The 576,716-nt window shown below is 37.1% G+C and overlaps 2 protein-coding genes and 2 long non-coding RNA genes across 17 annotated transcripts in view; 3 read left to right on the plus strand and 1 right to left on the minus strand.

Annotated features, from left to right (window-relative positions):
* The first annotated feature begins 24,924 nt into the window (after window positions 1-24,924).
* Window positions 24,925-27,338, plus strand: CEBPB (CCAAT enhancer binding protein beta). The gene is given in 2 exon segments (XM_074288588.1): window positions 24,925-25,817; window positions 25,820-27,338. Coding segments are annotated over 2 exon segments (1,086 nt in total). The 5' UTR covers window positions 24,925-25,310; the 3' UTR covers window positions 26,399-27,338.
* Window positions 27,339-48,020: 20,682 nt separating this feature from the next.
* LOC141555597 (uncharacterized) lies at window positions 48,021-189,290 on the plus strand. Of its 13 annotated transcripts, XR_012486268.1 has the most exons (6): window positions 48,022-48,229; window positions 52,741-52,779; window positions 101,465-101,547; window positions 101,639-101,751; window positions 186,279-186,357; window positions 187,370-189,290. It is a non-coding gene; the product is annotated as an uncharacterized LOC141555597 (long non-coding RNA). The 13 variants fall into 13 exon arrangements; XR_012486262.1 differs by having other exon boundaries at window positions 48,021-48,229; window positions 101,465-101,751; XR_012486265.1 differs by having other exon boundaries at window positions 48,021-48,229; window positions 52,744-52,779; window positions 101,465-101,751.
* A 32-nt stretch (window positions 189,291-189,322) lies between these two features.
* On the minus strand, window positions 189,323-388,358 carry LOC141555598 (uncharacterized). 2 transcript variants are annotated; one of them, XR_012486275.1, is made up of 3 exons: window positions 388,159-388,358; window positions 277,686-277,838; window positions 189,323-192,131 (listed from the first exon to the last, which is right to left on the minus strand). It is a non-coding gene; the product is annotated as an uncharacterized LOC141555598 (long non-coding RNA). The 2 variants fall into 2 exon arrangements; XR_012486276.1 differs by lacking the exon at window positions 388,159-388,358 and adding an exon at window positions 305,773-305,786.
* Window positions 388,359-519,467: 131,109 nt separating this feature from the next.
* The window catches only part of PTPN1 (protein tyrosine phosphatase non-receptor type 1), a 65,123-nt gene continuing 7,874 nt past the window's right edge, over window positions 519,468-576,716 (plus strand). The window contains exons 1-5 of the mRNA XM_074288589.1: window positions 519,468-519,794; window positions 555,627-555,717; window positions 559,319-559,419; window positions 564,861-564,959; window positions 575,255-575,392. Of these exons, the coding sequence (XP_074144690.1) occupies window positions 519,738-519,794; window positions 555,627-555,717; window positions 559,319-559,419; window positions 564,861-564,959; window positions 575,255-575,392 (486 nt within the window). The 5' untranslated portion in view covers window positions 519,468-519,737. The remainder of the gene's footprint in view (window positions 519,795-555,626; window positions 555,718-559,318; window positions 559,420-564,860; window positions 564,960-575,254; window positions 575,393-576,716) is intronic.

The raw sequence follows: 576,716 nt of genomic DNA on the forward strand, positions 1-576,716 counted from the left end.
CCAAACCAGATATTGTCAGCAGGTTTCCTCTGGGCTGAAGGGTCTTATACCTTACCCAGAGTTCCCCCACTATCTTCGGTCCTCTATAAGTTTCTTCAGGCTCTACTAGCTTTCAGCTTAGAGAAGATACGTGACTCCAACCACTTTTCAGGTCATTGAAAGGAGAGAAAAACTTTGGAAGAAGGAAGAAGTAACAATCTCTATCATGTCTCTATCTCCAGCTTGTAGTCTAGAAACTCCAGGGAATTTCCACTTGGAGAGATCTGAGGCTGACTTTCATTTTCTCTGTGTCTGTCTCTGTGTCTCTGTCTGTTTCTGTCTTTTTCTCTCTTTTTTTTTACTCTCTCTCTCCTCTGACTGAGTTATCTTCCTCTTTGGAGAGTTCATTCTCTGTGTATTATCTGATATATATTATCCTATGTATACTTTCTCTGATTTCTGTTTGCTATCAACTTGAACAAATAGGTTTCTTTACAATTTGCTTTGTGTGTTCATTGTGGAACTGGTATCTGGTAGGAAGGAGGTCAATCTTGGGCTTTCCTTTTCCATTATGGAACAACAACCAGAAGCTGTAGCTTAAACCTAAAAAAACCCTTCCTCTCAACTAACACTATTTAAGTGAACTATAAAGAGAGTAGCACAGACAGCCTCTGGGTCATAACCTCTTGCTTGCTCTTCTGACAGGAATTAAAGTCTCTTTTGGTCCTTCTGACTTTAAAGCAAGTGCTCTATCCACTATACCACCTAGCTTCTCCTAAAGTCTCCTTTGGAGAAGGAAAGGGAGAAAGATACTTGTAATGTTCTGATCGTCTCTCAGTTGTAATCCTTCTCTGGGAGGAGGTTTCTTTTCTGTATAATCTTTTCCTCTATGAGCAGGTTTCTTGGGAGGCTTCTGGAGCCTCCAGCCAGCCTCTTCTTCTTCCTGAATCCTGGCTCTGAATCTCCTCTAGCTCTTGTCCTTCCCCAGTCCAGACTGCTCTCCAGGCTCAATGTTGTCTCTTTTTATCCTCCCAGAGAATGGGTGTGGGATAATGCAAGGGCTTCTGGGAAGAAGTACTCCAACCAATGAGCTTGCTCCTCCTAGAATTCCTAATGTGTAAACTCCCTTTAAAGGCCCGAACCAAAGGTCTGAGCCAGAGAACTGTCAAGTCAACCTGAGTTCTCACCTTGTCACTGTCCAGACAACCTGAATTTTCACCTTGTCACTGTCCAGACAACCTGAGTTCTCACCTAGTAATCCTAACAGATACTCTAGAGAGAGCTATTCTTACCTGCATAAGAATCACATTTCAGCAGACCTCATATGAATATGCATAACTTATATGAGCAAAACAATGATGCAACTTGTAAAATAAATCCAAGATAACCGGGGCACAGGACATCTCAATAGTTGGAGAGATCAGAAAAGACCTCATATAGAAAAGAAAGCAACATTTAATTACAACTTTGAAGGAAGCTAGAAATTCCACGAAGTTAAGGTGAAGAGGCATTTTCAGGTACACAGGACTGTTTATACAAAGCTTTACTGAAAGGAGATGAAAAGTTGTGTTTGAAGCATGACAAATAACTAATTTGTCTAGAATCTAAATTGGATAATGGAATAGTAGGTTTAGTCTGGAAGCCAAAAAGAGGAGTTTGTATTTGATCCTGAAGAAAATAAGGAGCAACTGAATCTTTTGACAAAGGGGGTTAACTTGGTCAGATCTATGCTTTGAAAATATCATTTTGGCAACTGCATAAACTGGTCTATTCAGAAGACCTGGATCTAAGTGCTAGCTCTGCCACTTACTAGTATAATTTTTGACATTATAGAAATGACAACAATGATTTTTAAATTTATATTTGGGTATTTCTTTTATTTCTTTTCTTTTTTCTTTTTGCTGAGGCAATTGGGGTTAAGTAACTTGCTCAGGGTCACACAGCTAGGACAGTTAAGTGTCTGAGTCCAGATATGAACTGGAGTCCTCCTGACTTCAGGGCTGGTGCTCTAGCCACTGTGTCACCTAGCTGCCCCAGGGTATTTCTTTATTTTTCAAGTATAATATTTTTTCCAGAATTAACAAACACCATAAGGACATTTTCATATACATAGTAGAACAGGAAAATAGAATTATATAGGAAATTGAAGATCTCTGTTATGTATAACTTGCTTGCCTTTTTAAATATATAAGGTTGGTATAACTGGTTTCCAGGTTCTTTCTGACCCTATTTATTGGCTGGGAATCTCAACCTCTTTATTGTTCAGTCATTTTCAGTCATGTCCAAGGCTCTTCATGACCCATTTGGAGTTTTCTTGGCAAAGATACTTAAGAAATTTGTCATTGCTTCTCCAGCTCATTTTACAGATGAGGAAACAGAGGCAAACATGATTAAATGATTTGCACAGGGTTACATAGTTAATAAGTATCTAAGAAAAGATTTGAATTTAGGAAGATGATCTTCCTAACTTCCTGTCCCTTAAGTATTTGTGATTCAGAGAGGCAGTTATTAGTAGTATTATGTATAATTCCCAATTTACATATCAGGAAACTGAGATTCAGGGAGTTGAAATCATATATCCAGACTATGCAACTAAATGGCCGAGATGGGACCTGAATTGAATTCTCTTAATTTCATGTAAGGGCCCTTTAAATGGGAGGACACAGTGCATCGGGAGATTGAGGCCCGGAAATAATTTCTGTGGATATTAGGACTGCCCTTGGGCGGGATCCTGGCCATATTGAGATAGTTTCGTAATGGGTGACTCTCTCACTGATTGGCTGTGTATGTGACCTCACAGGCCCTATGTAAGCCCACTGCAGGCAGCAACCGCCCTCTTTAACCTCATGCTGTTCACCCTGGCTCCCCAGCCTGGGTGGCCAAGCCAAGATGGGTAGCCAAAAGAGGTAAGGGTTTTGGTAGTGAACACATGGGTCTTCTGACCAGGTGTTCACTTGGGAACCAACAAGTCAGGGCATCAGTTAGGGCATTATGTGAGTAGGTATAATAAAGGCTTTTAAGATTACACGTGGCTGTTCTTGAGTGCGCTACCGGTTATTAAGCTATAGATTCAAGAGATTGTGGCCAGAGACCTTTGAAGGCCTCAGAGGAGGCGAGCCGGGTAGAGTTCACACTGCAAAGGACAGTGGTCAAAGGTACTCTGGTGGGTCTAGGACAGACTAGTAATTGTAACTGCCAGGAGAGCACATTACAATTTCAGGTCTGTTATTCTTTCTGTCACCCTGATAGTGGCCTCTGGATGAGATAATATGCAATGATAATAGCAATGACTCACACATATATAGATAGTACTTTAAAATTTACAAATCAATTTTCTCACAATAGCCCCTGGGAAATATTATTGTCAATATTTCTATTTGTTGTTGAATTATTTCAGTCGTGTTTTACTCTTTGGACCCCAAATTTAAACTTTCTCCAGCCCTTATTCACAGACCAGACTAATGGAATTAGAAGGGAGTTTGAGGTGACAGTGTGGTAAGGTGTAAAGAACTTTGGCTTTGCCATCAGGGAACCTGAGTAATTTCCTACTTATTAGAAGTTTTCTAAAGAATTACTGGATGGTGCCATAATGCACAGTGGCTCAGAAGTTAGGAAGGCTCATCTTCCTGAGTTCAAAGCTGGTCTCATACACTTGCCAGTTGTGTGACCAGGGACAAACCACTTAACCCTCCTCACCTCAGGAGAAGGAAATGGCAAACTACTCCAGTGTCTTACCAAGAAAATCCCAAGTGGAGTCATGAAAAGTTGGATATGACTGAAAACCACTCAACAGCAAGAATAGGGTTTCTAAGGTCTTTCCTGGTTCTAAAATTATCTGCTTATGTGAAATAACATGATTCCACTTTTCCTTCACGATTTTAGCAGCACTCCCTCTCATCATTAGTATACAGAAGAAGAAAACTCTAGAAAATGGAATTAACTTGCTTAAGGTCACATAATTGTTCACTGGTATATCCAGGACTGATTCCCCCACCTCCCATCACATTCTTTGACAGTCTCAGGCTTTTTTTGTTTTAATTTAGGATATTATGTGAGAGAAGGTTTAGCTGCAAGGGCTGAGTCTCATAGTAGGCAATAACTTGACCAGATCACTACAGGTAAAGGTTCTAATCCTCAGTGATTTAAGCTCAGGAATTCAATTTCATCAAATCATCTGGAGGTAATCAGGCCTTGGAGAGATGATTGGTTCATGTTTACTAAATTCACAAAGCACAGATTAATCAAATACTTATTTATTCATTTATAATTAGAACCAACTGCCAAGGAGCCCTGAATATTTGTGTCCCTGAACAATGCAGGAAAACACCAACAAGTACTTATTAACAAAAATCAGAATATCTTAAAACTTCTAAGGACCTTAGACCATAAAATGTTGACCTAGAAAGGAACTTAAAACGGAATTTCCAAAATTGGAAAGTAATCTTAAGAACATAGAACGTAGAATGGTCCATGAAACTTTCCTTTGATAAAAGTGATCTCTCTAGTCTCAAAATTGCCTGGAGTTTTTGGGTTGGATTTCTCTTTTCCCCACCATAGTCTCATTTCATATCATTATTTACTTATGAAAATGTTGCATCCTCTCTGAGTAATAATATAATTTTATAGTAATAAAGTAATAATAGCTCACATTTATTTAGTACTAAAGTTTTGAAAATGCTTTATATCAACTCATTTGATCCTTTTAATAATCTGTGAAGTTGGTATTATTATTATTCTCTTTTTAAAGATGAAGAAACTGAGGCTCATAGAGGTTAAGGGCTGCACAGCTAGAAAACATCTGAGTTAGGATTTTAATCTCTATCTTCCTGACTCCACGTCTAGTACTCTGTCATGTCCTATTGCTTTATCTATGAGTAAATTTTTCAAGGGCAGGGACTGCTATATTTATTCTTTTAATCTCCAGGACTGAGTCCAGTATCTTACACCCAGTAGGCACTTAACAAATGTTAGTTAAAATGAATGTTAAAGCTGATAAAACAAACAAACAAACAAACAAAAAAAACTGTTTGGTTGCTCCTTCTCTTCTTCTTTGTTAGATTTTTATCTAGGTCATGCCCACCAACCATAAATATACTCCAGGGCTTTTTTCTGGGTCCTCTTTCTTCTATTCTCCTGTACTATTTCATTTCATGATTTTATCAGTTCCCATGGATTCAACTGTAATCTCTGTGCTAATGATTCTCTGTTTTTCATTTTTTAAAAAATTAAAGCTGGATAATGGATAATTTTTCAACATTAACTCCTGCAAAACCTTGTGTTCCAATTTTTCCTCCTTCCTCCATCCCCTCCCCTATATAGCAAGTAAACCAAGAATATGTTAAACATGTACAATACTTCTCTTATTCACATTTCCACAATTATCATGCTGCACAAGAAAAATCAGATCAAAAAGATACAAACAAACAACAACAAAAAGAGTGAAAATCCTATTTTATGATCCACACTTAGTTCCCACAGTCCTTGTTCTGGGTGTAGATAGTTTTCTCCATCACAAGACCACGGAAATTGGCCTGAATCACCTCATTGTTGAAAAGAGCCATGTCCATCAGAATAGATTTTCATATAATCTTATTTTTGTGTACAATGATCTTTTGGTTCTGCTCATTTCACCTAGCATCAGTTCATGTTAGTCTCTTTCTGAACTCATCTTTCCAAAATCATCCTGCTGATTGTTTGTTATTAGAACAATGATATTCCCTAACATTCACATACCATAATTTATTCAGTCATTCTCCAATTGATGGCCATCCACTCAGTTTCCAGTTTCTTGCCACTACAAAAAGGACTGCCATAACCAATTTTTTTTGTGCCAATGATTCTCAAATCTATTTAATCAGCCCCATACTCTCTGCTAGCATCCAGTCCTGAACCTCCAACTGCTTTTCATAAATCTTGAATGGATAACCTGCAGACATTTAAAACTCAACATATACAAATATGAACTAATTAACTTTCTCCACCAAAATCTTCCCTTTCTTTCTAAATTCCCTATTAATGACAAGGGAACTGCCATCCTTCCATCCAGACTCAACACCTAGGTGTTATCTTTATCTTGTTACTCTCTCTCAGTCTTCCATCACCAATTAGTGGTCAATTCTTGTGTGTTTTTACCTTGATGATTTCTTCTACATGCCCCCTTTTCTCCTCTGACACTACAAACATTCTAGTACAGACCCTCATCAATTCATGCCTCAACTATTATCATTACCTTCTGGTTAGTCTCTCTTTCTTGTCTCTCTCTGCTCCAGTCCATACTCCACTCAGACTGATGCTCTTAAAGTACAAATATCACCCCTTATTTAACAAACTCCAGTGGTCTCTTCTTACCTCCAGGATCAAAATGTAAAATTCTCCGTTTGGCTTCATAATCCAGATCCTTCTTTTTCCAGCCTTCCCCCCCCACCCCCCCAGGCTGGGGTTAAGTGACTTGCCCAGGGTCACACAGCTAGGAAGTGTTAAGTGTCTGAGACCAAATTTGAACTCGGGTCCTCCTGAATTCAAGGCTGGTGCTCTATCCACTGCACCACCACCTAGCTGCCCCCTTCTAGCCTTCTTATATCTTATTCCCCTCCATATACTCTAGAATCTAGTGATTCATAATCCATTTCCTGACTTGAAGGGTTTTCACTGTATGTTCCCATGCCTAGAAAGCTCTCTCTCCTCCCCCTCTCCCTTTTGGGCTTCCTTCAATATTCAGTTCACATTCCACCTTCTGCAATAAGCCTCTCCTAGTCCTTCTTAATTGTTGTGATTTACCTCTGATGTTATCTCCAATTCATCTTGTACATAACTTCATTATACACATAGTTATTTGTACACTGATTCCTCTTGAGACTATGAGCTCCTCAAAAGTAGTGTCTGTTTTTGATTTTGTCTTCCTTTGTATCCCTGAGAACCTGACACAAAGTAGATACTTAAAAATGCTATTTGGTTGACTAGTAGATGCAGAACATAAAATATCAGGGAAGCTTTTTCTTTTTCTTTCTTTTTTTCTTCTTTTTCTTATTATAGCTTTTTATTTATAAGATAGATTCATGGGTAATTTTTTAACATTGACAATTGCAAAACTTTTTGTTCATTTTTTCCCCTCAATTCTCCCACCCCCTACCCCAGATGGCAGGTAGACCAATACATGTTAAATATGCTAAAGTATATGTTAAATACAATATATGTATACATGTCCATACAGTTGTTTTGCTGCACAAAAAGAATTGGACTTTGAAATAATGTACAATTAACTTGTGAAGGAAATAAAAAATGCAGGTGGACAAAAATAGAAGGATTGGGAATTCTATGTAATGGTTCACACTCATTTCCCTGAGTTCTTTCTCTGGGTGTAGCTGGTTCAGTTCATTACTGCTCTGTTGGAACTGATTTGGTTCATCTCATTGTTGGAGAGGGCCACATCCATCAGAACTGATCATCATATAGTATTGTTGTTGAAACATATAATGATCTCCTAGTCCTGCTCATTTCACTCAGCATCAGTTCATGTAAGTCTCTCCAGGCCTTTCTGAAATCATCCTGTTGGTCATTTCTTATAGAACAATAATATTCCATAATATTCATATACCACAATTTATTCAGCCATTCTCCATTTGATGAGCATCCACTCAGTTTCCACTGTGGGCTGCCACAAACATTCTTGCACATACAGGTCCCTTTCCCTTCTTTAAAATCTGTTTGGGATATAAGCCCAGTAGTAACACTGCTGGGTCAAAGTGTATGCACAGTTGGATAACTTTTTGAGCATACTTCCAAATTGCTCTACAGAATGGTAGGATGTATTCACAATTCCACCAACAATGTATCAGTGTTCCTGTTTTCCTACATCCCCTCCAACATTCTGCATTATCTTTCCCTTCATTCTAGCCAATCTGACAGGTGTATAGTGGTATCTCAGAATTGTCTTAATTTCCATTTCTCTGATTAATAATGACTTGGAGCATTTTTTCATACAACTAGAAATAGTTTCAATTTCTTCATCTGAGAATTGTCTGTTCATATCCTTTGACCATTTATCAGTTGGAGAATGGCTTGATTTCTTATAAATTAGAGTCATTCTCTATATATTTTGGAAATGAGGCCTTTAGCAGAACCTTTAACTGTAAAAATGTTTGTTGCTAGGGAAGCTTTTCAACAATGAAGTGATTCAAGGCAATTTCAATAGACTTTTGATGGAAAGACTCACCTGCATCCAGAGAGAGAACTATGGAGACTGAATATGGAATAGTATTTTCACCTTAATTATTGTTGTTGTTTGCTTGCTTTTTCCCCCCTCATTTTTTCCCTTTCACTTTTTTTCTTTATTAAAGATTTTTATTTTCAAAACATATGCAAGGATATTTTTTTCAACATTAACTCTTGCAAAATTCTGTGTTCCAACTCCCCCTTCCCTTCCCCCTTCCTTAGATGGCAAGTAATCCAATATATGTTAAACATGGTAAAATATATGTAAATTGAATATAGGTATACATATTTATACAATTATCTTGCTGCACAAGAAAAATCTGATCAAAAAAGAAGAAAAATGAGAAAGAAAATAAAATTCAAGCAAACAACAACAAAAGAAGTGAAAAGGTGATCCAAACTCAGTTACCATGTACCTCTCTCTGGGTGTAGATGGCTCTCATCATCACAAGATCATTGGAACTGGCCTGAATCATCTCATTGTTGAGAAGAGTCATAACCATCAGAATTGATTATTATATAATCTTGCCATTGCTGTGTACAATAATCTCCTGGTTCTGCTCATTTCACTTAGCATCAGTTCCTATAAATCTCTCCAAGCCTCTTAGAAATCATCCTGCTGATCTTTTTTTATAGAATAATAATATTCATAACATTTATATACCATAACTTATTCAGCCATTCTCCAACTGATAGGCATCTACTTCCTTTCACCTTTTGATCTGATTTTCTAGTGCAGAATGGCAAATATGGAAAGAAGATTTGCACATATTTAACCTATATTGAATTGTTTGGTGTCTGTGGAAATGGGTGAGGGGGAGGAAGGGGAAAAAAGCTGGAGCACAAGCTTTAGCAAAGGTGAATGTTGAAAACTATCTTTGTTTTTTTATTAAAGCTTTTTATTTTCAAAACATATGCATAAATAATTTTTCAACATTGACCCTTGCAAAACCTTGTGTTCCAAATGTTCTCTTCCTTCTCCCCATCCCCTCCCCTAGATGGCAAGTAATCCAATATATGTTAAACATGTTAAAATATATGTTAAATTTAGGGCAGCTAGGTAGCACAGTGGATAGAGTACCAGCCCTGAAGTCAGGAGGACATGAATTCAAATTTGGCCTCAGACACTTAACACTTACTAGTTGTGTAACTGTGGGCAAGTCACTTAACCTCAATTGCCTCAGCAAAAAAAAATAAAAAAATTCAATATATGTATATGTATTTATACAATAATCTTGCTGCACAAGTAAAGTCAGATCAAAAAAGGGAAAGAAAACAAAATGCAAGCAAACAACAACAAAAAGAGTGAAAATGCTGTGTTGTAATCCAAACTTAGTGCCCATAGTCCTCTCTAAGGGTGTAGATGGCTCTTATCACAAGATCATTGGAATTGTCCTGAATCGTCGTCTCATTGTTGAAAAGAGACATGACCATCAGAATTGGTTATTGTATAATCTTCTTATTGCTGTGTACAATGATCTCCTGGTTTGCTCATTTCACTTAGGATCAGTTCCTGTAAGTCTCTCCAGACCTTTCTAAAATCATTTTGCTGATCATTTCTTATAGAACAATAATATTCCATAATATTCATATACCACAACTTATTCAACCATTCTCTGATGCGCATCCACTCAGTTTTCAGTTTCTTGTCACTACAAAGAGGGCTCTCACAAACATTCTTGCACATACAGGTCTCTTTCCCTCCTTTAAGATCTCTTTGGGATATAAACCCAATAGAAACATTCCTGGATCAAAGGGTATGGGCATTTTGATAACTTGTTGAGCATAGTTCCAAATTATTCTCCAGAATGGCTGGATCTGTTCACAGTTCCACCAACAATGCATCAATGTCCCAGTTTTCCCACCTCCCCTCCAACATTCATCATTATCTTTTCCCATCATCTTAGCCAATCTGAGAGATATGTAGGTGGTATCTCAGAGTTGTCTTAATTTGCATTTCTCTGATTAATAGTGATTTAGAGTTCCTTTTCATATGACTAGAAATGGCTTTAATTTCTTCATCTGAAAAATTGACCATTTATCGATTGGAGATTGGCTTGAATTTTTATAAATTTGAATCAATTCTCTATATATTTTAGAAACAAGGATTTTATCAGAATCCTTAAATGTCAAAATGTTTTTCCCAATTTATTGATTCCCTTCTAATCTTGTCTATATTAGTTTTGTTTGTACAAAAACTTTTAAACTTAATCAAAATTGTCTATTTGGTGCTCAATAATAAGTTCCAGTTCTTTGACCACAAATTTCTTCCATCTCTACAGACCTGAGAGGTAAACTATCCTATTTCTAATAATTTACTTATAATATCATTCTTTAGGTCTAAATCGTGAACCCATTTCAGCCTTATATTGGTATATGGTTGAAACTATCTTTGAATGTATTTGGTAAAATAAAAAGCTTTAAAAAATAAAAAGTGATGTTGCTATTAAAGTGCTACATAAATGGCAAAAAAGCCCCAAAGCAACCCCCCAAAAATGTCAGAGCAGGAATCAACCTTAGAACATAGAATGCCACTGTTGGGAGGGACCTCAGAACATAGAGTATTAGAGCTGGAATAGATTTTACAATCCATTAAGTACAAATCTTTCTTTTTGTGGATGCTATGAGGAGGACATTGTTGCTTCAGCTCCTTCATCACCTTGGTGTCTACTCCCTCTACTGGCAGATAATGGTAGGGACCGTGTTTCAGGCAGAAGTTGTTATTTAGTTGTTTCAATAGTATCCAACTTTCGGTGACCCTCCCCCCTTTGGGGTTTTCTTGGCAAAAAAACCTCTCCAGCTCCTTTTACAGATGAGGAAACTGAAGCAAACAGCATTAAATGACTTGTCCAGGGTCACTACCTGGTAAGTGTATGTAGCCAGAAGTTCCAAAGATGAGTCTTCCCTATTCCAGGCCTGGCATCCTATGCATTGCATAGCTGCCCAACTCTTGGTGGAAAATAATTTGCTTCTGGACTAACTTTCATTCTAATCCATTCACCTGATAAGAACCTAACTAGCCTATTTTGAATCCTCAGTAGAACAGAGACTTGACATGCCAACCCTAGATTAGTGGTAATCATCTCACAGTACCATGCTCCACATGAAAGATGGACTAGATAATCAGATAGTGCAGAGGTAGAGTTCTTCAGGGCACTGAATCCTTAAAGTATGTACTCTATCAAATGTTCCAAAGCTCCAAGATTCTGCATAACATCCCAATAGAAATCCCTTCAATTTTCCTTCTATGAACTTGGAAAGGAAACATAAAGGTCACACAACAAATTATGGAGCAAAGCTGTGATTAAAATCCGGGTCTTCTAATTGTACATCTCATGGCTTTCACAGCACTACAGTGCATTTTAGCTTCCAAACAACAAATTTTTATTACTATATGCAAAGGATTTGAGTCTATAATTCTCTAATGCATTAACATCATATATATATTGGAGCTGGTGTTTTCTTCCTCTCTCATAGAATATAAGAGATTCTATGAGGAACAATGGCATGTCTTTGAGAGGCAATATGGTGCAGGGGAGACAACTCAGAATTTGGAGTCAGAGGAGCTGAATTTGGAACATGGCTCACTCTCACCTCTGCGAAATTGGGCATTATTTCATCTCTCTAAACCCCAGTTTTCTTTTCTGTAAAATGGGTTGAACCACTTATCTGGTTAAAACAGATTATCTTGGGGCAGCTAGGTGGCACAGTGGATAGAGCACCAGCCTTGAATTCAGGAGGAACGGAGTTCAAATCTGGTCTTAGACACTTAACACTTCCTAGCTGTGTGACCCTGGGCAAGTCATTTAACCCCAGCCTCAGGGGGGGAAAAAAATGTGTGAATGATGTAGTCTATAACATTGTTTCCTCCTCACCCTGCCCCCATAACCCCTCTCCTACAAGTATAAACTCTTTGAAGGAAGGAACTGTTGATTATTTTTGTCTTTGCATCACTAGAATATATCACATGCCTTGTACATCACAGGCAGTCACTACATGATGAATTGAATCAATGCTAATTAGGGACAGCTAGATGGTGCAGCTGATAGAGCACTGGCCATGGAATTAGCATGACCTGAGTTCCAAATCCAGCCTACCACTCTAATAAAAGAGACAACTTGTACATATGTACAAACTATCTCTGAAGTTTACACAAAGTAACTTTACAGAGGGAAAAAAAACTGACTGGGAGAGGTCTTCTGAAATGAGTTTTGAAGGGAATTAGAGATTCTAAGATATAAAGCAGGGCTTTTCAAACTATGGCCGGCAGGCCAGATGCGGCCCACTAAGGACATTTATGCGGCCTGCCCGGTTATGGCAAATGGGCTGAGGGGCTGAGACAGAGTGAGAGTTTTTATTTTTACTATAGTCCGGACCTCCAACAGTCTGAGGGAGTGAACTGGCCCCCAATATAAAAAATTTGAGGACCACTAATATAAAGGATTACAGGGAGAGCATTCAAAGTGAGAAGGACAGTAGGAGATAGACTATGGTGTGTAAGAAATAATAAATAAACCATCATGATCAGACCATAGAGTACGTGCAGGGAAGTAATGTGTAAGAAAACTAGAGGGATAGAAAAGAGCAAGATTATAAAGAACTTTAAATTATAAAAAATGGGGTTTATATTTGATCCTAAAGGGAATTGGGAGCTATTGCAGGTTATTAAATAGGAGGGGGTGAGATGGTCAATCTTCCAAATAAGTACTTTGGTATCTGAGGGTGAATTGGAATAGGGAGAGATGAGAGGAAGGGAAGTCAAGTCAGAAGTGAAACATGAGGAGGGTCTGAACTAAGGTGATAGTGGTATGAACAAAGAGAAAGAACACAGAAGGGCTAGACATTGCATAGAGAGAAACCACAGTCTCTGACTTCTGTTATTAGCTTCAATCTTAGAGGGTGGTACAGGAGCTAGGTAGCACAAGGTTAGAGTGCTGGGCCAGAAGTCAGGACAACTCATTCTTCCTGAGCTTAAATCTGGTCTCAGATATTTATTATGTGACTCTGGGCAAGTCAATTAACCCGATTTGCCTCAGTTTTCTCATCTGTAAAATGATTTGGAGAAGAAAATGACAAACTATTTCAAGAAAGCTCCAAATAGAGTAATGAAGAATAGAACAAGACTGAAACAACTGGACAACAATTTATAGCCATCCTTTCTGATCCTTGCTGTAAAAGCATATTTCTCTGCTGTGTTAACTCTTCTTTCTCTTTGGGGTCTTGAAGATGAAGCAGTGGCAAGAAACTGGAAACTGAGTGGATGTCCATCAGTTGGAGAATGGCTGAATAAGTTATAGTATATGAATGCTACGGGATATTAATATTCTATAAGAAATAATCAGGAGGATGATTTTAGAGATGCCTGGAGAGACTTACATGAACTGATGTCAAGTGAAATTAGAAGAACCAGGAGATCATTGTACACAGCAATATCAATACTATACAAGGATTATTCTGATGAAAGTGACTCTTTCCAATAACGATGCTTGATGCCAGTTCCAATGATCTTGTGATGATAAGAGCCTTCTACACCCAGAGAAAGGACTGTGGGAATTGAGTGTGGATCACAACATAGAATTCTCACTCTTTTTGATGTTTGCTTGTATTTTGTTTTCTTACTCATTTTCTTTCCTTTTTGATCTGATTTTTCTTGTGCAACAAGAGAATTATATAAATATGTTTACACATATTGGATTTAACATATATTTTAACATGCATAATGTATATTGGATTGCTTGCTATCTAGGGAAGGGGGTTGGGGAAAATCTGAAACACAAGGCTATGCAAGGGTCAATGGTGAAAAATTATCCATGCATATGTTTTGAAAATAAAAAGCTATTAAAAAAAAAAGATGAGGCAGCCTGTTGGCCTATTTTCAGATTCAAATTATGCTTAGGTATTTGTTTTTGTCTTTATTCTTGTTCTCATTATCCTCCTCCTCCCCCTCCTTTTCTTCCTTCTTCCCTCCTTTTTTTCTTCCTCTTTCTTTTCTCTTTCTTCCTCCTCCTCCTCCTCTTCTCTTCCTCTTCTATTTCTCTCTCAGGTTTTGCCTTTCTTCCCAGTGCTAGCCCTAGATACACTTGGCTCCCTGTAGAAGATGCACAGATGCATTGGCCTCTTGTTCAGAAGACAATAAAGAGGAAGGGAGGTTACCAGACTCTTCTGGATGCATGTCAGAGTTTGCCCAGGCATGCCCTTAAATACTTACATGTAAACACAGACATATAAACACACATAACCATAAGCATATACAAACACAGACATAATCATAATAATAGCTGATATTTAGATAGTACTTCACATGCATTATCCCATGTGACACTCATTTACTATGAAGCTATGTGCTGATGGGGAAAGATTACTGGATTTTAGGCCAAAAGACAAGAAATCAAATCTCCACTCTGCAACCCAAGTGCCTTGGGGGAAAGTCTGTTTAACTCTCTAGGCCTGGGTTTGGTATTTGTAAAATAAGAAGACTGGATTTTATGTTCTCTAAAATTGCTTCCAACTGTAGATTCCAAAGGTAGTGTGATTATAATCATCCTTGTTGTACAGATGAAGGAAAGGGAGGTTCAAAGAGTTTAAATTATTTGCTCATTGTCATATGGTTAATGAGTTTCAGGGTTTGAATATGAACTCTAGTATATTTTGTAAAACACAAGGCTCTCTCTCTCTCTCTGTCTCTCTCCTTCTTGTCCCTCTCCATCTTCCCCCATATAAGTTATGGTTCTTAATTGTGATTCCCAGAAATATATCCTTGGTGACAAAATGTACATAAATTTAATTTGGGGTAGAGGGAAACAGCCTGCCAAGTAACAGGTTGTATGGATCAGTGGAAAGAATACTAGGAGTCCAAAAGAATCAGAAAAACAACGAACTTCATAGATTGGAGTACTAAGTTTCCTTATCTGTTAGTAAGGACCAAATGATTTTTGAGGTGTACAGGGGTTAGACTTGCTCCCAAATCATGTAACAATTGTAAAGCAGAACTTGACTCTAATTACAGTACAGCCACAGATTTATTGGTCTTTAGGATGCCTTTTGGTCTTCCTCGATATCAGTTTCTCTATCTGGGAAATTAAGAGATTGAACCAGATGTTGTGTTTAAGGACTATTCATTCTTAGAATTCCATGATTCTCTTTGTCCTGGAAGGTAATGACTCAGACCCTTCAAAAATGGGATCTAGTAACTATTGTTATTCAAAATTGGCCACAAGGTGGCAGTATGTGTCCAGTCAAGTTACATCTTGGGGCCCCAGAATGCTGATGGAACCTTATTCCAATTAGAAAACCAGCCATTCAGTTTTTATTCCATGAAAGTTGTGAGCCTTTCAGCTGGCAAGTGTCACCATATGAATGTTAGGGGAAACCATAACCTCATTTGGCTGGATTAAAATCATGATGATAGCTAGTATTTACATAGCACTTTAAGGTTTGCATGTTAACTCATTTGATTCGCATAACAATCCTGCAAGCAGGTGCTTTTATTATTTGCATTTTACAGATGAGAAAACTGAGGCTTAGATAGATGAATTGATTGGTCAGAATCACACAGCAAGTATTTGAATTCAGGTCTTGACTGAAGGCCCTGGGTTTAACACTTCACCACCTGGCTGCCCAACAATAATGGCAACAGAGACAGCAGCAAACACAAAAATGTTCTTGTACAATTAAACACAACAAGGATTTATTGATCACTTATATGCTATTTAGGGTAGTTAGGTAGAGCAATGGATGGAGCATTGGGTCTGGAGTCAGGAACACCTGAGTTCAAGAATGGCCTTAAACATTTACTAGGCTATGTGATTATGAACAAGTCACTTAACCTTTTTAGAGGAAGTCACTTTGCCTCGGTTTTCTCATCTGTAAAATGAGCTGGAGAAGGAAATGCCAAACTTCTCCAGTATCTTTGCCAAGAAAACTCCAAACAGGGTCACAAAGAGTTGGAAATGACTGAAATGATGGAACAACATGTGACATACATATACTCTACCAAGGCACTGGGGAAGCAAAACCAAAATCAAATAGTCTTCATCCTCAAGGTAATTATATAGTCTGCTGGGATGTATACAGCACACATATAGAAAAATCATATCAATAAATACAAATATTAGTGTCATTTTGGAGTGGGTAGCTCAAAGCATATGAGCAACTGAGGAAGGAGGTCAGATTGTTGTCCATCATCCTTCCTTCTTGAAGAGGGCTGATATCAAGAGGATCATGTCTTGACCTACAATTGAATTAGATTTAAGTAGGGCAGAGGTATGCAAAGTCATCAGACTCATTCCCTCCTCCAGAGTCCAATGGCAAGATATGTCAAGTGGACTGGTGATGGCTACACTGGGTTGGGAGGAAGGAAAGGAAAGAGAGGGAAGGGGCCAGTACAGCAAAAAGTCTGAAGGACATGTTAGATTTGGGAGATCTAGCTTTTCATCCCTGTTCTGACTTTATAAACTTTTTGATTATGAGGAAGTTCTTTGACCTCAGTGAGCACGTTTCCTCATTGATAAAATAGGGATAACAATACCACTAAGCATTGTGGTGAGGAAAATGCTTTGCAGAGTGCTATTGAAAACTTGACTCTTATTTCCTGCAATTGTAATTAAAATATTTAGCTTTCGATCTTATTTGGCTGTAACCAATTTATGGGATTTCAAGGAACATAGTAAGGTAGTGAACTACCCTTTACTAAAGGTATTTAAGAAGAGGCCTATCAGCTGTTTGTGAGGGATAATATAGGAAGTTGAATGGCTTTGCAGATCCTACACTGAACTTGAAGTCAGAAAAATTTAAGCTCAGATCATTGCGAGCTGTGTGAGCCTGGGCAAGTTATTCAACCTTAATCAGCCTCAATTTCTTCATTTGTAAAAAGAGGATAAGAACACTTACCTCATAAGATTGTTGTGAAGATCAAATGAGATATTTAAAGCACTATAAGATACTGAGACAGCGAGGTGGTCCCCAAAAACTTCATCTTCCTGAGTTTAAATCTGTCCTCAGATCATTATAGGCTGTGTGACCTTGGGCAAATCATTTAACCCCTTTTACTTTAGTTTCCTCATTTGTAAAATGAGCTGGAGAAGAAAATGGCAGACCATTCTAGTATCTTTGCCAAGAAAACCCAAATGTGGTCATGAAGAATTGGACATGATTGAAATGACTGAACAACAACAAACTATTATATAAATATATTAGGTTGTTATAATGATGTTGTTGTTGGAAAGTAGCCTCCTTCTTTAGGTAGGAAGGGGCTGATGTAGAAATATTCTGCTGTCCCTTGCAGCTCTGACTTTCTGTTATTCTGTGACTAAAACTGCAAAATTCCAAGTGTCTCTTGAAATGGCCATGTTCTTTCTTTTGGTGATGGGGCAAAATGGAAGGGTTATAGAGTCAAGTGTGGATTAGACTTATGCAATCAGTTCGGAACCAGAAATATCACTCCAAGGCAAGGGGAGCACATTAGTTCTCTGTTACTATATCCATTTCTTATATATGCATGGGGCAGCACAGGCTTCTCTGGCATTTTTCAAAATAGTACTGAAAATGTTTATTCCTCATCAACAATATATTTAATAGTTCTTATCCCCTAAAACACTGACCAGTGTCAGCAACATGATAGCTATCTTCAAATCAAGAATGTCCTTGCTGGAAGGACTCAAAGAATTAAAAATAACATAAAACCCGAGGGGTGTGTGTGTGTGTGTGTGTGTGTGGTGTGATCTTAGAACATAGAATGTCAAAGTTAGGAGGGACCTTAAAAAATGGGATGTTAAGACTTGGAAGTGACTTTACAAATCCGTCATTATACAGAAAAGGAAACTAAATCCCAGAAAAGGGTAGTGACTTGAAATATTTTTAGGATTTTAAAGGGAAAGAGAGATTAGATCTATTTTGTGTGTTTCTAGAAAATAACTAGGACAAATGAGGAAAACAAAAAAGGAATAGATTCCAGTTCAGTTCAGACAATAAAATTGCCTCCCTTTTCAGGTAGTGATCTCCCTGTGACTGAAAGTGTTCAGTTAGACCTGTCAGGAACACTGTAGAGGAAATGTTGAATTTAATTGCTGTTATTCAGTTATTTCACTAGTATCTGACTCTTTGTGACCCCATTTGGGCTTTCTTGGCAAAGATATTGAAATGTTTTTCTACTTCCTTCTCCAGCTCATTTTTCAGATGAGGAATCTGAGGCAAATAGGGTTAAGTGCCTAGCCTAGGGTCACACAACTAGTTAAGTGTCTGAAGCTGGATTTGAACTCAGAAAGATGAATCTCTTGGGCCAGTATTCTATTCCTGTGCACATAGTTGTCCACAGAATTCAACAGGGTAACAGAATAATGCTTAAGGTCCTTTCTAGTTTTAAGAACCTACAATTCTAAAGGATGACAGAATCAATGGAGTAGCAAAGCCACCATCTTGGAAGAACATTGTTTTAGCAGGTAGGAGAACAGATTTCTGGTTCTTGTTCTTTCTCTACTTGATGTAGGACCCAGAGCAAAGCCATTTAACCTCAGTTTTGCCATCTGTCAAATGGAGAGAATAGTACCTATTTTATCTATCTCTAAGGGGTTTTGGGAGAATGAATGTAAGTGAACTGTGTAACTCAGTAAGAAGGCAGCTCCTCTCTAGGTATGCAGTGGTCAAGAGAAACAAGGTGTCTCAAAAATTCTTCATTTCTTCTTTGCTCATTTCTTCCAGATTAATTTTAAATACCTTGACTGAATTTTCACAGCTTCTCCAAATGTACTACTGCTTCAAGATATATTCAGTTAGCAGCCAAGCCAGACCCCAGTAGAATCCAGGTATTCTTCACTGACGAAGCCTCAGGCACCTACTTAGGAACTGGATTATGAACTAAGTAAAAGAGCTTCCAGGTCCAATTGATATCCAGGTGATTGGGGATGGGCAATGCCAAGGCAGGGCTTGTAAATGAGTGCTTATAAAAATAAGGAATTACATCACTTATGCATACAAGCCATATATCTGAGTGAAGGTAGGGACTGTCACTGATTTCACCATTTGTGGAATCCACGTTGAGATTCTTGAGAGAGGAGAGGCAAGAGAAAAATAGTAGGGAAGAGAGAGACTAGATCAGCGGTTTCATACTTATTGGCTGGCTCCTAATACAGAGGAACCAGATTAAAATGTAATGGAAACATGTTTTCCAAAATAAATAAAATTAAACACAACATCAATAATGCTAATTTGTTTCTATTTGATTTTTAATCCATCAGATCAGATGATAGCTAAGGCCCCTTCACCTTCTGATACACTGTGTTCTGTGTGCTATGTCTCACTCTGGCATGTTATGATTCTCTGAGTGTATAAGAATGTGTATTCTCTGAGAGGGAAGACTTCTTGGATTAGCTTTACCTCCTAAAGATGGCTACAGTGGCAAAAGCACTAGATTAGGAGTTCTAAATGTTGGTTATAGCCTAACCACTGACTTGTGGTGGCTATGAATAGATTGTTTCACCTCTCTGGGCCTCAGTTTCTCTATCTGTAAATTAGTATAACAAAACCTCCAGGATTTCTGAGGATTTTTTATATAGAACTATAGGATTTGTGAAGGTCTTTACATTATATTATGTTATGAATAAGGATTATTTAATTTGATCCTTAAAATGATTTTGTGAATTATGATTATCATACCCATTATATAGATGGGGAAATAAGCTCAGAAAGGTTAACTTAATCATAGTCCCATAGTTAATAAGTATCAGAAGTGGGAATTTGAACTCAGGACTCACTTGATTGCAGCAATCTTTTCTACTAAAGCCATAGTCACATGAGATCATTGATATAGGGCAGTTAGATGACCAAGTGGTTAGAGTGCTGGGCCTAGAGTTAGGAAGATTCATCTTATGGGGTTTAAATCTGGCTCAGACACTCACTTCACCCTGTTTGTCTCAGTTTCCTCATCTACAAAATGAATTGGAGAAGGAAATGACAAATCACTCCTGTGTCTTTGCTAGAAAAATCCCAAATGGAGTCACAAGGACTTGGACATGATTGAAAATGACTGAACAACAGAAACATGCTTTGAAAACAGTATACCAAAGCAAGAGAATATTGTAGATACTGTATATCAGTGGAGCCAACCCTAAGAGAGGTCACTGACCCTTTTTAATAGTTTACATAACTGAAGAATACCAGAGCTCTAGAGGAACTCAGAATATAGAATGTCAGGGCTGTTAAGGCTCTAGAGACCATTTACTTGAATCCTATCAGGTTAACAATGAGGAACTTAAAGGTTAGGGAGAGCAAAGCAAGGAATAAGGAATAAGCATTATTAAGTACCAGATACAGTTTACAAATTTGATTCTTGAAACAATTCTGAAGTAGGTACCATTATTATCCTTATTTTAGAGCTGAAGAAACACGGGTTAAGTGACTTGTCCAGGGGCTGAATTCACAGTAGAGTGTCTTCCAGTCCACTGCTCCTTCCACTACAAGGCACTGTTTCACAACTTGACCTGCCTCCTTTCAGTCTTCCATGGAAAGGAAGGGGCCAAAAACTTGAAAGGATGGAAGAAATTCAATGGTTACCGAGCCTGGTTCCCCTCTAGGAGCTGAGTCTTCTGGATAGTTTCCTGAAAGGCTCTACCCTGAAGAGTGGATTTAGGGCAATTCCCTGAATAGGTTTCAAGCTGTTTGAATAATCAGCTGGATTATTTGATTCTCAGGGCCCAGTAATTTCTAAATCAATGTTTGTTGTTATCAAGGGCAACCTTGAAGGGAAAGAGAATGGAAAGTATGAGATAGTAAAAGCCTTGAACCTGGAGTCAGGGAACATGGATTTCAGTTCCAGGACCATGTATGACCATGGCCAAGTCATTTCTCTTTTCTGGGTCATAATTCCCTTCTCTTTAAAATCAGGAGATTGGTATACATCCAATAATTGGGGAAGGTACGAACAAATTGCAGGATATGAATGTAATGAAATGAGATATAATTGCACCATAAAAATGATAATTATCAAGAATGTGAAGAAATATGGGAAGATATAAAATGCAAAGTGAAGGAACAGAATCATAAGAAATATATAATGAATCATAGTAAAATATATATAACCACTATTAAACATTATGCAACCAAATTAAAAATGTATAGAATAAAGAGATCAAAAAAGATCATGGAAGCAAATGGAATACTTTTTATTTTGCTTAATTAATATGCATATTTAAAAAATGAATGTAAACAACTTTGCAATTTACAAAAGACTTTCATATACATTATCTCATTTGACCCTCAAAACTATGTGAGTTCATCAGATATCATGTAAAAGAATGTTAGTTTCTTTCAGGCACAGACTCCTTCATTTTTGTCTTTTCCATTCTTAGTGTTTTGCACAGTATCTACCACTTGGTAAGCTTTTAATAAATCTTGATTTGAATTGTTTTGTCTACAATAATTTTATATTTTATTGAATGTTTTTGTTAATAATCATTAGGTTCAGAATAAAGAACTTAAAAATGAAAAAAAAAAGTAAATGAAAGGGTTGAACTAAGTTTTTCCCTTTTGGTCCTGAGATTCTATATTCTAGGTTTCCTTTAAACTATTAGTATTTTGAAATGTTCCTTTCTATTTTTGAAAATCTATAATCTAAGATTCACTATGACTGCATTATGTCACAAAGGGGTAATATACATTCAGAAAAGTATGTTGACTGATAATAGTCCCAGGACAAAATAGTAACAACAATAATGACACTGGCATTAATATAAAGTTTATGAGTTACAGAGTATTTTGCATAGATTACTTAATTTGATATTCATAATTTAATGAAACAAAAACAGTTATTATTCCATTATGAATTAAAATGGTTTATTCTGAATTTAAACAAAAAAAAAAGGCAGAACACAGAACACATACTAGAAAAGATTGTACATAAAACCGGGAATCACTGTTTCATGTTATTTGCTTAAAAAAGAGCAAGGACTCAAATCTAGGCTTTCTCAAATCCAGAGCTCTCCTTTTTGTATAACAGTTTTAGGTATTTTTTTTTAAAGCTTCAACCTCTAGCCTGGGTCAGGTGCAATTGTTCCATTTGTGGAACCCCAGGACTAGTTCTTCCCTCTGGCCTCCCAAGGCTGTGGAGAGGCCCTGAAAAATTTTCAGGCTCATCCAGTTGATCTGTCCCCAGGCTTCTGAGATGCCATTTTTCCCACTAGCACTTACAGGGCAAAGATCACTGAAGGAGCAGATAAACCAGGACTTGAGCAACTCCTTACAGGGGTGAGAGCCTGGGGGTGTTGGGTTAGGGGTCATCAACCAATAAGCCTGTATGCACAGTCTATGCTGTGTGGTGTGTGTATGTGTTTGTATATGTCAGGGTTTGTGGGAGGGTTTTAGGAGGAAAGCAGAAGACACATTGGACAGCTTGGTCCTGGGCTGATGGAGGGAGCTGTCCAAAACGTGAATAATGCCAGACCTATTATAGCTTTGCCAGCTAACCAGAATTCACTAGTGTCCCTTGGACAATTCCAGAAATGAGGCAGGAAACCAGCTGCAGAACCATAAAATATCATCTAGAAGGGCCCTTGGAACATAAAAGCTTGAAGGAACTACAGAACCTATAATATTAGAGCTGGAAGAAAACTACTATTTGTCCCTGCAACCCCCTTTTGTAGAAAAACAAACAAACCCTGAGGTTGAGGCAAGTAACTTATTCAAAATAAGTGCTGGTGGCATAATTTAGACCAGATCTTAAATCTCTTGACTTCCAGTTTAATATCTGTCCTTTTTCCTTACCTGATGTTCCCCCCCCCCCCAATTCTATCTTCATATTCTTAAATAGCAAAGAAGACTAGTCTCCCCAAAGCAGGCCTGTCATATACCCTGAATAGTGGGTTACTTAGAAAGGACCTTCAGAAAAGATCTCTTCAAGTAGAGGAATAGCTTAAGAGGAAAGAATTAAACCAGAATGGTGAGTCAAATTCTACTTTGTGACTGTCTACTCTTTTTGTGCCCAAGTCATTGAACCAGGGCAGGGGTAAATATCATTTCTGTGCCAGGTTAGAAGAGAAGTAAGGAGAGGAAAACTGACCTCTTCTTTCCAGTTATATGGGAATTCTGAGGGATACAGAACTGGGATCAATGGATATCATTGCTGTTTTCAAAAGGGATTTTGTATGTTTTGGCTAAAACAAGGAAAGAAGTCAAATAACTTCTTGAACTGTCCAGATTTAAGAGGCAAAGCACTGAAAGGATCAGGGGAATCTTCTTCATCTTTAAGGGAGTCATGGCCTCTTCTCTAGTTTTCTTTACCAGACTCTGATCTTTTCTTTGCCCTGGGAATTGGTGAGACTTTCCAACCAGAAATAAGACTTTCTCTTCCTGTGCTCACTTTCCCCAGGTAGGAAGCCAGACTAGGTGTAAGGGGAAGCATAAGGAATAATATTGCTTTAAATCTGGGAGAGACTTTAGGATATCTAGTACAAGTCTCTTAATTCGAAGTTGAAGAAACTGAGGATGTGGAAATTACTGTGGTAAAGTAGAAAGATCACTGGGTCTGGAGTGAGAAGACCTGAGGTCAAGCTTCATAAATCTTGTTTTCTTCTATATAAAATAAGGAAACTGAGCTAATAATCTATAATGTCCTTTCCAGCTCTTAATCGTAAAATCCTCTGACTTGCTAATTCAATTATGGTCAGAAATCGAATCCAGATGTTCACTCATTCTCAGATCATTCACTTGTATAGGAGACAACAGCCAGTACATGTAGAGCACTCTCACATCCCAGGTGGGTGCGCTGGATACAGACTTGTACGTATGCTGGAACTCATGGATGCCTCTACTACTCCCAAGAATATACTGCCAAGTTTTCGGCTCCCTAGTGGATTAGAAGTCCTAGAAGCCAAAAAATGGGAAGGAGGTGAAGGGAAGTGTGTGTGTGTGTGTGTGTGTGTGTGTGTGTGTGTGTGTTGACAGCTTCGCGAGAGAGGACCCCGAGCCCTGACTGCAGGTGCAACGGGAGGTGGATAAAGCACCACACTGTGCTGTATGTAGTTGCTTGGGATGGGATGGAAAAACTCCGAAGGCAAGGCCAGACCGTGGTGGTGGGAAACTAGCTTCACTGCTGCGGATCTCAGCTTCAGAGTCACTGCTTGTCCACCCTCCCGCAGGTTAGCAGGGAGAGCAAGGCGGGTCGGTGAATGCAAACCTGTGGAAAGAGAAAGAGGTAGCTTCGCAAGCAAAGACCTTCAGAGTGTGGGAGGCTCAGAAATCCCTCCTTTCTGGAGGAGAGTTGCGGAGTGGAGATAAAATCTATAGGGAGCTTTAGTCTCCTATGTGTGTGTGTGTTTGTGTGTGTGTGTGTGTGTGTGTGTGTGTGTGTGTGTGTGTGAGAGAGAGAGAGAGAGAGAGAGAGAGAGAGAGAGAGAGAGAGAGAGAGAGAGAGAGAGAGAGAGAGAGAGAGAGAGAGAGAGAGAGAACCTTAGGGGGCGGGGCCGCACCTCCCCCAGCCTCTCCCTTGGGGTGGGAGCAGAGGCACATGCGGTCGCCCCACCGGTAGTCCGCGGGACCCCCAAAACGCGCGTCTGTGATTTTTCGCTTCCTTGGGTTTCGGGACCAGCTCGTGGCGCTAGGATCGCGGGGAGCTTTCGGTGGCAGTGGCGGCTGCAGGAGGAGCAGGGGAAGCGGCGGCCCGGCATGCTCCGCTAGGGGCCGGCTGCCAAGCAGTGACGCAGCTATGGGCCGTTGCTAAGGGCCGCCTTTATAAATAACCGGCGAGCGAGAAACTTTAGCAAGTCACAGCCGCGCACGGGACCCGGAGGGACCAGATGGTCCGGAGCAGCCACAGCCACAGCCACAGCTACGGTAGCAGCGGCCAAAGCAGCTACAGCAGCCGCAGCAGCAGTGCTGAGCACCGCAGAAGCCTGCCCCAGCACGGTGTCCCGCACCCCGGCAGCAGTGACAGCACAGCTCCTGGGGATCCCACTACGTCTGACTCAGCTTAAGCCTGGAAGCAGCCTCCGTCCCTGTGCCGGAGGATTGCAGCGGCCGGGGCTGAGGGGGGCCGCGAAAATCATCAAGCCAAGCCCCCTGCCCCAGCGTGCTCCCTTCTCCCTCCCCCCCCTTTCTCCCTCCCCCTTCCCCTTCCTCTCTCCCCCTTTGCTTTCATGCAACGCCTGGTGTCCTGGGACCCAACATGCCTCCCTTTGCAGCCTCCGGCCTTTAAATCCATGGAAGTGGCGAACTTCTACTACGAGGCGGACTGTTTAGCTCCTTTCAAGCTGCACCCGCCCCGACCCGGGGGCCGTTCTATGAGCGAGCTCAGCATCGGCGACCACGAAAGAGCCATAGACTTCAGCCCCTACCTGGATCCGCTGGGCGCCCAGCAGCCTCAGCAGCCGCCGCCGCCTCCCCCAGCAGCGGGGGGGAACTTCGAGCCGGCTCCTCCCGCCTCCTCCGCCGCCTCCGCCTCCTCCGCTCCCGCCTCCTCCGGCCACCCCCACGCGCACCCTCCTCATCCCCCCCACCACCACGATTTCCTTTCTGACCTCTTCGCGGACGACTACGCCAAAGGCAGCGGCGCCGGCTGCAAGAAGCCGCCGGGCCCAGACTACAGCTACCTGAACCTGGGCCGTCTCGCTCAGCAGAGCTCGAGCAAAAGCGGCTTGCACCCTCCCGCTGCTTCACGCCCCTTCAGCCACCGCCGCCACTGCCACCGCCGGGGGCAGGCGAGCTCAAGGCCGAACCCGGTTTCGAACCGGTGGCGGACTCGGTGCCTTGCAAAAGAAAAGAGGACTCGGCGACGGGGCCGGGCGGGGGCATGTCCGCCGGCTCGCCCTATGCCATGCGCTCCTACCTGGGCTACCAGTCAGTGCCAAGCGGCAGTAGCGGCAATCTGTCCACGTCGTCTTCCTCTAGTCCCCCCGGCACCCCGAATCCGACGGAGGGCAAGGCCGGAGGCTGCTACCCGGGGGGCCCGACCCAGTTGCCAACCAAAAGCAAGGCCAAGAAAAGCGTGGACAAACACAGCGACGAGTACAAAATCCGCCGGGAGCGCAACAACATCGCAGTGCGTAAGAGCCGCGACAAAGCCAAGATGCGCAACCTGGAAACGCAGCACAAAGTGCTGGAGCTGACTGCGGAGAACGAGCGACTGCAAAAGAAGGTGGAGCAGTTGTCCCGAGAGCTGAGCACACTTAGGAACTTGTTCAAACAGCTACCCGAACCCTTGCTGGCCTCCTCTGGACACTGTTAGCCCAGCGGCCCTCTGGGAGCCCCAGCTGCCGCCACCGAGGGGAGGCCTCTCACCCAGACGGCCAACTCCGCCTAGGACACTTGGCCTGGGAGAACTTGGGGTGATCGTATCCGGCAGCCACTGACCACATCTGGAGACTGCTAGCTTCAGGGCTGTTTGCTTCTGCTCCCGGGTGGGACAAACCTATCAGAAGGAGAGAAAGGGCAGAGACTCGAAGATTTATTTGGTGGGTGTTTGTGTGGGGAGAAAATGGTAGGTTGTTTTCGAGACGGGCTGCCGGGGGTTGTTTTAGATTCGTATTTGGGTAAGGGCCCGGCGGGAATGGCACCATCCTCTGTTGTATCCCTAATCCTCCCCGACTCTGCTGTGCCCCCCCTCCCTTTACTCTCCGCCACCAAAACAACCCCCAAGTCAGAGCCTTCACAGATTCCTTTTCCCGTTAACCCCTGGCGACGTTTGCAAAACTTCTGCACCTTGTGTGGTTGACGGAATTGGCTTTCTTGTTGGTAATTTTATTATTTTATATATATATATAAATATATATATTCCCCTCCCCCCACCAAGCAAATGTTCAGATCCGGGATCTCTGCGAATTTATGGCATAGCCTTATTTAAAAAACAAAACAAAACAAATTATGTATATATACACTTATGTATATATACATATAGTTGAGCGAAGAAGGGGGGCGGCGGGCAAGCAAACAGAAAGTGAGTGATGCAATCTTTAAACATGGCTGGGAACGACTGTGTACACAACTGATGTAACCACGTGTAACTGTCAGTCATGGATTGAGTAATCTGTTAAAGATGTTCCTACGTTTTTTTATTATAAAGAATAATCTATTTCTATAAGGAAAGAGGCATCTGTATATTTTGGGATCTCTGCGTTTGAAGCATTAATAATGAACAATTTTAATAAACTTTTGCGTCTAGTAAAAGATCCTTGGGGGGGCAGTGGTTTGCTTTTTTGAAAAAAATTTTTTTCTTTTTTTCACAAGTCTTCCCTCACCTCCTCGCTCCCCCCCCCCCCTTTAAAGCCTTTAGGTTGGGGGACTTTGAGATAGGTCTCGAGGAAGTGGTTGGAGGCAGCTATTTTCAAGGACAGAGCAACTTGCTAGACGTTGGACTTTGAATGACTCAGCAGAATTATGGTAGGAGCGAGGGTGACCCACGGGGCTGTTTGGAATTGGTCTTGGGAGAGAAGTTCCCCTCTTCTTTCTGCATAGAGTGCCATCATCTTCAGAGCTTCCTCTTTTCGGGTTGGGGGGAGTTTTTAGGGGGGAGGAAGGAAAAGAGAGAGGGAGAGGGGGAGAGAGAAGGAGAGAGAGAGGGAGAGGGAGAGGGGGAGAGAGAAGAAGGAGAGGGGAAGAGGAGAGGAAGAGGGGGGAGAGGGAGAGAGGGAGAGAGAGGAAGATAGAGAGAAAGAGAATGGGGGGATGGGGATGGGGTAATGGAGTGGAGTGAAGGATGGAAAGAGGAGGGGCTAATTACTGTAGTCCAATCACAAGATGGATCTGTATTTGCTCTTCCAGCCACAGAACAGAAGCATAAGTAAAGATCATGCGAGTAAAGGGGAATTGACGGAGATTCCAATCCTCTGCCGACTCAAAGGGAGACTGGGGAGAGGGAAAAGAGCTTGGTTTTCTTTGCTGAATCACAAGGCTAAGCTAAGAGAGGGAGGGGGAGGGGAGGTAGAAAGTTTTGCCCTGAAATGACGATTACCGTTTATGTTTTGACATCCTGAGCTAAAACTGTATCCAAGAGTTAGGAAACGAACTTTCAAAAAGGATTTCAGAGGATTACATATATTCGAGCAGGACATCAGGGACTCTTAAGATTTTTTTTTTTTTTTTTTTTTTTTTTTGTAACAGACCCTTTGGGAAAACTGGAGAATCCCATAGTTCCCTTCACTGAATAAAATTTTTTAATGTATAAAATGAAATAGGATTTTAAAGGAAACCAATTATTTCAAAATACAGTTATCAAAATATTAAAAAGAAAACAGGTTCTCAGAAATCAGGTAAAGAACTCTTGGACTGGATGAACTCTAAGGCCTCTTCTACTCTGACATTTTCTGATCCAGGCAACTTGGAAAGAGTGCGTTGGACACACAGGTTTGGTGACACATATTAATAGCTGCTTAGAAACCCAAAGAAGGAGCCAATAATGATGGCATTGAAATAAAAGTCTGAAGATCCTAATTTAGATCTTGGTTCTGCTGTTTACTAGCTATGTGACTTTAGATAACTCTCTTGGACTCAGTTTCCTCACATATAAAATGAGAGGGTTGATCTAGATCAGAAGTGTTAAAAGTAGGACTTCATGGGATCTATGACACTGCCAATTATGTCCAGAATCAAATTAAGATGTAATTGATAAATTAAAATACAGCCTATAAGGGATCCTTATATATGGATTTGGTGACTTCTATATCTATTTGAGTTTGACACTTCTGGGCTAGATCATTTTTATGATCCTTTCTGACACCCCGTGATTCTAAGGATTCCTTCACCCTGGACCTTCTGAGCCACTAGCCAACTCTGGTTCTGGAGAGCTTCCAGTAATTCTCTGCTCATGCCTCCCGAGGCCCCTGTTGCCTCACTCTGAAAACTAACAGCAAAATTTCCCAGTGCTCTAGCTAAAACCTGCCACAATATATTGAAATGTTTTCCTTTCTTTCCTACCCTTGAATAGCTCTGGGTTTCAAGGTTGCATATATGGCCTGTATCTGCAGTCTGGTAATTCTTTCTAGTTCCAGCATTTGCAGAGTAGCAGAAGATTCTGTCAATTGATAAGTGAATGTTGTTGAGGACTTTCTATGTACAAGCCATTGTAGGGGATGCTGGAACAGAAATCAGAGAATCACATTTTAGAATGGAAATTACTTAAAAACTGTCACATCATGGAATTATGGATTTTCTTTCTATGGCACTTTCTGGTTTACAAAGTCCTTTCCTTATAAATAACTGTGAGTTAAAATTGTCTTTGTCTTATTGATCCTATGGATAAAGAAAATGAGGTTCAGAGGGAGTGAAATAAACCCCTAGATTCATAGATAGAATGTGAAAATTGAAAGGAACATTACAGAGCATATACAACTCATTTTACAAAATAGGAAACTGAGGAACAGTTGCTCAATACTACTGTTGGAATAATTGAGACTTGAACATAGGTCTCATTCCTAGTCCAAAGTTCTTTTTATTGTTTCACACACAGTATTTTATCTAGAAGGAACATTAGAAATCATCTAGTTCAGCTTCCTCATTTTATAAGTTAGGAAAATGACTTTTTAAATTGTATAACTAGTTGGTGCTAAAGCACACACTAGAATCTAGGTCTCCTGATTGTCCTTCTATCAATCTCTCCACTATTTATGCTTTCTACCAATTTATCTTGTATTCTAGATTTCAGGGTACACACAGTTTGTTGTCTTTATTTGCATGGAATCAGATATAAGCTCATTAAATAAGAGTGAATATTCATAGAGATGGGTCTGTAAGATGCCACATAGTTCAAATATCTGACTCTGAAAGAGATTGCAAAAACTCATAATCCAAGTTCACTGGCAAAATATATCTTATTCAAAATGAAACTAGTATTCTCTGCTTGTACTATTCAATTCAAACTGGTTTCCTATACTACTCAGGCACTAATAATAATAATAATAATAACTAACGTTTATGTATGTTTATTATGTGCCAGGCATTGTGCTAAATGCTTTGGGATTATTATTTCATTTCATCCATACAGCAATCCTGAGAGGTAGGTATTATTATTATCCCCTTTTTACAGATGAGGAAATGGAGGTAAGATGAGGTTACCTGACTTGTCCAGGGTCAGATAGCAATTAAGTGAGTGAGCAGTATTTAATCTCAGATTTTTCAGACTCTAGGATCATGTTCTATTCACTGAATCACTTCCATGTCTCAGTAGGATATTTGAGCCAATTCCCTTAGGATTCTGGGCATCACTCCTTTGCCATTTTGCATCAAGACCAAATTTTCAATATAGTCCCTGAAATATTATTCTTGACCCATACCAGACTTCCTAGTACATTGTAAATGCACATTGTAATCCTTAGTGGTTTTGTCTATCAAATTAAAGAATTGAGCTAGATCTCTGTGATTCCTTCTCACTCCCTCATTCTATATTCTATATAAAGGCCTTTGTACTTCTGACATTCTATGTTCTAGGATCCCTTCAAGGTATGTAATTTTGTGTTCTAAGGTTCTTTGGCATATTTTTTCTGTTTTATCTTAATCCTAGTCTCAAAGCTAGACAAGACCTCATCTACCCCAATTTCTGCCCGACCCAAGAATTCTCTCTACATTTTCCCTGGAAAGTGGTCATTCAGCTTTGCTTATGTATCCTTCAAGTCAGACAGTTTTGCTCTAAATATTAGGAAATTTTTTCTTCTATTAGGACCTAAATGTGCTTTCAAATGCCCATCTATTGCGTTAATCTTTCTTCCATGTAACAACTCTTTCTTTCTAGTTCTGACATTTGATGTTCTATATTCTAAGTTCCCTGTAGGCTGACATTCTATGAGCCTATTTCTAAGTAGACAATGGAGATGGACCTATTTTAAGTACATATGTACACATGTGAAAAATCTAGATTTACAAAGATGATAAACTGAGGAGTGATTATTTGCTGAACAGACTCATTGTGGGATTCCTATAAATAGCAAGGGTTCTTAAAATAGGAATTGATTACATGCAGCTTTTCAGGAACACATTAATTATATAGTTAGGTATCCCAGTTACAATTTCCTTCACAAATATCCTAATTCTAGGTATATTTCATAATATCCTTTTCCTCTCCTCTCCTTTCCTTTTTTTCCTTTCCTCTTTTTCTCCAATTTTCTTCCCTTCTCTTTCCTTCTTTCCCCCTTCCCTTCTTTTCCTCTCTCCCTTCTCCCTTTCTCCCTTCTCCCTTCCTTCCCTTTCCTTCCTTCCTTCCCTTTCCTTCCTTCCTTCCCTTTCCTTCCTTCCTTCCTTCCTTCCTTCCTTCCTTCCTTCCTTCCTTCCTTCCTTCCTTCCTTCCTTCCTTCCTTCCTTCCTTCCTTCCTTCCTTCCTTCCTTCCTTCCTTCCTTCCTTCCTTCCTTCCTTCCTTCCTTCCTTCCTTCCTTCCTTCCTTCCTTCCTCCCTCTCTTTGTATCTGTCTCTGTATTTCTGAGTCTCTAGCTCGCTGTCTGTTTATCTGTCTGTCTCTCTCCCATTGAAAGTAAAGCGATCTTTCAAAAATTCCACCCCCTGTTACAGTCATGGAAATTTAAGCCTCCCTAACAACAGGCATAAGAGTATAACACATCTGACTAATTCATTGTCACTTTAAAAAGCAGACCATTGAAATGGCCTTTATCTCATTCTGAGGACAACTAGAAGCATCTTAAATGAATTCCTTTGATGAATCCAAACATTGGAGCTGACTCTGTGTAGGGGGAAAAGTCCTGAGCTGAGAGTTAGGGAAACTGAGTCCTAGTCCCAGTTCTGCCAGGAACTTGATGTGGGAATTTGCTTTCCTTCTATTAACTGTTCTAAGTACTGTGGCTCCAGGTCACCTTTAGGCTTAGATAGAAAATCCTCTATTTAGCATTCAAAGTTTTTCATAATCTCTCCCCAACACTTTTCCATTCTTCTTATCCTTTAATTCATCCCTTCTCCATGTATGACTCTTGTTGTTTCCAGACTCTGGGTATTTTCACAGGCTGTCCCCATGCCTAAAATTACCCTTCCCCTCTTTTCATCTCTCCTCCTGGCTTCCCTGACTTCTTTTAACTCCCAAATGAAATCCCACTTTCTACAGGAAGCCTTTCCTGATCCCTCCTTAGGTGCCTTTCTTCTCTTGATTATTTCCAATCTATCCTGTATTCAGCTTGTTTGTACATAATTGCTTGAGTTTTGTCTCCCCACTACAGAGTAGGCTCCTTTAGAGTAGAGACTGTCTGCCTTTCTGTATCTCTTCAAAGGTATATGGCACATAGTAGGTATTTGATAAATGATTATTGACTGACTAAAGTGCTTTCTAGCTATAACATTTTTCCCCTATCTTTCCTGAATGTAATAATTTTATTAAATGGTAAGAGATTTTCTTCCAAATATATCACAAGAGAAAGTCTTTACTTAACAAGTGTCCTAAGTCTTTTACTTTTTCCTTTAAAGTTTTTACTAATATTTTCTGCTTTTCACATCCTGGTTATCCTAGTTGTCACCCCACCCTTTCACTCCCCAAAAGCCATTTGTTATAACTTTCTACATTCTAAAGTCATTTCTAGACATTCTATGTTTCATTTTTTAAAAATTGGCTGAGGTCAAAAAGGGGATCTTCTGCTAGCTGGGCAGGACTTTTGAATAGAAAACTTCCTTTTCAGCATTAATAGTCCATGTTCAATTTTTTTTTCCAGCTCTGATATTCTGTATTTTAAGGCTAGCTCAGAAAAGGACTTTAGGAAATAAAACAGCATATACAGCCTGAAAGGATCTTGGAACATAGAATTTCAGGATCGGGAGAGCCCTTAGAAAATAGATCCAGAATGTTAGAGGTAAAAGGCTCTTAGAGATATAGCTCAACTCCCTCATTTGTGAGATGAAAAGATTGAGCTCTGAATGTGAAATCTGTATTTCTCTGATTCAGTTAAGCCCTTTTTTGTGTGTGTGCCTAGGCTTGCAACAAGTGCTAGAGAAATGAAGAGAAATGCAGAAGATTGAACTCAGCCCCAGCTTCGGTCCTCAAAGTGCATACACAATATGGCGGGATGATAAGACACACACACACACACACACAGACACACACACTTACACACAGAAGAAAATTGGAAAATTGGGAAACTATCCAAGACAAGATAAAATTAATTGATCAGACATGTGGTTTACACACTATAACTGCAAAGGGAAAGAAGAGAGGAATTCTTTTTTTTTTTTTTTTTTTTTTGACTATGACACTAAGCTTTCCTCGTGTTACTTCATATCTTCAATATCATCAGATGGATTGAAACAAAATTCTGAGATCTGAGTTCTAATCCCTACATTTATTTATTTTATTTTTAATTTATGAAATAAAACCTGCATTTCCATAACATAGTATAATAAAGAGATGAATTCACACAAAACTCCAAATCAATTATGTTCAACTTCCTATTCCTTTTAAATATATAATCGTTATCATGTAAATTTCTTTTTTCTTTTTTTTCCCCTTTTCTCTCTTCCCCCCATGTATACCAGACACAAACAAGCATATATATATATATATATATATATATATATATATATATGTTCTATGCAAATTCTATTTATCAGTTCTTTTTCAAAAAATTAGAAGAACATGGAACATATTACTTATCAGACTTATGCATAAATAAACAATTTATCCTAAATAAGAGATAGCACAATTAGGTATGAAATGTATAATTTCTATTACATTGAATTAATCCTATCTTTTGTTATGTAGTGGAAAGTGTGCACAGGACATAAAGAGATCTGAGTTTAAATCCTAGCTCTGTGGTTTACTAATTCTGTTACTGTAGGGAAGCCACTTTAGCATTTGAGTCTCAGCCTCCTTATCTATAAAATGGGGAGAATTATCACTTGTCTTACCAACTATACAAGATTGTTGCAGAAAAAGCGTTTTGTTTTTGCTAAAAGATTTTGCATATATGGAAATCTTAAATCTTGTGCAAATAAAGAAACAGATTCCCCTTTTGGCCTCAAGCAATTTTCTAATGACCCGTATTGGGGAGGTAAATAACTCTATGAAGTGTGAATCTTTTTGAGCTCTTTGGAAGCAAGGCATTGTGGACTAAAAAGGATGAAAATGAATTGTTTGATTGAGCCAACAAACTGAAGACTTTCAAAATTTTCTCAAGGGGACCAGTTAGAGCTATATTTTCCTTTGCAAGGATTTACAACACATGCCTACCCTCTATGTTGGGAGAAAACTGTTTCTATTTACTGGAGTGACCATGAGAGAAGATAAATGAGACCCTGGAAGAAGGCCAAGGTTTCTGTAAGGACAACTAATTCCCTGTAGAACTCAATTTCCAGCAGGGTTGGCTCTTGACAAAATCATGGAGGATTTCAACTGGTTTGGGGGGCTTCCAGAACAAGTCCTTTTCTACTTCCTATCCCCTAAGTCTCCTCTCTTTTTAGCTTGATTATATCTTTTACCCCAAACCTGCTCTCAGAAAATAATTTCTTATTTATTCTGTCATACATTCATTTATCCATTTTATTTTTCAGTTAAATACCGACTTTCCTTTTCAATTCCCCTGCCCCCTTGAAAAAAAAATAAAGAACAACAAAATACTTATAACAAATATGCACAATCAAGCAAAACAATTTCCCATATTGACTGTGAACCTCCTGAGATCATCACCCTCTGTCTGTCTGCTTCATTATTAATGCTGTGTAATCATGATTGATCCTTGTTGATCAGATTTCTTAAGTTTTTCAAAGTTGGTTGTTTTCATAGTGTTATTGTTATTGCATAAGTTATTTTCCTGGTGTTATTTATTGATACTTAAGAATGAATGAGTTTCAAAAGGTAAACCTGAACTGGAAAAAACTCTAAGGATGGGGCAGCTAGGTGGTGCAGTGAATAGAGTACCAGCCCTGAAGTCAGGAGGACCTGAATTCAAATCTAGTTTCGAATCCAGAATCTGACTTCATGGCTGATGGTCCTTCCATTGCAACAGGCCACTTTCTTGAGTTGCTGTCTTTATTGTACAAGGATTTCTGTGTCCAATCTGATCTGTGAGTATAACTAACAGTTGCTGTAGTTCATGTTTGTCTAACTACTTGATTCTCCTGGCCCAGAAAGTGTGACAGCTGAACTACTGTCAGTGACAATTGAAAGATCATGCATGAATCAATAGAAGAACTACAATTTTGGAAAAGAGCAAATGCCTCATTTTCAGAAAAGCAAAAAGGGCAGAATCTGCAAATTATTAGGCCAAGGAGCTTGACTCTGATTCCTTGAAAAATTCTAGAATGTATGACTAAAAATATGGTGGGTGAACATCTAGAAAGAAAAGGGGAGAATACAAAAAGCCAGCATGGTTTCATCAAGAGTGACTCATTGTTGATAAGGGTAATCAGCATGGCAAAGGATTTTGCATTCCTAACAGGTGAGGATCCGTTGATTGGCCTGGAGAAAATATAAATGGGGGTGGGAGGAAAGACATAATTTAACTAATCTCATTTCCTTTTGTGGACAGCACTACTAAACTAGTAGGTGAGGGCAATTCTGTAAACATAATTCATTGAGAATTTAGCAAAACTTCAATCAAGTTTTTTATACTATTTTTGTGGAGAAGGTGGAGAAGCATGGATAATATGATCATATGAATTCAGAAGTAATTGAATGGCCAGATTTAGATTAGTTGTTGATGATTTAATGTCAATATGAAAGAAGATTTCCAGGAGAGTGCTCCACAGGTCTATGATTTGCTTTGTACTATTTAACATTTTTACTAGTGGCTTGGATAAAGGCATAGTGTGTTCATCAAATTTGAAGATGATACAAAACAGAGAAATATAGGCTAGATGACAGAGTCTGTATCTAGAGGGATTTTATAGATTAGAGTACTGGGATAAATTTAATAAGAGTAAGATGTAAAAAAAAAAATCAACTTCATAAACATAAGATGAAAGAGAGTTCTGGGCACTTTTGTTTAAGACATTGATAAACTGGAAAGCATCCAGAGAAGGACAACCAGCATGGCAAAGGACCTCCCATCCATAGCAGGTGGGAATCTATTGAAGAAACTAGTTGGACTGGAGAAAATTCAAATGGGAGTTGAAGGAAAGACATGATAGTTGTCTTCAAATATTTGAAGCTGTCATGTGAGAGAAAAATTAGACTTGTTCTTTTGGTCCCAGAGGATAGAAGCAGGCATAAATGGACATTCCAAACAAGCAACTTTAGACTTGATGTCCAGAAAAACTTCTTAGTTATTAAACCGGGCCAGAATGGAATGGATTTTCTCAAGAGGTGGTAGGCTCTCCACCACTTACTCCTTGTAGTTTTTCAAGCACAATCAGGACTGTCATTTATTGATAATAGTGCAGATTCTTTTAATGTGTGAATTAAGCCAAATAAAAGCTGACTTGCCTTCCAACTTTTAAAGCCTGTGATTCTGCAGGTCCATTTTTTAAAAGGGATGTTGCATTCCTTTTTAGGGGTTCATTTCTTTTTAGGTAAGTTAGACTAAATGCCCTTCCAGCTCAGGTTCTGGATCCAGTAATAAGTTGATGGTTTGCATCTGATATCATCTCATTTGTCTATTTTGTCTGTGGGTCCTTCTGGTCTTGACTCCCTCCTGGCTTATAGTGCCAGGCCAATTTTTCCCCCCAATACTGGTGTTTGGACCTTACCTTGGTCAACTTATCATCTCCTGGGCAAAACAAGGCTTCCCTGTTTTCCATAAAAATGCACACTTTATGGAAGTGATCTAAGCAGCTGTGATCTAAGTTTTTCTATTTTATTGGATTTCTTCCTTGCTTGTAGGAAATATACCTGAGGCACTCATTTCTCTATGTCAATGACCAATTCCATTTCCCAGTGTTTAGTCTAGAAAACTGAATTCCTGAATTTCCTACCCTTTCTGATGACTGGAAAAAGATAAGTCCAACTAAGCCCCATGTTCTGACCTATATTCAAGTCTTACCTCTTTCATTTACTAGATTGGGTAACTTTGGACAAATTGGCTACTTTCTCTGGATCTCAATGTCTTTGCTTGTAAAATCAGAGTTTTGGCAAGATAATCATTTCTAGAGTGCCTTCCAAATCTGATATTCCTCTAGCCCTATCTATGAAGCAGCTGTAAAATCTATAATGGGAGTCATAAATGGAGCAGATGGTATGATATCATTCAGTAGGAATGGCAAAAACCATTTTGGTCCAGTATTTGATCAATTTGTCAATTGATGAAACTAATATTTGATTATTCAATAAGTAACTATTAAGCATTAGTTTCTAGGTACTGTGCTAGGCACTAGAGATACAAAGACAGACAGACATATACATATATTTCTTTGTCTATACACATGTGTCTGTGTCTGTGTGTGTGTGTGTGTGTGTGGTTGTACATACCCTTGTCTTTAATGTGCTTATATTTTATTGAGGGAGAAAACAAATTCATAGATAAATAAACACAAAATCTATACAAAGTTTTTTTGGAGGGAACACTCACAATTAGGGTGATGAGGAAAAGCCTTATGAAAAGAGATGGCACTCAAGCCTAGCCCTGACAGATTTAAAAAGAGGAAGATGAAGAGGGAGTAAATTCATTTGAGGGATAATTTGGACAAAGTAGTGGAGATGGGAGATGTTGTATGTTTGGAATTGTGAATAGGAAATACTGTGTGTTTAGCTCAAGCTGAAGAAGAGAAATGTCTGTTAGATCTATATATAATCTGGGCTCTTTCCTAAAGAACCTGTGTTTCACCTAGTCAGGGCACCAGAGTCTTTCCAGGATCTTGTTCCTAGGCACCAGAAACTGTAGCCACAGTTTGGCCAGTTAGATTGCTTATTTTCTTCCCTTTGCCAAGTAGCCCCTGGCTTTCTCCAAACATACCCAGTGACCTTCCTGGCCAAGTCTGTAGGGATGAAAATTACAGTTCTTATCAGTTGGAATTTCTAGAGTCATGCAGACTTCAAGGACCAAGCTTGATGACTTGTTTTTTATAGCTAGATCAGAGAGTTAGTGGAGCCTTCTGAAGACAGACAGAAAAAGCCCTCAGTTTTGGCAGGACAACTGAATAAGAATAGGATAAATGGAGGGGCTTCCCTGAAAATTCATGAGAATGGCATAATGGAAAGAGCCTGAATCTGATGGCTAGGAGAACTTAGTTTGAATGCTATTTCTCTATTTTGGTCCTTAATATCTCCATAAAAATAGGCAAAATAGAAATCCCAGCTTCTTAAATTGTGATTAGCAACCCCATATGGAATCTCATAACTGAATGTGGAGGAGTGTGAAATTAGGATTTATTATCAGTAAATGTTTTCTTTGTATACCTATTTTACATACGTAAATATCTGGAGTCATGTAAAAATTTCTCTGGTAAAAAGCAACCATAAGTGGAAAAACTTTAAGAAGCCTAGTTCTGATATTTAGTAAATCTACCCAGAACCCTAGATAGGCTTCTTTAGACACATTAAATTATAACAGTTTGTCATATTTCTTCACAATTCTGTAAGGTAGGAAGTTCAAGTACCACTATCTCATTTTATGGGTGAGGAAACTGAGGCTTGGAGAGGTTAAATAAACTAGCTGAGGTAACATGACTAGTAAGTCAGAACTAGTTTTTCTAACTCCAAGTCCAGGGTTCATTACATTTACCTCATCTTTCTAGTAGGTCTTCCCTCTTCCCCAACTGGTGGAAAGGGAAAGATTCCTGAGTTGGTTCCATGAAGATGCTTTGAGATTCTCTTGCTGCTCTTCTTCCCATTCCCACACCTGATGCTCATCTGAGTTTGAGCTCATGAAGTGTGATAAAATACTCAAAAATCCTTGACCAGAATTCTAAAAAAGAAAGAAAGAAGGAAGGGGGACAGCTAGGTGGTTCAGTGGATAGAGCACTGGCCCTGAAGTCAGGAGGACATGAGTTCAAATGTGACCTCATGCAGTTAACACTTCCTAGTCATGTAACCTTGGGCAAGTCACTTAACCCCAATTGTCTCAGCCAAAAAAAAAAAAAAAAAAAAAAAAAAAAAGAAGGAGAAGGAGAAGGAAGAAGGGAAATATGGAAGGAAGAAGAAGGAGGAGGAGGAAGGAAGGAAGGGAAAGAGGGAGGGAGAAAGAAGGAAAGAAGAAAAAAAGAGAAGGAAGGAATGCCAAACTCCTTGATCAAACTTGAAAGAAAGACAAGAAGAAAGAAGGAAAAAGGAAGGAAGGAAAAGGGGACCATCCCTGACAAAATCAGACCTGTGTTTCCCGACAGGATGGGAATGTCTGCATTAGAGTGAGAATGCAGAAATAGTGGAGAACATGGGTCCTATTTTCTTAGAGCAAGACTTAACTTCACGAATATAGTTATTCACCATGTATGTGACTTTGAGCAAATCACCTCTTTCTAGGCCTCAACCATTCTTCTGAAAAAGAAGGGCTTGGACTAAGCCATCTGAGATATATTTCTATATAAATTGATCATGCTGCCCAGGGTGTGTTGGTAAGTGTTTAACAACCACCTTCTCACCTACTACCCCCAATGGGTGCATGGCATTTCTAATTTGCATGACTAATATTTTCTCCAGTAATTTCTTGAATTTAGACAATCAACAAAACAATAAATCAAGTCTTAATTTGTAGATGTTTTTATTTTTATTAAAGCTTTTTATTTTCAAAACATAGGTATGAATAATTTTTAAATACTGACCCTTGCAAATCCTTGTGTTCCAATTTTTTTCCCTCTCTTCCCCCATTCCGTTCGCCTTGATGGCAAATAATCCAATATATGTTAAATACGTTCAATTTTTTTTCTTTTTTTGCTGAGGCAATTGGAGTTAAGCAAAATATGTGCAATTTAAAAAAATACATATTTCTACAATTATATTGCTGCGTAAGAAAAATCAGATCAAAAAGGAAAAGAAAAAGGAGAAAGAAAACAAAATGCAAGCAAACAACAACAAAAAAAGTGAAAATACTATGTTGTGATCCACATTCAGTTCCCACAATCCTTTCTCTGGCTGCAGATGACTCTCTCCATCACAAGATGATTGGAACTGGCCTGAATAATCTCATTGTTGAAAAGAACTACATCCGTCAGAATTGATCATTGTATATATAATCCTGCTGTTATTGTATACAAAGATCTCCTGGTTCTGCTCATTTCACTTAGTTTCAGTTCATGTAAGTCTCTCCAGGCCTTTCTGAAATCATCCTGCTCATTGTTTTTTATAGAACAATAATATTCCACGAAGTTCATATACCATAACTTGTTCAGGTCTTGTGGATTCCTGCCGTGTAAATGCTTACACTGAAAATTTAACAATCAGCCCTAAGAAATCTAGTTTGATCTGGTTCCAGCACAGTTGCTTTTGATGACTGACATGGATATAGCATTTTTTTATTATAGCTTTTTATTTACAAGATGTGTTCATGGGCAATTTTTCAGCATTGATAATTGAAAAATCTTTTGTTCCAACTTTTCCCTTCCTTCCCCCCACCCCTTCTCCCAGATGGCAGGTTGACTAATACATGTTAAATATGTTAAAATATAAGTTAAATACAATATATGTATACATAGCATTTTTTTTAAGGTTTGCAAAGTGTTTTACATCTGTTACTTCATGTGACTCTCATAATTATCTCATTGGAGCCCCAGCCCTTGGTAGGCAATGTCAGAAGGCAGCTAGGTGGCACAGCAAATAGAGCATGAGTCTTGGAGTCAGGAAGATCTGAGTTCAAATCCTACCTCAGACCCATAGAAGCTGTGTGAGCCTATGCAAGTCACTTAACTTCTGTTTACCTCAGTTTCCTCATTTGCCAAATGGGGATGATGACAATAATAGCACCTACCTCTCAAAGTTGTTTTAAGGATCAAATGGGAGAATATTTTAAAACTGATCATACAGCATGAGGTATCTAAATACTTATTTCTTTCTTCCTAATTTACCTCCCACCCTGTTACCCTCTGACTCCATTTTACAGAAGAGGAAACTGAAGGTCAGAGAACAATAAACACTCATGGTCCAATAGTAAGTGGCGGAGGAGAAATTTAGACCCAGTTCTTCTTGTTTCAAAGTTTAGCATTCTATTTACTCCACCATATTGTTCCTAAACTACATGATCTTTTTTTTCCCCAAGAAGAGAGTATGCCTGTACCAAATGTCCACCTCTGGGCTGTCCCAGAATTTTGCAGCTCCACAAATCCCACTCTGTGTCTCTCCCCCACAACAAATTTATGAGGACAAAACAAGGTCATAAGGAAAAAATAATTAAAACAGCTTTAATTTCCACATTGCTTCAATTTTTAAAATGGCTTTCACTATAATAGTTCTGGCAAAAGGGCTAGGAAAGTGAAATTTTAGAGATGGAGGTTTTGTAGATTCAGGATTTCCTGAACTGGGATGGAAATCCCGCCCCTGCCTTTCTCATGATTAATTATGATAAAAACTCTGTATTTCCTCCCTTCTTAGGGAAGGGGTACTACAGTTTTTTTTTTTTTCCTGAGGCTGGGGTCACACATGCCCAGGGTCACACAGCTAGGAAGTATTAAGTGTCTGAGACCGAATTTGAACTCGGGTCCTCTTGAATTCAGGGCTAGTGTTCTATCCACTGCATCACCTAGCTAACCCGGTAGTATAATAGTAAATAGTGAAAGAGGCACAGGAAGAGGAGTAACAAGATTTGAATAAAAATCCAAGTTCTAGCACTTACTAACTTTGAGATGGTGGCCAAATCTGTCAACTTCTCTAAACATTAAATTTCCCATTTGTAAAAATGGAACAGTAATAATGCTTATAATAACTACCTCATGCAGTAAAAGGGATTGGAGTAGATAAAGGAAGCGTTTGGTAAATCTTAAAGTTCTAAGTATGAATTTTTAAAATTATTTCTACCCCCCCATTTTAGAGATAAAGACACTAAAGTCCATGGTTCAACCATTCTGGAGAGCAAGATGGAACTATGCCCAAAGGGCTATCAAATTGTTCACACCCTTGTATCCAGCAGTATCTCTACTGGGCCTGTATCTCACAGAGATCTTAAAAAATGAAAAAGGATCCACATGTGCAAAAATGTTTATAGCAGCCCTTTTTGTAATATCAAGAAGCTGGAGACTGAGTGGCTGCCCATTAGTTGGGGAAATGGCTAAATAAGTTATGATATATGAATGTTATGAATATTATCGTTCTATAAGAAACAATTGGCAGGATGATTTCAAAGAAGCTTGGAGAGACTTACATGAACTGATGCTAAGTGAAGTGAGTAGAAGCAGGAGAACATTGTACATAACAACAATTATACAATAATCAATTCTGATGGACGTGGCTCTTCTCAACAGCTAAGTTATTATTCAGCCCAGTTCCAATGGTCTTGTGATAAAGAAAGTCATCTACACTCAGGGAGAAGACTGGGAACTGAGTGTGGTTCACAATATAGTATTCTCACTCTTTTTGTTGTTGTTTCCTTGCATTTTGTTTTCTTTCTCCTTTTTTTCCCTTTTTGATCTTATTTTTCTTGTGCAGCATGATAATTGTAGAAATATCTATAGAAGAATTGCGCTTGTTTAACATATATTGGTTTACTTGCCAGCTAGGGGAGGGAGTGGGGGGAAAGGAGGAGAAACAAATTTGGATGTTGAATGTTTTAAATGTTGATAATTATCTATGCATATGTTTTGAAAATAAAAAGTTATAAAACTAAAAACAACAACAAAAAAGCTAAAGTTCAGTCAGTAGGTGAGTTAATAAGCATTTGCTACTCATTATGTACCTTGCTTTGTGCTAAGTGCACATGGCTACACAAATCATGAGTGTTAAAACTAGCTAGGATCATAGGGTTTAGAACTGGAAAAAACCTTTGAGATAACAATACCATCTCCCCTCTCTCTTTTAAAAAAATTTCCCACTTACATTTGGGGCTTGTACATCTAACCTCTTATTACAAATAAGGAAACCGAGGTTCAGAAACTACACAGATGATTAGTGGTAGAGCTAGGACTCAGCTCTGGTTCTCTAAGTATGGGGCTTCTTCTGAGAGAAAGAGAGAGAGAGAGAGAAAGAGAAAGAGAGAGAGAGAGAGAGAGAGAGAGAGAGAGAGAGAGAGAGAGAGAGAGAGAGAGAGAGAGAGAGAGAGAGAGAGAGAGAGAAGGAGAGAGAGAGTTCACATCAACAGAGGAACAGAAGATGAAAAAAATCACAATACAATTAAACCAGATGGAAACATCACAAAATATGAATCAGAAAAGTATGAATTAGAGAAGTTCTCTTTTTAAAATGGCAAATAGGATTGAATGAGCAGCTTTTGGGGAAAAAAAAGATATTTGCATGTGTTTCTAGTAATTGTAACTGATTTTATATACAATAATAAAATCACAAAGTACTTTACATTTGGGAAGTCAACTGATCATCAATCCTATAAGCCAGGTACTACTAGTATTTTTATGCCCATTTTAGGAGGGAGAAACTGAAACTCAGAGAGGTTGAGTAAATTCCATGTGGTGAATGTTAAAAGTCAAATTTAAACTGAGGTCTAATGCATGATTCCATGTTGACCCTACTTTCCATTATATCTGCTTTAATAATTGCAACAACTCACTTTATGTAGTAAATAGTGGGAAACTAGATGACCTCTGAGGTCCCTCTCAGCTCTGAGCTTCTGTGATTAATTTTGTCTACCCACTAAAGTAAGTTCATTAAAACCTTGCTTTTGATGATGTTCTGGTGACCCAGTTGCTATAAGTATTCGAAACTAATCAAATAGTATTTCTTTTTAAAAGGTAATTTTAAAAAATCCTCTCACTTCTTTTATAAATTATACTGGCCTCTCCTAGTGAATTTATATTGGTCAGATTTGGAATTATAAGACTGAAATTCAAATATTGCCTCTGCTATATGGACAAGTCACTTTGTTTGGCTGGATCTCATCTGTAAAAGCAGGGATTTGGATTGAATGATCTTGAACTTATCTTCTAGTTTTAAATTACATGTTTCTATGATATATGTTCAGGAATTTAAGTGGGAGGAAGAGAGAAGCTATTCTTCTTTTAGATGTTATGTTTCTGTGGTAGATTGGAACTGGGGTATTGTAGAGGGGAGAGCACTGAACAGGAAACTATCTTCCAATTCCAGCTTTGCCATTAGCTTAATGTGTAACATTGGTCAAGTCAAATTCCTTGTCTTGAATCTCATGTCTTCATCCATAAAATGAAGGAATGCAAGCATAAAAGAAAGGAATTGGAAAGGACAATCACTAAGCACCCATCTCATCACATTTTATAGTATTGACTTTCTGTGTTCTAAGTTCTAAGATTCCTCTTAGAACTGAGACAGGGAGGAGTTCTTAAACCCCCCCTTTTTTTGGTACTATAGACCCCTCTGACAGTCTGATGAAACCAATGAACTCCTCAGAATAAAGTTTGTAAACGCATAAAAAAATCACAAGAAATAAATTATATTAAAATAAAGAATTAAAAAATATATATTTAAGTACATGTGTATATAATATATTTAAACATATGTGATATGCTTAAATATACATTTGATATATTTAAATTAGATAAATAATATATACATATATACATTATTTAAGTTATAGGTATAAATTTATATGTAACATATTTAAATGTTTATATGTTCATGTGTATGTCTATAAAATTTATATGTGTATGTATGTTTGTATGCATTTATACAAATAAATAAATAACTTACGTATAACAATTCCCAGGTTCTCAGACGCCAGGTTAAGAACCCCTGGCTAAAGCCTACTATACTGAGATTGCTATAACTTTTTTTACTCAGAAAGTACAGGAGGTGGCACAGTACAGAGACTCATTCACAAGGCTTCTCTGGCCAGAGTCTTGCTATTCTGGTTGCGGGAGGAGATATTAAAGACAGTACATAGCTCCCCTCCCAGTTGGCCCCCTCAGGGTTCCTCCAGGATGGCGAAATCTCAGCTCTGCCTATCTGCTACAACTTTTTCCAGAACCGAGCTTGATCTGCTCCAAGTGGGTTGGGGTGGGATTGGAGCAGAGGGTAAGACAACCTGAGAAGGAATTCTGAGCTTTTTTGGTTCTCCTAGACACTGTTTTGTTCTCAGTTCCCACTCCCCTTTGCTCTTTTCTCTCCCTCCTTCTACCTCTCCCCTACACACACATCCTCCCTAAGGCCTGGAATCACTTTTCCATAGTTCTTGTGCCAACCTCCTCCCTGCTTTTCCTTCCAAACTTGGCAGAGGTCTGTGCTTGCCTCCCCTTCCAGGAAGCCAGCTTGGATCCATTGGAGGAGAGGTGTCCTGGTTGCCCTCCTCTCCAGGCTTTCACATATTTCCACACTGATAATGACCAATTCAGCAAGTATTTTTGGAGTGCTTGGCTCTCTGCCCTGTCATTGTGAACATTGTAGACTAAATCTGACTAATAAGTAGGATTGGGGAATATGGTACTCTAGTAATGACATTTGTTGGTTACCTAAGGATTTGCTTCTTTTAAATTTAATTCAGCAAATATTTATTAAGCACCCTTTGTGTGTTAGGCATTGTACTATCAAGGGTGCAAAGACAGCAATGAGACATGAGTTCCTTATCTTCAAGGAATTTAGGTTCTCTTGGGCAGGTATAATATGTACATAAATCCTTATTAATACAAGATAAATTGAGGCTCTAAAAAGGACTGACAAGAGGAAGAAGCAGCAAAAACTCCACAAAGGAAGTGACTCTGTCTAAACCTTGGAAGAAAAGAATATATATTATAAGATATAAATGAGAAGGGACACATTTGTCCAGACCATATCTCATGTCTGGAATATACTTTCTCAACTTCTTTTGAAATTCCTATTTCCCTTCTAGTCTCAAGTGCTACTTCTCATAGGGTTTTCCTGACACCCCTGGTCACTAGTTCATTCCTGCTGAAATGACTGTATATTTTGCTTTGTTTATATTTTTTATTATTTTGAATACATGTTGTTTTCCCCTATAAGGAGCAAGTTTCTTTAAAGTTGGATCTGTTTCATTGTATTCTTCATATTCTCCGAAGCTATTAGTGCATTTCTCAGAACACAATAGGTGCTTAATAAATGTTTAAGGAGTATGCAAATGAATTATAGATATGGGGAATAGACTGTGTGAAGACATGAAGAAGAGACATAGGATGTTATAGTTGGGGAATAACTAACAGTTCAGTTTGGGTAGAACTTAAGAGTAAATTGAGGAAAGTAATTTTAAATGAGACCTGAAAGTTAGATTGGAGCCAGATTGTGAAAGATTTTAGGTACCAAATTGAGAAGCATTTGTGTTTTATCCTAGAGAAAATGGGGGAGCTATTAAAGATTTGGGAGCAATGGAATAATCTGTTTACATCTGTACCTTGGGAAAATTATTTTGGCAGATGTGCGAAAGATGGATTGGAGAGTGTATTGGCCAAAAAGAAAGGCCAATATAATTACCCAAATGAAAGGTAACAGAGAGGGGGCCAAGGTGACAGTTGTTTAATGGAGAGGAGAGGATAGATATTGGCAGATGATGTGGAAGTCAAATTGAGCAGACCTAGCAATTGATTGATTATGAAGGATGATGCAGAGTTGAATCTGACCCTAGGTTATGAGCCTATGTGACTCAGAGATTGGTGAAGTCCTTAATAGAAAGAAGGAAGTTTTGAGATGGAGCTGATTTATGCAGTAAGATAATGAGATCAGTTTGGAATATATTGAGTTTTAGATTCCTTTAGGATATTTTGGAAGAAGGGGACCAGCTGGAAGATGTGAGGATGGTATGGAAGGTTCAGGCAAAGGGATAAATGTTGAACATGTAGAATCACAGAACACAGTTTGTAATATGGAAGGGACTATCAAAGGGATTTATCAAATCCATCCCTGCCCTAAGCAAGAATCATCCTTTGATGAGGGATTACCTGCCTTCACTTGAGGACTTTCTACAGTGGAGTTTCCTTCATTCTTAATCTTCCTATTCCTCTTCTGGGTACCTCTCATTGGCAGGGAGATCTTTCTTGCATCAAAACTGAAATGGATGTCTCTGCAGCTTTATCTAAGGCATCAGTTCTGCCCTCTGAGAACTTAATCCTTCTGCCTCTTAGCAGACTTTCTGAAGACTTCAAGGCAACTATCATGTTTCCCCCTAAGTCTCCCTTTATGAATTAAAATGTGCCTTAGATATTTACTGTCCGTGTGACTCTTGGGCCTGTTTGCTTCAGTTTCCTCATCTATAAAATGAGCTGAAGAAGGAAATGGCAAACCACTTCAGTAACTTTGTTAAGAAAATCCCAAATGGGGTCACAAAGAGTTAGATATGACCGAATAACAATAACAGTATTTCTTCAAATGATCTCTATGTACCTGTTGCCTATATCTGGAAGCCTTTCTCTTTGCTCAATCATCCTATTAAATGTCTGGATCTGGGTGTGTTATCAGTGTAAGTTTGAGCATTGGGCTTCACTTTTTGGGGCTTCAGTTCCCTCATTTGCAAAAGAAGGAATGGTTGAATTAGATGACTTCTAAATTTGTTTCCAGCTCTAAAATCCATTATCCTACATTTATCTCTCTTATCCTCAATGTGAGTGCTTCCTTCTTCCTCTGAACTCCCATAACATCTTATATATGTCTCACACACTTCCTGTATTCTGATTAGTATGATATTTAATTGCATACATTTCTCATCTCACAGATTGTTAGTTCAATGTCTTCTCCATTGCACATAGTAGGCACCTAAAATGTTTGTTGAATGAACAAGTGAATTAAATAAAAATTAACCAAAGCTTCCAGGGCAGCAGAGGGCAGAGAAAGGCCTGGTGTGACTGAAATGGTCCCCTCCCACTCCCTCTGGTTTCACAGGCCCGAGATACACCCAATGCCTTATACTGTTCTGCCCTCCATCTCCAATCCCTGGTGAAAAGCTGGAGTAGGAGATAAAACCCTGGTGGAACTGAATGTGGAAGGGAGGGAGGGAGAGAAGGAGGGAGGGACCAGCGTCAAGCCTGAGCCCCAGGGAGAAGAGGCGGGGAATGGAAGAACCAGGGGGATTGAGGCCCTTTCAGCTGCCAGGGGCTGTGGAGGAGAAGACAGCCCTCCTCCTTCTCCCTTGCCCTAAGCAGTGGCAGGATGATGCGTTGCATGTGGGAGGAGGCCAGTGAGACTGGAGCAGAGGGAGCAAGAAGGTAAGGACTGGGAGGTTGAGGCTGGCCTTGGGCCAGGGAGACATTTTCCAGAATCTGGGAGGGCAGGTCGGAACTGGTTTCTGAGGGGAGGAGTGGGGAGGCATGGAGTTGCCTAAGGGGGGAGGTGTTGTGGGGATGATGGGCGGCTTTGACAAGTTGAGTCTGGGGAGGCCGTGGGGGAATGCTGCCCTCTGGGTGCCCTCTGGGCTCTGGGTCAGGCAGCTTGGGAAGAGCATGGGATGCATTAGTTGCTTTCCCTTTATGTCCCCAATATGGTTTCTGCTTTTTATGCTAGCCTGTAGTGAAATGAGATGGTGGGAAGAGACAGGGAGGGAAGGACTTAGAGGAACCAGATAGAAAGACATTTTAGCTCTTCTGACCACTGAGCATGAAGTTAGATTGGGTACACAGATGGCAGGCTCTGAGGACCTCTCTATGAGGCTTGGACAAACCATGGGTTAGAACCAAACTGGCACACCCTCCCTTGCATGGACTGGTACATTCCAGAAAGTCAGGAAAGAGATTAAGTGTCCCTAGGTTCTCTGCCTCTTCCAGGACCTGTACACATATGCCATTTAGCTTCTCTCTGGATCTGTGTTAGAAGACTGAGAACTTACTTGTTTGAAAGAGACGATCTTGCCTTTATGAGGAAAAGTTCCTCATCCTGATTGGGCAGAAGCAGAGGGAGACTATCTACTTCAGAAGCTGGACATGCTATCAACCTGTGAGAATCTCATTTTCTTTGAAAGTGGAATTTGTCCACTAGCATTCCTACCTGAGCATTTTTTTGGGAATGCCTAACAAGTCCAGAGCTCTATTTGGGATTTGGTAGATCTGAGGAACCTACAGTTAAAGTGAAGAACCATATAATTTTACCTGGTATAATGGAAAGAGTTCTGGATTTTAGGTAAGATGGTAATGATTTGTATTTCAGCTTGGCCATGTGGCATAATTAAAAGTAAGTACACTGTACTGTCTCAACTCCCATCGAAGTCAATGTAACTTTCAGTGAGTCAGCCAAGCATTTTATTAGTGCTTACCATGTGCCAGACACTGTGCTAAGCACTAGAGATAAAAAACAAAGGAAAAAAAAAACAAGGTTTCTGCCCTTAAGGAGTTTATGTAAAGTGGGAGACAACATTCAAATAACCAAGCATATATAAGATATACAATATATATTCAAACATATATATATGTAATATATATACACACACCCATATATACATATATACATCTATTTATCCATATTGTATCTACAGATATACATAAATACAAATACATACATATATATATATATTTTATATATATATATATATATACATATGTATATATATATATATATATAAAATGAAAGAGAGAGAGAAGATCATCTCAGAGAATCACTAACACCTGAGGAGGACTGGAAAAGGCCTCTTGAAGAAGAAATGATTTAAGCTGAGTTTTGAAGAAATCCAGAAAAGCCAGGAAGTGGAGATGAAGGGGGTGGGGGAAGAATTCCAGGCATGGGAAACAGCCAGCAAAAAGACAGAGATGGAATATGGAATGTCATGTTCAAGGAACAGCAAAGCCAGTGCATAGAAACATGGATGATCTAGAGAAGGTAAAGAAAGATGGGAAGTATCTATGTAGAGAAGGGCTTTAAATGCCAGATGGAGGATTTTATATTTGAATCTAAAGATAATGACAGAGAGAGGGAGAGGGAAAAGGGGGAGAGAGAGAGAGAGAGAGAGAGAGAGAGAGAGAGAGAGAGAGAGAGAGAGAGAGAGAGAGAGAGAGAGACAAAGAGACAGAGACAGAGACAGACAGAGACAGACAGAGACAGAGAGAGCCTGAAATAATCATACATATAAGTAAGGAAAGTAATGGTTTTATAATGAGCCAAATTCTGGGCCTTTTGCCCACCCACCCCCATCTGGAAGCTCAGAACAGTTTCTAGGGTTGTGTGTATCTCTCTCTGTCTCTATGAATGTGTGTGTGTGTGTGTGTGTGTGTGTGTGTGTGTGTGTGTGTGTGATATAAAACCCTATGATTTTAGAGTTGAAAGGGACTTCCCCCCTCCCTGGGGCTGGGGTTAAGTGACTTGCCCAGGGTCACACAGCTAGGAAGTGTTGTGTCTGAGACCAGATTTGAACTCGGGTCTTCCTGAATTCAAGGCTGGTGCTCTATCCACTTCGCCACCTAGCTGCCCCGAAAGGGACTTTTAAAGATTTTCTAGACCCAGTTTAGCTGGTCTAAACTACGTGTATACATGTGTATATATGTGTATATATGTATGTGTGTTTTTAAGAGGAGAAGCAATCAAGGAGATCCCCATCCACAATTAGAAGATGAAGAGGACCTCTATCAATTCTTCATTCTCCTTCCCAGGATTCCCTAGGCAATCTGGGTTTAGCCCCAAAGCCCTATTCCAGCCTATGCCAGAGAGCTGGAGCAGCCTTATGGTATGCATCTCTTCCAAGAGGGAGTCAGGGAGTAGCGTGGGACAGACAGGTGTGAAACTAGTAGAAGTGACACCAATTGAAATTATTGCCAGGGCTCCCAATGTTCTCTGGATTATTATTTTCAGTTGGGGCTGGGCTAAGGGGGCTGGATAAGGTGTGTGTGGGGAGTGAGATCTTAGGTTGTTCTCAAGCCTCCAAAAGGATTCAACCAATTCCGCCACAGACCAATCTTGCTTGGATTTAGTTTAAATTATGCCTGGTCATAGTCAATTTCACAGGCTCAGAGGATTTGAGAACTCCCAATGCTTCAAGCTTCAACTTTGAACAGAGCAGAGAACACCTATGTATTATTTGTGGTTATATTTAAGTGAATGGGAAAAGACAACGGGTTCAAGGAGACTCAGTTCTTTGTTTTCTTTGCTAATAATGGGGATTAGTGGTACAAATTATCTGAAAAAGCAGATAATAATAATGATGATGATGGTTAGCATTATATAGCACAAGGTTTCCAAGTGCTTTAACTCATTTGAACCTTACAATAACTCTGAAGTAGGATTTGAATCCTAGCTTTCCTGGCTCTAAGCTACTGCCCTATCCCACCACACCACACAGAATTATAACAACAACAACAAAAATAAAAAATAATCATTTTAATAAAAGCTTTAGAAAAAAAAAACCAACAAAAACCCTAAAAAGTCTTCCTAATGTCTTTCAGTGAAGGATTTTGTACATATTGCCTCTAAGCATTATGAAAAGAAATGTGGCAGGAATTACCATTTTTACTTCAGAGCTGGAAAAATCAAAGCTTAAAGAAGAAATGGAAAAATTCATATAGAAAACCAGTAACATATATATATGGAAAATATAACATTAACTATTTTACTCATCCTTTTAATGTTTCTAATTCTAACTTAAAGAGTGAATCACTAAGAAAAGCAGAAAGACAAAGTAGCCAATGACCATTAGAAAGACAAAACGCAATGTTATAAGATAAATAAATAACAACAACAAAAACCAAATAACAAAGCAATTCATTTGTAGCTGATCTTCCCTGGGGGATGGAGCTCTCTTACTGAGGATTCTTTATACAAAGAAACCACAGGTCCAGTTTTAAAAAACTTGTATTGATGCATGGGATACTACTGAAACTGCTTTAATGTGCTTCTTTTCCTCCAGTACCAGTTCCCAGTGAGGTGAGGAGAACCAGTTAGTCAGTCAACAAGCATTTATTAAGTGATGTGCCAGTCACTGTCCTAAGAAAGTCAAAACTCTCTTGTAACATGAAATCCTGGTAACAAAGAACTTATTGTTACTGATAACAAAGGATTCATTGTTATTCAAAAGCTCAGCCACATATAGGCTGGTTTGAGTCTGAAAACATATGTCTCATTCTGCACCTGTAGTCCCTCACTTCTCTGTGGAGAGGAGGAAGATATGTTTTACTGCAGGCCTTCAAAATAAAATTATCACTTGGATCAAAATTCTGAGGTTGCAGAGGCCAAAATTTTCATTTTGGTTTGAATGCTATATTCTTACCCTTCCACTAAAGTCCCATGCAGAAGTCCTATCAGGATACAGATATGATGCAGGGCTTTCCAAGGAGGCTACAGAGTGAAACTCTGTCAGGTCCAATCAAGCTGCACAGGCTTATTCTTTTCCTTTCATTTCTCTTTGGTGGACCAGCCTAGCTTAATTCAAAGAGGTTTATCGTCTAAGAGTTAACAAAGAAGGAATGATTATTTCTTTCAAAAACAACTTGCTAAAGTTGTATATTAAGGTGTGGAGGGGTTATAATCTGCACTGGTGGAGGGACTACTCACATAGATGAAATATTATATCTTTTAAATTTGGAAATATGTTATTTTCTGAGTCTCATGTATTATTTTCCTGCCAATTTACTTAAGCTAATATTCTTTCCCTCTTGGGGTATAATATGAAAGGCTGCTGAAGTTAGTTTTGAGACTAGACATTTAGGATCATAGGTAGGATTTAGAAGTAGAAGAGTCCATAGGATTAGTTACTTCAACCCTCTTCTTTTACTGCACAAAGTTTGTTTTGTTTTTCATTTAGAAGCTTGGAGTAAGGAAGTGACTTCCTCAAGACTACATAGTAAGTAAAAATGGATCCTGGGTCCTCTGTTCTAAATATGGTATTTATGACTAATAAACTACCAATGGGTCATCAATAGCCAATTAATTGCATCCCTCCTGCCCTATCCAGCTTCCTTTAAGCCATTTCTAATCCTCTACTAAATCTATCACCTAATGGGAATTATTTTTTTCAATTTTGGGAGTAGGATCTGGCCCAACCAAGCCCCTAGTAGCTGCCATGTTCTGCTCTTGACTATAAGCCTTGTTTTGATGACTGTATAGAATTAGGGAGTGGAGCTATTAATAAATTCTGAATCGCCTCAGAATAAACTCAGCCATTCATTCTTGCCCCAATGACCAGGTTTTCCTTTTCACTGTGAAATAACATCTCATTTTGTGAGGTAATAGTCAATAATTCCAAACCTGAGTTCCCTTTTCTCTGAAGGATGTGAGAGGTAAGGCAGCACATAGTAGAGAACATAATAGATTTGGATTTAGTGGACCTAGATTTGAATCCTTCTTCTTTCTATCATTAATTTGCTCTGTGACTTTGAATAAATCACTACCCAGTTTCCCTATCTGTGAAATGAAAAGTTATCCTAGATAATCTTTAGATTTCCTTTCAGCTCTAAAGCTGAAATGTTATGATGTTATACTTCTAATCCCAGGATAGGGGTGGTGGGGCTTGATGAAAGCAAACTTCAAGGAAAATTCTGCATCTTCTTTGTGGGCATACCCAGATCCTTTTGTGATGGGTTTGGACTGTACATAAGGGTAGGATACTCTTGACAAGGTGGAGCAATCTGAATATTAAGATCAATGAGCAGCACTGATACTCTTCTATTACTCAATATCTACAGAGCTGAGAATTAATCACATTAGTCACAGTTAGTCACTGAATTACCTTCAACTTCTCTATGTGGTGAGATGGTATTGCATTAGACAAGGAGCCCTAAATTTTTTTTTTTTTTTACAAGATATGAAACTCTCTGGTGAATGATGTGGATACCTCAAAATCATTTTTTAAACATATAAAATAAAATACATAAATAATAAAGGAAATCAATTATATTGAAAGTTATCAAAATACTTTAAAAAAAAGTCCACAGACCTCAGGTTAGAAAATCCTATTCTAGATTCACATATTCCAATGAAGATCAATAATCAATTAATCAACTGATCAACAAGTATTTATTAAGGTATCTGGAGCTCTGCTAGGTGTTAGGGATTAAACTATGCATAACAAACAGAGAAATCCCTACTCCCAAGGAGTTACATGCTAATAGAGACTATATATAATATACATATATAAAAAATCATATAAATATATATGTAAATACATAGAAAGCAATTTGTAAGGGCAATGGCAGTTGGGAAGTTGAGGAGAGTTTTTATATAGAAGATGGTGCTTCAGTTGTATCTTAAAGGAAGAGAGAAATTCTCTGAGGCAGGGATGAGAAGGGGATGTGTTCTAGGCATGGGAGATGGTCTGTACTATGGCAAAGAGAAGGAAGGTAGAATTTCATGAATGAGGAAACATAAGAAAGGTTTGATCAAAGAATATGCAAAAGAGAGAAATAGACAATGAGGATGGAAAATTAAATTGGGATCAGTCAAAACAGAAAAGTTTATATTTTATTCCAGAGATAATAGAGAACTACTGGAGTTTATTAAGTAGAGGAGTGACCTGTGCTGTAGAAAAATCTTTTTGACAGTGTGTGTGTGTGTGTGTGTGTGTGTGTGTGTGTGTGTATGTGAGATAAACTAAAGTAGAAAGAGAGGGGCACTAGTCAGAAGACTGTTAAATGGTGTAGGTGAGAGGAGAGAAAGACATGAACAAAGTTAGTGGTTATGTGAATAGAAAGAAAGGATTGAATGGAAGAAATGCTGTGGGAGTAGAGATGCTGTGGAGGTAGAAATAACAAGATTTGGTGACTCACTACTTATATCAGGATTAGGGAGAATGAAGAACCAAGGATGACAATGAAATGATGAACCTAGGTGACAGTTCCCTCTTTTCTCAGATGCTCAAAGTATTAAATGAATAAATGAGCTAAATGAATAAATGATAATTGAGAAAGTAACAGGGTAAAGAAATGATTGAGTGAATATCAATGACAAATTAGAATTGATGAATTACATATAAATATGAGTGAGCAAGTGAATGAATGTATATAATTGAATGAATGAGTGAGTGAGATGTTCTGAATTTGCTGTTGTTTATCATTCTTGAAGATGACCATGACATCAGGGAGGTGATGCGATGCCATGCAAGTGAATTAGAGTTGAATGAGGGAGGGCTGTACTAGGTCACCAGCCTCACTTTCTCTTCTGGAGCCATCTAGCAAGATATAGATCAGGGTGACTAGAGATGGCTAATGAGTGATTGAATGTGCCTAAATCAATAAATAAACGAGCAAATGAATGCATGCCTTTAATTTACTTCTCACCATATCTCATCTTGCCCCTGATTTATTGAACACAATTCATAATGTAGGGTGGAAAACATTAACATTGACATAGTGAAGTGGGATGACTTGTTGAATTAGACACAGGACAAATTCCAGAACACATCTGATGTCTCTGGATCTGTCTGCTCAGTATTCAAATCTGGGAAGTGGTAGAAACTTCTGGACCAGTCAGTTCCCTGTTGTAGATCAGTTCCTAAACATTTAGCTAAGTGGTCCACCTTGAATTCACACATCTAGCCAAAGTGAGCATATCTTTATGGTTAGCCAGGTAAGGGGACTGAGGCTGTAGCTTTGTGGGATAGTGATATTAAGACTGGAAGTCTGGAAGAGGGATTATTTCTGCAAAAGATAAAAAAATTTATATACTTAAAAATAAAAATTGCCTTTTGAACTTCATTGACTATAAAAATTCATATTCATTAATTAGAACATATTATTAATAGTTCACATTTATATAATATTTACTGTGTACTTAGTACTCTGATAAACACATTACAATTATTATCTCATTTGATCTCCACAGTCAGTAGGTGCTATTATCCTTCCCACTTTACAGATGAAATGGAGGAAAGAGTGGTTAAGTGACTTTCTCAGAATCATATGGTTACTAAGTGTCAGAATCCTGATTTGAATTCAGGTCCAGCAATCTATTCGCTGCACCATCTAGCTGCTCCATGAACATATAAAGTAAACACTTAAGCTAAAATCAACCAATAATCTCCTGTTAAGTAGTTGTAAATGGTTATAGAAGCCTGTATTGACTTTAACTAATAGTGTCCACACCATACTTGCTTCCCAAATTCTTTTGGGTCTTCCTAAGTGTATATATAATTTTTTTTTTCTGTAACTCTTTTCTTTAATTGTATGATGTCAATTTCCAAAAGACCATTTCTTTTGGTTCTGCTTTCCTTCCTCTTCACCACTGTCAGTCTTCCCAGATTTCTTTAAGTTTTTAAAAATTCTTTATTTCTTTTCTTTATTCATTTTGGTCTAAATCTATAATTTTCTGCAGATTGGAAACTCCTAGACTGTACATTCCTTGATTTATATGGATCAATAATTGTTAGTATGTGACTTGTACCTTATAGAGCTGTCCAGGGCAGGCAAATGATTTGCTTATGATCCCATGGCTAGTATGTATCAGAGGCATGATTTGAAACTGAATCTATCTGATGGGCCCTCCAGCTGCTATGAACATATACCTCATCATTTCCTCTGACCTAATAGTCCATTATATTCAGAGGCCAATAGGTGGTAGAATGGATGCAAAGCTGGACTAGATGAGAGGAAGACCTGACATTCAATTCTACTTCAGTTATTTACTAGCTGTAGGACTTTTAGCAAAACAATTAACCTGTGGTTACCTCAGTTTCCTCATCTATGGACAGTTAGATGGTACAGTGGTTAGAGTGCCAGGCCTATAGTCAGAAAGACTCATCTTCCTGAGTTCAAATCTGATCTCAGAGATTTAGTAGCTGTCTGATCCTGGGCAAGTCACTTAACCTCTGTTTGCCTCAGTTTCTTCATCTGTAAAATGAGCTGAAGAAGGAAATGGCAAACCACTACTGTATCTTTGCCAAGAAAATGCCAAATGGAGTCACAAAAAGTTGAACATGACTGAAAAGACTCAACAACAACAAAATAATAGCATTTATTTTCCAGGACATTATTTTGCTCTAAATTTTTTTCATTTCTAATTTGTTTCATTTTCCCAATCCTCTTCTATTACAAACAGTTCTGCTAGAAATATTTTTGCTCAAACAAGTCTTTCCCCCCCCCTCTCTTTTGTCAATTACCTCATTGGAGTATAATCTTCATCAGAGGCTATATATCTCTGTAACCCATTATGTAATTGCTGTCCAAAGGAATTAATTCACTTAATTTGGGGACTGGCCTCATAGCAGATTGGGATATCAATCAATTTTCACCCCACTCCACAAAATTAGGCTGGCCCCAGGTCCCCAGTCTATATTACCTGTTTACAATAATCCACTAGGATAATAGGGACAAGCCAACACAGGTATCTTGCTATCTGCCTTGCCTCTAAGTAATCTTTTTTCATCTCTACTTTTCACCTCTTGCTCAGAAAACAATGATCAGACCGATATTTTCATTGCTACTAGTAAGGGCTTGACAACCTACTGTCCTTAGATTCTATTCATAATCACTCTAATTACTTGTACCCAAACTCTCTTCCCTGGCCACAAATCCCTGTATTTTCTGTATCCCCTTAGAAGAATATAATCTCCTTGAGGAAAAAGATTGTCTCATAGTGTAATGTAATTACTTCAAAATGATGGGCCTGTACTCAGAAACATCTGGATTGAAATCTGGCCTTAGACATGTATTAGTTGGGTAACTTTGGGTAAATCCTTAACTGTTTACCTTAACTTCCTCAACTGTAAAATGGGGATCATAATAAAACCTACTTCATAGAATTGTTGTGGGGATCAAATTCAATTATATTTATAAAGCACTTAGCATGGTACCTAACCTATAGATTGTTCTTGTTTTTCAGTCATTTCAATCATGTCTAACTCTTCATAAATCCGTTGAGGTCTTCATGGCAAAGATAGTAGAGTAGTTCCTTTTCCAGGTCATTTTACAGGTGAGGAAACTGAGGCAAATAGGGTTAAGTTATTTGCACAGGTCCCAGATGTATTTAATAAATTCTTAATTTCTTTTCTTTTCTTTTCTTTTCTTTCTTTCTTTCTTTCTTTCTTTCTTTCTTTCTTTCTTTCTTTCTTTCTTTCTTTCTTTCTTTCTTTCTTTCTTTCTTTCTTTCTTTCTTTCTTTCTTTCTTTCTTTCTTTCTTTCTTTCTTTCTTTCTTTCTTTCTTTCTTTCTTTCTTTCTTTCTTTCTTTCTTTCTTTCTTTCTTTCTTTTTTTCCCCCCTGAGGCAATTGGGGTTAAGTGACTTGCCCAGGGTCACACAGACAGGAAGTGTAAAGTGTCTGAGGTCACATTTGAACTCAAGTTCTTCTGACTTCAGGGCTGGTGCTCTATCCACTGAGCTACCTAGCTGCCCCAATTCTTAATTTCTTAATACATTCTTAAAAAATTCTGATTTACTCTCTTTTCCCCTTTCTCAGTCTTTTGTTTGTATATGGTACTTGGTCTGGTTCTTGTTGCTTGTTGACTAGATCATAAGATTTAGAACTGGAAGAGACTTTAGAAATCATTCCATCTAACCTCATTTTACAGATAAGGAACTTGGAGATCAGAGAGGGTAAGTCACACAGTGACTTGTGCCAGTGAGTGCACAGCTGAGATATGAACTCAGGCTTTCTGACTCTAGCTAGTATTCTTTCAATTTCACTGATAGACTATTTGACAGGGGAGGCTAGGTTTTCCTATCTCTGATCCTCCCTTCATGTTTTACTGGGCAGGCTGAGCTGCCTCCAACTGGAGAAAGGGGTGCTATTGCCCTTTGGCCTCTTCCCACCAGGACAGGAGTGACACCCTGCCCTTCCCAGGAAGGGAAGCCTCACACTTTCCTAAGAATTCTGAAATCCATTCTCTCAGGAGATTTTTCCATGGCAACCAGTAGTTTATGTATAAGAGTGCTGGCCTTTCTCAGAACAAGATCTGACACTGCTAAGGTATAGATTTGGTCAAGATATCTGTCCTCCCCGAGCCATAATTTCTTCCTCTGTAAAATGGGGACAACAAAGTTGGTTTCACTCTTGGCTCCAACTAATTTTCCTGTGTGAGCATGTACAAGATTTTTCCTTTTCTGGACCTCAATTTCCTTATCCTATGCTATAATTCTTATGAGGAGTTAAGTAACATCTAAGGTCCCTTCTATCTTTAACATTGTTCGATTCTTGCCATCTTCATAGGGTTATTGGGAGCATCATCAGATGAGAGATTAGCCATGAAAATACTTTGCAAATTGTGAATAAAAAAATCTCAATTTGGGATCAGAAGATCTGAGTTCAAAGCCAGTTTTGATATTGTCTCTTTGACTTTGGACAAATCACCTAATTGAGGAGGAGGGTTATGATGATTTCAAAAGGTCCCTTCAGTCTCTAAATCCTATTATCCTAAAAACAAACAAAAAAAAGTTGTTATTATTCTTTTTATTTGATAGAGGGGAAAATCAAGGTCACAAAGTCACATAACTTGCTTGTGGCCAGGTGGTTTGTTAATGTTGAAGTTGGGCTTTGAACTTGAGTTCCCTAATGCTGTTTGAGTCCTATCAATATTCTTTCCATTATGTGTTGCCTTTGATTAGTGAGAAAGACAGTGGGAGGTGGGCCTATACTTTCCACCAGTGGCTTGGCCAGGCTTAGGGTAATGGGGCAATTGGTTTGGTTAGCTTGATGCCTCTCAGCATGCCTACGGAGGCCAATGGGTGATTGGTCTCATTTGGGAACTGCTATTTATGGTTTTCATGAGACCAAGGTGGGTGGGGATGCTATTCCTTTCATCCAACTGGCTCCCCAAAGCATTGGTGCTGATCATAGGATTCTCCCAATTCCCTTTAATGCCTGGCTCCCTGCCCCACTACCTCCTTCTTGGATCCAGAAGAAGACCCAGAAGAAGTTCCTTCTGAGTTAACATGAAAATCTGGCTCCAGCCAGTTGGATCTATTTTTTTTCATCTAGTTGTTTATTTTCTGATGCATGCAGATTAAAAAAAAAAGTCCATCTCTTATTTCCCTCCTGTTCCAGCATCAATTGAAAACACCAGTTGGAACAGTTGCAACATTTCTCGTTTACCCTTCCCCCATCTTTGATAAAGGCTCTCATTGCAAAATATGACTGGGGAAATGATTAAATATTGTGTCATCTTGTGGTAAAACCTTCTCATTGCCCCTCTTCCTGCCCTGCTCACCCTGGAGTCAGGGTAGTGGGCAGCCTTTGAGCGGGGTAGCTCCTTCTGCTCCCATCCACTTGGGAGAGGAAGCAGATCATGAGTAGGGGCCAGGATTTGAGAATTCTGAATTGAGAAAGAGAGTTATGATAGTGAGAGTATTGGCAAAAGCAATAAGCAAACAAGCTACATTCTTTACACTGCCACCAGGTCTTCTAGATTTCATGGAGCCCCTCTTTTACCAACCTAAGATCTTTCCTTGAACATAAATGCATAGGTTGCTGGGAGGAGACTCCCACTCCCCCCTTTTATAGATACGTTTTCCAAAGCTCTGTACAGAATCATAACATATAGCTGGATAGAAACTTGGACTACAGAACATCAGCTGTAAGGGACCTTAGAACACAGACTAGTAGAATGTAGAGCATAATATGGGACATCAGAAAAGACCCTTTAGAACAATGGGATGTTAAAACTTGGAGGGAATTTAGAATACAATCTAAAATGTGATGGATGGAAGAGACCTGACTTAAAAAGATAGATTAATTATTATTAATTTAGGATTAAAAATATAAAAATAGAATTTTAAGTTTGAAAGAACTTAGAAGAACCTCACAATGTTAGAGCTTGAAAGGTCTTTAGGCATCATCTATCCCAATTTCTCATTTTATAGATAAGAAGATTGAGGTCCAGAAAAAGAAGAAGCTTGCCCTTGCTCACACAGGAGAGTTAATTGGAATCAGGGACTTAAAACCATTTCATCAACTTGCCATCACAGTCCCAGTCCGCAAAAAAAGGGTTAGTAGAAGGTGGAAACTAGCTTGGGGAAAACTTTGAAAAGACTAAGTCCTGAGCCAAATTGTTTCTCACCCTCAGCTTTAATTATAACATGTCACATAATGACACGGTATTATAATAGGCACACAAAATGCACTAATCTGATATTATATCTTGGTTTTAACAATAGATACAATCAACCAGCCACAGTTGCTAACTCATTCTTAACGTATCTGCATACTCCACCTAGATATTTATCATGTTTTTAATTAGGCAGAGAGAACCTTCTGGAGGCAGTGTCTCTGAAGCTGGCCTGCTGCTGATCATAGCTGCCTTACTGTAAAGCTTGAATAATAGCTACTCCCACATGCTGGTTTCTTTTCCAGTTTGGGTGCCTCAGTTGTCTTTTTCCAAAGCTTTGGGTGTGCCCGGCCAGTTCCCCAGAGAGAAGCCCAGAGCAGAAATGATGACAGTCTGAGGAGTTGCCCCATTGCCTGGCTGGGGCAAGTTGTGTTTTGGAGAAGGGGTGGTGGGCGGAAAGCCATCCCAGACACAAGAAACGGGGGCCCAGACAATACTCATATGACCGGTTCCATAATCCTCTGGCCTCATGATTTATCCTATGTGTTTGTGTGGGGGAAGGAGTGCTGATCCTTGAAGGCAGAAGCATAGGCTTAGCCAATTGTGCCTTAGAAACAGAGGCTATGTTTCTTGGGAAGTAGAACTGGGGGAAGTGACACTTTGAGTCAGCAGGGAGTGGATTCCCAATCTCTATCCAGTTCTGGGTTCTGGAATGGTTTTGCCAAGGATGGAGGTAGGAGGAGGGAGACAGAGGAAATGGACCAATAGGAATAGGCATCCCAATGTTAGTCTTTCCTGGAACTTGGGTGAGGAAATGAAGGAAGGGAGGGAGACTTCAGGTCTGCCCTGACAATCCAGAAGACTGGATGGAGTAGGAAGGACAAGCTGCCTTTGGGCATGGGCCAATAAATAATCATGTTCTTCAAGAGGTGGGAGGAGGGTCCTCATTTAATACTTTCTCCCAAGGATTCTCTCAGAGGGTGTGCATTTTTGGAATCAGAAATCTTGGGGATCAATTAATCCAACCTTTTCATTTGACAGATGGAGAAACTGAAGCCCCAATTTAGTCAGAAAGCTGGCTAAGGACTAATAGCAAGCCAGCGACAGAACCCTGAGTAGGGAGAAAAGAAAGGTCAAGGGAATATCCTTGCCAGATCTTTGTAGGGGATGGGGTGGGGCCAGGTGGAGGGAGAACTATGCCCCAGTTCTAAATCCCATGATTCCTTGATGAAGTCCAGTCTCCCAGGTATCTGCTTGGCCAGTTCTCTGGATGTTTTCTGGTATTCCTTTTTCTGATACAGCCCTAGCCTTGGCTCAGATTCGAGACACCTCAGAATTCTCCCAGACTTTTATACCTGACTGATGTTGATGTTTACCCGTCCAGCTGCCAGGATTCTATGATCCTGACCACACCCAGGCCAGAGACCTGGGCCTGTCAGTGCTCTGCTTCGAGACCACATGCACTGGATGTTTGGACACACAGACACCCGCACATCTGAAGAGCATTAAGCTGATTGAAAGCACAATCGCCTCTTTCCAGGCTGACGTGTGGAATGAATAACAGTTAGTAACAGGTTCCAACACTCATGTGCATTTACTAAAAATAAACTTGACATACTTTTACATAGAGAATGCTTGGAATTCAAATTGCTTCACAAAGGGCAGAGAGGGGAAAAAAGGAAGAATAGAAATCAAGTTTTCTAGCTTAGTAATTAATTAAAGCCTGTAAACAAATGAGTCACCCACTTTTCGAAGCTTTTCCTTTCCACTCAACTCTTTTTGTGGCTATCAGCAGGACTCCTTGAGAAAGAGGGGTCAGCAGAGCTGGGCTAGGCCATCAGCAGCACATTGCCAGGCCCCTGGCAATGAGAAACTCTGTGCTCTCACAAGACACTTCTGGGTTTTCCAGACTGATTTGGAGGTCCATTGTTTCTGCTTGGCTAGGTTGACCCTATGCATACTGCAGTGGAAAGAGCTCTGGCCTGGGAATCAGGATCCTGGGGCTAGGATCTGATCTGTGTTGCTTTGAGCTGTGTAACTCCTCTGAGCAGTTCCTCTCCCTTTGAAGTCCAATAATTTTCATTTGTGAAGTGGGTGGTTGAGAAGAATAACATTTGTTAAGAATGCTTTGTATTGTGTGACCATGAAGGATTATAATGGACCTAGCCACATTGGTCATCTCTATTTCTCACATACAAAATAACACTCAATATGCAACACACAACACGCTCCTCTCACTCCCTTTATGTTGGTTATTTCAAGGGCCTCTTCTTCCCTCTCCCTCATTTAACTATTATCTTCCTTTAAAACTCAGTTCAAGCACCATCTTTTAGAAGAAGCCTTTCTTAATACTCCAAACTTCTTGTGCCCTACCTCCTAAGCCATCTTGATTTTTTAACTAATTTATATTTGTCCTGCATATATTTTACATGGACTTGTCTTCTCCTTAAATCGTGAACTTCTTGTGAGTAGGGCTGTTTTATTCTTTATTTTTCTATCCCAGGTACCTAATTCAATATTTGCTCAATAAAACTTGTTGATTAATTAATGGTTATTTTGTAGGCCCTGAATTCAAAGTGAGAGAGAAAATGACTATTTTCAATGAGGGAAGCACCACGCAAGCTGGGCAGTGGTGAGTAGAAAGAGTCCCACAGTGGAAATCAGGAGACCTGAATCTGCTATGAACTTTCTATGAGACTTTAGGTCACAGTCTTCCCCTTTTCAGTCCTTGATTTCCTCCTTTGTAAAAGGAAGTGGAGGTATTAGCGGATAAGTATGTAAGAATTCTTAAGAGTATGTACCTTCCTTTTTCCTTCCCTCAGTGTCTCCTTGTTCAATCTTTACTTCTCCTTCCTAGTCTAGCTCCCATGCCACTTCTCTTAGGAAGCCTTATCTGATTTTCAGAAGAAACAACTCCCACCTTAGGAGTCCCAGAGCAATATTGGAGCATTTACAGAGGAATAGATACTAGACCTGCCTTTCAAATGATATAGCCAGTTCCCCAGTGAAGTTCAGCACCTTCTGGGCAATGTGGAGTTTTAGAGAATTGCCTGCAGCATGAAGAGATTAGGTGACTGGCCTAGAGTCACATAACCAGAATATGTCAGAAATAGGATCTGAACCTTGGCTTCCAGAATAGCTTTCTAAGCATCTTATCATGGCCGTTTTTCACTCTAATACCTCAGGTACTAAAATGGAAGTTAATATTTGAATTATGGTTTATCATTGTACCCTCACTCATAGTGCCAACCTGGGCACAGAGTAAGCACTTAGTAGTTGAGCATTGAATTCAGTGAGCTCAAATGATTGGTTAGCATATGGGCATAGTATGTAGCCATGGAACAGGATAAAAGTAATCAATCCCTCTGAGGTCTGTGCCTATGACCTTGGTCTTATGAACATTGTGCTCCTACCCTCTAAATTAACTGGCTGAGAATTGAGCACCTGTTAAAATAAGTGCTTGTTTTAGGGAGAAGATCATTTTATTCAGCATCCTCAACCACCACCCCAGTGTTTCTTCAACCTCAGAACAAGTTTGGATTTGTTTCTTTTCCAGCACAGGGATGAGAGGATCCTTCAAGTTGGAGGCTTTGGGTCTGCCAGGCTTTAGCTCCAGAAGCTGGCAAATCTGCCCTTGCTATTTTCCCAGCAATGCTTCCACTTCCTTCACTTTGATCTGACAGGGTAGAAAAAGTTCTGCTGTTAGAACGTAAGCTTCCTGAGGGTAAGGATTGTTTTGTTTTGCTTTTTCTTTTTTTAAAAAAATATCCTCAAATCTCCATCCAATGCCTGGAACATGGAAATCACTTAATAAATGTTTGTTGATTAATTCATTGACTTGACTGCCATGTTCTTGTCTCAAGCTCTTGCTCCATCATAGCCTGATGGTCTACAAAGGTTCTTCTTTTAGGGAACTATGGAACAAAGAAGAAATAGTCGATGTCTGCTTTAGACTAGGGCCACATACTAGGGATCTTGGAGTTCTGCATAATAAAACTACAGGGAAGGATTTGGGAAAGGATATACAGGCCTCCATCTGGAACCATGCATTCAGCAAGGGCAGAAAGATAGGGGTGATGAACTCCTTGGTCTCCTTGCCTTTCTCTCATACACGTCCTGGCTAATTTCCAGAAATAAGTGGTAATAAGAGAGAAGACAGAAATACTCTTTGAATTGGAACTAGTCAGAGGTAGCTTGGTGTAATGGATAGTGTCTTGTTCTTTGTATCAGAGAACTTGGATTTGAAGCATGACTATCCCTTATTAAATGTGTGACTATGGGCCACACATTACATCTCTCAAGTCTTTGTTTTCTTATCTAAAAAATAAGCGGGGTAGATGATCTTCATGTAATTCCTGTGATCACATAATCTTATCATTAGACAGGGACAGATAGGTGGGATTGGCAACTTTTCTGGGTCTTTTTCAGGCTCAATCAAGCTAATTTTCAGAATTTGGGTGCAGATGAGAGATAGAAGGCTCTCAGGAATTAAATAGATTACACAATTGATCTCAAAGGTAGGACCCAGTGAAAAGAGGTTGGTGGACATGTGAATGCAAGAGAGAGAGAAAGGACAGAAACAAAGATTCAGAGGTGGGAATTGTGTGTGTGTGTGTGTGTGTGTGTGTGTGTGTGTGTGTGTGTGTGTGTGTATAATGTCTACTGGTCTGATTCTGGCCCAGTTTAAATGTCTCTTCTTCCAGGGATCTGTCCCTGATCATGATTTTCTATTTTTGTAGTGCTTATATTATAGCTAGCCATGTTGGTGTCTTATCTCTTTATTGGATTATAAGTTCCATGAGGAAAGGGTTTGGGTCTAATTTAATTTTCATATCTTTCAGTGCTTAGCACAATTTTCTGTCCACAATAAGTGTTTTCTAAATGTTTGTTGAATGAATGGAGAGAAAGCCTTCCTGTTACAGAGCCCTCAATTCTACCATTAAAATTTTATTCCTATGAAATAAAGACTGACATTACAGGAAGAGGGAATGTGGTATGGTAGAAAAAGCGGTGGCATTGGACTCAGAAGGCCTGGTTTCCAATTCCAATTCTGCCACTTTCTAATTGTCATCTGGAATAATCACTTACCTCCTCAGGGTCTCCATGTTCTTCTCGGTTCCATGGTGGAAGGGCAGGGCTAGATGGCATCTGAAGACCTTTGTAGTTTCAAAGCCTGTGATCCTAAGTCTATCTAGTAGATCTCCCAAGCCCAGCTGGTGCCATCCTCACTTCTGCCTGCTCACTGATACTGCCAGCACCTGGCCATGAATGAGTATAGCTGAGCGTCTCCTGGTGACAGCTGCTGAGGACTTGTACCAATAAAAGACAGGATCTGTTGGAAGAAATCTCAGAAACAATCTTATCAAACCTTCTTATTCTATACAAAAGGAAATTTAGGCCCATAAGATAGAAAGGACTTATTTAAAGCCATACAGGTAATAAGGGACCAGAACCATGGAACTTAAAAGACCCACCCCCCAATCCAATGCTATCATTTTACAGATGAGAAAACTAGACTTAAGTGATCTGCTCAGATTCACGGTAACTTATACTTGCCCGAGTCAAGATTTGAACCAAATCCAGCATTCTATCCATTTCACCACTTATGGCCACATTTTCTGTTTCATAAGGTCAGCCATTGTTTTTTTTTTTGTTTTTTGTTTTTAATTTTTGCACCATGCTGTGGAGAGTGGGTAAAGAAATCTGAATCTACTGGGTGAGAGCTCCTAAGCACTGAGGAGGAGCGCAATATGTGGGTCCTAGCTCTGAAGGTGGTAGGCTATGCTGGGCTTGGGGTTATAGACAGAGAAAGGAACTTCAACCTTATCAATCTTCATAATGTGGCTATGGGGTCAGAGGCAGAAGGAACCAGCCAAAGAACAATCTGCCATCTTTCCACCACAATCCATCACTTCAATATCCTCATTCCAAAACCCCGCCTCCTCCCCTTCCCACATGCAAGCTGAATCACAGAGATGAGGTTCTCTCTTTACCCCAGATTTTGTTCCTCCTTTTCTTGGAAAACTTTCCAAGGCATTCTCAGATTGCCAAAGTGCTCTATCAGTCCTAGGGGAGGGATTGGGGGTTGGTTTATCATTTCACAGAAATGTCTCCATGGTTTTCCTATCCCTCCCCTCCTTAAAGACACCATTGCAGCTGAAGTCATGGAGCTGCAGGGGGGAAAGCAGAGCCACAGTTTGGAGGTTTTTCAAAAGCCAGGCCATCCGTGGCTCAGATGGAGTTCTGACTATGTGGAGAACTGTTTGATAGACTCGGGTGGAGATGGGGCAATAAAAGATATATTTTTGGACACTGGTCTGATTGGAGAGGAGGCATCCACACCCCCATGACAAACCCTGATGTGGGAAAACAACAGGCACATGTGTGGATAATAAATATGGTGTACTCCAAGTAGAATCAAAGGACCAAGGAATTTCTGAGCTCAAGAGACTTTAGACCATAGAACAAAGATTTTTAAAACTTTTTTGTATGTTATGAGCTTCTTTGGTAGACTGGTAAAGCCTACAGATTGCTTCTCAGAAAAACATTTTAAAAAACATCATCATTAAAGGAAGTGCTAATTTAAAAATAAATTTAACTTTTGTTTTTATAGAACAAAAATTTCTTCCAGTATCCTTCTCTTTACTCCTTTAAGACCAAAGGTGGTTTTTTGTTTTGTTTTGTTTTGTTTTTTAAGGAAAAAAAGAAAAAAAATCAGAAAAGCTGATCAAAATAATAAAAAAATCAAAAATATCTACATTATTCCAAATCCATGCATTTCCCACCTCTCAAAAAGAAGAGGTCTGAGTCTTCTGATATATCTTTTTGAGGTCTTATTTGTTCTTTATAATTTTACAATGTTCATTTTCAATTGTTTGGTGAGTGTTCTTTCCATTTAGATTGTTGTAGTTACTGTGTATATTGTTTTCTTGGCTCTGTTTACTTCACTCCAAATCAGTTCATGTAAGTCTTTCCATACTTCTTGGTATTTCTTATTTTCATCATTTCTTACAGCAAAATAATATTCCATTACATGAGTACAAGTTATTTAGCCATTTCTCAATTGAAGGGCATCTACTTTGGAAAATGTGAAAATACATATGTGATCTTCTTTCTCATCTAAGTTCAGAGACTCTCAGAATTCTATCCATGGACCCCTTGGGAAGTCCATGGGCTCCGGATTAAGAACCCCTGACATAACATGCTAAAACGGATGGAATCATAGAGCTAGAAGGTGCCTTTGGACAGTCACATATTTATTACAAGAGAGGAAGACTTATAGGAGAGAGTTGGAATACAAGTGTTAAAGAAAAAAAAGTACAGAAAGGGATACAAAGTTACCACTTTGTTAAATTATATAAATATCTATCTATATATGTATGTATGTATACATACATACATACATATATATATATATATATATATATATATATATATATATATGAATTATTTATTAAAATTTTTTTTGACTAAAGAAACTCTATATGTAGCTCATATGTAGGCTCTGAAGCTTCTTGTCCTCACCTCTACTTCTATTGGCAAGTTAAATATCTCCCCCTCAGGATCCTGGGAGCCGAAGCAATTCTTGTAATACTATTAACTATTGGCTCAAGTTCCCATTCTGGATATTTTACCCAATGTTAATTGTTAGTTATTGGTAATCTCTCCCCTCTATTATTTATTACCTTAGTGATTACTACCCAATATCATTTAGCCAATAAGCAATTAACTTTTTATAAATATATATTGATTCAAAAGATTTTGCAAGAAGCAAAGTTTAGAAAACATTTCCACCAATACCAGGGGTACACTATTTCACTCCCCTCTCCCAACCACCTTAGTCCTGGGGAGAGTGGGATCAAACTTAGAATAATTATTACAAAGCATTTGCCACACAAAGTTCATTTTCAAATACAGCCTGGCTCTTGGATAAGTCTCCATTTCCCTACGCACAGAATCTCAGCTAATGGCTACAGGTTGAATTGCTGCTGGTATGGATTGAACAAGCAAATCACTCCTTCCAGTTGTGATGGTCTACCAGGCTTAACTGTCAGCAAATTCTGGTATGGACACCTGTCACCAAATATTTGTCCTCTGACCTTCTGAAGTTGCACAAGCCCTGAAAATGAGACTTAAAGAGGAGCCCTAAGCTTGCCTTGAGCACCATGCTCTCATAGGCTAGTCAGATACGTGGGAGAGGGGAAGAGCCGTCCATTCCTCTCACTAGAACTTGAGAAAGTTGCCCCTACAAATAATGTCTAGCAGCAAAGAAAGACGGTGAGATTTTCTTTAGGGATCTTTTAAAAATATATCTCCAGGGGCAGCTAGGTGGTGCAATGGATAGAGCACTAGCTCTGAATTCAGGAGGACCTGTCTCAAGCACCTAACACTTCCTAACTGTGTGACTGTGGATAAATTGGTTAATCCCAATTGCCTCAGCAAAAATAAAATAAAATAATATATATGTATACACACACACACACACACACACACACACACACACACACACACACACACATATCCCCAGTTCTGACTCAGTGGCCAATCAAAATGTCCCCTCTCATTTTGAAAACTACAATGGCAAGGAAATGGTTTTTCATTTCCTTTTCCAGCTTATAAGGATACTGAGACAAACAGGGTTAAGTGCTAGACAAAGCTAGTAAGGATTTGGGGCTAGATTGGAACTCAGTTCTTCCTGACTCTAGATTGGGGACTCTATCCATTTTGCCACCTAACCTCATTTTTGTTCCGTCTGTATCCTTCTCTCTCCCAGTAGACCATCATATATAACAAATATTATTTTTTTAAGATGGAGGAAGAGGAAAAATAATTAGTTAATAAATACACTGGGGGAAAAAAAAGCTATGACAACATATTCAGTATTTCACACTGGTGGATTTCCCACTTTGCAAAGTAGTCAGGGGAGGTATCTTCTCATAGATATACTTTGTTCTTTGTAATTTTGCAATATTCATTTTCAATTGTTTATAGTGTTCTTTCCATTTATATTGCTATAATTATTATATATATATATATATTTTCTTGCTTCTGTTTACTTCACTTTGCATTGGTGCATATAAGTCTTGTTTCTTTGCTCTTGTATTCATAATTTCTTACAATATGGTAGTACGCCATTATATTCATATACAACCACTTGTTTAGCTGTTTCCTAATTGATGGTCAGCTATTTTGTTTATAATTCTTCAGTCTTTTTAATCAATAACCTTCTTGGAGTATGAATCTAGCAGAGGAATCCAATTCTCATTTTACAGATGGGAGAATTGAGGCTCAGAGAAGGGAAGGAAGGACCCAAAGCAAGAAAATACCTAATTAGAACTCAGATTTCTAAATGCATGGGTTCTGTAAACCACATTGCTGCCCCACTCTTTGCCTTCTTTGGGGGTGAATGCACAAAGTTGGAGCTGAGGTAGATGTTCCAAAAAAGAAAACTATGAAGAATATTGCTTCACGTTGCCCCCTCGTCATTCCTCCATACCTTTAACACTCTAGTTCCTCTTCATCCTGGGAATTTCAGGTCAGAGACAGAGAAGAGATTGTGGTCCTCATTTTCCAAATGCAGGAAACTAAAACTGCAAAGGAAATGAATTTCCCAGCAATACTTGTACCAGCCCAGGTCTTTATCTTTCTTTGACCACTATATCCATTGCAACTTGGGTCAACCTATTCTCATTGACATTCTCTCAACACATTTTACACATTCTTGTCTCTGCCTTATTTCAACATTCCTCCTTAATCCTACCTGTCTTTGAAGACCCAAATGAAATCCATCTCTCTTTAGGAAGCTCTCCCCAAACCACCTTGATCTTTCTCAGCTGAACTCTTATCACACTGAGTCATTAGGTTTTTATCCTGTTGACTGATTATTACCTCAGTATTCCTAACCAGGCTGTAAATTCCCTGAGATGAGGGCCTTCATCTTTTCCTTCCCTAACATCCTTTTAGAACAGCCTATCCTTCAAACATTAATGAATGGTTGAAAAAATTTATTAATGATAATAGTTTACATTTCTTTAAAACTTTATTAAAAGACAGAACTTTTCAAAGCAATTTCCTTATGAAAACTCTATAAGGAAGTATTTCAAGGATTATTATCACTATTTGACAGATGGGGGGAATGAAGTTGACTTACTTGAGGTCACAGAGCAAATATGGGATAAAGCTGAAACTTGACCTCTCAAGTATTCTGACTTCAAGTTTAGCATTCTTTTCCCTCTACTAGCATGTTTTCCCATCATCTTGTATTGATGAATTGATAACTGGCTTGTGGTTCTCCACTGAGGCTACCACAGAGCTTCCAACCATTGGTATTTGAGGTGAATCATTCATTCTTGCCTCTCACCTTAATGGGCACCAAAGAGAGATGGGAGCATATCTGATTCCTATAGCAGCTGCGATTGCTGATTTTTTTCCTTTCCCCCCCCCTTTTTTTTTTTTGCTGAGGCAATTGGGGGTAAATGATTTGCCCAAGGTCATATAGCTAGGGAGTGTTAAGTATCTGAGGCTAGATTTGAACTCAGGTCCTCCTGACTTCAGGGATGGTGTGCTATCCACTATACAGCTAGCTCTCCCTTTTTTCCTTTTTAAAAAGTTTTATTGATGCTTTAAAAATTCTCTATCTTTGCCACTTCCCAATCTTTCATTTCCCTAATAGAAACCTCTTTTTTAAATGAAGAAGCATAGCTAAGTAAAACATATCATTCTGATATTATATATCGCATTCCTCAATATGCCCAGGAGTTCCTTGTAATAAAAAAATAGTCAAGGAAAACCAAACAATACAGCAATTATGTCTATTAATATCTGGTCATTTGGCACCTGTATTTCTTACTATCTCCTTTAATCCCAGAAATGAAAATAATGTTTCATCTTTTGTCCTCTGGATCAATCTATTATCTATTTATCTAATATAAATATTGTATATATGTATATCTTATATGAGTTCATTTGCCTTTTTGTTTTATTTTTATTTACATTATTGTAGTCATTTGTTTATTTTTAAAGTTCTGCCTTCTTTACTTTATATCCGTTCATATAAGTCTTTCCATTATTTCTTTGAGTTCTTCAAATGAGTCTTCAATCACCATCTTTCAATGACCTTTTCTCTTTTGGGAGCCATGGAAATGGTTTATTATGTGTTTTCCTTATCCTTAGTGTTACTACTTATTGTCCTTCAGATCATTCTCTCAATTTTCTCATGTCTTTAATACTTGGCCAATTTCCACTCAATCCCTGACATCATTCTTGGGGATTTCAACATTCAGGTTGATAACCTCTACAGTAAAGTGGCCATAGAATTATTTAGCCTCCACAACTCCAATGACCTATTTACTGCTTCATCTCACTTCATCCACACCCTAACTGATTACACCTTAGACCTCACCATTTCATGAAATTTTGCCACTTCCAAGATACAAAACTTTGAAATTCTCTAAGACATTCCACCTCTCCCACTTTCTTTCTCTCTAAACAAAACCATTTGTATTGTAGGGAATTCTAGCTTTTTAGAGGCAGTGTGGTACAGTGGAAAGCATATATCTGGGCAGTTAAAAGACCTGAGTCCAAACCTCAGCTCTCTTATACTACTCATGTGATTCTCTTAGACTACTTAACCTCTTTAGGCTCAAGTTTTCTTAGATGTTAAAATGAGGGGTTTGGATTAGATTGTCTTTATGTTTTCTTCCAACTCCTATCCTATCCATCCTTATTCTTTTAGTCCATCTTTTCCACTTTTACTTCATTTATTTCCATAATCGTAACCATAAATTCCCTTGTCCTCTAAACTTGTACCTTTTTCAGCATGTGAATTCTCATTCCACTTTCACTTATTGCTAGGCTTCTGCTCCCAATGGTCATAAAAAAAATCTTGAAACTGAGCTGAATTTTATTCACTACAAATTTATGGTACATTTATTTGGGCCATTTGTGGCACACAGCAATACATTATTGATTTTTAAAAATTTCATTCCTCATAGCAATAGTTCTGGACTAGTTCTTGTTTTTGCCTCAACCTCTTGTTTCTTCTTTCATCTCTAAAATGTCACCTTTCAGCAAATAACCTACTTCACTGAGAAGACTGGAAGCATCCCTTTGGTGCCTCTTTTTTGTGCCTCCTGCCTTCACTACATGATCTTCCACTGTCTTTTCTTCTGACTTGATAGTCATAGAACCACAAATCTCTCAGAGGGACCTAATAGGCCAATCGTAATTGAATAAGACTTTTCTTCATCACATAATCAACAAATGGTCATCCATTCTTTGCTTGAAGTCTTCTACTGAGGGGGATCCTACCATTTCTTGAGATAGCCCATTCCATGGGACAAAACACTATTTTCCTTTGATCAGATCTTAATATATCTCTCTGCCATTTTTGCTCAATACTTTTAGTTATATCCTCTGGGGATCAAGAAAAGCAAGAATATCCCCTTTTTTAAGTATTTGAAAAAGCTGTATCTGCTCTAAGTCTTCTCCAGGCTAATTACACTCAGTTCCTTCAACTAATTCTGATGGGACATGAATTCAAGACCATTTACAACTTTGTCGCCTTTCTTTGTACGATATCCAGCTTATCAGTATTCTTTATACTATGTGGCTCCCAGAATTAAACACAATACTCTGAATGTGTTCTAACCCGGGCATAGTACAGGAGAACTATCACTTCCTTATTTCTGCCAATTATCTCTCTCATTGCCATCTAAAATTGGATTAATGTTCTTGGCTACCATATCATGCTGTTGACTTGTATAGAGATTTTATTCCTGTAAAATATTTAGCTCAGATTCTGACAATTCCATTTTCTCAACATATTTCACATCAGACCTCTTCTTTCTATACCCATTCTTACTACCCTCACACAAGTCTTCATAACTGTGAGACTGGGCTACTGCAATAGATGGTTTACAAGTCTTCCTTTTGCTCTATTACAATTCAGTTTTTACATTTTATCAGGACAATCTTTCTTTGGGACTATAGGACATTTTATACATTTTTAAAAGTTATTTTGAATAGGACTTCTCTACTATTTCCTTTCAGATTTTATTACTGCTATATAGAAATGCTTTAATTTTTATGGGTTTATTTTATATCTTACTACTTATCGAGGCTATTGATTCAATTACTTTTTTGGTGATTCTGTAGGGTTTTCTAAGTAAACCATCATGTCATCAGATAGTAGGGGTAGTTTTATCTCCTCTTTGTTTATGCCTTTAATTTCCTTTTCTTGTCATTGCTATTGTTAGCATTTTTTGAACTATATAAAATAACAGTAGGGAAACAATTGGTTTTCTTATATGTAATTCTGGTCTTCTCATTCTTGGACTCAAAAATCTTCAGAAGTTTCTTATTGTCCACAGAAATCAATTTTAGACTTCTTCACCTAACATTCAAAGATCTCAAAAATCTGAATTCTATTTTTCCAACTCTTCCACTTTCTTTCTCTCTAAACAAAATCATTTGTATCTAGTTCATCAGTAGTAATATGGTACTGTGGGATGCATATATCTGGGCAGTTAAAAGATCTGAGTTCAAATTTCAGCTCTCTTATACTACTCATATGATTTTTTCAGGCTTATCTGAAATCTCACTCCCCCTCTGCCCTCTGCCATTTTATAAATTTTACAAGAGGGGTTTTTCTTTGTTCTCACCCATGCTTGGTGCTCTCCTGTCTTTGTGTTTTTGTTCTTATTGTCTTCTATTCCTATAATTAATTAACAGAAGATGAATAAATAGCCATTATGCAGCTATTCTAGGTACTTTGCTAGGTTATGAGGATATGAAGACAAAAGTGAAATGATTTCTATCCTCAAGGAATTCACATTCTATCTAGTGAAACAAAATATACTCCTAGAAGACACTATACACACTCGTGTGTGTGTATGTGTGTGTGTGTGTGTGTGTGTGTATGTGTGTGTGTGTGTGTGTGTGTGTGTATACACATTAGATATAAATTAATTTCAACTGATTGCAGGGGATCAGAAAAGTCCTTCTATAAAAAAGTAGCACTTGTGCTGAGATTGAAGGAATCTAGGGATTCCAAAAGATGTTGGTGAGGAAGAAGTGTATTCTAAGCATGGGCTATTTGAAGGCATGGAGAAGAGATGAAATGTCCATATATGAAAGAAAACAAGTAAGTCAATTCTACCAATACATAATATATATAATAAATTAGGTGCTAGACTTTAGCTAGATTATGGAGAGCTTTGAATAAGAAGCCTATACTCATGATATGATATGATAAACATTTATAAAGTAGCTACTATGTGCTAGATACTGTGCTAAGTGCTGGGGACACAAATAAGAAAAAAAGACAATAACTGTCCTCAAGGATCTTATAATCTAATGGAGGAAGACAACACACAAAAGGAAGCTGAAATGAGGAGGGAAAAGAGGGGATCAGAGGATACCCAGTGCAGAGGCATCATAATAGTAGTGGAATTGATACTAAGCTGGTGGACAATGAAGAGATGGCTGGGATTTTTTTTTAACATTTAAATATTTTATTTTATTTTGTTTTTATTTTTTTATTATTATAGCTTTTTATTTACAAGATATATGCATAGGTAATTTTTCGGCATTGACAATTGCAAAACTTTTTGTTCCAACTTTTCTCCTCCTTCCCCCCACCCCTTCCCCCAGATGGCAGGTTGACCAATACATGTTAAATATGTTGAAGTATAAGTTAAATACAATATAGTATACATGTCCAAACAGTTATTTTGCAGTACAAAAAGAATCAGACTTTGCAATAGTGTACAATTAGCCTGTGAAGGAAATAAAAAATGCAGGCGGACAAAAATAGAGGGATTGAGAATTCTATATAGTGGTTTATAGTCATCTCCCAGAGTTCTTTCACTGGGTATGCTGGTATATTGCTCTATTGGAACTGATTTGGTTCATTTCATTGTTGAAGATGACCATGTCCATCAGAATTGATTATCATATAGTATTGCTGTTGAAGTATATAATGATCTCCTGGCCCTGCTCATTTCACTCAGTATCATGTAAGTCTCTCCAGGCCTTTCTGAAATCATCCTGTTGGTTGTTTCTTACAGAACAATAATATTCCATAATATTCATATATTATTCATTATTCAGCCATTCTCCAATTGATGGGCATCCACTCAGTTTCCAATTTCTGGCCACTACAAAGAGGGCTGATGGCTGGGATTTTCAATCCTTTATAAATGGAGGCTATGAAGGAGTTTTTTGTTCCATCCTTCAGCTCTCCTATCTGAGAGACAGACTTGTACTATTTACTCAGTAAGAAGTGAGGCTACTGATGAGGTATGTGTACCAAAGCTGAAGCAATTTCCTAGTGATTAACTTATCCTGGGAGGATGGGACATCATCATGATGATAATGATGATAGAGTGAAACCAAGTAGTTGGTGGCAAAGGAAGAATTTAAATGTCCTACCTCTCCCTTTTTATTTGCTTAATTTCCTATCTATCCCTTAAAGCTTAACTCAAATGTCACATATTCTGGGAAGCCTGTCCTGAACCCTCATTGCTTAAAATATTTCTCCTATAGTCCCATAAAAATTCTGTTCCATACCTGTCTAATAACTCTTTAATATAATATTGTCTTTAAAAAATGCTTTTGTTGATATTATCTGTTTCTTAGATCTCATGCTTCTGTTCTTTTACCCAAAGAGCCATCTTATATGATAAATGGTATTTTTTTTATTCATTTTTCCAAATTATCTCCTCCCTCCCTCCAATCCCTCCCCCCCAATGGCAAGTAATTCCATACATTTTACATGTGTTACAATATAACCTAAATACAATATATGTGTGTAAATACCTTTTTCTTGTTGCACATTAATTATTAGCTTCCGAAGGTATAAGTAACCTGGGTAGATAGACAGTAGTGCTAACAATTTACATTCACTTCCCAGTGTTCCTTCTCTGGGTATAGTTATTTCTGTCCATCATTGATCAACTGGAAGTGAGTTGGATCTTCTTTATGTTGAAGATTACCACTTCCATCAGAATACATCCTCATACAGTATTGTTGTTGAAGTATATAGTGATCTTCTGGTTCTGCTCATTTCACTCAGCAACAGTTGATTTAAGTCTCTCCAAGCCTCTCTGTATTCCTCCTGCTGGTCATTTCTTACAGAGCAATAATATTTCATAACCTTCATATACCACAATTTACCCAACCATTCTCCAATTGATGGACATCCATTCAACTTCCAGTTTCTAGCTACAACAAAAAGAGCTGCCACAAACATTTTGGCACATACAGGTCCCTTTCCGCTCTTTAGTATTTCTTTGGGATATAATCCCAATAACAGCAATGCTGGGTCAAAGGGTATGCACAGTTTGACAACTTTTTGGGCATAGTTCCAAATTGCTCTCCAGAATGGCTGGATTCTTTCACAACTCCACCAACAATGTATCAGTGTCCCAGTTTTCCCACATCCCCTCCAGCATTCATCATTATTTGTTCCTGTCATCTTAGCCAATCTGACAGGTGTATAGTGGTATCTCAGAGTTGTCTTAATTTGCATTTCTCTGATCAGTAGTGATTTGGAACACTTTTTCATATGAGTGGAAATAGTTTCAATTTCATCATCTGAGAATTGTCTGTTCATATCCCTTGACCTAAATGGTATTTTTTTAAAGACTGGGGAAAAAAGTGAGCACATTTCATTAATATAGTGAAAAAATCTGAAAACATATGCAATGTATAATAACATTTATGGACTTTTCATCTCCATGAAGAAGTTGGTTGGAGATGTCTTCTCATATTTCCTCATTCAAGTCCCATGTAATCTTTTTAATTTTATTAGATTGACTTTTGATTTTTTGGAGTGTCATTGTTCTTTGCATTTGTATTGCTGTAGTTACTATATATTACTTTCTTGCCTCTGTGTACTTCACTTTGCATCAGTTCAAAAGAAAGATCTATAATCTTTCCATGCTTCTCTGCATTGATCACACATCATTTCATTCGGTACAGTAATATTCCAGTACATTCATAGACCACAATTTGTTTAGCCATTTCCCAATTGATGGATATCTATTTTGTTTCAAATTCTTAGTGATCACAAAAGTGTAGCTATTGATATTTTGGAGTATAAGTATATTTCCTTCCCTCTCCTCCTCATTGATGGCTTCCTTAGAGGCATAAGCAGAGTAATGGAGTGTCTGGTTCAATCAGTACAGACACTTTAGTCATTTTATTTGCAAAATTTGAAATTACTTTCCAAAATGATTGTACCACTTCACAGCTCCATCACCAATGCGTTAGTATGCCTATCTTTTCCACAACCCCTCTAATATTAATTGTAATTTCCCCCACCTCCCCAATTTTCAGCATGTGAGATAAAACCTCAGTGTTTTGATTTGCATTTCTCTGTATTATAAATTAATTGTAGCATTTTTAAATGATTCTGAATACTTTGCTGGGTTTTTTTTTTTTTTTAGGAATTATTTGTTATATTCTTTTACCATCTATTTATTAGACAATGACTATTAGTCTTACATATGTTTATTAAGCATTTATATAGCTTGAATATCAAGTCCTTACTGGACAACAGCGATAGAAGATTTTCCCCCTCCTATTTGACTAGTTCCTTTTTTATCTTTGATGCATTAATGGTTATCAGTCATAATCTTTTAAGTTTAAAATAATCAAAGTTATCCATTTTATTTTTTGTAATTGTTTCTATCTCTTGTTTGGTTATAGTTACGTCTCCTACCCATAGCTATGAGAGGTATGTGTTATATTTCTCTTTTAATTTTTTTTTATAGCATGATCTTTAAAATTAATGTCCTCTATTTAAATTGAAACAGGTAGGTAGCATAGTGAATGGAGAACCAGGCCTGGAATTGGGAAGATCTGAGTTTAAATATTAGCAGTATGACCTTGGATAAATCACAAATCCTCTTTGCTTCACTTCCTCATCTGTAAAATGGTGTCACAGTGGAGTAGGAAATGGCAAACCACTCCAATATTTTTTTCTTTGAAAACTTCATGGACAAAATCCATGGAATTACATAGAGTTGGTTATATCTGACCAATAACAATATCCATTTAGAATGTATTGTAGAGTATGGTATAAAGTAAGCTCAATTTCTGCCAGACTGCTTTCTAATTTTCCCACAGTTTTTAATCAGAGAAAGGTTTTTCCCTACGTAATTGATTATTTTCTATTTTATCAAGCATTGAGTTATCGAGTTCTGTTGTTTCTGAATTTCCCCTTTTTAGCTTGTTCTATTGATTTATCTCTCTGTTCTTTAACCGATAGCAGATGGTTTTGATGTCTGCTGTTTTATAATATAGTTTCAGGGCTGGAGTTGCTATAACCTTTTGGTTCTTAATTCATTATTTCCCATGATATTCTGATATTATGTCATAATTATCTGTGTTGGTATCTTATTACCCTATTAGATAGTAAGCTCTTCCTGATGATAGTTTCTTATCCAAACTTTGTCTCTTTGCTCACTGTAGATATTTAATATTCATTGCTATTGTTATTGTGGTAGCAACATCCTGTCTCCTATGATGTTCATAAAAGCTCTTGCAGTTACTAGTTAAGCCAAGAACAGCCTAGCACCTCAGGTAGATGAAGGGGGATGTATTAAAAGGTCCCACTGGGATAGGAGGGATTTCTCTGAAACAATGTCATCTTGACCCAGTTGATGTTTACTATGGGAAAATATACCAGAGAAAAGAAGACAAAGAGATCAATTTCTATCATCAAACCACAAGAGGAATCTTTGAAATCTTCTGTTAGGTTGGTACAGTGGGTGGGTCAGAGAGGACCTGTTTATCTGCATGTATCTGAGTCTGGCAGAGATGTGAGCACACGTATGTGGATATGTAGGATGGTGCTTGTACAGCAGTGTGTGCCTGTTCAGGAATGTTTGTGTGTGTACCTAGATGTATTAGGTATGGTCTCATGTGTGGCTTATGTGCTCATACAAATATTTCATTTTATCCTTTCAACAATCTGGGAAATATGTGCCATTACTAACTCTATTTTACAGATAAAGAAACTGAGTTACAGAGAGAATTAAGCATCTTGATCAGGATCACACAGTTAATGAGTGCCTGAAATAGAATTTAAACTCAGGACTTCTTGATTACAAATTCAATGTTTTATCCTCTGTGATACCTAGCTGCCTATGAATGATTATTTATATGCAGGAGCATATAAATGTGTACACATGTATGTAAATGTGTGTCTATCTTGTTATAAAAGTTTTATACTGACAATTTTTCTAGAATCAGAAACAACCAAAATTCAGAATAATGACTCTGAGGCATTTCAAGATCCTAAAGTGCCTTCTGAATCACCAAAGAATAATTAACTTGGGTAAAGTTTTACTAGTTCTGATGTAGAGGCATTCAGGAGTAGTAGATAGAGAGCCAGCCTTACAGTCAGTTTGTTTGGTTTGACCCTTGCTGGCTGAATGACTTTAGATAAGTTCCTCTTGGTGTCCCCCATGCCCACACAGGGAATCCTCTATTACTATAATTGGAGAGCAGTTGCTCCTCTTCATTGGATGGAGGGGTTTTCTCACAGGAAATTCCCTATACCAAACAAATCCTGAGTCTAAGACAACTCTAACATTCTTTTTTCCCCCATAATCTTCCAGCTCTAACCTTCTACAGCCCAAAGATTCTTTTTCTTTCTTTTTCTTTTCTTTTCTTTTCTTTTTGGTGTGGCAATTGGGGTTAAATGACTACTTGCCCAAGGTCATATAGCTAGGAAGTACCCCAAGGATAATTCCACTGTTCTAGGTCTGGGGATGATTGTGTATATTCTATCTATCTGGGATGGGAACATATAGGGGATAAGTCACGGAGTTAGTCAACAAGCATTTATTTAGTACTTACTATTTACTAGGAGCCATTCTGAGAATCAGGGAAACCAAGAAAAGCAAAAACAATCCCTGCCCACAAGTAGCTTCCAATGTGGGGGATAGGGTGGGGAGGGAAATAAAGTGTAAATCATTAGGTTTTTTTGGATACATTTACAGAGTAAATAGAAGTTAATCTCAGCCAAGGATAGGCCCAAGAGCCATAGAGAGACAAAAGGGATTCCCTTTGGTACTAGGGATATATAAAGTCCTCAAAGGTCCTTTCTATGAATAGTTAACATTTATACAGAACTTAATATGTGCCAGGCATCATGTTGAGTATTTTAGAATGATTATTTCATCCTCACAACCACCCTGGGAGAGAGGTGCTATTATTATCCCTATTTTATGGTTGGAAAAACTGAGATAAATAGAGTGATTTATCTAGAGATCACATAGCTAGTAAATATCTGAGGTCAATAATTTGAACTCAGATCCCAACTCCAAATCCAGACTCTATCCAGCACACTAACTAGCTACCCATATGACATCTTATGTGAATGTTACAGTGACCCCAAGAAGTAGGTAGGTAATTCTTTTTTTATCCCTATTTACAGATTAGGAAACTGATTCTGGCTAAGGAGCACAATTACAGGGAGCAACTGAGCTTTTAGAAACTAGCTCTTTTGCATCTCAGTCCAAAGTTCTTTTATTTCTCCAGTCCAGGAATTTATTTATTTGTTTGCTTGTTTATTTCCTCCTTTCCATTAAGAAAACCTGTGGAATATGAGGTCCTACTGATCTCTGGGTGAGAAAAATAGCTGGCTATGCAGAAGATAGCATATTTATAGAACTGGGAACTGATAGACTCCTCTAGAACATGTCTAAACTTCTATTTTATATATATATATATATATATATATATATATATATTTCTTTTGCTGAGGAAGTTAGAGTCAAGTGACTTGCCCAGGATCTCATAACTAGGAAGTGTTAAGTATCTGAGGTTGGATTTGAACTCAGCTCTTCTTGATTTTGGAGCTGATACTCTATCCATTGGACTATCCAGTCCCATACTTAGACTTCTGATAGCCATGGAGTAGTGAAGAAACAGAAGTTTACAAGTAATTTGTTCCTGAGATTGTCTAAACATACACAGGAATATGTAAGTAGGGACAAGGAAATCCTTATGCTTGAGGCCCTTCCCACTTTGATGCTTGGGATCCTAGAGCCCAAAGACAGAATCCTAAAGATTTTGAAGTTAGAAGAACTTTAGAAAACAGATGTCAAATCTTTAGAGAGCATCAAAAAATAAGGGGGAAAACTATAGCATATTTCTTTATTTGATCAAGCAATTTATCAATGAGAATGATATACTTCAAAACAGAAGACGTGCATAACAATTCTAGCCTTTTCTTTAGTTGTAAGTAGCCCAAAAGTCTTTCTGAGGGGAAATAACTGTATTATTTCTTTAGTAAAAAGTTTAAAATTCCATAATATAGGCAGCTAGGAGGAAAAGTACTACACGTGGAGTCAGGTGATACAGGTTTCAATTTCTTCTGTGCAGTTATTACTTGTATGACTTGGATCAATCATTGAACCCAGTTTCCTCATCTCTAAAAATGGAGAGAATTGGAACTGCATCACTTTTCCCCCCCTGGAGTTATTATTATTATTATTTTGATATTACTTCATTGTCTATTACATGTTTTATTTATTTTTAATAATAGCTTTTTATTTTCAAAATACATGCAAAGATAGTTTTCAACATTACCTTGCAAAACCTTGTGTTCCAATTTTTCCTCTCTTTTTACCCTACCTTTCTCCCCTAAATAGCAAGTAATCCAATATAGGTTAAAAATGTGCAATTCTTCTAAACATATTTCCACATTTATCATGCTGCACAAGAAAAACCAGATCAAAAAGGAAAAAAAATGAGAAAGAAAAAAAAAGCAAGCAAATAACGACAAAATATGTAAAAATACTATGTTGTGATCCACATTCAGTCCCAATAATCCTTTCTCGGTGCAGATAGTTCTCTCCATCTCAAGTCTATTAGAATTGCCCTGAATCACCTCAGGAAAGAGCCATGTTTATCAGAATTGATCATAGTATAATCTTGCTATTGCTGTATACAAAGTTCTCTTTGGTTCTACTCACTTCACTCAGCATCAGTTTCTGTAAGTCTCTCCAGGTCTCTCTGAAATCATCCTGCTGATCATTTCTTATAGAACAATAATATTCCATAAATTCATATACTATAACTTATTCAGCTGTTCCCCCACGGATGGACATTCACTCATTTTCCAGTTTCTGGCCACTACAAAAAGGGCTGCCACAAACATTCTTGCACATGTGGGTCCCTTTCCCTTCTTTATGATCTCTTTGGGATACAGACCTAGTAGAAACACTGCTGGATCAAAGGATACACATATGTGGATAGCTCTTTGGGCATGCATCACTTTTGTGGAGTCTCTTCCAGATCTAAATTTATGATCTAGTCCAATGACATTTTGCAGATGGAAAAACTGAATCTTAAAAAGCCAAGGTGTATTGGGAGACAGCTAGGAAGATTTTGTGAAGATTACTGGGTGGGAGGAATGGTGGAAGGGGAACAGATGCTTCCAGTCATTTTCCAAGGAAGTCATGGGGTGATGAAGTCTTCTCACTTGGGGTTTCCCTTCTCTCCTGCCTGGCAAGGTTAGAGTGAGCCCTGAGGATTCCTGTTCTGATTCCAAACTATGGTTGTGTTGGAGATGGTGTCAGTGTATGCATGTATGAGACCTGCTTAGAAACCTGCTCTGGGTGCTTTATCTACATCATTATTTTCCTCTTCATAGTAATTATGGGATCAGACACTCCCCACTACGTTTCTCTGAATAATAGTGAGCTCTCTTATCAGAGAATCTCAAAGCTCTTCAAAAACAGTCATTAATCAGATCTCACCACCCTCTGGCAGGTATAGTACTAGGGAAACTGAGGGACAGAGAGGCCTAGCAATTTGTGTAGAGTCACACAGCATGGTAAAAGGTGGGAGGGCTCATATTGGCTGAAATTTCCTGGCCCTTCATCTAGACTATACAGTTCCTTCTAGCTGGGGAGGAGAACAGATGCTTGATGATAAAGTGACAGGTGCTATCACTTGACAGAAATTAATTTTGCTCTTGGAGAAGGGGAAGAAGTAGGTGGCAAGTAGCAAAGAGTTCATCCACTTGGATGTGAGGAATGTATGTCATTGTGGTAGAAAGTGCAATAATTTCAGGCCACATTTCTTTGGTGCTTACTATATTGCAAAGTATTTTTCTTTGGAGTCGAGAGGACTGAGCTTGGATCCTACCTTTGTTAACTTGTTTCCTAAGTGACTTGACCAAGCTGATCCTCTCTGGGTCTCAAATTCTTTACGTGTAGAATGAGGGACTTGGCATTTCTAAGGCCTTATTTTCACCTAGCATGTTTTTCTGATCTAGTAGGCTTCCTCATTTGAATACTTTGTTTCAGTTCTTCCACTTATCTATGGGAACCTGGGCAGGTTATTTTTTCTAAGTCTCAATTTCCTCATCTGTAAAATGGGGAATAGTAATAATTCCAAAGCCTTCTTTGGGGTCATTGTGGTAGGGAGAGATTATGTGGAAGAAACTTTAAAGGACTAAGAAACGGGAGCTATAATTGTAATTAAGTCTCCCCTTAGTTGGTTCAGCTTCTCTGAGGAACTGCCTTTGAGGTGAGCACTGAGGATGGTGGGTCCCCCCCCTTACCTCCTCTCCCTGGGGCCCTCTTCCCCAGCCCCCTCTAGAGCCCTGTGGATCTTCCAAGGTGGCTTCTTAATTAAGGAGGTTAAGTCAGCCCTTTAAAACCCTGGGGGATGGGCCACAAAAAACACAGAGAAAACAGAGGTCTTGGTCTTTGGGTACCCATTTAGCACCTATGTGGTCCTGAGGGTAGTCTATCCAGTATTCTCTGACCTCATGACCAAGGGCCATGGAGGGAGAATTCCCTTTGGTAGAGCCATTGAGAATTCTTGTTCTTTCCATAAGTTAGCTATTGTTGTTCTGGGTTTGTTGTTTTTTCCCTCCTCCTCCTTCTTCTCCTTCCCCTGTCTGTGTGGGAGGCAGCGGCATTATTTAATGAGGCCCCAGCCCGTGCCAAGAACAGCTGGAGAAGTTTAAACAAGTTCTGGGTGAGGTGAGTTTCGTGGGCTGGGCAGGGCCTGGAATGAGCCACAGTGCCCTGGCCAATTGCCACCTCACCTCTCCTAGGGCCCCTAGCAGGGGGAGGTCTGAGAGACCCTCTTATTACAAGAGGTTCTTTAGAGGCAGACCCCCTGAAGACCTTGCCGGATGGGAAGGGAGTTTTGGGATGGCAGGATGGGTAGGAAGAGTAAGGAGAGGGTTTCACCTCATCCCAATAGGGTTTCTGGTTCTAGACAGTGTCTACCCTTTCAACTCTGGAGTTCTATGTTTTAAAATCTCCTCCATTCTAGCAGTTTGTGTTCTATATTCCGAGACCCCTTCCATCATTTTATATTCTAGGTTCAGAACTCTGATGTGTTTCATTAGGTGCCAAGTTTCCTTCAGCTTTGACATTTTGGGTTCTATGCTCTAAGGGCCATTCTAGGGAGGAACTTGGGAAACTGAGGTGGGCAAGACTGAGAATAAACTTCTAACAGGATAATTCTCCTCATGACAGTGCAGGAGATAATTATCACCTTCCTTTCTCCTATCCCTTCCAGGAACTTTAGGCACCTCGGCAACCTGTTTCCCTCCCCCCAAGTAAGGCAATGAATTTCAGAAGGAAGTCCAGGGATTGAGATACTACCTGAATCCAATCCATTCTTAAACCTCTTCCCTTGCCCTTTTGAGTCCTAGCTGAATTTTGAGTTCCAGCTCTGCCCCACTCTAGCCATGCAACGTCACCCTGAGCCTCAGTTTCTTTATTTGTGAAATGTGGGTAAAAAATTATACTACTTATAATACCCATAGAGTTATTATAAGAAATAGTGCTTTATATACATTGACAGTATAGAAATAGGGGCTACTGCTATGTTTATTGTTTCTTAGGCCCTACCAGATGGCTCCTATATTCCATTTTAGAGAATCAGTTGGATGGAGGAGAAAGATTATAACATTCATAGAGAATTTGGGTCTGAATCTTTTCTGATACATATTCATTGTAATCTTGTATCTTTATCTATCTGAGCCTCAGTCTCCTTCTTTGCAAAATGAGAGTGTTGGAACTGATGATTTCTAAGGATCCTATCAACTCTAAATCCTCAAATTTTATATATCCTCAGTGCATGAGGATGCATGTCCAATGCATGAAGACAGTGCTAGTTTAGGACAACTTGCTCTTCCAGATATAGGGATGGGTTTACATTGAGTCATTCATATTCTCTTGCCTTTATGATCAAGGGAAGGCTATCAGACCAGGCTTCAAGCTTGGTCTGTGGTCAAGAAAGAAAGCAGTGGTACTTGGCCCCCATGGGAATGGAACCCCTGATCTTGACCTTCTTGTGGAGTTTTCAGTCATGTGTGACTCTTTGTGACTCTATTTGGGGTTTTCTTGGCAGAGATCCTGGAGTGGTTTGCCATTTCCTTCTCTAGCTAATTTTACAGATGAGGAAACTGAGGCAAGCTGGGTTAAGTAATTTATCCAGGGTCTTACACCTAGTGAGTATAAGAGGCCATATTTGAATTCAGAAAGATAAAGCTTCCTGCCTCGTACTCTATCCATTGGGTGATGTAGCTGTCCTTTGACCTGCCTAGCATCAGGTCAGTTCCAAACAGGGAGAACACAGGACTTGATATCAGGAGACTCAGATGCATCTTCTGACTCTGATAATTACTATCTATGTGAGTACAGGAAATTACTTCATTTATTTGTGCCTCAGTGTCCCTGTCTATAAAATGGGGATATTTATACTTACAATCTCTACTTCACAAGGCCCTTTGGAGAAAAGTGCTTTGTTGTGAGCAAAATGTTCTGGAAATATGAGTTGTCATGAGAGAGATTTCTTCTGGGTAGGGTTTGTTGTCCCAGGAAGCTGGCTGGACTCCCAGGTTTTGTGGGCAAGAGGAGAAGGGGCATGGAAACCTTTCCTGGGCTGGTCCAGGGCACAGGGGGAGACTGGTGTCATTTGACCATGAAAGCTCAGGATGGGAAAGGCTGGAGGCAGAAGCAAGCCACAAGTTCTGGCTCAGGCCTGAAGTGGTAGTGGCAATGTTGTAAAATTCATTTGTCTTCCCTCTTATTTCTTGTCAGTGATCTCCTTCTACAACCTCCACCTACCCATCCCCCATGCAGCTCCTCTGACCCTTTGACCCAAACATCTCTTTGTCTGGGAGCCTCTTTCCCCTGAGGATTGTTGGGGTAGAAGGAGTGTTCTTTGAGTTTTTTAGGTTTTGAGTCCTGGAGGTTCCTTTATACTCTATTTGAATGATTTTACACTAATTACATCTTTCTGAGCCTCAGTTTCTTCTTTTGTAAAGTGGGATTATAATCTATCCTCCCAATAATTCTAAGCAGAAAGTAAGTGTTTTTGTGAATTGTCAAGTGCCATAGAAATCTTGGCCATTATTCTACCTGTGACCAAACTGTTGGCATAATAGGGAAACTCTATCCCTACCCTCTTCCCAATCAAGCAGACAAATTGACCTAATTGTCCTCCAAGCCCACGAGTACTGATGATGTGTTCTAACTACTCGGAGATATCCTGGTCCATGTTTAGGTATCATGGTATGACAGAAAAAATCAATAGTTGGGAGCCAACACTTTTGAGTGATATAATGGAAAGAACATCAGATTTGGAGTCAGAGAAAGTAGGTTCAAAATCTCACTTTGCTACTCAAATGTACATACATATTCAATCTGTATGACCTTAGACAGGTCCTCTGTTTTCTCATTTGTAAAAGGAGAGTATTATTGGAATAGAGATCTCTTTCAGATCTCTATCTGAGATTCTAGTCTTGGTTGGGTCACTGACTCAATGTGACCCAGGGTCGTCCTCTCTGTTAACTTATCTTTGAAAATAAGAGGATCAGACTAAACATTTGCCGATGTCACTTCCAGGTGAGACATTCTAAGTTCTATGAGCTAAGGTTCTTTTTAGTGCTAATGTTTCAAGTCCTAAGATACTCTTCATGCCTGAAATTCTAGTCTATGTTTTATGATTTCATTTCAACTCTGACATTCTCTGTTCTAGGCTTCCTTTCAGTTCTGACATTATATGTTCTCAGGGCTTTTCTAGTTCTGATATTCTAAGTTCTAGGAGCCCTTCCAATTCTGAGACTGTAAAGCTTCAAAATTCTATAGCTTCTGCATATGTCAACATGCCCACATGCATTTAAATCACAGGGCTCTTAGAGAGCCAGGGAGTCTCTCATCCTTGGCCCATCATAAACCTTGGGGCACCAATTAGCCTGAAGACCCCACCACTGTGGGGCCTGGGTCTATCCCTCCCACCTTCAAGCCTCGGCAGTTAGGAACATTACTGCTGCTGGGATGTGGGCCCCGGCAGGATGGTGAGAGCCAACAGGGAACTTTGCCAATTCCTGCTCACCTTGACAACACGCCTACAGACCAGCACAAAGCGGCCCATTGTTTCAGGAGGATGTTGCTGGAGGAACCGGGTTTGGGGGTGGGGATGGGGGTAAGGGTAGAACCAGACATTTTACCAACTCCACTGTGGTTGGCCTTTGACTGAAGTTCACTTTATGACTGAGCACTTCTCCTACTTTCCTCAGCCTTGATTTGGGAATGTGGAGTAGAGGAGGGTGAGCAAGAAACCATGGAGTACAGGATCTGAAGATATTACCATAGGTAGACAGTTGGGATCCACTGAATAGTATCATGAAAAGAGCATTGGATCTGAAACTTGTGGATGGGGGCTCTCTGCTATTTATTGACCTTGGGGCATTTCTCAGAGCTTCAGTTTCATGGGGGCAGGGTTGAAAGAAGTAGACTAGATGATTCTTAAGGTTCCTTGTAACTCTAAATCCTATGATCTGTGACTACGATCTGTGATGAGTGAAGTTGGCAAGCAGGAGGACAATTCTGAGCTTTTAGATCAGGGAAGAAGCAGAGATGGAGGCCTTGTCTGAAGGAGTGGGGACAGAGGGACAGAGAGAGATACAGTTTAGGTTCCTGGAGGATGGAGCTATTTATCTCCAAAGACAGTGAGCTCTGACTTTGTGGGGACTTTGTTAGAATAGATTCAGGGAACCAGAGCAACTAGAAGGGGTGAAGTGGGTCAGAATATTTGTGCCCATGGGATATAGTAGGGCAATGATAAGGACAAAGAAAAACAACATGTTATAGTAGAAAGAAAACTGGATTTGGTATTAGAGAACCTAGCTTCAAATGATGAAATAGGGGGACTGCTCTCTAAAAAGGAAATTTACAAAGCTTCCCTTTTTTTGTAAAATGATGGAGTTGAACTAGATCGTGGGTTCTTAATCTTTTTTGTTTCATTCACTCCTGTGACAGTCTGGTGAAGTTTATGGCCCCTCCCTCCTTTTAGAATACTTTTCATAAATACATTTAATAAAGTATATAGGATTGCAAAGGTTATTGAAATTAAAGATGCTCCCTGCCGACCCTCCAAAATAACTTCCAAGTTAAAAATTACTGGGTTAGATGATTTCAGTGTCTTTTTCACCTCTAAATCTCATGATACTATTTGCATAGGATAGGCCAATTTCGATTTTGTTTGGTTAATTGACTTAAGGGAAGCCACCTTAAAAAAGAATTGTTACCTGGAAGGAACCTACCGCATGGGCCCCTTCCCTTTGAGGGAGCTGCAGGGCCTAAGTCTCTGGGTTCTCTCCCCTATGGGCTGGTTCCCTCTGACCTTCTCCACTCTGGCCAAGTTAAATGGAATCTCTCAGTTGATGACGGTAACTTTCTAGCTTATTAAAAAATTCTGTTTCTAGTTCTATTGTTTGCCCTGTACTGGGATAGGCTTTATAGTAGAAGGAATGCTTACAGGCATCCATGCATGGAATAGGCTTGCACATATGGGAGGAGCATGACTAAAAGTCTCCATGGGCATGGTGACATTCAGCACCACTGTCCTGGCCCTTACCCAGGGAATGGGCATCTGTGTGTATCCATGTTGAGAACACAGATTGGAATCTGGACCTTCTTTGGTTTAATTGTCATCTGATATTCTCATATATGTCATCTGATCCCAGATTTCCAAGCATCCTGTCTTTAGGACACTGGTGGGACTAACCTAGCTTTGCATTATACACTCTTTTTTTCCTACTTCCTTAGGCCCTTTTCCCCCTACCTTCCTCTCTTGTACTAGCTGGCTTAATTTATGTTTGTGCCTCCCAAATAGAATATGATCTCTCTCAAAGAACAGTCTAGGGAGTGAGAAAACAAAATTTTTTATAAGATCTCCAATCCAACAGGCCACAAGCCTATCACATTCTCAAGCCCCTTAAACAGACATATGATTGCTTTTGTCCATTCTCAAGGATCTACACTCAACCATTTACCTATCCCCATTTCCTATTCCGTTCCGATGCTGTTATAGAGAGAAATGGGTTGTGAAGATGTTACTGATCCATGTGGGCTCCCAATAGAAGGGAAAGCTTGTCCTGAAAGCTTTTTCCTTGTAGGATGAGGAAAGCAGAGGCCTGAGCTACCAGACACCTTTCCTAGTTTCTGTTGCCCAGCAACCTGGGTAAACCCAGGGGGAAATGATTTAAGGGGAAATGATTCAAATTTAGAAACTGGGGATCTGAACTCAACATAAATTGCCAGAGGTAAAATATCTCTTAAAGCTCAGAAAAATGAGTCTTGGAAGAATTAGAATAGGGAAGAAACCTCAGAACATAGAATGTGACAAATAGCCATGATCTTGGAATATGAAATTTTAGAGGGAGAAGGGACTCCATGGAATGCAGAATATTTGCTCTAGAAGGGACTATAGAATAGAGGTCTGCAAAGGATCTTAGAGCTCAACTAGTTCAAATCTCTCATTAAGGAATTTGAGATCTAGAGAGGACAATAACTTGTCCTTGATGCCACAGATATTGATAGAGCTAGGAATCCAGGCATCTTGATTCCCTCAGCTAGTGTTCTTTCCTTAATACCATGGGCCTCAATTAATATCACTGGCATCTTACTGGGTCTCATTGAGTTAGAAAAATCACTATACTGACAAGGATCATGCCTGAGGCTTGAGGTTGAGGAGCATCAGCTTGTGCTGGAAAAATGGGCAGGGGAAACTCTCCCTGGGGTCTTATCTGACCTATCTCATGATGTCTCCTTTGCTGATTGGGACATAGGCAATAAGGACAGATTATTCTGCACAGGGACAGATTATTCTATGAAGGCTCCCAGGGAACTGTACAGATTCCAGAATGCTCAGAGGAATAATTCATTATATTTATCATTATTCCAAATCATTAAGAGTACTGCAACTGGAGGCCCATGATATGCACCCTGCAAAGCATTTCAAATCCATCTGATGATCTGATTGTATGTATGTCCTCAGTGAGGTCAAGTGATATTAACTTCTTTTACCCTTCTTCAGTTAAGCATCTCCACATTGTGGGCCTACAATTATAGTAATTGTGCTCATGCTCATCCTGAATCTCTCTGCTCTCTGGATAGGCAATAGGGTATCTGAAAGGGTGAGATGGAATGTAGAAATAGAAAGAATATTTAGACATACAGCCTGAAGGTCCAAGTCCATATTTTGCTCTTTTACTTCCTTTCTTTGTGATCTTGGGCAAATCATTAACTCTTGGCATTTTAGTTTCTCCCTCAGTAAAATGAATGGGCTGGACTATGAGATCTTTAAATTTTCATCTCTAAATACTATAAATTTTCTTTTAGGATGTGGCAGTAAGTCTGGCTGCTTTTGATCCCTGGATTCCTCTTCTAGAAGATTCTGAACCAAAGGCATTCCCCCAGATTTTGTCCCCCCAGCCATATATTTGTTTCCACTACTAACAGCCTTAAAGGCCATTCAAATTCCATAACTTCTGAAGTGGTGGGCTCAACTTTCAAGGTTTCTATTGCCCCCAATGCTGAAATGAAGGTCCTGTGATCTCTTTTCATTTCTTCCCCAAGCCTGTCCTGGGACTGGTTGAACAAGTATTAGGAGCAGCCTCTGGAGGAGGAGCTGCTTGGAAATTAATTTTAAAACAATAAATAGAGGCCTGGAAATGTGTCTGGGATTGTGGGGAGGGACTGAGACTGAAAGGGGGAGGCAGTGTTAATAATCCAGGGGGATACCACCTCAAAGTTCCCAGAGAAACTTTAGTTGTCTGGCAAAGCACCTGGGGGGTTGGGCTGGGCTTTGGGGCCCAGCTCCTTCGGGCCTCCAGGTGTGTGTGGGAGTGGATGGAGGGGCGTGGAGTCAGCTACCTGGGCTAAGACACACCTAGGCCCATCCAACTTGGAGCAGCCTCCCTCCTGGGCCCCTTTCCAAATTTCCCTCCTACAGGAAGCCTTCCCTGATTGAGTAGACTTGGGTCAGGAGGGAATATTTCAATAATCCTTCTACTCTAGACAGATGAAAAAGCAAATTCTGAGAGAAAATGATACCCATTGCTCTGTCTTACTTCCTTAGAAGGGGTAGCTATAAACAGGAACTCTGATCCGCCTACTATGTGCCCATGAAGACAGTCTACACAGAAGCCATCAAGGCAGACTTTCTCCTCCAGGATACTTTCTCTGACTAATCTAACACATCTCAATTGATCTCTTTTATCTCAATATCCTGACTATCACTGTACACAATAATATAAAGTGGAAAAAAGCTTGGTGTTGAGAAAACCTGAATTAGAATGCTTGCTCAGGAGCTGCTAGCTGATACAGTTGATAGAGTGCTACGTCCAGAGTCAAGAAAATTCTTTCTGAATTCAAATCCCACTTCAGATGCTAACTGTGTAACTCTGGGAAAGTCACTTAACCCAAATTGCTTAAAAAAAGAATTTTTGCTCAGCCACTTACTAGCTGTGTGAGTCTGGACAAGTCATTTCTTTCAGCCTCAGTTTCTTCATCAGAATAATCAGAATAATAAAAGTGCCTACTTCCATAACACTGGTTTGTTGTGGGGATCAAATGAAATAACTTCTAAAGTGCTATATAAATGCTACTTAGTGTTCTTATTCTTGTTACTTTTATTATTATACCAAGTATCTATTAAATGGAAGACTTTCAAAAGCAAAGGAAAAAATAATGCAGTCCCCTGTTCCTAATGGGTAATACAACAAATATATGAATAAGTATGATACAAAGTAGACTGTTTTAGGGGAAGAAGAGAGCCATATTAAGCAATCTTAAGAACATTTGAAGAAAGGATGGATTATATCTGGGAGAGGTGGGTGGATGGAAAGAATAAAGGAAGAGCTTCATGGAGGAGGTGACACTTGAGCTGGATTTTGAATGAAGGACAATTTTTAAAACTTCTTTTTTTATTATGAGTGAATGAAAATTAATAAAGCCAAACATTTCAATATGCAGGAAAAACAATAAAAGGATTGTGTATGTAGCCGTGAACTTAAGCTATGTAGTTCTTTTCTCTAGTACCCCACTTTGTATGGCTTGTTTGATTTGGGCAGGGGAGGCTATAATTCAGATTTAACATGTCAGACCTTAGTATTACCCTGTAATGTAATGTAAATGTACTAAGAAGAACTTTCTTCTGCTTGGAGACATATTTTTGAAAGGCAGAGATAGAAGGAGAGGGAGACAGAGAAAGAGAAAAAGGGAAGGAAAGAGGGAGAGAGGATAGAAAGAAAGAGAAAAAGAAAGAAGGAGAAAGAGAGGGGGAGAGAGAGGGAGGGAGAGAGAAAGAGAGAGAGAGGGAGAAGAAGAGGGAGAGTGAGAGGGAGAGAGAGAAAGCGCACTATAAATTTCTTCCCACAGGTATCTTGTCTCTCTGGGCTTCTGGAGGAAAGGGACCATGTCTTAAAAGATGTACTATTCTCTTTCCAACTCTGACTTATAGGAATAGATACCCAGCTGATGCTCAAAAAATACTGTGTAGTAAAGGGAATATAGGTGGGGTTATTAGTGAAGGGGATGGTCTCTTCTCTCTTTGCAAGTAAGGTCAGAGAAGCCACTTTTCTTTTGAACTGTTGGGCTATGGTTTCCATTTAAGAGAAGAGTTAAATGGTTTCCCTTAAAGAACTTGGTCAATTCCTGAGGGCTGTGCTTCCAGAGGGAGACAGAAATTATATAGGTTGAATTCATCTTTTAATATTCTCCTATCTTTTGACTTTTATCTCTTGACTCATTATTATTTCTCTGTCCAAGCACCCAGTGCCTTTGTGTCCTCAAATCCTCCCAGTGCTAACATCCTGTGTCTAGATTTGATTATCTATGTTCTAGTTCTACAAACTAATGCTTTATGTTCCATGTTTTCACAGACTCAGAACCTAACTTGGAAGGGTCTTGGAGATTTGTCTAGTTGTATCTGAACAAGAATCCATTGTCTAACATGCCAGGTTCTGCACTTACTTGAAGACCATTAGTGAGGGGGCACCCACTACCACCTGAGGAAGCTCTTTCTACCTGAAGATAGCTCTAATTGTTAGCAAGTTTCTCCTTAAATCAAAGTTAATATTGTTTCTCTAGAACTCCCACTCAGTGTTCTCTGGTTTGCTATTAGGGCCTAAATCACTTTTCTATTGGACATTCTTTCAACTACTTGGTGACAAAATCATGTCCTCAATAAATCTCCTCTTTTTCAGGCAAAATATACAAGGCTGCTTCAATTTATCTTTTTGTAATATGCTCTCAAGCTCTACAGAATCCTGGTCTCCTGCCTCAATTTTTTTTTTTTGGCCTAACATTTGATTTTATTGGCCTTTGTTGGTGTCAGTCTCAGTTAGTACCTCATGTCCTCAAGAGATCCCACTTCTAACATTCTACATGCTAAGGTCTACCTAGGTCTGATAGATTTTATTCAATGTCCCACAAGTTCTTTGATCTGTATTATCACAGATTTAGAACTTGTTTAGAGCAGTGTTGAACCTGCCATGTTAAATAGAAATGGGTGTCACTAAATCTTAAATAAAGATTTCTGTGGACCACATGGTGACTTCAAAAATCACATATTATTATTATCTATATTATTTTATTAAATATTTCTAAATTACATTTTAATCTGTTTTGGCCCACACTCAGGAGTATGGAAGGCCATGTGAAGTCAGTGGGTCACATATTTGACACTTATGGTTTAGGGAATTCTGAAATAAGGAAACTCCCTCCACCCAAGGAGAGCTGTATCATCTCAGCAATATATAATCTTAGTGATTTTTTTAAAGTCCTGTTTAAGTTTAAGCCCCCTCTCCCCTTACCCATAGTGATATAGTCATTATGTGTCAGAGCCCAGACTTGAACCCAAGTGCTCCTGATTCCAAGGCAAGTCCCATAACCACTGTGCCACATGACCTCTCTTGTCCCTCAATAACTTTTCTACAATGTGGAACTCCCAATTGAACATGATACTCAAGAAAGAGACCGATTAAGGCAGAGTATGGTAACATTGTCACCTTTTTAGTCCTCTTTAAATGAAGCCTCAGATCATAGTAACTTTTTTGGCTTTCACATTAAATTGTTCACCTCTACAGGATCCCCAAAGTCTGAGTGAAGTTTTAAGCTTCACTTAGTTTAAAACTGGAAAATATATCAGTCTTTGAAAGTGATTCCTTCCCTAATTACCTTATATCAGAATCCCTTAATATTTAATAATTAAAAACTGTACTAAAATTTTGGGGATGGTCTTTATTGAACTTGTGGTCTATTGATACCCCTACATCTTTTCCTGATCAGTCATGTTATCCCCATCTTGTATTTGAAGTTGATTTTTTTCATACCAAGTATAAGGGAGTATTTATTCTAGTATCATTTGTAAGCATCTTGAGAGCAGAGGTTTTTTCATTTTTGTGTCCCTAGCACCTGGCACAATCCTTGGTATATAGGAGATACTTAATGAATGTTTGCTGAATTGAATTTATCCTTACTATCCCACTTGTTCATTCCAGCTCTGATATTCTATCTTCCAAAGACTCTTCTAGCTCTGATGTTCTATGTTCTAAGGTTCCTTTCAGTGCTGATACTGAGTTTTAAGGTCTGGCTCTGACATTCTGTGTTATATGTTCCAAGGTTGTTTTTAGCATCACCATTCTGTTCCCTGATTTGCTTTGTCACTGAGCTAAGGAGACAAATAGCTGCCAGAAGCCTCTGTATCATCCTCACTTCCCTAGCTAGGCAGTCTCTAGCCTCTGCCTCAGCTGCCCTGATGATTCGATAAGAGATGGGCCGAGATAGGGGGTAATTACAGGCCATAGCTTCACCCTAGTCATGGGCTGGGGGCTGACTCAGAGGATTGCTTCATCCAAACAGGGAGGGTCAGTTTGAAAGGGGAATTAGTGCAGTCAGGGTCTGAACTTCAGGGTCCCTAGAATGACCCAATTGCCCTTGATCCTTCTTTCTTACCCATGGTAGAGGAGACCAGGTTGGGGTGGTCAGATGACCCAACTGTGGCAAAGACTTGGGGTGGAGTCAGAAGACAGGGTGAGGTTGGGATGAAGGCGGGATCTGGACAGAAGAGTTCCTGAGGAAGTGGGTGAGGTTGGGGAAACCCCACATCTCAAATCCTGTAAACTCGGGAAAGGAAGGGCCCCTCAGGACGCCATGTAGGAGGACACCCCGTGCCTGTGCTAATTTGAGCCTTCCCCCTTTTTGGCTCCAACTCTTGCTCTTTGGAGACAGAATCACAGAGGGAAAAAAATGCCTTTCAGAACATCCAGTTCAAACCCCTCATTTATAGATGGGCACAATAAGGCCTAGAGAAGGCAGATGATTTATCTGAGTCACACAGCAAGTAGAAGAGGCTGTACTATCCTGGCTCTCAGTCTCAGTGGCTAAACGTATTTACCTGGGCTATTGTAAGAAGTCTTTGTCACAACGGCTGTGAAATTCCTTCTGTAGGCAGAATGTTCTCTACAAATGCTAAGAATGATTATTATAAGAAATGAGGGATGAAATAAAGGGAAGGGTCTCCCTGTTTCCAGACTGTCCTATACACAGCTGCCAAAATAATCTTCCTGAGAAAATCTTCAAGAAACAGGTCTGACCATGTTATTCTCTGGCTTAAAAGTATTTAGTCCCTTCCTTTTGCCTCTAGGAAAAAAATACAAACTCCTCAGCCCTGGCAGCTAAGGCTCCCCACTATCTGGGTCTAACTTACCATTCCAACCTGATTTCACATCATCCTTTCAGGCACTCCCCATTCCAGCCAACAGGGACTACTGATTGTTCTCTGAACTTGGAATTACATCTCCCACCTCCAGGCCCTTTATACAGTCAACCAGTCTTGGAAGGTACTTCTTCCTTAGCTCCTCATATTCCACCCCCCCATAGTATTTTATTTTTTCCAAACACATGCAAAGATAGTTTTCAACATTCATTTCTGCAAGACTTTGTGTTCTAATTTTTTTCACTTCCTTTCTTACCTCTTCCTTCCCCAAGACAGCAAGAAATCTAATAGAGGTTTGAAATATGTGAGATCCTTTTAAGCATATTTTCTTATTTGTCATACTGTGCAGAAAAATCAGACCAAAAGGGAAAAAAAACACAGGAAAGACAAAAAGAAACAAACAGAAAAAGTGAAAATACTGTGCAATGCTTCCATCCACATTCAGGCTCCATAATTCTTTCTTTGGATGCAGATGACATTTTCCATCCCATATGTATTGAAAATATCTTGAATCACCACATTGCTGAGAAGAACCAAGTCCATCCCATAATCTTATTGTTACTATGTACAATGTTTTTTTGGTTATGGCTCACTTCATTCAGCATCAGTTCATGGAAGTCTTTCCAGACTTTTCACAATCCCTTTAAGACTCAGCTCAGGTACAACTACCTTCCCTGAACACCCCTCCATCGCCTTCACATTTGTTAGAACCATCTCCTTTCTCCAATTACTTTGGATTTCCTTCAATGTATATACATTCTGTATCTTTCAGGCAGCTCCCTGAAGGAAGGACCTATTCACTGTTTTTTTCATTGCAATCTCAATTAGATTGTGAACTCCCAGAGAGAAAGGCCTATTTTTTTCCCTTTCTTTACATCTTCAGCACTTAGAATAGTCCTTGATGATGTGTACTTAAAAAATATTTGTTAATTGACTGACAGTGCTCAGTCTGGGACCAGACACAATTAGTATCAAAGGCAATCTTTGAATCCTGGTTATTCCTGCCTCCAAGTACAGCAATCTTTCTGCAAGTGGTATAAATCTAACTTTGGGAATGGTTGATGGACTCTCAATTTAGTTTTTTAAGGTATGAGTATGTAGGAAAAAGTATCAGATTTATTATGTGATACTATTTGAATACAAAAGTGGGTATATGTATGAATGCGTGAGGGAGAGTGAGTGCTTATGAGTCTGGTATGTAAGCATGCCAGTAAGTGTCTGTGTTAGGGTGTGCCCTTCATTTGATTTGATTCAATTTAATGCAATATAGCAAATGGTTATGAGATATCTATTATGTATAAGGCACAATACCAGGTACAAGGGACACAAAAACCAAAAAGAATGACAAAGTTCCTGCTCTAAGGGAGTATAGAGAAGTGGTAATCAAATTCAAATAGAAATGGATCCAGGCCACATAGTGACTTAGAAAATCACAAATTAACATTATGTTGTATTTTATTTTCATTTATTTTGTTAAATATTTTCCAATTAATTTTAATCCAGAGGGAGTTGTTGTGGACTGCATGCAACCTATGGACCACATTTTTAGCACCTATGCTATCCTATAGATAATTTCAATATCTGTAGAATAACTTCAAGGAGAAAAAGGTATTTATTAGGAGGATCATAGAGGACATGGCATAGGGTGGCCCCTGAATTATCCTTTGAGAGAAGCTAGTGATGCTAAAAGGCAGAAGTGAGGAGGGAGAGGGTTCTAGGCATGGGAATTCACTTGTGCAGACACTCAGAGAGGAGTTTTATGCAAGGATCTGGTAAGTCAGTTTGAGTGGAGCAGAGAATAGGTTAAGGAGAGTAATAAGAAATAATATTGTAAACATAAAAAGCATCCAGATTATGGAGGGCTTTAAATGCCAAACTGAGAATTGACTATTTCATCCCATAAATAATATGAACCCCTAAGGATTTCTGAGTAGGAGAGTGATATGATCTGGATCTTAGAGAAGAGAGGATGGAGGTGGAAAGATTGATTACTAAGCTATTACAATAGTCGAGGAGAGAGGTAATGAGGTCTTGAACTAGGGCAGAAGTTGTGTGTGTAGAGGAAATATATTGTGGAGGTAGAATCATTAAGACTTAAAACACACACACACACACAAACACAACAATGTTCATGTTGTGTTTTAAGGTTTGCAAAGTGTTCCATATACATCTCATCATTTGAGTCTCATAACAACCTGAGATAGATAGCACTGGTATTATTATTCCCATTTTACAGATAGGAAACAGAAGCTCAGAAACTTAGGTTACTTTCTTATAGACACACAACTACTATGAAAGGGGGAATTCAAAGCCAGTTCTTTCCTAAATCCAAGTCTAGTTCTCTATCTACTATTAGGTTGTCTCTCAAATTTTGGCAATTGATTAGATGTGGGATTAGATGTGGTTTTGAGGAATTGAAAAAGAAGTATAAAGAGTCCACAGTGATTCTAAGGTGACGAATCTGATTGACTGGAAGGATAGTGAGGCCATTAAAAAAAGGGAAAGTATGGAAAAAGTTTGGATTCGGAGAAATATATGTTCCATTTAGAGCATGTTGAATTTGATAGCTGCAAGATATTCAAATGAAGAAGTCCATCAGGAAGTTGGTAATATCAGATTGGAGCTCTGGAAAAAGAAAAATCATCTGCTTGGCATTAGAAATCCTTCCTAACCTATCCATTTCTGCCTTACAAATCTGACCTTGCTGTTCTTTGAACAAGTTATTCCAACTCTTGGCATTTTCACTATTTGTCTCTGTTTTCCCTCTCCCTCTTCCCCTCCAACCCACGTCAGGTATCTTCAAGTACCAGGTAAAAAATATCACCTTTTACAGGAAGCCTTTTCTTACTTTCTTTTATTCTAGTGTCTTCCCTTGGTTGATTATCTCTAATTTATTTTGTATATAGCTTGTTTGGACTTAATTGCATGCTGTCTCCTCTATTAGGATATGAAGTCCTTAAGAGCAGGGACTGATTTTTGCTTTTCTTTGTATTCCTAGTGCTCAGCACACTGCTTGGCAATTGGAAGATGCTTAATAAATGTTTTTTGATTGATTAATATAGATCGGGGAGTCATCTTTATAAGAGATGATAATTAAACTCACTGACTCTAGTGAGGTCACCTAGGGAGAAAGTCTAGAGAAATGAGAGCAAAGGGAATCTAAATCACATTTAGTGCTGGGAAGGACAGTGATAATCCAAAAAGAAAGACTGAGAGGGTCAAACAGGGTTGAAGGAGGATTAAGAGAGAGCAGATCATCTCTCAGAGTTGAAAGATAGAAAAATATCCTAATGTTATACTCATGAAACACGTGTGGGAAAAGGAAGACTTCTGAGGGTGATAATCATTGAATCCCCTCAGATTTTGTTGCTAAGGGCAAGATTTTTTTAAGATGGGAGGGGAAGAGAAAGATCAAAGAGGGATTAAAGCTTCTGCTTGGAAATGGATAGGACAATCAATAGGGTCTAACCAATTTTTATTGTTTGGAGAGCATTGTTTGGATTGGGAAGGGTAGACCAAAAAAGGTTGAAGCCCAGGAGTGAGTAGATAGCAGTTTCTTTCAATTCAACAAAGTACCTACTGTGTACAAGGAACTATACTAATAAGAGTGTCTTAATTACAATGACTTCAAATCATGAGACCTGGATAAATTGCATCTTATGCTATTGAAAGAATTAGCAAATATCACTTCAGAGCTTTGTAAAGAATGAGAGAAGTGCTATAGGCCCAAAGACAAGTAAATACTATCCCAGACTTCAAAATGGGGAAGAAGATAGAGTCTTCAAACTTTAGGCTAGTGAACTTTGTTAGGTTCTTACTAAGTGCTAGGTACTTAAATTTTTTTTGACTTGAATTAAAAATCAGAGTTTTCTTGAAGTAAAATGTGCTGCTTCTAGAGTTCCCCATTATATGGAGGTAGTTGTCAAGGATGAGGAATTGTCTGAAATGTTCTAGAGGGGATTCTTAGGCAGCTATGGGTTAGGTTAGAGTAGGAATTCTTACTTTTTTTGTGCCATGGAGCTTATTGTCAGTCTGGTGAACCTTATGGACCTCTTCTCTGAATTTCTCTGAAAACACAAAATAGGGGCAACTATTTGGCTCACTGTATAGAATACTGGCCCTGGAGTCAAGAGGATTTGAATTCAAATCTGTCCTCAGAAACTTGCTAGCTGGGCATGTCATTTAATCCTGATTGCTTTAAAAAAAAGCATACAATAAACTACATAGGGCTCAAAAGAAACTAACTTGAAATAATTTATATACATAAACACGCACATATATACATACATATCATATATATGAACCCAATTTCATGGGATCTAGGCTAAAATGATTCTGAAAGTTCTTTCTAGCTCTGATATTCTATGCCTATTCTGTCAGAATCCAAAGCATGTACTGGGCTGGAGATTCCCCAGGCTCTTTCTGGGTGTAATACAGTGATGGAGGACCTCCTTGAAGACATCCCAGGATGTTCCAGATTCTATTTATTTTCTTCCTCTAGGTGAAGAAAAGAGCTCTCAGCCTAGCTAGGCTAAGGAATTATTATGGCTTGACTCTGGCTGAATCTGTGCCTGAGCCAATGGGGTATGTGTTCCTGACTCACTATCCCTAGTTCCAGCTTACTGGGGATGACCTAATGGCCTTCATAAAGGGGACCCTACTTTTTGCCTGGCAGGTACCAGTTTCCACCATCTGATGTACATGAATCTCTCAGGGTCCAAGAGAAGGGAATAAGAAAAGGACCTGGAACTCTAGAAGAGACCAAGATGAACTCCAGATCTCTCTCAGGTATGCCTTATTCTTCTCCCCCTTCCTGGACTGTTCAGTCCAGGTTCCATATCCCTCTCCCCCTCCATTTCTGCCCCTCCTCTCCAACTCAGGGCCAACTCTAATGCCCACCCACTCTCAGGATCATGCCTCTGCGTCACTTACTGACTGGACTGATTACCACCTTTTGTTTCTGAACCCGATGGCATGGGTCCCTGACTACAAAGCCAGATACCTCAGGGGCCTAGTAGGGCTCAAGCCAGTTCTTCCTGGAATGAATTGGCAAGAAGCCAATTCAATCTACCTTGCTGAGCTTCTAAACCTGGTGGTGGGGGTGGTTAAAGATTGAGGAGAAAAAAAGCTGCTGAATACAACAAACACCTTTCTAGCTTCTCTACAAACCTAATCTGAATATGTAATTATGTCATTTGTGGTTATTCACTACCCCTTTCTGGGTCTCAGTTTCTTAATCTGTAGAATAAGGTTACTAGACTAGATTGTCTTTAAGGTTCCAGCCATATAAAGCAGAGTGGGGTAGCTATCACATGGACCAATAGAATCAGGATTCACAAGATCATGACAGAACATTAGGATGATTAAAATAAGATAAAATTTAATAGGGATGTATGTAACATCTTACACATAGACTCAAAGATTGGCTTCACAAATGGTAGAAGACCTGTAGGCTTTTATAGACTGTGAGTTCAGTATGAATCAAAGGTGTGGTAGGGTAGTTAAGAAACTTAGTGGTATCTTTTGGCTGCAGTAAGAGAGGTTTAGCATCTAGGATAGTCTCTGCTCTGGGTTAGGTCACATCTTCACACCTGCAATATTGTGTCCAATTCTGAGGGCAACATTTTAAGGAAGGACTTTGGTAAACTGAAAAGCATTCAGAAGATAGCAGCCAACATGGTGAAGGACCTCAAATTCATGTCCTATTAAGGTTAGTTGAATTCAGGAGGATGTTTGACTGGGATGACGACTTTGAAGTTCTATGACATCTGTCTCTAGTATCTGAAGGGCTGTTACATGGAGGAAGGTTTGGGCTTGTGTCACTTGTCTTCAAGGGACAGAACTAAAACAGGCCTGGTCAGATGTGAACTTAAGGAAAATCACTTTGGCAGCTATATGGAGGCTAGATTGAAGAAGAAAAAGATGATGTAGGGAGACAAATTATGAGGTCATCACCATAGTCCGGCTGAGAGGGGATGAAGGAATATAGTAGTTGTGTAAGTGGTATAAAGGACTCAGATGCAAGAAGAGGGTTAGGTAAAAACCAAGTTTTGGCATTGGATAAATATGTGGGGCAAGGAAGAATGAAGAATTGAGAATAACACCAAGGTTGCAAATCTAGAACACTAGAATGGGGACAGCTAGGTGGCACAGTGGATAGAACACTGACTCTGTAGTTAGGAGGACATGAGTTCAAATTCAGCCTCAGATACTTGAGAGTTGTGTGACCTTGTGCAAGTCATTTAATCATAACTGCCTCAAAAAAAGAAAAGAAGAAGGATTGGAGTGTCACTGACAGAAATTGGAAGATGTGGGAGGTTGGTTGAGTTGTGGGAGGGAAAGAAAGAATGTATACTGTTTTTGATATTTTGAATTTTAAAATGTCTTCAGGACATCCAATGCAAAATGTCCAATAGGTAGTTGGTGATTCAGAACTAGTGGTTAGGAGATAGTGGGCTTGAATATATAGAGATCTGAGAATTATCTGCCTACAAATGATATCTGAACCAATGGAATAAAATGAGATTATGAGATCACTAAGAGAGAGAATATAGAAGGAGGGGAAAAGATGGCCCATCTTTTCTTGGTAAATACCCATAGTTAGGGGGCATGATGTAGATGAAGAGCTAGAAAAGGAGATTGAGAAATAGTCAGGTAGTTAAAAAGAAAGTCAAGAGAAAGCAGAGCCATCAAAACCAGGGGAAAGGGTGACCAATTATATCAAATGCTAGAGGAGATTCAAAGGATAAGGATCAAGAAAAGGTTTAGGAATTAAGAGATTTCCAAGGAGAGAGAAGGTTTGGTTGAATGATAAGTCTTGAAGCTAGACTACAAGGGCTATGCAATGATATTGCCTCCATTCTCACAGTGTCCAGGATGGAATTCAGTAATGGTAGGAAAGACAAATGAATGGACTGAGCTGGGTAGAGATCTGCCTCCTGCAGGGAGAGATAGCTGGGACAGGGGAGAGTTTTGACAATGGGATGAAACTGTCACCATGTGGGAGGCTAGATACTGCCTTGTTTACAAAAAAAAAAAAAAAAAAAAAAAGGAATAGTCGGGGTCACTGTGCTGCCCTCAAAGAGCTCACTGTCTACCACCTTAGGAAGTAACACATGTACTATATGCCAAGGAACAGTTTGGAAGGCTGGGTGATTGGGGGTAAAATGAGGAGGGTAGAAGGCATTCTGTATGGGATATGCTGAGTTTCAAGATGTTTAAAAATGTCCTATAGTTGGTGATTTAGGACTGGTGTTTATACTAAAGTCTATACTAAAGGGTAAAACCAGATATGATTGTAGGGCTTAGTGTTTGAAGGGGCTATGAAAACTGTCTAATCCAACTGCTTCATTTAACAAAAGAGAAAACTGGAATCCAATCTCATTTTGTAACAGAAGAATAAAGTTCAGAAAGGATAAATATTTGTCCAACGTGTGGCAGAGTCAGAATTCAAACTGAGGTCTTTAAATCTAGTCCTCTTTCTGCTACAGCATAATCACACCTTAAGCACCAAAATACTGATATTTTAAAAACTCCCTTCTTGGAAACCTCTTAATTCCTAAATCCTTTTCTTAATCCTTATCTTTTGAATCTTCTCTAGTTTAGGAGAGGAAAAGAAAAGACTAAAAGGGTATTGATCTAAAAGCTCTCCCATTATCTGTAGGACTAATGTGTGGAAGAATTCAGCTGGATAGAGCAATGGATAGAGTGCCAGGCTCGGAGTCAGAAAGATGTTAAAATTTGGTGTCATGTGACCTGGGCAAGTCACTTAACCCTATTTGCCTGTTTCCTCATTTGGAAAAATGAGCTGAAGAAGGAAATAGCACATTACTGCAGTATCTTTGCTAAGAAAATCCTACTGTGGACACTAAGAGTAAGACATGACTGAAATATGTAAACAACAACAAAATGTATGGGAGAGGGACTAGGTTAATTCTATTTGCTCTCAAAAGGAAACACTAGGACCAATGGATAGAAGTGATTTGAGAAGCAGATTTCACGCAAAGAAAAACTTGCTAACAGAACTGTCTAAAGAGGAATGAGCTGCCTTACTAAGTCATATCCATGAAGGTCTTTAAGAATAACCCACCTGACCTCCTTTGAAGGATGATATAGAAGTGATTTCTATTCAAGTATGTGTTAGTCCAGATGTTCTCTGAGAGGCCTTCCAGCTCTGTGATTCTATGATTTGTGAAGATGAGAGTAGATTGGGAAGAAGGCTTCCTATAGTTCTATCCCTCCCCTTACTCCAACCTCCTTCCTGGGAATGTAGTTTTCCTAGGATTGGAATAGCAAGAATGAGAGGGCTGCACGAGAAGGAACCTTCAGAGGTCAGAGGAATGAGATGATAATCTTGGAATGTCTTGGAGAATAATCTTGGGAAGATCTTAGAGCTTGTCTATTCCAGTTGCCTCATTTTTCAGGTGCAGAAACTAAGGCCCATAGAAGTTAAGATTTGCCCCTGGTCACCATGCTCCTTTCTCTCTATGGCAAAGGCACCTCCCTGCCTCCAGTCAGCCTCATCACTAGATGATTCCACTGTGTCTGAGGGTACTTGGCATCCCCTGCAGGCAGCCCTCGTTGGGAAATTCCAGGGATGTTGGTGCTTCTGGGAAAAGTTGAGCTCCTGGGTGAGGCCTGAATATTCAAGGAAAGAGTAGGAAGGATATGTGGAAGGGTGGGGGACCAAAATTACTGCTACTTCGGCTCCCCACTCCAGTAAATTCTGTGGAAATCAGTATGGTCCCGAAGCAGGGGCAGGCCTTCTCTGAGCTTCTCCTCTTGCTCTTGTCTCTGTCTCTACAAATTCTTTTCATCTTTCAAGGGTCAACTGAAGCCCCAAATTCTCCATTAAATCTTCACTGACCAACCAATAGTAATCTGACCTTTCTATGAATTCTTAGCCCTTCACAATCTGGACCACACAGAGAACAAAGAATTTTAGATCTAGAAGGGACCTTAGAGATCTTCTAGTCCAAAACTTACTCTTTATAGATGAGGAAACAGCCACAGGGAAGGGAAGCCCAGGTAACATGTTCAGGAAATAAAAGAGTGAGGGCCTAGGATTTCCAGTTCAATCTTTTTCCCATCAGATTCTTGTGTGTTTGCTGCTGTTTCTTGTGGGAATGTTCTGCCCCCAACTAAAACATAGCTTCCTGAGCACAGAGATTATGCCTTTTATCTTCCTGCTCCCACAAGCCCCACACCTAGCACAGTTCTAGACACAGAAAAGCATAACAGTGAAGATTTATGGAATGGAAACTGAAAAGAGTTTGGGCTAAATGATCTCAAAAGACCCTTCTAACTCTAAAATTGGTCCCTTCCAGCTCTAACTTCCTAGGATCCAAGGATTCTTTCAGCTATTTTTGTGGTTTATGTGGTTATAGGGTATGTTGGGGGGGGCTCCTCCCTGCCACCCCACATCCTGACTATCCTGGAAGGTCTAGGAGTCTATGCTTATAGCCCAGGAGGGGTAACTAGCTCTGCTCAAGAGAGAGTGATGGCAGATTGCACAAGAAAGGAGAGTAAGAAGGTCTCTAAAGTAGAATTCAGGCTCTGCCCTGAGATATTACCATAATCCCTGAAGCCTGGAAGACCCACTCAGTTTCCTAGACTTTTATAAGCCCTAGAAAGCCTATTTCTAGCAAAATGGAAATAATTCTAGTCCTGGTTCCTAGGATCCTTATCTTTCCATAAAGCAAATTATCTGCGTGTACTCAAATCCCTTCAAGCTCATAGGACACTACCTTGGCACTGCCTAGCTGAGGCCTGACTCATTGATGAATTTGAAGTCAGAAAACTTTGGTTTCAAATCCTCGATCTGGAATTAAGTAGCTGTTATCCCTGGGTAGCTAGATGGTTCAGTGAATAGAGTGCCTGACCTGGAGTCAGGAAGACATCTTCCTGAGTTCAGATCAGGTCTTAGTCACTGGCTGTGTGACCCTGGGCAAGTCACTGAATCCTGTTTGCTCAGTTTCCTCATCTGTAAAATGAATTGGAAAAGGAAATGGCAAACCATTTCAATATCTCTGCCAAGAAAACTCCAAATGGAGTCATGAATACTCAAACATGGCTGAAATGATTGAATAACAATAAATATTGGGCAAATATTCTCCTTTATAGCCTTCATATTAAAAAAGGAGTTGAAATAGATAACTTCCAAGGTTCTCTCCAGCTCTAAAATTCTATTTTTCTATGAACCCCTCTCCTCCCATTTGATTACTATATGAATGGAGAGAGCAACCTCCTCTTTAGCAAGGCAGCCTATTCTCTCCCCCAGAGCTGGGCAGCTGTCTGAGCACATGGAAAGGCATCCTGGAGTAATAGACAGAATCCTAGAACTTTGTACCTGGAGTCAGGAGCTCTGGATTCTAGTCCTCACCTTGTCATTTACTAGTTAAATCATGTTGGGCAAATTATTTCCTTTCTTTTAAGCCCTGATTTTCTAAAGCCTATTAAATAGGAGTAATACTACTTGTACTGCCTAACTGAAAGGGTGGCTTCCAAGAGCAAACCTCATAGGGCAAAACTCAGGAGCAAAGTTCATAAGATTTGGAAAAGATTTCTGAGGTCATTTGGTCCCATCCCATGGGTTTTTACTATCTTTCAGTTTCCTTAGGGAGATTAATACTCGGACACATGAAAATATAATTCATTAGTTCCAGCTAGTCTATGCTAATAGCTTAATGAGTACAGACATTAAATGTTATGAGAAAGAGGAGAGATCAAGGAAGGTTTCAGAGGGCCTCAGTTTCTCACATTTGCATTTGCTCCTGGAGTCCCTTAATGATAAAATTCTTCCTTTGCTGAGGCCTACCTCAGGGGTCACCTTCTCCATTCCCTGAATGCCCTCCAGATGAAAGTGTTGTCTCCCTCCACAGATTTTCCTAAAGGGTTTAGGTCAAATCTCTCCTTTGCCCCTGCATACTATCTTGCATCATAGTATGTTGGATCCTGCTCTAGATTTCAACTTCCCTAAAGGCATGATCTATGTCTTTTTTTTTAAAATCTTTGGGTATCCAGCACTTAGAATGGGACTTTGTACAAAGTAAATGCTTTATAAATGTTTGTTAAATTGAATTAGATTATATTGTGAGTGAGACTTGAAGTGGGTCTTCACTAGATAGCAGAGAAGCAATTAAGAGGTCTTTTCAAGAAAAGAAACTGCCAGGATAATGCCAAAGAGGGGGCAGGTGTACTCAGGGAGAGAACAGTGTCTATAATTGTGGATGGGGAGAGGGGATATAGTAAGTCTAGAGAAGTAATTAGGGGTTAATTTGTAGAGGGACTTGAATGCCAGGTCAATGCCCTACAAATCAATGTCTGAGCTTAGTTTTCTCTGTTGAGTTATAAATTGAACTAAATGAAATTCTTATTATCTAACATGAGGAAAGCGCTCTTTTAGGATGAGAATGGTTGTTTAAGCTTCTCTGTATCCTTCACAGGTCAAGTAAAGGGAAGAAAACAGAATAGGAAATATGATAATAGATTTTAGAGCTTGAGCTAGCTTTAATCAGCTTGAAATTCATTGCTAAATGTTTAGCTAGCTCTTACCTCAGAAACTGGAAGTTGCTATAAATTAGAGCTTGATTAATTTATTTTGAATGTTTAGACTTAAGAAAAGGCTAATAATAATAATAATACAGATTATATTTATAAATGTTTGTGTGTATACACTTCTACCCCTTACTCCTTCTGGAGTTGTTAAACATTTACTAACATATTCCTATATTGCTTTTAAAACATTGCTTGAGCACAGCAAGAGTGTAATAAGAAGATTCAAGAAATGAAGTCATCACAAGGCTGGATAGCAATAGTAATAACTGGATTATGAATATATCATAATATCAAAATTTTATTTATTTATTTAAATTTTTAAATTTAATTTTTTATCTTTTTTCTTTTCTTTTTTATTGAAGCTTTTTATTTTCAAAGCCTATGCAAGGATAATATTTTTAATTTATTTTTTTATTCATTTTTCCAAATTATCCCCTCCTTCCCTCCACTCCCTCCCCCCAATGGCAAGTAATCCCATACATTTTACATGTGTTACAATATAACCTAGATACAATATATGTGTGTAAATACCATTTTCTTGTTGCACATTAATTATTAGCTTCCGAAGGTATAAGTAACCTGGGTAGATAGACAGTAGTGCTAACAATTTACATTCACTTCCCAGTGTTCCTTCTCTGGGTGTAGTTGTTTCTGTCCATCATTGATCAACTGGAAGTGAGTTGGATCTTCTTTATGTTGAAGATTTCCACTTCCATTAGAATACATCCTCATACAGCATTGTTGTTGAAGTGTATAGTGATCTTCTGGTTCTGCTCATTTCACTCAGCAACAGTTGATTTAAGTCTCTCCAAGCCTCTCTGTATTCCTCCTGCTGGTCATTTCTTACAGAGCAATAATATTCCATAACCTTCATATACCACAATTTACCAAACCATTCTCCAATTGATGGACATCCATTCAACTTCCAGTTTCTAGCTACAACAAAAAGAGCTGCCACAAACATTTTGGCACATACAGGTCTCTTTCCACTCTTTAGTATTTCTTTGGGATATAATCCCAATAACAGCAATGCTGGGTCAAAGGGTATGCACAGTTTGACAACTTTTTGGGCATAGTTCCAAATTGCTCTCCAGAATGGCTGGATTCTTTCACAACTCCACCAACAATGTATCAGTGTCCCAGTTTTCCCACATCCCCTCCAACATTCATCATTATTTGTTCCTGTCATCTTAGCCGATCTGACAAGTGTGTAGTGGTATCTCAGAGTTGTCTTAATTTGCATTTCTCTGATCAGTAGTGATTTGGAACACTCTTTCATATGAGTGGAAATAGTTTCAATTTCATCATCTGAGAATTGTCTGTTCATATCCCTTGACCATTTATCAATTGGAGAATGGTTTGGTTTCCTATAAATCAGGGTCAGTTCTCTATATATTTTGGAAATGAGACCTTTGTCAGAACCTTTACTTTTAAAAATATTTTCTCAATTTGTTACTTCCCTTCTAATCTTGTTTGCATTAGTATTGTTTGTACAGAAACTTTTTAGTTTGATGTAATCAAAATCTTCTATTTTGTGATCAATAATGATCTCTAATTCTCCTCTGGTCATAAATTCCTTCCTCCTCCACAGGTCTGAGAGGTAGACTATTCTCTGCTCCTCTAATCTATTTATGATCTCATTCTTTATGCCTAAATCATGGACCCATTTTGATCTTATCTTGGTATATGGTGTTAAGTGTGGATCCATATCTAATTTCTGCCATACTAATTTCCAGTTTTCCCAACAGTTTCTTCCGAATAATGAATTTTTGTCCCTAATGTTGGTATCTTTGGGTTTGTCAAAGATTAGATTGCTATAGATGTACCCTTTTTTGCCCTTTGTATCTAATCTGTTCCACTGATCTACCGGTCTATTTCTTAGCCAGTACCAAATGGTTTTGGTGACTGCTGCTATATAATACAGCTTTAGATCAGGTACACTTAGACCACCTTCCTCTGACTTTTTTTTCATTAGTTCCCTTGCAATTCTCGACCTTTTATTCTTCCATACGAATTTTGTTGTTATTTTTTCTAGGTCATTAAAATAGTTTCTTGGGAGTTTGATTGGTATAGCACTAAATAAATAGATTAGTTTGGGGAGTATTGTCATCTTTATTATATTCGCTCGGCCTATCCAAGAGCATTGAATGTCTTTCCAATTATTTAAATCTGACTTTATTTTTGTGGCAAGTGTTTTGTAATTTTTCTCATATAATTCCTGACTTTTCTTTGGTAGATGGATTCCCAAATACTTTATACTCTCAACATTTGTTTGGAAGGATAATTTTTCAACATTGACCTTTGCAAAATCTTGTGTTCCAATTTTCCCCTGCTTCCTCCACCTCCTCCCCTAGATGGCAAGTAATCCAGGATATGTTAAATATATTAAAAATTACATATAAGTCAAATGTACACATACATTTTTATATAATTATCTTGCTGCACAAGAAAAATCTGAGATCAAAATGGAAGAAAAATGAGAAAGAAAATAAAATTCAAGCAAACAATAACAAAAGAAATGAAAAGGTGATCCACACTCAGTTCCTACATACCTCTCTCTGGCTGTGAATAGATGGCTCTCATCATCACAAGATCATTGGAACTGGCCTGAATCTTCTCATTGTTGAGAAAAACCATGACCATCAGAATTGATCATTGTATAATCTTGCCATTGCTGTGTACAGTGATCTCCTTGTTCTGCTCATTTCACTTAACATCAATTCCTGTAGGTCTCTCCAGGCCTCTCTGAAATCATCCTGCTGATTGTTTTTTATAGAATAATAATATTCCATAAAATTCATATACCATAATTTATTCAGCCATTCTTCAACTGATGGACATCCACTCAATTTCCAGTTTCTTGCCATTACAAAAATGGCTGCCACAAACATTTTTGCATATGTGGGTCCCTTTCCTTCCTTTAAGATCTCTGGGATATGAGCTCAGTAGTAACACTGCTGGATCAAAGGGTATGCAGTTTGTTAGCCCTTTTAGCATAGTTCCAATTCACTCTCCAGAATGGTTGCATCAGTTCACAATTTCACCAACAATGCATTAATGTCCCAAATTTTCAGGCCTAAGTATCCCTATGTAATAACATAATAAATATGATATGATATGATATAAAATAATCAGAACAGCTAGATGGTACCATTGTGCACAAAGCACTGGACGTGGAGTCAGAGGACTCATTTTCCTGAATTCAAATCTGGCCTCAGACACTTAATAACTCTGTGACTCAGGGCAAGTCACTTAACTCTGCCTCGGTTTCCTTATCTGTAAAATGAGTTGTAGAAGGCAACGGCAAATCACTCCAGTATCTTTGCCAAGAAAACCCCAAAAGGGGTCACAGAAAATCAGACATGACTGAACAACAATTAAACAACACAACCCCTTTATATTCTTTAAAATTATTGAGGACTCCAAAGAGTTTTTGTAATGGGTAATGGCTATTGAAATTTGTCATATTAGAAATTCGTATTATTATGAAAATAGGTTTGATCTTGAATACTCTCTGAAAGGACCACACTAGGTTAAGAGCCATTGTCTTAGAACATAAAATGCCTGATATGAAGGCAACTAAAAACAGAAAATAGGCTATCTGGGAAGAGACCTTAGAACACAGAATGTTAGAACTGAGAAAGTTCTTAGAATATAGGATTTCAGAATTGAGAGGGACCTTAAGAGTTCAAACTCTTCATTTTATGGATAAGGAAACCGGCTGATTTCCCCAGGGTCACCTAGTGAGTCAATGGCAGAACTTAGGCTAAGAGTGATTTTGAAAAGTTTCCCTGAAACAGCCCTGGGCTGGGTATTTTACTGGGGGAATTACGCAGCCCTGGATCCAGGTCACTATGTGGGGGTGTGTTGACAATACAAGATTGGAAGCCATTGCCCCCAGGATATTCTAGGTCCCTCGGATTCAGGTCTAGACAGGTGTTTTCTGGATGGTTATGGACAATAAACTGATAATTTAAGATTGAGATAAATATCTGACATTTACACCATTGTATTCATTTTGTAAAAAGGCAGTTGAAGAACACTGAGTCAGGTAGAGCTGGATTTAAATTCTATCTCCACACTTACTAGTTACAATATGACATAAGCAAATCATTCCATATCCTTATGCCTCTGTTTCCTCATATGTCAAGTGGAAAAGAAGTCCTTAAAAGATGGTGGTGAGGATTAAATAAAATAATCTATATCAAGAATTTTGCAAACCTTAAAAGCACAATATAAATGTCATATACGTACGTATGAGGTAAGTGAAATAATAAACCATGCATATAATTTTTTTATTATTTCATTTACTTACATACTTATGTGTATATACTTATATATACTTACATATGATTTTTAATGTACTATTTTATTTATATACTAATATATGCATATATATACTTACATAACCTATTATTTCACTTTCATATATTTATACATATAGGCACATATGTGCATGTGTATACATATATAATATGGTTTGTAATCTTTTATTTCACTTATATAATTATATAATATATAATATGAAATAAAATTCTACTTATACAATTATATATGTACATACATATATATGTAATTTTTAATCTAGTATTTAACTTATATATATTCTTATATATATTTATATACTCATATGTATATGCATAAATGCATAGTATAATTTTTAATTATTTCACTTATTTATATATTCATGTATATATACTTACATATATACATATAATTTACATCTATTATTTCACTTGCATATATTCTTATATATCTACATATACACATACATGTACATGTATATATAAAAATCTAATATAGTTTTAATCTATTATATCACTTATATTCTTATACATTTGCACACATATACTTACATATATATGTAAATTTTAAGCTATTAGTTCATTTACCCATATTCTTATACATACTTATACATCTACGAGTGTATACATACATGTATAATATAATTTTTAATTATTTCACTTACTTATATCTTATATATACACACATATACATATTATTTTTATCTATTATTTCACTTACATATATTCTTATATATTTACACATATGTGTGTGGGATTATATAAATGTATAATAGTTTTTAATGTATTATTTTGCTCTTCTACTTCTAAATGCATACATATATACTTATATACATGTAACTTTTAATCTTTTATTTCACTTTCATATAATCTTATAGATGTTTACACAAACATATACATAATGCATACATATATACACATGGCTTATAATCTATTATATAACTTACATATTATATTTACACATATATAAACAAACATGTCTGTGTATATATACAGTAATAATATAGTTTAAATCTGTTCTTTCACTTATATACTTATTTATGTGTATTTATATACTTACATATATAATATAGTTTTAAATTTATGTCACTCACATATATTCTTATATATTTTCACACATACACACATATATGTGTGTATATATACATGTATAATATAGTTTTAAAATCTATTATTTAATTTACATATTTACATATTGACATATATAAGTATAGTTTTCAATCTATTATTTCACTTACGTATTCTTATAAATATACATAAACATAGATAAAACACATACATGCATATGTGTATACATATAGTTTTAAATCTGTTCTTTCATGTATATATTTATATATGTGCAAATATACTTACATATATACACATAGTTTAAAGTTTATTATTTCATTTACATGTTCTTATATATTTTTATATACATGCATGTGCATATATTTGTGTATATATACATGTATAATATAGTTTTAAAATCTATTATTTCATTTACATACTTATATAAGTACATATATAAATATGGTTTTTAATGTTATTTTACTTACACATATTCTTATATATATTTATACATATGCACACATATGTGTATATATGTAAAATATAGTTTAAAATGTATTATTTGACTTACTTATATATGCATACATATATACATATGGCTTTTAATCTATTGTTTCACTTACATGTATTCTATATTCACACACATACAACACATATATATATATATATAATATAGTTTTTAATCTATTATTTCACTTCTTACAACAGTTTGTTAATAGCAGAGTATGAATCATTACCTCAATTGAACAGATTAAAAAAATGAGGAATAAATAATTATTTCAGTCTGAAAATTATCAGTGTGACGTGATAGCACAAATAACAACGAATTTGCAGTTAGGATGATTGGATTCAAATTGCAAGTTTGTTGCTACCTGTTACAACTATTTTGGCCAAGTTGCTTCCCTGAGATTTAGCTTTCTTCTGTAAATTGGGGACAGTTGTACTTGCATCATTTATTTCATATGATTAGAGTGAGAAAAATGCTTCAAAAATCATAAAGCCTTATAGAAATGCTCCTCATAGTCCTTAGGTGAGAGTCTTGCACCAAAGTTCATTATTCTAATCTCAGCTCTGTGTTCTGGGATGGGACAACCTCTCCAGGCTTGGTTGTTCCAATCCCTAGAAGCCACACAAAACATCTGGGCACTCAGACCTTCAGGAAAGGGTCCACAGAGCAGGTTTTCCCTCTAGGCTCCTTGGTCCATGCTCAGTAACATCTTGGAGATTTGCCCAGACTACTTGATAGAGAGTGTCTTAGAGTGGTATTTCCCAACCTAGGAAGGGACTGTGATGCAGCTGAAAGCAAGGGAGAGTTTATGTCAAAGAATCTGGATTTAAATCCTGATTATTTTTAAAAGCCGTGGGACATTGGATAAGTCCCCTTACTTCCTCTAAGATTTAGTGTTTTGATTAGTTTAAAAAAAAAAAAAGGAAGGAGACAATTGACTAGATATCTAAGTTCCTTCTAGTTTTAGCCAGATGAAGCAGGCAAGCAGTTCCCCTTCCTTGCCTGGAAGGATGAAACTAGGGGCTGGCCCCTTCCTTCCCCAGCATGGCCCTCATGGGCCCAGGCCTAGGACAATGCCCACTATTTATTCAGTGACTGGTTTCTGTTTGAAAAGTGAGTCTAATCTCAGGCAATCACAAACCCGGCCATGCGTGCTATTACAAAGGTCTGATCGCACATTCAGGAGCCCAAAATACCAACAAGTTGGGGGCATCAGATTACCCCTGGGGATGGGCTTCAGGGAGTCTGGGGCCAAAATCTTCACCTACAGCTGGGCTGGAAAAGGGAGGAAGGGAGGAGTGGTATGGTTTTAATCTCTCCCCCAAGATTACAGTTCAATACCTGATCTGTGCCCACTCCCCTGGAGGCCTCTTTGTTGGGCAGATCTCATTACAGGAAGAACAGCTGGGGCGGGGGTGCTGAAGGGGTCCAGGATGGCTGGGAACAAACTTTTTAGGTAGGATTTGGCTCTGGGCCTTCCTGCCTCATTTAGAGAATTCTGGGATTTGGAACTGAAGCAGATCTCAGCACATAGAATGTCAGATACGGAAGGGTCTTAAATGTCACCTAGTCCAACCCCCCATGTGTGTGCACGCTCACACATGTGCACAGGTTTTATATCACATATATCCACAATGCATGTACACACATGTAACTTAAAACAGCTCTAAGACTCAGGGGAAATCATTTTCTGTGTTTTTCTCTCTGTCTCTTTCTGTTTCTCTGTAATTGAGTAATTTGACTTATATATGGACCAAAAGTGTTAATAGCTTAAAACTGTACATTTGGGGACATTCTCTCTATATATGTGAGTATGCATTTCTCTGTATCCATATATTTATAAGCTATCTAATCCATTTATCTATCCTATCATTCCAATTTTATTCTATAGTAATATCTTTTGTATCTTGAGTACCAAACTAAATTAGCTGCTGCTTCCCAGACTCAACATGCTTTCTGTCTATCTATCTATCTTATATATCTATGTAGTATATATGCAACATGTGAATATATCATCTCTTTGTCTCTCTCATCTTCTCTCCCCTCTTGTCTTCTCTCTGTCCCTGTCTCTATTTCTCTGACTCTCTGTGTGTACCTCATTTCTTTCTTTTTATTTTGCCTTCCCCTTTCTCTCTTCTCTCCCCCTCTTTTTCTCTTTCCTTTTTTTCTCCTCCTCTTTTTCCTCCTCTTCCTCCTCCTTCTTTTCCTCTTTCTCTTCCCTCCTCTTCCTTCTCTTCCTCTTCTCTCTTGCTCCTCTAATCCAAATCTGTGGTTTTATTATTTTGTTATATGAAATTTCTTAATTAAATCTCTCCCCTCCTATCAATGAAGCCATACAGCTGTTCATCAGCTTCCATAAAGGCTTTGATCTGCCCGGGATTACATAGCCATTTTGGGTCAGAGCTAAGCTTGAACCTAGGTCTCCTTGACTCTGAGGCTGCCTCACTACCCATTTTAGTATTCAGCCTCTCATTTAATATTACTATGTTATAATAATAATCCAAGTTGCCTGGTCAAATCACATCATCTCTCTGAGCCTTAGTTTTTTCACCCATAAAATGAAAGCATTGAATTGGGTTCTTTCTCAAATCCCCTCCAACTTTAAATTCTCTTATCATATAATCCCGAACTAATAATTTTCCTATTCTGAGTTTCAGTTCTCTGACCTGAAAAATGCTATTGTTTAGTTAAATCTTGACTCTTTATGACTCCATTTGGATTTTTCTTAGCAAAGATGTTGGAGTGGTTTGCCATTTCTTTATCCAACTCATTTTACAGATGAGGAAACTGAGGCAAATGGAGTTAAATGATTTGCCCAGGATCACACATGCTGAATTTGAATTCAAATGATCCTGATTCTAGCATTCTATGCACTGTGCAACCTAGTTGCTAATCTATAAAATGAGACTAACGAGACTTCAAAATTATTTATTTATTCTAGACTCAGTAAACATGAACAAAAATTTAAATGTATGAAATAAATTCTGTGAGCCCTTTCCCCCAACTATTTTCAGTTTACAAAAACAAACAAACAAACAAAAAACATTAATGGTAACAAAATAACAAGCAGAAGTTCCTAAGTATGTTAACATTAACAAAATAACAGAAGTTCCTGAGCTAATGATAACAAAATAACAAAAAGAAGTTCCTCTTTGATTCTAAGTTGCTGTCTAACTCTTTTTCTTTTCTGTATTTTGTTTTGGTAGCTATTATTTGGTAATAATAAATAATAAATCTAAGGCAGATTGCTCAGTGGATAATAGCACTGGACTTGACCTGTATTCAAATCTTGTGTTATTAGCTCTGTGACTTTGGAGAAATAATTTACTCTCTCCTTGCTTCAGTAAGCATTTGTAAAATAGGCCTAAAGGTACCTATCTTATAAGGTTATTGAAGGGATCAAATGAAATAACATATGTAAAGTACTTTGCAAAACCCTAAATTCTATATTTAGTAATAATAGTAATAACTAGTATTTCTACAGCACCTTGAGATTTGCAAAGCACTTTCCAAATATCTCATTTGATTCTCACAACACCCCCGCATCCCCACCCCCCCTCCCCCGGGGGAAAAGGAGGAAAGGATAGATACTATTATTAGCTCCATTTTACAGTTGAAAAAACCAGGTAGATGGATGATAGGTGACAAGGTCACACTTCCAGTAAGTATCTGAGGCTAGATTTTGATTTCTTCTTATTTCCAGAGATAGCACCCTATCTATTGTATCATCTAAATGTTGTTCTTCCTTGTTTTTCAAAGAAGATGAATGACAACATGGGATGATGTCTTGACTTGCCCATGAATTTGATTTAAGTGAGGCAGAGTTGCACAAACTCATCAGCTTCACTCTCTCCTTCAGAGTCACTGAAATCCAGTGGCAAAACAAAAGTCAGGATGACCGCTGATGGCCAAGAGTGCAGTGGGTGATCTTAATATCTTCCATGTCTGATTCTATCCATTGTACCATCTAGCTGCCTAAACCTGGCAACGTGAATGCCAGCTATGATTATTATTGGTTATTATTATTTCTTTCACAGGGTTGTTGTAAGGCTCAAGTGTGATAAAAATGTAAATAACTTGTTAGCTATAAATCATCATAGAAATATCAGTTATTAATATTATAATTATATTCCATATTACCTTTCTAGTACCCTGCACATGACCTTGTACGTATATACACTCAGCAAATGAACATTGAGTTTACTGTATTCATTAAAAGGTTCTTTTACATCTATTATTTCATTTGATCCTCACAATAATCCTGAGAAGTAGCAAGACGGGCATTATTCTCCATGGTTTCAGATAAAGAAAATGAGACCCATGAAGTTTAAATAACTTGCCCAAGATTATACAATAAATTAGTAATAGAGTTGGGACAGGACATCTGTCAAGTTTCTTGATTCCTAGTCATCAAATCATAGAGTTGAAGATCAACCTAAAGGTTGTTCCATCACTTAGAAGCTTAGTTTTCATCAAGACTCATCTCAAATGCTTCTTCCTATATTTAGTCTTTCCTGATTCCCTAAGCTGCAAGTACTCTTACTTCCCAAAATGATCTTGCATTTATTTTGTATAGACTTTGCTGGATTGTTGATGGATGGATCTAATCAAACTGTCCATCTAGAGCAGGGCTCTTCTATAATGAAGCGGCTAACCAGTCTTTACTAGAATCCATGAGAGGATCAGCCCATTCCTCTTTGGAACAGTTCTAGTAGCCAGGAAGTTTTCCCAAACATCTAGCTGAAATTTGCCTCTCTGCTAGTTTCACCCATTGTTCCTAGTTCTCCCTTACCTGGACTAAGCAGACCAAGTATAATTCTTCTTCCACAGGATAGTCAGTCAAATACTTGAAATCCATTATGCCTTCTCTAGGCATAAGGTCCACTTTCCTTCAAAGGATCCTCCTATCATAGTTTCTAAGATCCTCACAATCCTGGGGGTCACCCTCCTTTGGACAAGCTCATCTATAAGGGTGCTTTCTACCATATTAACAACAGTTATCCAATTCTATTAACACAGTCTATAGCCTTCTTTTCCCTACTCCTTGGCCTTTATCTCCTACATTTATGAGTATGATTCTTTGGTTCTAATGTGTAATGACTGATAATATCTTAATATAAGCAGTCTTTGAGGAAATGGCACTTTAATTGGGTAACCCAAACCATCAATTTTCTAATGAAGAGACAGTATGAGATAGCAAAAAGTGCAAAATAGAAAGAGATGAGAGACTTGGGATCTGCCCCTAACTCTCCCTGAAATCTTGAGCTATCTCTGAGCCTGTTAACTTATCTATACAATGAGAGTGTTGGACTAGACCAATGGTTCTTAAAGAAGAGATCCCCAAGACATTTTTAGATTTGTCCATAAGGTCAAAACTATTTTTATAATCATATTAAAATACTTTAATATTCTATAATATCAATAGATATTAACCACTTTAAAATATCCTTACATGGATGGGTGGAGAGATTCAATTTTTAAGACAAAAGGGTCCTGAAACCAAAATTTTTGAGAGTTGATATACTAGATGATCTCTTAGCTCAGGTGCTGCCTCCTCTGGAAAGCTTTCCCTAATTCTCAGTACTCTTTCCTCCTACAAGTGGTTCTTTCTCTCCTCAAATCATTCTCTGTATTATATCTTATATTTTTGTGTCTTCCCCTCCCCTCTAACATTATCAGAATATAATAGGGGACAGAGAGTATATCTTTTTTGCTTGAGTGTCCCCAGAGCCTAATACAGTTTTTTAAAATTAATTCTTAATAAATATTTGTTGAGTTTAATTAACTTGAATTCTAGCTCTGATATTTTATTTTCTAAAGCCCTGTTGGCTCTAACTTAACTATGACTGACTCTCTAAGCTTTTTTACTCATCTATAAAATGGGGAAAATCAGATTTTTAATTTTTTCTTCATAAGATTGTCAAGTTCAAATGAGATTGTGGAGGTACGAGCACTTTGTATCCATAAATCTATTAAAATGTACATCATTATTTGTCTTGTTGTTAGCATTATTATTTACTGACTTTCTATTGTATATTGGGCTTTTTTGACAGTAAACACACAAATTAGAATCAGCTTCTTTGGGAAACTTGTCAGATTTACCAAGATGAGGTCAGTATCCAAAACATTTTTAACTGGTCTGAATAATAGACAGAATCAAATATGACAAAATTTAGGTGGGATAAATGTAAAGTACTATCCTTGGGTTAAAAAACAATGTCACACCTATAAGATGAGATAGATATGATTAGATAAAAATCTATGTGAAAAAAAGCTGGACATCTAAGTGGATTGAAAGTTTGTTGTGATTCATGTTGGCAGTAATATACCCAATGTAATCCTAAACTGCAGTGAGGGTGTCATGGTGATCGGTACAAAGGCAAGGGGCACACAGGATGGATAAGCAGAGATAGGTTGTAATCTGCATCACCAGGGGGAATTTCTCAATAGATGAGATAACAGGTTCATCTGAGATTTGAAAATGTCTACAACATGGAAGGTAACAGCGCTATCCACTCCAGTCTGCCCTAGAAGACCATATCTGGGGTACAGTGTTCAGTTCTCAGTGTTACATTTCAGGCAAGATGTTGACAAAACTATCTCACAGTGAAGAAATTTGGAAGGAAGAGAGAAAGGAGAGGAAGAAGGCAGGGAAGAAGGAAAGGAGGAAGTCAGGAAAAAGATGCCAAGGAGGAAGGAAGAAAGAAAAGGAAGAGAGACTAAGATGATAGGAAAAGGTAAACATTGGAGAGGATGTGGGAAAACTGGAATACTAATACGTTGTTTGTAGAGTTGTGAACTGATCCAACCATTCTGGAGAGCAATTTGGAATTATGCCCAAAGGGCTATCAAATTGTGAATACTCTTTGATCCAGTAGTGTCTCTGATGGCTTTGTATCCCAAAGAGATCATAAAAATGGGGGGAAAAAGGGCCTACATGTGCAAAAATGTAGCAGCCCTTTTTTCTGGTGGCAAGGAGTTGGAAACTGAGTGGATGCCTATCAGCTGGGGAATGGCTGAATAAGTTATAGTATATGAATATTATGGAATAGTATTGTTCTGTAAGAAATGACCAGCAGGATGATTTCAGAAAGGCCTGGAGAGACTTACATGAACTGCTGCTGAGTGAAGTGTAGAACCAAAAGAACATTGTACCAAAAGAATACAAGAGGATTATGTGATAATTAATTCTGAGGGATGTGGTTCTTTCCAACAGTGAAGTGATGCAGGCCAATTCTAATAGACTTGTGATGGAGAGAGTCACCTGCATCCAGAAAGAAGACTGTTACTACTGAATGTGGACCACAACATATTTTTTTTCCATCTTTTTTGTTGTTGTTTGCTTACTTTTTGTTTTTTTTTCTATTTTTTTCTGTTTTTGATCTGATTTTTCTTGTGTAGCATCATGATGTGGAAATATAAATATAGAAGAATTGCATATGTTTAACCTATAGTGAATTACTTGCTGTCTAGGGAAGGGGGAGCCAGGATGGAGGGAGAAAAATTTGGAACACAAGGTTTTGCAAGGGTGAATATTGAAAACTATATGCATGTATTTTGAAAATAAAAGCTATTTTTTAAAAAAAAGAAAGAAGGGAAAGAGGAAGGAAAGGAAACAAGCATTTATTAAGCATCTGCTATGTTACAGGCACTATGCTAAACATTTACTATCTCATTTGATCCTTACAACAACCATATAAGGTAGGTGGTGTTATTATTTCCACTTTACAATTGAGGAAACTGAAGCAGGCAGAGAAACTGAGTCATTTGCTCAAGATATCACAGCTAATTAAGTGTCTGAGGTCAGATATGAATTCTGGTGTTTCTGGATTTATCCCTGTGCTACTTAGCTGGACCAGGACAGAGCTGACAAATACTCCCTGCATAATTTGGGCAAGTCACTCTTTGCCTTCATTTTCATCATCTGAAAAATAAGCAAGTTGGACTAGATGAACTCTAAATAATTTCCCAAACTATGACTGCTATACTTTAGAGGAGATTCTTGTTCAATTGCGGGTTGAATTGCATGCCCTCATTGACTCTAGGCCAATCTGTGGGAGACAAGAATGGACTACTGAGGCTTCTTGGAAAATATTTGAGCAAGTGGCATTGCAGAAGGATAGTCAGAGGGAGATGCTATCATTCTATGATTTTGGCTCCCGAGGCACAAGTTCATGATTTAATTTATTTGTTAGCCTTTGCATATGCTTGTACAGATGCCTCTGCTCTCCAGGGCTGGACTTAAACTTTGGCAGCAAAGGAATTAAAGTGTGATATAGGACTAGGACCCCATTTTCCTCAAGTTTTCTAACTTTGATGCCATAGGTTTAAACTTTAATTAGAAGCAATTCATTACTTTGGGTTAAATATATCCTCTTCATTATAGAGCCTTTTCAAAAATCAAGCTATGTGAGATATGATCCATTAATCCCTTAGGCTTTTCATTAAATTTTCATGAGAATAGAGGGCCTAGATCACTGGGCTTTTACAAGGAGAAGGAGATGTGGTCTTGTGTGTGTGTATGTGCATTTATACATACATGTACAAATATATAAAATAATTTTATATATAGATTTATATATTTCTATCTCTCTATCTGAAAGCACACTGGCATAAGAGACAGTACTATTGGCTCTGCTGCTTACTAGTAGGGTACCTTTAGGTCACAAGCTCCAAGCCTTACTTTTCCTATCCATAAAATCGGGATAATAATTCTGGTGCTGCTGATTGTACAATCTTGTGACAAACAGATTTTTACTATTTGTGAAGCTCTAGAGAAAGGCAATCCAAGGATTCAAAAGACAGACTATGTTGATGTTAGGCTTGCTGCTTCTGTCCCCAAGGCTAATGACTCCCGCTTTTTTGGTTCAGAAATGTATTGGTAAATGTTTAACAATAGGTATCTGAGGGAAAAATATAGTTTTATCTGTATTACTCACAATTTTTTCCATAATTTTTTTGAGCTTAGACAATTTTGTTGATTGTAAATCAAACTCTGATTTGTTTGTTTGCCAGTTTCTGAGGTGTAAATGCTTACAATGAGAATTTTAAAATGTGCTCTAAGAGGACCATTTGAGCTGATTCTAGCACACCCCTGATTCTATCTCACCTCCATACATCCCAGTGTAGCATTATAGAACCATCTATGTGTTAACAAGCTAGTTGTGTCAATAAGCAGTGGAAAGTGTCCAAGAAAGTGAAGAGAGATTAGGGAGTATGGTCTGACTTAGAATGGGAACCTAACCTTCCCACTCCATTCATTATACTGACATATATTTTCTTGTATTGTTACAACTCTTAACTCTGTTCATTTATTTTTCCAGGTTATAAGTCATGAACATTGTTCTACAAGAAAGATATGGAATGTAAAAAACAAAATTGTGCATGTGTTTGGTTTTTCTTCAAGCACACAGTGCTGATTATAAACAAAATAAAGCTAAACAAACCTTGTTTTATGTAAAAACAGTCCATGAGTTACTTTTTCTCATTGTCTCTTAGGATCACAGAACATCAGAGCTGGGAGAGACCCTAGAACACAAATTTATGGAGCTTGAGAGGAACTTTAGGATATCTAAACTCCCTTTTATTTGACAAATGGGGAAACTGAGGTCTGGAGAAATTAAATTTCTTAACCAAGATCACATAGTTAATGACTGGTAGATCAAATGATTAACTTCTGGTCTAAATGCTTACATAAGATCATGGGTTTAAACCTGGAAGAAAATTCAGTTTAATTCAACTCTTTTTTTTTTTTTTTCAGGTAGGAGAGCAGGGGAAAGAGGCATGAGACAATTGGAGTTAAATGACTTGCCTATGGTCACATAGTATCAAGTGTCTGAGGCTGAATTTGAACTCAGGTCCCGCTGACTCTAAGGCTGGCATTCTCTCTACTGCACCACTGAGCTGCCCTAGTCCCCTTATTTTCTACAAAAGAAAACTAAGGATAAGAGACGTTAAGTGACTTAGGATTATAGACTTAGAGCTAGGAGGGATTTTAGAAGCCATTAAATCCAACTCCTTAATTTTATAGATGAGGAAACAGAGGCACAGAGATGTTAACTAGCTTGTCTAGAGTCACACAGCCTCATTATCTGAGGCAGAATCAGAACACAAGTCTCCCTGATTCCAAGTCCAGCATTATTTGCTGTCACCTAGTATATCTCATCTACTTTCAGATAACTTATCATCAAATATTGATTGAACACCTAAAATGTGCCTAGCACTGTCCTAGATACTGGAGATGAGAGTGGAGAGGAAATAGTGTCAGTCAACAAGAAGGTTTTTCAAAGCCTGCCTAAAATGGGGGAGAAATAAGGCTGCTGGGAAGGCTTCTAATTAGGAACTTCCCTGACATCCCAACTCCCTCCTTCTCCCTTCCCCCTCTCCTGTCCCCATGAGAATTCAGCCAATAACCATTATGTTAACTTTTGTACTCTCCCTTTTGCCTTATAGAGAAGACTTTCACATGGAGGAGGAAGGCTAGATGATATTATATTTTTAGTTTTATAGATTTTTGTGGATGGTTAGAGTCAAAAGAGTGCTTATTGGTCATTGATTTTAATTCCTTCATTACATATAGAAAAAGAAACTTGGGACCAAGAAAGGTAATGAACTTTGCTAAGGTCAGAGAGCAAGTTAGAGGCATGGTCAACCAGAGTCTAGGCTCTTCGTTTCCAATTCAATGGTCCTTCTATTATACCAGCATGTTCCATAACAACCTGGGCCTGGAGCAGAGGGGTGGCTTATGGTGACAGAGTGCCAGGAGGGAGCCCCAGGCTGCAATAATCAGGCCAAGGGCCCATTCTGTGACCCGGGCATCAGGCCAGTCTCAAACAATGAGCCCACAGAATGGAAGGGAAAGAGCAGTGAGGAAGCAGGTACAGGGAGGGTGCCAGTGGGGAACTGAGTGGGGAGAACAGAAAGCAGAAGAAAGGAAAATTGGCAGGTTGCTGGAGCCTCTGGAGGGGATTGGGGAGTGGGAGGGGTAGGGGATAGGGTGGAGACTTGGGGCAGTCTCCTTCCCTGACACAGTGAGCCAAGGAGGCCTCTGGGAGCATAGATTGGCTGCTCCTGCCAACTAGGATAAGAGTTTGGTGGAGACAGAGTTGGGAGGGAGAAAGAGGTGAGGGGTCATCACCTTATCCTGCAGGGTGGGAGTTGGAGAAAACAGAGTAATTTGCCTCCCTGTGGTCCAACTCCCTGACCACCCCATTTACGACACTCGAAAGTGTTTGAACAAATGATTTAGCACTGAAAGAGACTTTAGATTTAGATTAACTCTACCTATTTTATAGAAGGAGAGATGGAGACCTTGAGAGAATGATTTGTGTAAGGTCACAGAGATCTACCAGGTAGAAATCTTAAGAACATCTAACTCATACCCCTCTATGTACCCAAATTTTATAGATGAGAAAACTGAGACTTGAAAAGCCAAGATCACAAAGTAATTTATTCTTATAATTCAAACCATTTCCTCTAAATTAAAACAATGCTATTTATGCCTCTTATTCTGCTCTATTCCATCTCTCTCCCTCACCAGGTGGGCTGACTCTATGAGAGTATACTGAAAGGGGAAAATGGGTAGGGGAGAATGTCCTTAGACATTCCAGAGTCTGGGTGATGCCTTAGTTAGTATTCTTCCCTTTAGGTCTTTTTGTAGGTCCAGCTCAGAGATGCTATCCTTTGCATTTCTTATTTGGGAGACACAAGATATTAATAAGACCTGCATCTAAAATGCTTTAAGGTTTACAAAATATTTTCTCATAGGACTATAGTCCTATGAGTTAGGACTCCTAGGTAGTATAAGTATTATTACTCTCTTTTTGCAAATGATGGAAACAGCTTTAGTCAGGTTATTTTGCTCATTATCATACATATAGAAAATGTCAGAATTAGGACCGGAAACCAAACTGACTAAGTTCCAAGTTCTTTCTACTGCGCCATGCTATAGAAAGCTGGGAGAGAAGGAAGTCAAAAGCAATGTGTGCTATGGTTCACAAATCAAATATAACAAGAGGGACAAGACTATTGGTAACCATTACCTACCCCCAAACCCCATCTCACACCTGAACTTTGAAGGATTGCTTATTCTAGGGGTTTATGATACTATGAGATAGACTGTTTTACTAGAAGGAATACTCAACTGGGAGTCGGGGTGCCTGATTCCCAACTCTGACACCACTAAAATCTCTCGTTGTGTATCTCAGGGGGAGTGACTTTCTTCTCTCTGGACTTGAGTGTCTCCATTTATAAAGAGAAGAGATTGGGAAGAGATGATCTCTAATGTTTCTTTCAACTTTACCATTCTATAATTTCTTGGTATCTGGCAGTGGGAGAGGCAAAGAACACATTCCATCTCTGGCCTTTGCTTATGATTTCCCTACACCAGTGGAAATAATTGGGCTTTGGCATCATGACTTCATGACTTCAAATAAGCTTTGGGGTCAAATACTTTGGTCCAATCCAGCCAGGACTAAGTCTACTAGAAACTGAAGGATCCCTGATGAGATTATATTGTCCATATCCCCCATGGTTTCTTGCTTAGGAACTAGAAACACCTGATATCAGGGTTTGGGGAGGGAAATGACTGATTTTCTGGAGACAATTAAATACCACGAGTCTTTGCCTAATCTCTCCAGTTGCCAATACTCTCTTCAACCCTGACCTTGTATTTCTTTTATACTTATTTTGGATATACTCATATGTAAATGAAGGTAAGCTCCCTGAGGGCAAAGATTGCTTCATTTTTTTTTCTTCACATACACAACATTATGCAGTGCCTGGAATATAATAAGTGCTTAATAAATGCTTGCTAATTGACATAAAACTCAGTGTGTAAAGAAAAATCTTAAAATTCAATACAATAAACACTAGTTGAACTACTATCTCCTAAACAATGTATTAGGTCCTGGGGATACAGAGATAAAAATAGTACTGCCCTATCCTCAAGGAGATTACATTCTTCTGGGGTTTGATGGTGGAAATGACATGTACAGAAAATTAAATACAGAAAGTATGCAAAGTAATTTCCATCATTGAACTTAGAATATAAGGGACTTTAGAATGTAAAGCATGGAACATCAGAGCTGGGAGAAATCTGAAATATTTCATCCATTTTTCTTAATTATATCTAGCACACAGTAGGTATATAGTAGATCAGTTTTTGTTGATTGAATTGGACTGGATTAAATTTCTTTTTCTTTTCTTTTTTTTTTTTTTGGTTGATTGCATTGGTCTGTTTACATTTTTTTCATTATGGGTTAATCAATCTGTATTAGTGTAATTAATACAAACCCTGCCACCCTTTTCTACCCCATCTCATTCTTATATACCCAGAGAGGATAAAAGGAGACATATTTCACTTCATTGCTGGGTTTGAATCTTATGCTGGTTCTGAGAAGTGTTGTGTCTCATTTTAGGAAACTATTCTGATTTTGAACTGCAACATTACTTCAAATGCTTTAAAAATCCCTTGACTACTTAAAGCATGAAATGATTGGAAAGAAGAGACTGTCCAAAGAGGGAAGGTCTGTCCAATGTCCTGAGGTAGTCAGAGCTGATATTGCTTTAAACTCAGGGCAGCTAGGGCTATAAATCTTTATTTATAAATTCATTATTCTTGGAAAATTAGACCTCAAGCTCTTTTAAATATAGAATATTGGTTAAGGAAAATGAATGACTTAACAGGTAGGTTAAATGCCTTGTCTAGATTTATTCACAGGTAGTAAAGCTGTGTGTGTGTGTGTGTGTGTGTGTGTGTGTGTGTGTGTGTGTGTGTGTATGCGTGCTCATGCGTGGGTGCTGATCTGAAGCCATTAGGAAATGACTTGGATCTTACAAGTGGCTGAGATTACAAATCTCTAGGGGGACAGTGATTGTCTCTCAGGGTCCTATCAAATTGATAGAGTTACTTTCACCATTGGCTAGAAGACATAGGGAATTCAAAAATCTGAGTCTCCCAGGACCTCCCCCACTTCCCTTTTGTATTGCCACCATCCAAGCCCAGAATTGTGCAACCTATCCCCTGTTTCAGGGCCTCCCTCCTGTTGGCCAGGCGAATTCTTACTTACGCCTGTCCCTGAGTGTCTCCTTTAAATAACTCAAAGCAGAAATGAAAGCTCACAAGGTCAGAGTGAGAATGATTCAAAACTTGAGAACAGTCTAGCTGAGGAGACCAGGTTTAGCCCTGAGGATGGGAGGAATGGTAGAACTCCAAAAGCCTGATTTCTTGCTGTCCCCTATGCCTTCTATCCCCAGTGTCTGCCCTGCTCTGACACTCAGAGCTTCCCTCTCCTGCCCCTATCCTCCATGCCGAATTTCCATGGAATTTTAGACTCCTGTTCATGTCTAGAAAGACCCAGACGCCTCCAGTGAACTAGGCTCAGCCTGTCATTAAAGGTAATCAGCTATTTAGCATTTATTACATGACAGTACTGGACAGATACTGAGGATACAAGAAGAAGAATGGAACTATCCCTTCAAGCTTACTTAAGGAATTGACAGTGTGCAAATATGAATTACAACGTATTTCCAATAAATATGAGGTAATTCCAGGAAAGGCAAGGCACTAGCAACTGGGGGAGAACAGGAAAGGCCTCACGTAGAAGGTGACAAGTTGAGTTTTGAAGGGAACTAGGGATTCTGAGGAGCTGCTAGATGGTACAGTGGATAAAGTTCTAGGTCTGGAGTCACCAAGATTTGAGTTCAAATCCAGCCTCAGATATTTATCTTTTTGACCCTGGGCAAATCGCCTTGGTTTTCCTCTGTTTTCCTTGGTTTCCTCATCTGTAAAATGAGCTGGAGAAGGAAATGGCAAACCACTCCAGTATCTTTGCCAGGACCCTAAATTTGGTCACAAAGAATTAGTCATTACTGAAATGATTATACACAATAAAGATTCTAAGAGTCAGAGATGACAAAAGAAAACCTTCGAGAGATATCCAGGGTGATACTATGGATACAACAATCATACTTGAAATGTGTAATAGTTTGTAAAACACTTTTTTGTCATCTTGTTGAAGCCCCACAACAGCCTGGGAAGGAGACAAGAATAGGATCAATATTCCTGTTTTACAAAGCAAGAAAGTGAAATCTAGAAGTTTTAGGCAATTTACTCAAGATTACACAGAAAAATATAGAAATATGTTTTGCATTAATTCACATATATAACACATAAAATTGTTTACTTTTCAAGGATGGGGGAAGGAGAAAAAAGGAAGAGAATTTAAAACTTAAAATTTAAAAAATTTAAAAAAATTTTAACATAATTTTAACAATAATGAAGTAAATAAATAAAAATATTAAAAAAAAATCACACAGCAAGTTGGTAGCAGAGCCTAAATGTTCTTTCCCTTATCTCACACTGATTATTTTTCTTATGGAGCCTTGACCTTTATGTTGACCATTTTTCCAGTAAGACCACTAGTTCCCTAGAGGCAGAGACAACATCTTCTAATTCTTCCTAATTTTCCTACTTTCCTACTACCTCTGCCCCAATATCCAAGAACATGGTAAGTATTCAATCTACTCTTTTGCTCAGTTGGGGATGGCGGTGATGATTAGTTTCTTCACAGAGAATAGGTACATTGGAAGAAAAGTCAGGGATCTTCCATTCATGCTTCCTTCTCACATGTACTCCTTGGACAAAAGTGAAAGAGGGAAGTAGGGGCACCCAGTAGACCCTGGACTCAGATGGGAAGGGCAATGGAAGGAAAGAGAAGGAGAGAACAGGAGGTGGCAACCTCCAGCTGGTGGGGTGGAGGGCTGAGGCCCCAATTCAGTTTAACCACTAGCCTATGGAGTCCAGCCAAAGGGGAAGTGGAGAACCTCACCCATCTCTTCTTTATTCTTGACCCCTCCCCACCCAAAGGAGCAGAAAGAGATTGTGTGAAGAGGGAAAAAGAAAGGGAAAAGGCAATCAGGAATTGGGTGCAGCAGATCAGAGAATGTTAGATTGAAGAATGGAAGGGTTCTTAGAACGTCAAAGCTAGAAGGAACTCTAGAACAATGTCAGAGGTAGAAGGGACTCAGAACAAAGAATGCTAGAGTTGGAAGAGTCTTTACATGAGCCATGAGTTCATAGATTTAGTCCTGGAAGAGCCCCCAAAGATTATCTATTATCCCTCATTTTATAGATGGGGAAACTGAGGCTAGCATACCCAAGATATGTCATACCTATACACAGGAAGTAAGTGTAAGAGGCATTATTTAAATCTAGGCCTTCTCCCTCCAAAGTCAGGATTTTTTTGGGGGGGAGTGACTTGTCCAAAGATATACAGCTACTTAGTGACAAAATACTTCTGGTGATCTAATGGTCTTTCCATTTTTTCTCTACTTCTGACCTAAGAAATCTCAGAAAATAGTAAATTCTGGGGCTCACCACCCTAGGTTAGTATTCAAAGATTATGGCAATTTAGAATGCAGTTTTTAAAAGAAGTCCTAGCTCAAGAAAAGTCCCTACAAGGAGTGAGCCTAGGGAAAGGTGCTGTGATCAATAGGGATCCTGGCCTTTGCCAGGCAGAGGAAGGTACCTTTCCTTCCTGGGCCCAAAGTCCTCAGTCAGGCTAGAGGCTGAGTCATCTCTCCAATTAGCAGGGCCCAGAGGGATCCTGGGGGTGGTGGCAGGGGCAGACAGTTGTTGTCTGTCTCCTTGAAGACTCCAGTCAGAGCAGCAGACCCTGACTCAGGGCCCCACTGCCTCTCAGAAATGATGATTCATACACCTGATCCCAGAAGTGCTCTCATCCGCAGGGCACCAGCTCTCCTTTCCACAACCTCTAACTCAACCAGATCCCACCCACTCTCAGGCTTCCGGGAATTTGTGGGGATTAGATAACCATCTTTGGTTTCTGGATCTCTGCTTGATAGGATCATAGCAATACCAAGAGCATGGGTTTAGAGCTGTAGAGGAAAACCTGAGAGATCATTGAGCCCAGCCTTCAGAAGTAGACTGAGGCCCAAGAAAGGACATAGGTTGCCCATAGCCACAAATACAGTTAGTGGAAAAGTCAGAACTTGAATTCAAGTCCCTTTTCTCCAAAATGAGCCCTTTTTTACATAACCTCAGTCTTAGCCAAAGATACTTTGGCAGAAAGTATCTACTTCAGTAGCATTATTTCCAGTCAATCAAAGAGAAGTCTGCTAACTTTGCCACAGTCTTGACATTCCCACCATTAGATTTACTTCTTAAGGAATCTTAGTTACCTTTGAATGTTCCACAGAGCCTAGTAAAGAGCCCCAGACATATTAGGTACCTTTGTTTCAGTCATTTTTCAGTCATAGCTGAGATTTCATGACCCTTTTTGGGGTTTTCTTGGCAGAGATGCTGGAGTGGTTTGATTTATCCTTCTCCAGCTTATTTAACAAATGAGGAAACTGAGGAAAACAGGGTTAAATGACTTGCCCAGCTAGTAAGTTTTTGAGGTCAGATTTGAACTCAGGAAGAGAATTCCAGGCCTGGTGCTCTATTCATTGTAGTGCCACCTAGCTGCCCTTAGCCATTTAATAAGTGACTATTGAATGAAAAAAATAAGTGAATGAATTGTGACTCAGGTCAAAACACTTTATATATGCCAATTCCTCAGATTCTAAAAGCAATTTCCCCATTTAAAAAAATGAAGTCAGTTGATAAGTCTGGGCAATGAGTGATGTAGCACTTGCAAGAGCCCTGGAATCTTACCTCTGCTATTTATAACCTATATGTTGTAGGGCAAATCATTTAATTTCCATAAGGAGCAGCTTGGTGGTGTAGTGGAGGGAGTGCTGGGTTTGGAAGATTCATCTTCATAAGTTCAAATCTGATCTCAGATACTAACTGTGTGAGTGGATAAATCACCTCACCCTGCCTGCCTCAGTTTCCTCATCTGTAAAATGAACTGGGAAGGAAATGGCAAACCCCTTCAGTATCTGTGCTAGGAAAACATCCAAGTAGGGTCATGGGGAGTAGCACAGGATTGAAATGCCTAAGCAACAACATTTTATTTCTCTAGGCATTGGTTTTCTCTGCTGTATCATTAGTTGGGTGAGATAATCTCTAAGATGTTACTATAGTAGCAATGCTATGTTCCCATGATCATTAAGAGAAGAGTTATCACAAGATATCAATCACCAGGACTTATAATCAAAGCTGCATTGCACACTGCTGTTTGTTCAGAGCCCCCTTATTCAGCAGCCTGGGAAGAAAATGGAAGAAATCTGAGTAAATAAGTAAATAAGTAAAGCAGGAGTATATAAATAATCCTGGGCTTCAATTTGTGAGGGTTTGGATAGGTCCCAGACTCGAATCTCTTTGGATTCTGATACTCTAAAGGTCTTTTCAGCTGTAATATTCGATTCCTTGTGTTGTAAGGTCTGTTCTAGATCCAAAACTCTATGTTCCATCCAATAATACCATGTAAGCAAGATGGTCCCCATAGAGCACAGGTTTAGACCTAGTGGAACTAGAGGTCTGAAGGGGTTAGGGCTAAGCTTTCTGAGGATGCTTGCTTTCTATTTGAAAGTGTCCAGCTTAGGGCCTTCAAGTCCCTGCTTGGAAGGGCATGGCTCAACTAGCTGATAAACAGCTGTGCGATTTGGCTGTGGGCCAGATTCTGTCCTAGGAAGGGATTTCCCTCAACTGTCTATGGCTCCTGAGATGAAAGGACACACATTTGGACTGGAAATGAGACTTCTTGTCCCTGAATCTCATGGACAAGGGGAGGGACTCAGGTATACTGACTTTATTTTCTGGTGTTACTAGCTCACAGGAACTTCCTGAGACTAGGGGCAGTAGGAATACTGGGGGAGAGCCCACTGCCTAGGGTGAGTGCAGTCTGTGGACTGCAATATTGGGGGATTAGGTTCCCCAGCTCTGTGGTTATATAAATCTGAGAACAAATCCTGTTCCCCAAAGCCCAGAAAAAGGAATTTCCCCTCTCTTTGGTTTATGTTCAGTTTCACTTTGAAACTCAGTGCCTTTTATATAATATATATTTAATGTTTTTGAATCAATTGAATTAAATTTGCCATGTTGTTTATTTATAGATTCTGTGATTATATTCTAGACCTGGACTCAGATTATGTTGCTTTCCAAATTCTTTTAGGATCCAAATTAGCTATTTACTATTCTGTCAGCTGAGATTTCCCTTCACCCTTTTCTGTCCTGTCCTTTCCTCTCTAGATCCATGGTATACCTTTGCTCCAAATCTAAGCCTAGGGCACATCTGTTCTGTGTCTCTTTGACCATGCCCCATCCCCATTCTCCTTCCCTGAGGTTCGGATCATCAACGTGTTGACAAAATAATATAGAAACAACATGAGAGAGGTGAAAATAATTTCCCCCAAGTTACAGAGTTAGGGAGAATGCCAAGATGAGAACCCAGTCAGTTGTCCACCAATCCACCAGTATTTATGAAGTATCTCTGTGCTAGAGATACAAAAAACAAAGTAGAATAGACCCTGTTCTCAAGGAGAGTATAGTCTATCAACATGCACATAAGTATAAACAGGATATATATAAATGGATACAAATTAATTTGGGGAGTAAGGCTACCAACAATTTCAGGAGGGGTCAGAAAAGGTTTCACATACTTGAAAACAAAAGAGGTATCAAGAGATACCAAGAGATCAAGTGATGGAGATAAGGAGAGCATGCTTTCTAGGCACCCAGGTAGATACTACCAGGGAAAAGGTATGAAGATAGGAAACAAAACATGTTATGTAAAAAACAATGAGGAGAACAATCTGGTTGGAATGTAACGTGTGGGAAAAGGTTAGCATATTTTTTTGTTCGTCTTTATATAGAATATATAGAATAAAGCTGAAAAGGGACACCAGGCCAAGTTATGAAGGGTTTTAAATGCTAAACATGAGAATTCTTATTTGATACTAGAGATAATAGGGAGCCATTGAGCTTACTGATGCGTTTATGTGATCAGAACTGAATTTTAGGAAAATCCCTTTGGGGGCTATGTGCTAGACAGTTTAGAGTAGAAAGACACTTGTGACTAGATTAGTCCTAGGTGAGAGAGTGATAAGAGTAGTGGATTGATGAATGTAGGAAAGGTTGTTCAGTTATTTCAGTTATTTCTGTGACACCTCCCCCTTTGGGATCTTCTTGGCTCATTTTACAGATGAGGAACTGAGGCAAACAGGATTAAGTGACTTGCAACTGGCAAATGTCAGAGGTCAGATTTGAACTCATGAAGATGCATCTTCCTGACTTCAGGCCTAGTACTCTATCCATTGCACCATTTAACTGCCCCATCAAGAAGAGGTCCAAAGCAAGGGATATAAAAATTTGGCAAAAGAATGGAATAGAGCAGGGGTTCTCAAACTACGGCCCGCAGGCTAGATGCAGCCCTCTGAGGATGTTTATGTGGCCTACCGGGTTATGGCAAATGGGCTGAGGGGCGGAGACAGAGTATGAGCTTTTGTGTTTACTATAATCCGTCCCTCCAACAATCTGAGGGACAGTGAACTGGCCCCCTATTTAAAAAGTTTGAGGACCACTGAAATAAAGGAAGTGAAGAAGAGTGAAGAGTCATGGATAAGGTTATAGATCTGAAAAATTAAAAGTATGATCCACAAAAATATGAAAGTACAGCAGGGAATGGTTTTTTTTGGGAAAAAGTAATGAGTTTTATCTTGGACGTTAAGATGTCTACAAGGCATCCAATTTGAGATGCTGAATAGTCAGCTAAGAATGCAAGATTGGAGCCCAGGATAGACTGGGGTTAGATATGTATATCTGGGAGTCATCTGTGGAGAGATGATAATTAAACTCATGATAACTATGAGGAAACTGAGAGAAAGTGCAGAGAGAGAGAAGAGAGCTCAGGCCAGAGCCTCAGGGTATCACTGCATGACATGGATGATGAACCAGCAAAAGAGACAGAAAGAAAAATCAGACAGAAAATAACCAGGAAGAAATGATTTCATAGAAACTCAGAGAAGATAGAGTATCCAGGAGGAAAAGGTAGTCATATATTGTAAAAAATTCATGAAAGATGGAGACTGAGAGAATACCATCAGAGCATTGGTGCTTAATTAGTGTTATTGGGAACTTTGGAAAAAGGAGTTTCAGTTGAATGATGATGACTTGAAACTCTCAGTTCACTTCAAGATTATCTCTATATTGTCTTTCCCTTGATTTTCCTATAGAACATTTTATCAGGATCAGAATTATAGAATCTTCAAAATTCATAGTTGGAAAAGAACTCAGAAATCATCCAATCCTTTCCATATTTGCAGTATTATCTCCAGTGATTGGTAATCTGGCCTTTCCTTGTAGGCTTCCAGTGAAGAAAAACTCATTCCTTCTTGAATATTTTTGGATAGGGATTGTTAGGAAGAGCTCTAGCCTCTTCCCTATGAAATTGAGAATATTTTCCCTATGAAATTGAGAGAGTTTTAAAATTTTTCTAAAATAAAATTTTCTAAAATAAGAAGGTTGAGTTATTTGCTCTCTCTTTCCCTTCCAGTTCTGAAATCTTTTTCAGCTCTGATGCTTTAATATTCTAAGATTCTTCCAGCTCTGACCATTTAGGTATTAAGGTTCCTCCTAGATTTGACATTTGTTCTGGTTCCTTTCCAGCTCCGACATTCTAATGTTCTAAGGTTTCTTCTAGTTCAGATGGTCTGTGTCCTGTGTATTTTGTTCCTCCTAGATTTAACATACTTTAGTCTAAATTCCTTTCCAGCTCTGACATTCTAATGCTCTAAAGGTTTTTCCAGCTCTGACAATCTATGTAATAAGGTTCCTCCTAGCTTTAACATCTTTTGATCTAAGTTCCTTTCTAGCTTTGATTTTTTAAAATTAATTTTATAACTATAACATTTTTGACAGTATATATGTAGCTTTGATATTTTAATGCTCAAAGTTTCCTTCTGGCTCTGATAGCCTATATACTATGGGTTTATTTCATCTTTGTCTTTGATTCCCAATGCTTAACACAATGTCCTGCACATAGTAGGTACTTAATAAATGTTTCCAATGCTGAACTCATAATAGTCTTTTCAGATCTGAAATTCAATGATTCAACTTGTGCTTGTGTTTTCCTTGGTCTGACTTCATCCCACCAGTCACCTGACTGGCCAACCATTGTCACCTTTGTGCAATAAGCAGTGGAGAGTTGCTGGGACAAAGGGAAATGATTGAGTCAGTAGTAGGAGGAACATGAGTGCAGTCACTACTCAATGATCTTCAGAGGACCTCAGATAGGGAAGGTCCAGCTTGGGAGAAGGTCCAACTAATCTTCCTGTAACCCCAATGACTATACTTCTCCTTTCCTTTACAAAATACCCAAGTTAACAGGAAGTCTGGACTCTCCCTCCCCTCCCCCATAAAGGCTGGACATTCAAGAACCATTGTGGCCATAAGCCTTGGTGTCATCTTCCCCACCCCTCTCAAGGTCCTATGGGTCTCCTCCCTTCTTCCAGCCCATACACACACCCCACACATGCTCCATGTCTCAACCCCAGTAGTGAAAGGCTCATCACCCTCTTGTGCAAGCTCTGGCATCCCCCTGTGGGGTGTAATTCTCCTTGAAGAGGGAGGAGAATAGGAGGTTGCTAGGCCTTGGTCACTGCCCACAGTTATCGTCAGCAGAAGACCCAGAAGTGGCTATGACCGGCAGCCCCTATAGAGTTCTTCCTTTTTATTCTACCTCCGCTTCCCCAAAGAACATCCAGACTTGGGTAACCTCTTCCAGGAGATGGGAGGAACCAGAAAAAGCATTGGTGATGAGCTCATCCACCATTTTGTTTTCTTTTGTTTTGTTCTTAAAGCAAACCAAGGACCTACATCTGAGGACTTCTACCCTAGACCTTAAAAACAGTGGATCATGGACTTTAGAATTAAGAAGGGATCTAAGATTATCTAGCTCAACTTTCTCTTTTATAGAGGAAGAAACTGAAGTTTAGGGAAATACACCAGGATTATAATCCAAGGTAAAACCAGGCAAAGTCCTCAGCTAAATTAAACAGATCCAAAAAGTAATACAGATTGGTTTTTTTAATAGGATATAATGCCTACAGAGCCCAGGTTATCAGCTCATGGGAAGTACTAGGGGCTATGGAATCTAATAATGTTTATTCACATTTTTCCCAGGCTTTAAGTACTCCAAAGTATTTTCCTCCTGACATTCTTTTGAGATAGGGAGAGTAGATGGCTAGGTAATATAATGGATACAATGTTGGACTTATAGTCAGGAATACCTGAATTCAAATCCTGCCTTACACACTTACTAGATCAGTCACCTTGAGCAAGTTTCTTCACCTGTAAAAACAAACAAACAAACAAACCTAGGGAAGGCGAAATGAGATAATGTATATAAGGTATTTTGTAAACTTCACAATACTACATAGCTATTATTTATTATTCTTATTCTAAAGATAAGAAAACTGAGTCTCAGAACTTGTGATAACCACTCTCACAAGGTTTTCTTCTAATCTTTTCTGATTGTTCCTTCTCAGTCTCCTTTGCTTAGTCCTTATTCATCCATTTTTCTAACCTTAAAGACTACTTTTTCCCCATACTTTTTCTTGGGTCTTCTTTTTTCCTTTCTTTTTCTTTGGTGATGTTGTTAGCTCCAATTGTCTACTCTAGTAACATTTATATATTTCAGATAGATTTATCTGCATTTAACACAGGTTCACATCTCTAATTGGCTGCTGGACACTTGTATTTGGATGTTTCAGAACCCATCAAGCTCAAGGTATCCAAAATGTAATTCATCATCTTCCATGTTAAATCTGGCCCATCACCAAATTCTTCTATGTCTGTTGATGATATTACCATTCTTCTGGTTACCAACAGTTGAAACTTTGAGAACACATTTAACTTTTTCCCCATTCCCCTCCTCCCACAGCACTTGATTGCTTAATCTTGTTATTTTACCTCTCCAACATCTTTCTCATCTGTTCCTCTTCTCTCCCCTAACCTAGGATTTCATCATGGCTCCCAAAGATTATTGGTCTCCTTGCTTTCAGTCTCTGCCCTCTCCTATCTGCCCTTCATACAGCTGCTCGCATAATCTTAAAGCACAAGCCTAAGTATTGCTTTTCTGCTTGAAAATCTTCCTTGGCTGCCACTCACCTATAAAATTCCTTGGTTTGCTTTTATGGGCCTCTGCAATCTGCCTTCAACCTATCTTTCCAGTTTTTACATTATTTCCCTTCATGTATCCTATAATCCCAGCAAAATTATACAGCTACTGTTTCCTTTTTCTCCCCTGAGGTAATCGAGGTTAAGTAACTTATCCAAGTCACACTGCAAAGAAGTATTAAATGTGTGAGGCTGGACTTGAACTCAGGTCCTTCTGACCTCAGGCCCTTTGCTCTATCCACTGTGCCATTTAGCAACCTACTACTACTGTTTCCTAAACACTTGTTTCCATATGTTTAAAAAGGTATTCTTTGCTTGTAATGCATTCCTTCTTCATTTTCATTTTCTAGATCCTTATTTTCATCTAAGGCTAAGCCCAAGGTGCCTCCTTTTCTGTGGAGTCTACCCTGTTCATCTTAGCGGTGAGGAAAGCTATTTATGAAATGACTAGAAAACATAATAGCATAGTATATGACTGAGTGCTGGATTATGTTGTATAAAACTAATAATAATAATATGGCAACTTGCATTTCTGTGGGGCTGTCCACATTACAAAGCACTTATTTTAAAATAACTGTGAGATAGGAAGTGCGAATGTTAATATTCCCAATTTACAGATGAGAAAACTAAAGCCAGCTTCTCAACTCCAAGTACAGTTTTCCTTCTCGGATGTCATGTTGCATGTACATAGAAGAGCAGATTAATTCTAGTTATAGTAGTTAGGAAAAAGACCTCTTAGAGGAGGAAGACCCTGAAGGTAGGCAGTGAGGAAGGGGAGCTATTTTTGATTGAGATGTTGAAACACAGGCAGGAAACAGCCTCAAATATAGAGGCAGAAGCAGATTCTAGTCTTGTCAGTCTGAGCTGGCTATGAGATTTTGGTCACTTTCTTTGTTATCTCTTGGCCCAGATTCCTCCTGTGGAAAAGGGGATGATAGTTCTTCTGAGCAGGAAGCTCAGGCCTGGATTACTAGAAAAAGAGCTTGAACTCATTCATTACTTTATGTTGGCATGGAAGCATCATCTATCTCTGATAAAAGTCTGACAGCCAAGATAACAAAGGAAATTAACACATCTATATAGTTAATAGTCCTGTAATGATGAAAGGAAATGACATGAATCACATCCTATATAAATGATTGTTCCAAAACTATAATAAAGAAAATGCAGTTTAAAATGGTTCTAATTTCATTTCACACTTGATCAAGATGACAAAAGACAGAAATGGTAGAAATAGTAGAAATGGTAGAGAAAGTAAGATTCTGAGGAGAGGCACTATTCCCCACACTTAATATAGTGACAGGCATATAATAAGCACTTAAATGTCTTTTTTACAGAAATATAGGCATACTACTATAGTCAGAAGTCAAATCAACAAACATTTATTAAATATCTACTTTATGACAGGCATAGTGCTAAGCATTGGGATAAAAATAAAGGCAAAAAAAAAAGAAAGAGAACTTGCCCTCATGGAGATTATAATCTAATGGGGAGAACTCAACATATTAACAATTCTGTAAAAACCAAATACATACACGGTAAATTGGAGATCATATCCGAAGGAAAACATTAATATTAATGGGGACAGGGAAAGGCTTCTTACAGAATGTGGGATTTTATCTGATTCTCAAAGAAAGCCAGGAAGCCAGGAGGCAGGGATAAGAAAGGAGAGAATTCCAGGTTTGAGAGGCAGCAGGAGAAAATGCCAAGAATGGGGAAAAGGAGACTTGAGACTTGAGTTGGTAGATCATGAAATGGTCCAATCATTCTTAAAAGGAATTACATTATATTAGTAAAGTCACTAATCTGGTCATAGTTTTAGAGAATAAGTTTCTATCACTGGGCCCATGATCCAAGAAGGTCAAAGATAAGGAAGGGGGAAAGAATGTCAAAACACTCATAGTGAGCACTTTGTGCAGTAGCAAAAACTTGGAAAACTTTACAAATTTGGAACTGTCCAAACAAACTGTAGTAAATGAATACCATAGAATATTACCGTATGGTAAGAAGTAGTAAATATGAAGAATTCAGGGAATTGGGGAGATTTGCACGAATTAATGAAAAATAAACAGCAGATCAACAATGTGAAGAATGATTATAATGATATGAACAAAAATATCACTTAAATCAAACTTATTGCTGAGCAAGAATAATGGCCAGTGTTGGCTCTAAAAGAAATGATGAGAAATGTCCCTCACTCTTTTGATGCAAAGGTGAGAGTACTGACAGAGTGTTGCATACATTGTGAGAAGTTGTCACAGTTTTGCTTAACTGTTTTTCTTGTTACAGGGGAAGGAAGGCTCACAAGTATGTGTATATATGTGTGTATATATATATATATATATATATGCATATAATTGTGAATGTCTTTGACTTTAAAAAAAAAGGCACAAATCAAATGTGTTACTTAAGAATAAAAATTTTGAGAACTTGAAACACTTTGTTCAAATACAATCTATTTTGGCCTGGTATTTGAAGGCTTTTTAGCTTGATAGGACCTTTCAAAGCTAGTTGTAAAAACTCTAATACCTGAGGAGACACTGAAGGAGGACTTATTAGGGGAGGATAAGCTGTGTAACTGTCAAGTTACTTATTTATAATAGCTAATATTTACATAGCACTCACTATGTGCTATAAGCTTTACCAATGCATCACACACTGATCTCTTTATAATGACTGCATTATTTGATTCTCAGAACTACCTTGCAAGGTAAGTGCTGTTATTATCCCCATTTTACAGATGAGGAAACTGAGGGAAACAGAGGTTAAATCACTTTCCCAGGATTATACGACTAGTATCCAAGACCATATTTGAACTCAGGTCTTTCTGACTCCAGGCCCAAGGTTCTATCCACAGTGCCACCTCTGAGTCTTAATTTCCTTGTCTGTACAATGGGCATATACTTATATTACCCCTGATAGAATCTTGAGAAAAAGAATTTGTAAATCTTAAAGTTAAAAAAAAGTAAGTTAATTTTTCCTTTTCTTTTTCATTTCCCCTGGCTTCTTGTTTGGGGAGGCCAAAGTTGATTGAATGTGGGTTGGGCAGGTAAATATGAGGAACGTATGTGCAAGCCTCTTAAAATGGGCATCAGGATAATTGAGAGTTAACATGAGCCTGTGTGTTAGTTATTAGTGTGCTAGTAGAATCCCCATTGGACAGATGAAGGCACTGAGGAGATGTTTGTCTAAGTGGATTAGTGGAAGAGACAGGGTTAGAACTCAGTTCCCTTGACTTTTAGTATAGTGCTCTTTTCATTATATTATATTTTTCTCTTGGGTTAGCTTGTGGTCTGCCTCTCTTGCTAGAGAGTTGAATGTGGGAGGGGGGAGAGGGAATTGGGCCAGGGAGCCAAAGACTCTGTGGTTGCTTCTGAGACCCATAATTGCTGCTTACTCTGGTCACTGGGCCCCCAAGAGATTCCATAAGTGGGTAGGGCTGCAGCCTGGGGGGCCTAGTGCTGAGTCTTGCCTCCCCTACGTCCCTTCTGGCATATCCCAGGGAAATTGTTTTCCACTGGTCCCTTGTCACTTCATGTTTGACATACCAAACGTGTTTCCCACCCCTAACGCCCTGCTGCAGGCTCCCCCACCCCCAGAAGGTCCCCTGGCCCTCAGGCCTCTGGCCAGAGAAACCAGTCTGAATTCCATAGACAATTCTGTTGTGTTCTCTGGGAAACAACAGAAAAGAGTAAAGCTTAAACCACAGTGACTTCCTCTTCCACCACTTCCACCCCCACCCCTTCTCCAGCTGTGGACATAAAGGAAGAGCAGCTGAATTTACTGTTATTCCTGTAGACCTCAAACAATTTTGCCCTCTTGTCTCCCTCTGCCCTCTTGTGCTAGAGTGAGAAGTCAGTGATAGACTCATCTTCTGAATTTCTGATTTATTTGGCCTGATTATTCCTTCCATCCAAACCTTCTATCTCCACCATTCCTAAGGAGATCTTCATGAGGCATCATCAGGGAAACTGATGACCAAGGTCCTGTGACGGGCCACTGATCTACAGGAAAGACAACCATGCAATCTTGCCCTGTCCTATGCTTAGTTTTATCCTCTTGGAAAGACCTACCAAAACAGATTGGTATTATCTGTATTCCTAAGGATACCCCAAAGGACGGTTTTAGTGGAAGACAAGGGAATAAGAGAAGCTGAAGAGGAAAATATGGAGACTGAAAAGAACCTTAGAATAAGTCTGAGTCTCACAGAGATAAAAGGGCATGTCCAAGGTTAATTGTAATATTATAATATTGGAGCCAAGATTCAAAACTGGGTTCTCAAACTTTTCAGATACTGATGTTCAATATAAACTAATACTAGTATTCAAGACCTCAACCACATAGTTCTAATCTAACTATCTAGACTTATTTTATTCTGCCCTTTTTACAAATTCTAGTTTCCAGTAAAACCATTCCATTTCTTCCCTCTTTTTCTTCATATGCAATGGATGCACTGGACTCCTTCTGTGTCTTCCACCTCCATGAAGTCCCCCTCTCTCTACAATTTGTGTCACTTTGTCAATGAGACCTTCCTACCATTTTAAAGTCCATTTTGTCTGGGTATCTGAGTATATCTCATTTTTCATTGGATTATGTGTGTGTGTTTATCCTTCTCTCCACCCCCACCTTCACCTTCCTTCTCCTACATCAACAAAATCTCCCAACCATGGAGAACTGGACCTTATCTGTCCTTCTATCTCCAGCATCCAGCACAGAAACTTGCACATAATAAATACTTAGTAAAAATTGTTGAATTTATGTGGATCATATCTGAAAGCCATTAAAGAGTGAGTCTGGTTGGGGAATTAATTTAAATGATGCTAGAATACTCAGTGGAGCTGTCCAGCAGAGAGTTGGAGATGTGAACCTTGAACTTTGGAAAAAGTCAGGCTGAAGAGAGATTTGGGCATTATTTATCTAAAGGTGATGGTGAAGTCTTGTGAGTGAGTGAGATCACCACATAAGAGTAGAGGGAGAAGAATAGATGAACACAGAGTCAAAAACAAAGACACCCACAGTTAGGGGGTAGGAGGAGTAAGTACTCAGCAGAGGATGTAGATTTTTAAAAAAATTATGGAGGCATGAGTTTAGTATTGTAAAAGCCAAAGAAGGAGAGAGAATAAGTGCAAAATTGTCAAAGTGCTGTCAAGATATCAGAAAGTGATAGAGGATGAGGAATAAGAAGACACTTGTGGGTTTGGTGACTGGTTAGCCAACAGGCACTTAGTAAGTAATTACCAAATGTGTCAGCCACTATGTCAAGGACTAGAAATATGAGGAAAGGGAAAAAAATTAGCTCCTGTTCTCAAGGAGCTCACAGATACATATAAATAACTGAGTACATATAAGATATATATAGACTTGATGAAAGGGGATCTCAGAGGGGAAGATACTAGCAATTGGGGAAACCAGGAGAGGTCTCATACTAGAAGGAACATACTTAGTGCTAAATTAGAGTGAAGAGACTTGAAGTCTTTGGTGACCTTTAGGAGAACAATCTCAGTAGATTTGGGGGTAGGTAAGATCCAGGGATTTCAGAAAGAAGTAAGTGACTAATAAGTAGAAGTATATAGGCAAAAAGTTAAATAAATGTATAGGTAAAAATAAGGAGAATGGGAATAATAGAATAATAGAGAAGAGATTTGTTTAGGGTGGGAGAAGTCTAAAAGTATTTCAAAATGGAAAGGAAAAAACCCAAGGAGAGGGAGTACTAGAGATACATTGTGGGGGTGAAGTCTTAAAAGAAGCAGGAGGAGGTACAGTCAGAGGGATGAGGTTTTAATTTTTTTAAATTCTAAATTTAACAAACACCAGATTAAATCAGCATTTCAAATATAAAGTAGAACAGGGGGAAAAAGGGAATGCTAATGAAACTGAGAACCTCTCTTACATACAGCTTGGTTTACCTTTTAAACATGTAATAAATTCAACATGTAACTTTCAAAGCTGTCCTTCTTATCTGTGTTTCCTTCTGACTATTTGTATTCTCTTTTGTATATTTAAAAAATGCTTCAATGACTCTTTTATTTGGGGGTAGAGGAGGGCAGAGTAACCTTATTACCACTTCCTTCTTCTTCTCCCTTCCCTCCCAATGAGGAAAAAAAAAAGAAAAAAAAATCTCTGTAGCAAGTGTGCCAAGCTAAACAAATCCCCACAATTACATATATATACGTACATACATATATATATAAACTTATCTGTCATGAAGTGGGTAGCATATTTTATTATTGGTCCCCTCTGGAATTATGGATGGTCATTCCACTGATCAGAATTTGTAAATCTATCAAAGTTGTTTTTCTTTATAATATTGTTGTTATTATAGAAATTATTCTTCTATCTCTATTCATCTTATTCTGCATCAGTTCAAACAAGTATTCCTAGGTGTCTCTGAAGCCATTCCTTTGGTCATTTCTTAGAGTACAATAGTATTCCATAAATTCATTCTTATCATATGCCACAATTAATTCATTCATTTCCCAAGTGCCACTCCCTTAGTTTTTAATTATTTGCTCTAGTAAAAAGAGGTACTATTAATATTTTTCCATATGTGGATTCTTTGTCAGAGGAATGCATTTTTGAGTACAGGATAATAAAAGAAGTAGAATAGAATAGCAGAAAAAAAAAGTCCTGGAATTGGAACTGGAAGTAGGAGACCTTAATTCTGACTCTTTAACAACTGTGTGACCATTAGCAAATTATACTCACTTTCTGAGCTTCAATGCCATCACCTTTTAAATGATGATAGTAGTATTTGTATTATATACCTTATAAAGTTATCATAACTGCATTGCTAATCTTAAAACATATACCAATGCAAATCATTTTTCCCCATGAGACTAGAAGGATGATTAGATGAACATAAGGCAAATGATGTGTTTTGTAGTAGATAGGGAGTTATGATAATAGTAATAATTTTTAAATTGGGGATTATATAAAGTATATATAAATGTTATAGTTATAATTTATAGATTAAGGTTTAGAAAATATCATATGTGCATATAACACACATGCATGTGTATATATACAAACATGTATATGCATACATACAAATACATATACACACATATAACTAAATGATAGGACTCATTTTAGAAATTCTCAGTCTTCAGTTAGGGCATAATGATAAGGTTCAATAGGCCTATATAGAGAGATTTTCTTGGTCCCTATTCCTCTTTCCCCTTCCCACTCTTCTTCTTCTTCTTCTTCTTCTTCTTCTTCTTCTTCTTCTTCTTCTTCTTCTTCTTCTTCTTCTTCTTCTTCTTCTTCTTCTTCTTCTTCTTCTTCTTCTTCTTCTTCTTCTTCTCCTTCTCCCTTCTCCTTCTCCTTCTCCTTCTCCTTCTCCTTCTCCTTCTCCTTCTCCTTCTCCTTCTCCTTCTCCTTCTCCTTCTCCTTCTCCTTCTCCTTCTCCTTCTCCTTCTCCTTCTCCTCCTCCTCCTCCTCCTCCTTCTCCTCCTCCTCCTCCTCCTCCTCCTCCTCCTCCTCCTCCTCCTCCTCCTCCTCCTCCTCCTCCTCCTCCTCCTCCTCCTCTCCTCCTCCTCCTCCTCCTCCTCCTCCTCCTCCTCCTTCTCCTTCTCCTCCTCCTCCTCCTCCTCCTCCTCCTCCTCCTCCTCCTCCTCCTCCTCCTCCTCCTCCTCCTCCTCCTCCTTCTCCTCCTCCTCCTCCTCTCCTCCTCCTTCTTCCTTCTTCTTCTTCTTCTTCTTCTTCTTCTTCTCTTCTTCTTCTTCTTTCTTCTTCTTCTTCTTCTTCTTCTTCTTCTTCTTCTTCTTCTCCTTCTCCTTCTTCTTCTCCTTCTTCTTCTTCTTCTTCTTCTTCTTCTTCTTCTTCTTCTTCTTCTTCTTCTTCTTCTTCTTCTTCTTCTTCTTCTTCTTCTTCTTCTAGTTCTCTTCTCCTTCTTCTTCTTCTTCTTCTTCTTCTTCTTCTTCTTCTTCTTCTTCTTCTTCTTCTTCTTCTTCTTCTTCTTCTTCTTCTTCTTCTTCTTCTTCTTCTTCTTCTTCTTCTTCATAAGATCACACAGTTAGTAAGGGTAAAGTGTCTGATTTTAACTCAGATCCTCCTGAGTCTTCACTCCATCACATAGGTGTTCCCCTTCCCACTTTTCTGAAAAAGTCTAATAACCCTTCCTCAGATTCGTTGGGCTATTAAAAAAAAGCTTCCCAAAGTCTCTGAATAATCTTTCCTAACTCTTGGCTCTCTCACTCCCCATCTCTAAGACCCAATCTTTCATAGCATCTTTCACAGATAGCACCTCTTCACTGAAATTGCCATCATCCTAATGCAGGTTAACATGACCTCACACTAGATCTATTGCAAGTGCTTTCTGATTAGTCTCCTTACTCCAATCCCCACTCCAATACAATAAATTGCTGTGGCTATCTATTAAACCCAGATCAAATATACAATTCTCTGTTTCATATTTAAAGTCTTCCATGGCTTACCTCCTTCCTATCTTTCTAGCTTTGTATCTTATTCATCCCTGAATTCTGTGATCCCATGATGCAATCCCTCAAATAAGACACTTCATCTCCTGTATGGTAACTTTCACCGGCTCTCCTCCATACCTGGAATGCTATTTCTCCTCATCTGCAAATCCTGCCTTCCTGAACTTCCTTCATTTCTCAGCTAAAATTTTACCTTCTCCGAGAAGATTTTCTTAATCTTCCTGAATGTCACTGCCTTTTTTCTCTTGATTATTTCCAATTTATCCAACTTAAATCTTAATTTGACATAATGAATTATTTTTCAAATCACCTTACCCCAACTTTCTCATTCTTTGCCCTCCTTTGACATTGTACTTTGCTGTTTTCCCTTCCATCTCTATTGTTATTATTATTTAAAAATCTGATACCTCTGCTAGCTAGCTCCTCTGTCTCCTTGACCCATGTTCCATAAATTCTCAAATGAAATCCCCAAATGAGCCTCTTTTCCTTGAGGATTGGGGACTTTACTCTTTCTTCAAGGGAACACTTTGTTCAAGGCTAGCTGCTGCAGATGCTTAGAGCATAGGCTAAAGTTGCTGTCCTTGGCTACGCTGAGGACATGATAGATTGACAGAGGGGTGCTAGAGATCAGTTTTCAGAAGATGGGGGAGGGGAGATGCCCTGGTGACTGAGTCACAAGGAAACCTGAGGTAACATTTGCTTAGCATTTACTGAAGCCCAGGATAAGAGTCTCAGATTCCCTTTCTTGAACCAGTTCTCTTAGTCCTGGGAAAAGCACAGTAAGAACTGAAGCAGTGAGCTAGCGTAGAAAGCACACTGAGTTTGGATTCTGAAAACTTGGGTTTGAATTTTCATTTTTCTCTCTATTCTAATGTATCTTTGAATAAGCAATTTTATTTCTCTGAGCCTCAATTGTCTTTGTAATGAAAACATTGAACGAGATGATTTCTAAGGTCTTTTTCAGCTCTAAATTCTATAATCCTTTGTTTAACAGGAGGTAGGAGAAGGCAGTGAGGGTACAGGGCAGTCATTCTTCTAGGATTGCTCAAAGCAGGGGAGTTCAAGATCTGAATCCTACTAAGTATTGGAACCTGACATTCAATTTCTGCCACAGCCTCTCCTATGGATTAACTGGCACCCAACTCCTTTAGCCAGGTTTGTCTCATTCTTAATGGTATGGAAACCTTAGTTCTTGCTCCCTTCTTTCTCTGGGCTGAACCTAAGGGGCCAGGAGTGTTAGCTTGGTTCTGGCACACAGGGAAAGGACCAAGTGAGGCAGAAGAAAGGGGAGAAGGATGGGAAGCTTGGGGCAATGGAAATCACTGAAATCCCTTGTCCCCAAGTACTACCAGGAGAGTTTTGGCTGATAGTTGCAGTGAAAGGATTTGAAGATATCTCTCAGTGATAACTGATTCCTTCCAACAATTAAGTTGGGGAATAAGTTTTGAGTAGAATATTATGGGCATATCCTTTTAGCTCCTAAAATCTTCCCCAGCCTAAATTCTGAGAATCAAAGATTGTAAAGAACTTAAAGGACCTATTAGGGATCACAGAGCACAGAGTATCAGAGTTAAAAAAAAGATCTTAGACATTAGCTAGTCTAACATTTTCATTTTATAGATAAGGAAGCTGGACTCAATCAGGGAAGAGATTTGCTCAATGTTCTTTCTAAAATCTCCCTTCAGCATCTTTTTACTATAGTAGGCTGCTTAAGGAAACTCTCTAGTCCACAGCAACCCATCAAATGAGATATTAATTGTAATGGATTTAGCACAGTGCTTGGCACATAATAAGTTCTCTTTAAATATTAGCCATAGTTATGCAGAGTACGTGTGTGTGTGTGTGTGTGTGTGTGTGTGTGTGTGTGTGTGTGTATCCTTGAACTATAACAGAACTTTATCACTCCGTTGGCATTGAATACTTATGGCATCCTTTTCTGGACCTTCTAGCCCCAAATGAGTTCTTTTTCACCTTAATCCCTGAAACATCAGTCATTTGGGCTTCAAGATGCAACACAAGCATCTTCCAAATAAAGATTTTCTTAATATCCTATTTCCTAATATATCTTGTATTTAAATGTTTTGTACTTATTTGTATTCATTTTCTTTATGTTTATTTTGCAATATATGCATTTGTGTATTTATTATTTTTCTCCCGTATAGAATGTAAACTCCTCACATGGTCAGATTAATAAGTCTTTATTGAGTGTTAATTATCTGTCAGGTACTATGCTAAGCAATGGGAATGCATATATAAGCAGAAAGAAAGACAGTCCCTACCTTCAAGGAGCTTTCATTCTTACTTATGTATTTTTTAATTAATGGAATAAAATAAGCATTTCCATAACATAATAAAAAGATGATTGAACGTGGAACTGCAAATTTGTTAGGTACAACTTGCTATTCATTTTAAATATTTAACAAAGTTGTCATGTAATTTTTTTCTTTTTCCTTCTTTTTGTCTTCCTTCTACCCTCTACCCTTTATATGGGTACCTTTAGAAAGGAATCTATCTGTATATATTTGTATTATCTATATAATTATTCCATAAGCATTTCCATTTTTTCAGTTCTTTCTCTTAATTTAGATAGCATCTTTCTTCATACATCATTTATAGTTAATTTAGATATTATAACAGTCAAAATGACTTTTTTATTCAGTTATTCTTAAAGTTGCCATTACTGTATATTTGGTTCTGCTTATTTCACTCTTCATTACTTCATTTAAGTCTTTCCATGTTTTTCTAAAATAATTGAGCTCATCATTTGTAAAGAGTTTCATTCTAATGGAGGATACAACCCACAAAAAGGAATTAAAAAGTGAAGTCTCTGTGTTGGTGGAAAAATCTGGAGTCTCAAGAATGAAACTAGCAGAGGAGTGAATGACCTCCTTGAGAAATGCCTTAAGATGGAGGTTCTGGAAGGAACACCAGTGAGAGCAGTGGGGCACAGAGGTGAAAGGGTCATCAATGGTGAGAAGGGATGTGAAGCAAAGTAGTGAAGTCTATAGAGCCATAGTATTAAGCCATCATTAATTCTAACTAAAGTGGGGCAACTGGTAGAAATGATAATTCTAAAAACAAAACTGATGTATCTGCAGTACTTTACAATTTCCAAAACATTTTTCAACACCTATCCTATTGATTCTCACGATGGTCAAGACTGGGGTTCTTTTCCCTTTCCTTCCCTCCCCTTCCCTCCCCCTTTTCCCCTTCTTTTCTTTTTTCTTCCTTTGGCTTCCCTTCTATTTTCCTTTTCCTCCTCTTTCCCCTCCTCCTCCTCCTTCTCCTTTTAAAAATAAGGATTCCCAGGATGATAGGTGTAGAGTTGAAAATAACATCAGAGATTATGTAGTCCAATCCCCTTATTTTAGGATGAGAAAACCGAGACCTTGAAAAAATAAAGTGCATTGTTCTTGCTCAGATTGGTAGCAGCTAGCAGAACTGGAATTCAAACACAAGTCCTTTGGCTGCAAATCCAGAACATTTTCCATCTTATGTGAATTATCAGAATGATCTCACCTAGTATAGAGTTAAACCAGCTCTTCATAGGAGAAAGCTTCTTCTTTGTGAATGCCCTGCAGAGATGAACAAAGTAAGCTCTAAAAGAGGTCAGACTCCAAAGAGATACTTATTAATTGATTGATGAATTAGCTGACAGACAAATGAGAGCAACTTCTTTGGAAAGGGACCCCAGGGGGATCAGTAAGTGAGTAGAAGAGTGCAAAAAGGGACATGGAGTTTGTTGAGGGCCTCTCTTCCTCTGCTCTTAGAGTTTAGTCACAGGTCTCAGTCTATGTATTGGCTTCTTTCCTGGAAGTTTATGCTATGCTATCCCTCCTTCTTACTTCTGTGCCCTCAGCCAATGTTTCACCCAAACTAGACTATCTTTCTTTCAAATATACCCTGGAATCACCCAACCCAATGTTTTTACTCACACTGTTCACAATGTTTGGAATGTCCTTTCATTCCTATCTTCAATCCCTCAAGGCTCTTTTCTCTTCACCCTCTACACTATTTTGCTTTGTGATTTCATCATCCCCCATGCATTCAATTATCATTTCTAAGTTGATAATTCTTAGATCTACTTATCCAGTTCTGACCTCTTTCTTGACCTCCAATCTTATATCTTCAACCGTTTATTAGACAGACATTTTAAACTCAGTATGTCCAAAACTGAACTCATTACCTTTCCTCTCAAATCTTCCCTCTTTCTAATTGTCCTATTACTTTTGAGGGTACCAGTTACTGAGGCTTGAAACTTAAGTGTATCTTCAACTTTTACTTTTTCTCAAACCCATATCCAAAACCAAAAAATTCTTTTAAACCATTTAACTTTTGTCAATTCTCCCTACATAACATCTTTCATATTTGCTCCATATCTCTATTGATGCTGCTGCCAATCTGGTACAGTCCCTCATCACCTCGATATGCACCATTGCAAAAAGATTCTGGTTGTTCACCTTGCCCTATTCCTGTCCATTTTCCATCCATCCAAAGATCAAATAAATCTTTCTAAAGCATAAAAGGGACCATGTCACTAGTAGAACTGAGATTCAAACACTGACTGCAGAACTAGAACTCCTTCTGTGTTATCTGAATCATCACAATCATATGACCTGTACCCATCTCATCTCTTCTCTTCATGGATGAATCTGTTTCCTTTGTTGTCTCCCCACAGAATGAACAAGGTATATAGAAGATTCCAAAGAGATTCTTCTTGATCACCATGTCACTTCTCTATTCAATAAATCTATTGGGGCAGCTAGGTGGCACAGTGGATAGAGCACCAGCCTTGAATTCAGGAGGACCCGAGTTCAAATCTGGTCTCAGACACTTAACACTTCCTAGCTGTGTGACCCTGGGCAAGTCACTTAACCCCAGCCTCAGGGGGGAAAAAATCTATTGCTAGCTATCAGATAGGAAAACATCTCATTGGTGTTCAAAACTCTTTGAAATCTAGCCTCTTCTAGTCTGCTTAAATTTTATTTACCCACTCTCCATCCCCCATACCTCCTGCCATGTTCTTGATGATCCAATGACACTGGTTTCCTTCAATAACAAACCCATCTTCTGATTCTGGGCAAATATATCTACCATTTAATATTATTTATTGTAAGATGTATTGTATTCATATCTTATCTTGCACTGGATTGCAAATTCCATGAGGTTAGTGAGTATCTATGTTATTTTAACTGTGATGTTATTCAGTCTTTTTAGTCATGAAGGACTTTTCATGATCCCATTTGTGGTTTTCTTAGTAAAGATACTGAGGTGGTATTTCCTTCTTTGCTCATTTTACAATGTGGAAACTGAGGCAAACTGTTAAATAACTTGTCCAGGGTCACACAGCCAGTAAGTATCTGAGGCTGAATTTGAACTTAGTTCCTTCTGACTTAGGACACAGTACTCTATTCTCTGTGTCACCTCACTGCCCCCCCCCCCCTTTAACTTTTCTCCCAATAGCTAATGCAGGATTCTCCAAATAACAGATACATAACAAAAGAATGTTAAGAGGTGATATGGTGTAGTAGAAAGAATGCTGAATTTGAAGTCAGAAGATTTGGTTTGAGATCTGATGACTTAACTTCTCTCTCAGTTTCCTTAGTTGCAAGTTGGGGACAATCACACCGGTTCTACTCATCTCATGGGCTTGCTGTGAGGCTTAAAGAGTTTTGTGAACCTTCCTGGGTTATAGAAAAGTGAGCAATGATTGAGTCGGATCTTTCCTCAGTCTCCCCAGTGGGCCCTGATTCACTGCCTTGGCCCCTGTTAGGGTTAGGCTACTGATCCCCACCCCCTGTCTGCTTCCAAGCCTCTTGTCCAGCAGTGCCCTCCAAGGCCACCATATCTGGCGCCAGGTGTCCTTTCCTGGTCCCATCCTGGCCTCCCCACCCAGCCCGGGTATTTCTGTCCCCACGCCCTCCCTCCTGCTCCAGAATCTGTATGCTATTCTGAGCCCCGGTCCCTGGGACACGGTGTTCCACGGCTCTGACTGGAGTTGCTTGGCATCAGGGCCTATCAGGCTGTCTGGAAGGAGCCAGGGGCTAAGTGCCCAGGAGCTGGCAATGAGGCTGGCAGCCGGCTAGCTCCTGGTCTCTGGGAACACCCCCCGCATTTGTATACTTACTCCCTGCACTACCAGCCTGGTCCTGAGCTATAAAAATGACCTGCTGTGCTATAGTTTCCATGGATACCTCTGAACTGTGTGGCTTTTTAACTTCTTGATGATGAGTTACCTGGCAACTCTGGAGTTACCAAAATATCATAGGATTAGAGATAGTTGAGTTGAATTGACTTTAGAGATCAATTAGCCTAACCCTCTCATTTTACAGATTAAGAAACTGAGGCTCAAAGAGGAAGGTGCTTTACCAAAGATAGCTATTTTTCTGACTCCAAATCTAGTTCTCTTTCTAGAATATTACACTGAATTCTCTCATCTCCCCACATAGAGTAAGGACAATTGAACCCAGGGGTGGGGGTGGGGAAAGAGGGACAGATTGACCTTCCCAGAGCAGGTTGGAAGCAAAGCTTCAGGGCTTAGTTCCTGATGAGAGGTTCAGACTTCTGCTGCTATCTCTGCCAGAGAAAGGTCTCACAGGACATATAACCCCTTGGGGTTTTAGATTGGGAAGGACCTACTTGTTCATATGTAGAACTGAGTGCCTTTAACAAGCTACCATCACCACTGAAGATGGAGGTCAATAGCTGGGACTCTTCTCCACATCCATCTTTTGCATAGTCTTATAATAATCATATTCTTCAACAAGAGGAATAGTAGTAGTAATTATAATGTCTGCCTTTATCCATAAGAATGGCAGTCCTCTTCAACTATCCTATGTTGGTGTTGTTTTCCCAGCTGGGGAGTGGGGTTTCATTAAGTCATCCACAATTTCTCATTGATTTGTGACTTATTGATACAAATTTATAAGACAGTTTAAAAACTTAAGGAATATATCAATCCTCCCTTCAAAACAAACCTGCGAATGTGCCATCATTGATTTAAATTCTGGCCCCTGAGCAAAACTGGATTTCATAGGTACCTATAGCAAGGGCTACAAGGAGAGGTAGAAATGAGATCCTAGGGTCCAACCAGGTAATGGAGGGTGCAGAGAAAGGCCATCACTCTGGGGGAAGCAAGTGGCTAGCGGTGGCTAGCGGGACTGTGTCTGGGAAAGGGGATCTAGTTTTCATACAGATGCCCCAGAGACACATTCAGCTTAAGAAGGAAGTCAAAAAAACTCTTCAGCTATTCCTCTTTCTGGTGGTTTATCTGTTTACCCATGGAATAAGGAGGTTGGGGAAGAGAGCGAGGCTGCTCTTCTCCAGGATGCCTTTTTGAACTGGCAGAGGCAAGGGGGATGAGCAATACTCATCCCAACAACTCAAGGCCCTACTACAGTTCCTTAGGTCTAGAATACTCCACTGCTACCTTTCTGTCCCTACCACCTGTACAATGCTAAAATCCTACCCACCCTTTAAAGCCCAGTTCTAATACTACTTCCTCCAGTAATCCTTCCTCAATTCCCACCTTCTTCCTTCATCTATTATATTATTATAATCATTTATTCATATGGCTCATCCTCTACCAGACTATAAGCTTCATGAAAATAGGAACTGTTCCTTATCTAAATTCTGTAACTCACTCTCCCTAGAATAGGGGATTGCACATAGTAAATGTTTAATAAATGATTAATGCAGTTTTTGGAGAAGTCTGAGGGATAGTTCCTTTGTGGGTAGTAATTATTGCCCCCTCTCCAATGGATATCTCTACAAAATGTTGATAGAAATCAGAGTGCCCTTTCTCCAGCCTTTCAGATTTGATGAAGGGTGTGTGTGTGTATGTGTGTGTTGTGATGGAAAATGATGGGAATTCCAATTTTAAGATGGGGGTGAGGGGAGCTAGAGAATTCTCTTCACAGATACATAATCAACTTTTCTTATTTTCTTTTCTTCCCTTCTATTTATTCCTTTCTTCTCTTACCTTCATCTCCCTACCTATCTCCTCATCTTCCAAACTTTTCCTGTAAAACAGGCATCAAGCATATGGTTTTCTATCACTCCATCTCAAACTTAGCAATTTTTACTTGAGCATGAATTTCTGATGTAGATTCTTTTTTATTTTAAAGCTTTTTTTCAAAACATATGCATAGATAGTTTTCAACATTCACCCTTGCAAAACCTTGTATTTCAATTTTTTTCTCCCTTCCTTTCCCCCAACCCCTTCCTTAGATAGTAATTCAAAATAGGTTAAACATGTGCAATTTTTCTATATATATTTCCATTATCATGCTGCCCAAGAAAAATCAGATCAAAAGGGAAAAGTGAGAAAGAAAACAAAAAGCAAGCAAACAACAACAAAAAGTGAAAATACTATGTTGTGATCCACACTCAGTTCCTACAGTCCTCTCTTGGTATACAGACAGCATTCTTCATCACTGAACAATTGGAACTGGCCTGAATCATCTCACTGTTGAAAAGAGCCATGTCCATCAGAATTGATCTTTACATAATCTTGTTGCCATGTACAATGATCTCCTAGTTCTCTCATTTCACTCAGCATCAGCTCATGTAAGTCTCTCCAGGCCTCTGTGAAATCATCCTGCTGGTCGTTTCTTACAAAACAATAATATTTCATAACATTCATATACCATAACTTACTCAGCCATTCTTCAACTGATGGGCATTCACTGTTTCCAGTTTCTGGCCACTACAAAAAGGGCTGCCAGAAACATTTTTGCACATGTGGGTCCTTTCCCCCTTTTTATGATCTCTTTGGTATACAGGCCCTGGTTTAGATTTTTTTAAAAAAAATCACTAGATTTGGGGTCAGAAGACTTGAATCTCAATCTCAGTCCTTATATTTACTAACCAAGTGAACTTAGTCAATTTATTTCCTTTCTCAGAGTCTCAGTTTACCTATCTGTAAGATGGGGATAATAATAGTTGCATTCTTCCCTTAAGAACTACAAAAATGCTTTGTGAACCTTTGAAAGTATTATTAAAAACTTGAAATATTATTATCTACAACATATATGACAAGTGGTCATCTGGTCTTGGAGACCTCTCATGATGGAAAACTCATTTCTTTCTAAGGTGGCCCCTTGTAAAAATTTCAATCACAATCTTTTGTCTTCTAGAAACCTTCTGAGTTTCTCGATCTAAGTCTGTAGATGGTGTCTCCTTGTTCCCTTTTCCAGGTTAGGTAGAGGATGTCTAGAATGCTAGACTCTGACAATATGGCCTAACAGGGACCAGCTTGGCACAATTGGTAATTCTGGTAAAAGAATTCTTTTTCTATTCATTCATTTATTCAACAAACATATATTAAATTCTTCTAAATATAGATTACTTCAGAGTAGTTCTAGGCTCTGGAAGAAATACACATTTAGATGAGACATGGTCCTTGCCCTTCTAGAGCTTACAATATACTAGTGAGATGGTTACAAGTTATAGTTACTGTAGAATACATATTATATTATAGTTATCTGTATAGTTTATAATTATATATCGTTATAATTAGTTGGTGCAGTGGATAGAGTGTGGGCCTGGAGTCAGGAAGACTCATTCTTCTTCATGAGTTCAAATGCAGCCTCAGATACTTCCTAGCTATGTGACCTGACCAAATCACTTAACCCTATTTGCCTCAGTTTTCTCATCTGTAAAATGAGCTGGAGGAGAAAATGGCAAATTCTTCCAGTATCTCTGCCAAGAAAACCCCAAAAGAGGTCATGAAGAGTCAGACATTACTGAAAATGACTCAACAGCAATATATATCATTGCCCAATGTGCACAGCTTTGAGAGAATCTTACATGAGGTCTGAGAGAAAAGGTCATTACTGACCTGGGGACATAGGAGAAAGCTTCATGAGGGAGGTAGCATTTAAACAGGGACTGAATGTGATTTAATAGGCAAAGAGTTAGACAGCGGACATTTCAAAACCAGGGAAAATTGTGAATAAGCTTAAGGAGCTGGGGGATTAGCATGTGTTCAGGAAGGTAGAAAATTGTGAAGTTTAAATGAAAAAGAATAGAGTACCTGGAGAGAAGCAATATGAAATGATATGGGAGATAATAATAATACAAAATAATAGGGGAAAACCAGGTTAATATTAGATTATAAAAAGCTTTGAATGCCAGGCAAAAAAAGATTGAACTTTACTTGGGAGGTAATACTGCTGTTCAGTCATTTCAGCTGTGTCCAACTCTTCATAACCCCATTTGGTATTTTCTTGGCAGAGTTAATGGAATGATTTGCCATTTCCTTTTCCAGCTCATTTTACAGATGAGTTGGCAGACACATACTATAGTCATTTGTCATTTCCTTTCCCAACTTATTTTAGTAAACTGAGGCAAAGAGGACAAAGTGACTTGCCCAGGGTAATACAACTAGCAAATGTCTCAGGTCATATTTGAACTCATAAACATGAGTCTATTGAATTCTGGGCCTGGCTCTTTATCCGCTATGCCTGTGGAAGGCCATTGGGAACCTTTACAAAATTTTGAGAAGAGTAATGATAAAAACCAGATCCATATCTAGAATCTAGTATCTAGAATCATGTGTCACGTATCTAAATTTGGAAGAGATCTCAGTGGTCATTCAGTGCAACTCTCATTCAACAGATGAGGAAACTGAGATGTAGAGATTAATAAACTTGCCAAGATCAAAAAGGTAGCTAAATGGCAGAGTTGGAATTTGAATTCAAATTTTGTGACTACAAGTTCTATATTCTTTTTACTATGACATTATTCTAGTAGTAGCACTAAGGACAAAACAGAAAGGAGAAACACCTGCAAAAAGGCAGGAAGATCTTTTTTAGGCTCAATGCTTACTGGACAATTATTAGAACAGAGGCCTTTACCCCATTCCTTGAGAAACCCATTCCCTTTGACTTCCCATTCTTCCCTGCCACCCACTCTTGCTCTGGGACTTTTAAACAGATGAGGAAGTTGTGGCATCCTGTGTGGCAGTACCAACACTGAGATGGGAGTCAGGAGACCTGGTTTTCTGCTTCTGAGGCTGGGCTTAAATGATTTGCCCAGGGTCACACAGCTAGGAAGTGTTAAGTGTCTGAGACCAGATTTGAACTCTGGTCCTCCTGAATTCAGGGCTGGGGCTCTATTCACTGCACCACTTAGCTGCCCCAGCCATAACTTGTTGTATGATCTTGAGCAAATTATTTCTTTCATCTGGACTTCAGGCGCCATCTCTGCAAAATGAGGAGGTTGGTCTAAATAATCTCTTTGACTATTTAGCTCTAAAATCCTATGACTTTATGATTCATCCTGTGGGTCTCTGACCATGCCAGAGACAGTAGCTGTACTTAGAGCCCCCCCCTCTTCTTTACCCTTGGTCCTTGTTTTCCTCTCCACCATGCTGCCTCCATACTTTTAATTTAAAAGGGAATTTAAAGAGAGTGCAATACTTAACTCTGAATAAATCACTAATAGGGAATTTATCCTCCACAAAGCACCGATTCTTTATTGTGACAGATAGTGGACCCTGGGTCTCAAAAGCTGTCTTGGGCAGACCTTACCATACAGAAAAGCTTCCAGGCCTGTCTTAGAAATAAATTGTGCCTGCTTTCCCAAGACCAGATTAGCTAAGGATGAAGAAGAACAGCATTAATAGGCTCTGAACACTTGGTGATGAGCTATTTGGTCATAGATTACTATGGAACAAGGAAAAGCACAAAATGATCCTTAGTACTGTGGGACCCTTTTCTTTTGCAGAACTGGTAGAAGAGTTATAGAACTTCAAGTTATAGAACATCAAGAACATAGAACATCAAAGATAGAACATCAAGTTATAGAACATCTATAACTTTAAGTTATAGAACACCAAGTGTTAAGAATGATCCTGTTTTCAAACTTATTGATCAACAGCTTTTGGTATTCTAAATGTGAGATTCTTGTCCAGTGATCAATGAGTTGATACTGAATTTCATCAATCTGGACATTCTCTCTAATAAATGAAACCAGAAAACTGAAGGAAATTGAAGGTAGATGAAGTGGTGTCTCACCAGTTTTCCTTGGGAAAGCAAATAAAAAAGTTGGTAGAGTTGGTTTTATCGTATGTTCAAAGACAGCAAGAAATATGTTTTCACGAGACATTTGGCTGACTTATTTTGCATTATTTGCAAAAAGACCACCATGAAAACAATGGCAGTTTACATGCTAGTTACATGCATTGTGTTGTAGAGGACTCTATAAAACCCTCTAGATTAAATTAACCTATACTTTGATACTCAGTGATCTCAATGAAAAAGTGGGAATAAGTGAGTATGATGAAAAATATGTTGGAGAAGAATATGGTTCAGGGTTAAGGAATGAGAGAAGCCTCATGCCTGTCTCATGAATACTATTTTTGAAAAAAGAATCGGAAGGAGTTGGGTTAGTTGAAGATTGAATGATATCACAAAAAAGGAAACTGGTTATATTTTAGCAGACAGGAAATAACTTGTTACTGATGTGGGAGTCATTCTTGAATAGACTGTATATAGTCAAACAACTGACTTGTTGGAGCAAAGATCAAAAATAACACAAAAGTAAAAAGAAGAATAAAAATGAATAAAAGTTAGGGTACACAATTATAACAACTCCAACCTCACCTATGTGAACAAATTATAAATTGATTATATCAATTATATAAATTGATTATATCAATTTTAAATAGGGATTTAACCAATGAAATCAATTGCTGTGATAAAGAGGTGAAAAGGCCTTAAATTGCCTCATCTAGTAAGTACTCAACTTACCTTCCAAATAGAGAGATATAGCAAAGTTTATAATACAATTTTGTTCATAAAATTTCACTGACCTAGCACTAATCATGCCCATTACTCTCTTCCTCCTAACTTCCCTTGTTTCCTTCAAGTATCTCCTAAAATCTTACTTTCAAGAAGCCTTGTTAGTTAGAATTCACTGAATCTACTCCCAATTTATCCTTTCTGTATCTTGTTTGTATACTATTGTTTGCACGTTTTCTCACCCCCCCCCCTTTAGAAAATATCTTTCTTTGTATGTTCAAGGATCAGCAAGGCTTATGAGTTCCTGCTGCATAGCTAAAACTAAGTGAATATTAGTTGTTTGATTAACTAACTACATTCCCTCAAAAAGCAGAAAAATAGAGAAGGAAAACCAGTTTAAAGGAATCTTGTCCAAAGACCTAAGCAAAAACACTATAAGATATTTAAAGATTGGAAAGAGACAGAGAAAAAAAAGATAGAAAATATCTACTAACATCACTGTTCTACATATACTTATAGAGGAAATAAAATCAATGCTGGAGAAAATAAAAATGAGTAAATGAACTCTTAGACAAGTATATATAGAGGAGATCTGTGCTAGAGATGATACCATTTTGAGAAAATCAAGAAGTTGATTTTTAAGGTATCTAAAAGAAGGGAAGATAACAGAAAAATGGACAAAACCTAATTACTTATTTATACCCAAAAAAGAAAAACAAAAGAAAATGGATCACCATTAATTCATATGCCTGTTTCTCAAGTATATGAATTTTTGTGAGGATAATCTATATATGAATTAAGGCTTCCTTAACAAGGATGTTAGAAGGGATCAGTCAGGCTTTATATAAGCAATATTCTATAGTAAAATGCATATTTATCTTCATATAATTGACTGGCAGAAAGAACATAAAATTCCATTGAATTGATTGTTTATTGATTATAAAAAGTATTTGATTCAGTAGAACAGAACACCAACTTAAAGGTTTTCTTTCAACAAAGTGTTTCCCATCAATATGGGAACATATCAAAACTATATAATTCTTTTAAAAATCGCAACAAATAACTGACTGGGGAATGCCTAAACAAATTGTGATACATGAATGTAATAGAATATTATTGTCCTATAAGAAAGAATGAATATGATGAATAACGAGAAGCATGAAAAGATTTACAGGAATTGAGGTAGAAGTTAGGAGACAGAGAGACAGAGAGAAAGAGAAGAGTGAAGAGATATACATAAACACAGAGAAAAAGAGAGACAGACAAAGAGAGACAGAGGGATACAGAAAAAGAGACAGATCCAGTTCCAGCCCTCTTCTTTCAGGAAGTCTTCCTCACTGTTATCTTAACTGCTCTCTTACTCCTCAGAATACAGATTCGCAGAATGTCCCACCTGGTAGGGCCTTGAGAGAGAGAGTTTAATCACCATTTTTCACAGATTATTCCTAGGTCAGCAAGGTCCTCCTCTCTCTTTACATACATAAGTATATCTTTACATACACTTTGTTCTGTATTAATCCAATGCCATTTTTATGAAATACTATGTACTCTAAAGTTATATTTATTTGTGTCTGATCACTGTAGCCTCTCAGCTTCATATGATAAGGGACTCTGTCTTATTTACCTTTCAAATCTGTTTAGTACCAAGCACGCTACTCTACAACTATAGGTGTTTAATAACTGTTAGAGATGAGGAGACCCAGAGAGGGAAAACATTGGAAGGAAGACTCAAGATTTCACAACTAGTTCACTGCAAAGCCAGGATTCAGTCTACATTTTTTGTTCCCCCTTTTTTTCTTCTCTCTTTCTCTTACCCATCTCCTCAGGGAGAGCATCTAAGCAAGAACCCCTGTCCAAAAGACTTGTCCAGGGACTAGGGATGACTTCTGGGCTTGTTGGCTCCTTCTGAGTCTCCTTTGCCCCTCAAAAGGACTTCTTGTTCTCTACAGCTATCAACTAGTAACCAGCCTCTCTGCCCCTTCTAACTTACCACCTTATTTTTTCATCTTCTCTGAATTTTGTCTCCTTATATTATTAAATGAGATGATGTATCTAAAAGTGCTTTACAAACCTCTAAGTAATATAAAAATGTGTTATTATAATTATTGGCCAACCATCAGACTTGAATATGTCCCTTCAAGAGTCCTTATGGGTGAGACCCAAACTCCTAAAGTTTTTCCCATCTGTCTGGCAGCCTCAGATACTTCCCATCTGTCCTCAAATTATCTTAACAGTAAATATGTGGAAATGCCTTTTGGCTCATAGAATATATCATAGTACAGTAGAAGGAGCTCCATATTTGTATGAATGAATAAAAAATGTCTATTAAGCACTTATTTTACAAGTCACTGTGCTGAGTGTTGAAAATATACATAGAAAAGCAAGATAGCCACAGCTCTCTAGGAGTTTACATTCTAATAAGGGAAACCTACACAATAAAGATTTTAATTATAAGGCAAAATAATAGGCCCAGTGGTCTTTACCATGCAGGAATAAAGCAGATGCAATACATCTATGTAAATCATTTCCATTGATAGAATTGTATCTGTTTCTGATGTTGAACCATTTGTTGACAAAGGTATTGTGCATCCCCAGTTGGTTTCTGTCCATGTGGAGAGTCTGGAAGCTTCTTCAAGGGAAATAATGAGGACTAGAATAGCCATCTTGTGGCCATAGAACAGCTATATGCCTCTTTTCCATTGGCTTCCCAGCCAGAATTGTCTGTGTCTTGGAAACACAAATAAAATACATCATCTAGGTGTTGACATGATACAGGACTTTGGCTGTATTTGTATATGAAGGAGTAAGGTGGTTCCTTTGTTTTCCCTTCCCCCAACAGAAATTGATGTGGTATAGAGGAGATAATTTCTAACTCCTGAGGGGTCAGAAAAAATGTTTGTAGTTTGTTCTTGTTATATCTTTGATGTAAATATTCCTTCATAAAAGCTATCTAAGGTTAATGGATATATGGACTTGGAGTGTTAGTCACCAGGCTTTGTAAAAATGAGCAGCTGGGGCTTGAACCAATAACAGAAAAAATGGACTCTACAGAGTTTCTCTGGTATTGTGCTTAGGGAAATGTCACGGGTCTGGCTCTGAGAAAGTTGGGCAAGAGTCAACTGTATTACGTGTTAGAATTTGTTTAGAATAATATTTGACCCTTCACATTTTTAGAGATTTTCTACCTTAGATTTTAAATTTTGGATACTCTAGTTTTCAAGATCCCAGAGAAATTGGCAAAAAACAAAACAAAACAAACAAACACACAAACAAACAAAACCCAACACTCAAACAAACAAAAAACAATCCCCCAACTCCCAAATCTTCCAAACAAAAAAATCAGAACTTTTTTGTTTATAATTGTGCAGTCAAAATCAATTGTGTTACACATTTAAGAGTGCTAAGGACTTTGGTGCTGAGAAATTTTTCTGTGTCTTTAGCGACTATGGCTGTTGAGAAGGCTGTGGGCTGCAGTCTGCAGGTCTTATCTCCACGAGATTACTTCCCTCAAAGATGATGGCTGCAGGAATTTGGGGAGGTACAGATGGTGACTTGGAAGGTACTGCTACTCCAAGGGCACTTGGGCTTATCTCCTGTAGTTGCTCAGTGTTTGATAGCAGTGTTGGTAGTGGGTTCTTTCTTCACAAGGGGCACACTGGCAGTAGGGCAGAATCAGAAGGACCTTACATTCTGGGCTTCAGCTTTCTCCCCTATAACACAAGTGGGTTTGGTTCAGTTGACCTCTGAGTATCTTCTCTATGTGTCAAAGAAATGAGCAGAACCAGGACATCATTATACACAGAAAGAGCAAGATTATATGATGGTCAACTCTGATGAACATGGCTCTTCTCAACATTGAGATGATTCAGGCAAGTTCCAATGATCTTATGATAATGAGAGCCATCAGCACCTAGAGAGAGGACTGTCAGAACTGAGTGGGGACCACAGCATAGCATTTTTACTTCTTTTGTTGCTTTTTGCTTGAATTTTATTTTCTTTCTCATTTTTCCTTTATGCTCTAATTTTTATTTTGCAGCAAGATAATTGTGTAAATATGTATGCCTATATTGGATATATATTTTTTAACCATGTTTAACATATATTTGATTACTTTCCATCTAGGGAAGGAGGTGGGAGAAAGGGGAAATTGGAACAAAAGGTTTTGCAAGGGTCAGTGGTGAAAAATTACCCTTGCATAATTAAAAGCTTCAATAAATTAAAAAGCTTCAATAAAAAAAGGAAAAAAAAAGAAAATCATCTGTGGCATCTGTGTCTGGAAGAAAAGTAAGGGGATTCAACCATGACATGGAAGATCAAGAGATAGGGACTTTGTTCCTTTGTCCCTATTGCAATGAGTTAATGGGACAATGTGGTCCTCTTGGACTGCCTGATTGGCTGTCCACCAGCTCCAAAGTATGTTGCCTCCTGTGGGACAGTCAAAACACAGGATGTCACTATAAGTTTCAAAGGGATTGTGGGAGAGTAGGCTTTCACCAGAATATCCCTATTACCACAATGGTAACTCTAAATCCAATTCCCTTCCAAGGGGAGCTTATAAAATATTGTGAGACCCTTAAATGCTTTCTGTATGTATTTATAAGTACAGTGAGTCCTTTGGAGGCTTCTATGTGTGCCATGGCAGGAAATAAAGACTGTCCTCTACCTAATATGCACTTGTTACCTTGAGAGTTTTTATAGGAACCAGGAATCCTATTATCCACATTTAGGGTAACTCAGACATGAACTACACTTATTATACTTGGAAATATTCCAGAACAAGTTCTGGGTCAAAGTATAGATAAATAATCTTTATGGCTTTAAGATCAAATGCAGTTTGAGAGCCCAGAGCCCAGAGGCCAGGGAACATAGACTATCATCCTGCTCCTGGGAGAGAAGCCAAGGCATCTGGATCCACTGTCAGTCATAAGAATGACTCTGGCCTCAGTTCTTAATCCTTGGCTAAGTTCTGGGTCTTGCTGACATTAGGTAGGTCAGGCTGGGTCAGGAACCCCCCTCTCTACTTCATCCTGTGTCTCATTCTTCAACCTTTCCTCTACTGTCACAGAAGCTAAAATTCTACTATTAGAGCTTTATTCCTTGGAAAAAATAATTGTCTTTTAATAATCTGGAAACCACCAAATATCTGAGGGGGATAAAGCATTAAGATGTTATTAAGATTTAATGCTTAAATATGAATTCTCATCTTCAGGAAACTAGGAACAGATTTGGAATGGGAAAAGGAGTAGAGGTAATAAAATAATGATACAACAAAGCAATAATGTATAGTTACATCATATTTTCTCCATAACAACTTTATGGTAATGTAGGTAATGTGTTATTATAAATAATAATTTATCATTATCACCATTTTTATATATAAAGAAATTAAGGTTTGGGGGAGATTTGAAAACAGTTTTTCATTAGGAGTTGCAAAGTGCAAAACCCTGTGAGATAAGTAGTGTATTATTATCTTGCATTATTTTACAGATGAGGAAACTGAGGCTGAGAACAGCTGACTTGCTAAGGTCATACACCTGCTAAGTGGTGGTAGAGTGGTATCTGGAAATCAAGTCTTCTTATTCTAAGTTCTGAAATGCTAGGGGATATCGGCCACATGTCTGAAATTTTGAGAATAAGCCAAATAGGGATCCAGTGGCAATATGAAGGTCCGAGAATCTGGAGGGTAGGGAAGGGACAGAGAGAAATGTCTCTAAAGGCATAATGGAAGAATTTCCAGAAAAACTCCATCTACTTCAGTGTTGTTGAGGGTTTCCCCAGTATGGCTGGTTATTAACCCTAGACCATTAAAAGGCAAATCAAGACCAAGAAAGGAAAGAAAGAAGAATTTCTGTAATAAGATTTCACAAGCAACAGATATTTAGGAATAACAACTTACATTTCTATGGTGATTTAAGTTGGACAAAGGTCCAAAGAGATCAAATGATTTGCTTGGGGTCACAGAGCTAATAAGTGTTAGAACCAGAACTTATACCCATGTGCTTTGAATTGTTTCACTCTGGAGACATTTAAATTCCTAATAAAAGTCTGTTTTTTGTTTATTTTTAAATGTAAAGAATACCAATGAGAAAGATGAAAAATGACAATGACATAAAACTTGAATATTTAAGGAAATAATTTGCTTTGATAATATTCTCATAAAAAGTCAGAAGGTATGAGGGATCTTAGGATCACAGATTTGGAGCAAGGGCAGTAGAGCCCAATGACCTCATTTTACAGATGAGGAAAATGAGGTAAAGAGAGGTTGTGACTTGACCAGGGTTGTACATCTAGAAATTATCTGAAGTAGGATCTGAACCTAAGTTTTTCTAACTTCAAATCTAGTGCCCTATTCATTATATCATGCTACCTTCAGAAAGGGGAGACATGTATTTCTTTTCTGAGAATCTGGTCACCCAGAACATGAGAAACAGTAATTACCAATATGACTCTTTTAGAGATCTGTCTTCTCTTTTCTTTCTTCCTTTCTTTCTTTCTCTTTCTTTCTTTCTTTCTTTCTTTCTTTCTTTCTTTCTTTCTTTCTTTCTTTCTTTCTTTCTTTCTTTCTTTCTTTCTTTCTTTCTTTCTTTCTTTCTTTCTTTCTTTCTTTCTTTCTTTCTTCTTCCTTCCTTCCTTCCTTCCTTCCTTCCTTCCTTCCTTCCTTCCTTTCTTTCTTTCTTTCTTTCTTTCTTTCTTTCTTTCTTTCTTTCTTTCTTTCTTTCTTTCTTTCTTTCTTTCTTTCTTTCTTTCTTTCTTTCTTTCTTTCTTTCTTTCTTTCTTTCTTGAAGCTTAATTATTTCTTTTTAAATTTTTTATTCATTTTGAACTTAAATACAAAAAGATCAAAGAGAAAAAAAAGGGAGAACATTTCTGTATACAAAGCATGATATAAAGAAAGGATTCAATATATAATCATGAATTTTCATTTCAGACTGTTCATTTAAAAAAACAAACAACTGTGGAATAAATGTTATTAATTCTTTTCAAAGCTACCCTGTTTTTCTCTGCTTCCTTCTAAGTTTTCTTTTGTTCTCTGTTCCCAACCCACCTTAAAGAAAGTTACAATTAAACACAAATATATGTATATGTATGTATTACTTATATATAATGTATGCATACATATACATCTTTATAGGTTGTTTATAGTTAGTTTGAGTATTTATTATTCTCAAGATGAATCAGTTATTCAAAGTAATTCTTAAGATACAATTTCAGTTACTATGCACAGTGTTCACTTGGCACTTGTTTAATTTCTCTTTTCATTATTTTATCTTTTCAATGGCTGCGCACTGTTTTCCTCAAACTCCCTGGCTTAGTCTTCAAGCTTTTCTATAGTCCCAATTCTGTCCTATTTCTCTAACCTTATCTTTATCCATAAATGAGAAGAAAACAAGGCGGTCTACAACTAGTCTATTTGTGACTCTAGGGCTTTGGTCATGTAATTCTGAATTCCTGGAATACCTTGGAAGGTCCCGATTCCAATGTTACCTGACCTTAAAGTCCCAACCCAAATCCCATCTGTTCCAGGAAGCCTTCATTGACTGTCCCGGTTATAGCCGCCTACCTGAACTCTGCCCATACTCAATGTAGTACTTTTAAAAATTAGACTTGTGATGCATCGTCTGCTCTTACACATTGTCCATGAAGAATTACCTAAGTAATTCTCAGTAAAGGACATCATCTGAAAAGTGTATGACCGGAAAAGGGGGTAGACTGATCATGTTGTAAGACTGAGGGATGACCGATGGACAGCCTTTATGCTCCATTCCTATTGAACCAATCAACGTTAAGACATCTACAGGAAAATTCCCAGCAAGTCAGGGGACCCCCACGTGAGCTTTGCTGTCCATGGACAGCAGCTACACAGGACAAGATGACAAGGATAGATTTCCATTTACATCTTTGGAGGGCATCCTGACCTCAGGAGGATCACTGATACATCTGTTGTTTATCTCCAATATATAGCGACTCTATCTTGTCTACGTGAGTCTTCCCCATTAGGTTTTGAGCTCCTTGAGAACAAGAATTCTGGTTTTTTTTTTTGTTTGTTTGTTTGGTTTTTTCTTTTCTCATAGACTTTGGCAAAGCACCGTGCCTGGTACACAACAGTTGCTTGATAAATGCTTGTTGACTCTATTTAATTCTGCCCGGCTTTGTGAGCCCAGTTAAATGGTTTTCTTATCCAAATCTCAGCTTCCTGGGTTAGAAGAAGGGAGTGATAACAACGATTTTCCACGATTGTTTTCTTTATACATTAATTGCACGTCCATTACCCAGATACTGTAACCTTTACAGAGAAGCAACATGCAAGCGTTGAGCAAACATTTGAATCCAGGTCTCCTGACTCCCGGTTCCCTTGCGGAGGGATAACCTTCCTTAGTGGGAGAATTCTTTTATCTCCCTTCCTCCCGACCCTGAGCTGCGGGCCTGACCCACAGAGGGGGCAACAACAACCTTGGGACAATGACAGCCCTGACCCATTCTCCCTCCCCGTTCCAAGGGCCCTGAGAAAAATGCTCTTCAAGGCCAGTTGGGGGAGAAAAATAAAGACGAGATGATTCAGGGAGGGGGTGGGGGCGGGGCGTCCAAGGCTCTTTGACAAAACTGCCGCTATGAAGGGCGAGGGAGTTGAGGGGGGTGGTTTCAGGCTAGGACTGACACCCCATGTGACTTTCCTGAGGCTCTGCTTATGCAACCAGCAGCAGGCTCCCTAGGCTGATGAAGCTCCCTCCCTCCCTCCCTGCAGGCCTCTCAGCCTGCCTGCCTGCCTGCCCACCCCAGAGACCAGCCTCCTCCGTGGCTGGGGAGCCATTTCTGGGCTCTGTTACACAAGCCTCACACCCACAGCTCGGATCCCCGCAGCCAGCCCGGGAGCGCAGGCGCACACCCCCACAGCTCCCCCGTAGCCGGTTGACCCTTGGTACACATGGCCTGAGACGCTCGGAGCCCGGCTAGGCAAGGCCTTGATCCCCCTCACCACTCTGACGCAGGCAGCCCCCCGCCCCCCATGCAGTCAGCCCTGACCAAATCACCTCCATCACCACACTGAATTCAGTGCAGCAAACCTTTATTAAGAATCTCCCGAGCCCCCGGGTCCGGAGAGTGCTAGGATTTGTGGCTGTCATGAGATGGAGAGCTCTTGGAGACCTGGGACTCAAAGGCCTCCTTCTCAGAGTTAACAATCTCCCGGAAGGACACGATGCGCACCCCTGAAAGCCCAGTATGAGGAAAATGGAAGAAAGGGGAGAAGGGAGGGAAATCGGGGGAGTTTCCAGGAGCAGGGAGACTTGAGTTGAGTCCTGAGAGAATATAAGGATTCTGAGAAGAGAACATGGTGATAGACTATATTCTGAGCCTAGGGGACATCTCTTGTGAATGCACAAAAGTGCAAGGTGAGGAACAGTTAGAAAGTCAGTTTAACCTGAACTATTTGTTGTATAAAATTAGACTGGGATGGCCGATGAAAGCCAGGCTGTGGAGGCCTTAAATCCCTCCTGGAGGCATTAGGGAGCCACTGAAGGTTTAATGGGGGGAACATGATGAGACATGTGCTTTAGGAAGGGTATTTTAGTAGTTGTGTGGAACACTGATTGGAGAAGGGTGAAACTGGAAGCAGAGACCAGATGGGAGGCTTCCTGCCTAGGGGTACTGAGGTCCGGATAGGGTGGAAGTCACTGGAGAAAAGAGGAGAGAGATGTGGGAAACAATATGATCAAATAATCAATAAGACTTAGCAACTGATTGGCCAGGGGGGTCTGAGGAAGGAGGAGTAGTCAAGGATGACTGAGCTTAGAAACCTGGATGAATGAGGGCATGGTAACACTATATCACTCTGGCATATATACACACACTAACCATCTACCTTTGTATTGTATGTTACCTTGACACACAACACTTTAGAATCCATATGCACACACACATATGTATATATTTATATGTATAAAAATCTCTCCTTTTCTGTTTTTCTCTCGGTGTCTCCATTCTCTGTTTCTGTTTCTCACTCTCTCACTCTCATTCTTTTTTTCTCATTTTCTTTCTCTTCTTTACCTTGTTCTTTTTCTCTGAGTCTTTCTATTTTTCCTTTCTCTTTTTCTCTTTTCCTGTCTCCCTCTTTTTCATTCATTCTTTTTTCTTATTTTCTTTCTCTTCCTCTTTCCCTTGTTCTTTTTCTCTCATTCACTTTCTTTTCCCCTTTTTCTTTCTTATCTTTCCCTTTTTCTCTCACATTTCTTTTTCTTTTCCTCTCTCCCTCTCTTTCTCATTCTCACTTCCTCACTTTGACTCTCTCTTCTTCTCTCTCCCTTTTTCTCTTTTTTATTTCTTTCCTTCCATCTTCTTTCTCTTACATATAGATATATACATACATATAGAACCTAGTATAAGACTCTCTGTCTGTCTGTCTTTCACACACACACACACACACACACACACACACACTAACACTAACACACACTTTTAGTCTCATAGTCCTCTCTCCTTCCTCTCTTTCTCCCAGTCTCTGTTCCTATGCCCCAATGCCAACTTCTCAGATTGAATCATGTACTTCCCAAGGCCACCTCCTTGTCATCCAAGGGAAGGCCATGGCTAATTGACTTCATAAATTCATAGATTCTAGAAGTAGAAGGACCTTGGAGAACATCTTGTCCACACCTCTTCATTTTCCAAGGTTTCAGAGAGGGGATTAGGCTCAGATACCAACTCATTTATTTTTTCCTGAAAATTAAAAACAGAGGTGGGTAACCTCCTGTCCATTTTGCTGATGTTCATTTTATTGATGGGGATGTTGAGTTCTAAAAATGCTACTTGATTTCATACAGATAGATGGCAAAAGAATCAGAAGTCAAGCCTCCTCCTAACTTGTAGCCAATTCTATTTTCTCCCCTATTCTAGGACAGACTCTAATGTCATTTTTTTGGGCCTAGGATTTGAAGGAAAGAGAAATAACAATATATTAAGATTTACAAAATATTTCTTCTACAACCCTCTGAGGTAGAAAATGGAAGGATGCCTGTTTTATAAATGGAGAAACTGAGGCAGGGAATGGGGGGCAGATTTACTTCTTTAACGTTACATGGCTAATTAATTAGAGTCAATACCATCATCTGAATCCATGTCTGGTGCTGTTTTATTACACCAGATTCTGAGTGAAGCAGGGACACAGAGGCTCTCAGTCTGACCACCTGCTGGACCTTTCCATGAATATGTCACTGATGGACTAGCTGCAGCTTATGCTGGTTTGGGCTGGGACAGACTCACCCCACCCTGAGGATATGTTCCTTTAAGAACCAGACACACAAGCTTGACATGACCATTTACTTTGCAATTCCCAGGGTTTCCAAGGGACCTGGGCTGTGTGCTGCTACCCTCCGCCCCCTCACCTCCCCTCCATCACCTGCTAATGCTTAAACCTATTTATGTAAATTTTTTTAAACTGCCTTGGATTCTTCTTTTTCATTCATTGCTCTCTCTGCTCCCCAAACCAGCCTGTTTCTGTTTTGTTTTTATTGCTCCAGAAATGAGTCACTAGCTTATTTGACTTAATTTCATTGTAATTGTTATCTTTTCATTCTTGTTTTTTTCCACTCAGTTACTCACAAGACCACAAAATATAAACAGGACACTGAGGCTCACATCACTCTTGCATTTTGGGTCTCCAAGGCCCCAAAGCTGGTCCTCTGGGGAGATAACAGCCTGGTGGGGTAAAAAGGGTGTTTGACATGGAGTCAGGAGCCCCAAGTTCATTGCCTGATTCTGACACTCACTATTTAGGTGATCATGAGTGAAGACCTTCCTTTCTCTAGCCTTCAGTTTCCTTATCTATAAAATGGGAGTAAAATGTACCTAATTTCTTCTCAAAGTTGCTATGAAGAAAGTGCTTTGTAAATTCTAAAGTACTGAAAAAAGGAACATTACTTTAATTACTGTAATCTCATTCTTCAATCTTGGCCTTTGAGGGTATAGCCTATTCCACTGGTTGTTTAAGGCAGTTTTGGTTGGGGCTGTGGGCCACTTGGATTGAAGTAATTTAGGTTTTCCAACCCAAACTGTTCCATTGAATAAAAGATATGAAAAAGAGGAATTGATCTTTAGCACCAAACTGGAGCGGAAAAATGGGATTTAATTCCCATCTTGTCATGAATTTGCTTTGTGATTCTAAGTAAGTTATTCTCCCCTCTATTTTCCTCATGTAAAATGAGGGGCTTGGCCAAAATAGTTTCTAAAGTCCCTTGTATTTCTGACATTTTGTATTTTATGCCCCATGCCCCAAAGCTCTATTTTGCAGTATTTCATGTCCTCCCAGATCTAAACACTTCTGTTCTTTCCCCTCTGACAATCCATATATATTTTTGTTGAGGTAATTGGGGTTAAGTGACTTGCCCAGGGTCACACAGCTAGGAAGTGTTAAGTGTCTGAGGTCAGATTTGAACTCAGGTCCTCTTGACTTCAGGGATGGTGCTCTATCCACTGCGCCACCTACCTGCCCATGTTCTAAGATTTTTTCTGTCTCTGATGCTCTGTTTTAAGGAGGTCTCTCAAAGCTATGACATGTTATGTTCTCTACTAAAAGGTCCTTTATAAGTATAACATTTACAGGATTATAGTTACAGGATTCCAGAATTCACGGAGTTCAATTTCACCCTGAATAGGAAATCTCTGGGAAGCAAGAATACCAATTAGAAGGCTAGTACAATAGTGATATTAGTCAATGAGCTTTTGACTGTAGGCTTTCCCTTCTAGGCTTCGGAGGCCTGGGAGCTATTCAGGAACCCCTTTTCTATCCTGAGTCTAAAATGGGCCTAGTGACTTGTACCAGCTGTTTCCCAACTCTGGTGACCAGAAGGGGCCAAATCAGACTAACTGCACAACTGGGTTCCATCTTTGCTTCCCTGCACTGCTTCTAGGCCAGCCCCCCTCCCCCATTGCAATCTCCCAGATGACCTTCTGTATCAGGTTATTCTGCACTCTCACTTAGAAATCACTTTTTTTTTTTTTGGTGATATAATTGGGGTTAAGTGACTTGTCCAGGATCACACTGCTAGAAAGTATCTAAGGTTGGATTATGAACTGTGGGGGATGAGAAGTGGGCTAAATCCCAGTTGTGGGTTGTAGTCTTATATGGGGTCTCATAACTGAATATGGGAGTCAGAAAATTATGATTTTTATCAATATATGTTTGATTTGTATGCCTGTTTATATTCCTATATACCCATGGTCCTGTAAAAAAATTCTCAACCAAAAAGGGGTGGAAAATGCCATCCCCATTCAGAGAGAGAACTATGGAGACTGAATGGGAAATTGAAGTATATTATTTTCACCTTTTTAAAATTTTCTTTTTCTTTCTCATGATTTTTCCCTTTTGTCCTGATTTTTCTTTCCCCATATACAAATATGGAAATATGCTTAAAATGATGGTACATATCTATAACCTATATCGGATTGCTTGTTCTCTTGGGAAGAATGAGAGGAGGGAGGGAGAGAAAAAAATCTGGAACTCAAAATCTTACAAAAATTGAATGTTGAAAACTCTCTTTGCATGTAATTGAGAAAATAAAATACTATTGAGGAAAAAAATAGGGGTCATGAATGGAAAAAAGCTTAAGAAGCCCTGAACTAAATTATTTTTACTGTCACTTTCCAGCTCTATGACCCTATGCTAGAGTTGTAACTAATATGAGACAACAAGGACTCTGCCCTAGCATATCAGCATATCTCCTTTTCAGGGCCTTAACCTTCTCCTTTCAGTAGCCTTCCTAAATCCCTGGCGTCAACAAGTTATTTAGAAGGTGAGCATTACCCAATGCCTCACAAATGAAATTGTCCCAGATGAATACTAATATACATGATATGACCACTGACGGTACTAAGCAGACCATGCTTGAGGTTGAAGGGATTTATAGAGCAGTAGACTTAAAGAGAGAAAGGATTACAGCACATAGGCACTTAACCCATTGCCTGGCACATAGGGCAATTAATAAATGCTTGTTGACTGACAAATTATAGATGAAAGAATATTAGGACAAATTATAGAAAAAAGAATGTTAGAATAATTCCATCCCACTGAGGTGGAGGGAAAGGAAAGCAGTGGCTTGTGGGGTATGATCTGAAGGCTCTGTGAAATGCGCCTTCCTCCAAAACCTGCCAGTGTCAGACTCCACAATGAGACCTTCATCCCTCAGATTTCTTTATTCCTCTCTCTTCTTATATGTTATTGTTTGCTACGCTACCATTTATGCTTGCATCTCCTCTGCCATTAGACTGGAAACTCTGTGAAGGCAGGGAATGTGTCTCACCCCATGTTTGCATCTCTGCTGTTAGGAAGGAAGGACATGTAGATGCTCTGCAGAGGAGCTGCTTCAGAACTATTTGTGGCCTTTGAATTCTCTGGGGTAAAGGCATGGCCCCTACAGAAATGCCAGTCCCTTTGGGAAGGGTGACTCCATTATCAGGCAATAACACACCTTGGTTACTGGTTAATAACAATCAGGTTAATATGCTATCAGGGAGGAGATTGTAACAGAGAGAAACAGTGAGGAAGATGGGAACATGCTGAGGAGATAGAGGGGACAGCTCAGGGAGGGAAAGGAGCTATCTGAGCTGGGCTTCTGACCAGAGGCTGCCATAAAGAATGCCTTCTGAGTTTGGCTGGATGAAAGGCTAATGACTTTCCATGGTCAAAGCCCAACTGGAGGCCTGTGTAAAGTTCTGGACACTGCACTTTAGGTAGGTGATTGACGGAGGGCCTGTCGAAGAAGGTGGATAACTTGGTGGGGAGTTTGGTGAGGAAGCTGGAGGAACAGTGGTGGTGGTGATAGAGTGGTTTGGAGGAAACCCTACCATTATCTTCACAAATCTGGAGAAATGTTAAGGGAAGAGAGATTAAATTGGTTGGTTTTGGCCTGAAAGGGCAGAACTGGAAGTAATGGGTGGAAGTTAATATTGCAGATTTCAGATTAAAATAAAGCAGCACTTTCATTTTTGCTAGGGCCTCAGTAGAGTGAAGTTCCCCAGCCCTGATTCCGCCCCTCCAATCTAGGAGGTAGCATATTTTAGGGCTGGGGCTTGGGGAATTGTGCAAGTCATACCCCCATAAATTCTCTTGAGGAAGATTTCCTTGGCTATTGTCTAGATTTTGGAGAGGTCTGGTGTGAGGCCGATTTGGAAAAGGGAGGCAGGGAAGGCTGCTTTCAGCACTCCATTTTAACAATGTTCCATAATCATCACTGAAGGTTTCTATGGGAAAGTCTCCTGAAACTCAACTCATCGCCCCAGGGAAGAGCATAAGTCTTGTTAGTATCTTTGGCCATGACAATTTGACTTTATTCGGAATTGGGGCTTGAATTTGAGAGTGAAATGCATTATAGGATGAAATTCAATATTAAATTAAATTTTTTTCAATCAAAAATTTATTTTCTCTTCCTCCTACCTTCTCTTCCTATGGGGAAATCCCTACTCACCCCCTAAAAAAATAACCCTTTAAGTAAAGATGATTAGTCAAGCCAAACAAATTCCCACATTGGCCTTGTCCAAACAAAATGTTTGTCTCCTTTTGGCACTCTAAGTACATCTCTTCTGTCGGGAGGTGGATTTCATACTTCATGATCTGTTTTCTGGAATTATAAGATTGAATATTTTCATTTATTCACTATATGTTATTCATATTCATTATATTCAATATATATAATGTTCATCATATATATTCAATTATAAATTCAATTTAATTTGCTTGGGCAGAATAATTTCTCTGAATTGGTGCAAAGGTTTAATAAGGCCGACCACATAATTCATTATTTATTCATTTACTTATGTTGCATTTCCTCTTCTCTCCCCATCTCCTCCCCTAGAATGGAAACTCCTTAAGGACAAAAACTATGCCATCTTTCATTTTCTTTCTCCAGCGTTGGTATGGAACCCTAGAATCAGTAGAGATTTAATGCTGAATTGCTGAATCCTATTTACCCTGTGTTTAACACCTGATAACTACAAGCCTTTTTTGGCCTCTAGAAACTATCTATAGCCTTCTAATATTAATTCTTTTCCTACTGTTCTTAGTGGATCCAAGCCGTACCAGAGCCGATTGCAGAAGTCACCTGCATTTTTACAAATCCTGGGTATATATCTTCAAAAAAAGGATAACCACTTGCCAAATATATACGGAAGTTTCTACTCATTTTAGGACAGAATAGCACCTTCTGACATCTTTTCTAACTCAGATTTTCTTTGATTCTTTGACATTACAAATCCCCAGCTGGCGCTTCAAAGCACTTTTATTAGCCATAAAGATGGGAATATTGAGACCCAAAGTTAGTCAGATAGGGGATGGCATAGATGAAGACCCCCAGAATTGTTGTTCCCCTCTCACCTCCCCAATTCCCACCTATCCATTTATTTCTTCAGAAAATATTTATTTCTTCCCTCCCCCCCATTCCTCCACCCCTATTTTTAAAAGAAAGACAAAACTTCTGTAACATACAATCAAGCAAAACAACTCTCCACTTTTCCTATTACTAAGTGGTTCCTCATCACCTTCAGCATCAAATATAAAATGCAGCTGGGCTTCAAAGACCTGGATAACTTGGCTTTCTCCCTTTCCAGGTTCCCACAGCTTGCTCCCTCTCACAGACTCCCAGCCGCATGACATCGGTCTCCTTGCGCTCCCTCCCAGGAGGTCTCCCCTCTCCCCACCCTCATCATTTTCACAGCCTGTTCCTCCTAGGCCTGGAATGGTCTTCCGTGCCCTGGTTTCTCTCAAGTCTCAGCTGCAGTCTCGCCTTCCACAGAAGCCGCTTGTTTTGGGCTTGGGGCATTGCGTGGCTCGTAGTAGGTGCTCATTGCCTGAATGAGCGAATGAACACAAAGGAAGGAAGAGGCCCGTTTGGAATTGTGAGAAGAGGATTAGGGGATCTGGGTTCGAGTGTAGACTGTTCTGTATCAGTAGGCACATCCTTCCCCCTTCTAACGAGAAGAGGTTGAGGGTACTGCATCCCTAAAGTCTTGGAACCGGGAGCCTGTGATTAGCGGTGGAGATGGGGGGCCACAGGCCTGAAAGTGAATTCCTGTGGATTCTTTGGCACCAGATCTCCTCCCCCGCCCCCCCCTCCCACCCCCTCCAAGCCTCTCCGCCCCTGGGGATCCACGAAAACTCTGCGTCTCCTTCCACTTCTAATAAAAAAAAAAAAAAAAAAAAAAAAAAATCTGTTTACTGAACTTGCTGACCCCCTTCCTGGAATCCGCCCCTGAGTTTCCCAGAACTTGGGTTATTAATGACCAAAAGAGCCACATGATAGAGAAGATGACACAGCACTTTCGGTGCGCTGAAGGCTCCCCCCGCCCCCCGGCCCCCGGCTCGCCTAGGCTAGCTGCGGGCGCCAGGCCCCGCATCCCGAGAGCCCGACGGGGGCCGCGGGGCGCGGCGCAGCGGAGCCGAGCGCGGGGCCGGGCCCGGCTGGAGCCAAGGGCCACGGAGGGCCGAGGCTGAGCCAGGGCCGGGAGCGGGGCGGCCGCAGAAGCGGCATAAGTCTGACTGGCAGGAAGTGATTAATCAGGCCTCGTAAGCGCGCTGGACACGAGAGCGAGAGCACGGCCGCCCCGAGCGGAGAGCGCAGCCGGCCGAGCAGCTAACCCAGCAGCTCCCTCCGCCCACCCCATCCCAGGCCAGCCGCCTCACTTCCAGCCAAACTGGGTCCCCTCGCGCCCTCCCCGCCCTCCTCCCTCGGAGCCTGCCGCCTCCCCTCCTCCCCCCAGTTCCCAGGGAGCCCGGGCTGCAGGGCCCAGAGTTTGCAGTGAGAGCCTCCCTAGGCTGAAGCGGGGCTTTGGGAGGAGGGAGGCAGCTCTCGATGAATCACTGCCCCACCCCTCCCCGAGTTTCCGATTCCCATTCAAGATTTCCCCCTCCCATCCTTCCCCGCCTACCTGCACCTCTCCCTCCATCTGTCACCTCCCTCCTTCCAGCCACGGGCCAGTCCCGGGGAGTAGTCCCGGCCTCAGAGGCTGCAGGGCTGGAAAGACCCTTAGGGAAGGAGGAGGGAAAGGAAAGGGGTGCCATTCTGGCATCAGGTCTCTGGAGCCAGAGACTTAATCATGTACGCCGCCAGCCGGCAGCCCGCACCCCCACCCGAGCCCCGGACCCCAGGTTTGCAGGTGGAATAGTGAAGGACTACGTAGGACAACGGCTGGACGTTCCCCAACTGTAGGCCGACCCAGAAGCTACTTAATGGCTAGGAGTGGGGGGGTCATAGGATTTAAAACTGGAAAGAAATTTAGAGATTATTTCTCCATAAAAGTTACTCGCCCAAGATCCCATAGAGAGGTAGTCAATGGAACAGTCAAAATTTCGTTCCAGGTCTTCTGACTCTCACATTTTCTACTGCCCCTATGGCGATTCTACAATCTTTAAGCATTTCTTTTGTGTGACTAATGGGTAAACTGAGGCACCGAGTGTCTGAAGAGGTTTTCGTGAGGGATTCCGAAGTCTCACCTCCAATTCCTGCATATGCAGGAACCCGCCTGCTTTTACGCTCAAAGACACCAAAGATTCCAGGGGATGTTCTCACCGAATCCAACTCCTACTCTAGACTGGGATGCATAGGGACAAGCAATTTACTCATCACCCATCCTCATTCAACCGAAAAACCCTGGGAGCAAGATAATTCTGGATTAAGGGTAACAAACCCTTACATTTGTATTCAGTGTTTACATTTAGAATTTGAAATAAATCTGATGTGACCCCTGTCATTTCCAGCCACTTTAGGGTTGAGGAAGGAAGGGAAGGGGACATATTTTCTTACAATTTGTATTATGGGGATTCAGCCGGAAGCCAAGATTGAGTAGACTCTGCAGCAGCAGGTCTGGGTACACCGTGCCTTCAATTGCTTAGCAATTGAGCATAAATGTAGTCAGTCTGGCTTGAGCAGTGGGGCTCTGGAACTAGTTCCCAAGGTTAGGAGTCTGAGGAGGAGGGTTCTCTGAATCACCCCCAGGGAGCAGAAGTCCATTCACTCCAATGGGTATCCACATCTGGGAGCGTCTGCCTTATGGTGATCACTCTGGAGGGCAGGGCTCAGGACTGCAGGGTAGGCTGGGTTTTTTATGGGCCTGGGAACACTGAATGGGCCTGGGGCTTTCTCTAAGTCAAGCCCTGGCATATTTCCCTCTTTTGTCTGACTTCCTTTGCCTTCACCTGAAACTGAAATCAGCAAACCCCAAAGGGACCCCAAAGCAATGTCTTTGCAAGCAGGGGTGCCTTTTGCCAAGCTAACAGAAGAGGAAGAAGGGAAAGGAAAAAGTGAGACCCCAAGAATTTAATTGATGACTAAAATCATGCAAGTGACAAAAGGCAGAGTCAGATTTGAACTTTGTCCTCCTTCCTACATATCCATTGCTTTATCCATTACATCTTCATAGCACTCCTGAAGTAAATAAGTAATGCAAGTATTATTACCCCTTTTTACAGATAAGGAAACTGATTTCAGAGAAATGGAGGGACTTGTATTGATCCTAAGATTTGTGTCATATAACCAGTCTACAGTGAGAAGGGACCACGGAGGCCATCTAGATCAATTGCCTCATATTACAGACGAGGAAATTGAGACTTAGGCAGTTAAGTGTCTTACCCGATGTCACCCTCCTAATAAGTGTCAGAGGTAGGATTCTGAAACTGGGTCCTCTGACTTGAAGATACATTGCCTCCCTCAAAGACAGAAACCTTAGCTATAAGATAATGCAGGAAGAGCTAATATTGATGTAGTGCCTTAAGGTTAATTGTGCAGATGTGGAAACAGGTTCAAGGAGCCCCCAGATCCCACAGTTAAAAAGGAGAAGTTGTGATTCAAATTCTAACCTTCCAATTCAAGAGCCAGCAATTTTTCCTACACTATACACCCTGCCCTCATTTATCACATTAAGCTCACATTGTGTGTCCAAACCCTTTCAGTAATATAGAAAGTGAAGATTAGAGAGGCATTATGGTACAGTAATTGTACTTGGAGTCACAAAAACCTGGTTTGGCTTCAAATCCTGCCTGAGACACTTGGTAGCTGTGTGATTTTGGGCAAACTTCTTAACTTTTCTGAGTTTTAGTATCTTCATCTATAAAATAAGGGACATAAACTTTGTAATTTCTGTAGCTCCTTCCAGCCAGATGTATACATCAGGTATACTTTTAAGTTTTATCTATATCATTAACATTTTCTCCATTTATTTCTTAATTCTAAACAATCAGTAAAACAACCAATGAAGTCCTGATTTGTAATGCTTGTTAATTTCTGAGGTATAGATATTCACTGAAAATTTTATAATCACCTCTTGTGGGCTGCTTGGAGCTGGCTTGAGTACACTTTTGCCTCTATCTCTAGCTTTGACATGCTTTGACTGTATGATTCAGGCCAGGCCTTAATGGAACTCACAACCTAGTTGGGAAAACAAGACATCCATGTCTAAATCAGAATAAATCTTTAAATTTTGATGATTTGATAACTATCAAAATAGTAACATGAAGAAAAGCCCTATAAGATTTCAGATCTGGGACAGCTAAATGGTGCAATGGAGGGAGCACCAACCCTAGAGTCAGGAGGACCTGAGTTCAAATCCAGCCTCAGATACTTAACACTTACTAGCTGTGTGACCTGAGCAAGTCCTTTAACCCTAATTGCCTTGCAAAAAAAGAAGAATTCAGGCTCTTTAGCTTAGACAGTCAGAGAAGCCTTCTTGGATAAGGTGGGACTTGGAAAGGTCAAGAAACTAGGGACATCAGGAGAAGCTGGAATGAGTATCATGGATACTAGGCTGAGGCAAAAGATCCCTCCTATTTGAAGATTTCTGCCTTCTTAGCATCTCTCTGCAGGAGGCCTGGCCCTCTTGTAGGCTTTTATTCTGGGACCCTTGGGATGGCAAGCAACTAAGCCTCTGGTCCCAGGGATCAAGTCTAGAGAGGTATGGGTGGGCGTGACCAGCTTATAAGATGTGTCATAGATAATGATATTAATTAATAGGGTGTCTGGCATTGTTTGGGGGTGTAACAAGTTCCACTCAGACAGACAGACAAATAGATATACACATGGCACAATGCCTATAACTTCATTCTGTTCTCAACTTCCTCAGACCTCCCCTTTTTCTCAGCCCCTTTTTATGTGTCTGGTACCCTGCCCCCAGGGAGAGAAATTAATGGCCAGGAGCCACCTGGCATCAAGAAAAAGGAGGGAAAATTTAGAGGACCTGGTTGCCAAGTGCCCATTTTTGGCATTGGGTGGCACTTAAAATTAGTTAAATGTAGAAGGGCTGGCAAGAGGTAAATTTGTGTGTGTGTGTGTGTGTGTGTGTGTGTGTGTGTGTGTGTTAAAATGGGGCAGGAGAAAGAGAGAGCCTTGCAAAATCTTTATTATTCCTGTAACCTTAGGGTCCTTTTCCCCCAGGTTGAAAGGTCATGTGGTATAATGGAAAGCACATTGGATATGATTTCAGAAGATCCAAGTTCTAGTTCCAGCTCTCATAGGTGCTGTGGTAGTTGTGTGACTTTGGAATAAGTCACTTCACCCCTGAGTCTCAATTTTCTCTTCTGTCAAATGAAGATGATGCTAAATTTGTACTATTTACTTCATAGAATTATGGGAAGGAAACACTTTGCAAATAAGAAATTGCTATTAAAATACAGGCTTTTGTTATTACTAGTCAGGGAGCAGTGTTTCCTTTATTCATCTCTGAGTGAAAAATCCAGAGCTAAGAAAACTTTGTCCTTAAAAAGCAAAGAAAATAATAATCCCATTGACTTATTTATATGTATTTCTCAACCCATATAATTAGAATGTAAGCCACTTGAGGCCAAGGTTAAGTCATAGATCAATCAATCAATAAACATTTGTTAATTATGTGTTAGGCACTGTATTAGATCAAGATCTGGAAATGATTTTAGAGTTTATCAAGTCTAATATCATTCACTTTACAGATGAGGAAACTGAGGCTCAGATGAGTTAAATGCTTTGTCTGAGGTGATAAATCTGTAACTGGGAGGGATGATATCTTATTTCATCTCTATGTCCCCAATGCCAAAGCACAGGGCTTTAAACCTGTTCCTCCTTCTGGCATGGCTATTTCTGACTGTGGAACCACCCGGTGACCCATGTTTGTGGTTCTCTTCAGTACTTCTTTCCCTTTCACTGCCCATATCAGAGCAGAGCAATTTCACCTCTATTGTTTTGTTCAGTTGTGTCCAACTCTTTATGATCCCATCTGCTATAGCACATCAATACTGTCTGTGGGGTTTTCTTGGCAAAGATACTGGAGTGGTTTGCCATTTCCTTCTCCAGTGGATCAAGGCAAACTGAGGTTAAGGAACTTGCACAGTCTGAGGTTAATTTTAAACTCAGGTCTTCCTCACTCCTGTTCCAGAGCTCTAACCACTGAACCACTTAGTGGCCTCTATAGGATTTCTCAATCTATCCCCTTCTATCCATTCCTGCTAGAATTTTCACTGTTATTATTCTAGAGACAGAATAGTATAAAGCATAAATGTCACATATGCAGCTGAGGGTCCCAGAACACTACCAGTGCAGCGCATATCAAGAAATATAAGAAATATTTAACAAAAGAAATAAAATGCTATAAAGGATAAATAATATTACATTTTAAAACTAAGTTAACATGTATCCATTAGGAACCTTATGTATGGTTTAGTGGCTCCCATCTCTTGAGTTTGACACCACTTATGTTGAAGAAAAACCTAGGTTTGAATCCTAGTTATTCCATTCACTACTTGTGGCTTCAGTTTCCTCATCTGCAAAATGGTTCGGACCTGATGACCTCTAAGGACCTTTCCACTTTTAAATCTATGATTCTAATGTAGTTGCTTATTACAACATAGGTAGACTATTTGCAGTTACTTCCCTTTTTTAAAGTTGCCCCTTTAAAGAGCACCCTGGCTTAGTGAATAAAACACTGGACTTGTAGTCAGGAGGATTTGTCTCAGATATATAGTTTTGTGACCTTGGACAAGTCACTTAACTTCACCTCACTTTCCACATTTGTAAAAGGAGAATAATAATAGTAACTATCCTACAGGATTATTGGGAGAAACAAGAGAAAATATATACAAATCACTTTAAAAACCTTAAAGTTTTCTATAAATATTAGTTATTTTCATTTTTCATTCCTACCTCCACTCAATCCCCTTCTGTAATCTTTCTTACATTTAGTCTGATTGTGTCTCTATTTTACTAAAAAAAAAATCTTCACTGGCTCTCCATTTCCTATTGGATAGAGTTCACACTTCTGTGGTAATCAAGGCCCTCCATAATCATAAAACCACACTAGTTCTGAGTACAGGACCATGTCTTATTTCCTTCTTCCTCAGGACCTAGCACTGTTGTGTTGTATGTGTACAAATATACAAAGTTAAAATAATATGGTGCTGCACTTAACATGTACTGTGATTCTATGACTGTAAAGGGCATAAGAAATATGTGTGTATATTCATATTACACACACACATATATGGATATATAGATATAGATATACACAGATGACAAGATCTGATGCTAAGAAAATCCCATGGATAGTCCATGAGTCCATGGAATCACCAAGAGTTTAACACAACTCAACAACATCAACAACAATGTCAGCTACTTAGTCACCAACCTTGGAATCGATTTTTATATTCTGAATATTAACATGATCTGTAAGACATCTCCTATGAAGTAGGAAGAGTCGGGGTTATTATCCCCATTTAGTAGAAAAAGGAAACTGAGAAAGGTTAAGTCATTTGCCCGATGTAGTAACTGGAATTAGAATCTCCTTTCACTATAATCTGTAAACAGATCATGGAATGTTTCTGACTCAGCAAAATAACTTGGTAGAAGGAACTAGAAAGCCAAAATAAACTCAAAAGACAGGTGGGAAATACAATCCCTGACCACAGAATGAGGCACATCGGGCTTCCCAGTGCATCTATGGCTGTTCCTGAGCCTAAAACCTAAGATTTAGAACTAGAAGAGATCTTAGAGACCATCTAAGCCAATTGCTTCATTTTTGCAGAAAAGGAAACTGAGGACCAGTGCAACTGAGTGACTTTTTATTCATCAATATTTTGCAGATGAAAAAATTTAAGAATTAAAAAGTGATGCAATTTGTTCAATTTCTAATTTACACATTATGGACACATTAATTTACACATTGTTGGACACAGCCATCAAATGATAGAACTGGGCCTTGAACTCAGGTGTTGAGTGTTCTTTTCACCACTCCACAATGTTCCTCCCAATTTGTGACAGCCTTGGAATATCCTGGGATCCTCTGCAGGGTTGGGAGGAGATAGGGATGGTGAATAGTGAAGAGAATTAATCTCATCTATCTTCCTATTTTAGTTCAGCCATGTTGAGGCCTAGGCAAAATTATAATCCATTAGGGCCCAGGTCGGAGAAGAATAAAGCTGGGCAAACCTGAATTTCAACCTGAGACAGAAAACACAGCTTTCAGGCCTGATGGGGTGATCCTACCCCAGGATGCCGACAGACTCATCATCCTTCCAGCGGGATGTGGAGTGTGAGAACTGAGGTGGGAGGCTTCCCAGGCTGGTAAACATTTTTTGTGGGCCTGATCGATTTTTTGAACCTTGTAGACAAGGTTCAAATAACCCTGCTGCAGCTTGAAGCCTGTTATTAAGGAGGCTCTGCCTCCAGGGTGTCTGCCTTCATCCCCCAAACCACACTACCTCCTCAGTCTGTCTGTTCCTGAGATGCCTGGAGATTACATAGGAGAGGGCGGAGGAGGCTGACAAGGGGTTGTCCCTGGGGCCCCCTGTTTGAAGGCAGGAAGAACTGGGGAACAGCAGACTGACTGGCAATATTAGCAAGGTTGGATGAACCCTGAGTGCCCTCCTCAACCCACGCTTTGCCCAGCCCTGGCTGACCTTCTGTAGAAGGTGCAAGCAGGTCACTACCACTAGTACTAATGATCATAATTACTACCCCTCATTCTTCTCTCAGAAGTGTCGGAGACAGGATGCTTTACTACCTCCCTGGAGAAAGGCGAGAGGTAAATGAAGTAAACTGAGGCAAAGAGAAGGGGGTAGAAGAGAATGTGATATAGAGACACTGATGTCCTTCTTCCTATTCCCAGTATTTTTGCCAAAAGAAGTAAGCACAAATGAAATTACATTTAGAAGAATGGGATCTGTGAAAACAAAAAACAAATAAACAAAATTACATCTAGACTGAGTCAGGAGATAGGTTCTTGTCCAGGCTTTGCTACTGACTCACTTCATGACTTCATGATAGAATCAGAGAATTTTTTAGAACTGTAGCAATCATGTTTTCTAACCACTTCATTTTATGGTTGAGGAAATTGAACAAGGTAACACTGGTAGGAAATTAGATATGGGATTCAAATCCAGTGTCTTGGACTTCAAATCAGGGACTGACTCTGGAGTTTAAGGACCTGGATTCAAATTTTGCCATTGATGTGATCTTGGATAAGTCACTTAGCTTTCTTTCTTTCTTTCTTTCTTTCTTTCTTTCTTTCTTTCTTTCTTTCTTTCTTTCTTTCTTTCTTTCTTTCTTTCTTTCTTTCTTTCTTTCTTTTTCATCTGTAAGAAGACAGGATTAAAGTAGATGGCTTCTGAGGTCCCTTCCAATTCCAGATCATCATAATCATTCCATTGCTGCCTTCAAATATGTTCAAGAAATATCAATATGGAAGAGGAAAGAGCTAAAATATGTGAATGGATGTTACAAGGAAAAAAAAATTTAGGCTCACATTTGAAACTATGCCCAAAAGGCAATCAAACTGTGTATATCCTTTGATTCAGCAGTCTTATTATTGGTTATGTATCCCAGAGATCAATAAAAAAGGAAAAAAGGATCCACATATGCAAAAATGTTTGTAGCAACTCTTTTTGTAGTGGCAAAGAACTGGAAACACAGTGGATATCTATCAGTTGGAGAATGGCTGAATAAGTTACGCTATATGAATGTAATGGAATATTATTGTTGAAGTGATGCAAAGTGAAATGAGAAGAACCAGGAGAACATTGTACATGGCAACAACAAGATTATATGATGATCAATTCTGATGGTCGTTGCTTTCTTCAACATTGAATTGATTCAGACCAGTTCCAACCAATTCAGTGATGGAGAGAGCCATTTACACCCAGAGAGAGGCCTGTGGGAACTGAGTGTGGACCACAACATAGCATTTTCATTCTTTCTGTTGTTGTTTGCTTGCATTTTTGTTTTTCTTCTCAGGTTTTTTTTCTTTCTAGATTAGATTTTCTTGTGCAGCAAAATAACTGTATGAATACATATACATATATATTGGATTTAACATATATTTTAACATGTATTGGTCTACCTGCCATCTAGGGCAGGGGGTTGGGGGAAGGAGGGGAAAATTTGGAACAGAAGGTTTTACAAGGGTCAGTGTTGAAAAATTACCCATGCATATGTTTTATAAATAAAAAGCTATAATAAAAAAAGAAAGAAACAATCAGCAAGATGATTTAAGAAAGGCCTGAAGAGATTTACATGAACTAATTCTAAGTGAAATGAGTAGAAAGAACCAAGAGAACATTGTATACAGTAACAAGAAGATTATAGGATGATTAACTGCTTTTTAAAATTTTTTATTTATTTTTATTATTATTTTTTTAAACAGCAGGGTATTCCAATAGACTTATGATAGAGCCATCAGCATCCAGAGAAGACTATGGGGACTGAATGTGGATCACAACATGGTATTTTCACATTTTTTTGTTGTTGTTTTCTTGCCTTTTTTTCTTTCTCATTTTTCTTTTCAATTTTGATCTGATTTTTCTTGTATAATATGATAAATGTGGAGTTATGTTGGGTGAAAAAAGGAAAAATTTGGACTCTGGATTAAAAGGAAGAATTTTCTTATAAATCTTTTCAAGAAGATAACTTGACAATGGAGTATCTCCCATCACTGGAGTTATTCAGGCAGAAGCTAAATAACTTTCAGTGGGAAATGTCATAAAGATGATTGGAAGTTGGCCTAGATGAGGTGTTTTATGTATCCCCTTGGACAATTGGTGAAGCATCTGGACACCATCTTAGAATAATGTTTTGAGATGTATAAGATAAAATAAATGGGATTATGAGAGAGACCAATGATATTGAAATGATTTGTCATATTTCTACCTGTTAGTCTCTATTTCCTAAATCTATCTGTTTTGAAATGCATAAAACAAAATTAAAAAGGATTATAAAGGAAAGTGTTGAAATAGCTTATTATTTATCTATCTTTTTCATGGAGTCTAGTTTAAGAATCCCTATATTAAATGGTTGTTGAGATCCCTACTGGGCAACTGGGTAGATAAAATACTAAATCTGGAGTCAGAAAGACAATATTCAAATCTGTTCTGAAACATTTACTAGCTGTGTGTCCCTGAGCAAGTCACTTAACTGTTCACTTTAATTTTTTCATCTGTAAAAATCTGCAACCATTCCAGTATCTTTGCCAAAATAAACCCCAAACAGGGTCATAAGGAATCAGAACACAACTGAAAAAACTCAACAATAACAAAGTATTTTGTAGCTCTGAGATTTTATATTCTAATATAAGTCCAGTTCTAACAGTCTATATTTCAAGGTCTACCTCTGATGTTCTTACAAACCAGAGTTCTACAGGGTAGGAGAAATCAAGGGAGGCTTGGGTTCTGAGGGACAAGAAAAACTCAATCCCTGTTTCCTGTCTTCCATAACCTCCTGTGATATTTTTTACTCCAGGTTATTGCTAGCCTTTGGTCCCAAATGCTCTTTGGGAGTTTGGAGAAAGAGGAAGACCCTGATCTTATTAGACCAACACCACATTTTTTAAGAACCTCCCAGACAGCTTTCACCTTGCCCTCCTCCCTCCTCCCCCAAACATGGCTTAGCACAATGAGAAGTTCTGCAGACCATCCACCAGCCTTGGAGGGAGCTGATGGGAAGCTGAGACCTTCATGGCACCTTGCCCGCTGCCAGGAGGCAGCTCATCATGTGTGGTCCCGTGGTTCTCAGCAGTGGTGCCAGCCCTCCCCACAACAGGATTCTTTGCTGGAGTCTCTTTGTGAGGGAGGTCTCTGGGAGGGCAGCCTGGGGAACTCAAGTCCAGGCACTGTTTCTTCCAGCTCCTCTGGGTGAGGAAATGTAACTGGTCTCTCCACCCCAGCCAAGGGTGAGACACATTTTTCTCCGTCACTTCACACCTGGGCTGCTGCAATGATAATAATAACAACAAACCCTATTAAGTTTTGCAAAGTACTATCAACAAAATGACCTTGGCAGAAGGTCGTGAATTACCTCCATTGTGCAGGTAGAGAAACTGAGGTTCAGAGAAGCGGCTTGCTAAAGTCATTAAGTCCCAGTTAGAGGGAGAAACTAAGTACAAGGCTCCTGACTTCAAATTTGAAATTTTCCTATTTTCTATTATATTTTCCTATACTGTGGTAAGGGCAGGTAAGTAGATAAAGAGTCACGGAGACCTCAGTTCAAATCAAAGCTTACTAGCTGGGTGACACTGGGCAAGTCATTTGCTTCTTTCCTCATATGTAAAATGAGCTGGATACAAAAAGTCGAATATGACTGAAACAACTGAACAACAAGATATCGTGAGTCTCATGCATGCATGTATTCAACCACAGAATTCATTAATTACCGACCATGCAACAGGTATTGAGTTAGATGCTATGACTTGCCTCCAGTATCTGACTTAGTAAAATTCCTTCCCCGACTTCCCTCCTTCTACTGAAGGGGAAAAAAAAAAAAACATTTTTAACCAGTCAACAAATATTTATTAAGCATTTACTCCATGCGGGGGATTATGCTTGTTGGCTACAAAGACAGAGAAAGAGAATTATGTGTGAAACAGTTATTTTAAGTTTGCTTTTTATCAATTTATTATTTTTAATACTCATTTAGCATTTTGTCTATACTGTTTTGTATTATTATCCAGAATCATCATCATCATCATCATCATCATCATCATCATCATCATAACCATCATTACCACAACCACAAACACATTTTAGTTATATAAAAATTAAAAATGTAAATAAATAATGTAATATAAATAAAACCAATCTTTTTATGTTTTAATCTTTCAATCTTGTCTAGGCTTACATAGTTCATACATCAGAGGTAGGTTTCAAACTTGATTTCTCTGATTCAAGGACCATCGCTCTTTCCATAGTACCTTAATCCCACCTAGGAGGTGTCACCTCTGATATAAAGTTCCTTGAGGGGAGAAATAATTTAATTTGTTTTCATATCCTTTAGTATGTAGCTGGCACATGTTAGGCTCTTAGAAAACATGGGTTGAATTTATACCCAGAGAGAGGACTGTGGGAAATGAGTGTGGATTACAACATAACATTCTCACTCTTTTTGTTGTTGTTCACTTGCATTTTGTTTTCTTATTCATTTTTTTTCCTTTTTATCTGATTTTTCTTGTGCAGCAAGATAATTGTATAAATATGTTTACATATATTTGATTTAACATATATTTTAACATGTTTAACATATATTGGATTGCTTGCCATCTAGGGGAGGGGATGGAGGGAAAGAGGGGAAAATTTGGAACACAAGGCTATTTACTAACCTAAATAAAATTATCTGTGCATATGTTTTGAAAATAAAAAGCTTTAATTAAAAAAGTAAAAAATAAAAATATGGGTTGATTTATAATCTTTACAGATAAAACTTTAATGAATAATTACAGGAAAAGTTATATATCACTCATTCAAATCTATTATCTATTATGTACAAAGCATTGTAATAGGCATCAGGAAGTATATTAGATATAGTAAAACGTAAATAAAACATGCCCTCTGACACTTGCTGTCATCTAAGAAGAATAATATACAAACACAGATAGCTCTAATACATATAATTGCATTGTAAATGCATTAGAGAATTGAGGAATGTGGTGCTATGGAATTTCAAGGGAGAAAGTTATTGCTGATTTCTTAGGGGGATGGGGATGGCAGTAAAATCTTCCTGGAGAAGAGTGAATTTGAGTTGGGCTTTTAAGGATGGGTAGGATTAGAACAGGTGAGGAGGAAGAGGAAGAGGAGGAGGGGAAGGATAGAGGACAGAAGTAGGCAAAAGGAACAGCATGACTAAAGGCAAAAAAAGCATAAGACTGAAGAATTTGAGATAAAGGATAGGGAGCAGGAGGAGGAGAATTTTGTACTTTGGCTGGAGTATAAAATGTATGAAGGGTAATAATAGTAGGTAATGTTAAAAAGAGAGAGGGGCACCAAATTCTGAAAACCAGTTAATGCCATGTGGCTAAAGAAGGTCGAAGTGTTATGGCAGCCAAATTTACATGAGGAATTATTTGATCTTTTCTTCATTCTCCCCTGATTCCTGTATTCTAGATGAACCTGTGACATGCTGCTCCCATTTGTCTCTAAATCTTCTCAACTGAAAAATGGAAGAGGGCAAATGGAGAGAATGCTGTACAATTCTGGGGCTAGTGAAGCTTATTTTCTTCTTCAAAAACTACCTCTCAAGTCAAAAAGCCTTGATGACATCTGGTGTCATCTCAGGCACATTTTGGGTAGAGGGACTAAAAGAACTAAAGGAAGCAGACAATGTTGAATATGTGACCCCCAGGAGCACTACAACATGCCTGGTCAGAGAGTAGAAAGACCTCAGAGATCATTCAATATAATGTATACCTGAGCAAGAATTTCTTTCCCTGACAAATAGTCAACCAGCTTCTTCATGAAGACTTCTAATGATATGATATTCATTTCCTGAGATTTCCCTTTCCACTCTTAGATAGCTCTGATTATTAGGAAGTTTTTCCTTAGATTGAGCCAAAAATCTACAACTTTCAACACCTGTTTCTACATTTGCTCTCTGAGACTGAGTAGGGCCAGACTAATCCTTCTACCATTGTAGTCCTTCAGACATTTGATGACATGAATGATGCCCCTCCCTCACCTTTAGGCTAAAAATCCCCTCCTGTTACAATGAATTGTTCTATGGTGTGATTTCTGGTTCCTTGACCATCCTCCTAGATTTCATCTAGATTTGTCTCCATTTGTCCTTATCATCCAGCCAATAAGGTCCAATCATGCTACCTGTAGGGATTTCAAAGGAAAAACTTGAAATTCTAAAAAACACTAATGGGTATTACCTAAATGCCATTCAGATTCAACACACTTCTTAGTCCAACAGCAAGTGTGTGAACCTTTCCTTTCTTATTCCCTATCCCCATCTTGGATACTAACTGATTCTCTGGTCTTAATCATTTGGGAGGAGTTGTGAGTTGTTCTTGGTGGAGAAACAGACCAGAGCTGATATGAGAGGTTTTAAAATAGAGTTTGGGGGATGGGAAACATTTCACTCACTACAGACCTTGAAATGAAAGCTGAATGACCAAGGAAATGTTGTAGAGGAGATTCCCACTCAAGTACAAATACTGAGGATCAGATCATATCTAAGATCTGTGACTCTGTTATATTAGTTTCTTTCCAGTTCTAATATTTTATGTGCACATTTTGTGTTGCAAGGTGCTAACACCATTTATATTCTGTTATAAGGCCCCTCCCATCTTTAATATCCGGTTCTAATATTTTTTTTGATTCTGAGTCCTTCTTCTTCTGATATTTGATATTCTATGCCTTTGTAATTCTATTTATTCTGAGGTCTCCTTTGATATTCTGTTGCAAGGCCTCTTTTAACTATGACATTCTGCTTTCTAATGTCCCTACCAGTTCTAACATTCTGTGTTCTATCTTCTAAGAATCCTTTTAGCTCTGACATTCTATGATTCCATATGCAAACCATTCCTCAGAATCCAGGGTTGCTCTGTAAATCTGATGAGTCACCAAGTTAAATGCATCCGATGGCCTCTGTTATCTTGTTTTAGGCTTTTTATCTCTTCTGAACAAAAATTCTGATTGCACAAGTTCCAGGCCCAAACCCAAGAAAAAACTTTGCCTGGGATTTTTATCTCCCTGGGACTTAATAATGATCCAGCCTCTTGCCCACTCCTGGCTAAAAGGGGAAATGGGCACTCAAATTCTCCCCACCCAGCCAGACCACAGAGTAAAGTGCCTGGGCAAAGGGGAAAGGAAGGGCGGGAAGTGGCAAGGAACCAGTCAAACCCCTTTGAGGAGGTTTCTGAAGGAGCTTTAAGAGCTGAGTAAATGAGAACAGGAGGCGTCCATAAAAGGGGGAGGTGGTGAGGAATAATTTAATTAAACTATATTATAGGGAATTTCCAGTTCATGCCCAATCAGGCTGAGGAGGATAATTGGATCCCACAATTATTACTCAGATCATTTCCCAGTTACCAGACTCAGCCGCTGACAAACAGGATATCTTCATGGTCTTTGGCTCTCCAAGGCTGTAAGGTTTGGCAGCAGCAGATATTGCTCTTCTGAGTCTCCCCATCACCAAGGGGGATGTTCAAAGGTCTTTAGCCTGCCAGTTGGGGTCATCCAGAGAGTAGGAGCATTCAGAATACTTCCTAGAGGCAGAACCACAGTCAATCCTAGAAGTACAGAGATGCTCATTAGAGTTTAGATGGATCCTCAGGGAATAATCTAATTCAATTCCTCCCACAAGGCAGATGAGAAAATTGAGTCCAGAAAATGTAAGATACTTTTATGAGATCACACAGCCAGTTAGTGCATCCTGGCTCTCAGGCCAAGTATCTTTTCATTATACCATATACTTTCAGAATTCTCCCTCTCCTTGCCCCCAAAATAGCTACCCAGACTCCAAACATAATAGCTGGTTTATGCTTCTTGGGTGAGTAAATGGGAAGAATAAATTATTCCCATTTCCCAGATCCAGAATTGAGGTCTAGAGGAAAGAATGGTATAGGTAAGTGGAGAAAAGGAGGTCAGAATTTCAATAATCTGATCATCAATTCAAACTGCTCTCAGCAATTCATATGATCTTGTAGATATTTTCATTCAATTTAATACATACTAAAAATTTGCCTACTATGTGTTAAGCACTGAGTTTAAAGAAGGGGATAAAAGGGGGGAAAGAACTTCTTCCTTTCCCTTAAGCAGCTTCTATTGATGGAGGAGATGTGACACATGCACCAATAAGTAAGATTCTAAAGTGGGATGGGGCACAGGAGAGATTTATACAGACTGAGTAAAAATTGAAGACAGAGAGATCTCTATCTTAGTGGGTCAGGGAAGATTCTTTTCAGCAATGGGATGGGGAAAGTGGGAGATGGAGGGGGGGATGGGAGTTCAGTGAACCTTTATGGAAGAGAAAATGTCAACAGAAGGAGAAGAGAAAGGCATTATGTTCCAGAAATGGTGAAAAACCTGTACAAAAGTATGGAGGCAGGAGAGAGCATAATAAAACTAGGGAATCTTTGGTCTAGTTTTGTACATGAAGAGTATGAATGAAGCAGGAAAGGCTGTGAGGGAGGTAGATACTTGTGTTGTAAAGAATCACAGATAAAACTAGAAGGGATGTCCCCAGGCCAATCCTCCCCTTCATTTTATAGATGAGGAAACTGGGAAGGGAAGTTGAGGAATTACCAGGGTCTCATAGGTATTACAAACCCAGGTCTAATATTCTTTCCATTGTACCACACTGCTTCCTATTAGGATGTCAAGCACTTTCAGGTCAAAGACTGTGTTTTATGTAACTTTGTATTCCTCATGCTCTTAACATAGGGCCTTGGACACTGTGCCAAGTAGATGCTCAATAAAGATTTACTGAAGAAAGGAAGGAATGAAAGCAGTGGTCAGATGCCATGAGATCCAGAGTGAAAAGGAGGTGCAGACAGGGACATGGTCTGCCTCTTGGGTATAGAAGAATTAGCCACAGGTTGGCTCATAGAGCCCACAGTACAGGGACTCAGTTTGCTCATGAAGGGAGTTTGCAGAGGGAATGGAAAAGAAAGGGTCAGTAGTGACTAGCAACAGCCTGAATCCTTGAGTGCTGGGCACATGGTCAGGCCTCCTGGGAACAGTCCTGATCAGCAATCCAGCCTTTTGCCTTGCATTTTGCAAGACATTGTCATGGGGTCCAAGGAGTCTGAGGAAGACTAGATGGTGAGGCAGAAAACTGGCCTATGACCTACCTTTGGAAAACAATAAAGTATTACAAACTTTAGCTCGCAGGACTATAGTGAGCACAACATTTTGTAAACCTATGGAAACCATAATTCCTATGGCTTTTAATCCTAGAAGGGAGGTGAGTCAGTCAACAAACATTTATTAAGGGTATATATACTTTGTATTAGGCCTCTGTGCTAAGCACTGGGGATAAAAGAAAGACAAAAAACCCCATATGTATGTTAGTGGTAGTTTTTCATCTTATCAATCTACCAGGAGTTTCTTAACCTAAATAAATTGTAACTATTTCGAGATAATCGATTTTCTTGTCATCCTATGTATCTGATTGATCGCATTTAAAAAACCTCATTCTGAGACGGGTGACACAGCTTCACAAGACTGATGGAGCAGTCAATGGACAGAAAAAAGTAAAAAAACCTCTGATTAGATGCCACACCAAAACACAGATTTTTTTAATCAAGGGATTACTAACTATTCACAGCTGGGATGCCGGTTTCTATTAAAAAGCATTAGGAAGGAAAATCTGGGAGGGAGATTATTGGTTGACTTTCGTATGTACAGCAACTAAGAGAACACTGTGCCAGAGAAACACTGCCCTGCCTGATGACCCATCAGTCACCACCCACCCATCCCCATCTCCCATCCCTTCCTCATTTCTCAAATAAGGACATTGGACGAGGGGGCCTCTGAAGTCCATTTCAGCTCTTTATCGATGGGAGCCTATAATCTAGAAAGTCTATTTATCAATAAGCATTTATTAAACATTTACTCTATACCAGGCACCACTCAGACCTGAAAGGGAGATCTGGTTTCTACTGTCATTTTACTAAAGAGGGAACAGAAAAGGAAATGACTTGCTCAGGATCAGCAGCTGCTTCTGACCCTCCCATCACCTCAAGGCCAGATTATTGCAAAAGCTTCTAGACTGACCTTCCCTGCTTATGGTTACCAAAGCAATTTTCCTTAAACATTGACCTGACCATATGACTCTCCTACTGAACCATCTCTAGTGGCTTCCTGCTTGCCTCTAGGATGAAACATAAACTCCTCTGTTTAGCTTTTTAAAAACTTTCACAATCTGGCCTCCAACTTATCTTTTCAAGCCTCGTTAGACATTCCTGTCCCTCCTGCATTAGCTTTTTCTCTGTTCCTGACACATAATGCTCTATTTTCTTCTCTGTGCAATTGCTCTGCCCATCCATCCCCCTTGACTAGAGTTCTTTCTTACTTTTCCCTCTTAGAGACCCTCTCTTCTTCTCAGATGCAGCTCAGACTTCCCTGGCTGATTCTCCATCTACTGGTGTCTTCCCAAGCCTCCTTGTGTATACACATAAAATGTAATACATATATAACATACATATACATTGTATATACATATATATACATTTATTTATATTTTATAACTTTATATTTTGCTGTACATATCTCATATATGCTTGTTTATTGCATCAGAGTGGAAGCTCCTTGAAAGTAAAGATTATTTCATTCATTTGTACTTGTAGTTCTATCACTGGCCAGAACCAGGAACATAGTAGGTAATCAATAAATATTTGTTGAATAATTGATTGGCTGGAATCCAAGTGGTATGCCTCTAACACACAACCTTCCTACCCCCTACCCCACCCTGTCCAAGTATTCTTTCCATTATATCATAGATCTAGATATATGCACAGGCTTCATTCAGTGTTTTGTGTCTGTGTCTTAGAAGGAAGACAGTTTTATAACCAGTTCCTTTGGCTCCTTGGTAACTGCAACTTCCTTGGCTGGGGTACAAGATGGGCCTGCTTTAGATCATATTTCTTTCTGTAATGAAAATATGAAAATAACCTGCCTAGAAATGCAAATAAGATTTTCTCTCCCTCTCCCTCTTTCTCTCTCTCCCCATCTTCCTCCTTCTTCTCCTTCCTCACCTTCTCCTCCTCTAGTTTCTTCTTCTTCTTCTTCTTCTTCTTCTTCTTCTTCTTCTTCTTCTTCTTCTTCTTCTTCTTCTTCTTCTTCTTCTTCTTCTTCTTCTTCTTCTTCTTCTTCTTCTTCTTCTTCTTCTTCTTCCTTTTCTTCTTCTTCCTTTTCTTCTTCTTCCTTTTCTTCTTCTTCATCATCGTCTCCTCCTCCTCTTCTTCCTCCTCCTCCTCCTTTTTTCTTCTATCTCCCTTCCCCTCTCTTCCTCCACAGTCCCTTTGTCTGTCTTGTTTCTTTCTGTTCATCTGTATCTATCTGATTGATCTTTCTGATTCAAGTTATCAAGTTTATCTTCCTATAAAGCAAAGGTCTGATCATATTAACCCATGGTGCACCCTTCAACAACCCTATGCACACACATATGCATTTAATAAAATCCAGTGGTTCCCTATGACCTCAAGGATCAAATGTAAAATCCTGTTTGGCATCCAGAGTCCTTCACAACATGTCTATCTCCTACCTTTCAGTCTTCTCGAATCTCCCTTGTCTCCATTATACTCAGCATTCCAGTGATACTGGCCTCCTTTCTGTTCCTCAAACATACCTCATCTTCTAACTATATTTTCATGGCTGTCTTCTATGCTTGGAATATCTCCCTTCTAATCTCCTACTCCTATAGCTTTTCTGACTCTTTTTTCAGGTCTCATGTAAAAGTTCCACTTCTGCAAGAAGACTTTCCCGGTTCCAACTTATTCTTTTTCTCTTGTGTGTGTGTGTGTGTGTGTGTGTGTGTGTGTGTGTGTATTGTTGATTTTTACATAGTTGTTTGTATGTTGTATCACTTATGGACTGTGAGCTCCTAAAGAGTTGTTTAGTTTAGTTTAGTTTTTGTTTTTGCCTTTCTTTCACTGGACCCCATGGCTTAGTCCAACGTTTCAGACATATTAGGCACTTTTGACTTGATTCTCTCTGTATCTCTGCCTTTGTCTCTTTCATAAGCTTTTACACACACACACCCAGACACACACATATTTTTCCATTAAGGTCTTCCCCCAATGTCTCATTGTAGTGCTGAAGTATGTGCCTGTGAAACCTGGACAGGGTACCAATACCGTGCCAGGAAACTGAATTGCTGCCATTTGAAGTGTCTGAAGATCATCTGGCAGAATAAGGTACCTGACACTGAGATGCTTTCTCAAACTAAACTTCTAAACATTAAAACTCTACTGCAGAGAGCACAATTCTGAGCTGGCCATATCGTTTAAATACCAAATGTATACTTGCCTGAAAATTATTTTATGTAGATAGGACAAGACACTAAAATGAAGAACTGGGAAAGTCTTCTGGAAGGAGTGAAACTTTTACGTGAAACCTGAAGGAAGTCAGGAAAGCTAGAGGAGTAGGAGATTAGAAAAGAGATATTCAAAGCTTGGAAGACATGAGTTAGGATTTGGAGATGGAGTGTGTGTTTGAGGAAGAGCAAGGAGACCAGTGTCTCTGGAATGCTGAGTATAATGGAGACAAGAGAGATGGTCAGAAAAAGTAATACAAGGACATCTCTGAAGATCTTTGGAATTATTTGTATGACATAGGTGTGAGTGGCACAGGACTACCCAGCATGGTCCTGTGCTCTATGAGAAAAGCATCATTGAAGTAGCTCAAAATAAATGTGAGATGCACAGATTTAGAGAATCCACCCTCAATGTTCACAAGGACTATTTGTGTTCACATTGTAGTGCATTCTGACTTTATATTGGTTTGATCAGCCCCAATTGGATACACACTAACATAGTGATATCATTTTGATCCTCTTGGAGAACAAAAGATGACAACCAACCTAAGTGCCAAAATGCTCTATCTCTTCAAAAGTTGTGGCAAAAAGAAGCAGAGTTTCATCAAGTCCTACAAGCTAGAACTTCTATGTGACAGACCTAGAGATAGACTGCATAATACCTGTCATCTGGGTACCAGCTCAACCATTACCAGATATTGGCAATTAAATAATGGGTTTTTTGGCTACATTAAGTCAGAATTGTCTTCCAAGGTATGGAAGGGCTGCAGGTTGGATCAATGGGGGAAACATGGATGAAATAATGAATTCTTTGAAATATTGATATAAACATACACATACCCATGCACTCACAAAGAGTACATAAATGTATGTTTACTTCTTGTTGTTTGTCATTCATTCTCACTAAAAGACCATGATGTCAGGGAGGTCATGACATGCAGATGAGTTGGATTTAAGTGAGGGAAGGCTGTACAAAGTCACTTTCTCCTCCAGAGACAACTGGGTCCAGTGGTCAGATAGAGATCAGGATGACTGGAGATGGCCCTTGATATAGTGGTAGACTTTGGCCTTTTTAAGCTAAAGTCTTTAACAGGTCTCAGTTTGACTGAAGCAACAGCTGTTTTTAGTGATTAAGGCTAGCTGAATAAGTGAGTAAAGCGGAGAATGGTCTCTTGCTTAATCAAAAAATAAAAAAATCCAATGTGGGTGAGGAAGACTCTCAGGGTTCCTGATCAAAACAGAAACAATTTCCATTTACTTTCACTCTGAGTCAATCAGGGCCCAAACAATGACCAACTGGGATATAGCCTAGGACTTCTTGTTGACCAATCAATGACAGCCAGAGTGATTTGAGTTTTAAGTCCTTCACAATACACCTTGGAAGTTTCCCTGCCCTGTACAGCATCTTCTTCCCTGTAAAACAAGACTACATCATCTCCAAGGATCACTTCTTCCAGTACTGACATAGTGTTCTATGGTTCTTTCCAGCTCTAACATTCTATCCATGTATGTCCTAACATTACTTCTAGCACTAACATTTAATGTTTTATATTGTTTATGTTTTCTATATATATTCTAAGGCTCTTTCCACTATTAGTGGATACTATTAGTCTATGTTCTTTGGTAATTTCTAGCTTTAACATTTTACATTTTATGTTCTATGGCCATTTCCAGTTGTAAAATTAGCATTCTATGTTCTCTAATTACTTTCAGCTCTAATATTTTGTATTTTATTTTAAGAATTTCCCAGCTCTAGCATTTTATAGTTTATGTTCTATTTTCCTTCTGGCTCTACTAGGTGCTAAGGCTCTTTATAGTTCTAAAATTCTATGTTTTATATTCTAAGGTCTTTCATAGAACAAAATATTCTAGTACCGTGATCCTATGAACTTATGACAGATATATACACATACAAACATATATAAATACATATCTACATGTATATTGTTTCATATATATACATACATACATACATATATATATATATATATATACATACATATATATATATATATATACACATAGTTATATTATTATATATAACCTCATGCATGAGCAGTTCCCAAGGGAGTCACTAATTGTATGTGCAGCTATAACCTTGTTAGGTTTCAGGGACTCCATCTCCATCATGGCTTTTCTTCCTTCCACAATTCTGATATATAGATCTGGCATGATGGAACCTTTATGCCTCCTTGGGTTTAACAAAAAATCTCAAAGTTGAAATGTCCTCAAGAGAGATTATATGATAACCTAACTTCAGATAGGTACCATGTAACAGAATCCCAAAATTTCAGAGTTGGAAGGACCTGCCTTTAAGATCACTTAGTATCAACTACATGTATAGATTCTGACAAAGAATTCCCACTGCATCTAACAAGTGATCATCTCTTGGCCTTGCTTGAAGAAGTCCCATGAGTAGATACTTAATATCTCCTGAAGCAGCCTTTTCCACTTTTGGATAGCTCTCAATGTTAGAAAGTTATTCCTTCCAAAATACTTAAATGTGCTTCTTTGTACCTTTTTTTCTCCTAGATTTGCTTTTTGAGGCCAAACTCTAACATGACAATTTTTCAAGTACTTAAAAGATAGCTATTATGTCCCCCCAGCTTCTCTCTGGGCTAACTATCACCACTTCCTTCTATGGATAATTATATGGTCATATGGTAAGGATTTAAGTCCTTCCCCATTCTGGTTGTTTACCTCTGGACAGTCTCCAGTTTATCCATATGTTTCTTACAAGGTGCTGTTGAGACCCCTAGATATAGTCTTATCAGAGCAGAATTTAAAAGACTAGCCCATCCTAATTCCTGAAAATGATGGTTCTCAATGTAGAAGCCCCTTTGGCTTCATTGACTGCCACATCACATTGTTAACTTGTAAAAAATTTGTGGTTCACTAATACGTATAGATGTTTGCAGAAAAACTATTAATAATTTGTCTGTACTTGGGATGTTGGTGGGCTTTTTTTCTTTTTTTACCCAAGTGCAAAACCTTATATTTATCCCTATTAAGTTTCATCTTGTTAGATTCAGTCTAATGTTTTATACTGTCAAGCTATATTTTGGATCCTAGTCCTATCTAGTTTGGAAAGATAACTCCTAGATTCGCTTTAATATTCTACCCTGTCAAGTTGGTTCTATCTAGTTTGGAGAGATAATTCCTAGTTTTATGGTATCTGCATATTTGATAAAAATACCTAACAGTACAAGTCTATATTGTCCATAAAAATAGCAGGAACTACTTTAAGAAATGCTTTGCTAAAAAATCTAGTGAAATTATATCTAATGCATTCATTCCCCCATCTACTGTTTTAGTAATACATTAAAAAAAAAAGAGGAAATAAGAGCTGCCAGTATGAAATGTTCTTGATTAAGTCACACTGGAGTTCTCTGGGGTCATCACTTCCTTTCTAGAGTTCACTAGCAACATCTTTAATATAGAAATTAAAGTCAAGCTCACTGGTCTATTTTAGTATTCAGATTGATTTTTCTTCCCTCCTTTGAAAACCAGGATATTTACCCTTCTCTAATCCTGCAGTATCTCTCCTGTTCACATGACTTTTTGAATATTACTCAGTGGTTATGGCAGTCAGTTCATTCATTATCCAAAGATATAGTTCTTCTAGACTAGACAACTTGAATTCATGCACAGCAGCTAGGCGCTACTTTAATAACCCCTCCTTAACTGAGGGTATAAAATTCCTAGCAGCTATTTTAATTGTCTTTTCCAATCCAAAGGTCATTTTAATTGTCAGAGAAAACTAGCAAAATAAAAATTGAGTCACAACCCCCCTTTCTCTTTTGAGTTATCATTGTCCCATCTACTGTAAGTAATGATCCAAAGGTTTTGTCTATTTCCTTTTCCCAGTATGCTTATACACATCCATTTTTTGTTATTAATTTACTAGCTAGTCTCTGCTTATTCTGAGCTTTAGTACATCTTATTTATCCTTTCCTATCTATCCTCTGTTGCCTGCCCTCATGTTTCTTTCTTTTTTTTTTTTGTATACCTTTTAAAAATTGAAATTGTATAGTTAGTATAGTTAATGTATCTACATTGGTCTTTTCAGGTGATTTTTTTTTTCTTGTGCCTTCAAAATTTCATTCGTAAAGTTCCCTTCCTTCCTTGTCCTACTTCCCTTGTAGAATTTTAGTCTTTGGAATTCTACTTATCTTTCTTCTGATCCCTGAGAAATCTGCTTTATCTAAATTGAGGGCACATGGGAAACTGTTAGGCTTCCCTCTTCTGTATCAGAAACTCCTAGAAGGAAAGTTCCTACTGTTTCCATTCCTAAAAATCTGATTCTCCTTGCTTGTGAGACACAGATCCAGAAAAAAAAATTCCCTTGTATTTATTCTTCCATCTTTTGAAGGGGGGAATTATCATTAAAGGAAGTCAAGGAGTTATTGAGGCTCTGCTCCTGCACAAAAGGCTATAACACAGAGAACATGCCAACCAGCCAGCCTGCTTAAGCCAAAAGTTATAGAATTTTTATTCTTTTTTTTTCTCCAGAATGACATCCACTGACAAATTTTGCCCACTAGTGAGCTCATCTCTTCTTTTTCCTTTCTCCCTCTTGAAACAAGCATCAATTTGCCAAACTGGAGCCCTTCCCTTTTTTACTTTCCAGGGGCATTTCCTAGTAGGTACTCTCCATGTTTTCTGATTGGGCCTTTTATAGGAGGTACATTCAAACTGAGCCTTGAAGGGAACTAAGGGCTCCAAGAGGTGAAAGTAAAGAGGGATAGGAAACAACCTCCAAAGATATGAAGATGGGGGGATGGAATGACACATGTAGGCCAGTGCAGCTGGAATGTAGTTTGTTGTAGGTAAGGAAGAATAGTGGATGTAAAGTCAATTTGCAAATGTTTAATGCCCCAGAACTATTAAAGACCTAACACTTTATTGACTAATTTTTAAATAGAAGCTTTCTAAGGTCTGACTTTGAGCTATCTATCTCTACCCTTCCACATCTGAAGGACCCATACTTTAATACTCTGACCTGCTCCCCTTTTAACCATTGGTTTCTTTGTCCTTCCTAATATCTATCTTGACTTTCTATTGTGACTGTTCACTCAACTTTTAATTTGACTACAATCTTACTCTTCTGGTCCTGGTGGAAGATCTAGGAGCACAGACCTTAGAGCCCAAAGATCAGGGTTCTTGGCATAGATAACATCTAAGTTCCTTCTAGTTCTGATGTTCCAAGTTCTATGGTCCCGTCTAGCTCTATCATACTAACGTTCTATGCCCTGTGTTTTGAAGGTCCCTTCCAGCTCTGACATTTCATGGTTCTATAGATTTTGCCAGAGGTTCAACCTAGCACTAGGTTGGAGCCACATGGGAAAGTCAGGCAGTTCCACACTTCAGCATCTTGCCTGAAAGACTGGAACTTAATATCTAGAGAGAAATAGGTGGGGAGGCCGCCAGAGCTGTTAACATACATCACTTCAAACACAAGTGAAGAAGTGCGATCTCATTAGTATGCAGAAATCTGCATAGAAACCTCATCAGAGGAAGCAATTGGGGAATGAGATTTGCATATCCAGAAGGAGCACAGCAGGCTTTTAATTTTTTGGCAATTACAAAATTAGCTTGGTCTCTGGTACCCTCACTGAGCCACAAATTCATATTCTTGTTGACAATGCTCTTCTCCCAAGTCAGGCTGGCTTGATTTCATCGAACTATTAGTCCTTCCCCTTCCTGTATAACCCAAGTTGAGAACCACATGACAGAAGAGCCATTTGGGGTAAAATTGAGAAGGTTAGAGTTTGTCTTCAAGACCTTATATTGTTTCCCAACCCCAATCTCTCTCTCGTGCTTTCTTATCCAACTATAGGGCTACCATCTAATTTCTTTCTCCTCAGCCCAGGACTCTTAGATTCACTTTGATTATTTCTTATATCAAAGCTCATTCTTCAGAAAGGGAAATCATTTGTGGCAACTGTCTTAGAACCCTGAGTTTATTCTGATGGATTTTTTTTTACTTAATATTTTATTTTTTTCTAGTTGCATGTAAACATAGTTTTAAACATTAATTTTAATAAGATTTCAAGCTCAAAACTTTTTTCTTTCTTCCTTCTTTCCCTTCCTTGTCTCCAAGACAGAAAGTAATTTGATACAGGTTATACATCTACAATCATTCTAAACTTATTTCCAGGTTAGTCGTATTGTGAAAGAAAAAATCAAAGCAAAAGGGAAAAACTACAAGAAAAAAAAAACAAAGAAAAAGGTGAAAATAATATACTTCAATCCATGTTCAGTCTTCACAGTTCTTTTTCTGGATGCTAATGGCATATTCCATCCTAAATCTGATGGGGTTCTTAAATTACAAAGCACTTCCTTTAAAAGGTTCAGTGTCCCCATCAGAAAAACTAAGGGGTTGGACTAGGCCAGGGGTTCTTAACCTTTTCTTGTGTGCATCATAGATATCTTTGATATTCTGGTGAGGTTTATGGATTCCTTTCTCAGAATTATGCTTTTAAATTCATAAAATAAAAAGACACAGGTTACAATATATACAAAACTAGTTACCAAAATATTTTAAAATAAATTCAATGGTTTCCAAGTTAAGAATCCCTGGATTCTTGATGTCTGAGATCTCTTTGTAACTTTAACATTCTGGATTCTGTTTCCTTCCAAAGTTGTTTTATATTCTTAGTTCTAAGTCCTTTTGGGTTCTGATATTCTATGCTTTATAGCTTCTTTCAGTTTTAATATTCAATGTTATATGATTGATTATTTTCTATGGCAAGAATGAGGGTAGGGTTCTGGCTACCGTTGTACATAATACTCAGAAGGCAGTGGACAAAGGCCCTCTCTGGACCTCCCATTTATTTGCCTGTGGGAATCCTACTCATACTTCAAGGTTCCTCTTCTAGATATAGTTTGCCCCTAGATCAGTCCCTCTGATTTGGCCTTTTGCACCACAGAGAGATAAAAGGAGTTGATTCTTTAGTGAAAGATTGAGCCTCTTCTCCAGGATTGGGGAGCAGATTTCACAGAACAGTCTCTACTTTAGAAGCCCAGCCTACTCCTCCCAAAGCTGCCCCCCCCCCATTCCCAGCTAATTGAAACCATTGTTTCCAAGAGCTGCTTAACAACAAAAAATGTGTCTCTCTGACTGAGAGGCTGCAGCCCCCACATTATGGAAACCATCCGGCTTCCTGTCGGAAAGTTCTCCATTCCTTGTTCTGGGCTTGAGAGTCAAGGAAGGGAAAATGAGGACAAAGTCCCAGGCTGTTCTTGGCCACAGGCTCGGACTGAGCCCTCCAGTCTAGGGCACAGAACCTCTGGGAATAGTCCTGCAACTTCAAAATAATTCCTTCCTAGGCAGTGCTCTTTGTGCTTTTTTTTTTTTAAACTTTTTCAGTCCCTTATCTTATTTCCTCAACAATTGAGGCCATCAGGACAAAAAGCCTGGGATTCTAACATTCCAGAGCGAGAAGAAATCTCAGAGATCTTTGTTTCCAATGATTGATTATATACGGATGAAACAGAAACCCAAAGAGACAGTTTGAGACAACTTTGGAGTGACAAATCCTGAATTCAAATTCTACCTCAAAAATTTACTGTGTTCTACTGGACAAATCATTTATCTTCTCTGGACCTCATTTTACTCATTTGTAAAAGGAAGAAGTTAGACTAAATACCCTTTAAGTTCCCTTTTAGACTTAAACCTCTGTTCTTTTTGCACAAGATTACCCTGCAGGTAAGGGGCAAGTAAGAGACAGAATGGTATGGTCAATTAAGAACTGTCCTCCTGGGTAACTTTGTGCAAGTCACTAAAAAGACCATAGATTTAGAAGTGTAAGGGCCCTAGAAGCCAGCTTGTCTGCTACCACCCCCACATCTTCCCTTTTTACAGATGAGGAAACAGAGGTCTGGGAAACTTAGGCACTTCCCAAGCAATGTGATCCTAGGCAAGCCCATAGCTGTCGATCTCAGTTTCCTTACCTGTAAAATGGAGATAATAGCTGTGATACGCACATCACAGGGCTGTTGCAAAGACCAAAGAAGATGGAAACAATATAGAGCTTTGCAAGTCTTGCAGTGCTGCATAGATGTGAAGTGGTGGTGATTATTGTTACTGTCATGTAGCAGAGATGGGATTGGGAGCCAGGTTTTCTGTTGCCATCATAATCTCTATTGGATGGAGAAAGTGAGGCTCAAGTTGCAGAAAGAACCCATTTGGGTAGAGTTAGCTAGTTAGTTAGAGTTGGATTCTCCTTCATGCTCATTATGAGAATCAGATTATACCAAACCTTGAGCCAGATTTCCAGGGAAGGAGGGAGACAGAGCTGGTGGGTAGAAGAGAAGGGGAACTAGGCTGGAGGGGGAGGAGGACAGAGCTGGTGATGGAGATGGAGGGGGAGGGGGAGAGGGCTGATATATATATATACATGTATATACACACACACACACACACACACACACACGCATACATCCTTACATGTGTGTATGGTTTTTTTTTCCTACTGAACTAAGGGTTAACCTGACCCCTTTCACTTTCAACCTCTACTTTTCCTGCCATGACCATGAGAACCCACTGAATATGTATTGTTTTACCATGCAATTTAATTTCTACTGATGAGGATCCAAGGCTATTATTCTGAATACCAATAGCTTGGCTCCAAATGGGAGGGAGAAATACCGAAGTGGAAAAGGTTAGGCTGGATGGGGAGACTGAGTATTGAAAACTTCCTTGACCCATGATCCCTTGTCTTAGAACTAGTCTGGCTAAGAGCAGAGAGACTCATCTCCAGAAGGTTTCGAATGACATGATAGATTTGTATTATTCTCCTCCCCCTCTCCCACTACAGTTCCTCCTAATTTCTCTACTTTGAAAACACAGAGATCTCTTCAACTTCCCATGTTCTTAACCTCAGAGTAATTCTCCAGTCCTTATTTTCATTAATCCCCATATCCAATTAGTTACTGAGTCTTATGGATTCTAGTCCTCAATATCTCCAGTATCCACTTCACTCTTTTTCATCACACAATATATCCTCATCGAAAACCTCTTTGCCTTTCTGATAAACCTCAATAGTTTATTTGATGGCCTCCTCAAAGGTCTTCTAATTATTTCCCTATCTCAAATCTGTTTCATTTTTACCCCAATCTCCACACAAAGGCCAAATTGACATTCCTAAAGCCATACTCTAACCATGCCATTCACCTGCTCAAGAAGCTTTAGGGGCTCTCCATTACCCTTGAAATCAGATTCAAACTTCTCCACTTAAAAGGCTTTAAATGCCACCTTTAGCCTTTCTTATCAGGCTGATAACATATTATTCCCTCTTATTTGCTCTTTGCAAAGTTAAATGCAGAATTTCATCTTCTCCATATGTGCCTTTGTGAGCCTGGAATGCGCTTTCCTCTCCTATCACAAATTCCACCTTTTTCTGATTCCAGTTTTTAGTGTCATCCCTCCTCCTCCTCCTGCTCCTCACCATCTGCTCTGTGTATCTAAGGACATATCTGAACTGAGGTCCTCCTGACTCCAGGCTGGTGCTCCATCCACTAGACCACCTCACTTCCCCATGTATATTTATTTTCTAGCTATCTTGTCTGTACTTATCTGTACTTATCCGTGAATATATTATTTCTTCCTAGTAGAATGTAAATTACTTGAGAAAGAAACAGACTTTCTCACCTTTGAGTTTGTTTTTCCTTATCTCCTAGCATGGTACTTCATTCCTTATAGTTGATTAATAAATGCTTGTTAATTGATTCACCTTCCCTCCACTCCCACCCCCACCTCACATATCACACAGCAGCACATAAAGACTGTCTATTACTAAGATATGAAATGACTGTCATCTATCAGTGAAAGTAGTATTTACAGAGACAAAATCATAGATCTTTGAGTAGTAAAGTGTTAAGGTTGGAAAATCCATTTATTATATTTGATATATATGATATATATTTTACTATATAATATGTTTGATGAGGGGTTAGAAAGATAAAACAAGGCACAATCCATTTTCTCAAGGACCTCTTAGAACTGAGAGGCAAGAAATATTAAAAAGTTAATCTACTAATGAACAGACAATTTTCAGATGAAGAAATTAAAACCATTTATAGTATATGAAAAAATGCTCTAAATCATAATTGATCAGAAAAATGAAAATTAAGACAACTCTGTGATAGACTATGCACCTCTCAGATTGGTTAAGATGACAGGAAAAGGTAAAGAAGAATGTTGGATACTATATGATGATCAATTCTGATGGACGTAGCTCTTTTTATAAATGAGATGAAACAAATCAGTATCAATAGAACAGTAATGAATTGAACCAGCTACACTCATCGAAAGAACTCTGGGAAATGAGTGTGAACCACTACACAGAATTCCTAATCCTTCTACCTTTGTTCACCTGCATTTTTGATTTCCTCCACAGGCTAATTGTATACTATTTCAAAGTCCGACTTTTTCTACAGCAAAATAACTGTATGGACATATATACACATATTGTATTTAACATATACTTTAATAGATTTAACATGTATTGGTCTACCTGCCATCTGAGGGAGGGGATGGGGTGAAGGAGGGAAAAAATTGGAACAAAATTGCAATTGTCAATGCTGAAAAAATTACATGCATATATCTTGTAAATAAAAATTAATAATTGAAATAAAAGAAGAATGTTGGAGGGGATGTGGGAAAAATGGGACACTAATACATTGTTGGTGGAGTTGTGAACTGATACAACCATTTGGGAGAGCAATTTGGAAGTATGCCCAAAGGGCTATGAAACTATGCATGCCCTTTGATCCCACAGTGTCTCTACTGGGTCTGTATACCAAAGAGATCATAAAAAAGGGAAAAGGACCCACATGTGCAAAAATGTTTGTGGCAGCCCTTTCTGTAGTGGCAAGAAACTGGAAAGTGAGTGGATGCCCATCAGCTGGAAAGTGGTTGAATAAATTATGGTATATGAATGTTATGGAATGCTCAGCAGGATGATTTCAGAAATATCTGTAGAGACTTACAAAAACTGATGCTAAGTGAATTGAGTAGGACCAGGAGAACAGTACACATCAACAACAAGATCATATGATGATCAATTCTGATAAATGTGGCTCTTTTCAACAATGAGATGTATTCAGGCCAATTCCAATACATTTGTGATGGAGAGAACCATCTGCATCCAAAAAAAGTACTGTGAGAACTGAATGGCATTACAACATAGTATTTTCACATTTTTGTTGTTGTTTGCTTGCTTTTTTCTCATTTTTTTCCCTTTTTGATCTGATTTTTTTGTGCAGTATGATAATTGTGGAAATATGTATAGAGAAATATGTTTGACATATTGGATTATTTGCCATCTGGGGTAGCGGGTGGGGGGGAAGGAAAAGGAAAAATTGGAATACAGGGGTTTTTGAAGGAGTGAATGCATATGTTTTGAAAATAAAAAAGTTTTAATCAAAAGAAAAGAAAACATTACAAGACAAAAAAAATTTTTTTAAGATAATCCACATAGGAGTGTGATAAATGCCTAATGAGTGATACCATACCTATCCCTGTGGAGGGAGGTTGACTCAATGATTTTTAAAGTCCCTTTAATTCTCAATGTCTATGAATCAGAATGTTCTAACTCTAGACTGTGGTAAGTCCCAAAATTGCTAGGGTTGAGTAGAAAAGGGGATGGGGGACTACAAGAATGAGGAATTAACTAACTCTTCTAACTGATGCTAAAAAGTCCTGAGCTATCTGACTGCAAGGAGCTCTAGCATGAGCAACAAGCCACATCTCAGTAAAGCTTTGTTGACAGATGGGCTAAATTAAGTTGAAGGTAATTGACTCAAAACTATAGATGAACTAGGGGGATGTACACTCCAAGCATGTGAAGACTTCCCCTGATGGAATGGGTGGTAGGGAACAATTTATTCCTCTAGCCATAATGGTGATGGAAGCAGATAATGTGGAGCACTTAAAACTTAGTCAGACATCAAAGATACCAAGGTCATGCACTGTCTCCTTGGGCCATCCCACTTGTCTTGACTTCCATCTTGCCATATTTTTGACAACTATAGAAGAGAAAGAAAGGTTGATGACTTTTCCCATTTGCTAGGAAGGCAAGACTTTAGCTGTGATGTCACTGATCCTCTTCCAAGATGAAGGACCATCAACCCACTGAGAATGAAAATGTTCATGTAAATCAAATTATTTCTCATAGCAGAATGTGAAAGTGAAGGATAAAACAGAGCAGTTGACAAATACAAAGCTATGTCAATTCACTGGCAAAGGAGATCATTTCTGGCTCAGGAGATCATTGAAGATCAAAGAGGTAGCATTTGAATTGGACCTTGAAAGTTGGTATCCTACAGACTGAAAAGCAGTCAGATACATTCATAGTAATAACTATCAGACCTTTTCCTGAAAGCAGGTTTTGTTGTGGAAATTGAAAAGAGCTTCAGGTGGGGGAGGGGGTTGAAGGTTGGGAGAAAACAGTAGCATGGGAATAGATGGGAAGAATGTGATTGTAAAATCCAAGAAGCCAAGGAATGTGAGGCATTGAAAATAAACCTTGGGAAAAAAAACTTTGTAGACTTCACAATTTGACCCTCAAATTCCAATCATAAGAGTGAATGGGGAGAAGAGAAAAAAACGGTAAAAGAAGAAAAGGAAGAGTGAGGAATTAATGAAAGAAAAGCAAGAAGAATGAAAAATAGGAAAAGAGAGGAGGGATAAGGGAATTAGGAAAGGATGAAGAGAGATAAGGGAGGAGAGATGTTGGGGAAGATGGGAAAGAAAGAAGAGGAAGGAAAGAAGATAGAGAGGGGAAGGGAAGAGTAGAATGAAGAAAGTAGGAAAAAGAGATGGGAAGAGAAAAGGGAAGGAAAGGAAAAGAAGAAAAGAGGGGTAGAAGGAGGGGAACAAGAGAGAAGGAGGGGAAGAGGAAGGTGAAAGAAAAAAGAAGAATGAATGAAGGGGAGGACAGGGAAAAAAAAGAAAGTAAGGATGGAGAAAGGGGAGGACAGGAAGAAGTAGATCTGAGACACTCAAGCTGACGAAAAATCTATGATGTCAGGCCCAGAAACCACAGGCTCTTTTGCCAAAAGCATCATCCAACAGTTCCCAGCTGGGACGATGCTTAACGTGTGCTGCTTTTTTCTAGCCAGGCCTCCCCAGGCCCCTCCTCCCCACCTTCTCACATACCCAGTTTAACTCTTTGTCTGCCTTTGCTTCCCAGACAACTGTCCCCTGGGGGCACATACAGTTTCCCCGGCCTCCCGCAAGATTCCCAGATTTCACAACTGGGGCAAGGTTGTGAATCATATACAGTAAGTCCAATGATAGGAACTCCCTCCTCTTGGGGGTGGGGTTGGAGGGAGAGTACCACACTGGCCTATGACACAAGAAGTTTTCTGAGACTAAAAATGAAGCCCTGGAATACCATTCAACAAAGCTTGGGGCCAGAGGGTTGCCTGGCTAACCTATTTTCCTTTATCTTTCTCCAAGGCATCTAGACTAATATACTAGGTCTTCCTATCAGACATTAGATCAGGTAGGCTCTAAGGGTTGCTTGAAACCTGGAGAGGTCATTTAGTCCATCCCTCTCTCTGTGTTGTGCCATAAACTTCCCTAGAGCACATACAAAAGATAAAAATCATTCTCTTTTTAAAAACCAATATGACCCAATTCCAGTGTCTGAAAACATATGATATATGTGTATATATATATATATGTAAATATGAAAGATTTTAATTTGTTTTAAATATAATTTTATTATAATTATAATATTAAACATAAGAATAAAAAATAAATATAAGATATATTTAAATATAAGATTTGGGGTAGGTCATTTCACTTTTCTGGGCCTCAATTTCTTTTGCTATAAAATAGAGGGTTGAACTAGATACTCTCTTAAATTTCTTTCTTTTCTATTTTTTTTTTCTCTTTTCCCAGTACCCTGACCCTGAACAAGGAATCAGAACAATAGAATCTTGAAAATCCTAATTCAGCAATTCTCAAATATTTTGATCTCAGGACCCCTTTATATCCTTGGAAATTATTGAAAATCCTGAAGAGAGTTTGTTCATGTGGATTCTATTGAATAGTATTTACTGTATTAGAAATTAAAATATCTTAGCATTATTATGGAAATAGTCTTAAATTATTCTTCTTTCTTCTCCCCTCTCTCCCCCAATCATCTCTGTCTGACTCCTTCCAACTTGGATCAGTACCTTTCACATTGGATTAGACTTTCACACCCAATCAAAGCTTCTAGAATCCAGGTCCCAACTCTAATGTGCTCATTTAGTTCAGTCCTGGGGCTCTCCTAATTATAGGTGATGGAGTCTGTCCATTTGTGACATAGATTCCTTTAGCAGTCTGGTAGAGTCTATGGGCACCGCAGAATAATGCTTTACAGCAATTGAAGGAAACATAAAATTTTGGTTATTATTCAGAAATTAGTGAAAATATACATGTACTTTCTTTCCCACCTAAATTTACAAATTTCCTGAAGTCTACTCAGAGACCCCTTAAGGACCCTGACACTAATCAAGCCATGTTTGATTACTTCACATCCCAGTCAGCTATCCACCCAGGTCATGTCATAGCCTCTGTGAGGATACTCCCATCTCCATCCTTGTCCCTATCCCTTTCTACCTCCTCAGAACAATACTCCTCCTTCCTCACTACTTCTTTATATGTGTTATCTTTATTACAGGAGTTCTCAAACTTTTTTGTCTCAGATCTCCTAAAAATTATTGAAAACCCCAAAGAACTTTTCTCTATGTAGTTTATATCTAACACTGCATTAGAAATCAAAATGGATTAAATGTCTAAATATTTATAACTAATTAAAATGACTATGTTTACTACATATCAATATAGCATTTAATTAAAATAACTATATTTTCCTAAACAAAACATTCAATGATAAGAATGACTTTGTTTTACATATTTTTATAGATCTGTTATCTAGCTTAAGAGAAGATAGCTTAATTTTCATATCTGTTTCTGTATTCAGTCTGTTGAAATATGTTGTTTCGATTGAAGTAGACCAGAAAATCCAGCCTCGAATAGATATGTAATTGGAAAAGGGAGGGGCTGTTTTAATAGGCAAATGCTCTGTTTTGGGAATTAGTGAGTCCTCCATCACTAGAGAGCCTCCATAGGAAGTTGCATGACTATATTGTAGTATCTTGTTCAGGTACAGGTTAGATTAGTTGGCTCCCGGAAGTCCCTTAAATCACTATCGCTTTATTTGATCATAGATACAGCATTGAAATGGGATTTAAATGTCACTTAGTCAAACGTCCTTTTTTTATAATTGAGTAAACTGAGGCCCCTTTAGGCTGATTTACCTAAACTCAAAGGGGGAATAGAATTCGAATACAGCTCCTCTTGCAAGACTCCAAAATCAATATTTCTACTGATCCTCATGCCAAGCCCATGAGTCAAGTCTGATAGATATTATCTTCAGTTCATATATAAAGAAACCAAGGTTGATTGGCCCAAGCTCACAAAGCTAATATATCATGATCAGAGAATCATAAATTTAGTTAGTTATTATCTGGGATTCTGTCATTCTAAGGTAAACAGGTATTACTATGTTTAGGAAAAAGCTCTCTAAGAAAAAGTTCTTTGTTTTATTTGGGGTAGGGGGAGGTGGAACCCCCCATTTGTGGCCCACCAGGCCAGAGTCTTTGCCTAGTTCTAGTCCAGAGTTATTCCTACACTCTCCCAACTTAAGGACTTTGGTTTGGGCCTCAGGGCCCAGGGCATGGACACCACCCAGAATGGACCCCAGCCAGTCCCTGGAGGGTAAAGTCTGACAGGAAGCTCAAACCTTCCCACTGACGCCCCATCCCACCTGCCAGATCCCGCCCTGGCTTGGGCCTGTCTCGGCTGACAATGAAGGGTTTGATTCAACCACAGACAAAGTCCAATTATCCCTCATGAGGAAAAGGCATGGACCTGAGGGAAAGAGAACAATTAGGAGAGATGGACTGGAGTTCCCCTCCTTTCTCCCTCCCCTAGTTATAAGGCAGGCTCCTTGTAAGGCTCACAGAGAGACCTGGTCTGAGGAAAGGGGAAGGAAGGAGCATGGAGGAAGAACCTATTATGTGCTAGGCCCTGTGCTAAGCACTTTATAAATAATCTCTCATTTCAGGAGACCTGCACTTGAAAGCCAGTCTTAGATCAATGACTGGTTAAGTCACTTCTCTTTGACCTCAGTTTTTTGCTCTGTACAATGGCTGAATTGGGCTGAACAATCTTTAAGGTCTCTCTTCTAGCTTTAGATCCTATGCTCCTATGATCTCTAAGGTCTATCCCATGTCCAAGATGTTATGATTTTTAATGTTCAATTGATGAGGAAAAAAAAAATGGCTTGACCTTTTAAAGATACCAGGGTCCTCAGGGCTCAGCCTGAGGTGGAAAGAAAGACTTCTGCCTTCAGATCACATCTGCCATTGAGGTCCCTCTAAATTCTGTCTTTGAGACCCCCCCCCAATTCATCTGGCTTGGGAGGGGGCGTGATCCCTAATGCTTCACATCATTGGGCTTGGTAGATCCTAGAGATGTCCCAGTATGTGACTACACAAAACATTCAGAATGGAGCAAGAGAGATTGAGGGTGTGAGGGGAGTACTGTTACCGAAGCAACTTTGAAGAGAAGCCAGAACTACAGTTAAAGAGAAACTCCTGAAGACCTGGGAAGCTTTTTTTTCTAAAGATGCAATTGCATTGTACATTGGACTTAGGTTAGGGATTCTTAACTTGAGTCCATGACCTTGGTTGTTGTTGTTGTTTAAAAATTTTTTGAAACAATATAGTTACTTTTGTTTATCCAATGTATTTTATACATTTAAAACATTATGGGATCTAGACTAGTTTCACCAAATTGCCAAAGAAGTCCCTGATACATGCACACAAAAAGTCTACAGACCCCTGACTTTGAGAAAGGAGGGTGTGGTTTTGGGTACTTATTATGCAAGTCCCTTCCCTCAGTTTTCTCATCTGTATATTGGGGAAAAGTGCTCTTTGTCCTATTTGCTTCCCAGGAGTGTTGTAAGAAAAATTATCCAGAAAACTCCAAGTTCTATAACAGAAAATGCTATCTTCCTCATCCACAAATTATCATCATCATCATCCTTGAACTGAATTGAATTTAAGAAATTCAGAACGATTGGTTTACTATTGTATGAGACTGGGATTTTATTTCAGGCATAATGAGAAGCAGCATGGTGTTATAGTGGATAAAGAGCCAGTCTCAAAGCCAGGAAGTAGGACCTAGATTTAAACCCTGCTGTTGATACATGTTTTGTTGTTATCATTCAGTCATATCCAACTCTTTACAATTCATTTGGGATTTTCTTGGCAAAGATACTGGAGCGGTTTGTTATTTCCTTCTCCAGCTCATTTTACATATTAAGAAACTGAGGTAAACAGGGTTAAATGCCTTGCCCAAGTCACACAGTTAGTACATGTACAAACTAAGATCTAATTCCTTGGAGAAGAAGATGTCTCTTATCAACAAATCAACAAGAATTTATTACAGGTTTTTCATGAATCCCAATCATGTATTAAATATTGGGACTAAAAAAAAAAAGAAGACCCATGTGAGATAGGAATTCTTACTAGCATTATAAGGACCCTTAAAACATAGAATGAGAAATATTAGAGCTAGAAGGAACCTTAGAATAGAAGAACATTAAGACTATAAGAACTTTAGAGTTAGAAGGGAGCTTAGAACTCAGAATGTAAGAGCTAGCAAAGAACAAAGAATACCTCAAAGAGAACTTAGCACAAAGATTTAAGAATGTCAGAGCTAGATGGGGCTTTCAACATCATTTATTCTAGCTCCTAAGAAGTGAAATGATTTTCCTCTAATAAGAATTTGAACCCAGGATTCAGAGTTCATGTAGTCCAATATCAAATTCTGACTTTGATGTCCTAGAAGAGTCTATCTCCTTCTTGGAAAGACCCGTACATATAAGTCCAGGCCTCAGAGCAATCTACTGAGGGAGATGGAACTGACTCAGCTGTTCCAAAGAGAAAGAGGCTTTGTTGAGCTCACTTAATCACCATTTCTTGGGACACTCAATGCCTGGAGGCACTGGGGCTGGATGTTGATGATGTCTCCAATGACTTTTCATTTGGCTTCCCTGGACAGGAACAATACCTCACAGGGACTGTTTACTGTTCCCAACCTCCTATACACCTTGGTTTTTGCTGTACCCAATGTACAGAAAGATATAAGCCTATTTAAATATAAATATATACAACATTGGTATTTGCACACACAGGGGAAATCTCAGGGAGGGAACTAGACTTTCCACCTAATTGGCTTCTGTTTTACTAGGAATGGGGAGACATCAGTTCTAATCATAGCTTTGCCGCTGATTTGCTTGGTGACATTGGACAAGCTCACTTGGGTTTTTAAGTTCCTCCTATGTGAGAGTGTTTAACTAGAAGATCTCTGAGCTCCCATACAGTCCTGGCGATCTGTTTCTGGGTTCTTAGAAATATGAATCTGTCTGGTTCGTGGGGCTGGGAATCCAGTGAGAACTCTTGTGTCTGGCCTGGGAAACCGACCTGGACGTTACCTGTCTGTATCCCTGTGGGGGAGAGAATCGAAATTCAAATTGGCAATTGACTCACTGTGTGACCTTGGGCAAACAGCTTAACCTCTCTGTGCCTCAGTTTCCCCACCCGTAAAAAGGGGGATAATAATACCTTTTCACAGTACTTCAGAGGGGGGCACTGAGAGGGTTAATTAAAGCTTTGTGAGTTCTTTGAGATCTCCTGATGAAAGGCAATGAGGAAGTATAATGCTATTAATCCATATACAGGGTAATTATCACACTTAGGAAATGGTCCTTTGGAAAGGGATTGGGTGGGTGGGTGGGGGTGCAACTCTCAGGAATATAGGCTTTCCTCTTTACAGAAAGAGGTATCTAGCTGTATTTCTCTTTTGTCTGTCTGTCTGTGTGTCTGTCACCTTTGTTGATTTACCTCTCTCTTGATGTCTACTCTGCTATTTCATTTCTATGATAGTCTGTTCATTCCTTTCTCTCTGTCTCTGCTTCTTCTTTCCTCTTCATCCCTCTCTGTTGATTTTTCTTTCTAAATCAAGCTTCAGTCCTGTTTTCTTTTAGGAAGCAAGAATTTTTTCCCCCAGGGGCTGGTTTTGATTTGTTCGCTTAAATATATTCTTCCAGATGTCTGTTGGTGCCACTGTTAGTATTCTACTTCATTAAAGATGGGATTAAAAAAAAAAAAAAACAAAAAAAAGTTTTTCTTTTTTCCACTCAATTCTCATGCCATTGTCAGATTTTCGGTATCTGAGAACTGGAGCTGAGTATTATCTATGAAAGGCTAAAGAGGATCCTCTGAGGAAGGCATTCATTTTTTTTTTTTTTTTTAGTTGATAGTATTTTATTTTTCCAAGAGGGATCCATTTTCAACAATAATAATAATGGCTCATATTCATTTAGCATTTCGAGGTTTGTCAAATTCTTTTCAATCCTTGTGTGATCCTCAAGAATAATTTTGGGAGGTTGGTGCCATTTTTAGCCCCATTTTACAGATGAAAACAGTGAGGTTAAGAAAGATTAAGTGATTTACTTATAGTGGTATAGCTCAAGTGTTTGAAGCAGGATTCAAATCCAGGTCATGCTTATTCCATATCTAACATTTTATACATTCTAACTTGCGGCTCCTATGAAGGAGAGCAAGCATTTATTAAGCACCCTATGTGCTAAGCTTTTTACAAATGTCATTTCACTTGAGTCATACAATAACTCTGCAACAGAGATATTATCACTATTCTTCTATTATAATGGAGGAAACTGAGACAGAGGTCAAGTGACTTTCCCAGGTTCACACAACTAGTAAACATCTAAGAGAGTATTTGAACATAGTTCTTTCTACTCCAGCTTCTAGAACTTTATCCCTTTCATCAAGATGCCTCTATTTGGCGTCCCTACTAGGATGGTTTCACCCACCTGGAGCCTCAAGGGGAATATTTGATGGTAAGATAATAGCTTGAAAAGGCATAATCCACCTTTCCTCCCTCTTTACAAAATCTGGGTTAATTAACTTGCCTAAGATCAAACCAATAATCAGTATTAAGTAGAATATGAATCCAGGTCCTCTCAAATCAGAGCCAGGGTTCTTTACTCTGTATTGTAATGGATCCCACTTGATCCCTACTGTGAGCACTACGCTAGAAATACTGAGCTTCAGAGCTCAGGAAGCTGACAACAAGGATAGGCTGTAGCACTGGGGTCCCTACCAAGCTGTGGCAGGTTCTCCTAAGCCAGAAAGGCTCCAACTACAGGTCTGAGGAGAGCTAGCCAAGTATCAAGGTCATCCTCAATTTGGCTTCTAGGCCATGCAGGATTTTTTTTTAGCCCCAACAATCCATCAAGGAACTATATTCTGCATCTATGGGAAAAATAGCCGAATCAGTGAAATTATAGATCATAGAATCCTCAATCTAGAGTTGGAAGGAATCCTCAGAAGCTAATTAGTTCAACTCTCTCATTTAATAGATACAATTTGTCCAAGGTCACACAGTAAATGGTAGTATTGGGATTTGAATTGAAATCTTGTGAGTTTAAATTTCAGTGTACTTTTCTCTCTATCAGATCCTTGGGTGCAGATGATGGAAGAGATTCGTTATGATAGTGCGTTATGTAGATATAATGCTTTCACATGTTTATCTCATCTTATCCTATCTCATCCCACACAAAACCCACAGAGGGATATTTTGATATTTTTCAGATGGGGAAATTGAAAACAAGAAAGGGAAAGTGACTTGACCAATGAGATCAAGATTTATAACAGCATTCCTGGCACTTAATTCTATGCTTGACACACTGCAGGATTATAGGATTGCAAATCCTGGAAAGAAGGTTCAGAGAAGTCAGAGATCTTCCTGTCCAATCCCTTCATTTTATAGATGTGGATATGGAGGCTGAATGATTTATCTAAGGTAACCACCCAGTACTTAATAACTGAATTAAATAATTTATCTGAAGCCCTCCATTGAGCCGAGGTAATTTTTTTTTAAGTTGTTACTAGCCTTGTTTTACCAGATTGAAAATCAGAAACCTGGAGAGAGTGATTTACCCAGTCACACAAATACCAAATGTATGATCCAAATCTTAATTCATACTCTTTCTCTTTCTCCTTAGTCATGCAATCTGAACATCCAATCTGAACAATCCAACACCAAGCCAAATCCTCATCCACAATTTCAGACAAAATTCCCCTAGAGAAGTTTATTTACCTTAAATTAAAACCAGCTTAAACCAATGAATGGAGAGCCAATCTTAGAATTCAGCAGATGTAGATTTGAGTCTTGCCTCTGGAGTTGCTGATTGTGTGACTCTGAGTAAGTCACCTAATGTTTCACTGCTCCCAGAAAACTGTATGACTTTTGAGTTGCAGGATAAATGCTCATCTGCTTTGGCAGAGGGAGTTCCTCAGGAAGGTTCCCTATTCCAAAGAAACCACCAATAAAGAGGAAAAAAGGCAGCAGCAAATTGTTATGGGGCAGGAGGAGGAGATGGATGGATAATTCTAACTAGGTGGCAGAATGAATTGTGGGTTGGTTGAAGTCTGGAAGACCGGAGTTCAAACCCAACCTCAGAAATTTAATTAGCCATCAGATCCTGGGCAAGTCATTTAACCTCTATTTGCCATAGTTTCTTCAACTTTAAAATGGGAATAGTAATAACACCTACTTCCCAGGGTTGTTGTAAGGATCAGAGAAGATTATAAAGAATGTAAAAGAGTGCCTGGCACATAGTAGATTTTTCATAAAAGTTTATCTTTGCCTGGAAGGATTTATATGAACTGATGCTAAGTGAAGTGAATAGAACCAGGAGAACATCAATCATGATGGACTTGGTTCTTTTTAACAATAAGGTGATTCAATGAAATTGCAATAGACTTGTGATGGAGAGAGCCATCTTTGTCCAGAGAGAGGACTGTAGGAACTGAATGTGGATCAACATGTAGTATTTTTCCCTGTTGTTGTTGTTGTTTTTTGCTTGGATTTTTTTTTTCCTTTCTTGTTTTCTTTTTCTTTCTTGATCTGATTTTTCTTGTGCAACATGCTAAATGTGGAAATATTTATGGTAGAAATGCACATGTTTAATCTATATTGGATTATGTGCTGTCTAAGGGAGGGTGTGGGGGGAAGGAAAGGAGAAATTTTGGAATACAAGGTTTTACAAGAGTAGATGTTGAAAACTATCTTTTCATATATTTTAGAAATTAAAAGTTACTATTAAAAGTAATAATTCTACAAAGTTAAGGAGGGTAAAGATAAGCAATTTTTTTTTTTGGTTAAACATGTGCAAAAAATGAGAAAGAAGAAAAAAAAAACCAATCAAGCAACAACAAAAAAGGATGAAAATACTATGTTGTGATCCACAATCTGGGTGTAGATGGCTCTCTCTATCACAAGTCTATAGAAATTGGCCTGATTCACCTTGTGGCTGAAAAGGTCAGTTCCAATAATCTTTTCATTCTTTTTGTTGTTGTTTGCTTACATTTTATTTTTTCTATTTTTTTCCTTTTTGATGTGATTTTTTTGTGTAGCACGATAATCATATATATTGGATTTAACATATATTTTAACATGTTTAACATATATTGGACTATTTGCCATCTAGAAGAAGGGGAAATTTGGAACACAAGGTTTTGCAAGGGTCAATGTTGGAAAATTATCCATGCATATGTTTTGAAAATAAAAAAAAAAACTTTAGTAAAAAAAATTAAAAAAAAAATCCATGTCCCTCAGAGTTGATCATCACATATGTATTGGATTCTGACTCAGGCAGAGCTCACACTTCTACAGAGGAGATCTAAGGTTTCCAAAGTGCTATCCATTAACACCCATCCCACCCTCCTTTTCCTACCCCCCAGCTGTGTATCAGACTTTGTGCTAAGAGCCAGAACACAATGGCAAAAGATGCCTGCCCTCAAGGAGTTCATACTCCCAAGGGGGAAAAAAAAAACTTTTAAATAACTGCATATACATGAGATCTAATCAGGATAAATTAGAGTCAGTCGCAGGAAGGAGGGCTTGAGCTTTAAGGGAGATCAGAAGAGCTTCCTATAGAAAATGAGCTTTCAGCTGGGACCTGAAGGAAATCAGGAGAGCCAGGAAGCAGTGATGAGGAGAGGACGTTCCAGGCACAGGGAATAGCCAGGGAAAATCCCAACTGGAGCTGGACTTTCCTCAAGCCCTTGTCCCCATGTCTGGAATTCCGTGTGTTGTGGGTACTACAAGGATTACTTGTATTTACAAGGAATATTTGTAGACTGAAAACCAGAGAGAGGAAATGATTTATCCATAGTCACAGTTTATAATTGATGGAGGGAGTTAAGGCTTGAACTCGTGTCTCATTCCAAGTCCACTCAATGTGTATTGAGGGGGGGAGAAGAAATGCCAAGAAAAGACCACAACTGTTTCAATAGTCTGCTTCTCAGCTGCCCTGAAGTAAGAATTCCCTACAGGTTTTTAATATCAATAGAAGGTAGTATAAGAAATAGCAATAGCTTACGTAGATTCGAACCTCCCTTCCCTTTCTGTAAAATGAGAATAATTTTTAAGGTCCCTGAAAGCACTAACACTTTAATCCTATGTAGCATTTTATGGCTATGGAACTCTTTACACATATCATCTTATTTGATTCTTATAAGGATCATTCTTTTAAACTAGGTAGTGCATTTTAATCCCCATTTTATGGATGATGAAACTGAGGCAAAACGCCACTAAATAGTGGAACCAAATCTTGAATCCAAGTCTTTCTTTCCAAGGCTGGAGCATTTTGTATTACAACTCCAAGCCCCTCAAAGCAGATTGTGATAAAAGACTGATGTGTTCATGAACTTGGGTGATTGAGGAAGGCTTCTCAAGAAGCCAGGACTTAAGTTTTGAGAAAGAGGAAGATTTCAACTGGTACAACGGAGAATGAAAGACTTTACAATAATGGAATAGTTATAGCTATAATGTCTTTGGAAGACAGTGAGACCAGAATCACTGATTAAACAGAATCTGTTAAAGCTAAAAAGGAATTTGAAGGAATTGTCAAATCTCTTTCATTTAAAGAGAAGTACTTAGGACAGCTACATAGTGCAGAGGATAGAGCACTGGGCCTATGTAAGAACTCATCTTCTTGAGTTCAAATTGCCTCAGTTTCCCCATCTGTAAAATTATCTGGAGAAGAAAATGGCAAATCATTTCGGTATCTTTGCCAAGAAAAACCCTAAACTGAATTACGGAAAGCTGAATTCGGGGCCACAAAGCTAGTGACCCTAAGCAGAGCTCCTTATTATTTCCTGAATTCCAAGTCTTGTCACCCTTGGGAGAATTTCCCACCTTCTAAGCCCAAAAAAGCTATTTTTATCCTCCTGTCCTGGGGAGAACGGTGTCTGATCTCTCCCACATACTCTTACATTTTCTTTCTCTTTAACATACATTTGCTCATGTGTTAATTCAATACAAATGTGTTTACTAAGCCAGGCCCTTGCTCAGGGCTGAAGGGATCTCATGACAAAGAAGACACAGTCTCTGCTCTCATATGCAAACACTTTCTCACATTCACTTCTGTGGAAACTGTTTTTAAAATATTGACTCTCTGCAAGGCACCTAGCTCTGGACTGAGAGAGATAAGCGGATCCCTAAAATGTGATCCCTGCCCTCTAGCATCTGACAATAGAGCAGAGAGATAAGACACTCACACAGATAATCACAACACAAGGCAGGATGTGATAAGTGAATGGGAGGGAGCCAGGTTATGCATGGTAAGAAAAAGGAGGAGTGAAGAGGGAAAGATCAGGTTCACCTGGGACCAGACATCAAGGAAGGCTTCATGGAGAGGGTGGCACCTGAAATGGGGCTTGGAGGATAGAGAGGATTTCAACAGGATGAGATGGGGGGAGGGACCATTTGGGGCCTGGAAGACAATGAACAACAAAATGAGCAAATGCAGAGACTGAAGAAGGGGAGAGAGATGAGTCCAGTTTCAGGGCAATGAATGGGAGGAGGAGAAAGGAGAAGAGATAAGGCTGGAAAGATACACACATATATCTGCATATACATACAAAGTCCACATCTTCATGCCCACGATGACATACTCATACTTTCTTCTTCAATATACATACGTACATATATACATAATCACACACATTCACATGCACAAAAAGCAAATACACACACATCCTCCCGGCTTTAGAACCTGCTTATGCTATTGGATTAACAGTGTTAATCCAGTAGAGAGCAAGGTCCAAGGGGAAAGCAGAGCCCAGGAAGAGCCTGTGGCCTTAATCCCTCCCCTCCCACTCACCCCCCCAATCTATTCCACAAAGAGAAGGCTCCTAAAGGTCCATACAACAGCCAGCCCATTGTACATACACTTCCCATTGGCTGCAATTCCTTGACCTATTCTCTGGGGCTTATTGATTCACAAAGGACAGACCCATGTGACTAAGCCCTTTCTATTGGCTCATCCATCAGCACCCATGGGGGAAAGAGTTGAGGGAGGGGGAAGGCATTGGGATACCTTTCCAACACCTGTGTAAATAATTCGTCATATTCAAACTCCTCAAGTATGTTCACCTTTAATGCTGAATTCTCTCTCCTGTTTTCCTTGGCAGTACCCTGGCTAAAGAGGGATCTTTGTCAAAGTGAGCCAAATTGTAGTCTTATAAGCCCATTCCTTGGTCCCGGTTGAGAAGGTTCCCTGGTGATTTTCCAATCCCCATCAAGGAGAGACATTCCCAGGGTATAGCAGGAGAGAGACTATTCATCTCATCTTTTTGGTGAGTTTACGGCTGTAATCTTTCAGCAAAGATTTATAGAGAAGCTCTGGGCTGCTATTCTCAAGATTCCCATTGTTGTCAGAGGAAGACACTAAATCTCAAGGACAAGTCCACCATTAATGTCACCTGAGTTGGACCCTCGATACTACATGACAATTCTTTTATTCATCTATGATTAACTTCCTATCACATTTCCCACAATGACTATACCAAACTTCTTTCCTCCTTGAAAACTCCTTGAGGGCAGAGATTATGTCATTTCTTAAAATCCTTATATTCCCAACATCTAGAACCAGTCTGTGAATATGGTAGTCACTTGAGAAGTATTTCTTGGACTATCTCACATTAGCATTAGCTGTTCTGATTACCATCTCACGCCGGCTTCTTCATAGAAGTCTTTGTCTTGACACGTTTCATCTTACCCTAGTGAGGCTGATTGTTTAAACCCAAGTGAAGGATTTTATATTCATTCTCCCTTCAGTGTTACCTTGGTAAATAACCCATTTTCCATCCAGCTGACATCTTCTGGGATCTTGATTGTACATCCAAAACTTTTAAGTATCCCTCAGAGTAATGAGTTACAAATCTGGTAAGTTGATCATTTGAGGGCACTAGCAGGACCACGGGCAGAAGAGGCAGAAATACCAAGGATGAGCTTTACCAACATTGCAGTTTTCCCAAGGGCTAGTTCTGATATGACAACTAGGAAAAATGTTTCCTTAAGCTGGAACAGAAACCTTGGGAATGCAGGGAGCTGGCCTCTGTTTCTGAGGAGACCCTGGGACATGGAACTGGTATGGACCCCCATTTTTCCCCCTCTAAGCAGAATTGGGCTCTTCTAAGCTTTACTCAGCCTTATCTTTGTGTTAGCTCTGAAGGTTGAAGACATATATTAGCATTTTGGGGAGTTCCTGTAAGAGCACAAACTCTTGGCTCTATAACCCTTAGAAGGATTATAAAGGGAAAAAAAAACAAAAACAAAACCAAAAACCTTTCTAATAATTAGAGCTGTTCAAAAATAGAATGTGTTGTCTGAGGATGTAGAGAACTCCTCATTACTGGAAATGTTCAAGTAGAGGGGGGCAATAGTCAAAGGGCACTTGAATCCATTCAGGTTTATAATTATAGGGTTTATTATTGCCTGAGGCCTTAGCGATATAGTCCAATTTCCTCATTTTATATATAGATGATCCTTTGGTAGAAAAAAAATTATCAACTTAATTCAACAAATGTATCAAGAGAACCCACTACTTTGTTTTATACTGGATGAGAAATGACATAGTCTCTGCCCTCAAATAGCTGACAATCTAGGGTATGAGTTTATTGTTATTCAATAATTTTCAATTGTTTTCAATTGAATTTCAGTTTCAGACTCTTTGTGACACTAATTTTTTTTTTTTTTTTTTTTTTTTTGGCAAAGATTCAGGCGTGGTTCGCCATTTCTTTCTCCAGCCCATTTTACAGATGAAAAAACAGAGGCAAACAAGGTTAAAAAAGTGCCCAGAGTCTTATAGTTAGTATCTGAGGCTAGATTTGAACTCAAATCCCCTTGACTCCAGTCCTAGTGCTCTATTTACCTAGCTGCCCAGGATATGGAATGAATATATATATATATATATATATATATATATATATACATATATATGTATGTATATATATACATATATATATACTTAAATAAATATGAAAAAAGAAGAATATTCAGATTGTGAGGAAGATCTGAGATCCATTTCATTAGAGGGAATCCTGGATCCTTTAATAAAGTACCATTGACTCAAAAGAAGAAAAAAGAACAAGAAAAGGCCAAAGGAAAGAGCCAAGTAAAAGTGATCTAGAAAATTTGAGATAGGAGAGAGATCACTTTCACTTGGGCCAAGATGAATTCCCAGAAGACTTCATGATGGAGGTGGCCTCTAAGGCTTGAAGAAAGTAGTAATTTCAGGAGGTGAAGATGGAAAAGTTCTGTGTTCCTGTGGGTGTCCAGACATCCAGGGGAAGTCAGTCTCCACATATAGAGTGGACAAGCACTTATTAAATGTCTACTATGTTTCCATCACTGCTGAGGATTGGGGGTACAAAGAAAGGCAGAAAATAGTACCCACCCTTAAGCTCATAATCTAACAAAAGGAGAGTGAAAAATAGGATGAGCTCTGAAACGACTGTAGTCTTATTTGGCCGAGTATGTAAAGGAGATTCAAATGAAACAAAACTAGAAAGATAATATGTATTTGTTGAGTTGAAAGAGGAAAAAAAATCTTTTCTTTCATTTCACATGGGCCCCCAAACTCTGTTCTCACACTTTTCAGAGTATTTTCCTCTTAGATTAATACTCTCTCTAGTTCTGAACCTGCATGCCCAGGATGGACCACTCTTAATACCAACAATAACTAGCATTTATATAGTGCGTTAAAGGTTTGTAAAGTGCTTTATAAATATTATCACATCTCATCCTCAACAACAACTCTTGAAAGTAGATGCTATTATTATGCCCAGGTTACAGATCAGAAAACAAAGGTAAAGGTTAAATGATTTACTTCGAGTCAAATAGCTAAAGTGTCTAAGGAGACTGTAAGTCCAGCAATTTATATACTGCATCACCCAACTGCTTTAGCTCACCATAGTTGGTCATGCTAAGACAATAGATACCAAACCATTCCAGAATTTTAACAAGAAAAGCCCAAATGGGTCATGAAGAATTGGAAATGATTGAAAAATGACTGAACAATGATAAGAAAAAATCAATAGATATGCTAAAGTCCAATAATCACACACATATACAGACACACATGTGTGTATTCATACATATTATACATAAATACAATACACACATATACATATATAATATACAATTACACACATATAATATACATATAATATACAATTACATATACATAATGTGCATATATACATACATATAAAATACACACATATAAATATGTGTATATTTCTCTGTACTTACTATGTGCTACTATTGTGCTATGGAGGGCATCGGGGAGGGAATAGGTGACAGAAGTGTAAAACAACAATCCCTGCTATTAGGAAGACACAGTCTAGTTGAAGAGACAAAACACATTGGAACCACAGGGACTGTGGGACTTTAGAAAGAATACTGACCTAATTGTCCTAATCCTGATCCTGCCATCATGTGCAAATTTACACAGAGGATCGTCCCCCCAGACCTCAGTTTCTCCATCTAGAATATGAGGGTATTAGACTAAATGATCTAGAAGATTGCTTTAGCTCCCACATTTTAAGGAACCTTTTTTATGTTGTTCAGTCATGCGTAATATTTCTTGACCCCATTTGGGATTTTCTGGACAGATACTGGAGTGGTTTGCCATTTAGACTTCCAGCCCATTTTTACAGAAAAGTAAACCAAGGCAAACTGGGATAACTCACACAGTTAGGAGATATCTGAGTCCAGATTTTAACTCAGCTTTTCTTGACTCTAGGTCTAGCACTGAGCCACCACTGCCTCGCTAAAGAGACTTTACAATTCTTCCTTTTTATGTTCAGTGGTCTCTTTAGTTCCTGCCATTCTACCGCCTCCTGTTTAGCTTTGATATCCTACACTGAGGTTCTTTCCTCCTTTGACATATTCAAGAGAACAAAAATTTAATCGACATTTACTACTACTACTACTACATACTAGGCATTATTTTAAGAGCTACATAAAACAGCCTGTGGTAAATGCCATAAAATGTGGTAAATATAGTATGTGTCATGGAAGGGTGAGAAAGGGAGGGATCGCTGCTGGCCCGAGTTATCAGAGAAGGCTTCCTAGAGGAGGTGGGGTTGAATCTGGATTTGGAAATGCATTCTAGGCCACTTTCCCACAGTCCTCACTCGGCACTTCCATGTTCTCCACCTTCTCCCAGTTTTCCTGGCTGGCATTTCTTTCTGGCCTCTGGGATCTCTGCCCTTCTTTGCTGGTTCAGTGTTGGCAGATCTTTGCCAGGTTATCCACCCCCCCCCCCATCCCTGCCAGTGGCTGAGTCAGCCCAGGAGGGAGCAGCTCCCCTTCCCAGTCTTGTAAATCCTGCCCTTCAGCCCTTTAATCGGGTTTATGACTCCACTGTGAATCCCAGCTCCCCTGTTTGACGTTTTCCAGGACCCGGAGAGGCTGCTGGGCCCCCGAGAGACGCTATGGATTCGTCAGACCTCTGGCCACACGACTTTGGAGGTTGTCTGGGACTTTTCTCGGGCAAAACCCCAAGACACATACTCTGTCTTCCTTCTTCTCCCCACCACCCCCCAGCATTTTTTCCAGTAACATCTAAGCCCATGTGCATTGGAAATTGAATCCGGCTGCTCCCAGTGTGTCTTGTTGGACTCATCCCCTGCTGTTGCTGTTGGGGTGAGAGCTCTAGATGCCAGACTAAGGTTGAGTTTCTGGGATTGCAGCAGCTCAGTTTGGGACTGGGACTGGCCCTTCTTCCGGTTGATTTATTCTGATGCAGGCCTAGTTGGAGGTTTGGGAAGGGGGAAGATGAGGGGACCTGTCCTTCCAACTTGAGCATACCTCAGGGTTGCTTTGTGGAAGCACCGATGGATGTCCACTAGTACTAATGGATAGCACTGCAGACCCTCACACGTAGTTGGCTCTCAATATAACTGGTTTTGATTTGATCATGGCATAATAAGAATTCATAGAATCATAGAACTAGAGTTGAAAGGAACCTTATATGTCATGAAGTCCAAACTTTCATTTAACACATGAGGAAACCCAAGTCCCAAGGAAGCAGGTGGATAGGTCAAAGGTAATAAGTGATAATAGCAGGATTTAAACCTAGGTCTTCTGACTTTTGACTCAACATTCATTATAATAAATTATGTTAACAAGCATGGACCCCTCAGGCTTTTGTTAGCAAAGGTAATCCAGTCTCTTCCTGATGTTGTATTTCTGGAAGGCAGAGGTTCACTGATGTCTGATGGAAGTGCTTCCTTTCCCATGGATACCCTTTTCTAACTTCCTAAGATGACTAAGACATTCTCATTTCTCCAAGGAATTAGGAAAGAGGGGAAAGGGGACAGTTCTGAAGGATAAGGATGAATTTCATATATAGGTTTTTTATTTTCCCTGCTTTGTCAAAAGATGCCTGGAGAAAGTTCTGAAGAATATAGATCCAAGTGTTTTCTGCTTTCTTCTTTCTTTCTTTCTTTCTCTTTCTTTCTTTTTCTCCCTTCCTTCCTTTCTTTTTTCTTCCTCTCTTCTTCTCTCTCTATTTCCTCTTTCTCCCCCTCCTCTCCCTCCTCCCCCTCTTCTTTTCTCCTCTTCCTCCTTCATCTTCTTCTTCTTTATCATCTTCTTCTTTCTTTTTCTTTTTTTGTCATCATCTTCTGTTGCTCCTCCTTCTCTTTCTCTTCCTCTTCCTCCTCCTTTTCTTCCTCTGCCTCCTTCCCTCCCTTCCTCTCTCCCCCTTTTATTTCTTTCCTTTAATTTGTAAAGCAAATTACATATATCTAGTCCAAGATCTGCTCTATGAAGATCACCCAAGCATTCCTTAAAGAACTACCATATGAGTCCAAATTTTCTTTCTCCTTTCCTTTGCCTTGCTCTAAGGGTCAGGGGAAAGAGAAAGGAATGACATTTCTTAGACTGTTCCTTATAGAACATACCTTCCCTGAGGGTCCATTTAATTTTTATCTTTGTGTCCTCAAAACCTAGCACGGTGTTTGACACATAAATACACATTAAATTAAATTGAATTTCCCTCTTTAAGCTGCTCAGCCTAAGAAATGTCATTCCATTTTTCTTCATGTGATTCTCAAGGCAAGGAAGAGACTGGCCTCGGAATCAGGGACACCTGGATCCAGGTGCTGCCTCCATACATTCCACTCATGTGACCATGAGCAAGTCACTATGAATTATGAATGAGGTACAGATTTGCATCAGTGGAAGGAATATCTACATGCAGAGTTCCTTATACTAATAAAATCCAAGGCCCAGACCAAAAGAGATCCACATCAACAAGCATCATGGTGAAAGCCTGATGACTTGGCCAACACCCACTGTCTTCTTCCAAGGCATCTTGGGTTCTATAAGCAGCAGGTGTGTGGTTGGAAGGGACCTGCAGAGGTAATCAAGTCCCTCTTCTTGCCTCCACCCAGGGCTGTCCCTAACCACCCCCAGACAGATGACAGTAAGCTGAGTCATCCTTTGCTTTCCCAGAGGGGCTTGTACTGAAGCCAAAGGCAAGAGAGCAGAACTCATAGAGCTGAGGGTTCAGAGGCTTAAAGGTTACCCAGTTATACCATTCCCAATTTACAGATGAAGTGTCTGAGGCCCACGGATGCCTAAAATGACTTGTTCATGATCACAGATGGAGTCAGAAGCAGAGCCAGGAGCTGGAACCAGGAGCTGGAACCAGATCCTCTAACTACATACTCAGGCTTTTTCTTTGCTATCCTTCCCAAAGACTTCAGATCCCAAAAAAGGTCTATGCACTACATCTTTCTGCATCACAGAGCTATTCTCCACCTCTAAAGCCATCCTCTCTTGATTCAGAATGGTGTAATTTAATATGGCATTATTCTCAAATGGTCTCAAGAAAGGATTTAAAGCTTACCCAATCCCACTGTGAGCTTCTTGAAGAAGAGAATGTGCTCTGCTTCTGCCTTCTCCTGCTTTATCACCAAAGTATTCAGTTTGTCCAAAACCAAGCATGTCAGCTTTCTCCTAAAACCTGTTCCTCCTCTCCTTATTGCTGTCTGCGATACCATCATCCCTGACCTCCTATTTTCAAGTCATCAGATTAATGGATAGGAATAATGAATCCTGAACCTTTCCAACCTTCCCTCACCTCTCATATCCAGTTCAGTCCATCCAATGCAATCCAGTCCAGTCGAGTCCAATCCAATCCATTTCTGTCTATCAATTCATAGCCCCTTCCCTCAAAGAACTTACAATCTAGTGGGGGAGGAGAATTCAAACAAATATATACAAAGCAAGTTATATACAGGATAAATAGGAAATAATTAACAGAGGAAAGGCATTAGACGTAAGAGGGGTTGGCAAAGGTTTCCTGAAAAAGATGAAATTTTAGTTGGGACTGGTAGGTGGAGAGCATTCCAGATATGGGGAACAGCCAGAGAAAATGTCCAGAACCAAGAGATGGAGAATCTTATATTGGACGTGCAAAGACAAAAAAAAAAAAAAAAAAAAAAAAAAGCTCCTGTACCTCAGTTTCCTCAATTATAAAATGAGTAGTTGTCCAGGTAGCCTTTGAGTTCCTTTCACCTATTATTATCCTGAAAGGATCTTACTTACATAAAAGCATCAAGAATGTGACTAGAGATTACGCTTTTTGGAGCATAACCCATATATGTTCTGATGGTCCTTCTCTCAACTCTCACTCTCACAAATAATTTGGACACTTCCCCTAAAACTTTAGCTACAGATCCATCCCTCTCAAGAAGCTAGAGGTATCCCCAACAGATAATTTTTAATGCCATTGGCTTGAGCCCCATGGATATGCTTCTCTCCATCATTATTAGTTGATAATCAATTTAGTTAGCTCATAGCTAAAACAGCTTTTACAAAGGGCTAACAATAGCAGCGTAGCAGAAGCACCAATACCAACAAAGGTAGTGCCATATATTTACAAAACACCTATTATGTGCCAAGAACTGTACTAAGAGCTTTACAAATATTTTCTCATTTGATCCTCACTACCTTGGGAGGGGGCTGTTATTATCCTGATTTTACAGTTGAGGAAACTGAGGCAAAGAGGTTAAATGGCTTACCCAAGGTGACACAGCTAGAAAGTGTCTGAAGCTAGATTTGAATTCTTCAAGCCAGTTGCTCTACCCACTATACCACTTAGTTACCTTACCATGTTTACTAAGGTGGTCCTCTAATAACAGCACAAAACATCCCCCACAAATACATACAGAGTTCAGAGGAAAGTGGGCTCACATTGAGAAAGCATATAGTTCTTTTTCTCTCACTCATTATATTTTTATGAAGTTCCCACTGGGAAATAATGAATCTGCATTCATCTGTCTTTGATCTTCCCGCAGACACTACCATCAGATGATCTGGAGAGACCACTAAGACATTAATGAGAGAATGAGATATCGAGTATCCTCCAGATCCTTTTATAGCTTACTAGGTCTTCCTCCAGCCAAAGGGGTGGGAATGGTATAAAATCTGGCCAAAACCAGAGCCAGAGTGTCTCCTCCCAACCCCAGCAGCCCCAGTCATTTTACAGGGGTATTCTGGAAAACCATACTTGTTCCACTTTCTGGAATGAACCCTTTTCTTAACTTATTCAACAGTTTATAGAATATCTGTGGATTGTGTCCAAGTTTCTTCCAGTTTTGTGCGTCATCCTTCTAGTTTAAAGAACTTTTGTTCTTAGTCTGAGCTCTATTATGGAAATGGTTGATCATCCATTTCTAAATGTACATGGGAGACAGGCTGTGTACATGTATGGAGATGGGGTGCCAAGTTTGAGGAAGAGCCTGTTTGCCTGAAATATACAGTATATAGTAGAATGTAGCATGTGAAAAGGGAAATAATATGTAATGTCTGGAAAGGTAGGCCAGAAACAGAATGTGGAAGGTTTTAAATGTTTGTGTGGAGTTTGGATTTTATCTTAGAGGTAATAGGGAGCCAGTGAAGTTTCTTGGGTAAAGAAGTGACTTGGTCAAATTTGAACTTTGAAGAATTTATTTTGGCTGTTATGTGGAGTAGAGATTGGAGAGGGAGAGAAATTGGGAGGTCCCATTAGGAGACTTTTACAACAGTTTCCTTGAAAGGTAGGAAAAGCCTGAATTTTGGTGGTGGCTTTGTGAAGTAGAGGATACAAAAGATGTTGGGGAATTAAAAATAAAATGACTTAGCAAGTGGCTGAATGTTGGTAGGATAAGGAAAAAGGGAAGAATTGGAGAGGTCTCTTGAATTTGTAAACCTTTGTAACTAAAAAGGTTTTTGATACTCTCAAGAGAATTAGAGAAATTTGGAAGAATGATAGATTGGAGGGAAGGAGGTAATGCGTTCCATTTTGGAACGGTTTGGAATGGTTCCATATTGTAAGTTTGAGGTGGTTATAAGGTTTTCATGAAGAGATATCTGACAAGAGATTGATGTTGTAAGACTGGAACTCTTCAGAAAGACTAAGGATGGATATGTAGAGCTGGAAACATCTGCAAAAGGTGATAACTGAAGCTATGGGACCTGATGAGATCATCAGGAAAGAATACAGAGAGATAAGAACTAGGACAGATTCTTGGAGTACACCCACAGTTAGAGGACATGATATGGATGATGACCCAGCAAAAGAGCCTAAGGAGAGGTCAGACCTGCACAGAATGATATCATGACACCCAAAAGAGGAGAAAGTATGCAGGAAGAGGGGGAGACCAACAGGGTCAGGTACTGCAGAGAGGTCAAGAAGGATGAGGGATGGTTTTGCAATAGAGGGATCATTTGGAGAACTTTTAGAGCCATTTCTGTTGAGTGGTGAGGTTAGAATCCACTCAATTCCCAAATAGTGTCCCTTTAGCTTCTCTTGGATTTGTCCCCTCTTCTCTATCCCTGTTGCCACCATTTACCTAGACTACCACAATAGCCTACTTTCAGCTCTTCCTGCCTCTACCCTCTTCCTCTCCTAACTTGTCCTTCACAACAATCTTTCATATATATATAGTCATGCCTTGTCACCCCTCTCAAAAATCTTTAATGCTCTCCATTGATTGGCATCCATCTCATGCATGGGAGACAACCTGTGCAAAGGCATGAAGTTCAACTGGCCTTTTGGATAAAATACCAAATTCCTCTCCCTGATTGTTAAAGCACTCAGGAATTTGTCCCTATCCTGCCTTGACAGTCTTAGACTCCTGGGTACTAAATTACTGGGTGTTTTATAGAACTATACTACTGTTCTCTATATACTCTTATGAAACTGAACTGCTGACCAAACTCCATACTTAGCAGCATTTATTAAGCACCTGCTACTAGAGGTATGCTATTAAGTACTCGGTCCTCTAATATTTGTCCTTGGTTCTTTTCCAAGGTTCCTGGGTTTCCTTTGAGTATTCCACATGGAATGCCCTCCCTTTCCATTTCTGCTTCTTAAATTCCTGCTCACCTTTTAAAGTCCAATTTAAAAGCTATCTCCTTCATAAATCTTTCTCTGCTACCTTCTATTCATAATGACTTTTACTCCTTGGGCTGAGCATAACTCTGACTAGTGCACTTATTTGACCAGAGCAGTGGATCAAGTGCAGGGCCTGAAGCCAGGAAGGCTCCTCTTCCTGAGTTCAAATTTGACCTCAGACACTTATTAGCTAAGTGACCCTGGAGAAATCACTTAACTCTGTTTACCTCTGTTTCCTCATCTGTAAAATGGGCTGTTTGAAGAAAATGGCAAAGCACTGCAGTGTCTTTACCAAGAAAATCTCAAATAGGATCATAAAGAATCAGATGCGACTAACAACAACAACGATACATAATGATACATAATAATATATACATAATACATAATAATCACAGCTCATGGATCTAGAGCTGAAAAGGATCTCAAAGACCATGGAGTCTCAGAGTTGAGAAAATAGAGGCCTAGAGAGAATAACTGACTTAGCCAGGATCACACAGCTAGTGTCTGAGGAAGGAATAAAACTTGAATTTTCTTGACACCTTGGACCACCCTCTCTATCCACTTAGTGTATCATATTGTGTAGTTATCTAAGTGATGGCTTCTCCCTCTCAGATACTGGAAGGTTAAAATGGCCAGGGGCTCTTTTATCTAGACCTTGTAATCCCCTCACTTCTACCCCCTCTTCACCCCATCAAAGGCCTCTGCAAACAATGGGCGCTTAATAAATGTTTGATTAATTTTCACTGCTTATTGTAAGTCCCACCATAAAGAATTGTTGGTTCAGATTCCCTAGGAGCAACCTCCGGCAGTCTTCAGCAAATCATTGACTGGAGCCTAGTTTATTCTGTACTTGGGTCCTCAGCTTAATGATTTGTTTATTTAACTGGTGGCTTCATTAAGGGCATTTAGCACCTACAGCTATAATAAAAGGGGCTTTCCCTGAGACGCTTAATTGTTAGTGTTTTAAAACTCCTTTGAAGTGCTAAGAGTCACTTAAGAGGACAGTTAAATAAATAAGCCATTAAGAATAGTGTTAGGTCAACACAAGCCTAATATTCAGATTTGCTTGGAAGGCAGTTTTAAGGTAGTAAAAAGATTACTGTCTCTGTATTAAAGGAACTGAATTTCAATCCAGGTTCCATCCCTTACTATCCCTTCAACTTTATTCAGGTTGTTGACATATCTTATTTTTCATGGCCCCATTTGAGGTTTTCTTGGCAGATCCTGGAGTAGTTTGTCATTTCCCTCTCCAGCTCATGATTCTTTCTATAAGGGGTTAAAAAAAAAAAGGCAGACTCTTCTCAACAATGAGGTGATTCAGGCCAATTCCATTAGACTTGTGATGGAGAGAGCCATCTGCATCCAGAGAGAAGACTAGGGGACTGAATGTGGATCATAACATAGTATTTTCACCTTTTTTGCTATTGTTTGCTTGCTTTTTTCCCTTTCTCCCTCATTTCTTTCCATTTTTGATCTGATTTTTTTTTTCTTGTGCAGCATGATAATTGTGGAAATATGTATAGAAGAATTGCACATGTTTAACATATTTGGATTACTTACTGTGTAGGGGAGGGGAATGGGGGAAGGGAAGGAGAAAAAGCTGGAACACAAGGTTTTTCAAGGATAAATTGAAAACTATCTTTACTTGTATTTTGAAAATAAAAAGCTTTGGGGCAGCTAGGTGGCAGCTAGGTGGCGCAGTGGATAGAGCACCAAGTCTTGAATTCAGGAGGACCTGAGTTCAAATCTGGTCTCAAACACTTAACACTTCTTAGCTGTGTGACCCTGGGCAAGAAACTTAACCCCAGCCTCAGAAAAAAAAAGAAAAGAAAAAGCTTTTTTTTCCCCTCAAAAGAGTGCTGGATTAGGAATTTGGAGACCTGGGTTCCAGACTCTATTATTAATGACATGTGATATCTTGAGGTTTCACTTTCCTAAACTTGATAAAGTGTTCCAAAAGCCTTAGAGTGGTTTTAAGCTCTTTTATTATTCTATTAGACAATTATAATGATGATAGCATTTACATATGATAATATTTTAAAGCCTTTTACAATTATCTCATTTAATCTTTAAAACAATCTAGAGAGGAGGTGCTATTATCCACATTTTATTTTATTTATTTGCTCATTTATTCTTCGAGACAATTAGGGTTAAGAGACCCCAGGATCAAACTGCTAGTAAGTATCAAATGTCTGAGGTCAGTTTTGAACCGCTAGGAAGTGTTAAGTGTCTGAAGTTAGATTTGAACTCAGGTCTTGCTGACTTCAGGGTTGGCGCTCTATCCACTGCGCCACCTAGCTGCCCCTTAGAATAATGTTTTTATTTTTTCGTTATTATTATTTTTTATTATAGCTTTTTATTTACCAGATATATGCATTACATTGACAATAGCCAAATCTTTTGCAGAATAATGTTTTTAAATGCAAAAAACCCCCATAAGATTGTAAATGAAACCAATTATATTGAAATACAATGATATATATGTATATATGAGTTTTTATATCTATATATGTAGATATATACACATGCATGTCTATATGTATACATGTATGTATATATGTCTATATATATTTATAGCCCTAAGTCTGTGAACCAAACAATTCCTGTCATAACAAAAAATAAAAATAAATAAAATATCAGTTCAACAAAATAAATCAACAAATTAATCGAGTGTAACATTATAGGTGTTCTATAGCCATGATCTCCTACATCTGCAAAGAAAGGAAGTGCTTTCTCATATCTCTTCCTTAGAGCCGCTTCTTTATAATTTCCCAGCTTTCAGTTCCATTTTTATTGTTGTCATTCTTTCCATTTGCATTATTATAGTCAATGTGCATTCTTCTTTTCCTGATTCTGTTTTAAAAACTTTGTGTCATCAGTTCTCCTGAATTTTTCTATGTTTCTTTTTATTCCTCATATTCCTAATTTCTCACAGCATAAAATCAATAAAATTTCTTAAGTACCTACTATGTCCCAGACATTGTGCTAAGTGAGAAGGATACAAAAAAGGGTCAAAAGATAGTCATCGTCCTCAAAGAGCTTACAATTTAATGAGGGAGACAATATGCCAACAAATACATAGGAAGCAAGCTATAAACAGGATAAATTGATTGAATTCCACTTCTGACATTTAATAGTTGTATGACTAGGTCACAATGTCTCTTCGTATGTTTCCTTATTTATTAAATGTGGATAATAATATTTGTAGGACTAATCTCATAAAGTTGTCAGGTTCAAAATGAAATAGTGGATGGAAAATACTTTTCAATCTTTTTGTGTAGGCTATTATTTCTTATTTTATTTTATTTTTGTAATCTGTGGCTAATGGAAATCCATTGAAAATTTTTGTACCAGGAGACAAGTATAATCAGAGAGATACTTTAGGGTAGTCATCCTGACAGTATTGTTGTGATTAATGAGAAGGTAAGAGATTAGTTGATCCTTTTTGGGCTTATTCAGATCTGGTAAACTGTCTTGTGAAGAAAGTGTGCTGATCAGATGGCAAGTGTTCAGATCCTTTGGAGACTTTTACTGGGGGCAAACTAATGAGACTTTTGGGTGTTCAGTGTGGCACTCCAGCATAGGCTGCTTGGGTCCTCTCTGACTAATGGCTGCCTACATGGATTGTAGAGAGCTAGAGTGAAGGGAAAGGGTTTTTTCCTTTAGTCTAGGGCCCTAAGAGTAAGCATCCTATGCAAGATTCTTCTTGCTGAGAAAGGAAGGTTCAGACTTTTACATAAAGGGATAACTTAAAGGCAGGGACGGGATGTCCAGTCTTTATGCTTTTTGTCACTTGTTCAAATCCACATACTTCTCTGGTTAGGTTTCCCATTGCCGTCTTAGTCTGCCTTTATCCCCTAGTTCCTTATTCTTACCCCATTCAACCCTTCTACTGTGCCCTCCGGAATGCTTCTTCCATAGACTACTTAAAACGTTTTCTCTCCAACTCCTTGTATCAGCTGTTATTATTATCTGTTAGCTATTATATTAGCTGAAATTTGGCTTTCCTGATAACACAACCTCCCTGACTACTCTTTCCTGCACTGGTTATACTTTTTGTTTTTGCACACTGGCTCGAATATTCTTTGTTCTTGATTGCCACTTTCAGATTTCCCCCCTACTTCCATCACTCAGTAACCTTTCTTCCTTTGAAGGTCATGCTGTTCATATCTACTAATCATTCAAATTCTTGGTAACTGTTGTCTATAGACCCTCAGGTCATTCCTTTCCTTTCTCGATGAATTTGGTACGTAGTTTGCAATACCAACTCTGCCTTCATACTAGGGGATTTCAACATTCATAGTGATTCTCCTTCAAACACCTTAACCACTTAATTCCACATCTTATTCATTTCCTTTGACCTACTCTTCCACCCCATGTCAGTCACACACAAAGATGGGTATAACGTTGATCTTGCCATCACCCACAGATCTAGCACCTTCATATCGAAGAATCCAGAAATCCCCTTATTTTACTATAATCAACTGGCTTTTTGCCTCTCTCTCCCCCTTCCATTACCCTACCATACTTTTTTTTTTTAAAAAATAGCTTTTTATTTTCAAATACATGCAAAGATAATTTTACCCTTTACCCTTACAAAATCTTGTGTCCCAAATTTTTCTCCCTCCCTTCCCCTTAATCCTTCCCCTACACAGCAAGTAATCCATGTTAAACATGTAATTCTTCTATACATATTTTCATATTTATCATACTGTACAAGAAAAAATAAGATAGAAAAAGTAAGCAAACAACAAAAAAGGTGAAAATACTATGTTATGATTCACACTCAGTCCCCACAGACCTCTCTCTGGGTGCAGATGGCTCTCTTCATCGCAAGACCATTGGAACTGGCCTGAATCACCTCATTGTTGAAAAGAGCTGTGTCCATCAGAGTTGATCATCATATAATCTTGCTATTGCTGTGTACTCACTTCACTATTATCAGTTCATGTAAATCTTTCCAGGCCTTTCTGGAATCAGCAATAATATTCTATTACATTCATATACCATAACTTATTCAGTCATTCCTGAACTAATGGGCATCCACTCAGTTTCCAGTTCTTTGCCTCTATAAAAAAGATGCTGCAAACATTTTTGCACATGTGGGTCCTTTTCCTTTTTTGTGATCTTTTTGGGATACAGACCCAGTAGAGACATTGCTGGATCAGTACCCACAGTTTGATAGCCCTTTGGGCATAATTCCAATTTGCTCTCCAGAATGGTTGAATCAGTTCACAACTCCACCAACAATGTATTAGTGTCTCAGTTTTCCCACATCCCCTCCAACATTTATCATTATCTTTTCCTGTCATCTTAGCCAATCTAAGGTTATCATTATCTTTTCCTGTCATCTTAGCCAATCTAAGGGGTGTGCAATGGTACCTCAGAGATGTCTTAATTTGCATTTCTGTAATTAATAGTGATTTAGAGAAGTTTTTCATGACTAGAAATGGTTTTTAATTTCTTCATCTGAAAATTGTCTATTAATGTCCTTGACCACTTATCAGTTGGAGAATAGCTTGTATTCTTATAAATTTGAGTCAATTCTCGACATATTTTAGAAATGAGGCCTTTATTAGAATCTTTGGATGCTTGATTGCGTTGGTTTTGTTTGTATAAAATCTTTGAAACTTAATATAATCAAAATTATCCATTTTGCATTTTATATCTTCTCTAGTTCTTCTTTGGCAATAAGTTCCTTCCTTCCTACAGATCTGAGAGGTAGACTCTCTCTTGTTTTTCTAATTTGTTTATAGTATCATCCTTTATGTTTAAATCATGAACCCATTTCAACTTTATCTTGGTATAGGGTGTTAGGTAGTGATTGGTCAATGTCTAGTATTGGCTATATTATTTTCCAGTTTTCCCAGCATTTTTTGTCATATACAGAGTTCTTATCCTAGAAGTTAGAGTCTTTGGGTTTATCAAACACTAGATTACTGCAGTCTTGTGAGCTTAACCTATTCCACTTATCAACAACTCTATTTCTTAGCCAGTAACCAAATGACCAAGCCATACTCTTTATTTACACTGTAACCTCCAATCCTTTGACTCCTTAATTTTCTCCCAGATCAATTCCTCAGTACTAGTCACTCTTCAACCCTTTAATGAATTAATTTAACTTTACATTGATTTCTTCTCTTGAATCCCTAGTCTTCTTATCATTTTGCTATTTGCACCTGCCCTGCCAAGTTGCAACCTTGGACCACTTCTACCTTTCATTGCCTTCTTTCCACATGTGCTGCTGAATGGATAATGGAGAAAAATCAGACAATTGTAGCTCCACTTCAATTTATGTAGCACAACTTCAATTGGTCCTTCACTGATGCTAGGCAATTTTACTGTATCTTTTTATCAATTCATTAATGTATATATTAGCCCTTCCAAACCTCATCCCTCCTCAAATCTCTCAGCTGAGAATTCTGTCTCATATTTTACAGAAAAAATTGATGCCATTTGCTGAGCTCCCTCTTCTTCCCCACTCACACATCACCTATTATTCATAAGCTTTCTATAGTTCTCTTCTTTACCTTATCTTAAAATGATGAAGTGGTCTTATACTTTACCAAAGCTAACCATTTACCGGCTAACTGGATCCCATTCTATCCTGTCTCCTCAAATGGATTGCCCACTGCTGTCATCTTCACTCCATCACTTATTTACAATCTCTCCCTATCTACATACTCATTCCATGTTACCTATGAATATGTTTCTATACTGGAAAATAAAACCAAAAACACTTGATCTTTCTATCCTCAATGACTATGATCTTATACCTCTTTAGTACTCTATAACTAAACTCCTTGAAAAGACCATCTATAATTTGTGCCTTCATTTTCTTTCCTCTCACTCTTTTCTTAACCCCCTACAATCTGAATTCTGACCTAATCATTCCATTGAAATGGCTCTGTGCAGTTACTAGTCATTTCTTAGTTGCCAAATCCAATGGCTTTTTCTCAAGCTTCATTCTCCTTGACCTTTCTGCTGTCTTTGACAATGCTAATTAACGTCTTCTTTATCCTTTTGAGATTTTCAGGGCATCATGCTCTCCTGATTCTCCTCCTATCTATCTAACCACCTCTTCTCTGTCTTTTTTGATTGATTCTCATACATAAAATCCCACAGAGTTCAGTCCTGGGTCCTCTTCACTTGGTGATTTCCTTAGCTCTCCTAGATTAACCAACCATTTCTATACAGATGAATCTCAATCTCCCTGCTGATCTCCAATCTCATGGCATATATCAGGTCCTTAAAAATGTTTATTTATTAATTGATTGATAATGCTGAAAAAATTGATATTTGGTACATGAGACTGGGAAATCTAAGAAATGGGTTCTTATTCACTCCATGTCATTAAGTTTGCATGATCCTGGCCAAGTCATTCTGCCTTTCCATGCTCTGTAAAATCCCTCTGTAAAATTAAGGATTTGAACTAGATGATCTCTAAGATCCCTTTTGATTCTAAAATTGTATGTTCAGTAGCTCCTTATAGAATGTGAAAGTTTAGGTAACCCATAGAAGGGAGCCTTTTGGAGCCTGTACTACTTGTTATACCCAGCCTCCTGTCAAGAGTCAGATGATTCCACTATGGGGCTGCACCAGTAACTGTGCTATCTGCTTACACAAGATTTTGACTTTACAAATTCTGGAAAACCCACTTGATCTAGAAATTTATGAGCATGGGAGGGAGAAAAAAAGAAGAAAGAACAATGATATTGAGAAACTTTCTTTTCTAGTGATGGGGGGGTGGTGGTGGAGATCTGCTTAATTAACTTGCTGAAAGCCTGGGCTTTCTGATTCCACAGATCATGAGGCAGCATTGGTTTCTAAGTACCTGATGTCTCAGTCAAGAGTTGAGAACTCTTCAGGCCCTACTCAATCTTATAGAGTCCAAGGAAGGCTAAAGATAATGATTAAAAATCTAACTCTTGGGAGATGAATTCTTCCCTTTGTGCTGAAGAACAAATATTTACTAAATGCCTTCAGAAAGGATAGGGGAAGTGAGGAGAAAGAAGGAAGAAAAGGGGAAAGGTAGAAGAGATAGATACATTTGCTTCAAACAGCTTACAGGTAAAACTCACACATAAAGAGATCATAAATAATCTCAGGTAGTTTGTGCTACATGACCAGTCAGGAGAGCAGGAAAAAAACCCAACCAACTCTTGGCTATTAGAATTCAGAGAGAGAACAAGTCATTGTGGTCCAGTGTGATCAAGGAAGGCTTCCTAGTTGGGGTGAGACTTGAGCTGTTTGAGCTAGTTTGAGAGGTAGGAAGAATTTAGCTGGGGGTGTGTGTGTGTGAAAAGTAAACTAGTCCAGACTGAGAAAAGGGTGTGAACAAAGACACAGGGACATATGGAAGGGGACAATACAGAGGTGTGCCAGAACCAGTTCATACCAGCTCCTGAGAGCCAATTGTTAAATTTTTAGAACATTTACACCTTGGAAACTGGCAAATGCTCCAAATCAGGGCTTGGTGTATGTTTTGTTTTGTTGATTGACTAGACTTAAGAGATGGAGAAAAAAATCTTAATAATGCAAATTAAACTTAAAGGTGTGGTATGTACTGGAGTGAGGGAGGGAGGGGAGAGGGGAGCCTATTAAACATTTACCAGTACCTTTCTGGGGTGATCCTATCCAGTAAATGATCACAAAGATAAAAATTATAGAACTCCTACATGCATAGTTTACATTTTAATGGCTGTAATGTAGAGAGAGAGATGATGAATGAATAAATCAAACTATGTACCATGCATTGTACTAAGCTCTAGTGATACAAATAACAAGAAAAAGAAAGAAAGAGACAGAGAGACAGAGACAGTGAGAGACAGAGAAAGAGAGAAAGCATGTGTGAGAGAGAAAGTTTCTGCCTTTGAGAAGCCGAAACCTCTTTTTTCTCCCAGCAAAGGTCTATGAATTTATTGATAAATAATCCAAGAATAGAATCTTTTAAAAATTAATTATTTTACTTTTACATGGACTAAAACAAGTATTTCCATAATATAATATAATAAAAAATATGATTGCACACAAAACTGTAAATCTATTCTGTACAACTTATTATTTCTTTTAAATATATAATAAAGTTATCACATAAATTTCTTTTTTTCTTTCTTCTCTCTCCCTGACCTTTAAAACTACTTTCTTTTCTTTAAAAAAAAATCCATTTTCTTTACCACCACCACCTCCAACCAACTGAGGAATCAAGCAAAACATAATCTGTATTAAAAACATGTACAGTTTCAGAGTTTACATTCTAATAAGGGAAAATGGCATCCATGAAGGAGTGATAAGCAGGAAGGGGCTTTTGGATTAGGGAGTCAAAGGAATGGAAAGACAGAATGGAGACTTGGAAATAGTTAAAGTAAAACATATTGGAGGCAAAGGTGAGATTCTGACAAACTGTTCTAGTAGAAATTGTATAGTAGTAGAAAGATACAGACTTTCAGTGAAGGGATCTCCAGAGCTGGGTTTTGCAGGAAGGCAAGAATTTCAAAAAGCAAAAATGAAGAGGCCATACATTCTCGGCAAGGAAGATAGTTGCATGAAGGCAAGGGAGTGGAAGATGGCAAGATTAATTCTGGAGACAGTGAATATTGGACTTTAGCTGGAAAGTAGAGATGTATCAGGAAGGGAAATTTAAGAAAACTGGACAAGTAGGCTAGCGTCAGATGGGAGAAGATTAAGGGATACATTTTTCATTTTGTAGGTAGTATGAAACTACTGGACAGCTTTTGAACAAGAGATTGAGCTCATCAGACCTCTGCACCAGGATGATTATTTGGTCAGCTGTGTTTAAGATGACTAAGTCTAATCATCTGAATCAACCCCAGTTCAGAGGATAGACTGGAGGCAGGAAAACCAGTCAGAAAAGTCTAAGAGATGAATGATGAAACCTTGGACTAGGATGACGGTAATACAGAAACAAAAATACAGAAAGAAGCAAACAAATGTAAGAGTGATTGTGGAGGTAAAAATCATGAGAAAGAAGGAAGCAAGCATTTATTAAGCACCTATGATGTACCAGGCACTTTGCTAGGCACCTTACAAATAATGTTTCATTTAATCCTCATAACAACCTGAGAGGTCAGGTGCTATTATTATCACCCCCATTTTACAGTTAACGAAACTGAGTCAGAGGTCAAGTGATTTGCCCAGAGTCACACAACTAGAAAGTACCTAGGACTAGATTTGGATTCAGGTCCTTCTGAAGTCAGGTTTGTGTACCATCCACTGTGTCACTTGTATTTGCTTAGTTAGGTGAGGAAGAAGTAAATATGACTCCCAGTTTTGACCTTATGTGACTGGGGAGAGAGTGGTACCATTAATAAAAATGGGAAATTGGGAGGAGGGGTAGATTTGGAGGGGTGATAATGAGCTCCATTTTGAACATCTTGGGTTGAAGATGCTAGTAGCATAACATTTAGAGATATCCAGACCAGTAAGTTCGGTGAGAGAATGGAGTGGTGGCTATATCTGGATTTGGGAGTTATCCATATAGATATGATAAAGGATTGAATGGAAGCACATGAAAAAAATATTAAAGGAGAGGATGTAACAAGAATGGAAATTCCCTGGAAAAAGTAATGATATAATCATAAAAAACTCTGTAGAATGGGGAAAGGGATAGGATCAAGAATATAGAACTGGTTCTTGGAAAGGAGAAGGACCCACTTTATCCTTTGAGATGAAAACAAAGGAACAAAACGGATGAAGATTTTGAAGTTTTGAGGAAACAGGAAGCAGTTCAAGGATGCTGTGTTCCATCTTCCCAGTAAAGAAAAGAGAAGAGGCCACAAGTTGAGAGTAAGGGGATGAGGGTGGGAACCTAAGGAGAGAGAAGGTTTGATGCATCTTTTATTAGGAATGAAAAGAAGTTCAGCAAAACCAACCAACACATAAAAAAACCTGACATTTGCAATCAGCCTTCCCCTCTGCAGTGAAGGGAAGAAGTCACATTTTTTCAGGTCCTCTTTTGTCCAAGTTTGGATATTTAAATAGGGGTCATCACCAGTTGTCTTGACCTATATTTTTCCATACTCCAATACTGGAAGAGAGAGTGAGACTGATGACTCCGGTCATCTTTGCCTCACTTATCAAAACATTACCCTCCTGATGTCATTGATCCTTTTTGAATGAATAAACAACAATAACAACAAACCAATTTGAGAGAAATAACAAGATTGCTGGGAAGTATTGAGGGCCCAAGTCAAGTTAGATAACATGAATTTTATAGGCATAATTTGTAATATTTTATTTTTTAAAATTTTATTAAAGCTTTTTATTTTCAAAACATATGCATAGATAATTTAACATTAACCCTTGCAAAACCTTGTGTTTCAATTTCCCCTCCTTCCCCCTACCCCCTTCCCTAGATGGGAAGTAATACAATATATGTTAAAGATGGTAAAAAATATATCAAATCCCAATATATGCATACATATTTATATAATTATCCTGCTAGACAAGAAAAATCAAATCAAAAAAGGAAAACAATGAGAAAGAAAATAAAATGCAAGCAAACAACAACAAAAAGAGAGAAAATGATCTATGCTCAGGTCCCACAGTCCTCTTTCTGGGTGTAGATGGCTCTCTTCATCACAAGATTGTTGATGAGAGCCACATCCAACAGACTTAATCATCCTATAATCTCGATATTGCCATGTACAATGATCTCCTGGTTCTGCTCACTTCACTCAGCATCAGTGCATGTAAGTCTCTCCAGGCCTCTCTGAAATCATCCTGCTGATCTTTCTAATCAAACAATAATATTCTATAGCATTCATATACCACAATTTATTCAGCCATTCTCCAAGTGATGGGCATCCACCCAGATTCCAGTTTCTTGCCACTAATGTGTGGTATTTTCATGTTTCATTCCAACAGTATTCAAGATTCTGGGGTAGGACCAGAGAGAGCAGATTGCAGGGACAAGAAATTCAAGGGTAAAGGATATTGCTTTATAGATCTGGTTAACTATAGGATTAAGATTGTGAAAGGAAGGGAATTAGGCTAGATCAAGAGAGTCACATCCGTCTGGATGAAGACTGACATAAAGGAATGGAGGGCATGAGGGGAGAGTCTTAAAGAATCTGGCTTTGATTCAGTTAGCAAGTCTCCCCTCTGGACTTTGCTTTTCCTATCTGCAAGATGACAGGGTTAAATTAAATGATTTTTTCTAGAAGTTCCTTCTAGATCCAATGCCCTACATTCATGTTCTAAGCCCCTTCTAGCTCTTCTGTTCTATTGTTCTCTCACTTTGAGACCCCAGGCTCTGGTCAGCCTTTTGGCAAAGTGGCTGCCAACTCTGTCCATCCTTCTGTAGCCTCAGGGACTTCTTTTCATGGAAAAGGCAGGAAAAGAAATTTCTCTGTCCTGGGAGGGATCCCCCAGGCAGGCCCAGGAAAAACACACACACACACACACACACACATACACACACACACACACACACACAAAACAACAAAAGCCTTTGTTTCTGGCTTCTCCCCCATCCTCCCCACTGGGTGAGTGGAGGCTGAGGCCCATTTTTGGCAAATCACTGTCTTGGGCTTATCCCATCAAATTCAGAACTGGATCCCTGAGGCTACAATGTGGGCAGGATGGGGCAGCACAGGGGTGCGTGCAAACAGAGCCAAATGATTCCCACCCACCCCAAAGCGACCCTGAGATCTACCTGGAGAATAAGGAGACCTTGTTCCAGTGGAAATTTTTTTTGTGTGTGTGCTTTACACAAGAATGCAGAGGATAAAGCTGGTTTTTGGCAACATCTCTCTTTCCTCGAAACAGGGAACTGCACGCCCTGTTCCCTATAGTTCCCTATAGTTATTCCCACATCAAAACATTTTCCTTTTGTCCAATACCATAGACCTTTCTTCTACATGAACTGTTCTTAATTTTGAAGGGGCCAAACCAAAGTTCATAGAGTTGCTGTGATTTCCACAGAGCATTCTAGAATTACAACTCAAGGCCAATAAATGCACAAGCCAGCAGCTTCTGAGTAAGCCATGCAGGCTCTTCTTGAATATAGTCTGGTACTTAGAGACACAATGGTATAGTGAAAAGAATGCTGAATTTCAAATCACGAGATCTGGGCTTGTAATCTGTTTCACCTGTGTGATCTTGGGCAAATCACTTAACTTCTCAAGGCCTCCAGTTTTCTTATTTGTAAAATGAAAAGTTTGAACTAAATGAATTTCTTTTGGAAAATAGCTTTGGAGCCTATTACCAAAATCGGAGGAAGGGAGTTGGAGACTCACTAACAGAGCAAGTATGTTCTAGCTGATTGGAAGAGTCAGAAAAGTAGCCAGTCTTTTCAACAATGAGATGACTGAGGTCAGTTCCAATGATCTTGTGATGAAGAGAACCGTCTGCACCCAGAGAGAGGAATGTGGAAACTGAATGTGGATCACAACATAGCATTTCCGCTCTTTTTGTTGTTTGCTTGCATTTTTTTTCTTGTACAGCAAAATAATTGTACTAATATATATACATATATATTTTTTGACATGTTTAACATATATTGGATTATTTGCCTTCTAGGGGAGGGGGGGGAAAGAGGAGAACATTTGGAACACAGGGTTTTATAAGGGTCAATGATAAAAAATTATTCATGTAAATGTTTTGAAAATAAAAGGCTTTAATTGAAGAAAAACCAACCAGAAATGGGAGCAGACCACAAAAAAAAAAAAAAAAAAAAGGTAGCCAAGCTTTGCAGCCAATTCAGTCCTTTGGAGTGGATGAGTGAGGGCAAATTCTTCTGAGGTTTCTCTGTCTAGAGGTGGGATTCTCACTTAAAATGAACCTGACTGAAATTACTTCCTGTATAATCCTGGCCAAATCAGTTTACTTTGTTGGATCTCAGTTTCCTCCTTTGAAGAAGTTGGAATAGACAATCCCATAATCCTGTGATTAACTCTTCCAGTTCTTTATCCCATAATTGCATCCATTTGGTAGTCAAGACTCATCAGTGAAAGTGAATATCTTTCTCTTTTTTTATGGTGATGCTGAAGGTCAGACTTGGCTCATATCACTCCTTTCTCTGGGTAGCTACATCATACATAAACTCTCCCTGATTTCAAATCTGCTTTCAGACACCACTAACTGTGTGACTCTGGACAAGTGAGGCACAAACAAAAGAAGTGAACAAGAACGAACCCTTCTGTCCTCCCTAAATCTTGTAGCTGACAAGAAAACAAAAAAACCCAGCCAACCCAACAGACCATTTCACCTGAAAAGCCTAGCTGACTTGGAGATCAGAATATGCAGTTTTGAGTCCTGGTTGTACCTGTCTTTCTGATATTTAGTTTCCCCAGTTGTAAAAAGAGATAATAGCATTTGTACTTCCTATCAAGAGATTGCTTTAAAGATCAAATGAGAATATGTAAAGTGCTTTATAACAACAAAATACAATGTGAATATAAGTGACTTTTAATTAATGATAATAATTTCTGATTTCTTAAAAAATTAGTTTACCTATGAAGGCATAAGTATAATATTTTTGACTCTTAATCATTCTTGTAAGTTCTATGAATTTCATTTATTTTTCTCTTTATTTCTCTCAAAATCCTCTTTTAGGATTTAGGGAGAATATTTTAGCATTAGAATATCAGAGCTGAAAGGGATCTTAGAAAATAGAATATTATCAGATTGCTAGCTATCTTGGGTGGAGGGAGAGGAAGAAAAAACTTGGAACACAAGGTTTTGCAAAGGTGAATGTTAAAACTATCTTTGCATGTATTTGGAAAAATAAAATACTATTAAAATTTTTAAAAAGAAAAGAAAAACAAACAAAAGAAAATAGAATTAGAACTAAAAGTAATGTTAGTGATATTAGGTCTTTAGAAATTAAATGTTATATATGGGATTACTTACCATCTAGGAGAGCAGGTAAGGGGAAGGGAGGAAAAAAATTGAAACATAAGGTTTCCAAAGGTGAATGTTGAAAACTATTTTTGCATGTATTTTGAAAAATATAATATTATTAAAACTTTTAAAAAGAAAAAACAAACAAAAAATAGAATTAGAACTAAAAGGGATTTAAAACTTAAAACACAAAATGTTAGTGATATTAAGTCTTTAGAAATTAAATGTTGCATATTGGATTACTTGCCATCTAAGTGGGGGAAAGGAAGGGGAAAAAATTGGAACACAAGGTTTGCAGCAATGAATGTTGAAAATTATCTAAGCATATGTTTTGAAAATAAAAAGCTTAATACATTTTTTAAAAAAGAAATTAAATGTTAGTGCTGGAAGGGAACTTAAAAATAATCTAAACCAATTCCATTTTGTAAATAAGGAAACAGGCTCAGAAATAGATACTAACTTAAAAAAAGGTATTTATCATTACCTTTATACTCACTCTTGGGAAAGACAAAATGCCTTTAAGTACTTTTCTAGGAAAAAAAAATAACCTCAGTGGTGCCAATATTCACTGGAAACTCTCTGACCTCTTTCTTAAGAAATTATTAATTATGATTTTTATAACTGTTTAGAGATTCAGCTGAAATTGTTTCAAGCTTGTTGAGTTACTTTTTAAAAGTCAAAGGTTCTTAGAATTCAGCTGTATCAAAGCGGTGGGAAAATGTCCTTTGATGTGTCGAAATAATTTCCTTTCATTTATAATGAAAGCTACATTAATTCACATAAGATTTTTAAAATGTTAAAACACAAATCACATAATCTCACTGACTTTAGCCTCTTTGTTGCTACAGAGACCTGTTGATTATTCAGCAAGGCTATGGACTGATCATTCTGTTATTCTCTCTCTCTTTTTTTTTTTTTAATAACTGAGAGAACACTTTGTGGATTCCAAAGTTTTAAAAAAGTAAAATACATTAATGGACATGTGACATTTAATCCTTGCTGAAAATAAGCTAGCGAGTCAGGGGAAACAGGAACAATTTAGGGTTCTTTGGTCAAGATTTATACTTCTTCTCTTAGAATAAATAGCTCACTTGAGCACCAGGTCCTGAGTAACCTCTCACCGATTTAGCAATATCAGGGTGAATGAGTAGGAAAACTAGAGGAAGCAGAAGGTGAGGGAAGAAGACAAAAAGGAGGAGAATTAGAGAAGAGAAGGTGAATAGAAGTTGAGCCAAGAGGACAGATTATAACAGATCAGATCTCTCGAAATGATTGAGCAGAACAAAACCTTAGAACACAGAACATCAGAACTGAGCACAATCTTAGAACACAGAATGTTCAAGCCTGAAGTATCCCCAGGTAGCCGTGGTGAAGGAAGTGATGTTCTGTAGGTAAGGAGAGCTTGTTACTCCCTCCTTCTCGCCTCCACCTTTGTGTGGGTGGTATCTATCCTTCCCAACCACTCCCTCTGTCCTCGATTTTGGGTGTAACTTTCTCTCATAATTCCCTCAGTTCCACCTCTCTGGAGGAATGGTTTTCCTTTCAGACCAGGTGTGGGAAGACAATGAAAAGCAAAAATGTGGAGGAACCACCTTTCATCCCAGTTACAGCTAGTCACAGCCTTCCATCCTAAGACTGATGATTCATTCTTAACTAGAAAGATCTAGGGCCATGTTTTCTCCCTTTTCCCTTCTCCTCCTCATCTTTATTGCTTTTCCTTTGCTATATTTGAATAATAAAATGCACAGATCATTCCATCAGGGTTAGCAGCTCCCCAGAGGGTCAAGCCCCAGGGATGCCTGAGGTTCCTGCCTGCCAGACGCATCCTGCTTCTCTTAGAATTTAAGAATGTCAATGCTGAACAGGAGTGTTATATTAATGCTCCCAAATGTCTATATCACTTTGACATTTACAAAGTCCTTTCCTCACAATAATACTATTTGTAATATTATTATTCCCATTTAAAAGGTTCAAAGAAACGAAGTGACTAGCCCATAGTGATAGAGAGTAAAGAAACATGGGGCTCAAAGTTAGCTCTTCTGACTCAAAGACCTTTTTTTTTTTTCTTCACCCTGCTGATTCTTGGCTCAGTCTGACTCTTTGTGACTTCATTTGAAGTTTTCTTGGCATTGATATTGGAATGATTCGCCATTTTCAGCTCATTTTACAGATGAGGAAACTGAGACAAATAGGGTTAAGTGACTTGCCCAGGATCACACAGCTAGTAAGTGTGACAACCCGAAAGACAACCATGCTCTTACAACGGAACTCGAAGGAACTAAGATCTGGAGTTTCATCCTGAGCCCAAGACACTCATTATCTCTATCTGACTTATTGACCTCTCCAGGAATTGCTCCAGGAAGATCTCCAGTGAATTCAGAGTATAATTCATATCTAGTTTTCCTCATAAGTAGGTAATAGAGACCCCAGTTCCTATTCAAACACTAAATATACCAAGTGGTGCTAGGTGACACAATAGATAGATCTATCTATCACTAGTCCTGGAGTTGGCCTGAATTCAAATCCAGCCTTAGTCACTTAATCATTTACCTTAGTTTCCTCATCTGTATAATGAAAGAGAAGGAAATGGCAAATCCTTTCAGCATGTTTGCCAAGATCCCAAATGGGATCAGTTGGACAGCACTAACCACCACCAATATCAACTAAATGCATATACAGAAGAGGGAAGCTTTTATTTTTACCCCACAAAGATACATGAGACCAAAGGAGCCTATCAACAAATACAGGATTCTCAAAAGGGATTCAGAAAGTTTATCTGCTCCCGCCTGGAAGACAATTGAACTGTGGATTGCTAACAAAGCAACTCTTTGATATCTCAGTGAGTTTCTCTTTCCTATAAGAGTCCATCACCCTCAGTCTCAGTCACCCAACTATCTCGGTGGCAACACGGTCTCTGAAATCTAATTAGTAAAGCCCAGGGGGCCATGCCTATATTCTAAGGGGAGATGCCCTCTGGATATCTTCAATCAACATTTCAAAGGTCCTGTAATCTCCTCAAACGGAATTGGAAACATCAAATTTATCTGAAGATTTCTTTACAAGATATGAACAGAATGCAGGAGGCTTCAGAATACAGAATGTCAGAACTGGAAGGAATCTGAAAGATCCATGTAGGCTAATCTTCTCAGATTTTAGATCAAAAAGTAGGTTTTATTTTAACATAATTGTGAGTCACTCAATAATATAAAGAACATAGGTTCTCATAGAAAGCACAATGGCATTTGGACTTGCCTTCATTTCTGAGCCCATTCAACAGCCCCCTTAACATTAGCAAAGCGGAAAGCCATCTCTGAGTCCCATGAAGATACCAGTTAGTGACCTCAATCTCAAATCAGTAAACAATTTAAGGCACTTAACAACTGGTTATCATAACCAGTATCATAAGAATAAAGATTTATTTTATTTTTTTTATTCATTTTTCCAAATTATCCCTTCCCTCCCTCCACTCCCTCCCCCCATGACAGGTAATCCCATACATTTTACATGTGTTACCATATAACCTAGATACAATATATGTGTGTAAATACCATTTTCTTGTTGCACATTAAGTATTAGCTTCCGAAGGTATAAGTAACCTGGGTAGATAGACAGAAGAATAAAGATTTATAACTGGAAGAAACCTTGCAGGTCATCTAGTACAAGTTTTGCAGATGCTGAGGCTCCAAAATGTTCAATGATGGATCAGGTCAAACAAGTAACAATAAGTGACAGAGTCAGAATTCAAACTCGGGTCTTCAAATTCCAAACTTAAGAATTGTCTAAGTTTTTGAACATTAGCTCCCTTCTCCCAGGAGGTCTTCCTAGATGATTGATTGTCTGGGCTACCTGTGATGAGTGGCCCAGATGTGATAAAGATCATGGGAGCCGGTGAGATAATCAGGCCTGAGCTAAGTGTGTGAGAAGTTGTTTCCAGGAGTCTGGAGGTGAGAACACATTTCCTTTGATTTCCGTTTACTGAAAAGCAGTTCTGCATTTAGGACCAGAATTGAGCAAACCAAGTTTTTACAGGCAGGTTACTAAGAATACTTCCTCCCAGACCACAGCTCGAGGAGACTTGGATTTTTCTCTCTTCTGCATGGGTTAGAATAGTTTCACATTGATGCTAAAGGAAACCCAAATACCACAGAAATTCAGTGGTGAGGGAGAGGGAAGAGGAAGGCAAGGGGGCAGAGAAAGACACACGTACAACCGCAGCACTTTAATACTCTGTGCCTAGGCCCATCGAAAGCAATTAGACAGCTCATTAGCACTGCCAAACCCAGAACTTCTGCTACTTGATCAGATCAGTACAATTACTGGAATGGTATCTGACAACTGTAGCTTGAACTAATAGTGAAACTAACAGACCTATGATTTGCAGTTCTTTTCCGAGAAAAAGAAAGTGATTGCTTTAAAGGCAAATTGTGAGAATGGTATCTTTGGAAGGGGCCTTAGAGTTTAGAGTGATAGAGCTAGAAGGGACCCTGAAGTAAAGAATGTCCGAGCTAAAAGACTGTAGAACATAGAACACAGACTATTAGAACATACATACAAGGCATCTTCAAACATTGGGCAGCTACATGGCACAGTGGATGGAGTGGTGGAATTGGAGTCAGAAAATCATCTTCTTCAGTTCAAATCCAGCTTCAGACACATACTAGTTATGTGACCCTGGGCAAGTCATTCAACTCTGTTTCAATTTCCTAATCTGTAAAATGAGCCGAAGAAGAAAAAGGCAAACTCTTCTTTGCCAAGAAAACCCAAAATGGGGTCATGAAGAGTAGGATATAATTGAAAAATTACTAACAATACCTTTGGACATAAAATGTTGAGTTGGAAAGGATCTTTGAACAAAGGACCTCATGTTAGAATCAAAAGAAACTATCATTTAATTAGTTCCTTTCATTTTAGAGATGGAGAAACTGATGCCCAGAAAGGATGAGCAGGTTTTTTGGGTTTTTTTAAAGAAGCCATACAGCTAATCAGTGACAAAGTCATACTTTAATACAGGTCTTTTGAGTCCCTTATTGAAACTTTTTCCATGGCTAACCCTAGACAAAATTATGGAGGAAGTTGAATTTGGTTCTCTTGCATCATCTATCTGATTACCTTTTATCAAGGCTATTTTGGTGCCTCCATATGGTCTCCAACATGGTACCATGAAAGATTATTTTCTCTGGGAAAAGATCAAATTCTAGACATCCCTCCATACTATATGTCAACAATTCAGGGTCCCAGTTAATCTGGGAAACTAATTTGTTAATTAGGTATTAAAGATCGATAATGATTTATGATATTACTCCTAGAGATAACCTTTTATAGAGAAAGGCAGGGAAAGGGAATAAGCATTTATATAATACCTTATGTATGACAGGTGTTCTAAGCATTTTGCAAATATTACCTCATTTGATCCTCACAACAATCCTGAGAAGTAGATGATATTACTATTCCCATTTTACAATTGAGCAAACTATTGATTTGAACTCATGTCTTCCTGACTCCAGGCTCAATACTGTATCCATTGCACCACCTAGCTGCCTTCTAGGAATCCAAAATTATAAAAAGTGGTAGGCATTTTAGTCTTAGTACTGGGCTCCTAGGAGACATTATTTGAATCAGGACATTACTTTTCTCCCAGCCACCCAAGGTTCAACACCTTGTTGTCCTTTTGACTATTCCTTCACCTCTTCCTTAGAAAAACTAATCCCCAAATACCATGAATTTTTGTTTCACTACAGCAAACATTTTAAAACACCTATTCTAAGTATGAGCTGCCAGCTCATGTCATGTTTAGCAAATGTCATGCAGCAATGGCAATTATAAATGGTAATGGTAAACAAAACCCAAAGGTGTTAGAAGGATCGGGATTGTAGATTTAGAGTTAAAAGGGACTACCCTCGAGGTCTTTCAATCCAGCTCCCTCAATTTATAGATTAGGAAACCTGAGGTCCATAGAAATTAAAAGATTTCTTCAAATTTACATAGGTTGTAAGTGAAAGAACCAGGATTAAATCCTGATTCTCTGTCTCCAAATCCAGCTTTCTTCCACCGTGACCATAGGGCTTTCATGGGCACTGACTTGCCATGATTGTCAATATACCTCATCCTCTCCTCCCTAGTCCCTTCTTTGGCATTTCACTCTTCTTGGCATTCACAATGTTGCAGGCAGATATTGCATATGTACAAATAATAAGAGATAATTAATGCTTTAGAAAGACACAAACAAAAGACTACAATGCGATCCTAGCAGGGAAAGATAATTTTCAACTTGAGGAGGGAATTGAGAAAATCTTGTCTCCTTGAAAACACCCTTCCCGCTTTCTTTTCCTGTGCTTTCCCATGGTTACCATCTTCTTCCATCCTTTCACAACTTGCTTATTGCAACAATCCAGAGCAATCCCCACCACTAGCTTTCTTCATTCAGATCTGTCTTGAACATGATGCAGCATTAGAAACAGAAAGTCATTCAAAGTTCTTGCTTAAATTCCAGTTTCATCATACTATTCCCCTGATCAAAAGTCTTCTCTAACTTTTTCTCTCTTCCATCTATCAAGAGACTAAAATTTTGAGATCTTTCTACTTATTTTATCATATTTCCCATTGCTTTGTTCTTCCATCATGCTCCCTTCAGGAATTCCTTGGTATTTCAGGATTGCTTAGTGAGAGTCTCCCCAGCTACTAGCACATTCCCTTCCCAAGATACTTCATATCTATCTTGTATTATGTTAAATATATATACTTATGTATGTACTTATTTTCTCCTCCATTGTATCATAAGCTCCCTGAGGACAAGGACTGGTTCACTTTTGCCTTTAGATCCCTAGAGAAAGGGAAGCTAGATAGATGACACAGTGAATAGATAGAGTGCTGGTTCTGGAGTTAAAAAGATTAAGCTTCCTGGGTTCAAATTGGGTCTCAGACACTTATTAATGGCATGACCCTAGATAAGCCATTCAACTCTGTTTGCCTCAGTTTCCTCATCTACAAAATGAGCTGCAGAAGAAAATGGAAAACAACTTCAGTATCTTTGCCAAGAAAACCCCACACGGAGTCACTAAGAGTCAGACTGGGCTGAATTGACTCAATAGCAATATTCTTCATCTTGGCACATGTGCTTAAAAAATGCATGATTGATTAATTGATTGAATGTGAAATATCTATTCAACAGAATTGTGAAGTCAGTAGTGAACTGAAGTTAATGCCAACAGCTTGTAAGAGTCAGCTATTAAATTTTCAGTGTGAGCATTTTTACCTTAGGAATCAGCAAGCTACAAATCTTGATTTATTGTTTTGCTGATTATCTAGATGTAAGAAAGTGATGGGGAAAATTTTTAATCATGCTGATTAAAATTAAGTGTTTTGTATATATGTTTCCCCCTACAAAAACCTGATTGTTAAATATTTCACAGAATATCTCTGCATAAAAAAATTTTGTATTTCTAGGAGATTATAATGATGATGACTTATTGCTAAGGTTTTAAATTTTTCTTCTGTGGTGGAAGAAACAAATAGTGTTAAATGTGTGATATAAGTTTTGCACAGTGAGTATCTTTTCTAGAAGAAACCCTGTTAATTATTTTTTGGGTAAGCCATAAATATGAGCCACACTTGAGCTTTGTTTTAGAGATTTCCCCCCAAAGTTTTACTTTGGTTTCTAAGCGTAACAAGCCAGAAAGAGTGAGAAATACCTGACTACCCTCTGTAGAGCTAAGCTGACCTCAGGATGAATACTGGCTTTCCATGACTACAGTTCAGGATCCCATTCTGGGAGCAACCTCACCAGGCCACAGGTCACAATAATAACAACTCACATTTATCTGATGTTTGAAGGTTTGCAAAATACTTCCCTCATTTTGGGAACACACACACACACACACACACACACACACACACACACACACACACACACACACACCCCATAAGCTACAGAGCACAATGATATCAATTCACATTTATATGGTTTTTTAAAGGTTTACAAACCTTTTTCTTCATACCAGTTCTGTGAGGTAGATTGTAAAAGAGAAGCTTTAGGGAGGACGTGGCAGTTATCTTTAATTATTTAAAAGGCTGACTTGTGGAAAATATATTAAACTTATTCTGCTTGGTCCCAAAGTAAAAGAAGTGAATAGAAGTTGCAAAAAGACAAATTTAAGGGGCTAAAGGCAAATCCCCAAATTCCTAGCATTTGGGGCTATCTAAAAGTGGAATATGCCATGTTGGGCCTGAATTAGCTTTCAGGTTTGCCAAACAAAATTCTTACAATGGTCCTGGGTGGTAGGTGCAACTTCATTTTATAATTGAGAAAACTGAGGCACAATAAGTAAGTATCCAAGTTAAGATTAGAATTCAGGTCTTCTTGACTCTCAATTTACTGCTATATTCACTGTATCGTTATAGCTACTATAGCACTATATCCACTATATTGGTTGCCTCTTAAGATCAGATAAAATGATGTATGTAATGGAATGTGTAGGCAAATATTATAAAATAACAACTATGAATAATAAAAGGCACGGTGATATAACAGAACCACCGGGTTTGACATAGGGAGATCCCTAGACTCATATTCAGAATGTGACTAACTGATATTGGGCAAGTCACTTCCTTACTTTGGACTTCAGTTTCCTCATATACACAATGGAAATAATAATCCCACCTTTATTTTCTGTACATAATTATGGAAGTAAAACCCTTTCTCAATTTTAAAGTGTTTTTTAAAAAAAGGTCATGTGGGTGGGGAAGGGGAGCTGAGCACCTTGAATGTGGACCTGGTTCCATCATCACTGTGTCATATTCTAGCCTTTGCCTCTAAAGCTCTAGGTTCTGGGACATACAGTGGTCCTACATTTCCAATATGTAGAGAAGCTCTCCTTGGCACAGGGCATGAATTCACGTGATGTCAGCTCTCCTATGTGCAGAACCATAGTGAGTTTGGGGAGTGAATCCTGGGCATGATCTGTAAAGATGACTTGTCTTTGGCGGACTCATAGGCTCAAAGATTTAGAGGTGGAAGAAAAATTAGAGACTATTTAACCCAATATTCTCATGTTTCAGGTGAGGGAAGTGACGTCCAGAGAGGACAAGAGATTGAGTTAACGTCACACAAGTGGCAAGCAGGGGAATCAGGATTCAACTCCAGGTCTTCTGACACCCCCTCTCCTTTTCCCTTTGCTCAGAGATAAGGGGAAAGAAGAGGTAGTAAAAGGAAGAAAGATGAAATTAAGCTCCGAGTCTAGAACTCTACATTCAACATTCTCAGGGGATGGGAATGCACAGGGTTTGTACAACCCATCATGAATCAACTTCTCGCTCCTCTCTCTCTGTTTCTCATAAGTTACACCCTGCGAAGACAGGACTAGAGAGGAAACAAAAGAAGTAGCAAGAGGTCAGTATAATGGAATAGAAAAAGCACTAGCTTTGGGATCAGGGGAACTGGGTGGGAGGCTTAGTTCTGCTATTTACTCAATGGATATGGGAACTTAAGCAAGTTCCTTCTCTTCTCTAAACCTGAGTTTCTTCATAAAAATGGGGAGAGAGAGGAAGACGAATAGGGCCAGATGATCTTTGAGGTCCATTCTACTTCTAAAGCAATGGATGAACTGCTATCTTGCAGTCAAGGAGATCTGACCTTGAATCCAAACTCATATACTTCATGACTATAAGGTCCTGGTAAAGTCTCTCAATCTTGTGCAATACCTTTTTCCTCCAATAGTATTTTATTTTTCCAAATACATGTAAATATAATTTTCAACATACATTTTTGTAAAACTGTATTCTAAGTTTTTCTCCCTCCCACCTTTACCCGCTCCCTTTCCAAGACAGTAAGCAATCTGATATAGGTGAAAATATTTCCATATTAACAGAAGGTTTGCAAGGGTCAATGTTTAAAAATTACCCATGAATATGTTTTGTAAATAAAAAGCTTTAATTAAAAACAAATACAAACAAAAAAATTTCCATATTTCTTATATTGTACAAAAAAGTCAGACCTAAAGAAAAAAATGAGAAAGAAAACCAACCAACAAACAAAAAAGTGAAAAAAAAAACTGCTTTGATTCACATTCAGTCTCCATAGTTCTGTTTCTGAGTGCAGATGGTATTTTCAATTGAAATTGCCCTCAATCACCACAATGTTGAAAAGAGACAAGTCCATCACAGTTGATCATCATATAATCTTGTTACTGTGTACAATTTTCTCTTGGTTCTGCTCACTTCACTCAGCAGCACTTCATATAAGTCTTTCCAGGATTTTCTTAAATCAGCATAGTTAGGGCAGCTAGTTGGTACAATGGATAGAATACTAGCTTTAGAGTCAGGAGGACCTGAGTTCAAATCTGACCTCAGAAACTAAATATACTTACTAGCTGTGTCCCTGGGCTAGTCACTGAACCCCAATTGTGTTGGAAAAAACTCCTCTTCCCCAAAAACAAGAAATCAGCCTGCTCATCTTTTCTTATAGAATAATACTATTCTATTACTTTCATATACCATAATTTATTTAGCTATGCCCCAAATGATGGGCAGTCACTCAGTTACCAACTCTTTTGTGCATATCCTTTGATCCAGCAAGATCACTACTGGGTTTGTAGCCCAAAGAGATCATAAAAGAGGGAAAAGGATATATATATATATATATATATATATATATATATATATATGCAAAGATATTTGTAGCAGCTTTTTTTTGTAATGAAAATTGGAAGAAATTGGAAATTGAAGTTATACCCATCAATTGTGGAATGGCTTTTATGGTATATGAATGTAATGGAATATCATTGTTCTATAAGAAATGATGAGCAGACCGATTACAGAAAAATCTAGAAAGACTTACATGAATTGTTACTGAGTGAAGTAAGCAGAACCAGAAGAACATTGTACACAGTTACAGCAAGATCATGTGATGATCAACTATGATAGATTTAGTTTTTCTTAACAATGTGGTGATCCAAAACAATTTCAATAAACTTGGGATAGAGAATGCCATCTGCATGCAGAGAAAGAATTTTAGAGACTGAATGTGAATCGAAGCATAATATTTTTAGCTTTGTTTGCTTTTTCTTATTTTTTCCCCTTTTGACATGATTTTTCTTGCAAAACATGACAAATATGGAAATATGTTTAAAATGATTGCATATGTATAGCCTATATCAGATCTCTTGCTGTCTCAAGGAGGGGGGAGACAAGGGAGAGAGGGGAAAAAAAGATTGAAATAGAGATCTTATAAAAATGAATGTTTGAAAACTACCTTTTCGCATAATTGGAGAAAATTAAATACTATTGAATTCAATCTCAATTCCTTTATCTGTAAAATGGGGCTAATAACGTCATCTATTTCACAGGGTTGTTGTAAAAATCAAGTAAGATAAAATATGTAAGGTACCTTGCAAACTTAAAGTGTTTTATAAATGCTGTGATGATGATGATGTCGGATAACCTTTCCAAAATTAGACTCCCTCCAATAACTAGTGTTCTTCCAAGCTGAAAACTTTCTGGGATACCTCAGCTACTTTTGTATGAAGGTTAAATTACCCTCAAATCTCTCTCTCCTCAAATTTTCCTAGAGTTCTTTGCCTAGATTTTTACATAATTTAAATTCTTCCTTATTTGATGGTTAGAGGCAGCTGGTGGCACAGTGAAGAGAGCACTTGACGTAAGCAAGAAAACCTAAATTCAAGTCCATCCTTAGACACTTGCTAGCCATGAGACTGGGAGGAGGTCATTTAATCCTGTTTGCCTTACTTTCCTTATCTGTAAAATGAGTTAGAAAAGAAATGGCAAACTACTCCAAGATCTTTGTCAAGAAAACATCTAATGAGGTCACAAAGGGTTGGGGACAATTGAAATGATTCAACAACCATATAATGCTTAGCTATGTAAATGCCATAATTTTTGCATCAGATTGTAAACCCCCTGAGTACAAGGTGTATATTGCTTTTTTCCTCTTTTTTATAGTCAACACTCAATAAAGACCTGTACAAAGTCAGTGTTTAAAAACTTTCACAAGTATACATGATTCAGCAAAACCAGTTTCTACATTGGTCATAGTCAAAAATATGTGTCATTTTGCATTTTAAATTCATCACTTCTTCGGCAGGAAGTGATGAATTTCATCTTCAGTTCTCTAGACTTATAGCATTACACTGATCAGAGTTCTAAAACCCTTCAAAGTTGTCTTTTTTGTAATGTTGTAGTAACTGTACAAATTCTTTTGATTCTGCTCCTCTCATTCTGCATCAGTTCATAAAAGTTTTTTCAGGCTTTTTTGAAGCCATCCCTTTCATCATCTGTGGTAGAACAATATTGCATTACATTCATATACTTATTCATATATTCATTTGTTTACTCTTCCCTAATTTGTGAACATATCCTTAGTTTTTAGTTCTTTGCCACTACAAAAGTGCTCTTATAAATACTTTGGAATCCTTTTTTATTTTTTGATCTTTTTTTTTTTTTTTTTTTTGAAATTTGTGACTAATAAGGATATCACTATGTCAAAGAGTATACAAAGGAGTGATTTGGAGGGGTATAATTCCAAGTTGTTTTTTAGAATTACATGAGCAATTCTCAGTTCTACCAACAGTCCATTAGTGTGCCTGCTTCTGTACAACCCCTTTAGCATTTCTTATTTTCTTTTGTCATCATTGCCAACATCTGATGGGTATGAGGCAGAACCTCAGAGTTATTTAAATGTATATTTCTCTAGTGATTAGTAATTAGGAGCATTTTTCATATTCTCCTAAATCTTTTAAAAATTTTGTGGATATGTGGTATAGCATTTGCTTTGCCTATTAATTATTCTTTGCCCTTAATATAAGACCAATACTTTTCCTTTTTATATTCTACATTTCCTGGGAAATATCCTGTATGACACTTCTATTATATAGGTCAACACTAAAAATACAATGCAGTTTATTTGCCATCATCAGACATTTTTCTGTTGTCCTTTGGGTCACCCTGAATTTAGATTCTTTGGAGATTATGGTTTTGCATGATTCATAGCTATATATCACCACAGGAAGAATATTGGTGTTAAGGTTACATGTCATGGATCATTTGCAATCATTAAAATGTATAATTTCTCAAATAAGATCTAGGCTGCCCTCCTCCTGTTCAAATTGGGGCCAAGTTATTTTCATTTGCAGTGCCCAGACTATATTTGTGTAAGAATAGCCTCATTAATTCATACAAGGGACCAATTATCCAACTTCAAATCATGGGCAGCAGGTATTATTTTAATCCATTTGTTTTTTTCCTGTATGAATTATAAAGATCAATCTCTTTGGAACAACCAAATATCTTCATTGAGGAGTTTCTATAATACATGGAAATTCAATATCATCATCACTATGTCATCCACAAATAGGAATATCTGAAAATCTTCACTCCCTACAGAGAATACCACTTCCATTTGAAATCCGCATTTGACATTCTTCATGTCATAGTGCATATATTTTTGGTAAACATACCACTCCCTGTTTTCATGACTCACTTTGGCTTAATAACTAGAGGGTCATTTATCAAAGTTATCTCTGAACTTTTGTCTATGAAGGAATCTCGTATGATCTTAACACACAGGAAATATGTTGGAGAGTTCTTATGTTATATTTTGCTTTATAAAATCACTCAATTTCTGTTGGGGAATCAACAAATAATAAATATAATACAATCTAGCACCATTGAGATTTTTCAATCCTTTTTCACATTAATTCCCTTCATGCACGCTGAAGTCCAATCAAACAGGCCTTCTTAGAGTTCTTTACATACAGTACTCCATCTCCCTTCCTTACACCTTTGTGCTGCATGTCCCCATGTTCTTACTCACTTTTTCCTCTTCCAATTGCTACCTTCTTTCAAAGTTCAACTAATTGCCAGTTCTTAGTGTCTTTCCACAAAATTACTTCATATCTATTTTGCATCTATTTTGTCTTTTCCTATATAAAATCTTTCTCAGGGCTCATTTACTCCACTGCCACACAGATTGGCAGATTGTGTCTCCAGAGGTGAGTGTTATTAATTTTAGGGATTTAGGAATAACTCTATGGATAGATAGCTATCCTCCTAATCTAGTTTATGAGCTTTTACCAATCAGTTTTCTCTTCATAATCATCCAGTAGTCTTAGTTGTTTATAAAACTATTTTCTGAAATGAAATAGCAAGAACGTAACAAGAGTTACAAAGCATTTCCATTTCCCCTACCAACAGGAGTGTATTTTTCAAAGAGTACATGGAGGAAAGTAGGAGTGAACTTATAATACAATAGAAATCAGGCATATGCATAGGGAACTCATTTCTGGAAGAGTAGGGATTCAATGTCCTTTCTTTCTATAGAGGTTCTTCACAGCTTTTGCTATAGGGTATTTTGTCAATAATGAGAGTTGCTCCATTACTCAATTAGATTAGGTTCTGGGAAGGCATAACATTTTACAAATGAGCTTATATTCTAAACCAATATTGCTCTTGATTATTCCATCTTTCTTCTGGATAAGGCAACTTCTGGGAACATTTGGCCTCTTTATTGTGGTAACTGTTTGCATACATCAAATTTCTATAAGGAAAAATCAAAACCAAAGTCAATAGCTATACTTTCTTACCTTTTTGTTAGTCTAAAAATCTTGTCTTATTAAGTCAAATCAGAGTTGTAATAATTGCATGAAAGGTCACCTGTTCATCACCCCATACCTGATAAAACATAATCTATGACAACTCCCATGTCAGTAATTCATTGTTCCTAATCCCAGGGTAGTATTTAAATCTAGGCCAAAATTATGGAAGACTGTAAGAACTTACATCAGAAAACCTCCTTCCTAAAGACCAAAGAACAGCAGCTTCTGTACTATAGTGGAAGAAAGAACTAGCTCAAGTACAAATTATTCTACTGTAGAATTGGATAGGAAATTGGATTTGTATATGTGCATCACATCCAACAGCATAATAGGAGGAAAATCCTACTTCTTGCACAAAGAAAAGTATACAGAATGAGCAGAGGAGAATTTTTTTTTTTTTTGGCTGAGGCAATTGGAGTTAAGTGACTTGCCCAGGGTCACACAGCTAAGACATATTAAGTATCTGAGGCCAGATTTGAACGCAGATCCTCCTGACTTCAGGGCTGGTACTCTATCCAATTCCAAAGAGAATTTCAATAATTAATAAATAAATACTATGGGTTAAAAGACTCCTAAGATTAAAATAAAAACTCAGAGGAAAAAAATAACTGAAAATTTTACAAGTAGAACCCCGGCAGGGGGAAGGGGGAGAGAGAATAGGCTGTTCACAAAGACTCCAAGAGTGGATGGAAGGAATGAAGTATAAACTGAAACAAAAGATAGAAAATGAAATTGAAACACTTGGAAAGATAATAAATACCTTAGAGAAAATGATGGTCAAACTAACTCAAGTAACTGACATCTCGAAACCACAGAATGTAGCAAACAAAACTCAATGAGTCAAGAAGAAATATTAGAACAAAGTCAAAAGACCGAAAAACTAGAGATCTCTATTATAAAAAACAATTGATTTGCAAAACAGGATGAGGAAAGAGAATTTGAGAATTATTAAACTCTCTGAAAATCATAACAAAACCACACACACACAAAATCCTACCTTCTATATTTCAAGAAAGCATAAAATTACCCAGAATTATTAGAGACAGAGAACAAAGTAAAAATAGAAAAAAATCAGTTATCTTTTGAAAGATACCTCAAAATGAACATACCAAGAAATTTTATAGCCTAACTCTAACTTTATCTTTCCATCCTCTCTGATTATGCTTGTATAATTCTTTTATGGCTAAACCTCTTGAAAAAACCTGATTAACAATGTATTTTCTTTCATCTCACACTTTTCTTCACTCTCTTCAGTTCACCTTCTTACCTCATCATTCAACTGAAAGTACTCTTTCCAAAATACCAATTATTGATTTGTTAATTTCCAAGTCTTAATAGCCTTTTCTCAATTTGGACATATCATCCTTATAGTCCGAATACTCTCTTTTTAAATAATAATAATAATAATAATAATAACAATAATAATAATAATAGCTTACATTTATATAGAGTTTACTATCTTATCTAATTGTATCCTCAGAACAATCCTGGGAAGTAGATGCTATTATTATACTTATATTACAGCTGAAAAAACTGAGGCAGACAGATGTTTAGTGACTTGTCCACAAACAAATATCTGAAGCTATATTTGACTTTAGATGTCTTCCTAATGCTAGGCCAGACATTTTCTCTTCTGTATCACATGACACTGTTCTCTTCAGATTTCTTTTTCTACCATTACTTTGCTATATGCTCAACCCAATCATGACCACTAACCATAAGTGACCCCTAAGGCTCTGTCTTGGAACCTCTTCTCTTTTCCCTAAAAACTACTTCACTTAGAAAGCTTATCAGCTTCCATGGATTCCATTATTTCTATGCTGATGACCCTCAGATCTTTTTATCCAGTCCTAACCTCTCTGCAGACCTCCAATCTCACATCTCTAACTGTGTCTCATACAGAAGAAATAATAATCTTGTAATATAACCTACCAAAAGTAAAAATAAAAGGGCTGATAGCCAAAAATAATATGGAAAACTAAATAAGTTATAGGGAGATAATGGCCTTCTTATTGAATAGATGGCTTTTCAGTTGAGAAAAGCAGGCCTGGATAGAATCTTTGAAATAAGAGTAAGCCCTTGAGATAAGAGAAACTTAGAAAAGTAACTAAATTTGGATAATTTGAAAGGACTCAATGATGACTAAGTGCTTATATCCTAATAGAAAATATTATCTCATCAAAAGTTTACTGCCTTCAAGAGTCAAAGGGAAATAAAGGAAGACACTCAGCATATAAGTGGGATTTTGTGCTATTTTATTTGATGATTAGAGTAAAGAAAAGGGGGATGGAAAGAAATACATCAGGGAAAATTTGCAGAAGAAAAGAGAGAAACAAGTTTCTCATAAGTAGTACACATCAGAAAAGCCATGGAGAAAGAGCTTAGGGGGAAAGCTAGCTTCTTGTGAGTCTTGAACTGGGAGCATGAAAATTGAACATATACAAATGAGGACTTTTGGTTACAAATATATGAAAACAACAGGGAAACAGGTTGTAACAGAAGCAGGAGAAGAATTTAATAAAGAGGGTAGAATTGGAGAGGGAAGAGTCACAAGCAAACCAAACTTCAAGTATTATAAATGAAGAATTAAAAGGAGAGAGAGAAAGGGTAAGACCAAGAAATCTAGGTCTGATTCAATAAAAAGAATGTAGATAGATAAATAGAGAGTCTTAGAATAAAACTAGGAGAGGAGGATAGTAGAATGGATTAGAAAGCAGAATCCAATAATATGTTGTTTAGAAAAAACACATTTGAAGCATAAAGATTCACATGAAGTTAAGATGAGAGACAAGTAGAATTTGATGTGTATCAAGGGAAACAAAAAGTAAGGCTGGCAGTTATGATCTTACATAAGACAAGAGTTAAAAGCACATGGAGTTAAAAGATAAGCAAGAAAACTACAATATTTTAAATACATGATAAAAATGAAACAGTATCAATACTAAATATATATATGCATCAAATAGCAAAAATTATAAATTTCTAAAGGAAAAGCTAATTGAAATACAAAGAGAAATAGATCATAAAATTATAATTGCTAAAGACTAACATTATTTCTCTCAAACTTAAACAAATTTAAACAAGAAAGACAAATAGGAAAGAAATTAAAGATCTGTATAGAATACTATAAAAGCAAGGTATAATAGACATACAGTGACTACTTAATGGAAAATGTGAAGAGCATATACATATGCATGCATACATGCATATGCATATGTACATATATATGTGAAACTGTGTCCCAGCTTTTCATGGAATCTTTTTAAAAATTGACCAAAAATCTTAAACCAATGAGGAAAAAAAAAGAGATATTAAACATTTTTGACTGATGTCAGCATAATAAAAAAAATCATACATAACAAAAAACTCAAAATAATAAAAAATTGAGAAAAGGACCCAGACTTAAATAGAAGTTTTTAAATAGAAGTTTAAATACAAACTAAGCTATGTAATTCTAAAGCATGTGGGTCAAAAAAACAAATAATAGAAACAATAATTTTACCAAAGGAAAAAAAAAAAAACAAAAATGAAACAACATAAAACTTACAGTATATAGCCAAAGCAATTTCAGTGGAAAATTTATATTTCTAAACACATTCATCATCAAAAAGATAAAAACAAGAGATCATTGAATTATAATGCCACTAAAAAGAAACTAGAAAATCAACAAACTAAAAAGCCTAATATATGTATATGAAAATAGAAATCTACTGAATTGAAAACAAAAATTGAATAAATAACACTAGATATTTTTAAAAAATAAATACATAACTCATTAATTAATTTAATTTTTTAAAAGAGAGATAAGGCCAAATTACTAATTGTTAAGGACCATACCTAAGTGTGAAGGGGCCAGTCAGTTCTCCAGAAAGCCCCTACAGCTGTGAATCATAACATACTTGAAGGAATTGCAAATCAGCCTTTACTGACACAGATGGTGCTTGTGAATTGGGAATGAAATACATCAGAGGCAAGAGAGAAGAGGAGAGAGGTCAGAGAATGCAACTGCCTCTCAGTCTCCTTGTATTTTTATCATCTTCTCACACGAAAGGATCTATTCTGCTGGTCAGAATTAGATCCCCAGCAGCCACTAGTAGGTGACTCCCCTAACAACTAATACCTAAAATGAAAAAAGGAGAAATCACAAGACAGGAAAATGAAATAATAGAAGGAAGAGTAGAAGACTAAAGTTCAGTGTTTGTTTTTCTTTTTTCCCATGGATTATCATAGCCAAAGAATTCATCCTTTCAACCTATGATGATGAGATTTTTCCATATTTGTCTAGATTAGTCCTCAGACAGCAGATAGCCTTTCACCAGCTTAAAAGTCTTTCTAGATTAAAAGAAACTGATTGGGTTTATAGTCTTCTATTGATATAACCTTTGACATCTCAGGGTCATCTTCATGGCACAATAAGGCATCATAGTAAGATTTTTGTATAGGGATAACAGGGATAGGAACTAAACCTATGAGTTTATTACTATAAGAATCTTCCAAGGATGGAAACTAATTCTAGGCAGCCTCTTTTTTGTTATAATTAGTCATAGAGAGTTGCCTAGAGCTAGATAGCTGGGCCAAAGCACTGGACTTGGAGTCAGAAAATCATGAATTTGAATCCAGTCTTAGAGGCTTATTGGCTGTGAGTGACTTTGGGCAAATTATTTGATCACTCATCCTCAATCTGCAAAATGGGGATAATAATAGCACCTGCTTCACAGTTGTTATGGGGATCAAATGAGGTGATATATGCAATGCTTAAAGAACCACAAAAATGCTAGATTTTAGGACATAGACATTTTAAATGGCTTTCTCAGGGTCACACAGCCAACAAATCCAATTTGTTGAATTGAATTGAACTCTGGCCTTAAGTGTTTTTGAGGCTAGGTCTCTACCTGCTATTCTTCATTGCCTCTGAGAGGTAAAATAGCCATAAATGTATACTGAGTTAAATTTAATTGAATCTTAACCTTGCTGAGTTCCCTAGAAGTCTATATAAAGGGCATGTTAGAAATCAATTTATTCACCTCCCTTACTCTCTCAATCCTTTCTCAAAGGATTTTCTCCTTCCCTTATTCCCCCTCTTCCTTTTTCTTCCACTACATTCTTCTCAATGGAAGAGGCCAGGTAACTTGCAGGCTCTATTTAAACACAGGTGGTCAATGAAGAGTTCTGGTATGGTTGGGGTGCCAGATGAACTAAAGCCAAGAGAATGGCTAAGCATTATGGCAAGAGGCCAGCTGTTTATTGAACCTCTGGTATTAGAACCACTGTTTTGATTAATTAATAGATTTCATGGTTCCAGAATTTCTCTTCCTGGAAACCTTAGTCTTATGGGGAAGCAAAGATTAGAGCTTCTTTTACTGTTCCCACTGCTTGACTTGGTCATTTCCAGGACAATCAACACAGAACACTCCTATTGTCTCCCTGAATAAAGGGGAGAAGGAAATCCAATTATATTCGCAGTCAGAGAAAGAGGAATCCAGTTGATGACAAGAAGAAATCCACTTACAATGCATCATGGGAATTATGATTAGACAGAGGAATAAGGGTAGATTTCCTGATTTGGAGGGTAGTTTGATCTTCAAGCCCCTGGCTAAGGGCACTGACAATATTATTTTCATCTATTCATTTAACAAACATTTATTAAGAGCCAACTGTATGTAGGAACTCTGAGGGAAATCCAAAAAAAATTTAAGACTTGTTCCTTGCCCTTAAGGTGTTTAACATTCTAGCTAGGAAGACAAGTCACATATGTGAAAATACAGGAAATGTCCCAAGGCAGTTTATTATGAGGTGCCAAATGAAAAGTATCAGCAATAAGCACTCTGAGATTTTTTAGTACAGATTTTTATGCATAGGATAGTTATCCAGGCCTGCCTGGGGACAAGGAACCTCACAGAGCTCTTTCCAACCTTCCCCCTCTCCCCCGCCCCTTCCCCAGACTTCCAAGTGGGGCCCAAGGAAAACCATCTGTTGAAACCAATAACAATAGTGCCTTGTCTCAAAAAATTCAGGTAAAGTATAGCTATTCTTTCCATTCAAAAATAGCTCTTCCTATCAAAAGATCTAGAAACCACGGGATGGGCCCAAGGCATAAACCTTTAGTGACAGGCCTAAAATATTAGAAACCTGGGTAGGGAAAACTTCTTTCTCAAAAATGTTTTTTAATGGAATACAATTTTCAGTTATGCAGGAAACAGTCATTGGGCTTCTCTACCCGCAGTTCCCTCACTTCTCAGATGTAGAATAGAATGGAAGGAAATCCTCCAAGTCAGGTCCTAATATCTCTGAATTTCGATCTTAACCCATCTAGGGTTAAGACACTTTAATTCAACAATTATTAGGTACCTGCCTACATAAGGACAAGAATGAAAATGATATCTGGCTGAAAGAAGCATACATTCTACTGGGGGAAGAGGTAAGAAGGAAAGGAGAGGGAGGAAGTGGTAACAATTACATAGACAAGTAAATACAAAATATATGCCAAGTAGATACAAAGTAATTTCTGGCTGGGGATGGGGAGAAGGGGGGGGGGCAAAAATCTCAAGAAAACTCCTGAGGAGTGAGTTACTATGTCTTCAATGGAGTTACAGATTCTAAAAGACAGAGGAAGGGAAGTACAATTAGTAGTTGAAAACTTCCCCTTACTCCCACCAAAAAAAATCTCAAAATCCAGAAAACCTTTGGTCTCATATGAAAGGGAACAAACATTTATTAAACAACTTCTATGGGCTAGAGTCAGATAAATGGCTCAGTGCCTCTGAGTCAGGAGGACCTCAGTTCAAATTCAACCTTAGACATTTATTTAACTGTATAACCCTTGCCAAGTCACTTAACTCTAGTTCCTTCATCTGTAAAATGAACTGGATAAGGAAACAACAAATCATTCTAGTATCTTTGCTAAGAAAATCCTATGGACACTAAGGTCCATGGAGTCATAAAGAGTTGAATGTGATTGAATGAATGAAAAAAAGAAAAAAAAATGTTCTACTAGATGAACAATCACCTTCCCATGGGACTTGCACATTGTCCAATGAGCTTACAATAATGGATATTGGTGTTGGTTTGTAGAAAGGCACAAATCTTTTGTTTTTCTAAGTTGTGTTGAATTGTTTTTCAGTCGGATCCTGTTCTTAAGGAACCCATTTAGGGTTTTCTTGGCAAAGATACTGGAGTGGTTTGCCATTTCCTCCCCTAGTTCATTTTACAAATGAGGAAATTGAGGCAAGATGGACTAAGTGACTTGCCCATGTTCAGATAGCCAGATCAAAGATGAGGCTTCTTGACTTCAGACCCAGATCTCTTAAAAATCTCCTATCTAGCTGTTTCCCTAAGTCATGGGCTCCTTTTATTATTCTGCCAGCCACTGGAACCACATGGATGAGGCTCTTCTTTCTCTAAGAGGTAATGGTACTCAGAAATCTCTCCTTATAATCCCTTTCTCTAGATGGTCTGATACCTACACTTCACACTTGGTTTATTTTGGACTTGAGGCACTTTTTAAACAGTTTATTGTCTCCCTTCTTTGACCAGAAAATTAGATTTTGGAATTATACTTCCTCTTATAGTAAAATAGCACCATGTCCCTACCTCTTTTCTTCTATGTAAAAGGTTATGGTTTGAGGACCCTTGTCTGTGTAGTCTTACCCAATGGTCATGCTTCAGGTATATATAATTGTTGTATATAAGTCTTGCCTCAGGGGCTGCCATTTCTTAAACTAAGAAGCTGCAGAAGGCAAGCCCATGAAATTCCCAAGATTCTACCCAAAGTTAACCATTACCAACTTCTGGGAAGAAGATAATTCCTTTGTATCCCTTTTCATTGGCCACTCTGCTGTGTGTACATTGCCTTATTCTTGTTCTTGTTGTTTGTCCTTTGTTCTTGAAGAAAACTATGACATCAGGAATGTGATGTCATGACATGCAAATGAAATGGATTTAAGTGAGTCAGGGCTGGGCAAAGCTACCGGCTTCACTCACTCCTCTGGTACCATCTGAGTTTGGGTCCAGTGGTAAGATCTAGATCAGGACAATAGACAAAGATCTACTTTGATGTACCCTGGTCTATATTTTGAATAGGGAAAAGGCAAAATAAGCCAAGCATTGTCAAACTCATTTTCTTTTGTAAGATGGCATAGGGCATAGGTGACTTCTTGAACAAGAGTCCATTTCCCAGGCAACCAATCACTTTAGGGTCAATCTGAGGCAGTGGAAACCAACCAAGCCTTGTCAACTGTCCTTCTTAACAAAAAGGATGTGACCATACCACACAGGAAGATCTTTGAAGTTCATATTGAATGGGGAAGCCCCTAATCAACACTTACTTTCACAGTATGGAGATTATGATTCTGTCTCTTCCCTCTGCTATAAAACATGAGATAATAACATTTGTACTACTTAATTAACATAATTTTTGTTATAAAGAAAAGCTTCTTAAAACACAACAGAAATCAGAGTTATCTTCATTATTATTTCTTCTTTCATCTAGCCCATATTGAGATATGGTGGGTAATTTCTGACAGAGATCAGTGGCTGGCATTGTGTTTTTATGGTTCTATAGCTTAAGGAACATGGATGTACAGATTGAATCCAGGGCAGTCACTGATGTGAAGGATTCATGAGCTGTGCTTGAGGTCAAAATTGTTCTGGACTAGTGATCAGGAGATTTGAATTCTAGTTCGAACTCTACCACTAGCTGTAAGATCTTGGACAAATAATTTCTCTTTTCTGCAACTCTTATCTGAAAAATGATAAGGTCACCATTGATAAATGGTCAAAGGATATAAATAGGTGGGAGGAAAGAAGGGAAAAAGAAATCCACATTATAGGTAACCATATGTAAAAATGCTACAAGTCATGATAATTAGAGAAATGCAAATTAAAGTAATTCTGGGTCCCATCTCATACTAATTGGTTTAGAAAAGATATCCAAAAAAGGAAAATTATCTACTATAAGCAGGGCTGCAGGAAAATAGAGACACAATGCATAATTGGTAAAGCTAAGAATTGGCCTAACTCTTAGAGCTATATCCCCCAAAAATCACTAAACTGTTCTTACCCTTTTGATCCAGATATGTACTTCTAAGAGATAAAAGAAAGAGAAAAAAAACCTCACATGTACCAAAATATTTATAATAGTTCTTTTTGTAGTAGCAAAGAATTGGAAATTCAGGGGGTGTTCGTCAATTGTGGAATGACCAAATAAATTCTGGTATGCAAATGCAATGGGTTGTTGGGCAGCAAGAAATAATGAAAGATATGGCACTGGGGAAGGCTTGTATGAACTGATAAAGTGGTTTGAGCTGAATCAAGAGAACAGTTAATACAATAACAACATGGTAAAGACAACAGCTTTGAAAAATTCAAGCAATCTGATAAATGCAGTGTCCAAACATGATTTCAGAACATATGGATGAGAAACCATGCTTCCCACCTCATAACAGAGAGGTAATAAACTTAAGATATAGAATGAGACAGATATTTTTGGATATGGCCAATGCAGGACTTTTTTTTCCTGCCTGACTGAATATTTGATACAAAAATTTTGTTTTGTTTCCCTCTCCTCACCCTGTGTAAAGGAGAAAAGTATGTATGTTTATTAATTGAAAAAAGTTAAATTCTGGAAATTAAAGTAAGATATCAGATTATGTAAACTTTAGGACAACTTCTATCTCAAAAGCTGTGAATTATTCAAACTCTGTCTTCACCATCTCTTCATTTTCTCTTTCTTCTTCTGGCTTCTTTTCCTTCCCCCTTCCAGAGCCCACTTCCCCATTTTAAAAGAATACTCAGGACCATAACTGTTCAAATAAAATCAGGATGTCTCTTTTTTTAGGAAGGCTCTCAAACTGACAACTTAATGCTCTTGAAAAGAGAAAATTATTTGATTTCCTTCTTCCCAGGCCTTCACATGCCCTAACCTGGCTTTACTTACATAGATTTCTTTAATATGCCTCTCTCTTCTATATAGGTGCACACCATGTTTATGCACACACAAAACAAACCTGCAAGAGACAATTAGGTCACACTCTATGCAAAAGACAAACTGGGATATTCTGGGCGAGTCTATGAGTCAGGTAGGAGTAAGGTTGTTCTCCAGGTAAAATTTTCAGAAGCAAAATGCTGATCATCTATATGACCATTCAATAAATATTTACCCGGCCCAGAGAATCTGAGAGACATACTAGCAAATATGGAATCTCTCCAAAATAAAGTGCTAAGGGCCATTGAGAAATCAGGCAAAATGTACCCAAAGGCCAAAGGAATATAGCATTGAGGGCTAGAAGGGAACTAAGAATATAATATTCTAAATTCATAGATGAGAAAATGGAAACCCAAAGGGAGAAAGTGCCTGATCATGTGATCTAATCCCTTTCACTGAATTGCTTACTGTTCTTGGGCTCCAACAGTTGTGATAAGGTTCTTTGATATCTTAAAGTTGTAGTTCTCCCTACCCAGAGATGCCCAAGGGAACAGGAAGGGCTCAGAAGGTTGGTCAAGGATGCAGTTATCATTGAGTGTATCAAAAGACATAATGATATCAATTCATTGGGACTTAACACTTTTTAATATGCAAGGCACTAAACTAGGTACGGGGGATGCAAAGCCCTTAAAGAGGTTATAATTTACTAAAAGAAAGATGGTGGTAGATAAAGATGAAAAAATATAAGGTAATTTGAGGAAGAATTTTACTGACTAATAATGGAAAGCATTGTTATTCCTCATTAATTCTTTTTTTTTTTAAAGTGTTGGGGTTTTTTGTTTTTTTTTTCTTGGCAAGGCAATTGCAGATAAGTGATTTGTCCAGAGTCATGCAGTTAGTAAATGTTAAGTATCTGAGGCCAGATTTGAACCCAGTCCTACTGACTTCAGGGACAGTTCTCTATCCATTGCATCATCTAGCTGCCCTTTCTCTTTCATTCTTAAAGAGGACCAATGACACCACAAAGGTGATGTTTTGTCTTGCGCATCTATTGAATTTAAATGAATCAGAACTGTACAACTAAGTCAACCTCACTTACAGAGGACTTAATGAGAGGTGGCATCTGAGCATATTAGGTCCCTTCCACTTCTGTTATTTTATTTTCTGGTTCTAAGGTCATCTTTAATTCTTACATTCTATGTTCTATATTTTACTGTCCTTGGCCTCTGTTGGAACATGCCCCATATTTCCATTTCATAGAAGGACCCAGGTTGGCCAGATTTCATTCCCTATTAGGCTCTGTTCCAGTATTTTAGGACTTTAAAATCATATATTAGCTGCTGTTTTATCTTATAACTTCCCACAATACCTGAGATTTCCTTACCCTAGATCCTAGAACATCCAACTATCCCTCTGCTAGGCTGGCCCCTTTCTTCCATTAGTGAATTCCTTCTGGGGCTTCCATTTTGTAGAAACAATCGTCTTCTGGTTCTGCTCTAGACTTTTTGAACTTTCCTTCCTTCTCCTCCTCAATCTCCCTTCCTTTTCAGTTCCCTTTTGTGTGTTGCTTTCTTCCATCTTTAATTTTTTTTTTTTTTTAAATCTCCATGGCTTAGCACAGTGAATGGCACAAAGAAAGTACTTAATAAATGCTTATTTTCTCTATTCTCCCTCCCTTCCTTCCTTCCTCCCTTCCTTCGTTCCTCCCTCCCTCCCTTCCTCCTTTCCTTCCTTCCTTCTTTCCTTCTTCCTTCCTCCCTTCTTTCCTTCTACCTTCCTCCTTCCCTTCCTTCCCTCCTTCCTTCTTTGCTTCCTTGCTTCCTTGCTTCCTTCCTTCATTCCTCTCTTCCTTGCTTCCTTCCTCTATTCTTTCTTTCCTTCCTCCTTTCCTTCCTCCTTCCCTTCCTTCCTTCCTTCCTTCCTCCCTTCCAACAAGGATTATAAGAGATGAAGATGAGAAGGGAGTACATGGGCAACAGACTATATGGAAGCTAAAAGTTCAGTTTAGGACACTCAGTACTCAAGTGTGGTTTGGACACAAAATCTATGAAGGAAATAAATATGAAATAAGACTGAAAATATGAGTAGTTCATATTTTATCATAGAGGGACATTCTGATAGAACTTGAGCAGGAAAGTGACATGGTCAGGCCTTATGTTGTTTTGGCAAATTATGAAGGACAGATTAGAGAGGGAAAAGACTAATTAAGAGGTTATTGTAATGATCTAGGTGACAGTGATTGGGATCTAAATTAAGGTCTTCTGAATGGAGAAAAAGGGTCATATGCTCATACTTTTCCATGTCTAAGACTACTCACTAAGATAATTCACATTCTAATCAAGCAAAATTTGCAGAACTTACTTAAGAACACAAACAACAAAAGGGACCCCACATACAGACATCATAAAGGAAAGCTGCCATGGTAATCAATCACCCTACAGTTATTATTGTTCTGCCACAATAAAGTATCACTTTGTTCTGGTACTCTCCTCCTAGGAACAGAATCAGCCTAATTTAGTCACAGTTTAAGGACCAGTTTAAGTATGGCTATGCAAATGCTTAGACTCCCTTTGCTTTTTATCTATTGTTTGCAAACAGCCTCTGAGTGTGGACAAGGACTACTCCCTTGTTAAGGGAGCACTATTTCTCAGCACTCTTCTGCTATCATCACTCAACTGTCTTCCTGATTGTGGAAACATGGCCATCCCATGATCCTTGAATTGAAGAAAATATCCAAAAGCCTTGCATCACCTGCTCAATTACAGATATGAATTTGTGGTCATCACCCAAAGTGAATCAGTTCAAAGGCAGACAACAATAACTTTGTATGCTTAGCATAGTGAATGACACAGAAGGAGTGCTTATTCCCTTCCCTTCTTTATCCCCAGACATTTTAAATTATCTCTTCATATGTGCAACACTGTAATATGTTCAATTCAATTAAATAAACATTTGCTAAGTGACTTCTATGTACCAAGCACTGTGCTGAGTGCTGAGGATAAAAAGGAGGCAAAAGATAGTCCCTGTCCTATAAAGTTTGAACCTAGTCAATGGATAAAATACTTGAACATATAGTTGTAATAAGTCAGACTACAGAGCATAGAACTGGTTCTAGTTTTTCTCTCTGAGAAAAAATAACGACCACAGATAGAGATGAACTTCACTTTACCTAGGTGCTAAAGAGATATACTTAAGAAGCTTTGTTTTCACTGATTTACAATCAGATATAATGGAGGAGTAGAGAAACTCTATGTTTGTACATAAATTAGGAAAGGATTATTGGATTGTTACAGATGGAAGAGATCTTAGAATATAGGACAATTGAAATAATTTGTTCAAGGTCATGCAGGTAATAAGGAAGTGGAAGAACCAGGGCTGTATATAGGTCCTCTGACTCCAAATCCCATGTTCTTCCTATTAAATCATGTTGCCTGAGATCTTGGATAGTTTACTTTTTCTCCCTGGACTTGAACTACTTTGAATTATCTCAGTAGTTCTCAATATCTTTTTTTCTATGAACTGTTTTGAAAAAAAAATAGTGTCCTGAATTTCCAGGATAATTTAATATACTACTCATAATATTCTTTTAGATTAATTTATTAAATGTAATAACTAAAATTTTACTTAAGAAATCTATAAATTAAAACTTATATTATATAATTATAAAAATTTCTATCCTATTCATAATTATGAAAATTCTCAACAGGAGAACTTGTAAAATTCTCCTACCATTTGTCATTGCATTTTTGTGTGAGCAAGCATTTTTACTTTGTTGTTTTAAGTGAAAATACAGTAATGTTTCAAAAATGCACATGCTCATAGTCACAGAGGGAAAACATACTTAAACACTATATTTGGGCAATGATTTACTAAAGATTCTATTAATGAATTTTTAGATTACACTCTCCCCTCTCCCCACCCCCAGGGGATTCAAGAACATTTAAATGAGTAGCACTCTATGGCAGAAATTAGATATGGATCCACACTTAACACCATATACCAAGATAAGATCAAAATGGGTCCATGATTTATGCATAAAGAATGAGATCATAAATAGATTAGAGGAACAGAGAACAGTCTACCTCTCTGACCTGTGGAGGACGAAGGAATTTATGACCAGAGGAGAACTAGAGATCATTATCGATCACAAAATAGAAGATTTTGATTACAACAAACTAAAAAGTTTCTGTACAAACAATACTAATGCAAACAAGATTAGAAAGGAAGTAACAAATTGGGAAAATATTTTTACAGTTAAAGGTTCTGATAAAGGTCTCATTTCCAAAATATATAGAGAACTGACCCTAATTTATAAGAAATCAAACCATTCTTCAATTGATAAATGGTCAAAGGATATGAACAGACAATTCTCAGATGATGAAATTGAAATTATGTCCACTCACATGAAAGAGGGTTCCAAATCACTACTGATCAGAGAAATGCAAATTAAGACAACTCTGAGATACCACTACACACCTGTCAGATTGGCTAAGATGACAGGAACAAATAATGATGAATGTTGGAGGGGATGTGGGAAAACTGGGACACTGATGCATTGTTGGTGGAGATGTGAAAGAATCTGGCCATTCTGCAGAGCAACTTGGAATTATGCCCAAAAAGTTATCAAAATGTGCATACCCTTTGATCCAGCATTGCTGCTATTGGGCTTATATCCCAAAGAAATACTAAAGAGGGGAAAGGGACCTGTGTGTGCCAAAATGTTTGTGGCAGCTCTTTTCGTAGTGGCTAGAAACTGGAAGATGAATGGAGGTCCATCAATTGGAGAATGGTTGGGTAAATTATGGTATATGAATGTTATGGAATATTATTGCTCTGTAAGAAATGACCAGCAGGATGAATTCAGAGAGGTTTGGAGAGACTTACATAAACTGATGCTGAGTGAAATGAACAGAACCAGAAGATCGCTGTACACTTCAACAATAATGCTGTATGAAGATGTATTCTGATGGAAGTGGATATCTTCAACATAAAGAAGATCCAACTCACTTCCAACTGATCAATGATGGACAGAAACAACTACACCCAGAGAAGTAACACTGGGAATTGAATGTAAACTGTCAGCACTACTGTCTATCTACCCAGGTTACTTATACCTTCAGAATCCAACAAGAAAATTTGGGTTTACACACATATATTGTATCTAGGTTATACTGTAACACATGTAAAATGTATGGGATTGCCTGTCATCTAGGGGAGGGAGTAGAGGGAGAGGGGAAAATTTGGAAAAATGAATACAAGGGATAATGTCATAAAAAAATTACTCATGCATATATACTGTCAAAAATTTTTATAGTTATAAAATTAATTTAAAAAATGAGTAGCACTCAGATAGATCAATCAACAGGACCTATTAAGCACCTTCTAGGTGCTGGGCACAGCCTGGTACTCTGGTAGGGGTTGAAAATATAAAAACAAACACAAAGTCTTTGCCCTCAAAAAACATTCTAAAGATCAGCAGGATGATTTCAAAGAGGCCTGGAGAGACTTACATGTATTGATGCTGAGTGAATTGAGTAGAACCAGGAGATCATTATACACAGCAACAAGAAGACTATATGATGATCAATTCTGATGGATGTGGCCCTCTTCAACAATGAGATGAACCAAATCATTTCCACTTGTGCAGTGATGAAGAGAGCCATCTACAATTATAGAGAGAAGTATGAGAACAGAGTGTGGAACACAACATAACATTCTCACTCTCTCTGAGTTATTTGCTTGCATTTTGTTTTCTTTCTCAGTTTTTTTTTCCTTACTTCTTGATCTGATTTTTCTTGTGCAGCATGATAACTGTGTAAATATGTATACATATATTGGTTTTAACATGTATTTCAACATATTTAATATGTATTGGACTACCTGTCAGCTAGGGGAGGGGGTGGGGGGAAGGAGGGGAAAATTTGGAACAAAAGTTATGCAAGGGTCAATGTTGGAAAAATTACCCAGGCATATGCTTTGTAAATAAATAAATTGGTTAATTTTAAGAGAAAAAAAAAAGGACTTACATTCTAGATAATCCCCAAGATTCTTTTCAGCTCTGAAAGTCTACAAACATAATTCCAGGCTATTTAAAGGTCTTCTGAAACAACTCATTTGGTAAAAATGGAAAATCTTTAAAACAGGATACATATCAATTAATATTATGCTTTATAATCTTGATTTTTTTAAAATATGGGGTAATATCACTACCTGTAAAAAAAAAAAACTAAACTACTTAAAATGGAGCACATCACTGTCTGTAAAAACTGCTTCAACATCCCAACCTATTTGTCTGTATTTTAATAGACTGATCTCTATTATTCTATTATTTTTCTGCACATTTTAAAAAATTGCAGGTTCCTTGATGCTGTCAGGATATACAAAGATTTTGTTCATCTTTGTATATAGCTTTATGTACAGGATAGTGTTCTGCACCATGTGTTTAATGAATGTTAGTAATTGTTCACATTTCTATAACATTTGATGTTTTACAAAGCACTTTCCTCAAAGCACAATAAGATAGAGTACAAAATGTATAGGTAGGTGGGTGGGTAGGTGTGGGTGTGGGCGTAGGGAGAAGCAGTTTGAGGAAATTGAGGATGAAGGGTAGAAATAATAATAACTGACATTTTACAGCATTTTAAGATTTGAAAGTTTTTTACATAGATGAATTAAGTTGACTCTCACAATAAATCTGTAAGATAGGTAAGACAAGAATTATTATTATTGTTATTTTACATATGAGGAGATTGAAACTCAGAAATGTTATTATTAGTGCTAGAAGTAGGATTTGGGGCTAGTATTTTTTGACTCCAAATCCAGTATGCTTTTTGCTCTATCTGCCAATAATTGGCATGTATGTTATTTTTAGTTTAATCTTCAGAATAACCCTCGTCCAGTGATTTTTTGGGGGGATGGAGGTCATACAGTAAGCTAGTAGTTAAACTGGAGTGCAAATAGTGTGTCCCAGAAGTTTCAAGTTGCCAACTATCTACTAAAGTGTGTTTTTCTATGACAATCTTTAGTATTTTAGAACTTTGTTTGCTGATACTTCTTGTCATGCAAATTTTTTCTTTTATAAATTTCTAAATAGTATTATATTTTTCCAATTACATGTAAAGATAGTTTTCAACATTCATTTTTGTAAGATTTTTGAGTTCCAAATTTTTTTCTATCTTCCTTTATACATATACAATCATTCTACATGTTTTCATATTAGTCTTATTGTAAAAGAAGAATCAGAAAAAAAGGGGGGAAAGATGATAATCTTAACAAAAAGATGGACTTAAATTCTGTAAAACAGAACAGCAAAGAAACTGGGCGAGAAAGCTTGAACACAGATCAAGGTACAGCAAGAATCCATTTTCTGCAAATGGAAATCTAAGTCATCTTCATTGACCTGACATTAAATTATGCCCCCCCTTTTATAGCCCTCTACTGTAGGGTCCGGACTAGCTCTCTGGAGGATTTCTGGACCAGCCTTGATTTTAGTGGAGGAGATGACGAAGGTAGAAGAGTCACAAAGATGGTCAAAGATGGAATGTCTCTATTTCCTGTCTTCTCAGCCCTTAAGTTGACCCTTACAATAATCCTGTAAGATTGGCAAGACAAGAATTATTATTATTGTTATTTTGTAATACCTCGTATGATTACATCATTGTAATGTTCAGGCTAGCTTTCTGGAGGATCTTAGGATCAGCCCAAGGCCTTGGTCTTAGTGGAGAAGTGATGAAGTCAGGAAGGTCACCCTGAGGTTGGTCAAAGATGGAATGTCTCATTTCCAGTCCTTCTCAGCCCTTATATATCTTAGTACAATTACATCATTATAGCACACTGAATATGTGTAAACTAGAGAACCATTACATCACCATACTAAATACTAAGTATATATGTGAACTAGAGAACCATCATCTCATCAATTCCACTGAAAACACCTTGTTTCAAGTATACTTCTCCAGAGTCCTCCACACTCTACTTTACACACTCAGTAGTATATATTGTCCATTATGGTAAAATGGGATGGTGAAAACAGTACTGAATGAGATTATGATTTGAACTGTGTAAAACCTTACCTCTCTGAGCTTCTTTTCTCACCTATAAAAGAAAAGTTTGGACTAGTCACTAAATGGTCTTTGAATTTCCTTCCATTTCAAATGTGATGACTGGATCCCAATCAGAGATGGCCAGAGATGGTGCCAGAGTCATGAAGCATTGCATACCTAATGAACAATTTTAGCCACTTGTGTGTACTCTGATTATGGATGGAGTATCCAAGGATAAGCAATAATCTCTGTAAAGGTCAATTCTCTGACCTTAACAGAAAGAGCAAAATGGAAAGAATGACCTAGAAAGCAATTGGACTATCCATTCTTTGAATCCAAGAAGTTGTATCAGTTCTTTTCTGTATCTTTAATAAATAAAATATTTTACCACTATAGGCAATTTGCTCCTAACCATGAGGCAAGTTGATAGAATGGGTCAGGCACTGGATTTGAAGTCAAAAACCTTGGACTTGATCCTCTATTAGCATCTACTACCTGGTGACCCTGAACAAGTTATTTGACCTTGAACTCAGTTCTTTTTTTCTTTCTGAAAACTGTTCTTCCAGTGCATTCAGTTTGGGTCAGGCCAAAATCTCTGCTGACTCAGCAGAGGGTATTTCAGCACTTGGCTTTCTTTAGTTTAAACATCTTGGCTTGTCTGAACATTGGAAGAAGAGAGACCAAAGAGCTACTAGATTCCTGCCCTTCCAAGCTGCTAATGGGAACAGTCTTCTAGCCAGAAGAGGGCACCTGAGCTATCCCAAAGCTGACAGCACCAAACCCAGCCCTGTTGGATAGTCTACAATTACCAAATTTATAAGAGAATTTAGGCTTACAGCATAACGTCATTTCATCATTTTTGCTCAGAAGTCATACTTTCCAGAATCACAGAATCATAAAATTTGTCATCCTCTAGTTTTAGGAGCAGGTAAATGATTTTACTAAAGTGTTGAACCTAGAGTCAGAAAGATGTTTATCAGATATACGACTGGGCAAGTCATTTAAATTCTGTCTACTTCAGTTTTCTTTTCTGTAAAAATGGAGATAATAATTGCCTTACTCAGCAAGATTGTTGTGAGGAAAAGATGAAATAATTGTAAAACACTTAGCAAACCTTAAAGCATTAGTTATTTTTATTTGTTCTTATTCACTACTTCCACTTGTCAGAGGAAAAAATTGAGGCCAGGAGAGATGAGGTAACTAACCCAAGGTTCTAAAAATGATCAGTAGGAGATCCAAAATAGAACTAAAAGGACCCCAGAGAACTAGTCTAGTCTGCTTCTTCTCTAAGCAGTAATACCTTCTATAGCAGGGGTATAAAACCTGTGACCAGCAGCCCCAAACCAGATTAAAATGGAATTAGGAAATGTTTAACAAAATAAATAAAAATACAACATAGAATTGCTCATTCTCTTTTGGGACAGCTCCGATTGTTAGAAAGCTGTATTTTTTCCCTCCAAAAAAGTCTTGACTGGATTTCCTATCCAAATAATCAGCAGCATGACAATCTGAACCAAACCCAACTCCACAACACGGGAAACCTCACCTGGCCCGGACACGGAAAAGATTGACAGACTGATAGCTCTTTCTCAATTCTGTGGTACCTACTTCTTAATTTACTGAGTACCTACTATGGCATTGCTGCCTTTTAGTCTGTTTTATTGTAACGGAGGTTACATTAAATGGTTTCTTGACTTCAACCTCCCCCACTTCTACATAGTCTTGTGATTCAGCTGCACTGATCTTACTGCTCTTCCTTAGATAGGACACTCCAGCTCCCAATTCCTTTCTTCTTTAGTAGCTGTTTTCTATATTTAAAATGCTTTCTCTCCTCTCTTATGCTACCTGACTTCCTAGAAGACTCAAGTACCCACTGCAGGGAACCTTTCCCAGGCTTCTCCCCATCCCATCAGTGCTTTGCCTCTGAAATCACCTTTTATTTTGATATTTTATATGTGTATATATACATATATATATGTATGCACACAAAACATGTCTATATATGTATGTGTGCTTATGAGTATATGTAATGTATATATGACTTGTATGAATATATCATGTACATATATAGATATATACACACAATAATATATAATGTATTTTTTATTGACTCCTCCGTAGAGTGTGAGCTTTTTGAGGGGAAGCACTATGTTGTGGCTTTTGTATTCTCAGCACTTTGGAATGCCTGGCACACAACGAGTGTTTAATAAATCCTTTTTGACTGTCTGACTGAACTATGGCCATCTTTCCCCACTCTTACTCCAGAAGCTGCTCTCATAATGGTTCTTGGCCACCCTGGGTATGAGATGACTGGTCACAGACTCAGACACCTGAGACGTACTTCAAGATACCTCTCCTTAACCCTTGTTAACATGCATGGATTCCCAAGTTCATTCAGATACAGAATTGCTTAGTTATGAAATCACAGAAAATTGGGCCAAACGGAAGCTCAAAAATCATCCTAGTGCTGTGGGAAAATGGTTTACTTTGGAATCAGGAATCCTGGGTTTGAATTTTATTTTGGCACTATTATTTAGGTTGTATGACCAAAGGCAGGCCATAGAATCCCAAGATTAGGTTTAGAAGGGACCTTCAAGGTCATCTGGTCAACTTCCTGTTACTGAGGAACAGAACCAGATCAAAAGAGATTGTGATTATCTTAAGGCAACACAAGTGGCAAGAGGCAAAAGTGGGATTTGAACCTTTGTCTTTTGACTCTTAAATCCAGCTCTTTCCACTATCCCATCCTGGGACTATTGAGAAAATGCTTAAAGGCACATTACTCCACAAAACAAAACTACAACAAAGCAGATCTGTTTAGAATCATCCCATGAAATCTCACTAAACCTCATCTGCAAAAAGAAGTTAGTTATGTTGGCACTCCCAACTTTACAATATCGGTGGTACCCTTTGCAAATCTTTAAGGACTATAGAAAGGGGCAACTAGATGGCACAGTGGGTAAGGCACTAGTTCTGAAGTCAGGAAAAGCTGAGTTCAAATCTGGCTTCAGACACTTAACTAGCTATTTGACTGTGGGGTAAGTCACTTAACTCTGTTTGCTTCAGTTTCTTCACCTATAAAGTGAGCTGGAGAAGAAAATGCCAAATACTTGAGCATCTTTACCAAGAAAATCCCAAATGGGGTAAGAAACAGCTAAGAAAACCCCAAGTGAAGGATCCTAAAGTCTAACAGGATTGAATGAATTCAACAACAAGCATTATAGAAATATAAATCATCATCATCATCATCATCATTATCATTGTTATATCATTATCATCTTTCATGTTACAATTAAGGAATATATGCTGAGTGAAGGGAAATTTTATTTTATGATGATTTTATCAAAGGACTATCAGTTAGCTAGAATTATCAATTAGATAGAATATTATCAGAGAATCATCAAAAAAGCTAGAAGCTATTTAGGAGACTAACCCAACCCTATTTTTTAGAAAAAGAGAAATTAAGTGGATTGCCCAAGATCATCCAGGCAGCTAGTAAGTGTGTGACAAAGCCCAGACTAAAACTGGAGCAGGGACATACTGATAAATGTTTAAGTAGGGGTTTAAAGGGGGGTGGGGCAGGATAGAAATATATGTAAGACACTTTTAAGTTTAATCTTCATTATAAACATTTTCTCTATCACTTTCTCTGGGGAGACAATCTACAAAGAAACAAAGGAAGCCCTGACTTGTAGCTTTGCTGATTTCCAAGATGAAAATTCTCACACTGAAAGTTTAACAATCAGTTCTCAAGCAGGCATGAGCCGGCTCCAGCATATTCCTGAGCTGGACCTCCTTTTCTTCTTATTCCAATTTCTTATTCTCACTCCCTTATGCACTAATATTGGTCAATCTGCCATCCCATAGCTGAAACCTTACTTTTCTCTGAAATATTCTTTTGGTACTTGTCAAGAATATAGGGTACAGAAGAGGAAGGGAAAGGGAGGAAGGGAATAAATATTTACATAGCATCTACTGTGTGCCAAGCATCCTACTAAGTACAAATCTCATCTGAGAAGTAGATGTTATTATTGTACCCATTTCACAGTTGAGGAAACTGAGGCATATATATAGGTTAAGTGACTTAGCTAGGATCACACAGTTTCTTTTAATGAAATATTAGCTATTTTTGTTTAAAGAAATCATTACATTCATATGGAACTTGTGCCAAATTATCTTTAGGGCAAAGCAAGAAAAGACTTCGGTGATCATCTAGTCTCACCCCTATCTGAATAGAAATTCTCTCTTGTTCTAATATAGATGTTTGCTGTATTTCAGTCATTTTCAGTGTTGTCTGACTCTTCATGACCCCATTTAGGGTTTTCTTGGCAGAGGTACTGGAGCAGCTTGCCATTTCCTTCTCTGGCTCATTTTACAAATAAGGAAACCGAGGCAAACAGAATTAAGTGACTTGCCTAGGATCACATAGCCAATAAGTGTCTGAGGCTGGATTTGAACTCATAAAGATGAATCTTCCTGACTGTAGGCCTGATACCTTCTCCACTGAACCACTCCATTGCCCCAACATGGATGTACTGCACCATTCCCACACATCTAAAGTTTTGGATAATCCCTGAACAGGATAATCAAGCTTCTTGTGCTTCTCTTTCTGTGTGAGGGCATTAAGACAATTTAGAAAGTAAATGGATTTAGGATCAGAAGACCCGGGTTCAAATATTGGCTTTGCTACTTATTACTGTGAGAAACTGAACTAATTATTTCTTCTCTCTTGGCTTCTATTTCCTTATGTCTAAACGGAAGGGGTTGAATGACAGAATCTCTGAAGTTCCTCCAGTTCGAAATCTTATAATACTGAGACTGTACCTACATGACCTTAGATCCTTGGGCTGTGTGGGAAAACATTTCTGCGCTATCTTCGTAATTTGTGAAGAATGAATATATGTATCTATATTAGACCAAGAATTAACTTGGAAAACAGGTGAGTCAGCAACAGCATCAAACAGCAAGTGGATGGGTGTTCCCAACAGTTATTCCAGTTAATGACCAGGAGATGAAAGCTTTGATAATATTCTTAAGGGAGGGAACCTCTACAGCTTTAGGGTTCTACTTAAAAAAAAAAAAAAACTCTCAAAGACTAGGGGCTAGATCTCCACTTCCTGCTTCTCACTGGGTGGGCAGTAATAGAATGAGAATGAGGCCTCCGGCCCAGACATTTGCTGTTAAACAATGAGCTAGTATCTTGAAATGAGAGGAAAAGCTGGTGGCCTAAGTATGGATGAAAGAGACCATTAGGAATCTAGAAGCTGAAGGTCATTCCTTTTTTTAAAATTTTTTATAATTATAATTTTTTGACAGTACATATGCATGGGTAATTTTTTACATTATCCCTTGTACTCACTTCTGTTCTGAATTTTCCCTTCCCTCCCTCCACCCCCTCCCCTAGATGGCAGGCAGTCCCATACATGTTAAATGTGTTATAGTATATCCTAAATACAATATATGTGTGCAGAACCGAATTTCTTGTTCCACAGGAACAAGAAATGTCCATGATCAATGATGGACAGAATCAGCTACACCCAGAGAAGAAACACTGGGAAATGAGTGTAAACTGTTTGCATTTTTTGTCTTTCTTCCCAGGTTATTTATGCCTTCTGAATCCAATTCTTCCTTTGCAACAACAACAACAACAACAAAATTCAGTTCTGCACATAATACTGTACCTAGGATATACTATAAGATATTTAATATGTATGGAAATGCCTGCCATCTAGGCGAGGGGGTGGAGGGAAGGAGGGAAAAATTCAGAGCAGAAGGGAGTACAAGGAATAATGTTGTAAAATATTACCTATGCATATGTACTGTCAAAAATGTTATAATTATAAAATTAATAAAAAAAGAAGATATCCACTTCTATCGTAGTACATCCTCATACAGTATTGTTGTTGAAGTGTATAATGATCTCCTTGTTCTGCTTGTTTCACTCAGCATCAGTTGATATAAGTCTCTCCAAGCCTCTCTGTATTCCTCCTGCTGGTCATTTCTTACAGAGCAACAATATTCCATAACCTTCATATACCATAATTTACCCAACCATTCTCCAATTGATGGGCATCCATTCATTTTCCAGTATCTAGCCACTACAAAAAGGCTGTCACAAACATTTTGGCAAATACAGGTCCCTTTCCCCTCTTTAGTATTTCTTTGGGATATAAGCCCAGTAGTAGCACTGCTGGATCAAAAGGTATGCACAGTTTGATAACTTTTGGGGCATAACTCCAGATTGCTCTCCAGAATGGTTGGATTCTTTCACAACTCCACCAACAATGCATCAGTGTCCCAGTTTTTCCACATCCCCTCCAACATTCATCGTTATTTGTTCCTGTCATCTTAGCCAATCTGACAGGTGTGTAATGATATCTCAGAGTTGTCTTAATTTGCATTTCTCTGATCAATAGTGATTTGGAACACTCTTTCATATGAGTGGAAATAGTTTCAATTTCATCATCTGAAAATTGTCTGTTCATATCCTTTGACCATTTATCAATTGGAGAATGGCTTGATCTGAAGCTCATTCCTGTTAACTAGTTATAAGTCCTTAGCCTCCTGATTCCATGCTTTGCTTAGTTTTCCCATCTGTAAAGTGGAAGTACAAACAATTTCTAAGCACACCCTGTTGCACATTTTTTTGCACAAGCAAAAATGAACAAGAATCCAGAGGAGTTTAGGTGAATTATTAATTGTGTCCTTATTGTTAATAGCTAATGCATAAAGTGTTTTAAGGTTTATGGAGAACTTTACACATATGTATTGTCCCATTTCATCCTTATAACCACCTTGTGCAATTATGTGCAAAATATATGTGCAAAATAGGTGCAATTATCATTCTCATTTTGTTTGGTAAGTTATAGTTTTGCTCTTGAAGAGGGCTAGAATGACACCTCTATGTTAGAGTCAAGTTACAGTGTGTCCGACTGTGGATGATCAGACCCACACAAGTTTGGAATTCTTTGCCACAGGTCAGACAAATGAACTTGGGATGGCTTTTCTAACTGCATCTCACATTTTTTCTGAGCGAATTCAATTCTGCTTTGGCTCTATAACACAGCATCTTCTCTGATGAAGGCATGCCATACTAGGCAATTGTCCTGTGCCAATGTCTCCTGTGTCATACAAACAATTTTAAAGTTCTTAAGAGAAACCTTGGATATGTCCTAGTATAGTTTTTCTGACCACTTTGTGAATGCTTGCCATGAGTTCTCCATAAAATAAGCTTTTTGATAAGCATACATTTGGCATTTGAACAAGGTGGCCAACCCAACAGAGTTGTGCTCTCTGCTTGGCAGTTTAGTTTGAAAAAGGACCTTTTTCTCATTTTACAGATTAGCAAAGTGAAGATGGGAGAAGTTACGTGACTTGTCCAGGAAAATGTTTGAAATGGGATTTTAGCTCAGATCTTCCTCACTTCAAGTTAAATACTCATCTCAATCTGCCTCCTGGCTGCTATTGGTGTTCTTCAAGAACAAAGGAGGAAATTAGACTTGGGATGGAAAATACCATATGTTTCCAGAGAAGGAATTGTGGAGACTGAATGCAAAGTGAAGTATACTATTTTCCCCTCCTCCCTTTCTTATTTTTTTTTTCTCTTTTGTTTTGATGTCTCTTCCACAACATGACTGATATGGAAATATGTTTAAAATGACTGCACATGTATAACCTCTATCAGACTGTTCACTGTCCTGGGGAGGGGAGAGGAAAGGAAGAGAAGAAGAAAAAGAATTTAGAATTCAAAATCTTAGAGAAATAAATGTTGAAAACTACATTTACAAGTCATTGGAAAAAATAAAATACTATTAAGTGGGGGGAAAAAAAGGAAGAACAACAACAACAAACTTCGAACTTGAAGCAACCTGGTGCCATAGAAAGAATAACTCAAAAGATCTGAGTCTTAGTTCCTGATTTGTTCTCTCATTGTTATTGAAGCTTCAGCAACTGACTTTAGATTTCTGGACTTAACTTTTTTATGTGTTAAAACTAGTGTGTTATATTTTTATTATGAGTTATAAAGCACTTTAGCAATTGAGACAGGGCAGGATGAAATTTGTGTCAAGAGACAAAATGACAATAAAATATCAAAACCAAGACCCTAACTTAGGTCTTTCTTACCATGCATGAACCTTCTGACCCCAAGTCTATCATCCTTTTACATAACATAACATTCATTGGCTCTCCATAAAAATCAGAGAGAGATTGGATCGGTTGGTCTCCAGGGTTCACTAACTTCCAACAAATTACACGCTAAGGTTCCTTCCAACTCTTGACATGCTGAGTTTAAAAGTCCCTTCTGGCCAACACTATGTCTCATCCTTTTTAGTTCTGACATTCTCTGTGTTCTAAGGGCCTTTGAAGATCTAATATTCTGTGATGAATGAATGAATGAAAACAAATTTGTTAAACCATTTGAGTATGCTAGGAATTATGTAAATAAACATACAAAAATGAGATTATTCTCATATCAGAGTGTCTATTTTAACAGGGAAAGACAAAACAAAAAGGAAATAGAGGGGTTGTGTCTGGAGAAGTGAGTTTTGTTTGGAAGTCACAGAGATCTATGGAGGAATTGATTGATTTACTTATTGTGCCGGGAGCAGAGTGAGGGGGTGTGGGGATAGGTAGACAAACTCACAGAAGGGCAGATGTCAAGATAGTCTGGGTGATGGATTGTTGAATATTCTGTGTGAAAGTTCTTTCCAGCTCTGAAATTCTAGGTTCTGTGTTAATTAAGTTAGGCAATAAGCATTTATTAAGCAGACAGACACAAAGAAGAGAAAAAACATAATCCCTGGACTCATGTGGGACACATTTAATTGGAGAGAGAGAATGCCAAAAAAAAATCGTACATCCAAGATATAGACCATGTAAATAGGAGGTAATCTCAGAAGCATTGGTTGGGAGAGAGGGAGAGAGATCCTGAAAGACCTCCTAAAGGACACGGGGTTTGTGCTGAGTCTTGAAGGATGCCAGAGAAGACAAGGGGGTAGAGGTGAGGAGTGAGAGCATCCAAGATGTGAGGGACAGCCAGGGAAAACTTACGAGTTTGGAGATGTTGTGTTGTGTTTGAGGAATAGCAAGAAGTATCCTTGTGAATGATCCTATGTCAAGGGGAGTAAAATGGAAGACAGGAAGGAGCCGGGTTGTGAAAAGCTTTAAAAGTGAAGATAAAGATTTTATATTTGATCTGGGAGGTAATAATGAGCCACTGTAGTTTGCTTAGTAAGGGGGGTTAACACGATCAGAGCTGCCTTTTTTAAAAAATCACTTGGGCAGTGAGTGAAGCGTGGACTCCAGGGGAGGAGAGTTGAGCAGGGAGATAAACAAAGTCTCAATAGCTCCAGAGAGGATGTGTATTTGGGGGAGGGAGGCAGGGAAGGGTAATGGTTGTTTCAATAGAGAAAAGGGGACACATGTGGGCAGCTGCTGCAAAGGGAGAAAAGGCAGAATCTGAGATTGAATACATGGAATAAATGTGAAGGATTTTTCCAGCTCTGATGTTTCGTGTTCTAGATTTTAAGGTTCCACGGGGTTGTGGGATTCTATAAGGCTTTACCACTTAGAGGTTTCCTGGCTGCAAGTCCCCACTCGGTTAGGGACTGAGGGGCACCCCAGATGGTGGCGGCAGCGGCAGGAGCGGCAGCAGCAACCTTGTAAGTGGCCCAACCCCCTCCTTCAACACTGGATACTCCATGCTGAAAGACATCAAATATTTCCCAGTCTTGCCAGTGTTTAACCCACTGCTCTGCTGTCCCCTCCAGGGATTAACGCAGCTGTTGTGGGGGGTGGTTTATGTAACATTTTCCTTGTTTAATTACAAGCAACATTTTCTCCCCCTCCCTTAATTGCAAGAAAAACAAACGCCTGATCTGACGCTCCATCTGGCGTTGGCTTCCTCTGTCTGTTACAAGCCCAGGTAGCATGTCCAGTGCTGGGCGCCCACGCAAACCTTCTGTTTGCCAAGGCCCGGGGCAACCCGATCTGCCTGTACAGAGACCCCTTGGAGAAAGGGGAGGAGCAGCCCTCCCGTGTGAGAAGACAGCGCGTGAAGGTCCCTGCCAAAAAGGATCTCAAAGCACAGATCCTGGGGCCCCCACAGAGGTGAGAAGCAACGCAGCAAATGCAGACTGCAGCACAGACCTCGGGACTCCTCCACTCTGGGGTCCTTGAACGCAAGGCCTGTGATTCCATCTAACATCCTGTTGCAGGAGGTTACCTGCTACAAAGCAGAGTGGAGCTAAAGTTTTCTTTAGTCCCAAAGAAAGCGCTGGACTTGAGAAAAGATTGAATTCTTATCACCTGTAGGATATTAGTGGTCAAAGCAATTCACATCGCCTCTTTGGGCCTGATTTTCCCCATTTGTAACATTAGAAAGTTGGACTAGATTAGGAGTTCTTAACATGGAGTTTGATCACATATATATTTTTTAATTTTTTAGACTCAACTTCAGTGTAATTAGTTCCCCTTGGAATATTTTATATTTTATTTTAAGCATTTGAAAATAATATTCTAAAAAAGGAGTCCATAAGCTCTCAAAGAGATCCTACAGTACAAAAAGGAAGTCCTAAATCAGAATCTCTTAGGTCCCTTCCAGGTTTAATATTCCATGTTTTCTACATTTTAGGACCTTTTCAGCCCTCAGTTCATGTGTTTCATGATCTAAGGATGATGCTTGCAGTTCTGACAGTCTATGTTCTATGATCCCTTTTGGTCTCTAAATTGACACAACCAGAATTTGGGAAGTGCCTACTTTGTGAAAGGTATGCCCTTCCTGGGCATGCAAAGATAAGAGCAGATCGGTCCCTGTTATGAATAGGGATCACATTCTAACTGAAAGACACAGCTTATATTTTGAATAGATAAGTAAATACAGAGTAAATTGAGGAGAAAACATTAACAGGGAGCCAGAGGTGCAATGTCATGAGCAAAATATGGAAAGAGTTGGTTATTTTTTGCTACTTCGTCACATTGATACAAATTGTCCCCCATGCATAGATTGTAACCCTTTTTCATCTCTGCTCCCCTGAGTTTTTACTACAATTTATTTTTTCAGTTCTTTGTTTTTTCAAAGCTCGGTTTGAGTACTTCTATGAAGTCTTCCTACTTGTTTCCCTCAGTCTTCATTTGTATCCCTAGCACTGAGCATGTAATATGATCTTAATAAATAGTTGTAGACTGACAGATCTAATCTCTTGGAAAAATATCAAGTGTTCATAAGTAGGCTGAGCTAATGTAATAAAAATGACAATACTACCTAAATTAATCTACTTATTTAGTGCCATACCAATCAAACTCCCAAAAATTACTTCCCAGAGCTGGAAAAAATAATAATAAAATATAAAATTCATCTGAAAGAACAAAACATCAAGAATTTCAAGGGAACTAATTTTTTAAAATGCAAATGAACATGGCCTAGCTGTATCAGACCTAAAACTATATTATAAAGCTGTGGTTATCAAAATCATTTGGAACGGGCTAAGAAATAGAGTAATCAGGGCAATAGGTTAGGTTTACAGAACAAAATAGTCAATGACTATAATAATCTAGGGTTCGACAAATCCAAAGACCCCAGCTTTTGGGATAAGAACTCACTATTTGACAAAAATTGCTGGGAAAATTGGAAATTAGTGTGGTAAAAACTAGGCATTGATCTACACCTGACACCCTATACCAAGATAAGATCAAAATAGATTCATGATTTAGACATAAAGAGTGATAATATAAGTAAATTAGAAGAAAAAAGAATAATTTACCTCTCAGATCTGTGGAGAAGGAAGGAATTTGTGGCCAAAGAAGAACATGAGTACATTATTGAATGCAAAATGGATAATTTTGATTATGTTAAGTTAAAAAGGTTTTTGTACAAACAAAACCAATGCAGACAAGATTAGAAAAGAAGCAACCAACTGGGAAAACATTTTTACATTCAAAGGTTCTGAGAAAGGCCTCATTTCTAAAACATATAGAAAATTAACCCAAATTTATAAGAATTCAAGCCATTCTCTAATTGATAAATGTTCAAAGCATATGAATAGGCAATTTTCAGATGAGGAAATTTCTAGTGATATGAAAAGGTGCCCTAAATCACTATTGATTGAAGAAATACAAATTAAGACCACTCTGAGGTGCCACTGCACACCTCTCAGATTGGCTAAAATGACAGGAGAAGATAATGATATTGAAGGGGATGTGGGAAAACTGGGACACTGATACGTTGTTGGTGGAGTTGTGAAGTGATCCAGTCATTCTGGAGAGCAATTTGGAACTATGCTCAAAAAGTTATCAAACTGTACATATCCTTTGATCCAGGAATGTTTCTATTGGGTTTATATCCCAAAGAGATCTTAAAGGAGGGAAAGGGATCCATATGTGCAACAATGTTTGTGGCAGCCCTTTTTGTAGTGGCAAGAAAATGGAAACTACATGGATGCCCATCAATTGCAGAATGGTTGAATAAGTTATGATATCTGAATGTTACAGAATATTAATGTTCTATAAGAAATGATCAACAGGAAGATTTCAGAGATGCCTGGAGAGATATACATGAACTGATGCTAAGTGAAATGAGCAGAACCAGGAGATCATTTATACATGGCAACAACAAGATTATACAACGAATGATCAGTTCTGATGGACATGGCTCTCGTCAACAACGAGATGATTCAGGTCAGTTCCAAAAGTCTTCTGATGAAGAAACCATATGTATCCAGAGAGAGGACAGTGGAAACTGAATGTGGATGACAACATAGTATTTTCACTCTTTTTGTTGTTGTTTGCTTGCATTTTGTTTTCTTTCTCATTTTTCCCCTTTGATCTGATTTTTCTTGTGCAGCATGATATTTATAGAAATATGTGTAGAAGAATTGCACATGTTTCATACATATTGGGGTAGGGGGAAGGGAAGAACACAAGATTTTATAAGGGTTAATGTTGAAAAGTATCTGTGTGTGTATATATATGTGTATATATATATATATAATAAAAGCTTTAATTTTATAAATTATAAATATATAATATATATGAATATAAATAAAATTATAATTAAATAATAATAATTATTATTTTTAAACAAAAAATACTTGTGGACTGAGTCAGGAATTGAAATATCAAGGTCAGGAAACATCTATTCTAGATTGGTTTAGATTGTGTCTGCTAAAGGAAGTAATATAAAATAAGGTTGGAAAGGGACCTTCCTTTGGAGGTAGGATTTTAAATGGCAGACCAAAGAGTTTTTATTTTATCCTAGAGGCATGGGGGAGTCTTTGAAGGTTTTAGTACATGGGGATAACATGGTTAGGATCAAGACTTAGGAATATTATTTTGGTATCTATGTGGAAGATGGGTAGAGAGAGGAAAGACCTAAATAAAGGGACTCAATTAGGATGCTATTATAGTAATTTGTCCAGAAGAGGTAGGGTGGTTGCTGTGTAAATGAAGAAAAAGGGACAGACATGAAAGACAGTATGGTGGTAGAAGCAACAAGGATTGGATATTGAGTGTGAGGGAAGAGGAAAGGTCTAAGTTATAAATCTAGGTGACTGGGAGAGAGGTGGTATCCTCATAAGAAAGAGATGTTTGGGGGCAGCAGCTAGGTGGCACAGTGGATAGAGCACCAGCCTTGAATTCAGGAGGACCCCAGTTTAAATATGATCTCAGACAATTAACACTTCCTAGCTGTGTGACCCTGGGCTAGTCACTTAACCCCAGCCTCAGGGAAAAGAAAGAAAGAAAGAAAGAAAGAAAGAAAGAAAGAAAGAAAGAAAGAAAGAAAGAAAGAAAGAAAGAAAGAAAGAAAGAAAGAAAGAAAGAAAGAAAGAAAGAAAGAAAGAAAGAAAGAAAGAAAGAAAGAAAGAAAGAAAGAAAGAAAGAAAGAAAGAAAGAAAGAAAGAAAGAAATAGAGATGTTTGCAGTGGAGATGCATTTGGGTAGTGAGAAGAAATGAGTTTCATTTAAGCTACTTTGAATTTGAAACATTGATGGAACATCCAGATGAAGAAGTGGGGCTGAACTTAGGAAAGACATAAAAATTAGAAATTATTTACATCTAGATGCAAACTGATCCCATGAAAGATGATGAGATTACTAAGGAAGAAAGCAAAAAGAAAAGAGAAGTGAGCCCAAGACAAAGTTTTGGGCCAAAACCCACGTTTAAATGAAGGAAGATGAGTAAATCATCAAATGAGTCTGAGGAGTGAGTTAAGTGGAAAGAAAACTAAAAGACAGCAATGTTCAAGAACGCCAAGAGAGAAAAGTATTCAGGAAGAGAAGAGGGAGTCAGTGCAAAAAGCTACAGAGGACTATTTGAGAATAACATCTGAGAAAAAGTCATCAGTTTTAACAGTGAGAAAGCCTGAGCAAAGTTTCAAGAAGTTTCGGTCAAGTGTTGGGGTCAGAAGTCAGATTGCAAGGGAAATGAGTGGGTGGAGAGGAAATGAAGGCAGAGACACAGAATATAGGTTACTCTTTCTAGGAGTTTTGCTCTGAAAGGGAGGAGGAGAGATATTGGGAAATGTTAAAGTTGGATGAGAATATTTTAAGGATGGAAGCAGGGCAAAGGATGGGACATATTTGCAGGAAGTAAGGAAAGTGGTAGTAGAGAAAGAGATAATGAAAGTTAGAGTCAGGGATAGAAGAGCTCTCAGAAGAGTTAAGAGGGGAGGAGGGTGTTCTAAGATCACTTCTAGCTTTGACATTTTATGTTCTAAGATTACTTTTTGTTGAACATTCTGGGCTTTGAAGTCACTTCCAGCTCTGACATTTTGCAAGTCTGATAGTCATTTCCATAGTTCATTTCTCTAAGGATTTCAGGTCACAATTTTCTGGTCTGATTGGCTACAATTATCTGGATATTTTAGACACATTCAAAGGGATACCATACATTAAATTCTTACATTTTAATTGTCTGAAACTGACCCCTGTTCAAAGACATAATCTATCTTAGTTGCCATTTCAGTGGTCAACTTGCTCCTATAGACCATCAGTGTCTAAAGTCATATTTTCCCAAGGACCACCTTCAAGGAACTCACAGTCTAATAGGTGAAACACTATATAAAAGAAAGGTGATGGTGGTAAGGCATCAGAGGATACCCCTTGTGGGGGCATGATAACAATGAGTGAAACCAAGGAGATCAGTAGGTGAGAAATGAAGAGTTGGAAATTCTGATTTCTCTATTATGGGAGATATTACTTTTTTCATCTTTCATGTAGAGGGGAAAGGCTGCTGAGGCTACTGAGGAGGTGTTGAGTACCATAACTGAAGCAGTCTCCATGACAATGAGATTTCTAGTGATGAGCTTATCCTGGGTGAAGCATGGTGTTATAAAATTAAAACCAAGCAGAAGAGCTAGTGAAAATTGAAGAGTGGGAAATTCTAAGAACAGACCAGTAGCTGCCACACAATAAAATTTTATGATTGTTATTGTTAACTGACTGTCATATTTTTCATTTCTATTTTTATGCAAGTGTAATGACAGGCACTTGCCAATGAGGACCCATGGCATACACCATGCTTGGATCCCCTTCTGGTGGGTTATACAGAGACTGGACTAAGCATTGAACTCTCACTGGCCTGTTCTCTATTATATTCTTCCTACTCAGTGAAGCTCCCATTAAAAATGTGCTGTCTTCAACAAATCACTGGGGTAAAATCTGAACACATTTTTAAAGAGAGCAAATTCTAAAAGATTGACTAACTCCTCTATTACACAAACATCAGTAGAAGTTTCTCTGTGTCTTTCTCCTAATTCATTTGTATAGCTTGAGTTTTTAGAAAAAAGCTTAAAAATCATATAATCTAACCCTCTAATTTTATAGGTAAGGAAACTGAGGCCCAGAGAGATTGAATGATTTGCTCCAAAGTCAGACAGATTCTAATAGTAACAATAATAGTTCTGTTTAAATACTTAAATTGACATCACACATCTCTTGAAATGTTGAATTAAATTGGATAGTATAGTCTGATGGTCAGAAGCTATAGGTTCTATTCCCAGTTCTGAATTTTACTACCTATGTGACCCTTGTAGAAAATTTCACCTCCCTGGCCTCAAGTTTCTCATTTTTAAAATAAAGGGATGATCATGGAAATTCCTCATTTTTAAAATATTGTGTCCTCTGTCACTTAATTATCTGTAGTTTAGTTTCCTCATTTGCAAAAATCAAACAAAAGTACTTGTCTTGATTGAAATATTCTTAGTCATACTTAGTCATGCTATAAAGATTCTCAAGGACCAGATATACCCGAAGAACAAGGCACTGTGATCTTAGACAAGCATTTTTTCTTCTGTAGGCCTGAATTTCTTTCTCTAAAAAATGAAGTGATTATATTTACCAATCTTTAAATTTTCTATTTGATTGGAATGTCCTATGATTTTATGGGCTGTGATCCTCTATTCTGGCCCACCCTACCAAGCCATAAGGATTTCAAACATGTGCTCAGTGAAGGGCTAAGTGTCTGTCTTCTAAAGACTACTTCTAAAAGCTCAGAGAAGATGGTCATCACTGAAGAGTTGAACACCAATTGATGAATTGTTCCAGAGAATGTCTAACTGAAGTGTGCCAGATTTTGTCCAGATTGAGAAAATCATGGCTCTTTGATATCTTGAACTGTAAATATGTGGATTGTACCCAGAAAGAGACTGAGAAGGTCCTATTGAATCCTTTTTGGGTTTCTGAAAAATAAAGTTTAAATGAGTTCATAATTTATTATTTTATCATTCCTTCATTAAGGAGACCAGAAAAGGAGTTAGGAGATTCTTAAAAAGATCCTTTTTAGCACATACTCTGCTCCCATACTTAGAAAATTAGGGCCCTGAAAGTCACACCAGAGTACCTTTGAATGCACTGGCCTGCAGTCCTGATTTTGGAAATCTCTCTGGGGATGGCACTTGGAAATCTTCACAGTAGAAGGCAATTACTTTGGCCTCTTTCTTGAATACCTCCCCTAATGCCTTACTTCCTTCTGTAGAGTCCATAGCAATGTGTAAAGTTCTATCTATAGTCACAGTCCTAAGACAGTTCGTAGTACTCCCCAAATCAACAATCCATTATGAGGGCATTAGGTCCACCCAGTAGTTTTCTCTTAGGAGTTAGTTGAGGGAGAACCAAACACAAGATGATATTTTTAAGTCAAGAAGACAATAAGGGGGGAGGGGGAGAATGAAGGAGAGAGAAAAAGAGAGGAAGAGAGACAGAGACAGAGACACACAGAAAGACACACAGAGAAACAGAGAGAGAGAGGGAGAGAGAGAGAGAGAGAGAGAGAGAGAGAGAGAGAGAGAGAGAGAGAGAGAGAGAGAGAGAGAGAGATCTGAATATGAGCCAAATTCTGTTTCCTGGGGAAATCATGGGTGGGGACAAAAGGCCGATTCACTTGCCCTGCAAAATATTCTGTGAGTATCCTTCAAGATTGACCCCCATCCAAGTGAACTATGATCCTGGACCAAGCATTTTGTGCTCTGCATTTCTTATAGTATATATGTAAGTATCAGATAAGACAGTGCAAAAAAAAGTGTTTTAGATAATTCAGGGGGTGACCTATGATTTCATCATTTGTAGGAACCGCATGAGAAATAGATAAAGATGAACAACTTGATTCTAACTTAGAGTCTTAGAGAGTTAGTTGGGACAGAGATGTTAAGTGACTTACTTCTGATCACACAGCTCTTATGTTTCTTTGAGAATTCAGTTACATCAATGAATAATTGGTTGATCATTGAGCAAGTAAGCAGTGGATAGAGCACTAGACCTCACATCAGTAAAATAAGAGGCCAGATCTGGCCCCAAACACTACCTTTATGACAAGTCATTTAATTTCTGGCTCCCTTGGTCTTGTCAATTGTAAAGTGAGGAACATAATAATAGCTACCTCACAGGATTATTTGTATCACAGGTGATATTTGTAAAGTCCTTAGCACAGTCCCTGGAACATAGTAGGTCTTAATAAATGCTTGTTTCCTTTCTTTCTATTAAGTGGTTACCATCTGCTAGAAACTTCATAAGAAGGTGGAGACAGAAAAACGAAAATGAATTTATTTCTGTCCTCTAGGAGCTTGTCACGCTTCTCTGTTCTTACCAAGATAGTCCAGACTGAAGGCTCATAGAATTGAGGGCTGAAGAAGGTCATAGAACTAATCTAATTCCAATCCCCTCATTTTCCAGAGGAGGACACTGAAGCACAGAGAGGGGGAGGGTCTTATTCAAGGTCACATTGAAAATAAGTGATAGAAGTCATCTCACTCCAAACCCAAGGCTCTTTCCACTACCGTGGAGCTCCCCAAATGTTTTCATTCCAAGAAAAGCCATAAATCTTTCTCTAATAGCCTTTCCCTCAACACATTTTTAGTTGAAAACCGTGTTTCATATACTTCTTTTGCCCAGAAAACTGTTATTATCACTGGTGGGAAATTCAGTCAGTTAAATGTTTTGCGTACAGTCACTGCCTCTGATTACATGTTTCTGGCTGAGCTATTCTAAGAAAAATCATAATTGCTTGAAAGATATAATCAAATCAGTTTTTTCTGTAAACAGAAGTCTGACACAGAAGGCCAGAATTTTCAACAGTTAAGAGAAGGTAGAAAGAGGAGGCATTCACAGCTTGGAGAAACAAGCTGCCATCCATATGGCAGCTGGTCAACAGTTTAAAAAACAAAACAAAACAGAAAAGGGTCAAGCATCGCTAGTGCTCTCATCATCCTTAGAAATGAGGGAAATTACAGTTGATAAATGTGTTTGTGACAAAAGTTATTTCAGAGCAGATTTAATGGACCTCTTGCCAAAACCATGGGAAACCATCTGAATGTACATGGCATAAAACAATTCAGTCAATTGTGACCTCGAATATGATGGAAGTTCTATTTTTTGACCAGAATGATTCATAGGATTTTAGATCTAAAAGAAGGCTTAGAGCACATTTAGTTCAAAGCACTTATTTTACAGAGGAAAAACTGAGATGCAGAAAAGGGACATAACTAACCTAAAGTTACAACCAACCAATCGATGAGTATTTATTAAACATTTGTGCCTGGTACTAAGGATGCTAAGGATATGCTAAGGATGGGACATGTAAAATAAAAATGACCTAGACTCTGTATTCAGATTCTTTCATGTTCATGTAAATAGTATACACTCTTTTTCCCATTATAGTTAAATAAAATTTTTAAAAGATTATCCATAGAATCCATTATCATTCCCAGATCCTTCCATTCTTTGTTGCTGCTGATATGATTCTTAAAGACAATATCACATTTCATATTGATTTTTCATTCTTTGCTTGTTCTTCTAGCCATTCTAAGTCATCTTACAATCTGAATTGTCAGTGATTTTCCTATGCATCTTGTTTGACAGAATTGGTTGACAGAGCTGGTATTTGAACTCAGGCCTCCTAACTCCAGACCTGTTTCTTCTTTGTCTCTATCACCTCCATCTTGGCTATGCCATTGCCCCTACTCAACAATACTCACTTCTCCTTTGTTCTCAAAGAGAACCAAAATGGCATGTCAGAGTCAAAGTACAATGTGTCCAACTGGGGCTGATCAGACCAGTGCAAGCTGAGAATGATCTAAATAGGTCAGGCACAAATAGTCTATAAGAACATTTGGGATGCTTTCTCTAAATTTGTGTATCTTCCTTTTTTGTTTTGTTTTTGAGCTATTTCAATTCTGCTTTGCTGATAGAGCTTAGCACCTTCTTTGATGTGGGTTCACAATGTAGTGTGGTCCTTTGCCAATATCTCCCACGTCATGCTGTCCAATTTCAGAGTTCTTCACAGAGACCTTGGGTCTGATAGCACTTCTTCTGACCATCATGTGAGCGAACTGCTTTTTCCATTGCCCATTGGATAAATCACAAATTCCTGAGCCGGCATCCAAGATGTCTTATCATCTGAGTCCAATTCTACTTCTCCAATGTCATGTCACACACTTTTCTCTCACAGACTATAGACTGAGGCCAAACTGGACCAGTAATTATTCCTGAGTACATCTTGTGCTCCTAGGTCTCTGCACTTTTGTACACAACATTTCTTGAATGACAAGCCTTGAAAAGCTCTTTCAGCCAAATCTCAGTTGGCATATTTTGAGACCCAGCTCATATTCCACCTCCTCAATGAAGTCTCTCCATTCTCCTAGCTGGAAGTGGTGCCCTTCCTTCTTTGATCTCATAGCACTTTGCATTCCTCTCTTGTTCTTATTGTTTTCTAATCTACATTCTTGTAATCGTCTGTGCTTGTCTTATCTCTCCAACTAGTCTGTAAACTCCATGAGGTCAGAGGCTGTGCATGTAGCCTGGGTTAAAAACAGAGCTTTGACCTTTGCTAGCAGTGTGACCGTGAGTAAGTCACTTTACTGTGTAAAGTGTAATGTGACTTACTCCTTGCTAGGTCTTTGGTCAACTCATCTGTAAGATGAGAATATTAACCATACCTCTCAGGGATGGTGGGGGAGGAAGGGAGAGCAGAAATGGTTTATAGGGTAAAGTCAGACACATTACACTCCATTTTCTCATTTTGGTGGGGAAATAACAGATATAGAAAGGAAAAGTGACTTTGCTTTAGATTTAAAAATAACAGTGTTGAGTGGATGTTCATCAATTGGAGAATGACTGAATAAATGGTGGTATATGAATGTTATGGAATATTATTATTCTATAAGAAATGGCCAGCAGGATGAACAGAGAAGTATGGAGAGACTTACATGAACTCTTGCTAAATGAAATGAGCAGAACCAGGAGATGGTTATACACCTCAACAACAATACTATATGATGATCAGTTCTGATGAACATGGCTCTTTTCAACAGTGAGATGACCCAGGCCAGTACCAATGATCTTGTGATGAAGAGAGTCATCTGCACCCAGAGAGAGGCCTGTGGAAACTGAATGTGGATCACCACATAGGACTTTTGCTTTTTTGTTGTTGTTGTTTGCTTACTTTTTATTTTCTTTCTCATTTTTTCTTTTTGATTTGTTTTTTCTTGTGCAACAAGACAATTGCATAAATATGTATGCATATGTTGGATTTAACATATATTTTTACCATGTTTAACATATGTTGGATTACTTGCCATCTAGGAGAAGGGGTGTGAAAAAGGGGGAGAAAAATTGGAACACAAGGTTTTTCAAGGATTAATGTTGAAAAATTATCCATGCATATGTTTTGAAAAAGCTTTAATAAAAAAATAAAGTAAAAAAATAAAAATAAAAATAAGAGTGTTGTGGTTTAAACCAGACCTTTAGGACTCATGCCCAGTGCTATTTCTTCCATCTTTCCAAACCTTTTACCAGGTCTGGATAACATTGTGCAGTATGAAGACAGTTACAATTAAAGGCAGGTAACAAGGTTTACACCCTGACTGCTATACTTATCAGCCTTATAAGCTACATCTAAAAGTCTCAGTGCTTTAGAATTTCATTTCTTTATGTGTCAGAGATAATGGCTTACTTATCTGATGACCACTGGACTTTATTATTAGGTCAGAAGCAAATTTGACTTATATGAAGATTATGGAATATTACTGTTCTATAAAAAATCAAGATGATTTTAGAAGGGCCTGGAAAGATTTACATGAACTGATACTGAGCAAAACAATCAGTACCAGGAATACACTGTATACAATAAGAGCAAAATGTTCAATGATCAACTATGAAAGACTTGGTTCTTCTCAGTGGTTCAGTGATCCAAAGCAATCCCAACAGACTTTGGACAGAAAATACCATCTGCATCCAGAAAAAGAACTATGGAGATTGAATGTAAGTCAATACATGCTATGTTCACTTCTTTTTTCTGTTTTTTCCCCCCTATCTCATGGTTTTTCCCTTTTGCTCTCCCAATGGGATTCATAAAGCAATGTGTATTAAATGTGTATTAAAAATAAATAATTTTACTGGGGAAAAAAAAAAAAGCAGATTTGCCCGAAGGAGGAGAAAACACTATATTATGGAAAGAAATGTTACCATTTGCCTAAGTCCCTAAGGATTGTCTAGAAATGTCCAACGCCTGGGCGTGGCTGAAGGACTGCTTTAAACCCACAGGGTCATTGAACAATATGGAATCATCAGGCCCACCCTCTGGAATTTGCCTTCCTTTAGCTGCTTGGATCAGCTCCTTTGTAAGGGTCCACAGAGCTAGAACACAATAGTATCCTGGGTAGAAGTCTGAAGAACAATGAAGTGGACTTTAACCTTCCAAGAATGGCCCAATTCTAGCAGATGGGGGTTGGGGGCCACGTGTAAAAGATTAGCATGTACTTTTTAAAAATTTAATTTATTTTCATTTAACAAAAATATATTTTCTCCTCCTCTCCCAGTGAAAAGCAAAGCAGAACAAAATTCTTGTTATACAGATGTATAGTTATATATATGTATAAATAGCCAAATGAATATCAACATTGGCCCATATTCTTTGGTTTTTGGTTGTGTTTTTTAGTTTAGTTTTGTTTGTTTTGGGGGGTTTTTTTGATTGCTTCATTTTGAGTCCATAATCTTTCTGCTAGGAGACAAGTGCCCCAATGGATAGAGTGATGAGCCTGAAGTCAAGAAGACCTGAAGTCATCTCCAGTCTAAGGTACTTACTTGCTGCTTAACCCTGAGCCATTCTTTTGCCTCAGTTTCCTTAATTGTAAAATGGGAATAACAAACTATAAAATGGGAATAACATATACCTCTTGGAGGTGTGAGGATAGAATGAGATGATATTTGTGAAACAATAGGCATTGTGCCTCAAATTTGTAGTAGGCACTTAAGAAATGTTTGTTTCCTTCTTTCCCTCCTCATGGGCTCTTTGGATTCCTAGCTGGCCATCAGAAAGTATGTACTTTGGCAGATTTCACACCTCTACAATAGAATCCTTCCACATCTTTTGACTTTGAGCCATGCTTGTCCATGTCCATAAATCCTTTCCCAAAGGACTTACTGAATGTGCTAGAGGTCTTTCTCTGGTTCATTTAATATTTCTTGGAGACCAGTGAAATAATTGAACTATTATTGTTCCCTTTCATGATATAACCAGTCCATCTCCTTTTTCTTGATGATGTGTTTTATATGATTTCTCTCATAAGGCTCCTCACAGGTCATGTATTACAGCTTGCATCCCTCCACTTTATCCCCTCATGGATTTTTCTTTGGATCACCTGCAACTCATGAACAGATTTTCTTTCTTTCTTTTTTGAGATTTAAACTCAAAATAAAAAGAAGTCTCATTTCTATAGTACTTTAAGCCTCAAAATAACCCTGTGAAAGTAGAGTGAATATTATTATCCCTACCATATATAGAGAGAATTGAAGCTTAGGTAAAGTGTTTTACCTAAGATCATTACAGTTAATAATTGAAACTGAATTTAAACTCAATTCTCCTGATTCCTAGGTTTGAGCTCTTTCTACCACATTATATTGACTAATAGAAACCCAGAATTGGGAACAGGCTTTAGAGATTATCCAATCCAACTTTGATTTTCCAGAAGAGGAAACTAAGGCAAGGTGTAGAGAGAGAATGACTTTCTTAGTGTCACTTAGCCCACATAAGCTCAGATTCCTTCCTCTTAGTCTAATGTACTTTCTATTTACACAACACTGCCTCACCTGTCCATACCTATTTTTGACTGTTATTTCTATGGACTCCCAATTATAATGATTCATTTTTATTATTTCATTTTAAAATTTTATTTATCTTCTATTTCCATATTTAACTCTATGTATCTCTAGATATATTCTTTCATGCCTTTTTCTCTCTATATCACCATTCTCTCTCTCTTGTCTTTCTCATTCTTTCTTTAACTGACTACCTATTCTCATTGGAGCAGGAATTCAAAAGAACCAAGTGTCCCTTAAGTGATCGTCTTAAGGTCACAAGAATTCAGTGAAGTCATAGCATTACCTTCACTCAGTAGAAAGAAAGAAACTGACTTCTTTTTCAGTTAGGATATTTTCATTTATCCAACTGTAAAATGGAAATAAATAATGCTTCCTACTCACAGGCTTTTTGTGGGGATGCTGCTTTGTCCAAAAAAAAAAAAAAAAAAAAAGATAATACTTAGCATAGTGCTCAACATATAGTAGGCACTTAATAAATGTTAATTTTCTTTCTTTCTTATTGGTCTTGTAAAGCACTTTGCAATTGTTACCTCATTTGATCCTAACAACTCTGTGAGGTAGTTGCTATTATTAGGCCCATTTTACAGATGAGGAAACTTGAGTCTTGAGAGGTTAAGTGACTTACCCAGGATCATCTAGTTAGTAAGTGTCTAGAGCCAGATTCCAATTCAACTTTTTTTTTTTTTTTTTTTTTTTTTTTTTACTACAAATCTAGCACTTTCTGTTAGTATTGTCTAGATAGGTGTCTATAATCAAATATCTCCCTTATGAATGAGAATTATTATTTGGTCAATAAATTGGTGAGATGGGTCAAACCTGGAAACTGGAAAAAGAAAACACTCGAAAAACAAAGAACATGGAAAAGGAAAACAAAGAGAACATGGAAAAGGAACAATAGTTCACCATGGGAAGACCTTAGAGGCTGGTTGGATTATTTCATTTGAGTATCCATCTCTTGTTCTTTAAAGTTAGCAACTCAATCCCGGACAGCACAGGGGCCAAGTTGCCTTATATACTTTGGTATCAAAACTTCCATTGCTGAGTCGTCTGATTTTGCATTGGAGGGGAATGTTACTATATTGTTGTTTGTTATTGGAAATGATCTGTTCTAATACTATAGTAGGTAAACTGAGCTTCAGAGAAGTTACTTGCCCCAATAGTGAATTCTATGTATTTACTCATCCTCTTCTTCACTCTGAAAAAGAGTCAGCCCTTCTAGCTAAAGCCAAACTTGTGGGGTTTCCCCTCCCATTTCCTGCAGGAGCAAACCCTATCATTTAATCCTTATCTGTCATTTTTAGTATCTCCTTATAAATTCTCTTTCCACCACACTTAAAAAACTTTGACCTGACCCTACCACCCTCCTAAGCTATCATCTCTCTTCACTTTCACAGCCAAACTCCCAAGAAAGAATTTTCTCCACTCCCTGATGCCAAGTCCTCACAATTTAATCATTTCTCAATCCTTTACAGTATGGTTTCTGGCCTCTTCATTGACCTGGGAAGCCAGCCTAGAGAAACAAGAAGCTCCCAAAAAGTAAATTCTGAAAATACAAAGAAATAAATTTTGATGAGGATGCAAAGGAACTTACCAACCAACTTGTATTTCTAAAAAATATATGCAGGAGATGGAAACAAGGGCATAAATGTAGTCAAGAGGGCTAGAGTTTAGGGTAATTTAAATCTAACAGGAAATCTAAGGAAAACTAAAAGGGTTGCTTACATATATCAGGATATTAAGAGGAGGATCAAAGAATGCACTAAGATCAAAGAAGGTACTAGACTACTGGTTGGGGTGAATGGGACACTGATAACAGGCAACAGATAAAGATCTAAAGTGATTAACTCTTACTTTGTTTCTGTTTTCTCTGCCAAGAAGAATTATCTTTGGAAGGAGAAAGACAAAACATAAATGGTCAGTAGGAGTTGATACCTAAGATAAGTAGAGAGATAATAAGAGTACTTACCTGTTCCTGAGGAGTTCAAGTCAATATGCCATAAACAAACTACTTGCTAGGATACAGGGTCGACTTGAAAGATATGATAGCTGCCACACTGTCTTTGTTTTAGAAAGATCATAGAAGACCAAATATCTTGATTTTTCTTTAAGAAAAAAAAAAAAAAAGAAAACAAAAGAAAGAAAACAGCCTGCAGACTCTAGGCAAGTGAGTTTGTCTTTAATTCCTAGCAAAATTCGAGAAGGTATAATAAACATTATGATTCATAGACATCTAGAAAAGGAAGCAGTGATCACAAAGAACCAGCATGATTTCATCAAGAATAAGTCATGTCCATATCACCAATAAAATAGCTGAGCAATAAGAAAGCCACTCATAGTGTCAGAAATTACTCTCATCAGGAAACATTACTCCCTCTCCCATTCCCTCACCTCAATCTTCAAGAATAATGAAGGAAGAAGACAAACTAAAAAAGAAAGCTGAAAAAACTATCTGGAGATGGGGAGAGATTATAAATAAAGCAGCTGCCTAGAGAGCTACACAGTTGTATAGTTTTAGAATCTCAGATCCAAAGCTGAATCACATCTGATGCATTCTTTGCTTCCCTAGACTCCTTATACACACTCCCTCACTGGGTTAAGGATATGGGCTTTTATTGTTTATTCCATATCTTCCACTGACCTGATCTCTTATTGCTCAGCTCTTAGAGCAAAGGCTATTGGATATACCTATGCAGTAGAGCCCTTTGGAGTCTGGTTTCCAAGTCCAGGATCTATTCTGTGGCCTTAGCGAATTGTCTTCTGCCTTTTGAAATTGCACCTTGTCCTAAGCAAAAGAATGGCTCCTTACCTCATCTATTGCACTGCTAATTGAAGTCTATCTAGGAAAAGCTTGGCCCACTCTACTTATTCTCAAGGAATTCTGCTTCTAAGCTCCATCCTCCCACCCCTTCAAAAAAATTCACCATATAGTCAATGGCAAAAAGCTACTGTTCAGTCATACTCTATCTTCCTCAAAAGAAGAAAAATTTTTTGCAGTCAAGTGCCATACTCTAAAAGACTATATGGAGACTGACACCTAACTCAGAGCCTGGCACTCCAGAGAGCTCTAAGACTTCTTGCTGTGATTTCAAACTAATGTAATTGTTAATCATTACTTATGGACATACATTAAAGGAATTAAAGAAAAACTTTGAGGCAAATACACACACATGCACACACATGAGACAAAGTAACAACTAGGAAGACGAAAACACTATTTCTTGGATTTAACTCATCCATGAAAGGAAACATAACAAAATTGAATGAAAATTAATTCAGAATTTAAAAAAAATCAAAGACTAGACTGCTAGGAAACAATAATCTTAAAAAAGCACTTAATGAGCATTCTGGACAAAATAACAGATTCGGAAGCAAAAAATAAAAAAAAACATTTTTGAAGACCTAATTAGAAAAAAAATTTTTATATTGGATTAGATCAGGAAATGCTCTACAAGTAGAGAATATTCATAGTACACCAAGAAAAGGAAGTTTAAACTTCAATTCAGCAGGACATATTATGACCAAACTATAGAATTGTAAAGAAAATTTAAAAACTATCCTAGTTTCAACAAATAAGTAATAGTGAATTTTTCTAAAGCAACAAAAAAAAAATGTCAAAATGGGACAAAAATTATGCAGAAATAAGATTGGACAACCAAATTATTAACTCTGTAAAAATGTCATTTTTGTTTGAAAACAGAAGAGCTCATTTCAATGATAAATAAAACTTCAAAGAATTCATCAGCAAAAATCTACCACTAGAGAAATTTCTCCAGGTACTTGAAGAAGAAATATAAACTGACTGTGTGGTGACTGGTTTACAAAAATAATACCATATACACCCTAGTCCTGATTACTTTCAGTTAAAATTTAATATTATAGATATAAGAATAAGATATATAGTATTTTCTGATTACAATAGAAATAATCAAAATAGAGTTTGTAATAGACATTTATATTATTAATGTATCATATTATTATCGACCATTATAGCTACAAAAGGTAAAGTACACTACATATATGATAGTATGTAACTATTTAAAATGTTTTAATAGCAATGAGAAATAATTAATAGTGATCACAACAGAAAAAGAATAAGTCATAAATAAGCTGATATCCTTTTTAAATAAGGTTATTAGAGTGGGAAATCAGGGGAAACCTAGATATAGTTCACCACAAGTTAAACTTTTATATATTTTAAATGTTTTACTTATTAAAAAAAAAAACCATAGTCATTTCCTAATAACCACCCCTCCAATATTCTTTCTTTAAAACAGGTAAGCAAAACCAAGATAGCATCATCAACAAATATTTTTAAATCAACAAGTATGTAATGTTCCACATTTGTAGCCCACAGCTTGTCTAATGAGAGGAAGGAAATGTATTTCATCATCATTCTTCTGGAACCTAGATTATTGTTTCATTTCATTCTCATTCTGATAAAAATTTTGTGTTAATTTAATCTACATTATTGTAGCCACTGTATATTGTTCTTTTGGTTCTACTTTCTTCACTTTACTTCATAGAAGTCTTCCCATGCATGTTTCTCTGAATTCCTCATATTCACCATTTCTAAAGGCTTAATAACATTCCATGAATTCATGTACCACAATAACTTAGCTGTATCTTAATTGATGAGTACTTACTTTGTTTCCAGTTTTTTATACTGTGAAAGTGCTATGTTAAATACCTTTAGAATAATACACTTTTAAAAAAACTGCTCTTAACCTTCTAAAGGGGATATATCTACCAGTAAGATTGTTGGGTCCAAAAAACATGAATGGTTTAATACTTTTTATCATTCCAAATTGTTTTTTAGAACAATTGGGTGAATTTACAGTTTAGTCAATAATTATAACAGGATCATTAAAAGGTATGTGCTGTCTTCTCAAAGCCCCTTTCTCCCATATCATCAATTTAAATCTTTTAACATCTTTGACAATATGATGGGTATGAAGTGAAACCTTAAAGTTGATGGTTTGCAATTTTCTTATTTTTAGTGTTTTTGTAACCATTTTTATATAATTTTATTCCTTTTAAAAATTTCATATTTTTGACTACTACTTATCAGAAAATGACTCATAGTCATATATTTGAACAAATTTCCAACATATCTTTTATATTCTTCAAAGATTTTCCTCCACTCTATTCCTATTCTAGCTAAATTGATTTTGTTTGGCAAAAGCCTTTTGCTTTTATATATTAAAATGGACAATTTGGTCTTTTGTGATCTCCTTTATCCTTTATTTGATTATGCATTCTTTTTCTAGGAGTGGTAAAGGAAATGGTAATAATTTAACTATTTCTATTTATTTCCACGTGGAACCTGTGGTATAAAGAATAAATTCTAGCTAAAACTTATTTTCTCTCATATTGATTTCCTGTCTTCTTAGCTCTTTTTGTAAAATAGAGAATCCTCCCCCACCCCCAGTAGCTTATGGTATTGAGTTTATCAAACATTAGGCTGTTTTATTCGTTTCTAGACCTGATTTTTCTAACCTATCTAACCACATTCATCCAGATTTTAGTGAAGCATCTGACAAAATCTTCTATGCTATTGTGAATGAGATGTGGACAAAATTCAATTCAAATCAACATATTTATTAAGTGCCTATACTAGCTATAAGGCATAGAAGTTGAGGTGCATGGAAGAACGATTTGACTTGTTCAGACTGACCCCAGAAAGCAAAATTGTTGCAGATGTGTGGGAATTGCAAAGAGGCCAACAGGCTGATATAAGGAAAATCTTTCCAACAATTAGAGCTATCTAAAAATGAAATGGGTTGTCTTGCATGATAGTGGACTTTCTCACTGGAAGTCTTTGAGTAAAGGCTGGTTGGCCATTTCATTGGCATGTTTTTTTTTTTTTTTGTTTTTGTTTTTTTTTGTTTTGTTTTGTTTTGTTTTGTTTTCCCTGAGGCTGGGGTTAAGTGACTTGCCCAGGGTCACACAGCTAGGAAGTGTCAAGTGTCTGAGATCAGATTTGAACTCCAGTCCTCCTCAATTCAAGGCTGGTGCTCTATCCACTGCGCCACCTAGCTGCTCCCCCATAGGCATGTTTTTGTGGGGACTTTGTTTAGGGTTGATTTAGATCAGTGATGTCAAACTCAAAAAGAAATTGGGAGCACTGATATATATATCCCTGTGATCTGCATAGTAGAAAATCATACATGTGTATGTATGTATATGTTTATATATGTATATATACACATATATATTTTTACTTTGTGATATAGTAGAAAAAGTACCCATGTAAATCAATTTATCTCAGTCTCATTTGTAGATGAAAATGAAAGATGAAAAATGAAATATTCTGTATTCCCATAGTAGAAAAGAGAGAAAAAAGCAAGAAATGGATTCATAAACAGGTGTGAAATGGAATAAATTTGTCAATGCTTTTATAGTGTTATATATGTATGTATGTATATATATATATATAAAATAGCTTTTTATTTATAAGATATATGCATAGGTAAATTTTCAGCATTGACAATTGCAATACCTTTTGTTCCAATTTTTCCCCTCCTTCCCCCCACCCTTCCCCCAGATGGCAGATAGACCAATACATGTTAAATATGTTAAAGTATTTATAGTGTTATATTGTTATCATTGATTATAATAGAGCTTTATCATTTGACCTTTAATGAATTAATACCAAGTGTGTTATGTAGATACCATTCATATGAAGGAATATAATGAAGTACTTATACTTCTTTATATCTATAAGAGAAATTAACAAGTTCCTCAATTGACTTGATTGAATTATCGAACAACTAGTCACTAGCTAGTCAGCTGAAGAATCAGCTATGACCTTGGTTGCTTCAAGGAGAAGAAGTAAGTTCATTAGAGGAGTCATCCCTGGCAATTGAAAAAAGAACCAGCTCTTTCAGAGTCCAATGGAAGGAATTTCTCACCCTCTGGAAGAGTAAAGATGGTGGAATACTTCTCTTATTGACAATGGCATTTTACATCATGACCCAGAAGAAGTACAGAGTGGCTGACATCAGCATGTTGGCAGAAAATGTCAGGATCTAATCCCTAACTTCAAAGTTACAGCTGTTATGCCAGCAAGGCAGGTTAAAGACATCATTCTTTCTAACTATAAAGGAAAATATATGGTATTTGTCTTTTACCTCCCGAACTTTACCTTTAAATGTCCCATCATGCTCAGTCATCATGCAGAAGATTTTCAAGAAACTCAACTGTCGAGTGATTCCCATTCATTCACCTCACATGGGTCAACATACCCCCAAAAGCAAGGTGGATTAGAAACCATAAATATTCCATTGATGTGTGACCCAAAATACACAATTGCTTAGGATGATATTCCCTTAAGGATATATGAGAGAATTTCATTCTCTCATTGAAAGGAATCCTTCACCAGAATTCTATCAATGATTTTAATGTGGCTGGATCACTGTAGCTAGTTCAATTCACAGAGAAACATGATACAATGTGTTCAATTGGCTAGGAAACCTGGAAACAATACAATCAAGTCTGACTTCTAGAAGACTAAGGAATATTTTTTTCAAGCAGAAATGAGAGACCCAGGGAGAATAAACCTAATTTTACCCTCTTGGTGTAAAGAAGTATAAGTGCTCAATACCTTCATGATATTTTAAACTCCAAGACCTTAGTAGACTTAGTCAATACAATATGATGTAATTGTTTAAGTGCTTTTCTAATGAGGACAGATTAAGATAATTTCATTCTCAAAACAGCTGACTGATAGATGGGTTAGGGTTCCTGGATCTCTTTCCCTTTCATCTTTCAATGATCAAGTGCTGTATTAACAATGTTTATATCTTAGTCAAGTGTTAGGTGTTAAACCCACATGATATCTTGTTAGTCTATTAAGTTTGTCCAAAGAACATCGTGAAAAATATACTGAAGCAACTGATCTAGTAGGAAAAGCCATGTCTCTCAGAAATCAGGCCCAATATAACCAATTATAGAGTTTCAAGGGAAAGAGTCAATCTGAAAAATTAAAGCAGAGGTACAAAGAGGGGAAGTCCCAGAGAATACAAATCAGTAACTTGATTAATAGAGACCAAAGGGAATTGGCATGAAATTCCCACAAAAAAAGAAAGGACTTTAGGAAACTGTCATTCCAGATATAAGAGCTGCCTTAGTCACATTCATTCCTCACAATGATGTCTATCTTTTAGTGTACTTTCTGCATGTGTGACAACCCTTTTCACTGACATTGTGCATATTTATGAAGAAATATACTTCAGGTTTATGGGAAAAATGATTTATTACTATTGTTCATGTCATGCCATTTCAGCAAAAGCCTTTCCTTTGAGCTATTTGTATCAACTAAGTATAAAAAGAAAATGTATGAATAGGAAATTATGAGCTATAATTTTTAAAGTGTGGACTTAAAGAGTATACTCAATCCTCAACTTCATGATGGTAGTATTTTTACAAAATGTCATAAAAAGTAAAAATTCTGAATATTGATATATTGAAACCCATGGGAAATAGGTTAGATCCCTTTGACCTCCAAAACTGTAATTTTCACTAAAGATTGCTGAAAATTCCCTATTTTGCATACAGTTCTTTATAACAAAACATGAATTCTGATAATGTGTTTGTTCTAACATGATAACCATGAAATAACCCATAAAATGCAGTACACAAATAAAATTAGCATGAAAAATATTTAGTAATTACCTAGAATTCTGTGAATTTTTGTCCTACTATCTCAATTAAAATTTTTTCCAAATAATATTCTTTTCATAATACATGAAATCTACAGTGCCATAAATACCATATAGCAAATAAAATTCTTAAAACTAAAACATTTTTAAACTTGATCTTTATCTTACATTTTGTCAGATGGTGGTGTCAGAGCTATACTACTTCTCTCTTGATTTCAGAAAAACCTGGAAAGACTTCCATGAACTCATGTAAAGTGAAGGGAGAAATGCTATGATACCAAAGTTGTGTCATGATCAATAAGGTATGACTTAGCTCTTCTCAGCAATACACTACTCCAAAACAATTTTAAAGGACTCATGATGGAAAATGTTATCTACATTCAGCGAAAGAACTGATGGGGGTGAATGCAAATTGAAACATACTATTTTCTCTTTATTTTTTTTTCATAGCTTCCCCCCTTTTTGTCCTGACATGCATGGTTGCTACCATGAATGTGAAAATGAGGTTACTAATAAAATCATGCTTATGCTTAAAGTTTCAAATCTAGGGAAGTTATTCTCTAAGGAATCCAACTTATGAGTACAAGTTTAAAAAGTAGCCAGAAGGAATGTTGCTATTTGAGTTCAATCTTAAAACTATAGCTCATGAACCTTCATCAATGTCTTATCCTTTTACTACAGAGAAATATATACAAATAAACAATAAAAATTGTCAGATAATTCTATACTTCTATATTTCAGATCCAGACAACTCTTACAAAAAGATAAACAAGGAATAATTTAAGAAGAATTTTGGAAATGTTAGATTTCATAAACATTTGACAACTATTGAGTGAGAATCATAAGGAATATACATATTTCTCAGTTTTGCATGGCCCCTTTATAAAAGTTAATGCTGTGCCAGGGTAGAAAAATATGATAAGCAAATAAACAAAAGCAGAACTGTTAAACAAATCTTTATTGACTACAATGAAATACAATTATATTAAATCAGGAGAATTTTAAAAAATGATTCAGAATTAATTGGAAATCAAATATATAATCTTAAAAAATGTATGGATGAATACTACCTAAATTAATCTACTTGTTCAGTGCTATACCAATCAAACTCCCAAGAAATGATTTTATAGAACTAGAAAAAATAATAACAATAAATAAATACATGGTTTTTATTCTCAGGAGGACCTGAGTTCAAATCTGGCCTCAGATACTTAATATTTCCTAACTATGTGACCCGGGGCAAGTCATTTAACCCCATTTGTCTCAGCAACAACAAAAAAGTTACTATCTATCTATCTATCTATCTATCCCTTATTCCAGTGGTACTGTTATTATGCATATGTCTAAAAGAGATTATTAACAGAGTGAGCAGTATTCTTATTCTGTACACACACAAGTATATATATATATATATATGTGTGTGTATATTTATATATACACATGTACATATATATTCTATATATATGTTAATGATATATATGTATTGATATATCCTTTGTTTTTGTGTGTGTGATATGTATGTGCAGATATATGCCAACATATTTTTAAGTATCACCTTCCTCTAAAGTAGTTTTTATATATGTGTGATATATATATGCATAAATCAATACAAAGAAAAGCAAGAAAATGGATTTTAATTTTAAAATTTTGAACTTCTGTTATATAGAACTTGTTTTTAAAGCTGTATATAACCTTATTAATTTATGTATATATATAAATGTATAATATACTTTATAAAACATGTAACACAATATCAATATGTTTACATGCTATACATTTTAATAAAAATAAACATATTTTATAGAAAAGAAGCACTTTTGTATAAAATATAATATATTTATATTATGTACAGAGATATATAATATATGACTAAATCAATAAGGTTGTAACAAATATACTACATAATGAAAGTTCACAATGTTAAAAAAAATAAAATCTTCTTTCTTGCTTTTTTATATTTAAATGTTTATTGATGATTGTGAAGTTCAAAATAAAAATTTAATTATTTAGGAGAAGAAAGGGGCTACTTTTCTCTGGATACTTGAACCCAGAGAATGAACTTTCATTGGATAAAATCAAAGATTCCATTTCCCCTGTGGCCATAAGCCCTCAATGAAATCGGTTATTGGTGCAAGGAGACTTCTGGGAATGTGGAAATGAAGTTCTCTATGAGGGTTCATGATAATATTCTTTTAAACGATGACCAAGATTGCAATAGCAGCATCCAAGAAACCAAGACTCCCCAAATGCCACAGATCAAGAAGAGAAGACAATTAAACTCTGACAGTATTGATAAGTTTCTCTGATAATACAAGCGGAGATACAGGTGCTTCTAGGATTAAGTTTCTCAGTCCTCATTCCAGCTTCTGGTAGACCTTACCCTTTGGAGGCATGAGGACATTATAATATTCTGACCACTTGGTCTATAGTGCTGATGTAAGGAACATGCTGTTCTGAAAATCTTAAAACCCTATAAAAATGTGAGTTACTACTAATACTCTGAGATATTGAGACCTTATCTGTAGAGAAGGATGATCCAGAGGAGATCATTTGACTCTAAGCAGGTGAGATGCCCTCTGCTGTTTTTCTTTTCCATCTTCCGAACTCTTGGATAAACCTTGCTTTGTGTACATAAGGTGTGTCTCATGGCAACCACAACCTCCTTCCCAGCCTGCAGGACAAGTTCTTCCAGTAATTACAATCAAGAGGTTTTCCTGGCTGACACAAGGATTTCTTATTGGCCATGTTGAGTTCTACTCAAGTGCCTACCTGAGAGGAGTTTAACAATAAGTTCTTGTGAACCCAGAGGAGAGAAGAATCCTACTTAGCATCAATAAATATCACCTTAAATCTGAACTTGTTGTTTATCTTTCATTCTCAAAGAGGTACCATGATATCAAGGAAGTAATGCCATGACATCCAAGTTAATTGGATTTAAGGGAGGGAGGGTTGTGCAAAGTCACCTGCCTCACTTTCTCTTCTGGAGCCTTCTGGGTCCAGTGGCTAAATATAGCTCAGGATAACTGAAGATGGCCCTGGATGCAATGGGAGACCTTGGCCTATTAAAACTAAAGTCTTTAACAGACCTCAGTTTGATTGAGGCAATGCTGAATCAATTATTAAGTCTAGGTAAGAAATGAGGCAGAGAATGACCTCTTTTACCTAGTCAAAAAAAATCAATCAAGGAGAGTAAGGTTTTCAAGGAAAGGGAAAAAAGAAAGAAAAGGAAAAGGAAAGAAAAGGAAAGGAAAGAAAAGAAAAGAAAAGAAAAGAAAAGAAAAGAAAAGAAAAGAAAAGAAAAGAAAAGAAAAGAAGCTATGTTGTCCAACTATCCAGTTCCAATTGAATTTGAAGGGGATAGTTCCTACTTATACTCCAAGGAGTTGTCCTTCATTCTCAAATAGGATCAAGACATCAGGGAGGTAATGACATGAAATAATGGTAGAGGTTGTAAGGGATATAGGAAAATTGATAGGATCAGTTCACAACTCCACCAACAATGCAAATCTGAACTACAAAAACATAGACAGAAACCCAGAGCTGGAAGGGATCATCATGTATGTCCCTTTGATCCAAACAATACTGAAATATACTGAGACATTTAGACAAGTAGTACTTCAAATTCTGTTTGAACCTAAAGATTACTAAGATAGGCAGCTCAGGTACCTCTGGACAAAACTATTCCAGTTTCTTTATAGCACCTTATTTTTTTTCAAAAATGACTCCATAATTGTTGGGTTTTTTGGGCAATTTAGTGACAGTAGTGGGTAGTAGATAAAGTGATGGGCATAGTGTTGCAGTTTCAAATGCTCCTCACATATTTAGCCCCTATGTGAACCTGAGCAGGTTATTTAACCTCTATAATCTGTTTCTTCATCTGTGAAAAATGAATTATAATAATAGATCCAACATCACAGGAGTCTGGTGGAGATCAAATAAGGTAATGATATAAAAAGTATTTTGCAAACCGCAAAGTGCTATATAAATGTATGTACATAAGGACAACAAGAATGAATATGGAAAGAATAATGAAACAAGTATAGTCAAATGCTTTGAAATTACTTCTGGGTCCTGATTAATGTGAATCATGAATCCTCATGAAGTGGGTGCATTATTCAATCTTCATTATTTGAAGTTATAATATAGTCATTGTTTCCAGTCCAATGGTAATATGCAGTGAAAAAAATTTAATTAGCTTTTTAAATGTTTATTAACATTCTATAACAGCAAAAAAATAAAAAAAGGAAAGCAAATTTTTAAAAGTTGTTTAAATTATGTATTTGTATTATTGTATTGTATTAAAATATTGTATCTAAACATAAGCCTACACTGATTGTATGATAAAAACATATTTATTATCATTTAAAATATTTTAGCACCATAAATTGAATGGTTTTCTCTGCCATTTTGTTGAGAGTTCTTTTAAAAAGTTACAACTTTTGAGAATATGGTATATAGCAGTACATCACATCCACATATGAGAATAGGCAAATGCAGATTGACAAATTTGTTTTATTGAGTCATTTTTAGTCATGTCTAACTCTTTGTGACCCCTGTTAGGGTTTTCTTGGCAAAGATTCTATAGTGGTTTGCCATTTCCTTTTCCAGTTCATTTTACAATTGAGGGAATTGAGGCAAACAGAGTTAAATGACTCGCCTATGTATCATACAACTAGTAAGTTTCTGAGGCCAGATTTGAATATCATCCCTACCTGATTCCAGGCCTGGTACTCTATCTCCTGTGCCACCTAGCTGCCCCTGGATTGACAAATCAGTAGCATGTTAAAAACCACTGCACAGCTAACACAAGTAACATTAGTTGAATTTTGTTTGCATTAAATGTGACTTGCACTAAATAGAATTTATTTGATCTGGCTTTGGCTAGCTGTATAATAATTAAGCTTAGCTCCAAAGAAGTGATTTGAGAGGACAACCTTGTCCCTTCATTGCAGAAGTGGGGGACTACAAGTATCTCTAATTAAAAATCACATCAGCCTTTTTTGATATGTTGGCTGGTTTTCTTTTTTTATTTATTAAAAAAATAGAAAAAAGAAAGACGGAAAAGGAAAACAAAACAAAACAAAACAAAATAGAACATTGTCATGTGCTCAGCAAAAATCAGGGAGGATTCAAAATATATAACAAATTTTCAATTAATAAAAAAATATATAATAGTAGAAGAAATTATATTCATGAGTGTCCATCTTTTTTCTTTTTTTCTTTTTTTTGCTTCCTTGTAGGTGTTCTTTTGTTCTTTGCGGCCTACTTTTTTTACTTTATTCTTTTTTCCCCCTTTTATCCCTCCCTCACTTCCTCCAAAAAGGCTATAGTTAAGCACAGCTATATTTATATATACATATATATAGATATATTAATACATACACAGACCCACACAGATATACATATATTTATAAACACATATACATAGTGACATGCATACATATCTACATATACTCAGACAGATACACACACATTTACCCATATGTAAACATTCATCTAAAACAGTATTAGTGTGGTTGGTATATAATGTAGATTTCTTTTCATTGAAGTTTTGAATTTGACTTTGTCTAAAATCAATGATTACTAGCTGTGCTTTTTTCTAATAAATTCTACTCCTAACCTTATTATAGTATTTGTGTATAGTTCTTCTTTTCTATCCCGGCTAACTTTTCTACTTTAATTCTGCTCCTTAACTTTCCTTGCTATTACTTAACCTCCCCCCACACCCATGGATGCCTCCCTTTTCTTCTTCCCCCATTGTTTGCTTCCCCCTTTACTTATCTCTCCCCCTTATTTCTTTATATATTTTGAAGGGTGCTATACTTTTCATGGTATATATAGTGTTGCCTATTTAACCCATTTTGGATGTAAACAGATTTTTAGAATTACAAGTCCTCCTCCCCCCTTAATGCCTCTGTGTCTATTATTCATTTGCACCTCATTTGTATAGCATAATTACTATTTTTACTTCATATTAGATGGTTTTGCTATTTAGAGTCATATCATACTCAACTCTTGCTCCAATCTTTCTTTTGAGCTACCCAATTGCTAATGTCAGTCAAATATATGGTATAAATTTCCATGTAAAAAACATAAACCATTTGACCATGCTGAGTTCTTTGAAATTAATCTGCTATTGGCTTTTACATGTTAAATTTTCTATTGAGTTCAGATTTGGTTGAAAGTCCTGAAAATCTTCAAGTCTGTTGAATGTCCATTTATTTTCCATTCAATATAATGGATACTCTTGCTGGATATTTTATTTTTGGCAAACAGGTCTAGTTCTTTAGATTGCTGATGTATGTGATTCCAGAACCTGGAGTCTTTTAATGTGGCTGCCGATACGTCCTGTACAATTCTTATTGTAGTTTCAGCATATTTAAATAATTTATTCCTGGTTTCTTGCAAAAATTCCTCTTTGATTTGGGGTTTTTGAAATTTGGCAATAATATTTCTGTGTGTTTTCCATAAAGGATCTCTTTGAGGTAGTTAGGTGGTTTTCTGAAATTTTTCCTCTTCTTTTTTTTTTATTCTTTGTTATAAAGGTTGACTGTAAAGAAGTGATGAGAAGAGGACCTGGGAAATGTTGGAATATAAAAAAAAAAATCAAAAGATTTCAACAAAATTGTATTTTTCAAAATAAGAAAATATAATGACCTTAGTCCACCTTATGCTTTGGCCAATTTCACAGTCAGCACCCTTTGCACTGAAGCATTTCTAGCAAAAGGGTATTAGCATTTCGGACTCGTTTCAATATATGTTGCTTTCTTGTGATACCAGAGCACAAATGGAGTCTCTTATTTCAGATGTAGTTCTCCATCTCAAATTGCTCATCACAATGGTTTTGAGTAGCACCAGCATACAACCTTATGCTGGCCCATCTATGTATTATATTCATAGGAACAGTGGTATCACACCGGCTGGAATGCTTTACTCATTCAGGGATATTACCAGAGTCCAATTGGATAATGTTTCAGGGTTTCTGCCAGGCTTTCCTAGCCACTATCATGAATACAAGGCGTACAAAGTCCCTATTATTCCTTACCTTGGCTGGAATTCTTTTATTTTACTCATGTCTTTACTTGCAACATCCCATAACACAGATGGTGATTGGGCTATGAGGAGCATATCATTCTAATCTTTTTTTGATGAAATTTGGATAGAAATGTCCCTGAAACAAATCATTATCCTGCTTTTATTATTTTATGTTGAATGTTCTATGGACTATTTTGTATGTGAATAAAATGATTGCTTTTTATAACTGAATAAAAATAATGAGATGGAAGCTCATCTTTTATATAAACTCACTGAAAATATATAGTATAACTTCAGTATTGGACAGGATGATGAGGATGATAAGACTTGATCCTGTCCTCACATAGCTTTAACATTATATCATTAGTAATAATGTTTTAAATTATTAATATTATAACATAATATTTAATAATAGATACAATGACTTGATTACCAGTACTATTACTAATAATTATTAATGATGATAATAAAGCACCTCTGTGAAGTAGAAAAAGCACATATCCCTAAGTGACCTTGAATATTTGGGGGTTTTGGTCCCATGCTCTATAGAAGAAGGCCATATCTAGATTAGCCAAACTAGATGTCAAACTTTTGGGCCTTAGAACCAATTTAAATACTTTTAAAAAAATCAAAGATATTTGTGAATGTTATATCTATAGATATTTACCATAATAAATTTAAAACTTATAAAATTTTATATTAATGCATTAAAATAACAATAACAAACTCATTACATGTAACAAGAAATGTTTTAATGAAAAATAACTACACTTTCCAAAATAAACAATAATTAATGAAAAGTGGTTTCATTTTACTTTTTTTTTTTTTGCAAATCTTTTTAGTGTCTGACTTAATTGAAGACAGCTGGATTTCATAGCTGTTTCTACATTCAATCTGTTGTAATATGTTGTTTTGCTTGAAGTATAAGAAGAAAATCCTACCTCATATAGATATGTAGTTGGAAAAGGGAGGAGCATTTCAGAGAATTATAGATACTTCTTCTTTGGAACCACACCAAAACTGGCTAGGTGACATTTTCTTTTTAAAAAATTTTAATAATAAAAACTTTTTTATTTTTCAAAACACACACAAAAATAGTTTTTAACATTCACCCTTAAAAAACTTTGTATTCCAAAATTTTCTTCCTTCTTCCCCACTGCCCCCTCCCCTATACAGTAAGTAATTCAATATAAGTTAAATATGTGCAATTCATCTAAATATATTTCCACATTTATCATGCTGCACAAGAAAAATCAAATCAGATAATGGGAAAAAATGAGAAAAAAAGCAAGCAAACAACAACAGCAAAAAAAAAAAAAAAAAAAAAAAAAAAGGTGAAAATATTATGTTGTGATCCTAAGAGGTAGTTTCCTGAAGATTAGTTGCAATGTGTTATCTGAAACCAAACCAGTTATTTTTGTGTGTGTGTGTGTTCTATTTAGAAAAATCCATGGCCCAGTTGTTCTTGGATAAATTGTGAGATTCAAAAATGTTCACACTACCATTTGTGCTTTCTGACAATGAAGGTAAATGAATAAATGAAGATCTTTGGTGATTAATTGGTGATAATTACTAATAGGTGCAGCTAGATGCCCAGTGAATAGAATGGTGAGCCTAAAGTCAGGAAGATTCAACTTTGTGAGTTCAAATCCAGCCTCAGACTCTTATTAGATGTGTGACTATGGGCAAGATACTTAATTCTGTTTGCCTCAGTTTCCTCAACTGTAAAATGAGTTGGAGAAGGAAATGACAAACTTTACCAAGAAAACTCCAAATTGGATCACAAAGAGTTGGCCAAATGGAAAACCTAGGAAACAAGATAATAGTAGCAGTATATTCGGTCATTGTCTATATATTTGTCCATTTATAAGACAAAAATATAATTCTGTAGAAAAGATTTTAACTCAGTTTTCATGTTTGCAGCTAACTTCATTGTGAAAGAATGAGGAATAGAAAAGAGCACTTGAAAGGTCTCTGAATTCCCCTGCCCTGGTCAAGAGATTTGGAGACTAGATGATTTCCAAAGTACCATCCAGTTATCAGTCTGCGAACCAGTGTTAAGGTGAATATCCATCAGGCCTGAGCTTATACAGGAGCTTATACAGTCCAGTGGGCTGGATGGACTGTGAGCTTGCACTTATATAAAGCAGTTACTTTGGTGTAATGGAATGAGTATCAAGCTTAGACTGAGAAAATCTGGGTCCAAAACCAAGCTCTGTCCCTTAGTATCTTAACCTATCACTGCTTCTCTGATATTCAGTTTCCTCTGCTGTACAATGAGAGAATTACACCAGATGACTTTTAAGGTTCTTTAATGATCTATAAACAATGGAGATAACAATTCTGACACCCTCTACCTCAAATATTTGTGGTGAGAAAGGTGCTGATGGAAACACAAAGTACTCTAGAAATAGTAATAGTTACTATTATGGCTAATAATAATAATTATAGCTAACATCTATTTGGTACTATGTACCAGGCTCTGTGTTAAGTACTTTACAATTATTATCTAATTTAGTCCTCAGAACATCCCTGGGAGGTAAGTGCTGTTATCCTCATTTCACAGATGAGGAAACTGATGCAAATATATCCAGGGTCCTGTAGTTGTATCTGAGGGCTACATTTGAAGTTAGGTCTAAGTGTTATTATCCCTGTTTTACAGATGAGGAAACTGAGACAAACACGTGCAGTATCATGCATCCAACATCTGAGGGTTGGAATTGAAGTTAATTCTTCCAGATGCCAGGTTCGGGGTTCTATCCACTGCACCACCTAGCTACCTAGTTCTATCTTTAAAAATCCTATTCCATCTTTCTCAGGCTTATCACAGTGCCTGACAGGTAGTAAGTGATTAATGGATGCTTGTTGATTTGATATGACTTGACTAAACCAAGTCTAGGTAGATTAACTATTCATATGTTGATGAAGTTGATAAAAGCATTGAATTGCTTCCTCTCAGGAACTTTCGGTTATTATGAAAACATTCTCCCTAGAGTTTGTTGTTATTTTTCAAGTAGAAGGGGAAAAAAAGATAATCACTAAGTTTAATTAGTATAGTTCTGCCTGACCCAGAAATATTATAAAGGAGATTTCTGAAGATTAGGGAGGAGAGGGAATAGATTCACAATCTTTTAGCTTTTAGTTTAGTTTAGTTTAGTTTAGTTTAGTTTAGTTTTGTTTTGTTTTGTTTTTTTAGTTCTGAGACTTATTGCACAAACCTGACCCTTGGAGTTCTCTGGTAGATGACAGCTCTAAGAACCCCAGAATAGATGCTATATGCCACAGCCTAGAGAATACCTATGAAAGAGAATGATCTCTCAGCAGTGTCTTCTGCAATCCAAGAACTAGAAAGAGTCTTTTCAACAATCAATGATCCAAGACAATACTAATAGACTTTTGATGGAGAGAGACATTCAAATCCAGAAAGAGAATTATGGAGACTGATATGGATCAAAGCATAGTATTTTTTATTGTTGTTGTTGTTTATTTGCCTGTTTTTTTTTTCTTTCTTGTGTTTTTTCTTCTTTTAATCTGATTTTTTTTGTGTGCAGCATGGCAAATATGGAAATATGTTTAAAAGAATTCCACATGTTTAACTTATATTGGATTACTTGCTGTCTGGAGGAGTGGAGGGGAGGGAGAAGGAAAACAATTGGAACACAAGGTTTGGGAAAGGTGATTGTTGAAAACTATCTTTGCATGTATTTGGAAAAAACAAAATACTAATTAAAAAAGATGAAATAAAGGAAGGAAGGAAGGAAGGAAGGAAGGAAGGAAGGAAGGAAGGAAGGAAGGAAGGAAGGAAGGAAGGAAGGAAGGAAGGAAGGAAGGAAGGGAGGAAGGGAGGAAGGGAGGAAGGGAGGAAGGGAGGAAGGGAGGAAGGGAGGAAGGGAGGAAGGGAGGAGGAGGAGGAAGGGAGGAAGGGAGGAAGGGAGGAAGGGAGGAAGAAAGAAAGAAAGAAAGAGAAAGAAAGAAAGAAGAAAGAAAGAAAGGAAAGAAAGAAAGAAAGAAGAAAAGAAGAAAGAAGAAGAAAGAAGAAAGAAAGAAAGAAGATAAGAAGAAAGAAAGAAAGAAAGAAAAGAAAGAGAAGAAGAAAAATGAAAGAAGAGGAAGAAAGGAACAAGAGAAGGAAGGAAGAGGAAGGAAGGAAGGAAGAAGGAAAGAGAAGAAAGGAAAGAAGAAAGAAAGAAGAAAGAAGAAAAGAAAGAAAGAAGAAAGAAGAAAGAAAGAGAAATGAAAGAAGAAGAATTGAAGAAAGAAGAAAGAAGAAAAGAAGAGAGAAAGAAAGAATTAAGAAAGATAAGAAAGAATGAAAGAATGAAAGAAGATTAGAAAGATAAGAAAGAAAGAAGAAAGATAGAAAAGAAAGAAAGAAAGAAGAAAAGAAAGAAAGAAGAAAGAAGAGAAAGAAAGAAGGAATAGGAAGAAGAAGGAAGGAGGAAGGGTGTGATGGAAGGAAGAGAGAGAGGAAGAGAAGAAGAGAAAGAAAGAAAGAAAGAAAGAAAGAAAGAAAGAAAGAAAGAAGAAAGAAAGAGAAGGAAGAAAGAAAGAGAGAGAGAGAGAAGAAGGAAGGAAGGAAGGAAGAAGGGAGGAAGGAAGGAAGAAGAAAGGAGGAAGAAAGGAAGGAATCTATATACCTATTTACACATACACACACACACACACACACACACACACACACAAACTTTTTTTGATTCCCTTTAATCTCAGTACTATCTCTCTAAACTATCACTAATCTATTCTATAGATATATCTTATTTGGATGGGGCTATTTGTATGTTGCCTTCATCCATTAAATTGTGAACTCTTTGAGAACAGGGCCTATTTTTTGGTCTGTCTTTTTATCCTCTGTGTTAGCTTAGTGCCTGACACATTGTGAGTGCTTAATAAATGCTGGTTGACCAGTCCTCTGGATCTCAATTTTCTCATCTGTAAAATGAAGTGAATGGATTAAATGACCCCTAAGATGTTTTCAAATTCTACCCCTATGATGTCTCTCTTTCTCTCTGTGTCTCTCTGGAAGAGGTACTACTCTTCACAGAACTAAGTAGAGGCCTGTCCTTTCTTTTCTCCTCATCTGTCTGACTCAGACACATTGCCTTATTATAAAACAATGAAAATTCATAAACGATATATGGATATGCTTGCTAATGTATTTTAGGTAGCAGGCACAAGAGCATTCGATTGCAATAGGATTTTCACTTTTAATTTTTATTCTCATTTTACTTTTCGTTATTTATTGAAATCTTATTTTCATTTTTAAAATAAAAAAATAAAAGAGTTGTATGCATGTGTGTGTGCTTATGACCCAGACAACTCAAGTTTATTTACACAAGGGAAAATTGAGGACTAGAGAGGTTAAATTACTTGTCTAAGATCACATAGACTGCAAATAGCAGACACAGGATCTGAGATTCTGGTTCCCAATCTTCGTGTCTTTCCACTGCTGGAACACAGGCCCTGGGAGCTTCACAAGTTAGGACCAGACCCTCACCCATTCAGTAGTTCCAGAAACAGTCTGCATGAGACTTGATCTCACACCTGTTCCTTCTTTTCTCCCTAGGATCTGGAAGTGACTTTTGGCTCAGGCTCAAGGCCAATGTGTCACCAGCCAGCAATGCTGGGGACAGAATGTTGCCTGTCATCTTGGGGCTGCAAATTTATCTTCTACTTGTTGCTGGGGAGTTCCTAGCCAAGCTTCTTTTTTTCCAGTACCACCCTCCACTCCCATTCTCCCCTCTCAGCTTCCAGAGATCAGCCAGGATCATAGGATTGAGAGCTGGAAGAAACTTCAAAGATCATCCACACCAACAGCCTCATTTTCCAAAATAGGAAACTGTGGCCCAGATTACAGATGAGACTTGTGCTGTCACACAGGTAGTAGATAACCAACCCAATATGAGATCAGTTCTAACTACTAAAAGTGTAAAACTGAAGATGATACTTATTCATGCTCTTCTAATCATATTAGTTCAAATTTCTTTAAGCATTTTAAGACTTATAAAACACTTCTCACAACAATCCAAGGAGATGGGTAATATATCATTCCCATTTTATAGATGAAATAATAACTTGGCTTAAGAGAAATTAATTATTTTGCTCTTGGTCTGATAGATTTAAAGTATGAAATCCAGATGTTCTTAATCCACTTCAAGTACCCTTTCCATTATATTGTGGGGGTTCAGGAGTGTTGAACCCCCAAAATATAGTGGAGTTGTGAATCAGTGTCACAATGTGTTTCAAAAGAATTTGCAAGAGACCTTCTCCAAATCAAGAAGCAGATTTTATTATGCTAAGGAAGAAATACATTCCAGGCATAAACTATAGACAATGCAAAGGTATGAGATGGGCTATGTTCTCTAGTGGAATTTCTAATTAACCAGGGGAAAGACGCCATTAAGGAGGAAGCTGCTGTGAAAGTGTGGCAAGTTCCTAATAGACTCCAAAAGGTGGGCTAAATTCCTAGAAAAGGAGTTTAGCAGGGATGGATTAAATTCCAAAAGGAGTTTAGCACACCAAAAAGAGCCATTGTGATGCTTAGTAGTAGACTAAGCCTAAAAAGGAGTTAGCTACCTAGGGAGATACAGTCAGGTTCTTTTATAGGGGAAGTATGACATGGAGGGTAGTTTGGGAATTAGCATCATAACTTGGCTTTCTGATTGGTCAGGATGTTTTTTTCTCTATTCAAGGAACACAAGGTCTACTTAAGATCAAAAGCCCACTTGAAGCTAGATAATCTGATCAGTGCTCCTTTTTGCTAGTCTCTGGGAGTAGCTTTGACTTCTAGGTTGTTTATAGTAATTTAGGCTTTCTCCATCAATGCCTTAGCTACTGTGGACCTCATCTATACCATGTTTTCTCAACTTTACATCTACAAATTCTACCCACAGAATCATAAAATCTCTAGGCTAAAAGGAATTCCAGAAGTTCATAGTATTTTACAACTGGAAGAAATCTTTGAGATCATCTAACCCAATCCTTTCATGTTATAGCTGAGGAAACTGAAACCCAGAGAGGCTGACTTACTGAAGGTCATACAGAGTAAAGAGCAGAATCTACACCTTCAGATTTGGAGATAGTCTAATGAAACCCTAACCTGATGCACAAATGGATTTGATTTATCCATTTTCTGTTTGAATGACAGGCTTCTGTTTAAATGACAGGCAACTCCCAAATACACAGGACAAGCAATTCTACTTGGGGACAGCTTTCTTGGTTAAACAGTCCTTCCTTAGTATTGATCAAAATCTATTTCTCCATTACTTTTATCAACTTCCTCTAGTTATAGCCTACAGCCACCCTTCAAGGTCTAGCTTAATCATAGAAGAACATGAAGTGTTCACTATAGCAACTCTACCCCTCCTCATCTCTGAGCTCTGGAAATTATATTCTACACTTACTAGATCATTGTTTTCTAAGTGGATATTTGTATAGCTTTATATTTCTTTCTAGATATGTCTAGAATGGATTCCTATAAATTCCTTGTGAATGTTTAACCCCTGCCAGTACAGCTTCTAGTAAAAATCAACTGTAACTGCCCTCTCCAAAGTTCCCTTAATTTATAACCCAACTTGTTGGTCTTTTTTTTTTTTCAGATCTCCTCCTTCTCAACATTTCTGCAGGATTTGACACTTCTAAGCCCTTTCTCTGGGATACTCTTGCCTGAGTTTTCTTAGCATTGTTTTTTGTTGTTATTGTTCTCCACTTAACTTTCTGATTGCTCCCTCACTCCATTATCATCCACATCATACCTCCTAACTAGAATATCGTCTAAGAATTGGTAAACTTCTTTTCTTCTCCTTCTACACTCTCAGTGATCTCATCAATTCACATAGGTTGAACCATCATTTTTATGTAAATGATTCTTAGATGTGATTTCCCTATTACAGATCTGACTACACTGCTTACTGAATATAACTCCTCCCACTGATTCTTTATTATCTTTAGAAATAAATACTCTTTTATTCAGCATTCAAAGGTCTTTATAATATGGCTAACCTACATTTTCAATCTTATTTTATATTACTTCCTTCCATGTACTCTTTAGTAGTCAAAATTGTTCTTCTCATTGTTCCTCACGTATGACATTCCTTCTCCCATCTCATACCTTTGCATTGTCTATAGTCTATGCCTGGAATGTATTTCTTCCTTACTTCTACCCTTAGAATCCCTATTTTCCTTTAAAACTCAGCTCAAAGGCCATCTACAAGAGGCACTCCCTGATCCTTTCAACTGCTAATGACTCCTTTCTACAAAAATAACTTGCATTTATTCTGTATATATTTTTATATGTAAGTGTTGCCACCAATATAGAATGTAAGCTTCCAGAAAGCAGAGACTATTTCATTTATGTCTTTATATCCTAAGCCTTGTACATAATAAGCACTTAATAAATTATTTGTACATATAGGCACTTAATAAATGATTGATAGCTAACCAGTTTATTGAAAGCAAAAACTTGGAAATTGTTTGGCCTACCCGCCTTGTCCTATACTTGAAGAAACTGAGAACTTGAGAGGAAAATTTTCTTGACTAATCAACAATCGACAAGAATTTATTGAGTACTTATCTATGTCAGGCACAGTGCTAGAAATACAAGACAAAAAAAAAAAAAATGACATAGTCCCTGCACTCAAGGAGCTTAAAGTCTACTGGATGATCTGCCAAGCTGCAAGCTCCCCTTGGACAGGGCCCATCGTTTCTTTATACTACCCAGTCTCCCTTTAGCCAAGAAAAGTTGTACAATAATAAGAATTATAATAATAATATGTGTATCAATTGAACCGTAGCCCTTTGATATTACAGGTAGGTAACATTTTGGAAAGTCTCCAAAAAAAAATCTCAGTGGTTTGTGTCCTCAAACAGAAATATTTGGAAAGATCAATATTTGGCTTTCCCCTCCCCCAAAAAGGACCCTCAACTCCTCTTTAAATATTTAAGCCAGTAAGTTTTGACTAGGTAACAGACTGAAGGAGAGACTTTGATTTGCTCAGGGTCACACAATCAAGGTCATAACCTGGACAGGACTTTCTGATACTGAGAACAATGTTCTTTCCATTATATTACACTTCTTTTAACTTTCTACCCCATATGTTATTTTTTATAAAATTAAATTTTCCTTTTTTACTATTTTTTTTGGGGGGGAGGCAAGGTAATTGGAGTTGTGACTGTTAAGTGTCTGAGGTGAAATTTAATTCAGGTCCTCTTAATTCCAGGGCAGCTACCCTATTATCCACTGCGCCATCTAGCTGCCCCTTTTTAATTATTATGAATTTAAACAAAATCAACAAACACATATATTTCCTTACACAAGAAGAATAGAAAATGAGGATTGTGTAGTTTAATTTAGTTTTTAAATGTATATATAAAGTTTAAGACAGTGGTTCCAATAAGATTTTGCTTGTTTATTTCCCCTTCTGATTTCTCTTTTACTCTCTTTTGTGTATTTAAAAAAAACCCCAAAACTATTCCATTGACACGCTTTTATTTATTTTTTCTTATTTTGGTATTATTAAGTTCCCTCAAATTGCTTTCCCAAGGCCTGTCTTTTAGCAAATACATATATAGTTAAGCAAAATTGTATATAGCTTGCTTCCATATAGTTATTTGTGTGTTGTCTCCCTGAGACTGAGTTTCTTGAGGGCAGGAGCTGTCTTTTGCCTTTCCATTGTATCCCCAACACTTACTTAGTACAGTGTCAGGACACCGTGCCTGGCACAATCTTTATTGACTGACAAAGAAAAAAAAAATCTATACATTGGTTATTCTGAGAATTTTTGTCTCATTATGAACTTAAAGGTGCAGTTATATCTCTACTAAGAACTGAGGGCAAAATGAGTTCATCTTAAGTATTCTGGAGTAATAAGTGGTCACTGAATTTAATTGAGCTTGTTAGACATTTTATAATCATTTTTCTTTATGATGCTATAGGCATTATATAAACTGTTTTCCTGATGCTGTTCACTTTATTCTGCATCAGTTCATACACATCTTTCCAGGTTTCTTTGAGTTTGTTGTTATTGCTTATAGCATGATTTTACTTCAATACTTTTATATGCTGTAATTTTGCATTTTATTGTTCAATTGTTTTTTGGTTGTGTCTATCTCTTCATGAACTCAATTGAAATTTTCTTGGCAAAGACACTGGAGTGGTTTGCCATTTCCTTTTCTAGCTCATTTTACAGATGAGAAAACTGTGGGAATCAGGGTTAAGTAACTTGCTTGGGGTCACACAACTAATAAGTGTCTAAGGCCAGATTTGAAATTAAGAAAATATGTTTTCTGAATCCATTGAGTCACCTATCCTTAATTTGTGTGGCCATTCCCCAATTAATGGTCATCCCCTTGGTTTTCAGTTTTTTGCTATAACAAATGTGTTGTTACAAATATTTTTGTGTATATGAGTCCCTTCCCCCTTTCTTTGATTTCTTTAGTGTATATGTATCACTGGGTCAAAAGATAATGAATGTTGGCTTTTTGGGTAGAGTATCAAACTGCTTTTCAGAATGTTGGACTAATTCACAACTCCAACAATGCATTAATGTGCCTATCTTCCTTCAGGTCTTCCAAAAAGTGCATTTTCCTTTTCTTTATTCTTTTTTTTTTTTTTTTTTTTTTTTTGGTCACCTCTATTGATCTGATGGCTATAAGTAGAAGTTCAGAGTTGTTTTGATATGCATTTTTTTCTATTATTGGTGATTTAGAATGCTATTATACATTGCTGATTTCTTTTTTTTTTCAGAGCTGTCTTTTCATATTTTTGGACTATTTATCTATCTGGGAATGGCTCTTGCACTTATATATTTGATTTAATTCCTTTTGTAACTTTGTTATCAAAGAAAAGCATTGTTAACACCTTCCCAATCAGTGGTTGTTCTTCTAAATCTAACTGTGTTTACTTTGTACACATTTTTAAAAGTTTCTATACTCAAAACTTTCTGCTTTACTTCTTGTGTTACTCTCTATCCCTTATTTGATAAAAATTCTTCTCTTTATTAATAAGTAGAAAAGAGATTTTCTTCCTTGCTATTCTGATTTGTTTGTGGTGATGTTTTATACCTAGGTCATGTATCTATTTGGAACTTATTATATGAAATGAAACATTATCTAATTCTAATTTGTGACAAACTGATCTTTCAGTTTCCCTAGAAGCTTCTATAGAATAGTGAGTCTTTATTCTAATAGTGGAAATCCTAATTTTTTGCTAACACATGCCCCTGCTTGGTTGCTTCTAGGTCTTGTATTTATTAGAGATATTGGCCTATGGTTTTCTTTCTTTGCTTTCTTACTCCTTGGTATAGATATCAATATTACATTTGTCTCATAAAAAATTTGTCAGGATCCCTTCTTTCCTTATTTTTGGAGGCAATTAAAATTGTTTTCCTTATGCAAATTAAGACGACTCTGAGACACCGCTACACATCTGTCAGATTGGTTAAGATGAGAGGAAAAGACAATGATGAATGTTGGAGGGGATGTGGGAAAACTGGGACACTGATACATTGTTGGTGAAATTGTGAAGTGATCCAACCATTCTGAGAGAAACTTGGAACTATGCCCAGAGGGCTGTCAAACTGTGCGTCCACTTTGATCCACCAGTGTTTCTACTAGACTTATATCCCAAAGAGATATTAAAGGAGGGAAAGGGAGCTGTTTGTGCAAAAATGTTTGTGGCAGTAGATGCCCATCAGTTGGAGAATGACTGAATAAATTATGATATATGAGTGTAATGGAATATTATTGTTCTGTAAGAACAATATTTAGAGGCCTGGAGGCACTTACATGAACTGACGTGAGTGAAATGAGCAGAACCAGGAGATCATTATACATGGCAACAATAAGACTTATACGATGATAATTCTGATGGACGTGACACTTCTCAACAATGCAACGAATCAGGCCAGTTCCAGTGGTCTTGTGATGAAGAGAGCCATCTACACCCAGAGGACTGTGGGAACTGAGTGTGTATCACAACATAGCATTTTCACTCTTTCTGTTATTGTTTGCTTGCTTTTAATTTTTTTCCCTGTTTTTCCTTTTTGATTTGATTTGTCTTGTGTAGCAAGATAATTGTGTAAATATATATTTGTATGTTGGATTAAACATGTATTTTTACCATATTTAACATATATTGGATACTTGCTATCTAGGGGAGGGAGAAGGGGGAAAATTAGAACACAAGGTTTTGTAAGAGTTAATGTAGAAAAATTATCCATGCGTATCATTTGAAAATTAAAAAGCTTTAATAAAATAAAAGTTTTTCTTTGAGTGCTTCATGGAATCCACTTGTTAATCAATAAGGAACTGGATTTTTCAATGTTTGAGTTCCTTATTCAATTATTTTTTCTTTAAATTTTCCTCTTTTAAAAAACACTAGCTTACAAAGGAAGCCAATTATATTGAAGCACAATTACAAACATTTTTTAAAAGCTCTCAAACCCCAAGCCATTATCTTTATTGTAAAATCCCTCTTAGCTTCAATATTCTGTATTCTAAAGTCCTTCACACTGTCAACGCTCTATGTAATATATTCTAAGGTCCCTTATTAGTTGTGACATTCTAGAAATCTAACACCACCAAGTCCAGGTCCATCTCCTAGATGGCATACTGGATGTCCCCAGGAAATCTCAGGCCATTACCTGACAGGTGAGAGAGAGAATGCACTTCCTCTGGTTTGGCACCCTTCTCCTTCTTAAGGGGGCATTACATCATTGTACCAGGAGAGTATACTTGACCCCCATCTTCTTCCCCCAGTTCCATGCCCTGGGGACCCTATTTTTGTTCTTATAGGCTGAAGAGACATAAGTATTTGTGCTTCCCTTGCCCCTTTTCCTCCTCTCTGGGTTTTAAGAGACTTCAGCTCATTTCCTCTAAAAACCCACAACCTTAGTTTATAAGAGTTGCCCCTCATCCCTTGAGAAAGATCTGTGTCTGTGTCATTCCCCAGCCACATACCCTGGGTTCTACTGGAGGGCCCAAAGGAAGGGATGGCAAGTTTGTATCCCGGGGTCCCTGCTAGTGGTGCAATGAATAGTTCCTAAGGAGAAGGAAAACCCCACTTCCTTCCTCTGTTCTGGCTGCAAAACCAGGACTAGGCAGGACTGAGAAACCACCTGATGTCAGCATGAGACAAGCTCTGTGCTTATGACTCAAAAGGAAGTAGGTGTAGCAGAAACAGGGCCAAAACTGGCTGCAAATGTACCTTGTGGGAGGTGATTCTAAGTCCTTGGCTGTCCGACCTGCGACCTGTGGAGAAACTGAGGTTTATCTCAGATACCTGAATCTGGGCTTTCTTAAGGTGGTTGGGGCGCTGGGCCCTTGTGATAAACTGGATTCTGCCTGAATAGCAGCCTGGTGCAATAGAAAGAGTGCTGATATTGGAGTCAAAGGCCCCGGGTGGGCTACTTATCATCTGGGTGACTAATTTTCTAAACCTCAGTTTTCTTTTCTGTAAAATGAAGGTGATGGAATAGAATCAGTAGCTGGGCACTCAGGTCTCTTGGATCCCATGACCTATCAAATATTAGCCTGGATGCTCTTTCCTCAGACCCTCCTAAGCTGTTTGCATATCCTTATTCTGGGAACAAGGTTAAAATTGATTGTTTGTGTCACACTGGACCACAACTCTGATCAGAACACTGTGTCCAGCCCTATCAAACTGCATCAGCAGTTCCCAGACAGGTGGAGCAATGGTGCGGTTTTATTGGTTTTTTGGCTTTTTTTTTTTTCTCTTCAGTGTCAGAGATGCTTCTGTTACTGAGTAAAAGTTGTCTCTGGCCCTGGCTACCCCTTCTTACCTCATTTGTGTTTACTAGGACATTTCAAAAGAGTGAGATTCAAGCAACTCACTTTCCAGGCTTCCTTCCCACTTACCTCCCAAGGTATCAGGACAGGTAACAACCCCCTCCCCCCCCCCCCACACACACCTGATATACCTTGGGTCTCCTCTGGTTCACCTAAGGCAGCCTAAGCATGAAGTTATTGCTGTATATGACAGGTGCTAGATGGTAAGGGAGACAGGGAAAGCCTGGGCCTTTTTCAGGGCAAGAGGAGGAAATGAGAGACTGGGAACCTGGCTTTAGGCCAAAGTGAGTCTGGCTGTCTAGCCACAGATAATGGGCTCATTCAAGACCTCTTCTGGGGCCAGCCTGTCACACCTCATCTACTAGTACTGAAGCTCAGGCATTGCCTGAGTGCTCAGATCTGAGCTGGACAGAGAAGGAAGTACAGGAAGCTGCTTGTTACACGGGCCAGCCCTGACTGAAGTGACTTTAATCTCTGCTGACCTTCTGGGGGACCTGATTCATAGTATCATAGATTTAGAGTTGGAAGAAATTCTTCCATCGGGCTCCTTCATTTTATAGATTGAAGACCCTAAGGTCCAAAGAACTTATGAGGTCCAAGAGACTTACCCAAGATGTCATAGTTAATAAGCAAAAGAACCTGTTTCCTAATTCCAACACGTTCTCCCTTTTCCACTCTGTTTCTTTAGGACACACACAGTTGAATCTCACCCATTCCCAAGAGAATATTGTCATTTGCATTTGTACACAGAACATTCTATTCTTCAAAGAATTTTCTCATTCATAATCTAATCTAAATTTGTCAGAGAAGGAAACAGGGACTCAGTGTGGTAAAATGACGTGGCTAAAGTCACATTGTGAATAAGGCTGGAACTGGTATTAGAACATACATTTCCTGAACCTTTTCCAAAGCTTATTCTATCATGCAGCCACAATACTACATGGTTGCTTCCCAAGATATCTGTAAGCCTTGGTTCCTCTTCTTTAAAAAGGCAATAATACTTGTACTACCTACTCCAATTAATTATCAAGAAAATATTTGGTAAATTTCAAAACAGTATGAGAAAGAGTAATGGCTAAAAAGCTAATCTCAAAATCAGAAGGAGCTGAGTTCAAGTTCTGTCTCTAACACATACTGACTGAGAGACTTTGGGCAAATTATTTAGCTGTTCTTTCTCCCAGGAAAGTCTCTAAAGTTGCAGAGCACATACTAATTTCCATTAGCTGATGAAATTTTCTCTTCAGAAATTCTTAATATCAATGAAATCATATCTATTATAAAGAAAAAAGCATTATACAAACGTGAGTTGTTACCTAAAATAAAGCAATATGCATAAAATACTTTGCAAATTTTAAAACACTTCATAAGTTTTACCTATTATTATACCATCATTATGATAAGCATAGCAAATAACCTTTGCCAATAAAGATCAAAGAATTGTGTATTATATGAGGCAAATAAGATCTCAGCTATTGTCTAGCCCAACTCTCACATTTTATAGATGAAAAGCTGGATTTTATAGATAAAGAAATTGAGGCCCTGAAAAGAAAGACTTGTTCAAGGTTGTACAGTCAATTAGTAGGAAAGCTAGTTCCTCTCTTTGCCTTTTCTTTTCTGAGATGTTATTATTTGGTGTATTTCCAGGAATCAAGAAAAATTAAATGGGCAGCCATTCCTTCAATCAGTCTTTGTTGTTTGTTATATGTCTACTCTCTGTCTCTTTGTCTCTTTATCTAGCTCTCTGTCTCTTTATCTCTAGGTTTATCGCTCTCTCTCCTTGTCTTTACCTCTGTCTCTTTGTATCTCTCCCAGTCTTTGTCTTTGTTTTTATGTCTCTCATTCTGTCTGTCTCTTCCCCTACCTTCTTAGAGTTACTTCTTTATTAAATACATCTCTGTATTTTGCAGAAAAACTAAAAAGGATAGGGAAGAAGGAATCAAGAAGTTCTAAGAAATCTCACAGAAAAAATGGACAAAAAAAAAAAAAACCTCAGGAGAAAGAAGATAATGAGAATAAAACCAGTAAAGGCAGGGAAATGAGTTCAGCAAGGTGAAAGTTTGAAGATCTGTCACCAGATAATCCAATGGAGGCTTGGAATGACTCCGTGTGAAAATTCTTTGCTCATTAACTTTTAACACCATGTTTCTGTTTCTATGGGACCTTCAGTTCACCTGGATCTGCTGACTCCTGAAAAACTGGACAGAAAGGAAGGAGGAAGTTGGGAGTTTAAAAGCTTGTTCAGCTTCCTCAACAGAGAGGGCCAGATGACCCTCTGGCCCACTGAACTACAGCAGCTGATGGGGGCCCCATCGGGTGCTTCCTTCTCCAGGCTTTATGAGCTGCTAAGGAGTTTTGTCCAGCATTGCACAATCTCATTATGGACAGCCGCTTCCTCCCCATTATAAATTATGTCATGAATATAGAGACTCACATTATTAAACATCAACAGAAGCCTTATCATCTGGTGCAATTCCAACAGCAGAGTGACCTACTTCCCCACTGGATTTCAAAATTGCTTCGTGTGTTTGTTTGAGTTTTATAGGGAGAGTGTAAGATTTGTTCGAACTTTTGCTAAAAATAAAAACTAAAACTTGGGATTCTCCATCCTCCCTACTGACTGGCTAAACAAAAGTATCTCCAATGGTTGCTGTGTTGATGAATGAAATACTCAACCAGACTACTCGTTTCAAACCCTCTTAAAATAAATCATCAAGTCAGACTGATGTGCATAGTCACTGAAGAACCATAAAACAATAGAACTGGAGGAAAAATTAGACTGTAACCACAAAATATTAGAACTGGAAAGAGAGCTTAGAATGTAGACTCTAGAATGTCAGAGTTAGAAGAGACCTTATACCACATAACTTAGAATATGAAAGCTGTAAAGGGCTTTAGAACATGGTGCAACAACAACAACAACAACAACAACAAATGAATCAAAAATATAGAATATTAGAGTTGGGGAGAGTTCTAATTAGAAAAGGATTTTGGAGAGGATGTATGTATATATTGCCCCCCTTCTGGGTTAGCCCCTCAAAGTAACTTGATGCTCAAACTTGCAGGTTGGATACCAGTTTAGGGAGATGATTAATCTTTGGGTTCAAAGATGTTGTTCATTTGTCACCACTCTTTTAAAATTATAGTTGACAAGCTCTTACCATTGTGCTCACTATTGAATTGTCCCATAGTAAAAAGTAATTAACTCTTATTATCACAAAAGAAACATAATTGACTCTTAGCAAAGGTTTTTACTAAAATGGGTTAGTGATGGCAAAAAAGGTACTGCAAAACATTCTTCCATGAACTTGGGGTACCTTCTCCCACAAATATACACAATATCCTTGGGAAGGGTAGGCACAACCATTTAATCCAAAGACAAAAAGGGAACTGTTTGGCTCGTGCTGAGGCAAAGGTAATGCACAACTCCTGGTGTTGCACGGGCTGGAAGTCCTTTCTCTCTTCAGAGTCCTTGTCCAAGCCCTTTGAGTGTAGCATCTCTGCTAGGCAATCTGCTCAGCTGAGTTTGAAACATCTCCTCTTCTCTACAGCTGATTTGATTCTCTGCTGCCAGAGTTCCCCTTTCTTGGAGCTTCTTTCTTGCTTGTAAAATCATGTTTGTATCCATGACTATCTGGAGTGTATATCTCTGTTCTCTGCTGGATAGTGTTTCCTAGTGGTCTAGGAACTCCTCCTGTATGTGAATGACCAAACAGGGATGTATAGAAGGAAAGTCCCTCTCGGGGGCCTACCTCTTCCACTTTTTGATTATAAACACCTCTTAGTAAGAGAAGTGTTTGTACCTCCCAGAGGGATAAGAGTTTAAACATCTCTGTAATAAGTTTAAAACCACAATATCTCCTTGTGACTGTATTGACTAGGGGCTGGGTGGGAAGAATCCTCCTTTCATTTTATAATTGGTGAAATTGAGATCTCAATATATAGCAACCAATTCATAATCCACCAGTAAATCCATAACAGAGCTGTTAATTTGGGCCTGTGACTTTCAATCGAGTCTTCATTGGTTCATAAAATTCGAAATCTAGAAGGAATCTTAAAAACTCTCAAACCTACCTTTTCCTTTTTCAGAGATGAGGAAACTACAAGATGGAAAAGTTACCTGGTAAAGGTTACATGGTGATTTATCCAAAAAGCCAAAGCTAGAACTTAAGACTCAACTCATTTGGGGAATGAATAAACAAATTAATATATATGCATATGATAGAATACTATTATGCCATAAAAAATGATAAAAACCATGATTTCTGAGAGATATGGGGAAGAATTATATGAACTAATTCAGAGTGAAATGAATACACTTAGGAGAATAATTTGAACCATAAGAATATTGTAGAGATAACTTTAAATGACATAAGGACTCTGATCAACCTAATGACCAGCCATGATTTCAAGATGAAACATACTACCCATATCTGACAGAGAAATAATATACTAAAGAAGCAAAATGAGAGAGATACGCTTTGGAGATATTAAGGTGGGAATATGCTTTGTTTGTCTATATCTATTTGTTGGAAGCATTTTTTTTTCAATGAGAGGATACTTTGAAGTGTGTGCAAATATATGCATATATATATATATATATATATATATATATATATATATATATATATACACACACACACACATATAGTTAGATGAAAAAAAATTTCTAGAGACAGACAGAGCCATTTTGGACATATGTCTATTTTAAAGGTTGTATATGTCATGTTGATTTACTTTTTAAAAAAAACTATACATAATCAAAATCCATAAGTGTCATATATAATCCTCCTCTTTTGTTCTTTAAATATAGAAATATTCATGTTTCTGAATGTCAAATTCAAATTAAAGTAATTTTTAATAGGAAAATTACAAAAACAAAAAATTTTATGTACTGTCAATTGAAGTTATTCTTCTATGTCATTTTATTTAACTATTAAAGTAAAGGATGGAACATCATGGGGGATTCATTTAGAAATATTGGAAGTTTATATAATGTGTTGAAACAAAAATTAGTAATTTAAAAAGAAATAAAATGTGATATGCTGGAAAGAGCCAAAAGATCTTGGTTCTAGTCCCTAGTCAGCCATTAAATTGCCATGTGAGCTTGGATCAGTCATCTCCTCTATGGTCCTTAATTTCAAAGAAGACAATCAGACTAAATGATGTCTTAAGATTCATTCCATCATTAATATTTAATGCTCCAAAGTCTTTTCCATGGCTAACATTTTATGTTCTATGTTCTAAACTCTCTTCTAGTTCTAATATTGTAGAATTAATTATGTCCTTTAGCCCCTTCAGATCTAAATGGATTCATCTGATTCATCCTTAAATCATTTCTGGTTTGCCAATATTCAACTTGTTCCAAACTCCATGGCACACACTTTTAAAAAACTAAACCAGGAAAATGGATTCAAATTTTTCAGAATTGTTTTCAATAGCTAAGATTTGAAAGAAAAAGGACTTCCTGGTTTAACCAGGAAAATTTATTTAACAAGCACCTCCAACTGACTCCACCCCTTAACCTCAACTCTCTAAGTATTATGGTTAACCCAGAGTTGATGCTAATGTACAATGATAACGTTGACACCTTGTGCTTAGTATATTGCTATTTTGACCTGTGAGGGTTTTCCCCAGTGTCAGCGCCCTGAATTATTTTGCAAGGTGTTTATTTGAGTGCTTCTCATGTACCAAGTATCTAAGAAACATTACTGCCCATCTGCCAGACTGCTCTCACAGAATCCTAGAGCTGGAAGGTACCCTAGAACACAGACTATAGAATGTTAGCCTTGGAAGGGAGCTTAAAACAGAATAGCACAGCTAGAAGAGTTCTAAAAGATTAGCTAGTTTAACCACTACCTTTTATAAAGAAGGAAACTGAGGCTCAGGGAAGGAACTGACTCTTTTGTGGTTATACAGCTCGTGTCGTCAGTAGCAAAGCCACGAGTAAAAACTTGACAAAACTTGTTCCCATTAAAAAACCCAGGTGTCTTGAAGAAACAAAAAAGCTTTGTGTTTCACATTCTGAAAATAAGTTTTAGTAGTCCCTTGAGCTATTTCTCATGACGAGAGTCTCCCTTCTTCCTCAGAATGCTTTTGTAGCGTGGGTATTTATCTTTCTCAGCATCCCACAAAAATAACACCATGTATTTATTTGTGTGGTTTGGGTTCAGAAAGCCTGTGACATCAGATAAGTGTGATCTTCACTAACCTAATAACATCTACAAGGGAACAAAACAAGGCCAACTTATCATTTCGACTGATCCAAGACCCAGCTCAGCAGGAAGAGCATTCTACATGCCTCAGTTTTCATTGTGGCTTTGTGTTCCTGATTCCTGATTACCATGGGAATGCAAATACAAAAAACATTTACACTCATACCTACAGACAGTACATGTTATAGAAGACCTGGGCTGAAATTCAACCTTTGCCAGTATTTGAAAAATTGGGGGCAGTTCACTTCTCCCTAAGACCTGTTTCTTATTCTGTAACATGAGGAGGGTTTAAGCACATCAAAGATTTAGAACTGGAAAGACCATGGAAATCATCTAGTTCAATCTCCTTATTTTACTGGTGAGGAACTGAGACCCAGAAAGGTTAAATAACTTGCCTAAAATGAGACAATATTCCAACTCTAAAGACCTATGATTCTGTGAGTCTTTGAAAATCTAAGAAATTACCATTAGGGGCAGCTAAATGGCACAGTAAATAGACCACCAGCTCTGGAATCAGGAGAACCTGAGTTCAAATTCAGCCTCAGACATTTAATAGTCACTAATTGTGTGACCCCCAATTAGGCAAGTCATTTAACTCCAATTACCTCTCAAAAAAAATATGGAAAGAAAAGAAATAGGTTTTGATAAGGCACATGGTGTCTATATTGGAGCCACAAACAGGGAATAGTAATGGAAATAGCAACAGTGTGGACTATATTATGTGTACTATGAAGTTTTATGGGGGGGGTTGATGATAACAACCTCAAGTGTTTTCTCTTTTTTACTGGGAGGGGTGAAGGGGTGCAGCTAACGCAAAGTAGTACAAATAAATCAGGAGAGCTATATAGGTTCCTGAGGAGTTGGGGCTCACCAGAGACAAGGGTTGATGAACTTTTAGCATCTTCCAGTGTTTTGATCATTAATGGACTCTGGTATGAGACCTTTGGATTTCTTGTAGGGCTAAATAAATCTATCATGTGTTAAATATTACATTAATCTAGGTGAATGAGAGATGAGCATCCTTTTACTTTATGTTATGTACACATAAACACATGCAAAATTTTTATATTCCAGGAAGGAACTCTGGGTAGAGAACTGGGGAGGAGGTGTGCAAAACAAAAGGAAAATTATGTAAGATAGCCTCAATATTGAATTTCAGCCATGCAAGCACAGAATTTTTTGAGTCACAGGATGTAAATTCTTGTTCTATCTCCTACTAATTGTATAACTTTGCTATCCTTTACCTTTATGGTCCCCTATTAGAAGATGGTAAAGAAAGCTTCCAGAACCTCATTTTAGGAAGGCATCCAGGCCATTTGTCTCCTCATTTTCTCGGAGTTTTGGAATCTTTGAATTTTTCCATCATGTCCCAAGAACTTCATCATTCTGCAAGATCACATTGACCCTAGTATTTAAACTTCATTGATATCCCTGGCCATGGGTCCCCTCTAATTAAAGATTAGAGTAGAGAGTTCCTCCCAGAACCTCCACTTAAGGAGATCATACAGACATGCCATCTCTTAATTTTTCCACTAGTCCATACAACTGTATATTTCTCCATCATACTCCCATGCTGAGTATCTTCACTTCCTTTTTCCTCTACCTCCCTCCATTCCTGTCACTTTCAACTTCTTTTTGTTTATTGTCCTCCTCCATTAGATGTAATCTCCTTAAAAACAGAAACTGTATTTATACCTCTAACATTTATTATAGTACCTGACACATAATATTTCCCCCAATAGTATTTTATTTCCCAAATACATGTAAAGATAATTTTCAACATTCATTTTGTAAGACTTTGTGTTTCAAAGTTTTCTCCCTACCTTCCTTATCTTCCCTCTCCCCAAGATAGCAAACAATCCAATACAGATTAAATATGTGAAATTCTTTTAAACATATTTCCATATTTGCCATATTGTGCTAGAAAAATCAGACCAAAACAAGAAAAAACAAAGCAAGACAAAAATGGTGAAAATAGTATGCTTCCATTCATATTCAGTCTCTATACTTCTCTCTCTGAATGCAAATGGCATTTTCCATGCCAAGTTATAATAGGCTCTTAAAGGTTATCCATTTCTGGATATAATAAGCATTTACTTCCATGTCCATAAAATAGGTATGACAATATTTGCATATTGTGTGTCACAAACTTCAAGTGAGAAGAAAATGAGATTTGTCTTCTAGCCAAGGTGACTACCAGAATGAATGGTCAGCTTTCAAATATTTACTCCATCAAACCTTTGAAGTTGTTACCAAGCTGAATAATTATCAAAAATTTCCCGGAGAAATTACAGTAAATGACTTCTGCTCCAAGACTGGACAGAAGATCAGCTGGACACATGACGGCAAAACCAATGTCACTGGTAAGGATAAAGCATTCCAGCGTGACTAGAGATGCTCTGGATCCAAAGGCAACAAAAACAGAGAATTCTCCTGGATGAGAACTTCAGAAGTCACTTTGTGAATGACATTGGCATTTTGATGCTGCAGCATTCATACAAGTCAATCAAGGCCCAGGAACTCTGGGATCTCCAATGCTGACCTGTGATACCAAAAGATCTGGACTCTGAGCCTCAAAGATGTGAGGGTAGGGTGGCAAACCCTGGGAGAACGAGGTCAACACAGAACCTGGAGACCCAGAGGGAGATCAAGCAAGATCCCACCCAAGAGTACACCCGTAGACTGAGTCTAACCCTAACACAAAGCCTAATTCAGAAACTAAAGCTGAAGATATGAGAAAATAAAAAACAAAACAAAACTATTCAATATAAAAAAATTGCAGTTCCAACTTCATAACAACTGTAAAACAGAGAAAAAAAATCCATTTTCCTCAAGAATTATATGAATACTCAAAAGAAATAAAAAAATTCCAATGGAAAAAGTTAGAATATGTAGTTCTTTTAACCAATTCTCACCTAGCATGAATCCCAATCTAACTGCCCTCCTTTGAACACACTCTAACTCTTCAATGTACTCTCTAAAATGTGACTTGCAGAACTGAATGCCACACCCCAAAACTGGCTTGATTAGAGTAGGGTAGGGTACAGCAAGACTGTATCCTGTACTTAACTATCTTCCTTCTGCATAGTATGCTTTTTCTAATATAGCCTTACCGTATAATTGGGGTTTTGTTTGCCATATAACTGATGGTGTATACAAGCTTGAGAATATAGTCCACTAAAATCAGTGTTTTCTTTTTTTCTTTAAATTTTTATATAGTAGTGCAGAAAGGGTCAACAATTTAATTTCCACTGTAGACATGATCATAAATTCTAGAGTCTTTGAACTTTTTTTGGTTGATTCAAAAGTTAGAATAATGGAGGTGTCAGAATCACGGAAGCCTTCTAATATTTTTTATCTTCTTTTTTTATAAAAGCTTTTTGCTTACAAAACATATGCATGGGGAATTTTTCAGCATTGGCCCTTGCAAAACTTTTTGTTCCAAATTTTCCCTTCCTTCCTCCCACCCTCTCCCCGGATGGCAGGTAGTCCAATCCATGATAAACATGTTAAAATATATGTTAAATTCAATATATGTATACATATTTATACAGTTATCTTGCTGCACAAGAGAAATCAGATCAAGAAGAAAAAAACTGGGAAAGAAAACAAAATGCAAGCAAACAACAACAGAAAGAGTGAAAATGCTATGTTGTGTCCACACTCAGCTCACAACCTACCAGATAAGATGTCATCCATCCTTTGCTTGACATCTAATGAGGGGAGCCTCACTTCATTTTTCTAGAATTCCAAGTATTAAGAAGTTTTCCTTGTTATCAAGTCACAATTTGCCTTTTTTGCACATTCTACACACTGTTCTTAGTCTTGTCTTCCAGGGTCAAACAGATACCATCTTTCTGATATGGTTTTATAAGTTCAGCTCAAAAATGTGCCTTAGTTTTTCACTCAAAACATCCTTTATTTAGTTTCAGGCTTTATGTCATATTTTAGACATAATATTATTTCTATTTTTAGTTCTATAAGTCTTCAATAGCCAATCAAAGCAATGAGACTCTGATCTGGCCCTTCTCAAACTCCATCTTATCTACATTTGTAAACTCATTAACCCAGAATTAGAAGAGGTTGTAGTGAGATAAAACATTTATTACTTAATAGCTTACTAGTGCCAGGCACCATGTAAAGCACTGAGATACAAAAATGCAAGCAAACAAGACAGTCCATACCCTTAAATGAGTTTGCATTCTAATAGAGAGAGGGCAATTTATGAAGAAGAACTAGAATGGAGGTAGAAGAGTAAGCGGAGAATAGCAAGATTTGGAAATGGAACCTGGGAATTGATGTGAAGGCCTGATTGCAGGTAACATAAAGCTCTTACCTATAAGAGCCCAGAATGGTTCCAGAGACAGAGGTCAAGGTTGCAGTAGTAGGGAGGTGAGAATAGCAATCTAACTATAGCTGATTTATTCCTATCCCAACCTGAAGAAGGAATCCCTAATAAATGATAATCCAGACTCTTCAGGGACCTTATAGCAGTATCATGCTAATAATAATCAATTACGAGAATTTATTGAGGACCTACTACTCGACAGACACTGTGCTTGGTGCTGGAGATATAAAGATGGAAATGAAGTAATTTCTGTTTTCAAAGAATGTATATTCTAATAACCAACATATAAATATATAAGTACATATACAATATAACAATAAGGACTGGACCTGTGGTTCCACTGGTTTAGGATTGTGGTATCAAAATATATCATACTATATAGTAAGGACCCCTGTCAGTGGCACTTTGATTTAGAAAACTACATATTAATGTACTCTATGTCCCATTGTATTTTTATTTCTTTTGTTAAATATTTTCCAATTACATTTTAATCCTGTAGCATTTAGGAGTGTTGAGTTGCACCTTTGGTTTAGGAAATTCCCAAATAAAATTTCCCTTACCAATGAAAGTCAGCACCATTCTGTAGCTCATGGTTGTAAAGAATTCCCTAGAGTACTGAGAAGCTAAGTGACTCATGCAAAAGTGTACACAGACAGTAGTTGTCAGAAATGGGACTTTCTGGCTACAAGATCAGCTCTCTATCCACTGTGTTATACTTCTTGAATCAGGAGACTGGCCAATAAGCCTCGTCCTTATGAGAATGAGTGTAGTAGAGCAGATAGAGCTCCCATGTTGGGTTATTTCATTAAATCCATATTAAATAGATTCTCTGGTAGACTCCAGCTACATAGCTGGAATTCATTCAAATAACAACAGTCAAGATTATCCTTTCTCTTAGTTTGGTTTCTTCTAGTTGTTGAAAAACAATACTGTAAGGAGAGAAATATCAGGGTTTTTTTCCCTTTGAGATCAATGTATGGCAGATAGGTGTCAAAGTGTTCAAACTCAGCCTCAGACACTCTGGACCAGACATAATTTCCATTGTCTCAGTTTCCTCAATTGTAAAAAGGAATATTAATAACAACTACCTCACAAGATTAGTATGAGTCTCAAATGAGGTAATGTACATAGTACACGCTAATAAATGCTTTCTTTCCTCTTCCCCAGAATATAGGTCTAGTTTTTTTTTTTTTTTTTTGCGAGGCGAAGAGGGAGGGAAAATGAAAGAAGTTGCTGCTAACTCTGAGGTTTTTTTTGCCAGAGCAAACAAACTACCTTCTCACCTTTGATTCGATTTAGCTTTTGAGTGAGACAGACCTCCATGAGCTGCAGTTTGTGTTGATAGACTAACTGCAGTCAGAGTCTAATTGGGTAATTTAAATCTCCTGAATGACTTTGGAGTTCAGAACTCTAAAGCATGTCTTCCAAGCTTCTGCTTTCTAGGCTTCCTTGATGTTCTCATTTGAGTATCATTTCAGTCAAAAGATAGGAAAAAAGGGATCATTAGCTTGCCAAAGTAGAATTCAATCAATCTCTACCAATCATGTCTTTCTTCAAAGCGCAGGCTTAAATGCCTCCTCTTTGAAGATCCCTCTAGCTGAGGCAACTACTTGGTGAAATAGATCACTGCACCTGGAATCAGAAGAATTGAGTTTAAATTTAGTCTCAGATACTGATTAACGGGCTTAAACTGGCCTCGGGTTTCCTTATCTGATGCAGAATGGAGCATAATCATAGTTTATAACTTTATGGTCATTCTGAGGATAAAATGAGATAAAATGTTCTTAAGATATTTCACAAACCATAAAGCATTCATAAATTCTAATTGTTATCTTAATAATATCTAAATAACAAATAAATTGTTATCTAAAGGAAGAAATGATTGCTCCTTTTTTTGAATGATAATAACCCCTTATTTGTATACCATTAAGATTTTTTTTTTTTTTTTTTTTTTTTTTTGAGGCTGGGCTTAAGTGACTTGCCCAGGGTCACACAGCTAGGAAGTGTTAAGTGTCTGAGACCAGATTTGAACTCAAGTCCTCCTGAATTCAAGGCTGGTGCTCTATCCACTGCACCACCTAGCTGCCCCCTCCATTAAGATTTACAACAGTCTTTCACTACAAGAGCCTTATGAGGTGGGGCGTACAAGAATTATTATTTCCATTTTATGAACATGAGGATATGGAAGCTTACTAGACAAAGTGACTTCATATTGCCAATAAATACCAGAAGTGGGGGGAGTTAGATCTCTCAGTGGATTGAGTGCTAGATCTGAGATCAGGAAGACTCAACTTTATGAGTTAGAAATTGACCTCAAATACTTAGCAGCTGTGTGACCCGGAGCAAGTCACTTAACCCCTTTTGGTCTTAATCTACTGGAGAAGGAAATGGCAAATCACTCCTATGTCTTTGCCAAGAAAATGCCATGGACGGTATGATAAATGGGATCATGAAGAGTCAGACATGACTCAACAACAAATTAGAATTGGTGTAGAAACCCAAGTATAATGAGGCTAAATCTAGGACTTTTATCCCCAGGTCAAAACCTGATTTGCACTTCTCAGGGTACACTTATCATATTCTGCCTTAAATTAGCGTTAATAGAGTTATTCATCTACCAAACCAGACTATAAATATCTTGAAGACAAAAATGACTTTGAATTCCCCAGAGCACTTTTTGCCAGGTAAGATGGTCAGGATTAGTTGGTTGGTTGGTTGGTTGTTGTCCTTCACTCTCAAAGAGGACCAAAATGACATCACTATGTTAGCATGTGCTCATGAAGTATTTAATGAATAGATCCTTTGCATGACGAAATGCCTGGAACATAACAGGTGTTTGATAAATGTTTATTGATCAGTCCCACCTAATGAGCATTTTTAAAATGTCTAATATGTGCAAAGAACTGAGAAACCAACAACAAAACAAAAAAAATTTTGGTCTCTATCCATAAGGAATTTATATTTTATGGTACAATAAATGAAAATGAATGAATAAAGTTTTGGATGAATGATTAAAAATGAGTGAATAAAATATTCAGTATGCTCTGTAAAAGAGAAATTCAGTTTAAAAAAGAAAAGGCTTCTGAATTAAATAGATTAGTCATATGTAGCATTCAGGAGTTCCCAGCTAATGAATTAGTAAGCCATGGAATGAGCAACCCAAAGTGACTGACAAATGTTAAAACAAATATTGTGTTGCCCTGAAGAGAAGGTGGGTCAAAAGTCTACAGCCTTTTTTTTTTTTTTTTTTTTTTAAAGACTTTTAAGACTTTTAAGATTTACAGGAAGAGGACTCAGTCTTACTTCCCCTGGAGAAGGAGGTTAGAGAGAATTGGCTAGTGTGGGAAAACTAGAAAGACCACAGAAATGTGCTTGACACTTAGATGAGAGAAAAAGTCTTCTCTGTTAAGGGATTAAGGAGGGAAGACTAAGGAGAAAAGATTTCTTTAGCCTGGAAGGGTGAAAGCTAAGTGGGGAAATAGGCACTCCTTGGCAACTCTGTAGAAAGTTTTTATTACAAAATTCAGTTCCAAAGTCACTTTCTCCATGAAGCCTTCCCTTATCACAGAAAGTAAAAATTAGCTTTCCCTTCCCAAATTTTCAGAGCTCAGTGCCTGTCTCAGCTTAGCTCCTGTTGTATTCCCCTTGTATCATATTTATTTATGTACGTTTTCTAAATGAGCATTGGTTCAATCCAATGCCAATGCCACTGCTCTTATTTTGATAGACCTTCTCTCTCCCACCCTCTTAAGACATATATAGATAGTAGAAAGGACATTATACATGAAAAGTTTGAAGATTTGGATTTGCACCCCAACTTTGCCATTAACCGACTGTGAGATCTCAGGAAAGGTACTATCCTTCTCTGTGCTTTAAACTCCTTCCTCTCTTGTGAAATGAAGGGGCTGGAATAGAATTTCTGTAAAATTTCTCTCTAAACCCTATATGCTGCTTTGAATTGAAACTGAGTGAATCTGGATATTAAGAAGCTCTCAAGGAGAGAAGATTGTCTGAAAACTTCCACCTAATGTGCTCCTTCTCTAGACAAAACTACACTATACCTGGCAGGAAGCCAACTGAATGAACAAACAAATGAATCAATGAATGAAAAAACATTTATTAAGTACTTCTTGTTTCCCAGGCACTGTGCTGAATACTAGGAAACAAACATTATAAATAGACTAATAGTCCCTGTTCCTGAGGAGTTTATGTTCCAATAGAGTAACTATTCTTAAAATGTGGCCTGCAGACCCTGTAGAGATCCCCAAGATCCTTTCAGGGGAACTTCAAAGTCAAACCTATTTTTGTAATAATACGAAGATGTTATTTGACTGTTAAGATATCCCTTTTTTCTGCATAAATATCTGTACTAGACCAGATTTTCTTTCTGTACTTTCCCCAAAACAACACATTATAATAGATTGAATTCCAAGCAGATAAGACAATCCAGTTGTTATGTATTAAGCCAGACATTATTAAGATTTATGCAAATATGTAAAATAATGCCACTTTTCTCAGTTTTTTTTTTTTTTTTTTTGGTTTGGGGAAATATAGCTTTTTTATATACTTATGTTAATATGTAATGGATTGATTATTATTCTTAAATGAATAAATATTTTAAAATTTTACTCTTAAAATTTCTAAAAGGCAAATAATGATATAAACCATGTAAACAAAAGCTCCTTGGAGTCTTCAATAATTTTTAAGAAGGTAAAGGAGATTTGAGACCAAAAAGTTTGAGAATCCCTGCAGTAGAAAAAAGTAACATTCAGAAGGATTGTTCTGAGGAAGTAGAAAGGAGTGGGAGTAAGAATAGGACAGGCAGATGGTAGATGGCAGGATGATATGTAAAGTGGAAGTATAGTTAGGTTAGTGTTGAGGTTCTTAATCTGAGGTCAAAGTTGAAATTGGATGAGGAAAAAATTATGTTTATTTTCACTAATCTTTCATTGACATTTAGTATTTCCTTCAATTGTTTTAAATCATTATTCTATGAATATGTCCACAGACTTCTCCATCTTTTGTGTCCATGATTCACAAAAAAACTTAAGAATCTCTGGGTTAGTGTCTTTGGTCAGGCAGCTAATCTAGTGGGCTAAATTGGCTGTTTTGTACACACTTAATCACCAATCAACCAGGAATGTCTAAGGCAAGATACTCCAAAGAAGTGTGGATTAACTTCTTTAGTGGCCTGGAATGGAGAGGTCTAGGTCTCAGGTCTAATGTGAAAGGTGCTGATGCAGATGAGAAGGAACTGCTCAAAGATGAAAGACAAAATGGTGGGTAGCTTGTTATGATTAGATGGGATATGAAGTTTGCCCATGACCAGGAAGGAAAATTTATGAAACTCAGTAGCCAACATCTCATTCAACAAATGCTCTTTCCATTTCATCCATTGATTATACAATTGGATTGTTTAGAGTTAGAAAAAAGTTCAGTTCTCTTGGGATAAGCCCCTACCTTAAGTGAAGTTATTGGCCAATTTGTTTTTTCAGAAATTGACCATAACTCACATTCTAATAGTTTTATAATACACTACTCTCATGATAATACTGAGGTAGTTTGTACCCACATTATTATGCCTATCTTACAGATAAGGAAATTGAGGACCAGAGACCTGAAGTATTTTGCTCAATGTTACATAACAAATAAACAGCTGGGCAAAAATCCAAACCCAAGTCTTCAGCATTCTTTCTATCTACTACATGAGATTTCCACATTACAGGTGAGACATCTGAAGCCTCCAAGGATTAAGTTACATACCCAAGTTTACATGGCTAATAAGGAATGTAAAGTGTAGTTCTTGTATAGTATTCTTATCATTCCTTATTCTAGATGGATTTTGACTGCTTAAGGAAGGGCCAATTCTCTCTCCCTCCCTGATTTCTATATCTTCATAGGCAGCTTGTAGTAAGAAAAAGAGAGGAGAAACATACTTGAACTTTTTTTTTTTAATTGTGGCTATTATTCATCACAGAAGGGGTCAAGGGGTTAAGAAATATCCCTCTCATCATTATTGATCACAAAATAGAAAATTTTGATTACATCAAATTAAAAAGCTAATTGCAAACAAGATTGGAAGGGAAGCAACAAACTGGGAAAACATTTTTACATTTAAAGGTTCTGATAAAGGCCTCATTTCCAAAATATATAGAGAATTGATTCTAATTTGTAAGAAATCAAGCCATTCTCCAATTGATAAATGGTCAAAGGATATGAACAGACAATTTTCAGATGATGAAATTGAAACTATATCCACTCATATGAAAGAGTGTTCCAAATCACTATTGATCAGAGAAATGCAAATAAGACAACTCTGAGATATCATTACACACCTGTCAGATTGGCTAAGATGACAGGAACAAATAATGATGAATGTTGGAGGGGATGTGGGAAAACTGGGACACTGATGCATTGCTGGTGGAGTTGTGAACGAATCCAACCATTCTGAAGAGCAATCTGGAATTATGCCCCAAAAGTTATCAAACTGAGCATACCTTTTGACCCAGCCGTGCTACTACTGGGCTTATATCCCAAAGAAATACTAAAGAAGGGAAAGGGACCTGTATGTGCCAAAATGTTTGTGGCAGCCCTTTTCGTAGTGGCTAGAAACTGGAAAATGAATGGATGTCCATCAATTGGAGAATTGTTGGATAAATTGTGGTATATGAATGTTATGGAATATTATTATTCTGTAAGAAACGACCAGCAGGATGAATACAGAGAGGCTTGGAGGGACTTACATGAACTGAAATGAGCAGAACCAGGAGATCATTATACACTTCAACAACGATACTGTATGAAGATGTATTCTGATGGACGTGGATATCTTCAACATAGAGAAGATTTAATTCAGTTCCAATTGATCAATGATGGACAGAATCAGCTACACCCAGAGAAGGAACACTGGGAAATGAGTGTGAACTCTTTGCATTTTTGTTTGTCTTCTCAGGTTATTTTTACCTTCTGAATCCAATTCTTCCTGTGCAATAAGAAATTCAGTTCTGTACACATATATTGTATATAGAATATACTACATATTTAACATGTATAAGACTGCCTGCCATCTAGGGGAAGGAGGGTAGGGAAAAACTGGAACAAAAGTGAGTACAAGGGATAATGTTGTAAAAAATTACCCATGCATATGTACTGTCAAAAAAAAGTTATAATTATAAAATAAAAAATAATAAAATAAAAATGAAAAAAAAAGAGAAATATCCCTCTCTTCCCCCATCCCTGAGATGTGCCTGCACGCAAGCACACACCCATTAACACACCTATTTTATATACCCATATATCTAGTATACCTATAAAAATTTCTGAGGTGAAAAGGGGTTCCAAGTGGAAAAAGTTTAAGAAGCCCTGCTCTACCCTTAAGCCCTTAGGGTATATTCTATTCTGTACCCCTAGCATAATTTAGCCTTGTATACAACTTTGTAGAATCAGACAGATAGTATAAACTTCAAAGGCCTCTGAAATTCTAACATTCTAGGATTCAAGGCTACTGAAGTCTATCAGAAGTATGCAGGTAAATAACTGGCTCTGCAAAAAGCAATACACAATTTAAAATCAGTTTGCAGTATTAGTATTTTCTCCATCACTTTCTTAAGTTAAGTTAATCATAAAACAATAAATCAAGCCCTGATTTGTATCTTTTGCTGATTTTTGAGGTATAAATGTTTATTTTGAATATTTAACAGTGGGCTCTTATGAGCAAGTAAAAGCTGGCTCTAGCACATCCAGGGAATGAGGAGCCAGGAAACTCCTGTTCAATAGCTACCTCCTTTTCCTAGGCTTTAATTTCCAACTCTATAAAATAGAGAGAATAATATTTGGACCCCTAACCTCGCAGAGCTATTAATGAGGAAAGCACTTAACAAACTATTGGGTACTAGAAGAATATGTATATATGTATTTATATATTTATGTCTGTGTACATATAAATCAAACCATTCTTTTGGTGGTGGCAAAATAACTGGAAACTAAGAATATGCCCATTAATGAAGGAATGCTTAGGTAAGTTGTGGTAAATGAATAAGACAGATGAACTGTAAGAAAAGAAGATTAGTGAGTTCAAAGAGACATGGAAAGAATTGAATGAACTGAGAATAAAATGAGGAGATCCAGAAGGATAATTTATACTATAAAAATGGACAATTAAAATGAACAAAACCAGGAGAACAATTTATACAATTACAACATTATTGTAAAACTATTTTGGAAGTTGAAAGAACAATGTCCAATATAATGATTATTCATGATTCCAGAAGACCAGTGATAAAGCATACTATCCATTAGAGAGAGATGACAGATATGAGGTATAGAATAAGAAATAAACCCATTTTTGTGCTTAACCATTGAAGAAATTTGTCTTCCCTAACTATGCATATTTTTTTTCACCAACAATATTATTTTATTTTTCCAGTATGGTAGGGGGTCAGGGAGAAGGGGTGAGAGAGAATAAAAAAATGTTGAACAAGGCCTGAGATGAGAAATGTTGCATGCATTTCCATATAGTTACTGTATTATTAGTTTTACTTCATTGTACTTTGTTACAGATGATTTCTAATAGAGTGAGCATAATCTATAAATGTTTGTAATGTAAAAAAAGAACACCAATAAAACTTTAATTAAAAAAAAAACTTTGGAAAGGTAGACTATTGTTAACAGATCACGTGCTACGAGGTAGTACACTAGATAATTTTTTCAAACTTCATGACCTCTCAAACAGAAACAGAAGTCAGTTGGGACAGACCTAGGCTAGTAAACCATGAATAGCTCAGTGAGATGGGAGGCTGAGATGCTTTGGGAGTGTCTTTGAGAGAGAGTCCAGAAAGGAAAATAAGAAGGAGGGGAATGACTGAAAATACCAAAGAATACAGGAAGAAAAAATCTCAGAAAACTTACATTAACAGGAAAAACAATAATAAAAAAGCAATTTGATTTCCAGATCTAGAAAAAGACATCTGTAAATAAATTCTTCAAAATAAAGGAAAAGAATCCAACATTTGATTAAACAGAGGACACTGTGGAATTTGAAGAGTACATAGAAGCAGAACATGATGTTTCAGATGTGTTTAAAAGAGAAATGAGAATTTCAAGGATAGAATTTATGTCCTGCATAGCAAAAAAATTGAACAGAATAGAAAAACTTGAATCTGCAATGGTAAATCTCACCAAATAAACAAAAGAGAAAATAAGAGATTGGAGATACAAATACACAGAAATAAAGAACAAGAAAAAAGACAAAAAACAAAAACATTAAAATTAAATTTGCTCACTATGGATACAAAACATATAACTCTCAAACTCATATTCATAGAGACAACTTAAAAGATCACAGGTTTACTAGAAGAACACATAGGACAAAAAACTATTAATGCCATAATGAAGGAATTTTTACTGCCTAAAACTTCTGAATATTAAAAAAAAATGAAATCCCAATTTTAAAAGCCACAGATCATTTTTTTTTTTGGGGGGGGGGGACAAGGCTACAAACTCTAAGATACATAGTGATTAAATTTAACAATTCAATTCAGAAAAAAAAAGTTCTAGAAGCCATTAGGAGAAAGACCATAAAATATGAAAAAGGACATTTAAATAATGAGTGACAATTCTATATCTATCAGAAAAAGGAGAAAGGAATGGAATAAAGTATTCCAAATAACAATGAAGTTCAGGATGCAGCCCAGGATGACCTATCCCCTCAAACTGTGCTTAATCATAGAGGATTAAAGATGGTTATTCAATAACAAAGATGTGTTTGAAACATTTTTAGAAAGAAAACCAGAACTGAAAAGAATATTTGCTCCTCAAACACCTCAAACAATAGAATTATAGGAGTAAATAAATGCAGCAGCCAAGGATAGCAACAGCAACACAGTGACAACAGAAAGACTGGTAAGAAACTTTTTTCTAAAGGAACAAAAGGAAACAGGTGAAGGTGGAAATATGATAGAGGTAGCAGTGAAGAGGCAGGCGGAAAGCATTACGGACAGAACTTAGCAACCACTGCCTACAATTGAATGTTTCTTTTGTGAGATTACATTAAAACATGGGAGAATAGCTGAAAAGTGGAGAGAGGAACAAGGAGATAGAGAGTGATGTGGCAAGACCAAATCAAGAGCTAACAATGAGGGAAAAGTTACCTCTCAGATACAGGACAAGCCTACAGAGGAGGGGGTAAGGAAGAAGGGAAAAAAGAAGAAAGGGAAAGGAAGGAGGCCTTACTTTGGAATGGGAGGGGATCGCATTGATGAACGCTTCCATGAGTAAAGAGAAATGAGGAACTTAAGCTGGATGAGAGCTGTGGGATTTGTTGAATAAAAAATCTTTTTCTTCTGGATAGGGGGAAGGACATGTGTGGTATCCCTGGGGGTAACTGGCACCTGGAAGAACTGGCACCATGGACACAGAGAAGAGCTTTGTAGGCAAATGTAGGTTGGCAAAAGATCCGAAAGAGAGAGTATAAATTGGGGCCAATGAAAGGGATTCTACCATAGGACAATATCCTCTAAGATATCTATAATAATAGGCATTATTTTGAGAGTGAGGATCAGTGGAAAAGGGGAATTAGTGGCAGCCAAGTGGAGCCGTAGGTAGGTTTTCTTGCCTCTAGGTTCAGCACTCTAAGTTCAAATGTGGCCCCAGACATTTATTAGCTGTGTGACCCTCAATAATTAATTTAACCTCTATTTACCTCAGTTTCCTCATCTCTACAATGAGAATAACAATAATACCTATCTCCCAGGGTTGTTGTGAAGATCAACAGAAATAATTGTAAAGTAAAAAATAAATTACAAAAAAAAATTGCAAACTAAAAATACTTAATACAGTGTTTGGCAAGTGCTACATAAATGTTAATTACCAAAGACTAAGCCATATTACACAGTGATAGAAAGGACCTAAAGGGAAGAACCTAGATTGGCTACCTTGGAATATTTGATTATATAAAGAATACAGAAAAGAGAAGAACAGATAATTATAGGGTCATCAAACAGAATAAGTGTCTAGAGTAATAGAAGATGTTTAATGAAATGAATGAGAAAAATCCTTTTTCAAAAAGGGTATAAAAATGAAATTAAAAAAATGTAATAAGACTGACTTGACGGGGAGAATAGAAAGGAAGAGCCTACTTCATTGAGAGGAAAAATGAAGGGGAAGAAATATGTAATCAAATAAAAGTAGGAGAGAGAAACAATTTTTTTTAAAAAACCTAAAAGGAAAAGAATAACAAACAAGAAAAGGGAATGAGGGTAGAGAGAAAAAGAGCTAATGGGAACAAGGCAACCTTAAAAAAAGATTAAAGAATGGTCAAAGGATATGAACAGACAATTCTCGGATAAAGAAATTGAAACTATTTCTAGTCATATGAAAAGATGCTCCAAATCATTATTAATCAGAGAAATGCAAATTAAGACAACTCTGAGATACCTCTACACACCTGTCAAATTGGCTAGAATGACAGGGAAAGATAATGCAGAATGTTGGAGGGGATGTGGGAAAACAGAGACACTGATACATTGATACATTGTTGGTGGAGTTGTGAAAGAATCCAACCATTCTGGAGAGCAATTTGGAACTATGCTCAAAAAGTTATCAAACAGTGCATACCTTTTGACCCAGCAGTGTTGTTACTGGGTTTGTATCCCAAAGAGATATTAAAGAAGAGAAAGGGACCTGTATGTGCAAGAATATTTGTGGCAGCCCTCTTTGTGGTGGCCAAAAACTGGAAACTGAGTGGATGTCCATCAATTGGAGAATGGCTGAATAAATTGTGGTATATGAATATTATGGAATATTATTGTTCTGTAAGAAATGACCAACAGGATGATTTCAGAAAGGCCTGGAGAGACTTAAATGAGCTGATGCTGAGTGAAATGAGAAGGACCAGGAAATCGTTGTATACTTCAACAACAATATTATATGATGATCAATTCTGATGGATGTGGCCATTTTCAACAATGAGATGAACCAAATCAGTTCCAACAGAGCAATAATGAATTGAACCAGTTACACCCAGCGAAAGAACTTTGGGAGATGATTATGAACCATTACATAGAATTTCCAATCCCTCTAATTTTTGTCCGCCTGCATTTTGGATTTCCTTCACAGGCTAAATGTACACTATTTCAAAGTCTGATTCTTTTTGTGCAACAAAACAACTGTTTGGTCATGTATACATATATTGTATTTAATTTATACTCTAACATATTTAACATGTATTGGTCGACTTGCCATCTGGGGGGGGAAGGAGGAGAAAAATTGGAACAAAGGGTTTGGCAATTGTCAATGTTGTAAAATTACCCATGCATATGGCAAATAAAAACTATTTAAAAAAAAAGATTAAAGAACTATCAGCATAATTGACTATATCAATAATAAAACCAATGAAAATCATATGATAATCACAGAGAAAGCTTTTGACAAATAGGAAAACTGGAGCTTTCCTTAATGGGGATGAGCTCAGCACAATCAGGGGTGAAACAAGGATCCCCATTATCACATCTATTATATAATATTGTACAAGAAATGTTAAAGTAATAAGAAAAGAAAAAGAAAGTAAATGAATTAGAATAGGCAATGAGGAAACATAACTATCATTCTTCACAGAAGACATGACATTATAATTAGAAAATCCTATTTGAAATTATTAAGAGGTTTAGCAAAGTTTCATGATACAAAATAAACCTGCACAAATCATCAGCATTTCTATACATTATTAACGAAGTCCAGCAGCAAAAGATAGAATGAGAAATTACTTTTAAAATAATTGTGGATGGAACAGTTAGTTGGTGTAGTGAATAGAGAACCAGCCCTTAAGTCAAGAGGACCAGAGTTCAAATCTAGGCTTAGATACTTAATACTTCCTGGCTGTGTGACCCTGGGCAAGTCACTTAATCCCAATTGCCTCAGCAAAAATAATAAAAATAATAAAATAAAATGAAGATAACAAATTTTGGGGAGTCTGGTAAAGGCCCATATCTCAAATATATAGAAAACTGAGTCGAATTAATAAAAATATAAGCCATTCCCCAAATGATAAATGGTCAAAGGATATAAAGTCAGTTTTCAGATATAGAATTCAAAGATAGATATAGTCATATAAAAAAATGCTCTAAATAACTATTTATTAGAGAAATGCAAATTAAAACAATTCTGAGGTATCATCTCATATATCTCAGATTGGCTCTACAACAAAAAATGAAAATGTTAGATATTGAAAGGGATGTGGGGAAACTGGGATACTAATTCATTGTTGATGGACTTGTGAACTGATCCAGCCATTCTGGAGAACAATTTGGAATTATTCCTAAAGAGTTGTGAAGCTGTGCATATCCTTTGATTTAGCACTGCCACTGCTAGATCTATATCCCAAAGAGATAATAAAAAAGGGAAATGACCCAATTTGTGCAAAAAATACTTATAGCTCTTCTTTTTGTGGTGGCTAAGAATTGAAAATCAAAGGGATGCCCGTCAATAGGAGAGTGGCTAAATAGGTTAGTGACCTGTTTGTAATGGAATATTATTGTTCTATAAGAAATGACAAGCAGGATGATTTCAGAAAAACCTGGAAAGACTTACATGAACTGTTACATGGTGAAGTGAACAGAACTAGGAGAATGTCATACACAATAACAATATTGTCCAACGAAGAAGTATGAATGACTTAGCTATTCTCATTAATACAATGCACCACAACAATCCTAAGGACTAGTGATGAAATACACTATCTCTACCACTAATTTGTAGGGTTTTTAATATAAAAGAGTATTGTGCTTTGTCAAAGGCTTTTTTTCTACATCTATTGAGATTATCTTGTGGTTTGGGATATCTTCCTTTTTTCAAAATGAATAGAAATTGGTTTGGGAACCACAAATAAAAAGAACCAGATCCAAATGGATGTTTAATGATGAAATCACAAATAATGAGGAAGTCAAAATCATTAAAACAAATCATTAAGCGAAAATCACATCCTTGCATGCAACATTAACAAAATAGAAAAGGAGATTGATAAACTTACTATGCATTTTTAAAATGGAAAATCAACAAATAAACCTTTAAAAGGCACAAAAGAGATATTAAAAGTTAGAGAATAAATAGATAAAATGGAAGAATAAAGCCAATTGGTTCTATGAAAATACTAATACAGTTGATAAAATTGTATTTAATTATATGTAATTGTTAATCAGATTAGATTAAAAAGATGAACAGAAAACTATCAAATACCAAGTGAACAATCAATCATAGCAAAATTAGAAAAAATAAAAAATAATTAGAACATGTTACACATAGTTATATGCTAACAAAACTGAAAACATAAAATAAAGGAATACCTTCCAAAATGCAAAAACCCAAAGTATCAGATCTGATTAAAAAAAAAAAACCTTAAATAACTTGATCTCAGAAAAGAAAATACATCTAGCTGCAAAGGAACTACCAAAGGAAACTATTCCTAAACCTGATGAATTCACAGGAAGATTCTTTCACACTTTAAAAAACAGTCAATACTTCACAAATTATTTTCAAATATTGAGAAAGAATTCTATCACAATTCTTTTGTGAGACAAATATTGCTTTAAGACCTAAAATAAGTAAAGAGAAAACACAGAAGACTATAAACCATTATCATTAATGAAAATTAACTCAAAAAATTTTAATCCTTTAAAACAGATTATAGTTATTTATCCAAGAAATGGTTTTTTTATTGTTATTATCAACTGGGTTTTATATCAGGGATGCATTTAACATTAGGAAAACAATCAACATAATTAATCATTTTGAAAAAAGGAAGACATCCCAAACCACAAGACCATCTCAATAGATGTAGAAAAAAAAGCCTTTGACAAAGCACAATACTCTTTTATATTAAAAACTCTACAAATTAGTGGTAGAGAGAAACCATTTTAATATCATAAAAAGTATCTAACACCAAATGCAAGTATCATATGCAATAGTCTATGCTAAAACTTTTCTCAGTAAATACAGGAGTGAAACAAGGATTCCTCCTTTCTCCACTATTATTTGACATAGTTCTAGGGATGTTAGTAATAGCAACAAGACAAGAGAAAGGAATCAGAGGAATAAAAATGGGTTTAAAAAAGATAAAACTATCCCTGTTTGTTGGTGATATGATTTACTTGGAAAACTCCAGGAAATCAACAAGGGATACTAAATGAGACAATTAATAACTTTAGTAAAGTTTCAGACTACAAAATACACCTCCCCAAATCAATGGCATATCTATATAATAAGAACAAAATACAAGAAATAATATTATAAAGGGAAATCCCATTTCAAATATGTACAAAAATGCATTAAAAATCTGGGGGAAATCTTCTCAAAGTACACTAAAAACTTATAGAGATTCAATTACAAAGCATTCCTCAAAAAAAATAAAGAACCTAAATAGCTGAAAGAATATACAGTGCTCATGGTTAGGTCATGTCTATATAATAAAAATGACAATACTACCAAAATTACTGTACATTTTTAATGTTGTACCAACCAAACTACTAATGGAATACTTTACAAAGTTTGATCAAATAATAAAATTCATTAAAAAACCCAAAAGATCTAAAATAACAATGAAAATGATAAAAAGCAGTAAGGACAAAGGAATATTAGAACTTCCAGATCTGAAGCTACATCATAAAGCAATAGCCATCAAAACCACCAATTTGGTTAAAGAATAGAGATAGATCAAAGGAATAGACTATACAAAGGGAAATTCAGAAACAATTCAAAACCCACTTCTTGGTAAAATAAAAAAACACAAGTTATCTAGATGAAAACTCTCTATTTTATTAAAAGTTGCTGGGGAGACTAGAAAGCTGTCTGGCAGAAATTAGGCTTAGACCAGTACCTTAAACCATACTCTATAATACAATCTAAATAGATACATGAAGTTAATATTAGAGATCATACTAAGAAAAATTGTATGGGGCGGAGCAGATCATATATCTATACATAGAGAAATGCATTCTTAACCAAACAAAAGATAGAGATAATTACAAAAGACAAAAAAATTACTTTGACTACTTAAAACTGAAATAAACTATATAAACATTAATGTATCTAGGATAAAAAGGGAAGTGGTTAAATAGGGGAAAAAATCCTTTGCACCAAATTTCTCCAATAAAGGTTGGTATTTAAGAAATGCAAACAATTAATAAATATTTTTGGTTAATAGTCATTTCACACTAGATAAGTGGTTAAATGATATGAATAAATATAATTCAAAAGAAGAATAGCAAAGTATTAAAAACCACATGGAAAAATGTTCCATATCACCAATAAAAAGAGAAATTATATTAAAACAAACCTGAAGTTTCACCTTACACCCTGCAAATTGACACAAATTTTTTTTCCTAAATCACAGCAATCAACATTGGAGGGGTTGGAGGGGTAAGAGCACTAATACTTTGTTGATGGATCTGTGAAATGGTACAACCATTTTGGACAGCAATTTAGAGTTATGCAAATAAAATGACTAATATGTCCATACCCTTGGATCAGAGATAACGGTATTGGACTTACAGCTCATGAAGCCATCAATAAGAAAAAAGTTCCCACATGTTCCAGCATATTTATAGCAGCATTTTTTGTGATTGCTAAGAATTAGAGACAAAGTAGTTGCCCATTAATTGGTGAATGACTAAATAATTATTGTGGTACATGAACATAATGGGATACTACTATTCCATAAGAAATTGTATATGCTATGAATACAGAGAAGATCTATATTCAAATCTTTGGGAAAGATATTTGAAATTATACAGAATGAAACAAGCTAAGCCAAGAAAACATTAACAGGATAACTATAATAACTATAATGCATATAGGAAAAAAAACTAATAATGAACCAAACAATCAAAAGAATTGTAACAATATTGCAAACATCAACTAGAACTTGAATATAGAGATAAGAGAAGACATGACTAATCCACAAGTGTTACATACTTGCACATGTTTGGGAATTCTTTCAATGCATCAATTTGTTGTACTGACTGTTTTTCCTCTCTAAAAAATTACTATCAGGGCATCTAGGTGGCACAGTGGATAGAGCACCAGCCTTGAATTCAGGAGGACCTGAGTTCAAATTTGACCTCAGACACTTAACACTTCCTAGCTGTGTGACCCTGGGCAAGTCACTTAACCCCAGCCTCAAAAAAAAAAAAGTAGTAAAAAATTACAATCTATCATGTAGAAAGAATCAGGGGGAGGGGAGAGGAGGAGAGAAAGGAATACATGAAATACTATGGTGATGTAAAAGACAGAAAGTAACAATAAAAATTTATTTAAGAAAGGAAAATTTTTATTATTAGTGGGATGAGCACTGGCCAAAGTCCCAAAGGTCTGACTTCTAGGAAAGCCTTGGCATTGATTTACTTTGAGATCGAGAACAAGTCACTTGTCCTCCCTCTGTAAAATAAAGGAATCAGACTAGATGACCTCTGGTTCCCTTGTGATTCTTAATTCTATGAATTCCTTAGAAAATACTTCAACCTACCCCCTCATCTTACAGATAAACCTAAGTTTCAGATTGGGGAAGGATCTTGCTAAAGGTAACACGGGCTTACAATTGGGCTTACAATTCAGATCTTCTCATTCTAAATCTGTTGTTCATTCTTCTATACATGACTGCCTTTTATTTTTTAATACTGAGCATCCAAACTGTAATAAAATGAACCTGCTACTACTGTTGTAGTAGATATACCTGGTCCTCTCATCCCCACTTTGCTCAGGCTGAGAAATGCTGCCTTCCCAGATGTGGGGTTCTCTCTGCCTCACTGCCTAGGGGATGAGGGAGTGCACCTGTGGACTGAGCAGCCAGGAAGCTAGGAAATTAGAGTAAACAGCTTCCCATCACCATGGGCACTCTGGGTACAGAATGTCCTGGGTCTCCTTACTCACACGGTACTAGGGAGTTATTTTTGGTCACGTTTGTTAATAGGAACAGTCAGGCTTTTGGGCATCCTTTGTGACTCCTGATTCTAATATAAAAAACCTTGGGTTATCTGGCAATCCAGCTTCACATACTCTCTTCCCATCATTAGTAACCAATGGGTGTCTTCATGTGAGCTTCTGGTCAAGGGGAGGGCTCGGAAACAAAGGCCATTAATAAAATCTCCAGCAACAATCAGGTTTCTATAGGACTTGTAAAATGCTTCCTTCTCAACAAACTTTTAAGGTGGACAATACAATTGTTATTAATCTTCATTTTATAGATGAAAAAACTGAGGGTCAATTAGATCAGATCTCACAGTTTAAAAGGATATGTATGAAACAGGATTCAAATGAAGGTGCCTAAAATCATAACATTTGAAATCCTTTAGTTTTACAAATAAGAAAACGGTTCTAGAGTGGTTAAAGTGACTGGCTCATCATCACTCAGATTGTTTGAGGTAATGAATGAAAAAGCATTTATTAAGTTCTTACTATGTGCAAATTACCGTGCCAAGAGCTGAAGTTAAAAATAGAAAAGCAAAATAGTCTCTGTTCTTAAGAAGTTCACATTCAGAGGAGACAGCATATATATGAAATTTCAGTACAAGTCTGTAGTCCTAAGAATGCAATGGCAAAGTAGATGCTAATTCACCTTTAAAAAAAAACTGGTAAATAGTAAACTTTTATTATTAATTTCTAAAACTGAGGCAAACAGAGATATGTAACTTGCCTAGAGTCACACAGCAAGTAAGTATCTGAGGCTTCATTTGAACTCGGGAAAATCACTCTTCCTGACTCCAGGCCCACTGAGTCAACTAGGTGATAATTCATTATCTTGATGGTTATTTTCACTAATAAAATCACATTTATCTAAGTTGTTGAACCATTCAAAGTACCAAGGATTTTGCTGGCTCTATTGTTATTGTGGCTATTGAGGAGCTAGAAGCTGTAACACCTGTGGGAGTGGTGGCAAACCCCATATCTGCACTAAAGTCACTCCCCTAGAATGCTGACTTTGGTGGTTGGGCTGAAATCAGGATCAGTGTTGAGAAGGAGATGCCACTAGTTCTTGGGTTTACTGTCTATTAATCATACACAAACTACAGCTATCAGTGATGATAAAAATGATGGGTCCTTTCTCCACAGGGGTCACTACCCTCCATGATAATTATGGGGGCTACGATGCAAGCATGACTGTGGTATGAAGGACACTGCCATTGAGCTCTATGCCTCTGGTTGCTTCCATAAGAATCCAAGATGGCACTGATTTGGCCCACTTATCACATATTTTCCCCTATCTTACCCTGATAACTTAGCTAATAAGCAGCAGAACAAGGATTCAAACCTAGGTTCTCTTCTGAGAAATTGAACTACGGTCAAGATCCAGATCTCAGAGTAGAACCAACACCCTGCATGGAAATTCCTTCACTGTTGCATATCCACAACTTGACTGCAACTTAGAATTTAAGAAAGTTGCCTGGAGCCACATACAGCCCATAATACTTTCCAGTGTTGCCAGGATCAGATTAAAATGTAATTGGGAAATATTTAACAAAATAAATTTTAAAATACAATAGAACACAGATAGCATTAATATGTGGTTTTCTAAGTCAATATGTTACTGGCAAGAATCTTTATTGTGGTTTAGAGGCCCCCATTTCTATTTGAGTTTGACACCTTTGCTCTAAAAGATAGGAGATCCATCTAAATGAATGATTTCAATTAGCACAATTATTTAGAGAGGTATTGTGGTAAAGTGAGGGCAGCTAGATGGCACAGAGGATAGAGTGGTGGGCCTGAAGTTGAGAAGGCTAGTCTTCCTGAATTCAAATCTAGTCTCAGTCTAGCTGTATGACCCTGGGGAAAATATTTAAGTCTGCCTCAGTTTCCTCATCCATAAAATGAGCTGGAGAAGAAAATAGCAAACCACTCCAGTATCTTTGCCAGGAGAACTCCAAATAGGGATGAACAACAACAATGTATGTTATAATTGATAGAACACTGGATTTGGAGTGAGAAAGACCTATATTCAAAGCTTACCTTCTGTGACACCATGAACAAGACATTTAACTCTTCTGAGGCTGACACAGCTTTCAAATACTCTAAATTATGAATATAGGGACAGGAATTCTCCCACAAATAAAATCAGTATTGACAAGAGTATTTAGAGAAGCAAGGTGGTGTGTTCAAAAAAAAGGTTAGACTTGGAATCAGGAAGCCTGGTTCAAATCTCCTATCTGTTATTGTCTGGCTTGTAACTTTGGGCCAATCATTTCACATACACCATAAGTCTCAGTTTCCCCATTTGTAAAACTAATTTTTCCACTACCTACCTTGTAGGATTGCTGGGAGGATCAAGTGGTGAAAACCTTAAAGCACAAGAGAAGTGGGAATTTGTACCAATATCAATCTTTCCCTGCTTGCCTCACTGGACAGCTAAGATGAATCAAATGAATGGGAAGGAACTTTGTAGGCTGTCTGAATGGGATCATAGAGTTAGTGTCAGAAGGGACCTTAGCGTCTCCTTTTTATTTTACAGTTGGGGAAAATAAGGCTCAAATGGTGTCACTTGATTTGTCTAGGATCGCACAGAAAGTAAGGGTCAGAAGCTGGACTGAAACCCAAGTTTTCTTCATTCCAAGTCCATTGTTCTCCCCATTACCACGTGCCTCTCTCCTTCAAGCATTTGATTAGTTTAGCATGTAATTAGTTGTTGTTTTGCAAGGGATTAAATGAATTCCATCCTCCTGTGCTCTGGAAGGTGAGGCAATTCAGTCTTTCAGATTGCATGGGGCAAGGTATCATCAGCATCCCAAGTCATCACTGCTTGCTAGCTGACCACACAATTTACCTCAAATCAACCCATGAAACTGATCTCAGATGCTTTCACAGTAAAGGGAAAATTCAGCTCATGGGGTTAGAAGGTCTTTTAGCTCCCCAAGGACATTTTCCGGAGAGGTAGGTCTCCATCCAAGGGAAGTTTTCCTTCTGGTAAATTCATTGGCAGAAAAAACAAATCCCTGGATGATGCAAGAGTGCAGGAAAAACCTGATGATAGGCTGGAGGTTAACATGTTTTGCATGTTAACGCACTGGAAAAGGGCCCACTTGAAGTGGATGATGGCATTCCCTGGAGTGTTGCTTGGGACCGACCAGCTGTTGCTGTTGGTGTGGTATCACAGTCTTGCTAAAGTGGTTAAAGAGATGTATTCAGCTTTGTTAGTGTAGGTTTTGAAAGCTCCCAAAAATGCAACTAGACCTGGGTTCTGCATCCAGCTCTGTCACTAATAAGCTGGGTGATCTTGGCAGCTTCTTTCTGAACTGTTATTATCCTATCTATAAAATGACCGTCTCTCTAATGTCCCTTTTAATTGCGATATTTGTTATTTCAAAGTTTCTCCCAGTTCTGACTTTCTAAATTCTAAAGGTCTTTTTAGATCTTCTAGATCCTAAGGTTGTACATAGTTTTAGATCTATAATCAGAAAAGATCTGGATTTAAATTCTGAATTTATCTGAACCCCAGTTTACTCATCCACAAAATGGGTATACTCTCACTTCCACTACATACTTCAACAGGTTGTTGTGAGAGGGAGGTACCTTGTAAATCTAAAAGCACCAATGAAAGGGAAGCCATTAATATGCTGTTCTATGTTCTATGATTATTCTGACCTTCTGTATCTCAAGGTCCCTTCTAACTCAGGAATTCTTAGGCAGTTGGTGGTAAAGAAGATAGAGTATCAGATTTGGAATCAGAAAGATCTGAATTCAAGTTGACCCTTGACTATAAGATCTTGGACAAATCACTTCTCTCTGCTCTAGTTTCCTCATCTATAAAATGGGGATATTAATAACAACCTCTTCATAAAGTTGTTATGAGGATCAAATGAGATAAGTATGTTTTGTAAACCTGTTAGCACTATGTAAATTATTATCAATAATATGTAATAATATGTAAATTATTATCAATAGCTCCAAGATTCTGTTTTCTCTGCTCTTTGTTATTATAAAATCATATCAGCATATTGTGCTGTTCCACTGATCCTCAAACAATTGGCTATCCTCCTGTCAAATGATAGGGGGAGAACTAAATTCCAAGGGCAATAGGAATTTTTTGACTAGGTCAATTGAGGGCATAGGTTTAAAAATACTTCCAGGCTCATCAGCTATTAGGCTCTTGGAGGTGTTGGAGCAACTTAGTAAAGACTTTGGAGAGAAGCCAAATGAAATCTTATCATTCCAACATTGTTCTATATGAATGCTGGAATCCATGAAGGGTTCAGGCACAGTTCTTTTGTGTGATGGGGGTGGGGCTGAGCTCCAAAGGCTGCTCCCTCCCACTCTGGAAAGGTCAGCACTAAGTTTATAAGATGTATCATGTGACATGACATAATTTCTCATGATGGATTACATGGCATGCGGGAAGGCAAGGCTCTATTTTCCCCCTGACACTCCCCAGCTGTCTGCTTCTTGGGTTAACAGGAAGGAAAGGGTTATGCTACAGCTCCTGGTCTTTCTATGGCTTCAAATGTACCGCACGTATATTGAGAGTCATCACAAATCAGTCTCAGCAGATTAGGGCATTAGATGACACATCTTCCCATAGGAAAAGCAGGTTTCCCAACATGACAGGGCCTGTTTTCTAAATTTTAGGAATGAATCACATAAAACTTTTTTCTCTATTCCCTCCTCAACAGCATTAGATTTGGAGTCAGTCAGTCAGATTTATGTCTGGTACTCTGCTCTGGGCACTAGAATGTGTTCAAGGAGCTTATATTCAATAAGGGAAAACAATAAGCAGCCAAATAAGTACAAGTAAAGTAGATTTGAGATAAATACGGTTTACTTTCAGGGGGACATGGTAGCAGTTGAGGGAATTACATAATAAGAGGCATCCAGTTTGCATTTTGAAGGCAATTAGAGATGTTAAGAAGTTGAGGTGAAAAAAGGAATATATTTTAGGTATGGAGGAAAGGTGCAGAGATGGGTGATGGAATGTCATGTATGAGGAGCAGAAAGAAATACTGTTTGTCTGGACCAAAGAATATATAAAAGGGAATAATGGATAATAATCCTGGAAAAGAATAGGTGGGTACTTGGGTTTTTATTTACTATCCCTATCCTATGTGCTTTAAGGCCAAGTTATTTAACTCCTTGAAGCATCATCTTCCTTGTCTTTTTTTTTTTTTTTTTTAAATAGATTAGGGAATAAACCTAGACTACCTCCAATGACCCTTCCAGGTTTAAAAGTTCATGCTTATAGGATTCTTTGACCAAACTGGCAAGCACATGGCCAAATTGCAGGACTTTGGATATTTGGATTAAAATTTGGATTATTGTCCTCTTCAGTCAGGACAACACACAGAGATCTTCCTATCCAGACGGATTTTGTGAAAAACAGTGACGTCAAACTTGCACTAGATCCAGGTTAGAGGGAAACTAGAGCCAAGTTGGCCCATTCTAAAAACAAGCTGCAGAAGTATGAAAAAATCCAGGCCTCCCAACATATCTGCAATCAAATGTTCTCTGTGTGTGTGTCTGTGTGTGTGTGTGTACACACACACTTGCATATATTGTGGGTCTGCTTGCCTTTTTTGTATATATGTATGTGTGTGTGTATATGTGTGTGTGTATGTGTGTGTGTGTGTGTGTATTTTAAAACTCAAAAGAACAGAAACAGATACATGGCCAATCTTGGCTCTTACATTGGCCCTGTGACTTTGAGTAAGACATTTGACTTTTCTGGATTTAACTTTTCTCCTTTACCAACCAATGAAAGTTTATTTGTATGGATTGTAAGATCCCTCCCAATTTTAACATTCCTTGATCTGTGTTTTGGAGTTTCATTGAATTCTAGAACTCTATATTCTAGATACCCCTTGGAGTCCTTTCCTACCTCTGACATTTGATATTCTAAAGCCATTTCTAGCTCTTAAACACTAAATGTAAACAAATAGAGATCACAAAGAGATCCATGAGAGCATAGAAGTAATTGTACATGTCTTTCTTTTTTTTAAAAGTTATTTTCTTAATCTCTTTCTTTCCTAGCCAATTTCATTGATCAGATCCTATTGGTTAGATCTTCTCTCTCCCCTTGGGGAAAAACTGTGTACGCATCTAAGACTTCATCACGTGTAAGCAGACGATGAGCCAAGGGAACTGTGTTTGGACAGGTTATCAGGTTTCATGGTCAGCCACCTTCCCCTCTGACCAGAGATGGCTTTTCAAAACAGAACATTCAGTCACAGCCTGTTTCCAAGAGCAAGTCAGAGAAACATCCTCATGCTGCTGACCTTATTCCAGGCTGCTAGAGTTTGTCCAAGGTCCTTGTCTCTCACTGATCTCTGGGGAAGCTAACTGAAGTAGAGGAGTTGGAGAACAACAGAGCTTTCCAATTTGAGATCCCAGCAGAGAAAGGAGTAAAGGAACTTCGCTCTCAGTTCTCTTATAGCAATGATGAGCTTGAGTTTCCATCTTCCTTTTTAACTATACAATAGCTTGATTTAGATTAGATTAGTTTATTAGACAGATTTATTTAATTTTCTGAGGGAGACATTTTGTCTACCTAGTGACTACTTACCTCAGTATTTCATACTCAGAAATTTAAAAACGTGTTCAGATTTAAACATAAATTAGACATCAAATCTCAGAGCTTCATGGTACAAGAGAGAGTAATAAAGAGAATGACAGCTCACACTCAGGGAGTGCTTGCCATCCAGAATTTTGTTTAGTCCATACCACCTGTATGAGGAAGTATAATAGTGCAAATATTTTTATGGAACCTTTGTAAAAAACAAACAAACAAACAAACACAAATTACTATGGAACCTTTCAATCCATCAAGATGTACTTATTAAGCACTTACTATGCATATAGTCCAGGCATTGTGCCTACAAAGGGAAAAATGAAAACAGTCCCTGACCTGCAGGGACTATAAGAATAAATAATAGCTAGTATTTAAATAATGCTACAAAACTTGCAAAACACTTTTTAATGTTATATCAAATATTTGATATTAAAGAGTATTTATGTCAAGTATTTGACATAATACTCTTCTTCCTCATATCTCCTTCCTGGCTTCTTTCAAGTTCCAGCTAAAATCCCATCTTCAGGGGCAGCTAAATGAAACATGGATAGAGCACCGATTCTGGAGTCAGGAGAACCTGAATTCAAATCCAGCCTCAGACACTTAAACACATACTAGCAGTGTGATCCTGGGCAAGTTACTTAACCCCAATTGCCTTGAAAAAAAAAAAAAAAAAGCAAAATAAGCAAAATTCTATCTTCTAGGGAAGCCTTTCTTAAGCCACCATAATTCTAACATCTTCTTTCTATTGAATATTTCCAACGTATTCTGTATATATCTTGTTTTACATAATCATTTGCACATTGTCTTCCCTATTATACATGAGCCCTTCATAATAAGAACTATCTTTTATATTTTTCTGTGTCTCCAACTCTTGACACAGTGCCTAACATGCAATAAGTGCTTAATATGTATTTTTTGACTGGCTGACAAACCTGTGAGCTAAATGCTATTACTATATTATACTCATTTGACATATGAGGAAACTGAGGCTGTCTTGCCCAGGGTAAAACAGCTAGGGTCAAAGGAAGCACTTGAACCCCAGTCTTTCTAACTACACATCCATTACATTGTCTCCTACATGTTGTCTCTTTTTTGTGTCTTATGACACAAATTGTCCAGATTACAGTATAGGAAATTTTTTACTCTTTTGGCTGCTAGGTGGCACCTATCTGGGAAACTGGTGGAAATATATACATTGTAATAATAGTAACAGTCAGTTCTATAGCACATTAGCTTTATGAAATGATTACCGACTGACACCAACCCTGCAAGGGAGATAGTAAAAGTATGCTTTCCCCCATTTTACTGTTAAGAACCTGCATCTCAGAGAGAGATTGAAGAGCTAGTCTCAGGCAAGAAGAATTCTCTAATTATTTGGTTCCATTTCCCCCATATAAGATGAAGGCAAAACCATCACACTTCTCCTCTTTCCTTCCTCTGACTTTTAATTTTTTTCTTTATTTTCCATTATCTATCAATTCCACTTATCACCCTGAATGCCTTTCAGTGGAAATCATTTATTCTGTCCTGTCCTAAATCCAGTTATTCAAACGGGAGAATATTATTATCACCGACGCTATCATTGTCATCCTCATTATCATATCATATTAAATATAAGGAAACTCAGGTTCAAGAAAACTAAATTGATTTGATTAAGTTCACTCAACTAGTAAATGGCCAAGCTGGGCCTATTTACTTCTGATTTGGAGACCATGGACTATATCACATGGCCTTAATATATCATGTCAATGACATTTCCATTCTGTGAACTGAAGTATTTTGGACAAATGGATTAACAAAAACAATCTCAGTGTTATTAGTGGACCTTGGTTCAGTTATGACCTCCAATTAAACAACCTGGGCAACAGCCAATGTAAGCCAGGCACTAGGCCGAGTTTACAAGGGCATCAGACCACAGTTTCTCCCTCCTCCTGTTCAAAGTGGACAAAGATCAAGTTTTCACATAAATTACTAGTTGCTTGATCATCCTATGCAGTAGTCTCACTCTGTCTTGATATGCAAATAAGTCACATTATGGAAAAAGTATCTGTTATCTTTATATATATATCTGATACTCAGTTTAGGACAGGTAATGGTCTATTGATTTCTTCTTCAGAAAGCCACTACTTTAAGGAGAGGTAAAGAAGGATAAAGGACTAGAAAAAATAACAATGATCAATAATTATATAATATTTTAAGGACTGCAAAGCACTTAACATGTATTACATCATTTGTTCCTAACAAGTTAACATATGTAACGTGAGGTGAGCAGAACTAGGGGTGTAATTTATCCAATAATATTATAAAGCTAAACAAAGACCTAAAATCTGATCAATGACCAATCTTGTTTCCATAGGATTAGTGATAAAGCACGCTATTCATCTCTTGACAGAGAGATGATAAACTCAAGGTGCAGAATAACATACACATTTTCAGGCACAGCCACTGTGGGATTTTTTTTTTTTGCTTGACTAAATACATTTCTTACAAGTTTGTTCTTGGTTTTTGTGGGTGTTTTTTAAAATTTCAATTTGAAGAAGGGGAAGAGTATGGAAATAAAAGAGATGGGACCAGTATTAAGTTGTTTAAAAAAAAAAAGAAAGAAAGAAGAGAAAAGAAAAAAAGAAAAAAGAAAGAAAAAAAAAGCATCATTGAAGTAATTTTTTAAAAGCAATAGAAAAGAACAGAAGGAGGTAGACAAGCTGGAGAGTTTTGATAGTTACAGATTGAATTTATTATTTATGATTCTATCAGAGTAAGACTTGCTACCTTTTCCCCTAAGGATTCTAAGGATATCTACTGAGAGATCAGGAAAGTCTTTCTCTGATACTATAGGCTCACGGTGTGGGGGCCCACACTAGTATGGACTTCTCCACTGCTAACCATCAGGGATTGGTTCCCTAGTTTCATTTAATTTCATTTAAAATTATTCAGCTTCCCCCCACACATACACCCCCCCAAAATATATATATATATATATATATATATATATATATATATATATATATATATATATACACTGTGAAGCTGCAGAAAGAAGAGAAATGTAATCATTTCCCTTTAACACTTGGGATTAGTGACCATGCTTCTCTATACACCTTGGTATTTGGAAAGAACAGGCTCAAATTTAAGCCAATTTTATATAACATTTGTTCCACAAAGTTTTCTTCCAAATGTGACATGGCCGATGAATAAATGTGTCTATATCTCTATTACTGTTGGTCTAAGCCTGAACAAATTGCTCAGGACATTGGTCCTTGAGAGTTCAGGCAAAAATCTCAGCATGGAATTTAGTTCCCAGTTTGGGTAACTAACTCTCTGGAGGCTTTAAAGCTCACATAACTATTTCCAATATCCTTCATCTGACAGATAAGAGGAAAAAAATAGATAAAACAGAGACATAAGCAAAAGCAGGGCCACACACTAAGAGATTGCTGAGGCCTCTCTCCCCACCAAGGACTTAGTCTTTACTTTTTCTTTGGACACATCAGCAAGAAATAAGGGCCAGCAGTTAGTACATTTTGAATACACTTCAGTGAAGCTTAGGCATCCTCTTCATCATGTGGTTATCATACCAAAATTAATTACAGAAAAGAGAAAGGAAAAACAAGTCTTTATTAAGGACCTATTATATGCTGGATACTATGCTAAGCATTTTATAAATATTATCTTTTATTAAATAGTATTTTATTTTTTCCAATTATACATAAAGATATTTTTCAACATTCACTTTTTTTTTCAAGTGTAGGAGAAACATTTATTTCCTAGAGTTCAATATGCATTTGGATGAGATAGCCTATAAACAACCTATCATCATGATAGGTATCTGCTACTGACAATATAGACAATAGGTTGAATATAGAGTTGAGCCTGAGAACTGCTTTTAGGAAAATTGCCTATTTACTGATCTCAAACTTTCTTTTTTTATTGTAGCTTTTTATTTACAAGATATATGCATGGGTAATTTTACAGCATTGACTCTTACAAACCCTTTTGTTCCAACTTTTCCCCTCTTTTCCTCCACCCCTCCCCCAGATGACAGGTAGACCAATATATCAACATTCACTTTTGTATGATTTTGAGTTTCAGATTTTTTTTCTCCCTCCTTCCTTCTTATTCCCTCTCCCCATGATAGCAATCTGATACAAGTTATATGTGCACAGTCGTATTAAACATATTCCTGTATTAGTCGTGTTGTGGAAGAAGGATCAGATTAACAGGGAATAATCATAAGAAAGAAAAAAATGGTAGAAATAGTATACTTCAATCTGTATTCAGACTATACAGTTCTTTCTCTGAATGTGGATAATATGTTACATCATTACTCTTTTTAGATTGTATCACACATTGTATTCTGCCCATGTGACTGATACTGTATACGATATTCTCCTGGTTCTGCTTACTTCATACAGCATCAGTTCATGTCAGTCTTTCCAGCTTTCTTTGAAATCAGCCTGTTCATCATTTTTTATAGTCCAATCATATTTCATTATATTCATATGCTACAACTTTCCCCTATTAATGGGCATGCCTTCAGTTTCCAAGTCCTTGCCACCACAAAAAGAGCTGCTACAAATATTTTTGTTGTTTTAGGTCTTTTCCCATTTTTTATGATTTCTTTGGGATGTAGAACTAGTGGCAGTATTGCTAGATCAAAGGGTATAGCACAGTTTTATATATTTAACTTGATCTTCACAGCCACCATGAAAAATAGATACTATTATATAGTTATAGAAATTATATAGTTGAAGAAACTGAGGTGGATAGAGGTAAAGTGAAGCCCAGGGTCACACAGTAACTATCTGAGGTTGTAGTCAAACTGTCTTCCTGACTTCAAGCCCAGTGTACTATCTACTGCACCACCTAGTGGTCTCCAGATGATATGGAACATGTTTGCACTTGCTCTAAATCAGAAAAAAATATCACTTCCATTACATATCACAATGCCATCTAGAACTGGCTCCTCAGCCTCTTCCACATGGGAATTACATCATCTAAATTCATTGTACATGCTCACAAGTCATCTGCCCCATATTTAAAGGGAAAAAATAAGCTGAATATGATAGGTTCACAAAAAGAGTCAGATACTCTTTCTGTTTTAATTTGTATAGGGACCTATTCATTTTATTTGATATTTGTTAAATTCTGAATATTTTTTAAATTAAAAAGTAATTTATAGTGTTATGAATTGATCTAGCCATTACAAAAAACAATTTTGAACAATGCCCAAAAAGTTACTAGGCTAAGTATATACTTTGACCCAGTGATACAATTACTAGGATTATAGTCCAAAGAGACAAAGAAATAGAAAAAAAAAAAGAGATGTTTTTGTACAAAAATATTGTGGCTTTTTTCATGATGTCAAACAACTGGAAACTAAGGGGAGTGGTCTTCAGTTAGAGGATTTCTGAACCAATTATAATATATATGTACATATATTATTAAATATTTTTATTTTCAAAACATGTGCATGGATAATTTTTCAACATTGTACTTGCAAAACCTTGTAATCCCTTCACCTACCCCCTCCTTTAGATGGCAAGTAATCCAAATATGTTAAATCCCATATTTGCATACATATTTATATAATTATCATGCTGCACAAGAAAAATTAGGTCAAAAACAAAATGAGAAAGAAAATAAAATGCAAGCAAACAACAACAAAAAAGCATGAATATGTTATGTTATGATATATACTCAGTCACCATAGTCCTCTCTCTGGGTGTAGATGGCTCTCTTCATCACAAGGTCTTTGGAATTGGCCTGAATCACCTCATTGATGTAAAGAGCCAAGTGCATCAGAATTGATCATCATATAATCTTGTTGTTGCCATGCGCATGATCTCCTGGTTCTGCTCATTTCACTTAGCATCAGTTCATGTAAATCTCTCCAGGTCTCACTAAAATCATCCTGCTGGGATACAAAATAAATCCACATAAATCCTCGGCATTTTTATATATCACTAACAAAATGCAACAGCAAGAGATACAAAGAGAAATTCCATTCCAAACAAATGTTGAGAGTATAAAATATTTGGGAATCCATCTACCAAAGAAAAGTCAGGAATTATATGAGAAAAATTACAAAACACTTGCCACAAAAATAAAATCAGATTTAAATAATTGGAAAGACATTCAGTGCTCTTGGATAGGCCCAGCGAATATAATAAAGATGACAATACTCCCCAAACTAATCTATTTATTTAGTGCTATACCAATCAGACTCCCAAGAAACTATTTTAATGACCTAGAAAAAATAACAACAAAATTCATATGGAAGAATAAAAGGTCAAGAATTGCAAGGGAACTAATGAAAAAAAACTCAGAGGAAGGTGGTCTAAGTGTACCTGATCTAAAGCTATATTATATAGCAGCAGTCACCAAAACCATTTGGTATTGGCTAAGAAATAGACCGGTAGATCAGTGGAACAGATTAGATACAAAGGACAAAAAAGGGTACATCTATAGCAATCTAATCTTTGACAAACCCAAAGATTCCAACATTAGGGATAAAAATTCATTATTCGGAAAAAACTGTTGGGAAAACTGGAAATTAGTATGGCAGAAATTAGATATGGATCCACACTTAACACCATATACCAAGATAAGATCAAAATGGGTCCATGATTTAGGCATAAAGAATGAGATCATAAATAGATTAGAGGAGCAGAGAATAGTCTACCTCTCAGACCTGTGGAGGAGGAAGGAATTTATGACCAGAGGAGAATTAGAGATCATTATTGATCACAAAATAGAAGATTTTGATTACATCAAACTAAAAAGTTTCTGTACAAACAATACTAATGCAAACAAGATTAGAAGGGAAGTAACAAATTGGGAAAATATTTTTAAAAACAAAGGTTCTGACAAAGGTCTCATTTCCAAAATATATAGAGAACTGACCATAATTTATAAGAAACCGAACCATTCTCCAATTGATAAATGGTCAAAGGATATGAACAGACAATTCTCAGAGGAAGAAATTGAAACTATATCCACTCACATGAAAGAGTGTTCCAAATCACTACTGATCAGAGAAATGCAAATTAAGACCACTCTGAGATACCACTACACACCTGTCAGATTGGCTAAGATGACAGGAACAAATAATGACAAATGTTGGAGGGGATGTGGGGAAATTGGGACACTAATACATTGCTGGTGGAGTTGTGAAAGAATCCAGCCATTCTGGAGAGCAATCTGGAATTATGCCCAAAAAGTTATCAAACTGTGCATACCCTTTGACCCAGCAGCGCTACTACTGGGATTATATCCCAAAGAAATACTAAAGAGCAGAAAGGGACCTGTATGTGCCAAAATGTTTGTGGCAGCTCTTTTTGTTGTAGCTAGAAACTGGAAGATGAATGGATGTCCATCAGTTGGAGAATGGTTGGGTAAATTGTGGTATATGAAGGTTATGGAATATTATTGCTCTGTAAGAAATGACCAGCAGGAGGAATACAGAGAGGCCTGGAGAGACTTACATCAACTGATGCTGAGTGAAATGAGCAGAACCAGAAGATCACTGTACACTTCAACAACAATACTGTATGAGGATGTATTCTGATGGAAGTGGAAATCTTCAACATAAAGAAGATCCAACTCACTTCCAGTTGATCAATGATGGACAGAAATAACTATACCCAGAGAAGGAACACTGGGAAGCGAATGTAAATTGTTAGCACTAATATCTGTCTGCCCAGGTTGCATGTACCTTCGGATTCTAATGTTTATTGTGCAACAAGAAAATGATATTCACACACATGTATTGTACTTTGACTATATTGTAACACATGTAAAATGTATGGTATTGCCTGTCGTCGGGGGGAGGGAATAGAGGGAGGGGGGGTAATTTGGAAAAATGAATACAAGGGATAATATTATAAAATATATATATATAATAAAAAAAAAAGCTATTCTAAAAAAAAAAAATAAAATAAAATAAAATCATCCTGCTGATCGTTTCTTACAGAACAATAATATTCCATAACATTCATATACCATAATTTATTCAGCCATTCTCCAACTGATGGGCGTCCATTCAGTTTCCAGTTCCTTGACATCACAAAAAGGGCTGCTACAAACATTTTTGCACATGTGGATCCCTTGCTTTAAGAGATTTAAGATCTTTTTGGGATATAAGCCCAGTAGAGACACTGCTGGATCAAAGGGTATTCACATTTTGATAGACCTTTGGGCATAGTTCCAGATTGCTCTCCAGAATAATTGGATCAGTTCACAACTCCCCCAACAATACATCAGTGTCCCAGTTTTCCCATATCCCCTCCAACAATCATCATTATCTTTTCCTATCATCTTAGCCAATCTGAGAGGTGTGTAGTGGTATCTCAGAGTTGTCTTAATTTGCATTTCTCTGATCAATAATGATTTAGAACACCTTCTTATATGATTAGAAATGGTTTCAGTTTCTTCATCTGAAAATTGTCTGTTCATATCTTTTTACCATTTATCACCAATTATAATATATGAATGTAATAAATACTATGTCATAAGAAATGTGAAAAGAACAGATTGAGAGAAATCTGAGAATACTTTTGTGAAATGGTGCAGAATGAAGCGATCAGAACCAGGATAACAATTTATACCATAATAACAATTTTTAAAAATGTTGAAGATTTAAGAAGTCTGTTCCAACCATGAATAAACCAACCATGATTTTGGAAGAAGAGATATAATCATTAATGTAGTACCTACTATGTGCCAAGTACTGTGCTAAATACTTTTTATCAATATTATTTCATTTGATCCTCACAACCACCCTCCAAATATGGTGCTATTACAATCAAGGTAAAGAGAAGTTAAATGACTTATTGAATCACACAACTATTAAGCATCTGAGGCTAGATTTGAACTCAGCTTTTCCTGACTCCAGACCCAAAATCCTATCCATTATGCCACTAGCAGCCTCTGATAAAAGTCGGACTGATGGTAAGATGCAGAATGAAACACACATTTTTGGACATGGCCAATGTAAGAATTTGTTTTAACTGTTTGTGCATATTTGTTGCAAGGGGTTTGTTTTCCTTTTTTGTTGTTGTTATTATTGTTCTCTATTTGGGAGGGGGTGAAAAGAGAAAATAAATGCTCATTTGAAAAAAAAATAATTTTTTTTTTAAGAATGTGGCTCTATCTCTCCTAGACCAGCAATACACTGGCCATTCATGGGCCCAATTCCACTGCTGACTGACATGGACATTTTAATTTATTTCATTTCCAACTTAGGCCAATTGGCCTTTCCTTAGGCATCCTGGTAACCCCTCACTCCCTGGGGTTCACCATAATGGTACTAGAGATGTAGACACTCAATTGATTTAGAATATTATAACCACAAATTACATCAAGCAATCCATCAGCCTTCAGCTTCTCATAACAGAAACGAAAGGTATGTCCTGGAGAGGGAAAAACAATTAAAATAAGAAAAAATTGTGTTGGTGAGATTTTGATCTGAGAAAATCTAGGAATGATCAATTAAAGAGTACTGGAAATCTTTAAAATTCTGGGGAGAAACCTTACAAACTGCTCATCTTCACAGCATATTGTAGGGAGTGGCTGGGAAATCTTTAATATAAAAAATGAAATTAAGTTTTATATTTGACAGTAACTGTTCATTGGAACATCAGACATCAGAGCTGGACATCAGAATTAGGATGAACCGTAAAACTTAGAATGCCAGAAAGAGCATAGGACACAGTAGAAGAATAGAAATTCCTAGAGAGTAGATGCTTGATCATTTTTCACCTTTGTATTTCAAGCATCTAGCACATTGCTTCTCACATTTTGTTTGTTCACTCAAAGCTGAAAAGTTCTTAAAATTTAAAAATCCATATCTCCCTCTCTCTTAAACTTGTCTTATATCACTAAATGTCTGTTGAATTTTTTAGTTGGATATTTCATAGCAATTTCAAACAGCATATTGCAAACAGGACTCACTCTCTTTCTTTCTCCCCAAATCTACCACTCTTCTTCATTTCTTTTTTTTTTTTTTTTTTTTTTTTAGAGAAAATCACCATCCTTCCAGTCACCAGAGTTCACAATCTAAGTGTCACCATCAATTTATTTCCCTCATTTATCCTATTCTCATTTAATTGCTGTGTCTTTTCAATTCTTCTGCCAAACATCTCTTGCATCTTACTCCTTATCTCTATTCAATTGTAGGCTACCTTAGTTCAGGTACTTGATACTTCTTGCTCAAACTACTTCAATAGCCCCTAATTAATTTTCCCTGTAAATAATTTCTCCTGTCTCTAGCCCATTACAACTGTTTACATGAAATCCCTGAAGCCATAAGTCTTCCCATGTCACACCTTGGTTCAAGAAACTTCAGTGAGTCCCTATTGCCTCTAGATTAAAATACATATTCCTAGTTGGTGTTTAAATCCTTTTACAATCAAGATCCAACATGTATCTCCATATCAGTTTCATATTACTCCCCTTCACATAGTACATTCCAGGCAAACTGACCAACATGTTGTCCCATTATATAACATTCATTTCCTGCCCCTGCTCTTGAATATACTGTTCCTCACATCTGGAATGCTTTCACATTTCTACTTCTTGGAATGTCCATTTCTATTCAAAACTCAGCTCAAGTGCCTCCTTCTGTATGATGTCTTTTCTGATACTTTCAGTCCTTAGCAATTTCCACCCCACCCCAATTTATAGTTACTTGTGTATATTGTATTTCCTCTTAGAAGAATGTAAGCTCCTTCTAGTAAGTGTTTGATAGATACTTATTAAATTGTTGAACCAAACATAAAATGTAAGAGTTAGAATGGCCTTTGACCACAAAGAATAGATTATTAGAACAGTAAGAGATTTTAGAAATCATTTAGAATGATTAGATTTCTATTTTACAGAGAGGGGAAGGAAAGCAAAACAATTTTAAAAGTGCTTTATTTGTAGTTCTGAACTCAGAGCCATGAGATCTGAGCTTTAATTCTAGCTTGTTTTACCAACCAAACAAGCATATGACTTTGGGCAAGTTCATTTACCTCTCTGATCTCAGTTTCTTCATCTGTAAAGTGATGGCACTGGACAAGGTGACTTCTGACATGTCTTTTAACAGTAAATCTATGAAACTAAGATTCAGATATGAGAAATAATTTGCCAAGTTCATATTATGAGTCTAGGACATGAACCCCAGTCTCTTGACTTCAACTGACTTTACCACTGAAATTAATTATGACATTATGTAGAAAATTATCAATGAAGGTATTTGCACAAAAAAGAACTGGAAAAGCATTTGCTAAGTATTTTAAAATATAATTAAATCAAAATTTTCCTCGTTGATTTTTGTAGGAAGGTGCCAAAGAGTTAGGATGGTATTCAGGGAAAGCTAATACCTCCAGTGCCAGGCCTACTGAATGCTTTTTAGGCCCACTTTCCTGTGTTGGTGTCCACCTAATTCATCCAACTCTCATCCATGCATCCCTTGACCTTCTAATCACCAAGATTGTTTTCCATTTACCTAACTGCAGTAAAACTTCATGGATGCATCCTTGCATCAAACATTGGCTACAGACTATGCCATTGTAAGAAGAGACAGACAGGACGTTAGTGTGACAAATTGTGTGATGCAGAGTGCTAAAGACTTATCATCTGTAAGCTCAACATTCATATTCAACAAAAGTAATGGCCCTAAGGCAAGATAACTACCTGATGACTTAATCCACAAAGAGAATGATTCTCCCAATGGGAACAGTCAGTTCACTGCTAGCTTAGAGAGAAAGTTGAGTCAACACACAGTTGGCAACAGTAGAGCAGAAAAGAAGCAGGCAACTTTTAAAGATTTGGTGTACAGCACTGTGTTTGCTTTTCTGAGCCAGAACAGACACATACATCAAGATGGATTTGATGAAAATGGTGGGGAAATTCAGAAGCTGCTAAATGAAAAATGAGAACTCCTCAGATTTTACTAGTAAGATAGTGCATCCATATCTAAAAAGACAATGTTAAATTCCACCAGAAGTAATAGTACAATTGAAGATTAGAGAGATGCAAGATTCTTAGAAGGCAGATGGAATTCAATTTTATACTGATAGTAATGATACAAAATGCTTTTATGATGCTCTGGATTCTATTTATGAGCCAGAGCTATATGGTACATCTCATCTACTCAGTGCTGATGGAGTCACATTGATTAGTGATAAGGGCATGATCCTGGAGAGATGTACTGAATACTTCCATAGTGGTCTCAGAGACCATCATCACCCAATGCTGAAGCCATTCAAGTTGAAGGCCATACCTCTCTGGCTGAACTTTCAACTGAAAAAGTTTTAAAGGCCATTAAGATTTTTTCATGTGGCAAAGCACCTGGTACTGATCCTATTCCAACTGAAATTTATAAGATAGAGGGTCTGCTGCCTATGCAAAAGCTGATTGAAATTTTACAGGTCATATGGCAAGAGGAGGTTATCTCCCAAGAGTTTAAGGAGGCCTCCATTGTCCATCTGCACAAAGGAAAATCAAATAGATTATCCTGTGACAACCACAAGAGTGTGGTTATTGCTGGCAAGATTCTTACCAGAATGCTCCTTAATAGGCTGATCCTTCACCTGGAAGATGGTCAGCTACCTGAGAACCACTGTGACTTCAAAAAGGGCTGAAGAATGGTCAATATGGTTGTTGCTGTCTAACAACTTCAGAGATAATGATTGTTGTATGCCTGTGAAACCCAGATAGTATACTAGCTCCATGCCAGGAAGCTGAATTATTCCATTTGAATTGTCATAAAAAGATTTGAAAGATCACTTGACAAGATAAAGTACCAGAGACTAGGCCCTTTCTAGAGATAAACTGCCAAGCATTCAAACTCTACTATAGAAAATGCATCTCCTAAACTGGAACCTTTCCCAGTAAGATCAGGAGTGAAACAAAGTTGCCCACTATCACCATTACTATTCAATATAGTACTAGAAACGCTAGCCTCAGCAATAAGAGCCGAGAAAGAGATTCAAGGAATTAGAGTAGGAAATGAGGAAATCAAACTATCACTCTTTGCAGATGACATGATGGTATACTTAGAGAATCCCAAAGACTCTGCTAAAAAGCTATTAGAAATAATTCAGAATTTTAGCAAAGTTGCAGGATACAAAATAAATCCACATAAATCCTCAGCATTTTTATATATCACCAACAAAATGCAACAGCAAGAGATACAAAGAGAAATTCCATTCCAAACAAATGTTGAGAGTATAAAATATTTGGGAATCCATCTACCAAATAATAGTCAGGAATTATATGAGCAAAATTACAAAACACTTGCCACAAAAATAAAGTCAGATTTAAATAACTGGAAAGACATTCAGTGCTCTTGGATAGGCCAAGCGAATATAATAAAGATGACAATACTCCCCAAACTAATCTATTTATTTAGTGCTATACCAATCAGACTCCCAAGAAACTATTTTAATGACCAAGAAAAAATAACAAAAAAATTCATATGGAAGAATAAAAGGTCGAGAATTGCAAGGGAATTAATGAAAAAAAAAGTCAGAGGAAGGTAGTCTAGGTATACCTAATCTAAAGCTATATTATATAGCAACAGTCACCAAAACCATTTGGTATTGGCTAAGAAATAGACCAGTCGATCAGTGGAACAGATTAGGTACAAAGGACAAAAAAGGGTACATCTATAGGAATCTAGTCTTTGACAAACCCAAAGATACCAACATTAGGGATAAAAATTCAATATTTGAAAAAAACTATTGGGAAAACTGGAAATTAATATGGCAGAAATTAGATATGGATCCACACTTAACACCAAATACCAAGATAAGATAAAAATGGGTCCATGATTTAGGCATAAAGAGGGAGATAATAAATAAATTAGAGGAACAGAGAATAGTCTACCGCTCAGACCTATGGAGGAGGAAGGAAGTTATGACCAGAGGAGAACTAGAGATCATTATTGATCATTTCCAAAATATATAGAGAACTGACCCTAATTTATAAGAAATCAAACCATTCTCCAATTGATAAATGGTCAAAGGATATGAACAGACAATTCTCAGATGATGAAATTGAAACTATATCCATTCATATGAAAGAGTGTTCCAAATCACTACTGATCAGAGAAATGCAAATTAAGACAACTCTGAGATACCACTACACACCTGTCAGATTGGCTAAGATGACAGGAACAAATAATGATGAATTTTGGAGGGGATGTGGGAAAACTGGGACACTAATACATTGTTGGTGGAATTGTGAAAGAATCCAGCCATTCTGGAGAGCAATCTGGAACTACACCCAAAAAGTTATCAAACTGTGCATACCCTTTGATCCAGCAGTGCTGCTATTGAGCTTATATCCCAAAGAAATACTAAAGAGGGGAAAGGGACCTGTATGTGCCAAAATGTTTGTGGCAGCTCTTTATGTAGTGGCTAGAAACTGGAAGATGAATGGATGTCCATCAATTGGAGAATGGTTGGGTAAATTATGGTATATGAAGGTTATAAAATATTATTGCTCTGTTAGAAATGACCAGCAGGAGGAATACAGAGAGGCTTGGAAAGACTTACATCAACTGAGGCTGAGTGAAATGAATAGAACCAGAAGATTGCTGTACACTTCAATACTGTATGAAGATGTATTCTGATGGAAGTGGATATCTTCAACATAAAGAAGATCCAACTCACTTCCAGTTGATCAATGATGGACAGAAACAACTACACCCAGAGAAGGAACACTGGGAAGTGAATGTAAATTGTTAGCACTACTGTCTATCACCCAGGTTACTTATACCTTCGGAATCCAAAACTTAACATACAACAAGAAAATTGGATTTACACACATATATTATATCTAGGTTATACTGTAACACATGTAAAATGTATGGGATTGCCTATCATCTAGGGGAGGGAGTAGAGGGAGGAGATAATTTGGAAAAATGATTACAAGGGATAATGTTATAAAAAAATTACTCATGCACATATACTGTCAAAAAAATTTATAAATAAAATAATAAAATAAAAAATAAAATAAAGAATAAAGAAAATGCATCTCCAATAGGTGGACCATATTGTTCAAATGCCAAACATAAGTTTGTCTAAAAGGCTATTTTATGGAAAATTCACCAGAAGTTACATAGAATTCCTTACCCATATAGGAGGTGTTACATCTATTACCTCATTCCTGGGAAGAATAGACTTAAGCTTAAAGGAGTTACTACAAAGCATTCACCATCAAAACCATTTCCAAATGTAGTATTACTGATGAGGAAGTCATTGTTCTCTTTTGCTTCCTATTCCTAGACTGGATCAAGTATTCTTCAAATTTCACTTACACTTGGCTTCCAACAAATCCCAGCATGGACTGCAGCTCCTATACTTCAAGCACTCATCATCCCAACATTTTGAAACTTGTGAGGTTATAGCTAACTCCAATACTTCTCTACCTAAAAGAAGGAAGAATAGGCCACCAGAGACAGAAGTAACAACATGTACTCATGTTGTCTTCATGTACTTAGTCCATATCATAGTAGTCTGAGTAGAGAGCCTCTCTGTCTACCAAGGCCTTATGAAATTCCTTGCTTCCTCACTCAAACACGGCCAGGAAGAAAAACAGAAAGAGGCTTACTATGGCTTTATTAGTTCCTTTTGACTATAACCTGTGTCTGACTAACCAGCCAATCAAAAGTTCTTCTCTTCGGCACATGGCTAGAAGACCACAACCAGAGTAATTTGCATATGCTCCAAAATCCGTGTGAGAACTCCATCAGCTCACCTGCTGCACATGCTCACAAGGACTGAATATGGCCTATTATACTGAGAAGGTAGGAAAAGATTGAGAGATGGCTGCTTCACAATCACTAATGACAAAAGATCATCAGGAATCACTAGAAAATATTAAGAGAAACTCTGGGTACATAGAGAACTGCAAAAAACCTGCTTCTCAGGAATGCATAAAATTTTATGTATTCAATTCCAATGTTACCTCATTGATCCACCTCTAGCCTTCATCAGATCCTTAGCATGCTATCCTTCAAAAGATAAAACACCCAGACTTGGGGGCTTGTTGCAGACCAACTGGAGATCCTTTGGTGGAAACTCCAATATACAGAATGGAATTGCATTCTGACTGATGTCTCTGAATGGTCTCCTAGAATAGATACTGTTCCAGGAAAGATTACAGATTCCCCAGAAGCCCATTTAGAGTCTCTGGGCTATTTCACAAGTGGCAATAAGTTCTGGATGTTTCTGAGAAATTATGGGCTTTAAAAATGTTTTAAGTTTGTGTGGGGATATTATGTCTCAAGCCAAACCATGACTGGAGCTTCAGCTGTGATGTTGGCGCTTGAAGTGGAGAAACTGACTCTGGAGGAAGGCAGTGTCCAAAGAGAGGTCACATATTTTAGTAAATGGAGAGCTAGCCTCAAAATCAGGAAAATGCTTCTTTAAATCCCATCTCTGCCACTTATTATGTGATCCTAGACAAGTCACTTAATTTCTCAGAGTTTTTAAGCATTTCTCTAAGGCTGAAAGTTGCAGGTAGATGCCAGCTTGCATTGATAAATGGAGGTTCCCCAACAGGAGTTTCCTATATCCATGAAATAATAGATCTGGTCAAAATAATATTACCCAGTTCCTTGTTCTTTCTGATTCTAAATTATGTTCTTATTTTCACTCAGTAGTGGTATATTTGTTCCCAAGTAAAATCATTAGTTCATCAGAGCTTAAATGGACTTTAGGGATCATATAATCTGACCTCTTACTTTACAATTAGATAAATTGAGGCTCAGAAAGGGAAGAGAACCTTAGCAAGATAGCAAGGCAACAAATGGAAGAACCAACATCCTCTGACTCCAAATCCTGGACTCATTCCCTATAGTTTCCCAATCAACAACAAATCCAGAAAATTGGTACTATATCATGGAATCATGGAATCCTAGAGCTAGCAGGATTTCCAGAAGTTTCACAAGAAACAAACACAATAGCAGATATAGATATAGATATAGATATAGATATAGATATAGATATAGATATAGATATAGATATAGATATGTAGATATACTATTGCATCACAGCTCTATTATTAGCAAGTTTTGCCAACTATGGGCAGAAAAGACATTGCATTTGTATGGCTGCAGTTTGGAGATGGAATACCATAGAGAAGGTTTTTAAAGAAAGAACTTTAACTGCTTTATCCTCTATCTAAAGATTTATTTCATGATTAATTAATTAATATTTATCAAGTATTTACTCTATGTCACTGCTAAGTGCGGGAGATACCAAAAGGGGATGGGGTGTCAAAAAAACAATCTCTACGTTCAAGGAGTTTATAATCTGATGATGACTTCAGATCCTTACCAAATATTGATCACTGACCATAAATCAGTAAAATGTTTGTCTTATTATTTGTGGTTTGACTCTGTAGCCCTTCACTGCACAGTGGAAATGCTATAACTAGAATCCAAAGAGTCCTTTCCAGGAACTAAATTCTTATTAGCTGTGGGAGGGAGGGCAAGTCACTTCTTCTATCTGTGAAGACTCAGTTTTCCATATGTAAAATAGAAATAACATTACTTATTCCTTGTACCTCACAGAGTTGTGAAGAAGGTGATTATCAACCTTAAAGAACTATGAAAATGAATTCATACTACTCTTATCCTGGATTCTTGTAGTCTCTGTCAATAGAGTACAAGTTCAAACAAATTGTACCTGGAAAGACTTTGTGCACAGGACCAATGATGGACTGAGGATCTGTTAATGGTTAAACAAGCATTTATTTAGCATTTACTAGATACTTGGTATCCAAGGACCAGCTTAACTAAGTAAGTCAGAGAAATCAGTCACAAGACTGGTAACGGTGTGATAAACTCTTCAACCACAGCAATTCTTGAAGACTACCTACTTATTAATGTATGAAACTGCCTTTATCTGCATCAGTAGAAGGAGCATTCATGTGGGTGGGAACTCAAATTCTTGAATTATTGAAGTAAGTATTATTTGTGGTATAGAAGAAAGAGCATTTGAGTCAGGAGGTCTGGGTCCCCATTCCAACTTTGAAATTAACTCTCTATGTGACCTTGATCAAGGAATTTCACATTTTTAGGCCTCAGTTTCCCCATCTATAAAATAAAGAGGATGGAAAAGAAGTATCCATTGATTTAAAAAATTACTAAATTAATGGTGACATATAAATGTAATACAATATTGCTATTCTGTAAGAAACAATTCATATGATGAATATAGAGAAGTATAGAAAAATATTACATGAACTGATATAAAATAAACAGAAAGAGACAAACAATATGCACAATGACTATAAACATGTAAATGGAAAGAATAGTAAAAATGACCAAAGCTCAATGTTATAAAATTATAGTGAAAAAATTTGTAAACACAGAAGAGATATAAGGATTCATTTCTCTTCTTTTGCAGAAGGGAGAGATGGAGATGAAGTTCTATGAAAGTGGAATACTGCATAAGTGATGTGATGATTAACTCTGCTGAACTTTTTTCTGACTCTCTAGGGAGTCTCTAGGGAAAGAATATCCTGGAAAATGTAGGTGACACAAAAACAAAAGATAGCAATATGTATATTTTAAATGAGATGGTTGGATTAGTTTAAGTCTATTAATGACTAATTATTAAATCATAAGTGCTTGACTAAAGTTCTAATGATTTTTAAAATTTGAATTTAAGGGTTCCAGGACTTAGAAAAGATTTTAAAAACTATGACCCAGAGAAAGCTAATGATTAAATTATTCAATATTTCCCATGTGCCTTAAGTGCCTTGGAGAAAAATTTATCTCAGAAATATGCAATGAATTATTACCTGTCCTAAAAAACAAACATGGAACATGATTAACCAATTGATCTGACAACAAAAAGGGGAGGGAAAAGAATTAGAAGGACAACATTTCTAAAATAGGAAAGTAGGTAGAGAAGGTCATTCTTTTAAAGGAACTTTTGTCAGATTTAGAGAGTCTGACCCAGAAGTAAGATTTAGTTTGAGTCTTTTGCTTTTTAATTACATGATCTTGGATAAGTCATTTAGCCAATCTGATCTTGTTTCCAGATCTCTAAAATTAAAGAGTTAGACTAGACAAACCCTGAAAGTTCTTCAGTCTCAATATTTTATTATTCTTTAAAGTATATCATCATATTGGGGTCTATGCCAAAAGATTCACCAACAGAAACCCAGTCCTCCTTGTGCCTAACACCAAAGACAGTAAACAATGATAAAAGTGAACAAGGGAGAGGTGACAACATCTAGCAGCATTAGAATCAAGAGACTTAGTTTGAGTCCTGGGTCTGACAGTGATTAACCCTTGCCTACTGAGTCCCAAGTTCCTCATTTCTTTAAGAGAGCACTGTGGTAAATGGAAAGGGCATTTGGCTTAGTGTCAGGAATGACTTGATTTCTAATTTTTTCTCAGATATTTAGTTGTGTGATTTTATGCAAGGCATTTCTCTTCTTGGTGCCTCACTTTCTTCTTGTGAGGAAAATTCTTTGCATACCTTAAAGCCTATAGATGTATACTCATTATTATTAAAATATATATTTTTTATATCCATAGATATATATATATATATATCATTGATATATCGATAATATATCTATATTTATAAGTTTTATATATAGATATATAAATAAAATATAAATTCTAGTTCTCTTGGACTTATTGTGAGGATCAAATCATGTAATGTATACAGAAAGTGCTAAAGTAGACTGTGAAGAGCTATTTCAGTGTAGAATACAATTATTTGAATAAATAAAGAGGATTACTTACTGACATTACATGACAAGAGTAAATTAGAAACTGTCTTTGCAAGTTGGGCTTCTGGATGCTAATGACATTTCCTTCTTCTGATACCATTATAAATACCATTCCCAGCAATCCAAACCAGATGAACCAGCCAATTCTAAGCTTTTCTCTACACTCTCTTCACACTTTTGTTACTTAAGGTTGTTCACACATCAGCCCTTTGAGCTAACAGACTTAAAAAAAATTCTTCCTACTGAAACCACTTTCATCAAAAAGCTCGTCTGTAAATGATCCAAAAGAGGGAGCAGAGCATTACAATGTGAATTGAAAGTCCATTCATTCATTCCTTCCCAGCAACATTCCTTGGCCCCCAGCCAGTTACCATTTGACGTCATGGGTCTTACCAGGAACATAATGTACTGGCAACGGGACAAGAGTTTACCATGGAAAAACACAGCAACAAGTCGAAACATATCAAAGGCACTGAGGAGAGAAATAGATGTGAGAGAGAGAGAAAGAGAAAGAGAGAAAGAAAGAGAGAGAGAGAGAGAGAGAGAGAGAGAGAGAGAGAGAGAGAGAGAGAGAGAGAGAATAAATGGGAGAAATACAGCCAGAAGAAAGCAGTAAAGGAAAAAGAAATGAGATGATTAGAGGAAAAGGATAGGCAAAGAGGTTATGGGATTTAAGGAAGAGAAGATAGAATAAAAGGGAAAGGACACAAAGAAAAAGGAGGGGGGAGAAAAAAATGAAAGAGAAGACAAAAAAGTTAGATGGTACAGAGAGATAGCAAGAGAAAGGAAGGGAGAAGGAACAAAGAGTGAAGAGGAGAGAGAGAGAACAGTGAGAGGGCACACAAACAGAGAGAGGAAGAAAGGAGAGTGGGAGGAAGAATTAGTGATCAGATATTAAAGTATAAACTGAAGTGCACATCTTAATCTCCCTAATGCTCTAATTTCCTTGCCTCTCCTTCCCTCCCATCTCTCCTCACTTATTCTCTCTTGAGGACAATCATAAATTACTATTAAATCATAGGACTTTTTGTGTAGAAGCTGGGGAGCAGATCTTGCAGCTAAAGAAGTATGTGCCTGTTCCTTTCCCCCTTTCCTTTTAGCTTCCCTTTCAGCCTCCCATATTCACAGAGTTGCTTAAGATGGCCATGTTCTTGACTTCTCAACCTCCACAGAAATGCTACAGCCAAGTACTCCAGCAGATTTTTTAGCTTGTCATTTTGGTTTCCAGCTATAGCTTCTGTTCATTCAAGTTAAATATTAAAGAGGCCTTCATGGCCTGAGTGTATTCATTCAGCTGAAACTGTGAGGAGTCAATTTTCCAGAAGTGAAATTGTTCTTGCTCACAGAAGAGGGAAAACAAACAGTGGCTTACTTAGTTCTAGGGGACAGGGTGGAGTATAGCCATTAATCCCAGCCCCAGTCTCTAACTTCTGCCTTATGTAGGTCTTGCTCATTCCTATGCTCTGTTTCTTTCCTTAGAGGATTTACCCCTTCTTAGGGTCTTTCTTCTTAAAATATTCCCTCTCCGAAAGGGTCCTGTATGTGCCAAAATGTTTGTGGCAGCCCTTTTCATAGTGGCTAGAAGCTGGAAGATGAATGGATGTCCATCAATTGGAGAATGGTTGGGTAAACTATGGTATATGAATGTTATGGAATATTATTGTTCTATAAGAAATGACCAACAGGAGAAATACAGAGAGGCTTGGAGAGACTTACATCAACTGATGCTGAGTGAAACGAGCAGAACCAGAAGATCTTTATACACTTCAACAATGATACTGTATGAGGATGTATGCTGATGGAAGTGGATTTCTTCAACATAGAGAAGAGCTAATCCAATTCCAATTGATTAATGATGGACAGAACCAGCTACATCCAGAAAAGGAACACTGGGAAATGAATGTAAACTGTTATTTTTTACCTTCTGAATCCAATTCTTCCTGTGCAACAAAAAATTCGGTTCTACACACATATATTGTATCTAGAATATACTGTAATATATTTAACATATATAAGACTGCTTGCCATCTGGGGGAGGGGGTTGGGGGAGGAAGGGAAAAAATCTGAATAGAAGTAAGTGCAAGGGATAATGTTGTAAAAAATTACCCATGCATATGTAATGTCAAAAAATGTTATAATTATAAAATAAAATAAAAAATTAAAAAAAAAAAAAATATTCCCTCTCCAGTAGGATTTATCTTCTTCTATGTTTGTTCATTGCTCTAGCAAAAGGACCTTTCCATTCATCCTTTTAAGATCTGTTCCTCCACAGGGGTCTATCTACCTTTATGACAGTAGCTGCTCATCCCTCCAATAGGTCCTGTCTCCACTTCCTCTATCCCCTTTATAGGGTTCATCTTTCCTCATCATACCCAACTACTCTTTATAGGATTGGTCTCCACAATAGGGTTTATTCCTTGTCCTTCATTTGCTCCTCTTTGCTTCTAGGCTAAAATACTTATTCCAGAGCCTTGAATTTCACGCCCTCCTTAATAGGATTTCTGCCTACCTTTTGATTATTATTCCAAACTAATCCCCCTGTGCAAACTCTTGCCTTCTCAGCCAAATCACTTGTCAAACAAAATGCTCTGTCTTATGTATTTGCACATACCATTCCTCCTAGCATGGAATCCCTCTAACCTCAACTTTATCTTATTGAATTTTTATATTCTTTCAAGGTCATATCAGTTATCACCTCCTCTTTGCAGCCTTTCCTAATCCCCCTAGTTTTTATTGCTTTTTCCCTCCTCAATTCATACTGTATTATGTGTCTCTTCATATCGTAAGCTACAAGAAGTAGCATGATGTACTAAATGGAGAGCTGGGCTCAGACTAGGCCTAATGGCTATGTTACCCTGGGTGAACTACTTAACAATCTAATGCCTCAGACAACTCACTTTAAAACTATAAATTGCAAATCTGCTTCAGCTGAGGGAGTTTTCTGTCTGGAAGTCTGCTTTATTAGTTCTGGCCATATTTTTCTATGCATACTTTTTCTCTGTCCAATGGAAATGGAAACTATTGAAAGTCAAGGAGTATTCCATTTTTGTGTTCATATCTTTCCTCCTAGTAAACACTCAACAAATATTTGTTGAATTGAGTTATATAGTCCTAGAGGTTCTGCCCTTTATTTATCTTGTTTGTTATATGTACTTTTTCCAAACATGTTTTGCCTTTCTTTGTGTCTCCAACACTTGGCATAATGCCTTGAATGTAATAGGCACTTAATAAATGCTTATTGACTGATAAACTAAATGACCACCCCCACCCCATAGAGGCTGTTCAACTCATGAAGAGAAAGTGATAATATTATAAATGAGAGAATAATTGAGTATTACCTTCCCTTTTCATTCATCACTTCCTTAGGATCCTTTTGGGGCCTAAAGAACGCAGTTCATTTCTCTCAATATGATTGTCAAATGTGTTGATTTCTCTTTCAAAGATATAGTAAATAAAGTCTGTATCCTATCTTTTAATTCAAAACATACTACTTACATGGTATGACAGAAAACCACTAGCTCCAAAGTAAGGATCTGTTTTCAAATCCAGCCTTGAACACTTACTACCTTTGTGACTTCAAGGTTCTCTCATGAGAATAAAACAAAGGCAATGGAGTTAGACACGCATGGTGGTGCTGTGAAGATGTGCTCCTGAGGAAGAGTGAAACTGTTCCCTTTAAAATGATCATTCTGAAACTGTGTTCCCTTTTGATCTTAGAGTCTCAGGTCCTCCTGGGAAAGCATATCTCCCCAGATACATTAAGTGTCATCATTCAATTAGAAATCTTGGTCAAAAAGCACCCCATTGATCTTCTGGAGATGCCAGATCCTTTTAAGTTCCAATTGAAGATCTGGGCTGGATATTGATAAGCATCTAGGCTTGGGGACTTTGGCTTTTTTTTCAACCTAAAATCTGAGCCTCAAGATTCCTTTTTAAAGGGAAATTTCTGAACACATTCTTTACAGAGGATCCAAAGCAGGACCCTGCCCGCTGAGAAGGCATTCTCTTCTCAGTGCCAGCCTCCATTTCCCTAATAGGACTTTGCCACTAAAGAAGTCAGTCTCTTAGCAAAACTGACTTCCTAACCAACAATAAACTTCCATTTATTTAATTAATATTAATATTTCGGGTTCATGAATTCCTTCACAAAGAATCTGCACCTCTGACCAAAAGGGAATTTCCACAACTCTCTGACTGTCACTAACCTCATCACTCCAGTCTACCTTTGGGCATTTTTGCTAGCTGTCCCTCATATCTAGAATACTCTCTCTCTTTATCTTCTCTTGGGTTCACTGGCTTTCTTCAACTCCCTGCTAAAATCCTATGTTCTACAAAAAACCTTTCCCTATCCCTCTTAATTCTAGTATCTCCACTTTATTGATTATTTCCAATCTATCCTGTATTTGGACTATATAATTTGAATGTTATCTCCCTTATTAGATTGGGAACTCCTCAAGAGCAGAGTTGGTCTTTTTTCTTTCCTTTGTATCCCACATACAAAGGAAACAGAGTAGATGGTTAATGAGTACTTATTGACTGATTGACATTTCTGAAAGATTGTGCATTTTGAGGTGTTACAGAAATCTTTTATTGGCTTCTGTAACTGGAGTCAAAGTCAAAGAGAATTGGCAACTGAACCAGGAAAACCCACCCATTCTAGGAGTGGTAAGAAGTAAAGACAACTTCCATTCTCTTTTGAAACAGTCTCTCTTTCCAGTGGGTCATGTGGACTCAGGCAACCTTTCCCTTAGATTTCTAGCAAAAACAGGAAGATTTCTCACCTCTATCCTTACCACATCCTAGTGGAGCCAGGGTATAGCCACCATGGCAGCTATGAACACAGAGCAGCAAACATATGTACTTGAAGAGGTGACTTCAAGTCTATACCTCAAATCTCTTCTATTTTGTGATTCTTTCTCTAAACTCAGGTCATAAGTAGCAATATTAATAAATAGATATTTCCTACTGATTCTTCTTTCACAATGTGAATAATATGTAAATATGATTAATATGATCAGACATGAATAACCTATATCATATTTCTTGCTATTTTGGGGAGGGGGAGAAGAAGGAGGAAGAGGAAGAGGAAAAAGGAAGAAAAATTTGGTACTCAAAATCTTGTAAAAGTGAATATTGAAATCTTTATACATGATCTTTATCTTTTACATATCTTTACAGGTAATTAGAAAAAATACTATTAAGTAAGTGGGAGAAATTTTGTTTTAAAAAGATAAAAGTATTAAACAGGGATGGAACCAAGATGGTGGAGAGCAGACATGACTCTCGGTAATCTTTTCTAAACTTCTCTCAAAACAACAGCAGATTAAGCCTCTAAACTGGCTTTGAAGTCAAAGAATCCACAAATATTTGGAGTACAACACATTTCTAGAAGATACCTTGAAAGAACTTCAGAATAGGTCTGTTTCAATGGGGCAGGGGAACAGTCTGCTGAATCCAGATGGCACCAAATGGTCCCCATTTCACAAGACTTTCTTCAAAGATTGCATAAAGCATCTCAAAAGAGAATTAGAAGAAAAATGGAGAAATGAAATGAGATCATTGAAAGAAGGAATGGGAAAAATGGAAAAACAATGCCAATTGAAAAAGGAGCTAAAAAAAGGTAATTGAAGAAAATAATACACTAGAAATTAGAATTGAACAAATGGAGGTGAATGACTCAAGAAGGCTTCAAGAATCAGTCAAACACAAAAACAAAAAAAAATGGAAAAATAGAAGAAAATATGAAAATATGACCTGGAAAATAGATCTAGGAAAGATAATCTAAAGATTATTGGGCTTCCTGAAAGCCATGATGAAAAAAAAAAGAATCTAGACATTATCTTACAGGAAATCATAAAAGAAAACTACCTTGATATTTAAGAATCAGAAGGTAAAATAGCCATAGAAAGAATCTACCAATCACCTCCTGAAAGAGACCCCAAAATTAAATCCCCAAAGAATATTGTGGCTAAATCTCAGAACTATCATACCAAGGAAAAGATATTGCAAGTAGCCAGAAAAAAACAATTTAAATACTGAGGAGGCACAATTAGAATTACTCAAGACCTAGCAGCTTACATCTTAAAGGATCAAAAGGACTGGAATCTGATATTGTGAAAAGCAAAGGAACTGGAATTACAGCCAAGAATAAGCTATCCAGCTAAAATGAGCATTATCTTTCAAGGAAAAAAATAGACATTCAATGATATAGGTGAATTTCACCTATTAATAATGAAAAGACCAGAACTGAACAAAAAAATTGATCTCCAAACACAGAACTCAAGAGAAGCATAAAAAGGTAAAAAGGAAAGAACTTTTGAGAACTATATTTCTGTTATGGGTATACTGAGAGAATGTAGGTATAATTTGATTGTATTATGATAATATGAAAAAGAAACTAGAGGTAGTAAAGGGATCATACTGGAAGAAGAGGAAAAAGAAGATAAAACAAAGGAAATTATATCTCACAAAGAGGCAAAAAAATATATATTATAATTGAGGGATTGTGTGAATCTTACTGTCATCAGATTTGGCTCTAAGAGATAATATCACACATATTTGGTATCATAAAGAAACTTATTTCACCTTATAGGGAAGTAGGAGGGAAGGGGGGAAAAGAAAGGGAAAGACTAAGAGAAGGGAAAATAGAAGAATTAGAGAAAAGGTAGAAAAGTGGAGGGACTTTAAAGGAAGAAGATGTTTGAGGGAGCTAGTCATCAAAAGCAAAATACTGGGGAGAAGAGAAGGAAAGAGAAAAGCATAACCTAGGGTAAAGAAGATGGCAGGAAATATCGAATTAGTTATTTTAACTGTGAATGTGAATGGGATGAACTTCCCTATAAAACGAAAGCAGATAGCAGACTGGATTACAAGCCAAAATGCTACAATATGCTGTTTACAAGAAACACATAAAAAAGCATAGTCATACATACAGAATGAAGGTAAAGGGCTGGAGCAGAATGCATTATGCTTCAGGTAAGGGGGAGAAAAAAGTAAGGGTAGCAATTCTGATCTCAGATTAAGTAAAAGCAGAGCAGATCTAATTAATAGAGATAAGGAAACTATATCTTATTAAAGGGTACCATAGAAAATGAAGCAATATCAATACTAAACATATATGTACCAAATGGTTATAGCATGGAAATTACTAAAGAAGTTAAGAGATATGCAAGAAGAAATAGCAAAATTATATTAATGGGGGATCTCAACCAAAGATTCTACTAAAAAGCTATTAGAAATAATCCACACCTTTAGCAAAGTTTCAGGATACAAAATAAATCCACATAAATCATCAGCATTCTTATATGTCACTAACAAAATCCAACAGTTAGAATTACAAAGAGAAATTCCATTTAAAGTAACTACCGATAGTATAAAATATTTAGGAATCTATCTGCCAAGGGAAAATCAGAAACTATATGAGCAAAACTACAAAACACTTTCCACACAAATTAAATCTGATCTAACTAATTGGAAAAACATTAAATGCTCTTGGGTAGGGTGAGCAAATATAATAAAGATGACAATACTACCTAAACTAATCTATTTATTTAGCGCTATACCAATCAGACTCCCCAAAAACTATTTTAATGACCTATAAAAAATAACGACAAAGTTCATATGGAAAAACAAAAGGTCAAGAATTTCAAGGGAATTAATGAAAAAAAAAATCAAATGAAGGTGGCCTAGCTGTACCAGATCTAAAATTATATTATAAAGCAGCAGTTACCAAAACCATTTGGTATTGGCTAAGAAATAGACTAGTTGATCAGTGGAATAGGTTAGGTCCAAAGGACAAAATAATCAATAACTTTAATAATCTAGTATTTGATGAACCCAAGGACCCCAGTTTTTGAGATAAGAACTCAATGTTTGACAAAAATTGCTGGGAAAATTGGAAATTAATATGGCAGAAAGGCATTGACCCACATTTAAAACCGTACACCAAAATCAGGTCAAAATAGGTTCATGACCTAGGAATAAAGAATGAGATTATAAATAAATTAGAGGAATAGTTTACCTCTCAGACCTATGGGAAAGGAATGAATTTATGTCCAAAGAAGAACCAGAGATCATTATTGATCACAAAATAGAAAACTTTTATTATATCAAATTGAAAAGGTTTTGTACAAACAAAACTAATGGAGATAAGATTAGAAGGGAAACAATAAACTGGGAAAACATATTTACAGTCAACGGTTCCAAGAAAGGCCTCATTTCCAAAATATATAGAGAATTGACACTAATGTATAAGAAATCAAGCCATTCTCCAATTGATAAATGGTCAAAGGGTATGAACAGACAATTCTCAGATGAAAAAATTGAACTGATTTCTAGCCATTTGAAAAGATGCTCCAAGTCATTATTAATTAGAGAAATGCAAATTAAGACAACTCTGAGATACCATTACACACCTGTCAGATCGGCTAGAATGACAAGGAAAGATAATGCAGAAGGTTGCAGGGAATGTGGGAAAACAGGGACACTGATACATTGTTGGTGGAATTGTGAATACCTCCAGCCATTCTGGAGAGCAATTTGGAACTATGCTCAAAAAGTTATCAAACTGTCCATACCTTTTGATCTAGCAGTGTTACTATTCTGGGCTTATATCCCAAAGAGATCTTAAAGAAGGGAAAGGGACCTGTATGTGCAAGAATGTTTGTGGCAGCCCTCTTTGTAGTGGCCAAAAACTGGAAACTGAGTGGATGCCCATTAATTGGAGAATGGCTGAATAAATTGTGATATATGAATATTATGGAATATTATTGTTCTGTAAGAAATGACCAGGATGATTTCAGAAAGGCTAGAGAGACTTACATCAACTGATGCTGAGTGAAATGAGCAGGACAAGGAGATCATTATATACTTCAACAACAATACTATATAATGACCAATTCTGATGGACGTGGCCCTCCAACAATGAGATGAACCAAATCAATTCCAATAGAGCAGTTATGAACTGAACCAGCTACACCCAGTGAAAGAACTCTGGGAGATGAGTATGAACCACATACATAGAATTCCCAATCCCTCTATTTTTGTCTGCCTGCATTTTTTATTTCCTTCACAGGCTAATTGTACACTATTTCAAAGTCCAATTCTTTTTGTACAGCAAAACAACTGTTTGGATATGTATACATATATTGTATTTAATTTATACTTTAACATTTAACATGTATTGGTCGACCTGCCATCTGGGGGAGGGGAGGAGGGGAAAAATTAGAACAAAAAGTTTGGCAACAGTCAATGCTGTAAAATTACTCATGCATATATCTGATAAATAAAAACTATAAAAAAAATTATTCCATTCAACTGCTTTATTTTATAAATGAGTAAATTGAGGTCCAGAGAAGTTAAGTCACAGAGGTAGCAAGTGGCAGAGTCAGGACTTTCACCCACATCATCTGATCCATTTCTGTCTGGTGTACCACACTTCTTCAGTCTGGCCTGCTCGTAGAATGTGTGGAGAGGAGAAGTTTATGAAATAAGGTTGGAAATACATTTTTGTACATGTCTTCCTTCTTCAGTGTTGTCCTCCAATGCCTTTTCATGGTGTGGTGCTTATCCTTGGTTCTTTAAGGTTACACCAGTAGACTTCTAGCTTGAAACATCTTTACCAAGCAGGAAAGGCTCCTAGTACAGGTCTAGAGAAAGTCTATATGTCTGTCATCTGAGAATAAGAAACTCATTGCCAGGTTATCTCCAAAAGGATGGAATTTTTGGACACAACAAATCGTAAGAAAAAACAACAAAACAAAACATGGAGAAGTTTTTTATTCTGTGATCAATCCTTGAAATCCTTGAAGTGATCTCAGACTGTAGAGAGTCTTTATGTCCTCTAGTAGATTCCAATAGGTAGGAATTGGACCTTGTTTATTTCTACATCTATGGTGCTTAGCACAGTCCCCTGCACATAACAACTGTGGAGTAATTAAGACTATATATACTCTCAGTCAAAGAAAGACATAGATAGGCAATTTGAGTCAAGTTGGTGAGGATTTATTAAGTGGCTACTTTGTTGCTAGCCAATGTGTTAAACACTGGCGAGGTCTTAGTGCTGTTTCCTTGATGTAGAGTTAAATTTCATTGATGGACTTATAGGTTGACGATGGCATAGGAAACTATATTCAAGTCTTTGGAAAGTGAGGCAGATCATCAAAATTATTTGGTGCTAGTTAAAAGAGAGACAGAGACAGAAACAGAAAGAGAGGGAGAGAGACAGGGAGAGAGTCAAAGACTGAGAGAGATTAGGTAAACAATATACAAATCAAGCAAATATAGTAGGCACAGCTAAGTGAATTAGTAGATGGAGAGCTGAGCCAGAGTCAAGGAGACTTGAATTTAAATTATGTCTCATATATATTATAGCTGTATAACCCTGAGAGAGTCACTTAACCTCTTTTTGTTTCAGTTTCTTCATCTGTAAAATGGGGATAATGGTACTTAAGTCCCAGAGCTGTTTTGAATATAAAATGAGACTATATCTGTAAAGGATTGTATTAATGCTAGCATTTTATTATAATAACAGTTTTCAATATGGAGAAGGAAATGGCAAACCACTTCAGTACCTTTGCCAAGAAAACTCCTAATGGGGTCACAAAGAGTGAGACATGACTGAAACAACCAAACAACAATAAGTGTTCAATAAACCCAAAGACCACAACTACTGTGTAATGAACGTATATCTGATAAAGACCTTGGGAAAACTGGGAAATGGTTTAGAAGAAATCAGGTGCAGATCAGCAGCTCCCATCACATACCAAGGAAAGTTCACACACACACACACACACACACACACAACATATATATATATATATTACAGATACAAAAGATTACATCATAGAGAAATTTGAGGAACAAGGAAGGAAATATTTTTGTAACTTTGTATAAGAGTTCTTGACCACATGAGATCAAAAAGATCATGGAAAAGAAAATGGACAATTTTATTTATACAAGTTTAAGTTTTTACACAAATTAATCTATTGGGAATAAAATTAGAAGGGAAATAATCTGAGAAAAAAATCTTTGTAGTAAATTTTACAGATAAAGATCTAATATCCAAGATACATAAGGAACTGATTCAAATGAATAAGAACAATAAGTATTCCCTAGTAATAAATATTCAAAGAGAAGAAATAAGCATTTCTCAAAAAAGAAGCACAAGCTATCTATAGTCATATGAAAAAAAGTTCCAAATTACTAATAATTAGAGAAATGTACATTTTAAACTACTCAGAGATCCTACCTGATACCAATCAGATTGACAAAGATGACAAATAAAAAATTTTTGTTGTTGCAGAGACTTCAGAAAAACAGGCATATATATTAGAGCATGAAGCTATGCATTAATGGTGGAGCTATATATAATTGGTTCCATTATTATGGAAAGCAATTTGGAACTATATTCAAAAAATCATTAAACTATTATTCATTCAATCTAACTGTTCCACAAGATCTATACACCAAAGATATCAAAGAGAAGAAAAAAACAAAATAAAACTATACAGATAGATAGATAGAAACATACATATATATTTATACCAACTCAAAAAACTATAAGATAGGAGAACCTATAAAAGGGGGAAACAGCTGACCAGATTCTGGCATAAAAAATGAAATATAGCACCATTAAGAAACTATGAAATCATAGTTTCAGAGAAACTTGGGGAAATGTACATAAATGAATACAAAATAAAGCTTGCAAAACCAAGAGAACAATTTATACAACAACATTATGAAGAAAAACAACTTCAACTTAAGAATACTGAATATCCAACTACGATTCAAGAAATTTTAAGGTTATCTACCTCCACACATATGAATGACATATTCAAAATGAAGAATGAAACATAAGATATATTTTTAAGCATAGCCAAAGTGGGGATTTGTTTTGCTTGATTATGCACACTTCTTACAAGGCTTTGATTTTTCTTTCTTTTTCATTTTGTGATGAAGGGTTTGCAAAAAAAGAGAGAAAGAAAAGATCATTCAAGCATTTTGTAATGCATGAAAAAGAACAAAAGGAAGGACAGAAGAAAGCACAAACAGGAAAGTTTTGAAAGTGACAAGTTGAATTTATTATATACTTAAAAGGAAAGGCAAGCTATATGTAACAGCTAAAATTTTATGTATAGTCCTTTTTCTGATATGCTTTGTATATGGAAATATTAATTTTATTTTCATAATTTTAAGTTTAGATTTTTTAAGTTCAGAATTAAAAAGAAAGAAAGGAAAGCTGAACTGGGCTTTGGAGAGAAAAATGACAGTTTGAACTCTTGCCTTTCTCCAACTGCTATTGGCATTAGATTTGTGCAGTCAGGCTAAATACTACATTAATTCTAGAGTTGTTATTGCTGTTGCTTGGGTTTGGGGTTGGGGTTTTGAGGGGTTTGGAGTTTTGGTTGTTTTTAGGAGCACCCTCATTTTAATCCTTAGGAACTAAAAAAAAAGAGACACAATTAGATTATGTTGAATTCTGAAATTCAGGAGAGCAATTGAGAGAGTAAATTTGATCTTATATTCACCTGTTGGTATGATCATGAAAATTTCTACAGGGCTCTAGCCCTAATGTAAACAAAAAATAATGAATTAACTTCAGGCAACTTGCTAAGTGGTACGGTGGATAGTGTGTTAGACCTGGAGGAAGGAAAATCTAAATTCTAATTCAGCATTAGCTACTTACTAAGCAATCCGAGCCTGGAAAGTTGCTTAACTGCTGCCTGTCTCTGTTTTTATTCATCTCTTTTGAAAAATGAAAAAAAAAAATCATAGCACCTCACTCCCAGGGTTGTTGTGAGGATAAAATGAATTTTCTAAGTATTTCCAAACCTTAAGGTGCTATATAAATGCTAGCTATTATCTGTTTTATGAGAATGTAGGAAATCTTAACTCTCTCATCATCTGCCCTGAGCTAGAAATGTGTGTGTGTGTGTGTGTGTGTGTGTATGTGTGTGTGTGTGTGAAGAGAAAGAAACAAAGAGAAAAAGAAACAGAGATAGAAAAACAGAGACAGACAGAGACAGATAGAAACAGAGAGAGACAGAGAGAAGCTGAGAGAGCACTTTTCTGTCCCTGGGAGATCAAATGGAATATAGATTGTGGTATATGCCAGTAATGCTTTTATTAGCCTTCTGTTGAATCCAATTAAACTGCTTACTAAGATAGTGATGCTTTTGCTGAGTCATTTGATTAAGGATATATTGAAAAGGAAAGGAAAGGAAGTGGCAGTAGTTGGAGTTGTGAGTTAAGAGATTGATTAACATGCATATCTCTAGATGATTTAAGAGTTTAAAAGATGTCACATAGGAGTTAAACCAATGAATGATTAATAGTCATCATATATCTTGGTCCTATTGATGGCTTTTGTAGGGATTCTTAATTTCCAAGGCCCTTTGGCAATCTGGTAATGCTTATGGATCCCTTTTTAGAATGATATTTTTAAATGTACAAAATAAAATATGTGAGATTACTAAGGGAGCTAAGTATATTGTTATTGAAACATTTGAAAAAATTATAGCCCCCAGATTATGAACCCTTGATTTAGAAGAACAAGCAGCATGTTGTACATTCCCACAGTACCACCTACTGGTTACATATGCAGCTTTTTTTTTTTTCTAGCTTGCTTTCATAATAAGAGATGTGTCTCATGTAATAAGAGATGTGTATTCAATCAAAACCATGTCTCACTAACTCCCACTAATGGGTAAAATTTACTAGTCAGCCAGATGACACATTTAGTTCAAAGCAAAAGCATTTAATGAAATAGAATAATATAAAGAGGTCAATAGATAATTTAGCCCTCTTTCTCACAAATACATATACTATCAGTGGAAATAATAGACATGTCTAGGAAACATTCATGGAAAAGGACATGTGTGACCTGTGCATACATTGCAAGGTATAGGTGTATAAAACATGTGTGATCAGAGACAGCTCATGCCTACAATTTTGCCTACATTTATAGATTGGGGATAAAATATCTCCCTCTTCAAAAAAAATGTTTCTCCAGAATGGCACTTAGGCTCCAATCATATGAACAGAAAAATGTTAGCTTCACTTCCTGCTTGTCTCCACATTGTTAATTTCCTTTAGGGCTTAGTTCTGAATCTGCAGCCAGAAAAATCAGTTTGAATTCTTATTCTACAATTTGCTCCCTCTGTGGCCTTGAATAACTTCTCTTTTCTTGACTTCATTCTCCTTATATGTCAAATAAGAATGACAGGCTAGATAATTCCTAAAGTCTTTGCAACCTCTACTGAAACCCAATGGATCTCGTTCCTGGAAGTCTTTCCATTAGATTGTACTGTTTCTCTATTAGTCAGTCAACGAGTCTTTATTAAGCATCTTCTATGTGCCAGGAACTGTGCTAAGCAATGGAAATACAAAGAGGCAAAATACAGTCCTCACCCTCAAGGAGTTTACAGTCTAATGAAGGATACAACATACTAACCATTATGTACAAACAACCTATATAAATAGGAAATAATCAACAGAGACAAGGAACTAGGATTAAGAATGATTGGGAAACACTTTATATAAAGGATGGGATTTTAGATGACTGAGGAAAACCAAGATACAGAGGTGAGGAAGAAAAATGTTCCAAGCATAGGGAATAGTCCAGCAAGGAGATCAGTGCCATTGAGTCAAAGAGCTCATGGAGGAAGGTATATGGTATAAGAGACTAGGAAGATAGGAGAGATCTGGGTTATGGAGGGTTTTGGATGCCAAATAGAAGATTTTGTATTTGATTATAAAAGTGATAGGGAACCATTGCTAGGGTGTGTGTGTGTGTGTGTGTGTGTGTGTGTGTGTGTGTGTAGGAGTGACAAAGTTAGACATGTGCTTTGGCAGCTGAACGAAGGATGGACTAGAGAGGAAATGTAGCAGGTCAACCAGTAAGCTACTGCCAACCTGCCTTCTCTATCTTTCTATGTTTTTCTCTATGGATTTTCATTGGATCATAGATCTAAATCTGGGAGAGACCTCTGAGGTTATATAATTCAAACTCCTCATTTGATAAGGAGACTAAGCCTCATAGAGATAAAATGATTCCCCCAAATTCACACTAGTACTAAGTGGGAGAAATTTTAACTCAAGGATGTAATTTGACTCCAAAGTTAGCTTTTATTCCAGTGTACTAGACTGCTTAATTCAATTTCCTCCTCATTATGTGTTTCCCCATTTCTTCTTCCTTCCATTTTACTCAAATCATGGAATAGGTACAGCCTCAATCAAACTGAGACCTGTTGAAGATCTTAGCTTATAAAGGTCAAGGTCTCCCATTGCATCCTAGGCCATCTCTAGTCATCTTGACCTATATCTGGCCAGTAGATCCAGAAAGTCCTGAAGGGGAAAATGAGACAGGGGACCTTGCACAGCCTGCCCTCTCTTAAAACCAGTTCACATGACATCACCTCCCTGGTGTCCTGATCTTCTTCAAGAATGAAGGATAAGCAACAACCATTTTACTCACTCACTCATAAAGGCCTTTCTACCATCTCCTATTTCTGATGCTTTTCCCCCTTTTTCTTTGCCCTCACCCTCCCTGCCGCCCCTGCACATGTGATCGGGTTCCTAATCTAACTGTTTCCTAGAAGCTACCTCTTCATCTCAGAAACCACCTCCATGTTCCAGTTCAGGGCCACAGCCTAAGAACACCTAGTTCCTAGCCCTTACAGTAGCGGGCATTCATGGTCACTAGACAAATGCACTCTATGGAAACCTGGAGCCACTTAAGTTTTAAATTAGATCTGTGTGGGTTGTTAAGAATCCATTATGTTCTCTCTTCTATGGAGCAGGTTGACAGAAAGCAAACAGCTAAAGAAGCAGGCTTCAGAGAGAATTCCAAGTATACTGTTCTCCTGTCATCTGCTACTTAGAAATAACATAATATGTATACAATTAGTCTGTAGTAGATGATCCAATTGTTCATTCAACCATTAAAAAACATATGTATGTATGTATGTATGTATGTATGATCATGTTCAAAATAGATTTCATTGTCTTTCCCTCTAAATTTAGCCTTCCTTCTAACTAATCCATTTCCATTGATAGGACTACTAATAATAGCTAGCATATATAATTCATTGTAAGACTTGCATTGTGTTTTATAAATATTATCTCATTTTATCATAACAACCTCCTTGGGACATAAATATTATTATTATCCCCATTTTAAAGATGATGAAACCAAAGAGAGATTAAGTAATTTGTGGAGCCTGAGGCTGGATTTGAACTCCAACTGCAGAGCTCTAATCCCCAGTACCAGTTGACTGCCTATCCACTTTCAGATTCAAATACTGTGGTAAAATGGAAAAAAAAAAAAAAAAAAAACCAACCCAGTGGATTTTCTGTCAAAGGAACTGGATTCAAATTCAAATTCTGTTACTTACATGTGGAACCTTGGGCCAAGTCATTTCACTTGACTCACAGAATTTGGCAATGAATAAACTGTGAGGAATGAGGGAGAGTGGAGCACAAAAAAATACTCCATAGGATTTCAAGGTTTGACCAGATTATCTTTTCCAATCCTTTCAGTTTGAAAACCTATGACTTGGGAGATTGTTGTTTCTTCCTCTCCAGCTAATTTATTGCCAAAATTTGCCAATCCTCATGCCATGATATCTCTCAAATCCATGTTCTTCTGTCTCCTTACAAGGCTAAACTTCTAGTTCAGTCCCCCAATGACCCCTTGCCTACATTATTCTAATAGTCTCTTAACAGGGAGCATAATAGGAAAGTCACCTTGCCTCTAGTTTCCCTATTTATCCTTCATACACCTGCCCAAATAGCCTTAATATACAGGTCTGAACAATGCAATGATCTAAGACAATTCCAATAGGCTTGGAATGGAAAATGCCAACTGCATCTAGAGAGAAAACTATGGAGACTGAATGTGGATCTAAGTACAGTATTTTCACCTTTTTTGTTTGTTTACTTTTTTTTCTCAAGGTTTTTTTTCTTTTTTGGTCCGATTTTTCTTGTACAACATAACAAATATGGAAATATGTTTAAAATGATTGGATATGTTTTAAAAAGATATATACTGGTCTGAAATCTGTCTCCTCCTATCCTCAAAAACCTTCAGTGATTCCCTATCATCTATAAATATATATATATATATATATATATATATATATATATAATATGCATATTATATAGAGAGAAATAAAAATATGCTAGCCTAGCATCTAAACCCCTCCAAAATCAGGCTCCTGGCTATCTAGAAAGGACCTGAGATGGTATCAAGTCTAATCCCATCATTTTACAGATAAGAAAACCAAGATAAAAGATTAATGAGGGTCACAGCAAGATTTTAATACAGATCTTCCTGACTGGTCAGTCCAGGCATTCTCCCTTCACCTTGTTGACATTCTTGAAGTCTATCCATCTGGAATTTACTACCATCTCACCATCAACTCATAAAATCCCTCCATTTTTTTTAAGTTCAGTTGCTCCTAAAGTCTTCTCTTAAGCTCAAGCTGAAAGTGTTCTCTCCTCATATTTTCTTAATGCACTTTACATGGCTCTTTTCCTCTGTCCATATCACACTTACCATGTATTAAACATTCATTTTCATAGTGTTACTGTTTCTAAATAAATTGTTCTCCTGGTTTTGTCCATTTTAATATGTATCAGTTCATACCAATCTTCCCAAGTTTTGCAGAAAACAACCTTTTCGTTACTCTTATAGCACAAGAGCATCTCATTATATTCCCTTACCATAAATAATTCAGACATTCCCCAATTAGAATTGCCTTAGTTTCCATTTCTTTCTCATCACAAAAAGAAAGTGTATGTGTGTGTGTGTGTGTGTGTGTGTGTGTGTGTGTGTGTGTGTGTGATGTATTTGGAACATAGTAGTGGTATATTGGGCCAAATGGTATACCCAATTTGTTAACTTTGGGCTCATAGTTACAAATAGCTTTCCAGAATGACTGGACTAATCCACAGCTCTTCCAACAATGCATTAAATGTGCCTGTTTCATCACAGTTCATCCAGCATTTATGATTTTTTTGGTCAATTCTGCTAATCTGATAGATATGAAATAGAACCTCAAGAGTTACTTTAATTTGGTTTTATTTAATTATTAGTGAGTTAGAACATGTGCAATATACTTACTAAAGTAGCTATCACAGCCCACTCTCTTCCTCTTCAAAGTGAGTTCAATTCATGACTCTGACACATACTAGCTGGATGATCATGACAAGTCTTCTAATCTCTAGATGCTCTAAATACAAATCATACAAATCCAGGATATGCTGACCTTTAAGAGATAGAAAAGTTCTCTATATTTAGCTTGTCTATTCCCTTCATTTTACAGAAGAAGAAAATTCAAGAAAGAAAATACTTTACCAAGGCCAAGAGCAAGTTAATAGTTAAAACTGGTATAAAGCAAAAATTTCCCATCAACTAATTCATCATTCTTTCCACGGGGCAGTGCTACCTCTATAAACATTTTGAAAAAGAATGATCAATGTGGTAACTTTTAAGTCTGGGACCCATTTTAATCTGATCATCAATACTCTTTTACAATTCCATCCCAGCATCACTCTTGATCCCTGGTTGTATATATAAGCCCCAAAATACCAATTCCCTGACAATAGTCTCTACATCAAGATCTACATTTAAGCTTATTTAAAGTATATTAAATGCTGACAAAAGTATCGTGTCCTTGAAGACACATAAATACATATGACCATTTCCTACCTGAATGCAGAGAGATTTTTAGCTCATTCCATATGGATGAGACCTGGATTCATGTGGGCTCCCACTAGAACACATGAGTTCCTTCTGAATCTTAGACTTAGTTCTAGAAATACAAAGTCTCTATACTTGGCAAAGAAAACTTTTTGAGCTATTCCTGTGATATAACCTATACAAACAGAAGAATATAGGAATTAATGTAATAAAAAAGTACTAGGTTGGAAATCAGGGAACCTGGGTTCTAATCCTGAATCCACCAACTCATATGATACTGAGAAAGTTGCTTTTCTGAGCTTCAATTTCTTAATCTATAAAATGAAGTTTGACCAAACTATTTGTAAATTTCTAATAAATAATTCCTTCTAATTGCAATAGTCTGTGTTTCTATGTTCTAAGGTCCTTTCCTGCTAGTGTGTGAGACTCTGTGGGTGGGAAACAGAAGAAAACATTTCTCTCTAACATAAGAACAGCCTTCCCTGATTTAATTGGAGTCTTGAACCCAATAAATATTAATTCATGATAACAATAATGTTAATGAGTCCTCTCCACCTACCTTGCCACAGAGAAAACTGGCATGTTCCAACAAAGAGAGGGGGGAGGGAGAGAGGGAGAGGGGGAGGAGGAAGAAAAGAAGAAGAAGAAAAAACAAGAAGAAGAAAGGAGAAGAGGAGAAGAAGAAAAAAGAAGGAGGAGGAGGAGGAAGAGAGACAAGGAGAGACACAGAGAGAGAGAGAGAGGAAGAGGAGGAGAGACAGAGAGACAGAGACAGAGACAAAGAGAGACAGAGAGAGAGAGAGAGACAGAGAGAGACAGAGACAGAGAGAGACAGAGAGAGAGAGAGAGAGAGACAGAGAGAGACAGAGACAGAGAGAGACAGAGACAGAGAGACAGAGACAGAGACAGAGAGAGACAGAGAAAGAGAGACAGAGAGACAGAGACAGAGAGAGACAGAGACAGAGAGAAGAGGAGAGGAGAGGAGAGAAGGGAAGAGGAGAGGAGGGAGAGGAGATGAGGGAAGAGGAGAGGAGAAGAGAGAATATTAGAAAAAGAAAAGAAGGGAGAGAGAGTTTTTGGACCAAAAGTCAAGACTATTCAACTTGAATGGAAATGCCTTACCAAGCATAATTTTTCACCTCCATTCCTTGACTTGCCCATTTACTTAAAAAGACTATAATGCCTGCTATTTATCTATTCTCCAAGAGTGGTAAGAGGTAAAATTAATGGATTTCTTTGATATCTTTAGATGAAAGGGGTAAATTAAATATAATGTGTGATATTATTGAACCTCCTTGACTACACATGCCCATTCTTAGTGGGGGGTATATCTATGTTAAAGGGAAATTTTTATGCCATTATCAGGACTCTATTAATATCCATCTGCACGGGAAATTTAACTACCCACATAGTGAGTGGACCTCGGTCTTTATATACTTGAACAATTTGCATGTGGAGGAGGCAGAAGACTTTTTTCTACTTGACTCTACAGATACCGACTGATAAGGAACAGAAGCAGAGTTAGGCTAAATGTAAGGAAGAATTCCCCACAAATCAGATCTGTCCAAAATTGGAAATGACTACGAAGGGATATTGCCCATCAACAAAGCTCTGCAGGCAGATAATGTGGCCTTTGGTCAATGTTCCCTAAAAGAAATTTCTAACTCTTTTTCCTACTCAGAACGTTAAGGTTTTCAAAGCACTTTCCTTTGAATGGTCTTATAGATGAGGAAACTGAGGCTGTGAGAGGTAAAGGGGGTTGGCCAGAATCAAACAGCTTCATAAGTGTTATAGCCTAAATTCAACTCAGATCTCCTGATTCCAAAGTTAGTGGATTTTGGTGTTTTTTTGTTTTTTTGGTTTTTTTTTTCTTACTGCACCACACTGGCTTCTCTATTTAGCTTTAGGTTGAACTAGAAAAACACTGAAGTTCATGACAATAAAGTCCTGATCTTTTTTCTTTCCTACCCACCTCAATTCCAGAAAATTCAATTCTAGAATGGTGTTAGAGAACCCAGTCTTAACTTCCCGCACAATTGTTTCTTTGTTAGGAAAGATTGGGCAGATCTGGTACCTTCAATTGCAATTACTAACCTGCAAATGATGTTGTTTGCCTCCCTAGGGGCAAACTGAACTCTGAGCACAGGTTCTGCTGCTTAGTAGATTAATTGTAGGAGCTGTTAAGGAAATGAAGGGCCAGAAGGAAACCAGAACCCAGCATTTGCTTACTAATACCTACATAGGGGCATATGTACACAATGGCACATCTGGACTGTGCTGCAGATGTTTTACCAGGCATCATATAAGCTCAAAAACAAAAGGATTAGTTGCTAAAAAGTGTTCCCAAGTCATTGTTCAGTCATGTTTGACTGTATGATCCTATTTGGTGTTTCCTTGAGAAAGATACTTGAATGGATTGCCATTTCCTTCTCCAGTACATTTTACAGATGAGGAAACTGAGGCAAATGCAGCTAAATAACTTGTTCAGAATCACATGGCTATTAAGTGTCTGAGGACATGAGGACAGCTAGGTGGCACACTGGAGAGAGCATCAACCCTGAAGTCAGGAGGACCGAGTTCAAATGTGACCTCAGACACTTAACACTTTCTGGCTATGTGACCCTGGGCAAGTTACTTAACCCCAATTGCCTTAGCAAATAAACAAATAAACAAAGATAAGTGTCTTAGAGCAGATTTGAACTCAGATCCTCCTGACTCGGAACCTGGCATAGTTGCCCCAAGTGATTTGAAGATGGACTCTCAAGTCACTTTAATCCATGGATACCTTTTCCCTTAGCAGACAAAGGCAGTTGAAATAGTGTACTGACCCAGGAAAAGTATACTAGTCAAACCCTCAAAGTAAGAGAAAAACAAAACTTCAGATGCATTTTTAAAAATTAAAACTCAAAACAACCAGGGAAATTAATAAAGTTTATGACCAGACTTCAAACTCTCCTATGAATAGGCAGCTATTAGTGAAAGGAGCCACTCTGGTGTTAAAAAAGGATTGATTTAAATTTTGGGCTCTGCTAATTAATTATGTAATGGTGAATCTGATAGACTCTGATCTAGTCTAATTCACTCAAACTTTTCAGGGGTCATGGTTCTAACTCTGACAGCCTGGTAACGTTTAGAATATTGTTTTTAATTGTACAAAATATAATGCATGGGATTACAAAGAAAACATTATATTAAATTATATTAAATCACAATTATCAAAATATTTTTTAAAAAATATGTTCACAGACTCCAGGTTAAAGACCTTCAACATATCTGAGGTATTTTCCAACTCAAAAATCTTATTCCCTGAGTTTTGTATTCTTAGATCTGGCTTGAACTCACTATGTGACTTTGGATAAGTCCTGGTGTCAGTTTAAGGAACTGTGGAGATCACCCAACCCAGAGCCCTCATTTTAGAGCTAGAGAAATGGGACCATGGAAGGAATTTGTCCAGAATCACACACACACACACACACACACACACACACACACACACACACACACACACAACCTGCTAGTGGAAGAGGTGGAAATAGAATGAAGCTCCTTGGATCTTGAGTTCCCTACCTGGAAAATGTGGGGCTTGACTTAGAAGTTAGTTCTCTATGCTTCAAAATTCCAGGATCTATACTATTCATCTGCCATGACTGCTGTGATTAATGAGGCTCTGTTTGCATCTGCAATGCCCTTACCACATGTTTCATCACACTCTATATGCTCATTTTCCAAGAATAGCCTAGGCAGAGAATGAGAGAGAGGAAAAAAAAGTTGAGTCCCTTAAACAAGCAAAAACACACACAGTAAATGAAGGATTCTGTGAATCACAAGAAATTCGAGGAAAACACATCAAATATTTCTCCTGAATTAGCAACTTTTAATTTTAATCAGCTATTCTACTGTTTCCATTTGAGTCTCATTTTGTCAGTTTCTGGAGAGAAGTAAATTCAGAAATACAGCTGTGCAGCTCCCATCACAAGAGATTTTTTACTTGCCATTGGAATTAAGCCACATCTGGTATAAACCAGGAAAGCAGAATAGAATCTAATGTTAGGCTCTGGGGAAAAGCTCAAGTTTTATCCTCTTGGTCTCTTTTCCTCTTTCAGCATTTAGAGATGCTCAAGCCCTAAGATCACTCTTCCTTAGTTTGAGTGGTCCTAGAATGACAATGAGAATCATCTAGTTGGAAGGAACTCCAAAGTCATTTGTTTTAGCCAATAACTGAACTAACGCAAAAATCTGGCATGACAAAGTGAGCACTGGACCAAATTTTGGGAGATGAAAATTTAAATCCTGCTTCAGCCACCAAATAGCTATTTTATTAGCTGTGCAGTCTTGAGCAAGTTACTTCACTAACCAAAGGCTCATTTTCCATATCTGCAAAATTATGATAAAATATGGATGTGTTATCTTCCTAAGAATTGTTTTGAACAAAGCCCTAAGCCCTAACTTAGACAAGGACTAGATCTGTGGTTTATAGAGAATTGAATGAAGAAATTTCCTTTAACTATACAGCTTGGTAACTTTTCTGAAATTTATCTTCCTTGAGAATTATCTGGGGCTCTGGGAAGTTAAATGACTTGCCCAGAGTCACAGAGCAAGTATATATTAGAGACAAGATTCAAACCCAGATATTCTTGCCTTCTAGCCATTTATCTGTCCACTAAGTTATGCTGCATCTCTGATGTGGTCAGATAGACAGAGCATCTTCATCCTTTACCTTATCCCTCACCATATGCATTCTTCCCAAAATTACACACAGCTGTCAAAGAGGATAATCTTCCCTAAAAGAGGCATCTGACTCTTGGACAAAGGCATATATAAGGATCTGAGCTGCTCCTTGCTGGAATAAAACTTAAGGCACCATAGAAATGCTAACTAATATTAATATTACTCCTCTCTACAACATCCCCAGGAAACAGTCATCCAGATGCTACATGAAAACTTCCAAAGACAGGGAACTCATTATTTCCTGAGGTGACCAATTCTGCATTTTGAGGGTCAATTTAACAATTCAGGTTCTAACAGGATACAAAGATAAATAAGACATGGCTTTTGCCATCAAGGAGATCAGTCTAGTAGGGTAAATGTAATCCATTATAAATAATTATAATACAAATATGAATATAAGGACCTCAAAGTACTCTGAAATCAGAGATCACTGCAGGGAGTGGAGGATAGGAATAAGAGGAAGTGGATGTTTCAGGAAAGGAAGCATAATGTAGTAAATGGATCCCTGAACTTTAAGACAGGAGATAGCTAGGTATGAATATCAGTTGTGGTACCTTTGGCAAGGCACATCCTCTTTGTGAGCCTCTTTTTCCTCCTCTGTACAGACACAAGGTTGTTCCATCAATTAACTTTGTTTCTTAAATGTTTCATTGAAGCTTTATTTCTAGTCCATAATCAGATCTAGGTTCTAGTCCAAACTTTACTCTATGTGTAACCTGAAACAAGATATTTCATCTGGATCTGGATCTCAAGGAACTTCAGAAACCCAATCATCTCTCATCTCCCTACTGGGTTTATTAAAAGCATACAAACCACTGGTCACACACACAAACACAAAGGGATACAAAGAGATATATGCTTCTAACTCACCACTACTCTTGAGTCATTATCCTGTTCTAGGAAATGAAGCAACATGATTAATACAAATCAAGAAATCAGCTCAGTCCAGAACCAGGAAGGAAATTAGTAAGGATCCAGCAGTAGTTAGGGTCTGGGAGATAGTTCAAGGGAGCTAGAACCTTTTACAATGTATCAGTCTAGATTAAGCAAATGCCTACCTAGCACCTTTTAAGGTTATCTGTCATGAAGAAACTAAATAAGAATGTATACAGGGGTTGATAAAATTTCTTTGGTGTCAGGGGATGCCCTTTGGGATTGTTTGGTCAGCCTAGTTATTTCTATCTACCTTTTATCCTTCCTCCTTTTGGAGGAAGTGGTTTAGACTAACCATTCTGCATCATTTCCTTTTTATGTATCCCAGGAACCTCTTCTGTATAAAGAGAGCGTTAGATTGAGTAACCTGTAAAGTTCTTGAATTGTGAGGGTCTGGTCGTCTGCTCAATTATAATCCTTCTCTGGGAGGAGATCTGAAAAATCTTTTCTTCTGTGCACAGGTTTCTTGGGAGCTCTGAATCTCCTCCAGCTCTTGTCCTTCCCCAAATCAGACTGGTCTCCTCCTTTCAGCCTGCCTGGCGCCACAACTCTATCCCAGAGTCAATTCTCCCAGACCCAATGCTGCCCTTCTTTTATCCTCCAGAGAATAGGCATGTGAGAATTCAATGGGGCATGGGGAAATACTTCCACCAATGAACTTGCTCCTCTTAGACATGTAAGCTCCTCCCCAGGAGTTCACAGGGGTAAAACTCCCCTAAAGGCCAGAACTAGAGAATTACTAAGTACTGACTTAGAACTTAGTAAGAACCTATCATCCCATTATCTCATTAGCACTTAGTAAGAACCTAACATCTCCCCCTTTCTTTTGATTTAGAACATAGGGTGGTCATGACCTTGAAACATAAATCCATCAATATGGGATTACACATAATTACATACATTATATAAACACATAGTAACATAGTAACATAATACATGCTAAAAGTATGTAACAAATAACATGATCAAATAATCATAAATTGAGAATTTATAAATGTCCATAAGTCCATTGTCCATTAGTCTCATCTTGTGTTAGGAAATCCAATGATTCCTGCTGGTTTTAAAGTTCTTTAACAGTCTTCTTATTAACCATGCTCTTTCAGTGTCAGATGTTTCTTAGATTTTCTCCTTTGTTTTGAGGTCTTTCTCTTTTTCTGTCTCTCTCTGATGGACAAGGCGAATATGACTCGTTGGCACCCATCTGATTCCTTGTCCTTCTGAAGAAATACAAGCAAACCCTCTCTCCCAGGCAGTTAACCTATTTAATTACCTTCTATTTACCACTTTCTAAATCTCTTCTCATCATCTGGCAATTACATTGGAGTTGTTTGCACTGGTCACAGCCCTGTTGGTTTAAAAGACCTGTATTCTCCCCAAGTGTAATCCGTTTTTGCAATCTGATTGCCTTTTGGCTGACTGATCAGGTAATCCCTTTCTTTCATGTGATTGCTTTTTGGCTGATAGATCACATCAGAGTCCTGACCTTCTAAAGGCTCTTTGGGGGTAACCTCAGCTGCCACCATGCCCCAAGTCTTTTTTGCCTGGGGCCCTGGACCTGGGCCCCTCATCCCGTTTCCCTGAATTATTCTACACTCTGATGCCCAATGGAGTCTTCTGTTGCATTTTGGACATGGGGTATTGGGTCTTGTTCTCCCACCCTGTCTTCTCACTCTATCTCCATATGTACACTGAGCTCTTAGATGTCCAATTTTTCCACATTGGAAACATCGACGAATTTCTCTATTAGTCCTTTGCCAAGAGGGACCCTGTCTTTCCATGCTCATCATAGTCTGGGTGAAAAAAGCATTTGTTCTCACTGTAGCACATTATCTTATGATCTCCTCTAAAGGAGCATCTTTGTCTAATCCCCATATAATTCTTTTGCAAATTTCATTGGCATTTTCCTTAGCCAGATGTCTGGTCATTATTTCTGTAGCTGCATTTTCTCCAATAGTTCTTTTGACAGCAGTTTGCAAACATCCCACAAAATCCGCAAAACGTTCATTGGGACCTTGCTCTATTTTAGTGAAAGCCCCCCCCCCGATCTTTCTGTCCGGGGAGGACACCCCAAGCTTTTATTGCAGCCTTAGCAATTTGCTCATACACTGTCATGGGATATTTAACCTGTTCTGAATTCTCTCCAATAGTGACCTTCACCAGCTAATTGCTCAAAAGTGAATTGTGTGTTAACTCCTATTTCCAAATTGCATCTGACTTGGATTTTACATAATTCATGAAACTCTGCAAGCCACAACAAGTTTTGTCCAGGTTCTAGACATGTCCTTGCTATGGATTTCCAGTCATTCGGGGTTAAGACTTCATAAGACAAACCATCTAGTAACATTTTAACATAAGCTGATGTAGTCCCATAAGGGTACAAAATCTTTAATTTTATTTAAATCTAAAGTTGCATATCTTCTCCTTTTTTGACCTACAGAGTCAATCTCTTCAATCACAGCATATGCATGTATAAAGTCACTTATATCCTGTCCTTCTCTCTTAGCTTTAACCAATGCTTTTTCTAATCTTGTCATAGGCTGCTTCACAGGCAATTCTGTTTGTGTTTCTGCCTCTTCCCCTCCTCCTTCTTCCTCCACCTCTGAAGGTGGAGTTCATGTGGGCCTGTCAATAATCTGCTCTCTAGGTGTGGTTGAAGCTTCTTCAAGAGAATCAGAGTCATCACACCCTAATTCCTCATTTAAATCCTCTTGCTCTTGGGCAAGATCTTGATTTTCCTTTTTTCCCTCACACTTCCTCCTCTGTTCATTTTAAAAACTTTTCCTTCTCCTACAACTTGCTCGATAGTTTAAGGCTAATTGAACTATGTTGTAGATATAAAATACCTCTGCAGAAATTAAACGAGGCCCATTTTTTGTGTGAAATTCTTTCATTTCAAATACCACTAGCTTCCAGTTATCTACATCTATTTTTTTCTTCCTCTAAGAACCAAGGGGACGTGCATCTTAATGCAGCCAAGAGTTTAGCAATCTGTACCCAGATTACAAGTAAACTCTGCTCCTCAATTATCTTAATTATACTCTCTATAGTACCACTCCTGATTGGGGCTGGAGGTGAGGCTGCCACTGGGGCTGGGGCTGAGTTGGCTGAGGTCAAGGGATTGTCTTTAGCTACCATCTGCCCCATTTCAGCTATAAGAGATTGCTGGTTTAGCCCTTAACAAGTTAAGTTCCTTAGTTGTCTATTAGAACACTCACTTAATCTTTAACAAAGTCTCCTTGTTACTCACAGTTATTTCTGCATCAGAAAGTCTTTTCCACTGGAATCTGAATCGGAGGTTTTTCCACTGGAATCAGGATCGTGTCTGTCCCTGTTCAGGCGCCAAATTGCAATGGTCCGGTCTAGCTCCTCTGAAGGGCTCAGAATAAGTCCTTGTCAGGATAAGCAAAAGTCCTTGCCCCACGTCGGGCGCCAATATGTAAAGTTCTGTTGTCTCCAGAAACTGCAGATCACCCTCTGGGAGGAGATCTGCTGTCTCAACTGCCGCCAACTCTGACCTTGTGTAGAGACTCTTTCCTCTTCCAGAGAGCTGCCCCAGGTCTGGCCCAGACAAGACTCTGCATCTCGAGTGCTGCCCTCTTTTATCCTCCCAGAGAATGGGCATGGGATAACGCAAGGGCTTGTGGGAAGATTACTTCTACCAATGAACTTGCTCCTCTTAGAATGTAAGCTCCTCCCCAGGAGTTCACAGGGGTAAAACTCCCCTAAAGGCTGGAACTAGAGAATTGTTAAGTACTGACTTAGCACTTAGTAAGAACCTATCATCTCATTATCTCATTAGCACTTAGTAAGAACCTAACAGTGACCTACAAGGTTCCCCTTCCAATTCTAATATTCTTTGATGTCTAGATAGAAAATTCTATCAAAAGTAGACTGCTGTAAATATTAATATTATAAATTGTAATCATTTTTGTTTAGTGAATTAACCTCCAGGACATAAGGCATATAGACAGTAATTGAAATTTCGGCAAGATAAAAACAAAAAGAGAAAACCTAGGGCAGTGAATTGGGCTTGGAGTTTGGGAATTAAAGTTCCTGGCTATCCTTGTCCATCTGTTGGCTGTATGACTTTTAGCAAATCAGTTTACTTTCTATGAACCTGTAAAATGGGGACAATAATGCAAAATGCAGACAATCATGCATTTTCTCATTTGATTGAAATAATTTATTCATGTCAGGACTATTCATTTAATCAACTAGTGGTCAGTTAGCACAAGGATACAAGATAAGCAAAGACAGTCCCTGCTCTCATAATCAAGAGAGCTTAAAATCTAATAGGGGAGACAATATGCAAACAATAATGTACAAATAAGATAAACACAAAATAAATAAAGGTAGAAAGAAATTGAGTTATGAAGGATTTTGAAATCTAAACAGAAAAGATTTATATTAGTTGGAAAGCCCTGGATCTTACTGAATCGGAATAAGGGGAGGATGATCTGGTTAGATTTATGTTTTAGGAAGATCATTTTTGATAACTAAGTGGAGGAACTTTTTGATGATATGGCAGTGTATGTCTCTTAGGAACATTTTGGTTTATATAAATCTCCATATGCAGCTGTCCATACCTCATGAGGAAGTTATGTATATAAGCCTAGTCTGCCCTATAAAGGACTGGGTTAGAATTACTTAGATTTTCTTTGATAATCCAGATGCTTAGTAATCTTATGCATATTACCTAATCTAGGTGCCTCAGCTTTCCTAGTTGTTTCATTACTGATGCAGGTAGGTGCCTAAGGACCAGACTTGTAGTCACAGAAGATCTGAGTTTAAATTCCGCCTCAGACATTTTACTAGCTGTGTGATTATGGACAAATTACTTACCTGCTTCAGATTCTGCATCTGTAAAATTGGGGTAATAAGAGTGGTTACCTTCCAGGATTGATGTGAGGATAAAATGAGAAAACACATGTAAAAAATTTTAAAACACTTTATAAAACTTTGAAGATGGTGGAAAGGGAACAAACAGTTATTGTTTACTGCTGTTTTATCATCATCATTGTCATTACTATTACTACCACTACTATTATTAATACTACTTTAATTTCACTAAAATGGGTGCTCCCTCTACTATGCTTTTTCATCCTGGGTGATATTTACTCATGCAGCTATGCAAATCCTCCCTAGAGGATTCACTCAGTGATCTGGTGGATTTCCTTTAGTTTAATATTAAATAACAGGGGCAGCTAGGTGGCACAGTGGATAGAGCCTTGAATTCAGGAGGACCCGAGTTCAAATGTGGTCTCAGACACTTAACACTTCCTAGCTGTGTGACCCTGGGCAACTCACTTAACCCCAGCCTCAGGGGGGAAAAAAACATTTAAATAACAGTAGTAATAGTAATAGTAGTAGTAGTAGTAGTAGTAGTAGTAGTAGTAGTAGTAGTAGTAGTAGCAGCAGTAGTGGTGGTAGTAGTGGAGTAGTAGTGTTAATAGTAGTAGTAGTGGTAGTAGTAGTAATGGTAGTAGTGGTAGTAGCAGTAAGGATGAGTAGTAGTAGTGGTGAGTAGTAGTAGTAATGGTAATAGTAGTAGTAGTAGTAGTAGTAGTAGTGGTAATAGTGGTAGTGATAGTAGCAATTGTAATGATAATAGTAGTGGTAGTGTATGCTTTTGAGTGGTGGGATTCTTTCTGATCCTCCAACTGTTATTAAATTTAACTCTTTGCTATTAACAATGATGATATGCATATCCAGTTTGGTGTATCTATGTGTAACCTGAAACAAGACATTTCATCTGGATCTGGATCTCAAGGAACTTCAGAAACCCAGTCATCTCTCATCTCACTACTGGGTTTATTAAAAGCATACAAACTACTGGTCACACACACAAACACAACACAACCCAATTTATTAAAGGATAGAGAAACATCTCTGGGTCTGGGGCCCCAGTATATGATAAGGCTACTTCACCTATGAATTTGTCACATCAGAAATGAAAAACTAATTAAATACACATTCCTTCCTTATAAAAGCTAAATGTGTAAGTGCCTTTCATACCTTGGTTTATAAATGTTAATTGTTACTCTGATTTGCAGATTTTGGTTTCTGGGATACTTTGGAGTTGTTGCCTATAGCTCTGATGTGGTCTTGCCTGTGGCTGTTCTGATAGTATCCTTCCCTTGTAGCATCTTCCCCTATATTTCTCCTTCTGTATATTTCTATTAGCCAAGCCTTCCTTTGTATTAATTAAAATATTAGATAGTAAAGACTTAATACTTTAAAAAAGTGAAAAAAAAATCTATATCCTTTGTCCAGAGATCCCACTGCCAAGTACATAAAGCCAAATACGGCAAAGAATTCATGATAATACTTTTTTTTTGTGGTAGCAAAGAAATGGAAACAAAGCAGATACTCTTCAGTTAGGGAAGAAGTAAACAAATTGTGGTATATGTAGATAATAGAATATTACTGTGTCATAAGGCATAATTAAAATGAGGTAGTCAGAGAAACCTGGAAGAATTTTTATGAACTAATGAAAAAATAAAATGAGCAGAACAAGTAAAATCATATTCATATTCACCACTATAGGAATATAAATGGAAAGAACAAAAAGAAAGAGAAGAGAAGGGAGGGGAGGGAAGGAGAGGGATGGAGGGGAGAGGAAAGGAGGAAAGAGAAACTGAACACTGCAACTGTAATGATCTAACTCATGTTTGGAAAAGAAATAAGAAAAATGTCTATTCTTCCTTTTGTATGTGTTTATTTTTGTAAATGTGAAAAATCTATGTGAAATATTGCATCTACTATCAGAATCATTCGATTTATTGGTTATCTTTTCAAAATTTTTTTTTTAATTCTTTATTACAAGGAATAGTTTGGTAGAGGGTGTGTGTGTGTGGGAAAAGTTCTGTGTTTAAATAAAGGGGAATAAAAATAAAAGATGACCTCAATTTGTCACCTACAAAATGAGGAGATTGTACTAAATGACTTGAGGGTCCCTGCTAGTTCTAAATCTAGGATCCTAAGAACCTATGACCTCTTGGTTAATTAAATTTTTAAATAAAATTCAAAGTAAAGGAATAAATAAATTATCACTAAGGCTTATAAAGCTCTTTTGTATCTTATGGACTTCAGTGCAGAATTCCTACTGTGCATCTCTAATTCCTGATTCTCACTACATGACAGGCTCACTTCCCTTTCCAATCAACAATGCCACTGATGGTGTTTATAGCAACAGACAGTTAATAATATATACCTTCCAGGAGTGTAATGAGGCATGCCTAATTAACGTGTTTGTTAAGTGCTTTGAGATCTGAAGATGAAAGTTTCTGTGAAGGAGGAAAGTATTGCTTATTCAGAATGACATAGTGGATGAGTACCATGGCTGGGAACTAGGCCCATAAATGTTGAACCTCTTTTTCTCACCATTGCATTGGGGCTCTCCTTGCTTTCTATGTAATAAATGAAATTTATAGGCAGTACAGAGTACATACTGCCTAGGGGAAGAAGACTGAATTGCCTTGAAATACAAGGAAATTGAGTCTTGCTTTTGGGTCTTTGTTCCTTTGCAAATTAACTTCATACCTCAACCTATCAGTTTCACCTCAAGTGCATGAGATTTTTAGAGTTTAGAGTTTTAGAGATTTAATTTTTTTTTAGAATAAAAGTAGATGCTATGTACAATTGATACTTTTAAATACCTAAATTTATCTAGTAAGTTAAAACATGGAATGCTAGCATTGGGAGGGACTTTAGAGATTGAATTTAACTACCTTAATTTATACTTAGAAAAACTGATCCAAACAAAGCAAAAGTGATTTGCCCATCACCAAGATTATGAGAAGCAGAAACCACTATTTGATCTCGAGGCTCTCGCTTCTCAATCCACTAGATCAAAGAGTGAACTATCAGAATATTTTCACATCTTTGTAAATCAGATTCTTGAAGCAAATATTTCTATGTGTTTCAATTTATATGATCACAATGAAAGAAGACATCCGTTTATTAATTATTCTTCATTGATCAAAAGCATGCTGATGTTTATTGATTAATTGTTTGATTAAATAAATCATTTAATGAAAAAGAAATTCTAGAAACTAGGAAGAATAATTAAGTGATTTTTGCTGCAGCTAGTTAATTTTTTTAAATAATTTTCTTTATTGAAACATAGTCATAGTTCATTCAGCTGTAGTAGGCACATATACACTTATGTGGCAAATGAACAAATATTTATTTGTTGCTTGTCTAATTATTGTAACTTGTTTTATTCCTCTACAATGTTCTATTTTGATCCTTCTTGGTGTCCTTGAGCTTGGAGTTCTCTTGATCTATACTATTGGGATACAAGCTCTAGAAGGTTTCCCCCATGGTTTCAAGGATGGTTCTAGCATTGATCTGCTGTTCCAGCAGATTTCCATTTTCCAAAGACCAGCCTAACACTTTCCCAAAAAAAATTACAAGTTCTTTTATGCTCTTTAAAATCATCTTTGATGCAAAGTTGTTACAGAGAGGATGAAATAAAATGACTGGGAAATATGATTAAAGAGAAATAAAGGAAGAGGTCAAAGACTCATAGACTACATATAAGCTTTATACATAGACACATACATGCATATATGTGCAAACGCATAGATGTGTATATATGACATATACTTTTATTTATATATTATGTATTATATTTTTTTGAATTATCTTTATTTTTCCAAAAAAAAAATTGAGAGGCACTGAGACATACAAGACCAATGTAGCTCAAATGAGAAAAGAACAGGTTCTTTGGGGAAAGCAGAGTGAAGGAAATCTTTATTGCATGTTTCTCTGAAAAGATCTGATATCCAAAATATATAAAGGAATTCATTAAAATTTATAAAAACAAGTGCCATTTCCCATTGTATAAAAGGAAAGAGAATATGAGAAGCAGTTTTTAATGGGGAAATCCAACCTTTCAACAACCATATGAAAAATATTCCACAACATTAAAAATTAAGGGAAATGCAAATTAAAAGAACTCTAAGATATTATAACCTTCATATAGGCAAATATATCATTTTTTAAAAGAGAAAAATGACAATTACTGAGTGAGATTGTGATTTTGTAGGCATTCTGAGAAGAAATTTGAAACTATACCCAAAAAGTTATTAAATTACATATACCTCTTGCTCTATCAATACCAGTACTAGACCTATACTCCAAAGAGATGAAAAAAAATGAGAACCCATATGTGCAAAAATATTTATAATAACTCCTTTTTAGGAGAAAAAACCTAGAAACTAAGAGGTACCCATTTTGGGAGGGAAATGATTAATCAAACTATGGCATAAGGATATAGTAGCATTGTTATTGTTTGTCTTTCCTTCTCAAAAAGGACCTTGACATCAGGGATGTGATACCATGACTTGCAAGTGAATTGGATTTAAGTAAGGGAGGGCTGGGCAAGGTCCCTGCCTCACTTTCTCTCCAGAGCCCTCTGGATCCAGTGGCAAAATATAGATCAGGATGACTGGGGAGGCCCTGGATGAAATGAGAGACCTCAGCCTTTTTAAGGTCAAGTCTTCAATAAGTCTCAGTTTAAGAAAGGACAAAGCAAATGGTTTCAAAGAAAACATAGAGCACTTTTTGTTTTATTTTTGTAAGGCAATTGGGGGTAAGTGACTTGTTCAGGGTAGTAAGTGTTAAGTATCTGAGATCAAATTTGAACTCAGATCCTCCTAACTTCAGGGTTGGTATTCTGTCCACAGTGCCCTCTAGCTGCCCCCACTTTTTGAACTAATGCAGAGTAAAATGAGCATAATATTTTAAAGAAAAACAATTTTGAAAAATTTGAGAATTATGATCAATGCAATGAAAAACCATCATTCCAGAAGACTGAAAATGAAGCCTTCTGCCCACTTCCTTACAGAGAGGTGATTTACTAAAGATAGAGAATGAGCTCTACACTTTTGGACATTGCCAAAGAGGGAATTTGCCAGTGTTTTACTTGATTGTATGGATTTGTTAATAAAGTTTTGTTTTTGTTCTGTACTTGTTGTAGCAGTGGTAGTGATAATGATGGTTGTTCAATTAAAAGTGCAGAAAGGTAGGAAATTACATATTTTATTCATTGAAAAATAATACTAAAATTAAATTTTAAAAATTAATATACTGGATGTGACAGGTATAATGGCATAATAAAAATAAAACTGAATATACATTTTATAGACAGAAGATGATTTGTCATTAATATGGGAGTCATTTCAGAATCAGTATATAATAAGAATATTAATATGTGAGAGCAAAAATAAAAATGAGTACAAAACTAGAAAAATAATTAAAATGAAAAAAGTTATATTTATGTGTTAAATAAATAAATTAAATAAATAAAAAGTTAAGTTGAACTTTTTAAAAGAAGTATTGATTGGACAGAAACAACTACACCCAGAGAAGGAACACTGGGAAGTGAATGTAAATTGTTAGCACTACTGTCTATCTACCCAGGTTACTTATACCTTCGGAATCTAATACTTAATGTGCAACAAGAAAATGGTATTTACACACATATATTGTATCTAGATTATACTGTAACACATGTAAAATATAGGGATTGCCTGTCATCTAGGGGAGGGAGTAGAGGGAGGGAGGGGATAATTTGGAAAAGTGATTACAAGGGATAATGTTATAAAAAAAAATTACTCATGCATATATACTGCCAAAAATTTTATAATAAAGTGACTGTTTTCAAAAAAAAAGATGTACTGATTAATTTTTCTTTTTAAAAAGAAAATGAATGGAGACACATATTGTCCCCATTTATAACAATTTCCTAAAGAACTTAAATCTTTGGAAATCAATTGTCATGATGAGGAAAGTATAACTACTTTGAAACTATTTCTGCCAGCAAATACTTAATCTTTTTACTAAACAGAAAAACATGGCAGTCAAGTGAGAAAAAATGTAAAATGTTTTTGTAAAATCTTACAGAACTATCTGCTATAAAATTATGAATAGTATTGCCTCAAAACAGTAAAAAAGCAGTAGAAAGAAAATAAGTTATAAGAAGGTTTGGCAAGACAGTCAACTAAGCAAAGTACGTGACATTGGAAAATCACCACAAATAGACAAAAAAAAACAAGGAAAAAAGATCTGTAAATATTTTTGTGATAAACTTTTAATAGCCTATCTCATTCTTTAAAAAAAAAAAAATCTTCACTAGATCCTTCTAGTCCCCTAGTTTTTATCTCTGCATTAGCCAAACCCCTTTGAAAAATTAACTTTAGTTTAGTAGCCATTTTTTCTATTTCTCTTCTCACTTCCTTTTAAATTTTCTGATCCTGACTTCTTGTTTTATCATTCATCTAAAACTGTTGAGTCTAAAGTAACTAGTGATCTCTCACTTGCCAAGGTCTTGTATCATACTCCATTTTTCTTGACCCCACAAGCACTATTTGACTCTCTTGACCATCTTCTCTTTCTTGATGTTCTCTCTGCCTTTATGCTTCTCTTTGAATCTACTTGACTTGCTCCTTCTCAGTTTCATTTGAGAGGATGATAATTCATTTTAAATACCATTAACTATGAGTGTAACACAAGGATCTTTACTGCTCTTTTTTTTTCTACATGCTCTCATCTTGTCAGCTCCCCTGAGTTAAATTATTACCTTGTGTAGATGACAACTTCCAGATCTTTACATATCCTAGTTTCTTTCCTAAGCTCCAGTCTCTTATCACCAGCTGTCTGCTGGCCACTTCAAACTGAATGTCTTATCAGCATCTTAATTTCAACATATCTAAAACAGAACTCATTATCTTTCTCCCATAATCTACCATTTTAAAAAAATTTTACCTTGTTCCACCAAGGGCACCTTTTTCTAGGTCATTAGAAGATTTCAAATCACTTGGGTTTACAATGTTAGAATTGCCTCCATTTTGTTTTCATATGTATACATTTATATACATATATATATAATCATTCATCATCTTATTTCTATGCCACAGTATCTCTAGCAAGTGTCCATTTCCCTCCACTCATGTAGCACTAGCCTAGATCAAGTTTTCATAAACTCTCCCCTCTGTTGTAATAACTTCCTAATTCAAGTCTCCCTCCACTTTACTCCATCTTCCATACAACCACTAAAGTGATTTCACAAAAACACAGACCTGGCTAGGTCATCATCTTACTCAATTACCTGTAGGATCAAACAGAAAGTTTTCAGTTTGACATTAAAGTTCCTCATAATCTGGCCTCATCTTACTTTTCCAACCTTATTACTCTCCTCATGCACTCTACTATCCAGCCACCCTAGCCTCCTGGCTAAAACTAACACCTAAGAATCCATCTCCTACCTCTGTGTCTTTGCATTGGTTTCCCTTTAGACTCTTCTTCCCTTTTTCTTTTTACCTCTTGGAATAGCTAATTTCATTCAGGGTTCAGAAATACCACCTTCTCCATGAGGACTTTTCTGGTCTCTCCTGTTCTCTCCTCCCACCCATCCACTACAGTTGCTAATGTTTATCCCACAAAGGTTAACATATCTTCTCCATGTACATTTTTGGTATGTAGTTATATGTGTGTATATTTATTACCTCAGTCATTAGAATGTTGGCTCTGGAACACCAGGACTATTTCATTTCTGTCTTTGTAATGTCTAGCAACCTATCTGGAACATTCCAGTGGCTTGGTGAATACTTGCTTTTGATTGGTTGATTAATAAGGACAATGGAGTCACTATATTTGTATTTTAAAGCAACAATTTTAGATAGAAATGGAAATGGCACCATGGAAGCGAAAGATGGGTGCACTAAATGGACTATGCCATGTATACAGAAAGAAGTTCAGTATTGGAGTCAAAATAATTTTAAGTACCTGGATAGATCTATTTTCAAGGGATATGAGAAAAAATTCTGGGGGCAAAAAACTTTTATCTCAATATCAGTCCCAAAAGATAGTCAAGAAAATATCAATATCTATCAACTCATATGTCAACTTTCCTATTTATATAAAATTTTCTGAGAATAATTTAAATATACACCATGGGCATACTAAATTAAAATTTTCAGAATAAAGGGTATTTTATTTATTTTTAATATTTCTTTTAATGTGTTTATTCTCTTTTAAAATCATCACTATCATTTCTCTCTCTCTTTTTTTTTTTTTTTTTTTTTTTGAGGCTGGGGTTAAGTGACTTGCCCAGGGTCACACAGCTGGGAAGTGTTAAGTGTCTGAGATCAGATTTGAACTCGGGTCCTCCTGAATTCAGGGCTGGTGCTCTATCCACTGCACCACCTAGCTGCCCCCATCACTGTCATTTCTCAATGTCTTCTCTCACTCCTCAATCCAAACAAATCTTTCCTTGTAATTGATAAGTAGTGTTAATTAAAACAAACAAATACATTTCAGCCATTTGAAAATGTATACTTTCTTTCACATCTTTTGCTCTTTACCAATAGATGGAAGGCATTCTTATGCACTTGATGAAGCTATATATATATATATATATGAAAGAAAAATTAGTTTTTCACAAATGACATTTTACCACAGATAACATTTTTACAGGCATACAATTGATTGAAAAGGGTAGAGTATATGAGATCACAAATGCTTATTTTTTGTGGACTATTTTTTTTAATTTGCCTAAGACAACTTTGAGGTGCCACTACACACCTCTCAGATTGACGAAGATAACAGGAAAAGATAATGGCAAAATGTTGGAGGGAATGTAGAAAAACTGGGACACTGATACATTGTTGGTGGAGTTGTGAAAGAATCCAACCAGTCTGAAGAACAATTTGGGACTATGCTCAAAAGGTTATCAGACTGTGCATACCCTTTGATCCAGTAGTGCTACTACTGGGTTTATATCCCAAAGAAATCTTAAAGAAGGGAAAGGGACATATATGTGCAAGAATGTTTGTAGTAGCCCTTTTTGTAGTGGCAAGAAAGTGAAACTGAGTGGATGCTCATCATTTGGAGACTGGTTGGGTAAATTGTGGTATATGAATGTTATGGAATATTATTGTTCTGTAAGAAATGACCAGCAGGAGGAATACAGAGAGGCTTGGAGAGACTTATATGAACTGAAGCTGAGTGAAACGAGCAGAACTAGAAGATCATTATACTTCAACAATAATACTGTATGAAGATGTATTCTGATGAAAGTGGATATCTTCGATAAAGAGAAGACCTAATTCAGTTCCAATTGATCAATGATGAACAGAATCAACTACACCCAGAGAAGGAACCCAGGGAAATGAATGTGAACAGTTTACATTTTTGTTTTTTTTTCCCCCCAGGTTATTTTTACCTTCTGAATCCAATTCTTGTGCAACAAGAGAACTGTACAGTTCTGCACACATATATTGCATATGTTCTGTCAATAAAAAGTTATAATTTAAAAAAAAATAAAATGAAATAAAACATTGGATTACTTGCCATCTAGGGGAAGGGGCAAGAGGAAGGGAGAGAAAAAAAACTTGGAAAGTTTTGCAAGAATAAATGTTGCAAATTATCCATACATATGTTTGAAAATAAAAAGCTTTTATTAAAAATAAATAAATTTGCTTTCATTGAGGAAAGGGGAAAAGGCAGTAAGAATTGATATAGCCCTTTCTACTAAGTGTTGTGTACTTTATAAATATACCTTATGTTTATATATATATATATAATATAAAGTACTTTATGAATATAATCTCATTTAATCCTCACAGCAACTTTACAAGGTAGGTGCTTTTTTTCATTCCTACTTTACAATTGAGAAAACTGAAACAAATAGAGCATAAGTCACTAGACCAGGATCACACAACTAATACTTGTCCAAAAGTAGATTTAAACTTAGATCTTCCTGACTCCAAACCTAGCATTTTGTCCATTGTGACATCTAGCTGTAAAATGCCACCTTTCAAGGCAATTTCAATAGACTTCGGAAGCTATACACATCTAGAGAGAGAACTATAGAGACTGAATGTGAATCAAAGTATAGCATTTTCACTTTTTGTTGTGTAATTGATTGTTTCCTTACTTTTTTCCTCATTTTTTTCTTTCACCTTTTGATCTGATTTTTTTCTTGTGCAGTATGATGAATATGGAAATGTACGTAGAAGAACTGCACATGCTTAACCTATATTGGATTGCTTACTGTCTATGTAGGAGTAGGGGAAAAGAAAGAAGAAAAAAATCAGAACAGAAGGTTTTGCAGAGGTGAATGTTGGGAATTATCTTTGCATGTATTTGGAAAAATAAAAATCTATTAAATTTTTAAAAATAAATGTCACATTAAAATTTCTGCTCTAATAGGATGCTTCCTAAACATCAAAATCACACAAGATTCATCAAAAAAAAAAACAATAACAGAGATCATTTTGATTCTTTCTTATTAACATTATATGTGTGTATATAATATGTATGTATACATGTATACAAGTGAGTCATAAAACAAGGAGACATGCGCTGGTAAAAAGAGTCTGCCACTATTAATGGAGGAGGTTCAGCATAAAATCTACATGGAAGAGGGATTTTCTATAGATGAAGAGTGTTGTCCAGATATTCCTGTTCATGGATGACATTTGGCTGATTGCATCAACCCTAGGACATGGCAGAAGTTCTTAAATGAGATTCATAATCACTCATAAGATCATAGAAGAGACACAAGAAATTAGTGATCAAGCTGCTTTATTTTACTGATGAGAAAACAGGTATGAGAAAGTAAGTCATTTGTCCAGGGTCACACAGCTACTAAGTGCCTGAGGCAGGATTCAAAACCTGCTCTTCCTGGATTCCAAACCCAGGGAGAATCCACCATTCCTAGTGGCTTCCCAATTCAAGAGTTCAACACAACTATCAGAAAAACTAAATAAATGAATAATGTCCATTGGCCATTAGTATGACTTGCAGTTGAAGAGATAATTAATAAAGTTTGTCCATAGATAGATCTACGGAAAGATAGGTGATAATATGTATTATAGATATAGTATATATGTGTATAGATATACACACACACACACACACACACACATATATATATATATATACAGAGAGAGAGAGAGAGAGAGAGAGAGAGAGAGAGAGATAGCATATATACATGGAATATATACTACATATGAGGTGTGTGTGTATACACAAAAAGGTAGTCCAGAATTAAAACAGAATGAAGAAAGCAGGCTGAATTAATTCCCTTAGGAAAAGTGTATAGTTTTCTTACTGATTCTAGACTTCTCCCTAAACGATAACCCTTTTTTAATATTAACATCTCTCCAATGATATTATATGATTACAAGAGACTGCCTGTCTTGGACTTAGAACTGGATTCAAAACCCACTTTGCATCCTTCCTAGCTGTGTGTCTAGGCAAATCATTTAACTTCTATTTACCTCAGTTTCTTGTTCCACAAAATGAGGCAATTGGATTAAAGAGTTTTTAAGATTCCTTCTACCTTTTGATCTAAGAGCCTATATTTTTCAAAGATGGCATGGCATAGGAGAAAAAACCCTAATTCTGAAATTAGAAGGTCTTGGCTCAAATCCTCTTTGGCATTTAATACCTGTGTTACATTAACCAAATCCCTTGATCTCAGTTTCCTCTAAGATCTAACGGAAAAGCAGCTCCCACTGCACCCAGGGCCATCTCTAGACGTCCTGATTTATATCTGGACACTGGAACCAGATGACTAGAGGGAAAAGTGAGACAGGGGACCTCGCATGGCCCTCCCTCACATAAATCCAATTCATTTGTTTGTCATGGCATCCCCTCCATGATGTCAGGGGACAGAGGATAAACAACAATGAAAAGGCACATGAGTAAATATGAAGAACTTCCATTATAGCATCTTTAACATATTTCCCTCATAAAATTATAAATGAGAAATGTAGAAATAGTGTAAAGAGGGTCAGTAACCTTTTTAGTAACCTTGTGAGATATACCTATATTGGATTGCTTGCTGTCTCTGGGAGGGGAGAGAGGGAAAAGAAGAAGAAAAAATTGGAACAGAATGGTGAAGCTTTTGGTATTTCTCTGTCCAAAGAAGAATCTCATATGAGAGCTGAATCTCTGCTGACTGGAATGGAGTTCTTGGGCTTGTAGAGGTTTTTGGACAAAGTTTGGTTTTGGTTATTTAAATAATAGTGACAACTTATATTTACAGAGCATTTGACGGTTGCAATGGCTTTTTGGATGTTACATCATATGACCTTAACAACTGTTCTGTTGGGTTCTGAATATAAAATGACAACTATTACTCACTTATAGAAAAGGAAATAAAACCCAAAAGGCATTCAAGTACCATGGGTTGTGAGAGTTGGGAGGGACTTTGTGAATAGTTTAATCCCCTCATTTTACAGATGAGAAAAATAAGGCCAAGGGTGGTTAAATGTTTGCCTTTTTTGTCCTAGTTGAAAAATATCTCTCCTATCACACTTTTTGCTAAAGCACTGTCTGAATTCTTCCATTGTTCCTATCACTTTTTATCATATACGTACACACATGTGAAAATGTGTATATACACATATATATGCACATACATAGAACACATGTATTTTCCCTTCTCTTCTCCACAGTAGAATTTAAGGTGTCTGAGTATAGGAATCCTGTGGGGTTTTTTTTAAACTGAATGGCTAGCTCTAAACATTGAACAGTCATTTAAAAATGTGTTGAATAGAATAGAATTGACTGTGTGACTACATAGCTTTAAAGTGTCAGGGACTGTATTTAAATCTAGAGCTTCTGAATCTCAATCAAGTACTTTTCCCATTACACTTTCCTAGCTTTCCAAAAATTACACAGAAGATAAATGAAAGGCCAAGAATTACATCCCAGGTCTCTAGACTTTTCATCAGTGTTCTTTTCACTGTTTCAACATCCCCTTATATTCATTTGCTCCTTAATATGAATAAGGAAATCAGACCAATATTTAGACTTCCTTTCTAAAGCCTAAACATATCCAATTCCATTTCTTTTTATCATTTTCTTCCTTTTCTGTGTATCTTTTCCAGTTTTCCCCACATTTTAAAAAAATTATTGGTGACCATAAAAGGACATAAAGTTTTTATAAAAGTCTGATTCATGCAATATATAGTGAAAGAGCAAGCACCTCAAAATGCTCTTTGTTTTACAACATAAATATCATTTAAACACCTCACATCATAATGATTTTTGTCGTCAATTCTCTTTAGTTATGCTTCTATCTATCCCATATACATAACACTCAACCCCAACTTCTATCTCTCAATCTCTCCTTATCTATTGACTCCTTCTCCATTATCTACAAACATGTCCACATGACTCTTATTGTCTGAAAAATTCTTTAGTTGATCCTGTTATCCTTTCAAGTTAATACAATATATTTCTTCCACTTTTACAGACAAAATCTTTGGATAAAAATAATTTATGCTGTTGCTTCCACTGCTCACTCTCACTCTCACTTCTCAACTTGTTTCAGTAAGCAACTAAATAATTCTCTCCAAGAACACCTTAACTGATAAATTTGATGCTTTATACTCAATCCTCATCCTATTTGACCACTTTGTAGTTTTTAGTACTTTGGACTACTCCCTTCCTCTTAGACATTCTCAAGGCTCTACTCTTTCCTGATTTTTCATGGTACATGATTAACCACTCCTCAGTTTCCTTTGCTGGATCATCATCTATCCCCTGATCTTTAAATATGGGATTCCCCTATGGCTATGTTTTGTTTGGTTTATTTTTTCTTTTCTCCAACTACTAATATTCTCTTTCTTGATGATATGTTTTCTGTTAGGTACAATTATCATTTCTGTGTAAATGATTTCCAAATTTATATGTTCAGCTCTAATCTCCCCCAATCTCATGTTACCATGTGAGACATTTCTAATGGACATTATATTAGCATCTCAAATGTAATATACTCCAAACAGAACTCTTATCTTTCTGAATAACTCCACTTGTGTAAAGGGCTGAAACTCTTAAAAGGTATGCTTGAATCAAACAACTGAGCACTTAAGGCTAATTACCTATTCAATATAAGACAATGACTCTATTAAAATATGTCTGGAAGAATGGCCCTTCTCACTGTTCAGTGCTTACTCAATGTTTGGTGTATACAGATAATAGGCAAGGATTAGAGGGTGGGCAAAAAAACGAGCCAGACTTCACTTGGCCACAGGACAGAGAGGAGAAAAGTGTGGAGATTCTGGACTCTAGATTCAAGGGATCCTTGGTAAAACTCCTGGCAGTTTTGTCCATCTCCTTCACTCCTTCCCCTAAAGATCAAGGACTTTTGCTTATCCTGACTCTGGCCGACTCTGAGGCCTCACACACCAGCTAGCCTGAACTTCACACACTTGCTTTTTTCCAGATTTCCCTTTTCGGTTGAAAATACTATTTTTCAAAAAATCCAAACAATTTTCAGATGAAGACATTAAAGCCATTTCTAGTCCCATGAAAAAAAAGGTCTAAATCACTTTTGATTAGAGAAATGAAAATTAAGACAACTTTGAGGTACCACTACACACTTCTCAGATTGACTAAGATGATAGGAAAAGATAATGACAAATGTTGACACTAATGCATGATTGGTGGAGCTATGAACTGTTCCAACCATTCTGGAGAGCACTTTGGAACTATGCTTAAAGGCATGTCATACTGTGTATACCTTTTCATTCAGCAATATCTCTACTAGGTCTGTATCCCAAAGACATCATTAAATAGGGAAAGGGATCCATATGTGCAAAAATGTTTGTAACAATCTTTTTTGTAGTGTCAAGGAACTGGAAATTGAGTAAATTCCCATCAGTTGGAGAATGGCTCTATGGTATACAAATGTAATGGAATATTATTATTCTATAAGAAATGATCAGCAGGATGATTTCAGAACAACCTGGAGAGACTTACATGAAGATGCTAATGAAGTACAGAACCAAAAGAATATTGTACATAGCAACAACAAAATTATGTGATGATCAATTCTGATGGACATTGCATTTTCTAACAATGAGGTGATTCAGCTAATTCCAATATATTTGTGATGGAGAGAGCCATCAGCATCCAGAGAGAGTACTATGGGGACTGATTGTGGATCACAACATAGTATTTTCACTTTTATTGTTGTTGTTTGTTTTCTCTTTCTTATTTTTCTTCTCCTTTTTGATCTGATTTTTCTTGGGCAGCATAAGTGTGGAAATAGGATTAGAAAAACTGCACACATTTAACCTATATTGGATTACTTGCTGTCTAGGGGAGGGGATGAGAGGAAGGGAAAAAAATTTAGAACACAAGGTTTTGCAAAGGCGAAAACTATCATTGCATGTATTTTGAAAATAAAAAACTATTATCAAAATTTTTTAAAAAAGAAAGAAAATTGCACTGGTAAAAGAAAATAGGGTTACCATTTTCCAGTCATTCAGACTCACAACTTCTGAAGTTATCCTTGACTCTTTCCCTTCCCTCATACCACTCCCTATTGCAAATCAATTGACAATCTATTACTTGTTAATTCAACAAACACTTATTAAAATCTATTATGTGGCACTTATTGCTCTAGGAAATAAAGAAGATGGCCAGTTGCATGGTAAGATCATGTGGTGAGGGTCATGAGTCCTACTTGCTTCACTGGCAGGCTCCCAATATCAAGAGAGATAGAAGAAGGCTTCTGGCACATTGGATGGTACTCTCTGTGATGAATTTATGGAAAGCCTTATGACACAGATTGGTTAGCTCCATCTTGGTAAGGAAGACCCACATTGATAATATTAGAAATCAATTTGAACATTGAAGTATATTTTGTATTTCCTTATTGTTCCAGAAGAATGTAAACTCCTTGTGGAAAGGAATTATTTTCACTTTCTTTAATTTTATACTCAGTACGCAGCTCAATACTTGACTGTAAATTTAGAGGTAAAGGAGATCCCAGAAGTGATCTAGTCTAAGACCCTCCAAGGAGCCAAGGTGGAAAGAGGTTAGGTTCCTTTCCAGAGATCAAAAGTCAATAAATATTTACTGAGTACCTACTGTGTGCCAAACAATGTGCTTAGCACTGGGAACACACACACACATACACATACACACACACATACACCCCAAACCTTACCTCCTTACCCTCCAGCTGTTTATAATCTAATGGGGGGAAGACAATATACAAAGAAAACTAAAAGAGCAAAAAGAGGTACCCATCTCAGGAGCATGATGGAGAAGTCTGCAAAAGAAGCCTCCAGGTAGTGCAGCCCAATAAGAAATGAGAATCTGAACTGAGCTTTCTCCTTATACATTTACTCCTCATACAAGTTTGGAGTTGATGGCCCTCCCTCCAATTAGAGATACAGGAGTGGAGAAGTAGAGAACCAAGGTTGATGAGATCTTGCAGCATGATGGTACTATCTCATGAGTTTCCTAAAGCATGGTACAGAAGTTAGAAAAATCCCAAAATAGTATAGCTAGATGAAAAATGAGATCACCTAAGCAGAAGAGAATCTAAGACCCATATCATGGAATTTAGGGTTCTTTCTATTCCTTAATTCTTTCTCACATAGGATATATTTAATAAACCTGATTATCGATTGATTGATTACACTAAAGTACTACCATATCCTCAACCTAGTATATTTCATTTTGTCTCTGTTCTTTTTTAAATTGTTGAAGATATTTTAAATATTTTTTCCAAAATTACCTTATATTTAATTATTTTATATAAATATGTTTATTCACTAAACATATTTTTTTAACATGTTTTTAAACATGTCTGGATTGATCTTCCATAGTATTTGCAATCACATTTAACTTATCATCAGAAAATTTGTTTTATAGCACACATGTGGTCTCTGTGGTTTATCTAGAGATCACCCTGTTGCCAGAAAACTTCAAGTCCCACCTAGGACACAGACTGACTGAATGAGTCACTGACTGGGCCAAATTCATTATCCTCTCAGCTCTCCAGGCAATTTCTATGATTAGAAGTTGCTGAGAAGATGCTGACTTCCTTGCATTAATAAATGGAATTCCCAATAACATATTCCTATATAGCCCATCACTGTTTACAAAATAGATTCCTCTTAACAAGAAACAAAGTAAAATAAGTAGTTCAAACATTATTACCCATGATAAAACTGAGGCTCAAAGATTAAGTAATTTGCCCATAGTTGGTTTCACAGGCTCTTAGGGGCAGAGCTAAGACTCAAACCTAAGTCTGTTGTTTTCATAAAAATAACTGACATTAGGGGAAACTTCTGAAGGTTTAGGAGATGTTTGTATACATTATTTCAATATACTGGTATTTATTAGGTATGTATCTGGTACTATGCTAGACGATAGAGATGCAAATAAAAAAAACAAAATAATCTATTCTTTCGATGACTATTGCAGAGGGTGATGCTGAAATCAAATATGTAAAAAATATACACAGTATAAAAATAATGCTAACAAGTATATACATAATAGTATATATACATATTCATATATACACATGTATATACATATATATATATAGTTTTATTTTTCCCCTAGATAAATGACAAGAAAATCTTTAATATTAATTTTTACAAGATCTTTAGTTCCAAAGTTTATTCTTTCCCTCTCTCCTTTTCCCTCTTCTAAAGAAGTAGTCAGTTTGCTCTAGTCTATACATGGGCTGTCATGTCAAACATGTTTTCCATATTAATCACAGTTGCGAAAAAACATATCAAAAGGGGGAAACATGAGAAAGAATAAAGTAAGTAGAAAAAATGCCTCAATCTGCATTCAGAGTCCATCAATTCTTTATCGGATTATGAATAACATTTTCCTTCATAAGTCCTTTGTACCTTGTGTACTTTGATCATTATGTTACTAAAAAGAACCAAGTCAGTCATAGTTGATCATCACACAATGTTGCTGATACTGTGTAAAGTGTTTTTCTGGTTCTGCTCATTTCAACTTATATCAGTTCATACAAGTCTTTCCAGGTTTTTCTGACATTTGCCTGTTCATTATTTCTTAATGGAATTGTATTCCATTACATTCATATACCATAGCTTATTCAGTCCTTCCCCAATTTCCAATATTTTGCCACCATAAAAAGAGTTACTATTAATATTTTTGCACATGTAATTATTTCCCTCTTTTATGATCTCTTTGGGTTACAGACCTAGTAATAACACTGATAAGTCAAAGGGTACATATACACACTTTGGCTGTCCTCTGGGCATAGTTCCAAATTGCTCTCCAGAATGGTTGGATCAGTTCACAACTCCACCAATAGGGCATTATTGTCCCAATTTTCCCACATCCTCTCCAACATTTCTCTCTCTCTCTCTCTCTCTCTCTCTCTCTCTCTCTCTCTCTCTCTCTCTCTCTCTCTCTCTCTCTCTCTCTCTCTCTCTTTTTCTCTGTCATATAGGATAATCTGATAAGGTGTGAAGTGGTCTCTCACATTATTTTAATTTGCATTTTTCTATCCAGAAGCAATTCAGCACACTTCTTTATATGTTTATAAATAACTTTTGATTTCTTCATCTGAAAATTGCCTGTTTATATCCTCTGACCATTTGTCTATTGGGGAATAGTTTGTAATCTATAAATTTGGCTCAGTTTATATATTTCAGAAATGAGGCCTTTATCAGAGACACTTGCTATAAAGATTGTTTATCAGCTTTCTGCTTTCCTTCTAATGTTGGTTGTATTAGTTTTGTTCATACAAAATCTTCCAAATTTAATATAATCAAACTTATCTATTTTGCATTTCTGCTGGAACTCTATCTTTCCAGAAATCAGCAGGAGTCAGGATCACTAAACGTCTTTATTCTAGATCTTTACCGTCGCCTCCAACGCCAGGTCACGAGTGCAAGTGAGCGTGAGTTCCACCACCCAAGTTTCTCTTGCTCCTCCCACACACGTCACTTCCCCCTCTTTGTCCCACCAATCAAGTCAGCACAGAACAGCTGGGGAGGGTCAACCTTAAACAAGTTAATAGGGAACCGTCCAATTGGCAATTAGTCTCACGTGCTTCACCATCCAAGTGCATTGCTCAGTTCTAGCCCTTTACATCTCCCGCTTTCTTTTGTTTTAGACCACAGGAGGTCGCGCCATCCCTGACCTTTCAGGGAGATGAGAACCCCAAAAAGGACGTGATCACGCCCCCCCTGACTTCTCAGGAGGGGAGATGAAAGCACTAAAAAGGAGATAATCACGCCCTCCCTGACATCTCAGGAAGGGAGATGAGAAGCACCAAAGAGAAGTGGGGATTTGCTAGCGGGTTTCTGGATTGAAGGGCCTTATTAGAGACAAGTATGCACAAACCCATCAGCATGGGAGTTATTACACAAGCACATAGCAATAACGCAGAGGCTATTAGTGGTGACTCTCCCCACAATCAGTGCAGACTCGATGTGGTGTAACAAACAGGAATTGTACATGCAAATAGTGACATAACAAACAATATAAATCAACATGGTATTGTAAGAGATTTCCAGAAGTCCTAGAAGGAGGGTATGTAGACACCAGACACACATACCCCTTCTTCAGCAACCAAGAAATAGTCCAAAACCAATCTATTGTCCATTGCTTCACTGTTAGGGAATCCAATGATCCCCACAAGTTTTTGAAATCCCACATCAGTCTTTTTATATGTTAGGGAATCCAATGATCCCCACAAGTTTTTGAAGTCCAGCAACAGTCTTATGATGCCTCAGAGAATCCAATGATTCCTGAGGACTTTTCAGTCCTACAATAGTCTTATGATGTCTCAGAGAATCCAATGATTCCTGAGGATTTCAGTCCTACAATAGTCTTATGATGTCTCAGAGAATCCAATGATTCCTGAGACTTTCAAGTCCTACAATAGTCTTATGATGTCTCAGAGAATCCAATGATTTCTGAGGATTTTCAAGTCCAACAGTTTTTGATGTCCATGGGTCAAACGCCATAACTGCCAGGTTCTTTCAGTGGTGGGCACAGTCAGCAACGGAACCACCCGATGTTTCTTGGGCCTTCTCCTTCGTTTCAAGGGTCTGCTCTGTCTCTCTCCGATGGACAAGGCGAATACGGCTCGTTGGCACCCATCTGATTCCTTCTCCATCTGTAGAGATACAAGCAAACCCTCTCCCCCAAGCAGTTAACCTATCTGGTCCCTTCCATTCACCACTTTCTGGGTCTCTCCACATCACTTGGCGATTATCTAAAGACAGTGGAGCTGCTCGCACTGGACACTGCCCTTCCGGTGAGTTATAAAACCTGTCTGCTGGAGCCAGTGCATCTTTGTCAAAAATTAAAAAATTAATGGTATAGAGAACTAAATTTAGAAGTTCTCTAGGGTTACCCGTGGCTCCCCCTTTCTTTTGTTTTTGGAGGAGTGTCTTAATATCTCTGTTTCTTCTCTCTACTATTGCCTGCCCTTGAGGATTAAAGGGTATGCCCGTGGTGTGTAAAATCTTATACTGTGCACAAAAGTGTGTAAAATGTTTAGATGTATATGCAGGTCCATTGTCTGTTTTTATTGCTTGTGGCACGCCCATAATTGCAAATGCTTGTATAAGGAATTCAGTGACCACTCGGGCTGTCTCTTTTGCTGCTGGTATTGCAAATGTGAATCCTGAAAAGGTGTCTACCACGACATGGATAAAAGATAGACGACCAAAAGATTTATAATGGGTCACATCCATTTGCCAAATTTCATTAGGTCTCAAACCACGAGGATTCTTCCCTGGAGGGAGTGTAGGAGCATGGAAAGGAAGGCAAGCTGTACAGGCTTTTACTATGCTCCTAGCTTCTTCTCTTGTTATTCCAAACTGCAAACGTAAAGCTCGGGCAGCCTGATGATATTTAGAATGAGACTCTTGTGCTTCTTGAAATAAAGGAGTATTGGCCAGCATGGTTAGAAGGCTATCTGCCTTTGAATTACCATCAAAAATAGGACCTGGAAGTCCACTATGGGAATGGACATGCAAAATATAAATCTTACCTGGATGCTTTCTCACTTGCTCTTGAAGCTCTTTAAAGAGCTGATATATATTGGAGGCTACAAATTTTATTTGGGCTGTGGCAATTCTTTGTACCACACCTACTGAATAGGCTGAATCAGATATTATATTTATGTCTCCCGGATAATAAGCAAGAGCTAGAATGATTGCATACAATTCATTCTGCTGAGTGGACTGAAAAGGAGTTCTGATAACTCTCTTTATGGTTAAGTCACAAGAATACACAGCACAAATATTATGTTTGGACGCATCTGTAAAGATAGTTGGTCCTTTAAGAGGAACTTTAGAAACCTTTTCTTCAAGAATCCATTGCCAATTATGCAGCAGTCTGGTTATCTTTAATGGAGACCCGTGTGCAAAATTTGGAGCCATGGCTAATAAAATTTGCCACTCTGGGATGGTTTCGCAGCACACCGCCCTCTTTAACCTCCTGCTGTTCACCCTGGCTCCTAGCCTGGGTGGCCAAGCCAAGATGGGTAGCCGAAAGAGGTAAGGGTTTTGGTAGTGAACACGTGGGTCTTCTGACCAGGTGTTCACCAGGGAACCAACAAGTCAGGGCATCAGTTAGGGCATTATGTGAGTAGGTATAATAAAGGCTTTTAAGATTACATGTGGTTGTTCTTGAGTGCGCTACCGGTTACTAAGCTATAGATTCAAGAGATTGTGGCCAGAGACCTTAGAAGGCCTCAGAGGAGGCGAGCCGGGTAGAGCTCACACTGCAAAGGACAGTGGTCAAAGGTGCTCTGGTGGGTCTAGGACAGACTAGTAATTGTAACTGCCAGGAGAGCACGTTACAAATGGCGCCCAACGTGGGGCGCCAAATGCTGGAACTCTATCTTTCCAGAAATCAGCAGGAGTCAGGATCACTAAACGTCTTTATTCTAGATCTTTACCGTCGCCTCCAACGCCAGGTCACGAGTGCAAGTGAGCGTGAGTTCCACCACCCAAGTTTCTCTTGCTCCTCCCACACACGTCACTTCCCCCTCTTTGTCCCACCAATCAAGTCAGCACAGAACAGCTGGGGAGGGTCAACCTTAAACAAGTTAATAGGGAACCGTCCAATTGGCAATTAGTCTCACGTGCTTCACCATCCAAGTGCATTGCTCAGTTCTAGCCCTTTACACATTTCATAATGCTCTCTGTCTCTTGTTTTTCCCCTTCCCATAGGTCTTACAGATGGACTATTCCTTACTCTTCTAATTTGTTTATCTCCTTTTTATGTTTAAATCATGCACTCTTTTAGGCCTCATCTTGGTATATGGTGTGAGATGTTAGTCTATACCTAGTTTGTGTCTATTGTTTTCCAGTTATCCCAACAGTTTTTGTCAAATAGTGAGTTCTCATCTCAAAAGCTGAAGTCTTTGAGTTTATCAAATACTAGAATACTCTTGATGTTGTCTATTGTATTTATTTACCTAATCTATTCTACTGATTCACTTCTCTATTTCTTAGCCAGTCTCAAATAGTTTTGATGGTTACTTCTTTATAATATGGTTTGAGATCTGGTATTGCTAGGCCACACAAAGTAGGATTTTAGCAGAGACTTGAAGGAAACCCAGGATACTAGGGGGTGGACATGAAGAGATAGAAAATTCAAAGCATAAGGGACAGCCATGTTTGAGAGATGGAGTATTTAACCAAGAAATAGAAAGAAGACCATGTATCATACAGTCATGTCAATGTCAATATATCATAAAGTATGTGGAAAAGGAGAGATACAAACAGACTGGAAAAGTGGGAAGAAGCTCTAAAAACTAAATGGAAGGCACTAATATTTGAGGGATCAGGAACAGTTTCAAGACAAAGATGCATTTTAAAGGAAAAGAGAAAGTTTATTAAGAGGAAAAGAGGGAATACATTCTAGATAGGAGGAGATGACTGGTGCAAAGGAACAGAAGTAGGAGATGGAATGTCATGAGTGATGAACAGAGAGAGTCCAGTTTGGTTAGCACTCAGGGTAAGGGAGGGGGAACAATGTGTGAGGAAGCTAGAAAGACAGGTTGGAGCCAGGTTGTGAAAGACTTTAAAAGGTAACCAGAGGAATGGCATAGGTACTAAGTATTATTATTATCCTCATCTCACATGTAAGGAAACTAGGGCTCAGCATGGTCAAATGATTGTCTTGGGGTCACACAGCCAGTAAATCTAGGAAAAAGAGTTTGAAATAAAGTCCCAAGTGATTCCAATTACAGAGTTTTTTCCCACTATACTAAACCTCCCCAACACTACTTACATGTCTGCAATAATCCATAGCTTGTAATTCTACTTATTCCTTGATTATGTACTCAGTTATTTCATTATTTGATGAATATCATCTTTATTCATCAACAATCTAATGTTCCATTATTTGCTAGTTTGTCATTTTTAACTGTAATAATACTGCCCTAAGTTTTCATAATAAACCTTTCAGCCTTGCCAAACAACTTTGCTTGTTTGAGTAATGTATCAGATTAAGTTTTATCCAGTTAATCTTGACTAAATAGATACAAAGAGGTATCCTGAGGCCCTTACTGTTTCCACATCTGAATATTCTATTGATATACTCCTGGTCTTCTCTGTGGGAATATATTTCAGTTCATATATGGCAGTTAGAGTCTGTACACTGATCTATTATACTATAATCTGATTTATAATCTGATGCTGCAAAAGTAATCTTTGAAATTTAGAGAAACATCGGAACCAATTCAAAAGGAAGAACATAGAATCAATTACCAGGAAAACATTCTACACAATTACTCTAATAAAATAAATTAAAATAACACTTTAAAACATCAGAATTAAGATTAACTGTGATGATCAGTCTTCATTCCAGAAGATCAAAGATCTACTCTTAGTAGAGAAGTGATGGGCTACAACATCATTTGCTCCATACATTTATTTTGCTTAATTGTTATTATTTTTTATAAGGGAGGGTACTCTACCAGGGAAGAAAACTTATTGATAAGTGATGTAAAGTCCCGTTTCCTTCTTGATAGTTGATAAAACAAGAGCTTATTTGAGTTGCTGTGTGAATTGCTGGATTCTCTCACTCAGCCATGAGTTATCCCTGAGTATATGAAACCTCTATTTGTGTGTGTGCATATGTATCTTTCTTCTTTGATTTTAGGTGAATTAGAGATGGACTTGGTCAGATTATGACCTTGTGAACTTTTAAAGATCAGAAAAATCACTCCCTACCACTCCCACTCCATCAATGAGAATAAGTGAGTCTCCAGAAGGTAGTGTCAGTAGTTGATAACTCAGGGAGTATGACCTAAAAAGAAAAGGACTGAGCCCAAAAGAGAGTTTCACCCAAGAGGTATCTCATGAGGTTTTGACAAATCAAGAAAAGGACATCCAGGTATCAGAGTCTTGTGGTATCTATTCATCCCATGTAGTCTCTCCAAGTGTGCCTCATTGCCTCTATACTTACCTCAAAAATTATATGAGTAAAAGAAAAAGTGTGTCTAATATGAGGTACAGAGAGGAGGGGGAATTCTTTTTGTAGTTACTGTTCTTGCTAAGCCTTTTACCTGGGATATAGATATGGCCCATTTACTGTTACATATACTAACTATTGAGATAGAAACACCAAATTAGATTTACACTTCTTGTTTGCAATCAAATTCTATTAATCAATATATGCAAATAATACAAACATCAGTCTCCTGATTTCAATCTGAGAGATTCTTGTAAAGGTTTTTCATACAAGGGTTCATGATAATGTCCTCTCTGTACAGCTAGAGGCAATATGTTTTCCTCCAAGGTATTCATCTGCCAAATCTCTGTCAATCAGCACTGTCCTCAAGCTAATCTGGGCTGCCCAATTCTCAAGTTCAGGGAATGTAGAAACTTGTCCAAGTCCCAATTCAATGTCAAGCAGGCTAATGGCTAGGACCTCTGGTAGAGTTCTTATATTTCTAGCTATGAATATTCCTTATTTGTTTACCAAATAATTTGATTGATAATGTATCCAATAAGTTACTAGTAAAATTGTTTAATATACTTTTTCATGGGTGACCTGTCTTATCAGAAGGTGCAAATATGCTTATCAGTTATTTGTGAACATACTAATGTTGTTTATTAGATTATGCCATACATGTTTATCTTATTATTGAAAAAAAAACTTACTGGAAAACAACCAACTCAAAATTACTCAATAAACTGAGAAGCTTAAATTGAAATGGAGTCAACTATGCTAAAGTGACAAATTTATTACCACTAAACCATATCTGTAAAATTCTTTTGTAAAAGCTTCAAAAATAGAGATGACTGATGTATGTTTTTAAAAATCAATGTAGAAAAAAGGGAAGAAGGGAAGAAGAAAGAGAGGGAGCAAAGAGGGAGGAGAGAAAGAAAGAGCATGTGAAAGAGAATGAAATAATCCCAGAATTTAGCAATCTAAATATAATATAAATTTTTAATTATTTTCTTTCTATATTTTGTACATTTCTTTCTAGATTTCGATAATGTCAAATTTATCATTATTCAGCACATTTAACATCACAGTCCTGGATATGCCTATAGAAAAAATATAAATAGCATTAAAGGGAATAAGTACTCAAAAAGTCACTAAACTGTAAACTTTGACTCTAATGATGCTACTACTAAGCAAATAAATTTAGAAAGAACATATTACATATATATATTATACTAATATATGTGTGTGTGTATGTGCGTGCATGAAAATATTTACAGGAATACTTTTTTGTTGCAAAGAATAAGAAATAAAGTAGGTATCTATCAATTGAGGCATGGATGAGCTAATTATTGTAGATGAATGTAACTGGATGTTACTATACTTTGAGAAATTGAAAAGATGAGATTTAGAGAAACCTGAGAAGATCAGTATGAACTAACTAATGCAGTTTCATGAGCAGAGCCAGAACAGTTTATACAATTATAATACATATAATATAAAGGAAAACAACTTTGAAAGACTTTAGAATTTTCATTAGTGCATTAATCAATCATGACTCTAGAAAAATAACTAGAAATGCTGAATCAGGCACATTATCAGAAAAGGCCAATATGTAAGTTTATTTTGCTTGACTGTACTTATTTGTTTCAAGAAAGGAACAAATTTCATGGGGTGTGGGGGAAGGAAAATTGTATATGGGAGTAACAGTAGTGACAGTGATCATGTCAATGAAACATTTTAAAACATACAGAAAAAAGCAAAAGCAAGTTCATAGGAGGTGACAGAAAGCAAAGCAGTTTGGTATTATTTCAATAAATATGAAACTTTTAAATATGAACTTATGCAATAGAACTTTGAAGAAACAATCTCTTTTTCTCTTTATGTAAGTGCTCATATTTATTAATGTATGTTAAATGCAAAATTTAAATATGGAAAATAAAAAAGAGAACAAAAACAAGAAAAACAGCTGGTTTAGATTATGTACCTAAAAAAATGCTGAAGGCGACACAGTTGTGATGGCATTGAAGAATTGATTCACAAGTTATACAAAGAAATGAAAGACACTAAGTCAAAGAAAAAAATTCAGATTTTATTATTACCCCCCAAAGAGCAAGTGGCAGAAATCGGCTCCTAATTATTTCCCCCTACTTTTTTCATCTATATTGAATGGTTATGAGAAGAATTAACAAATATGTTGATGTGAGTTTGTTAACAATAAAGGAAAGGTTTAGAAAGCACTGTGGAAAGGAATAGAACAAAGAAGGATAGAGACTAAAGAAATCTAGGGGTGACTTTATTTTGGGAGGGAGGTATTGATTGACCTCCCTTTTTCCAACCTTCTTTCTTTTCTGCCCCCCACCTCCCTTTCCTTTCCTTTTTCCCTATCCCCTCTGCAAAGACTCCTGGATAGCATATGTTGTTAGGCTAAGAACTAGGACTAGGGTAATCATTTTACCTAAGTACATCTAGGATGGAAGCATATTGGATCCAGGGATCCAGGGTAAGGGCTGCCTTAAGCAAGATACTTAATCCCTTTGAGCCTCAATTTCCTTATCTATAAAACAGAGGATAGATTAGATGACCTCTAAGATTCCTTCCATCTTTAAATCTATATCTGATGAGTACTCTGAGCCTTTCCTAATTATAAAATAGGAATGACTTATCTTTAGTGCTGATCTTATGGAGTTTTGTAAGAATCAGATAAGATAATGTGAATTTCATAATATATATTACATATGTGACTTTCACATAAAGTGACTTTGAAATTTTAAAGCATTAGATAAATATAATTGATTATGATTATTATCTTATTCTTCTCATCTGTTACCATGGGTTTCAGATAGAAGTAGTTCTGAGTCAAGTCACTACTCTACTAGTTTTGTATGTTTAACATTTTATTTATATTAACATTTATTAACAAGCAAAATAACTGCTTTTGTGTAACTGAATAAAAGTAATACTGTATTGGCTTACCAAAACCATCCTCAGTACAAATTCAGAACAGATAAGACAACAGGGATATTGTGTTATCCCATGACCACATGATTTTGATCTATTCTATTATAACCTCTATATTTAATTTTGTTGTTGTTGTTCCTTATAGCTTGGAGATTATGAGTATTTGGAATGGCAATGTCTATTTAAAAAGAAACACAAACACAAAAACAAAAAACAAAATACATTGTTTTTAAGTTTGAATGAAACAATGTCATTCCCAGGGACAACAGTTTTGTTTGTAATAATGGTCCAGTTCCAACATAGTTTATAGGTTGAGTTCTCAACTGTGTATTTTTTGAAGGTCTGTATTTGTAGTATGGATATTCGTTGTGTGTCAGTCCATGAATGAATTATATAATAAGCCTCTAGCTTTTATCCTTTAGGTCAGAGCTCTGCTAAATGCTAGATTTTTATAGTCTGCAGTGATGTGTTGCATGACTTCTATCCTTTCCTTATATAAAATATATTGGTTTATTTCCCAGTTATCTCTTCACCATGATGCTTTCATTCTGGACATCATTCAGCCCCCCTCCCAGTTGGACTCTGTCACTGGGGTACCTGGCTCTTGTAGGTGCATTTTTGTATTTTCTTGTTAGAAACTAGGTCTCCATTCCACTTTCAAACCATCTCCTTGTTATTTTGCTTACACTCTAGTCATTGTCTTCATCTTCCCCCTACCACTTGGATTCTGCCCTGGATCCCCAGCTCTCCTATCTTATCCAAAACCAGGCTTCCATACTACTTCCTGGCTATCCCTTCACCAATGTGCCAACCATCATCCTGTAATGTAATGTTCTTCTCTAAAATATAACGTTCTCTGGGAGCAGGTTTCTTAGGGGGCTTCTGGGAGCAGCCTTAGTTTCAGTTCTCAGTAATAATCCCAGTGCATCCAGGAGTTAAAGTCCAAATACTTTATTTGTCTCCTTACTTGGGCCCGGTTACCTTTCTTAGAGGCCTATCTCTCTCTTTGGTTCCTACTGCTAGTCCTTTGCCTCTGCCAGCTTTAGCCTCTAGCTCCCTCCGAATCTCCAGCCAGCACAAAGGTGGAAGTTGGAATTAATCTGACTCCGCCTTCGAGAGAGTGGGCTTGTGGGTGTCTGTGTCTGGCCCTGAGAGCTTCTTGCTTATATTTCTGCCCGACTTGTGAATCTCCTCGACTGAATCCTGGCTCTGAATCTCCCTAAGTGCCCCTGGTTGAGGCTCCTAACTTATATATGCTCTCTTAAAGTTGTGAACTCTACTTAGTACATAATCACTGTCTCTATCAATTCCAGTGGCTGAGCACCTTATTTCAAGTTCTGGCCCATAACACTGTAATTTGGATTCTATTCTCAGTCCCCCAGTTCAAATATATGAATTTTTGCCTTCTCTTACCCAATACCTACCCTCTACGCCACTTTCTGGCTCTCTATACACCATACCATGGCTTGCCTATTTCCGACTCTTTTTCAGTTCCCTGTATTGAATTTCCTCTGTTACAATATAAGTTCCCTCATGACAGAACTATCTTATTTGCTTTTCTTTGTATTTATTCCCCCACTTAGCAAAATTCATAAAATATAATAACCATGTAATAAACACTTCATGTATATATTTATATTTATAACTAAGCTTGGTTATTAACATTATTATTACCACCTCACAAGATTGTTATGATGATCAAATGTATAAATGTCAGAGGTGGAAGAGACCTTAGAGGTCATCTGTTATAATGGCTATATGAGTAAGAATTGAGGAGGTCCTGGGTAGCTAACTGGATATTGGCAGAGAAAGCATGATAGGATTATAATACTCCCTGGGGCAAGCAGAAAGGACAGTTATGGGATACTCTCAACTTTATATGAGCCTTTTATTCTTAAGTAGACTTTTTGTTCAAGTGGACTTTCCATTACAGTCCACCCCAGGTGCAGCAACTGATCTGCAGAGCAGAAAGAAAGCAACTGTTACCAACTGTTCCTTAATTGAGGTTTCAAACCTTTTCTTCTTCTGAGATTATTCAGGGGCAGTTTATTAAAATAGAAGCTTGTGAAAGAGTGTTAACTGGTCATTGTACTGTAAATGTGGAATTGAGTGTCTTAGAAGGATGAGCAATGAGTCTGGAGATATTGTAACACTGCAGAACAGTACATCTCTGGGAAGCCTGATGACCTCAGTAGCTTTTCCTATCAGTCTTTATTTGCGTTGCCCTGCATTAGCTGAAATGCTGCAAAGAGTCTTATGTCTTGGGCTGTGCTGTGCTGTGCTGTGCATAGTTGGCAGGTTTACACACAATACAGAATTATAATTTAGATACTTCATCCCTTAAATGGAAAGAAAGGAACTCAGCATAGAGGGCAGGTGTGTAGGAAAAGAAGAGTCCCAGGATGTGTGCTTTTGGGGACCTCTAAATACCCTAGATGCTAGAAACACTGCCCTAGTTAAAACTGACACAGAGCCCATCAGAGATCTGGGAGTAATGATTTTATATTGCGACATCAGCAACAGATGCATTTTTGATAATGCCTGAGATCTTCTTTACTTTCTCCAGTATACCTGTTTTGGAGGACATGGGACCCTAATATTAACTAGTTATATGACTTTAGGAAACCCCTCTTTTTTTTCATATGTGAAATTACTTTGTCTAGATGACCTCTAAGTTCCATTCTCACTCAAAAACTGTTTAAGACATCTTCAATCTGCAAAGAAATAGCCTTCCTTTTAAAATGACATAAAGAGTTTCTCAAACCCCACAGTTTTAGTTTTATAAAGGGAAACTATCTGAGAATCTTTTCTGGAGAAGGACAAGGCAAATTTCTCAGACATACATTAATATCTAATGCAGGAAAAGGGTTATAATCATAGTGGTAGCTTTTTGAACCCTTGAAATAGTCAACCAACTGTAAAGAATATGGAATCACAGCTGAAATGAGTTCACAGTTGAACAGTAACAACAAAAAAGCTCCAATAAGGTGAATGGAAAGTATTAGTAGAGTTTAAATTTTATGAAGGAAACATCATCTTATCTATATTTTTTTATATTCCCCCAGGGAATAGCACCATTATGTATTTATTATAGATACTTAAAGTTTGCTAAATTAGTGAATTGAATGAAAAAGGAAGTGAATAAAAAATGAAAAAAACTTTTATTAAGTACTTACTTGTAACTACTAAGTACTGTGGGAGAAAGAGAGAGAAACACAGAAAGAAAAACACGGAGAGAAAATCAGAGATTACTCTACTTGCTGGTACTCTTAGATGACATCCCATCTCCTAGTTCCATGCCCTTGTACAGGCTATCCCTGCCTTCTCATGTTGAAAAAATACCTCCTGGGACAGCTAGGTGGCGCAGTGGACAGAGCATCAGCCCTGAATTCAGGAGGACCCAAGTTCAAATGTGATCTCAGACACTTATCACTTCCTAGCTGTGTGACCCTGGGCAAGTCATTTAACCCCAGCCTCAGGAAAAGAAAGAAAAAATAGCTACCTTCAAAACTCACCTCCTGCATCACCTCTTTTCTTTTCTTTTTGACTTTATATGTATTATAAGATCATGTAATTAGACTAGGAAAACCATTTACTCCAGTATCCTTGTTACACAGGGGAAGAAGCTGAGACCTAAAGACATTAAGTGACTTTACTCAAGAGCAAAAAGTAGTAGATGATAAGTGATGATTTAAATGAAAGGCCTCAGGTTCCCAATCCCATACTCTTTGCATTATACCACTCATGGCTTTGAACATTTATTAAACATACATACATCCCTCCCTAAACCTTGCAGCATGTAATCTCATGCTGAGCAGAAACTAACTCTTGTATTTGCATCTTCACTTAATGGGTGCTTAATAAATGTTTGGTAATGGACCAGTATGCACTTGAACATTGAAGAAAGAAGGAAAAAGCAGTTACACTAAATACCATTGGTAAAGGTTTCCGCAGAGGAAATAGCGTATCAGCTGAGCCTTGACAAAAACTAGACAGCAATGCATTCTTGGTATGGGGTACAGCTTGGATAAAGGCCCAAGACAGCTACAAGGAAATGGGATTCCAAGTTTGGGAAACATCGAGGGATTCAGCTTGGCTGGAAAAGAAGGCAAGCAGGAAGGCAAGAAGCCTAGAAAGGAAAACTGGAGCCAAATTGTGAGGAACTCTAAATGCTAAATTAAGGAGTTTGTGGTTTATCCTAGAAACAATAAAGAAGTCATTTCTTGGATGGGACAGTGGCCTGGTCAGAAGTATACTAGGAAGATTCTGTTGGCAGCTATATGCATCCTGGAAAGGGGGGAGAGTAGAATTCAAGAGTTCAACTAGGAGGCTGCTGCTACAATCCAAGTAAGAAAAGATAAGGGTGAAATGAGGATGGTAGCAATATGAATGGCAGAGACACTATGGAGGGAAAATTAACAAGACCTTTCAATTGAATAATAATGATAACTCACATTTATTATGTGCATTCCTCAGGAAAAAAATAGCTGAGGTTAAGTGGAGTACAATTATTCCTATTTTAAAGATGAGGATACTGAGGTCCAGAGGGTGAAATAAATAGCCAGTCATACAGCTGGTCAGTGGGAGAGCCAGAACTCAGAGCCAAGTCACAAACTGTCAGAATGAGAAGAAATCTTAAAGTCCATTTCATCCGATAGCCTCATTTTACAGAGAAAGAAACTGAGACGGAAGAACAGTGTCCAAAGTAATAGTTAATGGCAAAATTGGGAGAAGGGGACATTGAGGAGCTCGACACGTGGCTTGTCCATCTCCTTGCTCTCGGGCCAGTGCTCGCTCTATTGCATGAGCCATGGTGTCCTGAATCCTGCTCTGGCTCTCTTTCTACAGCAGGGATGAGCAGCCACCTGGCCGTGACAAGGCTGGAGAACCCTGCTCTTCTTCAGCTTCTCTTACACTTGGCTGTCAGCGGGACTCTGCCTGGGAGACGTGACTCTATCTTGGACTCTGTGAACTCCCCCTCCTGGTCCTCTTCCTAATTACCCCCATCGCCTTCACTTGACACTTTTATCAGATTGCATTGGAGCCATCCTGGCACAAGGAGAGGCTTTCACTGGGGCATGGGCAGCAGCTGCAGGTTGGTACCAGGGCTATGTGGACAGGGAAAGGATGGGCACGGTGCAGACGGGAGGGCTGCAGCGCCTCCTTGTGGCAAATCCTGCTACATTAGCCCTCAATGCCCTCGAAGTTACAGAGTTGCAAGGGGATCCAAAGCCGGTGTTTATCAGAGTTCCCATAAACAATAACAGTAACAGAGGATCCAGAAGTTGGGAGGCAACTGAGACACAAAGCTGCTTCATTATGTGGATGAAGAAAATGAGACCTGAAGTGTAAAGTTTAGCCAAGGTCAGATGACGACTTAGGATCATCGAATTTAAAGCTGGGAATTACCTTAGAAATCATCTCATCTGATCCCTTTGTTTTATTTTATTCATTTATTTTGTTTTTGTTTTCTTTATTTGAAAGATGAGGAATCTGAGGTCTAAAAAGGCTGTGACTGGCTGGGGATCATTCAGGCAACAGGCAAGAAGAAGGAATAAGATTTATACAACACCTTGAGGTTCACCAGATGCTTTCTCTATATTCCCTCATTTACAGGAGACAACCTTGTGAACCAGGTGGGGCAAGATTTATTATCCTCATGCTACAGAGGTTGAGACTTGCCCCTGATCTACTAAGAGACAAAGACAGGATGGGACTAAAAGATCTTCCTGACTCCTGACTTCCTTACTAAAAAGATCTTTAGTGCACCAGGATGGAACAAGGGAACCTAAAGGCAAGAAGATCTGAATTCAAATTTTACCTAAGGCCATTATTAGTGCACCTCTGGGCAAGTCACTTAAAGTCTTTCTCAGTTTCCCTAATTTTAAAATGATAATAATAATAGCATTCATCTCACAGAATTGTCATGAGGATCACATGAGATAAAATTTGTAAAGTGCTTAGCTCAGTGTCTGGCACATAGTAAGCTCTTAACAAATGCTTGTGGTACATGATTGTGATGGAATAGTATTGTGCTGTACAAAATGATGATCTTGAGCTTAGAAAAATATGGATAGACTTGCACAAAATAATTGAAGAGTGAAATGAGTAGAACAGCAGCATTGTTTTAAGAATGACTTAGAATATCTATGTTATTTTGGCTTTTATAAACACTCAACTTAACTACAGGTCTGGGAATCTACATCCAAAGACACCATCTACATCCAGAGAAAGAACTGATAACAAGAAGTATATATAACTCCATGGTTAATTTTCTCTCCAATATATTGTACAACCCATATAGTTGGCAAAATTGGGATTCAAATTAATATGTTCTAGCTCTTTTTACTGCACCACAAATTACAGTGAGTTCACATTTTCAGTGCTAATAAATTTGGTTAACCCTACAAGATACAAGAAGACCTTTTTTTTTTTAATGTTGGGAATGGATGCTATAATGTACACATATAATTATAAATAAAGCACTTCCCTCACTCCTAGCTGCTTCTCACTTCAGTGGTATGGTGGGTAATTGTCTCTTTGGGTCTCAGTATTTTTATTATCATGATAAAATTGTACTAGGTTGTAATGTCCGGACTAACTCTCTGGAGGATCTTGGGACCAGCCTTGATCTTAGTGGAGAAATGAAAGAGGCAGGAGAGCCACCAGGAGGATGGTCAAAGATGGAATGTCTCATTTCCAGTCCTCTCAGCCCTTAAATACTTTAAATTACAGCACACTGAGTATGTGTGAACTAGAGAACCATTATTTCATCAGTCACACTGAGTTAACACCCTATTGTAACCATCCTGGTTTCAAGTATACTTCTCCAAAGTTCTGGCCCTCACACTACATCATGGGAACAAAGAAACGGGATTTCATATTCTGATCTCTAAAGGTACTTTCAACTCACAATCCATTGTTTAATAATCCCGTTTCCCAAAGGCCTTATTTCTTTACTGACAACAGGGTTTTTAAAAAATTGTTATCTTAACTACAAATATATCCACTACAATTAGCTCACTAATGCAATAATAATAACAACTTTTTGAAAATGTCAATAACATGTCATGCCAGGCACACAGAATGACACTTATGATTTGGGCCACTTAGTGTAAGCAATTATAAGATTACTTTTCTAAGAGGGAAAAGGAGAGAAATATGAATAGTCAAGGGTGAGATAGCTAAAATAGAAAGCAGGGCTCCTTCCCATTAGGAATAGTCCATCCACCCCACTCTCCCAGGAAGAATTTCCTTTGAAAAACTTGAAGACAGTGCCATCGTGTGGTTGAAGCCAATATTATGTGCTCTAACAGATCCTGGCCTTCATTTCAACTCTTGATTTTCCTTCCACATTTATTTAGCAACTATTACATTCAAGGCATTATACTTAGCAGTGGAAATGCAAAGGAAAAAAAAAAACAAAACCAAACAGTCCTCACCTCAAGTAGCTTCCATTCTATTAACACTGGAAAATTGTTACCCATGTGGAAATAATAAAAGTTAAAGAATGATGAAGACAAAGGAGAAGTGGTAACCAAAAATTTGGACAAAAGTGACTAAGGTAAGAACACCTGTGAAATCAATGGGAATTGAAATAATGGCTCAATTTGGTAGTGATCGACACTTTCCAAAATGGTTTACATGGATTGGTTCACTTAGTTATGACAAAGTCCTCTGAGATAATGAGCCCAGTATGAAAATTTCCTTTATGTATTGGAGAAACTCATGGTCCAGGGAAGTTAAGAGATTTGCTACCCAGAAGCAAAGCCAGAATTTAGACTCAGGTCCTTTGATTCTCTATCCAGTCAATCATTACTCATTGGACAAGAACATAACATTACTCCTTTTCCCCTACTAAATATTCATAGCTATTTATAGGGTTGTATTCATCATTCAATCAGAGACAAAAAGTTTTTTTGAAGGAGATTAAATTGGAGGGTAGATATGAAAGTGGAGAGTAAAATAATTAAAGTAATTTATGAAGTCATAGAAGCACAGCCTGGGACCTGGGAATTCTCAGAGGTATTCTAGGGTAACCCATACCTGAAAAAGAATATCTTTTATAATATTTTCAATAAGTGATCAGCTTGAAGTACTTTAGTAAAACAAAAAGCATTCACTCATGAAGCAACTCATCCCTCAAAATAGGTGTTAATTCAAAAAAAGATTTGATTTAGTAAGTCAAGAGTCTTTTGCAGGGTGGCTTCCATGAAGACATCAAGATCATTCCTTCATCAAGGATCCTTTTGAAAATGTAATGACAGAAAGAACCCTATTCAATGACCAATGACCCTCTGCTGATAAGTCTGGAAAGAGTTATAAAATGCTCACCAAAGATAAAAGAGATCCAATGCAGAGCCCAGGTTGAAGAGTGGGGCTCTCCTCTGCCCAGCAATTTTTTTTTTTTTTTTTTTTTTTTACTATTCCTGTTCATGCACTCTCTATTTCAGTAAAACTGGACTGCACCCTGTACCAATACATGACATTTCACTTTTTTCCTCTGTGGCTCTGCAAAACTGGTGCTCCTTTACCTTATGTGAAACACTCATTCTCCTAACAAAATCTCTAAAAGCCTTCCAAGCATAATTCAATCTACCTTCTCCAGAAGTCCCAGATTGATCCTCCCACTTGTTGGCACTTTCTTCTGAAAATATTCCATAGCCCTCTGCATAATCTTGTCTTTTTACTTACTTGTATAAGAGTTGCATCTCCCAGCCCTTAATTCCATCCCCAAGCCTGTTTGTTTTCATTTTGTTTTCCAGGTCTAACACTGGTGGTGCCCTTTATTTGGAAAGTACTTAATACATTTAGCTGAATCAAGTTGAACCTGAAAATCCTACTGGAAGTGTCAGACCTATTGGGCAGCCAAGATTCCACTTTTAGTGCATTGTACTAGAAGCCTTCCTTTAATGCTCTTTCCATTGTAATGCCAGAGAAATTGAGCAAGATAGAGATTAGAGAGTATTCAATACAGAATTTATTAAATGGAGAGATTTACTGGGACCAAATGGATCCATGGTTTGGTCCCAGCGCTGAACAAGACTATCATCTCAAAGAATCCAGCTCAGAATGTCGGATAATAAGATTCTTTCAAAGAGTAACAAGAACAATGCCATAATGGGGGAGGTACCTGGATGTCAATGACCTAATGGGGGGAGGTATTTCGGATGAGGAAGACATAATGGAGGTAGGCATAATGGAGGGAAGTACTGGAGAGGCTCCTGATATTCTAATTATGTCTAAAATGGATAAAGACCTTTATCCCATCAAACATCTAGAGGGAAATGATTATAGCCTAAGGTCTAAGACATAAGACCTTTATCCCATCAAACATTAAGAGGGAATGGTTATAACCTGAGGCAGAGTAACTGAATAGGACAATTAAGGAAACTGGGTCCGGACATTAAAAGAGAACTGTGGCACAACACCATGATCTCTTAGTAGATTTTTTTTAAAACAGGAAATGTAGTGATTGTGAGGATGGAACTTTTTATCAACCTCTATTTTCTATCCCCCAACCTCTGGATATCTTCAAATAAACTTTGTGATATTAATTAGCATATCTTTAGGCAGGTCTGTGACCTAGTCTGTCAGATATATTCCATCTGGCTCTTCCTTGATTTCTTCCACCCTTACTTCTCCTCCTCTCCTGAGAAACCCCCAAGGTTGTATTACCCATATAAAAGATCTGCTCCTAAAAAAGATCTTTGCTAAATCTCTTTCAGGATTAAATCCACTATAAGGTAGTCTCACTCTCTCCCTTTTTTCCCTCTAGTGCCTTACCTCTAATGGTGTCTTTCTCTTTATTTATAGCTAATTCTGGTGAGTCTGCTAAACTCCCTCTGGATCTAACCTGCCACTCAATGGCGTATTCCCATCTCATGACTTATTCCTTTAATGAATTCTTCCCAACTCCTTTCCTTGATAATGATAACCCTATTGCTCTCCCAACTATGTTGCATATTTGCCAGTCCTGGTGTCTAGTTTACCCTTTATTTTGTCTGTAACTTTTTCTTCTAAATAAACCTGCCTTTTGCCAGAGTAAATTTGCCATTGTAAATTTGTCACATGTTAACTTCAAACTAGGAATTGCTACCCTGGACTCATCATTAGCTTTGTTCTTGAAATAGCCATAGTCTATGAAAGAATGCCCCTAAACGTTTCTCGATGATAGTGTGTGTGACCCTTCTGTGGGCAAAGCACTGTTCTAGACATTTAGGAAATATTCCATATGAATGTTGAGAATTTATCCACTATATGATTTCTAACAGTCTTAGACCCTGTGGGAGAGAATGAATCTTCTTGTGAGGGAAACACACATCAAGCTTATGAAAGTGGATACTCTATGTTTGTGAATGTATGTAAACTGTCAACATTAAAAAATCAGTCAAACTTAAAGGAGCTGTGAAGCTACTAAGGGGTTGGGATGTGAACTCATGGAAGAGGTGGAGCCAGAGGTAAGGAAGATAGAAGTAAAGGGAGATTTAAAAAGTAAGGAAAAAGGGAGAGGAAAGAGGAATCCAGACAAAGAGGGTGGAAGGGGATGGGCGACCCACACTTAAATAAGAGGGAGGGGCAATTGTGGAGGGTGAGAATAAATTTACAGAAATTTAAATAGTCTGGGCAGCAGAATCTTAAATGAGTAGAGGAAAAAGAGGAGTCACTACCTGGAACTAGTGGCCTGGATTTAACTGGAGTTAGAGAGCTCCTAGAACTGAGAGAATCGGGATCCAGCAGCAGGTAAGGAAGGTGTCTGGCTGGGTGAAGAGAAGAGACCAATGCTTTTTTTTCTTTTTCCTAGACAGATTTTGTTTCAGGGCTTGCTTCCTTTTTGTCCCAAATTCGAGGAATGGACCAGTATTTCCATTCTTACATAATCCAGACTCTATAATATAGAAGATGCGACAGGAAAGGGAAGGTTATAGAGGGTTGTTGAATTGTGGTTTTTTGTTTTTGTTTTTGTTTTTACATTTCCTATCATTTTATATTACCAGGACCTTAGCCTCTATTCTTAAACTGTATAATCCATAACACTTCCAAGTTTCGTTAAAGTCATTCTGATTCTCTAATAGTACCTTTTGAATGTCAATCTCCTGAAAATATTTTTCTTGACGAATTAACTGTTAGAAATATTTTTTTTGATCCTTTATCCACTCCAAGAATCTAAACCGCTCCCCCCCCCAAAAAAAAAAAAAAGTTTTTGGAAACAAACTAGCAAAGGTGCAACATTTCTAGGACAAATAATGCTTCCTAGAAAGACTTGAGTGCTCCTAGAGAAATATAGCAACCATACAGTGACAGTTATTTGAAATATGAAGTCCTATTTGTCCTATTGATTTTTGCTGGTGTGCAAAGAGGAGATCTGAGTGATTTCCCATATATGGAAAATATATAAAACAAAGTATTTTTAAGGAAGTTCAATCCTCAAGCAAAAATTATTTTTCCAGGAGATTGACATAAGGTGGTTCCATTTGAGAATCAGAACAATTCTAAGGAAACTTGAAAATGCTCTGGATTAAACAAGCTAAGAACAGATTTTGGATGTGTTAATTAGATCTTAATTTTACTGATTCACTCTTTCGCCTTCTACTTGCCAATCAGTAAATCAATCAACAAGCATTTATTTAGTACTTACTAGGTGCTAAGCACTGTATTAAGCACTGGTGCTACTAAGAGATAAAAACTGGCCCTACTCTTAAGTTCACATTCTAACAGGAAAGAGACCAACTTTTTACAAAAAGATCTATACAGGGTAAATTGGAAGTTATCTCAAAGGTAAATATTAGCATTAAGGGAGATCATGAAAGTCTTCTTGCCGAAGGTTAGATTTTAATTTAGACTTGAAGGAAGCTACTAGAAAGGATTGCAGGTATGGGGAATAGCTAGTGAAAATTAACCTGAGTTAGTGTCTTGCTCTAGGAACAGCAAAGACAATAGTGTCTGTTTTATGGTGTACTTTGGAGTGAGATTGGCAAGACAGAAAAGAGCCAAATTGTGAAAGGTTTTAAAAGCTAAACAGAGTGTTTTTCATTTGATCTTGGAAAGAATAAGGAGCCATTGGAGTTTACTGAATGGAGGGGGGAATGACAGAACAACACTTGAGGAAGATGAGTGAAGAACAGAGTTGAGTGAGAAAAGACTTGAGACAGGGAGAACAAGCATCAAGATATTTGCTTGGCTGTCTAGAATTGTATACTAGAATGTATTGTGAGAGGGAAGAAGGGGACATATATGAGTACTATTACAAACAGAATCTACAGAATATGGCAACAGATTGTACATAATTTGAGGTGGGAGAAACATTGAGGTTTTTTTGTTTGTTTTTGTTTTTGTTTTTGAGTTTATGACATCTATGGGACATATGATTTTGAGATATCCAACAGAAAACTGGAGATGTGATACTGGAAGTCTGGAAAGAAATTAGGGCTAAAATTTCTAGAGGGGAATGGAAAGGATAAATAGGATCAAGGATACATATCATGTGGTTTGCCATAGCAAAGGCATGGAGCACCTCTTCATGGGAAGCAGGGATGAAGGACAAGTTAGTAGGAGATTTCTTAGTCATGTGAGATAAGGAGGGGGAACCTCTCTGAATGGATTCTAATATTTTAGTGAAGTATGCTGCAACTTCCTTAGGGGTTTGGGAGTTGGGAATAGTATAGGGACAAAGGGAGTGAGTAGAAGGAGAGGGATTCAACTCTGATGGCAATATTTATAGTTGGCTCTGCTAACCTGATGTAATTGTCCTGTTTGTCTGCTTGATAGATAAGGGAGAAAGGTTTTAGTTTGCCTGAGATATGATTAATTTCTCTGAGACTTTTGGTTCTAGTTACCCCAAATATGATTTTCTATTATAGGAGAATCTGAAAGGAAAATTGAAGCACTTCAAGTGAGTCAAGGGCTTCTTTTTAATGAATGGGGAAAAACAGATCCAGGGTTTAAAGAAATAGGAACATGGTTCCTTTGCTAGCCTATTTGAGAATTTTCAAAGCTGTCCCAGTTGCTTTTCCTCTTGTTCATCAATACTGCTGTTCTCTATATCTACCATAGACATGAGAAAGGGAAAAGAGATGGGGAATGGCCAGAGTGAGGCCATATCCTCAGGATGGACAGATGGATTCTGTCCTTAGCTATAGGACTTCTGAATGCCGTGGACTTTTTGCTCCCTTACCTGGCCCCTCCATCTTATATAAGGGCTTTGTATATTGGTTCTGCAGTTAATGGATTCTGGAACTTCAAAAAGAGCCCCAGTTTTCCTAATTTGTAGGATGAATTGCTAAATCTCAAGTCTTAGAGTATCAGAAAGAAGGAAATGTCACTGAAAATTAGTCCCAATGGAAATCTTTTCATAAGATTGCCGTATTCCTACAAAACTTTAGTGGAAGTTTTAGGTCATGGTAATGATGATTGTGAAGGCGATGATGATGATGATGATGATGTATTTCTCTTAACCAGGGGCTAGCTTGACATTCTGCAAGTAAATATTAGAAATTGGGGATGGGGGTGGAAGGAAAGACCTGTGGGAGGGAAACTTTGGCCAACTTCCCTATTGTGAATAGAGTTCTGTATTTGTCAGTTTGCCTGCCTTCTTGCTTCTTAAGGTAGAGTGATCACCAAAGGACCTTTCCTTTCATATCTCAAGCCTTTGGGTTCTTGGAGGAGTCCCGGGTTGTAGAAGGCTGGAACTCTAGAGAAGAATACTTGAAGTAAGGTGTTAACTCCATGGAATTCTCAAGTTCACATATTTACTTAGTACTTAGTATGGTGATATAATGGTTCTCTAAGTTCATACATAATCAGTATGCTGTAATGATGTAATTACAATCTGGTATATAAGGGCTAAGAAGGATTGGAAGATAGACATTTTATCTTTGACTAGCCTCTTGGTGGCTGTCCTGCCTCCTGCACTCAGATCAAGGCTAGTCCCAAGGTCCTCCAGAAAGCTAGCCCGAACATTACACCAGGTGATATTTCAAGTGTTGAGGGCAAGGAGGAATATTCATAGAAGAGGCTGCCAGGGATTTGTCCTTTAATTTTTATAGACGGTTAAAAGAAAAAATTTATTATCTTCAAATTGGAAAAGTACTCAAAGTTAAAGCTTCTCTTCTTTTCACAAAACTACCTCTTATCTTATCAAATTCTCTTCCATAATTAACTTCTTCATAAATTTTAGTCTTCCAAAGTTAACCTTGTTTTACTTCTGATCTTGTTCTTTGATCATTGTTTGATCACCTTGTAGCTTGTACCCCATTATAATTAATCAAGTATTGATTTCCATGTTTTTCATTATAAGTTGTAGGGTCTAATGTGTCTGGTTTTTATTCCCTTTCATACTAGGGACTTACCAAGTCAAGTCCATGTTTTCACTTTTCTTCTCCTGATGGGCAGAGAGGGAGCAAGAGACAGTCCCTACCTCGAATGAGCCATTTTCTTTGCCCCACATCCTTTCCAATTCCCTCTTCAGACTTCTAACTACTCCTATTTTCTTAAGAGTTTGAATTCCAGAAAGAAACTGATTTTGAAGACCAGTCACCTTAAGGACTTTGCTCTATCTACTAGCAACTGACCCAGTGATGATGAATGAAACTCAAATGCCTGGCTATTTCCTTGCCAACTCCACCTTCATGGGGCAACAGCTGCTACACCTGCAAATGATGCTTTTGGATAAGCTCCAGAGAGAATTAGAGCTTATTGTGGGCTGCTCAATCTGTGCTGAGCCCTTAGATGAGAGCACATATATATGGCAAATCATAGATCACCAGTGCCCTGGTGAGATCCTCCTTGCAAGAGTCAAGGGAACCCCTCCACATCAAGGATGGAGAAAGATTCGACGTAGGCCCATCTTCCCCAAGCCCAGGTACTATATGCTGTGCCAGTTCTACAGACGTGGGGTAGGCTGCAAGAGCCATGACCAGTGCACATTTGCCAGCAGCCCAGAGGAAGCAGTGGTTTGGACTTTTGAGAAGCAGAACTATATCCCTAGGTTATGGCTAAAAGCTGAAGTGCAAAACAGCTCATCCCACTGGACTCCTGAGAGCCAGAGAGCAGTTGGGAAAATTTGGGCAGAATTTGGAGGCTACTTTCAGGAAATCTGTAAGGCCTGCTTTGAGAAAAACCCTCCACAAGTGATTCACTGGGGCCCAAACCTGGTGTGCCCAGAGCATCCGGATTCTGGTCCCATTCTGGTTCATGTAGAAAGTAAAGACCAACTAGTGGCAATCAGGCCCAAACCCCGGTGCCAACATCTCCTAGAATATTGTAAGGTTAGGTCTCGAGGGAATCCATGTCGGAGTGGAGCCACTGCCTGCACCTATGCTCACAGCCATGTGGAAATGGCCGTGTGGGAAGCTGAGGCTAGAGACAATCTGCATCGCCCCGACTTGATTCGAACCACCCTTGAGTCTGGAGGAAGAACCAGGATCAGTGGGAGGGATGGTGGCAGTGATGGCAGTCCAGCTTTTTCAGCCCAAACCCAAGTGCATTGCCAAGTCTGCTCTGTGTCCTTCTGCTCTCAAGTGAGCTTCAGGAATCACTGCTTCTCCCCAGAGCACAAAATGAGAGTGTCCTATGATCAGGGGGCCCTATGGAGACATCGTCGCCCTATCCTTGGAGTCAGTGAATTCAAGCTGTGCCCCAGGTAAGATCCCAGAGTGGGAAAAGCAGCATCTCATTTAGCAAACACTTGTGGAGCATGGAGTTGTGCGAGTTACCTTTCAGCTCAGTCCTGTGTAGGAAGGGAAGAGGAGTTTGAGGCTTTTCTCATGGAACATTCTTCCCACTTTTCCTCTTCTTTTTATCAACAAATATTAAGCTTCCACGTGCAGAAGTGACTGGGCTTGGATCTATTGGGTCCATTCTCACAGAGTGTGACTTACTTACCTTACACTTATTTACACTCAATCCTAAGCCGCTTCTAAGTGCGACAGGCACTGATCAGCTCTGGGATTCCAAAGAAAGACAAAAATCACAGTCCCAAGCCTTCAAGGACCTCACATTCTACTTTTTTGAAATGTAAATAACCATCAATCAATATATATATATATATATATATATATATATATATATATATATATATATATATATATATATATATATATATATACACACACACACACACACACACACACACACACACACACACACACAAAGGTAAATGCACAGTGTGAATGGAAACTAATCTTAGTATGGGAGAAAGAATAGGATTTCGTGGTGAGGGATGGAGGGGAGACCAGAAAATGCCTTTTGTGTGCTAAATATGGGATTTGAGTTTTCTCAGTATTATCCCTTTTGATAACTGGAACAATTCTAGGAAGTAAGCAACCCAGGTATTTCCCCCAATTTTCATATAAAGAAATAGACACAGAAAGTCTTAAAGTGAACTCTCCCAGATGAAAGTGATCCTTAAAAGCCAGTTTCAATTGTGGAATTCTAGTACTTAAGTTCACTGTTCTTTCCATTATATCACATGTATATGTACATATATGTATCACATGTGTGTGTATATATACATGTGATATATAGGTGTTCTATATGTATTGCCACCACTCCCATCACTCACAACTCCCCTCCACTACCACCAAGGTTTGACTGTCTGGGAAAAGACTGTATACCTTATCCACTCCTTGCCTTCATTCCTCATTAAATTCTAAATTTCATATAAGCAAATGGACCAGATCCCACGTTCAGGGAGTGATTAGTGTAGATTATTCCCACTAGCTTGATTTCAAATTCAGGAATCAAGCTTGGGGAAAAATCTACACTAATCACTCCTTTTACATGTTCCTGTCCCTCCAAATCAGAATATTGAAATAGCTTCATAGAATAATAGATTGAGAATTGTAAATTACCTAATTCAGTCCTCACATTTTTTCAGATGAGGCAACTGGGGCAAAATGATAGGAATTGCTAGAGGTCATATAATTTGTAAGTCTCAGAGTTAGGATTTGAAACCCTGATCTTCTGATTTCAGATCTAGGATGCTTTCCATCCATTGTTCCATGGGACAGCATGGGGGAAAGGGCAGAGCAAAACATTTGTTGTCCTCCACCCTCAGTTGATTACTCTCTTTGGGTTCCCTTTCTGTTAGAAAGGATATCTGTCTCTATGGAGATGTATGTATCAAAGCACACTCCCTGGAAGAGCTGCAGGAATGGATTCTTCGGGCACTTACCATCCAAATGAGTGAGGTCACAGCTTGGAAACATGGACTCCTCTTCTTCCAGGACCAGCTTTTCCATGACTATCAGGATAGTGACTATAAAGCTCTAGTGGTGAGTAGAATCCAGGGGAAAAAATTAAGAGGAAGGACTTTAGAAGAGGGAATGATAAAGACCTGAATTGATCTCATGGACAGTTGGGGTAGCAGTCAGTAACTCTACTAACATCCCTTTGTCTGCTCCTCATCAGAAATCTAGGTCTGTACATGACATAACCATTCACTGTGGCCAGCCTCTACAGCACCAGGAAGAGGAAAAAAAATCACAACGCAGCTGGAAATTTATCATCCATTCTAAGGTTTGTAATACAGTTTGGGGGAATGGGTCCATATGTGAAGTTTTCATATTGGTCCTAGTATTTCAGGGCCTAATCCAGCTCCAGCCTGTTAGTAATAGAAGCATTCACTCCAGATTATAAGATTATGCAATGATTATACAATGGTCAATTCTGATAGCCCCCGCACTTCTCAACAATGAGACAATTCAGACCAGTTCCAATGATTTTGTGATGAAGAGAGTCATATACACCCAGAGAGAGGATTGTAGGAACTGAGTGTGGATGACAACATAGCATTCTCACTCATTTTGTTGTTGTTTGCTTGCATTTTATTTTCTTTTTCATTTTTTTTTCCTTTTTTATTTGATTTTTCTTGTACAGCAAGATAATTGTAGAAATTTGTGTGTGTGCATATATATATATTTTGGACTTAACATATATTTTACCATGTTTAACATATTGGATTACTTGCTATCCAGGGGAGGGGATGGGAATAAGGGGGAGCTGAAATTGGAACACACAGTTTTGCAAGGGTTAATGCTGAAAAATCCATGCATATCTTGAAAATTAAAAAGATATTTTTTTAAAAGAAGAAAAAAGATGTGAAGTTGCCCATTTGAAGTATGACTGGGTGAATTAAGGGTCTAGAAGACTTGTGCTAAAATGGATACTGACCCCCAAGGGCAGTAGAAAAGCTATGGTCTGAGACCCTGGCCTGGTTTGGGGGGAAAAGGAGACTAGAGGAGATTAAAGGTAGATGAGTCACACTGCTAAGGTTGTCCTATCTCTCTTCCTCACCCCCTTTCTGTAGAAACGACGACCACTGAGACATGTAGTCCTCCTCAAACAGCATATGGGAGCAAGGTTCTCCTTGGTGGGTCCTGGGCTTCCACCAGGACAGCTTTATGCCCAAGGCTCAAAGTTCCGGGTACATGGTGCTGCAGTGATGACCTTCCATGTAGAGGTACACATGGAGTGTATTACCCTTGGCAGTTACGATCAATGGGTGGCCTTTGACTTTGGACGCCAGCTTGTCCTGGTACAGAAGCTACATATGCAGGTGGACCAGAAGGAGGCCCCTGAAATCTTGCCCATCTCTAACCAGGACCCTGATTGTCTTCTGAAGATGACTTACTGGAACAGTGGGAATCATCATGTGGTAACCAGTATGGTCAGGACAGCTGAGCAGACAAAGCTGCTTGCTAAGTACAATGTGAGTTCCCAGGAACTGGCCTCCTTCAAGTTGACAGCTTCAGCCAACATCCCTATAACTCTGACCAACTATCGGGACAGTATGCACCAGTTCTTGTATGTGGAAGAGGATGCCCAGCAACAGCTAGTAGCCAGGTAAAAATGGAATAGAGGCATTGGCTGGGGTAGGAAAGTAAAGTTGGAGGGAAGGAAGCCTGAAGAAGGGAACCCAAGAAAGGGGTGATGACAAATTTGTTAGCCAGGAGATCTGGCTCTACCACTAGTTGGTTGTATGTCCTTAGACAAACTATGTTACTTCTGGGTCTCATTTTGCTCATTTATTAAGTGGGGATCATAATACCCACCCCATGCAGCTAAGAGAATTTGTGAGATTCAAATAATGTATGCAATGAAGGAAGATATATTGGAAAATATATACCAGGAATATATCTTAGGGAAAAAATGTCAGGAATTAAGATTTTGCTGGCAGTGTCTGGCAGTGATCTAGGAGTGAGGTTGCTGAGATCCCTATTGTGATCAATAACTATCGTGAATAAGCTGTTCTACTCTCTCTCTCTGTGATACTCTTAGCTGAATACAATGATCACAGTTACAGGAGAAGGACATGATACCAGAACAGAAATGATGATGTTTAAGGGATGTTGGGTTAGAGGAGAGCCACAGAGGTACAGCCCACTAATTCACTGTTCCCTTTTCCACAGACTGAATCTTCGAGTTCAAGGCACATTGTCCTCTAAAGTACAGACCTCAGCAATGGGCATAAAGTTTGAAGCACATGGGAAATCACATTTCAAAGGACAAATTCCTTGCTCGCTGACACCAGACACAGACCAAGGCTTCTTGCTAAGCAGGGCCATTAGCACTGCTTATGTGGCACCCATCCCTGCTCGGGACAACCAAGTGTATGAAGTTCAGGTGAATGTCAAGACGGAGGCTGAGCTCACTGTATGGCTCCTGCTGCCAGCCCATTGCTGCTCTGCGTTGGGGCTTGAGGATGGAGATTCTCAGCTTATAGAAATCCAGTTCCAAATTGATAAGATGGTATTCAAGAGAAGGCATCAAGCCATTGACGCACTTCATGATGAAAGAGTGGTGGTCCCTGACATACCTGCCTGTTCTCTGCCTTCTCTAACACTGCCTACCCAGGAAATTTTCTGTAATGCTAAACAGAAACAAGCCATTTCCTATATCACAGGCACAGCCAGTAAGACTAGACAAGTGCCTCCACTGCTCATTTATGGTCCATTTGGGACAGGAAAGACATACACACTCGCCTGGGCTGCACTGGAAGTGATCAAACAGCCAAATGCCAAGGTGTTGATCTGTACCCATACCGACAGGTGAGCTGGGCTGGGATGGGGGCAGGTTGGGGGCAGGGGCTGCCTTCTTTGGGTCAGAATTAGAACTCATTTCAACTGACATTTATTAGGTGTCCATCAGGTAGTGGGCCTACCCATAGATAAAGTATAATCTAGAGCAGTCTAAAGGAGCCAAGTGTAATATAGTATGTGATGCACTCGAGATACAAATATTAATGGGAAATCAGAATTTTAAAGATTAGTCTATAAATGCAAAGGAATTCTTGCTGTGACATCCTTGCTTATAGCCTCTGAAAACCTCCAAGGAGGTAATAACAATCATATCTCCTAGCCAGGATAACTCTAATTACTGAATTTTTTAAAATTTTTAAAATTCCATTCAATCTAATAAATATTTAGCATCTACTACTCTGCTAAGCTCTGAGGGGCTAATAAGAAAAGATTACCTGCCCTAAAGGGGTTTCCAATCTAATGGCAAAGACTACCCACAAACAGAAATTGAAAAATTAGGTAGGGAAGAATTCCAGGGGGACACACTGTTTTCTGCAGTTGAAACTAATAAGAGCTGCAGATGAAAAGTTTGTGGTTCTGGTTGGTTGTTCTTTCTCAAAAATGACCATGACATCAGGGTAATGATGCCATGACATAAGTGAATTGGATTGAAGTGAGGGAGGACTGTGCAAGGTCACCTGCCTCACTTTCCCCCCCTGATCCATCTGGGATCAATGGCCAGATATAGATCAGGATGATTGGAGATGGTGCTGGATGAAATGGGATTCCTTGGCCTTTTTAAGCTAAGGTTTTTAACAGATCTCAGTCTGACTGAGGCAATGCCCAATCAGTGATTAAGGCTAGATAAAACATGAGGCAGAGACTGAATTCTTTTATCTAGTTTTTTAAAAAATCAATCTGAGAGGGGAGAACCCTCGCTTGGCCAATTTCTGGTTAAAACGGAAACAAATTGCTATTTACATTCACCTTGAGCCACTCTGGGCCCAATGACCAAGTAAATCTTGGCCTGGAACTTTTTATTGATCTATCTGAATCCTGAGTGATTAGGGTTTAAGGCTTTGCCCTTAAGAAAGAAATCTAGCCAACAAACTAACAAACAAAAACAACCAACATATCTTAGGTTTCTGTGATCAAAATTTACATTTTCTCTGGGCTTGGAAAATAGGGTGAGCTGAAAGTTCCAATCCTGCATTCTATAAAGGAAAACTTTGGATGGAGTTTAGTCCTTCCGCCTTTCTGTTAGAAGACTGAAGGAGGTAGAAACATGTTGAATCCTTAGCTGAGTTAATTGTGTAGGACTGAGATTTGAAGTGACAAGCTTTAAAAAATTATTTTTGTAGCTATCCCTTCTTGTGAGACTGAAGTTATGGACCTTTGGGGCTAAGCAATCCTTCCTCCTTATGGTAGCTTTTCAAATGTTCAAAGACAGCTTTCTAGTTCACCAGTTTTCACTTCTCCAAGTTACACTGATACAAGGTAGAATGACTGGAGCAAAGGAGGGTAAGGAAAAATGAAGAAAGAGATGACTTTTATTGTATGAGTGTGAATAGGAGGTAGAACGTATATGGTGGAGGCAGAATCTAAGGTGGACCTTGAAGGGAGGGACATTAGCAGTTAAAACACTGATGGAGAGCTCTTCAGGAGTATATTGGAGCCAACTCAAACTGGACTACTTTCTGAGCATTAAAAATTTCAGTGTGGGTGTAAGAAACAAAATATCCACTGACTCATTAATAAATAAATGCAGGAAAGATTTATGTTACCACCTTGCAAGAATGGGTGAATGGAATTGTTTTCAGTTGCTTATTACTTCCCTTTCTTAACCTTTCCTACTTAACCTTCCTAGGTTAATAGACTTTTAGAACCACAAAAGCATGCTTTCTTTACTATTCTGAATCACAAGTCCCTACTCCATTCTCCATTAATTGGGACTTACAGAAATTACAAAATTACAAAATCTCCACCTTTCATTACATAGCCAGTACCTAAATCCAAGGAGCTTTCATTCTTCCTTTTTTTTTTTTAAACTTAATTTAAATTTATTTTTCCCAGTAACATTTAAAAAACAAGTGTTGTTTTTTCTCTTCTTCCTGGTTATATGTGCACATTCATTTTTTTTTTTTAATATACATTTCCCATGAACCATGTTAGGAGAGAAAAATCAGAACAAAAGGGAAAAAAAACACAAGACAGGGAAAAAGAAAAAAAAAGGGGGGGGGGAATGAACATAACATGTGTTATTTATATTCAGTCTCCATAATTCTCTCTCTGGATACAGATAGCATCTTCAAATCTACCTCTACTGGGGTTGGAAAAATGGCTGATTATATTCTTTTAGGGGAGTTTAATTTTCTAACTTCAGTGTCATTTTTCCAATTTAATTTTTATACTTCTGCGGAAACTAAATCTCCATTTTTCACATGAACATTAACACACACGCATACACACATACACAATCCTCAGGAATAAGCAAACTCTACAAATCAGGACTTGATTTTTTCATTCTGTTTGTCTAGATTTAAAGACGTTTTGTTTGCTAGCACAGATTTAACTTTAAATAATTCCAGTCCCTTTCTCCTCGAGACTATATTAGCACAACCCTGGATTTACATATAAGTTTCTTTCTGGTCCCTGGAAGTTTCTGAGTAAATGAAATAATCACTTGTAGGGTCCTGAGAAGGGAAGTTTGTCTTGAGCCCTCCTCTCTTCAATTTACACCCTTCCTATTCACCAGGACCAGCTGTTAAACATAGGCTCTGTTCTAGGTGTAGAAGAGAATATGAGCACATGCACAGAGGTGGAAGGGGTTAGGGTAAAAACAGGGAACAAAGTAGTCTTAATTTTTATAGAACTTGGAATACATGAAGAAAAATAGGCTCATTTGGTAGGGTCAGGACAGACTGTGAAGGTCCTTAAATATCAAGACCAGAAATTGAAACCTGATTCACTTTGGAATGGGCACCCATTAGAGATTTTTAAGGAGAGGAGTAATGTGATCATAGCAGTACATTGGGAAGATTATACCGCATGTGGTATGGAGAGATAATGGGAAGATGGCCAGACTCTACCATCTGTAAACTTCTATCAGCAGAAAGTCTAGTTTGGAAGCTGTTGAAATAATCTGGATGAAAAGAGAAAAGGGCTAAATGAGGGGGAAGTGGTAATAGAGAAAAGTTGGAATAGAAACATGGAAAAGGTAGAAATTATAGGACTTGCCAATTGGTTGTATATGTGGAGTATACAACAAGAAAGAGTCATAGATGATTTCAAACTGGGAATGTGATATTGGTGCTGCCATTGCCAGAGATAATTTAGGAAGAAGGGGCAAAAGAGAGAAATGATGAGTTCCTTATGTTAAGTTCAAGATGCCAGTGGGAAATGCAGGTGGAACCTGTCTACTGCACACTGGTTCTGGGAAATGGTTAGAGAAAAAGGACTTGATAATCAGGTTTGACATAAGAATTGATGTTATATCATACTTCAATGGAATAGGGCTTGGGGTTATGGTCAGCATAAAGGCAAGGAAATTTTGTAGGAAATTAATTCTAAATGTTCTTTAGGATGTTGAGTTCTGAATTCCTAATTCTGTTCTAAGAAAAGGAGGTGGGGCTGGGATGGGCATTGTGGCTTCAGGTGATTGGTTCATGATTGTTAATATTACTTTGTATAGAACAGAGTAATTTTCTTTCTGCCCACACAAAAGGTCATTTTTTCCTTCTGATTTTGTTTTCAATTGCTTATTACTTCCTTTTCCTCTGGACTGGCTTGCTATGTTTTCTCAAAATGTCACCTAATCTATCACTGGTGTTTCCTAATCTTCAAGGCCTTGGAACAATATGCTAGGTTCTATGTCCTTCTCTGACAAGAACAGGGACTTCCTATAATATTTTACCTCTTTACTGCCCCTATCCATTTTGGGCTATATTTCCTGCCAAAGTCCATTTGATATGATTTAAAAGGCTCTGAATTGAGGATGATATTATTTAAGAATCAACTATGCTAGGGCATCAGTTTCAAACCTTCATTCCTATGTTGGGTGATAGAGAGAAAAAAAGATGGGAAATAAGTTTAGAAGCCTATGGTTTACCTAGAATTGGACCAGAATTGGATCATCACAGCTAGAACAGATGAGACTAAGTATAGAACAGAATCAAACCAGGATTGGACTAGGCCTAGATCAGCATGAAAGTAATATTAGGTCCTATTGAACTTGGGGTGAAGAACAAACCAAATCCTATTTCTTTGCTTTTGTTAATTCTTTTATCTAGGCAAAATAGCTTTTTTTTTTTTTTTTTTTTTTTTTTTTTTTTTTTTTTTAAATCTCAATTTCCCAAAATTAGAGGAAGAGAGTTTTGTTGGTTTTTTTTTTTTTTTTTTTCCTCCTACTGGCAAGGTCAAGAAAGACAAAAAAACTTTGAATACCCTGCCCTCGGGACTAGGAAGGATGGCAGCCATTTTCCCAACCCCAGTAGAGGTAGATTTAAAAGAGTAATGAAAGAAAAAGAATTCCATTCCATTTCATCTTAGGAACGGCCCTTTTTTGCCCAATTTTCCAGATTCTGTATATTCAATTCTTAATTTTACACATAAGTAGACTGAGTCAATGACACACATAATGGCTAACACATAGATTTCTTTGAAACACATTGTCAAACTGATAGGAAAAAAAATCCACCTTCTTCCCTCAGCTCTGATTCTGCCATCCCCAAGTTCACCCAGTTGGTAAGTTCAGCCAGGTGGCTCTGCAATTAAACTTTTATGATGGATAACCAACAAATCAGATAATTGACATTTGACTAATTAGAAGAAATAAAATTCCTAAACAATTTTGAGAGTGAGATTCTCCCTTTTTGTATGTTTCTCTATTTCCTGTCCTACTCCTTCTCTCCATCTTTCCCTCACTCCTTTCCCTTAACAAAATGCTTAGCACACTGTGTAATAAATGCTTCTTGACAGATGATCAAATTTCCCTCAAGTACTTTGGACCTTTCCTTTGCCTCTCTGACATTCTACTTTGCATGGTACAGTTTGGCTACTGGCAAAATGTAACCTCTTTGAGAGACAAGAGATTATCTTTTTCCCTTTTATCCCTATTGAATGCATTTAATTAGCATAGTGCCATAGGAAGCAGGAGATATTGTTGAATTGAATTAATTGAAAGAATCCTATAGCCTTACTCCTTAACTCTTTTTGCTTCCCCCTGCAGTGCTGCTGATGTCTACATCCGAGAGTATTTTCATGTTTATACCACAACTGGACACCCTGAAGCCATGCCCTTGAGGGTCAAACACATTGAGAGCTTCTTCCATGAGACAGATCCAACTATACTGCAGTACTGCTGCCTTTCAGAAGATGGGTGCTCTTTCCGCTTCCCAACTCAGGATGAGCTGGAACAGCACCCCATTATTGTCACTACCACCACTGCATCCCACAGCCTTCATGTGCCCCCTGGTTTTTTTTCCCACATCCTCATTGATGAGGCTGCTCAGATGTTAGAGTGTGAAGCAATAATGCCACTGGCTTATGCTACCCAAGACACACGCATTGCCCTGGCTGGGGACCACTTGCAAAGCACTCTCAAAGTCTTCAGCGTGGGTGACAGGAAGTCTGCTGACCATTCACTGTTCAATCGACTGTTCCAGTATTACCAGCAGGAAACTCATCAATTGGCTTCCCAGTGCAGAATCGTCTTCCATGAAAACTACCGTACCTCCAAAACCATCATTCCCTTTGTCCTTCAAAATTTCTATGGGACCAGAAAAATCCTTATGAAGGATAGTGGAATCCCTGACCATCCCTGGCAATTCCCGCTTATGTTTTGCTGTGTGTCTGGTACTCCTGAGAAAGATATCTCCATGGCATCATGGTTAAACAAAGATGAAATAGCGGAAGTCATTAAGAGAGTACAGGAATTCTATCAGGACTGGTTCTGCGAATGGGGCAACCGTGATCAGAAGCAAATTTGTGTTGTATCCCATGGTTCTCAGGTAATTGGCTCCTTCCTTCCTTTCTGTCTTTTCTCTATCACAGGGATATTAGTTACAATCTTGATTTGCAAACAGGCATCCCAGGACCTTATCTATATATTTTTCTTTAAAAAAAATTTTTGGATATAATTTGTTGTTACATTGCCTAATTTCTTCTAGTATCCCTCTCTGTCTGTGAGTTACTTCATATAATAAATACCATTGTTAAAAGGAAAAAAATAAGGATGAAAAGGAGGGGAAACTTTAACAATACTGATAATCAACAGATTTTGTTTTGCTTTGTTTTGTTTTTTTTAATCTATAAACTTTATCTCTGAACCACAAATGTCCTATGGACACCCTGGGAACCCTCTAGTCCTTCAAGAAATCCTTGGGCAGTACGTATGCATAGGAATGGGGGGGATGGATGGAGAGGTAATCCCCTTTGATCTTTTTGTGATCTAAATATTTCTCCTCTGAAGAAAAGTAATGAAAGCTGAAGTTTTTCTCCATTGTTATCAATGATTCATCTTTATCAAGTATGTTTCCAGATAAACATTCTCAAAAGGCAGGTTGCAAGGCTTACCTCAACCCATACTGTGTGATATTATGAAAGTAACAACTTCTTAGAGCTTTCTAAGCAACTCTTCAAGAGGAGATGCCATCCTGTACTGATAGAGGGCTTCCTCAACTAGGAGTTCCCAACACTAATGGAATCTCAGGCCTAGTCCTTACCCTGATCTTTATCTTTATAAGTAAATATAGGAGTACAGGAGTATAGAGCAACCACCTTTAGCAAACATCTCAATAATTCATATTCTTTATGATCACAAGTGCCAGTGTCTCTTAGGGGAGAGTAGAAGCAGTTCAGAGTTAAGGGGAAACCCCATGACCCAGCAGAGTGAAGCTAGGGGACCTTTTCTGTGTAATCTAGAAAGGTTGTAATCTAGAGGTGGGATTTTTAAACTATGAGGAAGGGGTGGTACTGGACAGGGAGACAGAGTATATAGTAATGGATTTTTTCCCCAGGAGAAGATCTCAGACAGTGGCATGTGGTTCTGATGGTGTTTGTATGGAGGCTGAGGTCTGGGCCTTGGATTTGGTCATATAGAGTGGGACTCCTGAACTTATTCTGAGTTGCTTGACCTCTACACCCCTATTGCTCTCTTCCCCAGGTAAAAAGACTGAAGGAGGAACTGAGGAAGAAACAAATGGAAGAAGTGGTAGTGGAGAATTTTGAAAATATGCCAGGTGAGTATTTTATATCAGAGACATAAAATTGGAAGGGAAGCTCCGCAGTAAAGAGGAGAGATAGTAAAGGACTCCATTTGAGCTGTCTATTGAGCTGTCCATTTAGACTGTCATTAAGTGGCTAATCATCATTCTCATTGTCAGGCCCTACACAAAGGATAGTGGGGGGTCCTGTTTTCAAAGGCCTGGAGTTTCCAAACAGCCTCAAGTCCTGTGTCAAGTACTAGCACAGAGGTCCCCTTTAAATCTTTTTCTGACAGATTGACAGGTCATCTTACCATTTCTAGCTTGAGGGGTCCTAAAGCACCTATTGCTTCTGTTGCCATCATCTAGTCCTACCATCAATGTATCCATGTGGTCTCTGGGCTAGCTTCTACTCCATTGCCAATATCTACTTCTAAGTCATAGTTAGTAGATAGAGAAGAAAACTTTTTGGTCAAGGAGGAAGAACTGTATCCCTTTCTATCCCAAGGGTACAAAGTCCCTGCAAAGTTGTATTGATTATAATTTCAAGAGATCAGAGTCCCTTTATGGATAAGAACCATTGTGTTGACCAGGAGAGAAAGTAATCACATTTCTCCCCAGATTACACACCTCTGAAAGAACCAAAAACTCCCATATTCCCAAAACTAGTTCTGAAAACAGCAGTGTGAAAAATCCTGAAGCTTCAAACAATGACCCTTCCTCTCCCCAGAACAGGAACTAGAGACAAGAAAGTCAAGAAATTGGCTAGAAAATGGATAAATGTCCAAAAAAAAAAAAAAGAACTCGATTATAAAAAGTTACCATGATGATAGGGAAGATCAAGACACAAACTCAGAAGATGAAGTCAAAAGAGCTAAAAGTAGGGGCATCTAGTTGGCGAAGTGGATAGAGCACCAGCCTTGAATTCAGGAGGACTAGAGTTCAAATCTGGTCTCAGACACTTAACACTTCCTAGCTGTGTGACCCTGGGCAAGTCACTTAACCCCACCCTCAGAAAAAAAAAAAAAAAAAAAAAGAGCTAAAAGTACACCTGAAAGAGGAAAAAGTGAATTGTACACAACCTGAATAAGAATTCCTAGAAGAGCTAAAAAAAAAAAAAAAAAAAAAAAAAAATTATATTAAACATTTAATAAGAATGGTAGAGAAGAAATTGGGTAAAAATAAGAGCAAGGGGGAAATATTACAAAAAGATAATAGCAGCAAGAAATATATAAAGAGAAAATCCATTTAACATAACTGTAGACAATATGAAATACTTGGGAGTCTATTTGCCAAGACAAACCCAGGGCCTATATGAACATAATTACAAAACATTTCACAAGAAAAGAAAGATCTAAATAATTGGAGAAATATTAATTGCTCATGGATAGGCCAAGTCAATGTGACAATTCTACTTAAATTAATTTACTTATTAAGTAAATACTTAAGTCATACTATTCAAACTACCAAAAACTTTTGTAGAGCTAGAAAAAGATAATAATAAAATTCATCTAGAAGAAAAAGGTCAAGAATATCAAGGGATCAATTTTTTTTTAAATGGGAAGGAAATATCTGATTTCAAACTGTATTACAAAGTAGCAATCATGAAAACAATCTGATACTGGCTAAGAAAGAAAGTGATGAATTAGTGGTAATATTTCTTATCAAGGCATGGGGGGGGAAGTAAAGAGAATTTGGAATTCAAAATTTTATAAAATTAATATTAAATTTTTTACATGTAATTGGAAAGTATTTAACAAAAATGTATTCATTTTGCCTACCATTTTAGGAAGAGGAGAGGGAAGAGTGAAAAATCTGGAATTTAAAATCTTATAAAAATGAATGCTAAAAATTGTCTTGACATGAAATTGGAAAAACCCTATCAAAAAAATATATTTTTTTTACATTTAAAAAAAAAAAAAGAATTAATCCTATTTGGAGGGTCCAGGACCAAATGCCTAAGAGTTCTGACTTTAGTTGTTTCTTTTCCCTAAGATGGAAAATGATCCCAGGACAGTTTTCACTGCTTCTTCCATCCCTGCCCTAATTTCCTAGGGTCGTCTGACTCCTCTCCCCTTAGGAGTTCCCACATAATATGACTGTGTTCTGATTTTTTGGTCTTGGCTTTTTATCTAGGTCGTGAGTTCCGAGTAGTCATCCTCAGCACAATACATACCCAGGACAGCCTGCTCAGCAATTCAGCCACTCACCTGGAATTCTTCAATGAGCCCCGATTACTTAACACAGTGATGACCAGGGCCCAATCACATCTGGTTGTTGTGGGTGATCCCAGGGCCTTATGTGCCTTTGGACACTGCAGAGAGATATGGCAGAGATTTATTCAAAGGACATTAAGGCAAGGAAATACCCTTCCTTCATTCCTCAAAATGGAAGAAGATATGGAGCCAAGTTCTTTGCTACATTTGGCCTGGCAAAACAGACTGGACCCTGGGACTCCAGCCAGGGAGATTTTAAAAGAGGAGGATAACTACAGTGTTGTTACCTCCCAGGCATCTGATGCTGTACTCTGTGCTGATGACTCTATCCTGGAAGAATTGCTGGCAGAGACACTACATAGAAACTAATGGGACTGATGGGACTGGCTTCTATATTTGATATTCTATGACCTACCTTCCCTCCATTATAACAGCATTTAAGTTTTCCTGTGCCAGTGTTGGAAAAATACTTACACATGAGCCCAAGAGAGAACCTATTAAGAGGGTCAATGTTGAAAAATTATCTGTTTGTATATTTTATATATAAAAAGCTTAATTTAAAAAAAAAAGAATCTATAATAACTGTGAACTGATTAAATAGGTCTTAAAAGAGAAATATAGCTTAAAGATTTAGATAACGGTAGGGAATTTGCCTCTTTAAATCTAGGAATAAGATACATGTAGTATGTTAACTGTTACTAAGTTATAACATATTCGGACTTAAATTCAGTAGTCACTAAATGTTGCTCTCACACCTCACACAGGTAGCTTTGCTGGCCTAGATTTGTCCAAAGCAGCTGCCATTGCAATCACCTGGAGTTAGATTTAACCTGATCATCTGTCACCTGAACCTTCAACCGCAGGAAGCTTCCATGTCTATAAATCCTGCTTAATTCATTTAAAGTGCTGTATATGCATAAGCAATGATTTTCCCTGGTCTATGTCTATTTGGAGGTACCAATATTATTTAAATCATGAATATTCTGGAATCATATACAATAAAATGTAAACTGTAAATTCAAACAGGCTGCTTTTATTTGACTTCTATCCCTCCCCCACTTATTTATTTTAATAGTATTTTATTTTTCCAAATACATGAAAGATAGTTTTCAACATTCATCTTTGCAAAAGCTTGTGTTACAAATTATTCTCCCTCTCCTTTTTCCACCCTCCTCCTCAACACAAGCATATTCAATATAGGTTAAACATGTACAATTCTTCTAAGCATATTTCCATATTCATCTTGCTACACAAGAAAAATCTGATCAAAAGAGGAAAAAAAAAACAGTAAGCAAACAATATCCACATTTTGGGTTCACATTCAGTCTTCATAGTTCTCTCTGGGTGTGGATGGCACTTTTTATCACAAGTTTATTGAAATTGCCTTGAAACCTTATTGTTGAAGAGAGCCAAGTTCATCACAGTTGATCATCACATAATCTTATTGTTACTATGTATAATGTTCTTTTGTTTCTGCTTACTTTACTTAGCAACAGTTCGTGTAAGTCTTTTCAGGCTTTTCTGAAATCAGTCTGCTCATCATTTCTTATTTCTACTACATTCATATACCATAATTTATTCAGCCATTCCCCAACTGATGGGCATCCACTCACTTTCTAGTTCCTTGCCACTACAAAAATGACTGCTACAAACATTTTTGCACATGTGGGTCCTTTGCTCTTTTTTATGATCTCTTTGGGGTACAGACCCAGTTAGAGACACTTCTGGGTCAAAGGATATGCACAGTTTGATAACCTTTTTGGCCTAGTTCCAAATTGCTCTCCAGAATGATTGGACCAGTTCACAACTCTACCAACAATGCATTAGTGTTTCAGTTTTCCCACATTCCCTCCCACATTCATCATTATAATTTTTTAATCATCTTAGCCAATCAAATTGTATGAAATACTACTTCAAAGTTACTTTTATCTGCATTTTTCTAATCAATAGTGATTTAGAGCATTTTTTTCATATGACTAAAAATGGCTTTAATTTCATTGGGAATTATTTGTTCATATCTTTTGACTATCAGATGGGGAATGGCTTATATTCTTATAAATTTGAGTCAATATATATTTTAGAAATGAGACCTTTATGAGAAACACTGGATATAAATTTTCCCCCCAGTTTTCTGCTTCCCTTCAAATTTTGGCTGCATTGGTTTTGTTTGTTTAAAAACCTTTTTAATTTAATGTAATCAGATTTATCCATTTTGCATTTTACAATGTTCTGTAATTTTTCTTTAGCCATAAATTCCTCCTTTCTCCACAGATCTGAGGGGTAGACTATTCCTTGTTTTCCTTGTGTATCACCCTTTATGTCTAAATTATGAACCCATTTGACCTTATCTTGGCATAGGGTATTGGTATTAGATGTTGGTCAATGCCTAATTTCTGCCATACTGTTTTCCCAATGATTTTTGTCAAATAGTGAATTCTTATTTCAGAAGCTAGAGTTTGGGGGGTTATTAAACACTAAATTACTATAGTCATTGACTATAAGACTATATTGTCTTATAAATTTAACATATTCCACTGATACAGAAATCTAGTTCTTAGCCAGTACCAAATGGTTTATAATATAACTTTATGTTATAATATAAATACAACTTTATAATATAACTTTAGATCTGGTAGAGCTAGTTGGCTTCCATGTTCCAAAAGAGCTGTAATATAGTCATTTTTCCTCAAGGAATATTACATTTGTTTCCCATCAGTGCTTGATCAGAGATCTTGGTGGCAGAAAGGCTGGCATTTTGTCATTTTTTGTATATCACATCATGTGCTTTTTTTTTAACTAGTATATGTTGGATTTTTTAATTTAAAATTTTAAAAAATTCATAATCGATATCGCTTTGCTATTGAGGATTTTTAAATTCATCAAAGTTAATTAAAAATATTCTACTTTATATATTCAGCTATTCAATGCACCACAGAACCTGTGCTGTCCTGAACTTTAAAGGAATTCATTTAGGGAACTCATTATTTTGATCCAATTTCATGCAACAAACATCTGTTAAATTTTGGGGGGGATACAGACAAAAAACCAAACACAACTCTGTCTCCATGGATGTTAGGAGGAAAGAATTTTATATACATGTAGAGTAAGGAAATACAAAAACAATTTATAGTGGTAAAATGAGCTAACAACTAGGAGATTCAGGAAAGACTTGTAGAAATTGACCCTTCAAGGAAATGAAAGATTCCTAGATGTGGAAGTGAGGAGAGAGAACAGCATAAGGCTGTTGGAGAACAGCATCAGAATCACAGATGTGGTGAGTCCACAATTGAATAGAAACAATAAGTCAAAAGCCCCACAAGGTGGATGGAAGAAAACTGCTACTAGACTTCAAATTTCATAAAGAAAGAGACTTCATCTTATCTATATTTTGTCTCTTACCACGAGGAATAACATAATACTCTATTAAAAATATTTAAAATTTGCTAAATTGGTGAATTGAATAAAAAAGGAAATGAATGAAAAATAAAGAAGCATATATTAAGCACTTACTATGTCCCAACCACTATGCTAAGTATTAGGCATGCAAATAGGAAAAAAAAAAAAAGTTCCTATTTTTAAACAGCTAACACTCTAATTGGAAAAGGTGACTCATGGAAACTAATTCATCCCATGATGGATATAAATGCTTAGGAATCTTAAAGGCTTCAATGGTAGTGCAAATGACAAGGTCCTAGGGTGCATCAACGGATCAGATACTAAGGCTCAGAGGTCTTAAGGACATAATGGCAGAGGCCTGATGGTCCTCCATCTCACTGGAAGACATGTAGTTGGTGATTCTCAGCTCAACAAGTGGTACGAGCAGCCAATTAGCTCTTCCCAACTGGCTTGCCAGGCCCAAGTTAAGGAAGGGATGAAGGAAAAATAAGAAGGGAAGAAAGAAATCCAATTTAATTCAGTCAACAAAAAATTCTTAAGTACACGTGAGTATGTATGTATGTGTTATGTGCAAGGTTCTGAGCTAAACTAATAACACAAAGACAAAATAAAAAATATTTGTTATTCTCAAGAAGACTACTTGCTAATTAATCTCCATGGGTGACATCCCATTTCCTGCCTGCATGCGCTTTGTACAGGTTTCCCCTCCCATCTCCATCATTTTGCATTGATTTTGTATATATTATATTATATGACTGTGGATTTTAGAAGTGGAAGCATTTCAGAAGTTATTTGGGACAATGTTCTTCTTTTACAAGTGAGAAAACTGAGGCCCAAAGATATTGAGTGATTTATCCAAAGGAAGACAGGTAGAATGGGCAGCCCAGGTGGTGCAGTGTTTATAGCATCAGGACTAGAGTCAGGAGGATTCATCTACATGAGTTCAAATCCACTCTCAGATGCTTACTAGCTATGTGATCCTGAGCAATTCCCTTACCTACCTTATCATTGTTTGCCTCAGTTTCCTCATCTGTTAAATGAAATAGAGAAGGAAATGGTAAATCACTCCAGTGTCTTTGCCAAGAAAAACCCAAATGGATCAGACTTGGTTTAAATGACTGAACCATAAGAAGACTGAAAATTACAAAACCGATTTTGAATCTCATCTGATTCCCAATCAAACATTCTTTGTGTTATACTAATCAGAGTTATGAATGTCTAATTATCATACCCTGCCCCTAAACCCTCTTAACATGAAGTCTCATTCTGGGCAGAAACAACTCTTATATTTGCATTTTCACCTAGTAGGTACTTAATAAATATTTCATAATGGATCTGTATGTAGCTGATCATTGAAGAAAGAAGAAGCAATTATAGAAAGCATCATCAGGAAAGGTTTCCCCAGAAGAGATAACATATCAGCTGAGCCTAGAAAGAAATTAGACAGCAATGCCTTCTAGGCATGGAGGACAGTCTGGGTAAAGGCCCAAGACAATTTCAAGGACTAGGGATTTCAAACTTAGGAAACATTAAGGAAGTCAGCTTGGCTGGAAAATAAGTGTATGTGAAGGCAAGCAGGAAGGCAAGAAGCCTAGAAAGGAAGCCTGGAGCCAAATTGGGAGGAACTCTCACTGCCAAATTGAGGAGTTTGTGGTTTATCCTAGAAAAAATAAGAAGCTATTTCTTGGATAAGACAGTGGCCTGGTCAGATGTATGTGAGGAAGATTCTGTTGGCAGTTGTAAGGATCCTAAAAAGGAGAGAGAGTGGAATCTAAGACTCCAACTAAGAGGCTGCTGCTATAATCCAAGTAAGAAAAGATAAGGGTGAAATGAGAATGGTAGCAATATAAATGGCAGAAACACTATGGAGGGAAAATTTACAAGACCTGTCAACTGAATAACAATGATAACTCACATTAATAGTGTACTTTCCTCAGGGAAAAAAACTGGCTGAGGTAAGTTGAGAAAAATTATTCCCATTTTAAAGATAAGGAGTCTTCTCCCTCTCAGGCCAATACTTGCTCTACTGAATAAACTATGGTGTCCTGAATCCCAGTCTGGTGCTCTTTCTACAGCAGTGAAGAACAGCCATGTGATCATGTAAGGTGTGAGAAGTAAATCACTTGGAGTCCTACTCTATTTCAATCAGTATTAATCAATTTGAGATGGTTCTATAGGGGTGTGATTAGTGATTATAAATTCCCCAGAAGTGTGAGCTGCAGATTCTAAGATCACTTAGGAAGTTAAGCAGAGGCCCTCCACCCTTGTTTTTGCTTGTCTTGGTGTCCAAGCCCAGTGTGGCAGAGAGGACTCAACTACATGGAAAGTCCTGCAGTTTATTGTTGTACCTCCAGACCATTCTTTCTTGTCCAACACAAGGATCCATCTTAGGACTACTTAGATCACTGACTAATCGCTTGTATCATCTCCTGCCTAATCCTGTATGAAGATTCACTCAATTCATGACCTTGCTGACATTATTTTGCTTACTTTAGCTTTTGTATCATATATTATTTTCTATTTGGTATATCTGTTCCTGAATGTCTGGATATCTAGCACTATAAAAATAGAATCCTGGAAGAAGGGGGGGATGAGAAATATCTGAGGTCCACTTCATTAGCGGGGACCATAAATCTTTTAATAAAGTGCCATTGGTTCAGAGCTCTGCCTCAGACTTTTAGTGTATTTGGGACAATTTTAACCCCCACACTGGAGAACTCTGCTCTTCTTCAGGTCTTCATACAGCTGGCAGTCAGTGGGGCTCTTCCTTAGAGACTTGACTGAATCTCAGACTCTGAACTCTCCCTCCCTGGTCCTCTTCCTAATTACCCCCATCGCTTTCACTTCACACTTCTATCAGATTGCATTAAAGCCAACCTGGCACAAGGAGAGGCTTTCCTTGGGGCTTGAGATTTGTGCTATTTTGCTGCTGACCTGCAGACCTGGTCTGTCCTAGGCAAAGATAGACAAGGAGGAGAGGAGATAGAGTTTAGGAGCAAATCCAACATTTTCCATTACTCTACACTGCCTTTGTGAACAGTTAGCACTTTGAATCCCAGGATTCTTACCAGCATAATGATAAAGTTGGGCTAGATCATGGCAATACATCTCGAAAGGCCCTTCACGGTCCCATGGTTTGACATACCCTGGCTTCCAATGACTTCATTACTTTTCTGACAAGTTTGCTTTTTTAAAAAATCATATTTGAAATATACTTACTGTAATTAGGTCACTATTGTAATATTAATAAACACTCTTTTAAAATACCAAAAATATGTCATCCTTCACACTCAGAATAATATTTGTAGCTCAATGGTATAAGCAAGTAATAAGACAATACCAAGAGGGAAAAGGACAGAAAAGAAAAGTGGGCACTTTCTACCCATTAGGGACCATTTTGAACTTGTTCCTTGGTCAGAAAGATCTGAATTCAAATATGATCTCAGACATTTACCAACTGTGTGACCCTGGGCTAGTCATTCAATCTACCTCAGTTTCCTCAACTGTAAAATGGGGATAATAATAGCACCCACCTGCCAGGAATGTTCTGAGGATCAAATGAGATCATAATGATGAAGATTTTTTTTTTTTTAGCTATTATTAATATTATTTCATCCAACCATCCTAGGAAGAATTTCCTTTCAAAAACTTGAAAATAGTGACACCAAGTGGTTGAAACCAATACTGTGTGACTTTTTAATAAACCTCAAGATTGTGATCCCCTAAGGCTTTTTTTTTTACTTCTACCCCTCACTTCTCTTCCACAAATAGAAACTTCTCCATTCAAGATATTATATTCAGCACTGGAGATACAAATAAGGAAATCTATAAAACACGTCCTCAAATGGAAATCATACAAGATAGAGGATAACAAAAGTCAAGGAGAAGGGCTAAGCAAAAATTAGGGGTGAGAATATCTTTAGATGAGAAGTCGAAATAATAATGGCTCATTTAGGTAACAATTAATGCATTCCAAAATGGTTTTATTTATACACACAGATATATATATGTATATATATATTCATTTAATATATTTAATTTATATATATACACACATATTTTATATATACATATATCCATTTAATTATGACAAAAGTCCTCTGAGATGAAGGACCCAGTATGATAATTCCCATTTAGTGTTGGAGAAACTCCTGTTCCAGAGAAGCAAATTATTTTTTCAGGTTTGGAATTCAAATCTAAATCTCCCCTGTCTTCTAGTCCAGTATTATTTCTTCTAGATCCCTTTGCTTCTCAGGGTTTTTTGAGAGTGACATCAAAAAATATTTTGTCTGGGGGTAGTTAAGTGGTTCAGTGCATAGAGCAGCAGCCCTGAAATCAAGAAGATCTGAATTCAAATCTGATCTCAGACACTTAACACTTCCTAGCTGTGTGACCCTAGGCAAGTCACTTAACCCAAATTGCTTCAGCACCCCCCCCCAAAAAAAAGGCTTAATAAAAAGCCTTTTAATTAAAAAATATATGATATAAAAATTTTTTTCTCTGAAGGAATGGTAACTCTCCAAGACCTTATGCTCTAAATGTTAAAGGTGCATCTACTCTAGATTTAGAGACTTGTAGAATGTAAGAAATATATGACCCCTTAAAGCCTGTGATAACAGAAAGTCACAGCTAGAAGACTCTTCAGAATTATTATCTATTACAAATGCTTCATTTGTCAGATTAGGAAATTAGAATCCAAAAAAGGGAAGGGGCTTGCTCAAGGTCAGTAGAAACAGAACTTGGATTAGAACTTTATTTTAATGAGCAATTGTAGATCTATCTTTATTGTAGGGCCTGTTGAATTAAGATTGTCACAATTCATTTTATAGTATCTTGGTTTTTGGGGTTTTTCTGACCAGTGTCCCAAATTTTTTTGGTTTGTTCTCATTTGAAAGCCCCTCTTTATTATTATTATATATTATTATTAATTGGGGTTATGTGATTTTCCCAGGCTCACACAGCTAGGAAGGATCAAGTATCTGAGACCATATTTGAATTCATATTTCAATTCACCTCCAGAGCCAGTATTCTATCCACTGCACCATCTAGCTGCCTCACAAGCTCCTCTTTCACCTTGTTTATTCTAATTGTCCGTTTCTGAACATCTTTTCCAGGTACAACAACCAAAATTGAGTGAAGGCTCTTAAACAAGAAGTAACATGGTTTCTATAGAAAAAATAAAGGAAAAGAAAGAGACAAGATTTTTTACTTTATTTACAATTTAAATACTATCTTTGACATTAATGTGAAATGGATGAGTCGCTTTCATTCTTTCTATAGAAGGTTTTCATCAGAATTCTCATTTTACAGGGAGGTATGCCTTTGTTTGACACTTTGCATCTTTCTGTGAAGGATCTAGATTTGTCCAGTTGATCCATTTTATATTCTGAAAAGGAGATCCTAGGTAGCAGAAGTCTCTTAGGGAGAAGATCACGTGGTCCCTGGAAGTAGGGAGACCAGGAAGAGACTATAACATGGGAGAGAAAGACTTGGTTTTAATTTAAATAATTTGTACGATGTAGGCCCAGTGAAAAAAGACTTAAATTTCTAGAAATCATAAGTGTATTCACCTTCCATAGGAATGCCAAGTCCTCAAATTAATGCCATAAAGCCTAATGCCTTCCTGGCTCTCTGAGATGAAAGTAAGACCCATCAGAAAGAACCCTCAATACATTTTCCTTCTGGTGGAGTCTAAACCATCAGATGATACCATGAGTTTGGAGAACTGCATAGATCCGAGGTGGGAGGAAGGGGAGAAAAGATGGTATTCACTTGAAAAAGGAAGAATATTATGCAAACCATAAATGGACTGCTGTGAATCCTTTATGTAGATTTTTACATTTCCTGTGGGGTGGACGAAAAACTATCCTGTACCCAAAAAAGCAGTATTATTTGGAATGCTTGTATAGGAGCTGGGAACCCTATGACTCATGTCTGTGACGACTTAAGACATGAATTGCACAAGCTACAGTCAGAGATTTCTCAAGGAGAATTCTGGGCAGAGGCAACATAAGCCAAGAAAAGGTACACTTTGGCCAACCTTCATGTGGACCCAGTCTAAGCAAGTCCAGAGTTTGGAATACTTGGTATATATAAACTGGAGAATAAAAATATACTTCCTCCTTTTTATGAATTAAATACTTTGTAAACCTTAAAAACTTATGTGAAAAAATATTATTCTGACCAGCAGGCTAGATATTATCCAATAATAGTCTCCAATGACTCCTTTTCCAGATTATAACTGATAGGAGTCTGTTATCTAATAATTATATTTTATAATGTTATTCCCCAAATGCATTACCTTTCAGTAATTCATAAGGCAATTCATCTTACATTTGTCTGCCCAGTCCTATCCAAGAATGCTAATCTTAGTAAGTTTAGCTTGGTACCCAAAGCCTTATTCAATCTGGTCCCACTCAACCTTTTTATATCATCTGTTACCACACAAAGGAAGCCAGAGCTTGTGGGGCAAGTTAGCAGTAGCTGCTGACATTAACCATCAATTACTGCATTTACTTCCATACTATTGGCAAAATCTTTCTCCTAGTCTAAGGTGCCTGCAAAGTGTAGATAAAAGCTTAGAGAGCTGTAATATCTGGGTTAGTGTTTATAAATTTTCCCACTGTGCTACTGTTTACAATGCTGATGAAAGAGAAAAAGACATAGCTACATGAAAGCTTTTTTTGTGACTGGCTGAGCAGTAGGCTGCCTGTCATTTGTAGGTGGATTTCCCATAGTATCTCTACTTTTGTAGGACAGTGGGAGAGTCTTATTGGGTTGACAAAAGGTCTTAGACATAGAAAATACCAAGGATTTGAGCAACAATGACTTTATCACAAGGTCAATAACAGATGCATCTTTTTAAATATTATATGAGACTTTTCCCTATCTTCTGGGTATACCTGTGATATGAGGCTGAAACTCTAGATCAGACTGTCTTGATTAGTATATCTTTAGACAATTCTAAGACCTAGTCTGTCAAGTGGATTCCACCTGGCTCCTCCACTACCCCTCCCTGATTTCTCCCCATCCTCCCTTTATTCCCTAAATCCTGCCTTCATTTCTCTCTTCTCCCCATAGACTTAAAAATCATATTCTACCAAAAGCAAATTGCTCATTCACTTATGACTCTGCTTGCTACTTGCATTGGCTTGAGCCTATGAACTTGTTTTGGCTTGAGCATGTAAATAAAATAGCAAATCTTTGTAACCTGTAATGGATGCCTATTACATAAATCTTTTTCAATGACCGAACAATTATGCTCTCCCAAATCTATTTCATATATTATTACTCCTGCATTTACTACCATTTTATCTGTGTCAGATGACGAGAGTACTAATAACTGCCCTTCCTTCTCAACACAATCCTCTGATCTGGATGGTTATTTACTATCTGTACCCATCCTAAGCACTACTTTGAAATCCCAATATATTTTACATTTTTCTTCCTCAGCCTTTGATCAGTTCTCATCTCTTACCTGGAATGTGCTACTCTAATGAGCTACTTACCTAATTTTTTTTCTTCAAGGTCTAGGTCATTTCCCCCTTCCTCCATAAAGCCTTTCTCTGATTGACAATAATCATTCCTGTCCTAAGGCTCATTATCTGTACCACTCAGTATCATCATATGATATGATACTAAAGTTCTCTTCTAACCACCTTGTATTGTGACAATCCATAGCCTGCCATTTAGCTTTTTGTGTATTTATGCCTTATTATATTGTAAACTCCTTTAAGTGGATAGAAATGACACTCTTAGCCTAAGACCCTTCAGTCAAAAAAAAAAAAAAAAAAAGAGCTGCCTGAAATTTTATTTTAGTATGTAAGAAAGGAAACAAATATTCATTAAGTACTTCGTATATGTTAGGCACTGTACTAAGCATTTTACACACATTATCTCATTGCATCCTCCTGGAAAGGAGGGGAACTCTGGGAACTCTGGAAAGTAGGGCTATTATTGTCTTTATTTTATAGTTGAATCTGAGACATATTAAAGTGATTTTCTCAGAGTCATACAATTAGAAAGAGTCTAAAGCTAGATTTGAAATCTGATCTTCTTCACTCCAAATACAGTGCCTCTATCTATCGTACCTCCACACTGCCTATATTTCTGGAAAGCCAGAAGTTGATAGGAAATGTGATTTAAAAATAGTCCTAAAGGGGCAGCTAGATGGCATTGTAGATAGAGCACTATATCTGGAGTCAGGAGGACCTGAGTTCAAATCCCACCTCCCACACTAATAAGCTATATAATCCTGGGAAATTCATTTAACTCCAATTGCCTTACCACCATTCCCAAATAATTCTAGACTAAAAATAATGAGTGAATATTCCAGAGAGATGGTGTTAGGCTTAATTTATGAGATGGGAATGTTGTACAGATGGGGGGGATCATAACTAGGGCTATATAAAAATAGAATGAGCTGCCTTGAAAAGAAATACTGGGTGGCCTTTGAGGTCCCTTCCAACTCTAACATCCTATGAAACCTCTATTCTGTCTATAAATATTTGCTATACAACACTGGAAAACATCCCTTCTCTAGATCTCAGTTTTCTCATCTATAAAAATAGAAGATTTCAATGGACCTCTAAAGACTATTCCAGATCAGACTTGATGATTAAATTGGTTTATAATGGCCACTTACTCTGCTAATAGCATCAGTCAGAAACAGTTGGCTGTAATAATAACTCTCATTTCCACTTTCCTTGAAGAAACTGCGAGCAAGACAATGCTGCTGTTATTATTATAACTTTTTTTTTATCAATAAAGACACATGTCCAGAAAAGCTAAATTATTTGCTAATAGTCATACAGCATACACACACACACACACACACACACACACACACACACACACACACACATACACGAAGAGCAGATAGGGAGGTAAAGAGAAAGGGACTAGAAGAAATGTGATTTTTCAAAGGCTATTTCCTATAAAAGAACTCCAAATACTAGAGATGGTCTCCTTACAATAGAAAAGACCCTCTACGGCAGGAAGTGTGGGTGACAACAAAATGAACACAGATGCTTTCAAGTTTAACCTTCATTAATAATATTTTCTCCATCATTTTATTAAGTCTAAACAATTAGCAAAACAGTAAGTCAAAACTCTGAGATACCACTTCACAGCTCTCAGAATGGCTAAGATGAAGGGAATGTGGAAAAATTAGGACACATAATGTGTGGAGTTGTGAACAGATCCAACCATTCTGGATAACAATTTGGAAATATGCCCAAACGGCTGTCAAACTGCATACCTTTTGATCCAGCAGTGTCTCTATGGGTCTATATCCCAAAGAAATCATAAAAAAGGGAAAGAGACCCACATGTGCAAAAATATTTATAGCAGCCCTTTTTGTGGTGTAGAGGAACTGGAAACTGAATGGATGTCCATCAGTTGGCTAAGTAGGTTTATAAGTATATGAAATGGAATATTACTATTCTATAAGAAATGGTCAGCAAGATTATTTTAGAGAGGCCTGGAGAGACTTACATGAATTGATGCTAAGTGAAGTGAGTAGAACCAAGAGAACTTTGTATACAGCAACAAGATTCTGTGATGATCAACAGTGATGGACTTGATTCTTTTCAACAATGTGGTGATTGAGAGCACTTCCAATAGATTTGTAATGGAGAGAGCCACCCCATCCAGAGAGAGGACTATGAAGACTGAATGTGGATCACAACATAGTATTTTCATCCTTCTTGTTGTTGTTTGCTTGCTTGATTTTTTCTTTCTCATTTTCCCCCTTTTGATCTGATTTTTTTGTGTGCAGCATGATAAATGTGGAAATATGTTTAGAAGAATTGTATATGTTTAACCTATATTTGGATTATTTGCTGTCTAGGAGAGAGGGAGAAAAATTTGGAGCACAAGATTTGCAAGGGTAAATGTTAAAAATTCTTTGCTTGTATTTTGAAAAATAAAAAGTTATTTTTATTTTAAAGAAAAACCCAGGTGGTGCAGTGGATAGAACACTAGCCCTGAAGTCAGGAGAACCTGAGTTCAAATCTGGGCTCGGACACTTAATACTTCTTAGCTGTATGACCTTAGGCAAGTCACTTAATCCCAATTGCCTCAGGAGGAAAAAAAAGAAAAACCCAATAAGTCAAACTCTCGGTTAAAAAATGATTACTGACTTGAAGTTTATAAATACTCACACTGAAAATTTAAAAATTTGCTCCCACAAGCCAATTAGAGCAGACTTCAGCATATTTCTACCCTACAGTGTTGTGATATGAGAGCCACCTGCCAGTGGCTGCTGGAGATCTAACTCAGACCTGTAGAATGGCTCTCTTCATGTGAGATGATGATGATGATGATACATGGAGATTGAGTGGCAGTTGCTATTCTCTGACCTCTCCACTGAGAGGCGTTCCATTGTCTGACCTCTCTCCTCTTCCCTCTTGCCTCTAATTTATTTCATTCCCAATCCACAAGGAACATCTGCAAAGGCTGCTTTGTGACTCCTTCAGATCTTATGATTCAGAACTGTGGAGGCTCTCAGAGAATTGACCTGCCCCTTCATTTAGGCATGGTCCTTAACACTACAGGAAAGTATTTTATTCCTCCCTCACCCCTTTCTCTCTCAAAATCAATTTAAGTGAAGATCACAGAAGACCTAGCCTTCCTTTTGCTCGAAAATGGTCAAGGACTGATGGATATCTCTTCTACCTAATGTCAGATCCATGCAAAGACTCCAATAAAATTGAACTGAATAATTCTAAAATAAGTGATAAACATGTGTGTGTATATATATGTCTATATGATATATATACACACACATACACATATAAAGAAATAGACTGGCTCTTTCATGTGTGATCATTTACATTAACTATCTCACTCATTAGAGTCCTCAACTATTTAAGATATACAGAAGATATGTGTAATATTTATGCCCCATTCCTGATACCACTTGGTTGGCTTACTATTAAGCCAGGACTCACTCAGGACATTTAAGTGGTTCAAGTATGGATTTTAAATTAAATGAGTCACTTGTAGACTATCTAACTGTTAACAAAAAGAAATTTGCTTAATCATAACCATGGCATAGAAAGGGTTGTCCACAAAGACATAGCATTGATTTATTTGGTGTTAGGATTACTAAGTGAGAACTGAGGTTTTCTGGACAATTACAAGGTGAGAACTCAGGTTGACTTGATAGAGGGGGCAAGCTCATTGGCTGGGGTGGTTCTTCCCAGAAGCCCTTGCATTATCCCACACTATTCTCTAGCCAGTTGTATGATTGAGTCTGATCTAGACTAGGCCTGAGTTAGGACCATAAGTGATTCAATTTGAGTTAAAATGCAATGAGGCATTCATGGACTATAAAATGCAGTAAAAAATAACCTTATAATAAGAAAATTAAGAGTTCAAATTCTGAAATTAGAAAAATAAAAAATAATCACTTTTTACTTTTATAAGTTATTGTGGTAACCAGTCATTCTCTAAGTCAGAAACTCAGGAATGACTTTTGGATAGTGAGGAATCAAGTTTAATTACTGACTCCAATTTGCACTTGATTATTGTATGTGATAAGGAGGCCAAAAGACTTCTGTCCCATCACAATCAAAAACTAATCTAACACATGTTTTTAGGTCTTCCTTCAGATAATGTTGTAGTGAGCTGTTGTCTCTAGAAGCTGCTGGATCGTTCTCTGGGAAGAGATCTGCTGTGTCTACTCAAATCTCTCAGACAGATTCTTCTTCCTGTATCGAACCGTTGTCTCCAGGCAGTTGCTGTTAACTCTTGTCCAAAGAAGTGACTTCCCTTCCTGCAGAGAGCCCCGTCAAGCCTGATGCAATTCAGAGTCCTCTCTTGAATCCTGGCTCTGAATCTCCTCCAGCTCTTATCCTTCTCCAGGCCGATCTGCCCTCTGCGCCCAGTGCTGTCTCTTTTTATCCTCCCAGAGAATGGGCGTGGGATAATGCAAGGGCTTCTGGGAAGAACCACCCCAGCCAATGAGCTTGCCCCCTCTATCAAGTCAACCTGAGTTCTCACCTTGTAATTGTCCAGAAAACCTCAGTTCTCACTTAGTAATCCTAACAATTTGGGAATAGGTTGCTGCTGCTTTAAGATGGAAAAAATAATAGTACCTACTTCACTGGTTGTGAAAATAAAATGCCACAATATAATGCTTTGCAAACCTTAAAGTGATATAGAAAAGTTAAGCTACTATTATTATATCATGAGAATTTAAAAAGATCATGGGACAATAGAGGTCATCTAGTCCAGTCTCTTCCTTTGTTACAGATGAGGAAAACTAAGACCCAAAGAAGAAATGTGATTTGCAGAAGGCAAAGTCAAAAACCATAACATGAATCTCTAGACGCCCAATCCACTATTCTTTCTACTTCAGCATTTCTCTATAGAAATTAATAGAAATGGTAGAATTTTATTATCTAAAATCTGAAATCCAGTCCTTTTTTTTTTTTTTTTTACCAGAAATATGTATTTCTTTTTGCTTTACAGTCAAATGATTCAGGAAGTATTTAACATTTCATTTCAATAGGGTATGATATGAGTTCAACCAATTATTTACTTGGGGATCAGTTTTTCCCCTTGTAAAATTGGCATCATAGTTACTGTTCCATAATATTTGTAACATTCTTCCTGGTTTCCCTCACCCCTTTTTTCTTATCATATCTAGTAAAACAAGGGGGAAATGAAACTGGGAGCAGGAAATGAAAAAACAGAATTAAAGTACAGCATCATGGTATCATAAAGAGGTCTAGAATAAGGGAAATAATGAAAATAAGAAAGGAGGTTAGTGGAATCAAATCTCAAATGCAGCAAAGCAATATTTATCTAAACTAACTAGCATTGGTTAAAAAATAGAAAAGGTTGTTCAAAGGAATAGGCTAAATACACAAGATACAGAGGTAAATAAACATAGTAACTTGGCATTTTAAAATCCAAAGGTCCCAGTTAATTGGGTAAAGACTTACTATCCAACAAAAATGCAGAGAAAAGTGGAAAGCAAATTAGCAGAAATTAGACTTAGACCAGCATGTCACACCATATACTATAATAAACTCTAAATATATTTAAGATTTAATGTTCCTTCTACTTGTGGAAATACCATGGCAAATACATTCTACTGGGAAAAAGTAACATAGGGAAAGATAATGTGACTTGTTCTAAAGAACCTCAGACAGTAATTAACAGAGTTGGGTCTAAAAATTATTATCTTCTGTGATCTAATACAGGATTCTTTCCTGCATGACATTTCTCAAATACTATACTGTTTCTCATTCTGAGAGGATAAATACATAAAATATATTTTATTCTTTAAACTTCCCAGAATACAATGTTGAATCATTATAACTATTCCTACTGCATGATAGGAAAATATCAGATAGTAAGGAAATCAAATTTAATAAGTTCCAGAGGAAGTAATGAAGACTGTATATTCTCTCATCTAGGTACCTTCTTCCCCCAGAGCCACAAAAAGGTCTGGGGCCATGGGAAATAACAACAACTTACAACAATAAAAACAATAATTCACATTTGCATAGCACTTTAACTTTTACAAAGCACTTTTCTCACAACAATGCAATGAGTGGTAGTACAAATATTATAATATTCCTTTTAAAGAGTAAGAAACTAATACTCAGAGGGAATAAATTATTTGTCTATAGTTCCACAACTAATGTCATATTTTGTGATTCCAAATTCTGTATTTTTTCCACTTTATCATTATACTTCTCTGGTTTTAATTCTTTAAAGACTAGAACTGAACTTCTTTAGTTCACCTGTTTAGGATTGAAGCACACTGGCAAAGTATAAGCTAGCATGTGCTATCAAAAGAGTGAATCCACTGAGGTCTTTCATTGCTAGGATTCTGCATAAAATGAGTCTAGAAATAACCTCTTATATAGTCAAATCTTTATCCACATCAGGTTAATTAAGACCCTTGTTTTTGTACTATTTGATCATTAGTAGGAGTAAGAATTTGCTAACAAATAACATGAGAATCAGGCCAACTTGTCTTCATGATTCAAATCTGGTATTATTAGCTGTATGACCCTAGGCAAGTCAATTAACCCTGTTTGCTTCAGTTTTCTCATCTGTAAAATGAGCTAGCAAAATGGCAAGCCATTCCAGTGTTTTTGCCAAGAAAACCTCAATTAAGTCAGACACTGAAAATGATTGAACAACAACAAAAACAAAGCATGAAAATGGGAACAAATGACATAAAATGCTTGGTACTTCTAGTTACAGGTTATGTATTATAGGGAATGTATTAGAGGAGAGATCATCAAAATATCAGTTATTCATAGGTTCAAATGGATCATCATCCCATTCTGTGTTTTGGAACCATAGACAATGAATTCTAAAACTTTAAGGTAAGGGCAACAGAATGTAGTAGAAAGAACATGGTATAGTAGAAAAAGCACTTGCTTACAGTTGAACAGGACATTTTTGAAAGTTATGTGTTAAATTTATTCTATACTTTTTAAAAAGCAAGCTCTAACTTAAATCAACTGTTGCTGAGTGAAATGTGCAGAACCAGAAGATCACTATACACTTCAACAACAATACTGTATGAGGATGTATTCTGATGGAAGTGGATATCTTCGACAAAGAGAAGATCCAACTCACTTCCAGTTGATCAATGATGGACAGAAATAACTACACCCAGAGAAGGAACATTGGGAAGTGAATGTAAATTGTTAGCATTACTGTCTATCTACCCAGGTTACTTATACCTTCGGAAGCTAATACTTAACGTGCAACAAGAAAATGGTATTTACACACATATATTGTATCTAGGTTATATTGTAACACATGTAAAATGTATGGGATTATCTGTCATGGGGGGAGGGAGTGGAGGGAGGGAGGGGATAATTTGGAAAAATGGAAAAAAAAAAAAAAAGCAAGCTCTAGTAATGAACTGAACCAGCTACATACAGCAAAAGAACTCTGGGAGATGACTATTAACTACTACAATCATCACTGATTCCTAATCCCTCTATTTTTGTCCGCCTGCATTTTGGATTTCCTTTATAGGCTAATTGTACACTATTTCAAAGTCCGATTCTTTTTGGACAGCAAAACAACTGGTCATGTATACATATATTGTATTTAATTTATACTTTAACATATTGAACATGTATTGGTCAACCTGCCATCTGGGGGGGGGGTCGGGAAGGAGGGGAAAAATTAGAACAAAAGGTTTGGCGATTGTCAATGTTGTAAAATTATCCATGCATATATCTGGTAAATAAAAAATATTAAAAATAATAATAATAATAAAGCAAGCTCTAAATTACATAGATTCTCATAAAAATGTATGGAAAATCCTTTCCATGTTTCTATAATGTAATACAAATGCTCATTTTATTTAAAATATTTGGTTAATTTGGTTTTAAATTTAAATAGTGAAAAGAAAATGAGAGAAAGACAAAGCATTAGCTTCAAATTTAGAGGATCTGAATCCTATGGGCTTTAGTTTCCTCAAGTCTAAAATGAGGAGGTTGAATTAGATGACCTCTAAGACCTTTTCTAGTTCTATGATCCGTTAATAGCTTTTTTGGGCTTTGACTCCATAGCTTATGATGGGTATACTTTGGTGATGGAATCTTCTCCTCCTTTTATGCTTCATGTATTAACTTCCCTCTTTGGGGGGAAGGCTTTTTTGAATAGAGGGATTGTTTCCCTTTCTTATTTGGGTTCCCATCATTTAGCACAATTTCTGGCATATAGTAGGTGTTTAATAAATATTTATTGAACTGAAATGACCCTATGATCCAATAAACATTAGACTATGCAACAAAATACCTGGATCTTCTTATGTTCTATCACTAAGTATCGTCAATAAACATTTATTAAGTATCCACTATGTTCCAGGCACTGTGCCAACCACTGGTAATAGCTGGTAAGCAGATGTGATTTTGAATAGTTAAATTCCCCTTTCGGCAACTCAGCTTTTCACTTGTCAAATGATAGCATTGGATTAGATAATATCTAGTGTCCCTTCCAACTCTGTCATTCCCTGTTCTGTGGGCATGTAATAGAACTGGGGGTTCCCATCTTTCCCATAGCACAGATGGTGCCATTAAGCTTATTCAAATGTCTTGGTTATGATACAGGCTTAAATTATGTGATTTGAGAAGACTCAGAAATGTATCTGTACCTCAATGACTATCCACCACTTCCTTACCTACTAAAATATGTAGCTACCATGGTTCCTGAATGTTTACCATTACAGATTCATTCTTACTCAATTGACTAGTTCTCTAAAAATTCAAATGAGGGAAGTACCTCTAACTCAAAATTTATCATTTTTTATCAAATTTCAATTTTCTTCAGACAATAAGGACCTGAGACAGCAGAAAATAACTGAAATGGGAGTGGAGGAATGGATTGACCTTTGAAGTCACATGTCAATACAAAATGATATATTGATCCCCCTGATGTTGCCCTCCCCAAGCCTATGACTAGAATTGAAATCAAAACAGAGAGAATTCTGCCTTCCAATTCCACAAAAATCTCAATAATAGGATACTGATTAAAGTTCTATAAGATTTTATATCCAAAGTCTTAGAATATTCAATTTTAGCTTAAAGTTGCACTAAGATTTTTGGAACACCCTGTATAGCAGATAAATATATGACTTTTCATTCTTACCACTCAGTGTAAGGCTATAAGTCTATAGTCAGATAAGGAAAAAATGTAAGAAAAAGAAATGAAACCTTTTTTGTGGGATTACTGAAAGCAAAGGAAATCTTTGACAAATTATGATTAAACCAAATGAAAAGAAAGCAAATTTTTTATTTACCCAAATATATAACCAATATTTTTATTAACTCAAATATAGTTTTCTGTTTTTAGATTCATTTACCAACAAAGTGGTCTGATACACTAGACTATTGTTGGTCCTCAGTAAAACTGATTAAAATAAGAAAAATTAATGGTTTCTATTCACTCCCAAATAGTTTCTGACTTCTAATATTCAATTCCTGTTCAATTCTTTCAAATGTCATCTTAGGGTCCCTACCATGAACTTGGCAGTATTTTTATCTGTAAGGAAGAAAACTCAAATTAAAACGGAAGTTTAAAAAATCATTTTATTTCTTTAGCTCTGTTCTTCACAAAGTTTTTAATATGTATGCTAATTTCACATTTAATTCAGAACCAAAAGTAACCTTAAAGAAAACAAATGTTCATTTATTTGACACTGAGTAAAGTCCAAGGAAGAGTGCTATTCCACTCAGAAGCTGGTTCAGAGAGAGAGGCAGGAATGTTATATGGGGGAAGGGTAGGTGCCTAAAGCCAACCTATAAGCGAAACCTCAAAAAATAGTATCCCCTGCAGGGCATGACTGAATGGCAGAAAGCCTGTTTTAACATCTCATCCAAAGGACACACCTTAAAGAATGCAGCACCCAGTTCTCCATTTTGATCCCAAACCCCACCCTGGACTTAACAGCAGTGTCAGCAGTGGGTATTAATGGCTGAGATGAGGGCTGAATGGTGATATTTAAAAAGCAAGATATCATCTTCTAATTTAGCAACCAAGCTGAAAAATACTTTTCTGTCTTCGTAGCTGGATTTAGAGGCTTGGATTTAGAACCTCTCCCCTGCTGGCTCACAATATGCATTCAGTAGACATAATTATAAGACTAAGTTGGGTATCCAAAATAACATATCTTTGGTTAATCTGAAATTATTAAAAACTAAAAGAATAAGACAACCCATCTTTCCTTAAAGTATTTGTTTACTAGATATATTCTACTGTCTTGGACCACAATACTGTCATTAGAGTGAAATTTACTGCCAAAATTGCTATCATGATCATCTCATCATCACTATTGTTGTTATTATTAACCACTTTACTTTTGCAAAGGGATGTGTAATAACTATAATTACATTATTCCCTGAAACAGTCTCATGAGACAAGTTGGAATTGTGTGCTCTATTTCACAGATAAGAGACGGAAAACATAGGCAGGTGAGCTAACTTGTTCTGATAAACAGTGAATAGATTTAGAAAAGAACAGAGAAGAGTTGAGAAAAACTCAGAATCTTCAGGGTCGTAGGATTATGAACTGAAAGCTGGAAGGGACCTCTCAAAGGTCACCTCTTCCAACCTACCTCATTTTAGAAAGGAGGAAACTGAGGCTCAGAGAAAGGTTCAGTGACTGGCCCAAAGTCACTTAAGGAATAAGAAGAGCCAAATTAAAACCCAAGTCTTTTTAAAAGTGAGTTAATTAAAACTGTAAAAAGCTAAATGTAAGCTCAAAGTTAAAACTTCTTAAAATTGGAGCTGTCCAGAAGCAGAATGAGCTGCCTTTGGAAATGGTGTTTTCTTTCTTTTAAAGTTCTCTAAGCAGGGAAGATGAAATCTTAGAGTCATCACTATCACAATAACTCACATTTTTCTAGTCCTTAAAGTCTACAAAGCACTCTCCTAAGCCCAACTACTGGAGGCAGGCAACTAAGATATTATAATTCCCATTTTGCTAGTCAATGAGTAAGCATTTATTAGCTGCTTACTATGTGCCAGGCATTGTGTTAACTTGTGGAAATCCAAAGATAATTGTGAATAGTGCTTGCTTTCAAGGAACTTACATGCTATAGGAGGAGACAATAGGGACACATGTAATATATATATATATATATGATAAAACTGGTAGCTGAGAGTATTAAAAAAAAACTTCATGTAGGAGGTGGCATTTAATCTGAGTTTTGAAGGAAACTGCAGTTTTCAAGAGATGGAGAGGTGAGAAGATTAAGGAGAGGCAGAATGTCATGTGTAAGAACAGTAGTTTGGCTTACCTAAAGACTGCACAAAGGGGAATAATGTACAAAGGTCAAATGACTCTAAATTGTGAAGGATTTTAAATGCCAAACAAAGGAGTTTATATTTTGTCCTAGAAATAATAGGAAGTCCAGATGAGGAAGCTATGACTCAGAGAAGTTAAATGATTTGCTCAGTGTTATATAGATTTGGAAGTTGGAAAAGAGAGCTGAACTCTTTGCACTTTATCAGGCAACTCATAGAATTCAGAATATATAAACTGGAAAAGATCTTAGAAATCATCCAGCCCTGTCCTTTCATATTGTAGATGAAAAAATTGTGGCCCAGAAAAGTGAAATAGCTTGTCCAGGATCCCACAGTTATATTCCTCTTGGTCCAACCCAGCTAGGTATCACAGATTGAGAACTCCAAGGGAGTTCCAAACTTCTTGGTAAATACACTAAGATCCAGAAAGTCTAAGTGTCAATCAGTGTTAGAAATTGAACAGGTCAAACAGGTAGTATGTGTCAGAGATAGGAATTGAGCTAGAGATCTCTGAATCTTAAGTTCCTAAGCTACGGGAGCAATTGGACCAGATCCACCACAAGTAGAGGCTAAGGGCCTCCCATGATGGGATCTGAGGTTACCTCAAACATGTAAATAGGAAAATAATATATAGAAGATTACTGATCAAGGATGAGTCAGAAATGTTGAGTCAGTCATATAAAGAGAGGGGTTAGTTATTAGGGGCTTAGTCAATATACCAGGGGCAAGATACAAGGTCTGAATCAGGAGTTAGTGAATAATAAGATTTAGCATTTAAGAACCAGTTTAAAGATTCTGAGAATAATAGAATCTCAGAGTTGAAGGATATCTCGACAATCATCTAACCACCCCATATTTATTTTAATAGGTTTTTATTTTTCCAAATACATGCATAGTTCCCAACATTCACTTTTGCAAAACCATGTGTTCCAAATTTTTCTCCTTCCCTTTCTCTATCCTTCCCATAGACAACAAGCAATCCAAAATAGGTTAAACACGTGCATATTTCCATATTCATCAAGCTGTGCAAGAAAAATCAGATCAAAATGGGGGGGGAATGAGAAAAAAAACAAGCAAACAAACAATAACAACAACAAAAAGGTAAAAATATTCGGTTTTTACCCACATTCAATTTCCATAGTACTCTCTTTGGATGAAGATGGCACTTTCTATCACAAGACTATTGGAATTGCTTTGAATCATCTCATTGAAAAAAGACTTGCTCATCACATAATCTTGTGGGACTGTGTACAGTGTTCTCTTGGTTCTGCTCACTTCATTTAGCATCAATTCATGTAAATCTCCCCAGGCATTTCTGAAATCAGTGTGCTGATCATTTCTTATATAATAATAATATTCTATAACATTCATATACCATGACTTACTCATCCATTCCCCAATTGAGGGGCATCCATTCAGTTTCTAGTTCTTTGCATCTACAAAAAGAGCTCCTACAAACATTTTTGCACTTAAGGACCCTTTTCCCTTTTTTATGGGATACAGAACCAGTAGAAGCATTGCTGGATCAAAAGGTATGCACAGTCTGACAACCACATAATTCTAACTTGTTCTCCAGAATGGTTGGATCATTTCAAATTCCATCAACAATGTATTATGTTCCAATTTTCCCACATCCCCTCCAACATTCATGTGTATCTTTTCCTGTTATTTTAACCAATCTGAGAGGTGTGAAAGGATATCTTAGAGTGGTGTTAATTTACATTTCTCTAATCAATAGTGATTTAGAACATTTTTATATGAGTAGAAATGACTTTAATGTCTTCATCTGAAAATTGTCTAGTCATATCCTTTGACCATTTATCAATTGGTCTACCCCCTATTTAAAGAGGAATCCCTAAAAAAGAATTCCAAAACAATTATGCCATCTTCATTTAAAAATGTTCAATGGCAGGGAAACCAATACCTCCTGAGATAATCCATTCCATTTTTGGACAACTCTAATTGTTAGATGTTTTCCTTATATCAAGCCTAAATAAATCTAATCTAAACAAAGTCTCTCTGTGACTTTTACCCATTGTTCCTAGTTCTGTCCTCTGGAGAAAAGGGAACCAAATCCAATTATTTTAGTACAGGACAACCTTTCAAAACTTTAAAACAATTGCCATATTCCTTCCTAAGTCCTCTCTTCTCCATAGTAAACATCACCAATTGCTTTAATCACTCCTCATATGTGATAGTCTTAAAGTTCCTTGCTATTCTTATAGTGGTATTTATCAAAGGTTTTCCTAAAATGTGACCCAAGAAATCCATACAATACTTCAAAAATGACATAATGGGAGCAAAAGATAGTATAGCTGCCACTTGGGTAGTTTAGAACACATTGCTTGTCTTAATATAACCTAAGTCAGTATTATTTTTCTTGGCTGCCATATCTCATATTGAACTCATTTTGAGCTTATAGTCTATTAAATGTTCAAATTTTTTAAAAAGTTGAATTATTCTCTAGACACATATGTCCCATCCTATATTTGTAAAGTTGATGTTTTTTTAACAAGTGTAATATTTTGTATTTTCTCTACTAAATTTCATCCTTATGTTCTAGGCTATTAAGATTATTGTAGAAAAAGAATAACCAATATTTGTAAGTCAGACTAGAAGTCAATAAAATGCAGCATGGTGTAATGGACAGAATGTGGGGCTTGGAGGAAGATCTGAGTTCAAATCTCCTTTTAAATATAGTAGTTTATATAGCCTCCACAAGTCACAAACTTTCTGAGACTGTTTCCTTATTTATAAAATGGGGATAATAATAGCATCTACCTCAGAGTGTTTTGGAGTACAAATGAGATAATATATGTAAAAGACTCTGTAAACCTTGAAAGGAATATAAATATCAGCTTTTATTATTATAATAATCATTATAGTCCATGCTTACAAATAAGGAAGTGAGAAATATCCATTGATATAAAGACAAGAGCATCTCTATGAGGCATGTGGTTTCTGAATATGAATTATTTCCTACTTGTCCTTATATTATTAAAAAAAATCTTTTTTTGTACTCTCAGAACTTAGCACAGTTTTAAGCACTTAATAAATTTTTATTTGACTGAGTAGTTAGCCACTTGTCCTCTCAGGGAAGTTTGTTGTATTTCAGAGGAGGCTTTGATTGTCCTTGCACAAGAACTAAGTAAAGGAAGTCAAAACTGGGGTTGGACTTTTCTGCCCATTTATACTCAGATGGCAGCTTATTCTAAAATGATTTGACTGATGCCAACTAAGGTAAAAACACGAGTATAGTCCTTCTCTCTACCCACAAAAGACCTTTTTTATATCCTGACCATCATCCAACATATTAGTTATCCTTTCTAGCTTTGGGTTATATGCAAATTTAATGACCTTGCCACTTTTGTCTATACCCAAGTGATTAATAAAACTGTTAAATAGTATAAAGATTTTTCCCACCAAACTAAAGCACAGGCTTGTGAAGAGAAAGGCATAATTGTCGTGGACAGTTAGCTAATTAAGAATATGGTGTCTAATACTGTGATTTGAATTTCTGGACCATTGATTAAAATACAAGAATGACAAATCCCAGACCAGGGATATGGGTACCCAGCAAGGGATGGGAGGAATGTGTTTGCCTGAAATTCTGCAAATCTAGTCAAAATAATTTTAAACTGAAAAGGAAAAGACAAAAAGAAAACTGATCACATATACTCACTAAGCAAGATTACACAGGGAATAGCAACAATTAAGAATAGCAGTAGAGATACCTAAAAATCCAAAGAAAACAGTCTAGGAAAGGAATAAGCAGCAAAAACAATGGCCTCAGTTGTTCATATATAAACTGTATACAACAAGCAAGGTAGACTAGAAATCCTAATTAAAGATGGCAAATTTGGCTGCACAGTACTATTGGTGGGTTAAGACTTGTGATTACAAAACTTTTTATCTCATTCAAAAGAAATAGCACTTGATGAAATACAAAATTCAGTGAGTAGAAACATTTGAATAAATTTAAGTTGAAACAAAAAAGACAGCTTTTCAAAGAGGAAGTAAATGAGTTCTGGAAATAGAAGACAAGTCTGAAATGGAGACATGACATAGTATTGATTAGGAACTTCACCTCTCCAGATATCTGCAAGAGCTTTGCTCCATTGACTAGCAGATCAGCTGATAATACCTTGACTTGGCTTGATTATAATTTCATCCTTTGAAAGGTAGGGGAATGACAAAGGAAATTTATTTTCTTTACCTGATGGTCATCATCGAAGAACAGGATGCTAAGGTCAGAATAATGGGAGTCTTGGGAGGAAACGAGTAGTCCATCTCAGAATTTGTAATAGGGAAAGAAAAAAACCTTAATATTGTCATAGATGTGCCCTAGATTTTGAAAGAAAAGGTTTCAAAGTGTTCACAGAGACAGGATATGAAAGTTCCTGTCATCTAAAATTCTATAGAAGAGGGCATCTCAGGAGGGACAGGGAGTTCTCAGAATGAATTTCTAAAGACACCAAGAGAAATGACTCCTTGATGAGAAAAAGGAGAATTGTCAAAAGAGGCCAATGTGTGTATACAGGAAGCTCGTAACAAATTAAAATGTTTAAAAAGACATGTATAGAAGATGAAAGCAAGAACAAGTAACAGAGGATGAACACAAAAGTGCATCTGTTCTTGTAATAATGTCAGGATTACTAAAGCTTCACATGAGCTCAATACAGCAAAGACTAAGGATAAGAAAAAGAGGCTCTTTTTATGCATTGACAGAAAGAGCATTAGAGAAAGGGCAGAGATGCTGCTTATGGAGATTAAGATGAAAATAACAGTGATAAGAGAAGGTAGATTTTCTAAACTCACATTTTGTTTCTTTAGATGACATGCCCAAGAAGATCATCAACAACAATCAAGTTCAACAAGGACATGTCTACTGTTGAAGATGCCTTCCTCTAGGCATAATGATCTCCATTTATGCTATATATGAAAGTTTAATAAGGACAAATATGCACTATTTGTTTCAAAGTTTACAACTAAGGTGGTTGAAATGAAAGTGAACCAGTTGTAGGGAGAACAAGAGATAACAAAAGGACTGGCACCTATGAAATTGAAAAGATTTTTCTAAAGAAAATGAATCTAAAGATATATAAGAAAAAAATGGCCAAGTGTGGCATATGATGAAAAGATTTAGATGGGCTGTGATGTATACTTTTAGAGGGAGTAACCAAAAGGCAAGAGTCTATTAGAACTTAGAAAATCAGTGAGAGTAAGGTATCATAGAATATTAGAATTAAACAAGGAACCACAGAGATTGTTTAGATCAAGCTGTGCCTAATGAATGAATCCTATTTCATCTTTGACAAGTGATTATGCAGTCTTTTATTACTTATTATTACAGATTATTATTATATAGATTATAATTACTATTACAGACCATAGAATTTTTAGAGCTGGAAAGGACTTCAGAGATCATGTAGTTACTATTTCCCAAACTATATTCTGTAGCACACTAAGATTCCACAAAATGAGAATAAGGAGAAAATAAAAAAACATTTTACCCTCTTAAATATTAAACATGAAATTTATATGTGTCAAAATGCTTATTTTATGTAGCAATGTTTTGAGTACAAAAATCCCTTAATTTCTTCTATTTTACTACAAATTTTTCCTAACTAGTCTTTATCCTAGGAGGTACTCTGGAGGTACTAACATTTAGAGGCAATAGTGATTTGGAGGGGAAAGCACTGAATCAGGAGAAAGAACTTCTGTGTGGAGTCTCAGTCTCTGCCTATTTAATAGGCAGGTTGGGCCTAGAGTCAAAAACATCAGTGTTCAAACTTGGCCTCCGGCACTTGCTAGCTAAATGACTATTAGCAAGTTACTTAACCTCAATTTCCTTAACTGCAAAAATGAGGATCATAAATAGCACCTATCTCCCAAGGTTGTTGTGAGCCTACAATGAGATAATATTTGTAAAGTGCTCATTAGTAAGCATTTAATGAATGCTTGCTCCCTCCCCTTCCCCCTGTTATTGTTATTGCTGTTGTTCAGTCGAGTGTGACTAACTCTTCATGACCCCTTTGGGGTTTTCTTGGCAAAGATGCAAGAATGATTTGCCATTTCTTCTACAGGAAAACTGAGGCAACCAGGAGTCAGTATTTTGCCCAGGGTCACACAGCTAAAAAGTGTCTGAAGCCAAATTTGAACTCAGGAACATGAGTCTTCTTGACTTTAGGCCTGGTACTCTGTCTATTGCACCATCTAGCTTCACCCTACCAGCTGGGTAATTGAGCAAATTCTTGTCTCTGAACCTCAGTTTTGTATGAAGATAGTAATAATTGTACTACACACCAGACAAGACTGTTGTAAGGAAAGTGCTTTGCAAATCAGCTAGAGAGATAAGAGTTATGCTAATGGATTCAATCAATATGTTTCAAACCCCCCAAACCACTTCAATTTGGGAAATGATGATCAATTTTAATCTTTTTGTTTCATACATGATAACTGAGATCAAGAGAGGTTATATGAGTTATCCATGAAAGCCAACTCTTATTCCCCCAAGGACATTACAACAAAAGCTTCCAACAAAGCTTCATCTGTACTTAATACAGAGTATTTTTCTGTTGAGAAAACAAAGATGCTCAAGCTAAACAATGAAGCAATTATATTTGATTTAATAATGACAGTTTCTTGGGAATAATAGCTATCCCTATCATGAATGTGCTGCAACTTTTTGTGGTCCTCCGAACATAATAATAGAAATATATTCAAATGGTGCAGGATTGGACAACATGTTGTACCTTATTCTTTATAGAGTGTAACCATACCTACTTGAAAATGATTCCATCTGGGCATTTAGGATCAGATATTAGAACATTTAAATCAAGTAAGCTGCTCAAAGAACTAGCAATTAAAAGCAGAGAAGAGAAGGTAAGGGCAATGACTTAAGGCAATCAATTTCAGTTTGAACTCAAATTCAATTTGTGGGGAAGGGAACTAAACTATGCATAAAGATCTTTTATATAAAGATCAATATATGGCCATATATTGACTTAGAAAATCACAAATTAACATCATCTATATTTTATTATATTTTTACTTATTTTATTAATATTTCCAAATTACATTTTAATCTGTTTTGAGCTGCATTCAAGAAAATGGATTTTGTACTTGTTATCTTTGAATTAAGATATCTTATGGATCTTAGGAGCCACTGGGCACCAAAATCCAATGTCCCTATTCCATTTACACACACACACCACCCCACTTGATTGTACTTGCTGGAAAGATCAGCAATGTCATTGTTATTTCTAGAAAGCTGAAAGAAGTGATTTATCAATGAACAATGAAATGGGATTTTGATGTCTTCCTTTACCCACCATCTCCCTCTAGACAATATTATAGAGATTCTAAGGACCCCTTCTAAACCTATCAAATGAACTTTTAGTAATTTATCACCCTTCCTCTGTTGGAAGGTAAGTGGACCTAAGCTCCAGATTTAAAGCAGAAGAGGTCTCTGCCATCTTAATACCCATATTTCTTCCTCAAACTCTCATAAAAGAGTAAAATTTTCTGCCTAGAGGAGATCCAGGTTAACTAATTCCATTCTTTTCTAAACTGAAGAAAAGGTGAAAGGGAATAGACTATATAGATCCTTATTTCATTCTACAGACATTTATTAAGTGTCTTTTATATGCCATACATGATGCTAGGTGCCAGGATTACAAATACAAAGAATTGAATGGCAGCTTGTTTGATGACTGCTACATTAAAATATAGTTTAAGATCTGAAAATGCTATTTCCCCTTCATTCTTATTTCTTTTCATTATTCTCCTTAACATTCTAGATCTTTTCTTTTTCTAAATGAATTTAGCTATTATCTTATCAAGCTATGTAAAGTATTGCTTTAGCAATTTGGTATAGCATTAAAAGTATACGTTAATTTTGGGAGTACTAGCAAGATTCTTGCCAGAGGTCTCCTTAATAGGCTGATATTCACTTGGAAGATGATCATCTACCGGAGAGCTAGTGTAGCTTCAAAAAGGGCCTAGGAATGGTCCAGATGGTATATGCTGACTGATAACTCCAGAAGTTCCAAGAGCAAAACAGAGGTCTGTACACATTTGTTGATCTGATCAAAGTCTTTGATATTGTTAGTCATGAGGGCTTGTAGAAGATCATGGCAAAATTTGGTTGCTCAGAAAAATTCTTCACTATTGTATCCACAACAGCATGTTTGCATGGATTCTGGACAATGGACAATGCTCTTGCGTTTTCCCAGTCACCAGCAGAGTAAAGCAGAGCTGTTCACTTCCCTTCACAATATACTTTCCAGGGGTGAACACATTGATATGAGGTTGACACAAGCATTGCCTGAACTAGCTTAGTATTTGAAAAGTTCTGGGAAAAAAAGTGTAGAAGAGAAGAGATATTAGATTGTTTACCAAGCTGAAGGTCTCCAGAGCCCTTGTGCTGACCTCATTGTTGTATGCTTATAAAACATGGTCTGTATACCAGTGCCATGCCAGGAAATTGAATTACTTTCATTTGAATTGTCTTAGGAAGATTCTGAAGATTATCTGGCAGGATAAAGTACCAGACACTGAGGTCTTTTCTTTAGCTGAATTTCTTTAACTGAACTCAACTGCAAAGAACACAACTCAATGGGGCTAGCCATGTTATTCAAAGGTACCAAATATACCTTTGCCTAAAAGACAATTTTATGGAAAATTCACACAAGGCAAGCATTCATATAGAGGTTAGAAGAAGAGATACAAAGATATTCTCAATGGTCTCTCTGAAGAACTTTGGAAAGGTTTGTATGACATGGAAAAAATTGGCATAGGACTGTCTATCATAGCATGCCCTGATCAAAGAAGGCACTGTGGTCTAAGGGCAAAGTAGAACTGTAGTAGCTCAAAGAAACATGAGATGTACAAACTTAGAGGCATCTCCACTCCAAATGTTCATGTGGATTGGGCTCATTTTGGGCTATTCAGCCACAATTGGACATACTGATCCTTGACCACAACATAGTTACATCATTTTGATCCTCTTAGAGAATGAAGGACAACAACCAACTATATATAAATCTGTATACATCCATGAATTTATGGCTATAGGGAATTTGCAGTATGAGAAAATCCCTCTAATAACTTTTCTACCAGTTAAAGTGTCAGGGTTGTCTGAGAAATTAAGAGAATATTTAGTCACAAAGCCAGGAGGTGACAGAGGCAGTACTTGAAATATATATATATATATATATATGTGTGTGTGTGTGTGTGTGTGTGTGTATATAAATATATACACACATATGTGTACCATAATAATCCTGAATATTATTAAAGGAAAGAAAAAAAAACCCACTGTGAAAACTAGAGGTGAACTTCAAAAGTAAAACTATTTAATAATCTGGGGGAAAAAAAAAACATTTGAATTGTGTTAGGAATACAATGACATCAGAAGGAGATAAACCTTGGAAATGGTGAGTTGTCAGCCATCTATGATCGTTCCGGATCTGACCAAAGAGTTTTAGACTGTAAATCCAATGCTCTTTCATTATCCTATGCTGCTGTTTAGGTTTTCCTTGTAGAAGAACCTTATGTGAATTTGATGGGAAGAAAAGTGAATTCGAGGTCATAAAAATCTAGGTTTGAAATTTAGTTATTCTCCTTCCTGCTTGTATAGTAAGAATCCCTTGGGAAAGATCACTTACACCTCTCTAGATTTTTAAAACACCTTTTTCTTTTTCCAAATATATGCAAAGATAATTTTCAACATTCACCTTTGCAAAATCTTGTGTCCCAAAATTTTCTTCCTTTTTCCCCCTAGCCTCTCCCAAGAAGCAATCGATATGTTAAGCATGGATAATTCTTCTAAACATATTTCCATAGTCATCATGCTGAACAAGAAAAATCAGATCAAAAGGTAAAACAAAACATGAGAAAAAATAAGCAAACAACAGCAACAACAAAAAATGAAAATACTATACTCTGATCCCACATTCAGTCTCCATAGTTCTCTCTGAATGCAAAGAGCTCTATCACAAATCTATTGGAATTGCTTTGTATTATCTCATTGTTGAAAAGAGTCCAGTCCATTACAGTTGATCATCACTGTTACTTTGTACAGTGTTCTCTTTATTCTGCTCAGTTCACTTAGCATCAGTTCATGTAAGTCTCATGTCTTGAGTTTTTTGGTTTTTTGTTTGTTTTTTTTTGTTTGTTTTTTGTTTTTGCGGGGGAGGATGATAAGGCAATTGCAGTTAAATGACTTGCCCAGGCTCACACAACTATGTGTGTTAAATGTCTGAGGCCAGTTTTGAACTCAGGACCTCCTGACTCCAAACCTGTGCTCTATCCACTGCACCATCTAGTTGCCCCCCACCCCATGTAAAAAAACCTTTCCAGGCTTTTTTGTTCATAATTTCTTATAAAACAATAATATTCCATTACATTCATATATCATAACTTATTCAGCCATCCCCCAACTGAGGGACAACCACTCAATTTCCAGTTCCATGCCACTATAAAAAGAGCTGCTACAAACATTTTTGCATAAGTGGGTCCTTTCCCTTTTTTCATAATCTCTTTGGGATACAGACTTAATAGAGACACTTCTGGCTCAAAAGATATGCTCAATTTGATGGCTCTTTAGGCATAGTCCCAAATTGCTTTCCAGAATAGTTGGATCATTTCACAATTCCACTAGATTTCTCACATTTCCTTCTAACATTCATCATTAACTTTTTCTGTCATGCTAGTCAATCTGAGAAGTGTGAAGTGATACCTCAAAGTGGTTGTACATTTCTCTAATCAATAGTAATTTAAAGCATTTTTTCATATGATTAAGAATGGTTTTAATATCTTCATCTGAAAATTGTTTATCTTGGACAATCTTGTAAATATTCATCTATTTCACTTAATCAGATTTGTTGGCATTCAATTGGGCAAAATATCTCTTAATTATTGCTTTAATTTCCTCTTCATTTATTGTAAGTTCACCTTTTTATGTTGATAATTTGGTTTTCTTCTTTTTCTAATCATATTAATCAAAGGTTTATCTATTTTGTTGGGTTTTTTTTTCACAAAACCAACTTTTACTTTTGTTTGTCAGTTCAATAGTTTTCTTACTTTCAATTTTCTTAATTTTAATATTATTTTATTATTCAATTTTATTAATTTCAATTTTATTATTTTAATTTTATTAATCTCTGCTTTCATTTTCATAATTTCAAATTTGGTATTTAATTTGGGGTTTTTAATTTGTTCTTTTTCCTAGCTTTTTTAGTTGCATGCCCAATTCATTGATCTTCTCTTTCTCTATTTTATTCATGTAAGCATCTAATGATATGACATTTCCCCTAAGAACTTCTTTATTGCATCCCATAAGTTTTGCTATGTTGTCTCATTATTGTCATTCTCTTAGATGAAATTATCAATTGTTTCTATGATTTGTTGTTTGACCTATTCATTCTTTAGGATGAGATTATTTAGTTTCCAATTACTTTTTGGCCTACTTTTCTATATAATTTTTATTGCATCATGATATGAAAAGAATGCATTTACTATTTCCACCTTTCTGCATTTATTGGATTGTGAGGTTTTTATGCCCTAATACAAAGTCAATTTTTGAGCAGGTGCCATGTACCACTGAGAAAAAGGTATATTCCTTTCTACCCCCATTCAATTTTCTCTAAAGGTCTATTACACCTAACTTTTCTAAAATTCTATTAACCACCTTATCTTTTTTTCTTTTTTTTATTTTATGGTTAGACTTATCTAGTTCTGAAAAAGAGAGGTTGAAATCCCTCACTCATAGTTTTGCTGTCTATTTTTTTCTTGCAACTCACTTAACTACTCTAAGAATTTCGATACTATACTACTTGGTGCATATATCTACTATTGATATTTCTTCATTATCTATGGTATCCTTTAGCAAGATATTGTTTCCTCCCAGATCTTTCTAAATTAGATCTATTACTGCTTTTGCATGATCTGAGATCAGGATCGCTATTCCTGCTTTTTTTACTTCAGCTGAAGCATAATAGATCCTACTCCAGCCTTTTATCTTTACTCATCTCTCTACTTCAAATGAATTTCTTATAAACAACATATTGTTGAGTTCTAGATTTTAATCTAGTACACTATTCCCTTCCATTTTATGGAAGAATTCATCTTAATTCATACTCACAGTTAAGAGTACTAATTCTGTATTTCCAAGTCGTTATCCACTTGATTAATGGTCAGGGGGTGTGAATAATTTTCAGATGAAGAAATTGAAGCCATCTCTGGTCTTGTTTAAAAAAAAAATGTTCTAAATCACTATTGATCAGAGAGAATCAAGAGACAACTCTAGGTGTCACCACACATCTCTCGAATTGGCTAGGATAATAAGAAAGGATGGGTGTTGAAGGGGATGTGGGATGGCTGGGGCACAGATGCATTGTTGGTGGAATTGTGAATTGATCCAACCATTCTGGAGAGCATTTTGGAGCTATGCCCAAAGAGCTGTCAAAGACTGTGCATACCCTTTGATCCAGCAATGTCTCCACTGGACCTGTATCCCAAAGAGAGCATAGAAAAGGAGAAGAGATACACATGTATAGGGGTGTTTGTAGCAGCCCTTTTTGTGGTGGCAGGGAATTGTAGACTGAGTGGGTGCCCATCAGTTGGGAAAAGGCTGAATAAATTAAGGTATATGAATGTTATGGAATATTGTTGTACTATAAGAAATGATCAGCAGGATGATTTCCAAAAGGCCTGGAGACACTTGCATGAACTGATGCTGAGTGAAGTGAGTAGAAGCAAGAGAACATTGTACATGGCAGCAACAAAATTCTGCAACAATCAATTGTGATGGATGTGGCTCTTTTTCAGCTAAGAGGGGACTTGGGCCAATTCCAACAAATCTGTGATAGAAAGAGCCATCTGCATCCAGAAAGATGACTATGGAGACTGAATGTAGATCACAGCATAGTATTTTTACCTTTTTTGTTGTTGTTGTTTGCTTGTTTTTTATTTTCTTTCTCATTTTTTTCTCTTTTTGATCTGATTTTTCTTGTGTAGCATGATAATCATGGAAATATGTATAGAAAAACTGCACGTTTGTCATATATTGGATTACTTACTGTTTAGGGGAGGAGAAGGGAGAAGGTAGGGAGAAAAAAATTTGGAACAAGGTTTTTCAAGGGTAAATGTTAAAAACTATGCATGTATTTTGAAAATAAAAAAAACTAATTCTGTATCTCCTACCATCCTAGTTTCCCCAAGTTATACTTTTCTCTCTCCTTTAACCTTTCCCTCCTCACCATATGACAACCATCTCCCTCAATTTGTCTTTCATTTTTTCAGCCTCCCCCTTTCCTTTCCTCTTTCCCCTCTTTCTACCCTATAGGATAAGACAAATTTCTATACCAAAATAAGAATATATATTATTCCCTCTTTGAGTTAAATCTGATGAGATTAAGGTTCAAGCAATGCTCATTCCCCTCTCTGTGTTCTCTCAACAATAATAGATCTTTTATGCCTCTTCATGTGGCATAATTTACCCCATTTTACCTCCCCTTTCCCCTTCTCTTAGGACAATCCCTTTTCCACTCCTAGTTTCAGTCAAAAGATATTATCTATACCCAAAGGGCTATATATTCATGCATATCTTTTAACTTAACAATACCACTATTCGTCAAGAATCACAAAAGAGATTTTTTTAAAAAAAAAAAAGGAAAAGGACCTACATGTACACAAATATTTATAGTAGCTCTCTTCTCAGGATAAAAAAAAAAATGGAAATTCAAAGACTGCCCATCAATTTGGGAGTGGCTGAATAAACTGTGGTTTGTGATTATGATGGAATATTATTGTTCTATGGGAAGTGATGAGCAGGATGCTCTCAGAAAAACTTGGAAAGCCTTCCATGAATTCAAGTAAAGTAAAATGTACTATGTACAAAGTAATAGCAATGTTCTAGGATGATCAGCTGTAAATGATTTTGCTATTCTCAGGAGTACAATGATCCACAACTACTCTGAAGGACATATGATGAAAAATCCTATGCAAAGCCAGAAAAGACTGTGTCTGAATACAGATTGAAGCACATTCTCTTTTTTAAAACTTTTTTTTTCTTGAGGGTTTTTTTTTAGGATAGCTATGTTTTCTTTCACAACATGAGTTTTATGGAAATGTTTTACGTAACTGCAGATGTGGTTTCCTAATGAGGTTTGGAGTGGGATAAAGAAAAGAATCTGGAATTCAAAAGTTTAAAAAAATATATTAAAATTATTTTAAATGTAACTGGAGAGGGGAAATGTTAAATAAATAAATAACCTCATAGTTCTTTTGGCCTCATTACCCTCATTTGTCTTTTTTTTTTTTTTTTTTTTTTTTTTTTTTTCTGAGGCTGGGGTTTAGTGACTTGCTCAGGGTCACACACCTAGGAAGTGTTAAGTGTCTGAGACCAGATTTGAACTCTGGTCCTCCTGAATTCAAGGCTGGTGCTCTATCCACTGTGCCACCTAGCTGCCCCCCCTCATTTGTTAAAAAAAAAAAAAAGCGGGGATAGGTGGGTGAGGCAGGGGGAGAATTGGATGAGATGGTCTCTAAGTTATCTTCCAGATTTAAATGCTATAATATGAAGAAAATGTAAAGGATCTCTTCTCCCTTGGAAAAATTAAATTATTATCTACCTTTAGGTAGGACCTTGAACAAGTTACTTAATTTCTCTGCTTCTCAGTTTTCTTATCTGTAAAATAATAAGAAAAATATTTATACCACCTGACTAATATAATATCAAATATGTCAGCGGTGGAAAAAAAACTGAAGAGAGACAGAAGAATGACTGCCTGCTTAGAAATTTGGACATTAAGTGATTGAAAACAAGTTTGTTTCAAGTGTTTTTAATAGCTCAGAACTCTTCTTTGAATGTGTTTTTGGAAATCTAATTCAGTTGCTTCTCAAAGAAATACAAGATTACCTAGAGTAGTAGAAAGCCACTACTGTAATAGTAGTTAAAACACGGGCATATATCTTCAAAACTATATTATGTATCTCCAAAGATGCATATTTTTGAAAATGAAACTCTTTAGCGCCAATACTAGAAAAAAAAAATCTATAGCAATCACTGACTCTAGCATTTTCAAAGCAGTGGTTTTTATCAAGTAAGAACATAAGGTCTTCAACAGAATTCACTGTGTAAAACCCCTATGCAAACTTTGACAAGATGGCTAAGTCACTGTGGGCTGAACTAACCTTTTTGTGGTGCAAATAGGGTAAGCAAATGCTATCTTTTCTTCCTCCTTTTCCTCTCGGTCCCTCCCACTCCCCCCAATCATTCTGATATTGTCACACGTTAGGTTCCCTTTTCTGCCTTCCTCTTTCTAAGGCTTCATTTCTGGAGAACTTCTTAGTTTCACTGAATTATCAGTTTTTATGAGAAATATTTATAACCTGCAACAAGTTATAGCTGGTACCTTAATTGCCCAAATCTATCAGCTACTTTCAGCAAAACAGCACAACATTCTTCATACTAGTGATGCCAGAAAGCTCTTGCTCAGTTATAGGTGTTTTGATACTGCATTGCTGCTGCTATTTCTCCTAATTCTATAATATTATACAAGGCATCTCAAAAGTCTTAATGCAATTTTAAGCTTTTAACAGTTTAATAACAAAAGTTTAATTTTCTAATAGCTTAAAACTATATTAGGATTGTTGGTTAGCCCATACAAACCTTATAACATGTATGTAGATAGCCCTTTTGCAAATACTTTATTGAGCATCACAACAATCCTATGAAGTAGATATAGTTATTTTCCCATTTTATAAATGAGTTTATGCAGCAGAAAGATTGATTTCTTGATTATATAAAAATAAATTTCATAAATGAAAATTAAGACAACTCTGAGATACCACTACACACTTGTCAGATTGGCTAGAATGACAGGGAAAGTTAATGTGGAATGCTGGAGGGGATGTGGGAAAATTGGGACACTGATAAATTGTTGGTGGAGTTGTGAATACATCCAGTCATTCTGGAGAGCAATTTGGAACTATGCTCAAAAAGTTATCAAACTGTGCATACCTTTTGATCTAGCAGTGTTACTATTCTGGGCTTATAACCCAAAGAGATCTTAAAGAAGGAAAAGGGACCTGTATGTGCAAGAATGTTTGTGGCAGCCCTCTTTATAGTGGCCAGAAACTGGAAACTGAGTGGATGCCCATCAATTGGAGAATGGTTGAATAAATTGTGGTATATGAATGTTATGAAATATTTTTGTTCTGTAAGAAATGACCAGCAGGATGATTTCAGAAAGGCCTGGAGAGACTTACATGAACCGATGCTGAGTGAAATGAACAGGACCAGGAGATCATTATATACTTCAACAACAATACTATATGATGATCAATTCCTGATGGACATCAACAATGAGATGAACCAAATCAGTTCCAATAGAGCAGTAAGTAACTGAACCAGTTATGCCCAGTGAAAGAACTCTGGGAGATGAGTACGAACCACTACATAGAATTCCCAATCCCTCTATTTTTGTCCACCTGCATTTTTGATTTCCCTCATAGGTTAATTGTACACTATTTCAAAGTCCAGTTCTTTTTGTACAGCAAAATAACTGTATGAACATGTATACATATATTGTATTTAACTTATACTTTAACATATTTAACATGTATTTGTCAACCTGACATCTGGGGGAGGGGATGGGGGAAAGGAGGAGAAAAACTGGAACAAAAGGTTTGGCAATTATCAATGCTGAAAAATTACCCATGCATATATCTTGTAAATAAAAAGCTATGATAAATTTCATAGATAGGCTTTCAATCTAGGTTTTCTTGACTTCAAGTCTAATATTCTATCCACTATACCATCCTGCCTTTCATAACTATTACTACATATACCAATATTCAGTAACACAATGGATATATCCCTGAATTCAAATGTGGCCTTAGAAATGTACTAACTATATGATCCTGGGCAAGTCTTAACTTCTATCTACCTCAGTTTCTTATCTGAGAAGTAATAATAACAGAAATATTCCCCTATGTCTCAGGGTTATTGTGAAGATCAAGTAAATTCACATGTGTAAAGCACTTTGAAAAATTTAAATTGATATATAAATGCTAGCTATAACTAAAATTACCACTAATGATACCAATATTACTAACAATACTCTTTTACTATTATAACCACTGATACCATTATTACTATCACTGCTACCAGTACAATTATACTGCTGCTACTAATACTATGATTACTACTACTGCCAATACTATTAACCAAGACTCTTGCTGTTGCTACTGCTGCCACCCATACTCTTACTATTATCATTCATTGCTGCAGTTGCTACCATTCTCTTGCCAATATTAATATTCCTATAGAATTAAACCTGTATATTCAGAGGCAAATTGCTAAATACTTCACAATGAACAATGTAAGAAATTGGTAAGAATATGAGTATATATAATCACCAAAAAAATCACAGAAACCGAGTGCAAGCGGACCTTAGAAGCCATTTAGTCCTATCCCTACCTGAAACATGAATCTCCCTTCCAATATCCTTGAAAAATGGCTCAAAGATTTTGTGATAAGGGGCTCATAATCTCACGAGAAAGCTCATTCTACCTTTTTATGGCTCTAATTATTAAGAAGCTATTTGTTATATCGAATCAAAATGAATCTCTTAGGGATAGTCTCCTAGTTGGCTTCTAGGATCTCCTCTTCTCTAATACTTCCTCCAAATGACTAGATAATTAATCCATAAAACAAAGGTTTGACCATGACTCTCTCTTTCTTTTGCCTATCATTTAAATCCCTCCACAATGTGCCTTTTACCTTCCTTTCCAGATTTTTACATAATTCCCTTCCACACCAAAATGTTTGTGGCAGCCCTTTTTGTAGTGGCTAGAAACTGGAAAATGATTAGATGCCCATCAATTAGATAATGGTTGGGTAAATTGTAGTATATGAATGTTATGGAATATTATTGTTCTGTAAGAAATGACCAGCAGGAAGAATACAGAGAGGCTTGGAAAGACTTACATCAACTGATGCTGAGTGAAATGAGCAGAACCAGGAGATACACTTCAACAATGATACTGTATGAGGATGTAATCTGATTGAAGTGGATATCTTCAACAAAGAGAAGATCTAATTCAGTTCCAATTGATCAATGATGGACAGAATCAGCTACATCCAGAAAAAGAACACTGGGAAATGAGGGTGAAATGTTTGCATTCTTGTTTTTCTTCCCAGGTTATTTTTACCTTTTGAATCCAATTCTTCCTATGCAACAAGAGAACTGTTCAGTTTTGTACACACATATTGTATCTAGGTTATACTATAATATATTTAATATGTATAAGACTGCCTGCTATCTAGGGGAGGGGATAAAGGGAGGGAAGGGAAAACTGGGAACAGAAGTGAGTGCAAGGGATAATGCTGTAAAAAATTATCCATGCATATGTACTGTGAATAAAAAGTTTTAATTAAAATAATAATAATAATTCCCCTCCACACAGTTGACATTGTAGCCAAATTGATTCATTTGTTTTTCCTTTAACATGCTCTATCAACTAACTTCTGCCTCTAATCTCCCTTTAAGGATCAGCTAAAGTGAAGGTTCTTTTTTAGAATTTTGTTTAATGCCCCCATTTATTCTCTTGTGAATTTTGTATATTTTTATTTCTTTTTGGATATGATGCTTACGGTCCTGTTGAGCTCTAAAATCCTATGATCCTATGTTTAACCTTCCAGTTAAATATATAACCACACAGTGACACTAATTTTAATCTTTCTAACCCTAGCATGCATGTAGCATGACTTTTACATAAAAGATTCTTAAATGTTTGTTTTTACTGAAAATAACTACAAGTTCTTTTCTTTTAATGATTAAAATTCCCTACTTCATCTAATCCTTATATGATATGGTTGGCATGCCCCCTCATCATCCTTTCCTAGTTTATCAATGGCCTTCCTAAAAAAGCAACATCAAGAACTAAACTCAGTATTCCAGATGTGATCTGAACAGAATGAGGTAGCCCCATCACCTCCCACATTCCAAATGATTCTATTAATGTAGATTAAAATCACTGTAAGTCCTTCTGAGTTACATTTTAAACTGTTGACTCATGTTAAGTTTGCATTGCACTAAAAACCATGAACTATTGTCTAAACAAGGCTTCTCAACTTGTTCTTTTGTATCTGACTTGTTTTAAAAACCAACTTGGAATTTTTCCATTTATTCCTATTAATTTTCATCTTAATTAGATTTGGCTCATCATTCTAGCTTGTCAAGATATCTTTCAAACTCAATTCTGGCATACAATATAGTAACTATGTCTCCTTTGTGTTATTTACAACTGTTATAAATATGCCTCTCTACTTTCATCCAAATCATTGATAACAGTATTTAATGATCCAAAGACATATTCCTGGAGCACTGGAGATCACCCTGCAAGCTGATATATTAATAATCTCTATTTTGGATCCAGCCATTTAACTAGCTTTGGTTCCACCTAACTATATATTTGTCCAGTACACATTTTTCTCTTGTTTACAAGCTTATTATGAGAAAATATACTATTTCTTTGTTGAAAACCAGGAATACTTGCCTACACATTGTATCTATTTATTAGTCAAATAATTACTCAAATAAAAGAGGAAATTAAGTTAGTTTCTCATCACTTGTGCCCAATGAACCCTTGCTGGCTCAAAGTGATCACTTCCCTAAGAGCTCACAAACCATTTAAAAATAATGTTCTAACATTTTTTCCAGGAACTGAAATCAATATCCTCCAAGCAGAACTTTTTATGGCAGCAAAGTCTTAAGAGTTAAAGTAGATACCCATCAGTTGAGAAACATCTAAACAAATCATAGTACAATAATATAATGGAATATGACTATACTAGTAAATATGAAGAATACAGAAAAACATGAGAAAACTTATTTGAACTGATACAATTTGAAATAAACAGAACCAGGAAAATAATGGGTGATGACAACAACAATGGAAATAGAAATAATTTAAAAAGAAAAAAAATCTGAACACTAATTATAATGGCCAAACCTAATCCTGAAGAAAAAATATGGGAATACACATCTCCCTTCTTTGCAGAAGTAGAGGACTATGGAACACTGCAACAATTTTTTTAAAAAGAAAACTTTTTTGAAAATGCAAATGGAGTCCTGGGGTAATACTTGCAAGTAACCACCCTCAATTATGATATTATTTACAATATAATGTAAAATACAAACTAGAACTTTGAAACTCAACTTTATTAAAATTTTAAAAATTGTTTTATTTTTCTGGTTTACATGTACATTGATTTTTAAATACACATTTTTTCTTTTTTATTTATTTTATAATTATAATTTTTGACAGTACATATGCATGGGTAATTTTTTTTTTTACAACATTATCCCTTGTATTCTATTTTTTCCAAATTTTCCCCTTCCTCCCTCTACTCCCTCCCCTAGATGACAGGCAATCCCATACATATTAAATGTGTTACAGTATATCCTAGATACAATATATATACAAATACACATTTTTTTATGAATCATGTTGGGAGAAACTACACACACACACACACACACACACACACACACACACACACACACCAGAAGGGGGAAAAAAGTGGATATAGCATGTGATTTACAGTCAGTCTCCATAGTTCTCTCTCAGGATGCATATAACAATTTGTATCCAAAGTTTATAGGAATTGCTTTGGATCACTGAGAAAAAAACCGTCTGTCATAGTTGATCATCACACAATTGGAACCATTAATTTTAGAGGTAGTATAGAGTAGTAAGTAAACAGATCAATAGACTTAGAATCAGGAAGACCTGATTCAAATACTGTCTTAAGATGATTATTCACTGTGTCATCCTGACAGGTCACTGAACTTATGTCGACCTTTGTAAAAGAGGGATGGTTTCTTCTAACATCCCTTTTAGCCCCACATTTATGATATGAGGAACAATTGTCATTTCTGCCACAATATAAATGCACTTCTGCTTATCCCTATTTCCCTTTCCAGAAAAGAAGAGGGTGGGCCCAGGACAGGGAAATTTCTTTTTTTTTTTTTTTTCTTATAAATCATATTCAGTTTTGTCTGTCACCATTGCTACCATGACCAAAACAATTGTTTGGTGGCCAAACTTCTTATTTAATGAGTTCAACTTTCCCATTTGAAAATTTCTAATGACGATTTTCAGTTCTGTCTTTATTACGGTATTACTAAAGTGAGCATGGTTTTGCCAATTTCGCCAATTCACATTCACCTCCCTAGATCATCATATAATGACTTTTTGATCCCACTGGACTCTTATTGTTCTTTTGGTCAATATCCTTTCTCTTAGTATTGAGTGATAGAGATGTCATCTGCTAAAGTTTATTCTCTTTTGGGAGGGGCAGGAGGAATAAGGCCTATCAGTTTTATAGGAGTCCATATCAAGAATTAAGACAGACATGAAAACAAGGAAGGCCTGAAGACTACACATTAGTTTGATTGTGGCATAATGAAGGAGGAGCAGGAGATCTGTATTCTTAGTCCAGGTCTGGCTTTGACCTTAAGTCACCTCAGCTGTAAAACTAAGGGAGTGGACTTGACCTCTGAAGCCCTTCTTAACTTTAAATCTGGGAATTTATCATTTCTCCTCTGTCACTAAGGCTGTTGCATACATCATCTTCAAGCTCCCTTCCAGCACTGTTCCATGACTCAAGGTGCATCTCTCTCATGGCAGAGTGACACAGGGAACGCCTTCCAAGGTACTGGTTACAGCTCTACTCGGTGAGGAAAGAGCCACGTTCATTCTTCAGTTTTTTCAATTGCAACTTGAAATTTAAGAGCAGGAGTTATTGTAGTTGGGGGTGGGGGAAGAAGAAGACACCTTGATAGAAATCCGTAACAGTGACATCATGTATCTGGAACAGAGAAACCCAGGCTGAATAATTACGTGCCAGGATTCTGCCGGCATCCATTAGGGAACGGAAGGTTGCTATAAGGGACTGCCGGAGGACTAGGTAGATATTAATCCTTGTAGAATATCAGCTACTCATTTTTTTTTTTTTAAGTTAATGGATGGATCAACGAGACGGAGTTCAATAAACTGCCTGAGACCCTTTCTTCTCGGATGCTGCTAAAAAAAGCACTTGTTCTGAAAACCTTCTTTTGTTTGTTTTTTAACCTGTCACCAAGTTACCTCTCAGAAAACGGGATTGTCACAACACAGAGCTGAATTACCATTGTCGGAGTAACACCTGAAAGGCCACCTGATAAATCTGTTTTGCCTGAAGACATTGGGGTTGGAGGGCTGCGGGGAGACTGTTGGGGGGGGGGAACACAGCCAGTTAATAAGCTCCGAGGGTTTCGAGGATTTAAAAAATATATTTTTTATTTTTTTAGGGAAGCCTAATTTGAAAGATGCAAATGAAGAACAAGGAAATTCACGACAACCCTCTGACCTTTACACTTCTCCTCTTTAAGACGGGAATGATGCTTGACAGCTTACCTCACAGCTCTGGCAGGAGATAGCGCACGTTAAAGGCTGTGTCCCCATTATTACCAACCCTACAGCTCCTCATTATCCAGTACAGTAACCGAGATTGGGAAAAGGGACGTGACCCCGGGTCACACAGCTGGACACCGGGTCTTCTCGGTCCTGCCCTCCAAACCCGGCGCTAATTCACCGGCGCGCGGTTCTCTCCTGTTTAAGTGTTAGCCAGGGCTGAGAGGCCTTTGACACGGGTATAACTCCAGTGGAGGGACGGGCCTGGGGCCGATGCTTTTACACCTCGGAAAGCCGGGGTGGAGAGTGGGAGGCCACATGACTCACTTCAAGGTCACCCGGTGAGTCAGGGGGCTGTGCCAGGACTTGAACCTTTGCTTCCGTGTTTGGCACCTAATCCATCACCCACACACTAGGGCAAGGACCCAAATTCAAACGAAAGCCCGGTGGCCCCCGGGGGTCGCCTAGGTAACAGTGCGCGCGCTCGGGGCTCAGCCGGAAGCACGGGGAAGGCGGGGCGGGGGGGGAAAGCTCGAAGCCCCGACGTCTCGCGGGGCCTGACGACAGTGCATTTAGAAGGCAGAAAGGGAAGTGTTCGCCCACCACCCTTTGGGAGTTCCTTTTGGCCCCGCCTCTCTCGGAAGTCCCCCGCGAGGATTGGCCGTCGGCCCGGGGCGGGGCCTGAGGCAGGCGCGGTGCGTACTTCCGGCTGCCTAGTTGACATGAAGAGGCAACGGTGGTGGTTGAGGAGGCGGTAGCGGCAGTGGCCGGTTCCTGGGGCTCGAGGGCTGAGGAGGGACTGAGGTGGCGGTGTTGAGGGCGGCACCAGAGCTGGAGGAGGTGGTGGAGGGCGGCGGCGGCGCTGGCTGCGGAGGAGACGGACCAGCGGGAAAGAAGGGGGAAGCCACACCCGCTGGCCTGGACGTCTTAGAGATGGAGAAGGAATTCAACCAGATCGACCAGGCCGGCAGCTGGGCGGCCATTTACCAGGTGCGGGAACGCCGACCGCGGAGCCCTGGCTCCTCCGGCGCAGTTAGGCCTCCCCTTTCCCCTACCCGGGGCTTCTGCTGGGTCTCCCTCCGCGTCTCCCCCCTTCGCGCTCAGCTCTTGCTTTTTCTGGGCCTGCGCTCTAGCTTTAAGTCCGACTGGAGGCAGGATTCTATCCTTTTCTTCCCCAGCAGATCCTGAGTGTGCTACCCGGGCGCCCCCATCCCCCCCTTTTTTTTGTTCTTGCAGGGAAGCTACTCTTCCCCCCCAAAACCTACTGAGCCTCGTGAGACGCCCCTTTGTCCCTAAGCTTTACTTTCCGTATCCCACATCCTTTCATGTGTGGCCCCGAACTTCTCTGTAGGTTGTCACACACGAAAGCTTAGCAAGATGATCTTTGGGCTGAAAAATGATCGGGCAGGGCACAGTGATCGCCTTTAACTCTTTATCCTTTCCCACCTCTCCCGGACCCCCGCTCTTTGTCTCCGGGGACTGATTCACCCCCAATTTCACCTCCCTCAGGAAAAGATTTGGGCATCTTGGCAATTGTTCCATTATTCACTCCCGGAAATAATACAGATGGATCAGTTTTCTCTTTCCCTCCCCTTTTCTGCCACTTACCCGGATTCGGCCCAAAGGTGAAAGGACTGAGTAGCTTATCTGGAGAGGGGCCTGTTTAGTGCCGTCGTTATTTGACTTCACAAAAGATTGACCTTCCAGACGAGGATAATAAAGGAGAAAAAAGGAAATTGAAACTCCTCCAATCCAACCCAAATTAGGATGAGTTCCACTTCTGTAAGGCAGTCAGAGCTTGTTACCTGGCACCTGGTTAGCTCTGCAGAGATCCTGTCTTGTGTGGCCTGTTAGGATGTGGTGGCGTATAAGTTGTATTTTTTAAGTAGTAGGTTGGGAATAAGAAAAGAGATAGTTTTATCGGTAGCCAATTCCTCTAAAGAAAACGTATAGTTACTATTTAATGTAGTGTAATAATGGGTGAAGATTAACAAAATAATATCTTAGCACAAGACAAAGTAAAGAGGGTTTTATTTCTCATAGTTTCAGTTACTTGCCTTAATTAGCTGAAGCTCCAGTTAAGGTCAAAAAACTAACTCCTCCGCCAGTGTTCTAAAATCTATTTTAAGATTCTTTTTTAGAAAATACTTGAAGTTGTTAGCTACTGATAAAAGGGCTGCCCAGGGCTTTTATTCTGATTTCTTTCAACTACCTTTTTCCAGGACGTTCTTTTTGTTTGGGCCTTGAGATATATGGGCTGTTGATGGATTTGAGATCATATATTGCCAAGTTATTGTAATATCTGATATTCAGCATGTCAAGTTTAGATTCCTTGTCTATTATGACTGTAAAATGACAAAATTCATTTCATGTAGTAACTTGTGAATTTCTGGAGGGGAATAATAGAGGAAGACTTGAAAAAAAATTAGTGCTTTTAAAAAGTACAGTTTGTAGATGAATGTATAAATATGTGTATAAATGTGTGATTTGTAAATTTATGAATTTGTTTTTGTAGTTGGACTCTTTCTTAGACCATAGTATCATTAAATCACAAATTAATATAGTAGAAAAACCTTGTCTCTGTACACCAGGGAAAGTGAAAATAATAAAGATTAACCATGCTAGCTTCTCAAAAAAAGTTTTGTCATATTTCTACTAGAAGAGTTAAATATGATTACTTTAAAATAGTCGTCCGACCTCTTTGGCATTGCTACAATTCTGGATATGCTTTCTGTGGTGTTAAGAAAGCTTGGAATCTCTGTTCCTCTCTCTTAACATTTACTTTTATCATCGTGAAAATTTGAAGATTTTTTGATTGCAAACTGTTGTTGCTTATTGTAGAACCAAGCCTTTAAAATATTGTTTTAAAAGAGATAGAATGTTTTCAAAAAGAGATGGGAACTGATCTTTTAAATCTTAGCAGAGTAGGCATTTTTCTGCTTTATATATTTACTAACTTTAATCCATTATTTCTCCCCAGAAATTAGAAAAGACCATATGCCATAAATTAATGGAGAATAAAGGGATTTCAGATTTTCGTGGTGGTAGCATATGCTTAGTATATAACACTCTTTCTTAGTACAACTGAGGAGGAGTCTGGCATATTAGAATGTTGGACTTTTGGTTAGGAAGATTAAATCTGACCCAACATGTACTAATTGTATAACCCCAGACAAATTACTGTTCACCAGAAATTGTTTTAGCCCACAAATTACAGGTAGATGGTTACCTACATTAGTGGAGGAAATTTTCACAATGGAAGTTCCCTAAACTGATGAAATCATAGGTCTGGACAAATCAGTATGCTGTGTTGCCTTGGAAGCATCTTCTCCTACACCCCCCCCCCCCCAAAAAAAAAGGGCAGATTTTCTACTAAAGAACAAAAACAGATAATGGAACAAGACTTAAGTGTGAAAAAGGAAGAAGTTTATTGGGTTCAGACTAATGTGGCAGGAAAGTCTGGCGTTAGCTGCTTATTCAAGCAACTGTCTGCTGGTTTAATTTGGTAGAATATAAAGAGTTCTTTGGAATTTTAAAGTTGATCAACGGCATTCATATCACTAAGTGTTCACTCCAGAAAATTACTCTGATGATAAAAAGCATATTTGGGCAGTGTTTACAATTCATTTTTTGGCCTTTAAGCAATTATATCATATTTGGAAAATGGAATGCTTTTTGGCTCATCCCAAATTTGATTGAGCTGGCAATACTAGAAGGAAAATACAAGTATGAAAAGAAACATTGGCCTTGGAAAATGAGGTGAAGGAAGGTAGAAGATGGTCCATATATACTTTGTGACATAAATGAAATGCTTTTCTTTCTTTTTTTTTTTTTTTAATAAACAAAACAATAAGCATTGGCTTAAAGGAAAGACTTATACATTATAAGCAAGTTCACCCAGAATGCCAGCTTTAATTTAAAAACAAACACAAAAAACTAGCTATAGAGGAGAGTTAATAATTTGTTTTTGTTGTAGTTGTTCAGTCATTTTTTTCGATTGTTTGCACTTCTCCATGACCCCATTTGGGGTTTTCTTGGCAAAGATACTGGAGTGGTTTGCTATTTTCTTTTCCAGCTCATTTTACAGATAAGCTAAACTAAGACAAACCAGATTAAGTGACTTGTCCAGGGTGTCACAGACAGTATAAGTCTGGGACTATATATGAACCCAATAAAATGAATCTTACTGATTTTAGGCCAAACACTTTATCCACTGTGCCACCTAGCTACCCTATTGATTGATTGTTAACAAAACCATATGTTAGTGTCTCCCTAAAATTCCTTAATTTTATTATGTGCATCTGGCATATAATACCCCAGTGGAATAGGATATTAAAAGTTTGATACTATTTGTTTAAAGAACATCGTCTACAGGGAAATATTAAGTTGGCGGTAAATTAAAAAAAACTTCAGTATGATGTTTGTCATTCAATTAAAAAAAGAAACAAAGATAAAATGAATCTTCATCATCAATCATTCAGTGACATATTAATTCTAAATGGTATTTAGTCTAGAATAAAACAAGAATTGGTTTTAGTTGGCCATAACTTTGGAAATGGAATAAACTTATAATCAACGATATTTTGAGTTAACTTGGAAGCATCAGCAAATATGATATGGTGGAGGGGAGAATAACTTAGTACCATTATTCAGTTGACATCATTGGCATATTTATAGGAATGAATGCCCTGGTACATTTGGAAATAAGTAAGCTCTTCCAGTGGCTCTTAGAAGCATTCAGAGGACAATGATTATGAAAATCGTTTTCATTATGACATTGTACTGATTTCCTCACCCCCTTGCTATGTAACTGAATTTTTTTTTTTAATATGAAGCCTCTATGAAGCCATATAATAATGTGGTTGAATTATTTTACTGCATTCTTTATATAAAGAAACAGGAAACTTCATTAGAGATTTTAGATATATAATATGCTTTATCCTCTACTTTTTTATGAGACTTTCCTTACTTTCTATTTTGACACTACTCCTGTAGGCTATAAAATAAACGACATAAGTGTGTATATTGTCATAGATCTTTTGCATAAAGCTGGCATTTTCCTTACAATGTCATGTTAAATTGGTTCTGTGTTTCCACTAATTAGTTTCAGCTAGTAGGTTGTATAAATTCCTTTACTTTGATATGTTAAGTGAGGTTGATGCTGGAGTTGGTTTGATTTTAAGGGGGAAAAAATGTTCTTTATAATAATCAGATTTAAGATTTCCAAGCATCATCTGTGTAAGCTTTCTTAGAAGTTATTACAGGCCTGAAAATAGATTGTCACCCTGGAAGAAAAATAGTGATATAATACATTGTTCCCACATCCTAATTTGACGTAAGTTTACATAGGTTCTTAGTTACCTAGAATCTCAAAATTAGGAGAGATCTTAGGACATTATATTTACAACTGAAGTGAACTTTTAAAGGTTCTCTGTTCAGCTCTTCATTTTTACAAATTAAAAAACTCAAACCTGGAGAAGTGAAGTAGCTTGCCCAAGATCATGTCAGTGTCATACAGAACTGGGGTTTGTACACAGTCAAGCCCCTAGCCCCATTCTCTTACTATAACTGCTTCATTTTATAGATCTGGAAACAGGCTTATAGAGAGGAAGTTAACTTTAGCTACCCACATCATATTGGCAGAGACAAGACTAGAACTCGGGGCTTCTTATTTTTTACACAGTTATATTCTTTCAAGAGGGACATTTCAAGGAATGAGCTTCTTCCCCCCCCAACCCCCATCATTTGTGTCAAGAAGAAAATCTATGTCCTATTTTTCATTTGGCATTCACAGACTTATTGAGGACCTACTTGGCACATATATTGTCCTATATATTCTGTGATGGATACAAAAATATGTGATGGTGATTTTTTAAAAGAACTTGTATATAAAAACATAAGATTTTTGAAAAGGACTTATGGGTATGCAACAGAAATTGTAATTGCTTGGTTCTCTTCCCCCCCACCCCAACCCCTCCTCATAGAAGACAGTGGCAAATTTATAGTTGGCTTGTGATGAATTTAACAGTCGCATGGGAAGTGGAACATCTTGGTCTTTTTATCAACTTCTGAATCATGCTGTAACTTTATGATGTTATTTTTAGATTTGGTTTCTTTGTGCTACAGGGCTATGCACTTAGTAGACTCAATATTTTTTGATTTACTGGTGTAAAATCTATCTACATTTCCACAAAATAGATAAACCTTAACATCTTACTGAAGCCTATGTATTCATAAAACGATGGTCTTGAGAAATATTTGAGGATCCTCAGAATAAATAACTTTATGAGTCAGTGAGGAATATAATCTTAGGCATAGTCAAGACAACATAAAAAAGGTAATCAAAATTGTTCTTCAGTTAACACTTTGTACCTTTCTGTGCATCTATGTAATACTATCTGTTAAAGCTATTTGTGTTTGTTTCTTTGACATATAATGGGAAACAGGCTGGATTCCATCTCATCTCCCCCAGCAGGTACCATAGTATTCTGAACCCAGTAAGCACTTTTAAAATATTCACAGGAGGGGGCAGTTAGGTGGCACAGTGGATAGAGCACCAGCCTTGAATTCAGGAGGACCTGAGTTCAAATGTGGTCTCAGACACTTAACACTTCCTAACTGTGTGACCCTGGGCAAATCACTTAACCCCAGCCTCAGGGGGGGAAAAATTTTTCACAGGAGTGAATCATTGAAAAGAACACTGGTTTTAATTGGGACACTTGGTTAATGTTCCATCCCAGTAATTAACAGTGTGAACTTGGAGTAACTACTTCTTTCTTGAGGCCAGTTTCCCCATTTGTAAAGTAAAGTGTTAGTTTACTTTCTTTGCCCAAGACTGAGGTCTAAGTTCCTTTTCAACTTTAACACTGTTTAGTGCTATCAGATTGTAAGGGACTGGAACAATCCTTGTAGAATTGAAACAATATTTTCCTTGTTAGGAAGTGTCTCAGTTTATGCCAATATTCAGAACTTATTTTAATACTTTTTTTTTATATCATTGCAAAAAAAATTTTTTTCTAAACAAAACCACTTCATTATCCTTTCCAGTAAATGTAGTTTTAGTAACACGAGCAAGCAGCTTTCATTTAAAGTTACATGCATGACCTGTGTCTAAGTAGAATCTGAGTGGCTTTTCCTGTAAAAGATTGAGGAACTGATTCTTCAGAATTTACCAGACACCTGCTAGGTACTTAAAGAATAGTAGACTTAAGTTGTAATTTTGGAAAAGCCATCACCTGACATAACATTAATCTGAAGAGCATATTTTTTTTTTACATATAATTTGCTATGGTTTTGTAGAAAGTACCCAATAAAGATCATTCACTTGGATTGTTCTGATAGAACAAGAAATAGAAAGCCTTTATTTACCTTTTTTTGATTTAACAGATCCAAAGTTTCTTGATTGTCAGGGAATAAGTACAGGGTCCACTGTAGCTTATAATAATTAATATCTTTGCATTCAAGCAGTTCAGTTTGTAGCTCCATGTGATTATGATACCAGTAAAAAATCTAAACTACAATAATGGGTAGTAATCATTTGGATAGAAGTTAGTGGTTGCCTGTCAGTACCTGCAGAGATGGATTTTTAGAACCAGTTACTTAAAAAATTTTAAATGTCACTCAGAATGTCAGTTACTTTAATTCATCTCTTAGAGTGATCAATTTCTATAAATTGATTTTTTTTTACTACCTCATTACAATATTAATGCTAAGATTTTAACCTCAATTTCCATTTTAAGACTAAAGTCCTTATTTTGCAAAGGGGATTTCTTTACTAATACAGATATCTCTACTTTTTTGTAACCTATACATACAATTATTACAATTATACAAATTATACAAAAATAAATTTAGTATTCAATAGCTTTTGCCAGAGATTTGGAGGTTTTATTTTCCTCAAATTTTACACATCCTGGCAACTCAGGGAGCTATATCCTGTTATGCATCGCTTAAAAGTAAATGGATATATAATAATTATTCTAAATATCTGCAGTACTCTTGAGGACAAATTACGTATAGATATTGGGAAATGAAATCAATTCTTAATGTATCATCACTAAATCAAAAATATATGTTAGCTATATTTGACCTATCAATAGTAGGAAATAGTAAATTTACTTAGGTGGCTGTGATGGTTGATTATCATCCTTAAGGGGCAGTACCATACAGATTACTACATGGACATGCAACTACAAAATAGTTATCTTGTCAAGAAACAAAAAATTTCATGGTGATCTTAAGAGTATACCCTTAGTTTTTTGTACTTGACTATAGTTAAATAGTACCATATGGGGTTAGGGCTTCTGGCTTCTATTCAGACCCCAATCAGGTTTATGAAGTCCTCAGGACCATGCTAAGATGGACATTTTAATCAGAACAGGCCAGTTGAGCTGTTATAGAATTAAACAAGATCTCCACATTTCTATAGAGAACTTTGGGGTACCAAGTATTTTATTCATAATTGCCTTGTGTCCAGTTATTCCACAGCTACTTTGGCAATATTCTAGAAATTATCACACTCAGCAACTTTAAGTTGTTGTGTTGTTCATTTATTTCAGTTGTGTTGCTAAAGATACTGGAGTGTTTGCTGTTTCTTTGTCCAGCTTCTTTTACAGATGGAGTGGCTTAGATTAGATTTGAATCTATTAAAATAAGTTTTCTTTACAACTGATATATGTTTATCTTCCAGTGGATGGGGAGAAGTGGTGGTAAGGATGGAAACCATTTGGAACTCAATTTTAAAAGAAAAGCATATTGAAATAAATATTAAAAAAAAAAAAAAAAGTCTTCCTTCAGGAAGGCTGGTACTCTATCCACTTCATCACCTAACTGCCCCATGTTCAGTTGTAACAGGTACCTTACTTTGTTTGAATGTTATATTATCCTTTTCTAGTTTTATCTTCATAGTTCCTCATATTTCTTCTATAGAAGATTTCCTTTATTACTAATAGTATCTCTAGGACTATATATACTTTGCTTTGTTTGTAGTATAAATTACCATTTTATTTGTATTGTATAATGGTTGGAGAGCTGGCCTCAGAGCAAGAACTGGCTTTTTAAAGACCTCCTTTTGTCATGCTGACTTAATGACCCTGGCAAGTCATTTAATCTCTCACTGTTCTGGTCAGCTCTTTCCTTGGTCAATAAATTGCAGGGGCAATGACAGCCTGCATTGGTGAATTTCCTCACATTTGGGAGTACCCCTTTCAGTGAAACCACAGATCTATCCCTTTCCCTATTCCTACATGCTTCTTTCCCCTCATAATAGTTCATTGTTCCCCTCCCACTTTAACTCCTAATAATATTTTTTCTACCTATATCCTAGGACTTTCATGAAGACTCTTGTGAAATGCAAAAAGTTTTTATGACACTGATACTTGATACTAAGATAAAATTTTCACACAATTCATGATAATTCAGAGAATTGATAATTTTGCAGGTCTCCATTTATATAATACTAATTTACTAATGATTATACTAAATTAATTACCAGAGAATGACTTTTTGAAACCAAAGTGATTCTGTGAAGTAGAAAGGGTAGGGAAGGATTTGATCTGCCTAGGTAAGAATGTCTACACAGAGGAAGTGGAAGATCTTATAAGTCTAACTAGATATTTCCTAAGATAATTCAAGTTTATGAAATATATCTTAATTATGACAGATAATTAAATGCTAATTTTTCTCCTATAAGTTATTCCTTTATTGCTAACAATGTAATTTAAATTTTTTACATCAGGGTTTTGATGTTGAGAGCCTAACTTTTCAGGTAGGGAATAAGACTTTGAAAAGAAATTGGGCCAGAAATAGATTTCCATGGGATTTGTTCAGAAATAGTTAATATTCTAACAACTTAAGTATTGCACAGGACATATTGATTTTGCTTAAGGATAAAAAGCAACTGTTTTCTTCTACATTTTTTTGATGTACAATGTGCTTTAGTCACGTTACATGCCTCAAGATTCTTTGTAAAAACAAAAGTGGAACTAACATTAACTAAAACGTTAAGCTTTCATTTCATTTTTATGTATATTACTTTAGTGTTTGATTTCACAGGCTGATTTAAAGGTGATGATGAATGTATTTGATTTATGGTTTGAATTAATTTTAGTTTCAATCAGATTATTTGTGTCATTTAAAAAAATTTGCTTTCTAGAAACTCTAAAACTTAATAAGTTGGGCATAAAAATCTCAACAATTCCTTGCCCAGGTTAAAAAGTATTTTTGCTTTACATTATAAGTTGAACATATATGCAGTCTGGGGAGTCACAGCAACTTAATACTTCTTTTTTTTTTTCCCCCTGAGGCTGGGATTAAGTGACTTGCCCAGGGTCACACAGCTAGGAAGTGTTAAGTGTCTGAGATCAGTTTAGAACTCGGGTCCTCCTGAATTCAAGGCTGGTGCTCTATCCACTTCACCATCTAGTTGCCCTCCAACTTAATACTTCTAAAAGATGTAAAAACACTTTTGAAAAATGCACTTCTATTTCTTAGTAGAGATTTTTATTAAGCAGGGTATAGGCACCCTAACATTAAACTCAAGGTTGTTGATTCTGGCTACTCTGCTGTGACCTAAGAGCATTTCCTTGGTTTAGGGGGGAAAAAAGCCTAATATTAAAGCTCCTTGCTCAGTATCATTCTCAAGGATTGTCTTCATTCTCTATCCACCCCCAAGGATAGAATAGTCCTTACAGGACCCTAACTCCCCCCACCTACCCCGTCCCTCCATTCTAAATCATAGTTGATTTTTGTGAGTGTATTTCAGTGACACAGTGACTTTTGCTTTGTTTCTCTATCAATAACTGGTTATTGAAGTTAGAAATCAGATAAAATTAAATTGTGTAAGATTATAAGATTTAGTGTTGAGGATGATAGCAAAACATTGATAAAGTGATACTAAATGTTTATTTCAAGTGATCAAAAAACATATTATCCATGAGACTAAGGATGAGGACCCTTACCCTTCATTATGTATTTTTACATAAAGATGATTTGTGCTTCACTGCTCCAATCTCAAGTTGTCCTGTCTATCACTATGTTGTTGGTCACAAGAAGAAGGACCAAGTAGTTCAGTATTGCTCACCACTGTTTGTGGGTTGAGGAGATAATGGCTTTGTTTACCCTGAAGCTGATCTAAAAAGTGGGACACACTTAAATTGTTGCATGGACTTGCCTCAATTCAATCCCATTAATGTGACCTAGCTATTTATATTTTACAAAGGTATATAGATCTTCAGATCTATAGTCACATACTACTTGGTGTCATGTTTATAAGTGCACAATCATTATTCCTTTTAAATTTTTAAAAATTTTAAATATGTATGAATAAACATTTAATCAATTTGTAATGATTTTCATTCTCATGCTAGTTTATATCTCATTGCTCATTCCCATCTAATTTGTACCTGCTAACAACCATAAATTGACCTATAGTAGAAGGACATGAGGATGAAATTTTAAATGATCCTATCTTTGTCCGAGTTCACTCAAATAACTATAACAGTCTTCAACATAGCATAATCAGGATTCTGCTGCCTTTCTTTGCTGTAATTTCTATAACTTGGAAGTGAGATTAAGGTTTGCTCAATGCTTCACAACTCAATAAAGGATGTAAAAATGTACTTTGTACCTCTTGATCTTGGGCTAGTTTTCTGTGTTCCCTTTTGGAACTGAATACTTTAAAATCAAAGAAATCAAAAAAGACCCAAAACGGCTTAATTCTCTTTGTTATATACTATATATATATATATATAACATACTATTAACAAGGAGAATTTACATATAATATAAAATTAATTATTTTTGTACAACTTATTTGATGAAATTGAATGGGGGAAGGAGAGGATTTGGAGGGAAACCAGGAATCAGAAAGGAGGGGATAGAGTTGATGTAAGAAAAAGGAAACTGAAGAAAGAGTGAGCTTCACAGTAAAATCTAGAAAAAAATGAATATGTAGATGTTTATTACTTTTTATATTCTATCCTCATTTTATTATCTTCCTTATACTTCACCTTTAAGAATATTTTGGGAAAATTGCTATAATATTTTCCACTTAGGCAGCTTACTATATCTATATTTTGTCTCATATTAGCTTATTTCCATGAACTTGAAATTCCATGAATTTGAAAATTAAATTGGATGAATTATAAGTGAACTAGTAAAAAAAAATTACTTAGGTGCTAAATGGTTTCTAGTGTTTTTATTTTCCATAATTTATTTGTCTTTTGCTTAGAAATAATAAGTGAATGAAAGAGTATTTTCTAATATGTATTAGACGTAGCGAGAATAGGCCCTGCCTTCAAGGATTATAAATTCTAGTGGATGAGGACGACAACATATTATAAGAGACTGGTGGCCAGAGGAAAATAGCAGTGATATTATTGATTTGATTACTATTCCTAGTAAAAGAGGCAGAAAGTTAAAGCAGTCAAAGTTTTGTAGAGGAGAGAGAGAGAGGGAGAGGGAGAGGGAGGGGGAGGGGGAGGGGGAGGGGGAGGGGGAGGGGGAGGGGGGAGAGGGGAGAGGGGAGAGGGGAGAGGGGAGAAGAGAGAGATATATTCAGGAGTAGATCTTAAATTATTACATTGTTATCAGATATCACTAAGTTATATTTTAGATCAAAACTAGGATATAGTGTTTTATTTATGCTTAGTTGAGTTCAAGAAGTCATAATGAATGATACATAAGGAAGAGTATTTACTTTTAATGACTAATCAGGTTGTATACTCTAATTTAATGAAATTGGAATTGGAATTTTGTGAACCTTTCTTCCCCTAAATTGTGTCAAAAGCCTAAAGCACTCTATCAAGTTCAATATGGCACTCTCAGATATGTAGTTAAATATGGTTTTTCTTATACTTGTGAAGTGGAAGAAGTGAATCTGATACAAAATCCAATTTATCTCTTTTATTTAAATTTATTTTAGCTTTGACTTTGTCTCATAGTCTGCTTTTCTTGCATTGGTTGAAATTTGTGTTATCTCTTTTTAATATTTTATAAGCACCATATTATTAAAATTTGATTTTTTAAATTCATTTCTGTTTTAGGGGTGAATTTATCCCATTCTCATTCAAAATTATAATTACTATTTGTGTTTTTCCCTCTATCCTATTTTTCCTCACTATTGTCTTTCTCAGCCCTTCTTTTTAAAACCTTGTCTCTCCTCTAGCTTACTTCTAACCATTATCACTCTATTCCATAAACTTTTAAAGAATCTCTGAGCCCCTTTTTCTTCTCCCACCTTCCTAAATATTATTCTATATTCCCTTTTCAAATCTCTCCCTGTTCTTTTCTTTCACTCTCTTATTTATATATATGTGTGTGTGTATAAAAATATATATGTATACATATATATGTGTGTGTATATATATACACGCACACACATATATACATATACATTTAGGTGACTTTTATATCCTTCTAGATGTATATATTTTTCCATCTTTAACTCAGGTCTGATGAGAGTAGAGTTCCAAGATTACAAGCCTTCCACTCCCCACCTGATACCTCTGTATCTTTTCTTCCTCGCTCCTCATTTGTACCACTGCTTTTTTTTTTTTTTAACCTTTTCCTACACAATTTTTTTGCTTTTGAGAATCACCACATACTCAACTCATCCTAGTCTTTCTTTTGAACTAACCAGTTACTAATGAGTCTTAAGAATACAGCTTACATTTCTTCATATATATAAAGTAAACTCTTTAACATTATTGAATCCCTAGTGATTGGTCTTTGATGTTTACCTTATATTTCTTATGGCTCTTACATGACAGATTTTCCATTAAGTTCTGGTCTTTTTGTGACAACTCTGAAAGTCTGTCAATTCATTTGAATGTCTTCCCTGACCCTCTTCTCTCCCTTCAGGATTATAACTTTGCTGGGTAAAAAAAACACACACATAGTATTCCAAGAACTGCATCTTTTAGTGTTGTAGCTGCTGGGTCTTGTTTAATTGTGTTTTAATTATGGCTTTGTAATATTTGAATTTGTTTTTTTGTTTTGTTGTTTTGTTTTAGTTATTGCTCACAGTATTTTTTCCTTAACCTGGGGGTTTTGAAATTTGGTCTTGATATTCCTGTAGATTTTCATCCTTAGGACCGCTTTCAGGTAATGATTGATAGATTTTTTCTTTTCCTACTTTTCCCCCATGTTTTAAAACTTCAGAACAATTTTCATTAATTATTTCTTATAATATTGTATGAAGATTTTTTTTGATTACCTTTCAGGTAATCCAATAATTGTTATGTTTTCTTTTTTTGATGTGTTCTGCAGATCAGTTGTTTTAAGAGGTTTTACATTCTCTTTTTTAATTATTTTTATTTTGTTTTATTGTTTCTTAGATATTCTTATAATATTTGCATATGTGCGTGTATATATATTATGTGTGTGTGTATATATATTCTTGTATATCATTTGCTTTCCCTTGCCCATCCCAGTTTTCAAGAAGTTATTTTCTTAGGACTCTGGATATCCTTTTCCATTCGATTGACCCTTCCTTCCTTCCTTCCTTCCTTCCTTCCTTCCTTCCTTCCTTCCTTCCTTCCTTCCTTCCTTCCTTCCTTCCTTCCTTCCTTCCTTCCTTCCTTCCTTCCTTCCTTCCTTCCTTCCTTCCTTCCTTCCTTCCTTCCTTCCTTCCTTCCTTCCTTCCTTCCTTCCTTCCTTCCTTCCTTCCTTCCTTCCTCCCTCCCTCCCTTCCTTCCTTCCTTCCCTCCCTCCCTCCTTCCTTCCCTCCTTCCCTCCTTCCCTCCCTCCTTCCCTCCTTCCCTCCTTCCCTCCTTCCCTCCTTCCCTCCTTCCCTCCTTCCCTCCTTCCCTCCTTCCCTCCTTCCTTCCTTCCTTCCTTCCTTCCTTCCTTCCTTCCTTCCTTCCTTCCTTCCTTCCTTCCTTCCTTCCTTCCTTCCTTCCTCCCTTCCTTCCTTCCTTCTCTCCCTCCCTCCCTTCCTTCCTTCCTTCTCTCCCTCCCTCCCTTCCTTCCCTCCTTCCCTCCCTCCCTCCCTCCTTCCTTCCTTCCCTCCCTCCCTCCCTCCCTCCTTCCTTCCTTCCTTCCTTCCTTCCTTCCTTCCTTCCTTCCTTCCTTCCTTCCTTCCTTCCTTCCTTCCTTCCTCCCTTCCTTCCTCCCTTCCTTCCTCCCTTCCTTCCTCCCTTCCTCCCTCCCTCCCTCCCTCCCTCCCTCCCTTCCTTCCTTCCTTCCTTCCTTCCTTCCTTCCTTCCTTCCTTCCTTCCTTTTCCCCCTACGTTTTTCTCTTTCTCTCTTATTTGATTTTTAAAGTCCTCTATATGTTCTGGCACATGACATGATCATTTGATATTACTCTTTGGAGGCTTTTTTTTTTTTGCTTCATTATCCTCTGAAAATGAAACCTTTCCCCATTATAGCTTTCTGTGCCTGAGTTCTTTTTCCTTTTGCTTACTTATTTTTGTTTTGCTTTCTTTGTTGTTTTGCTTTCTTTGTTATTATAATCACTTCTAGTCTTGGGGTGTGAGGGATAGATAATGCCTCTGGCCTCAAGTCCTTCTTATTGTCCTGAGTTTTGTTCCAGACCTAGCCTTGCCACTCTTTTCCTCCTCTAGGCCTTAGCTAAGGACCTGGGCTACACTAATTTGGAAATGTTCTTGCCCTCCTGTGACCGTACCTTTTAATCTTCCCCTCTGGCCTGTAACCTAACCCTGGAACTCAGCTCTCCCATAAATGTTCATAGCTAGCAGCATCCCTACCCCATTGCTTCTGCACTCTCCACATGTGTGCTGGTTCCTTCTTGCCTTCAGTAGCACATATCCCTGTATTCCGGGCTGGACTTGGTTTCTCCGGGAAGCTGAATCCTTCAGTCTTTCTCCAGTCAGATGTCTGACCTCTACCCACTGCCTGTGAGGTGAGAATTCCTGAGGCCACTTCCTAACCCAGCTGCCCCCAGGGCTTGTTGTTTTGTTGTTTCAGTGGAGTTAGCTTGGAGGCATCAGGTCTTCTCTAGTAGTTTTCTGAGAACCCATCTATCTACCCCATTCTTGTTTATTTTTGCAGCTCTATGTTTATCTCGAGGTACTATTTTTTATTGTTTGTGGAAAGAATCTGCGGAGCTTGGAATTTTCTGACCTACTCCACCATCTTTTTTTTTTTTTTTTTTTTTTAATTGTATAATTATAACATTTTTTTTGACAGTACATATGCATGGGTAATTTTTTACAATATTATCCCTTGCACTGTCTTCTGTTCTGAATTTTCCCCTCCTTCCCTCTACCCTCTCCCCTAGGTGGCAGGCATTCCCATACATATTAAATATGTTATAATATATCCTAGATACAATATATGTGTGCAGAACCGATTTTTTTTTTTTTTTTTTTTTTTTTGTTGTTGTTATTGTTGCAAAGGAAGAACTGGATTCAGAAGGTAAAAATAACCTGGGAAGAAAAACAGTTTACACTCATTTCCTAGTGTTCCTTCTCTGGGTGTAGCTGATTCTGTCCATCATTGTTCAATTGGATCTGAATTAGATCTTCTCATTGTTGAAGATATCCACTTCCATCAGAATACATCCTCATACAGTATTGTTGTTGAAGTGTATAATGATCTCCTGGTTCTGCTCATTTCACTCAGCATCAGTTGATGTAAGTCTCTCCAAGCCTCTCTGTATTCCTCCTGTTGGTCATTTCTTACAGAACAATAATATTCCATGACATTCATATACCATAATTTACCCAACCATTCTCCAATTGATGGGCATCCATTCATTTTCCAGTTTCTAGCCACTACAAAGGGCTGCCACAAACATTTTGGCACATACAGGTCCCTTTCCCATCTTTAGTATTTCTTAGGGATATAAGCCCAATAGTAGCACTGCTGGATCAAAGTTTTGCACAGTTTGATAACTTTAGGGGCATAATTCCAGATTGCTCTCCAGAATGGTTGGATTCTTTCACAATTCCACCAACAATGTATCAGTTTCCCAGTTTTTCCACATCCCCTCCAACATTCATTATTATTGTTTCCTGTCGTCTTAATCAATCTGACAGGTGTGTAGTGGTATCTCAGAGTTGTCAATTTGCATTTCTCTGATCAATAGTGACTTGGAACACTCTTTCATATGAGTACTCCACCATCTTCTACAAAAAAATTATATGGAAGTTTTCAGAGAGAAGCATCTTGTTAAAATTTGGGACTCATTCTTCACACAATTAAAGCATACTTTAATAAATTATTTTAAGGACTTGTTAAGTACTAGTAAGATTTAGACTTTAGATCTATACTTGGAAAGAACTACAGAGATCATATGAATTTAACCTCCTCATGTTATAGATGTAAGTTATGATTTGCCCAGACCAGAGAATATGAACAAATTTCCAGTTGGAGTCTTGCTCAGTAGATGAATATTTTATTATAAGTCTAATATTACATAGCTTTTTGCCACATAGATAATGGTATTCTCTGGCCAGTAGCTTCTGAAATATTTTAAGTTCATGTTTAAGTAATAAATGTGTCAAATCGATAGACATTTTAATTTCAGATCAATATTCTGTAGAACTCTGGATTAGGCTTTATAGAATTTTAAAGTTGTAAGGGATCTCAGATGAACAACCCATTTCATTTTTTATAAATGAAGACATTGCCTTTTACAGTTTTGTAACTAGTGGTAGAATTAAGACTAGAATCCCAGGGTTTTTAACTTCCAGATCTATGTTTTTTCTACTTCATTGTTTTTTATGGCCATTTAAATGTAAGCTTTAAAATTGGTATATTCTTAAGAAATGTAAGGAAATTTGGGCAAGCTTTTAAAGTTTCTTTAAGTCTTTTTAACTTTTAACTTTTTTTGCACCTTAGTCAGAAAAATAGCTGAAAAATTGAGGAAAATTTCTATTTTGGCTTCTGATAATCCTGTAAGTGTACCTGTATATGCATATATTTTAGTTTTAATATAAGAATATAGTAGCTAATTATCTTTTACTAGAAAAATTATTTTTTTCTTATTCTTATTTTAGTAGAATCATTTAAATATCATTCTAAGTGGACACTATTGAACATACATAATTGGAAATAGGTACTATGAAATAGAAGGCTAGTGTCAAGATATAGTACATGATAAAGAAAATTAAGATTGTAAGAATGTGATGAAAAATGAGTTTCAAAAGCCCTTAACTTAAAAGAGAGTTCTGGGTTCACCTTTAGCTTCAAATGTTGCTGAAGAGTATGAAAACCTAAGTTGGGGTGTGGAATGAAGAGGGTTTCATTAAGCTTTAATATTCAATAAATAATTGCTAACCCTCCAGAAATGAGAGAATACTTGAATTGTTAAGCTTTATGGTAATTGTGCTATGTTAGACATTTTAAGCTCTTATAAACTGAGAGATTTAATTTAACTCTTAATAAGCAGAAACAGATGATTTTGTGATAATGCCATATTAATAACTCATGAGTACTATTTTTTGAGTTGTATTAATTTTTTTATTTGAGTTGTATTAATTGTATCACTTTCCCAAATCGGTTGTAAACTTCTTGAAGGCAAGAATTATGTCATCTGCTGTGTCCCCATAGTACTCCAAGTGCCACACACTACATTTAATAAATGTTGGTTGGTTTTGAGTTCCAAATTCTATCCTTCCAGTCCCTTCCCAACTCATTAAAAAGGCAAGCAATATGTTAATCGTGCCAGTGAAGTCATGTAAAACCTATATTTCCATCTTTGTTGTTGAGTCATTCAGTTGTGTCTGACATTCCATGCTCTCTTGTGATTTTCTTTGGAAAGATATTGGAGAGCTTTTCCATTTTCTTCTCTGGCTCATTTTCCAGTTAAGAAAACTGAGGCAAATAGGGTTAAGTGATTTATCCAGGGTCACACAGCTAGTAAGTGTCTGAAACCAGATTTGAACTCAAGAAAGTGCAACTTTCTGACTCTAGGCCCAGCACTCAGATATGCTTTACTTCCTGGCTTCCTCCATTTCCATATTAGCTCTGGTTGAACAGATTTTGTTAATCTTGATTATTTTGATCTCTGTTGCTAGATAAATCATCTTTCTTTATTAAGCAAGAATGTCTCTACATTGACTCTATTTTATTTATTTTTTTATTTGTTTAGCTACCTCTGCCAAATGACTCCCAAATCTATTCTCCAACCAAGTGCTGGGCATTTCTTGTCAATATCTCAAATACTTAATATATAAAATTGAACCTGTTATCTTGTTCCCCTCTTAACCACTTCTGTTTCTATTATTAACCACCATCTTTCCATATGCCATGGGCATAAAACATGGGCACCTTTAACCCTTCTCTCTGGCACCTGGCCTGTGGATTCTGCTGGTTTTCTTCACTCTTAAAACTAGGTTGGTACTTCCTTTTTCCTTGCACAGCTACTAAGGGAGGTAAGTCCTTATCATCTGTTTCCAATCTCTATTCTTTTCTAATCTGTCTTCTACATAGCTGTCAAATCATCTGACCATGTCACTCTTTATGCTACCAAATCTTCAGTGACTCCTGCTTCTAATAATAATATTTATAAAGCACTTAAAGAATTGCAAAGCACTTTACATATGTTATCTCATTATATCCTCACAAGGACCTTGTGTTAGGTGCTATTATTATCACCTCTATTTTTACAGCTGAGGAAAATGATGTTGAGGGGTGAAATGACTTGTTCAAGGTCAGTAAGTATCTGAGTCAGGATTTGAACTTGGCTTTCTGATTTCAAGTCCAGCACTCCAGCCACTATGCCAGCTCCTGTTGTTGTTCAGTTGTTTAGTCATGTCTAATTCTTTATAACCGTGTAGACCATAATACACTACGTCCTTCTATCCCTCTTGAAGTTTGTCCAAGCTCATGTTGATTGCTTCCATGACATTGATTGCTTCCATGACACTATATCCATCTCATCCTTTGTCTTCCTTTCTCCCAATATCAGGGTTTTTTGTACTGAATCCTATATTCTCATTCAGTAGTCAAAGTATGTAAGCTTCTGCCTCAGTATTTGACCTTGCAGTGAATAGACTGAATTAATTTCTTTAAATAAATATTGACTGATTTAATATCTTTTTTGTTCAAAGGATTCTCAAAAGCTTTCTCCAGCATCCAAAAAAAAAATCTCTATAGAGCTCAGCTTTTCTTATATGGTCTATCTCTCACAGCCATACATTGCTATTAGACAAACCATAGTTTTGAGTATGCTGTCCAGATTTGCCATAGCTTTTTCCCCAAGGAGCAGGGTCTTTTAATTTCATGATTGCAGTTCCATCTGCAGTGAGCTTTCAGCCCAAGAATATAAAATCTGAAGCTGCTTCCATTTCTTCTCTATTTGCAAGGAACTGATGATACTCAGTTATTGAGATCTTAGTGTTTTTGATGTTGTGTCAAGCCAACTTTTATATTTTCTTTTCACCTTCATCAAAAGACTTCCTAATTCTTCATTCCAAATCTACACACAATCTATTATATCACTCTGCCTCTTATCTCTTTGCTTCCTAGAGCTGGTAGGGCTCAAGTATAAACTATAACACAACCTAATACTGCAATGTCTTTAATAAAAAATGTCTCAAGATACCAAATGACATTTTTGTTTACTTATTAAAAATGTATAAACCTTTTGCTTATGTACTTTTTAAACATTTACTTATGTAAAAAAAAATTTTTTTTTTGGTCTTATATCCTTAGCCTCTTGTGGCTAAGGGGAACATGGTAAGATTCAACTGAAGCAGATACTCTTTAATTCACAATCTGCCAAACAAAACAAAATCTCTTCATAAAATGATTTCCATTCAACTGTCGGTCATTAATGAGTGCCTTTCTCCTACTTGTGTAGGAGAACCTTATTCTAGGCATCCTTACTTTCCTGATGTTTATGTGCATAGAGCACAACTAAAATCTCACATTCTGCAAGAAACTTTTCTCAGTTCTCTTTAATACTAGTTGCTTTTCATATGACATTATCTCCAAATCTGTCCTCTATATATCTTATTTATACATCAGGCATGTTGCCTCTTCCATTAGATTATGAGCCTCCTTGAAGGCAGTGACTATTTTTGCCTTTCTTTGTATCTCCTATGCTTAGCAGATTTCACTTGTTAATTCCTACGCATCCTTTAAAGCCTAACCCCCCATATATTCTTTTCTTTCTAAAATATTCCCTAGACCTTCAGCCGTCACATACCATTTTATTTAGTATCTCTCTAAAAATTCTTGATCATATAATTTGGTGTCTTATAGGTGTTTTTGTTTCTTTTCTCTCTAATAGAATGTTTCATGAAAAGATAGATAAAACACTTATATGCCAATAACTGTGTTAAGCACCGAGAATACACATGCAAACAAGCAAGATGGTTCTTGTTTTCAAGATGCTTATATTTTAATGGGTAAGACAACACAGAAGAGGAATTAGAGGATGGAAAAGGTACTGGGTGACATCAAGATGGTGAGAAAGTGATGTGGAGTCCTGGTTATGTGAAATCTCACCTATCAGAACTAGGAGACTTAGGGGCAGAGTCCCAAGGCTGTGGTGATAAGGAGGTAAGAATAATGATTGGTGTATAGGCAACATATTGAGGAGATGGCTAGGTAATGTCTTATGTAAACATTGTTATCTCCCCTATTTTCCTAGCACACACAAAAAAACCCAGAAATTTTGGGAAATCAGACTTTGAATAATCCCAACCTGCTCTCTGACATATAAACTGCCATTATTTCCACATCATTGATTCTCGGTCATATAACCTCTGGAAAATACAGAACACAGTATAAAGACGCATCTGTTTTATGGGCCATTGCAAAAGTGCTGTCCTTGGTTTCCTAGCTTTCATGCTCTTATCTATCCTTCCATGTAGCTGCTAAAATAACTTTTGTAAGTACAGGTCTGGCCATACAACTCCTCTGGTTAAGAACTTTTGAGGGTTCTCTATTGCCTCTAGCATACAATAGACTTAACTGGTATTTAAAGCTAAGTCTGACTCTAGCCTACCATTCTAGATTTACTTCACATTCTTTTCTTCACACACTTTCCATTACACCCAAATTGACCTGCTTGCTACTCTGTGTCTTCTACTATTTATATCTTATAAAAAGCCCTTTCTCATCCCATTTTTTAAGTATTTACTCCTGAGCTGGCTAAACTAGCATTGGGTTCAGATTCCATAAGGAAAGAGGGACACTTGGAATGCTGTTCACCACATAGTTTATTAGTCTTACTTTAGGAGTGACTGGGCAATCTAATCCAGTGGCACAACAGGGTATATATACTATCACATAACTAGCAAAGAGGGGTCCACATTGGAAGACAGAGCATTCATTCCTACTTCTTCCTATGCACTATCAGTGTCAGGCTGTAGAGAGTGGAAGCTCCAAAACTCCTGTCCACCATTGTTCCTGCCCACAGGCCCCCCTTTCAATGGGAATGGGAACCTGACTGTTAGATCTAAATTTGTTGTCTAGTCAACTCTCTTATCAACACCCTGTATTTACTTATCTAAGTATAATATCATGTCTTGTAAGGTCCTTGAAGGCAGGACATTTTTTTTTTATCTTATATCCCTAGTTTCTGTCAGTGCTTGTGAGTGACCCAGAGAGTAGTCAAGAGATAACTTGCCATCATACTAGCAGTGATGAGGCATAGATAAAATGGTATAAAAAGTAGTATTCCCCCATCACTAAATGACTTGTTCACCTTTTTTTTTTTTTTTTTTTTGTTACATGTCCTGAATGTTTCTCTGATACCCACAGAATGTAAAAATCTAGGGAAACATCAGGTAGCTCTCCTACAGAGGTTTTATGGAAAGATATATACAAGGATTTTATAGGATGGGAAGAATGTGGCAGCATATATACTTTTTTTTTATACTTTATTTTTAAAATTAATTTTATAATTATAACTTTTTTTTGAACAGTACATATGCATGGGTAATTTCTTACATTATCCTTTGCACTCACTCCTATTCTGAATTTTTCCCTCCACCTCCTCCCCTAGATGGCAGGCAGTCCCATACATGTTAAATGTGTTATAGTATATCCCAGATACAATATATGTGTGCAGAACCAAATTTCTTGTTGCACAGGAAGAATTGGATTCAGAAGGTAAAAATAACCTTGGAAGAAAAACAAAAATGCAAACAGTTTACACTCATTTCCCAGTGTTCCTTCTCTGGGTATAGCTGATTCTGTCCATCATTGATCAATTGGAACTGAATTAGATCTTCCCTTTGTTGAAGATATCCACTTCCATCAGAATACATCCTCATACAGGATTATTGTTGAAGTGCATAATGATCCCCTGGTTCTGCTCATTTCACTCAGCATCAGTTGATGTAAGTCTCTCCAATCCTCTCTGTATTCATCCTGCTGGTCATTTCTTACAGAGCAATAATATTCCATAACCTTCATATACCATAATTTACCCAACCATTCTCCAATTGATGGGCATCCATTCATTTTCCAGTTTCTAGCCACTACAAAAAGGCTGCCACAAACATTTTGGCACATACAGGTCCCTTTCCCATCTTTAGTATTTCTTTGGGATATAAGCCCAATAGTAGCACTGCTGGATCAAAGGTTTGCACAGTTTGATAACTTTGTGAACATAATTCCAGATTGCTCTTCAGAATGGTTGGATTCTTTCACAATTCCACCAACAACCAAACAGTGTCCTAGTTTTCCCATAGCCCCTCCAACATTCATCATTATTTTTCCCTTTCATCTTAACCAATCTTAACAGGTATGTAGTGGTATCTCAGAGTTGTCTTAATTTGCATTTCTCTGATCAGTAGTGATTTGGAACACTTTCATATGAGTGGAAATAGTTTCAATTTCATCATCTGAAAATTGTCTATTATATCCTTTGACCATTTATCAATTGGAGAATGGCTTGATTTCTTACAAATTAGAGTCAGTTCTCTATATGTTTTGGAAATGAGGCCTTTATCAGAACCTTTAGCTGTAAAAAATATTTTCACAGTTTGTTGCTTCCCTTCTAATCTTGTTTGCATTAGTTTTGTTTATACAAAAGCTTTTTAATTTGATGTAATCAAAATTTTCTATTTTGTGATCAGTAATGATCTCTAGTTCTCCTTTGGTCACAAATTCCTTCCTCCTCAAGTCTGAGAGGTAAATTATCCTATGTTCCTCTAATTTATTTATGATCTCATTCTTTGTGCCTAAATCATGGACCCATTTTGATCTTATCTTGGTATGTGATGTTAAGTGTGAGTCCAGGCAGCATGTACTCTTTAGAGGCATCATCCTTATTGGTGAAACTTTATGAAATTGTCAAGGATGGTAAGGTTGGGAACAGGTTAGAAATTAAATTTAGCAGCCTATGCTTAATTATTCATACCCAAGGCTCTGATTGGAGTCTTCCCCTAAATAGAGTGTGTGTGTGTGTGTGTGTGTGTGTGTGTGTGTGTAAGTGTAAGTATGTAAAGATACACATATACACAAATTTTTTTCCATCAATAACATCTAAAAATAATTTTCAACATTCATTTTTTTTAAGGTTGTTGTTGGATTTTTGTTTTGTTTTGTTTTTTTTGTTTTTGCTGAGGCAATTGGGGTTAAATGATTTGCCCAGAGTCACACAGCTAGGAAGTGTTAAGTGATTGAGATCAGATTTGAACTCGGGTCCTCCTGACATCAGGGTCAGTGCTCTATCCCCTGTACCAACTAGGTGTTTTTTATTTTTTTTAAGTTTTGTGTTCCAAATTCTATCCCTCTTCTCTCCCTGCTCCACCAATGATGAACAGTCTGATATGTGTGCAATCACATAAAAATATAAAACATTTTCACATTAGTCATTTTGTACAAGAAGACTAAAACCAAAAGGGGAGGGAATGAAAAATAATGCTTCAGTCTGCATGCAGATAATATTAGTTCTTTCTCTGGAGGTGGATAGCATTTTTTCATCATGAAATCTTTGCTACTTGTCTTGTATCATTTGCTCAGAATAGCTAAGTTATTAACGGTTCTTCATTATACAGTATTACTGTTATTGTCTATAGTTTCTCCTAGTTTTCTTTACTTCACTCTGTGTCAGTTCATCTAAGTCTTCTCAGGTTTTTTTGAAATCATCCTGTTCTCCATTTCTTACAGCACATTATAGTCATTTACCACAACTTGTTCAGCCATCTAAATAGTATTCTGATGGTGACCTACTCTATAGTCTTAAATTCCAGACTTGGTGAGGGATGGGATGTTCCAGTTGTGAGAGAAGGGACAATCAGGAAGAAAAGGCATGTTTTTGTAGATAAATACTCTTAGAGGAAGGTCTCCAATGTAGTGTATAGGTCCATTATGGGGGCTTTTATGAGAAGACATGAACAAAACAAACTAGTTGAAAAAAGCATGAGTTGTAATCTCTGTTGCTGGAAGTGTAGATAAGGATTTATAAATAAACTCTTCTTCTATGATCTTCCCCCAATTTCCTCTCCCCCCAAAAAGTCAGCTATAAAGAGCTTCAACAAACTGCCAATATAAGCCCCCAGCCAGAGTTATTTTTTTTTATATACACACACACACACACACACATATATATATATATACACAACACACACATATTTATGTATGTGTTTTTATATATATGTATAATATGTGTATTATATAATTGTAATATGTATATATACACACATATATACACATACACACACACATGTATGTGTGTGTGTGTGTGTGTGTATTCAAGACCTGGTTATAAAAACATCATTGCTAAATACTTAGTATTTTTCCTTTCTCATAAATTTGAAGAATTACATGAGTTTGTACCACAGGGAAAATGAATGGTAAAGGCCATAAATCTAAGGCTCTATCTGTTAGGTGTATCAAAAGGGAAAAAAGCACGATAAAGAAAAAATAACAAAGGTGAAAATATTATACTTCGATCCACATCCAATCTCCATAGTACTCTCTTTCTCTGAAGCATATGGTACCTTCCATTCTAAGTTTATTGGAATTGTCTTGTCTCCAAATTGCTGAGAAGAGCCAGATCCATCACAAGTGATCACATAATCTTGCTGTTATTTCACTAAGCATCAATTCATATGTCTTTCCAGGCTTTTCTGAAATAAGCTTGTACATCACTTTAGAACAATAATATTCCGTTACATTAACTTATGCAGCCACTCTCAGCTGATGGGCGTCCATCAATTCCAATTTCATGCTACTACAAAAAGTGCTAATGCAAACATCTTAGCACATATGGGTCCTTTACCTTCTTTTATGATTTCTTTGGGATATAGACCCAGTACTGAGATTATTGGGTCAAAAGGTATGCTCAGTTTGATAGCCTTTTGGACATAGTTCCAAATTGTTCTCCATGATAATTGGATCATTTCATAATTCCGCCAACAATGTGTTGGTGTCCCAGTTAAACTGATTTACTGAAGAATGGCAGAGAATATCTAGATATGTAAAGGCTTGTAAAAGCTGCGCTGTAATAATGGCTTTTCCAAATCTTCCTTTTTTTTTTTTTTTTCCCCCTTTAGGTAGTTCTTCCATTTTCATCTTTAAATGCCTTAGGGAAGTGAGGAGGTCAACTTTGCTTATTTGGATATCTTGTCAACCTTCTTTAAATTGTCTTTACCCTCTTGCTGCTTTATGAGATTATACTACTACTCATAGTTATCCATCTTGTCATATTTTACAAATGAATTTATATTCAAATCTGTTTTTGCTTTGGCAGGTATCTCTTTATTTGTCAAAGATTTGCTATTTACCATTGGTAATGGTAGAATTGTAGTAATGAAAGCAAACTGTTGAAAAGCACTCCTACAGGAGCAGCTAGGTGGCGCAGTGGATAGAGCACCAGTCCTGAATTCAGGAGGACCGGAGTTCAAATCTGGTCTCAGACACTTAGCAGTTCCTAGCTGTGTGACCCTGGGCAAGTCACTTAACCCCAGCCTCAGGGAAAAAAAAAAAAAAGAAAAAGAAAAAAGAAAAACACTCCTACATAGGAACCTTAAAGCATGTAAAATAAATTTGGGTCTTTTAAGAGTCTGAAAGGTAATTGAAATGGGTAGTCTAAGATCATGACAATATGAGACAATTATTTTCATGGTTCTGTGCAAAGCAAATGAAAAGAGTTATTATTACTAAGTAATTATATAAAAAATACCTTCTCAGGGTTATTCAGTTTTTATTTTTATTTTTTTGGAAAAACACAAGAATTTTAAAGTGAGAAATAAGGAATCACTTACACTTTCTGTTAATATCACAAATTTCACCTTGGGCAGAAATCCATATGCATAAAATGAATCAATGACTTACAGTAATTGATGACTTATTACAAACAATATTATTTAAATGCATGAACCACAGAATTGTTCCTGTAAGTAAACTGGTCTAAAAATTAAAACTACTTTCACTTCTGTTTTATCTTTCACTTTGCTTATAGACAATTAAGATTTTCAGAAATTAGCCTCTAAGGTCCTTTCCAGCCCAAATGTATGATTCTATTGTCTATGATTCTGTCATCCTTTTATCTCTCAATTAGTTATTAAAGAGAGTGACAGTAATGATTAACATTGTGTGCAATGTTAACATTTAACATACATGTGCAAACACATGCACAAAACACACAATACATAAACACTATCTCCTTTCCACCCATAAAATGTAAGCTCTTTGAGGGGGAGAGATTATGCAATTTGTCTTTGAATTTCCACTGTCTGGCATAAAGCAAGCAAACACAACTGAAATTGTACATTATAAGAACTATCTGCTATAAAATCAAAATCAAATCCTTTAGTTTATGAGGAGAGAAAAGTAAAATATTTTCTGGAATGTTTAAAACATGTAGAAAATTTTTAATGAACTATTTAAAAATATATTAAGGACCTTTAGACAAAGAAGATAAAATGATATAATACCTATCCTCAAGGAGCTTAAAATATATGACATTAATATTATGTTATTGTGATTTGTCCAAGGCCATAAAGTACCAAGTGTCAGTGTCAGGTAGTGATTTCAGAGCCTGAATATAAATTGCTTATGTTTAGCTTGAACTTTGTACAAAAGATTAGGTTGTCTCTATGATGTCTATACTACTAAACAAACCATGACCATATCCTAAGGAGATCAATTATGGAAAGAAAGATCCCCTATGTATCCATAATATTCCTAAGACTTTTGGGGGGTATCAAAACTAGAAACAAAGCAGGTATTCATCAGCTGGGACCTCCAATGTCTAAATGAAAATAGTGATACATAAATGTAAGGGATTATTAAAATGCTATAAGTAATGTGAATATGAAGAATTCTCAGAATATCATGTGAATTGACAGAGTAAAATAAGCAAAACCTCCCCCCAAAAAAACTATACGCAACAATTATAACAATGTAAATTAAAAGTTCGTTGAATCTCCCCAAAAGGGATGATAATCAACCAATAAGTATTTATTAAGCATCTACTAGGTTTCCAGACACTGCTAAATGTAATGGGAGTTACAAATACAATGAATGAAGTGATCTTTACTCACAGAGAGCTTATATTTTAATGGGAGAGAAAACAAGGACTTCTACATATAGAGACTTACTTCACAGGTATTTCAGGTTCATTTTTAGGTCACTGCAATAAAATAAGTCACATTAAATTTTTTTGAAAAGTTAAGTTTACTATCCTGTCATCTATTAATGTACAAAAGTGTTGTGTCTTTAAAAAAAAAAAAAAAAAAAAGCTCAATGTACACATCTAATTTTAAAATACTTTCATTACAAAATGCTAACCATCATCTGAACCTTCAATGAGTTGTAATATTTTTACTGGTAGAGGATCTTGCCTCTGTGTTGATGGCTGCTGACTGATCAAACTGAAGGTTGAGGTGGCTCTGGACATTTCTTAAAATAAGATAATGTTTTCCACATCTCTTGACTTTTCCTTTCACTTCAATCTTAGAAACCATTGTAAAATTATTAATTGGCCTAATTTCAATATTGTTGTATATCAGAGATAATAAAGAGGCTCAAAGAGAAAGGAGATAGGGAACTACCTATTGGTGGAGCAGTCAGAACACACATTTATCCATCAAGTTTAACATGATATGGGCATGGTTCATGACTCTCCAAAATAATTTATAGTAACAACATCAAAAATCACTAATCATAGATACCATGGCAGATATAATAATAATGGGGAAGTTTGAAACATTGCAAGAATTAGCAAAATGTGGCAGAAACATGTTGTGAGCCCATGTTGTTAGAAAATGGTATCAATAGATTTGCTTGACACAGGGTTGCCACAAACCTTCAATTTGTAAAAAATGCAGTTATCTGTGAAGTGCAATGAAACAAGATGTGCCTGTGTACAGAATAATTATAGATTATAAATACAAGTAGTTAAATTGGAGGTAGTTTGAGATAGAAGGCACTGTCATTGAAGAAATCAGGGGAGGCTTCACATAAAAAGGTGACTCAGTTATTACATCTTAAATGAAGAGAAAGGTTCTGTTAGGTGAAGAAAGAGCATAGGATTGCTAGTACAAAGAAATCACGTGAGGAACAAGATGGCAAGTTTGCCTGGATCTCTTGTGAGAAGAGAATACTGTCTGGCAAGAATAAAATTATTGATGGATTGGAGGCAAATTGTAAAGGATTTTAAAGGTTAGAGTTGTTTGATTGTAGAGGCAACAAGAGTACTGAGTAGAGCAGTGGCAAGCAATATGGAGGGTAGATTACTCACTTATCTGGAGAGACTGAGGCAGAGAAACTATCAGTAATGTAGGTGAGAGGCAGTGAGGGCCTAAACTAAGGTGACAGCTTTGTGAGTAGAGAAAAGGGTTGGATTTGAGGGATGAAGTAAAATTAAACAACTGATTGGAAATGTGGATGGGACTAATTAATTTGGGAGGTTGGAAAAGGAATGGAAGTGGGGAGATTATTTCATTGACAAGAAGATTATATATATATGGAACAGTACATATATTATCATACTGAGTTGATATACATTAATTTTACTGCTGTGCTCTCTTGCTCTGTGTGTGTGTGTGTCTCTCTCTCTTTTTACTGTTAATACAAGGAATGGTTTACTGGGGAAGTAAGAGATATTCAGAAATGAGTGATAAAAAGCAAAAGGATTTTACAGCCTAGAAGAAACTGTCGGAGCTTATATCAAGAACACAAGGGGTAGATTAAAAATTGTACAAGAGAAGGCAAAGATAAATTTCAGGTTTTACCATTGGAGAAAATATTTTTATCAATAAGGTTGATATAAATATCAGTATCTCAATTAGGTTGTAGATCTATCAAAGTAGTGATACTTCTGCATATGTGATACTCTCTGTAAAAGCTCATTATTTGTCTACCTTTGTGAAATTATTCTAACCTAGATTTTTCCCTCTTATAGCTATTGCTAGTGTTTTAATACCTATGTATAGAAATATATGAATATTCAGCACTTGTTACTTAAAACTTTTTACTCTTTTTAATCTTTATAAATAACTTTGTCACCTTAATCCCTTATGCTGAAAGTTTGTGGAAATTTTTTTGCAGTTTTTTTTTTCCTAAATGACATATTCCAGATTCTTCTTTCTCTATAATTCTTAACTCCATGATCTCTTAACCAGCTATGTAATAGAGTTAAGCTAGAAGCATTGCCAGTAAGATTAAGGATAAAATAAGGTTGCCCATTATCACCACTATTATTCATTATTGTACTGGAAATGTTAGCCTTAGAAATGAGAAGAAAAAGAAATTGAAAAAATTAGAGTAGGTAATGAGGAAACAAAATTGTCACTCTTTGCAGATGCTATGATGACACGTTTAGGGAATTCTAGAGAATCAACTAAAAACTACTTGAAATAATTAACTTTAGCAAAACTGCAGGATGTAAAGTAAACCCACATAAATCACTGGCATTTCTATATGTTACCAAAAAAGGCCAGCAGCAAGAGATGTAAAGAGAAATTCCATTTAAAATAACTAGGTAATGTAAAATATTTGGGAGTCTACCTACCAAGACAAAGCCAGGAACAATTACAAAGCACTTTTCACACAAATAAAATTAGTTCTAAACAATTGGAATAATATCAACTGCTCATGGGTAGGCTGACCTAATGTAATAAAAATGACAATTCTACCTAAATGAATCTACTTATTCAGTGCCATACCAATCAAACTGCCAAGAAAATACTTTATAAAGCTAGAAAAAAATAATAATTCATTTAGAAGAACAAAAGGTCAAGAATCTCAAGGGAATTAATGAAAAAATGCAAATGAAGTTGGCCTAGCTACACCAGACCTAAAACTATATTACAAAGCAACGATCAACAAAGCCATTTAGTATCAGTTAAGAAATAAGAGTAGATCAGTAGAATATGTTAGATTCACAAGACACAATAGTTGATGATTGTAGTCATGTTCTAGTATTTGATAAACCCAAAGATTCCAACTTCTGGGATAAGAACTCTAACAAAAATATCTGGAAAAACTGGAAAATAGTATGACAGAAACTAGGAATTGACCAATATCTAGTACCCTATACCAAGAAAAGGTCAAAATGGGTTCATGAGGAGAATAAGGGATAATCTACCTCTCAGATCTGTCAAGAAGGGAGGGGGACAGCTAAGTGGTGCAGTAGATAGAGCACCAGCCCTGAAGTCAAGAGGACCTGAATTCAAATGTGACCTCAGACACTTAACACTTCCTAGCTGTGTGACCGTGGGAAAGTCATTTAATCCCAGTTGCTTCAGCCAAAAAAAAAAAAAAAAAAAGAGGACTTCTTCATGGCCAAAGAAGAACTACAGGACATAATGAAATGCAAAATAATTTTGATTACATTAAATTATAAAGGTTTTGTACAAATAAAACCAATGCAGCCACGATTAGAAGGGAAGCAAAAAGCTGGGAGGAAATTTTTTATAGTCATGTTTCTGATAAAGGTCTCATTTCTAAATTATAGACTCAAATTTATAAAAACACAAGCCATTCCCCAATTAATATAAAGATCAAAGGAAATTAAGTTTTTAGACAGACATTAAAGCCATTTCTAGTCATATGAAAAAATGCTCTAAATTGCTTTTGATTAGAGAAATGAAATAAGACCACTCTGAAGTACCACTTCACACACCTCTCAGATTGGCCAGGATGACAGGAAAAGATAATGATGAATGTTGGAGGGGATGTGAGAAAACTGAGACACTGATACATTATTGGTGGAACTGTGAACTGATTTAGCCATTCTGGAGAACATTTTGGAACTATGCCCAAAGGACTATAAAACTGTGCATCCCCTTTGATCTAGCAGTGTTTCATTAACTCTTTATCCCAAAGAGATCATAAAAGAGGGAAAAGGACCCACCTGTGCAAAAATGTTTGTCACAGCCCTTTTTGTAATGGCAAGGAACGGAAAACTGAATGACTGCCTATCAGTTGGGGAATGGCTAAATAGATTATGATATAAGAATGTAATTGGAATATTATAGTTCTATAAGAAATTATGAATAGAAGAGCCTGGACAGACTTAATTTGAACTGAGCTAAGTGAACTGAGCAGAACTAAGGGAACATTATGCACAATAGCAAGAAGATTACGTAATGATTAACTGTGATGAACTTGGTTCTTTTCAACAATGTGGTGATTTAAGGCATTGTCAATAGACTTGGGATGAAGGGTGCCCACCAATCCAGAGAAAGAACTATGGAATCTAAATGTGGACAAAGGTATAGTATTTTCACCATTTTTTTTTTGTTGTTTTGTTTTTCCCCCTTTCTTGGGTTGTGATTTGATTTTTCTTGGGCAACGTGACAAATATGGAAATAGAAGAATTGCCAATATTTAACATATCAAATTGCTTGCTGTCTCAGGGAAGGAAGAGAGGGAGAAAAACTTGAAATACAAGGTTTTTGCACAGATGAATGTTGAAAACTACTTTTGCATGTGTTTGGAAAAATAAAATACTATTAAAAGAAAAAAAGAACAGGGAAAACTATCTGTATAGGCCACATATTGATAGGAAACAACACACACACACACACACACACACACACAAATTAACATTATATCACATATTTTTATTCATTGCTAAACATTTCTCAGATGCATTTTCTTCTGGTTTGGCCTGCCATCCAGAGTTTTGTGGGGACTATGAATTTTGTGGCTCTACACTAGTCACTAAATATTTCCCTACTATAAATGTTCATTGAGTGAGTACTAGTTGTTATGCACCAAGTTGGGAGGAGATACAAAGATAAATAAGGCACTGGTCCTGTCCTTCAACAAAAGTGTTTTGAGTCAGTCTCAAAAGCCAAACATTATGTTTGTGACTCATTTATATATTGGATTACACTAGGAATTGTGAGTACCTGAGTATATGGTGAACTTTTTGTTGATTGCTACCAGGTGAGACTTGGTGACTTATAGAACAAATAGAGGTTAGATGTCTTATACAAGGTTACATGGCTGGTAAATGAGTTCTTCCAGAAGCCTTATAGAATAGGTGAAAGAACTAGAAGGACCCAAGTTCCCATCCCAGCTCTGCTACTTAAATCATATTTGACCTTGTGCAAATCACCTGGCTGAATCTCTTTTCCTCCCTAAAATGAAGCTTTTGAACTAGCTGGCCTCTCAGGAACCTTCTAGCTCTAAAACATTGATTCCAAACTTAGCCTTTTATCTATTGGGCCATTCTGCTTCTAGTTCCGTGAACTTAAATAAGAGTATGTTCTAGATTTTTTTTTTCCAGTAAAAAAAAATTGTTCACTTTGTAAGAATTATGGCATATAATAGGTCTCTATTTCCGGGTGTTTTCATATTTGATTTATGTTGTTCTCAGGGTATTATAGTTTAAGTGGCTGAAGGCTAATTATTAGCCGTAAGTAATTTTTGGAATCAGCCATCTGTTTTGGAAAATATTTCACAGTTACTCAGATGCTAAAATGGAACTGTTTGAATGTTTACCTGTTGAGTATTCCCTCCAGTAATACAGAATGTTTATGCCTACTCATCCTGAATAGTTCTTGTCCATGACCTCCAAATACATTAAGCACACATTAAGTGCTGGTGTCCTTTCTCAGTTTTATTTTGACAGCCAAAGGATGATATATTAGAACATTTCACTGTAAGTGAATTGTTTGCATATAAGCAGGAAATCTAAACCCTTTTGTTCAGTGTTAACATTCTAAAACATTGTCTCTATTGTGTTTCTGCCTCTCATCTTCCCTTGAGCTCACATAAGGTTCTTAATTTTATGCCAATGGACCTTCTTTCTCAGTTTGGTTCAGTCTGTGGATGAACCCTTTCTCAGAAGAATGATTTATTGCCTGTATTTATAATCAATGGAAATGCTAAATTTCAGTTTGAAGTTAGTGAAAATAAAGAATATTAGAATGGGAATATACCTGTAGAGACCATATGGATAAATATCTCACCATCTAGGCTGTAAGATAATCTACTGGATTTTATAATAAATTGACCCAGAGAAATAGATGTAAACTAAGAAATTTTTAGAACTGCTATATAATATGTATAAACATTTTACTAGACTTAATTGTTCTTTCTGCATCTTACCACCACCCAAAAAAAAAAAAAAAAAAAACACCCCAGCAAGACAAGAAATTATAAGTTTGAAATGTTAGGCTTTCTTCATCACTTAATTATATTTTGGGTACATTTGAACGATAGGTAATAAATTACAAAGATTAACTCCTCCAGTTCTCTTATATTTTTTGACAAAAAGAGTTCTCTAATTAAATTAGCATCTTTGTAATCAGTGCAGACTCATCTATTATCTTCTCTTTTTAAAAAAAAAATCCACTATTTAAAATTATCCCTGTTATGGTTAACTTACTGTTTGGGCCTCCTAATTTCTACACTGAATTTTCTTCCTCAGGAAACTATTACTGAGTTTCATTTATGAAACACTTGTTTTTATTTAGATTTATCAGATAGGTTTGTGTCTCTTTCACATTAAAATCATAATTTGGGAACAGCCTATTTCTGAGACAAAAAAAAATTAAGCATAGACATAGTTGGGATTATTTTTGCCCATTTAATACTCATAAAGAATTTTTATATGTTAAGCAGTCATAAAACTCAAAGGACAATAATTTAAGAAAAATTTATTAAATGACATGTAAAATACTGCTGAGAAGATTTTACTTTGAAATGTATGTAGATATTTTGTTATAGGAATAATTTGAGGAAAAGAACTTGTGGATATTTGTTTCTATGTTCAAAATTTGACAGAATATACCTTATATGTATATATACAAATTTCTTGTATACATGTATGTTAGATACAATGCTAGCAAACATTTTAATTTCCTTGTCTTTTTATAATAAAATAAAAAAGGATAGAATAGTACTGATTTAATGAGATTTTGAAATTTTCATATTTGATAAGACTTTGAAATTCCTTGTATTCTAAATGAGTGGAAAAATATTTTTTGATTACTTTATTACTCATGAAACTTAAATGATCCTGTAATGGCTGATTTTAGATGCCTTTGAAGATTACTTTTGATTCTTAATTTTTTTTATAATTCTCTGAAGTGATAGTTATGCACTTTACATAAATGTATTTTTGCTAAATTAGTCAATTCAGTTCCACAAACATTTATAAGTGCCTGTTTTGTATAAGACAATACCATGGTCATCATTCTTTTTTCCTAAAAATTGTGACAGCCACTTCACAGAATGCAATAATGACTTTCTCACAAATCATCTCTGCTATTTCTCATAGCACTACCTGGAATTTTTCCTTTGCCTTTATCACTCTCCCTTGTTTTGTGGTTATTTGTATACCTTTCTTTATATCTGTTAGATTTTCAATTCCTTAAAAAGAAGTTTTATCATATCCATCTTTTTATCTATAGCACTTTATACAATGTTTCGCATGTTATTTGTTGAATTTAATTGAATTTACATCTTGATTTGCAGTCATTCTAATGGCTTAGCTACACTAATAATCTCTATCTTAGTTGGAAATAATATGCTCCATCTAAGAGTAAATATGGCTACCATCCTACCAACCATTAATTTTAATCTCTGTGCTTATCATGTTAACATCAGAAATGGCTTTTGACCTACAAGGTTTTTTTTGTTTTTTTGTTTTTCCCCGCAAATAGGATTATGTCTAACATTATTGGTTTTTAATTTTTATCCCTTTTAGCTCTATACTTGGATTTTTGTATAGTCCCTCACATAAATGATACATAAACTTTATAACATCACTGTACTAATTTTTTTGTTATTGTAAAAGTTTGTGATTCATAATTTTATTTTTTAAATTATTAAAATGTCTTTAGAGTGATTCATAATAAACATCCAGAAAAAATTTTTTCTTCCATGCCTTATATTTTTATGTCCAAGTAGAGTGAGTAGCAAGTAGCTTAGGCAAAGAAATTTCATGGTTACTGACAATTCTTTATAGAGATTCTTCAACAATTTTAGTAATCCAAGTAGGTCTTCTTTTCTCTGTAATAATTCAATATATTGAGATCTGTTTATCATCTATTTAGAGGGAGTGTTCAATTGTTTAGATTTTCTTGTTTATACTTTGTAAAGAATAGTGGATAGATAAATGACTTTCAGCCCTGGAAGATGTTGTTTTAAGTAAGTCCTGACACTTGTCATATACTGATCGTGTGGCCCTGTTAACTTCTCTGTGCTCCATGCAACTCTCTAAGATTATAGTTTATACAGAAGGTGGCAACTATATAGATACAGAGAATTTCATCACAAGTATAATCCCTATACCCAAAAGAGGCTACCAATTTAGTAACTGCTATTTTGAGCTAAGAAAACTAGGCACTTCAAATAGATGAAGCAATTTAATTATGTTTTATTGCAATATTTAAAAATAATTATTTAGTATATTTTGTGTATGTGTGTAAAAATCACGTACTAACCAGAGATTTCAAACACTAATATTTGTTCCTTTTGTAGGATATCAGACATGAAGCCAGTGACTTTCCCTGTAAAGTGGCCAAACTTCCAAAAAACAAAAATCGAAATAGGTACAGAGATGTTAGTCCCTGTAAGTATTCTTATCTTAGTTATCTGTCTCATTGCTTTATACTTTTTTGTGTTTTTTTCCTCTGTAGAGATTGTATAAAGAAGGTATCAAATATTGTAGATATCTACTACATATTTATCCATTAACATTCATCTTTTATATAATAATAATACTACTAGTAAGAATAGCTAACATTTATGTAGTACTTTAAGGTTTGCAGACCACTTTACAAATGTCATCTCATTTTATCCTCATAGCAACCTTGGGAGGTAGATGCTATTATTATTATTATATTAAATTAAATTTTTATATCTCATATTATTAACTATATAAATATAAGTTAAATACAATATGCTATTACAGATGAAGAAATTGAATGTTAAGTTAAGTGATTTGCCTGGAGTTATCAACTTAATATGTGTCTGAAGCTGAAGTTGAGTACAGTGCTATGTTCACTACACTATCAGTTGCCTTATATTTGTTTGCCTGTGTAGCAGTACTGGAGGTAAGTTGTTGGGTAACAGCTCATTTTTTGTTGGGGAGTAAGCTAGTCCACATAAGTAAATATTGAAGACAACTGAAAGTTGCTCCCTTAAATAAAAATTTTATTATCAGTTTTGAAGGGTATGTCTTATGGCATATTTATTTGTTCTCTTAACAATTTAATTACTTTGTTCCTATTTTGTCCTCAGTAGGAGAATGGGGAAATGGGAAATATTAAAATTAAGAGGTATCAAGATTTCTTTTTGAAAAAATTTACTCACATCTTAGTCTATTTTTGCTGCTAATAGATAATTTGTCCTATGCACTTAATTTACTTTCTTTGTGAGTACTCATTCCACAGGATTGTGGTCTATAAAGTCATTATCCTATGGTTAACCCAATGAGAGAAGTCTTTTAAAACTTGACTAAAGCAAAAGACATTTTAGGTACTTGATCATACATAAACCATTTAAATTTGGTAAGACTTGTGAGATTCTATACTTTATAGACATAACCTTCAAGAAACAAGGGTCAGAGAATCAGTTGAAAAACTAGATAAAATAATGACTTTAGTAGAGTTTCAGAATGTAAAATAAACTCACATAAATCATCAGTATTCTATATATTACCAACAAAAGTCAGTAGCAAAGAAAGATAGAAATTTCATTTAAGATAACTGCTATATAAAATACTTGGAAGTCTCCCTGCAAAGACAGACTCAGAAACTATATGAGCACAATTTACCAAACACTTTTCATATAAATAAACTCAGATATAAACAATTTGAAACATATTATTGCTCATGGGTTGCCAGTATAATAAAAATGACAATATTACTTAAATTAATTTATTCGTGCCATTCCAAACTAAGAAAATGTTTGTATAGCTCTATTTTATAGAGCTAGAAGAAATGACAAAATTCACCCGAAAAAACAAAAGGTCAAAAATATCAAGGGAATCAATGTTAAAAAAAATATATGAAGGAAGGTGAATTGGCTGTATCATATCTCAAACTATTACAAAGCAATTATCATCAAAACAATTTGGTCATAACTAAGAAATAAAGTGGTAGATTACTGGAATAGATTAGGTACACAATACACAACAGTAGAAGTAGATTACTGTTTGATAAATGAAGAGATACAAGCTTTTGGGACAAAAATTCATTGAGAAAAATTAGTGGGAAAACTGGAAAACAGTTTGGCAGAAGTTAGGTATAGACCGACATCTTTACTCTATATCAAAAAATGAAGTCAAAATGGGTATAAGACATAAAGGATGATACCATAATCAGATTAGAGAAGCTTGGAATATTTTACCTGTCAGATTTATGAATAAGAGAAGAATTTATGACCAGACAAGGGATAAAGAGCATTATGTGTTATATAAAATAGACATTTTTGATAATATTAAATATTAAATTATTATTTTTGTGTGTGTGTGTGTAAGCAATTAGTGCAGTCAAGAATAGAAGGAAAGCAAAAAACTCGGGGAAAATGTTTATAATAGGTTTTTTTGATAAAGGCCTCATTTCTCAAATATGTAGAAAATCAAGTCAAATTTATAAGAATACAAGTCATTCCCTGATTGATAAATGGTCAAAGGATATGAACTGGCAGTTTTTGAACAGAAACCTAGGTCCATATACATATATACACACACAGAGGGCAGAGGTTGTGAATCTATACATATACAGCAGCACCCACTCAGGTATCTGAGTCAGCTTTATACTGTGTCTTAAGTTTCTCCCTGATAGAAGATGGGACATTTAGAGACACTAAAATTGTCTCTTTCATATCCTCTTGGACACAATTTGATGAATTACTTGGAAAATGAAGTTTATTGCTCAAAGTCTATTCATCTGAATGTTAAGATCATAAATAGAATTATCATCATAGCTCAGTGAAGCAACAGAGAACTAAAATAGTCTATATAAATGGTAATGCAGGCCTACATTTCAATATTGTAGCAACTCTTAAGGCTCTAGGAAAATACTTGGGTATTTTATTGTCGTCTTCTCTGCCATTGATTCAGATTTGCAAAATGTTTGATATTAAGATGCAGAAGAAAATTACTTCAGCATTTTAGATTTTACTAAGCAATAGTCTGAATTTGGGAAGAATGTTGGTTAGTGCTTCATAATTGTATTGTAGTCAATTTTCACTCCATCTTATTAATATTCATGGCCTGTATTATACAATTTGACACAACCCACATATGAAGTAATTTTTAAAAATTATCACTCTTAAACTTTTTCATCTCCATGACCTTTGTTTCCCTCCCAAACTTATTCATTTGAAGTCAAGCATTATTTCCCCTCTTTTCTCAAAAATAATAATTTATGTGTCTGGGGTCCTTTAAGGTTTATTAAAACCTTTTCCTCCTAACAACCCTGAGGGATAAAAAATAAAAATATTGACTTCTTATCTTATAGGTGAAGAAGCTAAAATTGTGTAAAGTTAGAAAATAAGAGCCTGGATTCACATCCATTTCATCTGACTCTAGGTCTAGGATGTTATGTTACATAGAACACAGCTAATTTCAAGGAACCATTTACATCCCAGAGCTAAAAATTAACATGGTTTCATTCAGCTTCGCAAAGTAGTAGATCTTAAACATTGAAAGAAAGAGCGTATGGTACTTAATCAAGGTTAATGGAAGGCCATTAACCTGAGCTTCTGAAAAAACTCCAGGGAAGATAGAAGGAGCCCTGCAGGTATCTAGGCCAACACCTTCATTTTATAGTTGAGAAACTGAGATTTAGAGATGTATAATAACATTTGAATCCAAGGCCTTTGATTCTTAATCCAGGATCTTTCCCCTACACCATTCTGTCTCCAGGTGAGACTCTTGTTTAGTAGGTATCTAATATATGTTCATTGAAATATTTTATATAGGAACAGCTAGGTGGTGTAGTGGATAGAGCACCAGCCTTGAATTCAGGAGGACCCGAGTTCAAATGTGGTCTCAGACACTTAACACTTCCTAGCTGTGTGACCCTGGGCAAGTCACTTAACCCCAGCCTCAAAAAAAATTTAAAAAAAGATTTAAAAAAAAAAAAGAAATATTTCATATACACACTTTTATGTATGTGTTCTAACTCTTTTTATTAACTTCCTCTGTTTTAATTGCTTTACAGTTGACCATAGTCGAATTAAGCTCCATCATGAAGATAATGATTATATAAATGCTAGTTTGATAAAAATGGAAGAGGCCCAAAGAAGCTATATTCTCACTCAGGTAATAAATAAAAAACAATAGAAAAATAATTATCCATTGGGGGGGGTTATCTCCATTGTTTTCTTTAATCATTCTGGGACTGAATTTCATCATTGGTAAAATTATGGAACTGAACTAGATGATTCTTAAAGGTACTTCTATCTCTGCTATAAGTGTAAGACTATAATCTTCATGATGCCAAGGAGGGGGGAATGAGATATTTGTAAAGCTGTTTGCATAATACTTTGCACAAAATAAGTGTTTAACAGATTTTTGTTTAAAATAATTAAATGATGTTAATGAAAGCATCACTAATAAAATTTTTCCCCAGTGGTAATCACCTTATGTTTCTCTGTGACTTAGGTTTTCTATAAATTGATTAAAAATAATTAAAATCCTAGGAAATCAGTTATCTCTTTATAGAAGAAAGTATTGAAAAAAGTAGAGCAGAATTGCAGTTGCCCAAAAGAAACATGAGATACACAAATTTAGAGATATCTCCACTCTAAATGCTCATATGGACTATTTATGCCCACCTGTAGCAGAAGCTTATCTTGATCTGATTAGCCAGTCAGACACTGTATCTTGATCCCAAAATAATAATATGATTTTGGTTCTCTTTGAGAATGAAGGACAACAAGCTACTAACTTGTAGACAAAACCCATAAAATTATGGATGAAATTTTACTATACACATAGTTGGCATTAAGTGATAACTAACAAGAAATTTGATTATCAAGATAGCACAATACAATTTTGTAATCTTGTGGAAGAGTAACAGACCCAGAAAAGGAAAATGATTTGGCTAAAGTCACAAAATAAATAGTGTAACTAGAGTAGAGTTTAGTCCCCTAATCTAGTCCATCTTTCTTTGTAATAATATACTATTCTTTCTCCCCTTTTATTCTCATGTAAAGTTGCCATAGATAGTGAAATTTTTGTCCTAAAAGGACAGGTATTTTTAAGAAGGGTACATACTTCCTAGACTCCATTGTCTGAGAGCTTACATTCTTGAAAGGAAAAATGCCATATACATGCTGTCCCAAAAGTCTTAGTGTGATTTTAAGTTTAAAGGAAGATTATTTAAGCATCAATGTAAAGGATAGATTCAAGAGATTGGATAGAAGGCAGAAAAACCTGTTAGGAAACATTATAGTTAGTAGATTGTATAGTGGAAGTAGAAGGAAGGGGGTGATTATAAGAAATGATATGGAAGTATTTTTGACAAGACTTTGAAGTTGATACACTCTTTTTCTCTTTCTCATACTACTGTATCTCATTGGAGCTTTTAAGATTATGAGCCTGGCATTTTGCTAAAAGGATATATGCATGGGTAATTTTACAGCATTGACAATTGCCAAGCCTTTTGTTCCAATTTTCCCCTCCTTCCTCCCACCCCTCTCCCCCAGATGGCAGGTTGACCAATATATATTATATATGTTAAAGTATAAATTAAATACAATATATGTATACATATCCAAACAGTTATTTTGCTGTACAAAAAAGAATCGGACTTGGAAATAGTGGACAATTAGCCTGTGAAGGAAATCAAAAATGCAGACAGACAAAAATAGGGGTATTGGGAATTCTATGTAGTGGTTCATAGTCATCTCCCAGAGTTCTTTCGATGGGTTTAACTGGTTCAGTTCATTACTGCTCTATTGGAATTGATTTGGCTCATCTCATTGTTGAAGAGGGCCACATCCATCAGAATTGATCATCATATAGTATTGTTGTTGAAGTATATAATGATCTCCTGATCCTGTTCATTTCACTCAGCAGCAGTTTATGTAAGTCTCTCCAGCCTTTCTGAAATCATCCTGGTCATTTCTTACAGAACAATAATATTCCATAACATTCATATACCACAATTTATTCAGCCATTCTCCAATTGATGGGCATCCACATAGTTTCCAGTTTCTGTCCACTACAAAGAGGGCTGCCACAAACATTCTTGCCACATACAGGTTGTTTTCCCTTCTTTAAGATCTCGTTGGGATATAAGCCCAGTAGAACCATTGCTGGATCAAAGGGTATGCACAGTTTGATAACTTTTTGAGCATAGTTCCAAATCATTTTCCAGAATGGCTGGATGTATTCACAATGGAATTCCACTTCTAAGGAGAGTTTGAAAGTAGATAGATTTAGAGATCATCTGTATTAGAAATAATTGAAATCATTAGCATAAAATGGCCAAAAGACTATTTAGAAAGGAAGGAAAACCAAAATCAGAGCCTTGTTTCACCTGTGTTAAACAGGAGACATTTGGCAATGGCCATCCAAGTAAAAAGAAAGTCATGAAAAAATGCTTTTGACCTCAAAAGTTAAGAGAAAATAATATCAGGAGGGAGCTCAGTGGTAAAGTTTTACATGATATGACCAGACAAGTTAAGGCAGGTGACAATAGAAAAATCCAGTTTAAAGGTCAGGAAGTCATTAGTAACCATGAAGAAAGATCTTTTATTAACATGGGAATGAAAATTACATTGCAAAGAGGTGAAAATGAAAAGTAAGTGGGATTAGAAAGCAAAGTTGGAATGTGGGCCTATCCATTGAGGAAATAGGGGTGTGGGGATGTAATTATAGAATTAGACCAAGCAGCATGTTTGTAGGCGACAGAACCTTTCACATAGGTCAGCACTTGGCTCAATTATCCTCTACCAAATGAAGTAACATTTATAAGTTTTGCAAACTTTAAAGCATGCTATTTATCATTATCATTGTTATTCTATTAACCCCTGATCTCATACTTGAAAATTTCAAAATTCACCTTGATATTCTCTCAACACCCCATTCAGACTTTATCACTTCCTGTAACATGAAATTCCCATCTTTCATCAAATCTCCTTTTCTACTTTCTCCTGCCTCATTCATTCATCCTAACCTTTTTAAAAATCCACATTATAATTTTTAGTTCTTCCATTCCTCTGTGCTCTGGCTTTAATCTCGTTTCTTCAAAGTCTTGCTTGTTACCTGACAGCTAACTAGCTCTGCCATGCATGTTCATCTTTGAATCCCTTACCCCTCGACCTACTTTAGCTCTGTTTCTTAACCCTGAACCATACCACCATCTCCATTCATCACTTATGCCTGTGTTGCTAAATGCTACTTGAGGTCACACAAATACATGCATATAATTGAACACAGCTGGGTGCAGTATGATATAATGTTCTCATCTTATCTGGGCCCTCATTGTTACATTGTAGTCCTTTTTTTTTTCTTCCTAGATTTATGAGCTATCACATGCTAGTAGCAGCTATTTGAAATTTCTGACTTTAGGCTCCTAGTACCACCCACACTCCTATGTCTCTCTTGCCTTATATCCCCACTTAAAAATATTCCACATTTCACTTATCTCTCTCTCTCTCTCTCTCTCTCTCTCTCTCTCTCTCTCTCTCTCTCTCTCTCTCTCTCTCTCTCTCTCTCTCTCTCTCTCTCTCTCTCTATTTTTTGCCTCTAGTCTCTGAAGAAGTGCCTCTTTCTGTGTCAGGGCTAAGCCTTCTATTTGTACCCTGGATCCCATCTCTGTTCCTTAAGAACTCCTTGTTTACTAATTTATTAATAGGACCTTAAAAATATTAACTGCTCTCTCACCAGTGAACTTTTAATAAACTCTGCCATCCCTCAAGTAGTTATCTTGTAGCTCTCTTCTCTTTCATTGCTGAACTCCTAGAAAGAATTACCTTAACTTGATGCCTCCATTTTCCTCATTGCCTATTATTCTGATCAACCTCTTGCAGTCTAACTTCAGTTCCCTGATCTCTTATGACTTAGATGCAGTTGGCCTTAAACTCCTTTGGATAGAATATAGATGTTACTTCTGAAAACTGGCCTGTTGGGAACTCCCACAGTTAGGGAACAAGCAGAAGAAATGGAGCAAAGGAAAAAGGACACAGGATAGTATATATGCTGTTATGAAGCCAAGGAAAAAGAATTTTAAGAATTTGTTGGTCAGCAGTGTCAAATGCAAGAGAAACCTTCAGGAGAATAAGAAAATGCATTTCAGTTTGTCAAAAAGAAAGTCATTCAAAATTTTTAAAAATAATAAATTTTTTTAAAAAAAGAAAATCATTAATATTCAGGAAAATAACTTCATTAGTAGGGACAGATGTCAAGTTAGAGAACTTAAGGAGAATAAATAGGAAAAATGGAGTTTTAGACATAAAGTTTTATTATAATAAACTACTCCTAATGAATTGGTGTCTCTGTTAGAGTACATATATGCTGCCTTGGATTTAAAGCCAAGCCTCACAATATTCAAAACTGATAATTACCTCAGCCTTTTGCTTTTCAGGAGTCCTATACTGCTATAGGGACCAGCTGGCTGTAATTGCATAGCTACTTATGGTAGTCACAAGAGAAGGAGCCCTTGTTATTATTATTAACTGGCACTAAAAAAGGGCATGAAGCTTATACCCTCCCTGCTTTTCTTGTCATCATCAGAGCAATTGGGATGAAATTAGCTACTATTTTCTCTTTTTTTGCTATCCTAAAATTCATCTCTACCCTTTTTAATGTGGTAAAAAGTTCCATGTTACCCCTTTGTGATCTCTTTTAGAATTTTTTTTTTTTTCTCTGCAGCTCACCTACTTCCAGTTTATATTTGTTGCCTCAGTGTAATTCTCAGTTAGGCAGTGTAATGAGTAAGCCTGAAGTCAAGAAGCCCTGAGTTCAGATCCAGCCACAGACATTTCTTAACTAGGTATATCACTTTAACTGCAGTTTGCCTCAGTTTCCTCAGTTGTAAAATAGGGATAATAATAGCACCTATCTCTCAGTGTTGTAAGGATCAAATGAGATATTTGTAAAACCCTGTGTATCTGGCAGATAGTAAATGCTGTGTAAATATTAGCTATTATTATCACTTGGCACATTTTAGATAGTTAATACATCCTAGTGGTTTGTGGAAGCTTAAAATATAGGCCTGGCTTCACTGATCAAGATTTATCTTGTTGGGGCAGCTAGATGGCGCAGTAGATAGAGCACCAGCCTTATAGTCGGAAGGATCTGAGTTCAAATGTAGTCTCAGACACTTAACACTTCCTAGCTGTGTGACCCTGGGCAAGTCACTTAATCCCAATTGCCTCAGCAGTTATATATAGTCTTTTTTTGTTTGTTTGTTTGTTTGCATTTCAATTGTATAAAAGTATTAAGGAGTCTTACCCATCCCCATAGTGTTGTAGTCCCTGTATATCCTTAGGCATGTTTCTGTTAAGAATACTCAGTACCAGCTAGTACTGTACTTCCAAAAAGTGCTTACTCTGTTAAATTGATTATCTCTCTAAATCAGTGCTAAAATGACTATTTACTCATTTAAAAAATTAGAAATAGAATTATAGTTGTTGAATTCTGGGCTTTGAAAGAGAAAATTCATCTCTCTGTCTCTGAACAAGTATCTGATTTTTAAGAGTTATTAATTTTCAAAGACAAAATTAATTTTTGAAGTTTGTATCTTTATACAGGGTCCTCTGCCTAACACATGTGGTCACTTTTGGGAGATGGTTTGGGAACAGAAAAGCCGAGGAGTCGTCATGCTTAACAGAGTGATGGAAAAAGGATCAGTAAGTTTGGATTTCACTTCTTTTCCACAGAAGACATGCATACATAGCCACAAAGACTGATGCTACCATTAGTTGTTCACTGGAACTGAAATCTTTGGGCTCTGTCAATTTTGAAAATACATATATAGAGATATAGATATATGCACCACACATACATACATATATATGTATATCACTTATTGAGTTAGAATTGCTTTTAAAACATAATCCAGGTTTCTTTTTTTAAAATGCTCAGATTTTATGTTTGTTATAAAAAGTGTTTGCTGATATCAATGTGCAGAAGTTACTAGCAGTTACTTCTTCTTGTGAAGATATTTTCAATATTGTAATTACTTATGAAGAATTAGTCTTTTCAATTGTATTTTATAAAGAAGTTTCATTCTCTTCCATCTTTTCAGCAGATTGTCATTCTCACTCTCATCCCTCTTTTTCTATTTTCAATATCTTTCTGTCTGGTGGCTTCTTCCCTGCCATCTACAAACAAGATCATGTCTCCCTTGTATTAGCACCTCTGATAGCCCCTCCTCATCACTCACCCAATTCTGAACCCTCTGCAGTATTGCTTTTGACTTCATCATTCACCTGAAACTGCTTTCCTAAATTGTCAGTGATCTCTTCTCTGGCAAATATAATTTTTTTCTTACATACTCTCTTCTCTCTGTGTTTGTGACAGTGTCCTCTTCTTTTCTGATTGCTCCTTCACAGTCTCTTAATTGGATTCCAGATCATGTCTATTAAATGTGGGTGTCCCCCAAAATTCTTTCCCAGGCCTTCTTTCCTTCTCTACTGCCTCACTTGATGATCTCATCACCTTATATTGATTCAGTGATTTCTATGCAGATGATTCCCAGATCTGTATACTCAAATCCAATCTTCTGAGCTCCAGACTGAGATCACTTTTTTGATATTTCAAAGTAGATAAGCTGTACACAGCTCAAACTCAACATGTCCAAAATAGAATTCATATATTTCCCCAGAAACCCTTCCTTTTTTGAACTTGCCTATAACTCTCAGTGGTGCCGCATCCCCTCAAATCACCCTGATTTGTAACTTCCAATGTCACCTTTTGCTCCTTACTCTTGTTTATCCAGTCTGTTGCCAAATGTTCCCTGTGACATCTCTTCTGTAGGTCCCTTTCTCTCCGTTCCCATAACTATCAACCCAATTTAGACCTCATCATCTTTTCCCTAGATAGATTGCAATATCTTTTTATTGGTTTCCCTGCAATGATCTTCCCAAAGTACAGATCTGACCATGTGATTTCACTGGTTCCCTAATACCAATAAATTCAAATATTAAATCATCTGTTTAGTGTTTAAAACTCTTCAAAGCTTGAGCCTTACACTTTTCCAGTCTTCTTATTTCCGCTTATCCTTAATTACACATATTCTGTAATCCAGAGACACTGACCTTCTTATTGTTCCTCATCTCCTGTCTTCATTCATGACTTTGCATTGGTTGGCCCCCATGTTTTTCTTCTTTCAAGACTAAGCTCAAATTCCACCTTCTATTGGAGACCTTTCCAAGTCCCTCCAACTACTGATGCCTTCTCTTTTGAGATTACCTTCTAGTATGTATCTTCAATGTATCTAGTTCTTTACATAATCTTTCTCTGCAGATTTGTGTGAGTACCTTGAGGCCAGGAACTGTTTTTTGTCCTGTTTTGTAGCCCAGTGCTTGGTGTAGTAAAAAGTTAAATATTTGTTGACTGATTAATGGTTCTGTAAAATTATTTGGAGTTCCAAGTTAGAAATTTTGAAGATGAATAATATCTTATAGTTTAGTACAGGGTAGTAATCTAGTCATAACAGTTTATAAATTATATTGTATCCATTTCTGTAAAATAAAGAACAAAGTCATTCATAAAAGCTTAAACATATGCTATACATTTTGGCAAAGTAGAACCAAATTAACAAATAAGTTATGTTTGCAATGTGTGAATCTTACCTGCTTTTTTGGTCTGTTGTTTAAAAATAAGGTTAAAGCAAGGTATTTGCTGTTCTGAGTCTTTGGTTCTCAATTTCATTACTTCATATGTAAGTTTTTATTTCTTTGTCTCATATTTATTTTTTTCATGATGTCTCACTATGTTAATATATCTTAATTTACTCAGCCATTCCCCAACTATTGGATATGTAACTTGTTTTTAGTATTTTGATCTGCATTTATTATTTATGCATTTCATGTGAAATGGTCTTGGTCTATATCCTAATTGGGTGGGGTTGAAGTTAAATACTAATTGATCAGTTTCAGGTTTTCTGCTGTCTACAGTTTTGTTTTCTCTGACTTGAGAGCCCCTAAATCCAAGCTGAGAAACTGGAAAGGAACAAAGATCACTGTGGTCCTACGATTGGGAGGCATAGACATTTTCAAATACAATGATTTTTGTAAGACCCTAATTTTTCTTTGAGATGCTGGCCCTCTGGACTTATCACTACGGCTGTAGTGATCATAGTGGGAAGAAAGTCAAAAGAATATTTAAAAAATTTAAATAGTAAAATTTTTAACACTAACAATAAATATCAGCAAAATACTGAGTATTCATAAGAATTATGTCTCTTTTGATAATGTATGTTTTTAATCTGTGCTTCTTTTACTTCTTAAAGAAAAATATTTATTTATTGAATAACATTTTGTTTTGTTTTGGGTTTGGGTTTTTGTTTTTTGACTTGAACAATTGATCTTGAAATCTTCCTGTCAGAAATGTTACTCTATGTCTTAAATTTTATTTTATTAGTCAAGTTCCAAAACAGGAAAGGTAAAAGTCAGATATTTCAAATGTTATATAACTCCTAAATATGTTTCTTGATCAAGGCAAGAAAATATTAAACTCTTAATATGCACTTCCAGCTGTTACTTTGAAATAGTAATAGCAAGCTCAGATCGACTAATTAAAATATTAAGATTTTCAGAAACATTTAGTAAGGAAATTATTTTTCAATATGTCAATTGTCTTCTTGGATCTTAATTAAAATAATTTAAGATTCTTAGTTATGTTGGAAAACCCATTTTTTGCTGAAGATTCAAGTAGAGTATTTGCTATTATATGGTAAAAAAGTTGTAAACAAACTGACTAGCAATTGGGGGATGACTGAACAAATTATGTTCTATATGATATGATATAATGTTGAATTTATGAAGAATTCATGAAAACATGAGAAGATACATGAACCAATGAGAAACGAAAAAAAGTAGAAGCAAGAGAAAATATGATTACAACAATATAAATGAAGCCAAGAAAACTCAAGACAAGGAAAATGAATCATTTTGGTTCTAATATATTTCAAAACAGGTTTCTGCTAAACAGTAAAACTAGAAAGAAAAATGGAAAGTGAGGTATAATTGATCGAAATTGTTCCATTAGTTGATTTTGCTTAATTGTTTTTATGAAAAGATATAGAGGGGAATTTGTTTTGAAAGTGACAGTAATCTTTTCAATAAAAACATATTACAAAATAATATTTATTAGATAAGGACAGAAATGTAGCAGAAACTATTCTCATTTTGTCCTTAGTTCCTTTTCTTTTTCTCTCTTTCTCTGTGCCTGTTCTCTCTCTTAGTCTCACTTAACATACATACATACACACTCTCCCTTTCCTTCTTCATTGATACTTCTGTGATATAAATTTGTTTTTTCATACATATCAGAATACCATATTGTTTTTCAGTTGAGATCTTGATATATTCTCAGTTCAGTATTTATAAATTATTTGCCATATTGATTCTCTTTTATTTTTGTTTTGGTTTGGTTCAAAATGGCTAGACAAAAAAAAAAAGATAGTAAGAAATAGTAGTGTTTAATTTTTAGCCTTTTAATAACTGATGATGGACCTAGCTGGGTAAGTAACAGAGACAAAATTAAGATTCAGGTCTTCTGATTCTGCATCCAGTGACCTTTTTATTCGACATCCCAACTGCTTCCCTAATATTAAGCAGTAATGATGATAAAATATTCAAAAAGTTAAGAAATGATTTCTTTACAACTTTGAGAAGTTGGTAGTTCAGCTGTTGTTAATCTTTTTTTTTTTTTACAGATAAGGAAACTGAGGCCCCGAGAAGTTACTTATTCATAGTCAAATGAATATCCATGTTCTTTCCATTATACTATGCTGCCTCAGGTGTGGCTTCATTTATATCTTATCCACATAATTTCTGCTCAAAGCTCAATCAGGATATAGTTTTCATTTAATTCATTGTTTGTTTTCTGGGGTTTTTTCCTTGGGAAGCCTCCTTTGGGGGCTTTCCTAAACTGTTTATTTTCCTTTCAGAACTTTAATATTGCTTGAAAAACTGTTATAAAAAGATTATCATTAGTAGTTCAGTGTATGTCATATGAGTTTAATAGTCCTTTTCATTTCCTTGACCTCTGTGGCCTTTGACCTTGTAGATTCTTCTTTCTTCCTTGATACTCTTTTCTCTCTAGGTTTTCAGGACACCATTCTCTCCTGGTTTTTCTCCTGTCTATTCTTTCTGTGTCTTCTTTGCTAGACCCTCCTCCAGATCATGCCCTTTGATAATAGATGTGTCCCTCAGGATTCTGCCCTGATCCTTCTCTTCTCCCTATAAACTACTTCACATGGTTATCTTATCAGCACCATCTTTATGCTGATTATCAAACTCATGGTATCTCGTCCCAGTCTGCCAAACTCCTGTCTCACAATTCCAACTGCCTTTTTGTGTTAAAATTGTATCTTGTGGTTCAGACAATCTCCCCTTCTAGTCAGTATAGTAAGTTTATAAGTAACGAGTATAGTAAGTTTATAAGTAACGATTATAAAGTGGCAATAGCAGGATGGAAGATTGCAAAAAGGAACCTAGAAATCATGAACAAACTATCCCAAAGATCAAAAGAACATGGCATTTTGCTACACACACAATAAATTCCACAGACTTTCTTTTACCCCTAGGAATAAATACAAAATCCTTGGTTTGGCATTCAAAGCCCTTCATAACCTAGTCCCTCCTATCTTTCCAGTCTTCTCATACCTTACACTGTGACATGTACTCTTTGATTCACTGATACTGGCCTTATAAGGCTGTTTCACAGAGAAGACATCCTATCTTTTTACTCCAGACAATTTCTTTTGCAGTCTCCCATGCTTAGAATGCTCTCCCTTTTCCAAGCGCTTCCTTTAAATCTCGGCTAAAATCCCATTTTCTACAGTAAGCATTCCCCAACTCCTCTTAATTCCAGTGCCTTCCCTTTGCTAATAATTTCCTGTTTATCTTACATATAGCTTGTTATGTATCTAGTTACATGTTGTAAGCTCTTTGAGGGCAAGGACTGTTCTTTGCCTTTTTTTGTATCCTCATAACTTAGTGCAATGCCTAGCACATAGTAGGCACTTCATAAATGTTTATTGATTGATTAACATAAAGCTATACTAAACTATATCATCATGGGAAAACAACCAGGATATATTACTTGTCTTCCTGAAAGGACCTCTATCTTTGCACTTGAACATTCCATGTGGGATATTTGTTTTTATGCAAAGGTTCTTTCTAGTATTCTAATATTGGGACCTCAGAGAAAGATTTAGCATCACCTTGTAATCAGGTCCTCAGACAGCAGACCTGAGTGGATGTTCCCTTCATGGAATGTATGTATGCCTCTTCTCCTACATCTTGGGATGTCACTACTGACATGGTGCCACATATAATTCAGACCATTCTCTAGGAACCCAGGCCTTCAGATTTAACTCCCTGTCACCACCACTCCATTATTATCAAAAGGAGAGTCCCATCCATTTGATACCTGTTAATGTCAAATTTGTTTCTTTGATTACCCAAGAAACCATAATTTAGTCTTCCTGGGTGAAGTATCTTTTTTCTGCTACTTTCCCCATAATTTTATCTCTATTTAGCCTGTTATGTTATTCACCTTTATTCCTCTGTTCTACCTTTCCTCATAATAGAATCTCATCTCAATCACTAACAAAAATTCCTTCATGTTTCATCTCTTCTTTTCATAATGTTTCATACCATGCTGATAGAAACTATTCTCCAGACGATATTATAGCCTTGATACCCTTCTTCACTGTTGATGTTTCTTTTCTTGTATCCCTCAATTCAACTGGCCAAGCAGAAGATTTAGGATACTCTTTACCATACTCTTTACTTCTTACTACCATTTCCAGAACCTTCCTCTGTAACTTTCACTTAACAACTTCTATTCTTTTGGAGTTCATTCTATTCATATGTGTAAAAATATGATCTCTATGTTACAGAGGGGATTCCTTTATGTATGGGTGGCACTAGATGGCCATTCTCCCCCTTTCCAAACTCATTATTGTTGAGAGTATCAACCTCTAACCAGGTATACCTAACCTTGGCATCATCCTTGGTTCTTCACTCACATTCACCCCACATCTTCATTCTCAGATTTCTACACAACATCTCAAATAGGTCCTCTTCTCTTTCCTTACATAGCCACTAACTAACTATTCTAGTGCAGGTCCTTATCTTACAATAGCTTTCTCAACTGGTCTCCCTAATTTAGCCCATCTGTCCAAAGTGATTTTCCTAAAGTGCAAAGTAATTCTCCATTGCCTGTAAGATAAAATGAAGATTCATTAACCTAGTATTAAAGGATCTCTATGAATCAACTCCCTACTAAATAAACTAAACAAACAGTTTTAATCATATAACTCCCTGTTATATGATTAAATATAAGGTGCCCCAAAACTCTTGTGAGGTTTTAAGCCATAATTTATAGCCTTAACTTAAGTTCTCTGGCATTTAAAGCTCTTCAAAACCTGGCCCCTTCTAACTTGTCTAGTCTTAATTACATTTTACATTCCTTTAAACCCTCATTTCTTCAATCATCTCTATTATCTGTTTTCACCTTTCATAATCCCAAGCTCAGACCTACTTAAGGTAGGCATACTGGCATGCTGGTTAGATCAAATTTATATTCTTTAGTATCAACTGAGCTTTCAGTACTTCATCACAAAGCTTTTATTCTCTTTTGTGGATTTTCAATACTCTTCCACTCTGGAACAATTTCAAACTTTATTATTCTCAGTAGATGTTCTTACCCCCTACTTTTCTGAAGAAACCGAGGCCGTCTACTATGAGTGCCTTCTGCTGTGCATTATCAGAGCCCTTCCCTTAACCTTTTCTCCTTTACTCCATCTCTGAAGAAAAGTTGACCCTTTTTGTTCAGACCAACCCCTCATTCTGTCCCTTGATCCCATTCCCTTCCATCTCTTCTGTGAGGTTGACCTCAATGATCATTTCCTCTGTTCTTCAATCTATCCTCATATAGGAATTTCTCCCTTATCCCTCCAAATATGCTATCTTTAATCTTGACTTGACTGCCATTCTCTCAGTCTGTCATCTTAAATCTCATTTTCTTTTCACTGTCAATTTCCTAAAATTTTATTTTCTAGTTTCACTTTCTTACCACTTAATAATCATTTCTCAACCTTTTCCAATCTGGCTTCTGGCTCATCATTTAACTGAAACTGATCTTTCCAAGATTATCAGTCTTCTTTCAAGTCTCATTTCCACACACCCCTGCCCCGACCTCTCTTTGTGTCTGGTAGTAGTAGGGTGGTATCAACTATTTTTTCTTTCCAGATGTTCTTTTCTGTAATGTAAATTCATTGGCCTGACATTTAAAGCTATTGTGACTCCTGGAAATCTTCCTAGTCTTATTTTTATACATTTCTTCACAAGTTTTACATTGTAGCTAAACTTAAAGGATTTCTTGTCACACATTTTTTTGCCACTGACAGTTCTGCATTTGATACTATCATATTGATATAGCTTCAGTCATATTTATTTGGCATAGTACAGGGTTCAGTTTCATCTACAAGAATACTTCCCCTCCCCCCTTTCCTTAGTGTCTATCAAAATCAGGAAGCAGTAATCTTGTGAGTTGATTTTTTTTTTTAACTAGTACTGTAATCAGTTAGCAAGAGGAGTATTCCATGATATTATGGATTTGAAAGTGTTCTTAGAAATGCATATTCACTTCCTAATATTAACAAACTCTAAATAATAGACTTCACAAGTTTTAATGTCCCTTTATCCAGTTTAGTACATTTATTGTGCTTCATATTTGGTATATTAACAGAAATTGTTATTTTTGAGTGGGCTTAACTAAAAAAGACAACACATAATTATAATGAGAAGTTTTTTTGTTTACTTTTCTTTGTGGTTATAGTCACTCTGCGTTTCTGCCTCTTCTGCTTTACCATATGTCCTTAATAGTTTTCTCAAAAGACCTTTCCCATCTCAAATTGTTTCATATCAAGTTGATACCTTTGCCTAAATTTGGACCTGAATACAGATATAGCATGATAGAGTAGAGATAAAACTGGATTAGAGAGTTTGAGACACAGTATTTACTAGTTTCCATTGTTTTCTAGCTTTTTAATTTGGCAAATAATTTCAAATCTCTAACCTGTCACTTATCTTATAAAAATGAGTATAATCCATCACAGGGTGGTTGTGAGGATCAAAATAGATGTATGTTTGTTTGTTTTTTTTTAATTGTTGCAAAACCTTATAATCATTATTAGCATTTCTCTTACTCATCTTATTCCCCCCCCCCCCCCCCCTTTTGAGGCTGGGGTTAGTGACTTGCGCAGGGTCACACAGCTAAGAAGTGTTAAATGTCTGAGATCATATTTGAACTCGGGTCCTCCTGAATTCAAGGCTGGTGCTCTATCCACTGTACCACCTAGCTGCCCCCTCATCTTATTTTCAATTGCCCTACTTACCTTGTCTTTGCAAGCCTCTTTATGGCTATCTGTTCTTCAATTGGGCTTATTGCATTAAAGTACACAAGACTTTAGTGTTGGTATATTAACTTCTTTCTAGGATTGCATTTTCATGGAACTGATCTTGCCATTTGACTTGAAAGATGCTTATAAAATTATATGAAACTGTTATGTCTGCTGGGCCAGCTCTTGGCCTTTTGAGAAGTTTGGGCAACTTTAGGCTTAGACTTTGATCAATAGCTTTATGTTATATTGGTACCACTCTCTTCCAGAAAACCCTAGTTTATATAGATCATCTCGACTTGATTTTCTTTTTATCAGTTGGTTGGCCAGTCATTTAACTGTGTCCTGCTGCAATAAGAGAATCAAATAGGTCTCATTTTACTCCAGTGATCTTGCAAAATAGTCTACTTCTTTTCATACATACTTAAAGAACAAAACCTGCAAAAAAGGTCACACAGCTCTTGAAAGTATGCTGATCCAAGGAACACCAAAAGAAAAGGAAATCAAATGTAATAATTTGTTCAATTCTAGGGTGAACACAACTGGTTGGATCTTTTAAAACTGAAGTATAAACCAAAGTTAATTAAAGGAAGTAAAGGAAAATCTAACAATGTAGCTCTTATCAATACAACTCATATTTTTCTAAAACTGTTGATCAGAGTTCTCTGATAAAGCCATACACCACTGTTTCATTGTGTCATGGAGGTAACTTTTGGTTCTTAAAGATGCTGCTAATACAGTACCAATTTTGATAGGACCAAGTTAGAAAAAGGCTTTGAATACAGGATAGTGCCAGACGGTATCATCCAAGGATTGTCATGTTTGGAGAAACTCACCACTAGCAGACGATTCATTTATTCAGATACAGCAATCCATGAAGACCATTAAGATATAGAAAGGTTGCAATTTGTATCTTGGGTAACTGAGGTGGGGATGGGGAACAAGTCTCCTACATTTTAAATCATGAGCTTATGAAAATTTTCTGAATTGACCCAAATAACTTAAATTCCTAGTTTATATTTGCATTTTACAGTGTTTTTAACTTTTTTCAAAAGAACTTTCATATACATCTACTGTTTTATCCTAATGTCCCTAGTCTATTGAGCTAGTTCTCTAAGGATTAGAAATATTCTAACAGTAGAATCTGGAATCTTTATTGTTCTTTCATATATACATAAAGCAAACTGTGTAATCTGAGCTTTTTTTTATCTTTTCCTGGTGGTGGTAATGGTGGTGGTGATGAGGAAAGTTCAGATAGTAAAATTTTGTCATTATCATATGATAATGGTGTAGCCTAGAAGCCTAAGAACAACTCTCTAGATTCATTCATTCATTCATTCATCAAACCTAAATGTATAAATCATGTGTTAACACATAAATCATATGTATCAATGTATTAATCATGATCAAAAGATAGATAATGAAATCCAGAATACTGAAAAATGGTCTTTAAATTTAACTAGGAAGAGAGCTAAGAGACTTTATACTGTACCCTTCTTATTTAAAAAACAAACAAAAAGTTAATTTCAGTAATGTAATGCTTTTTTTTTCTTCTTCTCTTAGTTAAAATGTGCACAATATTGGCCACAAAAAGAAGAAAAGGAAATGATCTTTGAAGATACAAATTTGAAATTAACTTTGATTTCTGAAGATATAAAATCATATTATACAGTACGCCAGTTAGAATTGGAAAATCTTACAGTAAGTATGTAATACACTTTAATATTCAATAAGCATTCATTTATTAAACCCATACTAAGTGTTAAGTACTGTGCTAGGGATACAAGGGCAAAAATGTTTTAGTCCTTCCTCTCATGAAGCTTATCAGGATAAGCAATATTGGTATCTATAAAATATAATCAAAGCCAGTACAAGGTAATTTTGAGAAGGAAGGTACCAACAGTTGAGAGGATCAGTCAGCCACCATGCATTTTAGAAGTGGTTACTGATATGCCAAGTATGGGTTAATCATTAAAAATACAAAGATAGACAAAAACACGGTCCCTATCCCCAAGGACCTCACATTTTAATAATGGATTTAATATGTAAATAACATGTATGATATACAACATAATAAAAGGTAATCTCAAAGGGAAGGCATTAGCAGTAGGGGAACTAGGTTGGGCCTCCAGAAAGATGGATTTGAGTGGAATCAGAAAGGAAGCTGAGAGCCAGAATTGAGGAAGGAGAACATTCTGAATGTAGGGAGTTCAGTCAGTGAAAAGGCATATGATTGAGTGTCTTGTGTAAGAAACAAGAGGCCATTGTCACTGGATCCTAGTATACAGAGTGAAACATGGACAAAGTATATAATGTCAGAAGATTAGAAAGGTAGGAAGGTCATAAAGACCTTCAAGTACGAAATGAGGCCTTTCGTATTTGATTGTAGATATAATAGAGAATTCATTAAGTAGTTGGGTGACATAATCAGGCCTCCAAGATCACTTTGGCACCTAAGTGCCAAGAGGATAGATTAGATAGGGAGAATTTATTTGAGACATGGAGACTAGTTAAAAGGAATGGCAGTAATTCAGGTGAAAGTCATTTAGAGCCTGAATGAGGGTGGTAGCCATGTGATTGGAGAAGAGACCCATGTAATAGATTTTGTAAAGTTATAAATGACAAGTTGATATGGGAGTTGAATAGAATTAAAGTATAAAAGATGAAACCAGTTTGCCATCCTGAATGACTGGGAAGATATTGGTACCTTTAGCAACAATAAGGAAGTTGGGAAGAAGGAATATTTAGGGGAAAGATGAGTCTTATTTGGATATGTTGAATTTTGAGGTGCTTATGTGATACCAATTTGAGACATCCAGAAGGTAATTAATAATGCAAGACTATAACTTAGAGAAACTTAGGGCTGGATGTTGCACATGGGGGTAGCACCTTTTTCTCCCTCCTCCCCAACACCCCATTCTGGGTATTATCATTTGCATAAAGTTAAGATAATATAGAATATCAGTGTGCTCTGGGGATCCCTGAGATTCTTTTAGAAGCTTGAGAAGTTCAAAACTTTCTTATA

The sequence above is a fragment of the Sminthopsis crassicaudata genome, chromosome 2 (genome assembly GCF_048593235.1).
Source record: "Sminthopsis crassicaudata isolate SCR6 chromosome 2, ASM4859323v1, whole genome shotgun sequence".
Taxonomy (NCBI): domain Eukaryota; kingdom Metazoa; phylum Chordata; class Mammalia; order Dasyuromorphia; family Dasyuridae; genus Sminthopsis; species Sminthopsis crassicaudata.